This window comes from Calonectris borealis, chromosome 2 (assembly GCF_964195595.1).
Source record: "Calonectris borealis chromosome 2, bCalBor7.hap1.2, whole genome shotgun sequence".
Lineage (NCBI taxonomy): Eukaryota > Metazoa > Chordata > Aves > Procellariiformes > Procellariidae > Calonectris > Calonectris borealis.
Window position 1 is genome coordinate 58,803,576 of NC_134313.1, and position 523,438 is coordinate 59,327,013.

The following is a 523,438-nucleotide window of genomic DNA, read 5'->3' on the forward strand; positions in this document are numbered from 1 at the left end:
TATGCCAGAAGGTCTAGGGAATTAATTCTGCCCCTCTACTCCGCGCTGGTGAGACCCCACCTGGAGTACTGCATCCAGCTCTGGAGTCCTCAGTACAAGAAAGACATGGACCTGTTGGAGCGGGTCCAGAGGAGGGCCACGAAAATGATCAGGGGGGTGGAATCCCTCTTCTATGAAGAAAGGCTGAGAGAGTTGGGGTTGTTCAGCCTGGAGAAGAGAAGGCTCTGGGGAGACCTTATTGCAGCCTATCAGTACTTAAAGGGGGCTTATAAGAAAGATGGGGGCAGACTTTTTAGTAGGGCCTGTTGCAATAGGACAAGGGGGAATGGTTTTAAACTAAAACAGGGTGGATTCAGACTAGATCTAAGGAAGAAAATTTTACAGTGGGGGTGGTGAAACACTGGCACAGGTTGCCCAGAGAAGTGATAAATGCCCCATGCCTGGAAACATTCAAGGTCAGGTTGGACGGGGCTTTGAGCAACCTGATTGAGTTGAAGATGTCCCTGCCCATGGCAGGGGTGTTGGACTAGATGACCTTCAAAGGTCCCTTCCAACCCAAACCATTCAATGATTCCATGATTCCCTGTCTACCTTCGGCAGCCTGAGTTACCTTGTGTGAGCTAGATACTCACTTATAGCTCTATAATGCTACTGAGCAAGGGTCACATTTGCTTCATGTTGTCTATCTCCCACCTCAAAGATACTGTGTATGTATGTGGCATTTTCTTACTGTGTATTACACATGAATTTCTATGAGCTTGTGACAGAGAAAATGAGACTGGAAAAGCTTGCCTGGAATTCAGTTTGGAAGATGATAAAATAAAGGGAAAATCCCCTGTGCTTAAGTACCAAGATTACAGACAATTTTTCCAGCAAAGATATTCTTATTTTGTTTTGTCTCTGGATAGATGATGTTGAAATAACTCAAAACAAAAAAAATTTAAGTCATATCAAGGAACTAAAATGTTTCAGCTTAGGCCAATTCAATTTGAAATGACACTGAAGAGAGGAAATATCCAAAATATCATACAAAACATTTATATCTTGTGAAAACTGCATTTTTCAGTGAAATGTTTGTTGGTCATGTTTTTCATGTGAACATTTCCAGCAAGCCCTATTGCAAATGCATAAGATCTTAGGAGAGTAGGTCTAGAAAAAAATCCGTAAGAAATCATCTTGTCTACTTCTATGTACTGGGAAAGGATCAAGTATTGATATGATCAGAATAAAAATTCTTTGCAATCATAATGAAATAGCCTTTCCATCAACTTGTTCTCTTCAGTTTCTGTGTCATCCACCACTAAGGCATGTTGTAGCTTATGGAACGTGTCTTGCACAATACTGACCTGGTACGCCTGGGATCCCTATAAACTTGCTTTCTTTTTTTCTAGGGGTGGGAAAGGCAATCAGGAGGAAAGAAGGAGGGGAGAGGGATGAGTTCAAGTGCTCCCTGTTTAGAAAGATTTAATGCAATGTTCTTACAGACATTCAGATCGATTAGATATCAAAAATAGATAAGTAAGTCCAAATATCTTCATCCTCCTCTACGTTGTACTGAAGATATTGTCGCAGAAGATATTGTCGCAAAAGGTATAACGAACTCTCCTACTACATCTCTGGACACACAGAAAAAAGGCAGTATACTGTCACAAAGGAGAAGGAGAAATTTATACTTCTTAAAGCTTTTTTCCTCCATATACTACTTTCATATAGTCTTCCCTGGAGACATGTGAATTTTTGTCTGTCAAATAGATTGACTTCACTTTTAATTCTCACTAGTTTTCTGTAATACAGGAAAAGCAAAGAAAACTTGTCCTTATTACAGCATTGTTAGTTTTATCCATCTGGAAAGCATAGATTTTCCTCTGTGGCATCCCAATCACCATAAGAACGGAAACATAGTGGCAGAGTTAGGTAGTTTAGCAAGCTCCTAAACCCACTTTAATTAAGGAAAGCCTACTGAGCTCAGCTTTTAAACATTTGTTAGCACATGAGATAACATACAAAGAAAAGATCCCTGTGTTTGCATCCTGATTCAAGACCTTGAGAACTTGGCACTATGTTCAGCGTACACAGGTTCCAGTGACCAGAGGACAAGCATTCGCTGTCCCTTGTGATATAAAAGAGGCAAGATAGTATCTCAACTTAAACCACTTCTGAATAAGTGAGCTAGCTAAAAGCACTGAGTCCTTTTAGAGTTTGACCATAAAGGAGACTAAAAATCCATACCTTGTTGGGTAAACACAAGTAATCAAAACTATTGGAAAAATTGTTTATAAACAAAATATTTCAAAATAGAGAAGCACTGAGAGTTCATAGAGGGCTGGAGAAATGGACCATAGTAACTACAAAATACGAAAACAAAATTGCCCTCATAAATAAGAACACAAAATGTAATGAGCTGCCCAAGATCCCTTAGCCATTGATTTATATGAGGATTGCTGGGCAGGTGGTGCAGTATAAAATTGATTTCTTAGATTAGCCATCAACGGATACTGCACACTTAGACTAGCTACATATGCAACCTGTAAAATCAATCTGTGTGCACTATAGATATCAAAGATATCAAAGTTGCTCATCTGAAGGGCAAATCTAGAACTAAGTGTACAATATTTTGATGCTCCATTAACTTTGAGGGTACATTATGTTTCTAAAATTAACATCTGCTACTCAGTAATCAATGAAGAGTGTGAAATATATTTCTATGAATCGTCGTCTTATAATAACAGAGACGATGTTGGCCCAAAACTGAAGAAAATGTACTTTGGGAGGAAAAGGGAAGAAAGGATTCTGTTGAAAGACAGGAGAAGTTGGACTTACATTCATCACATGTAGGGAAGCTAATAAAAAAAAATCATCTACCAGTGGCTGTTAGACTAATTGGACATTTGCCTGCTCGGAGTCAAGGCTGGGGATAATGCTCGAGGGATGCAACAGTGTGAACTGCAGCATTCAAACAGCAGATACACAGGGAGCAAAGCAACAAAGCTTGGGCCTGGCACTGCCTGCACACAAATATAGCAGGACAAATGCACCTGTTGCACTGACTTCCAAAAAGCACTTGGTGTACATGGCCATGGACTCTTACGGGAAAGATTTACCTGGTTGCCAGCACTGCCAAAAAAACATTGATCAAGAGGTAAAATCTTCAGCACTGGTGATAGGCAACCTGTGCTACCCAGTTTCAGCAGCACAAATGTCAATCATCTACCTGCCAGCATTCTTCTGTTTTAATGGAGCAGAATAAGCAGATATTATCTCAGTGCCAAAATTTTCAAGACGAAAAGACATCAATCAACAACTTAATGTTTGTTCTCTGGACACAGAGGTGCTGCTCAAAATGTGTATACTCACAGCCCTGCTTTTAAACGGTGATGACACAAACCTGGAAAATGCTGAAATGTGAAGATCTGCATAGGGAGACATTACGAAAATCTGCCTGTGCTCAGCTGACATACTTCTGACCATGTCAGATCAGAAAGAACTGAAAAACATTACTGGTACAAAAACAAGTTGTTGACACAGCCAAGAGGAGGAAGCACAATTTTGACATTTCTCCCGCACAAAGCTTCATCCGGAAGCCTGGCAGCAGCCTGGCAGCAGGCTAGAGGGAAAACTGCACAGGAAGAGGCTGGATAGCACAACAGAATGGCACAGGAGGAGGATGAACAGGACAGTGCTAGAAGGAAAAAGAGCAATGTGGGATTCTTTGATCTTCAGACAAAGTGGTGGAGGCACAGTCTGATACAGAGAAAGGCCTTTTTTATCAGCATGTATAAAAACTAGACTCACACAGCACAACACTACCAAACTCCTTCCTGAATCTGCAGAAGGACAGCCATCCAACTGACATCACGTGGCACCAGTCCCTTAGTCCTGAAATAACTGGTATGGCCAATGGAGGTCTTATCAAAAGATCATAGAAACAAATAGAGGGCTTTCTGTTGCCTCTCCATGTGTCTCGGATCAGGCCCAGCAAGCGCAGTTTATCATATGGGTATACGTACATATGGACTGACGATGTCATACTAATGGGGAGCATTCATACAACTATTTAAAAATAGGCTGAAAAAAACCCACCTAGTTCAAATTTTCCTTGGACCTCGCTTTTCTATAAAATACTTCAGTCCCAATACTTGTGTCAGGGCCTTGCATGCACCAATAGGCCTTAATGGCCCAGACCAGCCTAACCTGGAATCCCTACCCACATACCTGCTGCCTCTTGGTCCAGGAGCCCAATTTCAGCTCAGCCCTGGGCAGCTGGTCCCTGCCTGAACTACACCACAGGAGTGCCGTCCCAAGCCCTGTCTCTAGCTCTGTCTCTTGCTATTATTTACTGCACTCCCTGGATGAACCCCATCCTAGGTTCATCACCTCATCTTGTCTGATGATTGCTGACTGTCCACAGGACATGTCACTGTCACCAACACGGTCTTGCTCCGATGCTGTGGGATTGCACCTTCTCAGTGAGATCCTCTGCATCTGGGTTGCCCTTTGCTCCCAGCTCATCTTCCTTTGTGGAACAGCCTGCCCTTACCACTCTCTGGCAATTGTAATTATGCCAAAAGCACTCTTAAATTAAATATGTCTATGAAGGGTCAAACCCTAGAGAAGAAAAAAAATGCTTGTGTTGCCAATTCAAGAGGAAATGAAGTCGCACATTTAATATGCAGGCGAGAGAACTTCTGTGGCACCTCCAGATACTCCAGACTACGTAAAAAATCAATTCAGACTGAAAGTGGGCAAATTAATACCGTGGAATACAGCAGCTATACTGTATAATCTGTATAAACATTGAATGTCTTTCCCCACCTTTCAGCAAAGATTTAATACAGGAGGCTGTGGTGAGCTGACATAATACTGAGATTTCATTTTATTTGCAAAATACACCACAGATCATTTATTAATACATGAAAGATCATAAATAATTAAAACAGGTCTGTAATTGTCAAAATCAATGCACAAAATCTAGTACCTGATTTTTGTACTTACATTGCGTTTATTCGCTTACTCAGTAATTTGGAAAAGTCTAATTCACAATGGATTGCATCAGCCATGATGTTCTTCCATAAACATATTTTATAAACTAAATTATCTGTTAGTAACATAAATCTAGAGAGCCAGTCATATGCTGACAAATTCTCTCTTGTCTTCAAAGCCAAAACCAAATCTCTCTAGTGTCTAAACCTAGAAGATCTTGGCTCATGGAAAATTTCTCATAAAAGTCAATGGCGACAGCAGATTAAATCCAACAGAAATTTTACACGAATAAGGACTGTGTGAAACTTATAGATGAAATTTTTCTTGTCATCACACAGAGGAAAGGATAAGAAAATTCCTTCCCTCCTTCTTCATGATTCCTTTTTGCAAAGCTGATGCCAGAGCAAGCTATAAACAATAATCATAGAATCATTTAGATTGGAAAAGACCTCTAAGATCATCGAGTCCAACCATTAACCTATCACTGCCAAGTCCACCACTAAACCATGTTCCTAAGCACCACATCTACACATCTTTTAAATACCTCCACAGATGGTGACTCAACCACTTCCCTGGGCAGCCTGTTCCAGGGCTTGACAACCCTTTCAATGAAGAAATTTTTCCTAATATCCAATCTAAACCTCCCTTGGCGCAACTTGAGGCCATTTTCTCTCGTCCTATCGCTTGTTACTTGGGAAAAGAGACCAACACTCACCTCGCTACAACCTCCTTTCAGGTAGTTGTAGAGAGAGATAAGGTCTCCCCTGAGCCTCCTCTTCTCCAGGCTAAACAGTTCCCATTCCCTCAGCCGCTCCTCATAAGATTTGTGCTCCAGGCCCTTCACCAGCTTTGTTGCCCTTCTCTGGACACGCTCCAGCACCTCAATGTCCTTCTTGTAGTGAGGGGCCCAAAACTGAACACAGTATTCGAGGTGCGGCCTCACCAGTGCCGAGTACAGGGGAACAATCACTTCCCTAGTCTTCCTGGCCACACTATTTCTGATACAGGCCAGGATGCCATTGGCCTTCTTGGCCACCTGGGCACACTGCCGGCTCATAGTCAGCTTGCTGTTGACCAATACCCCGAGATCCTTTCCTGCCAGGCAACTTTCCAGCCACTCTTCCCCAAGCCTGTAGCGTTGCCTGGGGTTGTTGTGACCCAAGTGCAGGACCCGGCACTTGGCCTTGTTGAACCTCGTACAGTTGGCCTCAGCCCATCGATCCAGCCTGTCCAGATCCCTCTGCAGAGCCTTCCTACCCTCAAGCAGATCAACACTCCTGCCCAGCTTGGTGTCATTTGCAAACTTTCTGAGGATACACTCAATCCCCTCATCCAGATTATTGATAAAGATATTGAACAGAACTGGTCCCAACACTGAGCCCTGGGGACCACTTTTGACCGGCTGCCAACTGGATTTAACTCCATTCACCACAACTCTTTGGGCCCGGCCATCCAGCCAGTTTTTTATCCAGCAAACAGTACTGGTGTTCACTGTCATCTGGTGCTCACTGTCAGGAGTTACGTTTATTCCGGACTTTCAAGGATTCCCCCAGCACCACTGTCCTGTTACCTTTCAGGTCACCGGGTAAGAAGAAGTAATTTTGCATTGAAGGCACTATCCTGGCACTATCAGGCACAAGAGCTCTGATGTTATGCCTGATATCTGACATTGTCTTGCTGTGTCTCAAAGATTAAATGTTATTTCTGAAGATAATTTAGAGATAGGCAGAATATGTCCTTATATTATAGACCAAAAGAAATAAGTACTTCTCTTGGTAAATTAAATATTTATTCCTGTATACATAGGTGGATATAATTCTGACTTTTTGAGCGTATAGTACAAACAACATGAAAGATAGCCAGATGTGCACCAGTCTTTTTATATTACTGCCAAAGCTGATTAGCCAAAGCTGCTCCAAAGGAGTTAATCCACGAGAATTCAAACACAACAGACAGCAGCTGAGAGCAAGGAGCTAAAATCATTGCATTGCTTCATCCGTTGCTGCACGTGGAAGTGCTCTGCACAGTTCCCGAGTCATAACCTTGAAGAGACGCTGACACATGTTTTGCTGGAGAGGTGTAATACAGCACCACACTCTTAATGTTGGCTTTATTACAGGGCTTTTCTCAGAGCAGGCTTCCAGCTGAAATGCTAGAACGGAGAGGTTGAACTGCTGCAGCAAACCAGACACACAACAGTAAGCAAGCTTAGCACCAACTACTGCTTCTTTCTTTTGCACATGTCTGTATATGCCTAGTGCTCTGTGATCATCCCCTTTTATCCTTTTGCTCATAAATATTTCACTACTTTTTTTTTTTCAACAGAGTAGGGTTTTTTTAAGTTGGACATAGTAGAGAGAGCTGTCTGAGATGAAAAAAGGTAGCCTTTCAGATGATCTCCTTTCTTGCTGTGCAGGGCATTGGGGCAATCCTGATCTGAGTTATGTCAACTGTGGAAGGATGCACACCCTGGCTGAATCCTCCTAGGGAGGCATAAGATGTTTTACTTGACAATTTTCATTTTTGTGAAATTTCACATCAAAACCTGACCATTCAAACTAATGCTCTGTCTGTATCACCTCTTTTTTCCTGAAATATCTTGGAGACAAGCATAAATATGACTTAAAAATATGACAATTATTTCAAATAAACTATAAATACATGAGCTGAAACAACTTTATGAAGGATAAGAGGACAAATTACTAGAAAAGGCATTGTCAGCTAGAACAATAATCAGAAGATCCATTTTCTTTGTTAAGGCGAATCATCATAATGCAAGTCTCTATTTCAGGGTGCTCCTGAGCTCCTTGAGCTCTTCTCAGAAATTCAGATTAAAAGGGGAAATAAAAACCCAAGCTTATCTAGAATCTTAAGAAGGAATCAAGCAGTGATTGTTGTTACAAGGCATAAAATTCAAGTCTTTTCTGGAAAAGAAATCAAACTTTAAAGAAGGTTCTTTATTCTATTTCATACACATTCAACATCAGACAACCCCTGAGGCACCGAAGTTTGCTTTCCTCTTAATGTAGTCACAATCCTTAAGAAATATTCTGCCTGCTCCTAACAGCAAACCCCAGGATGATTGTGACAGTGCAGTAAACTGGGCAAGGTATTATATCAAATCAATCAATTTCAAACAAAATGAGTAAATAAATACTCTGCAGGTGTTTACAGTCTAAGGTTTTAGAATAAATGCTACTTTAGATTTGAATTTAGAGGCCTACAAAAAGTATCCATAATTCAGAAAACTTAAAAATAAATCATTTTAGGGAAGCAACAAAGGGGAAAATCATTACACATTTAAAAAAGAAGAACATGCCTCTGAACATAGAGGTTAAACATGTGGGTTTTCCCTTCTCTCTGTGATTCAGTCAGGCAGTCACACACTGAGCCTTCTTGTATCATAATGCAGCTTCAAGGACACCACAGTGTGTGCAACCGCCCTACAACACCTTTTCTGTTCTAATCCACCTCTTACAAACCATTTCTTACACCTCATGTCTTCAATACCATGTTATTTTATATACAAACAATCATTCATAATATGTAAAAAGCAATCTATGTCATTGCTCCGAAATATTCACACCTTGCCGTGACAATATACAAACAGAGAACTGGGGAGGAAGCTGGTTAAAAAGCAGCACTCATATATGGAGAGGAATATGTCATCAGATGCCATTTTCCAAACACATCTCTACAATTAGGCATTTTTAATTAATTTTATTTTAGTAGGAGTTGGGAGCAGTCTGAGCTCATCTAGAGACAGAGGAGGGCTTGTGCTGCTCTGAGGAGAGCCCATCAAACATGGGAAATGGCAGCACAGCTACAGGAGCACTGCTCTGCCCTCACCCTGTCTCACTACTCCCATTTCCCTCCATCCTGCCTGCCACAAAATCTGGGGCAGTAACAGCTCCAGAAGCCACTGCCAGTGCTGAGCTGTGGTGGGTTCATGCTTTCCTCTTCAGAGGAATGCAGAACAGAATATCTTGCCCTGTCAGCTTCTTGACTCTCTCATTTTCTATACATGGAAAGCAAAACTGCAAGGAAAGGTCCAAACGACAGACATTTCAGGTGCTTACTCCTGAGCATGTTGCTCCTACAGACATTTCATGCCCTCTCCATGTAATGACATGCCTGTGCCAGCAGGGCAGGCTGGCCAACTGTGTCGCAGCAGCTCCGGTATTTAACAATAATCAGCTAATGATTTTTAAAGGGTACCTAGTAGTATACATAACCAGCACTACACAAGCAGCGGTCATTAAGGTCAGTGCAGACCTCTCACAAAAACAACTACATGACAAAATGAATGCGGCCACATCTACATGTGGTTAGTTCCTATGTGATCCCATTTTGCTTTCACCCTATAAATCAATGCACCATATCCGTACGGTAAAGCTTTTCCTTCACTGACTTGTCAGGCAGGACTAGGCCATTAGCCCCATCCTGAACTTCAGATGCTGACCTCACATACTTGATAACGGTTATTGTGACTTCCACCTGTACAACACAGGCAGCAAATTTTAGGAAATATATTAATCTGACCTGCTTTTGGCACATACGAGCCTCACAGCACTTTAGCTCATGAAACTGAGCTAAAAGAGCATAGCAGCAACAACTGAGGCACAGTTTAACTGGAGGAAGGTGTCCTTAATGAATTTAAAACGTATTAACGCAATCTTGTATTATCCTGCCATGCATGTCTACATGAGTATATGTCTAATCACACTTATGGAACGTCTCTTTCCTTTGGAAATGCTTATACATGACATTCTTGATTTTGATCTATGTGCCTCTGTCTTAGACACTAAATAAACAGCAAACAGCAATCGTGACAAGGATACACTGAATATTTTGAACACAGGTTGGAGGTGGCTGGATCTGCATGCAAGCTCCTGCAGGATCTATATTACTCATCTAACAAAGTGTGCACTCATGACATAGCCCCCCACAGAGACTGGTTGAAACATTGGAACTTTAAATTGTGACCATAGACAAACAAAAGAAATCCCAAAGATACTAGCTGGCAGGATTGCACACTAGACATTCATCCTAGGGACCTGAAGGCCATGGGACCCCAAGGGGTGGCAGGGCAAGGCCTGGCGGCTGGGGCCCATCCCACCACCCCAGCCAGGAGCAGGGCACCCAGGAGCACCAGGGCAGCCCCAGCCCCCCAGGCATTGGCACCTCCCTGGGGACAGGCATGGGCCAGAGCTGGGACAGGCCATGGGTCTGCGAGTGGGTCTGGCTCTACAGGGCCAATGGCCGGGCAGGGCAGGGCTGTGGGGCGCTGGAGACTGACCCTGCTGTAGCGTTGCTGGGGCAGGAGCTGGTGGTCCTGGGGAGCTGAAATGGGGTCCTGGGCTGTGGGCAGGGTGGGAAGCCCCAGCGGTCAACCAGTGAGGCCCAATGGCAACGGGTCAGTGCAGTCAAACAGCTGGTGCTGAGGACAAAATTTTCGGGAGTTTTACTGCAGACTAGGTCGACTGCAGTCCTGTGAGCCCTGATGAGCAGGTGGAGCACACAATTTGTGGTCCCAGAGTACATTTGCTGATTTGCTTTCATCTAAATGGAGTCTGGTCCAAGCACTCCAGGACTGTTTTGCAACCTAAGCAGGGAAAGTCACAGAATTTTGCTTCAGAAGCACACACCTGATGCCGACTCAAATACTAACAAAGATGCACCCCGTACTCCCTGCCCAATTTTGTTTTGATTATTTCTAATCTTTGTGCACAGGATGCAAAATGAACAACCTCAGACTTTCCCATTGCCAGCAAAGGTGGCAGTTTGTGATTTAGTATTTTTAAAAATGAACATGTTTCCTCTATCCCTACATACAAAATGGAAAGAAAAAAACTGCACAAAAATATGGAAAGAGCTACTTGTAGGAAATTCTTGAAAGGTACTGAAACCAAGGCACTTTAAAAGCTAGTCTCTATGCAAGTCATACTGAAAGCTAAAACCTGGGACTGGTTAAATCTCTTTAGAATTCAGGCATGAAATGTCTAGTATTACAGTGCTTGCTTCATACAAGTAATGACTGCTTGGAGAGACATTACAATAATTTTGTTTCCTGAAATTTTCCCCAGTCCATTTTTTAAAACATGTTTTAAATAAGTAATACATTGTTTGTAGATGTCTACCTTTGAAATTTAGAAACTGAGGCAAATAAAAGTTAAATAAATTGTTCAGGGTCCCATGGAAATCTGTGGCAGAATTTCATTTTCAGGGGTGAATTATGCTGTGCTCATTAATAATATAAATTGTAGTGGTCCAAGCTGCCATTTAGCTTTTCGCCCTTTATAAAAGCAGGAACTTTTCCTATGTGAGTAGAGGGAACCGTACAAAAATAACTGTATTCTGGAGAAATACTCAAAATAAATCACCTTCCTGCTGAGTCTATGGTGGTTCTATTAAGCCAAATCATGGGGGATGCCACTGAGTAAGAGATCCCACTGACAAAATTTCTAATAGTACAAGCATCCTGACATTAAATCCTCAGTAAAAGACAGAATTCCTCATTAGTGGCATCCTGGAAGAAAAAGTTATCTAGGAGAACCTTAAGTGGAAGAAAACAACCAACCTTATGTTGGGCTCAAGCAGATTTTAAAATATAGGATTACTATTATTTAAGCATGGATAAAGATAGTGCATATTTAACAAGTAGTTGACCAAAACCAGGTGGATGAAAAGTAAAAGTTACAAATAAGTTACAAAAAAGTTACAAATAGTATCTATGTGGAAATTCACGTACTTTGTTAATGCATTTGAAAATACCTGAAGAAATCATTGGTTCTCCCAAGTTCCAGGCCTATATCTTATCTTTCTCTCACCACCATTTATCACAATGGAAGTGATGATGCATAGCCCTCATCAATATTTTTTCTAAAAATATATGGGCTGATTGTGGAAAATACATATTCCTTAGACACAGTTCCTCTTTTGAATAAATATACCCTTTATTTGTTAGAGATATGGAGGCATCCTTTATTCATGTTCAGCTCTGAATAAATTCCCACTTAACATTACGAAAGCTAGCCCTCCCTCTGATTTCAACGAGCTGTGAGGCAGAACACTATGCAGATAAAGTGCTCAGGATGCCCTGAGCAAAGTACAAAGCACAAGATAAAAGTACAATAGAGCTCTGCAGAGACAGCTCTAACTCTAAAACAGACACCTTTAAAATAAAGAAATAAGTTTATTAGGACAAAATGCAAGTTGTTGAGGACAATATAATCATTCTTTGGAAACTTTTACTTTGCAAGATGGGGCAGGTGGGGGCAGATGTTGGGGTTTTTCAGTGGTGGGGTTTTTTTGCAATACGTATCGGGTGAAATTTCTTCATGGATTTGCTCAGTGCAGTGCCACATGCTCTTAGTTTAGACTGATGAGGAAACCACATTGAAAGACAGCAGCAGGGAATAAAATGTCTCCGGCTGCTGTGGCAAGACATGCCTCTGTGCACTGTACTTCACATAATCCTAAAGAATAAAACTTATCTGGCTTCAGAAGAAAAAAAGGGGGATATATGTCCATAATATATTTTTAAAATAAACAAAACCAAAACTAAAAGCTACTAGGCCACTGCCCCTACATGAGACCAGAAGATTAGAACAGAGCCTGCCATCAGGGAGGTATGCAATTACAAGTGACAGAGCCATGAAAGACAGACACAATCCCAAATTCTTTACTGCTTAAAATGAATTTGAAAAGCCCATACTACTGCCTTTGCCTGTGCATCCAAAGATTTTACCAGTGTGGCAGTGTCAAGCACCATGCAAAATCTTTTTTGTCTAACAGAAGTATTTAAAGTTGACCTCAATTAATTCAAAGTGAATTAGACATGAACACCAGAGAGCTGATACATACTTAAAACAGCCACAAAACCACCATAGTTAGAAGAAAAAGAAAAATCAATTAGTGATACAAACCCTCAAGGCTTCAGGGCATCATCAACTATTAGCTAATGAGCTTAGGAAAAAACTTCCCCTACAAGCAAATACTGCAGATATCTGCAGCACTTGAGCTATTGGCAGCAATAGCACACTGGACGCAATGGGCAGCTATTCTGATCCAGGGAGGCAATGCCCCTATTACACCATTACACTGAATTCAAAGGAATTAGTTAGGGTGAGATAGCTTTTGAATTTTTGACATTTCACACAGCAATCAGGTGGAGACTGTATCTCAATGCTGGTTGTGATGGTGTCATGGCTAGGAATTTAAAGCAGGACAGATGGAATTTCCTTCATTTAGGGAACCCCAAAAGCCTGTGAGAAATATTTTACATGCTCAAATGGTTTTTATGAATAGAACAGTGTCATCTAACATGAAATTTTGCTACCTCTGGAGTAGAACTCAGCTAATCTAAATTACTGCATGCTTTCATGTGGGAAGTAAAGAATAAACATATCCTATTAGAACTACAGGGGGAATTTCAGGTAGACAAAATCTAATTACATAAGATGCAATACAGCCAGTGACGCCAAGTAACACGCTTACTCTTGTGAAATATGCCGTAGGATTTTCTCTTAATAGTTAGACCTGCTCTGGACCTTCCTTTTTTATTTCATCTGAAAGATGGAGAATGTGCTTATTTGTGTGAAATCAGTTATAGTGGATATAATGAAAATTTACGCAGGTCTTGTATAACTGGATTTAACAGCTAAAATACGAAGTTTAGGTATGGACAGCATTAGGCCACAAAGGCACCTTTGTACAGTGTCGAAATTTTTTGGCAGAGACTGGAGACAAGTGGCAATAAAAATTAAAGTGTTGAGACTGTCTTTTAAAATACTTCACACACTTCATAAATAAAACTCTGTATTTTTAGAATATTAATAAAACTGTCCTGCTTCTGCCCCTCGGTTTTAAGTATCCATCGTGTCCCTTTAAAGCTGTGACCTTGAAAAGGGGAAGAAGGCAGAAAGCAAAGCCAGTAACAGGGTTCATATCCTGAAGAAACAAAACCAGAAAATGGTGGAAATACCCCCCACCCCAACAGCTGAAAGCCTACCTGTCTAATTTCTAAACAGCACTAATTTATGTGTGTGTGTGTGTGTGTATATAATGCCAACAAAATGACGTTGGAAATTACATATAATTTCTGCATTGCACAAAGGTATATGTGGCTCATTGAACCATGCGCCAAATTCAGTGAATTCCTCATGTGTGATGGCAAGCACTTGGCAACTTAGCACTGTTGATCATTGCAACGGTTAGTAGTGGTGTTCTGCACCAAGAGCTGACATTTCTAGCTCACTGGCTTTTAATTCCTGCCTCATGCCTTTGTGGTAATTCTGCTGTGAAACAACTTCATTAGCCTGCCACTCAAAGGCAGAAAGAAAATCACAGCGTACAATTAGCAAGAGAAGAAACCCAAGAGCAGTGGGCACGGGTGCACCCACCTCTTTTATAGGCAGCTCTTTGGCTTATTGATTACGGCTTACTGAGAGCAGAAGCAAAGGAGATCATTTGCAGGAGTATTTATACCCCACACACTAGCATCATGAAAATAGTGAGAAAAATAAATCAGATCAGCAATAGTAATTTCTTTTTTTTTTTTCCTCCAGTTTCTAGGATCTTGCTAATACATGGAGCAGTGCAAAGTCATGCCCCAGACATCTCACGTTACATCTACATATGGTTCGCTCATCACCCCTCTTTGTCTGTTCAGGTTCCAAAACAAACAAAATCCTCTACCATTTGTTCATGAAAGAAAATTTGTTCCATGTTATATGGTGAAGAGATTCCAACCAGGGTGATTCCTGGTTATCTCTGCAAAGCTAAAAAAAAAAAAAAAAAAAAAAAGATTTTAATATCCAGCCATGACAAAAAAAAATTCTCTAGTTGTGGGTCTCAGCAATGGAGTTTTGCTGTTGCAAAACCACCTATAGGCACTGGGACATAGTGTGTACCAGGAGTTACGATTTTCTTTGTCAAATCTTGAGCATGACAGCGTATGATGAGTTCTTGGTTTTACTGGTTCCCATTCATACCCCTTCCTCAGCAGATGACACAGACCATGCAAAAGCAGCAGGCAGATATGTCCCCACAGCACATCACACCATCCACCGGCATCCAAATCAGGGATTTGACAGGAGGCTTTAGTCCCTTTAGTCCCACAAAAGTTAAGACACTGGAGGGAGAGGGTACAGCTGAAAGCATTAGTTTGCTGTGGAGTGGGGCTGACAAGGCACCTGGGCTTAGCCAGCTGGTGCTTCACCTGCCCTAATGCTCCAGTAACTGGAGTGAGCTCCCTCAGACCCAAACTGAGTGTATACAGCTTAACAAAGGTCATTTTTTATTTTCCAACTTCCTTTATGTATCAACATGAAATAACCATTTTTGCTCCAGAGTTTTTCTTTCACTCTCTGGACTTTCAGTTATAAACTTTTTTTCTCAGGTACGGACCTTAGAATTTTTAAACAGAAGATGAATCACATATGGCATATGCACAGTCCTGGATTTATAGGCATTTCAGAAGTTCATCTTTGTCAGCTTGGAACTGAGCAGGAACCGTATGCTGAAAGGCTTAACTCTTGTTCTATATTGAGATTATCTCTTTTTTAATTCGATTTGGTAAATACAACACTATCTGGTAACTAACTGTACCAAATAATCTATCTCAGCAAAATAAGCCAGTAAACTGAAACAATGTTATAAAACCAAATACACATTCAAGTATCAAAAACCCCTGTTTTTTGAAATTTAGGAATGTAATATATAAGTATTTTGATATTTTCATCAGCAGACTATCTTCCCACTGTAGCAATCTAACTCACATGTATATTGCCATGATTTAAATTCAGTTAGTAAAAAGAAATTACTTTTTTTGCAAACAAAAGTAATATTTTGGAACACATACTGTTGGGGTAAAAGGCATAGTTAAGGTAATACCTTCGGAGAGCTCTAGGCAAAACCAGAAAACTCAGATTTGGACCACAACACTCCCTGGGTTCAGAGTCGCTCAGAGGCAGATTATTTTTATTCAGGTCTCTCTGGAAATTGTTCCTGTAAGCACAAAATCTACTCTTTGACTAGCTTCTAGCACTTCGAAGTCTGGGCTCGTGCCACAGGATGAAATAGCTATTGAGTGAGAAAGGGAGCAAAAGCTTTCTGAAGCCATCTTGCCAACATGACTCAAAACAACTATGAAGGGACCATCTATAAAGCTTGGAAGTTAGTTTAAGCTCTCTTCACACAGAATTCTTCACCTTTCTGCTAAAACTACCAGAAAACATCAATTAGTGCTTTAGAGCTGCTGGCATATACAAATGGCCTGAAACCACCAATTCACCTACTGAAGGGCAATGATTTTTTCATGTCTTTGCTTACTGTAACAGTAAAGATTTAATACCATGTGATCTATGAATTCTTTATATTTGTCTTGAGTATTAATTGCCATAACAGGAAAATGATTGTACTGGACAGCCAGTGCATGGCTAGACAGTAGAGAAAATATTTCCACAGTGAATAAATGATATACAGGACACGGGTATGCATGAGTTTATTTCAGGTGATCAAGCAATTAGCTGTTGTTTGAATTCCTGAAAGGAAAGTTCAAAGCTGCCATCATCAACAGTGGGGTTTTTTATTTTTCTGCCAAGTAAATAGGTATGTATACAGGAGATTTCCTCTACATTCAGAGCATGAGCAAAGCATTAGCGATGGTAAGGGATCTGGAGCGCAGGTAGTTTTTTCATCAATTCTGCCGGTCAAAGGGAAGGAGTTTGAAAGGGCCAGTCGAATCTGGCAAATCAACAATAGTTACAGGACTGGTGCCACAGCCAGGGGTTTGGCTACTTAGACCATGGGACTCGCTTTGAGAAACCTGGTCTACGAGGGGCCGATGTGGTCCATCTGTCAGAGAAAGGGAAGAGCATCTTCGGGCATAGGCTTGCCAAGCTGGTGAAGTGGGCTTTAAACTAAAGTTATCGGGGAGGGGAACCTCAATCCATCCCACTCCTACCAGTTTGATGCCAGGGCCAGCAATAGATGCCCAGAGTATGGAGAAGGATCACAGGTCAACAGGAGAGCATCTGAAGAGCGGCACAAAGGAACCCCAGCCAGTAAGACAGCTTCATCGGGGGCCCAACTTAAATGCCTCTATGCAAACATGCGTACCATGGGGAATAAACAAGAGGAGTTAGAGACGTGCGCATGCCTGTAGGGCTACGATCTTATTGGCATCATGGAGACACGGTGGGATGGCTCCTATGATTGGAGTGTTGGGATAGAGGGATACAGACTCTTTAGGAAGGACAGGCAGGCGACACAAGGAGGGGGTGTGGCTCTCTATGTCAATGACCAGCTGAAGTGCATGGAGCTCCACCTGGGGATGGATGAGGAGCTGACTGAGAGCTTATGGGTCAGGATTAAAGGGAGGGCAGGGACAGGTGACCTAGCAGACAGGGGGTCTGCTACAGGCCACCTGACCAGGAAGACTGAACGGATGAGGCCCTCTATAGACAGTTAGGAGCAGCCTCACGTTCACAAGCCCTGGTCTTCATGGGGGACTTCAACCACCTTGTTATCTGTTGGAGGGACAACACAGCAGGGCATAAGCAATCCGGGAGGTTCCTGGAATGTGTGGATTATAACTTCCTTCTCCAAGTGACAGAGGAGCCAATGAGGAGAGGTGCTATGCTGGACCTTGTTCTCACCAACAAGGAGGGGCTGGTGAAGAATGTGAAGCTCAAGGGCAGCCTTGGCTGCAGTGACCATGAAATGGTGGAGTTCAAGATCCTTAGGGCACTGAGAAGGGCACACAGCAAGCTCACTACCGTGGACTTCAGGAGAGCCGACTTTGGCCTCTTCAGGGATCTGCTTGGCAGAGTGCCACAGGATAAAGCCCTGGAAGGAAGAGGGGCCCAAGAAAGCTGATTAATATTCAAGGATCACCTCCTCCAAGCTCAGAAGCAATGCATCCCAACAAAGAGGAAGTCAGGCAAAAATGCCAGGAGGCCTGCATGGATGAACAAGGAGCTCCTGGACACACTCAAACACAAAAAGGAAGCCTATAGAGGGTGCATGCAAGAACAGGTAGCCAGGGAGGAATACAGAGAAATTGTCTGAGAGGCCAGGGATCAGGTTAGGAAAGCTAAAGCCCTGATAGAATTAAATCTGGCCAGGGACATCAAGGGCAACAAGAAAAGCTTCTATAGGTACGTCAGGGATAAAAGGAAGACTAGAGGAAATGTGGGCCCTCTCTGGAATCAAACAGGAGACCTGGTTACCTGAGATATGGAGAAGGCGGAGATACCCAATGACTTTTTTGCCTCAGTCTTCACCGGCAAGTGCCTGAGCCTTACTGCTCAAGCCACAGAAGGCAAAGGCAGGGACTGGAGAATGAAGAGCTGCCCACTGTAGGAGAAGATCAGGTTCGAGACCATCTAAGGAACCTGAAGGTGCACAAGTCCATGGGACCCAATGAGATCCATCTGTGGGTCCTGAGGGAACTGGCGGATGAAGTTGCTAAGCCACTATCCATCATATTTGAGAAGTCGTGGCAGTCCGGTGAAGTTCCTGCTGACTGGAAAAGGGGAAACATAACCCCCATTTTCAAAAAGGGAAAAAAGGAAGACCCAGGGAACTACAGGCCAGTCAGTCTCACCTCTGTGTCTGGGAAGATCATGGAACAGATCCTCCTGGAAGCTATGCTAAGGCACATGGAGGACAGGGAGGTGATTCGAGACAGCCAGCATGGCTTCACCAAGGGCAAGTCCTGCCTGACCAACCTAGTGGCCTTCTATGATGGAGTGACTACGTCAGTGGACATGGGAAGAGCTACAGATGTTGTCTATCTGGACCTCTGTAAGGCCTTTGAAACGGTCCCCCACAACATCCTTCTCTCTAAATTGGAGAGATATGGATTTGATGGGTGGACTGTCTGGTGGATGAGGAATTGGTTGGATGGTTGCATCCAGAGGGTAGTGGTCAATGGCTCAATGTCCAGATGGAGATCAGTGACACGTGGTGTCCCTCGGAGGTCCGTATTGGGACCAGTACTGTTTAATATCTTCATCAATGACATATACAGTGGGATCGAGAGTACCCTCAGCAAGTTTGCAGATAACACCAAGTTGAGTGGTGCGATCGAGTCGTCCCTCACCTGAGGGACGGGATGCCATCCAGAGGGATCTGGACAAGCTTGAGAAGTGGGCCCATGTGAACCTCATGAGGTTCAACAAGGTCAAGTGCAAGGTCCTGCACCTAGGTCGGGGCAACCCCAGGTATCAATACAGGCTGGGGATGAAGGGAGTGAGAGCAGCCCTGCCGAGAAGGACTTGGGGGTACTGGTGGATGAAAAGCTGGACATGAGCCAGCAATGTGCACTCGCAGCCCCGAAGGCCAACTGTATCCTGGGTTGCATCAAAAGAAGCGTGGCCAGCAGGTCGAGGGAGGTGATTCTGCCCCTCTACTTGGGTCTTGTGAGACCCCACCTGGAGTCCTGCGTCCAGCTCTGGAGTCCTCAGCGCAGGAAAGACATGGACCTGTTGGAGCGGGTCCAGAGGAGGGCCATGAAAATGATCAGGGGGATGGAATGCCTCTCCTATGAGGAAAGGCTGAGAGAGTTGGGGTTATTCAGCCTGGAGAAGAGAAGGCTCTGGGGAGACCTTATTGCAGCCTTTCAGTACTTAAAGGGGGCTTATAAGAAAGATGGGGACAAACATTTTAGCAGGGCCTGTTGCAACAGGACAAGGGGGAATGGTTTTAAACTAAAAGAGGGTACATTTAGACTAGATCTAAGGAAGACATTTTTACAATGAGGGTGGTGAAACACTGGCACAGGTTGCCCAAAGAGGTGGTAGATGCCCCATGCCTGGAAACATTCAAGGTCAGGTTGGACGGGGCTCTGAGCAACCTGATCTAGTTGAAGATGTCCCTGCCCATGGCAGGGGGGTTGGACCAGATGACCTTTAAAGGTCCCTTCCAACCCAAACTATTCTATGATTCTATGATTCTATGATCTGATAAATGAAACAAAAAACCACACTTTAGCGAAAATGAGGTTGCGTTAGCTGTCAGGTATCATTTAAACAAATCAGATAACAAAAGAAAAGAAAAGCAGTAGAGAAAGGGGGAAAACAAACTGTGTATGTGATTCTGTTTAAGGATTTGCCAAATAGACCTTAACTACGTCTTAAACACATACATGACAGAAAAAGGAGAAAAAATCCATTTCATGAGCCATACTCTGTTTTGTATATTTCTTTAAATCATGCGTTTATCAAATCTTTTGTTTTTGTGCTTATCTACAGAATTTAAGGCTACTGCCCATACATATTTTAAAAATCTTTTGCTTGATCAAGAAATAGGCATTTCACAATCCCACAGCATGAAATCTGGAATTTTGTCCACATTTTCTCTATGTCTTTTGTCAGCTTCTCATCTTTTGCATGGTTGGCAATTTTCAGCATTAAAATGTGGGTAAATTATTACTTTTGCAAGAAATATTAGCAAGTTATTACAGTCAGTTAAAAAGAAAGAATAAATATGGAAATAGGAATATTAGTAATGCTGTCCTCCCACAGACCCTGAACGTAAGAAGTATTCAGATTTACAGAAAAAATCCAAAGCATTCCAGACACCATATGTGAATCCAACCACTATTGCTCCTAAATTCAAGAAGTTTTGAGGAAGGTATTAGTCTTAGTAGATGTTATGCTCCATCATTCTAAAAAATTTCTAATGCTATTCAAAGACCAAGTTGACAAAAATATTAAAATTCTTTATAAAGGGGTATCTATATTCTGAATCTCTAGATATGTATCTTTAATAATAAAAAAGGCATTTTTTATTTGTTGTCTAGAATAGCACCATAATTTTTTTAGAGTTAGGGATTTTTTAGAGTTTTAGAGTGCCAGAGCAATGTGAGGGAATGAAAAAGCAAATAAACTTGGAAATAACATCCTCAGGGTTTTTAGGTAATTTAAAATCATGTGGTGATGCTGGGTTTGGTCTTATTCCTGCTGTTTCTTCCCTATAAACCATGACTTTCTCAAATATTATTTACTTTTGAAACTTCTGTCTCAAAGTCATCAAGAACTGCATTATCAACTAAGCTGAACCAGTGCTACCAAAATCGCTGCCCTCTGTACTTTTGACAGTAAAAACTTCAGGTGACAGAAATTCAGTGTAGTATGCAATCTGCTAAAATTTCTTATTTACCAAATTGTTAAAAAAAGACAATCACCAAATTATATCTGCCCTTTAATATTATTTCACTTTTGAAAGTTTTTGATTTAAGCAAGGAGACAAATCTTTTAGCAACAATAATAAATGTTGATTTTCTAGAAAAATAATAAAAACAAACACTCTAATTGTGTTTCCCTTTATTAAAGGGTATGAGAAGCATAGGAGAAAAACAGTACCTGTGTGAACTCACTAGATTATTGCTAAAGCTTTTTCAGAGATTCAATTGATAAAGTGGGTCTTTGGCCAGCCAATCAGAATGAATAACAGCATGGTTAAAATGAGAAAATTGTGCAGAGGCCAAAGTGGTGGTAAATGGAAGCTTCACTTAGCTCTACATAGATTATATTGTAGTAGACAAAGGAAATAAAGCTGATGGTATGCATTTGTATCTGGTAGTGATAGCTTTATAATTCAATATGTGCAACCACTGAAGAGGAACAAAAGCATGCCAGTCTTAGTAATAGGTATGGAAGTTATAACTAAAGAAATAATGTAGAAAGCAATAACATCAATCTAAGGTAGCTTATCAGATCACGGTAAAGTAAAGGTTGTTAGGAAAAAGAGACAGCTATTGAGCTCTGAAAAGACAAGGATTTGGGGAGAGCAGTTGTGAATTTCAGTGCATGAAATGATGGTTATGGCCTCTTCATGAAACAGAAACTAGTTTGTTAATCAATGGATTAGGAATCAGAAGAGCTGAACACTCTTCCCACCTTAATCAAAAGAAGCTGGGCAAGTCATGTGAATATCAGATATCCACTTTGTCACTAACATGGGATAATTATTTCCAGTCCCACTGCTAAACTGCTGAGTGTAGAGCATAGAGAGGAGGTGGACAACCAGAGGAAAAAAGAAAAAGAGCAAAACACAGGTGAAGGGAAGTAAGGTTTGAAGCAACTGTGAAAAGTCCTGAACCCTGCTGCTCTAATTCTTTGAGCAGCACTTTGCTGAGTCCTGACAGCCCCCATAGAAGACATGGAAACCAGAAACCTGAACTCATCTCTGGCCTATTTCTGTTCTGGCCATAATCAGGGGAATTCTGCATAAAATCCATCCCCACACATGACCTCAATCACAGTCAGTTCTTGGTGAGCCGGCCACACACCATCAAACCTAGTGAGCAGCAGAATCCAAATTTTGTAACATAGTCTCCCTCCTTTTTTCTCAGTTTCTGTGGCCAGAACAAGTCTTCTCAAAGGAGAAGTCTGAGGGGACACTACGAGCCAAGACTATTTCTGCATCTATTTTATAAGTAACATAAAATTATTTATATGCCAAAATCAGAGGTTTGTCCAAACTGATGTAAAGCACCTTAGTGCTAGCTACATTAAAGTTGTATCTAAAAGGCTTGGAAGGCTTGGAGCTACCAAGAAATGTGTCTTACATGCTCTTTTATAATGGCCAGTGAATCCATAGGAACATGAGGGAAGCTGAAGTATTATAGCTTGTGTCCTGAGAGAATGAACAAGGGCAATGTACCATGAAAAGCGTGGTTAATAAAAACACTTTTTGGGTCAAAACTGACCTCTTTCGAAGAATATATAAACATACTAAGTTGTAACTGTTATTTAAATAGGGACATCCATGTCATTTGTGGAGAACAAAACACCAATAGGCTCTGTGAAGTTTCAGCCCATTAAACACAGGAGGCTTTATATTATAATATAAATATTTTAGAACAATTAATTGTTGGTATCCTATTGTGCTGAGAAAGTATGTTCTTAACTCTGACACCAAGCCCAGTCACAGTGAGAAAACATTTAAAATACAGAGTTTTTACAATGTAATTGAAACAAAAAGAATGGCAAGAACATCATAAACAACGTGAGGAGAGTGAATAGGGGTTGATCATTTTGCACAAGACAAGAACTGAGGAATATTCAGTGAAATCACTGGGTGCCAGATTTTAAGCAAATGGAAGGAAGTATTTCACAAGATAATGTATAATTATGCTGTGGAATCCATTGCCACAGGACACTGTAAATACCGAACTATAAATACATGGCAGATAGGTCTATCAGGGGCTATTAACACACTAGATGCAACCTCCAGTTCAGGAAGTCCCTAAACTTCTGACAGCCAGAAGCTGGGAGGGTATACCAGGGGAAGGGTCATTTTATTCATAGAATCATAGAATCATAGAATCATTAAGGTTGGAAAAGACCTCTAAGATCATCAAGTCCAACCGTCAACCCAACACCACCATACCCACTACACCATGTCCCTAAGCGCCACATCTACACGTCTTTTAAATACTTCCAGGGATGGTGACTCAACCACTTCCCTGGGCAGCCTGTTCCAAGGCCTGACCACTCTTTCAGTAAAGAAATTTCTCCTAATGTCCAGTCTAAACCTCCCTTGGCGCAACTTGAGGCCATTTCCTCTTGTCCTATCGCTTGTTACTTGGGAGAAGAGACCAACACCCACCTCGCTACAACCTCCCTACAGGTAGTTGTAGAGCGCGATGAGGTCTCCCCTCAGCCTCCTCTTCTCCAGACTAAACAACCCCAGTTCCCTCAGCCGCTCCTCATAAGGCTTGTGCTCCAGGCCCTTCACCAGCTTCGTTACCCTTCTCTGGACACGCTCCAACACCTCAATGTCCTTCTTGTAGTGAGGGGCCCAAAACTGAACACCGTATTTGAGGTGCGGCCTCACCAGTGCCGAGTACAGGGGCACGATCACTTCCTTACTCCTGCTGGCCACACTATTTCTGATACAGGCCAGGATGCCTTGTTGTGCTTTAAACATTCATCTAGTGGCCCTTCTCAGAGGCAGGACACTGGGCTAGAAGAGCTGTAGGTCTGCCTAGATATGGCAGGCCTTATGTTCTCTTGATGCAAAAACACATATCAAAAGGCAGCCTGGCTGATCTCACATCAATGAAAAAATAAATAGTGAGGAGCTTGGTTCAATGGCCTGGAATGCATCATTCAGAAAAAGAAAAGTGTGTAAGGACAGAACTATAAATGCAAGTATATACACAGGCTACTCAGTCATTTAAAGTCATGGCAGGTTAAAGTGAAGGAGAAGTTCATCGTACCAGTAACTCAGAGAAACCCATTTAAGTTAATGGAATAAGCTGCTAGTGGAAGTCTTGCAGAAGCACCCAGTTAAAATCAATCCAAGTGAAAGGTGGAAGTGTTTTTGGGAAGTAGGATATCAAATAATATACTGGATGACTACACAGTTTTTGGATTGAGATCAGGAGATAAGATTGATTAATGTTTTTTATCATAAGCATATACCACGGAAAAACATCAGGTCAAGTCAGTACATAGCCCTTAAACATTCTTAATCATGAAAGAATTTTGAATTTTGTAGTGTTTAAAATTCACACATTCAAGAGATATTCCTTCAAGCATGTCCAATGTCTAGCACCACTTTTATTACCATATGTTTTCTGTATAGTAGTGCAGTGCTCTACACAAGTACGTCTTCATATGATATAATACATCACCTTTAATGTATTAATAATGCTCGTTTACAACTAAGCTAACAGCAATAGCACTGTGTTCATTGTTGTTCAAATCATGGGCAGCTCAAGTGTTTTAAGGAGGCTGAGTAACAGCCCTTTGTGGAAGCCCCCTCAAATATCATCTGTTTTAATATGTTAAAACAGAAATAGGTCTAAATAGAGAAAAGTTATTATCTGTGTACATGTAGAATAAGGGGAAGTGAACTAGGTGACCATTACCTTCCTGCCACCAATGGAGGCTGTTTCCTGGGCAGTGCTCAATTCCTAATTGACTACATGTAACTAAGTTTTGTATGGGACAATTGTCTCCATAACAGGAGCTATTTGACAGTTAAATTCTGCCTCTGAGCTGTTTTGCAGGATGGCCTCACAAATGAAATGATTGCACTGCACAAATATCATCTGAAGCATCATTGGCGAATTTATTAATAGACAAATAGTGACAGGAAGAGTAAGTGTCTGTACCCAGGCAGGGAATCCATTTTAGATGCAGAATCATAATGTAGCACTACAAATGCTCAAAAACCCTCCACCTACCTGGGGCAGATGGTATATCTCATTTTTTGGTAGTTCTGGCTACAGTCAGGCACTTGGATATGAATAAAAGGCAGAGATGACACTGGCTTAGTTTGTAGGAACTGGCTTAGCTTGTAAGAACTAAGAGCCAAGAGCCACAATACTATTTACAATTGTACAGCTTATGGGATGAAAGATTAATATCTACAAAAACAGTAGAATTAACTTTCATATCCACCAAATGTGCTGTATTTTCAGGAAGGGAATGAAAAGAAATGTATTTGTCCTTTTTGAAAGCTGAGATTTCAACTCATCATTTTCAAAATTTGCAGGTTTCTAACTTACAGAAATCTCTCACTCATGGGATTGGTGAGCCCTGTAGTGCAGTTATACTGGAGCAGCATTACTCAGAGTGGAAAAATGAAAGTGTAACACTAAATTCACTTAAAAAGTGAATGTGGAACTTTGTTATCAGAGTTCTCTTGAGATTTTTACAAAAGAAGGTTTGTTTGATAGGAAGAAGTCTTTTAGATGACTGGGAAACATGCAATGCTTTCAATAACTTTCAGGACTCTATCCTAAACAGTTTCAAAAGCCAGGACTTCAGCAGACAATCTAACATTAGTGACTAGCAATTAGTTCAGTGCCTCTGTGCTGGGTAGACATACTTCTTTTGTATTTTATATTTTTGATCATACTGACGGACTATGTTTCCAAGTAAGTGCAAGTCCAGTCCTTCAGCAGACACGCTGACTGCCATTCCAGTTTCAGAACAGGGACTTCTAATACAAATAGTTCACGGTTTCCAAGGAAGCTTACTGCTTATGCTCCAAATATCTGGGAAGTATGGAGTTGCAAAACTATGCTAGAAAAAATTAATTTCACCCCAAACACTTATATAACTCAGTCTCAGACTTCACTAGCGATAGCTTAAATAAATGTCAGAGCAAAATACCGATCCCAGTCTCTAGACAAAACGCAAACCACAGCCAAAGGGCTAGATCTCTGCTAGAAACAGCAATATTTGAAAAGAATGGTCTCACAAAAACTTAATTAATCTTCATTCTAATCTGGTTTTCTTGCAATTGTTCTTCTTGTGCCTCTTCTTTGACTGCCTTCCAATTTTTATGCCTCCTATGCTGTCTTTTGCTCCTCCACTCATTCTCAAGTGATTTTCACTATCCTCTTATAACCCCAGCACACACTTTCTATTTATTTCCACATCATTACAAATTCTTTTTTGCATCCACCCTCTAAAAGACCTACCTTTGTAAGGACAGTTCTACTTTGAAACTAGAGTGGGGAGGAAGTCAGAGAGATTCTGCCTTTTCTCTCTGTTTTTGCCTTCTTATCTGCTCTTTTCTTCTTGTTGCTGTTTTGTTACTACTTATAAATAGGCACACAAATATATACATAGAGAAAATATATACATAGAGAAAATTCAGAAAGTGAGGTTTTGTAAATTTACAAAGAACCTGATTCTTGGTTTACAACTCCTTTGTACTGGGGCCTGCAGCCTAAGAATGATTTAATGAAAACTAACTGCCTATAACTACCAATTTCTACATCAACATCAGCTCCAGCAGCAGAGTGATTTGTGTTTAATAAAAAAGTCTTAGATCCAACTTGGCAAAGTTAATTATGTGTGCATTCATGATGATGTTAATGGTGAGAAAGCTGTACACTTAACAGACAAGTGTAATGATACTGTGAATTAACACGGGAGCAAATATTGCTCCCTGTAAAGTCCAAAAAATATTTGTTTCCCACATTTACTCCCCCTGTTGTAACTTAATGTAAAGGACTGTTTTTAAAAATAGTGACTGTAACTGGGTGTGGATGTCATATCAAATTAGGTTTCCAGTTCAGTTCTAGTATCATTAAAATTTCTAAGCTGATTACATGAGAATATGTCTTTCTGTGTACCAGGTCCAAGAAGCAAGATTCTTACAGACTTTGCTTCAATTTGAACTACAAATATGCAGCAAACCACATAGCAAAAAGGTAAAATAAGAAATTCAATGTGCTTTGCAATTCCATGTTCTTTGCACAGATTTGTTTGCTTAGAAAGCATCAGGGATTATTTTTCAGTTTGTTAGTACATCTAAGTCCCATCTTCCTAGACCTGCAGAAACCAAATTATGTGCCAAGACCAGAGTTAGTTCAAGAAACTCATCTTTTAATTTCAGTTAAATTTTAGTTTCAGATGTTGCACTGCTTGTGAAGCTTTGCCTGGGGTATGGGGAAATGTTGGAAAGCTACCAGTCGAGTCACTGCTGATTTCTAATGCCAGTTCTCATATCCAATACTCCCACAATTTGCTTTCTCTGCTTAATAAGAGTCTTACCTCATTGGACTCTGCTGAGTGGACTGAAATGTTAGAAATTTGTATCTGTTCATGTTACAGATCTCCCATCCTCCTGCCTGGATTCATTGTCAATAATTGGTTCCTGTGTTTCTCTAATGTAAGCATTTCAGTTTCGACTTTCCAAGCACCTTCCAGCAAGTTTTTAGGTACTGTACAACAAGGGTTGCCTGAGACTCTTTTTATTTTGCTTTTTATAAAATGAGAAGATGTTTTGCAGAGTTGGCTCCGTTCCAGTTACACTTCTGTTGAAATGGTTTCACAGGCACAGGAACTCTTTCCTCAGCAGCAGTCCCAGCCCCACAGCAGAGCAGCTGGCAACGCACGTACTCAAATGCTGATCGCTGACATGCAAGCCTAGTTTGCTCCGGTTTGAGTGTGGATATCATCAGTGGTCTCCCACCCCCCTGACAAATACAGCAGCCAGAATTCAGTGCCTTCCCCTTTAGGTGCCCTTTGGACCTTTTTTGGTTTTTATATATATTTAGTTATTAATTTGGAGCGGGTAGAGGCAGCAAGGGAGAGTAAACGAATTTTATGGCCCACAGTCAGAGCACTCAACTGGGACGTGGGAGACCAGTGTTCAAGCTGTATGGATTAAAGTGGCTTTTCCCACAGTGCGGATGGAAGAGCTCAGTGTCTGTGCCAATAACTATAACATACTTTCTAATTTATTTTGTAATGTCAAGAGTATATGATGCATGTTATTTTTTCTTTTGCCAGTTTGGCTGGTAATTTCTTTTTCTTTTAGTTTATGGGTTTCAAAGGCAATTTTTTGCTTTTCATTTTAAAGTGTTGCCCATGCCTGAGTTGACATCAGACAACTTTGGACGGGCTACAGATGTTTAGAGATGCCAGCCGATCCACCTACTAAGCAATGTCTGAGCAATACCCAACCTTTTGCCAGGCCTTGTTGTTATGCCACTGTGACTGCCATTGGCTCTACTTAAGACAGATGGGGCGGGGGGTTAACATTGCACATTTGATCTACATTTTAAACTAAATTAAAAGTCTTAGCTTATCCATGAATTTAAAGCACAATGAAGAGTGGGTACACTGAGAAACTCTTCAACATCAAAGTGTCATGTAATTCCTGACCATTTATTATTATTCTTTTAAACCTACCACTTTGCAGTGTTTACTTATGAGAAACTATTTGCTTTGGTAGCTTCACTGTCATCTAACAAAAAATGGCTTTACATTGCTGCCAACTTTTCTCTCCATTACTTCTCCAGACATGTTCTCCCTTATCCATGAGTACCATAAGGTTTTCTCCTCCACCTCTGCTGCTCCCTCCTCTTTGCCCAGAAAATGGTCTTCATGTTTCTGTTCAGAGGGCTTTCACACAGCAGTTAGAGCTCACGGGAAGAAGATTCACAGAAAACTATTTCCCAGTGAGATTCTTTTATAAAGAAACGCAGCATGCGCTGCTCTTGTTTAGCACCTTTCACACAGTGTGCTCTGAACTACGTTTTAAGAGGAGCTGTATTGTATGAATTGCTGCATTTTTACACCAGAAGTGCCAGCAGAGCGGGCTGGGACTAGAATCTAGTGCAGGATGATTAGATTCTAGCAATTAGTCATGGGACAAATTTTAGCAATTCATCAAACAGCCCTAGGCAGTCCCAGATGTTGGGTTTTCTCTCAAACAAATAACAAATCCTCAGTCCTCTTTAAATCAGTGAACAGATGGGTAATCACCTGACTGCAACCAAAGGTGAGCCTATCTCTATGTGCCATCAAATTCAGATTAATTTACTTTTTACCCACTCTTACTATATCTTATATGGCATGTAGATTCATAAAGAAGTTAGTAGCACAATCTTGTGAAATTTCTTGGGCATGTAGTTAACTGAAAGGAGCTGCTCCCATCAGAAGCGAATGGATATTTTTAGTTTTTCTCAGGTCACATCATGCTTTTCTTTGAGAAACATAGGAACTGCCATGCTGAATTAGTCTAATGGCCCATGGAGTGGAGCACCCCCTTTAGTAGGATGCGTTTCTGTGTCAGAAACTTCAGAGAACAGTGCAATAGTAAAGAAATGTGGAATAACATGCTATCAGGGAGGTTTCTCCCACCCAGCAACTAAATTAGCAGCTGATTTATGTTATATGAGAGCTGGTATCTGTTTCCTATGTGTTTAAATGAAACAGTGGTCATCACTGATCAGTTGGAACATTTGTTCTAAGCTCCTAGCTTTGGCAAGAAACCTTTAGATGCTGCAGACACACTGCCCAAATCCACCCTAAGTTCTAGGCTTTGCTCTCCAAAGTATTTCACAGAACATTTTCTAGAATATAGCTTCCGCTACAAACCCAGCTCTACTTAACTATGGCCTTGTAACATCATAAAATCCAAACAAAGCAAATGAGATTTGAAGCCTCTGAACTGAAATGACTTATTGCCAGCTATATAGCAAACATTCAGAGAATACAGAACAACTCCAGATTTTGGCTATCTTTAAGGAACATTGGAATATCTTCTGTTCATGTACGTGACTTCATTGTAAGTCACACAATAGTCATCTTTTTTTTTTTTTTTAATCCCAGCTCCTTCAGTAATAGTTATGTGGGCACATCAATCTTTATCTATTTATTTTCTTAAGAAGACTCTAGCATGCAGGTCTACAGAGAAAGGCTTATAAGTGTGTACCATAAGGGCTCAATCTATAAGAAAATTTCTTAACAAAATGAAAGTGAAATATTTCTTAAAATCTCATTAATTTACACAGCCTTCAACATGGTTTTGTGTATTAGATGAGGTAAGGGTAAAATTGTGTTTTTCTGGCATGTTTTTTAACTACAGCTACAGTTTCTAAATGTTTGGATTGGTATTACTTGTAGATGATAGTATTTTTCACCCTAGGAAGAATTACTTTCATTGCATCATTTACCTTCTTGGCCTAAGTGTATAAAAATACAAAAACATGTCTTATCTTTTAGCTCTTAGAAATGTATAAACACCAAGATAGTTACACCAGTTCTCATCCCTGACTGAAGGAAACTTCTTGCTCTGTACACCCTAAAGAAAATGATTTACCTATTTACTTTATCATTCATTGTTTTTTATATTTGTCTTGTCTGTCATACCATGTTGCCCACTTCCTTTTCCAATTACACTGTTCTAATCTCTTGTGATATTTAAATAAGGAAAACATTCCATCCTTCTAATCTATGAATATATGCTACTAAAAGAAATTTCACTTTTCCCTGTTATATGAAAGGAACATATTGTACCAATTAAAGAGCTTTCTATGAAAAAATCTAATTATAAAAACACAAGGCCTGATTCAAAGCCTATTTTAGTCCATGGAAAGACTTCTGTTGACTTCTTTGGGCTCAAGTCCATATTCAGCAATGGTTAAATTGAATAAGAAAAGAGCTTATTTCCAGTTAACAAACAATTCATGGGCATGATGAATGCAAAAATATATTTACATTATTTCTACATATTCCATTAAAGCATACAAATTGACTGCTTCTGGAAATACGGTACTGTACCAGAGCAAAAAGTTCATATCAGAATTCATATATTCCTTCTACGTGGAACTCTTTTAATGTATCTGTCCTATATATCTGTACAGCAGTATGGATTTTTACAGAAAACCTGTGGAATGAGGAAAGTATTTTCTACTGCGAACATCACATGATGGAGATGTGAAACCTGCTTTCTGAAACGTGAGTATTCTTTAAATTAACTACTTTAAAATTCCTCATTCAATGACTTTCTATGTCCAGATTTCTACAGTAGTTCCCAGTCGAATAACCATAGGCTATTCTTTGTTATTAGGGGGCATTTTTACAGCCGTGAAAACCTGTATCTATCAAAAGGCCTGAACACAGAAATTAGAGTAGACTTTTTCCCCCACTTTCTGCCCTAACAGCAGGACAGCGGAAGCAGTGGGATTTGCTCCTTTTTTGCATTGCCTGTTTTCTGAAAGATGCAGTGAGGAAGCCATTAGTAAGCGGAGCTGGCAAAGGAAGGACTTACTTTCGTCAGTAATACAGACTACACCTAGATCCAGCCTCTGTGCCTGAGACAGCTTGCTGTGCAAAACAAAAGTCCCTGTGTGTAAATTCCCCCTTCACACACTTTCTTTCTCCACTGTGTGAATTCAACCTGGCTGGGAAACTGCCAGAGCTACCAGCTGAGTAACTCAATAGAGGAGAGTTTGCTTTGAGGCAAGGAACAGGGTCTGTGGCTCTAGCCTATCATCTTAGCTGTAGGAGCTGGAAATAAACCACAAATACTGCTGAGCTTACGCTGTTTTCTCCCTCAGTAGAAAGAATTGTATTTGCAGAATTTTGCCATTGACATGAATGGGATGAGAACGACATTTCCAACCTTTTTTTAATAGAGAAAAGCAGTTGAGTAATCACCACAGCAACTAAAGATTGTTGAGATGAAGCCAGCTATGAAACACGCATGTATATTTTGAATGCCAGCCAGCCCAATTTTTAAGGAACTTTCATAACCCACACAGCCTATGGATAAAACAGTGATTTTGCTTTCGGTATGTGTCCTGAATGCAAGCAGAGCATATGCTATTTCAAAGTGGAGATGAGCTTCAAAGAGACAACTGGATCTAAATTTCTGCTAAATCCAGTGTAATTTCAGAGAGAAACTTTGCATCTTGGGCTCATTCTTTCTTAACACACATATTAATGTTTATTTACCAATCCGTACATTTAACACACTGGCTAAAACTGTCTTTCCGCAACTTTAGTTAAGGAAAGCTATGCAAGTGTTTTTTGAACATTGTTAACTTCCTATTCACGTCAAAGCTCGATCTCCAGAAAGCAAAATCCTTTCTAAAGACATCATAGCACATTGTCAGCAGCAAAATATTATCAAGCTGAATGGTTTATATTATGAATTGTGCATCCAGAACTCTTTGTGAAGTAAGTATGAGTGACAAAAAACAAATTTCCTATGCAAATATTGAAAACTCATGCTAGGCACTAGCATAACAGGTGTGACTGAAGTTTCTGGAATTTACGTCCATGTCCATAATAATATAAATATCGTGAACCTTGATTACATGTGTGCATGAAATTCACTGTAAGTCATTAAACTACCCATTAAAAAAAAAAGGAAAGCCAGCAAAGTCAAAATATAATAGAAATAATCACTAAATATGTAATATCTGGGGATATTTTTCAGTATTCAAACAATTCAGAACAGTTCTATTGACTGATTCTACAGGATTAGGGAAGTGATCATCCCCCTGTACTCGGCACTGATGAGGCCGCACCTCGAATACTGTGTTCAGTTTTGGGCCCCTCACTACAAGAAGGACATGGAGGTGCTGGAGCGTGTCCAGAGGAGGGCAACGAAGCTGGTGAAGGGCCTGGAGCACAAGTCTTACGAGGAGCAGCTGAGGGAATTGGGGTTGTTTAGTTTGGAGAAAAGGAGGCTGAGGGGAGACTTTATCACTCTCTACAACTACCTGAAAGGAGGTTGTAGCCAAGTGGGTGTCGGTCTCTTCTCCCAAGTAACAAGCGATAGGACAAGAGGAAACGGCCTCAAGTTGCACCAGGGGAGGTTTAGATTGGATATTAGGAAAAATTTCTTCACTGAAAGGGTTGTTGAGCACTGGAACAGGCTGCCCAGGGAAGTGGTGGAGTCACCGTCTGTGGAGGTATTTAAAAGATGTGTAGATGTGGCGCTTAGGGACATGGTTTAGTGGTGGACTTGGCAGTGCTAGGTTAAAGGTTGGACTCGATGATCTTAAAGGTCTTTTCCAACCTAAATGATTCTGTGATTCTATGATTTATTGATACATGGAAAACTAGTTCGTCTATCACGTAGCTTTCCTGTATCTTTTATTTTCAGGACCCCCCCTAACAACTTCAGCTTTCCTCATTCAGAAGAAAAACTATGCTAAAGCAGAAAAGATATTCTAGATAGATACAATAACTCCCTCTCAGGGTTCCAAGGCAAGAACCAAACACAATTCAGAGTCTTCTCTGCTTTTCCATGCTTTTCTGTTGTATCAGAAACTAATCATCCTGATATACTCCTGTACAATCAAACCAAGCATTCAGCTTGATGAAAGTAACAGAAGTCTTTAAAAGTATGTACAGTTGAAAAAAAAAAAAGTTTTTAAAAAAAAAAGGTAAAAAAAAAGAAGAAAGATTTCCTGGATGTGGTCAGGAAGAAGTGTATAGAAATAGTGTAAACAAAAGACAGTGGACTAAAGATACTACTGGTCTGATACAATATGACAATATAATGTTCCACTAAAACTATATGCTGTGAATCAAAATTGAAAACAGAAGTTTAATTTACATAACCCTTTCTTCTTCAATCTGAAAAAGTCTGGAGATGTTAAGTCCTACATCCATGTCATCCATGGAGATGACATTCCCTGCTTGCAAAAGATAAAAGAAAATAACATGAACAAACGTATACATATAGTGAGGAGCACTGTGAATATCATTATCTCATACAGAAATTCATAAGGTGTTTGCTTTCTCTTTTAATCCAGGATTCAATTATAACACATTCCCAAATTCAGTGTTCTTTTCAAGCCTTTAGACATGAAAAGTTTTTCTGATTCTTCTTTCTTAAACACAAGTCAGCATTTTAGTCCTCATTTTTCTGTGGCTTGCTTTTTATGAGTTTAACATTTCAGTCCTCCTCATTGTTGTGGCATAAATATTGTATTATACTGTAAAACAATGAACAGTAGTAATTCATGCACAGCTGCATCATTAAACAAACACAATTTCTGTATGTTATGGATTGCTCAAAGAAGCCCAAAACTTCTGAGTTACAAAAATCCACTGTATCTAAGCAATTTAAGAATTGACTATTTAGGTGTATCTTTTAAAAGAATGTGAGAACATATTAATGTGATAGAAAAATTTGCCTGCTAGAAAAGACCCATTTACAGCAATGGAGATAAACAGATTAATTGGCTATAGCTGTTACTAAAAGCCAGTCAACAGAAGATCAGATCTCTCAAAAATGGAAGGAGGAAAATGGATTGTAAGCAATCAGTGTTAAATTAATCTGTTAGTCTGTAATGACTGACAGATATGTCTAGCCTAAATGTCCTTGGTTAAAAATTCAAGATGAGTTTTTCTTAATCTATGTGCAGCAGACAGGAAAATCTGTTCATTCCTTTCCTTTCTGTTGCTATCTATTAATGGGTGACTGGCTCAAATGCCTGAAGAAAACTTCAAAAAAGTCAGATGGAGTATTTCTATTGATTTTTCCAGACTTCAGATCAAAACTTCAGTAGGCAGAGAGACTGAACTCTTCTATCACTTTTGCCATTCCCTCAAATATATCTAATCTTTGCTAAAAATCCACATTACTTCTGTAGGATTCAACTAAATAACCTTGAAATGCATCACATTCATTTGTTGCTGACAGATATTTTAAAGAAGAAAAGATGAAGATCAAGTCAAAAGCTGGCATACAGTCAGAGCACATCAAACAGAAAAAAAACACTGGAAACACTGAACTACAAGCTGAGATGCAGGAGTGAAACTGGGCTATGTTGTACACTAACTAGTTCACTATAAGAACAGAGGCAGTCAGAAAATGGGAGTGATAAATATTCAGTACTGGATGAAAGTAATGCCTTCCAATCTTAAGAAACATCTACTTTGTAGCACAAACAGATAATCTGATTCAAACACATTTTAACTGGCCACTGAATTTATCTCTAAAATGTGTACTGTTTATTTCTTCTCTTTTAAAACTGGTCTTAATGCCTATTCTCTTTATGACATTGTATACATTTTCTTTAATGACTCTCTGTCTCTCCATTCCTTATTTGAACTAAGACATGGACTTAAGCTTTAGATCTTCTAGAGCATCTTCTCTAGGTGTCCTAGAGAAGCCAGCCACTAGGAAAATGCATTCTACTTGAGACTTGAAGATCCTCGTGGACATCTAACAAGCCTAAGTGCCATCGTTTTCAAAAGGTAGAGGAAGCCAATAACTAAGGGCAACCCTTACAAAAAGAAACCCAGCTGCCATGTGCATGCATGAATACTGTATTATGTGTGTGCCTCTCATTTTGCATGGATAAAATATTATTCTTGACCTTGACTCCACGTAGTGTGCTGGAGGTTGAACCAGTCGTGTGTGTGTGTGTGTGACCCACCATTGTGCTGTGGAAACAGAGTGGGAGGGGAAGAAGCTAATACAAGTATCCTCTCTGATTTTCCTTTATGTCCCATCTCTGAGGAGTTGCTGTCTGAATTGCTTGGACCTGGAGACGTTCCAGAGCAATTAGTGCATCCCCTGAGACATGACTGCAGATTTTGCTGAGCTTTGTTATCTCTTTTTATTCTTTTCTGTTAAATGGGAAAAAAGGCTTAGGGCTATATCACATGCTCACATCCTTTTTAAGCAGACAAAAACCCATGGATCTCCCTGTGCCACTTGCCAATGTAGCTAACCCTTTCTCTTCTTCAGTTCTTCAGTTTTTAAGATGTTTTGAAAGTCTGTATGAAAATAACTTAACAGTCAAGTTCAGCACTATTAAACAATGGAAAGCTCATTTTTACCTGACTTTCTTTTTACTGACCTTTGTATTTGATTCAAACACTGTGATGGGATCAATAAAACATAGACCAGAATCTGTATATCAAGTGTATCCAAGAGTCATGTGCTAGCTGAGAAGTACATTCAAACAGCAGTTCATTCAAATTATTTGCTATTATTTCCTATTTGACAATATGTGTGTAAGGCTTCTCAAATACAACCAAAACCAGGCAATGTCAAATCTAGAAACCTTTAGTCTGAAGAGATTGAAAACCAGGGAAGTTCTAGCTACAGCAGAAGAAACTTGAAATGTTAGCAGTATTAAAGGTCAATTCCTCTCCTTACGTTTTAAAAGATGGCTCTTTAAATGTTGATGAAACTCCAAGTTTATGGAGTTACTGGCTGTCTACAAAGGCTTCTTTACATCGTCAATATGATTTGATATACCTACCAAAGCTTTTTAAAGGCCTAGAAGGGAGCTATGCAAAAAACCGAGCTCTCCAGATACTAAACTCCTAACACTGCACTTTTCCAAGTATTGGCACACTGTTTATGACAGACTTCTATAAACCCCTTATTCTGTCTGATTCAGCAAAATAAACTGGCTTGCTGCAGAAGGGGAGAAGCTGGTAAGTGGACAAGAGTACCGAGGTGGGAGTACAGTGTCTATGTGCATTCTTTGCAATTCTGCTAAGAAAAATGCATTATAACTAGCTGAACCTGTGAAACAAGCTTTAAATAAAATAGTCATCTGTGTCAGAACTTAACTAAATAGCATTTGTAACAGAAGTGTAACATTGCTATAGCTACTGCTTGTTTTTCTTTCTATGCTTCAGTCTAAATTTTTAGCTATGCGATGCTCTTCTGAATCATGTATTAGCTGAGTGTCTGTACTGAGGGAAAGATGACACTTTCCAAATCATCTCCATATATTGCAGCAAGTTCTTGGTGATGCTGTAACTTAAAATTCTGGTAGCACTTAATAATCCCAAGCTTGTAAAGTCTGATGATGCAAGACAGCCTGGTTGTAAGTCATACAATTAATCTGCCTGTATTACACATAATATCTTATACAATATACGATATACAATTACAATATAATAACTACAAAAACATTTGCAAATAATAATAAAAAGCAGGAAAGACAGCTGTGGATTCACTGCAAATCAAAGTATTTTGCAGTCTCAAATTTTGCTAAAAAAACAATAATGTGATTTTTTACTGTCTTTGGTCACATAAAAAATCAAACATGGGTTTTGCAAAAAAGTTCAAGACTAACACTTAATAATCAAACAATTTAACATTCAAAACAAGTATCCTTGTAAGATTTCTGAAGAAGTTCAATACAAAGAACCTTGGTAAACACATACAGAACTATTCCTTTGGCTCCCACTTGCAATATTTTCAAAAAATTAAAAAGAACATAGAAGAATTCATATTCTCTCTGCCATGGCACTGAGGCACTAACAGCCCTGTCTGCCTCTGCCCAACCCCTGGGGCTCCCCGCACCCTGCCTATGGCCCAGGACCCCATTTCAGCCGTCCCAGGACCATCAGCCCCTGCCCCAGCGACTCCACAGCAGGGCCGGTCTCCAGCTCCAGCCCTGCCCTGCTCTGCCCAGCCATGGGCTCTGCCGAGCCAGATAGATACACCAGAGGGTCCACATCCCAGCCCAGCCTCGGCCTTACCCTGTCCCCAGGGAGGTGCTTGATGCCTGCGGCTGGGGCTGTCTTAGTGCCCCCAGCTGCCCTGCTTCTGGCTGGGGCAGTGGGATGGGCCCTGGCTGCCAGGTTCTGCCCTGCCACCCCAGGGGAGCCCCTGTCGCTCCCAGTCCCCAGGGAGATCCTGGCCCATGTGGTGCCTGGACATTCTCCTCATTTGGAAAAAATACATGTAAATATTTACTTTTTATCAGCTTTAATTTTTGCTTTATGTTATATTTTGTCTATGAGATTTTAAGTTAAATAGTAAAAAATATGTAAAATACATACATGCGCAGTGTACAGGCACTGGTCTTAGCATCAGTGGACATCTTCAGTGTGGGAACTTTTTGCAGCAACGGAAAAATTGCACTTTGAGTGTTAGAGTGTCCCATCTGCTCCAGCATTATGACACACTGAAAGTGATTTTATATTGACAATACTGAAGGACAGTGGAACTCTAAGAAATTATCTCAGGGCCTTAGCACAAGGACATCCGTTTTGTGTCTTGACACCCCTCCCTTGTCTGATCACCTGTGCTAAGTTTTACCTCACTTACCCAAAAATGATATGTAAGCAGGTGCCTACAGCAGAAATCCTTGTAACAGCAAGATAAAAAATATGATGTGCTTAAAAAAGAGCAGTGTATTCCTTTGGTGAGATGCAGAATTAAATACTACGATACCAGTGCCAACTTGCCCCACTGTGGGGCATTCATGCTGTGGCCATGACATGTTATAAATCACACCTTTTGTATTGCAACAGGTCCAGGCATACTGCAACCTACTCCTCTGAATACAGCCAATCATAATGAATGGCATGCTCGGGAAACACATACTATAAACATAAAAATGCCACACCTGGGAGATGGGAAGACCTTTACCATTGAAACCTAAAGGGTTGCCTACTCCTTCCCAGATGTTGCATGTCTGCTTTCATTTCCTGCTTTTATTGCCTTAACGTAAATTGTGCTTTGCTTTCCAGTAAAGAGTGATTTTCTCGGTAGTGGACAGATATTGCTGTAGTTTTATATCCAGAAAGCCAAGTTCTTCATCCTCTTTGGCTGCAGATCTCTCCTTACAGGGGAGGATGAAGCACAGTCTTGGAGCCCAAGAACAGTCCTGCTATTTTGGTACCATTTACAGTCTTGCTGTTTCTCTCATTTGCCTTCTTTTCTTACGTATTGCTTTATACTACCCCGTGAAACCATTAAAAAAGAAATTATCCCTCGATACACAACATCTAAGCCTCTGAATGCAAATGTCTGCATAGTAAGTAGAAACAATGACTTGATTAATGTCTGAGGGCATGTTTGCTGTGATTTTGTTTTGTCTTGTTTTATTATATTTTATTTTATTTTTATAAACAGATGAGCCATGGACAAGTCAGTTTCCATAAAAATATATTATCATCTCACGTCACTGTATCTGCTGTCAGGGGGAAGATAAAAAGATGCAGAATGGAGTCATGCTTGGAAGTACATCATCTCAGTCCTCAAAAACCCAAATGCTGGTACCTGAACAATCCTTAATCTCTGCCAGAGTCTCCTGGTTCACCTTGTATCACAGACAGCAATCAAACTTCCCCCTTACTTGATCTGTTAAATGCCTTCCTGTTCTTGGGACATACCATGCAGAGTGGATTCTAGCAGCCAGCTAAAGTTGATCCTGGGATCATCATGAAGCAGGAGACACAGGAAAGTCAGTCAGTCACAAACTTCCTTCTGTCGTAGAATCATAGAATCATTGAATGGTTTGGTCTGGAAGGGACCTTTAAAGGTCATCTAGTCCAACCCCCCCTGCAATAAGCAGGGACATCTTCAACTAGATCAGGTTGCTCAAAGCCCCGTCCAACCTGACCTTGAATGTTTCCAGGCGTGGGGCATCTACCACCTCTTTGGGCAACCTGTGCCAGTGTTTCACCATCCTCATTGTAAAATTTTCTTCCTTAGATCTAGTCTGAATCTACCCTCTTTTAGTTTAAAACCATTCCCCCTTGTCCTATTGCAACAGGCCCTACTAAAAAGTCTGTCCCCATCTTTCTTATAAGCCCCCTTTAAGTACTGAAAGGCTGCAGTAAGGTGTCCCCAGAGCCTTCTCTTCTCCAGGCTGAACAACCCCAACTCTCTCAGCCTTTCTTCATAGGAGAGGCATTCCACCCCCCTGATCATTTCTGTGGCCCTCCTCTGGACCCGCTCCAACAGGTCCATGTCTTTCTTGTGCTGAGGACTCCAAAGCTGGATGCAGTACTTCAGATGGGGTCTCACAAGACCCAAGTAGAGGGGCAGAATCACCTCTCTTGACCTGCTGGCCATGCTTCCTTTGATGCAGCCCAGGATACAATTGGCTCATATTCAGCTTTAAACTAGGTTCGAAGGGGGAAGGGGATAAAACCAGGCTCACTAGAGAAGAGCCTAGGGACGGCACGCCAATGTCGGGGGAGAGATCGGCAACCCAGCTTAAGTGCATCTATACCAATGCACGCAGCATGGGCGGCAAACAGGAGGAGCTGGAAGCCGTTGTGCAGCTGGGTAGCTATGACATGGAACCATGGTGGGATGAGTCTCACAACTGGAGTGCTGCAATGGATGGCTATAAGCTCTTCAGAAGGGACAGGCGAGGAAGGAGAGGCGGTGGGGTAGCCCTGTATGTTAGGGAGTGCTTCGACTGTCTAGAGCTCAATGGTAGTGATGACGAGGTCGAGTGCTTGTGGGTAAGGATGAGGGGGAAGGCCAACAAGGCAGATATCCTGCTGGGAGTCTGTTATAGACCACCTAGCCAGGATGAGGAGGCAGAAGAAATATTCTACAAGAGGCTAGCAGAAGTCTCACAGTCGCTAGCCCTTGTTCTCGTGGGGGACTTCAACTTTCTGGACGTCTGCTGGAAATACCACACGGCAGAGAGGAAACCGTCGAGGAGGTTCCTGGAGTGTGTGGAAGATAACTTCCTGACGCAGCTGGTAAGTGAGCCCACTAGGGGAGGTGACTCGCTTGACCTGCTGTTCACAAACAGAGAAGGACTGGTGGGAGATGTGGTGGTCGGAGGCCAGCTTGGGCTTAGCGACCATGAAATGGTAGAATTCTTGATACTTAGTGAAGTAAAGAGGGGGGCCAGCAAAACCGCTACCATGGACTTCCGGAGGGCGGACTTTGGCCTGCTCAGGACACTGATCGAGAGGGTCCCTTGGGAGACAGTCCTGAAGGGCAAAGGGGTCCAGGAAGGCTGGACGTTCTTCAAGAAGGAAGTCTTAAAGGCACAGGAGCGGGCTGTCCCCATGTGCCACAAGAAGAACGGGTGGGGAAGGCGACCGGCCTGGCTGAATGGAGAGCTCTGGCTGGGACTCAGGAAAAAAAGGAGAGTTTATCACTTGTGGAAGAAGGGGCAGGCAACTCAAGAAGAGTACAGGGATCTCGTTAGGTCGTGCAGAGAGGAAATTAGAAAGGTAAAAGCCCGGCTAGAACTCAACCTGGCCACTGTCATGAGAGACAAGTCTTGTCTCTCATGTCTGTCATTGGAGCACAAGTCTTATGAGGAGCGGCTGAGGGAACTGGGGTTGTTTAGTCTGGAGAAGAGGAGGCTGAGGGGAGACCTCATCGCGCTCTACAACTACCTGAAAGGAGGTTGTAGCGAGGTGGGTGTTGGTCTCTTCTGCCAAGTAACTAGCAGTAGGACGAGAGGAAATGGCCTCAAGTTGCGCCAAGGGAGGTTTAGATTGAACATTAGGAAAAATTTCTTTACTGAAAGAGTGGTCAGGCCTTGGAACAGGCTGCCCAGGGAAGTGGTGGAGTCACCATCCCTGGAGGTATTTAAAAGACGTGTAGATGAGGCCCTTAGGGACATGGTGTAGTGGGCATGGTGGTGTTGGGTTGACGGTTGGACACGATGATCTTAGAGGTCTTTTCCAACCTGTATGATTCTATGATTCTATGATTCTATGATTCTAAGACAACAAAAAATGCTTTTACAAGTATATTAAAGACAAAAGGAGAGCCAAGGAGAATCTCCATCCTCTATTGGATGCGGGGGGGAACGTTGCCACCAAGGATGAGGATGAGGCTGAGGTACTCAACGCCTTCTTTGCCTCAGTCTTTAGTAGTCAGAGCAGTTATCCTCAGGGTACTCAGCCCCCTGAGCTGGAAGACAAGGACGACGAGCAGGATAAACCCCCCATAATCCAAGAGGAAGCAGTTAATGACTTCTACGCCACCTGGATGTTCACAAGTCTATGGGGCCGGATGGGATCCACCCGAGGGTACTGAGGGAGCTGGCAGAGGAGCTTGCCGAGCCACTCTCCATCATTTACCAGCAGTCCTGGTTAACTGGGGAGGTCCCAGATGACTGGAGGCTCGCCAATGTGACACCGATCTATAAGAAGGGCCGGAAGGAGGATCCGGGGAACTACAGGCCGGTCAGCCTGACCTTGGTGCCGGGGAAGATCATGGAGCGGTTCGTTTTGAGGGTGCTCACGAGCCATGTCCGGGACAACCAGGGGATCAGGCCCAGCCAGCACAGGTTCATGGAAGGCAGGTCCTGCTTGACCAACCTGATCTCCTTCTATGACCAGGTGACCCGCCTAGTGGATGAGGGAAAGGCTGTGGACGTGGTCTACTTGGACTTCAGTAAAGGCTTTGACACTGTCTCCCACAGCATTCTCCTAGAGAAGCTGGCAGCTCACGGCCTAGACAGGTGCACTCTTCGCTGGGTAAAAAACTGGCTGGACGGCCGGGCCCAGACAGTTGTGGTCAATGGAGTTAAATCCAGTTGGCGGCCGGTCACGAGCGGTGTTCCCCAGGGCTCAGTACTGGGGCCGATCCTATTCAATATCTTTATCAATGATCTGGACAACGGGATCGAGTGCTCCCTCAGTAAGTTTGCAGACGACACCAAGCTGGGTGGGAGTGTTGATCTGCTGGAGGGTAGGAAGGCTCTGCAGAGGGACCTGGACAGGCTGGATCGATGGGCTGAGGCCAACTGTATGAGGTTCAACAAGGCCAAGTGCCGGGTCCTGCACTTGGGTCACAACAACCCCAGGCAACGCTACAGGCTTGGGGAAGAGTGGCTGGAAAGCTGCCCGGAGGAAAAGGACCTGGGGGTGCTGGTTGACAGCCGGCTGAACATGAGCTGGCAGTGTGCCCAGGTGGCCAAGAAGGCCAATGGCATCCTGGCCTGTATCAGAAATGTTGTGGCCAGCAGGAGCAGGGAGATGATCGTGCCCCTGTACTCGGCACTAGTGAGGCCGCACCTCGAATACTGTGTTCAGTTTTGGGCCCCTCACTACAAGAAGGACATGGAGGTGTTGGAGCGTGTCCAGAGGAGGGCAACGAAGCTGGTGAAGGGCCTGGAGCACAAGTCTTATGAGGAGCGGCTGAGGGAACTGGGGTTGTTTAGTCTGGAGAAGAGGAGGCTGAGGGGAGACCTCATCGCGCTCTACAACTACCTGAAAGGAGGTCGTAGCGAGGTGGGTGTTGGTCTCTTCTGCCAAGTAACTAGCGATAGGACGAGAGGAAATGGCCTCAAGTTGCGCCAAGGGAGGTTTAGACTGGACATTAGGAGAAATTTCTTTACTGAAAGAGTGGTCAGGCCTTGGAACAGGCTGCCCAGGGAAGTGGTGGAGTCACCATCCCTGGAAGTATTTAAAAGACGTGTAGATGAGGCCCTTAGGGACATGGTGTAGTGGGCATGGTGTGTTGGGTTGATGGTTGGACACGATGATCTTAGAGGTCTTTTCCAACCGTAATGATTCTATGATTCTATGATTCTATGACAGCATATTCAACAAACTCAGACCTAGAAATAATGCAAAATTCTTTCCAAAAGGAGTAAATGCTGGACCATTGTGTGCTGATACACAAAAGTTCTCAGAGCACGTTTGGCCCAGATATGACACAAGCAGTGGATTGGATAACAGTCAGATCCTACCTTAATTTGTTGCTGTCAGTATTTTATAAACCTTCTATTATTTGGAGGAAGAGAAGAGGTTTCCAGGAGTACCAAAGAGGAAAGATTATCCATATTATTTATGACATTTAGGTTCCTACACCCATTGAGATGTAAAACAATTCCACCTTTGGGTAAAAGGTTATTTATAAGGGTGATATGTTTAAACATACCAATTTTTGAAGGTGTTCAGATGAAGATTTACTGTTGCTTACTTGATGATGTGAATAATTCATTCTTTTCAAGACAGGCATATACTCATTTCAGAGAGGAAATGCCTCCAAAACCACATTTATTGACTTGGGGACTAGCATTCACCAAGCAACATCAGATATGTAACTCACAGTAGGGAATAAGAGGCGCTTTAAGGAATGTGCTGAAATGAAAAAAAAAAAAAAAGTTTTGCCCTTTACTGGTCACAACAAACCAAATCTTGTTTCTGCAACAATAAAAAACCTATTTCACATTCATTAGTGCCAAAACTCAAAAAGACATTCTGGCTGCAGGAGTGAGCAAAATGATGTACCAAGAACAACTGGAAATAAACAACTTGCATCCTGCCCTACTCAGTGACTGCAGCTCTCCTGCACAGGGGCTGGTTAAGAGCCTCAGCAGTGTACCCTGCCCTTGGAGAAATGTAGCCAACTGCTTTGGGGACACAGCCAGATCCACATAACTGCTTGTAGTATTTGGCTGCAAGCTCTAAAGGGTTGCACAATGCTCCATTCTTAATTTTGCAAGTGGAGCACTATGCAGCCCTCTTTTGCATCACTCCCTGAGGCACTCGCCTGTGACTGCTCATGCTAGTTAGACGTGACTATAGCTGCTGTAAGGTATTCTTTCTACCAGCTTTTAGAAAAAATCTTCAGACTTTGCTGTAGAATGGGTTAATCTCTGATTTGTAGTGAAAATGAAATTAAAAGAAAGATTTGTGGACTAAATGAAATGAAGCAAGGAATTGTGGGGTACCCGTGACAGATGATGGCAGACTGCAGACTCATGTTTCACTGAAGTCAAAGGATCCAGAAAATACATTCCTTAAGAAAAGAAAGAAACTACCCTCTGATGTAAAAGGCACTGCATCGGCAATAATAAGCGCATTAGATTCACTTTCATATTATAAGGGTTGAGATAACATGTTAGACATCAGGGATCTATTTTCCACTGTGTCAGAGTCCTGTTCACTCTGCAGAGCTGTGACTAGCACCTGGTGCACATTCAGATGCAGCAACAAGGACACCAAAGAACTTCTGACTTTTTTTCAGTGCCACCTTTTGCCATCCAGAATGTAGAGAATTCTCTAACACAGTATTTAGATTAAAACTGGATGCAGATGTTTATTTTCTTACATTTTGGAGAAGATAGGGAAGGCAGGAAATTCTCAGATGTAAATCTCCAACTGGTGCCCTCAGCCTCATTTTCATATCTTCTCTCTTTTCTCTTCCCAAACACATAAAATAATTGGAAACGCACCCATCAGCAACAAGTTCATGGCAAGCTACAAAAACAGTATACTTCTCTAAAGCAAAGCAATTTTTCAGCTCACAAATTCAGTTACCATTCTCCAGTGAAACAGCCAGAAGGATCAGCAATGCCAATAAATTGTAACAGACATGCCATAAAAATCCTTTATCCATCTAACAGCCAATACACTGCACATATTAAAAGTAGGTGATTTTATCAGTGCTAAATCCAAGCATCAGAATACAAACTTAATATTAGCTATAACAAATGAAGGTATTTTTGTGGAGGCAGTCAGGATGTCACAATGACTATACAGTAACTACTGAAGAGTAGTCAGCTAAAGAGTAATATTTTTCAGTCACACACTAAGAAACAGAACTTATAGACTTTGTACCTGTAGCATAACTGAAACTCAGGAGAGAAGTGGAGAAACTCTAGTCCTGTAAACTTTTAATCATTAGAATAGTGCCGTAAGCTTTTATGGCAATAGTCATACAAGTAATATTACAGCTTATTAATATTTGCAAGGTAAAAATTAAAAATTTGCAAGGTAAAGATTAAAAGCACTTCTGCTCTGGCAGCAGTTAACTAGTATGAAATGGGATGACTGTATGAAGTCAACCAGAAACAAGTATTTGTACACAATACTTAAGAATCTTGATACTTAAGAATAACAAAACCAAGTACCTTGACTGGCAGGGCTGAAGATAGGCCCTCCCCAGACACGTGAACACAAAGCAAAAGTACTCCTTTTAGTCAGGATTAGAAGAGCATTGAAAAAAATTACATCTTTTTTAAAAGGACGTAAAGTATTTTTGATGTTATGGAAATCTAGAGCATTTATTAATGAACAGTAATAATTCATACACTCACTTGCTTCAATCCAAACCACCTATCTTCACTTGCTGGCCATTTCTTTTGAGCAAAAAAATCCATCTATCTCTAAGAATACATCTTCAGTCATGTTTACACCTTCACTCCCACTATATTTTTATTAGCCATTTTTATTTCAGTATCTCTGTGAACAAACCAAGAACAGAGACTCACTGTGGTGCATACTGCACAGACATAGGCCAACATAAAGTACTGCCCTGATGAGCTTCTATACAAAATAAGAAATTAACCATGTATGTCAACAGTACAAATGCCCTTATGCACCGATGTAGAGACAGTCATAAGAAGAGGGACATATTTTGCAAAGCAATCAGGAGGGAACATGCCAAGTTAATATCTCAGAACATATGTGAGCTGATGTAGTTTCAAAATAGCTGTAATATTTTCCATTGTATTTGTCAAAAAATGTTCTTATGTATTCAAGCCCTATGTACCTAGGGCTTGAATAAAAATAAGTGGATCAGCTTTCACACACTGCCAGATAACTTCAAGGTCAGCTCAGCTCTTACCCTAAAAGCAGCAAAGGCTGTTCCAATATCAATAATATTTTCCTGGTTTAATGATCATTATATTTGCTCATACATGCTTTGATTTTACCTTTCATGAATCTGGTACAATAAGCTCTACATTTATAAAAAAATGAAGAGCCGAGGGAAAAGGTTATTTCCTTTGGCTCAGGCCTCACTCTTGCTGGGCTGGGTAGAACTATTCTTGACCCAGTTTTATAGGTTTCACAGTTGGCTGACCCATTCATTGTCAACTGATACGGATGTTAGCTCAAAATTGTCCTAGCAACCAAGAAAGCACACAAAGATCTGAAGGAACTCCAGCATTTAAACATTTAATTTGAGATCTCTCATTCAGTGCGAGTTAGGCAAGTGCAGCTGAGAACATTAGCTAGCATGGAGTAGGTAACAAGCTGCTTTGTAAAAAGGCCACTAGCTCAGCTGGCTAAAGCAGGGTTCACAGCATGCTGTAAGATGACTGCCTAATAATAAATAGTTTAAAGAGCATGTGTCCAATCCAGAAATCGTGTATTGTCTCCTCAAAACTGAAGGAAACAGAATGGATGGGACTATCTGGAAGTGCGCGCACATGGACACAAGGCTCCTCTCCTTCCAGCAAAAAATGACAGGTTTTGTGCAGATTCAGAAAGGTTGACAGTGCCCAAGAACAGCCATGGCAACCCTGATACCTTCCGAGAATCCAGTTTCAATGTGCTGTTAATTACTTGTCCTTCCGCTTCTTGTGTTTTAACTTTAAGTAACAAGAGGAGCCAATGATGTCACACTTTGTAAAGTGCATCAAGTTCAGGTTCAAGGGGAAGCACTGCTGTAAATCATTTCAGCTTTAAAAGGAAGCACGTAGTAATGTGGTAAGTAAAGTTCACCAGTACAGTATAATCTCCACTCCCACCCCCTGAAATGGCTTGTTAGTTTTAACCTGAAAACCAGGGTAACAGTAAGAAAATGGAAACTTCAACTTATTTAAATATGTTTGTCAAGTAGAAAAATGCTCAGAAAAAGAGATTTAAAGAATAATAGCTTGCACTGGGAAAACGGTATTTACTTTATTACTGTGTCAACAGTTTATAGGTGTTACTCTTGTAATTCTTGTAACCAGCTTCTTAATCATATTGTACTACCTGAGCTGCTTTTATTAGTCAGCTTTTATTCATTCTTTAATTGATTAAATGTCTGTCTTTGTCCTTTTTCCTGTTTTACATGTTCTGGAATATCATCTTGCTCTTCCATCAAAGCTGTTTAGGTAGGAGCAAAGAGGTCAATTTGCAGTTTGTCTATTTTTCAGCAATTCCCTTGGCATCAACGGACAAATTACAGTTTTCCCATAACTAAGGTATGTGTGACACTATATACAGATTGGTAGTTTTATAGATTTGGAGGAAAGCTCACATGTAAAAATCCTCATAAAATGGACCTTTACTGAAAAGTTGTATTTACCTTTACCAAGGTATTCCTGCTATTCCCTATATTTAGAATGAGAAATTCCAAACCTGCCATAGGAAGTTTAATTACAACAGGTCCTAAAGAGTCACACTTTAAATGGCATTCACAGTGCTCACTGTTTCTTTTTGCAAAGTCTCTTAGCGGACTCTATACGACCAGCCAATTTCTTTATTATTTGTCTTACAAGATTGCCCACCGGTGTCAGACACCAGTCAATGTGCTACCATGTCATATGTTGCTCCAACACAGAGCAAACAGATGGTTCCTATCCCCACTTTTACTATGGAATGAGAATAATACAGATTAGTATGACAAGCAGTGTCTGATGTATACAGTTCATCTGTCCACTGATACCAATGAGATTATGAATTTAAATCCATAACAAGAAAATTCTGCTTTCATATAGAGCTTCTAAGTCAACATTTGCCATGAAACCAACAGTTTTCAGTAAACAGTTTTCATTTTGTGACTGATAAATTGGATCCATTCAGTCCACATCCGTTGAGGCAAATGCTCTGAAAAGGATATCATTTTTTACCTGAGGGGATCATTTGTTTATTGGCAATGGTATGCTTGGCTAGTACACAATATATGAAAATAAATATTGTCCTTATATTAAGAAGACTGGAATCAAAACAGACAAGTCTAGAAAGATGGTATCAATTGGGAAGTCCAGAGATTATTTGTTTAAATTGTTCCATTCTTGCAGAAATTGAAGTTACATTTCATCATGGATGATGGATACTACACTGTAACAGATGATACAATTTTAGCTGAATGTACTATAAACTCTGAATGTGGTAGAGAATCATTTTATTCCCTAACTTGAAATCCCATTCGACACTATTTAAACTATATTTAAATTTAGATAGTTTTCTAGATTATAAACTTTGCATAGTGCACTTTAAGATTAATCACACTCCAGTACTCCAAACAATTGTTTAAGTGGACACCTACTTTTTAAGTCCCTGCATGGTGACATTTTTTAAAGCATGCATTCTGCCATCCTATATTCCTAGTATGTCTGCTTTTAATAAGGACCTTAGAAGACATATAAAATCAATGTTTAAATAATATTTTTCTCAAATAAAGTTGGGTTTTGTTAGATTTCCTCTGGCACTACAGACAGCTGTCTCAGACTTTTCACAATTCTGGAGCAAGAGATTTTTCTTAAGTATTAAAGAGTTCAAGAGGGAATTGACATTTACTATGGAACATTTTAAAATGAGCATTCATAAAACAACATTAAAGAAAGAAAAATGGGAAAAATCTATATGCTTTAATGTCTTTAACATTCACCATAGTTTGTCATCAACTGACTACTCCTCCTCCTAACTGATGAACATTATTTATTATGTTCTATTTCAAAATAGAATTAGAAGACATTGACCCGAGCTAAGATTACAAATATTGCAATAATCTTTTAGTTAAAACTTTTGAAATCTCATCTCAGGATACAAACACAACTCCTGATATAAATAAAGGAGTAAATCCTATCTAAAATGCCACAATTCTTAGTTTTGCAGACTTGTCTTGAGGTGTCATCTGAGAAGCAGACATTTGGTTTCTGTGGCCAAGTCCAGGTCTTAAATTTCCTTCAGCAAATACAAAAGAACTACATGTCAAAGACTGCAGCAAGGTAGGATGAGTTCAGAACCAAGTACAGAAGATGAGCAGTGTATATGTAGGGGGTATTAATTTTTCCCTTTATCTCAGCACATCCAAATGGAGTCCTGTGCGGCCCACAACTATTATAGTAGCACACACCCTTCTTAAGAAGGAACACAGTCCTTATTTTAACATAACAGTATCAGTGAAAAAGTATTTTTCTGCCCTGTTAGTACTTAGCAGTTACTCAACCTGTGACCTTGGGCAGAACACTCCTTACGAAACTGTAAGCTGTTTCAGGACCTACATAGCGCAATCTGTAATCAGTGCAGGCGACCAGCCTCATACAGTGTCAAATAGACCAATTCTTGGTCTGTATCTTGCACCAGCAAATGAAAAGTAAACTATTAGGGATAGATGATTTGCAAAGATATGCATCTTTTCAGAACAAAAAGAAGGTAAAAGTGTGACTATGAAACAATTCACCTTTGTTTAATGTTCTCTTCCCTTCCTCATACTTTCAACCATTTTGGGGGAAAATAAGAACTCCGATATTCCTTTTTCTAGGATAACAGATTTTGGTACTTTTGCTATAGAGCCATTTCAAATTGTAAGTTCTATTAAATTGATCTGTGCATGTTCTGCATTTGTGCTATTCCTCACATTCTGCTGCTCTTTCAGATTTGAGTATCAGCAGCATTCAGGTCTGTATGCATTCTTCTCCTAAGTGTATAAGATTTCCATAGAACAAGTAGAAAAAAGACCACAAATAGTTAATGTGAATATGCCTCCACTGGCATGAGTCTTACGGTAATTTTCTGCGCAAGATGTTTCTCCCGTTTTGAAAAGCGCCTGTTTTAGGGAGAGATCATGTTCTATTGTCAGAAATAAATTCTTTTGGGTTTCCACTCCTGCTGAAAATAATAGATAGAGAAGAAATTGCAAGAGTAGGTGTGAACTGTGACATTAGTGAATAGCCAGAAGTACCCCAGTAACAAACAATGCAGGACCAATTAGGCCTCTGATGTCAATGGTAATATTATCTCATGCTGAATGCGGTTAGAGGGACAGCTTGGAATCAGAGTCAGCAAATTCTTAGTGTCTCATTGTGAGATTTAGAAGTAACACAATTTTTTAGAACAATTTTCATCCGAGTATTCAATAATTCCTAATTAAAAACAACTGCAGTTCATCCAGGTTTTGGAGGAAAAGTGCATGTGGGTTGCCAAACACATATAAGTACACAAGTTTGAAGAAACTTAAAGCTTGGCAATAACCACATCAAACAACAAAATTAGGACTAGCACAAAAAGAGGAGAGAATTATAGGAGTGCCCCAGCCTTTCTCTTTACCAGCCAAACAGCACCAGCACCACCACAGCTTACAGGTCAGACAGGAATAGATTTATGTTAGAGTTATGAGGGAAAACTATGGTATTGTTTCTTTAATTCTTATGGATATAGCAGGCTGCTGGATTTTGGATTTCTTTGTTTACTTTTCTCTAAAGCAACAGCTGACTCATGGATCTCCCACTGGCCTCCACGGAATACATTTTCTTTATCTACCTGGCCTTTTGGCCTCTGTTTTATCTATTAGACTTTCAGTAACAGCATTCTAAGATGTTCATGTATTTGTCCCTCTTTGATGACACAGGGACCAGATGGCATAACAGTGAAAGAACAAAATTACACTCATGATACAAGTTTAAGGCAGTCATATTTCCAAAATTCAGCACTGTTCAAAAATTACTAGAAAATGGCTACTCTCTTGTGCTTTTAGATGTGCTTTTAAAACACAGCTAGTGTATTATATTGAAAAAGCGTATTCTGTCATCTTCAGCTGTAGAAATTTTTATGCAGAAGTCACAGACTAAGATAGAAGCAAATATGGTAGAGGCTGTTTATCAAGCTATATAAGATGCATCAATCACTGTTTCATCAACGATAGTTAAAAGCATTAAATTCTGTAGCTTGTAGATATTTTGTTAAATAAAAATTTCTCTTTATATCAACAGTCTGGACTTCTCCTATTACCACATATTTTTAAGACCCTTGCTTATTGTGTGTACTCCACATGACATTCAGCTTGAAAAAGGGATGTAGCAGAAGAGTAGGAAATGCTGAAAATACCACAGAGATTTTATGTGATATTACTTAGCAAATGCATTTTTTTTTTAAAATAGCTTAAAAAAACCTGTTCAGAAGTATGTAAAAATGGAATTTCAGTTGGAATGGCCATGGGAAAGTGAACTGGCGTGATAAAATAAGGGTTTTACTAGAAATGCTCAGATTTTAGACTGCTAGTTATGTTCCAATTTCTTCCATCAGTAACAGCATTAAAATCATAGTACACAAAATAAAGGGTCAATGAGAAATAAAAACTGATTTTCCATCTTCCACAGAATTCATTTTCAAGTAAAGGATTTGAAGAAAAAATAAAAGTAATCTAATCCAGTTAAAGAATAAGGTTTTAATTAGGCAAATGGCATTACTTACTTTATTTTTTTTAAATTATATCCCTCTGTTCCATAATAAGAGTTCAGAGGAGGTTATGCTTTTCCATTACTAAACTCATAGACTCATGCAAGGAATATTTTTCCCCAGTAAGTGACAAGTATTTTCAGTCTCCAAAGATGCTGCAAGGATTCTATGAAGTTCTGAGGCTTTCACTAATAATTTATTTCCTTGTGGATCAAAAAAACCAATCATATTACTATGGAAATCCAGAATCTTGTAATTAAAATCTTTGCCCTTTCATGCCTACAGGAAGGCACTTTATATAATATTTTGGACTGAAGTATAGGAATTTTTGTTAGTTGTAGCTAATCTGGGCTTTAAGAATCACAAGAACTGTTGCTCTATTGCTAGCATTTCCAAGCTGAATAATACATTAAAGTTTTTTGCTTAAAGTAAGCTTTACATGTGAAAGATTAAATTGTCATCTATCTAAATTCCCATGTATATCAGTAAAACACGGATATAATAATATTGTACAAACTATGGACTTAACTTTAATCTCCTTAATATCCAAGAAATAAGGACAAATAATTAATACGCATGATCTTAGTTATGAAAGTCATGAACCATAAAATTTGGTTGCTCATGGTAAGGAAAAAAGACACAGTTCATGAATAGTGGACAGAGAGAAAAATTTCAGACAAGATATGTATGAGTGGAAAAGTGTTCAATTACTTATTTCTTCAATACATTATTAGCCTACATAACAAACAAACCTTACTAGGTAGATGACAGTAAGTTACATATTAGATGCTTATGCATACTCACACAACCCCTCATTATCTTCTCATCATGAATATATCCATGTCTTGTAACAAGTCAGTTGTATAACTGGCTTCATATCAGCATTAGCATTCTGATATTACAAACACAAATATATTTTTATTGATGTAAATGCATGAGTTTCCCAACAATTTATGCCTCTATTATTGCACTTTCGATAACTGATTTTTTATAATACTCTGTACTAATACAGTATATATCTCAGTAAAACTTATTGCTTTCCAGAATATAGTCACCTGCTCAGACACATTTGTCGGGGTCTGGAGACAATACTACAAGCAACTTCCCCTGTTAGAACTGATTCTGTTTGCTTTGGAGTTCTTCTTTTGCTCTTATTTCCTCTGGATCTTCTTTGAATGACTTTCATTCAGGATTTCCATCTCTTCAGGGATCAGATTAGCACTCTGACTGCATCCAAGAGAGTGGGTGTTGGTGTACCATTCCCCCATATGATTCTGCTGGCAATGAGGAATTTGGAGTGCTGCACCAGGGACTCTGTCTGTATTAAGTAATTACTGATAACACTATAGATAGAACACATTAGTGATTGTATTGTTGCAGGTGAGATATTCAGATCATCAAGAAAAAGTTACCAGTACTCCATTAGCTAGCATAGTATTTCTTGTTATGGTCATAAGCTCCTGCTGTGTGACTCAGAGATGTTGGCCACCCTTGGTGTTGGCAGGTGTGACTCCAACACTTCCTTCTCCTTATAGAGGGGCTTCCTCTTGCCTTCAGCTTGAAGTGCCCGAGCTTATTGTCTCTAGAGCTACTCATAGTTGCAGCTGGTTTTCCCCATTAAGAACAGGCATCAGCCTGTCCCTTACCAAACTAAATCCCACTCTTAACCCTAAAACAGAAGAGTATGAGATATAGAACGAAACCTGGGGTAAGCCATATGGTTTCAGGAGACAACAAATGAAAGCAAGAGGGAGATATGAGAGTCAGAGGGTCACGAACTGAAAAATAGGGAACTGGAGGGGGACAGAGGGCAGCTGCTTAGTACCTGCTGCCAAGTATGGTACCACGTTGTACAGCAAGCCAATGCATAGAAACAGCACTAGGCATGGGTAGCCACCAAACAGCCGAGAAAGACAGTGACTGGAAGCAGGTTGCTGCTGCTGTCCCCATTAGAACAACTCATTTGGCTTGCAGGATGCTTCTGGGAATAAGCTGAATAAACAGGTTTAATGGGCCGCATGTGGCACATTAGCCACAATTTGAATCCTTATGACACAAAGCATTTCCTCCCACATATATTAGCCCACCGGAAAAAGCACCAAGAAGAACGTACACTATAAAAATTAAAGGTGAGACCAAACATTAAACATATATTATTAATTTCTATGGATTAAAGTATTCATTAGAAAAAGTAAGTGATTTTTTCAAGGAGAAAGGACAGTTGTTATACTTCTCTAGAATTAAGTTCCTGATTAAAGGTCAAGAACATAACATAACTTGCAGCTGGTTTGATCAACACTTCTTTTCTCATAGGCATAAAAATTCTGGATCCTCCCAACACCAGTGCATGTGACTGTCAATAACAGACAAGTTAGGAACAGGCCAGTCAATGTCAGATTTTTTTCACATTCAATTATTGGTGCATTTTAATGTTTGAGATGCAAGAACCATATCTAAATAAGCCATAAACTGATTCCTCAACAACAAAAAAACAAGCAGATATCTGAAGTCCAAAAATCAACTCCTATTCCTGCTTTGAGCCAATGGGAAAATTCCCATCAGTTTAAAGGGGAGAAGATTTCCCACAGCATTCTCCTAGAGAAGCTGGAGGCCCACAGCTTAGACAGGTACACTCATCGCTAGGTAAAAAACTGGCTGGATGTCCGAGCCCAGACAGTTGTGGTGAACGGAGTTAAATCCAGTTGGCGGCCAGTCACGAGCGGTGTTCCCCAGGGCTCAGTACTGGGGCCGGTCCTGTTCAATATCTTTATCAATGATCTGGACAATGGGATCGAGTGCTCCCTCAGTCAGTTTGCAGACAACACCAAGCTGGGCGGGAGTGTTGATCTGCTGGAGGGTAGGAAGGCTCTGCAGAGGGACCTGGACAGGCTGGATCGATGGGCTGAGGTCAACTGTATGAGGTTCAACAAGGCCAAGTGCCGGGTCCTGCACTTGGGTCACAACAACCCCAGGCAACGCTACAGGCTTGGGGAAGAGTGGCTGGAAAGCTGCCCGGAGGAAAAGGACCTGGGGGTGCTGGTTGACAGCCGGCTGAACATGAGCCGGCAGTGTGCTCAGGTGGCCAAGGCGGCCAACGGCATCCTGGCCTGTATCAGAAATAATATGGCCAGCAGGAGCAGGGAGATGATCGTGCCCCTGTACTTGGCACTGGTGAGGCCGCACCTCAAATACTGTGTTCAGTTTTGGGCCCCTCACTACAAGAAAGACATGGAGGTGTTGGAGCGTGTCCAGAGAAGGGCAACAAAGCTGGTGAAGGGCCTGGAGTACAAGTCTTATGAGGAGCGGCTGAGGGAACTGGGGTTGTTTAGCCTGGAGAAGAGGAGGCTGAGGGGAGACCTCATCGCGCTCTACAACTACCTGAAAGGAGGTTGTAGCGAGGTTGGTGTTGGTCTCTTCTGCCAAGTAACTAGCGATAGGACGAGAGGAAATGGCCTCAAGTTGCGCCAAGGGAGGTTTAGATTGGACATTAGGAGAAATTTCTTTACTGAAAGAGTGGTCAGGCCTTGGAACAGGCTGCCCAGGGAAGTGGTGGAGTCACCATCCCTGGAAGTATTTAAAAGACGTGTAGATGAGGCCCAGGGACATGGTGTAGTGGGCATGGTGTGTTGGGTTGACCGTTGGACTCGATGATCTTAGAGGTCTTTTCCAACCTTAATGATTCTATGATTCTATGATTTCAGCCATTGGGCAAAAAAACATTCATTTAAAAATCCTTGGTTCCTGTGGTTGCACATGACAATTTTAATTGCAGAACTATTTCAGGTAAACATAACTAAGTCAGTCTTCTGTTACATGCTTTCTAGCTAAGAACTCTTTATGTTTTTACAGTGATTAAAATTCTTGTGGCTCAGAGTAGTTGATATCACACATCTAAACTCTTTCACCTTATTTTCCTAATTTCCTCATTCAGATTTTCATTTTTTCACTAGCTGGCTTAAAGTTTCATTTTATTGGAGCACATACTTCTGTGAATATTTAACACAAAACACATGTTCACTTTTTAGGCCCCTGAGAACTCTGAAATCAACCAGGAATTTTAGCTGCAGTCCATTCACTTCACTATGAAGTCTTCATGTCAAAGGATTCATATCAAAATGAAAGATTTTTATGAATGGATATTTTCCTCAACCTATGGTGTTAGGACAACTTATATTGTGACATCTCACACCCCAGCACAGTTTTTGTTTTCCCTTTCATATACTCAGTATGTAAATTGCCTAGAAATTCACACATCGACAGGCCTGACATCAGAAACTGAAAGAATTTCTTGAATCTCTTTCACAATTGGTTAATGGAACAACACAAAACCCATGTTATTCTCTTGAACTGAAATACCACAGTTATTCCCAGCTGTACAAGAGAAAATGCCATTTGAAAAAATAAATCATCAGAACTTTTACAGGAATAAATTTTCAGTGATTTCAGGAACACTTGGTCCATATAAATGTCTTAGAAGTAAATGCTTTCAAAGGCACTGTTCAAGCAGTAGGCAAAAGGGTTTCCATTTATAAAATGGTTCCTATTTATGGGAAGGAAGGGAGTGCCCACTCCGGCTAACACGCCAGGGGCTGTCGTTATGCTGCCATTAAAACTTACTCTCAACTCATATACAGACCCATTTCAGTTTAAATGAAAAGGGAATAAGTCATAAAAAAATAAAGAACATGTAAAAGGATGAGACATTTTGCAAAACAGTTAATTGCACTAGCTTTTGAAATCACAAACAATAGGGCTGTTTAACAGAAGCAAAACTCCCAGCTATAGTGACTATAGCTGAGGCAATTTATGAATTAGTCAAACGTATCTTTTTGCTACCCAAGAAGTCTTTTTTTTTTTAATTTAAAAAAAGCACATTGCTGAGAGGATCATGGGAAATCTCACTCATCCATCCACTTTCTAAGCTGAATAGAAAAACCACCAGCAGACATAAAATGTTACATAAAGTTTTAAAAAATTCTTCCAGCATGTTTTTGGCAAGTTTTTAGGCTTTGTCTAGCAAGTTCTTGCATCTAGAATTCCTTCTGTAGTTAATGGGAACCAAGGACTTCCAGGAGTGAGCACAGGTGTATTTGGCAATGGTATTTCCTGCTTCTACAAGAGGAAACCCATCTTCTGAGCAGCAAGCATAAACTGATTAAAGAAAGCTATATGGCAATGCCAGAGGCAGTAATGATTGATAGCTAGGTACTCCTCCAACTATATAACCCCTGTAAAAGGTAATATTAAGGAGGGGTTAGCAATATATGTCATAGCTTTTTCAAACATCATGTGACATATCAGTGAACAATTATTTTTCCATCTAGCTCTGCTTCTAGGTTGCTACAGCATCCACTTTTCAAAGCTTCCAGTTTCTTTCGCTCACCTAATTCCCCTTCTTTATGTGACTTTATTAGAACTGTAGCTTCTCCCTGAAAAATTTCAACACTTTTGGTGCTTTTACAGAGCACGTTGGAAAGGATGGAGCAATTACAACAAACTAAAATTTACTGAACACAGTTCTTAAGAAGCAACTTTTGCAAGAACATTTTAAACCTTTCCTGATATCTGAACAGCACTCAGTATCATCTTTGGAAAGAGTATAATGTACCTTCAGAATTTTCCTTGGCAAATTAGGAACTGAGTTCCAATCAGAGATTTTGGTACTTACAAAAGTAAGTACCTTGAATGAATCAATCTGAATAAATAGATAAATAAAGAGAATCCTTATTTAATGCTTTTTTTATTCAGAGGAAAGATAGTCAGTTGAAGCAGCAACAACTACAAGAGCGCTCTTCAACAAGTTAAACATCAGTTTCAGGTCTTGCAGTGAAATAGGAAAAAAAAGGTCACTGACATTTGTTGGCACAATAAAGGTAAAAACCAACTGTACCAATAGGCTTGAAATACCCTTCCTTACACAGAAGCTAAATTCAGATCTGCTTTAAGCAGTAGTAAATCCATTAACTGTAACAGTATATTCAATTAAAGTTGCATTCGTCGTAGATCTGAGTGAAGCATTATAAGCCCACATTAACAGCAGAAAGATTGCTTATTCCAACTCTACAGTATGACAGGGACAAGTGCAAGAAGATAACCTCAGCCTCTGCAAAAGGGAACTTTGTTGACTGCTAAAAGCTGAAGTCAGAGCCAAATTATAAACCAATTTGATTTATGCATGTCAATGCAAGATGAATGCCATTCATTGGCACAAAGGTCTGCTTTGAAGTATAAGAAAGCCCCTTCTCTTTTCCAGGAAATGTGTAATTTTAAGATCACATGACAGAAACTGGGAGCACTCGTAACAAAATAGTCAACCAACCAGAACATGATGCATGATGCAGTCGGGAGCTAGGTCCCCAACACAATGAAGTACATCATTTTCCTGGCCCACACTGTACAGATTCCAACTCTGCAATGGGAACAATAGTGAGTTTTAGGCCTACATTACTTCTATGATACATGATCAAGTCAGAAAGTTCATGATTTTGAACCAGATTGTAGCCTCCTGCAGCATTCCAGTGTAGAAAGTTGCTATCCCCCCAGGCTCTACAGACATTGAGCAACCACTTCAGTACAGGAGTCTTCTGGGTTATGAGTTTATCTTCAGCCATTTTTGACATAGAAGTTACCTTCACAGATAATTTTTTCATTATAAGATCGAAAAGCTGCTTTTACAGGACATATCACTAATCTGTTTTTAGGAATGTTCTTTGGGCAAATGTTCTCCTTAATTATACTGACACAACCATATCAACTTTAGCAAAGTTGATATAACTTTAGCACAAATATAAACAAGAGCAAAAGTTGGACACACGATTTCAAATCAACAGCTAGCTGGTCCTAGATGAAAGGCTCTGGATAGACTTTAATGAACTTAGTTTCCTTGCTAATTCATTGAAATATTGAGAACTAAAACAAACACAATCTCTGGAAAATATATCAAAGAGGTATTCAACAAACATAATTATATGAGAGAGTCAAATAACATAAGTTCGTAAAAGTCTATCCAGAGGCAAAAAATAAAGAAACAATTGATGAGACTAAATCAAACAAATGGACTGATTCCATCTTAGAAAACATAAAACCACCATTGAAAGCTAGAAACTAACACTTCAAAGCCACTAATAATCCATGGCATGTAATGTAAATCACAGAAGAGAATATTTTCGAACCCCAGTTTTAAAAAGTTAATTATGCATATTCATACAGGATAAAAATATGCTATTAAGAACCACTGCCTCATTCAGGAAGCAGAACAAGAGATTCTAATTGCTGTATAAAGAAGCTGACTGGGAAGTGAAGAAACATTTCTTTGGTTTGATTAAAATATTCAGTCCTGCTTTTTATGTCCATGATTCTAGGTTTTCATATTTTGCTTTTAATAATATTTATCCCTTCTGAAAGCTCCTTGCCTACAAGAAAGCTTCTTCTATTTAGCTGCATTGGCTTTTATGGTCATTCATTTCTGTAGACTTGACCAGAATAAATTTCAACTTCAGCCTCACAGTCTCCTAAATATTTGCTCACTTGGAGTGGGTTTCCTAGGGGCTCTGTACAACTGAAAAGCAAAATACAGATTCACTCTACACCCTTGCACAAAAATCAAGCTCTGAAAGGGGAGAGGGTGTCTGCATAGCTTCCTATAGGATTTAACATTGTCAAATAGGTCACATCTAATGATATTCTAAGCTCCGTTTCTACACTCCATTTTCTTCCCTCACAGGTTCATTCTTCTTTATCATTGTTGTCACTTTCCCAGGCTAACTTCATGAGAAATCCCTAACTATGCAGTCTATTAATAAACCACTTTAGAGAGTCATATATCTTTTCCTTTGGACTCAGAATGGTTAGCTCATCCCATGAATAAACAAACTCACCGATGATAAGGTTTTGGCCTTTTCACAGCTATCAGTTTCCAGATTTGCCCGTACCACCATGGAAGTTTGTAGTATCAGTTGGAAACTTTTTTTTTTTTTTGGAGGGGGATGTTATAAACAAAATGAAAATATAGTACCTGGTAGATGACATCCATCTCTCCTCTACTAAAATCAGATGTGTCAAAACCAGATTTGAATGTTTTGAATCCAAGATTTTAAAATTATTCACCTAAAGAGTTCTCTGAATAGAGAACATTTTAATAAGCTTTTAAAACTGGGGGAGTTTCGAAGAACTGGAAGGAAGCTGGAGTGTTTTAAAAGGATAATTCAGATATAATTCAAGTAACAATAACCCTGTAAGCAAGGCACTGATTATGGACAAAAGCAGCAAAAATGGCTGATATGAAACTCAATAGTGAACCACAAAAGACTAATCTAATTAAAAGGTATTAATTTATGTAAAGCAAATCTTGACAAACTAAACTGACATAATTTTGAGATGAAATTGCAAGTTCAGGTGATGAAGGTAATACCGTTGGACCTGCTGTCCTGAGAACTGTGGATGGGAGTTACCAAGCAGATGTGATTCAAATGGAACCTACCACTTTCAGTCCCCTAATATGTGTCACCACTCCTAGTAACACACTATAAGCTTTGTCTGAGTTTGCAAGGCCTCTGGACTGAGGCTCTTCAGGCTTGTGCTGTCTGAAATTTTCTTGGCCTACCTGTTGCTTTGTTTTACTTGGTTTAGCTGAGACAGCCATTTCCCTAATCGAGGTTTATCTGATTAATTAGTTTTACTTCTGTTTAACTTTGTGTAGTACGACCACAGTTTTATATAGATAGCAGTAGCAAATAGTTATTCCATGTAGCATGAAATATTTTATGACTAAATCAAAGATGTAGTGTAAAGAAATACAGGTCTGGTACAATAACAGAGGCCTTGAGAAGGGGAGACAAGAGTGCAATGCAGAGGAGTACAGGCAAGATGAGAGATGGGGCACAGGCTTGACATTGGAGACCCCATGGCTGTAAACCACTGACTAATAATCAGTTAAAAAAATGCATACCTGGAACTGGATAAAATTGGTTTTACAGGTAACAAAGAGAACAAAGAAATAATATCTAACATGTAAAGGGCACCATATATCATAAATTCAGGTGTAACATGAAGCTGCAGACCAATGAAGAAAGAGAAAGTTGTGAATGCATTTTATCAAACACATAAAAATGATCCCAATACATCACACAGCGGGAAAGAAGAAACCACCAACATGAAGATCACATTCCTTCTGACAAAGGACTTCAGATGCTGACAAGTGTCTGTAACACTCCCTCAATGACACCACCAGAGTGAAACTGTTGACTTTAGGAGCTAGAGGAGCAGTGGAAGGGTGAACATGAGACTGGGAAAAGGGATAGAAACCAAGAAGCGTGTGTATACCAATTTTAACTGCATTATTATTCCTTCTTTTCCTGTAATAATTAGATCTGCACTCATAATGATTTGACTCTTAAGATATACTAACAATAAATTCTTGGCTTTACTAATGTACAAGATGTGCTTCCCCTTTGCCCATAAACAAGATTTTGAGCATAACAAACTGAAAGATATGAAATTGTTGCAGATAAAATTTTCAAATTATACAAAATCTGGGGAAACAGCAGGTAGAGAACCTACTAGGTCATCAACACGGGCTATGCTGGCAAATAATGGCATAAAAACACCCAGTTGGTATCCATCCATACTTCCAGAATTATGTTAGCAAGTTGAAGAACCACTACAATAGCTATAGACTGAGAGAGTTCATAACAGTTGAAACTAAGACTTCTAGATAGTCTTCTAATACAGCCAGAATCTACTGATAGCATTGCCGAGAATTTACATAATTTTTTTTTCCCTTTTGCATCTTCTATGAAAATAATGTTTTCAGGCTTCCCTAGGGAGTACTCACAAGCACAGAAAGAAGAAAGTAAAATGTTAACTAGCTCTAGTGGTTTAGGGCCATATTCAACAGGATATGTAAATACCTGCATGTTGAATCTTGTTGAACCAGAACTCTCCAAAACTTTAAAATAAAAAGTTCCATGTTAAAACATTGATATAGAAGAGGTGATCTATTGGTGTGTAGTTTGCTATTTCCAACAGTACGTGTAATCATAGAAATACAGAATTATTCAGGCTGGAAGGGACTTCTGGAGGTCGTCTGGTCCACTTCCACTCAAAACAGAGCCAATTTCAGAATTGGATCCACCTTTGAAGATATGTCAGGTTGCTCAGGCCCTTGTCCAGTTGAATTTTTAATATCTCGAAGGATGGAGATTTCACGGCCTCTCCAGACAGCCTTTTCCAGTGGTTGACTACCCTCACAGTGAAAAAGTTCTTTCCTAACATCTCATACAAATTTCCCGAGTTGCAACTTTTATCTGTTGCCCCTTGTCCTATCACTGTGCACCTACTAGAAGCATGAAGCTCCATTTTCTCTGTAGCCACTAAATTGATGTTGAAGAGAGTAGTAAGATCCTCCCTCAGTCTTTTCCGCACTAAAAAACCCCATTCTCTGCACCTCTCCTTATATGTAATGTGCTCCAGCCCTTAATTGCCTGAGCTTGCTGAGCTTGCTCCACTGTCTAGTTCTGAATTTATAATTAATTATCTAGCTAGTTCTCAGTGTATAATAAACTGCCCAAAGGCATGGATTTGTCAAATATCATATCTCCTAGATACAGTGGAATAAATATGTAATGACTTAGCAAATTTATCCACCAGTCAAGACACTGCATATAAGGCTGGGGCTTTGTGAACTTATCACAGAAAATTTCCCCCCTGTAAAACACCTTCCAGTGTAGCACAAAGAATCTGAAGGATAGGAAGAGACATTTTTAAAAAGCAGTGGGATGCAGATACGAGTGGAAAATGGACAAAGATTTAAGGATGCCAGTAATGGCGTTTTACTGTAGTATGAGCCAAAACTAAAGAGCGGAATTCAGTGATCAGAGAGAAATTGAATTGGAGTATTCATCTTCCAAATCTGAAAGAATCTGTAGAGACAATGATAAATTCCCAAAGAATGCTCAAGGGCATTGAAGAAACATATTTATTAGATCATTGGGTGCTTGTATTCTTAAAAGGAAGAAGATTTATCCAGGAAATCTTCTGCCATTTGAAGACTGGGTATATTCAGTTTACAGTTCAGCTTTTCAGAGAAGTTGAAAAGGTCCCTAAAAGGTGGGAGCTGATGAAAGAAGAGGGGCTGAGGAAAGTGGCCCTGTCTCAGGAAGCAGATAAATGCTGGGAACAGCACCCACAGCAACACAGAGAGGAAGCTTTGCCACATACAATGTTGGGACTCCACCAGAATCCAGACAAGTCCTGAAAACATGGCAGCTTGAAGAGATCAGGAAGGAAGCTTTGATTAGAGTTGCAGAGCACTCTGTTTCCCTTCACCTTATACTGGTCTAGCAGTGACCTTGAAAAATGACACAAGGCATTATTCTGATCTCTTTCCTAGTGTCATCCTCTTCCTCCCTACCTGGAAAAATCAAACCCATGGGATTATGGATTAGCAGATGAAGGAAGAGAGAGGGCATTCTGACCAGTTTTTATCTGAACACAGCAACAGTCGAAATAGAGTGTGAGAGGTATACCATGTCATGTTCTTAGTCAGTAGTGCTTATTCTGCCAAGGAGGACAAAGTAGGGCTAGGAAATCAAATGGAAATAGATGTGTCACTACAGCAAGTGCTCTCCTTCTTGCCTGACAGGGAGGAATGCTTCCCACCGCACTCTCTGTCTGTGCACTGGATGTGTCCCCTACAGGCACAGCTACTACTGTATTCACTTTACAGCTAATATTGGCTCTTAATAATCTATCAGAAAACAAGAAAGTACTCTCTGTCTCAGGATCTCTGCTATGCTTTCAAAGATTCTTCTTGTTTTACCGTACCAAGTTTTACCTTAAATTCCCGATTCAGCCTCACTTAAAAAATACTAATATAGGAGTTGAAACACTAGGGAGAAGGTGGGAAAAAAAAGTCCGAGGGAGAACAGGAAGGCTTTTGGGTGGTAACCTGCATTTAGTTTGGCTCACATTGCTTGTGAACCCACACCCTCACTCTTACTAATCATTTTTCTTTCCCAGAAGAAGGAGTTCTTTATTTTACTGTATACTGTGACAAGAAGTTTCAGTGACTTTTTAACCCCTACTGTATAAGCAGATCTGTTTGACAGTAACACATAAACCAAAATGTTTTCTAGGCATAGCAGCAAACTACTGTGCAAAAATCCCCTTCAAATCCTCATTTCATAAGTTACATTTGGTTCCGTAGTATTAGTCGTGGTATCAAATATTTCATGAAAAGTATTTGGTTATCAAGAAAAAATAATTTCTATCTATTAATGCTTCAGCAAGCAATTTTCCGGACTAAGCAACACAAAACAACATCAGAGAAAGAATCTGTTTTCCCTCTTTTGAAATATAGTTTACCAAATGTGTTAGAAATAGGTATCAAAGTAAATAATGCTGCTTGTCTGCAGAAACAGGCAACCACACTGTATAATCCCATTCAGAATTATCAAACTATAATCTGAAAACAAGATAATGCAAAAGAAAACCCTGGCAAATATAACTGGTTGTATAGGAAGGCTGTTTCAGAACCTCAGTGCTTCTGTGGCTAGAAGCCCTTTCCAAATTTCTTGCATTCTTTTGTTCATGACCAGTCCAGACATTTTTCTTGTGCTAAATTATTCTCCAGGTTAAAGAGTTGAAACAACATATCTTTATTTACTTTCAAAGTAGCTTGCTGGCCTCCCTAGCTATAAAGGGACATGCAAGGGACAGATCCAGAACTTCATTTGAAATTAAGGCAACTGCCTCTTCTCTGTTACCACAACAAGAAAAATAGCACACCAGTCCTCCCAGATCTACCTGAACTCTCCTCTGCAGGAGAAAAGCAGAATAAGAGTAAGCAAATAATAAATTTTCTCATTAGCAAAAACCACCAGTGCTTTCACTCCAGAAAGATAGAACAAAAGTCTAATTCTACATCTACACAAGATTAATTTGAACAAAAAACAGGTTTCTAAGATGACTGATTTGGAAACCATGAAGTTTGGGGTCTTGTTTGTGGGCTCAAGTTCAGAGTTTTTGACCAACCTCCAAAAAAACAGCTCATCACCATTGTTTTAATAGACATTACTCTCAAAAACAACATGTCTGGAAGAACAATAACATTTCTAGGAACAATTTTATAAAATTTTCAGATTAGGTTAAAGACAGCATTTTAGGGAGACAGGAAGAAAAAAGCCTTCAAAAACTGCGGAAAAAAAGAAGTAGGTCAAAAATATTCATTTTTTCAATTGCACAGGCTTAGTTTATGGGACACTGATGGATCATCAGAGCATAAATAAAATAATGCTGATATTTTCAAGGCTAAACTCAGTGCTTGGGGAATATAACTGCCTCCAGGATTTTTTTCCTTTTTTAATTCTCAGTTCAGTCTTGATTTCTTCCAAGGCAGTGAAGTTCCATGACTTTCAGTGGGGTTAGATGCTCTCAGTTCAACTTTGAATCTGTCATCTACGGTATGAAAGATTCCTCCTTATTTTTATCATCCTAGTTGGAATGAAAGAAGCATTTTCAGCTATCTTATCAGCTAGCATTGCAAGATTCTGTTCTCACTCCCATCTTAGGATGTATTATTAATGATGGAAGAGCACAGCAGGCAACAGAATTTTACACAATTGATCGTGCTCAGTACCATGCCAAGATGTTATTAATGTAGCTTTTTGTGAAAACAAAAACAGATTTAAAATACAACCTGTATCTCACAGGGCCATGGTTTAATATTTCAGGATGGGAATGTCTGTTATGGACATTTTGATTCAGAACAAAAAAGCAAGATGGCTCTAGGTCAGCATTGCCTATGTCTGTGTCTCTACACCCTTCTTTACCTCCCCAAATCACTGAGTGTTGTCAGTACATCCTTGGTGCTTTTTTCCCCCAACCTAAAATTCTGCAGGAAACTTGGAAACAGAATCACTTGGGTTTGTTGTGAAGTTCAATAAGAACTTCCCATATCACAGTCCCTCAAAAATAGTTATTGAATCAGAATAGGAACAGAATCTAATTTGATTCCCATTCAAGACTTGGTTTAACTGCTAATTGTTGTCAAAAAAAAACAATAACAAACTTCATTGTTTTAGCTGATTTTCATTATCAGAGTTAGTTTGCTTGCTGTTCACATCACTGTTGAGACATAAAAATTAGCAGCAAGAGAATAAGAAGAAAGGAGTTGATCCACCCAGCCTACAAAGCTAGTGCTCCCTCGTTGAGACTGTAGATACCAGGCTACTGAGTTCTCAGCAAGCAAAGGTGTTCTGAAGAGAATCTGGTATTTCAGCTGGGGGTAAGCTTTTGCAAAGTATCAGTTTGTGTCTAACAGCAAAATGCTTGCAAAATGCCCGGCACTGGAGCTGTGGCTTCCCTAAAGGAATTTTCTCTCAGCAGTTTCCTGAAAGCCAGAGAAAGATGAACTTCATTTCCACCAGTGAACTGTAACGGGAGAGCTCTGATGATACATTACGCGTAAGAAATGAGTCATGCTGCGGTTTTCTGCTTCAGTTTATTGAGCGCAGAGTTGCTTGGTCTTTTTCTCCAGCTATGACCCTTCTCCTGCTCAGAAGCCCTTGAAGATAGCTCTTTCCTTTCCCAGTCTCCATAGTTACAGGCAGGATCAAGGATACAAGTTTGTTAGGCAGGCTCCTCTCTCGGCTCAGAGGCAAAAACCTACACCTACATCTTGTAAAATCATGGTGGCCAACAACAGCCTGAAATGCAGACAAGAGCAACACAACTACATAGCTAGCTTACAACTGCACCAGTGTTTTAAATTTATGTACTTGGTTTGTTTTGTTTTTTTTTTTTAAATCTAGAAGTATCCCTAAGCATCTCATATTATTAAGGACCTTTACTGTAAATTCCAAATAGTTTTACAGACTCTCTCGCCCATGTCAAACTCCTCAGGAAACAGCAGCATGATGACTGTGAACAAACTAAGAGCTGCCTGCTGATCAAACTTGACAGGGCAAGAAGTTCAGGGTACTTTAGATGTAACATACTAGTTGAAGGCAAATATTTGCAGTGCCTGATAATTCTTATATCTAATAAGATAATGCATTCTCATATATACATCTTCATTATGGGAAGTTAATGGCTTATAATCATGGTCAAAATATTTTCTTAATAGCTTAAATATCAGCTAGGTATGGGAAACGAAAGCAAACCATGAAGTGGAAGTGCCTAAAAAGCAAGTCAAAAATCATTGCTTCTAAACAATGTAAACAGGATACTAGCAAGAAGAAAAAAGTGCAGATGGTCCTTTTAGACCCCATGATGTGTGCAACAGATTGCCAATGGTACAAAACCACGGATCTCCTTGGAAGCCAGTCAGGCTACTCCAGTTTACATTTAACTGAGATCTGGTCCTTGAAATCAAGAATGTTCTTGGCCACAATAGCAAAAGGCTGAAGTGTCACATTTTGACTAAACTTTATCATTTTTCTGTGCGCATACACATGCAAATACCCACTGTCAACCTGCAGATTACCTACAGTAACTGTGAATTTTTCAGATAAATTACTAAAAATGTCATTCTTCTGACCAAATCTTCTCTCACATCTCCCTTATTGATTTCTTTGTCCTCATACAATCTTTACATATTTTTTCTCATTTTCTGACATTTTAAAAAGACCTTCCATAAACTTTCTTTTAAGCTTCTTTCAGAATAATTCAGATTTCTCTTGGAGCAGCAGTGGCCGGAAATGGCTTCTTCTTAGTATTTGTGTAGTTATCTCTTCTCCAGTGACAAGCTTATCTTCAAGCTGTTTTACATTTCTGGAAAGCTCCTCAAAACATGTTCTCCATGAAAGGGAGTTGCATTTTGGCAACTCTTATGCTGTTTTCTTTTTGTTTGAGGTACAGCATATTCATCTGAAGTGCATTCTTGTCATCACAAGTATTATTGTGGTGCCATGGAGTAGGCATTCTGAATGCTTCTGCAATGCACCTGCTGGTCCCAGACTTAGCTCTTTTAAAGCCAAATCCTTTATGTCTACAGCAGGGAGGCCGAGCGTGCAAGCGCTGCTCTGCAGATATGTGCAAGCATTTATCCACCATTACATGTGGGACTCAGATTCAGCAGATCTTGTGGTGGTCTCTTAGCTTTCATTCCTTGGATTTCCTAAAAATAAGGGTATAAATTACAACCAATAGGATGATGGTTATTGCTTGAAAAAAAGCTACTGAAAGGAAGCAAACACTTACTTCATATATGTTGGGAAATATTTGAAGAGGACATTCACTGATGGGAATAGTTAATTTTTCTGGGGTCTTTGTAGCCTGGTTTCTAAGTGCAATCTTAAGGTGAAGGGCAATCTTAAGTGGTGCTGAAAGCACTGCAGTAAGAGATAAAGTATATGATGCATTAGAGTCTAATGGCACCCAGTGCATGATGCAGTCTTCAGATAGGAGCAGCTTTTAAGGCTAGATCAACCCTGGATAACACATGGATAAATACCTTTTCTGACAGTGGTGCATCAATGCAGACCCCGGTCTTCCCTCCTGCCTCCCTAACACTGAAAAGGCACATTTTAAATCCCCAAACCATATCCCCGGTGCTGGTAAGTGACTGTCCCTGGCCTTAGTCATTCAAATACAAATGGAAATCCTTGAAACACTTTCTCCAGTCATTGGTAATCTAAACATAATTCAAACTATTAATCTAAAAGTCTTTTATGCACCCTCTAAATTACAGCTGGATTCTTATTTTAGCTTGAATAGTCATTATTGTTTTAATTTTTTGTTGTGTGTTAAGTTTTAACACAGCTTGTCATGTCTCCCATGAAGTTCTGAGAAAAATACTAAGGTGAGCAAGTTACAAAACAGTGTTTCTTTGAAATAGCTTGCAGGGCAGGAGTTCAATTCTACTTCAATAACCATTTTGCTGGACATGTGTTACTATAATTTGCAAGGAGACGAGGAAAACAAAACCGTATCAGCTTTTTCTGCTGTAACTCCTGCTGTGATTCCACTGCTCTTTTCAGTAGTATAGGGATTAAGTCTGTGCCTATTGCAATGTTCCTAAGACATCCTCTGGTTATGCCTGCATACAAACTGTTAACCAAGGATCTTTACAAGTAGATTAGCACAGTCTGGCAGAGTGCTTCCAAAGGCATTATTTTCCTGGGTTGTTTCTGCACTTGTCTGTAGATGTCTGGACTCACAGCCAGAATTATTTGTTTCAATACTCCTTAAGATTACTTCCCAGGCAATTACTTCATCTGCAAAAGATTGTATCTCCTGCTTAGATGTGGGAGCCTGCAGAAAGCTCTCAGTATTCACATGGTATTTTCTCCTACACATGCATTATAAAATGGGTGAGTTCCAGAGAGCGCTAAAATCATAGCTGGTTTCTAATCCACTGAGCAAAGTGGGTAAACTGCAGCAAACTTTCAGTTCCTTCAAACCCTGCTCAGAAACTTTCTAAGAATAGTATGACCAAACATGCACACCTAATGTCAATGGCTGGGTGTGGACATGTTCCTCCCCACTTTACTTACACACACGGTACAGCACAGGCATAGCTCTGCCTCATGTCACACGGGCAGGGTTTCTGTGCAGGGCTGCAAGTTCCCACCTGAATCTCACACTCAGCAGAGCAATTTGAGAGAACCTGCAGTGGTGTGCTGGCAACAAGCTCCAGCCCTGCACCAGGCCGGCAAGTCCACATTTCCAAGCCTTGTTAGCCCCCCTTATCATCACTGTACAAGGGCTAAAATTCAGATAATAGTTCTTGCTACTTGTGCCTTACAAACATACCCAGACAATTACTGCAATCAGGGACAAGGACAAAGAAAACGCTGGACAAGTTTTAAAATTATGCCTATGTCAAAATGCTAATATATTACCAAGTCTCTCATGCCCTGTAAGGAATAACTTAACATTCTTATTTCATGTCTGAATGGTATAAAAATCAATGAAGCTTATACTAGGGACAGAAGTGAAACATCTTTTTTAAATGAAGTGAGATGATTGGTTTTATCTTCCTGAAGTTTCATTAAACTAACAAGGGTAAGCTGCCAGTTTTCTGAAACAAGCAGTGGACAATTTTCTTCGCCACTGTTGCTTTCTTATCTGTAGAATGTAAACTCCTAATACTAAAAAACTGACCTGGAAATTTAAAATTAATGGAGTCTCACCAAATACTTTTATATGCCCTGCTTTGCATCTGTGTCTGACAAAGAACAGTTAGAATAACCTTTCCCTGAAGTTTATTGATTCTAGACTCAGGAAGTATAAAGATGCAAAAACTAAAGACAGAACTTAGCAAACTATTTTTGAATCTCAAGAGATTTACATTCATTATTAATTCTAATTTTGAGTTGAAGTTGAACATAGTTCTATTTTATCCAGTTTACTAATCACATCTGAAACAGTCAAAGTCTGGTTATTAAAAATAGCCCTCTAAAATTTTGTAGAAATTATTTTGGTAAATACTGTTGTAACTGAACTGCAAAATTTCTCTACTTTAAGAATCATACACACATCTTTCCTTGGGCAATGGACAATCTGCCACCTCCTTCCAATATCTAAGATTCTACCATAAGATACAGAAGAAAAGTATTATAAAATGGAGAAAGCATGACCAACGGTTAGAAGTACGTAAGAAATTCTTTCTTTCTAAAATAACTGCCACACCACAAGCAGCAGTATCTGTAGGACACAAAATGGATACAAAATAATATTGACAAAGAGAAGTATTCAATCATTGCGTAAGTTTGAAACACTATGAGATGCCAGTGAAAATATGTGAAACTATTACTGAATACAATGCACCAATGCCATCTGCTAGATGTCAATGAAACCATCAGAAAAAGAAAGCTAATACTTTTGAGTCCTCATTTGCCAGTTATCTCAAAGCAAATAAGCCTACCACTCTCTTCCACAGAGCACTGAAACAGGTACACATAAATGGAGTCCTCTCTGGAGCACCGAATTGCAATTTCCACCCAAACAGCACAGGACTGACAGGTGCTATCAGACTTCTGGCCAGCTCTATGGCTCTCTTCTTTCAAACATCACTAGGTCTGAGAAGACACAGCGAGAGCTTGTTTTATAGACTGTATTTCTCTGTGCTCTACCATGTCAATAGCTTCTGGTTATCCACCAGAACAAACCACAGGGATGGTCTTTCCAAAAGTGCTATCAGCCAATTGTACTCTTCCTCTTCAGAGAATTACTGGCATAAATATGACCATGTCAGAGAGACAGAAATGAGAATATGAAGATATGTAAAAATAATCTTTGTATTGCTTGCAATGATCTTTAGTAATCACTTACAGATTGAGTGTGTTTTTGTATACTGGGTGTTCAGGATATGCCTAAGACAATTGCTTTAGGAATGTCTGGCCCAAATAGACATGATTATATACTTCTGTAGTTTTCTGCAAATGAATAAATCATTACAAGAATCATGTGTGCGCATTTGAGAAATAATGTACAAAATAAAAGTTAACATGGGAAGAAACAAATGTTAAAAGCTGTAAACAAATTGTTCGTGGAATGGATTAAAAAGATTATTTTAAGTTAATAACTTTTTCCAACAAATTTTATATAGCACTTTAGAGAACTGGCAAATTTAATGTGCTGGATTTCAGCTTTAGAATATTTTCTGCTTTTTGAAAAGAAATCATGTTTCATTAAGGGATGGCATGAGATAGACTGCGATGGGTTGGGATGGGAAGGGATGGTGTAAAAAAAGAAGCACTGGCTGTAAAATAATGTTGCATTTTTCAGTAAATAGATCACAAGCATAAAAAAACTTTACAAATTAAATATAGATGTGAAATAGTTGCTTTGACATGAAACAGTTATCTATGCATCTTTAAAAGGAAAGATGTACTCTAAAAAGACAGTGAAAATGTTTGTGTTGGTATTCAAGATAAAAATCTGTGCTTAACAATTTATATTTCTGAATTCAGCATCTGAAGAACATAAATCATAGAGAAGCAAAGAATTTACAAAAAGGAGAAAGAGTTCTTCCATGGTGATTCAGTTATTTTTTTTCTCACACTTTGTACTGTTGGGACTCAAACAAACAGTAAAACTTATTGGTTTAACTTCATCATTTCAGTTAAATTCTTATTCCCTGTCATCTCTATTGTGGATTCTACAGAGAGGATAAAATACAGAGTTCATTTATAATTAAACTTGATTCTATCTCAGCAGCAAGACAGAGCATGATAGAAGGCAGACAATGTACGTGGTAAGTAATTTTAATCAGGATAGTTGGGAAAAAAATAAAATCACTGAATCTTAATTTTCTCATATCCTATCTAGAGAGTGAAGCAGATTATAGACTTTTAAATTAAATTTGTTAGGTGGAATCTATGTTACAATTAGTTAAGATTCTAGGTAGTAACTACAGGAAAACATGTAATTTTAAAATTGGCTTTACACTTTAAGTGAGTTTTGCAACCAAGTTAGAGAATGAAAATGAGGAAAAAATCCTTCTTTAATTATAGATTTTTTCTGTTACTATATGCATGGATTTAGCATATTTAACATCACCTCTGTTGTCTTCTTTACGGCATTCTTTCATTTCTACTCTTTCTTTGTCATAATACATAGTATTTTGACAAAGCATAAACTCAAATAAAGTTCCTTGCTTGCATGATGACTGTATGACATAGAATCATAGAATCATTAAGGTTGGAAAAGACCTCTCAGATCATCGTGTCCAACCGTCAACCCAACACACCATGCCCACTACACCACGTCCCTAAGGGCCTCATCTACACGTCTTAAATACTTCCAGCATTTACTGGCTATTTAGGTGAAGAAATGGCTGTAAGATGAGCCTGGACACTACAGGAACTTCAGATACAGGTAATACACCTAAAAATCATTACAAATTTATTTACCCATTCTGGAAAAAGACTTTTTTTTCTCATCTGAGAAATAGCTCAGAAGACATTCTTGCAAGAAAGTTAGTCCAGACAAAATGCCATTATGTCTATTACCCTTAAACTAATACACAGAACTCCTGCTAGCTCATGTTTGCTTTTACTTAAGAAAGATGGTTACTACAGTAGCAGTCAGACAGCAAACATGTTGTTTGTGAGACTTTTGCTGAACTGTGGACTTGCTTTCATACTTCAGAAAATCTAAAAAGATAAAGAGAGAGACACTGTGCTGGGTCCTTCCAAATCGTCTCACTTCGGAGAGAACTTGCTTCCTGTAGGAGCCTCTTCCAGCTGTTTGCATTGTGGAGGATATGCCTTGAAAAGGAAATACACCACTCCTGCCAACCTCAAACATGGAAAAAATCTTGAGGAAGCTTCCAAAAATTAGTGAGTAGCACCACAAAAAACAATGAATTTATAAAAAGATTGAATTTAAAATTCATTCTTATTTAGCTCTGAGTATCTCCTGCACATTTGTAGTCTCATTTGTTCATGCTTTCCCTCCCTAACCTGGGGTTTAGAAATTCTCAATAAATCAAGGCCAAAATTCTTGTGCAATCATATGACTACAATTGTTGGGACAGAGTAAGGAAAACAGCAGCACGCCTTGTAATAAGATCAGAAAAGCTGACAGACCTGATACAGCCACTATTTCCACTATATTTTCTACTCAAATGTCCACAGAGCTGGCAATGATACAGAATAAACCCACTGCCCATTGCCTGTCCTCCTGAACAACTTAGATCTCTACCCTCACCACTGATTCCAGACGGAGGTTGCCGCAGCAAGCAACTTCCCAGCACTTTTGAAATTCAGTTCAATTGCCTCAAGTTTTCAAAATCTTGTCTCCAGGTTCAGTGAATGACAAATAGTGCAGTCTGCCACAGCCATTAAGTCTCTATTCACTCCTTTCAATGCTTTAAGAAATTATAATATTTGTTAGCAGCCTTACTTATACAAGTGAACAGAAATTATGCAGAATGAATTCAAAAAGCACAGAAAACCTAAGACTCCAGACACATTTTTATGGCGGATTTAAAAGCAGTCAGAGGAAGCTGACATCTGATTCCTGCTTAGCCATCTATAAGTTAATGAAAGTAACAAAACCAAAAACCAAACACACACAAATGCATACACACACACAAACGTGAACTCTGAGATGACTCATCCATTGGTGACACTTCAGCTCCCTGCATTTATTCCCCTTTCATCCTTCCCACAGCCCTTCCAGAATCAAATATTTAACTGGAAAAGGGCTAAAGGGGGATCCAGGGCGCTGGCAGGTGCTGCAATGTTTTTACTCTAGTTTATAGATGTACTTGCACAGATGCTGATCTTTACTAATGAAAGCTGCCACCACAATCGCATAGAAAATTTTGAAACAAGACCAGAAAAACCACAGAGATTCAAACCGAAAACATAGGGTCACCATTTCTTTTAAAACCCTAAGGAACTGGAAGGCTAAGAGTCCTGATTTGTAACTATATGCTCTGAGGGTATGGTGAGTGTTTTGTACAGTGAAGACCAAGTATGACCACAGAAAAAGGCATCCACTTTTTACAGCAGAATGTCCAAAAACTTCACAGGGTAGGGAGATACTCTTATGGGCAATACCTGGCATGAAGGTGCACATGCAGAAGCTGTGTTCCGTCAACTAGTGCAGATGTGCAGCCAGTCATCTCCCCACCTTCTCCACTCTCTTAGCTGCATGAAAAAGAAATGCACATTTCCCTGACTTTGAAAGATACTGAAATTAAATAAGTTACCAAAGTTAAATAAGTAATTCCCAAGTGAAATGAATAAAGTAATACTGCAAGTGAAAAGAAGTCTCATTTTCTGGTTGTCTCCAGTAGAATAAGTCACACAGGGACAGTATGACCTGTTTTTCTATTCTTTTTTGATAATTTACTTTTAACTGAAGGGTCAGTTTGAAAGAGAGAGCAGAAAAAAAGTCCACATAGCTACCAAGAGTCAGCAATTCACAGCTGTTTAAAGCAGTGTAATAATACCATGGGACAGGGCAGGTTTGAAATCATTAAGAAGACCAAATCTTGAGAGGGGAAATTGTAGCAAGGTTGCATTATTTATAGAGTTAAACTATTTACTGGACTGAATCCAAAGTAGTCGTTATAAGCAGTGAAACTTTCCTTGCTATGAACAAGCCATTCTGTTCTGTCTCATATCAATATTACAACAGCTGGTTTTAGTAAAACTTTTGGTAATGAGTTTTGGACCTATGTAATTCTGCTTCTGATCAACTTTAGAATTTTATCATTACAACCCTTTTTGAAAGAAATTTACAAATGCACACATACAAAAAATTCCCTCAGCTATAATTACAGCCATTTCAAAGGAAAGAAAGAATTCGAAGCTTGATCTGAAAACTGTCTGCTTTGCGTTTCCGTGTCTCTTATCAGCGTGCTTTATAGCTTGAAAATGCTCCTGAAAACCTCTCTAAAAATTTCATTTCCTGACTTGATGGCCAGTCCTGTAAAAATGATGTAACATGTAGATGCACATCAAAATCTTATAGATCATCCTGTGGGAGCATGACCTTACCAATTATTCCCGCAAAGATTCTCCTTTTCAATAATCCATGAAGAAATCTGCAAATGCACCGAGAGATTTAGAAAAGAGTGCTGTAACATTTCATTTAGGTTGGATAAAATAATTAGCTGGAGACAATGTCATTATGCACTGCACCAGAGCCTTCAGAGTACAACACAGAAAAAGTAGTAGTTGGGAAGGCATGGGAAGAAAGAAGGGGTGGAGAATTACAGCAAAGTAGCAAAATACAGGATTTTTTGCTTGAGTTCTCATTGAATGTCTTTTGTCTGTAAGAGGAAATGCAATATTCTTGCTCATGTTTTTTTCTTTCTTTCTGTGAATGCATTAAGACATAAAATGAGGATTGAGGGGGGTGAAGGTGCAATATTTAGTTTCATCAATGCTGAAAAATAGGATACTCTGATGCAGAAACGGGAATGGGAAACTCATCTAAACAGGCTTACAAAGCAAAAAAAAGGGCAGATATTATTATAGCCTATTATATTATATCACATTAGTAAGCAGCATTCAGAATAGGTTCAGGCCCTGACGAACATCTATTCGACCTTCCCCAAACCTTGTGGAGGTCTCACACCATGTCTGCAAGGAAAATTTTACAGATCCCCAACAGGATCCTTCAGAAATCAGAGGGGAGATTTCCCGGTAGGAAGCACCAAGCTGTAACCATGCTACCATGCTAATGATGCTACAGCTGGCCACAGCACACATTATTTCCTCTGAAGAAGGAGAGTTCTAAGAAATCATTACCCTATGAAGGACTGATTTCCCAGTCACACAATGCACAATGGAAAGGAAATGGAAGAAAAGGGTTTCATGATTTGATATTAACTAAACTGCAGTAGGGGGGTTTGAATTTTATGAATGAAAGCAAAGGGACCATTCCCATTCAGCACCAACATGCCAGTCCTCTTCTTTAAGAGGAGTTCTGAAAATACAGCAACTCACTCCATACAAATTAATAAGTAACTGGGAAAGATGACAAATCAAGCACCTATTGAGCTGCAGACATCTCAAAAGCCAGAACACTGGAAGTTGTCTTCTTGTCAATGTGTATATGTTTATGATTTTGAACATGATATATTTGCTATGTATATAGGTCAGCAAAGAAAAGAATAAGTGTCATTATCAAATGTCCAGTCCACTTGATAACTCATTTTCCTTAAAAGAAACCTGATGGATTAGATCAGCTATGAATTAAAATGACAGATTTACAAGTGCTCTGAACCTTGCAGCAGCAAGAATATTGCCCACACATGGCATATCAACAGATAAGAACTTTGATTATGGGATGTCTGAATGGAGAGGAAACAAAACACATTCTTCTGAGTTGCTATTCTCTATTCTTGATGTCGAAAGGTGTTTTGAGGAAAAATAATAATCTAATGGCATTTTTCTACAGAAAATCAGTTTTTGAGCAAGCCCTTTAAATAAATGCTTCCTAAGGACCAGTCACACATACAAAGGAAAATTGAGTGGCCTTTATCTCAGGTGACTATTCCCCTCCACTGGATATAATTAATATGACTCAATAATCATCAAGGGAGCACAAATGAGAGACAAGTGAGAAGCTTACCAAGTGGACTTCTTCAGAGCATGGTACTGATTGCTGTCAGTTTAAGTAGCTTTCTGCGTAGCACCACAAATTAGTCTTTTCTCAGACAGATCCTTGAGGGTTGCTTTTCACAGAGAGAGGGAAGGAAAGGAAGAAAGTGATAGCCCTGAGCAAATTATTTGGATTTGAATCACTTGCCAGTTCAGATTCATCTACTAGAAATATTTTCTGAGTGTTATTTATTTTTCAGCAGAAATGGGACACCATAGAATAACTTTTCTTAATGTTTGACATATACAAGTGTAATGTTCAGTCCATATCAGGAAATGTCTTGTTCATATAACACATATTTCCCAGAAGGCATTATAAAAAGCTTTTCTAGCATAATTAGCATAATTGAATAAAAAGAATAAGGATCTGGTTTCACATACATAGTCTTCTGGTTAAAAGCGGAAGCTGGAATATGTTTTTCGGAGAGCATGGAATTATTTCCCAAGGAGGATACTCCACAGCAGAAAGTACCAGAAAAACCACATGAAGAAAACCCACACTGGGAAACTCAAGTGTTTTCAGATTAATGTATCAGTTCTTTCATGTACTTTTTACTTAACTGGGGTGACTACTAAAATTCTTTTTAATCACTGTTCAGGTGAGATAATTACTGGAAAACACACTCAACCTAAAACAACCTAACTACTGTTACTGCAAAGAGACCAAATATAAGACTGAGGAAAATGGAACATATCTGTTTCTGCTGGACTGTTATATTTTAATCTTTCTTGGTTTATTTACTTGAAACCAAATCTGAATCACAACGTAATTCTCTATGTAAAAAACTTCTCATCTGTACTTCAAGGGCACAGGCACAGCTGCCTCAAAAGGTCAGCCACCTCTATCAGCATGCTGTGCGAAATGCCAGCTGAACCCTGGGCTTTGGGATGCATTGATTCACCAGAAGTCATCGTATTGGAGGTTAGATATCATCACAGGGCAGGATCAAGAAAATTGGAGCTACCATTGGCTGTTACGCATGCCAAAAGTAAACAACTCACAACAGCGCAAGAAGAAAAAGGTTATAAAATAAAAACACCCCACGTAAGCAAAACTGTTTGAAGTTGATTCCTGGCATGAAAAACAGTATCCTCAGAAGGTATAATGCCTTTCCAGACATCTGTGATGAGGTTACAAGTCAGTCAGAGCAGGGAGGTAGGTTTGCGTTGATCTTCTCTCTCAGTGACTTCCCCAAAGAAAACTAATAGACTTTTAAATGTAAAAAGCAACTAAAGAATTGGGGAGGAAAAGTGGGACACATGGACGACAACACCAAAACCCAAGGAGTATTGAAACACAACTTTTCCACTGCCATTGTATCTTTTTAGTCCTATTTTAACTCCCAGGCTTAGAATCAGTGATTATCCTAGTTGCAGCAACCTCCACTTAGTTTCCTTTTATCACCAAGAAATTTTATGACCTCCAGGATGTGGCTGTCTACTCCCTGCTCCTCTCAGGAGTCCTCTCTGGGCTTCTCTGCCTGATACCGCTGTTGAGGAGTCTTGAGAATTTTCTCTTCCCTGAAAAAACAATTCTTCCCCCCCTCCATCTGATCCATTTTGTTTAAAAGGAATACAATAGGATTGTCAATGAGATTGAAAAATCCAATACTGTTCACCAACAGCTTCAGTGTTTCCTCTCTTGGTGTATGGACCAAGCTTTGCAACACTTCTTCCAGGGCCAAATCCTCTGCTTCTGTGTTACAAAGCATGGAGAACAAGAAGAGAGCAAGATTTGCCGGGTCACAACTCTGCTGCCACATCTGCTCTGACTGCAGAGGCATGGTTTGCAAACATGGTCTGCCCAGACCAGAAGCCAGAAGGACAACTATACCAAGTTCTGTGTGCAGTTTATGTGGTTTAAGATACCTTTTCAACAGTTATAGCACTGGCTATATTTTGGCTCCATTGTGCTTTCCAGGAACTGCTGCTACATATGTGCAGGATTGCATTAAACTTCAAGCTTGGGGTTTTAATTTCTCCATGTTCCTTTTTTTTACACAAACGTTTAGAAGTTAATGAATTAATTTGCAATTAACTTTGACCAAAGTCCTCAATGGTTATTTAGGTGTTGAAATATCTCAGTAATGAAAGCAAAGCAAAAGGTAACCTAGCTCTGTTAAGAATCTTACTTTTAAGCACACCTTTCTCTACTACAGCTATGTCCACATATGTCTGACTGTGTTTTGGCATAAGCTAATCTCCATGTTCCCACATAGCTCAGTGCTCTTTTAGAACAGCTGCATGGCATTTGGGGGGAAAAATTGCATGATGCAAGTATTCCAGTGAACAGTATGCACTCTGTAATTATTTTGCAGTCCACTGTACAATGTCTAATTGGATTCTAGGACTTAAAAAGGGATAAAGGAAACAATTCTCTCACTTAAATCTTCCAGTATCTCATAAATCATCTGCTTCAACAACGCAGTCCAGGTTTTAGATAGCAGTAAAGCAACATGTGGAAGATGCTCTTAGATGTTATAATCTTGTCATTCATTACCATCAGCAGTTTTATAGATCTTAGGAGCCATGAGTCCATCTGACTGCAGATGAGTCCAACTCATGTGAGATAGCAGAGGAAGGTAAGACCAACCAGATTCCACATAACTTTTTTTCAGAGCAGCATTGTTCAGTGGAACACCACATCTGGTTTCAGCTTGGACACAATAGTAATGCAGACCTAGCATGAGCTGCAGGGGAATGGTGTGATGACAAAGTCATTTTTCTAGAAACCAGTGCAAACTCACTCTGAGAAACAGAAGCTGAAGACAAACATCAACAGTTTCCTTAGCAGGGTGAAGAAAGTGGTCATTACAATTTGGAAGGTCACTATCACAGCCTCCACTAATTGACAGCTAGCCAGTTTAGTGTGCTAGAATAAGCTTCAAGTTATTCTCCTGGAGGCAGGCAACACTTAGTGATACTAAGCTGTATCAGAAGTGCTATTCAGACTGTCCACTTCAGGTATACAGTAAAGGAGTTCAGAATTGCTTCTTTGTCAGAGACTTAACCTCTCTCCATGAACTGAGTACAAGGAACTCAGTCTCTGAACTTTGATCATCTGAATTACATTTAAACAAAATACCTGATGTATCTAGCACCTAATCTTTCTCTTGCACCAAGTCACAAATCCTACATGATGTTTCTGGTTGTTTTAAGGCCCATTTGAGAGCTGTGGAAAGTTCCTGAATAGTATAATGCATAAAGCATATAAAGCATAATGAATAGTTCCTGAATAGTAAGTGTAATGAATAATGAGAGGACTGCTTGATAGCAATGGAAGAGCATTTTGCTCCCACATTCCACAGTGTTCAGTAAGGATGATGGAGGTACTTTTGTTACTCCAAGAGGCTTAGCATACTCTACGTTTTCCTAGATGACAGATAAGAAAGAGAAGTTTATCCAAAACCTAACTAAACTAGCTGAAAATTGACCTGTGGGTTCAAAGGGGAACGTAGGAGTCCTGCTAGAAAAAGCCAGTATCTGCTTCTTGAAGCATAGGTTCCACTTTGCACAAACTCTTTATGAGCAAGTGAAAAAGCTTCTCCAACAACTAGGAAAGAAAGAAACTTTATAGACATACCAGTCACATTAAAATGATGCATCTAAAAATCTGCCAAACTGATGAGAAGGTGTTCTCACACCTTAAATGCTGGCTGTAAGAAGACAGAAAGTATTCTGTGAAGAAGGAAATTAACTGTATTTGTGTAAATATTTATTGGTCATTGCTGGTTTGGGCTGTATGTGTGGATGAGCTGAACCTCAGATTCAACACTACAGGGCGGACTTAACACACATGAAACTGACGAAGTCCAACAAGCTGAGTACACATATGTACCTAGTACATGACAGTGACATACCGTCACTGTGTTCACAAACAATGCATTGAGAAAGCCTTAGGAGACTCTTCCTGTTCCAGAGAAGGCATTTTACAACATCATCAGCTAACTATCTGGGAGAGGGAAAAAAAGGACAGCTGGCATTATATCTGTGAAGAACACAGAAATAGTGTCTCAAGGTTCACAAGCAGAGTTGCTGCATTCCATGTCAGTTCAAATTACCATCCCTAAATGTGAATACTCTCCTGAAAGCTCTCTGCCTTTTCCAGGAGCCCTTCTTCTGCTTTCTGAGCACACTGACAAAACACTCTGATGCTAAAATGTTCTAAATCTCTAATGCTAAATGCTCTAATGCTAAAATGCTCTAAAAGTTTTTCTTTTGCTTAATTACAAAATTAAGCTGCCACCCGGAGCTGATAAATTAAAGAGAGAACAAGTTTAATGTCATAAGACGTTATTTCGCCTTTTCCGCTTTCCCCCACTCTTTATCAGGAGAAATCTGAGATGTTGTGAAGCATCATGAAAATCCAGGAACAGTCCCCTCGTCATAGAAGAGTCCATTGTTAAAGGATGTACCTGGTGTAAAAGATACCACCCTGGGCCACTCTGCTCTGGGTACAAGGCAAGTGCTCTGGACTGTTCTCTATTTCAGGATAAGGGAACATCTCTCAGCATTCTTTTAATTTAAGAAATCACAATTCTTCCAATGGAACAAAGTTTCCAAATATATAAAAATCAGCTGTTTTGCTGTTACACCAGCATACCCAAGGGTCATGATGCTTGGAGTACTTAGACAGTAAGAACTATCATGTAGCTGTTAATCAGAAGAAACAGCTATGCCATAAGTTGCTTTACCCTTACTCTGTCTGACCAAACCCAATAGGAAATTGAGAATAGCAGGCAAAAAGGGAAGCAGACAAGAGGTAGTGGACATCTTGCCTTATCTTTTTTTCACAAGACTCTTGTTTAGTAAACAAAATTGGTGATTATTATTACCTTTCAAAATGTAGAGAGTTTTATTCACAGTCTCAAGGTGAACTGCCAAAATTAAGCATACAGTATAACTCAGAGCTCAAAACACTATCAAACTGTGTACCAAAATACTTTTCCTCCCTTGCTTTCTTGTCTGTTGCAAAAGCAATCAAGCAACAATGCCATTCATTGCATTTAATACTGATGGTTACCTCCATCTTGGGGTAAGCAGCCAGCCAAACAGAAAAAATTAAGCCTTCCACCAAGACGAGGAATGAGCAGCGTACTTGGTCAGCTACACAGCTGATTTTCTAGTTTTAATAAGCAAACATTAAGCATCTGGCTTTGGTAAGAAACTATGCTCATAAAGAGGCATATAGACCAATATAGACCAACACACCAGAAATAGAAGTGTTTGGCCATCCTTTGGAACTAGTTTATTAAATGCACCTACTGGATTTTATTGCAGTTTCTCTTATATCTTCCAGCAGGACTGCTCCACAGCAGTCTCTACCTGGATTTCTAGAACCTAGAAAACACGGGTTTCTCCTTCAAGATGTAATGTGCCAGATAAGAGTCTGATGTCTCGTAGATCTGTGCCTTCTCAGAAGGTGGGAACTGGCAGAGGAAGGCAAGTTAATTGGATTCAAGGTCCTGCCCCCATCAGTGCAAAACTCTGTGACAGAACTAGGTGGCAACATGTCTTGCAGAGTTACAGTCACCTTCTCCCAGCACATACAGTAGGAGCACTACTTGTAGTTGCCCAGCTATAACTTGACTGAAGAGCTTCAGTTTTGCTCTAACTCACATTATGCTACCATTTGCTATGATAGTTGTTCATAGGTCTTGACTGCTGTGCAGGAAGGATTGCCTTCCCACAGGGCAAAAAAATCCAAGACATGCCATATGACTAGACTCACAAACAGCACTGAATGAAGCTAATAATAGCATGTGGTACAAAGAGAGATACAAAATGGTTTATGAATAATTGAGAGCTTTTGAATAAGTATACAGGCAAGGTGATCCTAGGATAGTAGGTGCATAAAGAAGATTGGCAGCTTGATACAAATGAGGAGCTGTGCTGTGTGGAGTGGCAGGGAGAATGTCAAAAGCTCTTTAGTCCAGTGAGCTGCAGAATTTTGTGTACCCACAGGAATATCATTCTAAAAGCTTGTTCTGGAATACTTTCAAGTAAAACAAGACCTAGGAACTGGTTATCATTTCTGTAGTAAGAAAGATCAGGATTTTGAGTTAATATGGGAAAAAAATATGACAAGAAACTAAGAGATTGCTGTGACTAATCAGAGAAAGTACATAACATATATGGTCTACATAAAATACATGAAAAAGCATAGCACCTTAGTAAGGAACGATTCTTGCAAGTTAGTCACTTAATTTAGCGCCTAAATGATAAGCATATTTAAAATACTTCCCATGACTCATTCTCAAAGTGTATTCCAAAGTTTCCAGGCATTTTAGAAACCTCATTCAGAAGTTTAGACATTAAGTAGCAAAATGTGGAAGTTTCCAGAGCTCCAGAGCCTAAAGTATCAGTTTTTTCCTTAACAAATGAAAATATCTTGCAGGAATGGCCTCCGAGGTAAGCAAAGTGATGATACTTTGTCTTTTTAGTCAAGTTTTGAGTTTCAAGTTTGAATGAAGTCCAGCAGTTTATTATTCTTATTATTTTTATCGTTGTTGACTTTTTAAAAAAATTAATAGAATGGTAAAGACATGGTCAACTTTAAAGTAGTTTCCTTCCAAATCAAGATAATCCTAACACTTGAGAGGAAAAAGTCTGTGCATAGGATACCGAAGACACTAGAAAAAGCAAGTCTGAACGTGTTCCAAGAAATCATTTGGCTTCAATACACAGAAACACCAGCACCAGGGTTTAGGGATAAAGGGATAGATCTCTCTACTATAAAGGTAATTCCTTTTTATTTCTAGAAAAAAAGTCTTACAAAACCAGGAAAAGTAGTTTTCCTTTGAATCTTCCAACATGGATATAGAAAATCAGAGCAGATGAACTTCTATCATCAAATACTTCTCAGAGAAAGCATTTGGACTACTATCAAGTTCTTACCTAGACCACAGTAGCAGGACAGAAAATGTATGTGTCTGTCTTAAAGATTTTCTTTGCTTAAAAGGATTTTTATTAGTTATCATAAGGAATAAGTGCTAGCTCTCATTTCCTGAGGAAAAGTATGCCCTTTGTCCCATGTGGGCAGAGACTAACAGCTGCAATCTACCTATTCATTTCTACAAGTGACATCATTCTAAAAGGGTCGGTTCTCCCAATGCAGAAAGCCACAAGTGACTGATAGTTTGGGGCAATAGTCTACTTATATCATAGCCAGATACACCTCTGATCAAAGCTTTATTTTATATGAAAAAGAAAATAAAGGATTCTGAAAATGAGTAATTTTCCCTCTAATTTCATTGTGTACGCATTGGCATTTTTAAAGTTTCTTTGCTGTGGTTTCATGATTACTATCTGCCTGCATCATCGTCTTGTATTTACTACTAAGTGAAAACAGTTTACTTCATAAACCACAAAAACCCCTCAATATCCCTTTCAGTGTAGCATTAATAATGTAATCTGATGCCCTGAGCATTATCCTAGATAGTTTATCAACAACACATTAACCACGTAGTCTCAGTACTTTCTGCACAGTGATGCTATCTTATATACCATCAGTTCCTTTCTGTATCACATCTATTTTGACTGAGAAAGAGAAGCACCACCATCTTGTCACTAACTGGTGGTCATTAACTGTGGTCTCATCTTGGAGACACGTGGATATGATTTTTGAGACATCATATTCAGATCTTCCCACACAGCATCTGAAAATGCAATTTTGTACACAGGTAAGACTGTAATTCTTCAGTAGACTCACATTTGGAGTTCTTACTGCAACATCTTTTTTTCTGACCTTGCAAAATCCATTGTTCACAGAATCACAGAATGGTTTTGGTTGGAAGGGACCTCTGGAGGTTGCCTTGTCCACCCCCTCCTGCTCAAGCAGGGCCAATTGCCTCACTTGTATTCATCAAGAAGTATATGAATAACAAACAAGAAAACCCCACCCATTATCACAGAATCATAGAATCATAGAATCATTAAGGTTGGAAAAGACCTCTAAGATCATCGAGTCCAACCGTCAACCCAACACACCATGCCCACTACACCATGTCCCTAAGGGCCTCATCTACACGTCTTTTAAATACTTCCAGGGATGGTGACTTCACCACTTCCCTGGGCAGCCTGTTCCAAGGCCTGACCACTCTTTCAGTAAAGAAATTTCTCCTAATGTTCAGTCTAAGCCTCCCTTGGCACAACTTGAGGCCATTTCCTCTCGTCCTATCACTAGTTACTTGGGAGAAGAGACCAACACCCACCTCGCTACAACCTCCTTTCAGATAGTTGTAGAGCACGATGAGGTCTCCCCTCAGCCTCCTCTTCTCCAGACTAAACAACCCCAGTTCTCTCAGCTGCTCCTCATAAGACTTGTGCTCCAGGCCCTTCACCAGCTTCGTTGCCCTTCTCTGGACACGCTCCAGCACCTCAATGTCCTTCTTGTAGTGAGGCGCCCAAAAAACAACAACTCACCAGTTTTTGAACCAGTCTGACAAAGAAGGGAGATAGGCAGCTGGCAACACACATTCTGGCTTTCCTCACTGCATGCTACCAGGGGCAGTTTGTTGTCTCCCTACCTACCATACTCCATCCTAAATCAACAAACCTCCAACTGCCTAGACCATGACTCCATCCTTCATATTCATTTTACTCAAACAGGTCCTTATGTTTTCTTTCAGCTTGCTCCTCATAGTTTTCATCATTAGTAATGTTGTTACTTTACTGTTATCCTCAAATTCATCCATATCATTCTTCTTTGCTGTAGCAAGCACAGAAGATTTGGCAAAAACAGATCATCCAGACTATAGATTTGGCTTAAACTTCAGATTTGTATACCCCACGGTTCATCACTTTGTTTCAGCAGTTCATGTGTTGAACGTACCTTACTTAGAATCATAGAATCATAGAATAGTTTGGGTTGGAAGGGACCTTTAAAGGTCATCTAGTCCAACACCCCTGCCATGGGCAGGGACATCTTCAACTAGATCAGGTTGCTCAGAGCCCCATTCAACCTGACCTTGAATGTTTCCAGGGATGGGGCATCTACCACCTCTCTGGGCAACCTGTGACAGTGTTTCACCACCCTCATTGTAAAAAATTTCTTCTTTCTATCTAGTCTAAATCTACCCTCTTTTAGTTTAAAACCATCCCCCCTTGTTCTGTCGCAACAGGCCCTGCTAAAAAAGTTTGTCCCCATCTTTTTCATAAGCCCCCTTTAAGTACTGAAAGGCTGCAATAAGGTCTCCCTGGAGCCTTCTCTTCTCCAGACTGAACAACCCCAACTCTCTCAGTCTTTCTTCACAGGAGAGACATTCCATCCCCTTGATCATTTTCGTTGCCCTCCTCTGGGAGGGTCCACTTGCACATGAGATCTCAGGAGGAAGTTTATTTCATTTGATTATAAGCTGACCGTTAGCAGAGCTTGGCCAGCCTGACCACTAGGCACGCAACTTGTGTTTGATAGAAATGTTTGTGAATATTTGCTTATGTTCAAAGGTGATTCAAACACTTGAAACTACAGCTCCTTTAAAATAGATATTAGAGCATGTTCAAAGCCTAATAACTAAAAGTCTGTGCATAAGAGAAATCTCACCTACCGTAGTTTAGAGTTTTCACATTATCAATCATTTTTAAGATATTCATATCACTGTTTGGACTCAGAAAATAATTTGATGAATTTTCTGAAGAGCCTCATGCTGGATGATACCAGAAGTTCTAATAAAACCTCCAGATAAATACCCACAACAGGAAACTAATATATAATTGTTCTTCTTAAAAAGCTAAAAAATAAGACCAGAACAAAAGAATTTGGTTTTCTGGAGCTCACTTTGACATCCAAAAAAATGAGCAGTCCAAATGACGTTGTCTAGTGGTTAGAAAATTCCAGAAGTCTTTCTTCTTTCTGGACACCCTGACAGTCAATAAATAACATAAACCTACTGCAGCTTCTCCCTCAGTAGGAACATTAATAGAATCTGTGCTGTGCATCTCGATATCCACCTTTAGTGAAATTTGTAAAAATGTAACTAATTTGAAACTCTTAAATCTCCATCAGATTTGTTTGGAACTGATCTGGAGAGGGTTTGGTGGTAGAGAAGGACAGCAGGTAGAAGGATTCTTTTTTTAGCTTGGTTGTTTACAGAAATCCAAATTAAAAAAAAAAAAATCCAAAAAATAACTCTAAGGGATATGAGAAAACTGAAATTAACAAAAGTTATGCAAATATTGTTTATGTTCAATCCAAGACACAGAAGTACACCTCATAGCTGTCCTTCATACAAAATGATGTGTAAAAAAATGTATTTTGGCCAAAGTAAGTGGAAAGTGAGCAGCATGTTCAGATTTTAATGGTAGTTGAGAGACAGAGAAGTAATTTTGCAAAACACAGACATCTAAAGCATAGGGTCTGAGGTTGGAAGACTTTATTGCTGTTGAGGTTTACTTTAAATGTTGTGACATCCAACATAGATATGTCTTCCAAAGAGACTGGGCACCTGACAACAGGTGTACTGCGTACAGCTTGTTTCTGAGGACTACAAAGCTGTCTTGGTTTCGGCTGGGATAGAGTTAATTTTTTTCCTAGCAGTTGGTATAGTGCTGTGTTTTGGATTTAGAATGAGAATAATGTTGATAACACACTGATGTTTTAGTTGTTGCTACGTAATGCTTACACTAAGTCAAGGACTTTCAGCTTCTCATACTGCCCTGCCAGCGAGGAGGCTGGAGGTGCACAAGAAGCTGGGAGGGGACACAACCAGGACAGCTGACCGAAACTGGCCAAAGGGATATTCCATACCATATGACATCATGCTGAACAAAAAACTGAGGGGAGTTGGCTGGGGCAGGGTGCGGCTCCTGCTCAGGAACTGGCTGGGCATTGGTCAGCAGGTGATGAGCAATTACATTGTTCATCACTTGCTTTGTATATTTTTTTATCATTATTATTATGTTCCCTTCCTTTTCTGTCTTATTAAATTGTCTTTATCTCAACTCAAGGGTTTTACCTTTTTTCTGATTCTCTCCCTCATTCCACTGTGGGGAAGTAAGGGAACAGCTGTGTGGTGTTTAGCTGCCTGCCAGGTTAAACCACAACAAAAGCAAAACCTCAAGATCCTGAAAAATTACAGCTGTCCAACTAAGAACAAGATTACTAAAGAATAATCAGAAAACAGAGCTATTACCCTGTCTAATCTACCTGCAACTGCTTTTAAAACCATCCAAAATTCAATGTCTGCTGCAGCTTTAGAATCATAAAGTTCAATTCACCTTATCAACACAGTGATATGCTTCTGGCTCCCAGATTTTCTCCCTATAGAAAGCTGAATTACTATTGCTTATTTAATCTACCACACAGAGGACATATACATCACTGTAACACTTTCTCATTGGTCAACTAGGCCAATATCTCCTTCTGAAATTGTTGCACCATATGTGAGAGTAGAATTAAAAGACTGAAATACCTAAGTAATTTTCTACCTGGCTCCTTCTGTCTACTGCTGATTATGCAGTCAAACAACCAATTTAAGTTTGTAGAAATTATATTTAACTTTTTAGTCAATCCCTTTTCCATAGGGATCAAAGGTGCCCATTCATGCAGTTAATCATGATACCTCCTACAGCATGGACAGAACTTATGAAAAAATGCTGGTTTATGATCTTTAATGCAAAAGAGGGGGAGGGTTATTGTCCATTTCTATTGCTTTTATTACCTCACGATTAACATTGGTGATGCTCTTAATATAGATATTAATTTCTTCTCAAGCCTTAAGCACTTTGATTAAATTTTATTAAGTTTCATCAGTGATTTCAATCAGTTCTGACTGAAGTAAAACTACTATTCTGATGCAGTATCAAACTCTATACTACTATATAAATATGCATGTATACCAAATATATGCATTGTGTATAAATCCTCAGAGATTTTTTTAATTAAATTCTGCTCTTTCAGAAACAACTTGTGTCCTGGTTTCGGCTGGGATAGAGTTAAATTTCTTTCTAGTGCTGTGTTTTGAATTCAATATGAGAAGAATGTTGATAACACAGGTTAAACCACGACAACTTGTATCCCTGCTCACATCAACCAGTCATGTAACCTAGTCCTAGAGAAATAAAATGCAACATGTCGTATGAATTTCTTCATGTTTTTTATATAAATACAAGTTAATCTTCAAAAGGGATAATATTGTAGACACTATTAAGGAAGAAAAAGACCAATTTTGTCTTTCTAGAAAACAATCTCCTTTTCTGCTGCTTGATACTTAGACACTAGCTATTTGCTTCACCTTTTAAACTGACCCTTCTGAAGGACTTGCAAGATACTTCCTAGTGAATAAAGCACCACTAGGTCAAGTCCACAGCTTAGGAGACACAATAAAGTTTAAACAAAAAGCTGCTGAAAGACCACTAATTTTAAATATTTCAGCTTGCTATCAAAGCAGAGATCTTCAGGCCTAGTTTAAAGGCATGTTCATCATAAACAATGTTATCTGAAGTTGTAGATGTTTAACACTCCCAAAAACAATTTATAAGTTTGTATTTAAGTATAATAGGCTTAAAAGCTTATATGAGAACTAAAAATAGAACCCTTGTGCATTCTTTTTCAATTATTTAACTGCCCAGGCAGGGGGAGGCAGGGTTGTTAAGGGAAAATAACAGTCACTTAAAGTTAGAAACATAATGTTTTGTTGAGGCTGGGCAGCAATTGAATTTCTTAAATAGATTCCCATGATACAGTCTTGTTGAAAGAACCAGGTATCAGAAATACCACAGATATCACGGATGGGTACATGAATTTTTATTTATCCACAAAAAGATCACAGCTGCTGAGCATTAATACCACAGATGGGTATTTTCATGACATCACTTTTCTCACAAAGAAGGGTCAAGATGTTCAGTGTTTATGTAACTGCACAGAAAGAAACAGATGATTGGTTTTGCATGTTGCCAGAGAATCAAAAACATCTACAGTGAATAGTTATAATCACATAAATAGCTGTCCCCTATATCATGTTCTTATTTGTATAATGCCATTAAAGACAATACTGATCAGCACCAGCAAGAATCTGGTCTTAGAGGTAGAATCAAACTCCACCACTTCACGTTTTAATACAAGTGAATAACATATCTTGAAAACTGCATACAAAAGCTGTGTCTCTTTAAAATCTATGTGATTATGTTTGAAATGGCTGACTTAAGTTCAAGGCAAACAGGCAGATAAACAACACATAACCAGAGCAGCTAGATTCATTTTTATACTTCCCCCCTTATCAAGGCCGTTCTCGATTATCTTCAAAAGGTCATGGCAACTGGGGGAGGTGCCTGAGGACTGGCAGAAAGCAACCATCACTGCTATCTTCAAGAAAGGCAAGCAGCAGGATGTGAGGAGCTATGGGCTGGCCAGCCTCACCTCAGTGCCCAGAAAGGTGATGGAACAAGTAATCCTGGAAACAATTTCAAGATATGCTAAAGACAAGAAGGCAATTGAGACTAGTCAGTATGGATTTATGAAAGGTAAATCATGCTTGAGCAAACTGATAATCTTCTACAATGTGATGAGTAGTTTCGTGGATGGGGGAGAGCAGTGGACGTTTCTTACCTTGACTTTAGAAAGGTTTTTAACACTGTCTCCCATAACATCTTCACAGACAAACTGATAAAATACAGACTAGCTAAATGGACAGTGACATGGGCTGAAAACTGGCTGAACTGCCAGACTTACAGGGTTGTGGTTGGCAACATGAAGTCCAGCAGGAGGCCAGTCACAAGCGGTGCACCCCAGGGATCAGTACTGGGGCCAGTACTGTTTAACCCCTTCATTAATGTCTTAGACAATGGGACAGAGTGCATCCTCAGCAAATTTGCAGATGATACAAAACTGATACGCTAGAAGGTTGTGCTGCCATTCAGAGGTCCTTGACAGGCTTGACAAATAGGCCAATAGGAATCTCATGAAGTTCAACAAAGGAAAGTACAAAGTCCTGCACCTTTGAAGATATAACACCATGCACCAGTAAAGCTGAGGGCTGACTGGCTGGAGACCAGCTTTGCAGAAAAGGACTTATGAGTCCTGGTGGCCAACAAGCCTGCAAAGTACCCTGTTGCAGCAAAGAAGCCCAATGGCATCCTGGGCTGCAGTAGGAAAAGCACTGCCAGAAGGTTGAGGGAGGTGATCCTTCCCCTCTACTCAGCCCTTGGTGAAACCGCATCTGGAGTGCTGGGTCCAGTTCTGGGCTCCCCAGTACAAGAGAGAGATGGGCATACTGGAGTCAGTCCACCAAAGGGTCATGAAGATGGTTAAGGGACTTGGAGGATCCGACATACAAGGAGCAACCTGAGACTGCTTAGCCTGGAAAGCAGAAGGCTCAGGGGGGATCTTATCAAAGTGTATAAATACCTGATAGGAAACAGTAAAGAAGACAGAGCTAGACTCTTCTCTGAGGGGCCCAGTAATAGGACAAGAGGCAATGGGCACAAGTGGAAATCCAGGAAATTACACTTAAACATAACAGAACCTTTTATACTGCAAGGGTGGTTGATGACTGGAATGGATTACTTAGAGAGGTTGTGGAGTCTCCATCCTTGGACATAATCAAAACCCAACTGGAGAAGGCCCTGAGCAACCTACTCTAATTGGAGCTGGGGTGTTGGACTAGATCAATTTCTTCCATCCCCAATAATTCTTCTTTATAAGGACGAAGTTGGAAGAAAATGAGTACTTTATTATCTCTAGGTACAGGTACTTACTGTTTCTGGTCATAGTAGAGAAGCACTAAAATTGTGTGCGTATCTGTCAACTCTGCAACCTTTATGTATCTTACATGGTAAGGTCTGCTTTGGACATTTCTTTAGTAACAGAGAGCTGCACAGATCATTACTTGGCTCAGAAAGCTAAACTCATGAGTAGAAAATAGAACAACTCACAGAAAACGAAAAATATGAAGACCAATGACAAAATTTCTCTCCCAAATAGCATCAATGCATGGCCATGGCTCCCACACAGCTCAGATAAAAGGTCTGAGTGGAAAGATGTCTCTAAATTTTATCAGAAAGGATAAGCCTCAACTAGAACACCTGATCCCTACAAACAAGGATCTAACTGTGCCCCTTTTTCTGGAAAACAATCTATTCCAGGTCTGCAAAGGCACAAAAGCGAAGCTCTGGAGTAGTGCTTCATATCCTGAGGGTGTCTCTAACCATTTTATTCTTCTTCACATAGCAGCTGCTTTCCAGAAACCATTAAGACCTCATATGTCATTTCGCCTTCTCTCCAATACATACCACTCAAAGGAAACAAATTCCTCATTATTTCTCTCCCAACATTAGAGAAGCATGGAACAAAAATAAAATAGATTCCCACTACCCGTGTTCAGTGGCAGTCTAGCTGTTTCCTTCATGAACTTCTCCATACCCCATCTGTGGCAGGGGACAGAAAGGTTCCAGCCCCCCTCTTCAGAAGTCATGGCATAATGTAAAACAAATGGAATTAAATAAAAAGACAAAACAACCTTCACCCTCAATATTATTTGTGGCTGCTTCTGGTACCATTCATTGACTGCAGCCAAATGAGTTCACCATGCATCATGTTATGCAGCCGCTTGAATCTAAGGAAAAGAATTTACTGCCAGGACAGTTTCTCTGAAAGTCTCTGACACTTTTCTCAACTCCAGTCATCACAGCCTGGATCTATTAACTAGCAAAAGAGTCTTTAAAACTGAGCTCTTCTCCTGGTGTTTAAGAAGGGGGAGGCTGTGTAGGATAAGAACAATAGGACTCTCATTTATTAATTAAACTCAGTGGATGCTCCTCATTAGAAGATGTGTGGGCAGTGGTTTTTTCCGTATTTAAAATGTTATTAGAGGGAATCCAATAAGTGTTTTATTGTTGTTAAGTGCAATCAGAGAAATTGTTTTCTACCAATTAAATGCTGCTAAATAGTTAAAAGCAGTGCAGCTATAATGCTTTGCAGCTGGTAGATATCTCCTCAAAAACTTTACAGTAGATGTGTCTTCCTGACTGCACACATACAAAACAGTGGAAATTTGAGGAAAACACCTTAAAAACCAGAATGGTATATGTTATTCGTTATCAAGATAATACTAACGAGGCAAGAATACTTGCTGTTTATGTAGTGGAAAACAGGATAAATGGCCATTACCTTGCATCTTTCTCCTGCATCTCCCCTTTCACACTTAGGCTGAACTGCTGCATGATAGCTTGCATATAGCCCGTGAAAGCGCCACTGAGGTCTTCTGTGCCGATACACAAATGCATGAGAACTCTGTAATGCAAGAACATCTTTGTTCAACATAATTTTAAAACGGAAGGCTGAAATACAAGACTATACAATTTTGTTCATGAGACAAGTGGTGATAATTTATTATAGATTATCACCACTTGGCTCATGAACAAAATCGAGGACAGCTGGGACTACGTAACCTTCTCCCATGCGTCACTTCTCACACTTAGCCTTGTGCAGCTCTACAGCTTTGGGAACAGCTGGGAAAATACCCACTGAGGGCTACTGCACAGGTACAGCATACTGCCTTTTCCTGTGTTTCCTGTGTGTCGTGGTGCTGGGCTTTGTGTAGCACAAGAGGGAAATGAGTCTCAGTAATATTTTATCATGGGTTATAAACCCCTGGTGTGAATGGATCCCACTATTCCCAGGGCAAGGGCTGCTCCTGGTTAGAAGGACCTTAACTGCAGACGTGACCACTTAGGATGACAAAGCTAGAGTATCACCACATTTGCTATAAAAAGGAAAGGTTATAACTTCGAAGTACACAGCAGAGGGAAGAGATAGAAAGAGATCTTCTTAAAGTAACAAATAGCTAGGTAAATATTTGTGATGGGTTGTACGTGCTGTAGTGAAACCAGCACATTTAAGGCACCTCCATTCCTAATTAAGCATCGGTGTACTGATACAGACATTTTAGAAAGAACTCAACTTGGAGTTGAGTCTTGTTGCTGTCTTAAGGCCCACAGAAAGCCTTTAAGACAGACAGCAGTCAGAGCATAAACAGGATGTGGACTTTGCTCTTGACACATCCCCATCCCATTCCACCAGCAGAACATCTGTGAGGCATTTCAGGCATCAATGTTACATTGTTCTACACCTACAATGAGAGGTGAGGGAAACAAGAGAATAGACTCCCAGTTTCAATTCTGCCTTTTTTCCCTTTCCAAAATCCCTTTTGTTTTATTACCCCTGTATGCTTTGGCTGGCAACCCCAAGGCACATTTGTTTCCCACTAATACTTGTGATTTTTTTTTCTCTGTATTTCCCTCACAGTTTGGTGTGGTTTCTTGCATAAGCATGGCATTCCAAGCACTGATTTATATTTAACACTCCTCTCATTTCATTGTTTGTATGTCAAGTCTAACAATGCAAAACCACATTAAACACAGACATATTTGCTATTTAAAGGCATTTTCAGGCAAGATTCACAAGATGGAGTCATATGACTGTCTCCTCAATGATATAAGAATGTGTAACCCTTGCCAGGCAGAGTGATACTTTGATAGTCCTCAAGTTATCTGAGTTGATGAAAATAAGTGATCTCACCTTACCTAAAATGCTCTCAGATCCCCTTTTCTCCATCTACAAATAAAGTGGGGCCCTTTCTGCCACCCTGTGCTTTCATGAACTAAACTTCGTTGTCTTGAAATGAGCAGTCTTAAAGATTACTCTCAGCTGATATAACCTCATGTTTCATATTCACCTACAAGTAAAGTTACTCCTCCATGGTTACCCTTCCAGGTACACAGTGAGAACTCCCAGTTTGACCCATATTTCTCCTTGCAAACAAGTTAAGTGGTAACCATTTGGCAGAAGTGCCTCCATCAGAACTGAGGCACAGGGCAGCAGGAGAGACAGATACATCTGAGATGTCTGTGCACTACATCTCAAGCCGTTACACACTCTTGGCAGGTACAGGCAATATTAGACTCCCAGTGTGACAAGTCTGTTGCCATGATGTTCCAAGGAATTTATTTGGCCATGATTTTCTTGGTCTGTTGAGAAAAGTCTTGGTTCCTTGAAATATGGAGCAAGACATTGAAACAAAGCTTCCCCTGCAGTGGTTTTCTACAGAAATTTTAAGACTGCGATAAAGGTAAGAAACTGCTCAGAGTCTCCTGAAGCACCAGGAAAGCAAATACAGGGAAAACCAAAAGGGGAGCAACAGAGACAAATCCCCCTGCACAGTTATCAGAAGACAGAAGTATGGGATACTCAGAAATTGTGGAGATTACATTGGAGCCCAGAGACAGAAAAGTCAGCTGAGGGTCTAGGCCTGTGAAACCCTGGGCATCAGTGCTCTTACCTGCCAGTTTCAGCACACAAGCTGGCACTGATAATTTACTGATGTGGGAGCTGTCACAGAGAAGCGATGTGCTCAGTATTGAGCAACTGAGCAACCAAAAAGCAGAATTCATGATGCAACATCTCTTTCTCTGATTCTTATTCTAGGTCTTTGTATTGATCCTGACTGAAAAACTGTTGCACGTTTGGGAGTTAGCAATCCACAGAACAGTTAATCTGAGTGGGTATAGGACCGTGCTGTGCTGTACGTACAGCGTGGCTGTCAGGCCTGTGCTGTGCTGCACAAATTCCTTGGCTGCAGGATAACTCACCCAGCTAATTGTAACAGAGGAGCCTGCAGGTAGCTCCCACTCGATACCAGCAATTACATTACCTGTGTGGCCTTGCCTTATCTGAAAGCGCAGCAGGAAGTTCTCATGATAACATCCGTTAGGAATAGAGTTGTTTCCTTGTAAGGAAATTACATATTTGCTCGAAGGACCAAAAGGGAGAGGTTCTCTCCACAGGCAGGGTTGGATCTGCTCTGTGCAGTGCACCAGAGGAAAATCCATCTGGGCTCGTCTGATGCTGCACAAACGCGGAGTGCCCAATATCTGAAGGGATGTAAGATTTACTTGCTATCTATATTCATTTTCTTATTCTGTCTCATTGAAGTAGTTATTAAGACATTAGTTGTTGGGCCTTTCTTATTGAGATCCAGAAAGAAACCTGTGCTGTCTCTCTCCTCTCTCTCTCACCTCACCCCCCCTAACCTTCCCAACCCCATGCAGAACAGACTTGGAGGCCTTTAGGCCCAACAAACAGGTGAATACTGGAACTTCCAGCTACAAAGGAGTGATATTCACTACCCTAAATACCTTTTCAGAAATGGAATATGCTCCTTAATCCCCTGTTTGCCATTCCCACAAGATCTCCATGCCAGTTCCTGGGTTTTGACACACAGCTAAGACTGGAAAAAACCTGGAGCCAGAATAGAGCACAAATGCATGGGGTTAGATGAGAACCAATGTGAACGCAGCACCAGGGACAACAGGAAAGTGGGCCATCAGTAGAAGAGAGTTGGGTGCATACCCATCAAGAAAAGGTTGTGTCACTTGAAGAGGAAAATCTTTTGGGAAGTGAGAAAGGTATTACAGTAGAAACAGTGCTAATTATGCTGCAGTATTGAAGAATTCCTATCACTACGCAGAACTTCCTTTCTGGACAGATTTAGTTTTCAGGAGCACAAAGAATGAACGCATGCCATAAAGTCAATCAATACAGTTTAAGAATTTAAGAATCTGACTGAACTCCCTAATGTATGTCAAGCTCTGTTCATAATGTTATTGAGCCCCTGTGTATTTTTAGTTGGGCTTCATTTGAACAGTGGTACTAGAAAGATCAGTGTTTTAAGTACAATGGATTATGTTATGAAGTTAGGAATAATACAAAAACTACATTACAATAAGTTGCTCATTCTGAGTAGAACTATAGAACCGCTAAACTGGATCAGATCAATAGCCTGCTCCAGTACTGCCCTTCAGCTATGACCAGTACTAGACATTTGAGAGGAAGAAGTAATAAACTCCACAGGACACAATATTGGAAGACCATCCCCAAAAAAAAGTTTCTTCCTAGCTCTATACCATTATTTACAGCCTGGCTTATACTCTTAGCCAGTACTATTTTTATATATACCATTAGCCTACAGTGGCTGGAGACGCAACACAAAGCACATTGGTAACCATTGCCTCAGTGGTACAGTTCCTTGGGTTAAGAGCAGGACAACAGAGGGTTGACATCAACGAGTGCTGCTGTCAGCTTCAGCCTAGCTCTTCTGCAAGCCAGCGCCCTGAGCACAACTCACTTAGCACTTCCCATTTTACAACAAGAATTGTTCATCAGAGGCCAAACCACACAGTCTAAAACACTACCATGCTAAGCATTGTTTCTCAGTGTGACATCTGAACCTCTCTTCCAAGATATTTCTTTTTTCAGTGTCCCATGACCAAGGATTTCTCCGCAGGAGCCTTCTCCATGCAGTCAGAAAAATATGAAAATTTAACTTGAACTTTTTGTGGACATGACTTTCTTCTTTCGTATTTCTGTTTTATTTCTTGTAACAGAGTAAAAAGAAGACCTGGCTTTAATCCTATTAGACCTCCCTTGCTGACCTACACATGCTTTTTCTAGTCACACTTCTAGCTCAGGTGATCTCTTCCAGCAGGTGTTAAATTAGTTGCCTTCCTCCAAATACAAATATGTTGGCTAACTGAGTTCACCAGCTGTCACTAATCATTCCTTTTCTGGGGTGGATTCGCAGATTTCTGTTAAGCAGTTGCTCTCAACACAATTTTGTAACAGCATTAGCCAATGTATAATAGCTACCAGTTTCCAGTTATATGCACAAAATGTCTGTATATTGCAAATGTTAATAAGTGGAACAGGTTCAGTAGGATAGAAAAAGGGAAAGGAAATGGGATAGAATATGGCTGATTTTTTTCTTTCATAATTTTAAACAGAGGCATAGCCAAGGCAGAGTAATTATTGTCTGTTTATCTCACAATCCCTGCTACAAAAATGTGTGCATTGATAAAATATCATTTATTCTAAACCTATTCAGAATCACACCACACTATGAACAATTAAGATTTGGATAAAACGTGATCCAAATGGCCTACATTCAAAATACCAAATAGAACAGGAATAACATTGCAAAAGCAAAATGACTCCATCGTATGAACACAACCATTTACATATTTTCAAGTGAAAGATCATAGAATCATAGAATCATTAAGGTTGGAAAAGACCTCTGAGATCATCGAGTCCAACCGTCAACCCAACACCACCATGCCCACTACACCATGTCCCTAAGGGCCTCATCTACACGTCTTTTAAATACTTCCAGGGATGGTGACTCCACCACTTCCCTGGGAAGCCTGTTCCAAGGCCTGACCACTCTTTCCGTAAAGAAATTTCTCCTAATGTCCAGTCTAAACCTCCCTTGGCACAACTTGAGGCCATTTCCTCTCGTCCTATCGCTTGTTACTTGGGAGAAGAGACCAACACCCACCTCACTACAACCTCCTTTCAGGTAGTTGTAGAGCATGATGAGGTCTCCCCTCAGCCTCCTCTTCTCCAGGCTAAACAACCCCAGTTCCCTCAGCCACTCCTCATAAGACTCGTGCTCCAGACCCTGCACCAGCTTCGTTGCCCTCCTCTGGACACGCTCCAGCACCTCCATGTCCTTCTTGTAGTGAGGGGCCCGAAACTGACCACAGTATTCGAGGTGCGGCCTCACCAGTGCCGAGTACAGGGGCACGATCACCTCCCTACTCCTGCTGGCCACACTATTTCTGATACAGGCCAGGATGCCGTTGGCCGCCTTGGCCACCTGGGCACACTGCCGGCTCATGTTCAGCTGTACTGTGACTGGAGTAAGGACAGTATTCAGACTGGAAAGCAATATAACTGTATTCTGTTTCTAGATCTGTTGCTGATTTCTAGCATGTCTTTGGGTATTTTAAAGAACAGAGCTTTTTAACTGAAATAACAATCCCTGTCCTCCTTCTTCCTACCCTGCCTCCCACTTATCTGGAGCTATGTTCATGCTTGGAGCACTCTGAATCTTCCACTGCCTGGCAGCCCTAAAATTCAAGAGATCTGAAAAACTGATTTTCATTTTAATGCAAAAGTAAGAATCAGAATTACACCTCATTTCCTTAATCAGATTTAAAACAACTGTCAAGCTTTTCACTTTCAAAAAGCCATGACATGCCGTTATGTGCCCAATAGGGCAGAATGAACAGTGAGAATAATAAGTTTTGATAAGCTGTGTTGCAAGGAGAAATGTATACTGCAAACACAGTCTTAAGAAATAGTCTTTAAAAACAGTCTTCAGGTATTAAAATACTTTCAAGCTCTGGAGCTGTAAAGCTATATGAAGCTCTGCTGTAATGCACACTGTCCAGTCTTATTTTCTTTGTATAAAAACACAGGGAAAGCTCCTTTATTAATACAGTCTTCCTGCAGCCAGCCCCTGTGAATGACCTTTACTCTCCACCTGCTGGAAAGAGGACAGAAAGGACACTCACAACCTAGAATACCTTTTATCAATAGGTAAATTTCTGTATCTACAGACACTTCACTGCCACTGCCATCAGCTTCCCTTCAGCTCTGTATGCAGTACAGTTTTGAGTCCCATAGGCAATTCTTGCATCTTTAGCTCAGATATATGTTCACTGGTTTATGTCAGACTATCAAGGTGACAGTGAAAGTTCCCTCTCCCATTTCACATACCCTGTAAATAAACACATATACACAACATTAACCATGAGGTAAAGTAACTTTCCATGCCTAACACACTCATGGTTGAGTCTGTTAAGCTCTTCTCCTGTTCGCCTCTTCTCCTATTCTCATAACTCAAGTTCATCAGAGACTTCCAGTCATGTTAATTTCAGACACTTAAAAAGCCATGAACAACACTGTGGTAAGAAGCTCATTTGTCTTCCTCTGAGACAGTCACACAAGAAAATCAGCCAGGTTTTGAGGCAAAACAATAGCATATTTTGGATAAAAGAGGCCATACTGTTCCATCTTTTGGTAAAGGATTTGTATATTATTTATTAATGATAAAGTGCTAGCTATTTTTAGAAAACACAGCTTGTTGATAAAAGAAGTCTTTTGTATCCGCCTATGGTATGAATTTAAAATTATACTTTGAGAGAATCAAGTTTGTGATATTATTGGTATTCAAACAACGAAGTTTGAAGTATTTTTCTATAGGACTTTTAGACAATTGTTATATATTCTAAAATTTTCAACACTCAGATCAGAATATCTGCTTTCCTAGTGCATGCATAGATAAAAAATACACTTGTTTCTATTGCTTCAGATTAAGAAAATAGTTTATAGGAACAATGCAAAGCAAATGAGAACTTTTTTTCAAAACTCCCATTTTCTGTGTGCATCTAAGAAATGCATTTGAGGAATATTGCTTATTCTCTAATAAAAATTACTTTTAGTATTAAAAAAGAAAAAGAATGAAAAAATTTAGCATAGAGTAACTAAGTAGTTTGTTTAAATAAAAGCTAGATTATAAAGGCCTAACTAACCAGGAGAGTAACCATTTGCAACCTCTGCATTCTCTTCAAAGTTGCAGTGCTTTGTATGACAGCTATACTTGAATACCTGTGGCTCTTGCTGTTTCAAACAACTGTTAACACAAAAATGCAATTACCAGGTCAGTTTAATCATTAAAAAAAAATCTACTCTAACAAATTATGTTTTTCATTACAAGCAAAAAATCAAGGTATTTTACAAATCAAAACACTGTAAACTTCAGCTAATTCATCAAAGAAAATCCTATTATTTGTCCTGTTTTCAATATAAGTTCAGAAGCCAAATTCAAATTTTTAAATTCCTATTTTTAAGACTTCTAGAGAGCATGTTATCATTAAATATTGTGGAGAACTAAGCAGCTCAGACTACTCAGACTGCATGACGACCAGCTATTCACTGTTTATATGCAAAGGGCATTGTCTTAACAGTCATAAATAGCTTCCCACCCAAAAAACACCTGCCAAAACAAATACAAAAATTCAACAGGTGATTTTTTCAATATCTTTTGTCTTTCATCATGTTTTATTATTAAATGTGAAGTATCATCAAGTGCCAGAGCTAGCTTTATGATACGTGATAATCTTGTATTAAGCTAATTCTGGAATCTAGGAAATAACATATTAGAGATACATTGGTGGATAGTGCTACCTACAGACAAAAAAGTTGAAATTTATTAGCACACCATCTAGTTTATTACAAAAAGAGGACCTAGTTAAAATGGTTTAATGGCTTTCAGGAACTCTAAAATCTGTGGTGTTCATTTGCCATATAATGTTTTTAGATCTAAATTGCATGCAGCACATAAGAAGCAGCATAGAGTTATACCATTGCAAAAGGAGCTTGGTGGGAGGTTGTACACACTTGTGTCAAGCTGTCTGATGGACTGGGATGCTTTCCACCATCCCCTGAGAAGTTGCTAAGTGCTTGCTTCCATACACCTAGCCAACCTATACAGCCTTCCTCCAGTGCCAATGCATTTTGCACCCCTGGGGACTCACAGCATTATACATTTCTCTCTTTGCTCAGGTGGAGACACTGAAAAAGCACAGGAAAAAGAGTGGTTAGACCTTTCAACCTTTCCAGCATGCACAAGAACCGAGTATGTAAGACCTACTCTTGCTCTTACTGAGCACCGTAAAGGAGAATAGCAACTCAACAATTATACTACATTTTTCTGTCCGTCATGCTGAAACTCATTTTCTCTATCACCTTGAGGATCAGGGATTGACAAACACACACAGGTTTTGTGTGTCCTGCAAATTCAAACTAGAAAGGATACACGATGTCTTCATTCGGAGTGGCTTTACAACTAGCATTGCTCGCACTCAAAAAGTTGCGGTCAATAGTTCGATGTCCGGGTGGAGATCAGTGATGAGTGGTGTCTTTCAGGGGTCCATATTGGGACCGGTATTATTTAACTTCATTGTCAGGAACATGGACAGTGGGATTGAGTGCACCTTCAGCAAGTTTGCAGAAGACGCCAAGCTGAGTGGTGCGGTTGATACTCTAGAGGGAAGGGACGCCATCCAGAGGGACCTTGACAGGCTTGAAGAGTGGGCCTATGGGAACCTCATGAAGTTCAACAAGGCCAAGTGCACCTGGGTTGGGGCAATCCCAAACATGGATACAGTCTGGGGGATGAGTGGATTGAGAGCAGCCCTGTGGAGAAGGACTTGGGGGTATCAGTGGTTGAAAAACTGAATATGAGCCAGCAATGTGCGCTCGCAGCCTAGAAAGCCAATCACATCCTGGGCTGCATCAAAAGAAGTGTGGCCAGCAGGTCAAGAGAGGTGATTCTGCCCCTCTACTTGGGTCTTGTGAGACCCCACCTGGAGTACTGTGTTCAGCTCTGGGGCCTCCAGTGTAAGAAAGACTTGGACCTGTTGGAGCGGGTCCAGAGGAGGGCCACAAAAATGATCAGGGGGCTGGAGCACCTCCCCTATGAGGACAGGCTGAGAGAGTTGCGGTTGTTTAGCCTGGAGAAGAGAAGGCTCCAGGGAGACCTTATAGCAGCCTATCAGTACTTAAAGGGGGCCTACAGGAAAGATGGGGAGGGATTCTTTATCAAGGAGTGTAGTGATAGGGTGAGGGGTAACAGTTTAAACTGAAAGAGGATAGATTTATATTAGATGTTAGGAAGAAATTCTTTACTGTGAGGGTGATGAGACACTGGCACAGGTTGCCCAGAGATGCCCCCTCCCTGGAAGTGTTCAAGGCCAGGTTGGATGGGGCTTTTAGCAACCTGATCTAGTGGAAGGTATCCCCTGCCCATGGCAAGGGGGTTGGAAACTAGATGATCTTTAAGGTCCCTTCCAACCCAAACCATTCTATGATCCTATGATAGCATAGGAGCTGACAAGACTGACCTTTCTGCAACATTTCCTATATTTCCAGCTGAGAAACCTGCCCTAATGCCTCCAAGAAGATTATTTTTTTCCTGAGCATCACACAATGGGCCAGATATTCAGGAATGAAAATGTATATGTCACTGATTTAAATCAGCCATAGATCTTGCCCACTAAGCATGAAAAAAGCTGTGGCAAATCTGTTCTTTCCCAGACTGTGGGCCACAGAAGAACATAACCAAAGAAGCAAAAAATATATTCTCTGTAAAGCCAGGAAATGCCAATTGCTAATGGGAAGAAGAGAGACTATTTGTTCATTCTGGTGCATGTATGAGGCAAAATGCTGCTCTGAACCCAAGTATTTTGGCTCAGTTACCATCATTTATAACTAGAACATAAATGTGACCAGTACAAAGATAGTTAACAGATTTCTTTCTTGCTATTGAAACCACTAGACTACATTTTGAGTATACAGCTGAAATTAACAGAAATAGGGCAGAATAAAGTAACCTGAGGTGGCAGATTTTCTGCCAATTACCTGTTTGCCAGAACTTCCTGAGGTAGCAAGCCTAAGAGACCCAAAAAAGCAAACTTTGTTTCTAAATCAACGTATACAGAACAATTTGTACTGCTATAGGTATCCCTGATGGGGAAAGAGGAAAACAAGTTTTTAAAAAAAAATTGTGCTCTAATAATTAATTCCAGACCTAGTCAACAATGGTTTCTAGAGATTTTAATATAATCATATTTTCACTTGGTTTATATTAGACATTCTGCTCAAAATCTATTCTTAGACATCCTCAAATACCATGATAATATGGCATCATAAGTACAGGAAAAATAGATTGGCAAATGTGATTTTAATTACTGAGTAGCTTCAGAACTCCACTAGCACAGACTATTGCTCACAGGCAGCAGAACAACACTTGAGGGACTTCTCAAGAAAGTCTCAAACTCAGCATGACAGCATTGAGTAAATGAATATTAGAAAGGCCTTTTACATTTTTGCTACAGTCGTTTATAAGCTGGTCTGTAAGAGTCTGGTGAGCCTAAAAAACTAGGAATCATCATCTCAGCAGCTTGCAAACTATTTCTCTAAAAGGGAAGTCTGAGAAGCTAAGGTGCTTTGCTCTGACAAGTCTTATTCCAGTCACACAAAGAAGTTTGGACCAGAAAAAAATGAGGCTGGGTAAGTCACAGACACTCCCTAACGGATGGAGGAATTTCCTTCTCTATGGACTGTGGAATACCAGTTTAGTCATCCAGTAATTGCAATAAATATGGATTTGGAACATCTGACTTTTTTTTTTTTTCTTCAATTAGTCATGATCCACTAAACACGTAGCTCACTGGTTCTGTATGCTCTGCTGCAGAATCTCCTCCCTATTAACTCAGACCTAATGGCACATAAGGCACCTGAACGCTTCCAATAAGTCCCAGAGAGCTAATACTAACTTTATAGGAGGACAGCCTGTCCAAGAGAAAACATTATGTATTTTAAAGCCAAAAACTCCACCTTACTTCTTTCTGTGAATGGACTCTCTTCTAACTTCAGAAGTTTCAGTTCTTTGGAGCATTTTATCTCCCCTCCTTTTTCTGTCACACAGATGTACACATATGTCCCATTTCTTTTAATGTGGGAAAGGAACAGCTCCTGAGCAAAAGAGTCAAGCTACCAAGCTCATATACATATTTTTAAATAAAATTAATGCAAACTTGATACCAAAATATTTTTCTGCCAGTTCTTTCCCTTCCCTCAGATTAAACAGGCTATCTCTGAGCAAACCACTTATGTCACTACCTAGAAACATCAGTTCTGGGCTGGAGGTTTTCCAGCAGCTCAGTTATAAATAAATTCTGAATCCTTATACCGAAATTTATGGTTATGTGTCCACTGTGGACTACAGTTACTGTAACTGTATTACTTGGACCTTTCATTCACTAGGCTTAGAAGAGTACCCCTGCTAGTGTGGGCAGCATCCTGCATTTCTATTTTCCCATAACATTTTCTCCAGAGCAGCCTTAAGATGGATTCCTTCTGCTAACATCACATCTACATCTGTAATTTTCTAGTGAAGCTGAAATCATGTGAACGTGTGCAAGAATTAGGTGCTCTTCAGGTTATTGTCTGACCTTGATATCTGACTGACTCATCTCAAAGACAGCGAGTCAGTCTAGGCATGGCTAGGCTTCACCACTTCATAACTACAATAAATGTGTGCATCAGTAGTAGCTGTATCCTCTGACTATCTGGGCCTGTGAGAGCTGAACGTGTGCAGACTTGCATAAAGTGGCAGTGCTAACAAGCCTCCTGGATCTGCAATGCAGTGTGTGAAGCTGCTTTGGATGGGCGATACTAAAGGCAACTGGCATGCCTTTTGGGGAGCCTTTTGGGCAGTCTGAAGCAAGAGTAACTTAAAAATGATGCGTGGAATAGCAGAGTCTCTGAGAAAGGTAACTCTCCTCTCTTTCAGGAGAAAGGTTTGCTCTAGCGTAGCAGAGGCTGTGGAGCAATATCTTAAAGGCTGCCTGGGAACAAGTGAAATAAGAGAAGGCTGGCACATACCATGTGCTTTCCCAATGTTGTGAGAAAACAGCACCAGCGGAGTGGAAAGCTGGGAAACATTGCTGGGTTGTCTCAGAAAGATCAGTTATTTTCTGCAGGTCTGCCTGGGCACAGACAGGCTTTTTTCGGTCACCTTCCTGCATATGGGCTGTTACATTGTAGATGAATTGTCCAAGAAAGGAAAGGAAGCGGTCTTGGGAAAAAAGTATACTTCTGTTATATCCACTACACAAGACAGTGACACTGTTCTAACACACGCGTGTCTGTTTTCAGGCAGGACACAGCACTGGGTTTTTTATAGGAAGTGTTAATCTATTTAAAGGACAATGTTGATTTATTCGTGTTTCACTGTGGATCCACAGCCACATTTATGAAATGTCGTGATTCAGGCTGTTTGTCTCCTAGAAAATCAATGTGTAGATTGGGTTCTCTGGTGTCTTTGCTTTGCATTCCCTCTTCATGTGCTTTATTAAATGAAATGTTTTTGAAGAGTTTTAACAAGAACCACTTCTTCTTGTTAAGTAGTTCTTGACAGAACTACTGTCACCAGCTACGTCCTCTGCAGTGACAGCAGACCCACATCTGCACTCTGTCCCTGTGGGGATACTTCCCTTGTCTCCATGTTTCTGTCTGGGAGGAAAGAGGGGCACTCGTCCTTTGCCTTCCTGACTGACTTCAGAACAAAGAGTTCTGAGCTGGAGGAAGTGCAGATAAAACTCATTCACAGCATCTAGTACTCACTCCTAATGAGAACTAATCCCACCACTGCACTGTTCTTTCAAAGTAACAGTAAACAGATAAATGTTTATACTTGGAAATACAGTTGTAAGATGAGTAAGGAGGGCACAGAAGCAGTTGTAATATCTGCAACTCAGTTCTAATCATGTAAGATTAAAATTCATATCACAGTGAATTGAAAACATTTTGTTTATTTGAATTTAGGTCCCAAGTTGATCCTCCCCATTGCAATATTTTCCCTCACATACACAGTAGTGGCTAAACCTATGAATAAGTCTCTGGGATCTTATAAAGACACTGCTATTCACTGTGGCCTGGAACAATTGTTTGGAGACGTATATAGCTAAATTGCCTGGATTTTGATTGTTTAAAATCTGAATCTGAAATCAGAGGACAAATTTTGAAGTAATTCTCATGCCATTAAAAAAAAAAGACAGAAAAAGAGAAAGTTCATGACAGTGATACACAGCCAACTAAAATTTTGTACTCTAGTGTATTTGAGTATGCAATACAAGATTTATTCTCCTGTGTATATAAATCTGTTTCACACATTCAAATAAATGCAGCTGTGTTTATTCCAGAGAGTAGAGTTCCAGATGTATACATGCAGAACTTCAGATATATATATATGAGCACCTTATTACATTACAATTTTCCATTACATTTTCATAACACTTAGAATTTTATGCCACAGAGCCCTCTGGAATATGCCCCAGTACATTCAGCACTCGCCCAAACAATACAATCTGAAATCCTAAGGGCCACCCAAGTTTGAACTGCTGTGATACCACCTCCACGTTTTGCCTGGAATGAGAGGAGGCTTTCAAACTGTAAGAATTTAAGCTACAGGTTCAGCATTTGAATAATACCATTCTTTCAGCAGTATGATATAACTGTGAAGTTTTAGACCTTGCAATAACTTCAAACTATACTAAAAAATAGCAACTCCAGAAGAAATTCATATTTTTGCGAACAGGCAATGTCTGCTTGCAGGCATAATAATGAAGGTATGCCAAAAAACCTGCCAGTGATACATACAGAAAGGCATTGGACTGAAAATTTCTGCTGATTTTTAAACAAAAAAAAATAATTTCTTCTGTAAGTCCAACCACAGTAGGATAGATTTCACAGCCCCCTAGCATTAAGTAGCAGCTCTCATTAATAAAAATGCGAAAGACATTAAAAGCATAAAGCAATAAACTTGAAAACATAAACCACACCATTCACTTCATAGCGTGCTTTTCAGACACCATTAGCATTACTGTACTCTTTGAGACGTGGGCTATAGCATTAATAGCCACAATACCAACTGCAAATACAAAACTGCTTAATAAAACTGTAAAAAAAAAATGCTATTTTCTATAAAGTACAGACAAGAACCCTACACAATTTAGATTACAGTTCTAGAGATTATTTCACATATTTATTTGTGCAGATTATTTTCCCAATATGAAACATGTAAATAGTGTCATGGAGCACACCCTGAAAATCAAAGGCAAAAAAGGAGTGTAAAATAGACAGAATACAGGGAAGATTTCCTGCCATTGTGCAAAATAGCTTATTTGTATCAGGTAAAGTTTATTTTCTACTGAACAGTACAGAACTGCAGCAGAAAAAAATCAGTGGAAATAATGTTACCAAAGACAAAAATTTAAGATCCATTTAGACATTTGATTTTTTAGACCATCACCTTATTGTGAAGATGTCAAGCAACTAGAAAGATAGTAGAGATGTTTACTTTTCTGAAACGATTGGTGAAACCTTTATGCAAATCACACTGACACCCTGTAAATAACTATTTTTCCAAGAATAAAAATATATGTTCTTTTCACAATTCTTTTCTGATTCAGCTCATAATTTAGAAAGCCTGTTCTCTGTAAAGGATCACATCCTGTATTGTAGTTGATTTTTAAACTACATCAATTTGTCAAGTCAAAAGACACTTATCTTTATTGACAAATAAGTCAGAGATAAGTTGGAAATCTTTAAAACATCGTTGTTAACCGACCTGATCACAAAAAGAAGGATTTTACTTTCTATAAAGTGTCTCCATAATATTTTAACACTTTCATCATGCAGGCAATCTAGAAGAACAGTATCAAGAACCTTCCACAACATTTCACTTCTGGCCTGAGAACTTCTATATAAGGAATGTACACAAAGGGTACTTTTCAGGAGGTTACTGGCACCTGAAAGTGGCCCCTGAGGTACAGATGTAGCGTTGCTACCATGAGAGCTTATAGTTAACAGCTTAAAAATGAGGTGTGGAGGGAGAGAGTCCAGCATTGAACCTTTTCCGGTGCATACACTGAGGCACTGTACTGCATATGTATCCAGCAGAACCCTCATTCAGCTTGTAAAGTCTGATCCCATACCAGGCATACTTCATGGAAACAGTTTAAAAATAAGTTTTCCCAGTGAATCGCAGGTGGGACTACCCTACAAAATCTTTTTTGGCTTGGGGCACAAACCTGCTGAAATATTTCACCCAAAAGAACGATAAAAGATGTATTGCTTGAAACTTTGGTCATAGTCTGGCTGGTGTCTAGGCAGAGCCTGATAACTCTTACGTTTTATGAAGGAATCTGCCTCACTGTGTGTGTTTACATTGCATATGTGATGACCAGCTGACACAACCATTTTCTATTCTAGGTGGTCTCACAAGTTCAAGTATTTTTTCATCCAGAGACAGACTGAAGGGAATCCACTGTATACGTTGAGTTGTAATGTGATTTGCAAGTACCTAATAAATGAAAATACCTTATGTTTGTTGCAACTGAAACTTTAGATCCTTAATTAGCAGATGACTGGACTGCTGACAGAGTTCAAAGAGCCAGTGATAATGAAGTTAGGAATAAGCAACCTGCACACTGTAGTAGAGTCACTAGAGGAAAGTGAGAGGGAGTTTGGCAATTAGATTGCTTTAGAAAGCACTACAACGCAATGGAAGCAAACAAAAAGATTACTGGTAGGTCAGCAATGAGGGTATTTGAAATAGAATAGATTTAAACCCATTTAAGCCCATTTCTCCCACACATAGACTCAAAAAAATGCTGACATTGTATTTACCCTGGCAGGACTGTTATGTCTCCAATGAAGGTATACTCAAACTGTGATTTAGCATTTCTACAAAATGAATAATTCCTGCTCAAACCAGGAATTCTGTTAGTTAAACATCCTCTATACTAGCACACAGAATAAGACAAGGGAATTAGCAAGTGTGATAAATAACCAAAATACTTTTCCTAATGGCCATCTGGGACACGACACAATATTAGATTTTGATCCAAAGTCCAGGGTCTTTGTTGCCTGCGTGGAAGGAAAATGGCAGCATTATTCCCTGCACATAAGTTAATCCTTCAGGAAAAAGTAAAATAAAATAATGACATGTCCTACAGGAAATATAAAGACTAAACGTAAAGTACATTGGTGTCAGGTGCTACACTACAACTTACAATGTAATGGCACAGAGTGCTACCGTCTCTGGATTTCTCCTATAATCCATTGGCAAAGAGAAGCTCTTCCAAAGGCTGACTTAAAGCATCCAGATTGGGCTTCTCCTCTTAACCAACCTCTGGAGGTGACTCTACAGTGGTGAGAATAGGAAACTCATGTGAACTTTCTCTGCTTCCTATTTATAAACAGCATTTCCTATTCCCTCTTGAACCTAGATTTTGACCTGACCAGTACTCACTGGCTGCTTCACGAATTGTCTAATCTGTGCCCCAAAATCCATACTGAGTACATTTTAATGACCTATTCTGAAAGAATTGAAAATTATCATTTTCATGAGTACGACAATGAATGTTAATACTCCAACAATTACAAAGAAAGTTTACTGCTTGCCATCCATACTGTCCCCTTCCTTTGAACTCAGTCGGCCATCTATGCGCAAAGCAATTAGTAGAAGCACAGAAGCCAGATAACATAGAATCATAGAATCATAGAATCATACAGGTTGGAAAAGACCTCTAAGATCATTGTGTCCAACCGTCAACCCAACACCACCATGCCCACTACACCATGTCCCTTAGGGCCTCATCTACACGTCTTTTAAATACCTCCAGGGATGGTGACTCCACCACTTCCCTGGGAAGCCTGTTCCAAGGCCTGACCACTCTTTCAGTAAAGAAATTTCTCCTAATGTCCAGCCTAAGCCTCCCTTGGCGCAACTTGAGGCCATTTCCTCTTGTCCTATCGCTAGTTACTTGGCAGAAGAGACCAACACCCACCTCACTACAACCTCCTTTCAGGTAGTTGTAGAGCACGATGAGGTCTCCCCTCAGCCTCCTCTTCTCCAAGCTAAACAACCCCAGTTCCCTCAGCCACTCCTCATAAGACTCGTGCTCCAGACCCTGCACCAGCTTCGTTGCCCTCCTCTGGACACGCTCCAGCACCTCCATGTCCTTCTTGTAGTGAGGGGCCCAAAACTGAACACGGTATTTGAGGTGCGGCCTCACCAGTGCTGAGTACAGGGGCACGATCACCTCCCTACTCCTGCTGGCCACACTATTCCTAATACAGGCCAGGATGCCGTTGGCCTTCTTGGCCACCTGGGCACACTGCCGGCTCATGTTCAGCCGGCTGTCAATCAGCACCCCCAGGTCCTTTCCCTCCGGGCAGCTTTCCAGCCACTCTTCCCCAAGCCTGTAGCATTGCCTGGGGTTGTTGTGGCCAAAGTGCAGGACCCGGCACTTGGCCTTGTTGAACCTCATACAACTGGCCTTGGCCCATCGATCCAGCCTGTCCAGGTCCCTCTGCAGAGCCTTCCTACCCTCGAGCAGATCACACTCCCACCCAACTTGGTGTCGTCTGCAAACTTACTGAGGGAGCACTCGATCCCCTCGTCCAGATCATTGATAAAGAACATCTATGACTTTGTAATGGTGTGCTAACTCTTTAAGTATTTTTACATAACTAGCATATCCACAGTGTCCTGCCTAGTGCCTGCAATGTCTGTTTAAGTGTAGGCAAAACTACAACGCTAGCAAAAAATGCAAATTCAGACACAAAATATCCATGTCACTTAACTCGGCAGATCTTGTGCTTTCCCATTTAGGGGAGCATTTCTTCTCTTGAACCATCACATAGTTAGTCTCCACTAAAATATATGAAAAGCTACAAGACTTCCAAAAATAAAAATGTATTCAGAAATAGGTACATAAAACCAGTGTGGATATATTCTCTAAAAGATAAATAAACCAGCATTTGCTCTATGTTATTAAATAATTCCCTGTTGCTCAGCAAAAGAGGAGGTTATGCTTTGCAATAAGGATGCATCAATATACCACACCAGGACTACACGTACTGTATGCATACAGTAGACTGTGCTGCTGCCATTAACTATGTATTCCTTATCACAGGACCACAGAATGGTTGAGGTTGGACGGGACCTCTGGAGATCATCCTGTCCAACGCCCCTGCTCAAGCAGGGGCACCCACAGCTGGTGGCCCAAGGCCATGTCCAGAGGCCTTTTGAATATCTCCAGGGATGGAGACTCCACAACCTCCCTGGGCAATCTGTGCCAGTGTTCGGTCACCCTCACAGTAAAGAAGTGTTTCCTGATGTTCAGAGGGAACCTCTTGTGTTTCAGTGTGTGCCCATTGCCTCTGGTCCTGTCAAATGAATGCTTTGCTCTGCTATGAATGCTTTGGTTTTATTGCCAAAATTTAGCACTCATTATATCTTCTATTTAATTTGTATGACAAAAATAGATATTCTAATATACTCGTTTGTACCATAAATCTTGGCAGCATCATCAGACTGTTATCATCGCACGGAGCAAATTATCACTTTACCATATGACATCTAAAATTCAGTTAAGTTCATCATCAAGGTTTTGTTTGGTCTACAAGCCTGTACAACCGTACATCACAATAGCGTTTAATTACTATTAATTAATGAATTGTACTTTTAAGGAAAATATCTTTAGTCAAACAGTTAGCAAGATCATGCCTCCTTCTCTAATTTTAAAGCAAAACGTTTTATAAGCTCATACTATTTTATGTCTTCTTCCACATAAACTTGCATACAAATTGGTATTTGCTGTGAATTAGGTAATGCAGTAGGCCCTTGTGTTTATTTTTCTTTGTCGTTTTGAGCAAACCTCTATAGCATTTATGGCAGGCAGCACTTTTAAGTCAACTTTTCATTTGAAGTACAAGTTGGCTGGCATCCAGGCTGCAGACTACCATGAAAAAGGCAAAGCAAAAAAAAATACAACCAGGAAAGGCAAAGTCAAAGGGTTCTAATCTCTTCTAGCTGAACAGATCCACTCCCATTAATCTCTGCAGGCACTTGGTGCCAACAGGACCACAGTGAAGGGAGACAGTGTCCCCAAAATTAGATGGGGGGCTGCATGCCGTCTGAGAAGGGAGGAGCCAGGGTGCGCAAGTGCCCTGGCACTGGAGTGCTGAGACAAACACTGCTGGTTTGCCAAGTGCTAAGTTTTTCCAGTTGCTAAACTGATTTAAACAAGTTTGTTTTGTGTTAATGCTTATTCACGATGCTACATAAGGGGAACTTGGACTTTTATAATGTCATGCTTGGCTAGAGGCATCTTCTCATAGCCTGATTGCCATTAACCCCAGCATTTCGACAGCACTTTCAGTCATGCAATCCCCATTACAATTAATGGCAGATGGGCTAAGTCCCATACAAATGTGAGGAAAAAGAGAGGAAGACATACCTCTGTTTAAATGTTCAAGAACATGTACCTCAAGGAAGGGTGGGAGTAGAAGGAAAAATAGCTTAGTGCTATGAAAACATAAAAAATGAAGACCTGGTGGTGAACAGTGAGGACAACTACATCATGAACTGTGCACAGTGATTTTGATGGGTGCAAGAGGTAAGGGTACAAAAAGAAAGAAGAAAATAGTGAAGATACATCCCTTTTCATGACTTGTTTAAGAAAAGAAGCAATGCAATACCAAGGAATCAGAGTAGTGCAATTATTAAGCAGACACAAAGGAACAATGAGAAGGTATGATTAAAAAGAAAAGTGTGGTTGAATGTGGATGAATTAATTGGAGAGTCAGTCTCCTCCCTTTTGATGAGAAAAGCAGGTTAGATAAAACTCCAGCAAATGTACTGTAGGAGGGTTATGAGCTGACAGAAGAATTGAAATGAAAATGTTGACAATGTTCCCAGTAAATTAGCGTAATGATTAATTGGAAACTGCATTCTTGAAAGTCTTACTTAAAAATACTCGAAATTAAAGAAACTTAAAGGTCTCAGGACTGAGTATCTTTATACACTGTGAGTACAATCATATAGGAAGATGGGGGCTCACTACATATACAGAGTCATCAAAACAACTAATGTGTTATCTATTTAGCTAATGAAAGAGAACAGTTAAGGGAACTTAAAAGTCCAAGCTTAAACTTTCAGTATTCTTATAATTTCTTAAATTGTTTTCTTACTCTTGACATTTCCCAAAACTTGGATAATGAAAACGCTCCCTTTAGTATGCACTCGGGTTTACTTTCTGGTTGTCCATGCTGCCTGGCAGAGCTCTCAGCACTGCCATGTTTACTTAGCAAAACTCTTTTTATTGGAATTCTTATATCAAGGAATGTAAATATTTCTGTCAGTCTTATAATTTTATCATAGGGGGTTTTGTTGGATTTTGTGGGTTTTTTTAAAAACAAAGTCTAAATTGAAACCTAATGTGGAATCAACAAAAATCTTTCAAATCTGTCTCTATCTATGTGAAATGTGCAGATGCACAAAATCAGTTTTTTTAAATCAGATTCCTTGTTCATTTTACGTTACAGTGCAATAAAGATAAAATATGGATAACTGAAAAACTTCTAAATTACACATTGGCATTGGAAAATAACATAATGAAAGCACTCACAAAAGTGAAAGGAAGGTAAAACACACATACATTGAAATGGCTAGTACTACAAACTGAATGTTAAAGACAACAATATCGAAATAAAGCAGTAACACTGACACATATTTTGACCCAAATATACAGGACTACAGCTTGCAATATCTTAAATAAAAAAGAGATGAAGTTTAAAGCATAAAAAGATTTTGCAGGGTTTTGAAGGGGTCCTTATTTTGGTTTTTTTTTTGTGGAGTGAATTCTACTGACAGTATTTAAGAAAGAAAATATCATCTATAAATGAATACTGGAATATAAAGAACAGGAACCCATCATTCCAAAGCAGTCTTGGGATATATTTCAATATCCCATTTTGGGATATCCCTTACTATTTGGTAACAAGAAAAGTTGTATATTGACCTGTTTTTTGAACAAGAAGTCAGAGGGTGGGGCATTTTGGAAATGAAGAGTTACAGTTTCCAGCAAGATGTGTTTTTCAAAATTCTCTGTTATCAATTATAAAGAATTCATTTACGCCGGGGCAATCAGGTAAAAGTCTCCTCCATTTTTATCAAAATTAAGAGAAAACACTGGGAAAGTTGTAAAGAAAATTAACAGCTTTTTTTTAAAAAAAAAATCTATCATCCACCACCTTCCCTGTGGCATATAAACCCCTAATACATAGACATCCTGCCTTGATTAATGATATATTCACTATGGGAACGCATTATTAAACATTGGCTGCACACCACTGCCTGAGAGAGATCTCTTAACCCTTATTAACAATGCGAAGTATGTTAGAAGTTATAATATGGTGAATCTTTTTATTTCAGTAACAGCATACCCTTTTCTGGAAAAACATGTCAGGAAATAAGCAAGAAATTTATAATCCTCATACAATTTTACCCAGGGGCAGAAAAATTAAAATATCAGCCTTTAGAATCAGTAAAGGTTAGAAATGTTATTAAAAGGGCAGTGGCCTGAAATGGCTCCATACTACATGTTTCTCAGGTAAATAGCAAAGAAAACATTTGTAGGTCTGATGACAGAGATGTGCAAAACACCTGTCCTGGGTCTTGCAGGGATGGAGTTAGTTTTCTTCATAGTAGCTAATATGGTGCTGTGTTTGGGATTTGCGATCAAAACAGTGTTGATAACACACCAGTGTTTTGGCTATTTCTGAACCATGTCAAGGCCTTCTCTGTTTCTTACACTGCCCTGCCAGCAAGTAGGCTGGGGTTGCCCAAGAAGCTGGGAGAGGACACAGCTGGGACAGCTGGCCCCAACTGATGACATCATGCTCAGCAATAAAATGGAGAGGAGTGGGATTTAGGTAGGTAGCCATCTTTTGTCCGGGAACTGGCTGGGCAAGAGTCTATGTGTGGGAGTTGGTGAGCGATTGCTTTTGTATCACTTGTTTTGTTTTCTTTCTCTCTTCTTCCACTTCTCCTTTACTTATTAAACAATTTTTATCCCAACTGATGTGTTTTCTTGCTTTTACTCTGCCTTTCGTCTTCCCTCAACCCTCTGTGGGGCGGAGGGGAAATGAGCGAGTGGCTGTGTGGTGCTTAGCTGCCTACCGGGATTAACCCACAACAATGGTATAGTTTTGTAATGGAGAAGAGTCTTTTTAAAAAGTCATTTTGTAATGTGGGTCAGTCTGGTTTGCTGCCAGGGTGATTTTACATTTAAAAGACTTTATACCAAAAAGTGCCCATGTGCTATGTCTCAGATGACAAGACCTGGCTGACTGCCCATTCACATCTGTTCCCAATATGCACCCCTGGAAAGTAATGAAAATCCTATAACCACAGCCTCAATATTTTTTTTTTCACAGCAAACAACAAGCTTTTTCATGAACTGAGCAATGATCAGTTTAGATCAAACGTGAGGCCTGTAGAATGGCAACAAGGGTAACAATTGACAGATGACCTCATATAAGGATTTGTAAACTTCAGTACAGTAGGCGGAGGCAGAGGGAACAGATAAAAGGAAAAGAAAACATAAACAAGTATTAAGACAGTTTGCATTTTGGCTTTCACTGCCAGTTGGATATTTAGTTTCAGAGGAGCTAGAAAGCATAAACAGAAATGTCCAGACATAATGAGTTCTTAGTCATGAAAGAAGATTCAGGAAAAAAAGTAGAAGGTAATCATAACCATCCCCATCTCTAGGATGCCAGACTTTCTTGTGAGGACAGGGTAAAAAAACAAGGATGGAATTTGGACCCAAGTTAGACCTGTTCAGAATTATTTTTTTTCTACACGCTGGGTATCTACATCTTCCATTTATGTTCTTTCCAAAAGGACTGACTTTTGCAAGTGATGAGTACTTCCAGCTTCAATTTAAATCTGTTACTTATTCATGCATTTAGATGCTTAATTTTAGACATGTGGTTAGAAAATATTAGCCTTGGACCATATGATAAATAGCATCAGGATTTCTCAGTTCTGCTTTGTATATTCAAAGGAAATACCAGAATGCTTTTCAGTTTTTAAGCCTCTGACTTTTAAAAAGCACTCTTTTCTGCCCTGAGGTATACTGAAGACAAGGGTGCTTGTCTGCAGTGCATTCCTCATCTTCTCCCTTTTTCCTCTCCCATTCATCACTCCATGTGGAGACACACTCTGCTCCCAGCTCGTACCCTGTTCTCTGGAGAACTGAGGTGTGATCATTGATGATCCTGCATTGCTATAGGGCAGCAATAACTACGGGTATTTTAATTACAGAACTGAGGACCACCACAAACCTTTCATCCACATACAAGGTATGCTTTTTATAAACATGTGCCTTCTCTAGCAAAACAATACATACATTTTAGAACAAATAAAAGAGAAGTTGTAACAAAACAAACAAGCCTAGAGACAAGAATGAGAGAAATAACTACCACAAGTGACAAGTGTGAGTCATGTCTCTTAAGTGCTGTGGGAACTTCTCCAGCTCTTAGTTAATGAGGGTGGTATAAGATCCTACAGTTTCTCACCCTCATCTCTGTTAGGAAACTGGAGCTGTTGCTCTGAGATGTGGATGTTACAAGAGTTACCCAGACCTTTTGTTATACCCAACCTAGTTGATTAACAGCGATATCACACACAAAATTGGGCATGCAAAGACGCATAGCTTTATCAGAAGATCTAGAGACTTTTTACTGAGAAACACCCCCAAAACTTTCTCAGTCCTGAAGACAACAGCAAAGGAATTCATTGGGTTTAAGATCAGATCTGTCCTTAAGCAAGATTTCAGTGGGAGAACCTTTTACTAGCACAGTGGGAAATTATGTCTATTAAAAAAAAAGAAAAAAAATAGAAAAAGAAAAGCAGCAACAAAGCACTACCTGATGTCCCGAGAGCACCACAGTTCACCACTTGTTCTTTACAATCATACAAAATTTTCTTGAGCAGTTGATGTTCTCCATATTTCCATGTAAGTATGTATACAGAGATAGAGATACAAATATATAGATGACTTGTGATAAAGTACTCAGTTATGAATAGTGTTTATTCTAACTTACTTTTTCTAAATCCAGGATTAAGCAAGGTACTTCAGTGTTGTTCTGCTTTTTAACCTATAAAATAAACTACTCTTCTGAGAATGTTCTTTGTTCCAATGCTAATTTATGCATTTATTTTATCAGAAATTATTGGACAACCGTCTCTAATTAATCTTGGTTTGTTCCATCTGTGGTCCCACTCCCCAAAACAGCTAAGAAAATGCTTGTATTTTCATGTGTCTTTAATAAAAAGTGATTCATTTTGAAGAATGAGATATACTTGTCTTGGTACATCAAGTGTTTGCTTCTGACATAGACATATTTGCATTCTGAGTGATAACTTTCATTCTCTCTAGTTTTCAACTCTGGATTTTTCTATAATAATCACATCTATAAATATCACACCTATTACTTTAAAGTACACATTTTGCTATTTGAGATTTCAGGAATATTTTCTAAATAAAGCCCCATCTCTAAGTCCCAACAGTTGTACACTGTAGAAAAACCAGGCAGAGCCATAAAACAAGGTGTGCATTGTGGATTGTACTGATGCATTACCTATGACCATGGCTCATATGGCTGCTAGGTTAACAGGTCACTGGCATGGAGCCACCAACTTTCAGAGAACAGCCTCTCTCATGGTATTTTATATTTCCCCTTCTGGATTTGTCCCAACAGGGAAGTGCTGGAGCATATGAAAACTGGGAGTGGAGCTGGGAAGCTAAGCAAATGATTTCAAACCTCAAATGTTTAGGTTAGATGCTTATGTGGTCTTAACCAGCTCACCAATCCCTAAATATTACAGCATCAGGAATGATGATTTAAAATTGCAGGAATGATACAACAGTGCCAGCCACTGTTGAGTGCATTCCACATTTCTTGCAATTGCTTCTGTACCAATGAGCACACTATGTGAATTTTTTGGGCATAGTTATAGTAATAACATTTTGCCTTTTCCTAGTTCTTTTTAAGCTTATCGTTGTAGACTACCTGGACACGCTGTCCATTTGCTGTCCTTGTTCTTGAGCTGCTGAAGGAACAAGCTAAATAGGATGTGCTAAATAGTCAGATACCAATGCTGGCAAAAAAAACCCAACCCTATATTCTAGCAGAGAACTATGGCACTATCCCATGTACCAGTATGGTTCAGGTCTCACTCCAGACAAAAGTAATCTAATGCAAGATCCTGGTTTTGGATGTATAAGATCCACCAGTATGAAAAGACAGTATTCATTCCTGTATGGGAAGGGGAAATCTTGCAGTTTTTTAAAGGGCCTTTATCATTGTAAAGCATATTTACTGTAGAGCTTTTACTGCTAAAACTACGTACTTTAGTTTCGCGGGTTTTTTAATCATGATGCTGAACAAAACAGCACCAAAAAAACAAGGGTCTGTTAGCTCAAATGGAGCAAACTTATTTTTTCTTTCTCATTGAAGCTGGCAAGACTGTTGGTTCATTAATATCAGTGGCACCCAACTGTCACCCCTGTCAGAGTGAACCTACTGCCAGAGAGACCACAAAAGATCACTAGGGTTAGTCCTTCCCACCTGCTCAGGTTGTCAGGACAGCTCAGCAACACCATTTTTCTGTCATATTACTTACAGGTCACAGTGATGGCATCTTCGTTTATCAGTTTATTGTCTTTTTTGCATTGGACACAGGTGTTGGCAGCGAGGGGCTGCAGGGGCAGCCTCTGTGAGGAGAGGCAGGGGCTGCTCTGTGCCGGTTCCAGCTGGATCCAACTGGCTCCAGCTGGTTCCAACGGACCCACTGCAGGACACAACTGAGCCCCTCAGCCAAGATGGTGGCCTCTGGAAAACATCTTTAAAGAAAGGGCAAAACACTGCCTAGGAGCGATGAATAAGGTGAAAAAGTGAGAGAAAAGAGCCCTGCAGACACCAAGGGCAGAGGAGGAGGAGGAGGAGGGGGAGGAGGTGCTCCCAGGGCCCGAGCAGAAACTCCCCTACAGCTGGGGAGGGACAGTCAGAGCTCACCCCCTCATTTACTGCTCTCTCCCTACAGTTCTTTGAAATGGTTAGTGGATATTTTACACACCATATCTTATACGTGCACATCTAATTGGGCAATTAGAAAATAAGCAAGCAGGAAAAGAGCTGAAAAAGCCTTGAGTGTTAGCTGTGGATGAAAGCTCTGGGCTAGGGAGAGTGACCCCGTGGAAGGACACCAGCTGCAGAGCGCAGCTACATGGCTGCCACTGCCAGTGTGCCTGCACGGCCCAGCCGTACGTCCTGGGGCCCAAAAGGGTTTAAAAATATAATTCCTTTCATTGTATTTTAGCATGGACATTTTAAACTGCATTAAGAGGCACATACAAATATGTTGAACCATTACGCTATCAGACTTTCGATTTGCCGGGCCACTGAGGAGAAACCTGAAAGCATTCAATAATGTCTCAATATTTAAGTGCATAACGGTAACGCAGAAGAAACAAATGTTTGTTTTATCAATACAATATAAAGTGTGACCATGAATCGTGCAAATCAAATCATAAATCACAAAGCTCAAGCTAGTCTCAATAGCCCAGCAACACGCTATGTAAGATTCATTAATGTATTTGGTCTAAACTCTGCTACACTCCAAAAATAACGTAAAATCCTTCACTGTTCAATGTTGAAAAATCTGAAATGGGGAGGGATAACAAAGTATTTTTCACAGCAAGACTGCCAAATGCTACAGAAATTAACATCCTGCACAAGCCTGCAGCTGCCTGGGGGGCTGTAACTCAGCATGCAATTTGGAGATGGGGTTTAAGCTTGTTTTAACTTCTTTAGTCTCAGCAGCTTGAACTCTTACTACTCATATTAGTTATTTTACAGTTAGGCCTGTAGGGTAAGTTTGGAAGACAATGATTTTAGAAAAGATAACTCTGAAGAAACATTTGAATGAAGTTAGAAGAAAATGCCGCAACTATGAATAATGAACACACACTACATTACAAGCTTTCAGCCTAGGGGCATGTATCGTTTAATTTTTTAGCCAACATTGGGAAAAACAGAAAAATAGACTGTATTCAGTTAAGACTTTCTGTCAGAGGCAATGACAGATGTCAAATAAATGCTTAGTGGGAATGAGACTGACATCCACCAAAGGCACACATGGCTCCCATACAGTTGAAGGGCCACTTACTTGTAAACATTTAATAGTTTTAAAAAATCCTCCTCCTACAAACCACTCTGTTTCCATTAAAATTAAAGAACACTTTAGCCAGACAGTCTCTCACAGCACTGCAGTTACTCCTAGAAGTTAAAGGACAGCTCCTGAAAGTTAAACGACAACAGTCATTGGTATAAAGGAGGTGTAAAGGTAAATGATGGGCGAAGGACTTTTGTCTCTTGATTCTTCATGCACTTAAAAGTGCAAATTTGCTGGAGCGGCTTTGTTTACAAGCGTAGATTGAATGCAGCAACTATTTAGCCAAGAAAATTGGGGTGATGATGTATTTGCAGAAAGATTTAAATGCTTCCAAGTCCTTTTTTGAAACCTTTTTTTTAAACTATTATATTTCTACTGTTCACTCTAGGAACTGCCAGAAGTTCTTTTGTACATATTCAGCATTCCCAAGCAAAATTTTCATGTCAGGTGAAATCTTAAAAATGAAGAAAATATTTTTTTAATTATTTATTTTCCTCAAGAAGATCTGAAATAAAGTCTTATTCAGATATCCAAACAGAAAGCATTAACAAAAATTAATTTCACCTTGTAATGAAAAATTTTCTCCCCCAGAATAAGCTCATTATCTATCTATACAGTGGTAGACACAAGGCTTAAGAACTGCGAGATGGGTAATTAATGGGGACTGGGGAGGAACAAAGATCTCTAACCTGCCAGCCACAGTGTAAAAGTGTTGTGGTTTCAAGACAACAGTCTTGATACAGTCTATGGGTGATTTGACTTCATGGAAGTTGTTGAGAGTATAGGAATATGAATGCTAGATTGCAGAATTTAGACCTCAGTAAATAATAACAAAAACCTTCAGATATTTATCACAGCTATTTGATCTGCGAACCACACAATCCTGCTGTTACTTCCTATTAATTTTATACTCTGCTTTTTGAACACTACTTCTTGAGCCCTCACCACAAAAATTAATGATACTAGAAATTTCTATGTCAGTAGGAGTTCAAGTATCTTGGAAAGGAAACATATAGACAGGATAATTAGCTATGAAAATATACTTTAAATATTATGTCTCTACAGTAACCCTTATGACTCCAAATAATCCAATAATCTCTTCTCTATTTATTTTAATGGAATTTGTTGTGCCTTCCATAATCAGGAGTGAGTAAACATGGTCCGTTGCTCCTGCATTGTTTATTCTGCATTAAATATCTTATTCATGCAGCATGTCTTCTCTGAAAGGGTACCCTGCTGTACAGCATTAACTTTCTCACTGTAGAAAATTAGCTGCCTCTAGAATGGAAAATATTTTGTGTTGTGTTTCCTTGAGCACATATAAAATTTCTTAATTCCTGTTTATACACACATTTTCTGCCTAAAATACATACAGGTGAAACTCAGGGACTGGTGAGGAAAGAGATGGTAATTCTTCCCAACTCTGATTCTAAAAAAAGATTTTGCTTACAGCAAATATCTATAATGCAACCATCCACTTTTATGTGTGTCATTTGATCCAACAGGAAATAATGTGTGAGTATACAAAACAGAACTGTATATCAGCAATACTACATAGTTTTTAGATGGCAACCAAGAATAATGCCTACACATCCTGTGCAGGTAATAAGGGAGCTCAGTTAATCCCAGCTGAAATTGTAGAAGAAACAACCATTATCATTATCAATGCTAGCAGGTTTTAAGGAAATTTTTAAATAGATGAGATTTGGTCTTATTCCAAAACCAAAAAGGCTTTAAAAGCTGGAAACAAAGGACTTTAACAAAGGTTACATAAAACTATTTGCATATGTACATCACTAAATTTTCCCAGCGCAGGAATAAGCATAATCTTTTTGGTCCTGCTGAAATACCAGTCCATCACTGGAGAAACTAGGAACACAAAGAGCTGAGAAGAAATAGGAGATATACTTTGAAAAAATTTCCCATGTACTAAGAGGAGAATATTAACCACTGAATATTTTATTAACAAACAAAACCCTTCAAACTGTCCTAACACTTTAATGTGGATGTTGATGTATCTTCGCTATAGGGATTATACTCATTTTAGTGTTTCATGTAAAACAGTGTTTTAGGACAGAATCCTTGTGTATCTGAAGTATCCATTTCTAAGGCTAAAATGTATTCGTGATGGATGTTATCTTTCTCTTAGGAAACAATGGGATGAAGGAGATGATGGTAGATATAACTGTGTTTCAGAGAGATGGTTCCTACATAAAGCAGAAGTGTGAGCAGTGGAATAGAGTTAATTCTCTATGTCTTTAAAAGCTTGGCTAAGAAAAACCAAAAAAACTTCACAGATGCCTGACTATGCCTCTGCTAAACCACAAGAACTTGCCAGTAGAAAGTATACGCCTGAGAAAAAAACATTTAAAGCTTTATGGAAGGTAAGCTACTGTGAGAGTTTCACAATTCTTTTGGGACTCCACTTTGAAAACAAAACTCATAATGTCAATACTGAAAAGCCCTATTGCTTTTAAAACTTATTTGAAAACACTACAAGTGAAAGAGCTCTTTGTTTTGTTTTCATATGTAACAGTGGGATTTTTCAAGTATCTGTTTATGACTTTTACAGTCAACACTGTCTGAACATGGCTGAAAACAGAAGTAAACACAAAGTAATCAATGCACAATATTCTTTGCTTTATTCCCTTCTTTTATTTCTACCTTTCTATCTCTTTGGGAAAACTGGTCATATTTCATATTCTAGAGGATAAGATAAATAGTGATTTGTCCTATATAGAAAGCTAAGCATCCTCTGAGAATACAATTTCTTCCTATCTAGCCCAGCAACATTTTCATGCTTTCATATCATTAAAAAATCTATTGGCAATTTCTGATTTAATACTAGAAAAGCACAAGCCACTTTAGAACATACAAAGTGAATTATTACAGCCAAGTTCTCTTACCATGGCCATATTCTCAGTCACTAGTGTTACATGAGAGTTATAACAAGCTGCAATCTTACTAGACATAGGATATTCTATTTCAGAGATCATGTCTACTGCAGTCTTCTGGAAGTAAAGCTTACCCTTGTTACCGCATGATTAACTAAAGTAAAAAAAAACCACCAGAAAACAGAATTAAGTTTTTGAATAGTACTTTGCAATTAGCATTTTGTGATGTTTGTGTGTCAGACTACAGAATTTAAACATAACTTTTAACATAACCCTGTTTGGTATGAAATGCTGTAGGTGTTCTTTCCCACTTAATTTATGCAAGCAAAGCTCCATACCCTGAGTCTGTCTAGCTGGACATCACAATGGAGAATTTTCATCTCACAGTTTCAATTCCATCCCATATAGAGATTTTTACTTCAGGCTGCCATTTTTCCACAATCCCAGTAGCCACCAAGTATTTCTCTGAACCTGTTAAAATATGGAAGAGGGAGATCCACAACTACAAGAGGTGTCTGCACCCTCACACAAAGGAAAATGATGGGTGTGCTGTGAGAAGATTTTGATATAGTGATGATTTATCTTCCATAAGACTTTGTTTCCCTTTAGAAGATGAAGGATAAAATCCCCCTGCTTGCAGATGCTCATCTTTTGTGACATTTATTTAACAGAACATACAGTTTGCCTTCCCAGCAGCAGGACAGGCACTCCTTTTTCTGAAAACTTCTGCCAAAGGCTTAACGTATGTTGAGTGTTGCCAGCTCTTGAGATCTCTTCTGGAATGTGATCCAACTTTGGTTAGAGCTGTAGCCTGCTTTGCAACAGCCTCTTACAAAATCCATCCCCCCAACTACCTGTCATGCTCACTTACATCTGAGATAGATAGACCAAAATCTTCCGGGGCTACCGGAAGAAGTCATCAATGCTCCCCCACCTTCACATCTGAGCATCCCTACACTTCTTCAGTAATGAGGCACAGAAAGACACGAGCAGTTATGGGCAGCTTCTCTCCCTCCTTCACCTCTCTTTTTCTTTTAGGAATTAGATAGGTCTTGAGTTATTCCTTTCACTTCCAGACTGCCTCCAAAACAGGAGCTTCTGAACAGGTTTATCCCAGCCTAGAATAAGAGGCAGGATCCCACAGGGCTTCATTCCTCTAAAGCCTTGTAAAGCATATTCCAAAAATACAAGAAATTGGGCTGAGGTGTGGTCTGAGAGCTCACCTAACAGGTCAGCTGAGAGCTCACCTAACAGGTCAGGGCTGAGAGCTCACCTAACAGGTCAATCTTCCCTGGAAGATTGACAGGGAAAATGTAAATTTAGGAGAACTACATTTATCGAGGCAACTAGGAGACGATTCTAACGCACATGTAAGGCACAGTTTGCCTTACAGAGACATAAAAAAAGGACAGAAACAATGAGGAGGAGGACATTCACTGTAAGACTCCATCTTGTTATGCTCTAATGTATGTTCTTGGTTTTATCAGCCGAGAATGTGCTCCCCCCTTGGAGAACTGAGTTCCTTCCAGCAGTCACCAATGCCCTGCAAGGTATCTGAGGCTGACAGAGGACTCATCCTGGAAAATGAGGCTTTTCATTTTCAGGATGTCAGAATAAATACAGCAACCCCAGTAGGCAATCCCAGAAGTAAAATACAGCTCTGTGCTCAGACACAAAATGTTTGAGAGACAGAAGTCACAGAAAAGACAACAGAGTACTTTCTTTTAAAAAGTTTGGGCCAACCTTAGAGATTCTAGGATCCGATTTATGGTTTTGAGCCTTCAGATTGCTGAAGCATACACTGTTGAGTGAATCATCGTTGTACTATTCACTGCACGTCGAGGGAAGCTGTTGCATAAATGCTTGCAAAACTCATTCTAGAGGACAACTGAAGTCCCAAAACATCTGTTGTGGGAAGCAGATACACAACCATAAAATGTTCCAAAAAAGCTATGAGGGAAGTGTAGAGTTAGAACTCTGCAAATATATATGGCTCTAAATATATTAAATATTTTCAACTAAATAAGTATCTTTTACTTTAAGATTTTTTTCTTTAAGGATTTTTTCTTTTAAAAAGTTCTTAGTTCTAGAGACTAAAAAAAATTCATTTTCTTCATAGGAGTATTTAACTTAATATGAAAATGTGAGACTTGACAAACACAATGATCAATTTGGAATCCTATTAGTAAATATCTTGCTTATTTGCAACATACCTTGTTAATACCAAGGGACTAAGTGGGACTTAATAGGTGTTAAAAACAGGTGTGAAAAATAAAATTAAGTTACCAAATAAACATTGAGAGAGGCCTTAAACATTAAATACAGGAAGTATTGGTTTTGTTTCTGCGTCTCATTTGAGAGGGAAGGAGTTGTTTTTATTCTATTCTCAATCTCCACAGACTTTTCTTTTGACACAGTGTCCTGCTACACCAGGGTAGGTACTCCAGTAAGGGTGCTAAGCTGTCTGTTCGAAACTGCTTTACACTCCACCTTGCCCTTTTCCTGTCACTTTTCTGTTGGTTACACAGAATCTTCCTACAGAAACAGCTTATGGTGTTTTCTTGCTTTTGTTTTACACAAAGACAATCTGCAGTTTCTTTTGGATTGTTGAAGGGAGGCAAGCTAGCATACATACCAGTGTCAGCCCTGAAATAGTCTGAATGCAAATTTAAAAATGCCAATCTGACAAGAGGCACGATAGCACTTTATGATTTCTCTGGTGGCAAAACTAGCTCAAGATCTATGCAGTTTGCTGCACTTCCAGCTGTCTGCACAGTAGACTTTAACCAGATCAATGAGTCCAGTAAAAAGCAAGACTAGGAAAAGTCTAAACCTGCGTAGTTTAAAATACGTGAAGCATTCAGAAAAAAAACTTGGATGCAAAGTGAGGACCTCAGCTTGAAAAGTTCTTAACGCATTATATAATGATCTCTAGTCCTCAAATTCATTGATTAGTCAAGGACAATATGTCAGATATGTCAGATATGTCATTTCATAAAAGAAATTCAGGCAGACAGCAGAGAAAACAGAAACTTATTAAAGCGATATACACAGAAAGAAATAGTACAAGATAGACAAGGCCATCTGACAAACAAATAAACAAGATAAACAAATAAACAATATTTTACATTATTTGAATGTAAGTTACACTAATAGAAACAGAAAAGGTAGCTGTTTAATATAAGTACAGGGGAAATTGATAGAAAAAGCAAATCTGCTAGTGGAGAGGTAGAAGATGAGTGAAACAACATAGCCAGGGGCTCTACATCTGAGAGCTTCACAATAAATTAACTAAATTTATCTTCATGACACCTTTATAAAGTAACATTCTCATTTCACAGATGAATGACAAAATTACAGAGGAAACACTTGCCTCAGCCAACTACCAAACTTGTATTTCACAGTCCTTCCAAGCTAAATCAGAAACACATTTTCAGTGCGTTTCAAAAAGTAAATAATAAGAAAGGGGGGGGAAAGGAGGAAAGAGATAGAATACAGAGAGTTACTGACCAGTGATTTTCACTGACCTTCTATTATATTTCAAACTTAACTCACTGACATTTTGAATAGTAGCTACAATATCCTTATCTATTCTAAAGAGGAGTTTTAGTGCATATCTATAGTAAGTATCTAGAAGTAGTCCCTTTCATTGAGAAAGCAGTCTATGCAGATTGATTCATTTGTGTTAAAGTCAGACCTAACTTCTCTCTGTTCTCTTCACAACGACTCCAAAACCCACAAAAGGACTTGTATAATAGACCAGTTTCATAACAGCTCCTTTAAACTTTTGAGCAGTAGGAGTATGTCTGTTTGAGCAAGCAGTGCAGCGTAACAGAAGCAGATCTATAAGGTGAAATACTGGTGCTGAGTACCCAACATCTACTCTCTACATATTTCAGGGATTTTATATCAGATTAGCTCTAAACAACTAAACAATTATTAATAGCTGGTACACATTATATTCACTCCGGAAACATACCTTCTAATTTAGCTTCATTCAAAAGCAATCCAGCTGGTTGCTTTGAGATCACTCCACAGTGCAAACTATAACATCGTAAAAGGGCCAGTCTTGCTGTTTGCCTCAAAAGCACGCTTATGCTACAAAAGCCCTAATGTAGACCACCTTTCTCTCTCACAAATTCCTCACCGTGTCATACAGAAAACCTTGAGTTCCTGATCTTCTTGTACAATTTAATGACTGGCTGAACAACACAAACATCCAGCTGAGAGCTGGGAACTTGGGAGTTCTGATCTCTGAGGTATCATTGATCCTCACCGTCCATGGGACAGATTCAGATCAAGAGGACATGTTTACATGATTATGCAGATCGGCTTGAATACACCATCAGACTTGGGCTTGCTCGGCATGCAAATTATTCCTTAGGGAAAGAAGAGACTTGCCTACAAGAGAGAAAAAAAAACTTGCTTGCCTGGAATCAGGATGCTGCGGGAACAAAAAAAACTGATCTCAGAACAGACACCTCTGTGGTCTTCCTCAGCTATGAAACATGTTCAGTCTATTCCAACCACAGCCACAAATCATTATTATCTTGGTCGAGGGGCTGCTGCAAAGACTGCTTTGGTCCACAGTTTGAAGGTAAAATTGGCTAAATATTCATTAAAGCTTCCAGGAATGCAGTGAGTTACCTTAGCAATTTCCTTCTCACTGGGATGCAGACAACATCCCATGCAATGCCTCTGAGGAGAAATCACAGCTGTCATATCAAAGTTAACATCTTAGACTATTAAATCTCTAATTTGGTTTATTATTTTAAAGACTTACCTTCTAGTCATTTAGACGGGCCTTGCAGAGCACTGGGAGCCATTCCAAATTAGAAATGAAATTAGAATCTAAGTCTGTAAGAGAAATCTCAGTGCATTTCCTGATCAGCAGACACACTCTGTTCCAGTTCTGCTCCCATAGTCCAAAAGATCCAGGAAGGGAAAGGATCTGAATATACTCTGTGATACTTACTGTATCTCTGTATTCCAAAAACGGCTGACTTCCAATAAGTTGTAGATTCAACAATAAATGCTCTTGACCAAAAATAGTTCGGTGTTCAATTACCAAGTGCGTTTTCCTATATTGAGGATTCAGTTTTGCTGAATGTCCTGAACAAGAAGATGAATAGAAAAGTGACACAGTTTCCTGGTGATTGATACAAACTTATTCAGGATAGTCAAAAACTGATGGCAAGGAGTTGCAGAAGCTCTCATTGTACTGAGTGGCTGGGAGATAAAAAGGCAGGTGGAATTCAGGGTTGATAAGTGTGAAGTATTGCACATGAGAAAAGTATTTCTAAATAGATAAAGATGATAGGTTCTAAATTAGTACTATGACTCAGGAATAGAAATTTTGGAGTAAACTGAAAACTGCATCTCCCTGCTCAGCAGTGGTCAAGAACATTTAAGAAACTATTAGAAAAGGAAACAGAAAACCTCTTTATGTCACTAAGAAAACAAGTGTACCCGCCTCTTGAATACCAGTCACAATTACTCTAAGGAAGCACGTAATGGATAGCAGAAATAGAGAGAAAGTTTGGTGAAGAACGATGTGAATAGGACAGTTTTCATACAAAATGAGATGAGGAGTCTTCAGCTTTGAAAAAAGATGACTAAGAATTACATGAAATATTTCTGTAAAATTTCTGCTGTCCCAGAAAATGGTTCCAGCCCCTGATAGGTGGACAATGTTGACTCCTTAAAATTCTTCAAAGCTCGTTAAGCATGACTGGATAGCATGATTATGAAGCACAATTATTACAGGAAAACCATTTCACTAAACTGAGATCAAGGGATGTTCCAACATACTATGAGCTGATATAAAATAGGACAGGGTGAACAGACTTGCAAGTTCTTCTTGCCAGTGCATATTAACACAAGCATATAAACTCTCTCAGTCAGATAAAGAGGTCCTTCCAAACTCTGTTTCCCATAACTCAGTTGTCTTGATTGGCATCTCCTGTTATACCATCAGCTTCACAGAGAGCTAGTTTTTCGTTCTAACACCCACCATTGTCCTTATCATTGCCAAATTCTTGAAATTCTACCTGTTGGGGTTCCATATTTGGTGTATATTTCATACATGCAGACATTCACTATCATTATCTTCACATATTACTTGCACTATTTAGACTATCCTGACCTTTATTTCTTCCTAACAAAGAATATTTATATTTAAGTTTTCAAACTATTCAGAATGCAGAAACAGGCCTCTGTCACAAGGTACACAGTCACAGGCACAAGAGGGAACTGGATGTTACTGAATGTTATCAGAGTAACGCATCTTGTTTCTGAGGCTCTACATGAGCCAATTTCAGTCATGCTGCTGAAAGGACTGGGGCAACACGTTGAGCAACTGAGCTTTTCCCACAGACAGCAGCCATTTCAGAGGCAGACCTCATGAAGACTATGTTAATAAAATACTACTTTTTATTTTGTGTTAAATTGAAGAACATTAAATTTGAAGACCAAAAGCATAAGCTTCAGAGTTTATGGTGGAACATGAACTAGTTGGAATAGTTTTTAGCCAAGCACTAACTGACCATTCCCAGATATCATGCAGAAGAAGGGAAAGCATGTCGCTGTCTGGTAACCTTCAGATGTAAATGGAAAAGAAAATCTCACTGAATAACATTCAAAAGGATAAGATTTTTTTCAGGACAGGATTGACATTTTGACATGGAAAGTGTACAAAGAGAAAGCACTACAGTGAAAGTTTGTTTCTAGCCTGTTGCATCAGGGAGCGTTAGATGCATTGATCATGGCTAGTCATGACAGCTCCTCTGGGAGGAGCAGAGTGTGATAGGAGGAGGCATAGCTGCACCTCAGCCACTTGTTTCTCACAGAGGAGGAGGTTCTGTCAGTCAGCATGTAGCTTTCTATCCAAAATCACACTGAAAAGTGGAAAATTAGAATTGGAAACTCAAATCCAAGTTCACTTCTGGTTTTGAGGTTGTAATTGTCTTACTGCTACATACCGTATCAAGGGGTGAATTAAGAACTCAGACATCCTGGACACTCTGCTGGCATGCTGAATTATATTTGCACTTTGCAAATATGAAATAGTATTTATGTTCCCAGAATGCCTCAAACATTGGACAACAAATCATTACTTTGTTTGTTATTATCATGTTTGTTTTTCCTTCCATACAAATTCCATTCATTCAGTTCCATACCCAAGCAATTATTTTCAAGGATTATATTTTTAATGCCAGAAACAAGGCTGTCACACTGGAAAACTCTTGTATTGATAAAATAATCTACAAAAAGCTTGTGACTAGAACTGAGTTAACAGATAAAGGATAAGTACTCTGATGACATGCATGGAGCAGAATGTAAGTTAACGTGCTTTCCAGAATTGGGACCTGGTGACAAAAGGCAATTTAAATAAGGTTTTTGTTTGATTTTCTGATTTTAAGATATAGCGAAAGTATTAAAGCTCAGCATGGCTGGGTCAAAATGTGGTAGTGAAAAGGTTATTAGAAAACTTATTATTTCTAGTATTCACAGGACATTGTAATTTAAACATAAAAAACTTTGGTGCTTGTGTGTTTTTTTTTTACGAGCCAGATTATTACATATGGAACATGCAGGCACCATGTAATATTTCTGTTTCTTTATAACATATAAACTGTTTGATGGCTTTTTCCATAAAAGTAGTTCACTTTTTTAATGACTCTGTTAAAAATATTTTTTTTGAAAAAACAGTGGTGTAATGAGGATTGCCTGTACAGTTTGCAAAAGAACAGAATCAGAAGCCCCAGGTTCAGTGGTCCAAAAAATGACAGAACTGTGATTCAACGTGATGTTAAAGTCATAAAGAAATCAAATCTAATGCTGAGAATTTAACCATAAAATATTAACAAATTCAGGGTTAAAGTTGTCATGACAGGTCTAGTAATTTCTCATTAAAAAAAAAAATTCATTTAATTGGCTTTAGTTTGAAAGTAAACCAGCAGAAAAGAATCTTAACAGGTTGCATATGATTTTTATAATAATTCATATAACATTGCCTTCCCTGGTTTATTTGAGATAGGCTTTTCATACAGTTAATTGTCTTAGGCAAATGGACAAGCTGAATAATGCACTGAGTGTATGTGAAGCAAGTGCAGGGCTGGGCACGGCCTATATCTTGAAGTATGCTGACATTTTACGTGTGGCAAAACAAAGCACTGTGCTGCACCCACTTCTGGCCTGTGGGAAAGTGAGACCATTAAAAACACACGACGGACATGCAGTAATCCACCCTGGGAATCTGTGCTGACATTCCAGTTACAAAGATGGCTCCAGAGCCCGTGTAAATGGAATGTGTCTTGAATACAGTTGGACAAGTTTAAATTTGCAAGTGAGAGCTAGCAAGGCAGTAGGGAAACTATCTATTAAAACTCGTTTCTGAAAGGAAGACGTACAGCCTACCCATACCTGGAAGGTCTTATTCAATTCAGTAACTCACAGTTCAGGACATATGATGCTCCTGACAAATTTCATCTTTTGCATGAAGATAAAAATGCTACAAGGGGTAGTGTCGTCTCCTGGAAGGCTCCTTTTTGCACTTAGGACATTTAAGATCATAGAGGTAGCACAGCTGCTTTTAGGCAATAGTTCAGTCACCCAGCAGGCCAGAGGAGAGAACAGGAACAGCAAAACCAAGGAAACTCATGGGATGAGATAAGGACAGTTTAATAAGTGAAGGAAAGAGAAAGGGAAAAAAAATTATGCAAAGGCAATCACTTACCACCTCCTACAAGCAGACCAATGCTCAGCCAGTCTCAAAGCAATGGCCACCTCCCCTGAAGCCTCCTCCCCTGAGTTTTTACTGCTGAGCATGATGTTAAATGGCATGGAATAGCCCTTCGGTCAGTTTGAGTCAGTTGTCCCAGCTGTGTCCCCTCCCAACTTCTCCCTAGAGGAGCAGAGTGGGAAAAAGAGAAAGCCCTGATACTGCATAATGCTCAGCGATAGCCAAAACACTGGTGTGTTATCAACACTGTTTTGGTCACAAATCCAAAACACAGCACCATATGTGCTGCTATGAAGAAAATGATCTCCACCCCAGTCAGACCCAGAACAAGTACCTTTCTAGTTATTAACCTTACCCACTTCAGGAAATCCATTCTCTTCTACCTGAGAAAGTTAACTATTGCTTTTATAGGTCAGTGCCTTGGACCCACATTTCTTGCCAAGAGCACTGAGGTATATCACAAATGTGGACACTTCAGGTTTTGATACTGATGAGAGCACTTGCTCTCCACATTTTTTCTGGCAAGTTTAAAGTAGAAATGTTTTTATTTTTATTATAAGAAAGTGATGAATGTTTTCAAGTGCTTTGTTTCAAAGCATACTTACAGGTATAATGGGAAAATCACTAATATCTCATTCTTCACTTGTCCTGACCCTTTCCCCCAGTGGGCATAATGGGTTTTCAAAATGAAGATCTGATTAGATCATTACAAGATCAGAATATATTAAAGCTGTGCCAGCCACATGCTATTGAAAGTTACTATTGCTCCTTCACAGCAGTGATTTATAAGCCAGCATTTCTGGGAAAAGTTCTCTGTGAATATCACTGAAATGCTTGCTGGAAAATTCCTGGTTTGTTGCTGTTTTCTTAATTTGGATTGACTGTCTCCCTTTGTGTTCATACACAACTTGTATAATCCCATATTTAAATAGCACGAGAGCAACCGCATCACAGCTCAGACGTTCCAATAAAGTTACCACACTTTTTTGCAACGTGAATAGTGTAATATTTCATACAGCTCATCTAAAAAGGGTATTGCTCAGGAATACCTATTACTTTCGAAGTTCACAGTCTATCTGTCTGCAGCTTACCTTGCAATGATAAGGTGAGCCCTTGGTTCTGATGCAGGGAGGTATGTTCAATAATAATACTGCTGTCCTGGAGGTGATTTTAAGCAGATCATACTTTGGTAGCCACTTACAGGTAAACTGTCAGTCTTAAAGTCTTACAGAGAGTTCTGACTGTAAGCATCTATAATCAATACAGCTTCCCTTTACTAAAACCCCAGAAGGGGGCCAAGTCTATCTGGCAGGTAAAGGTTACTGCTCTAGTCAAATTTTCTTCCTTGCTCCCAAAGACGCAAAGTCAGTTTACATTTAGTCCACTGAGCCATTCTATAAAATCCAGGCCAAGAGATCATAATGGTGAAGGAGAAGATAGGTTTCCCCTGCAATGAATTGCGTCGTCTTACAAAATGTCCTTCATTTTATGACCAGCTTTCCCTCACTCCTGTCTCTATTTTTTTCTTCTATTCTGTATATGATTCTGCATATCTCTTATCAGCATCTAACTTTAGTTGTAGGATAGCTACCTCATCTTCAAATAAATGAGAGGGAGTGCTAAGCAGGTTAGAAAACGTGAAAGAATGATAATAATATGGAGATAATTTTGTCATGTAAGGTGTGAATTTAGAGTTGCACTGTCAACACTGTAAAAGTTAATGCTTTTATATAATGAATTATGCTTGATTATACAGACAAGTATGATCCAAAACATTTGAAAACAAGTAACTTGTATACAGTGGAAACAGAGTGAACAAGACTATTTAGTAAACCTGAATAATAACACACCCACCCCCACAAAAAGTAGAGTTGATCTTTTTACTTCCCAATAACACATTGTGAATGAATATGAAAGTTGCTAGAATGTAACTTCAGAAACATCAAGGATTGGATAAAAAAAAAAATATACCCCTAAGTCTAACAACATAAGCCAAATTTTAATTTTCTAATGGAACTTCAGTGATCAGATGTGTAATTTAAGCAAGATTAACAATCTGTTTCATATAGAAACCATTAAGGTCCTGATCTTGCAAGGATTTACATCCACACATTCAAGTAGAGATTTAACTGTACGTGACTCCCAGACCCCTTCTTCAGCTCCGTCTTTCCTGACCAAATGAAAAACCTCATGTGATGGCTATTCAGGCAACAGTTGCAATGATCACTTCCTTAGCTTTAACTATTTCAGCTCTCCCTTTGCTTCTCTCCACTGACACACTCCTTTTCTGCTGCTTCGGTTGTCAGTGATTTCACCCTCGGTAGATTTACAGCCTGTTCTTTTTTCATCACTGATTCAATACCAAAAGTAGATACCTGTCCATGGAGCTGATTTTCAGAGCTTTCACCTTCATGTCAGGGGAACACCCTATAAACATTCACTAATTGTCTTTCAGGTCTCTCCCTAAAGATGTTCCTTGGAAAAGCTGTCTCTCCCCACAACGCTGTCAAAACTTTGTAAAGGGGCAGACAACATGTCTGTTGCTATCACTGCTGTTGGGAGTGATCAGTAGTATCTCATGGCTGGCTTATTGTGTGCTCCTCTTTCACCTTTCCATTTCTCTAAATGTCAGGTGACTCTTATCTTAGTCTAAGCTCGTAAATGTTTCAGGCCAGGCTTCTATTTTTGTTCTATATTGCACAGTACATACATGAAGAACAGCTTCCTGCCGTATATGTGGCCTGGCCTCCTGGATTCACTGATAGTGTGAATAAGCCTAAGCTTGTCCTGTATATTCTGAAGGTCTAGCAAACTTGTGTGCTGATTTCCTTGTGTAACAAGGGTAGAAGGCACATGGGGTTTTTGAGTGACAGATTAAATCAGCGCCAAAGGGGAGAAAGCTGGGAACGGAGCTGACAGAAGAGCATGGACTTATGTTCCTTCTTGACAGAAGAGCATGGACTTATGTTCCTTCTTGAAGAAATGGGTGTCAAGTGAGAAATGACGGGATGCAGGGGGTACTTGATACTTCTAGATTTCTCCCAGAAGATGCCAAAACAAGAGGTGAGAAACAAGTTCCTGGGAAACAAAGAGACAGATCCAAAGGGTGATATGCGCTGGCAGAATATGAGAATATGCAAAAAAAATTAGTCCTTTAAAAATATCCAGCAGTGTTTTTGTCATTCAGAAATGAAGATCGTCGTCTGCCTGGGAGAACATTGGTTAAGTTATTACCTGAAAAGAAACTGAGTCTAAATATCTGTAGAGCAACAGCTGATAACCCAATTTATCTACAATCATAGGCCCATGAGCCTGACATTCTATATGGTCAAACAGCTCATACTTCAATAGGGTGCCTGATACTTGTCCTAGCTTGAGGAAACATATTACATGAATTTCCCTTGCTCAGGACTACGCTACACTACCATTCAGCTTCGTGGGATGATTACACCAAAACTAGATACACTGCCTGCAACTGTCTTGTAACCAATGCCCTGCTAAACTGCAGCCAACTCAGCACAGAACCTTCTTCTGTGTTACACTTCTTTGGAGTGTAAAGAAACTTGTAGGAAGTTAATCACATGCCTTAGTGCTTATGTATCCTTGAAAGTTATTGGCATTCAAAGAAAGGCTTGAGACTAAAGTACGTTTATTCCGGTCAATGTTGTCAAGTCCTAAAAAGCTACAGGCTCAAAAATTTAGTCTATAGCACACGGAATAGGAGGAACAGAAAATAGGAAAGAAGACCTATGCTGTCCTTGCCTATAAAACGGTCTCAGCTTTTTGCATATGTGGACATAACAATCAGTGTTCAAGTCACAGCATTTAAACAAGGTACAAGATATGCATCCAGTGGACAACAAAAACACCTAAAATGTTTTCCATTTCAGAGCAAACCAATGATGCTTTATTTTTGCTGCGTTACTGCAAATGCGAGAGAAAAATATTTCTTGTAAGTTCAAGAAAACTGCCCGAGTAAGGGCTATTCCTTTTGTAATGTGAATCACATGTAGGATAACCAGCTATTCGTATAGTGCCTATGACAGAAACCACCTTCTGGAGAAAAGTGTGCCCTTTTAAAGTTTACTGGCATTAGAAGGTTTGCTTTGTGTGTTGCATTGTTTTTTCTCTTGGTTTTGTTTTTTTAAAAACTTCTGGTAATTGCTGTAAAAGAACAAAGCTCTTTGTTTAAGGGTAGCTCAGGGAGATCATAATTGCTATAAGGTACAAGACTGTTTCCAAGTATTTCTGAATTGCTTCTCTTCTGCATTAAATATTTAATGTCTAACGTTTGGCGAAACTGTAGAAATTCCCTCTGGAATATGGGTGATGACTTCAGGAAGAGAATGAAGACCTGTCAATTCAATTCTCAATATGACTCTCTTTAGAAAACCACAGCTACTAAAGAGTGAGGTTTTTTAAAGAAAAATAATAATAATTCCAGGAGTACATGAACATCTCCTCAGTGAAAAATATCAAGCAATTAATTCCGTGCCTTTGAATATTATATATTTACAGACCGTGAATCTAAAAAAGTGATAATCATGCTTTCCTCCATAAAGATCTTTTTTTTTTTTTAAAGGATTGTTGTTAATGTAACCTGGTTGGTCATATCTTCCCCTCCCCCTCCTGCACCCAGTTCCTTCTGGATTTTATCAGACAGACTTCTTACTCTTATCTCCAGCTAGAGCCAAGAGTGACGTTATCTGGTGGTATCCGGCAGCAAGGCTGTAACCCAACAGCCCAGGAGGGAAGTGTGTCAAGGCTACTATTGACTAGTAAAATCTTGCTGCATCAGCTAAATAGCACCTGCCGCTTGCTCAAATATTCTCCCTCCAGATGTCCTGTTTTCACCTAAGAGATCAGTGTGTCCCAGGAGAGCTGACTACTACTTTTTCATTGTATTAAAACCTGACAGCACACTGAGAATAAACCATTTCAAAGCCTAATGAAAACAAGCATGTGCTTCCTCCTAGCCAACGATACATGCTGATGTGGATGCAGCCGATCACAGAACATGTGCTAAACATTACAAAAGCTGCCCATTTTGAAACTCTGAAAATTGCTACTGTTTGTCAGGCTATTTTGGCTTCTGCCATGACGTAGGGACACCATTGTGCTACTCATCCATGATCGCTAACTTATCTTCACTAGACAGCTAAATACACTAGGGACTGATGACAGCATTCAAAGAGCTATCACACCACCTTATTGCAACTGCTCAGAAAAGCCTCAGATGGGGCATATAACCCAGCATATTGAACTGACTTCTAAAAGGCTAGGAGAGAAAGAGATTAAAAGGAAAGTCAGTGGAAGAAGAACAGAGCTTATGCCAGTTAGAACTGTATTAAAATTCCCATATTTAATAGTAATAATAATTCAGATATGTTGCGTGTTACCTGGTTTTAAAGTTAAATTCATTTATAATGACATACATATTACTATTTATAGCATTAAGTATATATAAAGAAATAGACAGGAAGTTTAGTACTGCTATTTTAGTGTTACTCAAAAACATTTAACTATTAAATATCTTGCCTTTTTGTGATCATTGTTGTGTGTCCTCTAATAGCTTATTAATATAGCCTTCATATTTAGTTTTACAGTGTCCCTTTTCCACATCACTTTTCCTAATACAGCAGCTGCTCACAATAAAGAAGGTTGATTGGTTGATGTATGAAGGTTCAGTTGTTACTGAACTAGCTAAAAGGTAGTTTTCCACCTTTCTCCTCCCTCCCCCTTCTTTTGCATATTCAATCCAGGTTACCCAAGAGCAAGCTACACATTCGATGTGCTATTAAGAAAAATGACCGCAAGTGAAGATTAGCACACTCTGGAAATGCATTGTTTACTTCAGGGGAGCGAGGTTCTCCCTAGAGAACCCATGCTCTGGGGCTGTCCCCAGACCCCAGGCTTGCATGGGCTCAATGCAATCCAAGAAAAGAGTAAGCTGGGGATCCTAATTTAGAACCCAAGTTCAGTTCTCAAACTGAATTCTGGGGATCCAGTAAATTTTAGTCTTTCTGAAATTTGATTTCCTCACACTGAAGCATGCCACGTGCAACTGCCAAGCCACAGGCTAGACCCAAAACAAATATTTTTAAAATGGTGAATGAAATAAGTAGCTTCTAAATTTAGATTTAAAAGTCCCCAATGTTGGCACATTCCTTACTTCTACTGGCAATGAATTTTAAAAGCAAGTGACTGTTCCATAATCTAAGTAACAGTTAATAGTCCAGTGTCTACTGATCCCTAAGAGATACGCATGCAGCTGTGGGTATATGCACACATGAAAGAAAAAAATAAAAGGATGAGGAACAAACCAATGAGTCTTCTGTATTTGCTGAGATGATCTATTGACGTGTGACCAAACTCTTGGGAGCTGCATAAGTAGTCAAATATTATCATGATTTTGGAATCAATTTCACACAGTCAGGAGCAGGATTTGGGGTAGGTTAGTGTTTAGCAACACATTAAAGGAACCCCTCTGACATCCAGAGTGAGCTGACACACTTGCGTCTAACACGCTTCCTTAACACTTGGTTTCAATAGCAGCTAAGGGTCCTAAATGTTTCTGAGAACAAAGTATCTCAGATAGGTCACCCAAAAATTGTGTCACATGAAACTATTGAACACTTCTGGAAACTTGGCCTGGCTGCTGGAAACTGGCGTTCTTAATAGTATGCAAGCTAAAATAAATACTGAGAAACTAAAATGTAAAATTATTATAAAACAAGCCCACCTAAAACTTCAAGCACAAAGTAAAAACATCTTTAAACAACCTAATTAAAATATAGTAAAAACTATTTTTAAATAAAACCTTAAAATCAGAAGACTGAGCCTGCAACAGAGAGAAAGTAGAAGCCAAACCACAATCTTGCTAGAAGACACCCTAGTATGTAATGCCACACACTTTTTCCATCCTTGAACATAAGAAATTTGGACTGCACTTCTCCATTTTTGGTACCTAGGTATTGAACATGATTGTTTTACCACATTGCTTAAGCTCTGTGCCAACAAGCCACATAGCATGAGACTGGTTGAATGAAATTCAAAACAATTAGGTACAAAGCATATTGCATATGACACAAATGTCATGTTAACTTCTTAAAGAAAAAAATAATCTGCTTTATTTACATATGCCTTTCATTAGCAGCCAAGGAACTAACTCTGGAAGCTAAACCTGATTTCTTTATGTAGTGTTATCACCTACATAAAGGTTTTCCAGCAGGAACGGAACAATAGATTCCCTTTTGATCTGACACATTATAGAACTAGATCTACATAAATCATTTTTTTGTCTAATCTTGAATGGTGGAGCATTTAGTTATGCCTTTATAATCACAACACCAAGAGTGCTACAAATCAGGATTACACATCTGCCTGATCCAAATCTTATCCAGACAGGAGCCTAAGGGAGGTAAAGAAGTCTTTGTTTCTAATAAAATAATAGAACCTGTTACTGACAAAAAGATGTGTAATAACTTTGAAGTTCCTCTTGGCATTTTTTTTTAAATATGAACAGAGATGATCACTGTTAGCACATAGGACATTACTGGAAAGCAAATCCTTTTTTGTCCAATTTAGTCCAATTTACAAAGTTTTTTAACTGTGAACTGAAACTATTAATAAACTTATCCTTCCTGCTCTTTAGACTTCTACCACAACTGCTTTTTGGATTATTCATTACTTCCTTTTATTAGAGACCTGCCAAATCTGCTATATTGTCCACCTGGAAAAATGTCCACTGTTCACAGCCACTGAAGAAGTAGTCAGATATTAATCTTAATTATTTGCATTGCAGCCATCCAAACTGTTTCCACTCTCATGAAAGTTTTAGAACAATGTATTATTTTTAACAATTTCTTTTAAAACACTTTCTTATGAAACTGATTTCTCAAACTTGAAGGTTTTGTCTCATTTGTACAAATGACTTATTTTCAAATCTCATTTTGCATAAAAACTTGTGGTTCCAAAACTGTTTGGTGTCTCAGAACACAGAATTCCTTTTAGGGGAATCAGAGATACTTTTCCTATGTAAGCATTGTTTTTAGTTAGATACTGCTGGGTAGGTAGTGGCACAAGTAAAACAAAATACACAAGAAAAATCAAGCAAAAATGAGCAATGATCCTTCACAGCATTAAAAATGAATCAAAAATATAAGTAAGTAGCATGCGCAGAAAAGACAGGTCAAATTATTTTCAGTTTGGGTTCCCAATATTCATATGCAGACATCTAAAGTAGTCTAATATAATCTATAAGTAGGTCCTGCATTTATCTACACAAAGTGTCAAAAGGAAGTGAAGACAAAAGAAGAAAACCTGAGCATCCCTACCGAAAATTAGATAAGCTTTGGGAAAATACGTTTAGTAGTATTGTCTTCCTTGTCTACACTGATCTTTTTCAGACTCCTAACCAAATGAATGTTCAGGGTAAAGCTGATGGCATAGACAGGATGAGATAGAACCAACCTCTTAGGATTCCCACTTTCATAGCAGCAAAGACACATCCTCAGGGTTTATTAAAACAAAAGGAGAAAATGTACAGTACGTATAATGCTTTGAACAGTACTATGCACATACTACCACCATTGTGATTTCTCTTGTATGGACTTAACGTTCAGTCCCAGACCATAGTTAATAGCAACTAGCAAAATGAAGTTTATATGCAGCAATGCTTTACTGAGGGGTTAGAGCATTACAGAGCGGAATCTGTGAGAAACAACACACAAGCAGATGTACCATCATGCTATACCGTACACAGTCCGAAATGACTAGCTGGCAGGTCAAAATAGTCCTTGAAGAGTCAGGGTCCTTGGGGTGGGCAGGCAGACTGAAGGAGACCCAGGGCCCTAGAAGCAGGCAAAGAGAGTAGGCAGCCCACCCCAAGCAGCTCTAGACAGTCTAAGCAGACTCATTTCCCTCACCTCCCACCCACATTTGATGTCTTGTCCCTTCATAGGATGTTTGAGCTTCTAGGCACTTCCATCCCCTCATCTATGTGCTGCCTGATGCTTAAGGGTGTTGCTTTCCCAGGCTGCATTGGGTGCCTTACCCTATTGCTCAGCTATGTTTTCTTGCTTCACTGCTGCTTCTTTTCTTTGTTATCCCTAAAGCAGTTTCTCCTGGCTCTTAAAGATACTCTTCAGTGTCCAGTACTTGACTACCAGTGAGTTGCTTATCCTCTTGAGACCTGTTTCCAACCTCAGCTCATATTTTCAAGACCTTTCCTATTATCCCACATTTAAACACCACATCATAATGAGAGACGCTTAGTATCAAGCTCCAGCTCACAGAGCAAGTCCATATAAGAAGTTGATAACGAATGCAATAGGCCAGGATGGGGGCTTTGCACAATTGGTATTAAGCTTGTAGTCTGTTACTAGCAGCAGCACTACTGGTTTTACTGGACAACTGGGCAACACGTGTAGTCTCCTGAAACCCATCTCAGTGTTACTCATAAGCTTTTCAGTTTTAGTTCAGGGTTCATGTTTGAACTGTACTATGCTTTCCTTACTGGCAGTTTAGGGCTGGAGAAAATGCTTCTAGCCTCTCAGCATCCTAGGAGATGCTTCATTTCTTTGTGGGCTTTTATATGGCGAAACTTCTGAAAACTTAGCTAATCTTTCCAATTCCACGCGATAAAGCATTATACCCATTTCCATCTCACTGTTGCTACTTGAAAGCTTCCACAGTACTCAACATTTTGGCCTTATAGCCTTTGAATTAATGCTGAGAACAGCCTCCTGGTGCCTGAACCGCAGGCTGAGTGGTTCCCAGGAACCCCACCAGTATGTTGCTGTTGCCCCAATTCTGCCTTCCTTCCCATTGTTGCCCATCCTCTATGTGTCTTAGAAGAGTTTTCATTGCTCTGATAAGTCTCGGTTGCTTTTTTGGAAAAAGCCAGGATCCATAAAATTGAATACAAACTTCGGAATTAAAGGAAAGCTTTTTTGCTCACCACATACATAGATTTTTTTATTTCAAAGCAGCGAAGGAGAATCTTGTAATTCATTATAATTCACAAGCTTTAAGAAAACTTTAATTATGGAAGTGTTAATTTCAGGATGAGGAAGGACCTGCCCTGGGAGACAAAAGTCTGGTTACTTCCTTCTACTCCAGCAAGAGGGATGGGAAAGTTCACAAAAGATCCATCCATGACAGCACTAGCTATATCGTGAGTTTTTCCTCAGAAGTTTGAGTGTATTCTTGCAACTAAATCACAATACAGCAACTCCAATACATAAACATTAAGCAGAAATTTCACAACTCAATATAAATGTCCATGTTGAAATTCATTTGTATGGGAGATTTCTCCCACTCAGGATCTGATTCATATATCATAGACCATTACATAAAACGGTATATAATAGTTCAAGCCTATGGGAAATGGTCTCTACGTACTGTCATAGAAAGCAAATAGTTTGCTTTGAGTTCCAGGGTGAATATGTGGGGTGGGGGAGGAGGTATTAGATTATTGCTGGAATCATTTCTAGGTCATAGTGAAATAAAATGAGCTTCAGTAGCAGCCAACAACAGTAACCAGGAATCTACAGTAAGCTGTATGTGGATTTGCTTATATTTTGACATTTATCCAAAATATAGAAATTCTCCCTGCCAGATTCTCAAGCCTGGGCCAATAATCCCTTATACACTCACAAGAAAAACAAAAGCTTCTGCCTATGTGTAGCCAAAAGACTGTGGCACTTTGCAGCATCAGATGAGGCTTCTTGATGGCAGCACCAGGATACTTCAGCCTGACAAGGTCATCTTCAAATTCTCTCACCTGTAGAAGGGAATCAAGGGAGACTTTCAACAACTGTTTTGAAAATTGATTATTAAATATTTTTCCAGATGGAAAGCTAGACAGAGACGGGAAAGCAATAAGAGATCAAGCCACTTTTATGTCTATGTTGCATTACTATCAAAGGTTTGAACTAAGGAGCAGAGATTGATTTCTGCCTCTGAGAGGATAAGATATAGAAGAACATGGATATTGTTGTTTTACATTTATATCCATTACTTTTAAACAGTTTAAACAAACTTCTAAACACAAACTAAATTGCTGGGACTGGGAATTAGAAGCTATTCACCAAATTGTTATTAAAAAAACACACAGTATATTCCCATTACCGCCATCGCCCCCCAAAATGGCATCAAAGAGCAAGAAATAATCACAGTACAATATCAGTTCTTAGAACAAATGGATCATAAATGAAAAATTTTAGTTTGTGCCCTACTCCAGATAAAAATGTCATCCATATAGTCTGAACAAAAGTACTTCATAGTTTGGGAGAGAAGAGGTGGAGCTTAGTATGTTGCTGATGCTGAGGTGTTACAGAGGACAGCATATTGACAGCAGCTAACTGACTGAAGAAAACAACGTTAAAGCCAGTTTGATTTCACCCTCCCTCCACAAGCATGTTTGCACAAGTCAAATATATGTTGATAGGACCAGAACTTTCACCTGCATCATCCCGTCACCAGTGGCTACCAATTCATTACTGACTTACATCACAATTTGCAAAGCATCCCAGTCCAGACAACATAGTCAAGAAAAGAAAAAAGAAAAGAAAAAAAAAAAAGCAGCAGCAGTGTATTTCACCACAGAATATCATACAAATACAACCATTGGTGGTGTTACCATGAGAGCTGAGGAAAAAGAAGTTCTGACACATCACATATGGTCCTGGGTCCTCTATCCACACCTAGGGAGAAGATTTTGAAGCTCCTATTTGGACTGTCCTAATTCTAGTTAGTGAAAATGAGGCAAGTGTTGCAGCAGTTTGGGATACCTCTTTCCTTGCATGAGCACACTGTAGAGCATTTTCTTTTCCATAACACCACTTTGACTTCTTTCAATCTCTGTGTTTCACAAACATGTCCCCTAAGGGCCCATGAAAAAGTTCAAAGCGGGTCACAGACTGCTGTGGGGTGAGAACAGACCGTATCAATTGTCTGCAATAGGGAAACTGAGTTGCTACCAGCAATTAAAGGAGGCTAATAGTTCTTTGGCTGATGTAAACACTTGTAGCCAGTAATTACAGCTATTGCATATTCCCAAGACCTGAAGAAATTGAACTGTTGCCATTTTGTCTGAGAAGTGGTAACTGACAGCTTAATTGACTTTTTTAGATGGAGAATGGGAATTCAAGCTGCATGCTAACAGTAAAGTTACTAATTGTAAATCAACATTTTTTTTAATTGCAGAGAAATTTTAAAAAAGAAACATATGCAGTGTGGATTTAAGTCCAGGGGTCTCATACTCAAGAGACCGGCAGCAAGACTCAAGGAAAATAACTTATTTTCAAACATTTGAGAGAGACTGCTCTGCCATATAAACTACCACTCAAAAAAAGGAGAATGATCAGGGCAGGGAATAAGTGAGTGAAGGATGAAAATTTTAGAAAATATCAAGTAGATTTAGGTGAGATACATCAAAGGAATGGAGGAAGAAGGAAAAAATTATTACCTTTCATTTCTATTTCCTTCCCTCCTCAATTCTCTTTGCTAGCTATGCCTAAATATTTGTGAATGTATCTAAAAATCCAACAAAGAAATACCAAGTAATTATTTTGCCCTTCCCCATTACCTGGGCAATTCAGTAATTCTTCCCTATGCAAACCCTTGTCAGTCCAGCTTCACAAGCAGCTTTCCTCTGTGTGGCATGGTTCCTCTCATGGCACTCTTGTGCCATGAGTTTCAGCTTATTCCTCACTTTCTCTGCTCCTTGTTTCTTTGCTGTTGTTGGCTGAGCTGATGGGATGAAAGGAGGCATTAGCAGAGTAGCATGCGGATGCTGGGGACAGAGAGCTCTGGGGGTTTCTTGAATCCCCACGAAGAAGATACAGTAAGCTGAAAAAATAGGTGAAGAAGGTTGAGATCTTCAAGCCCTTTAAGAGCTCTGCTCTGTTTTGTGCAGAAGCAACAACATGTCAACACTCCACAAAGGGGATGCAGCAAGGAAACAGCTAAAGAGAACCTGACTGTGGAACCAAGGAAGGTGGGAGGCATTCATTGTTCCTACCTTCTACTCTCCAAACAGGCCCATCTACATGTTTCCGTCCACAAAAGCCCAAAAGCTTTCCTTTGGATAGCCAGCCACACTCCCACAGGCAGGAACACTCAGTGCTGAGAAGGTGAAGGAAACAAGAAGTATAAGAGCAAACAGGGTTTTGAATTGCCATTCACAGAATAGGACATACCTATCTTTATCTCTCACCTGTTCTTGTGTTCATGCAGGATTTGTCCTTGGACTTCCTCTAACCCATTCATTCTGTATAAACAGAAAATTAGAGTGGGAGTTGATCGTCACCTGCCTTGATCATAGAATCACAGAATGGTTTGGGTTAAAGATCATCTAGTCCAACCCCCCCTGCCATGGGCAGGGACATCTTCCATTAGATCAGGTTGCTCAAAGGCCCGTCCAACCTGACTTTGAACACTTCCAGGTATGGGGCATCCACAACTTCTCTGGGCAACCTTCCTTCCTTATGTCCAATCTAAATCTACCCTCTTTCAGTTTAAAATCATTGCCCCTTGTCCTGTCACTACAGGCTCTGGTAAAGAGTCTGTCTTTCTTATAAGCCCCCTCTATATACTGAAATGCTGCAATTAGGTGTCCATGGAGCCTTCTCTTCTCCAGGCTGAACAACCCCAACTCTTTCAGCCTTTCTTCATAGCAGAGGTGTTCGAGCCTTCTGACCGTTTCTGTGGCCCTCCTCTGGACCTTCTCTAACAGGTCCATGTCTTTCTAATGCTGGGGGCCCCAGAGCTGAATACAGTACACCAGGTGGGGGGTCTCACAAGACCCAAGTACAGGGGCAGAATCATCTCCCTCGACCTGCTGGCCACACTTCTTTTGATGCAGCCCAGGATGAGATTGGCTTTCTGGGCTGTGAGTGCATGTTGTCAGCTCATGTCCAGGTTCTCATCCACCAGTACCCCCAAGTCCTTCTCCACAAGGCTGCTCTCAGTCCACTCATCCCCCCGCCTGTACTGATATTGGGGATAGCCCCAACCCAGGTGCAGGACCTTGCACTTGGTCTTGTTGAACTTCATGATGTTCGCACGGGCCCACCTCTCTAGCCTGTCCAGGTCCCTCTGGATGGCGTCCCTTCCCTCAAGCGAATCAACTGCACTGCTCACTTTGGTGTCATCTGCAAACTTGCTGAGGGTGCACTCAATCCCACTGTCTATGTCATTAATGAAGATATTAAATTGTATTGATCCCTGTAACAATGAAGGGAGGAAGGGGTCTTGCTTAAAGGGAAAAGTCTCCAGCTCCTTCAGGACAATAAAATATGAAATTCTAATGAACATGTCCCTTCTGTGACAAGCCTTTTCCTGCCAAAGCCCAGGGACCCTGCAGCAGGATATTAAAGAACAGAAAATTCCACTTCAGGTGACCCCCAGAGGTTTTTTCAATAATACGTATAACATCTAATAAAACTAACAAGAAAAGATGCACTATATTAATTCCCACTTCAGTGAACGTATTTTTTTCTTTCCTATTCCTACCTACAAAAGCCATGTAATAGGGAATTTCTTGAAATAGTAGATCAGGTTTGTCAGACAGCACAGCACTAATACAGCTGCAATATTAGCCATGGAGCTATTTTTAGTACACAATTTCCTTCACTTTAGCTTTGAATATCATGCATGTAAAATCTAAAAATCATGTTCTGCTGACTGTGCCCTTGGAACAGCTAAGCTCATTTTGAGAGTCTTACATCTTGCCCAAAGTCCCCTGGTTTCATAGGAGCTGTACTAACTAATGCTGTTAATCACTATGAAGCCTTGAGTTCAGGTACTATTAGGCATCTGATGAAGCTGGAAGTTGAGAACGACATATGCAAATGTAAACTCCATCAGTTAAGTTGTACAACAGGAACATAAAAGATAGATAAAAATGTGTTAAAGAGATGTAGCTGGGTATTTTCCAATTCTTTAACACACAATATACAGTCAAGGTAGAAGTAGTGGTTCTGACATCCTGAAAAGTTACTAAATTGCATGCTGTCTACTCTAGGAAGAAACCTGATGTTCAGTCATGATCTAACCAGAGGTCTTTGACTACCATGGGAAGTTTTCTTAGCCTAAGAAATATACTTAGTTGGGAATACACAGCATATGCAAAGACTCACTGCTGCCTTCCATATATCGTGCAGAAGTCAGCAACCATCCTGGGAATGGAGGAAATCCCACAAGATAAAAGCATAATCAGAAAAGTACTTTGATATTAACAGCTAATTAAGAAGCAAATTATTAGTGGATATGTGGGATTGGTAACCATCCTTATGTTTTAACCTTTCCTTCCTCTGCTACATTTGAAGTTTACTATGCAAACTCTTTCCTGGTTTGTTTTGATAGCAATAAAGTGCCTTCTAAAATGCGAGATCATCAATAGACCATTATTTCCATACCTCTAATGATAAGACTATGTGAGCTAAAAATGCCAACACGATCTAATCAGGGTATGCAATATAATAGATCAGAAACGGTGATAACAGTAACAAAATACTGAACATATTTCCCATCTTATTGAACACTGTAATGATAGCTCCATCTTGCTCAGCATTATTAAAGATCAAGTGCTCTGATCTACTCCATTCTGTTGTAGCAAGAAGGGAATATGGCTGGTGAGCAGAGTGACTTTCAGGACAAGTTATTTATCATCACTAGCATTTATGTTCATTTAAACAAATTTTGGCACGATGAGTCTTCGTTCCTTAATGGCAGCTCTGCCTAATGGAATCACTGAGACAGTAAGTTTTATGGCTTCAAAATTAGACCATGTAATTCTGGGACTGGTATTGGAATGTGCATTATTTCTTAGGTAATCTGATAATATACATAAAAAAACCAGGAGAAAATTAAAAAGGTTAAAAATATAGGATGACAGGAAGTCCAAACTTAACTCTTGTACAAGAAACTGCAACTCACAGTGACTTTAGCAATGCAATACTCGGAACAACTGCTGCAAAACAAGTTTCATGTAGTACCTGAAATCTGGGAGTCCGAAAATTGATTAAATATCAGTTGAAAGTTTCTTGCCACCAACAAAGAGTAACCTCACACAATGATGTTTAGATTTTCCTTTGAATGTTTATGAAGTTCCAGTGTGAGGACAGAACATTATCTGCAGCGCTTTTGTGAACAATGGTTGAAGAGGGACCTGATGCAAGAAACACAGTGGAGGCCCCTACCCAGACAATCATCAATATGTTCATCAGGTAGTCTCCTCAGCCCTGACAGGCCCTTCATGAGGCTGTATCACCCAAGCACTCAATGGCTGATGAAGCTTTTGTATTCCATATATTCAAACCATATACTTGTTTCTGATATATTGTACTACCATTTTTGAGTAATCAGTCTGAATTTCATGGCATGAAAGCCGATGACAGTCACTAGAAAATGGTGGTGTTCCTTGCAAAACTATGCAAGATTGTTAAAATATCTACATTAAAATTGTTTGCAAATGGATGTTTTGTTGCTGAAGCCTTTTCCTTTGTACGTACAGAAGAATAAAAAATTTAGAAACACTCTTTCCTCTTCATTTCTAATATCAGTGTCTATTTTTTCCCATTACTGTTACACTTGTTCTTCCTTTCCTTCTCCCAACTTCAATTCCTGGCAACGGAATGAAAATAAGTCTTGCTATGTAAAGGACTGTGAAGAAGTTCTGACCTATCCATTTCCCACTCCAGTTGTGATGCCACCCTGTAGCCTCTTGAATTTGCAGAGGATTTGGCAGAATTAGAAACTACCATTAAAATCGCAAATTAGACCTGACAGATAGCTGTGTTGTCCTATGGCAGCACAGGCTCTCCTACCTATCTCTCCTATGAAATTTCAGTTTTCACCCATTCAGCTCTTTCTGCAGGTGAGAATTTAGTGACAATGGGTCAGATTTCTAAATGCATCTAGGCACCTAAAAACTGCCTAAGCAGGATAGTACCAGGACCCATTGGAACGAAGCAGCTGAGCTGGAGCCTAGTTATGTATCAAAACCTGAATATCCCCCAATTCTGTTCCAAATGCCTGTGACATCTTTTAGGGACATTTTAAAATGTTTTTTCACAGTCTATCCCTTGAAGAACATTGTACCACTTCTAAATGCTAGTGGCTGGGTAGCCAGTACCTACCAGCTGAAATGTGTCACCCACTGAAATACTCTGGTTCAAACCAGTTAGTTTTTGTTCCATTTAGTATCATTACACAGAAAAGATCATTACCACTCCTTCTCAAGTCCTTCTCTCTAATGCTTGTTAGCCTACCTGGTAGAATATTAAAGGCTCTGTATTCTTACAAGTAACATGTGAGATATCTCGTTAGTTGGCATCAGAAAATCCTACATGAGTGAGAAGTCAGCAGAAAAACAAAAAGAATAAATGTGTATAGAAACCAAGAACCAAGACAATGCAAAGAGTGAAATACAGCTAAGGCTACTGCTGCAGCTAGAACTCTCTAGATAAGTACCGGAGAAATGCAAAATGTTCCAAAACCAATCATCTTGATTTATTTACAGAGCAAGCAGAGCTCCTCTGGACAAAGCAATGAACAAAAGCGGGGCTTTTTAATATTGCACTACCATATTTGTTTACTAATGTACTGCTAAGTGAAAAAGAAAAGCCGATTACATTAATGTGCCAAAAAGTATCAGGAATATTGCACAGTTAGAAAGAGTGAAACTTCTGAGCCATCTCAAATTTATATGAGCATCCAGCAAGGCGATACTTTTGAGATGATTGTAACGAATCTGAGACTGCTGAGTGTGACATGCAGTTTTGGAGGAACTATAGAATCTGTCATTCAAGACAAGATTGTAATGGAGATCAGAAAACCCTTGCTGAAGAAATAACTTCTTAAAAAGATGATAATTCACACTGAAGAAACATGACTAAAACTTGCCCGACTTTAGAACATAACTAGATCAGTCTGAAGCATTTTGAGGCAAAATAAAATAATTTCTTATGCACCTAGGAAAAAAAAGCACAGATGGTCAGCAAAATGCAGGAGCAGATAAAACTGAAAGCTCTATAGAGTATTCTGTAAACAAAACCTAGGACGAATCAGCAGTGGAGGATTTTACACTCATGAAAGTATAAGCAATGTCCTGACGTGGGACACAGCTATTATACTCTAACAGTGCAAAATCTTTCTGCAAAAACCTGCAGAAAAGAACAGGTTGTACTTAAAAGGGGGGGGAAAAGATATGCATTCTATACAATGAAAATTACTACACAGCACTTTGCACAGAGATGATCAAACACTAAGAAGATGTTATTATTCACAGGCACTACACAGTGACACCTACATCCAGTGACTGGAATATTAGCTTGAACAAAAATAACCCAGAAGTCGGTCACTTATGTATGATCTATGTGACGCTTGAAGATACAATGCCAAGTTTGAAGAACTATCTAATTGAACATAGCCAGGTAAAACTCAAAGCATATAGCGAAGAAATTGTTCCTCCTCACAAGATGCATGTAAAGAAAAAATCCCCCAAAATATAAGGTATGTAGTTGTTTCACAAAATATCTTTTCTGCTGCTGAAAATGTCAGACATTCAGTGTAAGATTAATCTGCTTAAAAGTAGGCATCTCAAAAGACAGGTACTCTAGACATACTGTCTTGTCTTAAAGTAGATATTTTAAATGGTTACCTGAATTAAGACAGTTTCTTCCATTTCATCTTGGAAATCTAGAGGACAGTCTCAGAGCTAGACATGTAGAGTATAATGTTAGCAGAACTGAATCCCACCTTAAATGTCACTGAGTGTATTTTGTAGAAGGACAGAAACCCACACAGATAGAACAAAGATCAGAGCAAGATATTGTACACATAAATATACTGAAAGAAACAGAAAATGCCAAACAGAAGAATTCATACTGTAATCTATCTATGTCAGATCTTTGGTCCACGCTTTGGCAGAAGTTCCATGTCTATATGCTGCCAAAACTAGAAACAGGTTCTGTATTATTATTCTCACTAATTAGCAACAGAATTATCAGAGAATACAGTTGCTGAATATGCAACCTTAGGTTGGTGCTAAGCTGTTGAATGGACAGTTAAACAGCTAAGAAATCAAGATCTTCATTTGTCACTGCATGATTTTTTCTGAAATGTTTAGTGTGAGTCTTAGAATGAGACTATCTGATTATATGGTCACTAGTGATAAAAACAGAAGTATCAAAAATTTTCCAAAAATCCCTTTTTATAAGAAATGATCAAACAAAACATGCATTGTAAGAAAAAATCACTTGAGCTAAAGTTTTTGCATATAAGCTACATCTATATCATTGCAGATTCGCCCCAAAAAGTGATCATTTCTTATGAAGTTGTTCCTTGCTCCTTAAATTAAAGAAAAGCAGTTTAGTACACAGAGTGGGAGGCACAACAACCTCTCCCACAGAAGAATAAAAAAGACACCTATCTTTTTTCTTTGCCTAAAACATTAAGAAACAAGCAGGGCACAGATGAATCAGTGGATTAGACAGCAGGAGAGAAAAGACCAAGGAGAACAGTGTAGAGGGTAAACCCTGAAAGAATTTTGAGATACAAGTGATAAAGGAGACTGACTGAGAAATATTGCAGTATTGCACTCTTCAAAAAGAAAACGTAAAGCAATAGCAATTTGCCTATTGAAAGTGGATATCTTAGACCTGCTGAACACAAGCTCAGGCTAGCACATGCATTTAAATATAGAGGCCTCTCCCCTCTTGTAGAAGCTCTTTTCTCTGATGCTTGCTCAGTATGTTAATGTAATAAAGGTCTGTAATAGCTCTAAGCTCAGATCTAGATTTTTCATTAGTCACTACCTGAGAACACTCTGTTTATAGCAGAGGCTCAGGCAAAAAATAAGCATCTCTCATCTCATTGTCTTTTGAACCCCCTTTAATAGCAGAACACTTCAATCAACAATTTTTCAACCTGCAACACCTTTCAAAACTCTCCAAGAATTACATACATTTTTATAAAAAGCAAATTGAACAGGTTTGCAGCAGATTCTGTTTTATGCTCCCAGGGAAGACAGTAGCTAGGGACGAAGGGTAGTAACAAGCTAAAATGTTCCCTCCTCCTAAGGCCCCTAAGTTAAAACAGCTTCCTGCATCTCCCCATACGCTGTAAATTGGCCCAGACTGATAGTATGCCCAGGTTAACGTAAAGCTTAAGATCTGCCTAGGGCTGCAATACCACAAATGAGTAAGAGTGCTGCACAGTTCCATAGCCAAGTCCTGAAGGGACAAAACTGTGACCATAACTGAGATGACAAGGGCCTTACAAGTCTATTAGATATGTCTAGGGTAGGACTGAGAGCCCTACTTTAGTCATGCTGATCTCAGACTGACAGCCAAACTACCAATGGAAATGGTGGAGAAATACATTAAGATTGATGATGACGAGGCTTCAGCACAGAGGTATACTCAAAGGTTTTCCACAAAGAGAGGGTAGTAGAATTTGTGATTGCAGATGGCACTAGATTTTGTGTCGGGAAGAGAACTAAGGACGGAACTTTGCATCATCCCCTGCAAAGCAGATGATGGGGATCCACAAAAACATTTTGTTCACACATATGTTAGTACAAAATTGGAGACTGTTTCTCCTCTACTTGTTTTCATTTATCTTTGATTCATATCTTGCAATAGCAATTTTCTGTTCAGCAAGCGGACGCTTTTCTGAGACATGCTGCTTTCTGACCTCACTCTGTGTGTACTCTGTTTCCTTCCTCTTCATCTGCCTAAATTTACTCACTGAGAACAAAGACATCATTGTACTAGACTAGTGGTCCATCTGTTCTAGAAAGTTGTTCCCAGTTGTAGTTAGCGCCAGATGTTTCCTAAGGAAGCATCCTCATGGTCAAAATACTGAATATCCTCAGTGAATGTTCAAATGTACTAAATGCAGAGAATACCACCAAGTATGTATAATGTAGGTCTTTTTTGCATGCTTTGTTACTATCCTTCCTTAAAGGCAGGACAATAGTACTTCACAGTGAATTGTACCACAATCTCTCATACCATACTGTTAAAATTTTGAAAGATTTCAGAAAATGGTGTTTTATTTCACTGCTCACAAAAAAACTTTAGTATTTCTTGCTGCGTAAAGCACTGTAGTGATTTGTCTAATGCCGAGAACCTACAACAAATTGATGAGTGCTCTAAGTTCTTATAAGCCTCAATGGAGGCTGGAGTCTTCTGAGAATAATCCCTAAATTAACAATCCTGAAGCTTTTCAGAACCCAAATTCTTTGCCTTGCTCCTGTGAAACTGCCACTGCTTTCACCAACAGTTTTGTCGTAACTAGACAGAGAAGAATTTAACTTTACTGGATCTTGCTGTTTCATTGTGCAAAATTACATAAAATGGGGGTTGTCATCTATAGCCATTTCCATACAGATGAGACTGCAGTGTAAAGATTTTAGAAGGTTTTTTACATAGGAAATCAGAAAGTAAAACTTTTTCATGGTGCATTTCTTCATTTTCTATTTCCTTGTTTCTGAATTCTATTTCCACTTGTTTAATCAGCCTGTTTCTGCCTTTTGAGACTCCCAAAAGCTTATTCCCTCAATCATAACACATATATGAACTGTCTCCTGAGCCGTATCTCTGTGCCAAATAGCTGTTGAGGAGCTAGTATAAAGTCCTTATTTTATTCAAAGCAGGTTTTAAATTTTAGCAAATGTTCTGAATTACATGGAAAATGTCTCTGAGTTTATTTCCTTTTCCAAATTAATCATTTTTTGTATAAAATATTTTCACTTTTCAGAGAAATTACAAAGATAGTAAATGAAGTCCAAAGAAGCAGAGATAGAGCACATGTTAATTTCAAAACAGGAGACAGGTCTTTCTTAATAATTTTATCAAGCTGTCATTTCAGAGTGGCCACCTCTGAGAAGCTGTCAACTTCACTGATATGAATGAAGTTGGAATAAGGGAAGATTGCCAAACACTGGCTGCTCCAAAGGAGCATAAGTAACTGCAGCCACCACCAGCTCAAGGGGCAGTGGAGTGAGCTCCTAGAAGTACTCTGGGCATGCCCCAGTGCTTTTCAAAACTCTGGGGCCCTGTAGAAAATTGTAATACTGTTGAATATGTTGGTGGTATACTGACTATAAAATTTTGTCTTGTACAAGCAACCGAAGTATGGGCCACTTCAAGTGGTTTTAACTATTCTGTATGTATAAGATTTATTTCTACTTTGAATTAGTCTACTTCCATCTTCCAGCTGTTGGATCTTGTTGCAGTTTGGCCTGCTAGACTGCAGAGACCATTGTTAAATTTCTATTCCCCATATACTTTCCAAAATCTTTCCTTTCTCTCTGTCCTATTTAAATTTTTTTTCTTTCAGTGAGAAAGAACAGCTTGATAGGCAGACTCATCTTAAATCTGCTATTATAAAGCATGCTTTCCAATTCTTTAATAATTCTTATGGTTTTCCTTAGTTACCAATGGCCTTCTTTGAATGTGGATATCAAAACCAGAGATAGAATGCCAGTTATGCTAAGGTAAAAGCCAAATGTAAGACAAAAAGTTTCCCAATTGCTACTTATTCACCTGCCTATGCTTCTAAAGATTACATTAATCCTTTCTCCACTGCAGTGCTCCAGGAGCTGATTACTCACCACAAGCCCCATTTTTCGGTCCCACTCTTACCACCGCTTCCATCTTTCTTCCATTTCTGTCTGTACATAAGCCAGAAATCCCTGTTTCTAGATGTCTGACTTCTCTAAATTCAGTGATCCAAATCACTTGGATCACTTTCTCTTCCACTCTCAGCCTTTGTTATTTTTTTCAAGTTTATCAGTAAGAAATCATATGCCTGGTTGCCGGAGTATTTTCTCCCGGTATACAAATCCCCATCAGGACAAGGATGTCACAGAATTAAAAATAATCCACCAGGATTCCTGGTTTGTGAAACAGGAATGTGTCAACTCATGTGCATTTTGAAGCATTAACAGAAAAGTAACTGATTTATGAACATATTTATGATAGATCTTTCTTTTCACAAAGTGACCGCTGCTTTTAAGTTTCCACTGTTTCAACAGCTTTAAAAAAGCACTATTGGAAATTGATGCTATAAGTGATAGGGGTGGAGAGTGGTAGAGCACTACAAAAATAAGGCAGTAGCATTGAGTCACCTGAAGGAAGGAAGCAAAAAAGCTGGAAAATGTTAAAAAGAAGAACAGAAGCATATCTTAAAACAATTGGAGAAATTATGCCAAAGTAACAGACAAGCTGAGTTACAAGGAGGAAGAGCATGTTACAAGGAGGAAGAACATGTGTTAGGAAGTTACATTCTCAGATAAACAGAAATGAAGGATATAACCACACAGGTGCACGAAGTTACCACATTTCTACAGACGTTAAAAAACCTACATATAGATGAGCATTTTGGTGCTAGTGTACACATATAACCAGTACACACAAAAGGACTGAATATTCATCCAACTACATGTTACATGTCTATGCACAGGTTTGCTATGTGTCTGCATAGGTGCTTAACTTTTCCAAATGCAGCCTAAAATAGCCTTATTCTTCTGTCAATAGTGTAATGACAAGATGAAGCAGTAAAATACATGCATGTTCAATACTTTTGTGTACATATACACAGCCACACACTCATCCAAGCCTATATGAGAGGTCTGACTGACTTCAACTAAGTAAAACCTCTGTGGTGAATATAATTATTTCTTTAGAGAATTCTGAACAAGCAGTCATCATGTCATATAACTTTTTTGTCTTTTAATGGGCAGTAAAATTATGCCATATACCTAAAACATGTTTGGAAAAGGAACTGTATCATCATTGTCTTTATTTCCACAAGTAAGATGGTGCATTTTTTGTGGTTATGCATGTAGTTTTAGTCCCCACTTCTTCAACCAGTAAATATTTTCCAGATGTCTAATATTATGAGTAATTTAATGGAAAGCATATCGTGAGGTCTGCATTTGTCAATGTGGAGAATCTCATCACTTTGCAAGCCCTGAGGGTATTCTAGAGTGTCACAAAGGGTCTATTAATAAAATAAAGTCTCAATCAAAGTAATCCAAGCAAAGTATCATACCAAAAATTAACAGATAGTGCTGGTAGATATGCACTAAAAGCGATATAAATGCAAAGTTTGGGACAAAAGATGCCTGAAGTTTTTAAAACTATTTTTACAGTTATTTACAAAACTTCCGAATTCTGAAAAACTGATTACTCATCCATTTACACACAGACCTTGGCTTTAGGTAACATTGTGTTTTGTGGAATTTTCTTATCCAAAAAAAAAGAAAATTGATAATATGACATTCATGTGAAAATGCTCATAGAACGTATGTAACAGCATTATGACGATCAGGATGGAATTTTGCCACAATATAGTGGTAATGTTTTTATTTTTGTGGCTAGTCAAGTGACCATGACCAAGTCTTTAAAGATTCAGTATTTGTTTAATGTAGAAACTTCAACACTGAAATAAACTGTTCAGTTTGTTCAAAAGGAAATACTACCAATTTCTGAATCTGCATTATACAGTTTCTTCATTTTTCTGACTTTTCCTTGCAGCAACGAGGAAAATCCTTCCTTCCGTGTATTTACTGAGCAAACTAAGCAACAGGATTTCTCATTAGATAAAATCTCAGCTGCAGGTAGAACAGCTGTAGCCATCTTCAGACACTTCCCAAAGCTCTAGAAATTATTAACTTCTCTGTTTTCTTAAGAAATGTTTTAATCACTCCATTGTAACTAAAATCAGAGCACTTATATAGTTGGTTTTCCCCTGGATTAAAATTTGTCCCTCCCAAGCATGCCACATTAAGTCCTTGCACTTACTATGGGTTTTAGATTCACAGACTAACCATATTTCATCAGAGCTACATTTCCTACTTACTGATTTATCAGTACTTCAGAGGACTTTTGTATCTATTTTGGTTTTATTCTTCACTCGCCATCATATTTTATGAGCTATGCTTCAAATGCAATTCGTATAGAAAATAATTTATATAATCAGATTCCAATACTGGATTACTAAATTCCAGAAACTTTTACAAAAAATTGTCCTGGGGTATTTAAGAATGAATGGAAAGAGAAAAACCCTTTCCACGGACCAGATATGAAGCAACTTCTCTGTGAAATCTGTATAAATGTGTAAATAAATATGATGTATTAAAGCTGGGAAGGAATATTGGCTCTGCTTTTGGGAAGAAGAGGGTTTGATAATGTGGCATGCGAGAGACATTGCCTAGCTTAGATATTGTTCCCTAGTTCATGGTTTATCCCTGCCTATCCCTGAAGTTAATTTGAGACTTCCAGCTTGATTTACTCCTGGCTTTATCAACCCTAGAGCCAGCAGGAACAAACTTTGAAATTTACCTCATAAAAAAATTAGAACTGAAAGGTGACATGAGAAAGCAAAGTGCTTATAGAGTAGAAAAACTATCCATTAAAAAAAAAAAAAAAAACCACCACAAAACCAAAAAAACCCAAGAACTTAAATAAGAGGAGTGTAGGAAATGTATTTCTGTGTTAGTTTCCTGTAACATCAGAAAAGCAGATCTGAATTACCACTGTGTGGCATGTACTGCAGTAGCCCCTAAAGCTGGCTGCCCTGAAGAGCAAGCAGCTGAAGAAAAGCACACAGAATGTTTAAATAATGCCTCTCAGCTGGGATGCCACTTCTAACTACTGCTGTGAAACAATCAAGAAACTGAGAAACAACTGAGGAACAACTGAGATACTGTTTAACTCTTGATTAGGAAATATGTTTCCCATCAGAGTGTTACCTTTGGCTGTTTGGCCCTCGGATAGCTCTCCTTTTCTACTGCAGGTCGAAATTTACTTCCTAGACAAGTTTACACCCCCGCTAGGTACTTCCTCCGGTAGAGAAAGTCCTAGAAAGGGATTTAGTTCAAGCCATTTTTCCTATTCCCAGGGACTCGCTAAGCTTCAGGGGTTTTCCCACTCCCTCCTTATAATGGGCTGGGTTACAAAACCCGGAAATAGACCTTCTCCCTTGAGGACCCATTCACCCATGCAGGAACAGCCCGCGGCTGGTGCTGGCAAACCTCGCCTGATCAACAACGGGGGAACGGAACAAGCTGAGGCTTTGACCCTCTAATCTGATTCATTTCCGTGGACCTCAGTCGCTCTGCTCTCATCGATATTACAGAAAAGTCTTTCTCTGCTAATGCCATTCACAAAAACAAATGCTCCTCGCGGTGGGGTGGCCACGCAGGGCACTCGCACCCTCTTGTGGTGCTCAGCAGGCGGCCGGTCCCCGGGCCAGCGATCGCGCTCCCCCAGGCATCCGCTCCCCCAGGCAGCACCCTGCCCAGCTCCTCAGCTGGACAGATGTTGGGAGCCCAGCCCAGCTGGCGGGGGTCTGGGAAAAGCGATGAAGGTGTCTGTTGATGAGCTCAAGCAACTTTGAAATAGCTACTGGTTAGGTCTGCTAAGAGACAAGGTGTTTCCATAAAATGATGGAGACACATCTTTTTGAAAGAATTAATCTTACCCGATAATCTTTCTCACTCCCTAATGTTTTAGAGTGAAAAATCCATTTTCATAATCATAAACAACATTTCAGTGAAAAGCTCAACCGTTATTAAATAGATTTATCTGATCCTCATCTGTATCTAGCTGTCACACCGTGACTGGCTAGACAGACAAACAAATTTTAAGGAAATGGGTCAATAAATTAAATTTAATATATGCCTTTCTAATACATCTCCATTTAAAACTACTTTTATTTAAAGTGTGCTTTTATTTTAAAGTCAAAAGGAAACAAAATATCGAACGTCCAATGTGGAAATAATAACATCTGGTTTCAAAGATATGGAAAAAGATTATCTCAATAACAGTTTCTAACATTGCTATTTGTGTTTTAATAAATAATAATTTTTAAAAAATATTTCCATTAATCTATTTTACCGTAAGGATTTTATGTTAATTTCATTACTTCCAGTTAACTTGGTATACTCTTAGCCATTTCAATTCATAGATAAAATGCAAATTAATGAGAAGCTAAGTGGTACAATTATGTTGTATCAGGTAGGGTTTATGTTTTATCAGCTAGGGTAGTTTTAATCATTCAGTTGCCACAACTAGAGGTTCAACTTTAACAAAAATGCCACAGAGAAGGTAGAAGAAAGCCACAGGGATAATGTCCCAGGAAATTCTCCCTACTCCAAGTGAAACATTTCTGTTATGAATCATCATCTATAGTAGTAAGGCCTATATAAAGAGATGCCCTCAAGAATTTCCTGTACAATTTCTGGGACAAATCTTAAGCCAGCTGGGAAAAAAAAAAAATCAGTGGGGTAAAAAGCACCCGCTTCATCTTTTTGTTTAACAGAAACATCTGAGTCCTGCTTGGGGTATTAGTGCATTGCTGTAACCCAGAGACAAATTCAGTAGAAGTAGAGTCTTTCTGTAAATGGCAGCTCACATAGATTGCCAATCACTTTTAATTGTATTCATGAGTAAATATTTACATCCAAGTACATCCCAAGTATAGCACCATAAAAATTACTGTGTATGATTCAGAAGTAGCTTTCTTTTAAAATAAAAGATTTAGAAGTAAAGCTCAATTGTTTTTATATATACCCATTGCTATATATTTACATATATACACACACCCATATACATATATATAGTGCATTTATATGTAAATAGAATGTAGTTTTGGAAATTTGAAGCAAAAGGAAAACAGAAAACGGAAAAAAGAGCAAAAATGTTCTGGGCCTACAAATTTAAATCTTTTCATTAAAGTTGTGTGAATAACTGATTTATTCAGTTGGATGGTGTCCTGGTTTCGGCTGGGATAGGGTTAAATTTCCTCCTAGTGCTGTGTTTTGGATTTAGTATGAGGAGAATGTTGATAACACACTGATGTTTTCAGTTGTTGCTAAGTGCCCTCCTAGTCCAAGGACAGCTCCCGTGCCTACTGACTGAGCTAGGTACACAAGATGGGAGGGAACATAGCCAGGACAGCCAGCCCAGCTGGCCAATAGGGTATTCCATACCATGTGACGTCATGCTCAGTATATGAAGGGTAGGCGTGATCCAGGAAGTACCGATCGCTACTTGGTTATTGGTCAGCGCGGGTGGTGAGCAATTGCATTGTGCATCACTCATTTTGTATATTTTATCATTATCATTATTACTTTCCCTTTTTCTGTTCTATTAAACTGTCTTTATCTCAACCCACGAGTTTTTCTCACTCTTACCCTTCCGATTCTCTCCCCGTCCCGCTGGGGGTGGGGGGAGTGAGTGAGCGGCTGCGTGGTATTTGGCTGCCTGCCAGGTTAAACCACGACAGTCCTTTTTGGCACCCAACATGGGGCTCGACCAAATACCGACCCAGCCGAAACCAGGACAGATGGAGAAACTGAAAGGTCACTTCAGATTAACCTCAAAGTTTAGTGAAATGAAGACTCTTGTCTTCCAAGACTTGTTCCCATTTGGGGGGAAGAAATTAGGATTTCTTTCCTCAGTTTACCTGCATTTGGGGTTAGAGAAAAGCTTGTTTGAATTTAATTTCAAAGTTCATCGTCCCAAAGAGAAGACAAAACCCCAAAAGCCAGTCAGAGAGCAATGCCATCTCACAGTTTTGGCTGGTAGGTTGCCTCCCACAGCCCATTCTTCTTGCTTAACATAGAGCAGCTCTTGAGTTGCACTAAATCCTTGGCAATTCACCTGCCATCTATTCCCCGGATCAGATTAGTCTCTTCTCCTTAGGTTTGTACTGTGGGATCACTTCAGACAGAGAATCACAGAGTTCCCCCAACACATAAATAAGATTTCCAGTGTAGGGCATTCTCTGGTCAACAAACACAAGAATAAGAACGTATTTTGGTTAATGCTTTCACTGCAGAATGCACATTGATTCACACTCAGTGTGATCTTTTGTTACAATAACTGTATGCAGGTAAGAGTTCAGTATTTTTATCAGCTGAAAAGTATTTCTATTTATTTTGACTGGTTATATTACTAGTTGAACATTTCATGTGTACCTACCCAAAGAGCCACAACCTTTCACATGTGACTATCATACCCCAAACTGATTTCTACATTCTCTGCAAGAGAACAACATCTAGAAGTATTTAATGTAAACGTTCAGAATTGATTGCATTTTGTGCTATGACAGTGAAAGGCTCTCCACTAACATGAGGCTGTTGTCCTCTGATGGTCACAGACTGGAAAGAGCTAAGAGGGTGGCAGCAGAATGGTCTTTTCTGTCCCCTTAATTCACCTCAACCTGGTCTTAGGGAACAAGATGTTGCTATTAAGGTAGACAGTTGCACTGGTGGACACGTCACCATGGACTTTCCTGCAGGGCCACAGAGCCAGTTTTAAGCACACAATTTCTAGGCAAACCTTCATAAAGTGGCTGGTTCCACCAGAAGACTTGAAAAATGATGTCAAGGTCATTACATGTCCTTATATTTCCTTTATTGTGAACAGGTGCCTCTTTCAGCTTGCCTTTGATGCAGAAGAGTCAGAAAAAGGGTTGGTTTTTTGCAATATATTGCATTAGCACCCGTCTTGCCAACAAGATGTCAATAGTCTAGAGACTGCTACTGAACCAATAGAGTTATAAAGAGGTATTACTAATGCACCTTTCTCTGTGGCATCAAAGCATTTGTCTTTATGATCTAAATCATTTAAATTGTTACAGCCGAATCAGAATATCTACTATACTGTAAAATAGAAGAGTATTAATCTTTTGGGAAATTCTGTTTTCCACTACTCCAAATCCAGGAACCTGTTGTGTTTTTCAAAGTTCTGTAGACAATTCAGGCTTTGTATTTTTACTTTCTATTCTACTTAGCAGCATTTCCAAGTTCAATGTGAAAAAAAAACGTTTATTCAATATTTGAATATTTTAATAAATAATAACCATCTCTACTGCTGTTTGAAAAAATATTTCTTAGTCCCAGTTTTCAAAAGTAAAGGAAATCAGACACAGACACCTGGTTAAAAATTTTCTCTATGTAAATTTGTAATAATTTAAAAATCAAAAACAGCCACTATATTTAAAAAATATTGAAAAGGATAACCACTCAATTGTATTATGCCAGTAGGCAAACCTGCCAATATCCAAATTTTAATTTTTTGCAGTTAAGAATGCAAATATTTTTTAAGTCTCCATCCATAGTCACCTGTGTTTTCTAGTGGTGTGTTTTTATGATCTTTGCACACTATCATTAATAAATGAAAATAAGCGATAGATGTCGAAAGCAGATAATAATGATTGCTTCCTTTTAAAATGTAGACATTTGAGAGGTACTTGGTCATAGCTGATATCAAACCACATCAAGCAGAACAGACTCAGGGAACACATCTCTGTAACACTGAAAATTAGTCTCAACTTTTGTCACAGCTATGGAGGTCAGCAATTTCCAAATTTCAGAGGGCAGGGGAACTACGCTAAAGCTCGTAATTTCTAGCACATCTTTGCTGTAGCCACACTTAACTGACCATCTTGTTAACTGTGCTTTTCAATGTGATTCTCTGGGTCATAAAACTGTCCAAAAGCACTATCAAGGCAAATGAAGCATCCTCATATGCCCTGTAGTTCCAGCGCGTGCCTGTTTCCTCTGTGACCTCCCGACTCTTAGTTTGAGAACATCCCAAGACCTGCAGCACTGGCCATTGTACGAAGCTGGACTGCCTGTGAGAGTTCACATGGATAAGGGCTATAGAGTAGGGCTGAGACTATCAAAGCCAAGGACTTCTCGTTCTCCTGAAGCACTCGGGAAATACAAACAGCAGAGGCAAAACATCTGCAGTCAGAAACAAGAGTCCCGTTAAATGGGACTTGCATTTCACAGTGGCTGCTGCAAGAGACGGTCGTTCTAAATAGATGTTTGGCCTCAGTTTGGTCTTGAACACAGAGAAATTAAATCCATCGCAAGGACAGAAGAAACGGTTCAACTTGGACAAGAGCATCAGTAAGATGGTAATGCGCCTACCTGCTGCTAGAATGAGGTTATGAATATTTAAGTGATAATACAGAATGTCAAAGGTAGTAGAAGACAGAAGGAAAGTTTTCAGATATCTATGCTATTTAATATGCAGTGCAGGAAATTGCAGCTCTTTTAATCTTTTTATGGAGATGTAACATTTCTGCAGCTCTCATTTTGTTTATTTTTCCGAATAAGACCATTTTTCTGTAGTTTTGAGTAAGTAGGAGCCTTACAATAAAGCGTAATGCTGGGTCCGCAGTTTCTTGGCTCTATCAAAGTAAATGATCAGTGACAACAAGGCATGGTGGGGAAAGAAGTTTTCAAAAGAAGACAAACCCTTGGATCATGTTACAAGCCCGTCCTGGAGCACACAAAATGCTTTTAGGCTAAAACTAAGCAGGAAGACGTGTTCAGGAACACAGAAAACGCACTCCTGCTGCTGAGTGAAGGGCAGGCCGCAGGACATAGCCTTATTTTAGCTAAGCTGTATCTTTTCCATGCTTTCTTTGTTGCCACGGACCCACTCGTCAGCTCTGAGCCAGAGGGTCAGCTGCATCACTAGAGACTTTTTCTGACCCTCAGCATTATCTTTCCTAAGCAGGGCTCATCTCTGAGCTCAGAGACCTTCTACCTGTTTCAAAGCCCTTTGTACCTGGATATCTGAACACGTTCCTGACCAATTTTGGTTACAATGCACTAGGGCTTTGGCTTTTGATTATTGATGGGTGAGCAACAACCACCAAGAACAAATACTCAGGGACACACAATGTTTACTGAAGTAATTCAGGCGTCTTCCACATGCGTTCAGAGTTCAGAGGGTTGTTAGTAGTTGCAGCAAGACTGGAAATAAGAGGGTGGCCCTGAGAAAGGCAAAGTTTGGATGTAGTTTCTCAGTAAGCCACGTGATGGGTTTATTTAGCCATTTGCAGACAAAGTAGGTTGTCGTGTTCTTACCCCATTGAAATACAATCATTATTGTGAGTTTAAATAATGTAATGGCTTATTTGGACATAGAAGCATATGAAGTATAAAGTTGCTATTCTTGAAATTGCACTTTACCCTCCCATCTCAGACCTGTATATGGAACAGTAGTGCTCTGTTTCTAAGTTGGCTTCAAATCACTAGTGTGTTTCTCATTTATAAAATACTTTTACAGCCTAATTGGGAGCAGTTTAATTCTCAGATTCTCAACTCCTTACTACACCAGTTAAGAGTCCAATTGACTGTAACGATTCAGAAGGAGGCTCTTTTGGAGCCTTTTCAATATGTCATGTAAATTGGTGTTCAGGGACTTTAAAAAAGATGATTTATATTATATTTAACTAGAATATTATTCACATGATAACAGTCCCATGCATATTATGACACAATGGATTGTAGCTGCTTAGAAGCAGCAGTCAGTTTATGGCCTCAAGACCAGTGAACTCTTTATCCCGAAGAATGGTCCATAGCCTAGTGCATAATCCCAGTATCATATAATCAGAAGAACTTAGAGATCTGAGATACTCATTACATGTTCAGTCATCTGATTTTGTCCCCTATGCATTTATTTATCAGTGTTCATGAGTGTCCCACCTAATCTTGTTATAATTATTATATCATACATATTCATCATTTCCCTTTAAAGACTGGGCAAACTAACTGACTTCTATACAGGACATGTTTTCAGGGGTCCATTCTAAAACCCCCCTGTTAAAGCCAGGCAGTCCGTTTTTCCATTAGTTCTAAATAAAAATAGTAAAAAAATTGTGGAGCTTTTCCTATAAATGTAATTGCTACACATTTTTCAGCTGAGGCTCTTCAGTAAGATAGCATGAGTTATAACTGGAAGAAAATTAGAAAAGTTGTTTTTTTTAAAAAAAAACCTATTTCTAAAACAATTCCTTCATTACTCCCTGCACTTCGGCACTTGGATGATTCTTACGAAGATGTGCTACAGATGGAAGAATCTTTGCCACATGGGTGAACTCTCCACTAGGGAGAGGCAGAACTTGTTCTGCAGAAATAAGCCTTTATCTTGAAGGACTGTTAGTACAGAAACAAAAATGGTGCCATAGAGTTCGGGCATTTGAACTGAATAAATCAAGACACTGAGAGGGACCAGTGGCAAGATTCACTGGGGTTCTGCTGCTCCAGGGTGGCAGGACTGGACTTTTCCCACCATTATTAATCAACTGGAAGATTGCAGTGAAAAAACACCTTAATCTCTCACTGTTTGATTCTCCACATCCACCATCTGTGTTGCCTAATTAGATTTTTAATTCTGTGGAGCTGGGAGTGTTAATATGCATTCATGGCTCCAGATCTTTACAGAGGCTTCCAGTATAAACTATAAGGCAAATCATAAATAATAAAATCAGAACATTTTGCTAGGAAATGGTCTTGGCATTGCTAGCCTTATAAATAAAAGCATTCTTTATTTAACACACCAAAAATGTATGTCTGGAGTACCTGTCAGAAATACAAAGGAGATCTTACATATTTTCTGTTGTGAGAATTTCAACCCATTCCTCCTCCCCCACATGTTGGTAGCAAGTCAATCACCTACTAACTTCTCTGAGAGCAGATCTAGGTCCTGAATTTCTTTTATAGACAAAATGCTAAGATCACAACATGCTGCATATGATCATTATAGTCACATAAGGAATCCCTAGTTTCCAAGGAGGAAGGAATTGCCTGGCAGAATTTTCATATCATTTATGATGGCTATTTTCTTGTATCAGCTTTAAAAAAAAAGATAGTTTTAAAAAATAGCTGAAATGCAAAGAAACATAACTTTGTAATCCTTAGTCATAGTTCATAGTCATATGCTTGCAAACATATAAATAAGCATATAAATAAGCTTAGATTTCCTTTCTGTTTCAGCTGCAGGTAAAGTATGTTTACATGCTCTGAGACACTCAGTGTGCAGTCATTTTCTACAGAAAACAAGGATGTGAAAGCGCAGGGATATACAGAAGCCAAGGAACTTTATGAACCGTTCTGTGCCAGACTTTCTAGCCTGGCAGGTTCCCTTTATGGCAGGTCAATGACACAGCGACACCTAAAACACCTGATGCATTCTTGGAAAATTTTGTTCCTGTAGTACTTTCTGATTCTTCTGTCCTCCACCCCACAATAAGAAAGGAAGAGTCGAAGAGGTGATGTGACATCCGCTTTGCATTTAGTGTAAGGGCTCTAGGAGACACAGCATCTGTGCAGCAAGAACAGTCATTCTGGTCGTTGTATGGTAGTAGTTGTAGTTCTTAGCATTGTAGTCTCTTTCAATAGAATTGTAGCCAGTCAGTCAAGAGACACGTGAGGCTCTGAGACAATGTCCCTGATAACCACGTACTGCACCCCAGCACCCTTCAGTTCAATGCAGTCACACCCAAAGATGAGATCTACATACTTGTGTGGGTTGCATTACATTAGACATGCAGCAGCTGTGTTTATTTGCTCTTCTTACAGAAGGCACCACGCTAAACTTACTGCTACATGTTACATTAAAGACTAGAATCAGAAGGTTAATGCAAAGCACACCCTGATCTCCTCCTACTCCAGCAGGTGCAGTTGGTGGATCATGCAATAGATATGCAGATTGATGCCATAACAAACTGGTGAGTTGTACCAAAGAAGCATAATCTGATTTCTGTAAGCAAAGCACTTTCAGAAAGCCCAAAGAGGCTACCGTGCACAGCAAAGAAAACATTTGAGAACTAAAGAAACATTGTTTAATCCATTCTTTCAGAATAGACAGCCTTGAAATGCAAGTAGCTTATTTTACAACAGATAGGGCAGAATTCAGTGTATAGGTAGGTAAGATGCTAAAACTAACCTCCTACTTCATGAAAGGTAGTTTTTTCTCACAAGTTTGTGACTACCTTCTTATGGACAATTACCTTAAAGTGTATTGTATCGATCTGCAAGATGCTTTGCAAATGTCAATATATACCTAGTCTTGCTGCCTACAGCACATGAGGAAGTAAAATGAAAATGAGTCTGGGCTTAATGACATGCAACCATCTTGGATGAATAATGTATATATGGTCAATCCCCAATACTCAGGAGACCATCAGCCTAACTTTAATGTTTGAGATAAGCAACTATATGTTTTAGATTTATCACTTGAGTCCTAATGCACTTGCCAAAGGACATTAATATTTAAATATCTGAAAATATACTATCAGCAGAAAAATAGGCAGATTTACAGTTAGGGAGGTTCTCCTTGGTTAGCCTTAACACATACATGGTATTCTGGAGAGTTTAGTCTTTTCACCTGATTCCATGGTATGGAAGATATTTAACTTCCTATCTTTAGCCAAGAAATATATGCTGAAGCCAGTTGTTAGGTAGCTGTGGTACAATCAAGGGTGCTCTATAATCTCCCCGCTGGTCTGGTATATGTATGTAAGAATTGTCTTAGAAAAGACATGAACATGACTTCTTTTGAAGTCATGAGACCTCAAAACACAGAAAAAGGGAATAATCCAAATCAAGCAATAACTAGATGAGAAGCTGTTATAAAACATCTGTTATCAAATAAGCAATTATTTTTATTATTCTTCTTGAATCATCCTGGAAACAGTTAAAAACATAACATAGCTCCTACAGATTGGAATTGTCTCAATGTTTGTCTTTATTTGCTGACAAGTTAATGTGGTACTAGCTGATATATTTGGAAAGTGAATTCCCATGTTATTGCTAGAACAGGTACAGGATGAGCAACACTGCAGTATTTGTCTCCAGGTTGCCTGGCAGGCATTGATTCAGCTTTGTTTAGGAGACACTGCCACCGTTGGTGAAAATGTTCAAAGTGCAAACCTATTTCACATTTGGCCATACGTTAAGATTCTTGGTAGAGACATTGGTTTCTTCAGCTCCATTCCTCTCCAAAGACAGTAGAGAGATTGTTTTCACATTTATAATACAAGTGCAAATAGCTATGAGGTATTTCTTTGGATTTGAACTGCATGGTAGAATAATGTGCTCCACTATGCCATAAAGTACAAAAAGATCTTTTTTATTTTGGTTTCCCAATGTGTTGAGTATAGTTAATAAATAATATACTTTCTATAGTTAATAAATAATATACTTTCTGATACCTGACTGTTCTGTTCATTAGAAGCTTAATGTAAAGAAATACTGAGCAAGAACAATTTTGATCATCTTTGGCTCCTGGCTCTAACAAATCAAGGTCTCAGAAAGTTTATAGATTAATTCTTTTCTCATGAGCTCAGTAAAAAAATAAGTTTAACACTAAAAGATGGCAAACTCACTTGCCCCACAGTTTTCCCAAAGGTGCTCTGAAAGGACCCACGAGAAACAAACCTCACAACAGATGTTGTTGTTTAATCACAGCAAGGAGAGCATGACTCCAGGCTAATCCCCCTTGAAATTTCTCAGAGATGGTTAAGGTGCATGTTTATCTAAATAACATCTGTGAAACCATAAAGTAGTAAAATTACTATCCAAATGATATTAAAAATATATATACATAATATATATGAATAGTATATAGTTTTATGGAGCACAGCCTGTTTTTTTCAGTCTCCTTTGTCCAGAAGAGGAAGATTGAAGTCATCCTTCAGCATTCTTCCCAAAGCACTGAACCAGACCTGTAGCATAGAATTGAAGTATTTTATTGCTCCATGGACATGAGTAGGCTATTATTGCATAGAAATTGGTCCGTTATGGCATTTGCATCCAATTAGAAATCATTTGTGAATGATAGTTTACAAGAGAAAATTAAACTCCCTGTTTGAAGAAGCCCCATCAGTGATTGCTGCTGCCTTAGATGCAGGTTCTACAGAAGAGTAAGCACAGGCCCAGGAAGATGATCAGTCTTCATACATAAAAATGTCATCTAATTTATATTTTAAAGCCTTGAATTTGTGTTCATCATTTAGAGGAAAAAAAGAAAAATAATATTATTGTTCACATAGTTATGTATTTTATATCAAATTACAGGAAAACTTAATCCTAACTGAAAAAAGCTACCAGAAAATCTCTGATTTGATCTCTCTCTCCATGAGAGATCTTAGTTATGGAAGAGAAGGTCATCTATTTAAGAATAAAAACATTTTCACTGCTTTAAAAGATTTTATTCATATCCTGTGATTAAACTTTTAAGTTTATTTTTTTATTTCATTTTAGCATTCTACTCTGTTTTGGTTTGTATTGTGCCTTTGAACAAGGTATACAAATATAGGCAAAACATTAGCAACTGTTTTTCGTGCTTCACACAGAACATCTGATAAAAGCCTTTAGTCACAGCTTGTTAAACTACTAAATGACTAATAAGGGATAAGCTGCACACACACGTGACGAAATCCATTTAGTCAAAAGAGGAAAAAAGAGCAAATCATTATGTCAAAGAGGAAAGATACTTCAGCTTGCATGAGACAAGGATTTTTTTCACAAGGAAAAAATGTAAGATACTTGGTTTACGTTTTAGAAAGAGTTCAATTTATGCAAAATAATGCAAAGATATTGTCTATTAATTAGGCTATATATTACAACGCAATGATGTTAGGAAGTTAGCATTCACTAAGATTTTAGGACATTCACCAAGTCATAAGTGATCTCTGTCACTTACCTTTTCAAGGGAAAATCTTTCATTTTATACCCCATAATTTATTCTCAAGCCATCCTTTTCAAAATTATCTACTTTATAACGTCTCTGAATCAGTTTTCTAAGATTTATCAAGAACATCTTCACTACTGAGCATTTCCTAAGAACTTTTATGCTACAAATTACTAAAATGGCTGAAGCCTCCTTCAAGATGTTGATATACTGAAGTGCAGGGCTATATAAAATTATTCCATAATAATTTTGCACTGTAAGAGTATTTAAAGCAATCTAAAATTTATTGGGGGAACTGCTTATCCATAAACGTTTAACTTACACCACATCTTCTGGGAAGAGATTAATATCCACAGCAAGGAAGATGAGGCAATAATTTATTTTATAGCCATTCAAGTTTAAAGACTTTTAAAGATGCATTCTGAGACCAACAGATTTAGTTATAGGAAAGAGGAATGTCTGGAGTCATCTGGAAGCAAATTTTTGATGGAACTACAGAGGTATTTTATAAAATAAACTGAATAAAGAACAACTGAAAATCTGTATAAAATATTGTTCTACAAAAGCATAAAAACATCCAGATAGTAATAAAATTTAAGAATCATAGAAAATTGAGCTTAAAAGGGAACATGAGAGGTTATCCAGTGAGTTCATAGAATCAGAGTCACAGAATGGTTTGGGTTGGAAGGGACCTTAAAGATCATCTAGTTCCAACCCCTAACCACTTCTAAACAACCTCAACTCTCTCAGCCTTTCTCACAGCAGAGGTGTTCCACCCCTCTGACCATTTCTGTGGCCCTCCTTTGGAACCACTCTAACAGGTCCATGTCTTTCTTACGCTGGAGGCCCCAGAGCTGAACACAGTACTCCAGGTGGGGTCTCACAAGACCCAAGCAGAGGGGCAGAATCACCTCCCTCGACCTGCTGGCCACACTTCTTTTGATGCAGCCCAGGATGTGATTGGCTTTCTAGGCTGCGAGCGCACATTGCTGGCTCATATTCAGTTTTTCAACCACTGATACTCCCAAGTCCTTCTCCACAGGGCTGCTCTCAATCCACTCATCCCCCAGACTGTATCCATGTTTGGGATTGCCCCAACCCAGGTGCAGGACCTTGCACTCGGCCTTGTTGAACTTCATGAGGTTCCCATAGGCCCACTCCTCAAGCCTGTCAAGGTCCCTCTGGATGGCGTCCCTTCCCTCTAGAGTATCAACCGCACCACTCAGCTTGGCATCATCTGCAAACTTGCTGAAGGTGCACTCAATCCCACTGTCCATGTCCCTGACAATGAAGTTAAATAATACTGGTCCCAGTATGGACCCCTGAAAGACACCACTCATCACTGATCTCCCCTCGGACATCGAGCTATTGACCGCAACTCTTTGAATGCAACCTTCTAGTCAATTCCTTATCCACTGAGTGGTGCACCCATCAAGTCCATGTCTCCTCATTTTAGAGATAAGGATGTTGTGTGGGACAGTATCAAATGCTTTGCAGAAGTCCAGGTAGACGACATCAGTCACTCTCCCCTTATCCAGTTGCTCTGCCAAAGATAAGATCATGCAGCCACTGCAATCTATTCCCACACCCAACTGTCCATAAAATTTTTTTCCGTGAGTTTAATTTAAACTCCCCTTGAAGCAGTCTAAAGCCATTATTTGTTGTCCACCCAGATACAAATAACAATATCTTTCTTTCCACTTTACAGATGATTTTTATGAGACATTTATCGCATCTTGTCTTGGTCTTTTCTAAACTGTACAAACCCAGAGCCTTTAAACTTTCCTCTGAGATTTAAGATTGTTTCAAGACTGTTGATCTTTCCTGTTGGTTTTCTCTTTCCAGCAAGGTAATACCTATTCTGAAGAGCAGTAACCAAAACTGGATTTGCCCTAGGGTTGGATTTGCCACCACAGAGCAGAAAGATTATTTCATATATTTATTATACAAGGCTTCTGTTTCTGTTACGATTTTGCTGTGTTCAAAACAGTATGGTATTGCTGACTCTGATTCAGAGAATAAGCCACTGAAACTTTCAGATCCTTTACTGAAAAAGGATCCTTAAACAGTCTCTTTTCATCATGAATGGAAGATTCATATTTAGTTGATGATGCATTTATAGTAGCAAGACAACCTATCAACATTGGATTAATGAAAACTGAGATCATCTCATATTGTAATCCTCTTGGATTAAGTGATGGAAAGAAAAATGTGTGCATTTCTCTGAACACTTGTGCATCTCTAGCACTTTTGGATCCCTTGTGCTCTCAATATTTAGCTCAATCTGTCCATGTTATTTCTAATGGCATTCACCTTTCTCAAAGCAGGAAGAAGGTCTTTGCTCACGAGCTAGTGGGGCTCATTCATGGACAGCGGGAGGGAGATAATATCAGGCTTGCCCGTGACAAGCCGTGGGATGACACACCAAGGTTAGAGGGACGGGTTGCTAGCGAGGGCCCTCAGCCTGTGGCTCCGAGACGTGTTGGAGCACAGTTGAAGTCTTACAAAGATGAGCCAGGGGCTCCTGAGGTAATAGGAGCCAACAGGGAAACACCAGTGAAATACCTCAAAGGAATTAAGGGGTGTTCCTCTAAGAAGATGACACGGCCGACAGCCCAGCTGAAGTGCCTCTACACCAATGCACGCAGCATGGGCAATAAACAGGAGGAGTTGGAAGCCGCCGTGCTGCTAGACCTAGTTGCCATTACTGAAACTTGGTGGGACGAATCCCATGACTGGAGTGCGGCTCTCGATGGCTACAGGCTGTTCAGAAGGGACAGGCAAGGAAGGAGGGGCGGAGGCGTTGCCCTCTACATCAAGAAATGGATAGAGTGTGAAGAGCTGTCTCTGAAGAATAGCCACGAGCAGGTTGAAAGCTTATGGGTAAGAATTGGAGACCGAGGCAACAAAGGGAACCTTGAGGTTGGTGTCTACTACAGGCCGCCCGATCAAGGAGAGCCTATTGACAAAGCCTTCTTACACCAGCTACAGGAGGCATCGTGCTCACAGGCTCTCATCCCACTGGGGGACTTCAAGCACCCCGACATCTGCTGGAAAAGTAGTACAGCGAGCTGTAGGCAATCCAGGAGACTCCTGGAATGCATTGAGGATAACTTCTTAAGGCAGGTAATAGACAGCCCTACCAGAGGGGATGTGATACTGGACCTCTTGGTCACCAGTGCAAGGGAGCTAATTGGTGACATCAAGATTGGAGGCAGCCTGGGCTGCAGTGATCATGCACTGGTGGAGTTCGCAGTCCTGAGGGGTATGGGTCAGGTGACGAGTAAAGTCAGGACCCTGAATTTTAAGAAAGCAAACTTCCAGCTCTTCAAGGAGTTAGTCAATAGGACCCCCCGGGAGGCTGCCCTCAGGGACAAGGGAGGAGAACAGAGCTGGCAGGGTCTTCAAGGACGCTTTCCATAGAGCGCAAGAGCTCTCGATCCCCAGGTGCAAGAAATCAGGAAAGGAAGGCAAGAGACCAGCATGGCTGAGTCGAGACCTGCTGGTCAAACTAAAGGGCAAGAAGGAGATGCACAGGCAGTGGAAGCAGGGACAGGTACCTTGGGAAGAGTATAGGGATGCTCCCCAGTTGTGTAGGGATGGGGTCAGGAAGGCCAAGGCGTGGATGGAGCTGAACTTGGCAAGGGATGCAAAGAATAATAAGAAGGGCTTCTACAGGAATGTCAGCCAGAAAAGGAAGGTCAAAGAAAGCGTACTCCACCTGGTGAACATGACTGGCAAACTGGTAACAATGGACGAGGAGAAGGCTGAGGTACTCAACAACTTTTTTGCCTCAGTCTTCGCTGGCAGCCTCTCTTCCCACACCTCTTGAGTGGATGGACCGCAAGTCGGGGACTGGAGGAGCAAAGTCCCTCCCACTGTAAGAGAAGATCAGATTCATGACCACGTGAGGAACCTGAACATACATAAGTCTACAGGACCTGACAAGATGCATCCCAGAGTCCTGAGGGAATTGGCTAATGTAGTTGCCAAGCCACTCTTCGTGATATTTTACTTCATGTAGATCTCACTAGCCCGAGAGATAATAACTTTCTTCACTGTTCAGCCTGGAAGAGGGAGGAAAGGGAATTAGGTTTATTGATGACTAAAGAAATAATCTTTAAAGAAAGCTAACTTTTCACTCTTACTGTTATTTTTAGACTTACGAGGACAAAAACCACTCTTTTCACACAGTCCAGATCTCAATACTATAGTTAAACAAGGATAGTTATACAGGCAAGGAACTTTTAAATAAATTAGCTATGTTCCTAACTTGTGAAGTCTCCTGGGTGTTCTTTTTCAAGTCTCAGGAACATAATGGATGTGTTAATGATGCTTTCATATAGCTTGGCTGTACTTCCCTTTATTAAAGTTATATTATCCAATTGAGGCTCAGTTCACTCTAAATCCCAAACCCAAAGCTCTACAATCAGTTAAAAAATGTATTCAGAATGAATGGGATCCAAATTACGTAGTTTCTCAAAGCCAATATGCATGTAAAATGAACCCTCTCATCACTGCAGGGATAAGTCAAACTTAAAATGACATTATAAAGAAAATGCATTTTTGCTCTATGTGGATCAACTATTTTGTGAAAAATTCCCTCTCTTCTAAAGAGGGAACAAAAATTGCTGGTTTTGTGCAAAACATGAGTCATTTCATCTAGGATAGTACAAGATGGGGCCAATGAGGAAAAGACTGTATGAACCTTCAAGCCCAGTACAGCACCATTTAAGTAGTTCTCAACTCACAAAAAAGCAAACTGCAAAGGAAGGACCTGAAATGAGACACAATAACTTGAGGACTTAATCCTGTTCAAATCAATGGAAAAACTCCTTAAATTTCCTTTTTTATTTCTTACTAGAAGTTGTTTGTGCTACTTATGTCTTATGAAACCCTCCTTTGTGTTTACATTGGCCAGTAACCAGGCTTTCATTTTGGTGATCCTCCGATTGGAGACTCTGTTCCTGTTTGAGATTCAGATTATCTCCACCTCATTTTAAACAGAACCAGAGGTCTTTCTGTCTTCTTGTGTGTGTTTTAAGTAGTTACCATTGACTTACAGTTAGAACTTTCTGGTCTTTGTTTCCTTAAAGTGCATAAGAGTTGTGGAGTCTATATAAATTTTGCAGGGTGGGAGTAGAACAAGCAAAGAAAAATTTTAACATGGAAACAAGTATATGTATATATGTATATAACATTTTCAGGGAAAAATAATCTTACCTGAAGCAAAGGTATTCAATGAAAGGAAGAAAATTAAAAACATCTACAAAACAATTCTAGAGGAGTCAACAAATTAGTAAATTAGACACAAATTTGTAATGAAATAAGGTAACAGAAAATCAGTTCAGCCTGCTCTGTATAGAGCCTTCTTGTGATATACGCATTTACTCTTTGTCCCTCTCTCTCGCTCTCTCTCTGACTCTGGTAAATAATTTTCAGATTTAAATGGCTTTTAACCAGAAAAACACCAGAAAATTGGGCAGAATTAGAGGAATTTTGAAAAGGTGATGGAAGGATAGAGTTGTTTAACATATGAAAACAAAATCAAGTAGAAAAATTCATGTAGTATGACTAAAAAAGAACAAGGAAAAGAAAAAAGATGGAATTAGGTTATCTAAGTGTAAATTACTAAGATGTGAAAGAATAATGACTGCTTTCAAGGAGAATCATTTATTCTGTGAGGTATAAGTAAGAATAATTAGAAATCAGGATCGAGAAAAACTGGGGGCAATGCTCTTGACAAGAAGCTGTCCAAAGGTGTGAAACAGCCTCCCAAAGGCAACACTGGCATCCTATCCCCTGAACTTCTAAATTTGTCCTGGACAAAGCAATTGAAATGAAGAGAACAACCTTGCAGTATCAAGGAAACAGTAACTACTGAGGAGACAGTTGAGACATCAACTTCTTACCCTATTTCAGTAGTCTCAGCGTAGAAAGACTGTCTGCAGGCTAGGAAAAGCATATCCAGGGTAGCAGAAGAAGGCGCACATGGAAGAGAAGAGCTTCAGGATGTAGATCTAACACCTTCCCTGCCTGATGCTCTAGGACTGCAAGACCGAAGAACCCGTTACTAGACGAAGGACTGTGGATAGACTATCCCTTCTGTTCTGGGCCGTGCACATTGTTCTCATTGGTCTAGACAGAAATTTAAATTAGTATGAAACATCTTTTTCAGTAAGATTTGGAAAACACTGTGCTAAGTGTATCAGTGGTTAAGCTGTACCCTGCAGCTAACACTTTCAGCAGCATAACATCATTTCTTTAACTTATTGTTTAATTAGACTGAAAAAAAAAGGGTTCTATATTTGTATTTTTAGCAGGTACATGCTTATTGGAAGTTTTAAATTAAGCCCTTATGGCTATGGCCAATGGGCTTTTAAATAACTTCCAATGCTAGCTTGAAGCCAAGGGTCCTTCCTAAAAAGTACATATATTATTTTTGAAATCACTAATAGTGAACTGACTATTCAAATAACAATCTAATACTCAGTATGAAATAATAGCAGCGAACAGTGTTAGCTAAAATTTATCACAGCAGCTCAGCAAGGCTCCGATGTTAACTACAGAACAAGTCAGTATACGATCAATTACATCCTGACTGTAAGTCAAGTTACAGTGAACTTGTTTTTACATTAGTTTTCATGGTTTGTGCCCTCCATTCAAAAGAAAAATACAGAGTGATCAGATCATAGGTGATACAGTACTCCAGAGCAGAATGAATAAGTTACGGCACTACAAGCAAATTTCGTCTAAATTACATAAAGTATCAAAATTGTTTAGGTAGAGCTACTTCATTCATCTGTTTGTATCTCCATATGCTCACAAGTTAATGGAGGAGTTATATGCACCATATCCTTTGGTTTAGTGTATCTTCCAAATAGCTTTAATTGTGAGGGTGCCAGTCCTTGAAAGCAATTTGAAAATTTATTCCATTCCAATCTACTTTATTCCATTGTATTTTAAGTACATATGTGATTTTCATGAATGGTCTTATTGCGTGGGTTAAGTTAATCAAAACTACCACATTAATGATTAGGTCAAGATTATTACTGGCAGGTTTTTTTGTCTTTTTCTAATTGGTTTTAACTGATGAATGACAAGTCTACTCAAATAGCTTTTATATTTTATTGCTATGATTTTTATCCAACCCTGCTGTCTTTCCAAGTGTCATTGACTATTAACAATGGTCTCTACACAGAAACCTGTAAAGGGCAGCTAGTGACTCACTTTAAAATATTTTCTTTTCCTGTACCAAGAAGAGATGTAATCATCCAAATAATTGTATTTATATTGCCTCTAAATCTGCTATTTATGAAATAATTTTATGCTAAGGGACTTTCATTGGGATTTCATCCATTTTAAAAGAGGCAAAAGCTGAATTAATTCATAGATCTGGCTTTAGTTCAGTAGTAAAAGAAGCCAAAAGAGTCCAGTTACAGAGTACTCATCCAGCTCATTGGAGAAAGTGACTGAAGGCGGAAAGAAAAAAGTCTAGCTCTTTCCGACATTTGATGCAATTTAATTTTTGAGAATTGGAAGCAAAAGCTAGGCTGCAGTGATACATATTTTTATACTGTATAAATATAATTGTTCTGCAGTAAAATTCTGTGGAGAATAATTTGGCTTGTTCGTAAATATGACACCATGTTGTAAAGCTGCATTTAACAGTCTCACACCACTTTACACTACACCAGGTGCTTTCATAGATAGTAAAAAGGACATTTTTACATATTAGATAATGGCACAGCCTCCAAGATGGATGAACAATAGCTTTAACTAGATAGTAAATCCAAACAATCATACCTGTTTTTTAAAAAAAAATCCCTCCATACATTCATGGTATGAACCTGTCTCAGATTTCTGACAAATAATTGAAAGAAATTGGAATACAAACACACTAACAAAAGAGTTTCATTTCATACAAATGGTTTCTTTAAGGAGCTGATTCATTGAGCCTGTACAACAGGCAGCTTCACAAGTAATCTTTTGCTTCTCTCCCTTAATTTTCCATTTTTGTGGGTTAGTAATCTTATGATAATGCTACAAGCTATCATCCTCCTAAGAACCACGAAGGTCTCAAGAAGGAATTAAAATATTCAAGCAAATGTACTGCCTCTACCGAGAAAAAAAGGAAAGATGGTATCATTTCAACTGCAGGCCTGCTAGTGGGACATAATATGTATGCAGAAGAGAAATGCAATAAAAATATGGAAAAAAGGAAAACAGGGTGAACTATAACTGCAAAAGTAGTGTGATAACTGTACTTGATAAGGCAGAGAAAATTTGGTTCTACATGGACAGTTAACAAACAATAGAAAAGGTAAGAGTTAATAGCACTTGAGATGCATTTGAAACTAATTAAAGGGAAAAGAGTAATGAACTGTGCTGAAAGCAAGAACTATTAAAATGGGAGGACAATACAAATGGTCTTCTTGGGCTGGCTATTTCATATTTGCAGTAATCATTCTGATCCACAAATATAAAATAGCTAGTTAAATTCACTCATAAGAAAGTTAAGGTTCAGTGCAAACATAGGACAGGACTGCAAAATGAGAGAAAAATACAGGTTTGCGAAATTAAGTTATCGAAACCCAACAAAATTTAATAAACAACCACCACCATTTGTGTTATGAAGTAAGATCTCATCGCCTGGAAAAAACATAGTAAAGGAAGATTCACTGGATCCACTCAGTATCCAACCTCAGGATAGCTGTTTGAATACAGAAAGGCTCGTTAGGGAAATTAGGGATTGCAGTACACCAGAAAACAACTACAAAAAGAGTCTAGTTCATTTAGTCCAGAAAAATGAAGGCTGACAGTAAACTCAAAAAAACAAAGGTAGTGGGAAGGATGTTAAATACAAGAGGAGAGAAGGTATTATGATAAAGAACAATTTTGTCCAAGAGAAAGTGGATAATAAACAATCCATGAAAATATTTAAAATAAAGAGTAGTAGGTTCTTTTCATCAAAATAATTACTTTTTTAGAAATCTTCTGGAGGAGAAATGAGGAAAAACAGAAGACAAATTCTGTTATGGTCACCACCAAACTTATGTCTAAATTATAGCTTTTCAGTCCCTGCCTTGATAGCGCTTACATGTTTACTAGGAAAGGTCAGTGTTAGCGTATTAATTCCTATAATCCTATTGCAATTCCTAGAATGAGATTTCATCGCACCTCACTTTAAACCTCTGTAGTATAAACATTTCCTTCTCAGCTAGTCGTCTAGTTTCATCATCAATGAAAAGAAATAAGATATTCTAGAACAACATTTATCTGGTCAGCTTGAGTGTTTGTGTAAGAGGATTAAAACTATTATTCCTTTCTCTTGTCCGCAAAGAGTCCAGGGAAGTAGATCAGATGTTGTCTAGAGCATAGAAATGTATGTTTGATACATAGCCGGCATTGCAAGGATCTAAGGACTGAAATGGGAGGATTTTCTGCCTGTCTGTCTTCCTGTCTTTCTGTCTGTCTCACCATTCTCAGGACTCTACACCAAAATTCAGGAAAGCTAAATAAAGACAAAAGTACTTCCTTATACGGAGTCTGTTTCCCTCTTTATCAGTGTATCTGCTTTTACGGCTGGAAAAGAGCACATATTATTCTCATTTTACCCATCAAGATAATATTGAACTTGGAAGTACATTGTGCCACTTCTATGTCGGGGTGTAAGAGAGAGCTGTGAACAAGTGACTGAAGGCTGGTTTCCACAAATCTCACAAATTGGTTTTTCTTGCTGCATTTCCAGACATGCTGTCTTTGTCACAAGAGCTAGGACTTTATCATGACTTTTATAGCAAACTTCATCACTAACTTTAAGGAAGCTTGAAACCAAACCTTTCCGAACCAGAAACTGCTCAACTGAGCAGAATTTAACAGAATTCAGGACAAACATGGCATAATATGTTCAACATCCAAGGCACTGTTGGGAAGTGGCACTTGTTCACTACTTAAGTGAGAAAAATATTATTTTAAATGTAGACAGTCTCTTTAGCTTGATAGTTATTATTTCTTGGGACAGTTCTAGGGGATAGAATCCCCATATGGAAAATTCATTTGACCCTAAAGATTTTCCTAGGAAATGTGATCTCCCAAGTGTATGTGTGAAGATTCCAAAAGCACATTTGCAAATGTTAGCCTAAAAAGTCAAAGTAAAAGAAATTAAAGCAATGTGGTTAAAACTTCCTCTTCAACTGGTTTGAGACAACCTCAGTAGTCTGCAAAAGATTCCATGGGCAATGTTAAAGCAATCAGGGTTAAAGCAAACCCAGAAACTATTTAGTTTGACAATATTTCCTAACCAACTTAATGGTCTAGTGGATATTGGCTTTTGACATGCAGGCAGAGCACTCGCGTTTGCTGAGCCAGTTTGTCATCCTCCTATATCGTGCTGGCGAATTTCAGTTGGCACTGCACGCTTCAGCACGGCCAAGTCCCACTTCTCTGGTGGCAGCAATGGATTTAAAGATAATGAGCTCAAAAAGGCTGGAAAGAAGACCAGTGACCATGATGCATTTGAATCTATTTCAACATAGTGCTACAAAACACTGTCCCACTGGGTATAGAGAGAGGAGAAGAAATGCTCACACAACAGAGCTGCATTGAGTTATGTATTAAGCGTGCATAACGCACGTGCGTGCTCCAAGAATCCAGCTAAATCAATTTGCTAAAATAAAGGGTTACCATGCTTCCTCAGGAACAACTTGGCATTATTTTAGGGCACATACGTGCTTTTTGGGGACATAACTATCTTTCGTTGCATCTTTGTGCTACACTAGAGAGCCTTGATCTGGTCAATGACCCTTGGTACAACTGCAATATAAATGCCAAATAAATCATCACAATCTGTACATTTTACATGTGACATATCAGTTAGTGGCAAAGAAAGAGGGAGTCAAGTTCAAAATCTGCCTGTGGGACACCTTTTTGAGTCTCTGCATAAAAGACTGTCAGCATGCAGATTCACACATGCCTTGGTAGAAAACACAGGGCTTCCTTTGGTACTTTTCAAATTGTGAGTTAATTCAAAGCTTATTTCAAGACAGCTGCAGCTGAGGAAGGAAGTGCAGAAACAGATAAAGAGTGCTGGTGGAGGAAATACATCCTAAAATGGAATTTGAAGGAAAGGACCTTCTTCCTTCTCTCAGCTACTGGGGAAGGAGCTTTGTTTAGAACTAAGTCCTTGCAAACTGTGATGGCTTTGCAGAGATTCGGAGCTCCCAAAAAGGCAAGCAAGAGGTACAAATCCATCAGAGAAAAAATAATCTTCTGCATATCCTCTCCTCCTGTTTCATACTACAATTTTCAAGGTTATTTTACATCCTCATTAATGCATACACATGCATGAATGCAATGTTTCAACCATTTGCTAAGTAGACTTGTGTTCTACACCTATGACAGTTATAGCAGTGCTCCTTCCAAAAGCGCAACACGTGACGTGACAAGGAAATTCATGTTTTTTCTTTTCTTATTCCAAAACAAATAACTAGGGTGGATTTCTTTTAATCAGTGTATGATATCTTAGGTTTTGCTGAATGCAAAATATTTTGAACATGAAACAGAAAGTACTAAGAGATCCATGATGATTCTCAGTGTAGTCTCTGCAGGGGATTTTCTTGGATTATTTTCTTGGATGGAACCTCATAAATTTTATCTAGGAGGTTCTTAATGTTTTCTGCATTTGTCAAGGACTTCCTTACATGTCATAGCCTAATCGGATCAGTAGGTAAGTCCAGTAACTCCTACCTGTTACCGTACATTCTGGCATGCCTGGTGTTATATTGCATAGACTCCGTAAATGCAATTTGTTGAGGAAACCTCAGAGTTACAACATAACTGCACACGACGCACTCTCTCGGAAGCACTAGACTTACTGTACTCGCGCCGCCTGAGCATGAACACTAAGTCTAACACATCGCTGGAGCATCAGATTTACTACACATCTGCAGGCCACCTGTGCTGTGCATGTACAATGAGCTAAAAAGAAATAATACAGAGCTTATTTCTTAGCCCTTTAAGCCATCGTTGTGATACTGTTGCCCACAAAATCTTGTTTGGCAAAAGTTGTTTTCAACAGGCTGGGAAACGGGGGGAAGCTTTGGGTGATAGTACATGTTCTCCTGAGTATAGCATAATGTATTGACAGAGGGCAAAAAAGAGATAAGGACTCATTAATGTTCCTCAAATGGAGGGCCTTTGTTTTTCACAAAAACTCATAATCTCAGAGTGTGTTACACAGGTGAAGTTACAGAGTGAGAAAAATATAAGGCTTACAAGATTTTGAAGACAAGTTCATAAGCATAGGATACCTACGCTTAGGAATTAAGTTGCAAACAGCAGTTACATCCCTAGCACCTATCCAGTTTCAAATAAGAGCAGAGGTGCCAGGTGCTACCCATCCTGTCCGGTGTGACTCCTGCCCGCAGCTCACGGGGACCGGCATGCACCAGGCTGCTGCTCAGAGATTGCAGTGAGGAGACGGGCTTCAAAGACTAGCCCATCCTCCTCCCTTCATCAGGGAGGACTGCTGCTTCCAAAAATTGGGGCTGCTGTGGTCCAAAGCATGCCTTGGCTAACCCAATTGTAAACCCAATACACACTCACTCACCTAAATATGCCATCTCAGATACTCGCTAATGTACTATCCTCTCTATTATAGCACCTATCAACTCTATCCCTATTTCTTTTTGCTGCAGCATGACAGCTACTAGGAGTTACACAACTAGTTTTATGCAGTAGTGACTGGGGAGACTGAACTGACCATCAACTGAAGCCTCAAATCAGCTGCCATTTGTACACTGGCACATAATAAAGGAATAGTCCTTGACAGGTAGGCATAGCAGACCTGAATATCAATTTGAAATCTTCCTGCTGAAGGGAATTCCTTTATTTAAATATGCAATTAATGGCCTAAATTTAGAAAATATTTTTATTACTGTCCCATGTTTCTGAAAAATCATGCCAATTATTTAGACTTCACAGTTAAACTCATTTCTTAAAATTCTTCTTAATTTTATACCTTTCTTCTTTTTGTTCTTTGTTAGGCACTAAGGGCATGATGCAATTTAGTCCCATGCATGTTTTAAGCAACAATAATACTTTTTTTAAAAGTAAAATTTCAGCTTTACTATTTTACTAATTACTTTCAGTTGAGGAAGCCAACCCTTTTAGAAGAGCGCACGTACATAATGCCAAAACGTAGTTCAGGAGTTCATTAGCAGATATGCACAGGTGTAGACCATACAATGGCTAAAATTACATTTTTAAAGGGCAACATAATGTGATTTTTTATTAGACTTTCTGAGGCTCACCCAGCTTCTAAAAGTTCAAGTTTAAGGGACTGAGGAAGTGGTCTAGTCATATTTTTGGGAAGATTACAAAAACAACTGTGACTAAATTCCCAGAAGCTGTAACATGTAAAAAGCTAGACTAGACAATGCCTTCTGAGCTGGCTGTAACAGTTTATTTATTTGAAAGTCAAACCACCACTGCATCAACAAGCAAATGCTGTACATTTTTCAGTGTTTAAAAGAATGACAAGGGAAATAGAAAACAGGATTAAATGCATTACTTCCCAAGAGACTTCTATGATGCAGTGAGAAAAATCTTCAAAGCGTGGGCAAAAATCCTAGTTCTTGTGAAAGCTGCGTTATAACTTCCCAGTCTACATCTATACTGTACTTGCTCTGGTAGCTGCCAGGAGGGACCTAAAAAGCAGCATTCCCAAAACCCTGCTCCCAAGTTCTTAAGCCAGCCTGGTTCAATCTGCTCGCAGGGTGTCTATTTGCCCTTCCTGAAGACAACGCTATGGTCCTTCAAGAAACGGTGCTGGATCGCTTGTCTACCTGACGTCAGTCTTCTAGCGCTGTCAGACACCAGCACAAAGCCATGCAAGAAAACAGCTCACCAGGCATGGAAAGCCAGAGCCCCTCCAGACTGCAAGTAATCTAGCCTGAGCGAAGCGCAGATGTGCTGGAGGCTTTTCCCCTAAGTGAATTAGCCTGCTTGCTAAGAGATACCCCAACAGATAAGCAGTACAGGTAGTCTGCAGATTAGTTTTTTTATAAGCCTTGTCCTCAGCTTTAAATAAACTATCAAAAAACATTGCAGACTTAACCATACTCTATTACACACATCTTTTTTAAATGTTATCTCCATGCAAAGAACATGTGGACACAATTTACAAATTGTTTTAGAACTAGAAAACCCTGAGAGGCTTATGGTGTAGGTGGTATTTTGTTTCCAGAAATTACTATAACTTATTTCAGGCGTATCCTGAGACATAATAGCGGTCATGTTAAAGTAAAATTGGTTTAGCTGCAAGAGACAAAGACGTATTTTTTGTATGAAAAGTGCAAGGTATCTTGACAATGCTGTTGAAAATAATAAAAAGAGGTCGAGTCCTGAAGCCTCTGCTCAAGCAAAATTTCCACTGGATTCCCTTATGTGTTGCAGTACAGTAATTTTGTAATATAAATATTCACTTGTTCTCAGTTTTCTTGAACATTATATATTTGAATGCATTTTTAATGTTGATTGCATTTTCTAGTTTTGATTTTGACCAATTTCATATTGCCCATAAACTATAATTCAGGAATTTCTGATATGACATATTTAAAGAGCATAAGGAAAACTAGAATTAAACACAATTTCATCAAAAGCATTTTAATAACGGTATAAAAGAGAGCTGAGACTGGTCATTTACCCATCACTGAAATGTGAATCGAACTGAGCTAGAACAGATTTTTTACAATCATTTTTTACAAGGCTGTTTTAGAAACCACAATTTAACAAAACAAAACAGAAAAATATTTTCCAATTCGAACTACCTGGAACGTGTTCCGCAGAAGGCAGAGCATAATTATTCAAATACGTATTTGGCCAGTTTACAGAGTTAACACTCAGTACCATGAAAAGAGCCACGGAATTGTTCATCAGAAGTTGTGAGACCTTGGTTTTAATACATCTCCCGACACACAGCACCTCCCACAGCAGCATGCTGCTCACTGCAGAGCTGTGGCGGGCTCAAAGGGAAGAGAGCCGCCCGCCGCATGAATCACCCTCCCAGCAGTTCCAAAGAACTGAGGTGGCAGCCCTTTCTTCAAGGGAAAGGAGCAGGCAGCAACCTCGAGGACTGAGAAAAAAAGGAGTTTATAGTTTTTTAGGGAAGAGGACCACCATGCCTCATGGTGATTTGTCTTCACCTTGGTATATTCTGTGTCCTTTTTATAGTAATATCATAAAACAGAAGCTTCAAAACATATCAAGCTGATGTTCAGGTTTTCTGCTCGCAGTAAACGACAAAAATCACAGATGGTTCATTCCCCGTCCTCATAATATTATACCACATGAGGATCTCAACAGGATACCACATTGAGAGAACATCCAGATCCCACTGTCAACATTGCAGCTTAACAATAAAAAAATCAATCAAATAAGCTGAGTTTTCCATTTCCCGTGATTCCGCTTATTCCTTTCTTTTATCTCGCTTCCCTACCAGCCCTTCCTAACGCTGACCCCGCTGCACCCCCTCTTCCTGGGCTTCCTTTCCTCCGCAGGTGAAGCGGCAACCTCCTTCACCCTCTCTACACACCACTGGGGGTTTCTTTCGGAATTAGTTCCCTTTGGATTCCTCACACTCATGCACTGTCTTACTGAATTTTTGTACCATCTCCTCTACCAAGAGAATCGTTTCCTAGCAGCTTTTAGGTTGGACTACTGCCAAGAGCTAGAGGAAGGCACGACTACTTCTCCCTCCTCTTCCTTTTCTTTGCTCTGTGTGAGTCACTGGCACAGAGCAGGCAGCTGTAAAACTGGCTAAGCGACTATCAAGGTTTTCAAATCATTTAATAAATAAGACTTATTCAATCAATGAAACTTTAAGAAAAACAAAGAATTTTATTTTAAAACAGTATTGAATGTTCCCAATGATAGAACTATGACTATCCATCTCTCTCTGTTTTCAGAAAGCATAAATGAATATGTCAAATTAATCTAGAAATTAAATAATTGAATAAATCTTTTTCACTACATGTGGAGGATATCATACTTTTATTGCAGAAAATAATTCCATTAACTGCTCATCTACGGTAGTAATTATTTTCACAGCAGTGATTTTTTTAGACATTATTCAGAATATTGTCAGACTAAAAATTCTGATAGCTGAAGTACAAGAGTATACTTCCATTTTTAAAATCATAATTACATCATAAAACTTATTTCTACTCACTGATCAAGCTTTGTTTTAATGATGTGCACCTCTTCAGCATAGTATCCTTAGTTTAATACATATTAAGTAATAAGAAAAGGGAAAAATATTTTGTCTATTAATCTCAGTAGGTTTTGGCTAGCCCTGCCTCTTTTTTGTAATTTTTGTAGTGCAAAACAAGTATAACAAACACTATTTTTTTCTCTGCTATTTAGTTTTATTATTTATTTTTTATTTACATTTTTTTTTATTTTTGTTTTTACATTTTTATTTTCTAAGCTATTTCCTATCAGCTTGGTACCATTATGTTGATTTTAAGTCCATCCAAATCATGGAAACAACATGTTTCTTGAGAACTGGCATGGCAGTTTTTGAATATAGTCAAACATAAGGGGTTTATGTTAAATGGTTGGTATGAGTTGGTCCAAATGTCTGCTATACATGCATAACAGTGTGGGAAAAAGGAAAAAATGAACATATGTTTTTTTGTTTCTTAGCAGGAACACTAGCAATGCGGGGAGGAAAGGTTTATATCGCATTGAATCCTGGACTGAAATGGAAACTATAAATTATAATGCATAAAAAGTGTGATCCAATAGCTGCTATAAAGCTCAAAAATCTCTTCCTAGACCACTTCATATTTCTAATACAATTGTGAAGTTTATAAAAGCTATGACATTTGTCTAGAAAATAAGAACTTTCCGGGGGTTGGAATCAGGATCAAAAATTCATTATGTATCATCTGATATAGTCTCAAAACTTTAGTTAGGTAAATTGAATAAAAGTCACCCCCCCTGTGAAGAAGCTCTATGAAACAGCAAATCTTTGCTCTCTATGAATTCAGTGTTGCTTCTAGCATTAGGTATGTCATTTGTCATTTAGTTAGACTGACAGGCAGGAGAAAAATTCTCTTTCTAAGGCCAACATTGCCCCCTTCTGCTATTAAGGGGACAAGACATGTAACTTTCCAATTCAGAAGTTTCTGGGGGTTTTGGCTTACCAACACGGCAAGGTGAACAACCACCTTTTTACCTTACTGTGTTGCCTGACAAATACTTGGAGTAGTTATTTTTTAGTACTTGTTTCCCATTATTTGAATTTCCCACTCAGAAGTTTTAAAACAGAAGTTCCTTCTCATAAATATTTATTCCCTTTCCAGATCGAAGATATTCTCTGTTTTCACAGACCAATTGCACAGAAAATGGTTTCTCTCCCTACATTTTTCTATATATCTCTAAAGTCCTATGTAAAAATATTGAAGAAACAACAACGGGAATCCACGAAGGTGTTATTTGAACGTGAAAAGAAAAATACTCGTGAAGCTTTTTGAGATTTCATGGTAGTGACAGAAAGGGCTGGCTATTTTGGAAGTAATATGTTAATATTGGATAATGATAGCTAAAGCTATGCTACCATTTACATGAGAAATCTTGATTTCTTGCCTCTCTTGGTATACCACATTAAAAAAATCGCGCTGGGCTCAAAGTCCCCAATATCAAGCGTCATTCCACAAAAAAATTGTCTATAAATATTTTTAAATAATAAAAAAAAGATGTTGTTGGAGTCTGAATAATAATAATAATAATAATAATAATAATAATAATAATAATAATAATAATAATAGTAGCAGCTATTAAATGTCAGTCTTCCCGATCACTTTTTTTTCACTTTTTTCCTATAGATGCCAGAAAACCTGTCCGCAAACTTGCTAAGAAAGGGACCCTATCCCTTTTAACAATGGGAATAAAGAAGAAAAAAACTAAGGTTCCCCTAGATTAACTAGACTGCTGAGGCAAGTTACAAGAGAGAAAATTCAATGAACCAAAGAAAGTCATTGGCTTTCTTCTAAGAAGAAGTTGATGTAGTCATCAACTGAATGTTGATGGGTTATTTTTGATAAAACTTGATCACCCTACTTGTGTGGACTTTAATTCAGCTAGCAACAGTAAGTTTCTCCAGTTCTGATCTCAATTGTTTTAAACCTTTTAAACCTTGCCAATAATTTCAGTTGGTGTAGTTACTGATATAATTTCATCCCTGTAAGTAGGAAAACTAGGATCAAAATGTTTTGCACCTGGAGTATCAGCCCAAACCCAGATACAGCATTAGATACCATTTTATATTCATAATACATGGAAGAAATCTTAATGTTTATAGCACCTCTAAAAACTGGGGCATTCCCATATGCATTCAAAATAGAATGTAAAGTTGACTTGTCATCACTTTCATAATTAAAAAATGTAGTAACTCACCTATAGAGTCCAATAGCAAATATTTTTCCTAAATCCACAAAGGGAAAGGGTTGAATGTGCTTTTACTGCGAAAGTACTGATATCTTCTTCCCTTTTCCTTCTTTATATTTGGGCACCCTCAAAGACATGCAACGTTCAGAGCATATTAATATTGACAATTTGGATGGATAAAGTTGATACAGCAAATAAGTACATGATGACTTTTATTTGGGAGTATGGCTTATTACTCTTGTCTGAGTGATACATCTAAATACATCTAAATAATTACTTCTCCCCACTTGTTCTTTAATAAGAACAGCTCCCAGTCCACTCCTCCAATATTCCTCCTGCTTAGTTTCCCACTCTTTTGCTGCTTCCATCCTCCAACACGTTGTTGAAGTCTCTAAAGGCAGATGGTGGAACTGGAAGTCACAGATTACTTTTAAATCACATGGGCATTACCAAGAAACTCTCACAGCCTTGAAATTAGTGTATGATGACAGAAGACTGTCATCATGAAACTGATGTTGGATTTAAGTAAGCTTGAAATGAAACTCAAACTAAACTGGCTAATCCATAACCAAAAAAATCAGCTAACCACCTAATTTTAAATGGGGATTCTAAATTTCGCACGTATATCTAGTAGATTCTGTAGTCAGCCAGGCTGAACATTTCTTTGCTGGGTCTCACTCACATAGCTTGCTTCAGCATAATTGCTATTTTTTAACACACCGTACCAGAGAGTGACAGAACAGCAATATGCTGAAGATGAACAAACACTACCTGCATGCAGCGTAGAGCACTGAATTAACAAAGCACAGGTTTTGTAAGCTCTATTCTTAGACATTGGCGTAGTCAGAGTATCAGTTACGTTACTTGTAAATAACCATATTGCTGAAGCTACAAAGCACCAAGTAAAACACATCATTTTAAAACAGAAACAGATCAAAATGCTGCGCATGATATAATCTATGAGGTGTAAAAAAGAAATGCCATGTGACAAATGGAAATTGATTCTTTCAGTCAAGAAGCAACTGGGGCAATGACGTGCACGCTTAACCATGTTCTTTCATTAGAGTAACAGAGTGATTATTAAGATAAGATGCTATGATATGGCATGTTACGATAAAATCCCTAGGTGCACCATATAACCTGAAGAGCTGAGGTGGACAGACTTGCACCAGTAAGTTGACAATTCAAAATAGATGAGATAATCAACGCTGGAAGGAAGCTAGGATAGAGAAATGTCCTGAACAGTACTGCATCACCTGTACGACTGCTGGAGCAGAATACAGAGCCCAGGCCTCACAGCCAGCCATTTGGGGTGTCCAAACAGCACCTCCCGAAACAATTTTTTTCTCTTTGACAAAAAACACCCATTCTGGGTGGGATAGGGAGAGGAGGGAACAAGACTAAAACAAGCCCCAGCAGAATTTCAGCAGCTCTTTTCCGTGTAGGATCACGTCCCCCACTTTGGAGCCCTGCTGCTGCTTCAGGAAGACTGCAGGGTGCCTGCCGCTGAGACAGGCAAAGTGCCAAAGCGTAACAGGGAGTCATTTTTTTTAATTTCCTCTCTAAAATAAAAATAGACGCTTTTTCTGGTACCAGCTTTCAGCAACCCGTCAGCATGTACAAGGTTTGAAAACCTGCAACTATGCCACTCTGCTCCCTTTTGCAGTGTATGTTAGTGTGCCTTAACCTTGCATATCTGTTTGAGTCTGAGGAAATAAAATCCTGGATTAATGGTTGTTTCTTGCACACCGTAACAACAAGAAGAAATAAAATCCATCAAGCTGGATAAAATATTTGATTTTTTATAATATATAAACTGGTATTATTTCAGTTAATAAATATTAATATATTAAGTGTCAGTACTACAGAAAGCTAGAATTAATAATTATATTGCATCATATTATATATATTATAATGTATAATGATATGATTAATAAGTTTAATGGAATCAATATTAATATTACTTCTTTATTAAGTAATTAATGTAATAGGGTTTTTACATTTTAAGTTTTTTTAAGTTACATATTTCAAAACTGTTTATTCTTTAATGTCATTGTAAATGTTATGGTACTCTATCCTGACAATGTCTAAATAGCGGAGCTAAGTTTGCTGCATACCACAAAAAAGGCAAAAGAGAGCACTATTCATCTTTTCATTTTGCTATGCGCTAAACATATGATAGGAATAATTGAGAATTGGGCCCAAAATCTTCATAGTGTCCATAGATGCCATACACAGACATTTTTACCACAAACGTGCTGTATACAAAATGACATTTGTTCTTAATAGGTTTTCCACTGTTAGTTGAACTTGTCCCCAGATGCCTTGCATAAATTGCAAGCTATACTTATTTTCCCTGTAGCTGATCAAAGACAGCCCAGAGAACATAGAGCATGTTTCCTGTGTCTTATTCGAGTACAGGAATGGCCAAAACCAATCCTGTTGTGTTACAGCTCCACTCCAAAGAAGTTGTTTCTAATCTCTCCAGCAATTGTTGGCACCCCGGGGGCTGTTGCTTGTGACCTGGTACACTCACACTCGTGGCACGGCTGCACAATGAACATCCAGAGAAAAGATTCGGTCCTCAGCAGTGATCAGAGGCCAAGAAGCCACCTCACTGACACAGAACAGGGAGATGATACATGTTATAGCTCCCTGTGGCAGCCTTGTCTCCCACAACAAAAAAACTTAGCTGCAAGGAGAACAGAAGAAGAAACTCTCTTATGTCCTCTACCTTGGCAGCTGTTAATAGTGGAGTTTCATTTATCAGAGGCTCCATCCACGCAAATTACATATTGCGTCTAAGGAGATATGGATGATGGGGGTTTTCTAACAAGGTTCTCTCACCTCTCACAAGCTTTCTCTGTACTTGGTGTGTTTAGGTCTGCTCCCCATTCTGCTGTTTACCCAAGGTTCCCCCAGAAGTATCGTCCAGTGTTCCTTTATGTCACCAATGGCAACTGATCCACATGGCTTAAGCAGAGACATCCCTTTCCTCGTGGAAGCCGTTGAATACAAAGTAAATGGTGCAGTTCACAAAGGTTTACAAAAAGAGAGCTTGACAGAAATGACCAGTCACAATTGCACATCCACCTATCGTCGTCAGCTTTCTCTTTTCCTGCAAATTCAGCTAATACTGGCTGGTTCTGCCTGGCTGTGGACCGTGCTTCTCATGCACCTTCAACATCATTAGCTAGCCTTCATGAAAGGAAATCCAGCATCAAATGCCCCTTCTTTATTTTATGGTCCAGACCAACCCTTCATCCGTTATTGAGGTTCAGCTCCCTCCTTATTGCTACATTTAACCCATCCCATCAATTCAGCTCCTACTCTGGTGATGCTAAAGTTCACTTGGCCATGTTTAAGAGTGAGACTTGCCAAATGGACAGTTAATAATTATTTCCATACAAATCATTAAGTTCTCAAGTGGCATGGGGTCTTTAGTCACGAGCTTGAGAAACATTCATGCTTTGTTGTGAAGCTCCTTCATAGACTATTTGTTGCATTTCATATAAACATGCATGAAAGGATACAGTATGACAATGCTACTTTACACAGACATATATATAGGATTAACATATATTGAACTTCTGACAATAAACAGTCAGCACTTCAGAACAACAGTGGATTCTGGATGAACTGACCTCTTCCCTCTTATTTTAGGGATATTGTGATAGATCCAAAGAAACCCTAACCCTTTACTTACACCACAATGGTGTCTCAGAAACATCCTCTGCAGAATTTCTCCTTATCACAAGAGTTAGCTTGTAAATGTGCTTGTCAAGAAGTAGTGCTGAGAAATCAAGCAACCCACTAATTTATCTAAATAGACTAAATTGTAACTAGCACAATTAAAAAGTGCAATTGGCATTATATTAATACGGCATTCATGTGCATATTTCTGGAAAAGGCTGCATATTTATGTTGTGCAGCACGCTACATAAGATATGTGATCAAAATGAAAGAAAGGTGTGAACATGAAGGGACATTCTGTAGATGTTTTTGAAAATATCTCACAGATGGCACTTTCACTCTGTAATGTAAATTTTTATGCATCAAAAGAAATAAGAGAGAAAGGCAAGGATAGCATGGTAGTTTTAAAGAAAAGCGATTCATTGCCTCAGACAGAGGATAATCTCCAACTAAGAATAAGGTCTGTTTAGGGATTTCAACTAGGAATATAGCACGCTCCTAAAGAAATTACTTTCCTTGCCATTCACAGCTTGCACTGGCTGGCATTGCACTGGACTTAGTCACCACCCCACTATAGAAAAATGCACATGTATAATCCTATCTCCTTCATTATACAAAGGCTTTTCTCTAAGTTGGTATTATTTAGTAGAAGAAACCACTACTAACAGCATAGCAAGTGGTTACTGCCAGTTAAGATGATGCAATTTTAGAGATTTTTTTTTTTCTCCCCAAAATCACACATGAAACAGTGTGATGGAAGATTCTGGCTTTGTCAATCAGGATTCAAATTACACCCAACGAGCTTTACAATAGCCCAGTACAAAGGGCTTAAAAAAACCATTATTTTTGGAAGTGCTGATTTTGAGCTCTCTCCGAATTCTCACTATGGAAACATATCCAACATATGTGTGATAGCATTGCAAGTTTACAGTGAGTAATGTAACTTTAGTCTTGAGACCTACATGGCCAACGCTAGTTTTATGGTTTTCAAAGCCTTCACATCTGTTCCAGCCTCCCAAAACACTGTACCCACACAACCTTCCAGGATGCTTTTGCTTTCCATATACTATTCTCTTTCCTTTTCCTTTGGCCCTGTGTTTTGTAGTAGTCATTTGGAGCTGAAGACTATCAGAGTCTCCTCCTTCACTCAGTATCCAAAATCCAGTTGAGCAGCACTTTTTGACAATTAGCTTCTCTCTACTGATAAATTGCATATATCTCAGCTTCTTCAAAAGTAGAGTTCTTCGCAGAACAAAGTAAAGGGATAATTCAACGGAGCCTGGAGGAACTACATATGGATAAGAAGTTGAAAAAGAGTAGGCCTGTCTTTCATAAAAGAGCAGGAAAAAGCAGAGTTTTCCCATGCTCTCTTACAGATCTCGAACCTCTTCTCTCTTATAGAAATAGTATCAGCTGCTCTCTTCCCACAAGCATCACCAGACTCCCAAAATGATGGGGAAAGAAGGCAAAAGAGCTCTGGCTGCTTCCTCTGGAGGCTATGGCCAGCTGTTTTTCCCAGAAGGCAGAAGAGCTAGTGAATTAGAGCACTTTTCCCACATCAGCACTCCTAAAACTCTTGACACCTGTAGTTTCCCGTTCCAAAAGAAACCGACATAATTTCAATCAAAATTGTTGACTACAGGGATCACCAAGCGCACAATGTCTCCAGCTACAAAAAGAAGTCTGTCACAAATTTGAGACCCCGTTCTGGGATCTCCTCTGGCCCCTGCATGGTGGCACTACAGGCACTATGAATAGTTACAAACTCGTTTGAACTTCAGATCTCACCGTCATGCCCAAGCATAGCCATGAGGAAATGTCGAATAAGCCTGGCCAAAGCATGCTATCTATTCAAGCAGTTTGGCAGCCTCATAAAGAGTTCCTAGAGGTAGCAGTGGTAGAAAAGCCCTAGGACCCACCTCTGCCTACAGAATCCAGGCAGCACATGGTGGATGCTTTGCTCCCTAATTGTGTTTTTAACAGCCTGATTTTACCTTGCTACCACTCTTCCTAAAGAAAAAAAATTAAGATAGTAGTTATCAAAACTTTGGTTTTTCAACCAATATTAATTAATAATAAAGAAAATAAATAAGTCATAAGACAGAAGGAATACATTCCACTTGAATGCGATATATGCAATTCCTTCACTAACATCACAGGAAGTTATTAAGCATTATCGGGGGAAACTCATCGTAGCCTAATGAACATCCCAGAGTTTCTAGCACCTCTATTTTTTTTCTTTTTTTTCCTTTCTGGCTATAGTGTTCACAATTAAAAATGTCTACGACACCTTCCAATGTTGGCTTTGCCACTCACCACTATTAAAGAAAAGGCCTGTGATAGCATACTACAGCTGTGAGAGCCACAATGCAACAAATAAAACGGTGACTGCTGCCCATACAAGGCAAGTACCATGCTTTTCACCCACCTTTTCCTCTCTGTGCACCCTGCTTTCAGGGTCTTGCTAGCCTGATGCGTAATCTAGGACAAGAGAACAGCGCTGAAACCTCGGCACTCTACATTAAGAACCAAAACATGTCCATTTAAGAGAAGGACTGAATTCTACATTTGCATTTCAATAATATTAAAGACTTCATTAAGGCCATTTAGGCATGAATAAAGGTATAATTTGTAGCAATGTACTACTGTAAGACCCAACCTAACTAATGCTCAATTAAATCTGTCTCAAGTTGGACCTGAAGTTGCCAATAACAGCCACTGGAGGGAAACTAATATACAGAAAGCAGAAGTCCATTGCTGTACAGTCAGGAAGCTCTGTTTATCATTGCACAGCTTTTTAATATACCTTAAGTAAAATCAGATAGAAATTAGTGACACTGTCAATTAAAGCAGAGTGAAACTGAGGTATAAAAGCCATCTTTAAGGGTAGAAATATGTATGGTTTTTTAATTACATATTGATCATATTTATTATCCGTTGGGATTTAAATGCTCCTCTGAAGCAGCTTATGTGTAATTGGGTTTTTAGTCATTTTCCTTCTCTTTTCTAAATATAAGTCCCTTTGTATATTCTTAAGAATAATGTTCTGTGCATATTTTCACATCTTCACAATGTCTCAGCTACTAGCACATAAAAAATACATATTATCTAATAGCTACATAAGTTTGTGTTAATGAACTTTAGCCATAAGCAGGCATCTATTCAAGAGAAACTGTGGTATTCAGGGACTCTACAGCACTTTTGTCTTGCAGAAGTATTTAATAATAAGCATGAAGATTTAAAAAAAACCTTTAATAAAAAACTACCAAACCTTTCCAGATCTCCATCATATCACCTAGGTAGAACCTTTTTAAAGTAAGAACTTGAAAGACTAAAGGCTTCGTTCTAGCTTGCTGTAAAGCATCTACTAACAAATGTCATTTACAGGATTTCATTTGTGGGAGTTCTGTAAGGCTGAAAACTTCTCCCTCATGAAAAATTGTAGAAATCTAATGCTAATGGCATCTGAAACTAAGCAATGCAGGGGAATGTATGTTGTCCTGAGGAACAACCAGGCATGCGCAGAGGATTAATAAGACAATATGACTACTTATAGCCTATTTTTAGTAGTACTTTGACTTTAAACATATTTGTATTCTTGAAAGCCGCCTGGTATTTCTATTCAAAGAAACAAATGAAGGCTGAAAAGGAGTGAAAAGCAGATGAGGAAAGCAGATGATCCTCTCTGTTTACATTCTGTGAAGAGAGGAAAGCTTGTATCGGTCTAGATTTTGGGTTTGGCATAAAGCTGCTTGAAAGGGACAGCCCCTCCCTAGCAATGAGAAATGCAGAAGAGGCCATGCTTCTTGAGGTATTCAAACTTCTCTGCTGGGCCAATACTGAGAAGTGTGGGAAGACTGCTGAGAATTCAGGTTCCTAATTTATTTCCTCGATAATGAATCAAGAAATGAAAAAGAGTAAGACAAGGGAAAAAAGGAATGGGAAAGCTTCTTCCATGTTAATGCACAGGCCAATTAAATTAAATTAGTACTGGGAATCTAGAAAACACAGGACTAAGAAATTATTATAACAGTTATAAAAATTGCTCTGGGGTTTCCACCGTGGAGTGGATTTCTCAGTAAAAAGAAATAATAATTAATTTTGCTAGCCATAAAAATCCATGAACATTTATCTCATCTTCTGTTAAAACTACTTCTATATTTTTAGCCTAAGACAAACATAATTTCAACATATTTTTATAAATGCTGCTCTTCATTTAATATTCCTTCCTGCTCTTTCTCCTTGATTTCTACAATAAGCATTGATTAATTATTTCCTATTTTCATTGGTTTCCCTAGTGTAAGCTATTCCAGTCCTGTTAAGTGGCTAGTCTTGGAAGGAACTGTCAATCCTGATTTAGTCTAACTTAATTTTTGGATTGAATATTCTGATTTTAACAATTCTGTCAGTTTTCAATGAAAAAAATGCATCACAGAAAAGAATTATTTTATGAACCAAATTTTATTATCTATTCCTGCTTATATTGTTGTCCCCTCTTTTTCTTAGCCTCCAAAATGCATATTTGAACTATGATACCCAGAGTTATCTTCCAAACAAGACTTTTCTATGATTCTATTATTCAATATATTGTTTAGGTTGATTCTCAGTTGAAAGGGAAACACTAATTTGTTTAGTACTAAAATGAAAGTTAAGTTTGTATGATGATCTCCATTTATGCATCAACTCATCTCTGTTTTCTGTTCTCTTGCTTTACTTTAGTTTTTGCATTACAGCACTAATCTTCTAAAAGAAAAGATTTTTTTCCAATTATTCAGAAGGTTCCAGAAGTCCCTACAGCTAGCTGAGTCGTCTTTTACAGCTCTGCTGGCTGTTCACATCAAGAGCAGAGAGTCCCCAAAACAAACAGCTTAGTCTGGAGAAGTTGTTTGTGTGAAGTTGAAGACTGCATCATGATGAATATTTATGTGGGAATGAATTGAGGTTGCACAGATAAAGCATGCTCCCCTGACTTAAAAGAAATGTGGTACGTGATAGATACATACATTATTCACAGGCAAAACAGGATCAGAATCTTTTAATAGAAGTGTTCCTGAAGCCACATCCTTTCCCTCCGCCTGGATCAGGTTTGTAACAAGTAGGACCATTCCTCGTCGTAGAAGAAAGCTGTGATGGCTTTCTGCTCTGTGTTTCAGATTGTGCAAGTTACAGTTTTTTAAGTGTTACAATTTGATCAGATTCGATCAGATTTTCTCTGAGCAAATACCATATTCATAACACAATATTACAAACCCCTGATTCAAACATGGCTCAACAGAGTTTTAAAAGAAATCTTTACACAGGTATTTAAAGGAGATCACTGGGAGCCTCGTAAGTTTATTATTCAAATTCCTTTAGAGGTAGCAACAAACTAAAGGCTACAAAGAAATCAACATTTATGCCTCTGACAATAGCGCATTATGTTATCTGATAATACTGCTAAGCATACAAAAACTCCAATTTGCTTTGCTTTGCTTCTACCCTTCCCTGTTCTATAGAGTACCACAGAAAATTACCTCATCCCACAATTTGCATTTTAAATCTCTTTCTAACTGTTTTCTTACTCCATTTGCTCAGAACCTAGTTTTCAAGCAAGTTGACCTACTTTATCTTATTTTGGTACTGGCAGTAAATTCCCTTAAGCTTGTCTACTCCGACATTGCTTAAAATGTCTTCTATATACTGGTAATCACTTCTCTTAAAGCAAAAAAGATCTATCACGACTGATGCAAGAATGATAAACTATTAGTCCTTCTGAAAGTCAACAAGATGTTTTTACATAGCAACAGTATGTTTCTCATTAAACTTTTTGAGAAAATGGCTGAGGTATTTTGGAAGTTAAAACAAACAAAAACATTCAGGTCGAAACAGACTTCAGCAGGTGAAATTTAGCTCAAATCCCATTTTGTAAAATTTTAAGCAAAGAAAAATAGAGTCTAATAATGGGACATACAAGGCAACTTTAATACAAGTGGCACTAATGGCCCCACTTTTAATGAACCTAAATCCTTTATTCTTTTATCATCGGTAACAAACTAAAATCCTGCTTTAAGAGCCGCTAAATTGTTTACAGTATTTACATGAAAGAGGCTCTCCAAAAAGAAGTGGTAAATTGTTATCATGCTCATATATGACCAAGCACAAAAAAATACCATGGTGATGAGTGAGAAATGATTTGATAAAATTAGATTTGGATAACTGTTGCTCTACAACTATTGCATTTGTAGCTGAATTCCCACTATAAGCCTTGTTTTGGTCCCACTTTAAGAATCTTCAAGCAACCAGTAGAAGTGGCATATAAAATTTGTGGTGAAGGTTGGAGTTGTTCTGTGAAAACAGAGGCATTATATTTATTGTGTCTCTGTGTGTTATAGAAACTAGAAGGGCTCACCGCAGTCCAAAATAATTTGCCTATCTATTTTTTATTTACTGATCTATCAGTGAAACAAAATAGAAGCTTTAAAGAATGAGCTTAAAAAAATTTATGGGATTCATGTAGCTGAGATTTCCACAGGTCTAGCAAGCACTAGGTGTCTGCATCAATTTAGCAGTTAAAATTGGCTCCCCAAATTACTAGTATTTAAAATACTAATATCAAGGTAAATTGTGAAGCTAATTTTTCCTCATGGAGATCATAGCTCTGGAGATGATGTTGGGAAGGAGAAACTATAGGATGGAGAAGTTATAAATCCTGGGATGTCCTGTAAAGAGCTTGGAGAGGAAAGGCAGACAGTGCATTCACACACAATACAAAAATTACCATATTCATACCTTTGCATAGCTTTTCAGGTCACAAGGAAGGAAACTTCACTGCAGGTTTATGGTATCTCTCAAAGGGAAGACCAAGGGAAAAGATACCATTTTCTTCTGGTCTTCTGTCTTTGGACTTCCTGAGATTTGCAGGAGGTCAGGAGACTCATCTAATCTCTGTACATTTCACACAGAGATTTGTTGGTGTAGCTATGCTTACTGGTAGGCTTTCTATCAGCAACATAGATTCCAGCCTTTAGGGAGCAAAGCGCATATCAAAGAACAGTATTTTCCTTTTCCCATATACCAGCAATGACACAGTAGGGCAGTACAGGCACACTATGCATACAGTTTAGTGCTTATTATAAACTTTAAGAACCTAAATAATAGTATTCATTCCACAAGAAGCAAATAGGTTTTTGACAAGTACCTATCAAAGAAGATAAGAGATGTTCATCATCTGATGGAAGTTGGGTACATCCTAGACCCTTTACCCACGAGGAAAATTAACCTCAACAGGAGTTTTGCAAATATCTAGTGTTTGTCACAGCACATATTTCTCTGAATATTTTCTTTTTTTGTGCTTCTACCATGTAGCTTTCCTCTTTAATAAACCTAAAAACCTTGCAACGTGTTTCACTAATCATCACTGAGGTCCTGAAAAATCTTGAAGAAAAAATATCAAAATAATTTAGAAATAATATCTCAGTGCAGGCTCTGAATTTATAGTTTCTGCATTCATAGCACTATTCTTACCATGATATAGAAAAACAAAATGGCAAAACCATAGTCAGAATATGGATAAACTCATTCACTGATACAGGGACTAATCAGAGCAACAAGAAGACAACGAACAAATGTCCAGCCCCAGGAAAGCTTCTCCTTGTCTTTAAGATTCTTGCCTTAAACTTCTTACAGATTCATTTAACTGGGGTCTCTTTAATTCCCACACAACTACATTTTCAAGGCAACTGCAGTTACTCTGTTTGTTTGAGATTGATCACAAATACTCATCTCTTGGTTAAAACTTGGAACACACTATAAATCTCAAAAAGCCAAATAGTATAGGAAATTATTGTTAAATCAAAATTATTATAAAAGCAGAAAAAAGAATACAAGTTATTTTGAGTGTCCAGGAAATGCATAAATTTTACTCCTTTTAAGAAACGGTAAAGATGCTTCTTCACAGGAATAGTATTTATAGATTTACCTACTAGAATTGTATTACTCCTTGAAGTCAGTAGAGCCATCTTGTGGACATACCTAGCTGCTGCATATGACTGGAAACCACCTCTAATTTCTTATTTCTTAGGTGGAACTATACATTGAAAGCAAGAAACAAAACAGTTTAAAGTGTTTTACTTCAATTTCAGATCTAACTACATATATATACATATAAATAAATTAACTGTTCCCACAATTCAAAAAAGATGCGGACAGACTGGAGAGGGTCTAAAGGAGGGCCACGAAGACCATCAAAGGGCTGCAGAACCGGCCCCATGAGGAGATGGAAGGAGTTAGGTCTCTTCTCCCTGGAGAAAGCTCAGGGGGGACCTTCTCTTCTGCATGGAGAAGAAAAGGCTCAAGAGGGACCTCATCACAGTATTCCTGTACTTAAAGGGCAGCTACAAAGAGGATGGAGGAGAGCCACAAGGAGCCACATGGAGAAGACAAGGGGCCACGAGTGCAAGTTGCACCAGGAGAGGTTTAATCTCAATATAAGAAAGTCATTTTTTACAGTGAGAGAAATCATTCACTAGAACAACCTCCCCAGGGACATGGTAAAGTCCCCATCGCTAGAGGTTTTCAAGATGCGACTGGACAAGGTGCTAGATAATCTCATCGAGGCTACCTTTCCCATGAAAGGTTGGACCAGATGATCTTTCAAGGGATCCTTTCGGGGTCCCTTCCCCATAGAACAGTCCTGGGCTGTTCTATGATTCTGTGATTCTAATTTCAGTTAACATAATGAGAATCATAGGTAATTAGTACTACTGAAAAACTAAGCCAGTCATTAAGCTCTGATTTGGATGACTAACCTTAGAAAATGTTGAACATTATTCCATGAAAGATTCTCCAAAGAGTATTCGCATCAGAAAACTGCATCATACTGACTTTCTCACTTTAAATTCTTGAAAATCCCAGCCCACAGTAATCCGGAAGTAGTGATGGTCGCTATTCTTCTGAGGAAAGAAAGAAGACAGGCTGCTTATTGTTCTTTATTACAAGTGAGAATACTTCTCCCTCAAGACCCAATTTGCTCTTGTAGGTCACTGAAGGATCTTTCAGTGGACCAAATATACTTCATTTGACACTTTATAAGGTGGAGTATCTATATCAGTGTTGGCTGAGTGGCCTGTTTTTCAAGGATGCTACCTATCCATAGTTGTTATTACATTGGCTGCTATTTCAAAATTATTTATAAAGCATGTCATTTTACAGTGCATATTCTGCCAGGTCTCCTCTGTAACCCCGAATATATCGCTCACCTCCCCTGTTACTCACTGAGCATACACTGTACATGCCCAGGAGTGCTTTATTAGGAGAAATTTTACCTAATCTGAACTAATTTGGCCAGATCATGGCATTTCTTTTACTATTTGGAAAGCAGCTCATGATTCTGCAAATGCTGTTGTATGCAGCAAGCTCTAAGAATCACCTTCACAAAACTAAGTATGCGCATTGACATTTGGGCCCCAAATACTAACTCCCTAACTTTCACCATTACTTTGGTATTTTTTTCATGTTTTTATTGTATTGTTGGATGAGTAGCAAATTCTCCTATGTGATCCAATTACACTGAAAAGTGTACAGCCACTAATCCCAGGATCCCAGCTATTCAGTCCAGATTGAACATTTAGATTCTACTTATCCAAATTCCTGCTCTGTTTTCAGCTGAAAGCTGTAATCTTTTACTCACAACCTAAGAGATGGTATATCCTTACGGTCCATAAAAACTTTCAGTCAAGACAGAGCAGCGCTGCAATAGTGGTGAAACATCCTCTGCTGTGATGCAACCGCTTATATGTTTTGCAAGAAGACTGCAACCAGGACACTAGATAATCATGTATTAAAACATACAATAGAAGCAACAGCTATTGGATGCTTTTCTCGGAGCTAAGGCATCTGTCCAAATAGTTGGTAAGCATTTTGAAGGGTATAAGAGAACAACATCTACAGTGTGCTGGATCCTGCTAATATTTTCACTGGCAAAATTTCCTTTGTGTGGTGCAATCACAGACAGTTGATGCTTTCAGTTAAAAGGCATCTATTTATTTTATGCTAATGTCGGGTGTTGGATTTTTTTTTTCCAGTGAATGTTAACACACAACTCACTGCTTGGTAAATACATATTTTAGAGGATGTTCGCTAAATCGTTTTACATGAATAGATCGGTCACAAAAACAATTGTTTCCCATATCCAGGAACTAAAAACGGTGGCCAATTTGCTCTAATTCGTTCATCGTAAAGAAGTATAGGGATTGTACCTCCCTCCATTTCTTCATACAGTAGTATATAAATAGCAGCATCTATTAATATAATATCGGTCACTGGAAACAATTAGGAGACAAAACCAATGACCTAATACAACAGGGTCATAACAGAATCCAAAGAGACACTGCATGAATAAAGAGGTTCATGAACACGGTCGATGTTACTGAAGTAAGAGGTATTCATCAATCACAATAGTGAACATACGACCTTTGTTTTAAGAGTTAGAGACACCCCGTTTCATCCAGTAGCCACATGCCTCCGAAAAAAGACTTACAATTTTATGAGATATTATAGTAGAAAAACTGCTGCGATTATGAAGAACGTGGACATGGACGAAGCAAAAGGCGAGCCCGTTTGAGACGCATTCGGAGTAACCTGAATTTCTCCAGGACTTCTCCTGAGGAGGGCTGCCACTGCCTTTGAACTGGCTGACTTCAAGCACCAGCCTTCCCTCCAGGGCCCACAGCAGCACGCCGCTGGAGTACTACTATTGCCAACACTGACTGAGAGAACCAGCAAACCCCCACATCGCCTATTATTTTCTCCTACCGTCGCACCCAAAGCCTTCCTCCCACAGCACCGTTAGTCAGCCTGGGGGCGGCAAGACGCGTGTGTCTACAGGGGCTGAAAGCCGTGCTGTGGCTGTGAGGATGGCAGGCTGGTGGAGGCCGCCTCGGCTTCTCCCCGGGCCGCTGGCACCCCGAAGGGTCCCTCTCTGTGAGAGGCCTCGGCTTCTCCCCGAGGCTGTCCGTCAGGGGCTTAGGCCTCAGGAGGCGGCCATCGCCGTGCCCCCGGGTGGGGGGGGTGCAGCTCCCGGGGCTCACAGGCGGCCCTTCCAGGAGGGAGGAAACAAGGAGGGCGGGTGGTGCAGGCAGCGAGGGGACGAGGGGCTCCCAGCCTGTGCGCGGAGCGCTCCGCGCATAGGCTGCGATCCCCTCGCCCCCTCGTCGCGGGGAGGCGGCCATCGGGCGGGGTGGTGTGAGGGGACGGCGGAGCCGTTTGAGGCGGGGGGGAGGGGGGAGGTGGGCTGCGAACGTGTGTGCGCCTGTGTGGCGGCGCGCCCCCGCCCTTCCCCCGCCGGCGCCCGGCGCTGCGCGGTGGGCTGGCGCTGGGGTATTTACGGTAAGGTGGACCCGGCGGTGGCAGCTCGGTGTCAGGTGATCGGCGCTGAGGAGCCGTTGCCGCCGCCCGGGGAGGAAAATGCAAGATGGCCCAGCGGGGCCGTGAGGGGCTCCGCGGCGCCCCCTCCCCGCCCGCCGCCGCCTCCCCGCCGCGTAGGGCCGGCGGGAAGCGCTGAGGCCAACCCCGCCGCGCCAGAGCCCGTCCCCGGCGGGGGCACCGAGCCATGGGGCTCTGCTACAGCCTGCGCCCGCGGCTCTTCGGCGACGCCGGCGGCGGCTCCATCTCCAGCGCCGGCGCCGCCTCGGAGCCCGAAGCGCCGGCGGAGCCTCACGCCGCCCCGCAGCCGCAGCCCCTCGGCGCCCCGCTCCGGCCCGGCGGTAAGCCCGGCGGGGAGGCGGACGGGCCGCCGCTGCTGCTGCAGAACGGCGGCGGTAACGGGGCGGCCCCTGAGCGGCCGCCGCTGCCCAAGGCCGGCGGCCCCGGCGGCGGAGGGAAGGCGGCGCGGCAGCAGGCGCTGCACCAGCCGCCGGCGCTGCAGAGACCCTGGGAGAAGCTGCGCCTGGAGGAGCGGGAGGCGGAGAAGGAGGCGAGGAAAGTCAGCAAGAGCATCGACCGGGCGCTCAAGGAGCAGAAGCGGGAGTACAAGCAGACGCACCGCCTGCTGCTGCTGGGTACGTGTGTGTGTGTGATGGATCTCTGTGTGTGCGTGTGCGGGGCGTGTGCCGGGGCGGGCAGGTGCCCCGCGGGGCTCCCCGGCAGCGCCCCCTCCCCGGCTTCCCCCGTTTCCCTTGGGCGCCCTCCATCCTTCCTTTGTCTCCCCGCCGGCCCCCCCCGGCCCTGCCCTCCCGCCCCCCGGCCGACTCCGTCCCCGGGCTCTCCTCCAGACAGGTTTACACCTTCTTTTCCCTTCCTCCTCCCCCTCTTCTCTCCTCCCCCCTTCTGGCCCTGGCAGTGGTTTTGCAATGGAGAATACGATCGGCGCTTGTCCTGCGAGGGCGAGCGGCTCCACCCAGGCCGCCGGGTGGGAGCGATGCGGATGGGGGAGCAGCGGGGTCTTCCGGGGGAGAGGAGCCCTGCCCCAGGCGGGGGGCTGCCCCCATCGCCCTGCGGGGGCTGCCTCGGCGAGAAGTTGTCTTAGAACCCGAGCAACTCGGAAACAGTAAAAAAAACCACAGCAGAAAGGAGGAAAAATGGCTATGCGTAAGATGTGTACAGCCTGTGGATGATCCTCCTCTGCCGTGTGTAACCAGGGATGGTTTAATGAGGAGCGGTAGTATGGGCTTGTGGCTCCTAAATGAGGGGAGTGCTGATGAGCAATAGGCTCCTTATTTAAAGAAGCAGTGAGCGGTGTAAGGGGAAAGAAGCGGGTGTAGGTATGTATATTCCTCACAGACGTCGCCTCTACTACAAGATGTGTTCCTCAGCTGTTAGCTCTCAAATTTTTTAGGGATGACTTGTCAGCTTTTGTCCCCTCTTCTCTGAGGTGCTACGTGCGGTCTGCTATTGCCACTGCTCTTTCTAAGCATTAGTTAATAGCCCTCTCCAGAGGATTTGTACCAGCTGATACATTTACAGTATGAAAACCACAGGGGTATCTAATACAAGCATCTCATTTCCTGCAGGAAACAGAACAGTCATTCTGCAGGGCTTTTTTTTTTTTTTTTTTTACAGTCTGAGCAGAGGGCTTATTTGGCCTCTTAGCTGTGGTCATAAATCTCTGTTTTCTGTTACTGTGGAAATACTGATTTGCTTTTGCATTAGCTTGCTTTGCGTGTTTTCGTAAAGTGGCGTGCTATGGAGTTTTGGTGGTTATCTACGTGCATTCCAGATTTTGGGTAGTCTTACGTGTTTCTTTATAAAGCTGTGTTTCCATGTTATTGGATTCTTTCATTCCTGTTGGTGGGTGAGGGGAGGAGAAAATAGGACATACAGCAGTAACAAAAGGTATAAGCAATGTTTGCCGGAACTGTAGTGCTCCAATTCTAAAAAACAAATCATGGACTTTATTATTTCCCATTAAATACCAGCCTGTGGGATACCAGTAAAAGGAAAGAGCAAGAAGATGTAATCCTGCTCCATGGAATTAATAATATTCTTTGCGAAATGTTTCTTCTGGTACTTCAACTGTTATGGTATTTAACTCTAAAATTTAAAATGTCCCATTAAAAAGTGTATTTTCAAAAGGTTTTTCTTCCTGTAGCCTCTAAAAGTGTGTTGTGACCAGTATGGCTACAAGAAGGCAAAGATACTGGTTTGTGGCCTTCCTCTAGAGAGCAATGCAATTGTTTGAACAAAAGGATCCTATCAAATAGATACTGCGTGTAGTCTATAACATGGGTGGTTGTCATAGTAAACCAGAGCGGTAAACACCTGTTCAGAAACAATGCAATTTGAAAAATAAACCATCTCCGACCCTTGGCACCCTGAAAGAAACTCAACACTCCTAAGACTCTCTGTGTTGAATTTTGTATTAAATCTGTGTCATAATCAGAAAATACTCTCTTGATCTCTGTATCGCAGGGAGGAAATGCTGGATTATTGTTTCAGCCCTGGCAGATCAGGGCCTGACATAAATGTTTGGTTTGGATGTAGGGAGAGCTGCAGGTGCTTTGTGTTGCTGTTTGCAAAGAAGTGGAAATGCTGCTCTAGATAAGAGGAAAATATTTAGAATGGGGAAGGGTTTATTTGTCAGAGAAGGAGTAAAGCAAAATTGCATTGCACAAGGTAATCGTTTTCAGTCTTGCACAGAGGGAGAAGACTTAGGATGTATACAAAGGTCTTTTAGAATAAAGAATATTATCAGCTTGACATTTTATAGCATTTCTGGTGGTAAATAACTTGATCCCTGTCCCTAAGGTCTTCATGGCAGAATGAACCTAAAAAGCGTACCTTTGCTAGAGAGAGGAGGAATATTTTTCTAGATCAACATGGAGGAAATGCATAGCAGAGGGGAAATGGTGAATGCAGTGACAGCAGAGCACCGTCACAGAATAAACAAAGTTGAGCAACAGCGTTGGTGTGGGCTTTGTTTGTTTCTTTTTTTTAAATACAAGTTTGTAAATAATAGCTTCATTTTGGTTTGTCCTTGTAGGTCTTGTACATGAACTCGGGCAAGTTTAGAGGATATTATCAAAATTTTAGAGGAAAATGCAGTGTATATTTTAAGGAGCTACTACTAGATATCAAAAAAGGTATGCAAATAAATGCACTAGTATAAGACGACTAGTAATCTCTAGAGTCTCTCAGTAAGTAGTATATTAGAAAAGAAGCTTCTATAAATGTTTCAAAACTACCTTTCCCTAAAAGCTCACTAATTCTCCTTTTATTACGTCAAATGAAAACAATCAGCTTTGTGATGAGCTGTGCATATAAGTTACCAAAATATTATGAAGTCTCAAAGGCTTTTTTTAGTGTATGTTGGTGAATAGCTCTCTAAGAACATGTTCTTGCCTGTCACAGCTTCCCCACAACTCATGTCTCGTGCTGCACATGATGTTTTGATGCTCCCCTCTAACCTACATTCAGAAACACTTAGTGCGTTTTGTCATAACCGCACACCCTCCTTTTCACAATTATTGGTTAAGTCCTCGAGATCAGCTCTCTGTGTGTGCCTCCCACAAAAATAAGTGTATCTGTATCAGGTGGCTGTAACTGTGATGCCGGGGCTTTACTGGTGCACTGGAATAATAGCAAACACCCAAAGTCTGGGGTGGTTTGTTTGTTTTTCTTCTTCTGCAAGAAGATGAACCCACATAAAATGGAAACTTGCTTTCCACTGCAATTGGCTGTTTCTTGTTTAATGTCCGCTTTAAAAAGAGGAGAAGGGGCTGGAAACCTTGAATTGATTATTGTGCACTGTATTATCTGCGTTTTGTTTTTTTATTTCCTTTTATGAGTGAAAATGTTAATCTGTGCAGAATTCTTAGGATGCTTTTGCTTTTTTTAAGCTTACATATTTATTGCACAGATTTACACGGCTTGGTCAGAGTCTTGTAGCTTTGGTTTCTGTCTTGTTTTCAGTTTGGTCTTTTTTTCCAGGGAACTGCAAACACTCTCTTCTACAAGACTGTGTTAGCTGCTGATTTCCTATAAACTGTACAAACATTACAAATCACTTTATAGAAGCAATTTAAATTCTCATTTCTAGTCTCGTATTTTAAACTATTTGGGGAGTTAGTGGGGTGAAGGGGGATTGGCTTTAAACAAAGTGCTAACTGTTGTGGTATAATTAAGGCTCATGTAATGTTGAAGTAAGTGATAGATAGAAATAATTTTTTTTCCTAGACAGCTGTTGTCTTCTAGTCTCCTCTGGCTCCTGTTTTTTCCGTTTCCCCTGACTCCTGGTTGCTGTCCTAAATTTGGATGACTTTCTCAAGCAGAACTCATTCTTTTGCACTTCCCTGCTAAACTGAAACTGAAAGTGCTGGGAGTAAAAGCTTTTCTGTTCAACAGAAACTGAAAGTAATGATAGAGGGATTGAGGGAGGGAAAATGGAGATAGTAATTTTCTTCATTTAAAAGGTACTGTAGCTGCTTAGATGATATGTAAGTATTGACTTGATAGTGAAATTTAGACATGTTTGATGATGTTTACGTACAAAAGTGTATAAAACATAGCTCCCCTGAGTTCATGGAAATCAAACACAAAGGTGCCTTGTCAAGCTTGGGGAGTTCCTAAGCAGTAGAACCCTGAAAGCTCAGAGGTGTACAACAAAAGTAATGCTTTATTATGGTGTTGTTTTTTTAACTACACACATATTGACTGTTGTCAGAATTAAACTGTGTTGCAAAAAGGATTTCTGCTGTGACTGGCTTTTAGACTAAAATTGCAGTCTGTTGTTTATGTATGCAGCATCAGCAAAGCCTTAAGTGTATCATCCCCAAACCAATTTTAAGTATTAAAATTAAACTTAATAAATCTTATTTAAAAAAAAACTTTAATTTTAACTTTTATATAGTGCCAACTCGTACTTATTGATAAATACCTGAATTCAGTTTAGCTTGATGTGCTACTTGCCCTGTGCCTACATAAAGCTGTGTGCTTGGGGTGTTACCACCAGAGATGATGCCCTCCCTGGTCCGTAACTGAGCTGGGCACCACCGCTTGTGTTCCAGGGTGTTGCACCCTCTTGTTGCATCCTGCATATGCCTGTCTTGTCTTTACAAAAAAACTTGTTGGTTTGTGCTGATAGATTTAGGATCCCTACAGCCAGGTGGTTCTAGCATGTAGATAATGGACATATAATTGGTAGGAACAGATATTTTCAGGACTTTGAAATAATTGGCTGCAAATACTGACCAGTGTAATAAAGTAAATGGGCTATATAATCCCTAATGCATTACATCATTCGTGTGTCTTTCCAAACACTTTTCTGCTTTTGTTGTAACTTATGGCATCATATGAAGTAGTGTATGCACTCCTTGCAGATGAGGAATCCAGTAGGCAGAAGTTGTCAGGACGTGTTGGAATTAGTTCTTAACTTTGGGCGTTTTTTTAAGTGATCCCTGATTTACAACACTTAGCTTTTCTTTATTCTGTAGATTACCAACTAATTGCATTTAGCCTGTGTTTAGCTGTTTTAACTGATTTTTGTTCTTTGATTAATTTTGCTTATTTTTTAATCACTTAATATTTAAGAAGAAAAATACACTTTTTTGTTCTATGAAGTGTAGCAGTGCTGGGAGGCTCTAACTGCTGTGCAAGGATGGGTTCTGCAGCTGTTACTTAGGCAATATGAACTTTCAGGTATTAAGTAAGTTTTGTGTGTGTGTATTCTGCAAATGCTTATTGTAACATAGTGTCTTAATTAAGCAAGCTATGCTAATATCTTCTTTGTCATTTAAGTTCCCATTACTATTGTAACGTCTAACTGCAGAAATTTTAGAGAGTACAACTTCTGTATTTGCACATTTGTTTTCCCTTTCCCCATGCCTTTTTTTCCTCCCAGTTTAGAAGTAGTACAGTTTGAAACTTTGTTCTCATGTTCATCCCTTTCCACTGCCCAACCCCACACCCTGTATTTCTTACCTTGCCAGCCCTTTGGTGTTCCTTAACTGAATTTTATGATATTTTTTTCAGACTCCAAGATAACTGTATAAATAATTGTTATATCGTGGGATTTTTTTTTTCTTTTCATTTTAGCATCTTTGACACAGTGAAACTATACAAATCTGGGGATATATTTACTGGGGTTTTTTTCCTAGAGTATTGGCTTCCTTCAGCTTACTTTTCAAGTCAGGTACCATTTGAGCTTAGAAAGTTGAAATAATTTTTTAAAAATTCTTTCTTCTTTTCTTTTTAATCCAACAGCCTGGCTGAGCTGTGGGGGAAACCTGGCCCTCCCTCTGCTTATCAAGTTTAACTTATTTGATAGCCTGTTCTAGAAACATCTTGCTTTCACTGAATGATGTGGAAAAGGTTCTTTTCCACAGATTTCTGAATAATAATAGAGAAACAAAATGGTGCAAGTCACTTACCCTCCGGTAGAAGGAATGGAAACTTCTGAGTTACCATTTGCATTGGGTAAGTCTTGACGATACCTTTTGGTGTTTTCTTAAATTCTATGTGGTTTGGATCTTTTGTAATGTCCAGTGAGAGGCTTGTCTTAGAGTAGATGCTTGATGGTTGAACAGATCAGTAAAACGAAGCACAGCGCGGTTGTTATTCAGCTGTTGACTAGTGCCATCGTCCAAAAGAAATCTAAAGCTGTCTTCCACTGAAGATGCAGATGTATCCAGAAGATACTTTTTCAGATAGAGATACAAGATATTAAGTGCCTCTAACACGTACCAGCCTTTGCAAAGACAAACTTCTTTTTTTATGTTCTTATACAAACTATAAACCTAAGATGCAGAAGAACATAATAACTTGTATAAAGGACATATACAGAAATAACTAATTCATAATCTGCAAAGGTATGGTTAAAGAGTTTGTTGTTTGTGTTTTTTTAATTAAAAAAAAAGTCTTTTTTCCTTTCTAAGTGGCAAGATGCTGTGGAAGGTATTTATGTCTTGTAATGTGTCTGTTTTCCCCCAATCATTTAATCACCTAATATTAAAAAATGAACAAAGAAAAAAGTCCTTGATGTGTATGAGATAAGCACAGCTGAAGCAGAAGAACTTAAGAACCTTGTAGTATAGTACAAGTATACTACTGTTATGTGTGATGGTGTGCAACCTAGTCATGTATAAACAAGCAGGAAAACTGCATTAAGGATCAGTTATAACTTAAGATGACTTTCAGATTGTTTTATTCATTGGGTCTACTGACTTCTGAGCTTGTGAGTGTTTTGCTTTTATCCCTTGAAAATATTTCAGTGAAGGAAAACAGTTGGGAACTACAGGACAATAATTCTGGTTCAGATTGAATAGTTGATCTTCCTTTGATTTAACATTTTGAACGAAAAACAGAAATATCAAATTCTTTAGAGTATTTTCTCACTCTTTTCGGGGGGAGGAGCACAAAACCTAACTGACCAACAAACCACCCTTCCTTCATGTAAATTTTGATGGCTTTGGTTTGTTTAACAGAACTGAACTTCAAGTTCATATTAATCTGGATTGCCCCTATAGATTAAATAGCACTGGGAGGAGAACACGAGCTTTTGGTGCTTGGAGAAAGACTGGATAACAAACTGCATTTAAATAACTGCCATGCATCTTTCCTCTTAGTAAATACATTTTTCTTCTTACTTATAAGAACATTTTGAACAGCCTTACACTTTCTGTGATTCTTCAATGCTTAAAAGCATTTGATTTCTCTTAATGGAAGACTGATACAGAAGTAGTAGAGTTGCGCTTGATTTAGTGCTTCCTGATGTCTTGCTTTCAGATCAGGCACCGTAGCAGTCCCTCTGATACTTCCATGTGTTTCCAGGTGCACCCAGCGTGTATGAGGCCATTGTTCCAAATTCCGTTGCTGCTCCCTCAGGTTCTCTTGTACTACTCAGTGTGCCATCTGGATTCATGAGCTTGTTTGTTCAATAGTGCCTTTCCAACTTGATTATTATTGAAACAGTACATTTGGTGTGTTGTTTTTTGTGTATGGTTTTTTTTTAATGGAGAAACTACAGTAATATTTAAGGAGGAAACATTCATTCCTAGGGCCTTCTACCTCTTAACTCTATATATAGAGGTGAGGATGTTGACTCAGCAGAGAGGGGAAAAAAAAGAACAAAAATGTCTACAGTGGTGTCTGGCTTGCGATATGCAGAACTCTTCTGTCAGTGGATTCTGGCTCCATTCTGTATGTCAGCTATGTCTTTGAACTACCAGAGGTGGAAGGAAAACTGTTTCATGGAAAAGCTGAAACGGAGAGAATAGTTTCTTGATACTTGAAGTTGCTCATAATTTAATGTAGAAAGGATCACCTGAAGAGTAATCCACTCCAAAGACCATTTGGCAACAGTTATAAAGGATTCACAGATATGTGGTCTATCTGCCAGAGACTGAACAATACTTTCCAATCTGTCAGGAAAAGTTAAAGCAACGCAGTAGAAGGTCAAACAGCCTTACAGATGACTGTGTTACAGAAGGGATTGGGGGATGGGCAGGCATGAGACGGGACTGTCTTTCATGCTGCTTCATGCTATGCCCAGTACCATTGCTAGTGGTCCTGGTCCAGGAGTTTCAGGAAAAGGAAATAGGGATTCTGATGCTCAGAATGAGAATGAGCAGATGTTTCGCACTTGGTCTGCCTTCCTATACAATGCTTAAGAACAGGGACATGTCAATACCTGATTCTGGTCTTGGGGGAAACCATTCACCTTAATACCAGTTTCTCCGGTTTTTTGTGCATTGCTTGTGTGAGCAATAGCACAGCCTGCTGAGGTTCTCCAGCACCTGGTGTTGTAGCACATGTAGGTTGGGTGCAGGGCAAAACAAATATATAATCTTGTCAAGCCTAAACAGTGTAATGTAAGTACATCATACTATGTTGACTGCCACTGAAATGTAACCTTTTCTTAATGACAATATTTCTCTAAGATAAAGATGGCTGAAAGAGTATGGGAGCAAAAGTTTTCTTCTTCTGTTTTTTTTTTTGTTGTTGGGTGTTTTTTTTTCCTGCTCTCCTTTGACTGCCTATTTAAAGTGAATCCAAAGCCTCCCTGTAATACCCTACTTTGTTTCGTTACAGGTCAAATAAGCTTATTTAGAAGTAAGAATTTCTGCTGTTGTGTTTTTTTTTTTTCCCCCTTGTATTCTGTATCCTGATACCCCTAATAAAAAAGTAATTAGAATCTAGCTTGAATTGACTGTTTACATGATGTGCAAAGAAATGCTGAATTAATCTCTCTTAATCCTATGTCAGAAAAATCAATTTGAAGATACTACTGAGTACAAAATAAATAAATATTCAGCATCTTTTGAATCCAGTGCTTTATCTCCTAACTCAGTTGTCTCTAAAGTTAGACTGATAAAGATTTTACTGTTGGTAGCTGCTTCATCAGCATGAGGTAAACAACCAGACAACGAAGCAGACTTAAGGAATTTATGAATAAGTAGACCAAAGTCCAGAAGTGACCAGTAAGATTTTTGCATTCGACTACCTATGTAACCAAGAAATCATTTTGCTTCCCAGTAGTCTCTGAGCTCTAAATTAATAAGTTGCTTGAATTTTAACAAGAATATTAGTAAGGTAATCTTCATATAAAGTGTTCAAGCAGTGGTATTGTTTGGGACCATATTTCAGTTCTGAATAAGGCATACACTCTGTCCCACCCACCAACTTCAGCTTCTACTTGGTTGGAATTCATAATACACTTGTTTTCTCCAGCTTGTTTGTAGCTGTAACTTGCATAGTTATTCCATTCCTTGCAAGAAAACAGGCTGGAAAATACTCCCTAAAAGCTAACTGTGCTTTTCACCTATTGCTCTTGTGTGCACTGTTTTCTCAACATGTCGGAAGTGGGCAATGCCCACTTCTAATGGTGTTTTTGTTTGTATTTATTTTCTGGAGGAAGCATTGTTCCTGGTTTTTGACTTGTTCATCATACAATACAGAATTACTGTATATCCAAGTCTTTCTGAAACTGGCCTATAAAAATCTTTGTACTCTACTTTTGCTGCTTTTAGATATATGACCTTGCAGTGGCTCATTGAAGAGTATTACTTGACTGTACCATGCGTATTAGAGAGTTGCTGTTCTCCAACATTATTGCTTGTCCACACTTCAGTCTTTTGATAAGCTAGCATTATTCACAGTGGTATCTTTAATCAGTGACTAAAAGCTTACTGATCCTGTAAGGACCTTACTAGCAATACTGCAACTAGTTGATGATTGACGGTTAATTCTTGAAATCCATCTATTAGCTGATTCCTGATTCACTTAAAATGTGTTGTATTGATTATTTGCAGAATAACATCAGGCATACATGTGCTGCTTATTTATAATATCAAATGTCTTATGTTGACATAAGCCTTTAACTTAATCAACTGTGCTTGTTATCAATATCCCTCAAATATTTATTTTCAATTAAGCAAATAACTTACTACTGATTCATTGACCTTAGGTGGTAGAAACCAGTCCTGTGCTTGATGGAACGTGGTTTTTCTCAATCTGTGTAATCTAAATAGCGGGATCTCATACCTGGAAAAACTTTCTTTTCTGAGGCCGTGAGGTTATTTCGTTGAGTAACAGAAAGTGTGATTGATGTTCTTTATGCTGTTATCTGTGGTGATTTGCAGGATATGGTGGGATCCTTCCTGTAAGGAATTCTCCTGTAAATATTAAGAAAAGAACTGTAAGAAAAGCTCACCTTGTAAAGAAAGAGGGCAAAAATCTCTGTTTAAGGAATTACTTGTGTTGACACACACAGCATTATTTGCTGTTACTGTTTTAAGGTAAAGAATATATCCTGACATTTCTGTGTAAATGTTTTCATTAAACAATGAGGCTGGTTATCCATGACTTGGTCTAGCATGTCTAGAAGAGCATGGCACTATTATGATTTCTAGCAAAACAAAATAATTATTAACTTGAGGAGATATTTTGGAAACAGCAGTGTTTTGCTTGGTCCATTCCATCTCTAGAGTATAGTCTGTTTTTAGAGTGGTTCAAACTGTCCACTTCCCTCTCCTTTTCTTAAAAAAGAGACAAGCTTCTTATTTAAATTGATACTTTCAACAAGCTGAAAATGCTTTGTCAAGATGAAATATTAAGCCAATTGAATGTTTACTGCAACTACAGACCAGAGCAGGAGAAAGGAGGGGGGAAGAAAAAAAAAATCTCATGATATTGGTTTTTTGTTTCCTTTTATTTGTTAACGGCTGTGGTCCGAAAGTGTCTTCTGTGCTATGTTAGATCTTGCAGGCAGTTGCTTGGACCTTTTATGAACGCTGTCTTTCAAATCAGCTGACTCCTGTTACTTTTTGCCTTCTTTGTTTATGGCTGGGAAATTACTGATCATTCAGGTTTTGAAATCATCTTTACCATAAAAGAGTCCAACTCAAAATGTAAAGCTCTTAAATCCAAGTACTTAGTAAATTAATTTAGTAAGTTTTATTTTAGGTCAGCTTTTTGGTGGCTTTCTTTTTTTGGTAGCAGTTAGGAAAGGTAATATCTGTTACAAAAACTGCTTATTGTCAGAATTGTTTTATATGTTACATGTTGGAAATCAACTTTTATTCTAGCTCTTTACTAACATAAAGGTAGAGCTCTTACTGTCATAATCCTCTCCTTTATTAATAGTTATTTGAGTGAGGAATTAAGTCTCTATGAACACATTGGGGTATTCTTGCTCTTTAACTCATCCTAAATGCACGCTAACGATTATCTCAATTTATAAAATACTTGATTGAGTCAGTCATCCTGTCATCATAGACAGTCTTTTTTCTTCTCAGGTGTATACATTTTTTCACAGCACCATATGGCTTGAAAAGCTTTCTTGACCCCCATCCATGGCTGACAATGTATTTAATGTTTCAAAGGATAGCCATTCCTCTGTGGGTGTTCTGATAAATGCTCTAGCTGGAGACAGGTATTCTAGCATTTTCATTAACTCTCCTCACAGGGAGCCTTCCTGTAGAGGAAACGTGCATTTTCTTTAAAAAGAACTTCCAAAATAGATTGTGAGCGTAACTGTGGAGGAGGAAAAATAAGTATAGGAGCAATTGTGTTACTGATTCTGCTGTAGTATGTAAAGATGTGAAGTAGCACGTCAGTGTAATGTGCAAGTATGTAAAACGCATGCTTACATTGAAAGCATAGTAAGTCTTGCTGTGGCTGCAAGAATCCCAGATGTGAACTTAACTCTGCAGTGTAATCAGTCTGGAATTTACTGCTCGAGTTGGAAGAGGGAGCTGAGACCCAGAGGCATGGCAGAATATTATTTTCATGAATGTCATCTTTGAATGTCTCATTTTTCAGCTTGAATATGGTACATGTCATCAGAAGTGCTTCAAAAGTACTGAGCGGTTTTGTCTTCCACCAACTTCGACTGGAGTCAAATGGTCAGCATTGAGGAAGACTTACACACAGAAGTGTGTGTTGTGCTGCATACTCTGAATATATAAATTCCTTCAAGAAGAATATTCTTTATTTTTGTTTTAGTGTTATTTTTGTCACTTTGTACCTGGTTCAGTTATTGGGTATGTATTTAAATGATAGTGATAATTCATTTGTTTAAAATACGATTTTTTTTTTTTTTTAAAGGGAGCTTTTATTCTGAGACTTAAAACTGAAAATGCAATTTCTTTCATGGAGCCCATGAAATGCAGTATGCAACCCCTGACTCAACAGCAGGATGCTGAAAAAATTAACGCAGAGTTCGGAACAGCAGACTTCTTAAAATATTGACAGAAACACTTATTTGCTTGGGTCTTTTAATTTTCCCTTCTGATCATAAATGTCCATTGGTATTCATCATGGAAAACTTCAGGCTGAGAGGTTAAAACCTAATCAAATCAGCTGAATGGTGTCATAGAATGAAAATCATTAGGAAGGCTCAACTACAACAATCAGTAGGGTTTGATTCTGACTGTAGTTAAACTGTCAAATATACGTAAAAAGGTTAGGCGTTTCCAGCATGAAGGGTATCTGTTCAAACCCTTGGTATATATGCTTTTATATCAACATGCGTTACGTTGTCTTTGATTCCATGACTGACTGTGCTTCCTTTCTACATTCCTTATAGGTCCATACAGTATAATAATAACAACTGAATAAGACATGTTGATTGCATGTCATCTTCATTTTTTTAATGTGGAATAACTTGCATTGTATACAGAAGTCTTCAGTGTCTCATGTGGATTTTTCTAAGGAGCGAACCATAGATATGTTTCCTGTTGTACAGATGGAAAATCTAGGTAGAAGTGGAACACGAGCAAACGTACCCACCATCTAAATTTTAATTACTAGCCTGTAGTAGCCTGGTCTACTTCTAAAATTGTTTTAGAGAGCTGGTACAAAAAGCTACTACCTTTGGTGTCCAAATTACTATGTTAATGTTTACTAGAATTTCTGAAAACTGCTTCTCAAGTTAAATACGCTTTAGAGTGGGAAACTTAACGATAATGCTGCAGCTGTACACAGAACTCCTTTGATGGCCATGCATTCAGGATGTGAAAACTCAGCGGGGAAGAAACTGAACCTTCTGGTACCATTTTTATGTCCCAATGCCAGCTTAATAATCTGGGCCTCTCAGATGCTGGTCAGACAAGTTCCCTGTCATGACAGCATGAGAAAGTCTTCAAATCTTAAAAGTATACTGTTCCTGGCTTTCCTGTCTGTGATATTCTATTTCTAATCCAGTGAAGAATGATGACTTGTAGCAACTGTTGATATCCTTTCGCCTCACTTCAGATAAGCATGAGATGCAATGTAGCGGAGGGTGTCTTGGCAGCAGCATGCCTTGTTGGGAAAACCGCCCCATGTTGTAAAGGTTATCAGACTGCATTGCTACTGCAGATTTTGATAACTGAAAAGTCTCCATCTGACCAGCTTTGGGAGCAAGAGGATAAGCAAAGAATAATGGGAGTCTCCTACTGTACCAAGCAAAGGTGTCTGAGCCTGGACAGACGGACAGTTGTATTCCTGTGAGGAAGAGCTTTGTCCCTGCCCCTTGCTGCTAATGCATGACAGGAGGGCCTGGAAAAAAATGAAGAAACAGCTTGTTCTTGCAGTCAGTAACCTGATTTACCCCAAGCTGACTAGTAGTTAATGAATTGGATGTTACCAGGCTTTTCTTGGATGGTCAAGCTCCTTCATAATACTGCTTTGGTTTACCATCTCTGGTGATAAAACTGTTTATGCAGTGGTACAATTTTTAGTATAGAGCTTCTGTATAATTATTAGGTCTGCCATTTTTCCTTAGAAAATGTGCATGACTATAAAAATTACACTTCACAAATCTTTCTGTGAGCTGTATAAGTTATTGAACATGTCATCAGTGGGCTTGATAACAATGGAGATTGGAAATCCTGTATTCCTGAATTGCAACAAACTGGGATCCAAATCCCATTCAAAATGCAATGCAATTTTATCTTATTATTTTAGATTCCACATCTATTCTGTTGCTCAGGGCTTGTCTTCTATCTGTGGTACTATGCCTGAATTAATAAATGCTGTGGGATTTTATCTAAGCTGAGGTCAGTCTTGGATAAACCATGTCAGTAATTCAGAAATGACTGAGTTGCAGAGCTGGTGTCTGACTATTGTAACTTCTGGGTGCTGCCAGTTGCTCTAAAAGGCCAGAGGAATTACGAAGAAAGTTCAATGACTTGTCCACAGATATGGAATAAATTTAAGCAGAATTTGAATGATTATCTGAGCAGATGTGTAGTTAAAAGAAGCTGTGACTTGACTGCAACTAGAGTAGAAGACCTGCATCAGTATAGCTAAGGTGCCAAATTACTTCTGTGGTAGCACTGAAAGCTTTATCCTGTGTCCCCAGTTACCTGCTAGTTCAGGTGTAAATAACAGTGCCACTGGATATGAAGGCACTTGTGTGTGACTTGCTATGCAATCAAATGTGCAGTGAAGCAAACCTCTTTGTGGCAAAGGAAGGCTACGGTTCCTCTTCCTTAAAGAAAACTGTAACAGCCTGTTTGCTGTGCCAAGCATCTTTCTTTACACCAGTTTCAACAAGTTTCACCAGTTTACAGGTACCACTGCTGTTTGCTGCATCACCTTGATTAGTTCTTTACTCACCACTTGCTTTACACTGAATGAAGCAGGATTCTGTAGCTAAGCTGCCATGGCTTGTCCCACAGCATAATTAAAACTGTTCAGCTATCTTTGCAATTTTGTGAATTGGAAGTAAACTTGAAAAGTTTAACTTTTGTGTTAATTGTATTTTAAAGGCAGCTTGGGTTTATATATATTTTCTTTTAATTATTATTTTTATTTTTTTTAACACAGGGAGGGCATGGTGGTTAATTTGAAGATCAGCTTATGAAAGATCATCCTCTGGTGAAACTTCTGTACAAGGCAGACACTGTTCTGGCATTTTCATAATGATAACCATTCTTTTTAGTTTCTGGTGAAGTAAATTCTCAGCTTCCTGATGGTTCCTTAATAAAGAGTTGCAACCTTCATGTGGCTTAGTGGATATCCTTTATCAGTTTCCACATCTTGCCTATGAATGAGAATATCCCAAAGTCAGCTTTTGTTTCTGGTTGTTTATTTTTCAGGCCCATGTATTTTCAGTCACCTTCTGCTTGATGTAAGTTAAAACTCTTCTGCAAGACATTCTCCCCACTAATGCTAAGGAGTAGTTCCTTTTGGGAAGGCCAAGTGGTCTCAAAGAGCACTTTGATGGAGTGAGATGCACTGAATTGGCACTCTTGCATCACACCATGTTTCAGTAGATGCAACAGATAGGACATTGTAGTTTTCCATCAGAAAAGGTGGATGCAATATTGATAGATCCAGAGATGTGAAGGCATAATCTAGGACCTTACATTTGATGGTCTCTTACTGTGCAATCCTCACACATTGATTGTTAACTCCTTTAAATGTTTCTTGAGCAATTCTGTGATGTTGTACGAGGAAGATTGCTCTCTTGCATCAAGAACTCAAGTTACAGATAAACTTGTTGCCACCAAAACAGTAATTGTGAATAGTCTCAGTGGAGATGTATTCTACAGCTACAGGTTGTATTCAGGCTTTGTAGTTCGCCAGTGCTAACTGGTCAACAGTAGACATGGAAACAGCAGCTATGAAGATATTTGTCAAAGTTTATTACAGCTTGTGACTTATTTTTCTTCTGTTTCTCACCCCGCTTTCCTCCAGCTTGCACCATGTTTGGGATGAAATGCATACTTCTCTGTTGATTGTGAAATTATATTAGATGCTTGGGTAGTAGATAACAGCCATGCAATTCAATTATTTCCTTCCTGTCTCACAGTTTCCCAACTTGTCCATTTTTTACCAACCCCTCTTACAGAGAATCTACTCTAGTTAAAGATAGATATTAAAGTCATTGAGAGCTTTAAAACCAGTTCATGTGCCCTTCGCATTTTCTACAACTGCTGTTCCTGAAGCCATATGGGAAGGAAGGAAGATTGGTGACTGTCCTTGACTTGGTAAATTCTTTCTTCCTTCTAGTAGAAATGGTTCAAATTCAAATGGTGATAGTATCCAAAGTTATTCAGGTCTATAACTGCCTTACCCTATTTTTTGTAAAGCAGGAAGTCTGACCAACTTTGTCGTCTTAGACAAGATCAGTGTTAATTCAAGGTGCATCTGATTCCTCTTTCACGAGCTGTTCACTTTTATTCCTTGACCCTTCCTCTAAGTTCCAGGTTGCTGTATGCATCAGACATATAGGTAAGACCACCTCTGCTTATCTAGAAAATTAGTTGATCAAGGGAACAGACCCTTCTGCTGGATAGAACCTGAACTTCCCTTCTGATATCTTGATCTGAACCTTATACCATCACGAGCTATGGGATTCACTGAAGGAATTACCCATTCTTTAGAGATGGAGAGATTCCCATCTGTTTAAACTTTATTTTGCAATAAATCTCTTGGCCAAGATGTAGTAGATGTGATGCTAGAATCACATCTATCCTTTTCAAGGCACATGACTTCGTATTCATGATGCTCTGTGCCTGTCATTGCCCTGGCAGAAAAGGAGGAAGGACAGAAGTTAGGTGGTTTGTGATGTGACTGGTATGTGCATTCAGTGGATTTTCTCCCTGTAATTGTTCATCAAGCTATGAAACAATCCTGTTAGTGTTCAACGGGTACACCCTCTTCTGGGTGTGGAGCTCACCTAAGCAATTTTGTTATGCACGGGTTATAATTTTGGGAAGAACTGGAGCTTCACACCATGAGCTTCCTTAGCCATTCAAAGGTCACACAAAACATTGCGACCTGATATAGGAGATCTGTACCTCAAAGTGATGATGGACATCTCAACTATGATGTGTTATAGCCACAAGAGAGCAGGCACAAACGCAAGTGTCCTTTGCCAGGAAGTGATTATCCTTTGTAATCGGTTTCCAGACAACTCAGCAGTTTGTTCTGCTCCAGGCTCTTGAATCTTTAGTGGAAGAACTGAGCAGAGCTTTGTGTTTTAGCTTCTGATGGGCTGATCTTCTGAGTTAAATACCTTTTAAGAAGCAGTAGAATTGTTTATTTTACAATTATTTCCCCTGTCCAACTTCTTACCATCCCTGAAATCTCTTACCACTTGCAATTAGAAAGAGCAACTAATTAGCAGAAAGTCAAGTTACTTTGTATATATAGATCAACTGGACATCTTTAGCCTCTAAACCTTCCTCTGTTCACCTTCCCCTCTACTTGTGATCTCTCTTAGTCATTGTTTCTCCCTCTCTGCACATTTGTGTTGCATTGTTACTGGATTTACTCTTCTTCATATACCCATGTGCTGAGTTTGAGGAAGGCTCAAATACAAGTGTTCCCATAGGATCCTGCTCTTTGTTTTTGAGCAATATGATGTGTACATTTACAGTACTGGTGTGCATATTAACTGCAGACATTAGTCATTTGAAACTCATTAGTAATGAGTAAATAATAAACTCACAGGTCTTCAGTGAGATGGGGATGTTCCTAACTTCATATCTCCCAAAAGAGATTTCTTTAAACCCGATTTTTAGCTTGTATTTTGAGACAGAACTAACTCAAACTAAACAAGTGATGTCAAGTTTTAAAAGAAGAAGTAAAACTGAGTGTCTTCCATTTTCTGATGCAGAAAGGATAGCATATTATACCTGATACTTGGATTAGGAAGGTTCAAATATAAATATTTAAGAGGATGTGATGTTACCTTAAAGATGTTTGGAGGGGAGTGATCTGCCTTGGGATTTTTATGACTGAATTAATATTGTCATTGCAAGTTTTTGGCTTCTTATCCTTGACTTCCACAGTTTTGTGTATATCAACTTACCAACACTATGAATAATGTTCTTATGCCGACTTAGTCGTCTTTAAGGATGCTTTCCATAGAGTGCAAGAGCTCTTGATCCCCAGGTGTAAGAAATCAGGAAAGGAAGGGAAGAGACCGGCATGGCTGAGTCGAGACCTGCTGATCAAACTAAAGGACAAGAAGGAAATGCACAGGCAGTGGAAGCAAGGACAGGTACCTTGGGAAGAGTATAGGGATGCTCCCCAGTTGTGTAGGGATGGGGTCAGGAAGGCCAAGGCGCAGCTGGAGCTGAACTTGGCAAGGGATGCAAAGAATAATAAGAAGGGCTTCTACAGGAATGTCAGCCAGAAAAGGAAGGTCAAAGAAAGCGTACTCCACCTGGTGAACATGACTGGCAAACTGGTAACAACGGACAAGGAGAAGGCTGAGGTACTCAACAACTTTTTTGCCTCAGTCTTCGCTGGCAGCCTCTCTTCCCATAGCTCTTGAGTGGATGGACCGCAAGCAGGGACTGGGGGAGCAAAGTCCCTCCCACTGTAAGAGAAGATCAGATTCATGACCACATGAGGAACCTGAACATACATAAGTCTACGGGATCTGACAAGATGCATCCCAGAGTCCTGAGGGAATTGGCTAATGTAGTTGCCAAGCCAGTCTCCATGATATTTGAAAAGTCATGGCAGTCAGGTGAAGTCCCTGGTGACTGGAAAAAGGGAAACATTGCACCTATTTTTAAAAAGAGTAGAAAGGAGGACCCTGGGAACTACTGACCTGTCAACCTTACCTGTGTGCCTGGGAAGATGTGTGCTTCCTCCTAGAAGCTATGCTAAGGCACATGAAGGACAGGGAGGTGATTTGAGACAGCCAGCATGCTTTTACCAAGGGCAAGTCTTGCCTGACCAATCTAGTGGTCTTCTATGAAGGAGTAACTACATCAGAGGACAAGAGAAGAGCTACAGATATTATCTATCTGGACTTCTGTAATGCCTTTGACACGATCCCCTACAACATCCTCCTCTCTAAACTGGAGAGATATGGATTTGATGGGTGGACTGTCTGGTGGATGAGGAATTGGTTGGATGGTCGCATCCGGAGAGTAGTAGTCAATGGCTCAATGTCCAGATGGAGACCGGTGACAAGTGGTGTCCCTCAGGGGTCCGTATTGGGACCGGTACTGTTTAATATCTTCATCAATGACATAAACAGTGGGATCGAGTGCACCTACAGCAAGTTTGCAGATGACACCAAGCTGAGTGGTGCGGTTGACACGCCTGAGGGACCTGGACAAGCTTGAGAAGTGGGCCCATGTGAACTTCATGAAGTTCAACAAGACCAAGTGCAAGGTCCTGCACCTGGGTTGGGGCAACCCCCAGTATCAATACAGGCTGGGGATGAAGGGATTGAGAGCAGCGCTGTGGAGAAGGACTTGGGGGTACTGGTGAATGAAAAGCTGCGCATGAGCCAGCAATGTGCACTCGCAGCCTCGAAGGCCAACCGTATCCTAGGTTGCATCAAAAGAAGCGTGGCCAGCAGGTTGAGGAGGTGATTCTCCCCCTCTACTCTGCTCTGGTGAGACCCCACCTGGAGTACTGCGTCCAGCTCTGGAATCCTCAGCACAGGAAAGACATGGACCTGTTGGAGCAGGTCCAGAGGAGGGCCACAAAAATGATCAGGGGGTGGAACGCCTTTCTCTCCTATGAAGAAAGGCTGAGAGAGTTGGGGTTGTTCAGCCTGGAGAAGAGAAGGCTCTGGGGAGACCTTATTGCAGCCTATCAGTACTTAAAGGGGGCTTATAAGGAAGATGGGGACAGACTTTTTAGCAGGGCCTGTAGCAATAGGACAAGGGGTAGTGGTTTTAAACTAAAAGAGGGTAGATTCAGACTAGATATAAGGAAGAAATTTTTTACAATGAGGATGGTGAAACACTAGCACAGGTTGCCCAGAGAGGTGGTAGATGCCCCATCCCTGGAAACATTCAAGGTCAGGTTGGACGGGGCTCTGAGCAACCTGATCTAGTTGAAGATGTCCCTGCTTATTGCAGGGGGGGTTGGACTAGATGACCTTTAAAGGTCCCTTCCAACCCAAACTATTCTATGATTCTACCAAAAACTGTTTAAGCTTATTCTTCTCTAGGGTAGGAAAGATTATAGCTGAATAATTCAAGGGAAGTGTGTCCATCCTGTAAGTCCATAAAATTACCAGTGCATTGTTCTTCTGATTCAAAAAAGTAAAACATGATTGTCCTGTTATATTTTGAGAAAACTGACTAATTGAGACTTTTTTTGTGTTTGTAAATTTGTAAATAAATTTATCAAAACAGCAAATATGGCATTTTAATGGTATGGTGTTAATGAAGTGGTGCTACTGGACCCAAAATTTGCATGGTTGTGTGACTTACGTGGACCACTAAGATGATTAGAAGGGGGCCTTCTGTTTCCATAAAACTTGGACGCATAAATAGTAAATATGGCAGGAGGTGTGAGACCTGTGTAGGATCTCAGCTGTGGACTCTTGCTTGGGACATTTTAGCTGGTTTGGAGACTTTTCCTGCTTGATTTGTCACTGACTTCTCCCTACTTTCATACTTTCAAGGCTTTCAGAGGGGACTAGGAGCCATAGTCTCAAATGCAGTAACAAACCCAGAAATGGGACTGACCAGAGAAAGGTTTGCAATTGAATGTTATTCATCAGCATGGGTTCTTCTTGATGAATTCATATATTCATTGCATTATATCTTTAATCCTCATGGTGGCAGCAAATACGAAGAGAAAAGAAGCTAATCTAGTGCAGACAACCTGTATTTTAATTACAGTTAAAAAGAACATGCTTATATTTATATTTTTAGCTTTTGTTTCCAGTGGGGCAGCTCAAAACCAGAAAGTCAGCTTGAGCTGCAAAACATCCACTTCTGAGACTTCGGTTCAGTTTGTATGAACTGCTGAGAGCCAGTTAGTTGGGAAAAAGATTTCCTCTTCTCCTCCCCCCGCCCCCCACCAGCAGGTAGAGGTGGCATTAGTGAAGATCCTCAACTGTTGAGAAAACTTACATGGCAGGGTTAGAGTTTCAGTTGTCCAAAAACTATTTCAGCTGTGGATTTGTGGATTTTTTTTTTGTTAACCACAGCACAGGTACCAGGACTCTGTTGTTCTAGGCACAGTACTACCATAGTCTTTTCTAGGCACAGCACTACCACTGTCTTTCCTAAAGACAACAGCTTGCATACAAAGTCAGGGTCTGTCTGATGGATGCCAGCTGGAAGCAGAGAGATGGTATCAGCCTGCATGATCAATAGTGGCATAACTGTTGTCAAGTTTATAGTGTCAGGCCTGGAATCCAGTGAAACCTGTCAATGCAAGGCTGAGAAAGAACTATCGAATGTTAGTAATACGGTACTGATAACCCAATAACTTAAAAGAGAAATCACTAACACATTTTAAAGTTGGCCGCAGATTTAATACTGTGCTAATTAAAGAAGGGAGATAGAACTACGTTTAAGTGTCTGAAACAGCCTTTTCTGAAGTAGCGTCACTTGGCTTGATCGTAGGCAGTCAAATTTCTTACCTTAGTCGTGTTTGTTCATACATGAATTAACAGTTATTTCGGGGTAATAGTGTTCACTACCCTGGGGTTCACTTCATGTCGTCTCCCTGACCTCAGAATCACACATCAGTTTCTTGTAACCTTTTTCCCCTGCCCAAAGTTGTCAGTTGTTTGTGTCTGTCTTCTGTGTTTCATTGGCATGCTGTGAAGATCTCATCATGTATCAAACTATTAAAACTTAAGCCAATACCGTTGAAGTTCGTAAAATACCAAGAAGGAGGAAATAGGAAAGCAAACAGGAGTTCATATGAAAAACAGGTATGCACAGTTGTAGCAGGACTGCTTCTGGTATCTGAGCTTAATCTGTTTAAAACTAGTTCAGGTGTCGCTCTTTCAGGTAGCGATGAAAATACAGTCTGTCTCTGCACTGTATTCCAGTTAGAAGACTCAAGATGTGGAAAATGAGTAAGAGATATTTATATGAGGCTATTTCCTGTATCTCAGAAGTAGGCTAAAAGGCCAATTTAATGGCTCTACCTTCCCGAGCTGCTTAAGATAAAATGCATTAAAAAGGTAATAATTTAAGGGATAAACCATTGTGCTTGTAGACATCTGCTCATTTGCCTTTGAGGCTTTATTTTAGTTGTTTGAAGTCTTTTTCAAATAAATTTGAGAGCTCAAGATAGAAGACTCTGCAGGACTAGTTATAGGACCAAGATAAACTGTTACTGTATGAGAATCAAGAGGAGGTTTTTTCACTTCTCATTTTGTAAAGACCATTAAAATACGACTAGGAAAAAGAACTATATGTTGTCCATATTCATATTGGTCTTAGAAGGGACATGCATAAAGCCCAACTCAACTAAAACAAGGAACGTTCTTTCTAATAATATGAGAGAACCTGTGTCTGAGCTCAGGCTGATGCATCCTAAAGAGGACAGACTGATGTGTGCAGCTTTTCATTGCAGTCATGCAAGTTTAAGATCTAAACCAGAAATTCTCCAGAAAATCACAGTGCTAGATCTTAAAACTACAATGTTATTCAACAATTGGCAGATCTCCTTCCCTTTTTCATAATACTTACTTTGCCTTCTTGCCACCAAGGAGATTTTGAAGCTCGTTAAGCCTTGTTTTATGTTGTTAAATGTGGTAGATTTATGAACTTCTATTCCCGAAATCACTACTTGTATTGTAAGTGTTAATGATGGGATTGCCCTTTCATGTAAATACAAATATAGTACAGTCTACTGACCTTCACTGCTGAAAAAGCACCATTTGATGCGGTGTGGTTATGGAACAGAGTACAAATAAAGTCCTCTTTCCTTCGTTGTGACTGAGATGGTTATTCTTTTTCTTTGTTCATCCTGTTAATTACACAGTGTAAAGCAAGCTTGTGGGAAGAGAATGTACATTAGACCAATCAGTATAGTTGGAAATGGGCAAACTGTTGTGTACATAAGGTTTTGTGTGTTTTATGCTCAGAGCATCGCTTTCATTCTACAATCCAATATATTGCAAAAGCTGAGCCACCTTTTAAGGAATGCAAGAGCACGGCTGGTTTTTTCTGCATAATCAGGAAAGGGGAAATTGTTTGATTATTTGGGAATTTTTTTTTCCTTTATGTATGTTGTTTGTTTTGTTGACAGAAAAGGTAGGGTTTTCCTACCTGCAGGGCCACCTAAATTTGCATTCAAGAACAGGTCTGGTAATAGAAGATGCCCTGTGCAAGGATTGTCTGACATGCAGTGTCCTAGACTGAAAATTCAGAGGGAAAATGGACAAGATGTATGAATTCAGAAGTTGGTTCTTGAATGTTGGGAAAATTTACTTCTCCGGGAAGCACCTTGATACATACACTGTAATGTGTTATTTCTTGTAAAGAAGTAGTTATTGCTTTATAGTTGGGGAGGGAGGGGATGTATATTTGTGAGTATTGTGGATTCATTAAAACTAGGCCAGCACCCTACGCGTTATCAAATAGTGGGGGTTTTAATGCATGGGTGGTGTTGCATGCAAAATTGAAAGGCGCAGAAAATAAGATGTAATTGCAGTCATGTATAAGTACTTGTGTCTATGTAGTCTTTGGAAACTGTATGTTTTCTGCAGAGAATTGATGGTCAATAGCACTTTAGTCTTTTATATGAAATTACATGCTTCTGTTGACTAGCTTACATCAAAATGTGACTTGATTGCCCTTCGATACTTTTCTTTTTAAGGCTGTGCAACATACGTAACCACTAGGTTGTTGGATGACACTGATTCACAGTATGGGTAACACAGATCATATAAGACATGATTCCCAAGTTCAGTAGGTGTATACTACACAAAGAGTAATTGCTGAAGAAACAGGCTGGTTGCTTCATCTGTTACATATTTTGCATTTAAAACTTTGTGGTTTTCGAACCACAATGTTTCAGTGGTATTGGCAGCATTCAAAGACTAATATTGCTTATGGGTGGAGTCAAAAAGATTTCTGTACAAGATGTTTGCAACTCAGACTGGCAAGATTTACTTTCCAGACTTAGCAGGCAAATCTGTATTAATTGGTGTATGATATTATGTCTTCCATCACTTACACAAAATATGTTACCAAAGAGTTAAAGGCAAATCCAGTGATTCCCCACTTTGTTACTATATAATAAAGCGAATATGGACACTTTACTTTATGGAGTCTAGCTGTGTCCAAAAATAAGTATTTGATCCTGTTATCCTTTCCTATACCGTGTTGCATTGGGAGGGAATCTGTTGAACTTCCTTCTGCTGTTCAGCTATTGAGAGTTTTGTGGAATAAAGATCAAAACTACGTCCTCAGGCAGTGTGTCCTTCACTAAGTAGAAAATGCTTATCTATAGCCATTTGACAGCATTTATAGTCTACCTAAAGATTTGTTTGTATCACTTAGGCTATTCCTTTGGAGAAAATGAGTTTATAAGTAAGTAAAACAAAGGCTTTGGGTCTGTTTTGAAATCTTCTTATAAACACACAGTCTTTTGTGTCTTTAAGATTCTTTGAAGCATAAGTCAGGACCTTAGTGCAAGAAACGAAAATATTTTTATTAGCTGGGAGTGGTTTTGCTTCAGAATTGGAGTCTTTTTTTGTCAATGATACTGATAAATTCTGTCTGTATATGCATGAAAGATGTATATGTGTAAGCGTATTGGATATAGTAAATGAATTTCTGCTTAAAAATGTAACCAAATCCTTAAAAGGCCATCTATCTGCATCATTTTTAAAGGACAAAAAAATACAGAGTAATATTAAGAAATCTGTTTTAGGTTATCTGTGTCACAGTCACTGAGCTCATGTCCTTTCCCCTTCCTTTTTGTTAATCATTCCCTCATGAGCTCCAGTCATCCATTTGGTTCCAGGAGGGATTGGTCATTTCTCCCTGAGTTTAAATGCTGGATATATAAACTGTGATTCTTTTAACGTGTCTGTTTTGCATCCAGATTTTTGAGACTTTGTTCCTTATAGAAGAAAGGGGATTACTAACCCCTGACTAGAGTCTTTCTAAGACACAGCATTGTCTGTTCAAAGGAAAAAAAATCTTGGAGAATGTCTTTTTAAAACCGTGAGCATACCTTCCAAGTCTGCTTGTCTCTTTTCTGGATTGGAGAGGTCACAACAGCTTCCCTTCACAGCCCTCTTCTGCCATGTCAATCTGTTGAGGTTTTTTTTACAATCAACACCCATCACCCTATTTTCTTTTTTATTTTATTTTGGTTTTCTTCAACTTGAGCTTCTCAACTCCAGTCCGTGCTTTCTTTTTTTTTTTCCAGAACAGTGCCTTTCCCAAATCCATGTTGCGCTTTGCTGGAGGCAGAGCAGGGGTTTATTGAACTCTGCGCCTTCCTTGGCACTCCTTCACCTGTGTCTGGACATTTGTATTTAGTAAGCAATTTTGGTGGTCTCGTGAACAGACTACAGCGTTAGGATGTGAACAGACTACAGGATGATTTCAGTAATCCATCTAAATTTACAGAAGCTTTACCTTTTAGGGGATTATATGCACTGTTCCTAAAAATGTTTTGGTGTTTTTCAGTTATGACAGTACTACAGCAGTCAGTCTGGTTGTATTTCTCATTAATGTTGAGTCATATATTTTAATAATAGCTGTTTGTTTAGCATTTCCTAGGATTTTGCACTTTCTAAAGAAAGCATGAGGTAGGTGAATTAATTTTTAATTTGATTATGTGGCTATAAACCTCAGATAAATTTGTTCGATAAACTGTACGTGTTACAAGAGTGCTGTATTTTTATTATGTAATCATGAAGTTGCTATTAGTGCTTGTTATAAAAAGGTATTTTTAAAGAATTGGTGTCTAGAATGTATGTTCAAATAAATACATGAAAAGCAGTGGAGGTGGGGTTTGGCAAAATGTGAAACTCGATGAAGAAGTGGTACATTTTCATTTTTCTAGGTAAATTTTTTCACAAAATGCCTCCCTTTTTTTCTTTTTTTTGACACCTCCACTCTCTTCCCCTCTCCCCAATATTATAACACATGCATTTCAACTTTTTTTGGATCCTTATAATTTGTGAACGCTTGCACAATTCACACTTCCCACACTTGTCAATCTTCAGTAAAAACGCCTTCATAAGGTAGATATTATACAATTTAAAACATAAAATCTCCTTTACAATTATTTGTTATAGCTGTCTTCAGCTTCATCGGGGTAGCAGCGGTGAAATATTTCCCACTTGCTGATTTCTCGTTGTGGGGCTGTAGCAGTAACAAAATGCCTAAGACCAGATTTAGCATGGATGGCTGGGACTGGGGGAGGTGAGGAAGAAGAAGGTGTCCAAGGAGCACCTGGGGTTGTAGGAGATAGCTGTGTTTCTTCGGGTGGTTGATTGGGTGGTTCTTTTTTTGGTCCTGAAGGACTCAGCGTTCACAGTAAACGAAGTGATGGTAGAGGAGACAGTGAACTGAGAGCAATATAGGTAATATTAAAACCAGGAAAAGCATCTTGCCTTTTTCCCAAGGTTTTGCTAAGTATGTGCTTTGTTCCTATTTCTTTGCATAATAAGAAGGAGGTGAACCATATCCGGAAAAGTCTCTTCTGCCTAAAAATGGTTTTTTAAAAATTCTTGTTGGCAACCCCTTCACTGTAGTTGATAGAAAACATCTTCACTGGTGGTGTTGGTAAAGTGAGCTCTCTTTCTGCTATAGCCTGGGCCTTTTCTTGTGCTCGCTAGAAATGTGACACTCATTCTAATGACGTGACTTAAGTGAACTAATCTCTTTAATCAACTAGTCAGATGAAATCCTGCCTACTTAGGACCTTTGGGAGAATAGTATGTGCTGCAGCCTATTTGTGAACATGCAAAAAGATGTGCTTTATAATGCTTTTCTTCATTAAAATCCATGCCAGTGAACACAGATGGTGTTACCCAACTTCTTCCTCCTGTCATACGCAGCTGAGCAGGGTGTGTTTTTAGTAACAGGGGTAGCGTAACCAGCACTGTGGGAATTCAGACTGTGGATCAGTTTCCCTTCCAGACTTAATGACAGTTAAACGCACTTTCCTGAAATCTTAGCGGTGTCTTATCACAGCTGCAGGGTGTTGTCGGGGTTTTTTTTTGTACACCCCCTTCTTTTAAATATACTCCCATACCATCTTACCTCCCTTTCTCCACTAATACAGCCCACCTCAGGAATATTAAAAGGGATTTCCAGAACCAGGTTTCATTTGTATCTCTAGGATCTTCTGGCATTCACTGCTGCGAATGAACTGGCGTGATGAATCTTAGTGAGCTTAAAGGCAGTCTTGCAGCTGAAGGAGAAGTAGGTCTATTTAAGAATAACTTAAATATTGCAAGAAGGCCCTGAAATAATTTTCTTTTCTGGAGCACCCAGCACCAGTGATGCAAAACTGAAGGCTTAAGGATTGCAACAGCCTTGGCGGGAATAGTATGTATGCGTAGGTATTAAGAGGATTTATAAAAGGTCATGGGAGACCTGAGGCAGCCCATCAAACTGCAGTGAATGAGGACTGCTGAGAAACCCCCCATGAAACTAGTGCCTTAGATGGCTTTCTTAACTGCTTTCCTTCTACCCCAAGTTTCCTGAGAGAGTTCAAGATGGGCTGTTGGCAGCAAAGTTATTCCCATGCTTTGGTAATTAATAACTCTTGACTGTATGTAAGTGCCTGGGGGAGGGGAAAAAAAAAAACAAAAATAAAAAATAATTAAAACAAAACAAAAAAGCCAGCAGAAGTCATCTGTATCAGGATTTCATAAATGTGTTTTTGAGGCACCTCACGGTCAGGAGGGCTGCACATCGAAACTGCCTCTAGGAAAGGCACTGGCTGGAGATGGTCTGTTGCCTGTGCTAAGCCATGTACCAGCTAGAAAACGAGCTTCCATTGGCGCTACGCAACATATACCATGCTTTGGGAATACTGGTCTGTAATTAAGCTTTAATGTTTTACTGAAACACAGACTTTCTGGACACTCGAGAATATTTCAGTTCTGCCACAAATTAGTATTGTAACTTTTAATGAATGGCTGTGTATTTGCAGAATATGTGAAATTGGGGTGGTATCTTTCCATGAATTACATGAGAAAGATATTATTGGCACTGTTACTGAATTCAAGTTTTGAAAATAAGTCTAGGAGCCATGTCCAGTTAGCAGCGTGGTGGTAAATTTTCTCTTTATGAGGGACACTATCTTTTACCATATTTTGAAAAAGTAGCTGAAAATCTCTCATGGAAATAGAATGAAAATTAATATTACAAAAGCAAAGCAGGGGTTTGTGTTTTGGGGAAATATCGTGTGTTTGCAGGGCCCTGTGTAAATACGTAATATATCAAGTGCTATATTTTTGTCAGTTTTTAAATGTATGGTATTGGTCGTGGCTAGTATGCCTTTTCAATAGGAAAGAAAATTATCTTTGGTATACATTTCTACTGTGACAGGTCCATCTTCTTAGTCTTACAGTGTCACTTAAAGAAATAATAGTTTATCTAAAGAATGAATGATTTCAAACTTTATGGTAATGTTTTGCAAGGGAGAAATTGCCAGTAGTCCTCCAAGTTAATAGCTGGGGTTAATGTGTATTTTTTAATGAGACAGATTTATTTTCATCAGAGCCAAAGTTCTTTCTTGCTTAGACTGTGAATTCCATAAGGGAATAGTAAGGAGTTAAGAAGGAAACATGATGAAATGTTGGTCTTTGCATCCAAAAGAGGATTTAAGTCATGAACTCCTGAACTTGTGATCCTCAATTACTTATCCTGGATGCGGGAAATCTGTTCTACTTTAATGTTTTTATTAATGTGACTTGGAATGAACTCAAGCATTCTTTTCTCTTAAAACGTGTTTAAAGAAAATAACTCCAGATTAAAAAATAGTAGATCTTTTAATTTTTAATCCACTTTTTTTTTTACGTAGTCAGTTTCTAACAAAAAAGTTCTTAGAGCGGATTGGTTGTTGTTTTACAGGGTGGGCTGAACCTTGACAGCAGCACGGTGAGAGCTGATGGCCAAGTATATTAGAATGTTACCTAATAAATAATATATTTAAGCCACCTGTTTTATCTTGCTTCTCCTTGGAGCACCTTGAAGGCTCGGTGCAAGGGTTAGCCAGTGGTTGCATTGACCCATCTTCTGCAGTTATAGCAAACCATTCAAACACACCACCAATTTTTAACAGTTTTCCTATAAAAAGTAGGTTTTTCCTTTATTTTATTTCTAACGTATCTTCTCTTTTACCAAAAAACATGGAAAAATCATGCTCGTGTTATGTTCCTAGATGTCTTTCTGCTAACCATTTTTGGACACCTGGGCTGTTTTCATATACTGTGCCATGTTTGCCTTTATTGTTTGAAACACAGTTTCAAATTTCTGTGGAGAGGTGAAGTGTAGGAGAAGCAGGACAGATATGTTCATGCAGCTGCAAATTAGTCCCTACTTTAGAGAACTCGTTTTTAGGTCTTAGGGTTCAGTGCTTCTTTAATAAAATGTGAACTCACATGAGGATGGAAGAAGGCAAATGGAAATGAGTGTTACAGCAATATACTTTAGTACCATTGAAAGTTAACTCCTGACCCAGCAATGCACCCATTTTTAAAATCTTGTTTTTCAAATGATAAATCAAGCTGTTGTAAAAGCCAGATATATTTTTGGTGTGCCGTAGCTCAAGGTCTGCTTTAAGTTAAGGTTACTTAACTTGTCATTCTGAATGCTTGTGTAATGTTTCATTCACGAAGCATCACATGAGCTTGCTTTACAGAGCTCTGGAAATCTCTGTAGGAAAATAAGTGAAGGGAGAAGGAGAAATAAAATGTGACCAATTGGTAGTCCCACATTATCCATTAGGTTGCAGTTAGGGTTTGCAAGGCAGACTACTGGATTTATTCTCAGGTTTTTGTGTCTAGGATATCAAAGAACTCTTGGGTTTGGATTCTTTGTTTCATAATATTAATGCAGTAGATTTGCATGTATTTTAGCAAATATCACTGGTCTAAAAGCTATTTTTGTCAAATGTTGGAAATTGTTTTAACAATTCCCAAAGATTGCTTTAGAAGAAGTTTGTATAGGCTGTCATAACTCACATGTCAGTTAACAACTTAACATCCTTGAAGTCTTTCTTTAATAATTTTTGCATGAAGAACTTCACTTTCATGAAGAGAAATAAGTAAAATTGTTCTCATCTGAAAAGTCAAATGAACATAAGCATGAGAAACACCTCCCTGAGAGGCAGCACGTCTCTACCAGAAGAATGCTGCTGTGAATACTCAGAACAGCGATAAGCTCTTCCTAACTAATTTTCATGTTCGTAAATTGAAGTTAATGACGCTTCCTCACTTTTTCTAAAGCAGAAGCGAAGTGTTAGGTCATTCATAACTGTTAATGTGAGCACAGAACCAGTGCTCACTTAAAATACGTAAAAACTGTTCTTTATGTTTTCCTGGTTGATCTCTGTAAGGGCATCTGTTTATTTATTGGGTTAACCAGCCTGTGGCCTGCAGGCCTGCTGGTGAATCCACTCTTGGCTGCCCTTTGAATAGGAAGCTCATTACAAGCTCTCTAAATCACTCTGATTCTGGCAGTTTGTTCCTCAGGCATCATATTTTGAGGGGGATCATTGGCATGAGCCAGGGCTGACTTAGGACGAGCTCTTCTCTGACTTTACACACCACTGTTTGCACAGATTTTACAGATGAAAGGTGATGAACAGATGCAGTAATCCTAGTTACACGGTGAGGAAAGGTGTTACATGACTTTTCTGGCTGGAAGGCTGGGATACCATGCTACAAACCATTTAAGCAGGGCTTTGAAGGCTGAATTGTATAGTCTGAAGCTTCTTACAGCACTCACCACCACCATGTGTATGTGGATTTCACAAGTGTCGATAAACTGATGTGCCTAACACCTAATTGAGATGAGATTTTAGTAGCATAGGCATCTGGAAACTGAGTCTTACAGCCTTTAAAAAAAAAATCTATTCTCTAATTATCAACTGTTTGTTGTTTATCTGGGGTTTGGTGGGTTTTTTTTTTTGAGGGGGGGTGGGGAGGGCATGTATTTATCTAGTTTAGGGCACCTAAGACTTGTTTCCGTGCTTTCTGGTAAGTGCTTTGAATTTTATATTACGCTTTATGTATTGAACATATGATACCAGTATATTAATGGTGTGGGTGCCAACTCCAGCATCTGGAAAACAAAAAAAAAACACCAGTGAGATGATTGCTTGATTTAAACTACTTGCTTAAATTCACAGTGAAGTTCTGTGAAATTAGAAGAGAGAATTTATTTTATGTTCTGTTTTGTTTTTAAGAAATGTTCAATTGCTTTAACGATTTTTGCAGTTCATGAACTCATTCACTACGGCTTTGCAAGAGAGGAGTCAAGAGTCCTAGAAACAAGTATCCCTTACAGTATAACACTTGTTCGTTCCCAGAGGAAGCCAGTTTTGTGCTTGGCATGAGGAAGGAATCCTGCTGGGAAAAACAGTGCGTTGTCATTTAATTGGAGGTTGCATCATGAAACGGATTCATGAGGGATGATGGTATGGAGGGAATTAAAGTCACACAGGTATCCTTAGTTTAGAAGATTGCTTAGCTTCTGCATCTTACTAGTTCTTGTGTGTAGCTTGCTGGATGTTTTCTTGTTGATGGTGTTCCTATGTTTGTTTTTAAAATAAGCTTATGAGACATGCTAGCTTATCTTACATCAGCTTGACATGAGCCATCAGAAAGGTTCTGGATCTACTGTGCATCCTGTGCACACTTGAACATCTAAATTGATGTTAGAGGTGGCATGTTATCCTTCCTGTAGATCAGCACTTGGGGGTGCAGAGAAGATACTTTGCATTAGCTGTAGAGGAGTGCCAAGTCGCAGCAATCTGGGCATCCGCTAAGGTAGATGGCAGTGAGCATAGGCACATCCACATGATTCCTCCATTGTCACATCTTCTTCGGCTCCTTTCCCAGTTTAACCATGTTTCAGTCTTATTTCTGTCTCATCCTGAGCTCAGGCACAGTCATGTCAGTGTGACCGAAATGCATTCTGTTTCCACTCCTCTGGCCTCCTCCACATTACAGTATTTAGGGATGCCACAAATTAATCCATCCTCACAGGACCTCTCTCAGACGATGTTCAATGCTTATCAAGATGTTCCTCAGTCTCAGGTCCATAGTTTGTCAGATTCATTTCTGCTCACTTTTTTCTTAGCCTCAGTCTCCTTCCAGAACTTGTTTGTCTTTTTCTGTGACCCAGTTCTGAGGTGGCAGACATCACACCTAGCCAGTCTGTCCTTCGCAGTTACCCATTCTAGTTTCCTTCTACCCTCTTCCACTAGTCTGAAATCCCAGTAACTTCTCTTTTAACAGACTCTGCTCCTCTTCTGCATTTTGACAGTGCCACTTCTAGCTCCTCAATGCTTGATCCTTGCACAGGAGACACTGGGAGCACATCTCCATTCTAGATTTTCATGGTCCCAAACCAAGGGCAACTGCAGTTTTGGGAATAAAGAATTTCTGAAGCATTGCAGGATTGAAGCATTCCAGCTAGGGAGAACAAACATGTACCAAGCAGATACAACATTAGTCTTCTCCTTGACTCCACTTTAAAAAGAAAAGGCTTGGAAAATTGACTAATTTTGGCAGATTTTCACCTGGGTAGCAGATGGGTCCCATTATCTTAAAGTTTGCATTGCCCTGCAGACTTCCAAATCTTGACTCAAAAGCGTGTGGATGCTCAGACTTGGTTATGTGGTGTTTGTGGGCTTTTTGTTTGTTATTAAGAAGATGTCATCAGAATATATTAAACCAGGCAAAATAATCTTTTCCTCTTTGTTCATAGAAGTGACCTGCTTTGGCTAAATTTTCCAAAAAGTTCAGTCTGACATGACTCCCAGTACAGAAAATTTCTGCACAGCAGCTAACATTTAGCAAAGTCACAAGCAGTTGAAAGCAGGGTCTTGTAATGGAAGTTTGTCAGACAGTCTTATTAATAGGCAAGTTTGGAAGCACTGCTGCTGGTCCATCTAGAGACCTTTTTTCTTTGAGGTGCCCAGATGTTTTCTTTTCTGCCCCAAAGGCTGGATTTTACTGTGAACCAATATGATTCCGGAGAACAAAGAATCTCTGCTGACGAAGCAGACTTTCTTCTGTATAAGAAACTGTCACAATACAGCTACTGCACCTTTGACTCTACATGTGAAACTAATGTCTATCTATCCCTCAGAATTCAAGGCTGCAAATAAATTAATCCAAGTTTGCACTATTAACAAGTTGAAAAAAAGGAGTTTGAATTTACTATAGAGTCAGTGTCAATTAATGCACAGGTATAGAAGGCTGCAGCGTAAGTAAGGAATATCCCCTCTCTCCTCTGGAGTGCACACTGCCATCTTACTGTTGACTGTAAAAGGAAGAGTCTTGTGGAAATGTTGCCAGCCACTTTCTTGTTGTGGAAGTCTTCAGTTTTGTAAACATACACTTCCTCCTATGAACTAACATTTTTGTAGTCAATTAAAAGATAATTATTTAAACCACTGTTTACTATCATCTTTGATTTTGGGCAAGGATACTTCTTCTTTAGTTTATCACGCTGATATACCTTGTATTTAAGAGTCATGAGATGTACATAGTGTTAACTTACTTGTTTATTTTTAATGACAGCACAAGTACAATTGTTTAAGTTTTTTAATCATACACAAACACGAGTGGAACAATAAGTACCTTTCTATAAAACTTAGGTAGCTAGTCATTGATGACAGTCACTGAATTACACAGTTATGTTGCTTATGCAGCAATATGGGATGTTTAATGCATTTGTCCTTTTTTTTTTTAAAAAAAAAAAAAAGCCTCAGCATTGGTAAGGTTTTGTTGATAGACTAAGGACTGTAAAAAGTTTAGGAATTGCTTTTAAATGTCTATTATTAGACAGCCCACTGAAATTTTCGAATTGTTTTTTGTAGTTTGGTGATGGATGTGTTTCATGCAGTACTGTTAGGAAGTCTGGATTAAAAACAAGAGGCTGTATTTGGGTTGAGATGTCACCTGTAATTTCTCAGTGATGCTCACAGCCTGCATATCCTCCTTAGTCTAGGGATCGCAGTCTGAGCTGTTTTAAGCCAGGAAAGTCAATGGATAACCAAGTACATAACTTCCTGTCTGCAGGGAAATTTGGTCTTGGAAAATTTCAGGTGTTTGTCATTATTTAAAATAATCATCATAATAATAAACTTGAACCTCAACTTACATCTGTCAAAGCAAAAGAAAGATCAGGTTTGTTGTTGGAGCAATGCAGGTTAGGCTTATGATGATGGGCTCTCTTGATTAACTGTTGAAAAGTTCAATTTTGTTGACATATTCCATATACTATTATGAAATTCAGAGTATGTTATGCAAAGACATTTGATTTGCCATGGTTGGACTTGGGTAAAATAAGGTGTACCTGAAAATGATAAAAACACGGGGTTAGAGAAGACCTTTCAGATAGATGTTTCCCTGAAAAAGAGGTATATTTAAGCTCTACCTGACAGACATGTATCCAACTTGTTCTTGAAAATTCTCCAGTGTTAAAGATTTTAAAGTGATCTCCTGAATTAACCTGTTGCAGTGCTTATTTGATTCTTGTAATTAAGCCTTTTCCCAGTATCAAGCTGAACTCTTTCTTGCTACAAATTAAGCTGAGTATTTCCTGTTCTCTCTGACTGAGCTGATTAGTATCTTCTTTGCAATAGTCTCCTGCATCCTAAAAAGTATTTCATATTTCTTTCAGGTTAATCTCTTCTCTGTTAAACACAATTCTTTCAGTCTTTCTTCACAGGTAAGGATTTTTATACATGCTATAGTTTTTGGACACTGTACTCCAGTATTGATTGGAGAAAATCCCATCAGTTCTTCTTGGTAATTCATGTAAAGTATATTAAAGGAATCTGGCCTCTACCTAATATTGAATTTTCTCCTTTCTGTTGAAAATCTATATTCAACAATCAGGATTAAAACATTGTAGTAACAGGTGGGGTAGTGACCAATGAATAACACAACCACTTCAGTATTACCTAGATCATCTAAATGCTATGTACACTGTGGTTTGACCTCTTGACATTGTGGGTCTTAATTTTTGACTTACATGTTAGAGAAATTGTAAGCGAGCTGGTCACAAGTAAATGCAGGATAGAAACTGAAAGCTGCTTATCCACCTGAACAGTGTTGATCGGAATGGCCTTCTAGTTTGCAGTGAGCTTGAATTACTTTACAATATCAAGCTTGCACAAAACACTTTGTGATGGATTAGGAAATTTCTAGGGGGGGGGGGGGAAGCGTATCTGTAATATGGATCTTTATCTGTGTTGACATATCCAATGAGTTTTAAAAGGCAGCAAGACTGTTCATTTGTTTACTTTATGTTCTTTATATTTATCTGATACTAATTCAGTCTCGGTATTCCTGATTGTGGAGGGTATCATGGGGAACTTCTCTTTCCTTTTTTTAATTACACTTAGTGCGTAACTGGAGTTCAGGCATGTAATTTTGTCTTTTAAGGAAGTGTTCATGATTATTTAGTTATTTGGCAGAAGATTTGGTTAGGGACAAATGTCTAATATGCTGCTGTTTGGTTTATTACCATACTCTAGGTACCCAGCAGTGTGTGCTGCTTGCAAGTTCACTAACACGTTTCCTGCCATTGCAGGAACCTCAGCCACTAGCGATGCCCTTGACCTTGCTGTTCTTCCTGGAACAATTTAGAGTTATGACTTTTGCTCTTTTCTGACATGTTCACAGAGATCAGCATGTCATGTTTATGGCCTGTGGAGCAGAGCAAGCACTACTAGCGTATTCTGGACTCTACTGAACTAGTTGCCTATTGAATGATTGTCTGTGATTGCATGAGCTGGTAGCTTTGTTCGTGTCTTGCAGTCCTCTGCTCCTTGAGATAGCACCAGATTCTGTTTTCCATATTGAATTGTCCCTGCAGGTGGTTTTATCTGGATTTTTGTTTTCTTTTGGGGCTGTGCCTTTTTTTTTTCCTAGGAGGCACTTCTTTCTTCACCTACTATGTGTCCATGTCTTGAAAATTTACTTATTCAGAACATTTTTGGTATACCACTGGTTCATGCCAGCGCAAAGGGGAAAAAAAAAAAAAAAAGCCCCTCACCTAATAAGAATCCGAAACTTTCAATGGTGTTTTGATGTTCTAACTGAAATGGAAATAGTCCACAACATTCAAGCACAAGCAAGATGTAAGTTGTCTTGTTTAACTGAGCAGTGACTTCCTTTATGGATGGACTTGTTTCACAAAACAAGACTCAGGAGCCTATCCATAGCTGCTGCTTGAAACTTCTTAGGAACTCAGAATTGTTCCCTTCTTCATATTCCCTGAAAACCTTTTTCTCTCCAACTGGTGATGCAGAGCACTGAAGTGTCATTCAGAGTCCGCCTTAGATACCAACTTAGACCATAAAAACGTAGTATGGTCCTTCTATGGTAGGGCCAGATCTTGAGATTCTGAGTATCAGAAATGGTCAGGTATATGTGTTGTAGCTTTAGGCATTTTATGCAGAAGACTATGCATACTTTCTTCTGAGCTTTTGCCTTCAGCCATGTATTAATACACTTTATTTACATAGCACACTTTTACAAAGCACGTATTCTAAATTACTATGGAAGGTCTACTGAATTTCCAAAAAAAAAAAGTCATTAAACCTGTAGGTCCACATATATGTAGTGCTCTAATCTTACACACTGTGAAACAATAAATGGGTGTTCTTACTGCAAATGGATTAGTGCTGACCTTGCATAATACTAATACATTGCCCAGAAGTATAACCTTATTTAAATGTTTGTGTTTTTTCTCTTTCCTGCAATGTTACCCACTTTCAAAATGAATACTGATTCTAAGTTAAAAAAATAACATTAGTATTTGGATTCCTGAATGTAATATGAACTGTACTTTCTAGTAAGATTTAATATATGAATTTATACAAGATACTGTAGCACTCCAGTTTTAGACTGAAATCAATTAAAAAGTAAAGTCAAATCCAGAATAGGTTGTTCTTAGATACACCTTTGAAATTTATTTCAGTTCAGACTCTGTTTACAGTGTTAATATCTATCTTGAAGGGGCTAGCAGACTTTGAAAGACTTCTGTCCTTGCTTGTGGTAATTCGTTTGGAAGATCACGTGGCTTTAGAAGATTTTTTTGTTTTGTTTTCTTTTAATTTGGGGAAAAACACTAAACATGGTTTTGTGTATTTTTAAAAAAACCCTATAATTATGTCACAAATACCACAATGAGGAAATATTGAGTATGTATAGTAAGTTTTTAATGTATTCAGCATATGGTAAAAAGAGAGCCTGAAAAGATTTATACAAGGACATACTAAATTAGTACAGAAACATGCTAAACTCCTTAAAATGGGTAAGACTAAAAGTCCTTTCTAGTTATTTTTCCAAACCACAATGAATAACTTGGTGAAAAATATATTTTGCTTGAACCAAACTCTGAAGTGAAATAAGTATGTCAGAACTCTAGAGAATGAATTCCTCGGCAAGCCTAGCAAGTAACTTATCTGTTCTTACAATCCTTTAAAATTAAAATCCATAGAGTTAAAGAAATCAGAAGTATCAAGGCATGTATGGCAAAATATGCAACTATAATGTTTGGATTATTAGAAAACAGCTGTTTGTCTGCTTTTCTGTCCAAAAAAGTTACTTTTCAAGTGAACAAAATTATTCTAAGAGGGAATTAAAATTGGGAATCAGTTTTAAGTATTTCAGAGTTTTCATTTTTAAATATAGGATTATCACAATACCAAATATTTAAAATCTAAGAAATTACTAATCAAAACTAGGAATTAAAAAATCAAACTATGTTAGAGTAAGAAATCTTAGTTCTAGTTCCTAAGATACTTTGCATTTGTGAGGTTAAATGAGCTTAAACTCTTTTAAAATGCATTATTAAGACGCAGGGCAGTCTCCATAACTATTTTGCTACAGCATCGCAATCTAACAGACTTGAGGAGTTCTTTTAGTATCCAAAACAGACTTAATCTTCAAAATGTACTCATGTCAAATTGTGCAGGTATTTGATATTAAAAAAATGATAGTAAACTGTCTAGAAAAGGAAGAACGTGAATATTAAATACAGTGAAATTTCTACTGAAGACCACCTGTGGCAGATGGTTGAACCAGTACTTCAGCAAGACAAGAAAAAGAAATTAGTAAAACATTGCATAGATGTCCATCTCAGGAAAAACTACTGTAAATGTATTAAATTAACAGAACTAGTTTTACATAATTAGTGATAAAATAATAAATTAAAAGTATTCACAATGCCCGATTTTAGGCTCTTTAAATATGATATAACTATCTCCACCATAAAACAAGAGCTTCTAGGAGGCAACTGAAGTAGATGCCTCAAAGCAGTAAATGTTTCAGCCATATAAGTTTAATTTTCCCTTGTCCCTCTTTCCCCCTCTGCATTGCCCCAGGAGAAACTTCACTCTTTTCTTGCCTAGAGAAGGAACACGGGGAGAATCCCCACATACACTGGGTGCCAGAACAGTCCTGCCAACTGGTGTGAAGTTAGGACCTTTCCTCGGCCAAACTTTGTATATAATTTAATTTCCTGTTACTGTAATCAGTAGATGTGTGGTCATTTTTCTTATAGTGTGTTCCCTAACCTGTTTTAAGCAGTGCACTGTCTGTGTTACGACCTAAGCAAAATCACCCTCAATACTGTTGGCTCCAAAAGTAAAATGCTCTTAAAGAAATTCTCCTCTCAGTAATGCCCTTGCATGAAACATTTTGATGTTGGATTTTTTTCTCCTCATCTGTGTTTTCCCATCGAAGATCTTTTGAACAGGTGGCTTCAGTTTTATGAAATGTGTGGCAATACCTTCCATTAAATTCCGTGAACTAATAGTTTTGTGTTTATATTTTGTAAAGTGCTTACTGTGCTACTTTTACCTATATGAGGCATCATGTTTCCTTTTCCAAGGAAGTTTTGCTTGGATCTGGGGCTTAAACTATCCGAGATGATTTTTTGCATTACTATCCTTGGCATGCACATTTTTTTTCTTGGTTTCACTTGGTGTATCTTTATAAATCTGTTATTTGTGTTAGTGCCTAGAAGTTTCAAATAAATATTGGAACTGGGTTGTAACTTGCATTATAGGAGTGTCCATAACAAAAAACTGATGGCTGTACCTGGTTTTATAGTGCATCTCAAAGAAAGACGAAACCATATCATGAAGCATGTGGCTGCTGTAGTAGAATCCTTTAAATGTTTCCCCCCTTCCCGTTTTTGTGTGGTGGTTTTTTTTTTTTTTGGCATGTGGTGGGAGAGGTTTATTCGTTTTAGGAGGAGGGTTGAATTCTGTATGTGCTGGCCCGCAAAAAAGCAGTGTTAGAATTTTAAGTTTAAACTGTACCTTTATGTTTTCTAAACTTACTTTATTAAAAACGTTTTGGTATAGTATGGAGTGGATTTGCATCTCTTCCTTAGAGGTTTACTAAATATGGCTTACAGTAACGCACTTTATGTAACTCTTCTCTAAAATAAAAATGATGTTTATGAACTAGAGAAGTATCCCATCTTCAAACATGCTGTAACTTCATCAAATAGCTGAGAACAGATATTGGCAGCTGCTGATCCTCTGAGGGGATCTAAATCACTTCAGGGGTAATGTGAAGCCCTGTTCGCTGTAGCAGACATTTCATCTGTCCTCTGCATGTGTTCTGGTGCTGGATGGTCAGGCAGCAATTGCTTTCTCTGCGATTGAAGGCTTTACTGTGTAATTATGTTAACATGCCTGGTATTGTCGTCTTTCTCTAACTCTTCCCCATGTAGAAATTACGCCTTTGGGCTAAAGGATGGATGAGGAATTTCCAGACCGAATTTGCTTAGCTGCTGCTGTCAGCAGCAACAGCTATGCATTCGTGCCTGGCTTTGACAACGTTTTCAGGCATAAGGCAGGCTCTAACTTTCCCTTAAGGATTTCCAAACTTTTGGAAGCTTGTTCAAGCTATTGTACAGTACCTCTAATCAGGCTGCCATAAACTGAAAAATCCCAGACATTTCTGTGCATGGGTGTAAATCAGCTGTGCAGTACAGCTGCAGTAAGACCAGCATTTATTTCTGTCCAGGAAATCCCAGACAAAGATGGTAGCCCAGTGTACTCATGTAGACTCCATCTTTCAAAGTCAAAACCGATCCTCCTCAGGATCCCATTCATCTCCCTGATCCAGGGTGCCCATTTCAGCATCCATGCTTTCCTGCCTCTGACTTCTCCAAATTTGAACCGCAGCCTGTGCTCAGTCGCACATGCTGATCTAATCTTGTGCTCTCTCTCTTCCAACTGCGGGTCCTGCTCTTTCCGAAGCAGAACACAATCCTGCATTCCTCTTTCCCTTTCCCGCTCCCATCTAATGCACACCTGCCCAGCACACGCCCGCTCGGCTCGCCTTCTGCGCTGCTCCTACCTACCGATGTGCAAACAGGGCCCCCAGCACAATTCCTGCACTCACCTGCGGCGCAGCCCTGTGCCCTATAGCACTTGACGCAACCCCATGCCCTATAGCACTGCCTATATCCCATGGCGGCTACCTCCTGCCTGCCGAGTCAGAAATGCGGGTCCCAGGCGGGTGGTTCAGCCTGGCCAGGTGGCTGCGGGCGCCCGCGGACGTGGGGCAGCTTCTCAGAGCAGGAAATTTTGGTTGGCCAAATAACGATCCTTGTCTCTCTGCTCCTGTAAAAGGCCAAGCCCGGGAGGCGTCGCACCGGCTCAGCGCCCATCCTGCTGACACGGGACGGGTAGTGCAGCGCAGGGCACCTCCAAAGAGGCCTCTCGGGCACCGGGTTGATGGGAACTTAAAATCACATTGTGGTAGCTTTGAGTATTTTGTCACTAGATGGAAAAGGACTACATTAAGCTAACGTTATTTCACCTGCTAAATTGTTTAAATTGTGGAGAACTGTGTTTATTTCTCTTTTTCTTTGCAGAAAGTGGGGAAAGAACAGTGCATTTGCTTTATGCGCTACATTACCTTTTTTTTATTCTTGTGGTATTTATTTGCCTGTCTTTTACAACAAACGTTTGGCAAACATGTATCGCAAGACATCACTGTGTCGCCTTGTCTTGCTCACCATGTAGTTCAGCATGAAGTGATCCCTGTACCTTCAAGGAAACTGACTTTTTAAAAAACAACATTGAAAATTGACATTTGAAATATACCATGAAAGCCAGGTGCCAGATGTTTACCTGGAATGAGATTAATTTTGGTGAGTGAGGGAACCCTCAGCAGGTTGGTTGGTTGAGGCCTGTGTTCGGAGATTGCCTCATCTACTCTTAACTGTTACAAGAAGCAAACTTTCTTTCTTCATCTTTAAAGAAAGCCAAAAGAGCTTTAAAGAGAACTTCAAAGAGCTCTCAAATGCTTTCTGGCAATAGGATAAAATTAAATTAAGCAAGTAGTAGAATAATATTTTTACATGGTAAAATTGTTTTTGGTGCGTTCTGCAGTCTGCCACTTTCTCTGAGGAGTGGTGAGTAGTATTTTTTGCCTTTCCTTCCACCACTGCCCGATATTTTCTTTCCCCATTCCCCAAATAACATTCATGCCTCTTTAAATTTTCCGATCTATTATCTTCAAATGAAGAGAAGACAGTGAATTAATTTTCTGAAGATAATCTTAGGATGGAGAAACACACCTTGATTGAAATCTTTTGAAAAATACTCTGTCCTCAGAGTGAAAAATCCATGAGAAAAATGTTGTATGAAAGCTGTAATATCAGAGACATTTTTAATATCATTTTTTAAATGAGAGATGTATTTTTCACTAAAGAAAATTATTCTCAAAAGTGTTCTAAAGCTCCAAGGGCCTCAGATCAAGTATTCGCTCATTCAAGTCTGAAAACAGCCCTAAAATAGAGTTCAAACTCCATATTTAAATTTAAAAATGCTAAATTTGGTAACTTCTTTTTATAGAAGATACGAACCTCCATGCTACCTACAGCTTAAGTTAAACCTTGCCCTTCTTATTGTAGTGAGAGCTGCCCTTACCTAACCGTGGTCTAACCATGGTAATATATTAAGCCAAATCTAAAAATATTGAAAAGAGAAGGTAGTTTGGCATGCCTTATGCTTTTTGTGGCTTGTTATATTTATTAACTATATATATAGTTTCTAAATTAGTAGAAAAATGTGGAAAGCAAAGCTTAAGCAGACCTAAATTCCTTGGAGATGGGATTCCAAGGAGAAAAAGATACTCTTCAGATCTCTGTCCATAAAAATAAATAGTCATTAAACATGCAGCAGTGAGACTTAGTTTACCCATACATCTACTCTCTCGAGTTCGTGAGATTCTTTGAGCCTGGATTTTCCATGTTGGCACATAAGCTAGCAAAGCTGATGTTCTTGTATATTTAGGCTTGGTTTCTCCTTGCCTGGGAAGTGAAGGAGTTATTATTAGCTATTACTACAAAAATGAAATGTGATTTCAGGCTATATCAAATGTATGACTGTCTTCCTGCTGCATTGCATAAGGGACCGAAACATAGGCAGGACTCAGAACCTGCTACTGTGGAGGTTGCCAGATGTTTGTCGTTTGCCAAATTTTAAACAATTACAAAATTTCTACCATATCTTAAGAGCACAGCTTCCTTCCCTGCCCCTTCAGCCAGCTTTCCCTCCCTCCCTCCTCCCCTTCCCTTGGCTTTGCTTGTAGCTGTGCATGCTCGCTGTTCCTGCACATCAGGCACCAGTTTCTGCTGACCACGTACATTTATTTATGTTAAGGCATTTTGCAATATTAGGTCTACAAATGGAAGCCAGTGAAGGGTGTTTTTCTTAAAGAACTTAACTAAAGCTTTTGAGTGAGAGGGAGAAATAATTTGGGCCTTGAATATGAGTGAAATCGATGTGTAACAAACAATTTAATACAAAGTTCATAGTCAACTCTTGGTAATGAGTTGACATACAACATTTTAAATCCTGGTGATTTAGGTGTTCTTAGGAGACGTGAGTCAAGTTAGCTGTGCTTTTTTCAGAAATTTGTAAAACAATTTCAGATCACTGTAGTTCTGGTGATAACGCAAAAGAAGTAGAAATCAAAAGAAATAAGTCACACTGCATGTAAGGTACATAACCAACGACTTGAGGTTTTATATGCATTTAAATTTTTTCATGATTGAAGAATGAAATGTTTTAGGGTTTAATTAGAGCTAATATCCAGGGAAGAGGTTTCTAGTATGTAGTGTTACAGAGCCAGGAGGTGGTTGTATAGTACAAGAATTAATGACTGCTGATTTTGTTAGCAAATTTCCAATATTTTAGTAATAGACTGAATGTTTAGATGCTATTTCTAAATTCAAAAACAACCAAACAGGTATTCAACCAGCCTCTTTTCATCTAAGCATCACTGTTTCTCAAATCAACATCCATCAAATGGCAAACTTACAATGGGATCTAGAGATGAGGATAGACTCCAGTTCTCCAAACCAATGTTCAAATATTTGAAATATCCACAATCCATTTGCTCATATTATTTGACCAGGAACTTGCTTTGTAGCCTCTTCCTTGCTGCTGTCCTTGTATTATATGGATACACTTCCACACAACTTCTGTGAAGATGAAGCAGGACTCGGAGAAAAGAGTCTTTAACTTTGCCCTGAATCGTGCTGAAAGCCGCTGGCTTGCTCACTGAAAGGATTTAGATGACCTACGGAAAAGTTGATACACCAGTCTTCAATTACAGTCTTAGATCTTCCTGTCTACACAAAGGACCAAAATAAGATTGTTCTGGCATCTTTTTTGTTTTTATAATCCCTATTTGTCACTGCTTTGTTTAGCAGAGTCCGTAGTTATTATTTGAGTATAGTTCTTGTAATTTAGTAATCATCTTATGATGACCAAAGACTGTTTTGTCTTGGGACAAAAAATGAAACATTTCCTGAGAAAAATGGAAAAGTATGTGCAAATTGCAAGTTACTGTACTATATCAAACTTTCTAGGTGCGCAGTTGTTTATCAGTTATACTGTTCTGGTTTTGTCACCCATGAATTGCAGGGATTTTCAGAAACTTAGCTTTTGTTGAAGACCTGAAAGCATCTTGTGGGAAGTATTGGTGGCTCATTCCACTTTGTACTGGCTGGTTTAGACTATTTTCTTCCTATTCTAGCACCTTTGACTGTCAAATAGATTGGATTATTTCAGTACGTTGCCCTCCCATTGCCATGCAGTTGATCTTGTACCTCAAGAACATCAGTGTATTCACTGAGAGCAGTGCTTCCTTAGGCAGAGAAACTCTAAAAATAAACAAACAAACAAAAAGAAAAACTATTTTCGGTTTTCCTCTCAAATGTTGACTTTTGGCAGTTATGAAACAAAAGCAGAAAACCAGAACAGGTAAAGGCAAGGTGTTTTGGGATCTTAAATAGGTATATTTTTCTGAAGCTATATTAAAATGCTGTACTAATTACACACATTATTTGGGTTTTTTATGAGTGTTTATATGTTTTTCCTTTCTCTTGGAAGCTAACCGAAGACCTTGAGGTTTTAAGGATTTATATAAAAGTCGTTTGCAATTCATTTTTAATTATTAATTAAGTTCGCTAGAGTAACTATTTTTTAAAAAATTAAAATGTATACCTTATTAAAATAACCTGCTGTGATCACTTGAGCAAACATTCAAAGAAATGTTAGAATGAATAAATTAGTAAGTATTATTCTACTTGGAGGGTTTTTCACACTTCTAGTGTTGTGAAAAACAGTAGTAAGCGTGCAATTCCTTAGTGACTACCTAAACAATACCTTTTTTTGTATTGCTTTTAATGTAAATTTTTGATTCTTTTAACATTCGTAATGCACATTTGGAGCCTTGCCACTGCAGATTCAGACTTTTGTGTTAGATCCCTTCACTTTTTAAGTGAGTCTACGCTAGCCACAGCACAGATGCCCACGGGACTCGGTTTTAGCTCATAGACCACTGAGTTATTTGGTGATTGTGGCTTTAGAAGTGCAGTGCTACGTGTATATGGCAGAGTACCAATAGCTATGCACAGATGAGAATTTCTTAATTTAACAGTTCCTCTAATTTTGGTGTATATAAAGGTTAAAATAACATGCACGTTAGGATTATTATTAATCCAGAGACTGTAAACGTGGTCTCTTAGTAACCTGCCAGTAGTAGGGAAGAAGCTCAGAGTAGAGCCACTTCAAAAATACGCTGGTTGCCTGAGTTGAACTCCTGTTGACATTTAAATAGGGTGTCATGTTCCACAACAGATGAGAAACAATGCTTGGCAAGAAGATCATTTCAAGAAGTGTACAGGAAAATGGGTCTACTTTCTCTTTTCCCAGTGGTGGAAGAGCTATTTTGGTGCTGGAAACTGTTCCTGTGTGAAGCGTATGGGAAAGAAATAACAAAAGTACGTTGAACCTGGAGAAGGGAAAAAAATGATTTCACAGCGGGTAGCGCAGAACAACGTTATGACCATACTTTTACCTGGGGAAATTAGAACCTGACTGTATGGCAAGAAGCAGCTTTGGAGAAGACTAGTAGCTAATATCTTTAAAAGACTGGACTTTAGGAATTAACTCACTTGGAGGAAGTAGGAACATTAAAAGTACTAGCTGGACTAACTGTTGCTTCTGCAGAAGTGCTGGTGGTATTCCACAGTCGAGTCATTGGCAATAGTAGAAATAGCAGGGGTTAATCGTTAACTGGTTTGCCATTTGCCTGATTTTAGCACGCTGCTGCCAGAGCAGAGAAGTATATTATGAATAATATAACAAAGCAAATATTTGTGTTATCTTTACTGCTAGCCCAGCTATATATATAGCTATTCTATTACCTGCATGTGGGACACAACACTTTAAAACTATATAATTAGCCTATCACTTTAAGTAATAGCTTGAGATGCATGCTGCGCCTTTACTTAGATTACCTTAGATACTCAGTTGAGAGACTGATAATTTAAAACTTAATTTTCAAAACATACTATTTTCTCCTTGTTTTCTAAATAGATGAGTAGTAAGAGTAAAATCTTGGGCACGTTGTGGTCAGTAGAAGCTTTTCTTTGGCTTGAGGTATACATCATATTTATCTAAGCATAAGATAAATCTAAGCAAGCTAAGGCAAAGATTGACTGCAGAGTCTATTTTCTAATTTTTCTTGACAGGAATACTTACTCTCCTTGCTCTTCCAAACTCTTTCTGCGACGTAAAAGAGCAGGATCATTAGAGTCAGAAAAAGCTTCCTGAAAGTGAGAGATAAGAGTAAGAATTCAGTCTTCAATGATTTAAAAATTTTTTTCACTGGTAAAATGTATCATGTAGTAGCTCATTCCTTTATGTTTTAAATGTATACAACTTCATGTCAAGGAGGGCAGGAAACTAACATTCAGAGAGTTAGTCCGTACCGTGGTAGGGCATCTGTTGTAACAACAACAGTGTGTGCTGGGTAAGGTCAATTTTTTTGAGGAGTCCGTTTGAACTTGTCACGGAAATAGGAGTATTTTAGCTGCCTAAATTCTGCTTAATAATCACACTGGGCTATTTTTAACAAGATTTAATAAACCGTGCCAGGAGCAGGTAAAGGAGAAATTGGTGGGGCATCCAAGAGCAGGGCTGTAGGTAAGGCTGTGCATGCACTCTCAAAATTGCCAGGTTGTGAGAACATGCCTTGTAGTTGACCTGTGGTAAGAGGGACCTTTTTCATACTGACACTTCTAAAGCTGCCTGATTTGAGGTTATTTCCACTATCAATAAGTTTTTTTTTTTATACAACTCTAGCTTTGGGCCACATTTTCTGCACATCCTCTATACTTATTGAGTGTTACTTAGTGTTGACAAGCATATTGATTTAATTTTCAATTCTTATACTTAATTTTCTTAAGCAGTTTCTCCTGCTTAAGAAAAACTCCTTTTGAAAATGTATTTTTTGTATTTTCTCAGCCCTGAATAAGGGGTAATGTTAGGATAAAAAGGGGGAGATTATGCAAAACAAGTTCAGCAACTTGAAATCGCTGTGTTGTGAGGGTTTGCTTGGTTTGTTTTGAAAGCCAGTCCAATCAAATTAAAAGCAGACAAAACTAAATTTGGTTCAAAGTTGGCTCACCTCAAATTTCAGCAAGAGCTGTGAAAGCCAAGTTTAAATTGGGACAGGAAGGGAGGGAATGTGGTCAATAGCCTTAAAGTTGAGCATTTTAAATAGGAAATGTGTTTATGCCTCCAATAGCACTTGCTGTACTGATTTGTTTAGAAAAGCTAAAACAATTCAGAACAGTGGAGTTGCTTGAGGCTTTTCTGGCTTGGATTGAGCTAAACTTTGTCAGAAATTTAAGCTCATCTCCAAGCTTTGATTCATCCAGTTAAGTGGTGTAAGTGATTCTGATCTTTACTTAAAGCACCATCTTGCCATTACTGTCTTCACATTTTCCTTGTTTTCCAATATTGAGCAAAGCATTAATATTTCCTAGTCTTAAGAATATATTGTATAACTTATTCCATATGCTTTTCTAAGAGACGTTTGGATTTTATCATAAATATTAAAATACTGTTTCAAGGCAAAATTATTGAGTATACTATGGGATCACAAAAAGTAAGAGTCATGAGAGGGTTTTTGGAGGGAAATATATTGATATTGCTCACTGCTGAAACGTGGCAGGGTTAGTTTGGCTTATTTTTGATAGGAGAAATAGAAGAGTAAGTGCTTACTCAGAGAGATTAAAACTAGGGAGAATATAATTGCTGGATGAAGATTTTTGTCTGGGATGAACACCATCTCCCTCCCAAAATCTGCATGGAATTTTCTATAGGCAGAGTCTTTGCATTATTTATTATATTTCTTTTCACTCTTTAGCTTAACCTGCTTCTCCTTCCCTCATTCTTATTTCTCTTCTCCCTCCTCCCGGCCCCCTCCAAAATGCCAAGGTTTTGAACAGGGCGGTTCTCACAGTAGTCTGCTGAAGCATTGAATCGCTAGTGACTTAAAGCATCATCTTTGCTGATTCAGTAATGCTCCTAGCTGGATAGTTCAATGATTTATGTAATATATTGTATTTATATATGTACAATTTATATAATTTGTGCAATACATTGTATTTATGTAATGCATGCAAATAGTAGGGACAGGAATTCTATTCAAATTACTCATTAGAAATTCAGAGGCTGCTGATGTGGAAGAAAATAACCACATCCTTTTTTCAAATAGCAAAACTCTAAATCTGTGACAAACAAATTTGGCAGAAAGAATACATGCATATGCAATTGGAATTGATACGGTCCTTAATTTAGTTCATACCAAGCTGTCATTCATACATTTACTATATGTGATGCTCGCAATCCAAACTGTGGGACCTTACTAAGATCTAAAATCAGATCTTGCATCTTTGGGGTCAGTTTGCAAATTACTGGTTAGAATGTTTTAGATACCTTTAACGTAATTGTAGACAAATCTCAAAACTCAGCACCTCTTTCAAATCTGGCAGCTGTAATGAGATGTGCTACATGTTAGGAGGCATAGCCCAGAATTTGTAGTCCAGATGTGGCGCATTCAGGGGATTTGTGATGATAGCTCATGGTCTTCCAGAGTAGTGAGTTTTATAAAATTCAGTGACAAACACGTGAGGCACATACACATGCCATCTTTGCTCTGTCCCTAATAAGTGCTAGCAGCAGTCCGGACATCTTTGTGGGAATACTGCAGTCGCCCTCCAGCTCTACTGAATGGTGCGGGGAACAACTGGAATACGTTGGCAGAGCTGGAATTGTAATGTGATGCAGAAGATCATGCATATGTTATGAAAAAGATGTGATTTCATAAATCTCTGTCAGCAGTGAAGGGGAGGTGATCGTGGTTTGTAGGCTTAATGAGACGTTAGTGAAAAGTGTATTGTTACTGGCATAAGAGTGAAGAAACTGTGAAATGTGGCAGGTATTTCATTCTACAGGGAAGAACACAGTACATACTTGACAGCATTTAGATTTGTAGTCCCTGAGTACCAGGACTGTAGCGCCAGGATTTTCTTTAGGTTTGCCCTAAACTCACGTTGGTCAGAGAAGAGGTTAAAACTACATAAAGGGTCAAGGCTAAAGAATAGCCAAATCTCTTATACTCCCTCTCCCCACCAGAGCCATAAGCCCTGCTCCCTTTCCTGGTTTTACCAGTAACGAAGAGTGTGACACTCACATTTGGGGAGCAGGGAGATGGTCTTAAAGAAACTTAAAGGAAAGAGTTACTCCAGTCCTGCATTCAAGGGAAGGGAATGTGGAGCTGATGAGAATTCCTCCCACTAATTTCCCTCTTCTGTCAAATACCTGTATTATTTTCTTTGTCATCTGGATTCTCTGCATCTGGATCAGGATCTTTTCTCTTCTCCTTTCATCCCCTCAGCTGTGCTAAATTTTACTGCTGCTGAGCATCGCCCTTTTATTCTCATCATCTTTCACTATAGCTTCAATCCCCTTTTCTTATTAGCTCTTCTCTTCATTCTTTAATTTTCTCAGCCCTGCAAGCATGTGTTCCTGTATGCAGTTTGTTTTCTTTTCAAAAGTAGTTTGATTCTTCAGAATTTTGTTATACTCTACTAACATGTCTTCAAAATAAAAAGTCTACAAATACCAATTGTATCACTTTTCTTACTGCTTTTCAAATTTCTGCCAGTCATTTTATGCAAACAGATACTGATAGAGCACAGTTCAAATTCAGCGCTTAGCCTGTCTCTTCCATCCGCTCTGCTCAAGCAAAAATTGATAAGCTGGAAATCCATTTGGATGTATAGTTTTTGCAGGTGCACGGTCTCGTGAGTATAAAGCTTGTGCTTGGGGTAACATCTGGGCTCTAAGTCTTGTTTTCTTTTAGTTTTTTGACTGTACAGTGAGTGCCATGCTCTAAATACGGGGGAAAGCGTTGAGACAGAGAACATTTTCACAGTCTGAGCCGTGGTTTGATCTGTAACCTTCATCCTGCAGGAAAAGAATAGCAACATTTAAAAGAGTTAAATTTGGGAGAGGAAAGAAGAAGTTAGCTGTATCTCAGAATTATATATGCATTTAATTACAGAAGCTCAAGTTAGGAACATTAATGCTGCCAGATTCCTCTCCCTCCCCCCACCCTGGTCCCCAGTGAATGTGCCAAACTTTGGGGCAATCCAAAAAAGCCCATCTATTTTGTTTTGTTTTCTGAGGTATCAGGAAAGTACCCTTTTACATAGAAGGGAGTTACCTGCTTACATGTAACAGTAGAAATTTGACTTTGTAGAGATACTGAGGAGACGGGGGGTTGGCAGCTGTTAAGTGTGTAAAGACATTCTTAGTTCTAAGCTAGGACAATCTCTGAAGTTTCTCTTTGTGTAATAGAGTTAGTGATGATTTTGTTCTTTCTGGTCAAGCAATCCACCTAAAAAACTTACAGTTCATTAAAAGCTGTCATAAACACAGACCGACCCCAGAATGGCTTGCTTGCGTGAGCTAGTCTGCTCCTCTGGAAGAGGTAAGCACTCATCGTTGCAGCACGGTTTCTGCAAAGGGAAATAGTGTCTCACTCATCTTCTAGAATTCTTTGAATGTGTTTGGAGGGTAGTGGAGCAAAGATAATCAGCAGGCAATTTCTTCTCATTTAAAAGGCCTTTTGCAAGTTTTATCGGGGGGGGGGGTGGGTCAACTAAGGAACTGAAACAGTTACGGGGAGAATGGAAGAGTATTCTCATGATATTAACGTTTTGTCTGTTTCTCTGTTTTAACAATGGATTTACAGGGAAGTTTTATGTCTCTGTATATCTGTCAGTAGGCAAAGGAGATATTTTGGCTACTCAAATCAAGAAAAGGCTGAGGAATTTGGAAAGGGACCAAGCTAGGGGAATGAGCTGGAAGATTTCTGCATTTATGTCATCAGAGAGCCTATAATTTTGGCACAGTTACAGAAAACAGGGATTTCTTTTTTGCTTTTGAGACATGTAATGGTATACTTGCTTTTTTTTTTTTTAAAGTACCGAATTATTTTTTTTAATTTCCAAAAGCAGTTCAAATACCTGTAATCACATTTTAAGCTCTCCTCACAAGAACCCCATTTGTTTTTTACAGTTGTTCCTATGTTTGCTTTGGGCAGATCTCAGACTTGTTTGTCTATGCTGATTTTCATTTGAACAATTTTAACTTTGATATGTATGGCAATTAGCATTTCAGCTACTCTCTCACAATAGTCTTCACACTTCTGCTTCTCCCTTTTCAGCATCTCACTTGTTGTACTTCTTCCCTGATTAATGCAGTTCTGAGGTCTGGTCAGATGTGTATTCCTTCAGTCTCTGTTCCCCTTGATGTGTTGCATAAACCTCCCTCCATCTCACTATTATCTCTGTTATTTACCTGTCTTATAGAATCATAAAATCATAGAATCATAGAATCATTAAGGTTGGAAAAGACCTCTAAGATCATCGAGTCCAACCATCAACCCAACACCACCATGCCTAATAACCATGTCCCTAAGTGCCTCATCTACCCGTCTTTTAAATACTTCCAGGGATGGTGACTCAACCACTTCCCTGGGCAGCCTGTTCCAAGGCCTGACCACTCTTTCAGTAAAGAAATTTCTCCTAATGTCCAGTCTAAACCTTCCCTGGCAGAACTTGAGGCCATTTCCTCTCATCCTACCAAAGCTTTTTTGGAATTGAAATTTTGCTTAAAATACTTAAATTAAAATTGTTTTATTAACAGTTGCCTTCATATCTGTGTTCTTGAGTAATATGCAAGCTAGAGCTGAAACAAGAATCAGTAAATACATTAGAGATGCCCCTTAAAATGTCAGTAATTTAAAATTCAATACGTACGTATCCATAGGTTTAGAGAGAAAATTTGGAGCCTTTCTTTGATGTCAGTACTAGAGATTCTAGAGATGGTATTTGTAGAGACTGTTTTAGGAGAGGAGATCAAAGGAATGTTGAAATTAAATATTAATATTAATGAAATCAGGAGGTATCTAGAAAAAATTCTACCTGGTTGTCAGGTATACTTCAGAGATTAAGAAAAAATCTGGTTGCTGATGAATGATTTCATTTTTAAAAAATTATGAAAGCTTGATTGATTGTGATGTTGGTTGTCTCCTAATTTACCTTTCCTCTTTTCTAATTCAGATCTTACTGAGAATTGCATAATTTACTAAGTACTGCAAATATAGATTCAAACTAAATTTGTAGGTGGGCTAGTTGCATGTTAAAAAGAGAGAGAAAAGAGAGATGCTCTTCATATCTGTGTGTTCATGAGTCCACGCTTATGTTAACTTGTCTTCCTCAGGTCTGCATGAGCTTCTTCATATGCTGCCTTAAGTCAGCTCTGCCCCATCAGTTCTTTCCCCTTCTGAAATCTCATGCGTTTTAATGCCCTGTTGTTTGGGAGGAAGTCACCCAGAGCAGTGGATCCCAACCCGTTTTGTAGCTGAACATTGCTTGAGAAAATTACCATGTTTGTTCACTTGGAGCATTTGAGCTTTTTTAATCACAGAAGAACTACTTTGCAGAATGAAAGAGGAGTTTACTCAATTCAAAACAAATAAATGAACCATATTTATCTCCTTAAAGTGAAGTCTGTACCTACCTCTCATCCCCCCATTTGCAAAATCACTGACATCATTGGAGACTCGGGTGATACTGGAGATAAAGGATGAACTCTAAGATGTGCAGCATGTTGGTAGGAACATTTTGATGACAGATACACGGGGCAAGAAATGGATCTGTGAGAGGTGGATGGGTTGATGCGGGGGTCGGAGGACTTCTGTGGAAAGCAGAAGAAACTGGAAATGGAGAAACAGCAGCAGGGAGGTGATGGGAAGTACCCCCCTGAGGATATACGTATGTATGTGACTGCAGTGGTGACTCAGTGAGGCTAACGGGGACACTTACCAGTTCTGTTGTGCTATAATGAATGTACAGTTAGGTAGTGAACTACTGTTTTCCACAAGTTCAAACATACTGAGATTCAATGGGTGAAGTCTGTATTCATAGAAGTCATTGTCTTAAGGTTAAATAACTCAGCTTATTCACACCAGAACTTCAGCTACCATCACTCTTTTATCTAGATGACTATACTAAACTGGGGCTAACTAAATGTTCAGCATTAAGTGCTGCAAAGTCTTGCAATTTCTGAAGTAGACTGTTGACTTCTTCCTCACAGTGTGAACTCCTGCCTGCACCATGAAGGCCTGCTTGGTTGAAAATAGTTTGAATGTATAAATACAGCTCCAAGAATGATCAGTTGCAATCCTCACACTGTACAGTGTTGCATTCTTCAACTTCATAGCACCTTGCACTAAAACTTGTGGCTAAATCCCCAAAACTAATTGATTGTTTATTATTTTTCCCTTTCATTTGGGCAGAGAGCTTAGGGAGCAACTGTTGTGGAAACCAGTCTTTTTTTGCATTTGAGAACCCACAATGGGCAGCACTAATTGCTTATTGGTACCTTAAAGCAATGATTTGCTGCTCTCCAGTTCTTTGCATGGTATTTAGCTTTACTATTATAACTGAAGAAGTTGCTTTTAAACAGGGGGAAGTTAAACAAGAAAACAAAAACGCTGCATGCAACTTGAGATCCCATTTTTTTTTCATGATCTACAGCTTGAAGCCCCTTTTGTGTGTTCTGCAGAAACACAGTCTGTGAATGGTGATGCCCATCTTCCAGCTGGAGCAGGCCGCATGTCCTCAAGTGCCTGTGGAAGTGTCTCGTGCATTATAATCCCTTCCCGTCAAAAGACCAGGCACGTGTCTTCTGTGGTCAAAATGCAGACTCCTGCATCTCATGCTGGATATGCTTTTAGTCCTGTGAAGGAAACATATGCAACAGCTTGCTGTCCTGTAACCGAAGCGTGCCAGACATGTGGCAGGGGAACATCTGGTTTTGGACCCGTAATGCATGTGGCAGTGGAGGCGCCGTGGAGGAAGAAGGGAGAGGGCTGCACGGAGGGGGTGACTCGAGCAGGTCCTCCCTGGTCCACTCCTTGCTCCCACATAGGGGAAGGGAGGGTAAAGGAGACCTTTCTGATGCCTTGATGTCTTGAACCTGGCTTTTAGAGGAGACTCTCCTTTGCTGTGCTTTGCCTATGATTCAGCAACCATACTTGTATTAACGAGCATGGCTTCACAGAAGCCTGTATTTTTAAGACCGCTTTAGAGGTGCCTGCTGTTATCCTAGTCTGAAGGCCCCTGTTAATTTTTATCAGAAGTAGTGCTTTGAAAGATTGATACATTCTGTTTTACAGACCTGTAGCATAATTGTTGATGCCATTTTGTCAGTAGCTTACTGTGCACTTATTTGGGGGGGTTTGTCATCTTCTTGCTGCTGTTCTGGGGCTTGAAACGGTAAAGAATGACACAGCTAGTGATCTGCAATAAAATTCAGGTCTGTCTTTCCTTCTTTAGAGAAATGAATTACAAATGTCCTTGTTGCCAAGCACTTGATAACTATATAAGTGGGAGAACCTCTCAGTGATATACCTTAATAGCAGAATTAATGATGTTTGAACTTAAGTCTGTTTGTTGAGACTTCATTAGCTTTTCAGCTGAGAAAGCAAGTGGGGGAAAATGCGCACCTAACACAGGAGTTGTGCACTGGGGCACACCAGTAGACAAGCAGCCAGCTAAGTCCCCCGTAGCACTTTTTTCTCACTATTGAACTGCTATTCTTTCTTTCATGAGTTAACATATATCGGGGGTTCCTTTCACCTTTTAGTTTATGTCTGGGCTGGATATCTTTGTTGTTTTGAAGTCTACATGTGTGTGTTTATATGCCCGAAAAGTGTTTGTGTGTGTGTGTATATATGTGCACTGTTTTTTTTCAGGTTTCTGTAATGTGTTGTCATGATTGAAGATCAAACACATGAGCTATTTTTACACAGCGATGGATCCTTAGACAATCCTGTTTAGGGTTTGTTTTTGTTTTGGTTTTGATTTCAAACGGTCTTCTTCCTAAACACTGAAATGTGACTGACTTGGAAGCGTGCTAACCATTTCACTCTGTTGATGAAGGGTAGCCCCTATATTAAACTTCTTAATCTCCTGTAACAAACTTTTTTGGTTTTTTAGGACAAGATGATCTTCTTATAATCGTAAGGGTGGAATCCAGGACTGTGTATTACAGTACTGGATTTTATTTGCAGAAGAGCCCCCTTTTAATGAGAGTAAATTCCTAGTGCTAAGAGCCAAAAATCATGTTTTACTGTTTATTTTTTACTATTTGGCATGTCCTCAGACAATTTGTTTGTTATGCTGGATCATCACGGGGTCTGTTAGATCATCTAATTGAAAAAAAGGGAGTTTGTTGTCCTGGAACAACTCCAGAAGTTGTTTGTTCCACAGCCAAGTCCCTCCTATGCTCTAACTCTGAGGTCATCTCCATAAGTCACGTTTATTATGTTTAATTTATTTCCCTGTTACACAGTTGGAATCTAAAAATATTTAATTAAATATATGGCATAAAGTGTATTTTAAAGGTAACAATGTAAATATATCTCTAAGGTTAGTCACCTGGCCTTCAGCCTTAGGCTGAAGGTTACTCATTCTGTACTCCAACAGAAATGCACTGATTATTATTGCTTATGATAATTACATCTACTTCTAAGATATAGATAAGGTACTGAACAATAGGGAAAGTTTTTTAAATGGATATGTATTTCTGTTTGTGAACGTAAAAATAACCAGCATGCTTTGCTTTTCATGTTTTCACATCTGATTTTTCAGGAACAGTAATTGTTGAGGAGATATCTGACAACATGCTCTGTCTAATAACATCAGGCTTGCACGGTATACTTTTGTTTCGGTTCAGAATGTCCCAAGTTCTTTCCACAGCAGCTTTAATCAAGTTTTTCTTGAAAAGTATATTTGGGGGTAGGGTGTGTCTGTTTTTCTTTTACTCAAGATCATTCAAAACCTAATCTTGCCTCTTAAAAGGTGCACTGAGAAATTGAGTTGCTCTTTAGGATTTTATATACTGATCTATGAACATAATTTTTTCAGGAAACAGAAGTCTTGCTTACTGCCTCTTTTGACTGAGAGATTTTTATGCCCCATAAATCGGGAAGGAGAGTTTCAAAAGGGCTAGTTCCTATCTTTAGGTAATTACATATTCAGTGCAGTCTTCTGAAACATGTATCATCTGTGTCAAAAAGGAAACCAGACTGCTGCTGACAGCTCTTAACACATGAGCATGAAAACTGGGAGGGAGGGGGTTTAAAAGTTTATATTGTTCTTTTTTATGATGGTTATGAGTTCTCATACAACTCTGTGATATCATCTATATGATTTTCTGCAAAACTGATGCTGCTGGCATTGATCGTCGCAGTGGATGGCAAGTATTGAAGATTCCTCAAGTAAGAAAATAAAAATGTGGAAGAAAAAGCAAAGATCTTTCAAAAAAAAAGAGATAAATTTATCAAAGAAGTAGTCTATAAGTATTAGAGAATGTAATCTTTCATAAAATGATAGGTTAGTCCTGACAATTAGACTTGGAAAGCAAGTAAAGGAGATCAGGGTGCAGAAAGAAAAGGGAAGCGGTATTGCTTAATGCGCTTACTTCCTATTCTAAAGATAGCTATCTAAATAAAAATATCAGTGGTATTACGGAGTAATTGTAGACCAGGATGTATTCAGTTTGCTCCAGCTGCTTGACCTTGCCTAGCTGTTGACTGAAATGAAACAAGCCATGTTGTGATCAGCACTTTCTCTGGGCTGCTGTGGAAAGTTACACGAATCCCCATCGCTGCTTCTATAGGTTTTGTGGGCTGTTGTACTGAACCCTGTTTGCTGCAGGTTTTTCAAGCTCAAAGCAAAACTGTGATGTGTGCCCAGTTCTGCCCTGTCTCTCGGAACATGTCGATGCTCACACTGGAGTAATTCGTATTTGGGCCATCTGGCCTGTCAGGAGCCGATGATCAAAACTGGAGTGCAACTGCTGTTCCAGCAAGCAGCCCAGTGAGGAACAGCTTCTCCGTGCAGGTCATCTAATGACGGGGCTGTCATTTTACAGCATAACCAGTCTTGCTAAACTTATCCTGACTTAGAGTAGCTTGAATCTAGGTTTCTGGCATTTTTATGTAGAAAACACAGATCCTTCTCTTTGTGCCACCCTCTTTCCCCCAAAAAGGGAATATTGAAGAGTGAGGTCCATCTTGCATACTGAAACTGCATGACAAAACCTGTGGTAATTGCAGGTGGATTCCAATAATTCGAACTTATTAACAGCTTCTGTGAACTTAACATCTTAATTTCATGTTTGATAGTGTTTCCTTGCGTGTTATCATAGGTCTGAGTACTCTTTAAAGGTGTACCTGTCTTCTTGCTTGCAGGATTTTTGAGGACGTCTATGTCTGCTCTGTAAGTGGGTCAGCATGCAGACAACTTTTTTAATACAACAAGTTATGGAAGTTGGGATCAACAGTGAAGAAGACCTCAAAAAGTAGCTGGGAAAATAAAAGTAACAAAAATGCAAAACAAAATGGGGGTAGAGCTGCATAATGGTAGCTTGGCTCTTGGCATAAGAAAATGTATTTGGTCATGGAGAAAGCAAAATACACATGCCCAGAAACTGAAAGTGGAAAGTATGTCATGCACAGTCAGTTAAGAAACCTGTGCTGGAAAAAGAAATTATTGTATTAAGTGATTATTCACAGATAATTAAAATTTTGTTTCCATCAAGACAAATGTGAATTTATGTGGAAGTCGTACAGGAGAGAAACATGTAGGTCAAGTCTCTGGCTTGAGTTGGTGCCAGAGATCAGAAGAGACATTGTGGACTATGAACGAATTGACAAACATTGCCAGTGGAGCATCCAAAACAATTGTGCGGTTCCACAGGATTCTCGTACACATAAAAAATTTGACTTCCCTGGTAGTGGGTCACTGTGAAAACTGAAGGCCTTGTGGTGTTTGTCAATACATTTTGTTGATCGATTTTAGCATATGACTTCTGGATTTCAAACACAGTGCCACCTATAAGAAGTTGCTCAAAAGTGACTAGAATTTGGGTTTTCATTCTTACAAAGTTCTGTGAAACTCTTGAATATATTTTTAGAAAGAATACTGCAAAAAGCTTTTTCTGAAAATGCCCTGCTGTAGATGTGAAGTACCCACAGGCATATGAATGTCCCATCAATTGACTGCTGTTTCCTGATTTGTTCCGAGCAACTAAGTACTATATTTTTAATGGCCCCATCCTTATTTTAAAGTGAAACCTGACTGAAAATACTCAGCAGTTACTGAGTACATACAATGATCATCTACAAATATTTTAATTGTTTATTTTCCAGCATTTCAGATACTCAGCTGAGTGCCTTTCAGGTACTTTGATAATGTCCGTTGTAACTTAATTTCAGCACTCTACAATGATCTTTTTAAAGTTTCAAGCTGATGTTTATCTAAAATTGTTTAGCTTGGTCATATGCGTTATCTTGTTCACTTTATAGAAATATGTACAGATTTTCAATATCCTCTGTCTTGCATTTTGATGAAAGATTCAATCATTTAGAGAAAAAATGTCTTAACTATGAATAAGCAAACTTTATAGGCCTTGGATCCTACGGCTAGTGGTACATTCATCAGACTTCACAAAAACTCAACAAGTGAAGGTAAATACTCTGTCAGCATTAGAGTGGTGGTGAGTCTGTGATAAAGTTGATGGATCGGTTATCACTCTTGCTTTAAAGGAAGTCTCTTGAACATTGCTAAGCTCCCCGAAGAGATGGTAACCAGTAGCAGGCTGCTGCCGTCATCAAAACACTTTTTTGATCTACAGCGCATCCCTGAGTTGCCCTCCTAAAAAGCAGTGCTGCCACTTTGGGCTGGATGAATTGTCCTGCTGCACCACCAGTGCCAAGGGCAGTAACAACAGGGTTAATCTACAAGTTTTCCTTCCAGGTCAGTCCAAAGAACTGTGTTCAGTTTAGCTTTCTAATGAAGTGACTTTTAAAGGCTCAGTTTTCATCTGATCTTTTAATTTCTTAATTTAAAACACACAAGGTAATTATTTCTGAACTTGCGTACAATGTGTGCCATCAATGCGGTGGAGAAACATCCACTCAGATGAGATAGGCGCACAGACAAAGGAAAGGTTTATTATTGGGGGGGGGGGGGTTTGGGAGAGAGGAGAGGTGAAGGGTTGGACGGAAAGAAAGAATAATCCTAAAAAGAAACAGAGCTGTAAGAGGTAAATTCATACCAAAAGATGGAAAATTCTTGTGTGTATGTGTGTTGTCAGTAACAAACCAACAACATACCTGTTACCTTAGATTTTTTCTTACGTGATTCTACATGGAGAAGGGGGAAGTTGTTATATGCTGCTTGCTTTTCATTTTTATTTTAAGGGAAATTCAGGCTTACCTGAGTGTGTTGATAGGTAAATGCTAATTTTCATATGTATTAGCATCAGTACGGCATTTTATTCAAATTGTACGAACTTGTAGTTGTGGTGGAATCTGGGAGGGAAGAATTATGTCAGACTCTAAAAGGTCAAGATGCCAGCTTTTGAAAAAAATAATGTATTGTCATGATCCCTGTAGTGAAGAGATACAGGGTAGTTACGGTTTAAGCATTTGTCTTCCAGTAGCTCCCTACACCTTTGTGAAGCATCAGTGAAGCTGGGGTTGTTTCATGAGATTTGGGGATGCGAGTTGCTTGCTCATGTGGAATTTCTCATTGCCTGAGGTCATTGGATGGCCTATTGACCAAGTTGAACAGCACCGTATTTGAAAGAACTGTTCCTTTTTAAGTGAAGAAAGCATTAGAATGTATTAACATTAACTTATTTTCTTATGAAAAAAGTGGATTCATTAATACCATTAAAAATGATTGATCATGAGCAGAGGTGCTAAACTGCGTGCAAAAGCTCTTCTGTCAGTGAAACTTGCTGGTCACCAGCTCTGTGCCTTTACTTTCCAAGTTATTAGCACATCACTGAGAATACACTAATTTTGGCTTGCTGCCGTGCAATGCAGTTGCTCAGCTGTATTTCCTGCTAGTAACCTTTATTTCCATTTCACAGTGATTTCTGATCACTGATTATTAGATCTCTAGATAAACTCATCTTGAATCCATTTATAGTCTATGAAGAGAAATAGGCATTTCAAGGGAGAAATTTATTAGATAATAATATAATAATTTTTGCAATTCTTGGGTTTTAAGCATCTGCATTACAATGAGATACATTGCACCCACGTTTGATTTATTATATTAGCTTGACATCTGGTAAGAAGCTCGGGTGTAGAAGTCAGCATTTAGCCAGATGAATTGCATTATAAGATTCGGTCCTTTTCACTGCAGTTGGTTAAAATTGTTATTGATGATAGAGTTTTGCATACTGCGTACGGTTTTAACCCTTAGTGGACATAATATCGTGTCTGTACTATGCACAATTATAGCAGATTTTCTGTGTGGCCCATATCAGAGGTTTCTCTTCTTATCATTGATATTAACCCCGAAAGTGTTCAAGTGAGCAAATTCCAAGCATAAATGTAATATTAAATCTGCTGTCAGGGTTTTCATGTGCCAAATGAAAACTAAAATTAAATTAAAAACCCCACCATAGTACACATTTGGAATAGAGCAAGCTGTAAAAAAATGTACATTATTTTGGTATTATATATAGATAATATAGCATGGATTTGCTTAGCTTGTAAGCAATCCAAATAATTCCAGAGTATTGGTCAGTGTAAAGAATAACTTTTTAAATTGTCATCATGATTTTGGTAACAATTAGAACAGTCATCTTCTAAGATTGTTCTAAATCTTACACCAATTCTAAGATTTAGTTCTTAATATCTGATAGTATAAATCAAAACCCAAAAAATAAAGTTCCTTACTTAGTAGATATGTAAGTATCTGTATTTTTGTCTGTCAATATTTTGATTTTTTGAAGTGCAACCTATCCAAAAAAGGCACAGAAAAGAAGGGTTACTATCCATTCAAGAAATTCATGGCAACATGCTTAACATCTAATTCCAACATTATGTAATGTAAGCTGTATACTAACACTAATTCAGATTTCCATAGGCAATTGAAATTACTAAGAGTCCACAGGAAGGGAAACACAGAATTTGGCACTATTGGAAGTATTTTGCCACAGCATCAGTTTTTTTTTTTTAATCTTTGGCTGTGTGCTCTGTACGGTTTACAGAAGACAGCCATCAGCTCATGCTATAAATCACATAAAATTTTAGAGACAACATATGGAAAGTAACCAAGTTAAACTTGAAAATTTAGGCACTTGACTGAGTGACGTCTTCTTCTCCTGTCTACTTACCTTCTTGCAGGGCATACAGAGAAATAATCTGGCCGTTGAGAGGGCTGTAAATAACAGCGAAGGTAACTGGGGCTGGGGAAGCAGTATGGTAAAGGCATGAAGGGAGCCTGAGGAGATTCACAGATTAGCGGGGAGGCTATTGTTTGCTGACACAATAGAAGGAACAGGCTCCAAAAGGTGTGTGGATGCCTGCCATCTTCTGCCTCCTTTCCCTCCGTCGGACGGCACTTCCACAGGAGAAACAGCAGCTCGCCATGATGAGGTGGAAGCGCGAGGAAAGGGACCTCTTCATCCCTGGGTCCCCTCTCTCCCCTCGGGCAGTTGTGTTGCTCTGAGCTGGACCAATCCTTGGTATTGCTGTTGTTTTCTGCAGTCGTGCTCTTTCAGAGCCAGGCTCTTCTGGCAGCTCGAAACTCTGATTTTTTCCCGTCTCATTTACACGTGGCTCATTGCATCTCAAGACAGAGTTATTAAATTAGCTGAAACAGTTGGGATTTTATTAAATACTTTTCTCTAGTCAAGGGAACACTCTCTTGTACTTCTCTGGAAAGCAACGGTGTGCCTTTGATTTCTGCCAGGCAAAACCAGTGGCCCTGACCCGTTGTTCTGGATGAAACATTGCCTCCAACGGCCCTTGCAGTGTGCTTGTTGTGGCAGAAAGCTGCAGCCCTTATGGCCCAGGATGACAAGGCAAGCCACAGCGTGCTACGTGCTCCGCCTGGTCATTACCGGCAACCACAAGGATCCCTGGTCTGATCAGTCGCGCTCCTCCTAGTCTCCTTCTCTGACACCAGCTGTCCTTTCTTACCATCTTCATCACTCTTCTCTGTACCTCTGCCAGCTTGTGATCATTTCACTTGAATGGAGGTGACCAATGTTGATCATGTTTTCCATGAATTCCTATGAGTATAATGTTAATACCTGTCTCTCTATGAGGAATACCTTATTTGATATGTATTGGGCCTCCACTGGGGGTGGGTGTTTTCCTTTTGTTTTGCTTTGTTTTGTTTTCATGGTGTGCCACTCTGACAGCTCATGGTAATTCTGAGGTGAAATATCTCCAGAAATTAACCTTTCAAAGGAGGACTCTATGATGATATACGCATGCAGAGGAACTGCATTGGAGATGCACAAGCAACTCAAATTTGGGCATTTGCTATCTTTTTCATCATTTGCTTTTGCAGCCTTGATAAAATTATTTTAAAATGAATGACATAGAGTAAACTTCTGTCATGTATTATGTAATTCTTGAATCTTTCTGAAGGTACAGCTGTCCATTCCCGAACACACTATAAATTGTTGTGTGGACCACAAGCATTTGAATGGTACAGAGGAGTTTTAACCTAGCTTAATATAAGTCATTTACATGTTCAGACAGAGCATCCTTGTGTGTATTCTTCCAAGCTGTCGTCTTTGCATAGAGTGTTATGCTGGTTTGTATTTCTGGTAGAAGTTTTCCAGGGCTAACCTATTAATAGCTGGTTTTCCCTACATGAGCAGGCATCCTAAGCTGTCTAAAGGTTAAGAACAGATTTGTCAGTGAAAATTTATAGTGGTTATTTTTGTTTAAATCAAGTGTTCTCAATTAGTAAAAGAACTATGTAAAAGAATACAATAGTCATAATGTATCTAATGATCCTTTAGTGGCAGATTATGATCATATCTTTATTCATGGTGGTAATTGTGGTGACAGCGTTGCTGACAGGTTAAGCCATTTCTTACGACAATAGCTTTTGTGCTGTTGCATCAGGATCAGAAATGCAGTTCCTGAAGATTTGCATATTATGAAGAATAGGCTGCAAAGACATGGAAGCACAATTTTGTCATTGTGTTTAGTGATGTGGGTGGCAGATTGCTATAGCTGATTCTGAGCAGGAAGAGCTTGCATATGGGTAGGTTTAAAGGCCTTTAAATGTTTTAGGATTGGTAGGCAAATTTATTGGCTAGGTGAGTGGTGGTGTTACATGCTCCAAGCAGCTGTAAGCTTTTTAAAACCCTCTCAATGTTTTAAAATGTATAGTGCAGTGTCTGAAGTGCTGTATTAGCTAAGATTGCTGGACTAGACTACTAGACTACTTTTGCATTTGTACTATTGCTAACCTCAGACACTGCTGTGATAGTTCTGCATAGCATTGCACTACATCTTTTGGACATTAGCTAAGATTTAAAATTTCAAAGAGGTTGCAAGGCACTAAGCTAGAATGATTCTCCTAAACAAAAAAAAAAAACATCTGTACCTGTAATTATGCAGATTGGTATGGAAACATGACACCATTGTTGATCTAGCTGAAACTTTAAAACCAGAGAAAATGTTGCCATATTTTAAGAAGTTTTCTCACATTATACATTTTTATTTTAAAAACAAACTACTTCTTTCCCAAAGTATGTGAGAAAATACAGATTCCTCAGTAACTTATTTATTATTTTTTAAGTGACTTTTTCTAAAATGTCTGCAAGCTTTCTGGACTTTTCAACCTTTCCCCCTTCTCCGTCATGCACACACCAATGTTTTTATCACCTTTCATCCCAAGTTAAATGATCCTGTGAGATTTCATCCATACTCTTGATCCTTAGGATAAATTAAACAAATATTTGCTCCAAAGAATCTAACCCATGGTACACAAACGGCCCAGTGCATGCTGGAAAAAAACTTTTGCTTTAGAGTAAAAATAGGATCAGTAAAATCATACGGGTTTGAATTTCATGAACTCATTCTATAAAGGTTCCATCAGAATACCATTGTAATTTTGAGACTAGCTGGGAATAGAATGAATTAATAAGAAAATAGAAGAAAAAGTAGACTTATTTCCCAGGAAATGGTCACACTATGATTACAGTTGTTTTTCCCCTCTCCCACATAGGTATGTAGATGGAATAGTCATCTATATAAGTGATCTATCTGCTTAGTCTTCATATCTACTATTTTATCTGTCCAGAGAAATAAATAAATTAATGTCCTAAAAGCACAGAAGTTTAATTGCAACATAAACCCGGTCTTGGAAAGGAACATTTGGGTCAACAAGTCATGTCTCTTCAATTACGAGCAAACATGATAGCTATTTAATCCAAAAGATCATCTGCTTTGCGCACATATACCACAAAAATACCTATAGGAAACTTAAGATCTATACCACAAAAGGCCAAGCTGAATGTGGCTTAACAAGTATTTGTTACAAGCAGATGTATAGGTTAAGAAAAGATAGATGGATGAGGAGAAAAACACTGTGTGGTTGGTTATTCAGTAAGTTTTGATGTTTTATCTGGATTTGCTAGTCCAGACTCATGCAGTCAAGCAAAAGTTGTATTTCTGCAATAAATATTATTGATATAAATCAGGGTGTGAGAGTGTGTGAGGCTACACACATCTTGGAAACATTATTTCCTGAAGCCAATTTTTACTGATCACTCTGGTGTGTAATAACATATTGGGATCCTTAAACAGGATTAGGAAATGGACTTACTTGCTATGAACTTACCAGTGCTTTTGGGAATCGGAATTGCATTAATATGCACTCACTAACTGCAGTTACAGAATTCCTTGATTCATGTTAAGGTAGTTGTATGCAAGGATCATGTTTATTTGTAAAAATTTTCTGTTGAGGGACACCATTGACCATTACTACAGGCACTCGGAAGAATCAAAGCATAATTTTGAGTTTTCATGCCAATAACTTAACGTTGTAAAGACTTCTTTTTTTTGAAAATCAGCCATTTGCTGGGATAGCTAAAAGTTAATTTGTCAAGCAGTGGAGTTAAAAAACAGTGAAAAAACTAAAGTGTATCTCTACGTTTGTATCAAGAGAGAGGGGTGATACAAGCACGAGGAAATCACGGATCAGATGTGTTTGTGGTGAATGTGGAGACAATCTAGCTCAGCAGAATGTTGTCTAATGAACAGGGGTGGAGGCAGGCATGCTGTCACTGCGAGTGTTTTGCTGAGGTGGGTGCCTTGGAGTTAAAGGTAAGGCTAAGGCACATCTCACATATGTTTGGTGTCTCACAAGACTTTTTTCCCCAGTTTTTCATTCCTGTCCAAATAGTGAGATTGTGATAGTCGACCTGAGCATTTACTATTAAATGCAAAATTCTGTATGACATACCATATCCTTTATAAACTGAAGATAAATTATTTGGCTTCGCTGTTACAGCTGCGCAAGATGTCGGTCAGCATGTTGCAGAGAATCCAGGACATGTCTCCTGTATAGATTTTTTTCCCCTATTTTTTAAAGTAGCAACTCCAGCTATAATTCTAGCTGACTTCCTTATTTATTGATGAATTCACTTCTAAATTAGGGTGATATTAGCATGTTTTGCCTGGCTTTATTTAAATCTATTTAATCTTGAGGGCTCTCCTAAACAACTGATTAGAACTAATTTTCCGTTGCCTTAAAATGTGAACGTATTACTTTGTTTATTCAGTTTGGGCAGGTGGGGTGTCCTTGGAATGCCCACTCAAGTGAAACTCCCCATAAATTGGTATACTGTGATAAAAGTGTCTCCTGTTTTGCTAACAATGTGGCATATCCCATAACAGAGGCTCACAAATTCATCAAATGAGACTTTGTCCTTTTGCTTATTGCAAAAGCATCTGTGTCACTTAGATTAACAGTGTTATTTGATTGTAATATGTAAGAATATTTAAACCACACGAGGTTACTTAGTCTTTTACACATTGCTAGGCCCTTGCTGGATTTATGCTAGTTTCAGTCAGGAATTCTGCCTCTGGTACTGGCAGATGGACGTGTGTGCGGTGCTGCCACGCAAGTCTCCCTTCATAGAAAGGGATTTCTAGTCTGAAAAAACAAGTAATAAACACATGAATTATCTTACCAATAAGGATCTAAATGGAAACCCTGAGCTGATGGGGAGGGCCAGAGGAGAAATTCCTCTTTCCCTCTGCTTTCTTATGGGACACGGATGAGGAATAACTAGCTTGGATAAGGAATAACTAGCTTGAATGAAAGAGGATTGTCCTCTTTCTTTAACACGATCATACTGCAAATCTGCTTTTCACCTGATGCTCTTCCATGCAGGCTTCCCAGGAGCATCTGGCTCCTTCTTGGAGCTAATCCTCCCCTTCGCAAATGCTTTCTCAGGGCAAAAAGCTATAGTCCTCATTTCTGTCGGCTGCTGCCTGCAGTTTTTCTCTGGAAAACCTTTCTCTTCAGACCCTATTACCTTTATTCCATAGTCTCCCACCACATTACTTCACCTGCTTTCTCCCTTTCACTGTTTGCCTGTGCTTCACAGAGAATGGGGGGTTGTGGTTTGTGGGCCAGGGCCAGGTGAGGGGTAAGTTGCTTTGTCAGGTAAGTTACGTGGTGACAACTGCCAAATAAAGGAGTATGGCATGGGAATGGGGACAGCAAACTGGGTCAGGGAGCCGTGCCCCTCAGCATTGCCTGACCCTCTCCTGCATCAGTGAGTTTGTCCTTAATGCACAGATGTGAGGTTGGTTCCGGCTCAGGTCCACAGTCACCGTGGAAAAGCATACCTCACCTTCTCTGGCATCTCTCCCATCCCGCTTCTTAAAACCAAAGAGCTCCTCTTGAAATTCTTTTAATGACTTTTTTGAGGTCACGGGTTTAAACACAAAAGGATAAAGGTTAGATTTTTTAGCATGACGTTCACTTCTCTGCAAAGCATGTACTGTGTATTTTCTAGATTCTTAGTATTTTTAATACAGTCAGAGTTGTAATTTTTTTGGTTCCTGGTTCATGTATCTTATAAAAATCCAAATGTAGCATTCCAGGGAGTGTGTACTTTTGTGTTAATATTTGACATCTGCAGGGAGACAAACTTACCAAGAATGTATTACCAAAGAGAAAGAATTATTTTTCTGGAATACCTATGCAAATACCAATTCATTTTTCTCTTTTCAGACCATGGTTTGACGATGAGGTGGAGTAAAAAACACAGGTACTAGTGAGTTGCATATCCTGATGTGCAGCAGCGGGCTATATGAAAAAGAGAGATCAGTGAGGAGAAGCAGCTCAGGTCACCACGGTGTTACCCACCTAGTGCAGTGCCCATACTTGAGGACGGTGACAGCAGGGAGTTCAGAGACCTCTGTGAAAGCTGAGGCAGGAAGAATCTCTTTTCCAGTTGCTTAGCTCCCCGCTAAGCTTTTGTTTACATCTGTCTTTCCATTTGCTCTTTTTTTGAGAAACAGAACCAAAGCCACAGTAGAGGCTGTGTAAAGGGAAGATAGTTTGCAAAGGGGCTGCAGGGTTTCTGTAGAGAAACTTTCTCCACCTCTACCTAAGTTTGCAAGAAAAAGCTCTGCATCAATCCTGCTCTGGATTAGAGGGGCAAGAAATAACCAGGTCTCTTGAGCTGCATCTGTAGGAGCTTGCCATTAATTCTCACTGGGTTTTTGTCTCTCTTTAGTCCAAACAGAATGGGCAGGAGAAACGAGACTGTGACTTTGTGGCAGGAGTGGCCACCCAATATGGCTGTTTCCCTGAACTTAGCTTCAGCTGGGCTGTCAATTCTCTTCCATTCAAGAATGCAAACGTGGCCTCACACAAGCGACTTGGGCTCCCCAGCGTTCAGCCTGAGGCTCACAAACAATGCAACGTGAGGTGGGAACTCGCAAAGGAAAGCATGAAATAAAGGTGTCTCCAGTTTCCCTCCAGGAGGGCTTATGCTGTATCGCCTGGTTTCACAATGGGCCAACACCAAGTTTGAGCACGAAGCAGAAGATGAATCTTATTTTTGCACACACATACCCACTCAGTGTGTATATTTATATATGTGTGCATATATAAATATATTGTATGTATACATATGTTGCCTGATACGATGGGGCAGAAGCAATGTGAAATACCTCCTTGAGGAGGATGCCATGTTGGTTGCCTGGGAAGAGCAGGAAGAATCTCCTTTCCCTTGCCCAGGATTTTGTTTTTATTCACATGTATGATTTGTACTAGAAGCTGGTTTGGTAAAGCAGCATTGCTGAAACCTTTTATAGAGGCAGGTATTTGGCTTACGCTCTCAGTTTGGGTTTATCCATGTGCAGAAGAGACATATATTCATGTGATAGCTGTGATTTCTCTCTGGAAAAAGAAAGAATTGCTGTGTCCAAAGGGGGTGAAAGCTTCTGTCATGTTTATTATTGCTTCTAGGATTTTGTAGTTTCGAATGTGTCAGGATAAGTGGTGTATTTGGGAAAAGCAAAGGGAGGATTGGGAATATAATTACAGCCGAAAGTTCTTTCTGGGCACAGGTTGCTTGCGCGTGTCATTCTTGAACTGTGTGATCTTTTCTCAGGAGGAAGAGACCCAAAAGGGTCATGGGGTTTTTCGAGGGGGAGAGAGGAAATGAGAAACACTTTCCCTCTTTTGGAGAAAGGTAAAAGCAGGATATACCAGGATCCTGTCAAATCCTATTTATTGGCACTGAGCCTTTTCAAAGCTGGGAACAAATCTGCACCAAAAATCCCAATGTTAGTACACGCAGGAAGAAAACTGCTGAGGAGAGGAGGGGAAGAAACAAGTTAGATGTAGCTCCTAGGACCGACTGACACTAGCCAGATTTGGGACCTAGGTCCCAAACTGAGGTATTTACATAGGAAATAAATATGGCTACGCACATCTTGTGCATCATAAATTATGGCTTCTGACACTGAAGAACTATGAAAATCCGGACCTGGTTAGTGATTTCTAGCCAAGCCTGTTCAGTTTTGAGCCCTCATAGGGCTGCGGCAGAGAGCAAATGTGGCTGCTCTTCGCGAAAGACGTACATTGTGTGCCCCGTGCCTGACAGCCTCCAAAAACAGCAATCAGCCTGAATTGTGCTTCCAAACCTACCTGTATCTGAGGAGGTTTTTGCCCCATCAGACAGGAAAATGTCAATAGGAAAAAAGTGGTCTGTCCTATAAAATGCAGTTCAGTAATACTTAAAAATGCGTATTTCAGCCTGGCAGATCCTGACAATTTTTATCCTGCCCGCCCCGCTTAGGTACAGAGGGAGATAAAATAGCTTCCAGAGTCTAGATCAAACAGTACTATAAAAACATGTATATGGCACTTGAACACAGTAGTGTCTCCTGAAAACTCCATGTACCCAACCACAGGTGGAGCAGTACCTGTTTCTCTTCTGGATCCTGCGCTTTTCACCTTCCTATGGTGTGCGCTCAAAGTAGACAGTTCCAGTTCCTCTTCCTCCACCCAGCACTTCCTGCCTGAGTGACAGAGCAATTGAAAAAAACTAAATCTTTGTTTGTAAAATCTAGTTTCTAGTTGCCACATGCATGTCAAGACTTTTTAGATAAAAATGATATTTTGTTTGATTGAAGTTGATGGCAATCTCTCTTTGATTTTAGTCAGGACCAGAATTTCACAAACATATGTAGCTATCAAAATACTAATTTTTCACTAATCCATCTTTGAAAGTCTGGGGGAATAATAATATTTGGAGGTAAAGGCTGAAAATATTTTGGGACTTCAGAAGCGTCGGTCCATCCCTCTTTTAGTGCTTTGGTGCCTCAGTGAATCGGGGATCACGTTTGAGTAGTGCGGGTGGTTTCTACGCAGTGGAAGTTTAGGAAGAGCCAGGTGCTGTACTGCTGCTTTTCCGCTGAGATGCCAGTTTGCAAGGCGAGAGATCTGAAGCAAGAAGGAATACCTATAATGTTGTCTAACTTGTTATTTCATTTCAGGACCTAAAATGGAGGTAAAGGAAGGAACAAACATACGGTTTCTTGTCGAGGTTTGTTGTGGTGGTATTAGCGTGTATGTTCGGATTAAACATTATTGTGAGCTATTGCGACAGCTTCATTTTCTCGCTCAGCCGATATAGTTTGGAATATTCAAAGGGAAAAATGGCCTATGTGCTGCTGTGACAACTCGCGGAGAGGGACACTTTGTTTACCAGTAAGTCAACGCATGGTGTTTGTGCATATGTGTGCATTTTATATAGGCGTGCATATGTGTGCCCATCTGATTGTGGGCAGCGTGCCCTCTCGGCAGACTGCGGCTGCTTTCCCGCCCCGGTGGCACTGGCACGCTCCCGGCTCCTCTCCCCGAGGTCAGTCAGGATGGCAGCCATCACCTGTGGCAGCCTGGGCTTTCAGACCCGGGAGTGCCAAACCTTGCTCTGGTGGCAGCCAGGCTCTTCCAGCTCCGCCGAGGAATGCGGGGAAAGATGGGGAAAACCCCCCTCGATCCCAGGGTGCCGCAATCCCCTTCCCCCGCCGCGAGGCCGCAGGCGGGGGGCCGGGGCGGGCTCTCCCGGGGCCGGGGGGCGGCTGGGCCCGGAGGCCGCGGGTCCCGCGGAGGCGATGCCAGATCCAGGTTTTCGCGGCAGCAGCGCGGCCGGGGCGCGAGGGCCGAGGCTGCCGTGCGCGGCGGCGCTGGGGCGCGGTGCGGGGCGGCGGGGGCGGCCGGGGGCGGCCCGGGCCGGGGGGGCGGCGGCGGCGGGAGGCGCGGGCCCCGCGGAGGCGCCTGGCCGCGGCCCCGCAGGATCCAGGTAGATCGGTCCGGCTTTTACCTTTCTCCTTCGGCTTCCCTGCGCGTAGGGCTGGTAGCTGGGCTGTTTCCTGGTCTCGCAGAGAGAGGCAGTGCTGAGTTAGGAAGACAAAAATAGACCTTTACAGAGAAATATAGGGATTGTGCGCGCGGTGGGGAGGGAGAGAGGAGAGCGGCACCCGGCTGGTTTCCAGGAGGAGCCCTTTTCTCCCTCTCGTTGCATGTTAGGCATTTTTGCACAGATTTCTCCCCCCCACCCCCTCCCTGCCGGGGCACGGTTACCTCTGCCGCCTGCTCTCCGCATCTCTTCTGGGGAGCAAACCAGCCAACTCCGCTGCGATCAGAAAGCGGCTAGAGACCATTTTCTGTGAGCAAGCCGGGGGGGGAAGAAGAGAAGAGAAGCCGTCGCAGGGGACACACGGATATAAAGACTTGTCTTCTGCCTTCCCCCCACCCCCCTTCCCCCTTGTAAATACTAAATCTGTAAAGGCAACGATTTGACATCCATCCTAAGCAGCGGCTATGGGGTGTTTGGGCAACAGCAAAACGGAGGATCAGCGTATCGATGAGAAAGCGCAGCGAGAAGCCAACAAAAAAATAGAGAAGCAGTTGCAGAAAGAGAGGCTGGCTTATAAAGCGACACACCGCTTGCTCCTGCTGGGTAAGGGGGAAGGGGGCAGAGGTGGGGGACGGGGAGAGGAGGGCAAGGAGGGGGCATCTGCCCCAGCCCGCCTGGGCGGCAGGGCGCAGCCGAGAGGGGAGATGATGTGTGCGCCTTTAGGTATGAAAAATGTAGGCTGTGGTATTGAGCAGTATGCGAGACATCCACAGATTGAGCTCAGTGCCTGAGCCACATGGATGCATACATGCAGAAATGCTGCCGGAGGTGGGAGATGCTGTCGTGTCCAAAAAAAACCACCCCAAACCCCCAGCCTGAACCGTGTATCACAATGTTCTCCCTTTCCTTCTTTCTCTTTTAGGGGCTGGTGAGTCAGGAAAAAGCACTATTGTGAAACAAATGCGAATCCTACATGTCAATGGATTTAATTCAGAGTAAGAATTATTGACACTTTGTGACTTATTATTTGTTAAATGTTGGAAACATATTAACACACAGTAGGCTAGGAAATTTCACCTCTCATCCCCTGTGTTTTGGTGGTTTGACATTGCGTTTTGGGGGAGGGAGGGGAGGAAGGGGAGCGAGAATAAGGAAATTACTGCTATTGTATATTTGCATTTTCTCCTTCTGGCCCCTTTACTGTATTTTACACTGTTGCTACTGCAGCGCTTGACAGGCCCCTGTGTAGCAACAACATGGCGACTACTTTTCACATAGAAGCAAATAACTAAATATTGCATCTGTCTATAATATAAAAATACATGTCAAGTCATATTTAAGATGACAGTGGCTGCTGTTTTTCCGGTATTGGGGTTAGTGTAAAACTGAAACTAATTTTGCACGTTTGTTAGAAATCATTCTGTTTTCTGAGGCTACATCATTTTCTCTCGAAGAACTCTTTGCCAGAAATTATTATTAATCCATAGCATTAATTTTAGAAATCTGTTGGCCTTCAACTACGTGTTGTTAATTTAGAGCATGTTTACAGCATGCTGTAGAAATGAAGGAATGACTTCCAGTTCCATCAGGGGAAGCTTTGCAGATGTGGCTATGATTGCCTGATTTAAAAAAAATATCAGGGATGAATGTGCATTGCTCTTCATACTATGCGAGAAAAGGGGTAAGGGGACAAATATATTTGTCTTGCTGTTCTTTTCCATTAGTATGTTATAATGATTGAAGAGCAGATAAACAAGCGATCAGTGAAAAAAAAAATAAATGCAACTGACTGAAGTGCTTTGGAAGAAAAATCAAAGCGTTAATATTTTCTGTTTTAATGCAGAGAAAAGAAACAGAAAATACTGGATATTCGGAAAAATGTTAAAGATGCGATTGTGGTAAGAACACACTTTATACTGTTCTTAAATGCTTGGGTGTACTGGAAATGATAAGGATTGTGCTCTCCAAGATTGTGCTGAGAGAAATCCCATTTTGCTGATCAGATTGGATTATCTTCTATTGATCCTGTATCCTAGATTTATCCAGATTAATGTGTTTGTTTCTTTGTTTTATCCTATTCTAGACTATAGTTTCAGCTATGAGCACTTTAATACCCCCAGTTCCATTGGCCAACCCAGAAAACCAATTTCGAATGGACTACATCAAGAGTATAGCTCCTCTTTCTGACTTTGACTATACACAGGTAAGAATAGAAACCACTGATTTATTCTGCTTCAAGGGGGAACGCGTTGCTTCACTTTGATTTACTGGAATGTTGTTCGTTTTTTTACTTTTTGGAAGATGGTCATGGGAAGAGCTTATGCCAGCATTACCACTGGGTTAAGTTTCTTACAAGACTGGGGTGGTTGCACCTGTTTTAGTGGTGCAAGGTTTTGTTGTTACTGATTTATTTGCTGCTCTTTGTAAATGCTGTTTCTGCATTTAGTTCTTCTCTTCAGAATTTCTGATATAATTATACATATTGACACTTCAAATAAGACTTTGTTGAAAGCTGGTTTCCTACGTGGCATTAGATGCATGATCTTAGTCTGAGGAGTTACATCTGTCTACAGAAAAGGATATAAAAGGAAATAAAAGGATAGCGTGGCCCCAGTGGTGTTTTCCATACTTACTGCGCTTCAGAGTGGAAACTCGCGTAAACGGTGGTCAAGTAAGGTGGTTTGCTTTTATTGTATTTATCGTAGTTGGCATGAGCGGTGGTTTACTTGTATGTTAATGTTGCCATCTTTTGATATGGAATCATTAGAAAATTAAGGATTTCTGTGCAGAGGCTACTCTTTTGTAGACAAATGAGACATACCTTTTGGATTAACTTGCTTAGGCATCTTATGTTTGATTACTTTTATCTTTTTATGTTATTATTTATAGGAACATGCATAGAATGTTTTATATTTTATGCACGACATGAAAGCAAGTGCATAGACATTCTGAATATTATGAGGAATTTTATTTTTGCAGTAGCACAATTTTTAATGTGCCTTAAAATGATATTGAGAGCAATTTGTTACGGATACAGTAAGGACTAAAAAAATCTTCATTCATCGGCTAAATGATTGCAAGTTGCTCATGCTATCAATATTACCAAAGAAGCCATTTACAATAGAGTGTCTTTAGGTTATTACAGCTTCAGGGTGGAAGGGGGAGAAGGGGAAGAGTCGTTTCTTTATTATATGACTCATGTTCTCTGGTGTGTGGTTTTGCCTCTGGTAAACCTACCACTTTCAAGGTTCAAGATAAAGAAAAAATATCAGACATCTTGTTCAGTTAGAATTTAACACAGAATGCAGATGTTAAGAAAACGACTGCAAGGTACACCCACATATTGCATAATTGCTCAATTGGTAGATGTAAGTTAGTGAAAATGAGAAACTCCTTTTAGAAATGGAATGTGAGTTTGACATGAAATATTTGTCTTACGCAGGTATTACAGTTCTGAAGCATTTGTTGCTCATTTTGTCTTTCTTTTTTTTTGCTTGAATTTTGACTTTTATTTGTTTGGGTAAAATAAACGGTGGCAAATATCCTTTGCAATTCTCTATAGTACAGCTGTTTTTCTGAGTTTCTGGGCTAAAAGAAAACTGAAGTTTACTTTTCACAGGGCTAGATATATTTATTTAATTTTTATTTATTGTTTACAAAATTTCTCCTTTTTCACAGCAGCTGACTGTATCTGGTCAAATTTGACTCACTGATATTTTATAGAGGGGAAAAACTTACTCTTCTAGGAGGGGAAAAAGAATAGGGCCTAGTGGACTGTGAAACAAGTAATAATTCATTTGAAATCTTGATTCAAAGTTCATTTTGGTTTAAAATAAAAATTTTTTTTTTTAATTAAGTAGGATTTCTGCTAATACCATCACATTATTTGAAATAGTGTCAAATAGTCCTAATTTAAAAAAATAAGTTGTTACAAGCTTAAAAAAAGAAGAAAAATCTAGTGCTGGTTTAGAAGTAAATACATTTTATGTGTCACTTTCACCTATTCCCTCCTGTTTTCTTCTCTGCTCAATTCATAGGTTTAATATTTGTAAAATGTATCATCTGGCTAGACACTTTTTTTTTCTCCCTTCTCATTTTTGTTGGTTTAGTATGTTGTTTCTCTCCAGGATGATGTATGAGCAAGAGGGATTGAAAAAAAAATTGTGCTATTGTGCTTCAGGGCTTGATTCTACTCCAGTTTAAGTCAATTATAACTTAAAGTAAAATTACGTTTCTAGCTGAAATAACTTTTGACCCATTTAATATTTTTGGATAAGGACAAATATAAAAATAAATACACGGATAATAATCAGTCACACATCCTTTACTAAGCATTACTGATTCCCTAATTAATAGCTGATGTATGGAATAAAGCCTTCTGAGCCAGAGAAACCAATACAGTATTTAGTAGTAGATGGTTCTATCATCTGTACTTAAAAACAGTTTGTAAAGGAAAAAATGCTGACTTAGGCAATGCTTAGGTGTTGCCTCTGGGGTAAATTTTGGCACATTCTAAAACGTGACAAATGTTACCCTTCTTTCCTTGAATGAGGGAAGAGGCAATTTTAGGGTTTTTTACAATATGAATGGTAATGAGCTGTTAAAGACATAGCCCTTAGTGTTGCAATATGAATTACAGATGTGTTATTTTTTGGATGACGGTAACCGTGTAATCTTTGTTGTAAAAATTGATGTATTTTAGTTGAAGATGCATTTCAAATACATTGGATGCAAAATGTCAGAAAATGACTGCACTGTGTCATGAGTCTTTAAAGAGAGATCCCTGATGAAATGCAAAAACTTCACTGATGGCACAATATGACCAACATTCGTGAGGCACTAATTTAAATATATTTCTGACATATTGGATGTACTTGGATATGCATTCTTAAATTGCATAAAAATTAACTAATATGCATTTAGTTGTGAACATTGTCCTTTAAAATAAGTGGATTTGAAAATAGTGATTTCCTATGGGTGAAATCGTACTCTTAACTGCAATTTATGACTGAAGTTCCAAGAATTTATGACTGAAGTTCCAAGAACTTCAGTAAGGATGGGATTCACATTTATACTCAGATATGTATTGGGGGTTTTTGTTTGGTTGGTTTTTTTAATTATATACTCCTCCACAAAACGTAAGCAGAATGTCTTAGTTAGTAGTGATACAAATTTTAAAACAAATGGTTTTCTCTTTACAGCATTTTAGCATTCTCTTAAGAATCTGTGGAGTGCCCCCCCCAATAGTTTTACTTACTTGTAAAAAATCACTCTTTAATTTGGTTTAGTTTGCTATCTTGATGATTTATCTAGTTGATATAAAACAAAATCAAAGGTTTCTTGATTTCTTTTGTAATTTTTATATTGCCTTTCATTACTTTTATTAAAAAAATGTACAATTTTTGCAAAGAACTTCCTGGGTGACTGATGCGGTCTAATTCTGCAAAAACTCTAGCCTTAAATCTTATGATTTACAAAGTTAATAAATGTGAATAAGGCAAGTGTCCACTGTAGTTTCTTCCTTGAAGTCGTGAAAGGAATCAAGATAAGTTTTCATCTGATGACTAGTTTAGGTGTTACCTTAGCTCCATATTCCAGGGTGGAATTAGCAGAAGGGCTTTAAAACTGAAATGGAAGCACGCACACTATATCAGAAAAGATTTTTTATTATTTTTGGCAAAGTGTTGATTGATATTTGCTAAAGTTAACAGGAATTGACCTGCGCCATTTTTAATCCTTTATTGATGGGGATTTATTTTGTCCTTTGTGAATCACAGTGAACATATTAAGGGCATATTATGCTGGTAGCTGTGGAAAAACGTGGTGTATTATGTAAGCGTGTGTTTACTCAAGTTCAGTTGTCTTTATTAAAGTATTTGAATTTTGTGGGCACTACAAAGCTGCTTTACCCTTTGTCTTCCCCAAAAATGTAGTCAAATTAAGTTGCTTTTCATAATATATGTCTTGGATCAAGCTCATCTGATCAGTTATGTGTAGGTATATAGCAGGTAGTCAATTAGCTACCTCCTATATAGTCAAGTGTTTGGCTATACAAACCAGTTACCAGTGAATGTGAATCATTTGCTTAATAAAGAACATGTAAACACTTGACCCAGGTTTTGAGGAGCGGGGAGAGTTTTCAAAAGATTCATTTTCCTTTGCTTAGAATGTTTTAGAGGGGCAAAGTATTTTGTTGAACCTTCATAGAACAGTGAATTGTGCAAATGGTAGTCCCTTGTGCTGATTTTAGAATGTGAGTTTTAAAAATAATTTTTAAAGCTGTTTTATCAATCAGGCAAGCTCTTTAATTTAGCTCTTAAAAGTGAAATGTTAATGTGGGCATTGACAGGGAAAGTGCTTTAGATTAATCTGGTCTGTGGTTTGCTCTGCATTTTCAGATTTTGCAGTTTGAGTTCAATTTAATGACTTTAATTTTCCTCCACATTTTCTTCTTAAAAATCAGGACTTTGTATCCATAATGTAAAGACACAAGAAAGAAAGAAAAATATTTTTGGTCAGAATTTGAAGTAACGTAGACTTTTGTTAGGCATTTCAAATTTTTATTAGGCCTGGTATTCAAATTCGAACTCGTGTTGATGCCTGGTGATGGCTGGTTTTCACAGTGTGTATCTCAATGTTTGAAGCAACTGGAAATCGTGCTCAAGTGAGGGGTGTTGCTGGGCTGTAGAAAATCCTTATCCAAAATACGTACTTAAATAAAAGATTAAAACCATGATAAATATGGTTCATACATGGTTAAACTTGCTTGGATTGTGCAGTTAATGCTGTGACTTCAGTATCCTATTTGACCACAACATGTTTAAGTTTCCCTGTAATATGTATTTGATGTAGCCCAAAGGAGTTACAAAATAGCATCATCTTACATTTTTCGATTTTTCAGGTAACTTGCAGTATTTCCATGTTTCTCAGGAGTGTGAAAATATACTATGTTTCACATGAAAATATCATAAAAGAAAAGAGAGAATGTGGTGGATATTGCTACTTCAGTGGCCTCACTTGATTTTTCTTTCTATCTAGATTTTTACTTTAGGCTTTGTTTACCATTTTGGGTAGAATGAACAGCCACAAGCTTTTATAATTACCTGTGATCGTGATATTTAACATTACTACAGTGTCAAGTCAAAATTAACTTTTACGAATCAATTAGACTTTTAAAAATTAAGTCATTTGCCTTTTTTGTGGTCTAAGAAGCACACTGGTAGTTCTTCATTTGTTCTTATTTCACAAGTGCAGAAAGGATCTGGAAGGCCAGATAATGATTAAATTGTATAGGTCCAACAACATTATTACTACCCTGAATTAATAACATTTGAAAAACTAATGAAGAAGGCTGTCGGAGAAGGATAGCTGAAAACGCTGCGAATGCTAATGTAGTTGTTGGCAACTCTTTAGTCTTCACACAAAGGTTAAATTTGTCAAGAGGAATGGTATTGAAAAGTAGTGGATATTGGGGAGAAGTAGCAATTAGGTAACAGATGAAATTTCTTTGTTGAGATAGCACTTGTTTTTATGCTGTACACTAACTACTGATTAACAGCAGATACTGAAGTTGAGCTCTTTTCATGTTAAAAGCAGATTCTGCTGATGCCCGGTGATACCTTTCCTTCTGTCTGAAATACCTGTTTGCATACAGATGTAGCATAAGCGTCTCTGGTTTTCATTAAATAGGCAAGCCGAGTCCCTAATGTTCTGATTAGTCAATGTTAAAGTACAAAATTATAAACATTTCGTACGTGAGATCAAGAATATACTTCAATGTTACGTGTTATTTTGTTCTTATTCCCTGTAAGCATTAAGTTTGCTGTTGATGGATCAGTCAGTCCAGTAGTACCTTCAGAAATAATCAGTCGTTATGTTAACTGTGTAGTTTCAAAAAAATAAAACCAGAACTGGGATCGTACTACAAACAAGTATAGGGCAATTTTGGTGAAGAAAAGAAAGAAAGAAAAACCAAACCAACAAACCCAAAAACCCCCAAACTTCTCAAATTGATAATATATACTGGAACTGCAAATGTATAAAATTCTACCATGATTTTCTTTAATTCCTTTATTTTAATTCTTTAATAAGTACCCTGATTTTACTGAAAACACAACTGGGTCTTAAAATCGAAGTGGTTTGTGTAAAGTACAGCTCTTCTGTGAGGCTAAGGATTTCTTATTCAAATACATGATCTGTGTTTGGGGTGTGCTTGCTTTAGGGTGAAGGAATTCCTTATGTTCAAGCATAAAAATAAAGTAAGGTTTTTGCTTTAGTAAAACACTACTCCGTTTAATAAAAGTATAACAACCTATTTCTTCCTCCCCTTGTTCCAAACTCACTGAACTACAACCGTTAACAGTTCATAGCAATGATAAGTAAATAATTAAATTTGTGTCCCAGGAAAGGAGCTCGGGGATCTACTTAGGCCCCCAACAATTAACAGTAGAAATACTGAGATCAGGAGCCATAGGAAGTCCCGTGCATAATCACAAATGATCCACAGTTAACAAATATAAGGTGAAGTCAGAAAAAAATGAAGAGAAACAGGTATTAAATTCTGTGTTTGTTTCTAGGTCTTCCATCTCAATATTTTTAAGAACAGATTCAACTTCAAAATATACAGAAAAAGCTCACCTTTCCCACATGTATTTGCCTCTTTTAGAATATAGTTTGCATAGCTTACAATGTAAAGTAATGAATTTCAGTCTGAAGAGACAATTAGAGAAAGTCTTATGAACAATGCTGCTTATGAATCAAGTGCAGTGTTACGTTCAATATTACATCATCATAGTAACACCAAATTAAATGTTTGCTATCTCATATTGTGAATCTGATTTCCCAGATAGTGGGGTGGTATTCACACTTTATCCAGCCTGCCTTATTTATTATCATCACAAAACACAGAGACTTCCACTGTGAAACTGGAAAGATATTATCATTTATTGTTACTGCTAGCTAAAACGTAAATTACTTCCACAGTCTCCGAAATTGTTGACATTTACTGATATTACTTCAAGTTTTGTACCTATGAATAAAAAATAATTGGAGGTTTTTTGAAAGTCAAGCCAGCATCCAGTCAAATACTGTAAATTAATAATAATAAATGTCACATTCTGTCTTTTTTTGTTACAATTATAGCTGAAAACTTCATATATTTCTATTGCACTTTACAAGGATAAAAATATTTTTACATCTAAATTTGGATATTTGATTTGATGGCAACGGGAAGACTAATAACTTGAATTACCATTTTAAGTGGGAGTGACTGATTTTCCTCACGGAACCAAGAATGTATTACAGCATCATTTATGAGCTTTAGAATATTTTTGTTCACTGGGTATTTTTCAGTGTATACCCTAATTTTAAATTAAAGAAAGGCGGAAGCGATAGGCCTGTATTATCATTATCTTTGTACTGGCCACAGGTCGGTGAAGCACACTGATTTATTTTAAACTGTGGTTGCGTTGGGGGGCTGCTGTTTTGTGTTCCTTCGCAAACACATGGCTGCTGCAAAGGTATCTTCCAAAAGCGATTCTGTGATGTGCAGGTGGCAGCAGTCCTTCTCCATCCCTGGCGGTAAGATTCGGAAAAACAGCTGAAGAAATAGTGTTGGTCACTAGGTTGGTGACTGACGGAGGTGTAGTAGCCTGGCCAGAATAACAAACTGATCCTGAACCCCAGTCTTCCTTCAAGGAAGAAAAAGGAAAGAAATTCTTGCAATTTTTAGCACTTAGGTTGAGTTACATTGAAATCTCTAGAAGATTTAATTACAAATTAGTATGCAGTTTATTAAGACTTAACATGCACTTAAAAATGTTTGCAAGAACTTCGCTTGTTTGTTCCCTCATGTGTAAATCAAACTGAATTATAATGAAAGTAAATGTAAATACATGCAAAGGGTAACCACACTCTTAATGAAGACACACTGTCCAATTAGTCCAAGGATGATGACATTTCAGACTTATAGAAGTGGGAGTTTTCAGAGGAAGGGTAGTAAAATATTTAATGAATTGTCATTATTTATAAACTACATTAAAACAGATTTTCCATCACAGCCAGAGAAAAGGTAAACATAGCAGAGGGTGTTTCACAATTGTCCTCATTGTCAATTAATTATTTTAATCTCTTAAGCCAAAGATAGCAGGTTGATGTACTGCTTTTGCCATTTTTTGAGTGCTCTGTAAAAGTAATGTGTTTACTAGTCAGGGAGAATCTTTTTTTGACCTCAGTGGCCATGATAAAAATGTACAGATCAGGGATAAATCATCATATGCATGCATATTGTCACTGAAGCCAGTGGAGACCTATGGAACAGAGGATAATCACCTCCTCAAATAATAATAGTGTCATTATGTAGAGTGTCAAATAAATGAGTGTTCATCTGCACAACAGCCAAGAGCTGTGTCCCCTTTCTTCAGCACGTGATGAGATTTTAACTTCAGTTTCTGAAACAGTTGAGCGTTGCCAGCTTAGACCTTTGCTTTATTTTTTTTCATCACCTCCATAGCTTCATCTGTTGCTTGTACTTATTGTCAACAGTGGATTATCTTTTTTAGTGTCAATATAGTCTGCATCAACAGACAGGATATTTTGTTTGCAGAAGGTAGCAACCTGAGCTGAGGAATAGAGAACAAGCTAAACTGTGTGAACAGAAGACTGTATATATACCTTGCATACAATGAAGTAAATAAGTTGAAAACCAAGAAGTATTATCAACAATTTTTTTCCCCTGAGTATCTAAGAAGCTCTTTACAATAAATGTAAATAGGACTCTAAAGCAGATGAAAGGCAAGAACAATGTACATTTGCAGTTAACTGCTAAAAGTTTCCGTAAAATGTTTATGGTTTTGTTCTGCCACCTATTTAATTTAATTTGTTTTTCTTAGTTAAAGAGATTCAATTCAAGTGTTGTAGTCAAGTTCTAGGACCTTCTCTTTAAAAGGAGGCAGGAGGAGAACGTAATTTGTACAACATGATTTTAAGTTTATATTGTCTTTTACTTTGGAAACTCTTGCAATAATTTCTTGGAACAGAGCTACCTCTGGTTGTAAGCATGCCAGCTATCACTTGAAGCATGCAGATTATGGTTTCTTGCTTTAAATCAGTAGATTAATTTTGGTTGGTTTAAAGTGCACTCTTGTAATTAATCTACTAGTATTTGTTTTAAAAACCTATGCTGGATGTTTTGAAAGGATATTTATCCTTAGGCAAAAGAATATTGGAATTTTTGTCTGTTACGTCGACGTTAGAGGTGAACTTTGCCTTTTAAATCTTTTAAAAGTAAACGTTTTCTGACAGTTCTGCCAATTCATTCCATTTGCGTTTTCTTATTGCTGTCAGTAGGGCTTAAACATATTTTAATGCAAATAATTATCCCACTGTTTTGAACTGCAAAATTGTTTAGCAAGATAAAATAGGCTAAAGATATGCAAGCCCTCTTATCTCTGTTAATTTGGTGAACGCTTTTTGATCACGTCCACCCTCACTTCCATAGGATGTTAAGTGACAGAGCTGTGCAGATCATTCTTTTCTTAACATACACCCACATACTTTCTTTCAGAAGAGCTAAATAATATCAAATTTAAGAACTGTCAGGTAGGAAAACAAGAAAAGGCAGAGAATGATTAAGTAAAATAGGGGAAAGTGTATCCTCACTTCCTTCTGTACGGACAACTGACTACCCCTTGCCTGCAGACCTGCAGCTGACCACGAATAGCAGCAGGACGTGGTTGTCAGTCAGCTCCAGAGTGCCTTTGGTGCCGGTTGTGTGCCTCGAAGGGTTCCTAACCCCAGGCAAAAAGATAAGGCGGAGGAGAAATGTAAATGAAAAAAACTATGCAACAAATACACAGTCACTTCTATTTTGTTGTTGGATAGTGGAAGAGGTCAGGTATCTCCACTTGCTGCTGAAACCATGTCATTAATTATCATATTCCCAGCAGGTATTGCAGAAGAGTGAGGCTTCATGACAGATCTGTAGCCTTAAAAGTTTGAGTAAGAATATTCTTTCTGGCAGGCAGGTGTCCTTTAACTTGAACTTTAGCTTCTCCTTCCTTCTCAGGATGTCAGTGTTGCCTGTTCCTTTTGGGAAGAGCAGACTTGCATATTTAGGATAATGTACTTTTAATTGAACACTAGAGCTTTTATTTTTCCAACCCTAGAATTATCATTTCTAATCGTTGTTGTTACCGCTGGATTTCTCTCTAGATTTTAACAGCAGCAAACTAAACGTGCTAGCTAACTAACAACAGTGTGGGCATATTATGGACCAAAAGAGTAATTAGTCAGGGAATACATAAGTCAGAAATTGTAATTAAAAAGGAAGTCTACAGATCAAAAATCACGTCAGTAGAGGAAGATGGCCCTTGATGTTTCTGAAAGCCAGTCATTCGAACCTCAGAGATTTTTCACTGTATTTTGAAGAAATAAGGGATTAGATTTAGCCCTTGGCCCTCAGTTCTACAGGGCAAGTTTTGATTCTTCTCACCAATGAATGAAAGCCTGTCAAGAAGTATAATGTTCCATAAATACAGAAGTCATCCTAAAGACCTATATCCCCTGGGGTCTAATCTTGAAAATGCTTAAACGTATGCATATATGTGGACCTAAATGCATTCTTAATGTACTGCTAGCACAGCATTCATGCAGCTGAGCTTCCGGTTATGCAGTGATATTAATATCAAAATCACAAATACTTTCAATGGAAAAACAAAACAAGCGAATCATTTCTCCCTGTTAAATTTATATTTGGGAGGTCGGTGAGCACTTTGATGGATTTTCTTGGGGGTGGGAAAAGTTGTGTAGGTTAGAGATTGGCACAAAACTTGAAATAAGCAAAATCTTTTTCAGATAAGTGACAGTTCTCTGGATGCTATTAAGCTGTGAACAGTAGGTCTTTTCAATAATCACTGTGATTCATTTTCATATTGTGATTTTCTTTAATAATAATATCTTTAAAAGGCTTACTGAACAGTAGGCTGCACTAGCATAGCTTTCTGCGCAGAAGGAAAGGTTTCACGGACAGAATCTTAGATAATTTACCTTAAATTGATTTGCACAGCTCAGTAAAACCATAGGAAAACTGTACCAGCTCATATCATGGGTTCATTTAGCAGGGAATCTCATCTCTGACTAGGGCCAATAATGAAACTGCAAAAAGAGTTTAAGAATGGGGCAAGCGTATAGTAATATTGCCCACATTTTTTCTGCTAGTCACCATAGATTTATGGCTGAAGTGTTTTTTGACTGGGAGTGATATTTCTGTATATAATACCTTTGGTGGACTTTTCTTCCCCAACCTGTGTGAACTTTCAGTTATGGCAGTGAGTTCTGCAGTTTAAGTATGTGTTGTATGAGGAAGTACCACTTGATTGTTTTTTCTTTCTTCCCTCCTTCCCCCCCTCCCCAAGCCTGCTACCCCCCGGTCTTCCCTGGTTCGTCTGTTAGAAATATTTCATCTTTTCCACATTGCCCTTCTCATTGCATATCATATCTCTCCAAATATTTATCTTTCTGCTTAAAGAGTCTATTTAACTGGTTCTCTCACAGGGCTTGTTCCACATCTTTGCTCATTCTTAGTGCCCTTCCATATATCTTCTAGTTGCACTAGTTTACCTGTTTGCAATGAGAGGCCAGAACTGCACACAGTATTCAAGGTGTAGGTACATTGTGGATTTATACACTAGCGTTATGTTTTCTTTTTCATTCTCTAGTCCTTTTCCAATAATTCCTAACACTGTTTGCTTTTTTTTGGACACTGAGTTGATACGTTTATAGAATTAAAGTAGATTATTTTATAAGTCCAAGAGAACTTTAACACAGTTGCAGGTAAGCGGAATATGCGTGAAGGTATCCGTACCAACATTAGGAGAGCCAAAAGAGTACTATTAATGACAGTGATCCTTATTCTTCTCTGGTATTTTCAGATCTGTCATACATTTTGACTAGTTCAAAAAATCCATTGCATTCAATTTTTTATTCTTTCATGTGTAATGACAAGTCTTCTCATTTGCTACACTGCCATGTAACCCTTACGAAAAAGCATTTTTCAAATTATCCACCATGACTAATATTTTCTTCTGTGCAGAAGGAGAACACACTTTATTTTTGTTCTTAAAATGGAAAAGAAATTGGTCTTCAGCCTGATTTTGGAGAAGCAATGTTTACTGTACCACGAAGGACATTTGTGCTTTCAAATCTGCTCATCATTCCTTAATCATTTGTTACGATTTGCCTGATTTAGCAGAAAAGACGACTATTGTTTGGAACCCTTCTCATTAGAGAAATAAAATGTTTAAAAATACCAAAACGCCACTTTTTTTTTCGCCTCACAGTTCCTAATGCTGTGTGTCACTGAGAGAAAATGTTTTGAACTTTTTGATCTCCCTTGGGGAAATGCTGCAAGTAGCAGAATTTTGTTATTTTTATGTCAATTTAGGTCTTCCATGATTCAGCACTTGTGGTTTGTGGGAAAAAGAGTTGTAGATTATGATTAAAGGAGCAGAAATAGTAAGGAGTGGCTACAAGAGAAGGCATCTTGTTACTTTTAAAATACTTTTTTGATTGGCTTTTCTTCATTTTTAAACTTTTATCTCTGTTCTTCATATTTTCTCTATCAATTGTGACTGGTACACTTGAAAGAGAGTAGCTCCATTCTGTTTCACTTCTCAGCTTTTTTAACAGTTCAGAGAATTAAGGACAAGTTGCTAAAGGATCTTGATAATACTAAATCTGTACATTTAAGTCTGTCAGACATGGTTGTCTCCAACAGGCCAACCAGTCATCCCCTTCTGGCAGCCTCTCAGGAATAAACAGAAAGTCTCTAGGAAAGGGGATGGAAGAGGATACAGGATGCAAAAAACCCTGCTTGTAGTGCAGGAAAAATTATTTGTTGTAGTAATGGACCACAAACAATGAGTTAACTCATTCTGGGATGCATTAACAAGGCTGTTGTACAAAAAGACATGAAGTAATTATGCCATTCTGTTTGGCACGGGTGAGTCCTCAGCTGGGCTATTGTGTCTGGTTTTGGGAACTGAACTTAAAAAAAATACACAAATGGAGGAGAGCATCAAGAGTAAGAGGAGACGAAAAAAACTGGGTATGTTTACTCTTGAAAAGAGAACACTCCAAACTGAAGGGGAAAGGGAGCTGAATGCAATTTTTTGGTATTTAAAAAGCTGTAATTACAGAATTTAATTCTTGTGCCGGTCTTTTCAGAGGGAGGAAATGAACTTGAGAGGAGAAAATGCCTCTCTCTTTGTTGTATGGTAGTCTACATGTTTGGGATATTCTACAACAGTGAGCTTAAGGATCACCATCTCGCAAATACACTGAGATACGACTGCCCAGTTTCATGCTTTTAAGGCTGTATTTTCAGTGACAGGAATCGCCTCATGCTCAAGTTAAAAACTTCTGAAAACCTGGAAGACTTTGGAAGATACGAGCTCCTGTCGTCACATTTGCCGCTCTTCTATCTGTTCACAAAGGTCCTACGGGCATGTTGGTTGAAAGCCCCTGGGACTTCTTTTCCAAAACTAAAGCTTCTATAATCATGATTGAATTAGTCTAGAGACTTCATTAGTTATCTGCCTGACTTGTCATGGCCTTGTTGTGTAAACGGACGTGATAATTTCTCTTAAGTAGTGCATGTTCGTCCAGGGTGCTATTCGGACAATGTAGCAGACTATAATACTGAGTATGCAAAACTATCTTGTGCTTCCACGTATTGACTGTTTTAAATCTAAATCCTGGCAAGATGCAGATAGTTCTGTTCTTCTGGTGGAGAATTATCCACATCTCCTAATCAGACAGGGCCCAACATTTTCTTTCCTAAAAGCAGAAAAAAATGGCTGGGGGAAGTAATGCTGTGTTATCTGTAAAGGCTCGAAGGAGCAAAGAGCATGCCTTCAGATACTTTAAATTAAAAGCAGCAAGCGGGAGTTTTTGTTTTCATACATGTGTACACTGATGTACATATATGCATTTAAGTATAAGACTCTTCCTATTTCTGTACAAGGTTCTAATCTATTCAAGAACTAGGACATCTGGTGGCTAACAGTGGGGTGGAAAATCCAGTTCGTAGACCCTCAAGCACGTGGAAATCAAAAGAGGACTTGGAGAATAAAACAAGTTTATCTCAAGTTTGTGGCATTAGAGGGAAAGTTCTCCAGGTGAAGGGTGGCAGGTGAGTAACCTTGAAGTGTTGGTGACAGCTCCCAGCTATGGCAGCAAGGAGGTTCATGTGTGAGTCCTGTGGCAAGTGCCATCACTTGGCAGTCCGCAGGCTTTCTGGAGATGTGTTGCGCATTTGTCTTCATAAGAGGGGCTTGAGAGGAGCTGGTGATTTTGCTAGTGAGAGGTTTAAAGAACTATGGACACAGATCATAGGAAATCAGGTTTCATTAGTTCTCTTGCTCATATAGCAAATTCTGTAGAAAGGAGAAGCAACTCCCATTTCGTTTTCCCGTTACGGGTAGTCCCTACTTTCCTGATGGAGTGGATTTAAGGGTAAATAATGCTGAAATGCATCTTGCAATATTGTTGACTTAAAGGGTGATCACATTGAAAGGCATATCTTTCTTTTTTTTGTTCTGTACTCATTAGGAATGATGCACTTATTATATTACAAGCACAGCCAAATGTCATGCTAATATCATTCCTGCTCCATGCCTACGTGATAGATGTTAACGTACCTAAATTTTAGGGTTTTGAATCCTGGGGGAAATATAGAGATAAAAAGTATGCAGTAAATCAAAGTTTTCTTTTCATTTCCTTTTCCCCTTTCCAAAATACAAACAACAAAAAAAAAAAATCCTTGCAAATAGTATCATTAGGTGGTTATTTTTTTGTAAGAACGTACTGCTTTGCTTCCAGACACCAAGAGGGAAATTTAAAATGAAATGTTTGTTAGTCAGTTTATGAAGGGCTGCTCTGTGGAATTTGAGAATGTAATCAGGAGAAAATCCTGACTCTGACAGTCAGCTTGACTGCTGGGGGAATTCCATGCATTTGCTTCTAGTAAGAGAGCAACTTTGCTCTGAGCACTCTTTCTTTGCTGCACTTATGGACTGGCTGAGTTGGGTCAGTGCATACTATTTCTGGACAGGTTTTTCCAGTGTTGTTAAGGGTGGGTTCTTGTTGGGACCTGATGAGTGGATTTCAAAACTGGAGGGCAGTTGACTGACATTCTAATTAATTTACTTTTTTGAGATGCTTATGTGCATATGATACCATTTTCTTTTCCCTACATCAAATATTTTTCTCCCCAGGTTTTATATTTTACATTTTAAGTCATCAGTCTTTGAATCACATTGCTGCTCTGAGAATGCATGCTAAGGAGTGCTTATTATGTAGTTTAATGCTCATTTGTGGTGCTGCCAGGCTAAGCCATCGTCCTCCTCTTCCTCCAACCCTCCCCCGTCACTATCCACTCTGCTTTCCCATTTTTATGCCTACACTGTGCCTTCAGCTGTGCCCTGGTAAAGCCGTTTGTTTGGCCTGACCAAATGAGGTACAGGGAGAGGTTATTCTTAGTGCAGATCATTTCTGTGGTTTTAACTGAGGGCGGGTGACACAAAATGGGGAAGAAGAAACCGGAGATGGGAACAAGTGGTGGACGTAATGGGAAGGTGATGGCTATCTAAACAAGCAGGTTTACTTCCTCCACCTCTGTATCTATGGTCACAGATTATGGTCAGACCAAAGCCACTGGAAATCTGTGTGTTAGAAGAAACCCAGTGCAGTGTGTTGGTTTTGCTTTTTCTGATGTGAAGTCTGACGTTTCTTGCAGAGGTTTGGTGCTATAAGAACAGGTCTGTCTTGCTCACCCTTGCCCTTTTGGATAAGTAAACACAGCTACGTTCACTGCAGTTATTTCTAAACTTAACTTTGTAGACTGGAGCTTTAAGGCTTAGCTTGATAATGTTTCAAAAGCAATCGACTCACATGAACTCCAGTATACAAAAGACTTCATAGCTGTTTGAGTCTCATGTAACAAGAACGCTTCTCTCTTGGCTTTGTTGCAAAACTGCAAGCCACTTCCACTCTATTGCTATATTGTCTTTACTGAAAACATGATAGATAGGTATGCAAAAATGCCATGAGTGGTCATTTGACCACACAAGACATGGCAGGGGAGGGTACCTATAGGTATATATGTTTAAATTCTGTTTACAAGTTCCTGTGGTATTGGATGAGCCAGCGTAATAGTGTTCCTGTGGATGTAAAGTAAGAATGTAGCATTGTTCCAGTGGATGCCATGTCAGTGACAGCATGTAGAATTGAAGCTATTTTATAAAGTTTGCATGGCCCTTGGGGGAAATGGGATGAGTTCACAAAACAGAAGTCAACTGTGGACTCCTGAGTATGCAGAAAACCTGTTTGGCTCAAGTTCTTGAGAAGAAGTCTTGGAAGACTGTTTGGGGAGAAGTGTTGTTACATTCCTGTCCTTGCCCATGTCTTGTTGGGCATCCACTGTTGGAAAAAGGATAGTGGGCTAGAAAGACCTCTGGTGTAACCCTGCAGAAGCCTTCTTAAGTTAAGGTTTAAGAAGTCATTTCCAGAAGGGATTACTTTCCAACATATGCCAATCAGCACTATGCTGGTTCGTTTATAAATAGATTAACTAAAAAGAAAAAATTAATCATAGTTGTTGTTCAGGTGAAAGTTTTGCCTTATGTGCCAGTAAGATTCCCCTATTAGCCATTATTTATTTTTTTCTAGTTGCACCATAACAAGTGTGAGAGAGCACATTGCCTTTCTTGCCAGAATGCGTGATGGTTTTCTTTCTGTAAGCTAGGAGAGGCTTCTACAAAAAGAGAATCATCAACCCATTTCTATCAGCCTGTCCGTGTATAAGCTGTTATCTGATAACAAGAGAGAGCCTATGGCTGGCTACAGGGGAAATTGCTCTCAATAGGAGTTTCAAAAAGAATAAGGCCATTTTGCTCATACTCAGCAGTGAAACTCCTGAAGTTTCACAAGCTACGAGGTGCTATCGGAGAAGCACAATTCTGTCTAATGTATACATTTAAAAAGCCTGAGGGTCAATTCAGAATTTAGCTAAGCTAAATTGTGTTGTTTAGGAGGTGAATCACGAGCAAATATGATATGCTCTAATGTTTTGTCTTCATAAAGTCCAGTGAAGCTTTTCAGTTGAACTTTTCAACTCCTGCTAAAATACAACCTCCAGTATCTGCACCTGTATTAGCTCAAGCATTAAATGATTTCATATCTTTTCTTATGGAGGAAAAAAGGAAAGGAAGAAATAAAACCTCCTGCTTGCGTTTCAACCTGGATTTATGTAACTTGAAAAAATGGAAAGAGAATATATCCATCTTTACAAAAATACAGACACCATCTTAGCTGAATGCTTGAATAACGAGTATTGTGTGGAGGCACGCTGAATGCTCCTCTGCTTCTAGCAGTATTCGTAATTTGTTTTTAATTCTGTTACTGCCATTCTTTACCTTAGTTTCCATGTTCAATCCGAATGCTCTGTTATCACAAGGAAAATGTCCCAGTGATGTTTCCTGAGCATGTAGAGAGACACGGGGAAAGGAAGTTCACTTTTTTTTTAATTATGTGAAGTAAATATTGGCATGAGCATGTTTGTCACCAGGTTTATTAAAAAAATTCAAGCATATTTAAACTAGAATAAAATTACCCTCCATCTGTGTCTAAACACAAATTATCTAAAATATAAATATACAAAAATGTGTTCGAAATTGGTACAACAATGTATCGATAGGAGCCAATATTGTTACTTTATTCTTCAAAATAAGTACCCAAAAAAGAAGATTTCATATTTAACTCAAAATTAAAGGTGTGATTTAAGCAGGTTTTTTTTATGATTTTTGATTTTTAAGATCAGAATAAGTTTCCAAGAAGGTTTGGAAAGTGGTGGATAGAAAAGGTAATTTAAAGCTAGCCAACTTAGAATTAACTTCTGCAACCAGCTAGAACTGAAAATTAACAATAGGTAAGAGAGGAAGAGAAATAACCAGCTTGTTTTCCCATTTACATGAATGGATGTCAAAAATATGTCAAGAACAAACAGAGTAAACTTAGAACTGAATTATTAGGAACAATTTTAAATATTTTTAAAATGTAGACATTTTTAAAGATATAGCTTTGGTGCATTGGAGAGCTTATCTACCTTAAACTTGTGGCTCTTCACTTTACAAGCAGAGAATGTTCAAGGGATGTAACACAACTGTTTTCCATCAGTTGCAAAAAAATGAAGTATTTGTTTGGGGTTCAATAGATTTATTCTGATTTACCAAGACCTTTATACCTTGTGTGCATGTGTAAAGTGTTGACTATAAAAATAGTATTTGACCAGTACAGCAAAAGTATAGTAACACCTAAGTATTGAACTAGTTTTCGAGATGTTGTTTATTGTAGTGCTTATTATATTTATAAGGTCATTTATTGTCTGGAAGAAGTGGCAGAAATTCCGTATCGATACTTGTTTAATCACAGGAATTACGTAGGATTTTTTTTTCATGGATACACGTAATCAGCACTGTATACTTGAGTAATTCATCAGAATATTTCCTTCTTTATTAGTGCTTTTCACAGAGTCAGCAAGACTTTCCTTCTCTACTTTCCCAACTTTCCATGGGCGTGCTAGATCCTCTCTTCTCCTGTCTAGGGACATCTGCTGTGGGATGGTCGAGGCGAAGGAAAGGGGATGCTGAAGAAGGCACCCCAATATCTCCCTTGGTTTCCTCTTCTTTCCTCCCTGTCCTTGACTTGTCCTTTCATTCCCTGGTGGGAGCTGGGCAGGAGACTCTCCCAAAGGTATCTTCTCAGCAGAAGGCCTCTCAGGTATGGCTTGGCTGTTTCTGCTTCATGCCACCTGGGGGGACATCACAAGAGGCCGAGTTACATTTTTACCTGATACGAGCTCTCTGACGCGAAAAATGAACTTTTGCCCTGCATGTATGTGTTGCTGTCCTGTTGAATTGTTTTCTGTCTAAAGTACATATTTCTCAGTGTGGAACATTTTTAGCTAATCAAAAAACACTGAATAAATACGCTTGGATAAAAGGAAGCATGTTGATAATACAAACTATATGTCAGGTGGTATGCTTAACATCTCTATTTTAAAGCTGACTGTACAAAGTAAGAACAAATAACTACTGATGCTTACGAAAACCCTTTTATACAGATTACGTGAAAGCAAGTATCTTACAGAACACATTCACTAAAAAACAGGAGATTTTGATTAATTCTTTAGACCATTTAAATGTAGCTTTAAACTCATATGTGCAGTCTGGAGTGCTAAGCTTTTACTGTCTTCCTTTAAGGTTGAGAATTAATTAAAGGTCAGTGTCACACACATTTCCACAACACATAGTAAAACTCTGGAATGAAATGAGCCTCACTTGAACATTTGATTAGACAAGATAATGTATTTCCCCCTGGAGTAGTTTGTTATTCAAAACAAGCTCTTTAGGGAAGGAAGTTCACATCAGTTGGTAACTGTTCCTGTGGATACCGAAGAACTTTGTACAGTACACACTACAATAAATTGCACTGCAGGTCATTTAGGAGCTGGAAGCACAACCTGTGTCTATGTAAAAGTATCAAAATGTAGGGAAAAAAAAAAGCGCTTAATAGCAGACAAACAGCAGGCAGTGATACTAGAAAAAAAAAATAACACCCAAATTTACAGTCAGTCATGCTTTTAGTTAGTCTAGAGATTACACTTTTCTAGTAGATGAATTTTAGAAATGCTGTTTTACACCTTGTGTGTCAAAAAGAAAACACTAAAAAAAGTTTGCTATGAACTGATGCACTTAAATGTAATATGGAACTGAATAACTTCTGTCTTTAACTTGACTGTAAACGCAGTTGTAGACGTCAAAATTATTAGCTATTCTGTTCTGTAGATTAGATGGCGCTTTTTTCTATCATTGCCCTGTTTTGACCCTTGTGGTCTTCACTTGCCATGTATCTTGAAAATTTTAGTGACTGATAGCAAGTGGTGGTAGCAAGCCATGTTCATTAGGACTCAACTAAATTTTAACTTCTGACTATTTCTGATTATCTGTATGAATTGACTTTTGCGGGTAAGCTGGAAAAGAATGTTGTGTTCTGGACTTTTGAAACGAACACCCTCTAAAACAAAGACTTGTTTTCATGGGATGGGAACATTTCCTCAAGTTAACAAATGTTTGCTGCCATGGAAGCAGTTTTAAAACATTTTACAGTATAGCAGTAAGTCTAGTATATCTCTGGTGGGTACTTTGGTTTAGAAATCCAATTTAAATCTAATTTTGACTTTATCTTGGACTGCCATGTTTTTTATGTCTTTGATTACAGAGGTCTCTGTTAAATAGCCAGCCCAAAGAGTTACTGTGTTCTGAGTTTGCTGAAGCTGCTAATAAAGCTGTGGTTTGTATCTTCAATTTATTATATGGAATTATTATGATCATCATTATTATGGTCATCATAAAAGTTTCTTACATTTGGGGGAAGGGTTTTGCAAGTTTTATATAGTATATATTATATAATATCATTATAGTACATAATATTAAAGACACTCAATATAGCTGTATATGAATATTATACAAATGAGGTCACATAATTTTATATTGCCACCCTTGGTACATAGCACTAGCATTTGAGCTATAGTTTGAGGCAGTAGATAATCCCCAGTTGGAAAAGGAGGCATATTTTGGCAGTCAGCACTGATCTCTTGTGCAATTCCAGCAAGTAACTTAATCTTGTTTCCTCCATTCCTTCTCCTACCTTTCTTCTTAGCTTAAGCAGAATCAGGTATGTGACTCGCATAATGTGCTTTTGGATCTTCACCAGGAGCTCTAAATGTTGTTCTCAGTCCTGTAAATTGTAATTTGTTCCATAAGTAATGGAGTTGATAAATTCTGGTTGCCTGTGGGTGTATTGTAGATGCCCAGCCTACTCCTCTAGTGACCGTAAATAGCCCATTTCTTCTTCAGCTCTCCTATCGCTTGATTTTCCGCAGAGTAGTCCCAGTCCCCTTCCAGCTGGGCAAGAGGCATGTCAGGGTGCCTTTTGGTGAGTAAGTGCTGACTGGCTGGTCAGACCATGCGTGTCAGTCAGCAGACAGACAACTTGTTGAGATCACGGTAAAACTTCCCTTCAGTAAGGAGGTGTTGAACCAACTGCTTCCTCCAGCCAACAATGTTCTTGTTAGACTTTGAGTCCTCCTTTGAGTCTTCTGCCTTTTTGTGGCATTGGGTTCAAACTGGCCAATATGTTGCATAATTAGGTAGAAGGCATGGTTGATTGTCAGATAGGTGAAATGACAGCATAAGTCTCCTTTCCGTAGGAAACCAAACTAAGGAGACAGCATACGTTGCAGTTTAATACGTTAGACTACAACTGAAATTTAAATGTAACATTTACATTTTATGCTTATGGTCACATTTTATGCTTATGGCTGCAGATAACCTTTCTCCTTGGATACAGTATATGTTTTAAGAACAGTGGAGTGCTGCATAATATTTTTCCTTCTAAAGGAGAATGGAAGATCTACTGCTCATAAAAAGTTTTAAGTAAGGAATTCTTGCAAACCAGTTGGTGTGATGGTGAACCCAGGTGCAGGTCGTTGCATGCAATGTTGCCCCAATGTGTTGCTACTTGAGCCTGTCTGGGCTAGGTGTACAGTGTCTTCTGAACAGTGTTTTGTATAGAAGTGGATCTTGTGTCATCTTTGCTAATGTATCTCTTTGCTCTTTTCATCTACTTGTAATATGTTTGTATCGACTAGTTATGCTTTCATTTTAGTCCTTTCATTTTTTTGTATGGGCTTTTCTGCCAGCCTGCTTCAGTCAAGCATAACATACCTTGATTTCTGTCCTTCTAATTGTGCACAGTATGCAATACTGATTTTCAGAAGTATATGCAAATTCAAATTTTACATGGCTAATTCGAGGGGGAATAGTTTATAACTATAAAAATAGTTTATAACTATTTTTTAGCCCAGGGAGATAATTTCCCAGAGCATACTGTGGAAGAAGATATTTTATATACTCTACCTTATCCAAAGAGCCTGTCTTAAAACTGCAGTATCTTCAACATAAAGAGTATGATTTGCTGGAGAACAGCGTATGGTTTGGGGCTGGTGTGTAGCATCACCAGTGCCAGTGAGATTTAGAGTGACTGCCTCTATTCTAAGGTCTCATCAATAGTAAACCACCTTTAGAATACAGTCACTAAAGAAAAGAATAACTTTTAAAATAGAAAAATTACAGCATTCTTAGCTAGTTTTACAGATTTATGAATTACTGCGTTTTAATTGGGTATCCCTTTTAAATATGTATTAAAAACTGAAAGGATGTAGAACATGTAACAACTTACATTACATTTCCAGGTTTATGATTTTAACTACGTAGCATTAAGTCCACAATAAGATAGTTCTTGACATGTACATCCACATAAAATGTTCAGTTGAAGAGTGTGCTGCTAGTTACAATTGTTCGGTGTCCCTTTTTCTTGTGATTCATAAAATGAATGTAACACGGAAAGAGGATAGCTGTTGTGGAAAGTTGTTACTACAAAATATGGAAAACATGAGATCTGACGGTATGTTAAAACAAAAATAACCTTCAATAGCTGTTCTAAATTAGGCAGAGCTTAACAGCTAAACAGACATGCTTCACGTTATTATTTGAAAAATTACTCAGCTGAGGTGCAGTTCATCCATTCACATCTTCTAGTTGGAAGGCTGGCGCTTCTGAAGCCAGTGACAAAACTGCCAGCGACTTTAGTGGCATCAAGAGCCAATCAATGTACTCCGACATACCCGAGCTCCACTTCCAGCCAAGAAAAGATACACTGTTGTAGGTCTGTTTCATATAGTATGAATTCATCGTTGTCCTGGGCTGGCCAAAATGATTGTTGGGTGGTCTGGAATACAGGGTTGCATAGCCATCATTTTCACGCTATGCTATTAGAAGTAAGGGAAGATTGTTGTTGCTGGAGGGGAATTTACAGAAAGAAATGCTTTAAAACTTCTGTCCTGCATGGAACTGACGGTTTAATATTTTTAGTATATTCTAAGCAGTCTTTAAAAACTTCTTTTGATATCTGAATAACTACATTAGTAACTTTTTTTTCATTTTGTAGTATTAGATTGCACTTTTGTATGTGAAAGTAAATAGCCGTTTCACAAATATAAGTGTAATGTGATATCGCTGAGGTTCAGTGAATTACAACAGAGCTCTGCTTTTCCCTGTTGCAGATAAGACACGAGCAGTCTAGATTCAGATTACTGAACACTTAATGAATTTCAAGATGAGATTATTCAGTTCATAGCTAGATAGTTTGAAGGTATGCTTTCTTCAAACATGACAGCTCTTCATTAAAAGCTGCATGTATAATTTCAATTTTCATAGCATAGTCTTAAGTTTCTTATGGGCAAAAGCAAAACCTTATTCTAAAAATGTTCAGTTTAGCTACAAAAGTTAAAAGATTGATTAAAAACATGAGGAAATCTGAAGATAACAGCTAAAATTCTTTGTTTATTCAGTATTGTTACTAACTTAACCAAAATTCCATGAATATTTGGAGCGTGTTTGTTTTGTTTTACGTTTAGTTTTTCAAGGCGGTCACTGAAATTTCAACTGAACTAAGAGATGGGAAAAGGAAAAGTACGCTTTTTATATGTTTTTATACTGTATCAACAGTAAGTGATAATGATTGGTAGCATTATTTTTTTGTGGTACAGAATTATTTCACAAAACGTGGAAATGGATTTACGCATTCATCCAGTCAACAAAAATCCATTGTACTAGTCTTAGTTTAGCAGAGTTGAAAATAGATAGGTTGAAAGACTCTCATCTTCCTTTGATAGGTTCTTATTATAATGTATACAAAATACATCAGGATAAACAGACTTTAAAATGTGAATTTTAAAAGTCCTTCGGAAAAAGGATATAAGCAAGCAGGTGGCTTAAAAAAATTCTACCTGTCTCTACTAACCTCTTAATGATGTTCCTTCTAGCTCAGACAGACTTCTTTTCAGCCCACTGAGTGAATAATAAAGGACTTTCCCCCTTCCTGTTCCCCTGTCAGCAGGGTTGGTTGAACTGTAAAGCTTGAAAAACATTGTAAAATAGACAGCATCTTGCAGTACAAGAAAATAGATTCCATTTTATAAATTTGTATAATGCTCCCATTGAAATGCTTTCCAAACAGTATTCCTTATTTTTATTTTGGAAGTCTAATGCTGACTTTCCGGGACTCAGTTTAGTTGCTACGGCCTCTGACTATTTTTATTCCACTTCCTAAGAAACATGGATGTCGACAGAAGCCTTTTTCCAATCCACACATTGTCTGGAAAATCTTACATACTACATAAAAGTTAATCTACTTACCTGAAGACCCAACTTCTTCCTGAAGTATCTTGGATCTCTTCCAGCATCAGCAAAGAAAGGTCATGGTTTGGAACTATCATATACAGAAGCATTGTAGAAAAAATAACTCGGTGTTTAAATTTAAACTTCATTGTTACGTGTTTAGTTATTGCCCCATGTATCTGTGAAGAGAAGTGCATTTCTTCCTTCCTCTCTCTCTTCCTCTCCCTCCCCACCAAGGGAGGTCTGGTCCTCCTGCTACTTTTCTTCCTCTTTCCTGCTCCCCCATTAAAAATAGAGCTCCTCCACATTATCATTTTCCTGAGCAGCCCAGCCCCGGTGCGCTCGGTCACAAGATTCACTTTCCTCTCTTGCCAGCATCCCTACAGATTTCTTTGTCCTAGATAGCACTTCCCCAGTGAGACACCAGATGACTTAAGGAGATTAGACAAGGGTGACCAGTTCTGTGAGAAGAAAGTGGGACGTGTCTGGGCTCTCTTTGCGTGGGAATCCTCCTGGTAGGCAGAAACTCTCTCCTTCCACTATGTTATCACCTGTGGGAGAATCCAGCAAAACTCTTTAAATAGGGATAGCAGGCTTTTGCTTGCAGCAGAAGTTTTCTTTTGGACTTGAATTAGGATCCAGATTAGTTTTTAGTCATCTGGAGATTTTCTCAACATTATCTCCATAGTAAATCGTCAATGGAGTTTGGAGAAAAGAAAGCGAATATAGCAATATTTCTGAGAAAGCCCACCTACAAGGACTGCTATCTGTCAGAAACAGAAAGTCTGTGGCCTTCTGAACAGAGTAGATTGGTGGTGAAGGGAATCAACATGTCTTGTGGGTATTGATCCGGTTACTCCATTGCCCCTATCCCCTACAGATGATTAGTTTAAAGGTCCAGCAAGATGGTAACAAGTTCAGAACTTGGGAATATTTTACATTATCCTTTTGTCAGCTCAGTTACGGTAGTGAGCATTAGGCTGGGTGTGTGGAAGGTCCTATAAGATGTATAGATCTTCCCTTCTTCTGATTGATGTGCATTTTTTTCTAAAGAAAAAAAAAAAGACCTCTGTTTTAGAAATGTGACAGAAAAACTGTCCAGCTTGTTTTGAAATTCTTTGGAAAACTTTTGACTTAACCCCAAATTATGTACTACCATTGTTGAGATTGGTATAATCTTTTTGTTAATACAGATGGAAAACTCAGATTCAAAATAATATTCCAAAAATTAACTCTGAAGTGATTACTGATATCCTAAAATAGTAATAAATGATGATTCTTATTGAAGTGTCTCAAAATTTCCTAGAGACGACAGTAGGGTTTTTTCCTAAATTGTATATGGGGAAACTGAGCCACCAGAGGTCACAGAGAATAGTTGGCAGAGCCAGAAATAGAGCTCAGGCTTTTCCACTTTCAGCTCAGTGTTCTTGTCACTGGATACCACCAGATGGTCTCCAGATTATTCAGTAAATAAGCCTCTGCATCCTCCATAAATACTCCGCCAAAGCCAACTGGCTGCGTCTCACGCTTGCTAGTTCCCAGTCTGTGAGAGTGGCTGACTTGGCAGGTAATGCTGTTAGCTGGCCCCATTGAGCAATCCTCTATTCTGCAGGTTCACGAGTTTTACCAGGCAGAACAATCTCTTCTCTACCACTGTTTTTAGCAATTCTTCTCTGCATCATAGGGAACTTTTTTTTTTACTGTAAAACTCTTGTGTGTATGCTTAAGGCAAACAATCTGATTTAAAGGAAAAAAAACCCTCTTCTGATAACTGCCTGCAGATGTCTGAAAAGTGTCTAAAGAAATATTTTATCTGCTTTTAAAATCTGGATGACTTGTTACTGTCTGTGTGCCTTGAAATTCAGAGGGTAGAAATATATATATACATGCACGTGTGTCTATGTGTGTGTGTGAGTAGCATAAATACCAGATGGGAGAGGAGGTTCGTGACTACAAAACAAACTGTGTTCTAGTCTCTCTTAATTCACTTCTTCACTTCCTAGTTCATAGGCCTTTTGCTTCTATTTATTCTGTGAGGGTTTTCATGGCTCTTCAGTTCTTCAGGATTTTGCCTATACTGTGATATCTGCCTTACATAGATGTGTCTGAACTAACCCTTATGTGTCCGGTATTCTTCTGTTGGGGAGTTTAGTAGCATAAATCTAAATGCTGGCCAACAGCAGCTTTCCTCAGTTCACAGTGCACAGCACATAGTTGTGCTGCCAGCATTTTTCAAAAACTCGGCTTCTTCCAAACTAGATGGTTAGCTACAGGAGCCGAATTCACTGCAGGAGCTGCAGGGTGGATGAACCAGCTGACTGGAATGGACGTTTGACTGGTATTCTCCAAAACTGGGGGAAGCAGTTGCTCAGCTGGAGGCAGGACTGCCATTCACAAGGACCTTGGCACGATCTGCAGTGCTGGGCTGCCAGAAACCTCAAAGAGTTCAACAAAGAGAAGTGCTGTGTCCAGCACCTGGGACAAAACAACCTTGAGCATCAGTACGGACAGGGGACCAGCTGGCCAAGTAGCAGCTCCACCGAAAATGATCTTGGAGGTCTGGTGGAGACGTTAAACATGAGTCAACAGTGTCTTGTGCATACTGGGTTGCATTAGGAAGAGCATCAGCTGGTCAGGAGGATTATTCCCCTCTACACAGCACTCATGAGGCCGCGTCTAGGGTGTATGTCCAATTCTGCACCCATCCAAAAACGTCAGAAAACTGCAACGAGTCCAGTGGAGGAACCACTAACAAGGTTAGGGGGGTGAAGCACATGGCACGTGAGGAGAGGCTGAGGGAAATGATCTTCTTTAGCCTGAAAAAGAGAAGGCTAAGGCAGGATTTAATAACAGTAAGCTCCCACCTAAAAGAGGAGGGGAGTTACAGAAACAGAGCCAGACCCCTCTCAGAGGTCCACAGTGATGAGATAAGAGATAACAGACACAACCTGCAACAAGGGAAGGTTGTATTAGAGATTAAGAAAAAAAAAATCACAGTGGCCAGACACGAGCAGGTTGCCCGGAAAGGCTATGGCATCCCCTGCCTTGGAGACTTTCAAAACTCAGCTGGACAAGGCCCTGAGCATCCGGCTGTAAGTGCGACGTGGGCTCTGCTTTGAGCAGGAGGTTGGACTGGATGATCCATGCCTGTACCTTTGCATGCCAGAGACTTGTTTCCTTGCAGGGTGACAGGCTGTGGTGCACCTGTAAGCAGTGAGATTGATCAACATCTTTCTTGCAAAGAAAATACAGCCATGTATAATGCATATAACAGAACCAAGAATTCTAAAGCAATAAGCAGCCTGCATATATTTTTTGTTCTCACCTAAACTTAGAGTTTTCTACAACTTGAACAACTTGTAGATGGAGTTTGTACTCTTGGTTTATAAATTTTCTTGAACTGGGCAACAGAGAAAGAGCGCCTTGTGAAACAACATTCGTGCTATAGAGGTTGAATCATCAACAAAAAGCATATAGTCTAGCAGCTGAAGAACTTTTGTAACTCAGCTGTGTGGATCCCAGTTGTCCGAGAGCCAAATAAACCTGTGAAGAAGTGGCCAGGGTGGTGATAGTGTAAGATGATACAACAAAGCCAAGGTTTTAATTGGTGTCAGAGTTGCTCCTCTGTTTCAGGTAGACTAGTTGAAACTATTTTCCATTGCAAGCACGTTTCCTCTATCCTCCCCACCATTGTTTAGTTGTTGGCCACCATCCTTCACAACTTGAGGACGACTCACCAAGAAGTAAGATGCAGTGTCTTACAGGGCCAGAACAATAGAGAAATTACATGCCACAGAAATTAGAGGTCCCTCTTCAAGGGACAGTGCATTTAAAGAGGTAGCATGTAGAGGTAAGAGTCAGAATTGGGCAATATGACATTAAACTGTCTGCTTGGACAGTTTCCTCGTTGGCAGGGTCTTTCCTGTGACCTCTCACTTCTGCTGCAGCTTTTCTGGGAATTCTCAGTGTTCTCTGTGGGTCAGTGTTGTCCACGGCTGCTGTATTTGTCTGTCTACAGTAGATGAAAGGAGCTGAGCAACTCTGCTGTGAGTTTTCCCATCTCCACAGGCTTTAATTGAAAATTAGAAGATAGGGCGATTTATCTGCCTTTGTCAGCTTCAGAGTTCTTTGGTTTAAAAGTAAGTCATGAGATGAAGGTCAGCTGCCTTTTCATGCAAATCAATGTCATGGTTTCAACTTAATAATTTTAGTACTGTGGAAATTGTTGCTCATTTGTTGCAGTAGGTTCTCAAGTTTCTCTGCCTGACCTCTAGATGCCCCAAAAAGTATATGAAAACTGAAGGGTAGAGGAGAACGGAGAGAGATGTTTATTGTAAACTCTACTAGGATTTTCAGATTTTACCAGTGTTGGTTATGCAGTTCTAAAGTTTCACTTTTAAAAATCCTCAGTAATTGAGTCCACTTAAAATGTGAGGACAGCAAGGAATTTTATGAAACCAAATCAATTGCTTCATGCAGTATAATATTTCTTTGTAAGTGCAGATACGTATCACCGTGCTTTATGATTATTTTATGTACTAAACCCGTAGGAACCAGAAGGAGGGATTTCCTATCACTGCTATCAAAACTGACTTTGGAATCTGCCAAGCGTGTTGACATTGGAAAATGTAGACTCACAAAAACAGGGATAATATGTTTGTGGAATGCTGTCAAGGTTGCTAGCCTTAAAAGTAGACATTTTGATGCATGATACGCACACCCACCTGACAAACCATATTGTCCTCTTGCTCTTTCAGTTGCTTTCTAGTGGCAGAATTGAAGTGTGATTAAAGAGTTATTCTGAACTTTTGGAGAAGAGGATTATCCTACATGAGGGGAGGAAAATACAACCCTCATCCACTTAGAAGAATGTGGCAGAGCAAAGTGTTTACACAGGCTTATGTCACACTCAGCTGTACACTAAAACAGCTGCTTGCTCTAATTTAAGACTAAGAACATTGACAGTGTCCACTGAAAACACTGGACCTATTGTGTTAGCAGTGCAGATAACCAATAGTTGGCATCTAAACTAGTGCTTTCTTTTCTTTCTTTTTTCTTTTCCTTTTTTTCCTTTTTTTTTATTTTATTGTAGGGCCTCTCCATTATCCTAGTTGCAGAGCCTTGAGCAGTTCCCATTTTCATGCTTTTACACACATATGCACATGCATGCCCTATTTGCCTTACTTTTCACTGTTCCCAAACATTTTGAACCTGAGGCCATAAAAGAAGATGAGACCCTAACCTCATTGGTTTCTTCCTGCAACGTCTAATGGATTAAAAGAATTTAAGGATTCTAAATTGTAACCTTCAGCTTCAATTATCCTTTGCTTTAAGCACAGATTTTTTGTTTTAGTGATTCACCAGTTAAAGTTAGTGTGAGGTTTTATTTCTAGAGGAAAGTTAGGAGCGTAGTTAGGAGGTATTTTCTTCAGCTACTGAAATCCTATGCCTGATTTTAAGGGGTCAAGAGCTATGCCCCTTTTTGTGCCTTGTTCTGTTTGGCAGCTGAGGCCTCTGCAAAATACACAGGCTGACTTGAAGGGAAACCCTTCTTTGAAAATGCTGGGTTTGCAGAACTTTTGAGCAGAGGGCAAGAAGCTCAAAGTGTTGTTTATGAGAGAGGTTTTGTCAGCAAGATCTCCTGAATCTGCTTCTTCACATAGATCTGTCACATTCATAAAACGGCATTTGCTTCTTTTCCCTGAAGGTAAAAGAGGTAATATGAAGTTCTGCACATAGTGTCTTCTTTATTATTGATCTCCAAAAGCCTATTTATCTGAAAGGATCCTTGCACACTGCCTGTGAAAACAAAAAACTGAGGGATTCCACTGACCAGACTTCAATGAACAAGGACACCCCATCCAAAACTATTAACTCATAATGAGAAACTGGATTCTCATCAGACTGAAAACCAAACTAATTTCCACATCTTTCTATCTCATTTAAAAAAAAAAAAAAAATTTAAAAAACCCTCTTAGAAGTACTTTCCTTTCTCTGTGGGAAGGCAGCGGTGGCATGCTACTAAAAGTCATACAAACTTAAAGGACCAGACAGCCTAAAAAAGAAGTCCCGCTTCCCTCATCCCTTTGAAGGACTTCCCCTGCTTTATGGATTAGTGGAAAGAAAGTCAGCTGGAGTCAGGGTACGTCTCCAGGGTTCACCAGCCAGGGCGATCCCGGGTTCTCACTGCAACACCAAAATCACGTTTTTATTTCTGGAGAAGCTCAAGCAACAAGGGAAACCAATCTTTTTCGCTCCTGCACATGGAGAAAAAGTAATAAGGAAAACAGATAAATGACACCAAATACACCAGTATACTAGTTTTCAGTTCTCTCAAACTATGCAGCTCTAGTTGATATGCATGACTGTTCCAAGATAGAGGTGAACAACTGTAATTTAAACCCTTAGGTAGAGAAGTCTATGGACAGGACATGGACAGGAAGATGTTTTTATTAGCAGTATTGGTCATAAGCATATAAAATTTTTAAGCCATTGTAACGTATTATATGTTATCTTTAAGAAAAAAAAAGAAAAAAAAAAAAAGAGGTACAAAATCTCTCTAGATGTTGTGGTTTAACCTCAGCTGGCAACTAAGCACCACATAGCCGCCCCCCCGGTGGGATGGGGGAGAGAATCGGAAGGGTAAAAGTGAGAAGACTCGTGGGTTGAGATAAAGACAGTTTAATAGGGAAAGCAAAAGCCGCGCACACAAGCAAAGCAAAACTAGGAATTCATTCACCACTTCCCATCGGCAGGCAGGTGTTCAGCCATCTCCAGGAAAGCAGGGCTCCATCACACGTAACGGTGACTTAGGAAGACAAACACCATCGCTCCAAAAGTCCCCCTTCCTTCTTCTTCCCCCACCTTTATATACTGAGCATGGTGTCATACGGTATGGAATACCCCGTTGGCCAGTTGGGGCAGCTGTCCTGGCTATGCTCCCTCCCAGCTTCTTGTGCACTTGGCAGAGCATGGGAAGCTGAAAAGTCCTTGACTAGCAGGGTACTTAGAAACAACTAAAAACATCAGTGTGTTATCAACATTATTCTCATACTAAATCCAAAACACAGCACTAGGAAGGAATTTAACTCTGTCCCAGCTGGAACCAGGACAGTATCCACCCCTTATTCTATACCATCTACGTCATGCCTAAGTCTCACATTTTCCAATACATTCCAATTAATCATCGCCACTTTTCTTGTCTTTAGATATATATACACAGATACCATTCCTTTAGTCTGTGGGCCATCCCTCTAAAATGTCCATTGAGTTCATTTAGTCCTATGACTTTGGGCTCCATCTGTTACAGTGGTCACTCAGGTCAGGAGAGGTGATGTGTTGAGTGGAGTTATTGGGCACCAAAGCCAGCTCAGGTCAGGTCACTGCTGCACTTGCACTGCTTCTTGTAAGGCTTGTCCTCCATTGGTTCAGGTGGTTCCTGCTATAGTAATTCCTATAACATGCAACTTAAATCATTACAACAATTTAAAGGTGTATCCATTACAATCTCCACCCCTGCTCCCTTTTGGCCTGGTTATAGGGCTTAACATTGCAATGAACTCCTCCCCTTACCCCTGCTCCGGCTTGGACTTATCCACAGACTGCAGTCCCTTAGGGGTGTACCTGCTCCAAGTGGAGCCTCATCTATGAGCCACAGTCTCTCCAGGGGTATACCTGCTGCGGCATAGACTTATCCACAGCCACAGTCACTTTGAGGTGCGCTGGCTCCAGCATGGCCTTACCCACAGCCACAGTCCCTTCAAAGTAAACCTGCTCCAACATGACCTTACCCATGGCTGCAATCCCTCCAGGGGTGTACTTCCCCTGCCATGGGCTTATCCGTGGCCACACGCCTTAAGGTGCTCCAGCATGACCTCATGCACAGCCACTGATGCTTCAAGGTGAACCTGCTGCAGCATGGACTTATCCACAGCCACAGATGCTTCGAGCTGTACCTTCTCCAGCGTGGACAGAGCAAAAGAAACTTACCTGGTGCTCTCATTTTTGCGTAGTAGGCTTGTTGCACAAGATGCCCTCAAAGTGTTTTGGGGTTTTTTGATTCCTGTAAGGTTTTTGTAGTATGAGTGGTGTTTTGGGTTTTTTTTTCTATTGGGCATCACTTTTTGCCTAAGTTATTTTACTTTCCAGAAGCTAAGGTAGGTGGAAGAAGTTCCAGTTGATGGAGATGATTTGTACAGCCAATGCAAACAAAATCTTTAGAAAAAATGAAGACCATAAGGTTAATAGATACTTAAAAATTTATTATAGAATCATAGAATCATACAGGTTGGAAAAGACCTCCAAGATCATCGTGTCCAACCGTCAACCCAACACCACCATGCCCACTACACCATGTCCCTAAGGGCCTCATCTACACGTCTTTTAAATACTTCCAGGGATGGTGACTCCACCACTTCCCTGGGCAGCCTGTTCCAAGGCCTGACCACTCTTTCAGTAAAGAAATTTCTCCTAATGTTCAATCTAAACCTCCCTTGGCGCAACTTGAGGCCATTTCCTCTTGTCCTATCGCTAGTTACTTGGCAGAAGAGACCAACACCCACCTCGCTACAACCTCCTTTCAGGTAGTTGTAGAGCACGATGAGGTCTCCCCTCAGCCTCCTCTTCTCCAGACTAAACAACCCCAGTTCCCTCAGCCGCTCCTCATAAGACTTGTGCTCCAGGCCCTTCACCAGCTTCGTTGCCCTCCTCTGGACACGCTCCAGCACCTCCATGTCCTTCTTGTAGTGAGGGGCCCAAAACTGAACACAGTATTCGAGGTGCGGCCTCACCAGTGCCGAGTACAGGGGCACGATCACCTCCTTACTCCTGCTGGCCACACTATTTCTAATACAGGCCAGGATGCCGTTGGCCTTCTTGGCCACCTGAGCACACTGCCGGCTCATGATCAGCCGGCTGTCAATCAGCACCCCCAGGTCCTTTTCCTCTGGGCAGCTTTCCAGCCACTCTTCCCCAAGCCTGTAGCGTTGCATGGGGTTGTTGTGACCCAAGTGCAGGACCCGGCACTTGGCCTTGTTGAACCTCATACAGTTGGCCTCGGCCCATCGATCCAGCCTGTCCAGGTCCCTCTGCAGAGCCTTCCTACCCTCCAGCAGACCAACACTCCTGCCCAACTTGGTGTCGTCTGCAAACTTACTGAGGGAGCACTCGATCCCCTCGTCCAGATCATTGATAAAGATATTGAACAGGACCGGCCCCGGTACTGAGCCCTGGGGAACACCGCTCGTGACCGGCCACCAACTGGATTTAACTCCGTTCACCACAACTCTCTGGGCTCGGCCGCCCAGCCAGTTTTTTACCCAGCGAAGAGTGCACCTGTCTAGGCCGCGAGCCGCCAGCTTCTCTAGGAGAATGCCGTGGGAGACAGTGTCAAAGGCCTTACTGAAGTCCAAGTAGACCACATCCACAGCCTTTCCCTCATCCACTAGGCGGGTCACCTGGTCATAGAAGGAGATCAGGTTGGTCAAGCAGGACCTGCCTTCCATGAACCCGTGCTGGCTGGGCCTGATCCCCTGGTTGTCCCGGACATGGCTCGTGAGCACCCTCAAAACCAACCGCTCCATGATCTTCCCCGGCACCGAGGTCAGGCTGACCGGTCTGTAGTTCCCCGGATCCTCCCTCCGGCCCTTCTTGTAGATGGGAGTCACATTGGCGAGCCTCCAGTCGTCCGGGACCTCCCCAGTTAACCAGGACTGCTGGTAAATGATGGAGAGCGGCTCGGCAAGCTGCTCTGCCAGCTCCCTCAGTACCCTCGGGTGGATCCCATCCAGCCCCATAGACTTGTGAACGTCCATGTGGCATAGCAGGTCATGAACTTCATCCTCTTGAATTATGGGGGGTTTATCCTGCTCATCGTCCCTATTAAATGTTCAGAAGAATGCCTAAAGTGATCTATATTTCTACATCTTGTTCTCAAAGGTATTTGAAATAACAAAAGCAGTTACACTAAAAAGTCTTTTCTAGTGTCACTCAAAGAGGCAGCCTTCAGTTCGATACATAACTGTGAACAGTCTAATAACTACAAACTGTCCCATTTGGAAGCCCCTGAATCATTTCTCAGAGAGAAGGAAAACTCGGAGGTTATATGGAGTGGTTACTATTGTCCCATTTAAATTCTCTCTTTCTCCCAATCTTACCTCCTCCAGCCCTGTCATACATAGCCTATTAAAATCAAATGTTCATTTTCTTATGGAAACATTTTCTCCTAGAGACATAAAAGAAGAGTTCAGGGAATTTGAGGGAAGGTGTGGGTTTTTTTTCTTTTCCAAGGTTTTTTATCTCAGAAAAGAAAACAGAAACAAAGGAATTAGAAATAGAATAGAAATAAAGGAACTCTCGCCTGGAAGGACACACTTTTCTCCTGGGTTGACATGCAAAAAATGTTTTTCAGAGGCAATTTATTTCTAATTCAAGATCTGTGTAACAGTTTATTTAAAGAGATGAAAATGGGCATCAAAGAACCCAAACTGAGAAAAAGATGATTAAGAGCATCGTGATTTAGATTTAAAGAAATACTTTTTTTAAATTGTCAAGTTGTTGAACAGAATCAAACAAGGCTGTACGATTTAGAGGGAGGACAAAACAACCTAAGTAGTACTTAGTCTAGCTGCTACTGGTTTTGGAAGAAATTAAGCTATTTGCAAAAACCTATAAGAAATTACCAAAAGTAAAGACAAACAATCATACATAAGGAAGAGTAGTTCAGCAATACTTCGCCAGACAGGGCTGCAGCAGCCTTCAGGAGGGTCTCTCTGCAGAACTGCTCCAGTCAGAGTGAACGCTGGTGCACACGTTAAATGTGGTATCTGTCTGAAGTTAAATGGTTGGAAAGCAAACTCTGTGAGTTTATCTGAATGTGTTCAGGATGCTCCCTAGTACAGGAAGTAATCTGAACTGGATGAAGAGGGACTACAATAACTTTTTTATTGCACTGCGAGAGGAATTTCCTCTTCTAAAACCAAAAGTGTTGGACAGTGGGACCATCTAGAGAGTCTATCCAGTGGAAAGACAGGTGCCCATGAAGGCAGAAAATCAATTCGCAGATGCTTTTTGAAAGCATAGGAAGACTGACAGCAGAATCTAAAATAAAGTCCTTAAAAAAATTTCGCATTGCTGTTAGGTCATATGTGCACCTCATGAGACTCTGTTGCTTAGATAAAACTTAAAAGAACTAGTGATTGCCTACAACTGAACACAATGGAGAAAATTTTAAAAATCTAAGACCATTATTACTTTAGCAATTGTGAAAAAGAAAAGGGATTTTTTGCCTGTGCCCAGATCGTAAGGAAATATATACAAATCAGAGACAACAGTTACAGAAAACTTAGAATGTTTCTGTTTGTTTACTTTTGCATGGTTGTATTTCATTTTATGTTTACAGGACCTTAGTGTTTAAAGTCCAGAAACAGTAATCAGACTATCAGTATGAACTGTTGGGAAAAGAAACTCCACCTCTAATATATGCATTTTTAAAAACATCATATCTCTCTATATACGAAGTAAGGGCAAGTTAAAATGTGTTGATGATCATTTAAAGAAAAGTATTGACTGTAGTAGTTTATTATCTTTATCCTTATGATAAACTTCCATTTATTATGAGGGATAAACATAGATGTATTTTTTAACTCTTACAGACACTATGAAAAATGAAGATGTATAAAGATGTAAAGATGCATGAAGTAAAAAAATTTGCAGCTACGTGGCAGTACATTTGTACATAATAGCACAACAAAAACAGGATTATCCTGTGAAGTTTCCACTTACTTCTGTGAGATGATTACTAAGTATAAAAAAACCAGGAGACATTTCCAGCTTTAAATCTCAAAGCTCCAGAAGGGAGCAGGTCAGGCAGGAGCCAGTGGATCAGAGTGGATCAGACGGCGTCCATAGAAAGTGCAGAGCAGATTTCTTGCAGAGACCAAAACCTGCAAAATGCTCAGGGATCCTCCAAACAAAGGAGACCAACTGGTTCTTTAAGGGAAATGCCCTTCCAGTTTGAACCATTTGCTGTTATTCGCTGGTGCTGGCATCCGGATAGAGTATCCCTCCCTCATACATTCCTTTCTCACTACATATATAATTATTCCTTTACATGTTGTCATAGTTTTAAGCTCCTGACTCAGATTTCTTAAATACCATCTGAGACAACTATGTATTCCTTTCTCAGAAATGAGGGTCAAGGATAGCCTGGAAGGAGACACAGTTGCTCTCCACTCTAACCTCTTTTTCCCCATGGCTTGCTGCTCTGTGCTCAAGCAGACAGAGATTCTCTTCAAGAGGAGGTTTTCTAAAGATCTCTTAAGATACAAATTTCTGTTAATAAAAAGTTACTTCTTTTGGACTTCAGTGGCTCTTTGCATCTGTCCCACTACGGATGTGGAGTCAGATGGTCACTTCCTTTGATCCAGAATGACACAGTTGGTCCCCAGCTGCATCGGTAAGAGTCGCTTCATTCATGCCTACTGCCACAGCACTTTCAGGCTTTGTGAGACTTGAGAGCAAGCTGTTACCAAGTCAGATCTTTTTACCTCATCTCTCCATTGCATAATCCAGACCGTTGTGGGCAATCCCAATATAGCGATATGAGATGGAAGTGGTTAAGGAGGAGTGTCCCCCATTCAGCTGTGCAAAAGCAGATGGTGCTGTGGTGGAAGCGGTGCACTCAGCAAGAGATCTAATCAATAACCTACATCTTGCGCACCAGCCACGCAGGGATGCAACAGTATCCTCATAGGTAGTCATAAGATAAGCATATCAATAATAGGCACAATATTCATGTCGCTGTGTTGTCTGATACAGACCTCTCTGCAGACACAGAAGGTGCAAGTTTTATCAGTTTTTACTCGGGCTGGAGAGACAGTTGATCTGGTTCTTATGAATTCCTGACAGAATAGGGGCAAAGTCTTTTATATGCCTTTTATTGCCTTTCTTTTTATTTATCAGAGAGCAAGGAAGAGAAAATAGTTCAAAGAAATAGTAATTGTACAAACATAACCAAAACAAAAATTTCCTGACATACTTCAGTTATCCTAAGGAATTAACCAAATTTAATTGCTGGACAATCTGATTTTTTTTTAAATTGTCCTATGCCAGCCCCCTTTTCTTTCCTGATTTTTATGGCAGATATATTTGTATTTTGGGCTCAAGCTTGAACTGTAGAGTTTGAAATTGTGCACCTACGGCATGTCACAGACTCACAGAGTGGTTGAGGTTGGAAGGCACCTCTGGAAGACTTCTGGTCTAGCCGCCCTGCTCAAGCAGGGCCACCCAAGGGCCAGTTTCCCAGCACCATATCCAGGCAGCTTCTAAATATCTCCGAGGATGGAGACTCCACAGCCTCCCTGGGCAACCTGTGCCAGTGCTTGGTCACCCTCCTAGGAAAAAAGTGTTTCCTGATGTTCAGAGGGAACCCCCTGTGTTTCAAGTTGTACCCGTTGCCTCTGGCCCTGTCACTGGACACCACTGAAAAGAGCCTGGCTCTGTCCTCTTTGGACCCTCACTTCAGGTATTTATGTGTACTGATGAGATCCCCCCGAGCCTTCTCTTCTCCAGGCTGAACAGCCCCAGCTCTGTCAGCCTCTCCTCATAGGAGAGATACTCCAGTCCCTTCATCATCTTTGTGGCCTTTTGTTGGAGTCTCTCCGGTATGTCCATCTCTCTCTTGTACTAGGGAGCCCAGAAATGGACCCAGCACTCCAGCTGTGGCCTCACCAGTGCTGAGCAGAGGGGAAGGACCACCTCCCTCAACCTGCTGGCAACGCTCCTCCTATTGCAGCCCAGGATACCATTGGCTTTCTTTGCAGCAAGGGCGCATCGCTGCCTTGTGTCATTGCTGGTATTCATTTAGAAACCTGTTGCTTTTTTCTCTAAGCTTGCTTCAGAGTAAAATAATCTCTTAAGTTGTTCTTTTGACTATTGGGAGATGAAGTTTTGCGTGCTTTTCAAGATTATTAGTCTGTCTTTGAGGCACTGTTTCAAATTTATTCGCAATTTATGTATGTATAGTTCTTTTGGTCACTAAAATGGAATGTGAAGTCCTTTTCAAGATCTGAAACTTAACATTACATACCATTGCTTAAAAACCAGTTAGTATCTGTTCCCTACGTAGAAAAAGGAACTATTTACTTCCCTCTTTCAAGTGATATTTTCTATACTTACAGTCTGTTCCTGTACAGGAAAGAGAAGCGGGCTTGCTGGGTTTTCTTACAAAGGTTTTCTTGAATTAGTGTATTTTAATTAGGAATTCATTAGAAGTCTGTAAGAAGAGTTTTGATGATTTTGAAAGACCATTTCTAATTGTTCTGTATTAATGCTAACATTTTGAAAATGGGCATCTGCTTCCTTATGGTTATTTTTTATTTTCATTGATGTATGCCCTTTTTTTTGAGCTAGGATTATGAATGAGGGGGAACAAATAGTATCTAAATAGATTAATTATGACAGAAGCTGTTACATTAGAAATTGTACTTTTATTTTGAAAGGCAAATGCTGTTACTTTAGAAATTGTACGTCTATTTTGAAAGGCACAATCACATGGAAAAACACAGCAAGTATAAAACTGCATCAGTTTTTTGATTTTATATTCTTTTCCGCTATCTTCTATAGGTCTTTGTTACTAAAAATTCACTGACTGTGGGCCCATATGTCTGTGACACGTACATGATAAAGGGGCTACCGTTGTGGCAAAAGGTATTCTAGTCAAGTCTTCAAACAGGAATTAGGCAAGACTGAGTTGGAGTCATGACTACTAGGAGTGTGCAATCACCTCACTGTGTTGAGCAGAGGTTTTGGTAGCATTTCTCATTAGGAGGTCTGTGATCGTTTGCTGGAGCCCATCTCATGGGCATGGGTCTGATTTTGTGCCTTCCAGCTTCCAGATTGAAGAGTTCACCACTGGCATTTGTAGCGTGAGGCAAATGGTGTCTCTGTACTCACAATTTGTCTAGAAGTTGGCTAGCCAGTTTTGTCAGCTGTAACTTCAAAAGCATGACATTGTGCTTGATTTGGGAAGGTTGCTTCGTTGATTTTTCCTTCAAGTAAAGGTAGACTTCTTTAGAAATTGTTACAAATTAAGTTTCAAGAGTGTTACACAGTTTTTCATTTTGGTTTCCGTTTCTCCTGGACAGAACCATTTATGTTAGGCTTTGAAAACGAACAGCTGAGAATTTCAGTTGTTTGTGTACACCTGAAATAGATTATTTCAGTTGTTTTATGGTGTCAAATAAGAGTAAATCTCCAACATTCATTTTGATTGTGGAAAAGTTTGCTTTGGTGGTTTGCATGGGCAGAGTTTTTACTGATTTTACAATTTTTACTGATCATTTAATGTTTCAGCAACAATTTAAATCTTGCATTTTTTTCCTTTTTTGTTTTTAAATGCTGTTTCAATTTCAATTTAATTAAGTAGTGGAAACCTTTGTATTCTTTTTCATTAAAATGGAAACTCTTTTCATTCTCTTTGTTTTCATTCTCTTTGTTGCAATGTTAACGGCAGATCCTAAGGACAGGTACGGTGTAATCAACTATGAAGCTATTTCAGAAACTAAACCTCAGGAGAATTATGCTGTGACAGTTTGCAAAAGAAAATATTAAGATTTGAGCATAAACTTTTGCAAGTTTAACTTCCCTGGGAGGTAGAAAACTTAAGAAAATCATGTTGCTTGTTTAGAATATCCCTTCTTCCCAGAAATCCATGGTGTACGGTGGCTGAAGTGTTGTGTAAGATTATTTGAAAATTAGGTGATATATTCATGTTGATCAAGGGAATCTGTGTTAAGGATCTGAAGAAAACATTGTAGGATTAGCAATTCCAATAATTATTGTCGTCAGTCTGTTGGCTGCAGTTAGATCAGTGGGAGCAATACCATACATGTACTTTTTTTTGTACTGCATCTATCAGAACAGATGACGAATTGGATGGGAAACAGTTTTTAGAAATACCCTTGAGTCTTTCTGAAATAAATCAAGTCTTTATTTGTGTGTGTGTGTGTGTGTAAAACTACTGGGCTTTTCCATGGTACTTGTCTAAATGACTTTTCAGTGTTTTCTTAATACAACATGTAAGTTGGTATCTTCTGTGTGGGCAGTGAGCGTTTATTTTAGACTTAGATGTCACTTAGACTTAGGTGTCACACTTGTGCTTTGCAGACAATGCATGCTCCAAGAATACTTCATAAAAAGCAGTATGTAACGCTGCAGTTGAAGAAGGACACTTGAAACCTGAACATGATTTTACTGCAGTAGGCTATTTTACTAGTAAGGAAACCTTTGTAAGAAAATGTGGCTCTGTGTACCTACGTTTGCTTTCAAAAATTTGACCATTGAAGAAACATGGTACTGTCTTGAGACACAGTCATGTGGGACAGTGCAAGACAATGTTTTTCATCTGCCACTATACAGTATTAGAATTCTTTTCTTTTCTATTAAATGAACTATAAGAAGAAATATTTGTATTTAGAGGGTTTTTTCCATAGAAGTGTGGTGGACAGACTTTATTTTTGTAATAGTGTATTCCATGTTTCTGAATAGTCTGATTTAATATATAAGTAAAAAATAATTTTAAAAAGCTATGTAATGACAAAGATTTTGGAGATACAAGCTACACTTAACTACTATAACCTGATTTAACTTAGTTAAAAAGGTTTGCTGCTGAAGGAATCAGTTTCCTATGGTAACATCAGAATGCATGTATAATATTCAATCATGAGTTTATCAGGGATTGTGCTTATCCATGTCCATCTTAGCAATAGCATACTAATAAAAAGGTAATACAGTAGTGACTTGCTGTGTTGTTCACTTAAAGCACCAACCAAGTTTCAGGTAATTGCTATGTATTCAGTGTAGATGGGACTGTAGTGTAATGTTTTATCTGTGTGCCAGTCATCACTAACTTTGAAGTGGTGTTTTGAAATGACCACATTTTTTTCTGCTTGAATTAGTCCTGCCATATAAGTGGTAGGTTTCATGAGCAGCAAGTGTAGAGAGGCGTTTTTTTTCATGTTTGGAGGTGTCCATTCTTGCCTGTCAGCTACAGTGGCAGTGCGTTGCCCCTCTTGCCTAGGCAAATGGGAGCTTTCACCTGGATCTTCAAAGCAGCAGAAGGATGAATGCCTTAATATAGTCTCAAAGGGTCTTCTGCCAGGTTACGAATGGCATTCCAAAGTCCACAAAAATTTACAGTTATGTTTTAATCTCAAATATTTACACAGGCCTTTGAGAATGATCAGAAAATACTGCTGACCGTATCCAGAATAAGTGTTTTATACTGTAAAGTGAGAAAACTGTGAGTAAGTGGTTCTTTTGTGGATCTTGCTTTACAACAAGAAGTATATATATTTTAATGAAACATTCTAATAATTTAAGCTCCTTACAGTTTATCCTTATTTAAATGTTACAGCATGAAAGCGAACAGCTTGGTCATTCTAAATATATCTTGATTGTTTACTGCAGTGGGGTATCTTCTTCTGTGAGGTTATATTTTGCAGCCATTTCCATAAGAGGAAATTACTGATTTCATATTTAAGTTGTAATACTCCCCATTTCTATAATGGCACAAACACATCAACATCATAAGGATACGCATTCTTGAAATGACAGTTTATTTGAATCAATAGAATGTCAAAGTTCTTAATAACTTACTGATTTAAATCCTAAATGCATTTGGAGAGGAGAAGGGCATGTTCTAAGCAGTCAAGAAATACACAGCTAACTGTTCAGTCAGAACTACAAAATTGATAAATACAATCTCAGCGGTTATTACAAATACAGCTGCTCATTAATTTTTCAGTGCAGCAGCCTTTCATCTGGAAATGCTGACTCATTGAAACCAAAAGCTTTTAAGAATCCAAGAAAACTTGGAAAAGTGTTTCCTAACAAAACTGGCTAAATGCGCAGCCAGGGAGAGCTTCCAAGGCAGACAGTCAGAGCACTCATCTGGGAAATTCGGATTTCTGCTCTGCCTGGTTCTCAGTCAGAGGGCAAAGCGAGATCTCTTTTTTCCCAGAGGACCGGCAGGACCACCAACTTGCTGGATTTGCAGGAATTCTCTTTCTCTGTTTTGGGTAGTAAGTGTAGGCTTAACTCTGATGTATGTTGAGATAAAACATACATACTGGGTTTTTAAGCACATGTATCTTAAAAAAACTTCCCTGCTGGAAAAGTGAACAAACACAGCAGGAGTTTATGGTGTTGTGTCATTTTACTGTCCAAACAGAAAATGGAGGTCGCTCTATAAGGAAAAATCATCCAAGTCCATTAAAAACAGACAATCTCAGCTCACTTGAGCTGATGTTGCTAAAATGCCTATCCCCTCAGCACAAAGAGCAATAACCAGGAAATAACAAGGTCAAATACTATGCTCTTCATCCCTCTCACTTGCTAGAAAACACTTTCACCCTCAGCTCGTTTCCTCCCATAATCACAGGCTACACGCCAGGGCCTTCGGTTTGGAAAGGGTGGGGTCTTGGCTCCCGTGCTGCATGGCTGCATTTTGATGTGTTGTGCTGATTTGTAATCATTTACGTGCTGCATACTTCCATACGTGATTCCATAGTCACAAGTATTACTGTATTAAGTATCGTAACAACTTGTAAAGGGCAGGGAAGGAAAGAACTGTCCTGGACTTGGTTCTTACAGAGAAGTTAGAGAATTAAAATAGAAAAAGAGCATCTATGCAGTGATGTAGAATAATTATGATATATTTCTCAGGATGAGGATATGAGTGTTGGATCTAGGCGATGCTAAGAGAGGATAATACAAAAAAATATAAGAGCATTCCTGGTTCTGAATCTTAAGAAAAACATAGCCCTGAGTAAAACTACTACATAAATAAGGTCTCAAGTAAGTCTCGTATGAGAAACTGAATAAAAATAAAGTTATGTTCCATACAAAGAATAGTTTCAAAATTCCTTGACCGTAGAAAATATTAATTCTTATAAACGGAGTATCTCTTAGGAATTTTGTTGAAATAAATAGATTCCTAAAATGGGGATTCATGTCTTTATTTGACATTCATCCCAACTCCTCATCAGTCTTTTTGGGCAAAACCAGAGTCAAGTTATAAAAATCAACCTTCTATTTATCTCTGCAGTTTAATCGTTTGCAAATTATCATTCTTAGTGATAGCGTTCATAATAATCTACTTATGTAAGCATGTGTATATTCCACTGAATGCATTTTTCCAGTTATGTGTGTGGTTCATTTAGGTTGATTAGGAATTGCAGAAATAATTTCTGGGTTGAGTATTCTGTGAAAGGTTTACAAGATTTTTGCCTTGTCTTTATGCAAGCATATATATAGAAATCAAGATATTGCTTACATTCTTCTCATGTAGTGGTGTTGCTAAATTGAGAAAAATGTGGTTTTTAACTGCTGCTGAATTTTGATTTATTTTGTATTACACAGTGCTAACTTTTGAAGTGGTAGGTCAAAAGGGGAAAAATAATTTGATGGTAAATAATTACGGAAAATTTTTTAATTAGTATTTTAAATGTGAAATTAAATTTGGCAGTAGGAACAAAACATAATAGATACGTTTTGGTTTTTAGGATTAGCAATACAGATTATTGTGTAAAGTCATTCTCTGTTATTTCTAGTGTTAGACAATCAAGGATCATTTTTTAATTTGACTAATGATGAGACAAATTGGAAAGCCAATACAAGACTATTCCAGAACCAGTGAAGGAAAACTTCAAGCGACTCTCACCAAAAGTTACATATTGCTTATCAGCTAGGTTTTTTTTCTTTTGCAATGCATTCTTATCTTCCCTTATTTTTGAAGACATACGTCATGCATTGGTTAAGAAGAGAAATGTTAATCTTTAGCTGAAAAAATGCCTGAATCCTGATAATAGCCATTCAAGTGTATTGCTAGACTTTAATAAGAAATCTCTGCAACAGGTTGTCAATAGATTTTTATTTGTTTTCTTGCTTTATTGATTAATTGGAAATAAGGAAAGAAGGATTACCCTAAATTGTTTCAGTGAAATTGGAAATTACAGTAGGGAGTGTCCATTTAGTCAAAGTCTAAACATACCTTAAAGCCCAATCGATAAAATGGAGATACATTATAATATGCGAGCTAAGGTGAAGTAAAGCTTACTCTAGAAACCCATAGCATAGGGAGAGCAGAACACTACAGGTACCAAATGTTTAGGTTTGTTGGTTTTTTAACAGAGCGCGCTGATAAGAGTCAGAAATGGCAGAAATGCCATGTAGACCTTTCAGTCCCTCTCAACCGGAGTGCTTTCATGAACAGCACTTTTTTCTGCCCCTTGCCCAAAGAAGAATGACAGAGAGAGGTAATTCTCGTGCTAAATCTCTAAGATTCAATGCCCTTTTTCATGTTATCAGCCATACTAATTCCGTAGGACCAATGGCACCTATGAGCTCTTTTCCCTTAGTTACTATAAGGGTGATGCTTAGGGTAGGTGCTGAGGCTGATGCACAGAGCAAAGATTCAGTTCCATGATTAATGTTAGAAATCATGGAATGCTTAATTTTTTTCATTTTATTCTCTCTACTTCAGCTATTGCAAATTTGCTCCTTTCATTATCAGCAGGAAAACAGAGTTGTGATATACTCTACCAGGTTAATTGGATGTTCATAAAATTGCAAAGGAAGAAGAAAACAAGTTTTCACTGATTGCATTCGCTCCAGGATATTCTGAGAAGTTTTCACTTGTTTCTTGCTGTTCTTTTGTTTTCTTCTTGACACTTTGCAGTGTTAAAATCTGAAATAAACCATCATAACCAAACTTGCACATTTGTTCCCCTCCATTTAAATATGTAATCAGAGTATGTTCCTTAAATTATTTATTCTCTATCCCTTACATTGTGAAATGTACATCAAAATGCATTGCCTTGGGCTTTGATATTGGGCTCTCATTGTCTTGGCTTAATAGCCATTTCAACCTGTTTATAAGCCTACTGTTTTACCAGGTTTTGTTATTTGATTATTTGTCACAGTGCTCTTTAAAGTATCTGCTGTAGATTTTAAGTGAGTTGCACACACAGATATGGCTCAAGTGAAATACTTTTCACATTAAAGCTCTTTGTTGATTGAGAAGTCTTTAGGATTTCAGAAATTGAATGAAGAAAGGAAAGATTTTTGAATGCCAGAAAAAAAAATTTAAAATTACTCTTTTGTGTAATACTTTGTTGCAAAATACTGTAGAAGTCACAAGACAGCATCAGTCAGGGCATTTTTATAATTGCTAGAGGGTCGGCTGTGATGGTTGTAAATTCTTATCAAGTGAATAAATTAGTTATTAAAGCTAAACTTTTTTCCTTCAAGTTTCAAAAGTTCCTCTTAAGAATGCTTAATTTCCTGTTAGGAATATTTATTTTATTTTTTTCTCCTATTCAGATTATTTGGAATGCTTTATTTCTCTCTGAACTCTCTCTCCCTTCTCCCTCTCCTCCCAGCTGTATAGTGGAACAGATAACCAACTTAAAAAAAAAAACAAACAACTCCTAACTATTCCTCATGTTAGAGGAAGTTGCTTTTTATTAGTACATCAAGTAAAATCACGTTGAAAACTATGTCTTGCTTGAGAGCTAGCATGTTAAGGAGAAGGAGTTCCCCACCTGAGAGAAGACCTCCAGTGATTTTCTGCAGCTTGACTGGAAGGTCAGAGTCTTTTGTTCAGGCATATACCTACATCTGCACCTGGATCCTCACGATCATTGTGTAACGCAGCCTTCCCATGCAGAACTCTAGGAATTCTTGCCCTGAACTATGGCACTGTGGCAGAGCCCACCTGGTTCTTCACACCCTATGGTAGTACCATTGATTAGTCCATTTTGGATTTACTTGTGCTCTCTGCGTGGAGAGCACATTGGTCCACTCCTTGTCTCTCCCTGGTCTTTGGGCATCAGATGGATTGTATCGACATCCCTAGTCCTGAGATGACCCTGTGGAGCTACAGCAGTTAATACTAGTTAATAGTATGAACCTGCTTGCTGACTGGTACAAAAGATCTGTTAAATAACTACTAGTAGGCTAGATCTCATCCATATCATAGGAGCTTTAGCAATATGAGAGAAATGAAATGTTCTGTAGGTTGAAATATGCCACTCATTTAAACTTCAGTGGTGCTTAATGGTGGAACCTAAACCTAAAAAACCTAAACGCATTCCTGAGGAGCATTTCAAAAATTTCTCCTTCTCTAAAGGGGGGGAATGTTGCATCTGATAGAAATTGGAGAACAGTCATGTTCTTCAGGCAGTTTCTCAAAGAGGACACATATGTAGATCTAAGAATATTTTTTCCCAAAACCTGTACTTTAGCTTAACAAAAAAACAGACCTGAATAAAACTAGTCATTGTAGTGAGCATGTTCCCATCTTAGGTTCTTCTCTCTTCTGGAGGATTTGCTGAGCCGAAGTCAGATGCTTGTAAGGTGCTTGCTGCTTCTTCTGCTCTCCTTGTTGGTGGCTTCTCCTCCAGAAAGAAAGGAATCTTTCCCCCTCAGTGCCTGCCTTATGTGCTGTTTCTCTTTTTTCTTTGTCACGCATGCTACCCTTTTCCTTAAGTAGCCAGGAAGAAGCTTCTCTTTACAGCTTCTACCCCTTTTGTCAGGCAAAATCCCCAGTTAAGCAATCTTCCACTCCCTGGGATGTTTCAGTCAGAAAAACTGATTTGTCCTTGGCAGTAGCTATTTATTTTTGTCCTAGTACTCCGCAGCTGAAGTGTTATGATTGTCTTTCATTAGCCTGTTGCCCATAGTTTCAGTGGTTTTGGGAATCTGGCTCAAATATATAAAGTTTAATATAAAAAATACTTCATAAGCAGAACTTGTTTTCCCAAATCATCTCCAAAACCCATTATTGCTACATTTGAAACTTGCTTAGGTAGTTTGTTACGGTTATTGCGTGGAAATTTGAAGGCAAACTCACATTCACTGTGTATTTTATATTTTTTCATAATTTATATGGCTATAACTGCTTTTTAAAATTTGTATGTTAGTCATCTTGGGATACATTCAAATGTTGAGGCCTAGTAATCCAATTTAATGAAGTAACTATGGCTTGGTGACATTCGAAGGATATTTTTAGTAATTTTTATTTAGAATTAACTTTTCTTATTTCTTTTGGCCTCTCAAATATGATGCTAATTTTTCTATTCCTTGACATATATCTCTGTCTTCCAAATACTCTTGCATCTGCTTGAGGATCCTCTTGTACTCATCTGGAAAGACAGTGTGGCTGTGGTGGGACACCTTGTCAGTGTGAAAGTCTCTCCATATTGAAAAGCCAAAGCTTTTGTGTTTTGGTTGGTTGTGGGTTGTGAGGTGGGAGTTGTATTGGGTTTAGTTGGTTGGTTGGTTTTAGAAACATACGCATTTTGCAAGCAGGATTCAGGGGTTAGTTTGTTCGTGACAAGGGACGTGGCAGAAATATTCTCAGTTCATATTTGTACTGTTCCTGAGCTGCAAAAAATAACATAAAATCCAGCAGTATACTTAACCTACTCATCTTGAGTACGCTAACAGGGACTTGTAATTTCTGTCCAAAGAGTCATCCAGTTGTTCAATCCAAATCACCTCCAGCATTTCCAGTAGTGTGCTGTACTTTTGGCAACATAATTTGCTTATTACAGTCTGTTATTTATGTTAAATACTGAAATAGATGTGGTGTTACAAAAAAACATTTTTTAAAAAATCCTAACAATGATATGGCAAATTCACAGAGTGCATAGTCCAAACTGTTCAGAAAATGAAAAAGTAAGATGGTGCACTGGAATTGATTGCCTTGATAGAATAGTTTTCAGCTAACTGATAGAATACTTAATAAAATGGATAGGAATACACTGGTTTTTCATCTTTTTATCATTTCTGCAGTGATCCAGATAACACTAAGACTGCTTGTTTTTTAAAATAATTTATAAACAAAAGCCTCAAAGACAGAGAAAATAAAACTCTGGAAGGAAAGGCAAAAGCATGCTATATCTCTTTCAGCAAATAATTAAGTTATATGCTGGCAAAGATGCATTGGGACTCCGTTTTATTCTTGCCCTGGGTCTCTGAATGATTTAAGCAAGATAAATAATCCCAGATAAATTTAACCATCCGAAAAGTCAGTGTAATGATTTAATACAGAGCTATGACATGCTTCAGTTGCAACGGAAGTACTTTGTGACCTGTGCCTAAGAGTCATTTTGGAAGTGCACAGGAGTTTTTCTTACTCTTTATACTTAGTAAAAGCTATGGAAAACAGTTGTTTTCCATGGGATATCAGTGTAGAACTTACTACTTAAATAGCTTACAAAAAATAGATTTTTTTTGTTCATACATCCTAAGAAGTCCAGGTTGTTTTGTAAAGTCAAAGAGAATGGGATCATTTGTCCCATTATTTAGTGCTGGATTTATCTCTGTTAAAGGTTTTGAGTCTAAATCAAGTATAGTCTGTTCATATGCATCAAGCTGTGATTTCCTTGGGCACTGTCAGTGCCCAGACCAAGCCTGGGCACACCATCCCTGTGGTGTCCCCATCTCTCTCCTACTTCTCACACTGGTCCCAGCTGGGCTCCCACCCCGAGACTGAGGAGGGGGTGAGGGTGTCTGCAGGTTGCTGCCTCTCCTGGGGCAGTGGCCCTTGGAAAGGGGGGCGAGCATTTTCAGGGAGCTGCTGCTCCATATGGGCACTCACCCTGTGAGGGGGGCAGGTGCCTCTGGGGAAAGCCAGGAGTGGCCTCTCTGTCATTCTCTGTCTTGGGCATCCCACTATTTGGCATGAATATTTTGGCATTCTCACTGTCTCCCACAGCATTCTCCTAGAGAAGCTGGCGGCTCACGGCCTAGACAGGTGCACTCTTCGCTGGGTAAAAAACTGGCTGGGCGGCCGAGCCCAGAGAGTTGTGGTGAATGGAGTTAAATCCAGTTAGCAGCCGGTCACGAGCGGTGTTCCCCAGGGCTCAGCACTGGGGCCGGTCCTGTTCAATATCTTTATCAATGATCTGGACGAGGGGATCGAGTGCTCCCTCAGTAAGTTTGCAGACGACACCAAGTTGGGCAGGAGTGTTGATCTGCTGGAGGGTAGGAAGGCTCTGCAGAGGGACCTGGACAGGCTGGATCGATGGGCCGAGGCCAACTGTATGAGGTTCAACAAGGCCAAGTGCCGGGTCCTGCACTTCGGCCACAACAACCCCAGGCAACGCTACAGGCTTGGGGAAGAGTGGCTGGAAAGCTGCCCGGAGGAAAAGGACCTGGGGGTGCTGGTTGACAGCCGGCTGAATATGAGCCAGCAGTGTGCTCAGGTGGTCAAGAAGGCCAACAGCATCCTGGCCTGTATCAGAAATAGTGTGGCCAGCAGGAGCAGGGAGGTGATCGTGCCCCTGTACTCGGCACTGGTGAGGCCGCACCTCGAATACTGTGTTCAGTTTTGGGCCCCTCACTACAAGAAGGACATGGAGGTGCTGGAGCGTGTCCAGAGAAGGGCAACGAAGCTGGTGAAGGGCCTGGAGCACAAGTCTTATGAGGAGCGGCTGAGGGAACTGGGGTTGTTTAGTCTGGAGAAGAGGAGGCTGAGGGGAGACCTCATCGCGCTCTACAACTACCTGAAAGGAGGTTGTAGCGAGGTGGGTGTTGGTCTCTTCTCCCAAGTAACTAGCGATAGGACAAGAGGAAATGGCCTCAAGTTGCACCAAGGGAGGTTTAGATTGGACATTAGGAAAAATTTCTTTACTGAAAGAGTGGTCAGGCCTTGGAACAGGCTGCCCAGGGAAGTGGCGGAGTCACCATCCCTGGAAGTATTTAAAAGACGTGTAGATGAGGCGCTTAGGGACATGGTGTAGTGGGCATGGTGTGTTGGGTTGACGGTTGGACACGATGATCTTAGAGGTCTTTTCCAACCTTAATGATTCTATGATTCTATGATTCTATGACAGCGTGAGAGCCCCAGGTTAGACAAGAGGTGCCCAGTTTCTTTTACAAGCCATTAGGGAAAAGACAGTGCATCCACAAATAAAGTGCATACTTTTCTTCTAAGACTTTTAGGATGTTAGCGCTGACACTAAATACGCTGGCTGTGGAAGAGCAGATTGGATGTTGATATGCAAATAGGTGTGTTAATCATATGTGTGCTAATTTTAAAAATATGTTTGTTTTATTTCTGTTAGATTTTTATTAAGGTCTGATGAGTAGCAGAATAAGAAAGTCGAGGGAAGCATTTTCAGATTGCAACGCTTTGTTTTTTCTGTTTACTTAGTGTTTTAACAAAAGGCCTGGAAGATGAATGTGAATACTTCTATGTTTTATGACATGTAATCTAATGATGTGGTCATACAGCAGCTGTTTTCTGTGAGGTATGTTAGATAATCTGTAGATTTTCTAACTTAGTTCCTGGAAATTTTATCTTCCATTTTGCTAAGAACATTATGAGCAGATATCGTTGCAGTTGCTACATGGGAATACAGTGTGATATAGCAGTAAATTACATTCGGGAGTTGTTAATGCGGCTATAAATCTGCAAACAGAAAATTTCCAAGCCAAAGGTTTGACTCTGCATTTTAGAATGTACCAGATTTATACTGCACTAAAGGAGAGTAATTTTATATATAGAAAAGGGTGTTTTAAATGTTCTTAAAGTTGCCATTGGAATTTCTTGATTTACATTAGTGATCAAATACATAAAGTTCAATAATATTTAAAAATTGGTAACTGTGGATTATGTTTGCAAAGAGATATATTTTGAGGACTAAAATTTAACAAGGATCAATTGCATATATAAAAACAATATATAAATATAAAGTAAAAAATGCAAGATGTAGATGTCATGATTGCATGATAGATGTCACCATTTCAGCGAGAAGTTTAATAACCATTTTGTTGTAGTCACAGGGAGCATGACATATAAAAATGTGATACCAATCGAATTTCTTCAGGGCTTGTCTCCACTTCTGTCTCTTAAGTTAAATTCATATATACTTGCCAGTGTATCTGTGTTGATAGATCAAGGTAGCATAGCTATATATTCTGATGAAAGGAGTTTTTCCACCAACATAATCATGCTTTCTTTTTGCATGATGCAATTAAGCTATCAGAAGCTCGCTCCTATCAAATATTTGCCTTCACACTTGGTTTTTGCTTTTACACTGCTGCTATTTCACAGGTATGAATTTCTCACACACCGATCAGGTGTAATTATCCTAGCAAGACTTTGTGATATACAACTCATCTCTGGCTCCAAGCAAAAAAAACAGTTTACAGCTTTGCTATAAAAATTCTTGGTTTTTTAAATACATAAAAACTCTATTCTTGTGGCTGTTACCTGACAAAGATATCTCTTTTATTTCAAAGATTGCATTTATTTAACGATATTCCATCATACCTTTGTAGTCCTTTTTCTCTGTAAAAAGGGTGAAATTTTTCTGTGGCAATTCTGTTGTCTACAGTCTGTTTTTAGGAACTTAATGCAATTTTGGAAATTTTTAGTTCATTCAACTTACCTGAAACTAGTTGACAGGAGCCACTTAACATTTTTGGTGAACTATATTAAGTCGGTTCAGTTAGTTGTCTAATCTTTGGCATCTATTTTAGAAAGAGCCTTTATAATTTATATAATTGAAACGTGGCAAATACAAAAATATATATTCTGGCTGCCTGTTGCTTTACCAAAAAACTGAGGTGTCTCTTGAATCCTGCTAGCCAGTTTACTTCAGGAGAAGCCGGTATGTTTATCTTGTTTATCTTGTCTCTTGCATCTCAAGGGAAAACCACTTTTCAGTATTCTCTTGATAATACGTATCTTTTAGTTTACCAGCTCATACCATTAGAAGTATATCTAATAATGAACCAGACAGTAATTGCGCGTTAAGGGACTATCAGCGTTGACTTGTAATTTACAATTGTATAATAAACAGATATGATCATAGATCAATTATTGACAATAGACAACTATGTTTATTTATGCTATTTTAAGGTTTCCTTGCACACCCACATTTTATCTTTATGTGTGCTGGATTCTGTAGCTATTGTTGATCAACTTGGGCAGTATAATTGCTCTCTTGTTTCTACTAGAAATGTAGAAATATGGTACGGGTAGATGTCCATGGCAGTCCGTCAACAGAAGTTAAAGACTGCTGTTGTATTAAAATGCTGTTTTAAGAAGCCAGCATTTTCGCTAAGTTTGTAATTGTTCAGGGGAGACCAGCAGTCTGCTCAGGCTGTGTTGAGGGGAGAGTTCTGCCAACCCGCTCACCAAGAGTGAACAATGGTACTTGACCAGTGCCTGTTTTCACGATGTTGGTCTGCAAGGCTCAACAGAGTGCAAAACTGTCCTGAAAGTAAGTGACAGTAACTGTCTTTCCTTGAGAAGAAATTGAGAAGGAATCGGGCAGTTCCCCCAGCTTCCTACTGGTAGCTGTATTAGCCTTGACACAGCACTAGCATTTAGGCTCCAGCCTATCCCAAAACAAAGTCAGTGCTTGAAAAGCCTTGCCTTATCTGTGGTGTCTGAAGTTGTTGATGGCTATTGGAGCCTTGCATAACAGTTATAGTTTATGTACTTAAATAATAAAAGCGTCATGTAGTGGGTTGACCCTGGCTGGACGCCAGGTGCCCACCAAAGCCACTCTACCACTCCCCTCCTCAACTGGACAGGGGAGAGAAAATACAATAAAAAGCTTGTAGGTCGAGATAAGGACAGGGAGAGATCCCTCACCAATTACCATCACAGCCAAAACAGACTTGACTTGGGGAAATCAGTTTAATTTATTACCAATCAAATCAGAGTAGGATAATGAGAAATAAAACCAAATCTTAAAAAACACCTTCCCCCCAGCCCTCCCTTCTTCCCAGGCTCAACTTCACTCCCAATTTCTCTACCTCCTCCCCCCACAGTGGCACAGGGGGACGGGGAATGGGGGCTGTGGTCAGTTCATCACACGTTGTCTCTGCCGTTCCTTCCTCCTCACGGGGAGGACTCCTCACACTCTTCCCCTGCTCCAGCGTGGGGTCCCTCCCACAGGAGACAGTCCTCCACGAAGTTCTCCAACATGAGTCCTTCCCACGGGCTGCAGTTCTTCACGGACTGCTCCAGCGTGGGTCCCTTCCATGGGGTGCAGTCCTTCAGGAACAGACTGTTCCAGCATGGGTCCCCCACAGGGTCACAAGTCCTGCCAGCAAACCTGCTCCAGCGTGGGCTCCTCTCTCCATGGATCCACAGGTCCTGCCAGGGGCCCGCTCCAGCATGGGCTTCCCATGGGGTCACAGCCTCTTTTGGGCATCCGCCTGCCCCCGCATGGGGTCCTCCACAGGCTGAGGTGGATATCTGCTCCACCGTTAACCTCCATGGACTGCAGGGGGACAGCCTGCCTCACCACAGTCTTCACCACAGGGGAATCTGTGCTCCGGCGCCTGGAGCACCTCCTCCCCCTCCTTCTTCACTGACCTTGATGTCTGCAGAGCTGTTTCTCTCACATACTCTCACTCCTCTCTTCTCCGGCTGCAATTACGCAGGGACGGGGGTTCCCCTTCTTCAATACGTTATCGCAGAGGTGCTACCGCCGTCGCTGATGGGCTCGGCCTTGGCCAGTGGCGGATCCGCCTTGGAGCCGGCTGGCATTGGCTCTGTCGGATGTGGGGGAAGCTTCTAGCAGCTTCTCACAGAAGGCACCCCTGTAGCCCCCCCCGCTACCAAAACCTTGCCGTGCAAACCCAATACACATCAGAAGGTTCAAGTTAACGTCAGGGTCCCATTGCACCGGGTGCAAAAGCAAAGTATCCTCTAACCTTGCTGAGATTTGCTGCCGATCTGCGGCCTACGTGTGCTGAGTGCAGAGCCATTTTGTGTGGGAGACCGTCCACCTCTGAAGGACAGAGCTAAATACTAGGCTGTGTGGGTAAACATTAAGAAACTAGAAATTGTACAAACACGGTGCATTGAGGATTCGGTTAATTAAAATACTTGCCTATTCTCTTTCAGATTTCACGACAGTTTCTTAAAAGTCAATGAATGTGTTAGAGAATTAACTTATATTTTTGTAATGATTTCTGAGTGGCAAAAATCATAGTTTATATAGGGGATGTGGGTGTCCTTTAGTTTCGGATAGAAAAGTCAAAGATCCGTTGTGTGGATCATTATTCTCATATGAAGATCACTCTGCTCTTTATCCACATTTTATTATAGTTTCTTGTAAAGAAACCTGTGTGAAAAATGCACACTCTAACAAAAGGGTAATAGGCAAAAGGCTTTATTATTTAGTTCCCATTTTAAGTGCAGCATAAAGTGTTTCAAAGTGTGATCCTGTAGAAAGCAAATCCTGAAAGCAAAGTTTTTAAGTGAATTTCTTCATTTTACAAACCGAATCTGTCATGAGGTTATCTGTATAAATAGCTTAAAAATGTATATCAAATGTTTGTGTAATTAAATTATATTGCATTAAAAATAAAATTTGATCTCTTAAAGCTAGATAAGAAAGCCACAACTTGAAAACAGAAACAACTGTATATGAGGAAAGCATTTATGTTTAACCAAATGTGTCACGCACCCAGTGTGACTGATCAAAGAACTGGTTGCAGTCTCGAGTTCTCCAAGTCAATACCTTTCTTTTTTCCCCCTGGAAATAAAACAGCTTTTGCTTTTTATATTTAAAAATTTATTGTTTGCTTTAAATGTAGATATTCTCCAGATATATTGAACTATTTCACAGTGTTAAGGTTGGGGCTTGCTACATCTGATGAAGAATTTAACTTCTGGTATTTACATACATTTTCTGGTTTAACTGCAGAAAAAGTCTTTGACGGAAATAATGAAGAAGGCTCTTTCCCTTACTAGTGAAATGCATTTCAACTTGGAAAATGAAAAAAGCTATGGATCAATAAACAATGGATCAGTGGGCACGTAGAGAGGAAGATAAGGTTGGGGTGTATATGTTTGTTTGTTTGTTTAATTAAAAGTAACTACTGGTGATTTTACTATCTTTAGTTCTCAAAAGTTTATGGTTGCTTAAAGGCTATACTCTACAATGCACCTCCTCCTAGTATCCTTCAAGGAGATATTCAAGGAATTGGGAATAGCCTGTATGCATTCGTAGCCCAGCCATATCTTTTTCAGTCATTCACAAGAAGCAAGAGATCTGAAAAGACTGTTTGTGGAGTGAAGTTTCCCTAGAAATTTAGAGTGAATGCTGCTGGAAGAAGTTATTTCTCTGTTTCATTTTAGAGCTGGTTGGTTGGTTTGTGTAACAGAAGGCAACAAAAGTCCTTGTCTGAATTGTCTTCACATTGTTTCAAGGCCTTGCTCGCTATTTGCACGTATCTATCTGAGATTTTCTCTCCAGACCCAGTTAAGTTAGTTCACATTTTTCTCCTGCCAGGTATAACGTCCAGTAGCCCATTTTTGTTCATGTGCAACCAGCTGTCTTGCGTGGAGGTAGTTGGTGGCCCTGTGGTGGCCCTGACGGGCTCTATGGCACGAGTAGTATCTGAAGGAAGCTGGGGAGGGAGGTGCAGGGAGGCCTCTTGGGGCCTTGCATGGTGGTCTCGTCTCAGTTGCTGCAGGTTGGGGGTGGTCCAATATCAATGACTTCAAACTCAGGAGTCCTGTGTTTTACTTCAGTAGTCAATACTTCAGTTGGTGGCAGTTTGATTTTAATTAATCTGAAGAAATGTATTTCTTACCATTTCTGAGACGAGCGTGAATCATTTCTCTCTGTTTAAGGAGCTCTGGCAATATTTGCCTTTTAAACTGAGGGAATTACCTGGTTTTATCATTTCACACAATTCAATTATTTTATCTCATGTCCATGTTTCAACATCATGTATTGAGATTCATTAACAGTTCTTTGGCAGTCACAAGACACTAATCATCTGTTTACAATATTGATCAGCAGCTTTCATGTTATATTACATTTGAAGTGAGAAATAATCCTGCAGCGAATAGTGAATAAAAGGCTGGGAAGAAAGGGAAGAAGCTAGCTTAGGCTATATAAAGTAGTTTTTTCAAGTACATTGGAAACGTCTGCATCCCAATAACTGGACCCCCTTAACAACTTCTAGCTCTGAAATTCCAACAGAATTTCCCATCTACAAGTTGTTCATTGTCTCTGGTCATCTATATTCATAAAGATAGAGATTTCTATTCCTACAGATACAGATTTCTGTTGACTTCTAGGCAGCTTCCGAGTTGCAAGAATATTTATGGGCTAATAAAAAATACTTAGGTTCTGATGCCTCAGCAATTTCATTTGTTACTGTATATACATTCTTCCTATATTATACATAATAGGTTGTTATTATCTCAGCTCTTCTAAATGACATACTTTGCAGAATGGAAATTAAGAACTAAACACTAGGAATTAAAATTTTACTTTTCTGAAGTCACTAGCTGAATTGCTTCTGAATTAGTCTGAAAAGATTGATTTCTGGGGCTTTTCAGCACTAGATTCATGGGGGCTGGCACTAGGAGAATGTTGAAAATTATATAAAATGTGGCCAAGATTTACTTAAGAATCTGTATAACTTTTCAGAGCTTTGAGACACCTTAGTGTTACTGAATAATAAGATACAGTAGTTCTGCATCTATAAAAGTTGTGAGCACATGCGTTCAAACAATGGGGTTCCTTTAAAGTATATTACTTTCAGATAGTCAAATTACTAGTTACAAAGTTCCTGCAGTTGTATCCACAGTCTTTTCCCAGAATAGCTCTTAAAGGCAACAGCCATCAGATGGAAAAGACAAAAAGTTTTTCCTTTGGAATCCTTAGTCATATTCTTATATCTACATTTACGGTTGTTAATTTACAAAACTTTGTTGAAACTCAGTGTAGTCACAGAGATATAATAAAGACTTGTATTTCCTTCTCCCGCTATTATAAATATTTCGGAATGAATAAGTTACTGTCTTGAAGCTAGTCTGTCTTTTGCACATGGATGAGGACAGGAAGAAGTGTCAAAGAAGAGAGATAAAGTTGAAGAATTTAGATAAAACTTGTGCAGAGGAGTAGGAGGCTAAATAGATCTGGCAGCAGCAGGCTGACTTTTCCATTACTTTTCGATTTAATTATGAGAGTTGCTTAAGTTGTGGATGCTGCCTGTTAGTCACATGGTGTTGCCAGCATTTATTTCCGAATCAAATCTATAAAAGGAAATGAGAGTTCTCGGTCCTTGCAAACCACTTGTCTGATAGGAAATCACTTACAAATAATAAAGTGCATACTAGAGTATGAAATAATTCCTTGATGTGTGACCTTCAAAACTGTTTTAAGGAAAACTGTTGAAGCTATGAGTAGTAGAAACTTTTCATACTGTAAGAATTATAAGCTGCAGGCTTGTGTTTTTTCAGCTAGCTCGATGGTTGTCTTCACTATGAAACTGTATTTACAGAAGCAGCAGGGGTTCCCTGTGGGCCGGGGTAGGAGAGCTGCCTGGGGATGGCGGAGAGCCGCGTCCCTCAGCTTTGTACTCCACAGGGCTGACTTCGTTGGGGGTATCCCCACCATCTGAGTAATAAACGCAGGCAGACTTGTAAGAAGGGCTGAGAGCACTGCAGGAGTAACTTACATAGGGGGTCAAGTTCTCATCGTCAAAAGGAAGTGACAAAGTGCACATTTAGCCTTATATCTTAAAAGCAGCAGGCAAGAATTAACTGCATAATTTTCGCTGGTCAGTGAAATAATAATCGACCAGAGGATCTCAATTTTTTTGTACTGATTCAGGCCAAAGTGCATTGTGGCATGGAAAAGATGACTGCCTTACTATATATACTATACAGCTAATAAAAAATGTGAACTGATACAATACTACTTGAGAATTAAAACTGTAGGGGATTCAGATCCAACTCTGCCATGTTACAGCATGTAAGTTATTATTATTGACTTGCGGTTTGAAAAAAAAAACCTTGATAATATTTCCTGCCGTGAAATGCCTGAAGTTTACCAATTTATAATACATGTCTTATAGCAGTACTTCTGACTTCCGTAACAGTCCCTTCGTCAGGGATTGCAGAGTGGTTTGTACATATTCACTGACTGGACGTTATATTGACTTAGAAGAAATGAAGTATGATGTTCATTGCAGTTTGTTACACAGAGACCCCGGAGTTAAATGATTGCAGAACCAGAAGCAGTAACAAAACTGCTGTGGGTTGATTTGCCATCCTCTACTCTGAACAGACTCCGCTTTGTCTAGTCTTGCCTAATTAGGTAAAGATTCAAATTTTGACATACAGAATCTGTACACTTTTGCAGTGCCATTATTGCTTTTAATAAACAAACAAACAGCAAGCAAACATCTCCCAGTACAGGTGACACCCAGATTATGTGTTTTCCAGTAATTTGTCCAGTTTGAAAGCTCAGTGCTCTACAAAGACAACTGTGTAGTCAGCGTCTTGATCACAGGAATAAACCATCTGCTACCAAATTTTCTAAAGTCATGACATATTTCTGATTCTTCTATTTGGTCAGTACCATGAACTTTCGTATGTTGTTCAGCACTTCCAGATTTATCTCATGCTTTGTGATCTTCTGTTGTCTACAAAAAATTCTCCTTGAGGGAATTACAACAATACTTACCTTTTTGTTTTCACAAGTGCTGCAGAAATGCAAAGGGCATCAATGTTGCAGGATTGTGTAACACACCTGTGATTACTTTAGCAAATAATTTGAGAGGGTTTTTTTTAAATGAAGAGCTTTATGTACATTCAGGGAGAGGTCCTAACATAGACAAATCCAAAATGCCTTTAAGGAAAAGAATGTGCGTGAGCTTTGCATTGGCGGCACAACATGTTTTTTAGGCACTACGTACACCAAGTAATTTGCTTAAATTATTTCTCCTACTTTTCTTAGTAGAGAGCTTGATGGCCCCCTCAAAATAGCAGGTAGGCAGCAGAATTCAGGATTTGTGATGGCAGACTGAAAGTTGAAATACACTATTAAAATGGAAACTAGAAGATTGAATCAGAGGTGTTTGTTTTAAGTATTATAAAAGCTTCATTGTCTAGCTCAGGAAAAAAAGCCACTATTTAATAAGTAGTGAAGAAAAAACTTGGACCTGCTCTTTGACTTATAGTGGATTTTTATCTTCAAAGCCTATCTTGTCCACAGTGCTGGCCCCAAAATGCTGCGAAAGAACAAAATCATGTTTTTATTTTTGTTTTTGCTAGTATGATCTAAAGAACTTTCAGACCTTTTTTTAGTGTTTGACACATTTGAGTTTGAAAAATGTATTAATATATTTCTCAGACTCTGTAGATGACTTCTGTGGTCTACGAAAGTGAACTTGTTGATTTCTATAAAATGAGATGGCAGATGGAACACGTTTCTAGCAGGCAGAAATAGAACTGCTAAGGCAATCAGGCTGATACCTTAACTGTACACACTTCTTGGAAATGTAGTGTAGAGTAAGAGCTTAAAAGTCAAGTCACAAAAATAGTTCAAGAAAGGGATGTAGAATGTACTGTGCTGGTTGCACTCCTGGTTTTTGAACGTTGTCAACGATCTCCACAGTTCATATGTTTTGTCTAGATGCGGTGGCATGTTGTAGCTATGTGAAAATGGTGCTTTTGTACCTTTATAAATGCTGTTTATTTCCCTGGCTTCTTTCCTTACACTTCCAAGTTGGATAAGATTCTCCTAGGAGTTAACAAACTAATTTTGTTTTCTTGGAACGTAAGATGCCCCAACACGAGTGTGTTCTGTGAAGGTGGTATTTACCATCCTTCCATGTTTGGTTCTAATGAACTGAGGTTATGCTTAGTGCAGACTGATCGTGCTTTAAGGCTGTTGCCTCCAGCCTAAAAAAGGCAAAACAAGTCCAATGAACAGGGAGAGAAGGTAGATCTGGATGTATTATTCTGTAACTCTCTTTGATAGATCCAAAGTTAGGGTTCGGAGGAGGGCTAGAGGCCAAACTGCTGCTTTGCCTATCAGAATGAGTCACTAGCAAAGTAATTGCATTGATCATTGCACACCCACAAATTACAACAGAAAATACCTTGCAGGGGGCGGAGGTTGTACTTTTCCTAAAGGTTTCTCTATAATTAATCTACCATAAGTGCTGGTGCTTTAGAAACATCTGAACCCTACTGTTAAGCATGGTCCTTGCGTGCCAGTTGACCACTCCTACACGGTTTCGGTGTTTCTCGTGCTATTGCTTGGGTGCTAATGAAGGTTTTGACACCAATGCTGTTGGAAAAATTCAAGCCATGTATTCTGCTTTTGTTTTTAAATTGTAACTCTGTTTGCCTGTCTTTGTTGCAGGCATTAGGAGTTTGAGCAGCTGCATTTTGTATACCTACAGCAAAACAGCTCCCTTGTTAGGCAGAACATTTCATAAAGAAGTGGAGCTTGCTGAGCCATAGGGAACACTTTTGTCTCATAAACAAGAGGCTGATTATCAAGAGACTGTACTTGTTTGTGGAAGAGGTAACTGAGCAGGCTTCCTTCTCTCTTGGGTGTCTTACCTGGTACTTTACCCCATAATTTCTGCATTAAGTCCATTTAAAAATTTTTGTTCCTACAGCTTACAGTTGCACTTGGTAGATGTTTGGGGGTGAAGAGTATTTTTAATAGAAAATGAGTTGCTACTCTTGGCACAAGCAAACCAGTAATAATTGGAGGCACTGGGACAAATTGTCTCTCACTGTCTGCTCTGGGTTTCTTTTAACATCAGTTTACAACCACCTCAGTTGATCACTGGGTTAAGATTCAAGTTTAAAGTCAGGCTCTCAAAATTAAGGTTGCCTATGCAACACCTCCATATACAGATATATATATATATGCACATAGCTTTTTAGATTTTTTTTTTCTTCCTGTAAGGCCGACTCTTGCATTATAGAGAAAAGCCCGGGCAATGGAAAATAAATACTATACAAAAAATTGCAGTAAAAGGTTGTTTGTCTTAAATTCACCTCCCTATTGCCTACCTGATTTGTTGCATAGCATAGACGTACCTTTTTTTTATTCTCGTCATTCACCCTGAAGCCCCAGGTATTATTCCCTCAAATCTATTCACTCAGCAAGTTTGCATTATCACTTTTATTATACGTTATTTATAATATTACTATACATTTTTAAAACAAAAAGCAGATGATTTATTCTTCGCTACATACTAAAAAATCTTAGCTGTTGGATTATATTATGTTGAGCTGCCATGTATATCTTATAGAGAGATAGCAATATGTTATTTAAAGGCTTCAAGAGATTAAGAAACTACTAGGTATAACAGTACCATCCTATTTGGAGATTCAAAGATGCTTATATAGGGTAAGCATGATGGTAGACTTTAGAAATACCCAATGTACTGGGTTGTGTCAGTAGCCTCCACAGGAAAAGTGGTTTTCTTCCTTTGACCAGATTTGTAGCTGTCTAATTATTATATTGGTCATTATGTTTAGAAACACACAGATTTTTCTCTTTTGTTTTTTCTTCCCTTCATTCTTAGCAGTTATGTTGTAGAGAAAGTTAAATTTAAAGCAGTTACAACAGCAATGTTGGGAAAGTTTGTCTCTGATTCGAAATGCACAAGTCTTGAATAAATGAGAAAATGGAACAAGAAACAAACAGAACCTAATGGATACAGGAGTGGAACTCTTAAATTTAAATTGCCCTAATCTTAGTCTAAGTGTCCAAGAACTATTTGCAGCGAGTAGAGACTGCAGAGGCTTGCAAGAGAGTTCTGGAGCCGCAAAAGTAGCTTTTGCTTTATCTTGTTAAATTCCAGGTTTTACTTGGCTGAAATACAAACTTTTTAAAATTGCCATTCTTCTGTTACTTTACATGGCTTATGCTACAAAACCCAACGGAATACCAATACGCTAATCTGATTTGTGGCATCTGTTGCAGCCAGCGCGGCAGCAGACCCCTGTGACACCCCCAGCAGCCGCAAAGCTTTCTGGAGCATGAGGGGGGAGCTCAGCTGAGCTTCACTTTGCCCGGCATGCTGTCCCTCTGGTCATCCCCTGGGCCCCACGTGGAAAAGGGCTTCCTCACAGCTCTCGGGGAAGTGGAGAAAGTGTTAGGTTGTAGTCCCTCCTCCTAGTCATCTCTCCCAGATGTTGCTGCCCATCCTCCCCCGTAACAGCACAGCATCCTGGTGCTTGCTGTTGCTGCCACGCTCAGCGGCTTGGGCTGCAGGCTGGTGCATCCCGTTCAGTTTTGACCTCAGATGTGGTACACAGAAAAGGATGCTTAAAAGGGTATTGTTTGGATTGCGGAGTCAAACATACCACATTTAGAAAATCCTGAAAGTAGTTTGCCTATGCAACCTTAACTTGACTCCACTGGCTGTCATCCTTATGGTATTACAGTGTTACCCGTCAGTTGTCGCTCTTTTATGCCACAAAACTTTTCCATAGTTGAGTGGATGGGAGACTAGGACTGCCTATATACCCCCTGCCCTGTGCTTTGGGAAGTACAAGGGGGGTACACCCCGCTCGGTAGGGAGGCACATACCTCCCTTCCCGTATGAATTCTGTGGATCATCTTGTGCTGCTGTCATTGTTGGGAGTTTGGGAGGTATTAGGGTGGGAATTTTTAATGCATTGCGTGATTTACTTTTTGTTTGGTTAAGTACGTGAGAGAAGTAGTAACTGGAATTCAGAATAGAAGTGACGACTTCATTTCATACCCACAATGGCAGAACTATGAATATGTGTAACATTTGCCGCTTCTTTAAATGGTTGTCAGGTTAATCAGACAGGTTTAATCTGTGTTTTAGATGTCTTACAGTCCTGAAGCTTAGGAGAATAAGAGCATGAATTTTGGCTTTAGGGTGATCGATCTTATTTCACATTGATCTAAGCAGCTGTTTCCAGGTTTACAATATATTAACAGAAGAAATATGCGCAATAGAAAATACAGTGGAGTCTTCCACATCCCAGTTTCTGGGAGACTGAAAGGTGACATCAGGCTAGCTATTAAATGTATGCTCCATCTGGAAGGAAGACAGAAAGGAATCTTAATAGAATAAAAATTGTGTTCCTGACCTAACACGAACTTTTGTGGTTTGTAAATCAATTAGATGAAAAGTTGGTTTCCAAAATGCATAAAGATTTGTTCATGAAGATATGTCATTGTTTAATCATCACTAATATTTATTCCCAATTTTGGCAGCTGAAAAGTGAAACAAGTCCATTTTTTAGCTACTTGAAAATTTTTTGTAGGAGTTATAAGGGGGAGGAGGTTTCTAAGGTAACCTACCAATAAATAAGTTTATTTCCAAAATAAGGAAAATTAAATTTCAAGAACATGCTGTAACTTCTACTAGGAGAAAGTTGAAAAACAGTGCTTTGAGACTTAGCTGTAGTGCATCTGTGTTTGTTATCTGTATTCGTTTCTTGGAATATTTTGTATAGGAATATATTCCCTCCTTTTTTTTCAACCTAAAAATGTTACCTTGTAATAGGTGAGTAAAAATATTTCTATAAGACCTTTTTAAAATGTAGTAAAAATACAATACTGTTTACATCAGTGATATCAGCTCAGGGTGTTTCTACATTTATGCACATCTTAACTTATTTTGTTCTGAAAGAAAAAGGAATCATAACCTGCCTATGTCACTTCCTGATTTTTAAATGATGCGTGAATATTTATGTGTAGCAAAAATTATCTACTAGTGAAAAGGAAGCTCGGGAATGTGGGGCTGAGTTTTTTGGACTGCCTCAGGAAGAGTGGAAAATTTCCAGGTAATTTTATATTAGTAACTATTTGAGATGTTGTGTGTCACATCTTCATTTTGATCATATCAAAATTTTGTATTGTATTGTATGGCCTAATGATGGCTATAAATTCTTAGGTAACTGGTGTAAATTAATGTGTGTAAAGTAAAAAGTACCTGTAATTCATGAGACCTGTAGCTCGTGAGACCTGAGGCATCATCATTTACTTCTCTAATGCTCTAATTAAAATACTACATCAAAAAATACATTAATGGTTTTATTTTATATGTATATTAATAGGTGCAAATATTTGTATGCCTTTGTCCCTCGGGAAGAGTTTGGATGAAACAGCCCAGTTTTGTTTGGTTCATAGACATGTCGTGATGTGTTTTTCTGCTTTCAGGCATAGTACATTGTTCCTGGTTCTCTTCAGTATACTAAATATTTTTAGTAGATTCCAGTGACTTCGATCCGATAGAGGTCAGCTGCATGTGCTTGCAAACCAAGTGCATCAGATGCCCCTAGACACTTTCCATGGCCCTGTTTTCTCCTGTTCCAGTTGAGGTTTCTTAAAGGACCTGGCTCATGACTTTTAAGAACTTCTGAATAGCCACTTTCCAGAAGTCAGACCCTTAAGAAAATCTTAGTTTGGCCATCTCAGAATGTAAGCTGCTAAGGTCAAAACTTACTCTTAAAACCTTATTTGTGTTGTACTGACCTAAGGTAATGTTTTGTATGTAGTTCCTCGCCTCCCAGAAACATTAACTGAAAAGTTTTTGCCCATCTTCCTTTATCAGCTGGAGCAAATCTGAATTCTCTGTCCTTTGAATGACCCTGTCTCTTCCCCGCGACTGGCGTTGCTAAATGTGGCTGCCACCCTGAGCATACCGCAGTCCCAAGAGCAGGTGCTGCAGGGCGGGCTTAGCCCAAAGCCCGCACCTTTGTTAGCTCACCAGTGCCTGCTTGCCAACGAGGTGGCCATGACGTGGCCATGGCGGGAGGAAGAGGTGACAAGCATTGGGGTCTACAGGAATGAGTCATGGGGATTGGGGACCGGGGAGCAGTTGCTGGAAGGCCGGTCAGGCAAAGGGGGCTTGGTTGCAGAGGTTGAAGCTAACGTGGTGACTGCTGTCTGGATGTTGGCCCGCGATGGAGAGTAGGTTGGGATCCAGATATGTTTGGCATGTGTGAGCAGGATCCTCCTGTGTGCTTGGTTGTGTGCAATGGGAGCCTTCAGCAGTTGAGGAGAAAAAATACCAAAGAACTTAGAGCAGATGAGAAAGGGGTTAAAAACAAGTGTGAAAAGTTGGATCATGGTACTTGGTGTCTTGAAATGAAGCAGGATTTTTCTGGAAGGCTTTAGTCACCTGGGAAAGAAGGATCGGGTAGCTGTGTGGGAGGCAATTTGCAGGCAAGTGTACTCCTCTGCAGTAGATCGGTACATTTTAATGAGGTGAGTATATTTGCTCCGTTTTATAGGATTTGCTTTGGACTAGAAGTCTGGAAGTTGTTTTAAATAGACTGCTTTGAGATATAATGGTCAGGTGGAAATATTTGAAGTATATAATATGGAAACCCTGTATTTACAACATACTTGTAGGGTCTCAGAAGCTGAGCTGAAAAGATTGCCTCTTTTTCAGAAGGGATTTTTAAGAGTAAACAAAGCTCATACAGAGGATGTAAAAACAGAAGTGAAGTTAGAAACTGCTGTAGCTATGCAATTTCATTTATTTTTTCATTTACTGCAGCCATCTCTCAATCCATCCCACCCCACAGGAAAGGAAGCTTTCATGGCGGCATCGTTATCCTCGTCCCATGCCCTTCCCGTAGGCTGCGTGGGGCTGAATGGGGCCATTTTTTAGATGTAGGTTCCCCTCAGAGATGGCTTTCCGGACGGCTGGGAATTCCCACCCGCCGATGGCCATGCTTGGCCCCCACACCTGCAGCATCGAGCACCTGCGAGAGGGAGGGCTGAGGTGGTGCACTGCTGTACCCGCACCCATCGAAGGGGGTGGGAGAGCTGGGTCCTTTTGCCTCGGGACCCTGATGCTTATCCAGAGCTCGCTCTTTCCATTGAGAAGGCGATGCCTTGCTTTGGACAAAGATGCCAGCAAATCAGATGCATTCAGCTGATGCCCTAAATATCAATCAAGCATAAGCTTCAAATTTGAGGAATGTTCCATGTTTTCTGGTATTTATCATTTTAACTTTTTCCAGTTCTTTCTTTTTCTTGTAGTCATGCTCTCTGTTACGTGTGTCCGCTTTCTCCTTCTACTTATTTAGTTTGATATCTTGTCCTTTCTTGAGCTTGTTTTTGCTTTCCTTCTGCTGTAGGAACACAAAGTTTATAATAGCTGTAGCATAACTTCAAAAGGTGGATCTGCAGTGTTTTAAACAATCATTACATAAGTCGTTAAAATAACAAAGACAAAATAAACATGTCTTCACTACGGTGAAGAAATAAATTCCAAGGGCAGGATAAGCATCTGCCAATCTCTAGTGTTGCTTCCTCTCTTCTTCCAAGACCTTCTGCAAAGGTTTTTCACACCTGCTTTAACATCTCCTTTTCTCTAAAGTTTTGAAAACTTCTTAAAGAATGGATTTTTTTCTCTATCTTGTGCACAATAAAGTTGAAAGAAAAAAACATTTCTGGGGTTATTCATGTTCAAAGCTTAACTAAATAATTTTCAGTACTAGTTTGTTCTGAAAATCTTGTCTTGTGTTTTGCCTCTCCCTGAAAACGTCACCAGCAGGTCACAGGCAGTTGCTGAGGAGCGGAGTGTCACCTTTTGGGGCACCTCACAGGGGTGGTGTGCAAGATTGGGAAACCCATACAGAGTAAAAGTGAACTCACTGTGCTGCCAAGATCTTTCACTACAAACTTTGTCTTTTGAGAGAAGTTTTTAATCCTGAAAAGGTGTGGGGAGGGACTGGCAAACAATTTTAGAAAGTTTCAGAATTCAGATATTTACACAACATTTCGACAGGATTATGAAGTGAATAGTGGTATTACAGCCAATTTACACAGAGCCAAATTGAACTGTGGAAAAGCAATTTGTTAGGTTTCACAAATTTATGACTGACCAAAGGACTCTGATGATTTAGTAGCCATGTTGAGGTGTTAAGAGATTACAAACAACTTCAGTGTTTAAGTTGATGTACTAGTTTAACAACATTTTAGAAAGCTTTAGCTGGAAAAGCTCAGTTACGGTTTGACTTAACAGTAATGATACAACATAAAATGGACTCACAGCTTTAAAACAAGCTGGAGTATGTGATGCTCTATGGCAAGGGCTGGAGGAGCAGAGGAGCCGGCAGGCAGGGTCGGACCTACTGCTCTGTGTGTTTGCATTTTATACCGTCACCAAGAACAGCTTTGATTCCTCTTTCAAGTAATTCTGAAATAAGCTTGCCAGCAGATAGTTCTGGATTGGGATGCTTGGGATAGCAGCTAGGAAAAGCACGTTGTGCCAGGCGGCTGCTTGGAGGAAGTGGTGTTGAGCAAAGACTCTGAAAGTCTTGCAATCAAATTTTTCTATTGCATGAGAAAAAACCGAGCAGCGGAAAGTTGTGTTTTTCAGGAAAAATTACACAATCTTTTTAAATTTACAGACTGGTTCTTTCTCTGGGAAGCTAATGTTTACAAGCTGAGCAGCTTTTTGCATCACTTTTATGCCTGTTCCATGACAGAAGCTTGAATTCAGTTAAAAATTATGTTTGCATGCCTCTAGGTAACATTTGTACTTACAGTAAATTTTATCTATGGACTGGTATGAATTTTGGAAACAGTCTTCATTACATATCATGTACTGGAAACTGTCAGAAGCCATAAGTTCAGTCTATTTTACTGCAATTTTGCTAATAAATGTTTTTTGCTTTTCTTCTTTAAAGATGTAATCTATCATTCTGCAAAAGTATAAATCATGAAGGTTGGTGGGAAGGAACAACACATATTGATTGGGTATTGAAAAGATTGAGAAATGTTCTCTTATTTGATGCATTTCCAATTTTCAGGAATTCTTTGAACACGCAAAAAAGCTCTGGGATGATGAAGGTGTAAAGGCATGCTTCGAGAGGTCGAACGAATATCAACTGATTGACTGTGCACAGTAGTAAGTATTTCTTTTTATGGAATTAACAGCCAAGAATGTAATCATTTATAACAAGTTAGAAAATATATTTATATTGGTAAGATCTAGGAGTTTTGCAATGCAGCGATTAACGTTTTAATTCTCTGTATAGGCTGAGCATGTATAGCAAAAGTAATTGATGGTTATCATAGTTTGCCATTATTATACAACTAAATATTCTGCCTCAAATATTTAACACTAATAAAGATGAGTATAAAAAAAATCAAATTAAATAATTTTAAGTATCTTTATTCCATTTGAAATAGATTTACATAAAATCATTTCATTTCAGTTGAAACTATTAAGTTTAAAAAATGTAGAACCAATCGAAGAAAATTGCTTTGTTTTAAATTCTGAGACCCAGACAGCACTGAAATTGTTCTGTGTTTTCACATTCCATTAAAGCTTCTGAGATTTTTACCTAACTGGATGCATACCTGCATTACTAATATATTTTTTGGGGGAAAAAATGATAAGCAGTATTTCATTAAAGATAGTACATTTGGTATTCTGTCCTTCATATACCTCAAGTGAAGTGATACGTGTGTGCGTAACACAGTCATAATCCTTAAGCAGGTTCATCTGATTGGAAATGTTCTGAAAAAAGATGCGTAGTAGATTCTGAAGGTGCAAATCATAAATACATGGTACATTGATGAAAACAGATTAATCAGGAAATAGTACATTAACATGCCAGGGCTATAAAACTCAGCTGTACTCGGGGATAACCCAGCTCTGAATTAGACTTTGACCAAAAATATACATTTCATGTGAACTGCTATTGCGAAAATGTATACTCTTACAGTTGCTGTGTGATTTAGGGTTTTCAGAGAACACATTCTAGTGTATTATGATTTGTCTAATTGGCAGTATGGTCAGTAGCAATGCCACAAGTCTGTTGTAGCACTCAGCATTTGTTTTTCTGTCCTCTCTGCTCTTGGTGCAGAGACTGGAGCAGAGGAAACGGGCCGTGTTGCTAAAGGGCTTGTCGCGCTTCTGCCACAACGGGGAATTTCGGTGCTGCAGGTCATAGTTTTCTTTTCCCTCTTTCCAGACTATTTTTGGGAAAGAGAAGGATCCAGTAATGATTCATCAGCACATGGAAGTGAGGGAAAATTACATATGTGTAGGAGGGAACTCATTTGACCTCAGTGGACTGAATTTACCAAAACTTGGACATCTGTTCACAATCCAGAGTGGCGAGAAATGAAAGCAATGGTTGTACACAAAAAAAACTAGAAAATTGTCCTAAACTGTGATCAGTGGGTTTCCCCTCTGCACTCACCCACCACCACCGCCATGCTACAGATCTGAGCTATGCTTGCTGAAGAGTCCAGACTGACTGTTTATGATATCTATTAATACACTCAAATAAGACATCAGACCAAGAAAATAGAATAATGACATGTATATAAAATAAATGAATGTAAAACTTACTTTACTGATCAGTAGAGGTCAATGCGTCTCCCAGTCCTGCTTTGGAAAACGGCACTGAAAGGACCAGGCGAAAAAGGAAGACGCTGAATTATAGTATTAATGGTATTGTGCTTTCCCTTAAAAAAATGATGCCTATCTAAAGGCTTTGACAAGGAGAAGAATATTAAGTCTCGTGTTATGTCCAAAACCAAAACACAAATGGGGAAAAAAATGGATCTCGAATGAAGTCCACTGTCCTGAAACATAAAACTAAATCCTACTACCTTTTTTCCTAAAAGCTTAAAGGAAGATTATTGGTTTTTTTTCCATGTCTCTTTCCTCCATATCCTCTAACTGGCTTGCTTTTTCTTTATTCTGAGATTATTTATTATAGTAGTAAATATAACGCTTGCATAATGCTTCACCTTCAAGACACTTTATGAAATAGTATTTGATACTTCAATATCCCTTGAGTGCATCTGTGCTTTCCATTTCATGATGTAACAGCTAAGTGACTTACCCACGTTTACAAGCCTTCAGTCTTAGAGATGAGACTTGAAACTGGGGAATAGCCGTGTCATTGATCTGATCAAACAGCCTTTTTCTCACAGGTATTGATGATTTAAAATGGTGAAGTGTATTCTTAACAGAAAGAAGATACTAAAAATACACCCAACTTTTATCTGCCCCTCCATCGTTCCTTGAAAACTAAAATGGTACCAATATAGTCAATGAAAAGGAGATTTAAAAGTTGCTGTGTCTTTGCTGCATGCGTGTATTTATATATTGCACAACAGTAGTTGCTTTACCCAGAAGAACATTTCTATGCTAGCATTGGATGGACCTTATTCAGAGTGGTGGGGTCATGTCCGCCTTGTAACTGAGAGCGTGTGAGACTAGGTTAGAAATACAATTCTGATATGCACATGTGTTTTCTTATGTGCACTTAGAAAATACTAATTGTAAGGGTGGTGTCTTTCTGGCTTGGCAGGAGCAGATGGCATTTTGCTCAGGACCTGTCCATGGTCATCTTTAATTGGTAAAGCAAAAAAGGGAAGGAGCGTAATGCTAATACACATGCTTAGCTGTGGGATTTTGAAAAATCTGCAGTGTTTTCATTACACTGGCTTTGGGAGAAAGCATCCCACGCCATCAGCTAAATCCTAATCTTTTACTTGATACTGAGGGAAGAACATTATCAGTAGGTCACCACTAATTTCTCTGCTTAAAAAAAAAAACAAAGCAAACCCAAAAAAATCCCAACATGTGTTAAAAATATCATTGGATTACAAGTAGGGTGGCTGACTTAAAATACTGAAAAGCATTATTAGCAAATTATAAAGTCAGCAGCCCAACTTGCTGACTGTCAAGTGAGTTACAAATACAGTGTATTTTGGAATAGTTTAATTTGGCTACAGTACAGAGCTTCTGTATTTTTAAAGCTTAACCTAATTTTCTTTATTACTGTGGGAGAAATATTTTTCTGGAAACAGAGGTAGTAGAAAGACACAAAGACAAATATTTTATTTACGTTAGGCCTGAAAGTTGCTTTTCCTTGATCTTTAATGCCCTTTTAAATTACCAGGGTACTGCTCCTTCATGGAAATGAGCATGAGGGCCTGCTTGTCAGATCTTTTTAATATTCTTACATGACTCTTCATGTATCTGCACTTCTTCTAAGTGTCATGTTGGTACATTATGTGATATTTGTAACAAATACAAATCTGTGACCAAGCCGGAGGTCAAACCTTGTGGTCTGACAGTGGTAAATGTATCAAAAGCAAAGATCTGAATTGTTCTTTATCACTAACTACAAAGATATTAAGTAAGTCTTGGAGGGGGAAGTATTGCATGGCCATCAACCATATTTTTTCCTTAACGACCTTCATATATTTCTTCAAGATTAATATCATAAAACTGGCAGGTTATTGTTTTCCGTCTTCTGATTTAATATTTCTTTCAAGTTAAATTTCAAGTTTAATTTCAAAAAAAAGTTATTTAATTTGAAAAATTGATTTGATTTAGTTGTGTCCCTATTTGACTTATCTAGATTTCAGCAGGTTGGTTTTGTTTATGATGGTAAATCTTACACCTTACTTTGGTTAACTTTTAACTTATTTTGAACTACTGTGATTATGTCCATATACACATACTTTATACTCAGCAAATTCTAGGTCTATAAGGGACTTTCAGATTGTGAATTAGTGCTGTCTTGGCATTGAACTGTCTCGTATATAAACAATAGACCAAAATACGTTCAATAAAAAATTTCTTGTAATTCTGGGACAGTTTTCTAAAAGCTAAATAGTTTCCTATAAGATGAATGCAACTCCATTTTTTACTATTTCAGTTTCTTCATACTAGTTATCAAATGCCCAAATTTCGTTGTATCCATGGAAGGGAACTGCAAAGCAAACTTCTATGAATGTAGAATGGATCAAAACAAATACAGGTCCAGGTATGATGGCCTTCATTTAAAAAAAGACCCAGAAAAAGAGTTGATGAGTTGTTATTTGTCTTTATAAACTTCATAAATTTACTTAAATTAATTTCTTTGGCAATGAAGAGGTATAAAATTTCCTTTTAACTAATCGCATACCGCAGGTAGAGTTATAGGTTGTAACTGCCTGTTTAGTGTTATATATGTAGGTGAATTGACTTCACCCTAATGCTGGTGAAATGGTTTCTGTATTATAAGCCCCCGTTCTTCACTGCAAACCATACCATACCATGTGCTAATTGGTGGCTGCTCTAGCAATCCTAGAAAAGCCACTGAAGTTACTTTTTGCTTGGAGATCTAACACGTGTGCCTATGGACAGCAGTGAAGTTGAAGACCCTTGCAGAACATCAGTCATCATTGGGGGATATCAGGCACCCCCAGTCTGATGACGTCCGTCTCATGTTTTGATAAAGTAAGATTGAGTTGTCTTAGTTTTGCTTAGTCGCATGTCGATTATTCAGTTGACTAGATAAAATTAGTTGATAGGGGATACTTACAGTGCTTAGACACTGTCAGGGAAAAGGTTGCAGTTTTAGAGCAGAATAGTAGACAAGCAGAACTAGGCACTTTTGAAAGGGGAGAAAAAAGACAAATCCAGAACATCCAATTGTCTTTTTAGGTCACACACAGCTTGCTCAAGGCATTGTTGTTAGGAAAAAAGTAACTACTTTCAGGTTCATTGGAAGGTTTCAGAGTTGAATTTTGTCCCATTGCAGTCACACGAAATAACAGCATGTGAGTGCATGGGTGGCCCTAGCTGGAAGGGTTGTACTTTGGCTCACTGAGTTCCTCGCTGTAGGAAGTAAACAAAGGGTTTAAGGGAACCCTCCCCTCAGCCAATACTTTATCCCCGTTTGTCTATCAATCTTCTTTCCCTGATAAAATGCGCCACTTCTGATATACTTAAGTATGAAGGCCTAAATTGGTCTCTATGCAAACATTTGGGCTAATAAAACTTGATTATGCAAGTTCTCAGGAAAGCAAACACAAGGGATGTGAGCTTGGCCAAAGAAAATTGATTTTATATTTGAGCTAATATACATGGAAAAGACACACCTCGAGTTCTTTTTCTTTGCAGTTATTCTGTCTTGGAGAAGGGTTTCAGCCAACTTCTGAGGCATCTATCCTGCTATTAGGTGGAGTAATTAAAAAAAAAAGTTCTTTGTGTTGTTGTCCACAGATTCAACTCCTGATGTGAGAAAAGATAGGGTTTTTTCTCAAGAAAAGCACTTCTTGAAACCAAGCATATTTCTGACTTTCCTTGTGCTGTCCTAGAGATAAGGTTTAATTACTAGCATGGACATAGTCATCCCTAAATTCACTCTTACAGTATGAGGTCAGAAAACCTACCTTGGCATTATCTGCTTCTTTTGACTAGTGTGGCACTTCAGTCCGGTGTGTTCGTATGTACACAGGCTACGCTCATGACTGTAAATAAATATGAGCATTAGTGCAATTCGTATATTTTCACTTAGTGTGGCTTCATGATTTGTTACTTAATACTGCTGCTTCTAGGGATTTTCCTAGAAGATTGGCTGTATCATACTCCAAACTGGATTCTGCTAAAGCTGTCACAGAGACAGGTCACACACTGGCTGCATCGAGGCAGTGGCAGCTAAGTCCTTCCTGCAGTGCCCTCCCAACACCAGTTGTCAGTGAACCCAAGCCACTTGCAGCAGTGCCAGTTGTTCTCAATATTAACCTTTTCAATGCCAAGGTCTTATTCATTCCTAAGCCTGTCTCCTTTGAAAGTGCCGTATACGGTAATAACTCCTGGTGTCTCAATGGTATTTTTTTTATTTTGACAATGTATGAGGCTTCAGCTTTCCCAGCTTTCGTAGCAGAATAGCAGAATTGCTTTTTTTTCCCCTCCTTATCATTAGAGAGTAGGAAGGAAGTGCTTTCTATCATCTCAGCATTTTTGTGTGTTTTATAATTTCTACCATATATAGGATTAAATCTAGAGATTATGCCCTGCTTTGTGTACTTGTTCATGGGCTCTCCATCAACATACACTGTTCAGCTCTGTCTAATTTAAGAATGCTGGAACATGAAGAAAAATAATCTCTTGGGCACCCTTGAGATCTCAGTTGAAATTTTGCTGAAAAATTCGACAAACCACTTAATAGAAACTGTCACTGATAATTGGCTGTATCAATTAGTGACTGACTGTTGCAGCCCATCAAACATTTTTGATATATCCCATATCATACGTCTTTGTCAAGGGAGATGCATGGAACTGGTGCCTTCAGTTGGATTTGTATGCTTTCAGCCCTGTCCCAGATTTCTTCATAGTAACTGCTGTGTAGGAGTAATTCAGGTAGTAAAGGTCACCCAAAAAATAGATACCTTCCAAAGTTTGATGGGAGGAGCCCCATAGCACCCCCGTTCTCTATCGCTAAAGGAGCCAAGAACAGTTTCTTCATCATTTATGTTCTCCAGGAAGATGACCAACAAGAGGCCAAAAGAATCTGACCTGGTGTGCTTGCATATAGCATGACAGAACTGCAACAGAGAATATAAACACAGTTATTGTTGAATAAGAGACTGTTTTCTACTTTATGCAGACGTATTTTCTGTGAAATCATTAATCCAGCAATCTATATTTAAACTGACAAGTAACAAAGATCAATAATCAGACTATCTGCACCACTTAGGGGAAAAATGATAAGGAATTTTAAGTCTTTCATTTTGTCCCTGGGGGATTAGTGTGGTACCTGTGTGTTCTGACATGATTTGAGACAAAACCCAAAATTACTTCCTCTAAATCTGCCGGCTTTTCCAAACCGCCTGGGAGCACTACAGTATATGACATGCCGCCATCTCTGCGTTTGGAAAGATTTTGATGTCCTTTTGCTCCGAAACACGCCACCTGCGTGCTAACAATCCCTGTGCCATACTTGGTTCTTGTTAGGACCATTATGCCCACGTAGAGAAAACAGAAACAGAGAGGGAAGACAATCAAGTGTGGAGAGGAAAGACAATCAAGTGGCTTTGTGCAGACGTCCATCCCAGAGCATGACATGTCCAGCCTCGGGTTTGCCAAGTCCTGTTTGTGCCTTCTCTGTTCGCTACGTACTTTGAAGACATCTTGGTATTTCTTTGTGCATGCCTGAGAAAGTAAGGGGGCTCATTGAAAGGGAAGCAGGCCCATGAAATACAGCTGCTGAAATTATGGTTTTGTTGTGGAAAGGAAGGGAGCAGAGGGAGAGTGGGAAGGAGTAGCTCAAGGAGTGGGGAGGAGGAGAGAAGTTGTCTTGCATACTGATCAAAGAATCGTGGTCTAAGCGTTTTTGAACGCTGCCTTTACACATGGCAGTAACATTTATTTTCAAATGTAACATAGTGTGACTGTGGCTTCGGATTCATATTTGAAACATGCTTTTTATTGGCAGATTAGAGCCAGAAGGTGTGAAACAACTCAGAACCCCCTTTTGTCTCCACTTTCTGTCTTCAGTAAAATTTCTTTCAACATAATGGATAGTGAAGTAAATGTGGATGTATGTATGATAAATTAAGGTAAACATACTGATTATAAGCTAGACAATATTATTTTTAAAAGCAGTGATTCTTTTTAAACTTGGTAACTGCTTATTAAATATGGGACAAATACTTTTTACTTAGAAAAATGAGAAAAAGTATTAATTATAAATGTTTCAGTCCTCATGTAACTAGATTTTTGATGGTGATATGAGAAAACTATAATAATATGATTTTCTTCCATCTAAAATTCTGTTCTGCTTCATATATAAGCAACTCACTGTGATGATGAAGTTTCTTCATTTTTCTTTTTAAGATCTCTCATGCAGTATCACTTTCAAACCTTAAAATTTCATTACATAAGCTAGAAGCAAATTTTGTTTGGTTAATTCATGAACAGGTTTTCTCCACTTAGCTGATTTAAACTATAAACCTTAACCAACCAGTAAATTGTTATTTAATGATAGAAAAAAAGAGAGGTGTTCTAATTATAGAGTAATTACTTCAGCCTTACTGATGAATCTTCTAAACAGAGGTGGTTGCCAGATAGGACAAAAATCATTCTACAGTGTGTAATGCATACATTTTTCACTGTTTACTAACTAGTAGACCACACTCTTGAGAGGCAGAATTGTGGTTTCTTAAAATATGCACTGGGAATTCTCTGAAATAACCTTTTCATCTGTTGCTGTGATTTGTTGTTGTTCCCCTTTTTGCCCTCATTTATAAAAAAGATGATTAGACTTAAGGAATTCTATCTTAATTTTGGTAATCAATATGTGACCATGATGTTATAGTACTAGTAGTTAGAAGTACAAAAATATGGAAGAAACCCCCAAAATGCCTTTGTATTTTCAGTTTGGAGGAAGTGGCGGTATGAAAATACCGTTTGCAAATAGCCAGTATGGCATATGGGCATATACCCACCTATTTTAGCCACTTCGGTTCACAAATGCTTTCCATACCTAGAGAAGACAATAATATTTCTCAATTAAAGAATAAGAGAGAAAATAGTTTATAAACACAGCACCCTCTCTGTCTTTTAAAAATTAATATGACAAGTATTTTTTCCTATTAACTAGCTACCATTGGAAAAGCCTTTAAACAGCCCTAGATGGGCTGCTCAAACATAAAATTAAACCATACATTTTCCCACACACGTCTGTGCGCATGACTGTCTGTTTTCTGCAGTTTTAGGACAAGCAAAAAGGTTGAAAACGTAAGGCAGAAAAACATCAAATATTCCTTAACCTCAGCTTGCAGTAGTAATAAAGTCTAAAGACCAAGCAAAGTTATGACAAATGCAAAAAGACTTTGACTCTCTTAAAATGTTTTATTAAACATTTCTAGTTTCCTTTGAAAAATATAGCAAAGCTGACTTTATTCTATTGAGGAAGGAGTTCTTTCCTCCCTAGTCAACAATATTTTTCAGTTTTTCCTGAACACCTGATGAATGGTTTTCTTAATTTTTTTCCTGACTGTTTGCACACACAGTGTAATAGTAGGTGCAGGACATGTTAGTGTAACACAGCAACTCAGCGCCATTTGGAAATACGATCCATTAAGCGAATTAGAGGATTGCAAATAGGTCCATCAGCTGAGCTTGTCTGCATTTAGTTTTCTGTGTTAGTATCCTATATGTAATTTGGAGATATGTTTTCCATATCCCCTCTGCAGAGGTAAACTGCAGACTTTCAGAGGCTTTTGCAGTTGTATTTGCAATACACACTTCAAGCACTTTTAGAGCCTGAGCAAAAGCCTGCTAAAGAATCAAGCGCTGTCACCCTCAGTATATACGCTATTAAAGCATTAATATCCTTTAGAACAAAGAAAGAGCATTCTGTTGCGTTTATTATTAAAGAGGAAAGGCTGTGTTTATTTTATATCACAGCAGTGAGGACAGAAGTGAATAAGTACTGGTACAGGGCTGAGTCAGTGAACTGGCACAGTGGGCCAGTGTGACTGGTGAAAATGGCCAGAATATGGGATATTGAGCAGAGGCAAGAGAAGGCTTCTCTGTAGGACTGGACTTCATTGAGGGACATTTTGTTTGAATTTTGTGTATTATAAATTAATGACGTCTTTTTAAAATACATGAATGGAAAATAACGATGTTAATAAGCAGACTTTGAAAGCTGCTTTGAAAGTTGTTGTCTAGCTAGAGTACAGATAACTGCCAATAAAGAGAACCTTAAAACCTGTGTGTTCCTTACTATCAAGTCAAAGAAAGAGTAAAACTGAGCATCACTTACAGTAATCGTGCTAATACAGCTTAACTCCAGAAGTCCTGGTTGTGAATTATTGCTCAGCGTCAGCATCTCAAAACATCTTCAAATGAAATAAAACTGCAGATGTTGGTTATCTAGAATCTGCATGCAGGATTTATGAGTAGGTTTCGGAGGGAAGTTGTAAGTCATTCTGTCAGTTCTGGTGTTATTTATATGCTGTTCTTGGTTTAGGACTCTTCCAGTGTATATGTGGGAGAAAGAGTAAACTATGACCAAAGCCAGCTTCATTATATTGCAGGGAAGGTTAAGAATCACTTATATTTACTCCACTTTTCCAGCTTATGTCACTGGATACAGTATTTAATTCAGTCTGTTCATTTACAATTCATTGTCGAGTGTGTGCATGTTCTCGGTGGAAGAGATTAGTTGGTTAAAGAATAAGTTAGCCTATTAATAAGCGTATCATTATGTAACAGAAATGTATTTTAAATATTTTCTGTGGGATTTTTTTTTTTTACTATGCTCTAGAGAAAAGTGTTTTCAATATTCTGTTGCCTTAAACCCAGCCTACTGTGAAACACTTGTTTACATAATAATTTTCATACAATACAACTGTATAATAACTATAATAACTGTAAGTTGGATGCTTAAGGAAGAAATAAGAGCACTGGAAATTTAATGGCAGGTTATATGGGATACTGTCAAGTTATTTACACTTGGGGTTCAGCTTTCCTTAAATGCCACATGCATTTTTTCACTTAGAGATGGTCAGCTTTTCTTTTTTCAAGTAGACACTTTCACACCACAGGATAATGAAAGGCAAAGAGTCATATTTCTTCCTTAAAGAACTACTCACTGGCCAGACTCTGCATACATGGGCTCCTCTGTGCTAATATATGTACACAGCCTTGTTTATGTTAGGATCTACAAGAAGCCAGGGTTTGGGTGCCGGTGTTTTTCTAAATTAATGCGCACCAACAGGTTTGACAAAAGAAAGATGGTGGAATGTAGAAGTTAAGAAATAAGAAAATAAAATATGGTTTATACTGTGTTAGAAAAATGTAAAGGCTAAGCCTCTATGCTTGAAAGAGAAATTTTACACCTCAGACTAAACCAAAATAGAGTCGTGGTATTTGTCAGTTTGGTTGTAATCCCAATTTTAAGGTAAGTCAGACTGGGAGACTAAGCAGCTTAAGGGTGTCTCTTTACTTCTCGTAATTAAGTTAAAGCTAATTTTGTTCATTTTAATACAAGACAACAAGGATGCTGCCAGAATTTTTAAAAAGTTTATTTGACTTTAGAGAAACTGTTTCAGTTGTGTCTATGGTAAAAGTATTCTTTCTGATTTAATTAGAGATGTTTGTTATAATGGCGGGTTTTTACACAAAGTTTAATTTGAGCCTAAATTAAGCAGTGGAAAAGAAAATATGTATAAAATGTATCAGTAGTCGTCCTGTTTAATGGACACACCAAATAATTGTCTTTCAGAATAAAATTTGTGAAAGTTCATTTGTTGTAGAATTGGTTCAAAAATTAGTTTTTTCCTCATTTTATACTACTCCCCTGACAATTCCTCTATTTGTAATCAAAAAGGAGAGATGATCTTAAGCAGTTATACTTAAGGGCTAATGCAGGAAAAGGTGGATTTGAAATCAGTCATATGGGTTTTATGAGAATAGTTTTCATCTTTCGTTTCCTTTCATGAACATTGTGGGGGAGGTTGGGGGTGTATTTTTGTTTTTCAGATATTTTATCACAGCAAAGGAATTGGGCTGAATATCCCAATAACATTTAAGTACATTTTTCTGACCAAAGCCTGCTGATGCATTTCTTGACTCCCTGACTTTGCCTTCTTGCCGTTTTTTGTCTCTGTAAAAGAAGGCTTCCATACCTTTCTTCTGGTTTAGAAGAATGAGTTTGGTGTTGGGAAGATCTGCATGCTGGACGTTAGCATTCTGAAAGTCCAGTGGTACAGATTTTGGATAATTATTGTTTATTACTTTTCTTTCCAACTACATTGTGAAGAAATTTAATGATCAGCATGGGTGTAATTTCTTGGCCTCCACTTACTTACTGGCACAACTATGTCAGACCTGTAGTTGCCAACACTACTATAGCAATTATTAAAAAACAGTTTGTTAAAGAGCAATAGAGTGTTAAAGACCACTATTGCCACTAGGGTTTATTCTATTTAGGGTATGTAGAACTAAGCTCTGCTGGGAAAGGAGCTTCTTTATCCAGAACAACTTTTATCTTCATTGAGTTTGTTGGCCTATCACCTTACATTGTCAGGGTCTTAGAAACTTTTTTTTCAGCAAGTTTGCCATATACTAGATTTTCTCCATGAACATACTGGAGTCTGCTTTGAAAAGCCTTTCTCTAAAGAGACAGATGCCAGTGAACACATATTTTGCTACATTTTATAGAACTGGCAAGCCCTGGTATGAAGTAATCACAGTAAACTATAGTTCATTACATCAGCATTGTTTAAAAAAAAGAAAGAGGTCAAATGTAGTCACTAGTTTTCCCCCAGTTTCATTTTCTATTAAGAACCACATGGAAGTCTTTCTGGTCTGGGTTTCTTTTGCTTTAACTTGTGTTATGCACTGGTTACTCGCCTCTTTCCTCAGTAGTTCGTAGGCAGCTGATGTTTGTAGGGTCTCACGTCAAGGCGAGAGGTTCTTCAGAGGAGGTTGTGGTGCAGAGGGAGTGCAGCGTGCACATCACTTCCCATCAGTACCAACCAACATAGGCAAAAGTTTAGGTTTTTGACCTCATAGTACTTCAAAAGTAATAACCAACAAATTACATTACATAAAACTGGCAAAGGTGAGACCTCTATTAAAGCTTATTGATAGAAATTGGTTAATTTGTTTATAAATACAGGATTCTGTACCTCTGGCAGGGAGCTCATCATATATACAATACATTGACAGAATGATTATATGATGATTAAAGCTGGTTTTAGGAATGCTTTTACATAAGTGGTAAACAAATTATACCTATTTAGAGGATGAAAAGAAGAAAGAGAAGATTGTAGGTGGTGAAGATAATAAATAAACGGTTTACAAATAAGGCAAAAATAATAAAGCAGTAAGTATTTTTAGGCAGGAATGCAGAATCTTAAGGCACTGGACCATCACATAACCTTGCTAGTAGTCTCTTATGTCTGTTTAATGAGAGCATAATACTAAACGTATGAGATTGCACAATGTCGGGGGAGTTAACCTATGTCCTGATGGAAATGTGCAGAATGGATTGGGGGTGGGGGGAACATCACCACATAAGATTCTGAAAACAACCAAAGAGAAACTTCACTAGGGAAATCTTCTATTTCCACACCATATGAAGAGCACAGTGCAGGTGAATGTTCAGAAATGTGAATAAATACACAGCTACATTCCGAGCAGTTAGGAAGCCTGGCTAAAAGGCAGTTACAGTAAGCTAGATTAGTATCATTATTGTGACATTATCGTGACTCTAAAGGAGAAGACCACAAAAACCGAAATACAGAAAGAAATGCCTTTAACAACAAAGAAAAAAATTTCAGAAAAAAATAATCTTCTATAGACATTCTGTGAATTTCTTTAGGAAGGAAGTAATTGAAGGACAGTTCCAAAATATTTAATCTTCTGAACCCTTCAGCCTGTGTGGTGAGCTTAAAACAAGTGTCTTTCTCCAAAAGCAAGACTGGTTTCTTCATCTCGTCTAGCATTGTTGTTCGAGAAGATGAGTATCTTCTACGCAAGTAGGCTAGGAGCACAATACACTTTTTCTGAAGGAAAAACAGAAAAGGCTTTTTAAGTGAAAAGTCCCAATTTCATTCTGCCCCTAATAAGATTGATTGTAGTTGTCGTCTTCTGTGGATCTCAGAGCACTGGCTAGGGTTTCTCTTTTAACAGGCATGTTACTGTCCTCTTTGCCTGAAAACAGTGGATATGCCCACTGCAAAAAAGATGGGCAAGAACAGTGCTCTGTAGGCTCAACACTCAGTATTTCCCTGTACCTAGATAGAAGTCCCTGAAAACTTGTGAAAGAGGTCGTGACTTCTTCAGAGGACTCACTCACTTTCTCCAACTCTTGGCAAGTTACAAATTGCTGATCTTTTATCAGTTTTATCTCTTAAAATGGAGACAGAGGCATATCTGGTTATCACACTGTTTTGGAGAGATTTCAACATACAAGCTGCTTATTTTCTGGAGCTTTTTCACCTTGCACATGTGCAACAGTTGTTGCAACACTGGCTGGAAGTCTTCTGAGCAGAATCCAGCATGTTTGGATTTTATTTGCATTGTCCTTTTTCCTCTGTTTCAGTGCACAGACCTATGACTGACTTGTGGTCTTGATCTGAATTACAACTTTATCTCTTTTTGTTGGCTGACATGTTTTCCTTTGTTCTCTCCACTTACTAATAGTATCTGCAGATCCGTTTCTTTGCTTTACCCTGTTTTGTTTGTTCATTGTTTTATTCTTGACAGATGGACCATTTGCTATGATACGGGCCTCTGGGCTCTTGAGATAGACAGGTAATGTGTCAGCTTGGTCAGTCACAGTGAGGTTCACCTATCTACTTGGATATGTAAAGTTGGCTTATTCTATCTCCTATTCCAAGCCTACCTTGAGCTTTTTTTCATAATTTCATACTTTTCCATTTTATGTAATCTGCATAGGCAGAATGCAGGGCTGTTCATTCAGAAATTATCATGTCTTTGTAAAGACTGTAGCATTTTTCAATGAACTAAAGGCTTTGCATTTATACATTGATGAAGTTCTTATATGTGCATTTTGTTACTGCATCCTATTAGGGAACAGACCATTATCAGACCCGTCTGACCCAACTTTGAAATTACCTTAATATTTGTATTGCATAATGCAATTATATTATTCTATTGCTCATAATACCGTTGGGGGCTCTTTTCATTTGTCTGTAAAACATATCTTGATAGGAGTCTGCTTTCTGCATAATTCTTATTGTGGCAATTCCATTCTATCTGGGCATGTGGCTCCTTCTTCATACCTTGTGATGAAGGAAGAGAACATCATATGTAGCAATTTGCTTGATAAGTGCTAGATCTAGGCATGCATGACAGAGGGGACACTTTCCAGAGTTTAGGGAAAGAAAAGCGGAGGAAAGAAGGGAGACGACTTCTTTTCATTTTAGACCAACTTCAGCAGTACAATCAGTACTCCATGCATTTTGAAATGGTTCTACTTTCTGCTAGGAGTCAGCCATAAATCCGATAGGGAACTAATGGCAGATGGAAAATCTTGTGAGTGTTGTGGGCATTTCCAAATCCTTACCATATCCCTGCAAGGATTCAGTACAGTGCATTTGGCACTCTCAACCTACACTGCAAATTGTTTCCACAAGACAGTTCATAACATAGTGGCAGAGAACACCCCAAGGTCTTTACATACAGTGCCACCTCACTTATAAAGGTATGCAGTCATTTGATGTAATCAGACAGAGAATACCAACAGGAGAAAAAGGGAGAAATGGACATTTCTTTCAGAACAGATGTTTTCATTTTCTACTAAATCCATTCTTGCTTCATGATTCTCAAGTGAAAAGAATCCATCAGAAACTCCCACTAAAGTATGTGGGAAATTCCCAAATGTTGCACAGTGTGCATAAATATTCAAACTATTGACAAATCAAATATTAAGTTTTATATGTGTTTGTGCTTTTACGTAGTTTAAAACTAGGTAGGTAACATATCTCCTTCTCAGATGATGACAACCTTGCCAAAATAAAGTAACAAGTAGAACCTGGTTTCAGGAAACAAGCTTCCTAGAACCATAATAATTTTGAATATTTATTTAAGTGTGAAATACTCTTTGTCTGTAAGAAACTACCTTTTCAATTGAAAGGAGCATTTCTTCTCCAATTATATGGCCTCAGCTGAAGTTCTGAAATCCTAAAGTGCCCAGCTGGATGAAGCACTTGAGCTCATTTCTGAGGAATGTGAGGACTCCTTTTTTATTTCTCTCTTGCGAAGAGGTGAAATAATCAAATCCTAATTGTTTCTTAGAGTGAAAGTAGAAGAGGGCATTGAAATTAATCTTCTGTTTGTTATGCGCTGGAGGCCAATAAGGAGTGTGAAGGAAAGAAAATATACGGAATTGCATTAACCTTCAACACACTTAATAACAGTAACAGCAACAAAAATGCTTTCCATCAACAGTGGAAGATTTTGAGTGACAGGGAATGTGACAGCAGACTGTGTGCAGCAGGACAGGGGCGACTGGCTGTGCAGAAGAGGTGCTTCCCGTCATTCGTGGCTGTTTCATTGTCTTTTTTGTTTCATGATGGGGCCCCGGTTGGGTTTTGCATGCCTTCCCTGGAGCTGCTCACATGTTTAAACTCAAGACCTTTCTCAAAGCATCTCTCCTCTGAGTTAAATGTGGTACAGTTGCAAGTATCCATTCAGATCTGTGACTCACTCATCTGCATACCTCGTCTGGTGCTCTGAGCTAGAAGTGACTTACCAGTTGCAATTTTCTGCATTGAAAATTCAGTATTTTTCCATATATACAGTTGTGTCAGCAACAGTGCGTGTGTTACACATGTGCAGGTAATACAGAATATTTCTCCCCAGAGTCATGACTTCCAGATCTGCTACCAACTTGAGAAGGTAAGGGGACTCTGAAAATAAGCTGCTTTCCTTCCTCCCCCCTGCCTAGCTGCTGCACTAAATGGGGCTCTGCCTCTTAGTCCCGCATCTTGTCTTCCAGTCCCCTATGTCACTTCCCCTCTACCATTCCCTCCCCGAGGCACTGTTTAGTCTCCAGCTCATAAATATTTCACGGATTATTTGGGGGTGATGGCTTTCAGAGAAGTATGCTGAGATGTGGTATAGAGCCAAATCTGCAGCTTCATGCTGTAGTCAGATAATGCGGGAGACATTCTGCAGACTTTGAAACAAAGTGCGATGGTCCTGTATTGTGCCTATTCCTAGACTATCGCAAGCAGCAGTGTTTCTCCATTTTAAAAACAAAAATCCTTCCAGGTCACTGCATGACTCTGTTCTTGTGCAAGATTGAATTAGACTAAATTGGCTTTGGTTTCTTAGAATGACTGTGCTCATGTTGCATTGTATTCACAAAGCTCAAGGCTGATTTTTGCTCTGGTGGTGTAAGTTGTCTGATTACGGTAAGATAAAACAGTATGGAAGCTGTTTTTTCACTAATCTTATTTGATTGTCGGTTTTGCAGCAGGCTTGTTGGTAAGCCCATTTAGTGAAATTACAGAGGTTTAGGAATCTTTTGGCTATTCTATTTGTAATATTCTGTTCTATTTGAAGAATGGGACTAAATAGAAAGCATTCCTCCTCTGTTCCCCCCCCCACCCCCCACACACACCCTCCATTCTGTCTCTTTCGGAAGTCATGGCATGTTGCTTTGTATTTTCCTTGTCGGTAGTTTGAGATACAGTTAGATGCCTTTCTAAGGATCAGTCTGAAACTGCGATACAATGCACAGTGATGTGAATGGCCTGTTGTCAGCACTGGTTAAAGAAGCTGTGACAAATCGGCAGTGGAGATGGAGGGGGGGAATCGGTTTACAGCTAGGAAAACTACAATGGCAGTTGTATTGGGAAATCAATGTTCTCTTGGTGTGTTTTTTTATTGCCCAAATGTCAGTGTTTCTCAATAGCTTGCTCATATGAATAGGAGTCAAGGGAATTCTTAATGTCCAAATCACAGAACATGTGCTATTGTTTGAATTCTCCTCAATTTGTGAGCTGCTCGCAGCAGGCTGTAATCATGTATCATGCTGATTTTTGGTATCTGTTATGCATTATTTCAGTTTCTTATGACTTTTGTCTTCCTTATTTACACAAGGGAAGCGAAAGGGCAAACTGGATCAGGAAAAAGAGCTTCAAAATGTAGCTTTACTCAAGAATGCATTATCTCATTTGGCCTTGGGGTACTTTATCCATGTCTTTCAGTTTACCTATCTGTGAAACAAAAAGGGTAATGCCTTCCTTAAGACCTAGTAAAAGTTGTTACTGTGTTTGATATTAAAGGTTATTGTGGAGGAGTCACAGGCTTTTTCAGTACAATGCAGTCATAGGTATTGGTTTGTCTTTCTGATTGCTGTGAAATAATTGTTAGTGCCACTCTTTGCCAAAGACATCATTATTCTGTCTAGAAAGTATTAGTACAGCTTCATTACTTCCTGGAAAGTGTTTGGTGCAGTACAGATACAGGTCTGGTCCTTCTCAATTCTCTTTGTACAGCACATCAAATGAACTCTGGTCCGTTGTACTACAGCTTTAGATGAGATCAAATTATAAGTTTGTAAGAACTGGACACGAATCCTAATAATCAGATTTAGTGAAAGTAAAATGAATGCAGCCAAAATCTTTTAGTTCCACTTTATAATTTATTTTTTTTATTATTTTGTTTAATATTGCAGATGTTTTCAAGTTTTTAGAAAAATATTTGCATTAGAATGAAGGACACAAGTTAAGCAGCGTAACTAGCATACCTAATCTGTGATGCACAGGTTGTTGCAAGATCCCTTAAGCAGGAGGGGAAAAATTAGAAAATGATTGAGGAACATTTTTCCCTAACCAGCTCAACTCTTTGTCCACACTGGGAAAATACAACACGTTGGAAAACGGTTAGCCAACAGTTTTGTCTTTAATGTGCGTAAGGACCACTGTGTAAACTGTGACCAATTCAAACGTCATTAAGTACCATTTTCCCTATCTATACTAACAGTAAAACTGTGTTCAGTAGTCAATGTGTTTTTACTGTGTGCCAAGTGTAGACAAAATCGGAGTTGTTCATTGTGAAATACGTACACCAAAGAGCTTTTAAATGTGGTAAGTCTATGACTAATGTTAATGCTTATAGGACTGTCGGGGACAATGTAGATATTTATGTGATATTTTCCAGTAATGACTTTGAGGGTTGTTTGCTTTAGACTATGTAAAACAAACATAATACAGCCAGCCAAGTTAGGAGTCTTTGCTCCTCTTAATAGAAAGAGCGTCTTCTGTGAAAAATGCTTGAGAGGAGGCAAGCTAGATGCTAAGGAAGCACCCAGGTGTGTTTAATTCGCCAAAGAATATTGTCTTCTAAAGGTTACCCAGTAGCTAGTTCAGGCTGCATTTCCGAAGCATCAGTGAAGGCAGCAGACCAGTATAACCACCATATCTCTTAGAAGAGTTCGTGCAGGGGCTGTTTGCCGTGAATTTCCAGTGATCCAGCAGCCTAGAGAGAAAGTGACCATTCAGGGCCCTGAACTGTTAGATGCAATAATCTGTCCCTAAAATGGATAACACTATAAAATCCGTGGTTATTGCATTTAGAATAGATACAGGAAGGCATCTCTTCTTTTAATAAATACTGTGCAGGTAGGCAGTGTTTGAATGGAGTGTCCTTCTGTAGGACTGACTGCTAAGATTATACATGCTATTTGGTTTCCTGCTGATTAAATTACATTACAATTTCATCTGCCATCTGTCCATTTTAGGCATGCTAAGCAATAGACCTGGATGGACTGTGCCTTACAGAAAGGCTTGGCTTTTTCTCTAAGGTTTTATTGGAAGAGGAGCGTAAGAAGAGTCACACCCTTAATCAATATGGCTGCATTGATACACAGGCTTTTCCTAAGAGGGTTTTCCAGAAAGGCTTATTCTAGTGCAGACAAGGTGTTGGAGAAACATATTCAGTAATCTCCCCCACCCACAAGCTGTGGTGGGGACGACTTCTTGTATTCTTAGCAGTGGAGCAGCCCCCTTGCAATCTCTCTTCATGCAGCCAGCGCAGCCACTCTCTCTGCATCTGGCTATTTGCCCCATCTACTGCAGGTGGTGCAGCAAAATCTCCTTGCAGTTAGAGGAGAAGAGAGGACTTTCAGAAAGAAAAGGGATTTTTCATAAGAATTGAAAAGTCTATCGTTAAAGCACAAATTATTTTCTTTGTTTTGTAGTTCAGAAATATCCTTTCTTTAAGCTGGCTTAGTATCTTTACTTTTTTTTTTTTATTAGGTCCATTGCTTGAGCTGACCTTTTAAAAATCTCTTTTGAGTGGCTTTGATTTTTATAGGGGAATCCATTATGGTGTAAGAACACAAACAGCGTAGGGTTTCACTGCCGTATAATATTTCATCGTCTTAAAATAAGTATTTTCTTCCAGTTAGTTTGGTTGGTAGTTGAAAACTGCTAGAAAAAGATCTACATATTTTATTTGTGATGTCATAAAACTGGGAAGGAAAGCAATAAATAACGATGACAACTCTTAACGTAAACTTGTTTTCCACTGGTGAGGCTTATACTGTTTTCTTTGTCACGCAGTGAGTAGTCCCAGCGTAAATCATGTCTGTATTTAAAGTTCGTGTTTGAGCAGTTCCCAGAGTTGTCACCAGATTTTCAACCGTCCTTGCTATTTTTACTGTGGATTTTCCAGCTGATATTAGGAGGCACTGCCCATGTACTGGCTGATCTGTGCATGTGTGGCAGCTAGTCCTCCTAAACGGACATATTTCTGGAAATTCAAAGGTAACTCTACTAGAATAAATTCTGAGGGCCAAAAGGTATAGCACAAATGGTAATATATTTGAATTACACAGTAGTTCTTTACGGGGAGTACTGATTGCACGTTGCACGGAGTTGCACCAGCCAATATCAGTGTAATTCACAAGTATGCCATGTCTTCTTTTTAATCTTACAGCATGGTACACTACACCGTGCATGCTGCATTGAGTTGCTTTTATTTTACTTGGGAGGAGACTTCAGATGTCCGTGTACCTCGTGCAGAAGTGGAAGTCCTCAGGCCTGCCTGACATATCTGCTGTTGCAGCCAGTCTCTTGACCACATTTCGAGGTGATAGTCATAGCTACTGCCAGACCTTTTGGTTCTGAGGAGGGGTCCCTGCTCCACTGGCAGAACTGGACCCCGCCACTCAATCTCAAAGTTACAGTAAAAAATAACATTCTCTTGGTTGAGGAAATTTCAAGTAATTTTAAAAACTCCGTGTCGTGCTTTAATCCAGCAGGCAGCCAAACACCACACAGCCGCTCACTCACTCCCCCCGCAGTGGGACGGGGAGAGAATCAGAAGGGTAAGAGTGAGAAAAACCCATGGGTTGAGATAAAGACAGTTTAAAGACAGTTTAATGGAACAGAAAAGGAAGGGAAAATAATAATAATAATAATAATTAATTACAATAATAATAATAATGATGATGATGATGATGATAGAATATACAAAATGAGTGATGCACAATGCAATTGCTCACCACCCGCACTGACCGATAACCAAGTAGTGATTGCTACTTCCTGGAACACGCCTACCATTCATATACTGAGCATGACGTCACATGGTATGGAATACCCTGTTGGCCAGCTGGGCCAGCTGTCCCGGCTATGCTCCCTCCTAGCCTCTTGCGCACTTGGTAGAGCATGGAAGCTGAATGTCCTTGACTAGCAGGGTACTTAGCACCAACGGGAAACATCAGCGTGTTATGAACATTCTTCTCATACTAAATCCAAAACACAGCACTAGGGAGAAATTTAACTCTATCCCAGCTGAAACCAGGACACTCCTTCCTCACCCATTCTAGGACAGGTGATTAGATGACCCCTGGCAAGCCCTTAAAATTGCATGCATAGATAGATTTGGTCTCTGTTTCTCCCCATACTTGAGCCTGAGATAAACGGAGGCGTAGAATTGCGGTTGATAAAGCCTTTCTCTGGCCCCAAAGGAGGGAGGTGGTTGAATATGTCTCTGTATCCCTTTGCTTTGTCAACCCAAACTCTGCAGCAGATGACCAGATGGCCAGAGGGCGTGTTTTGTAGCTACAAGATAAATCCCATGGCAAGCATTTTCCTTCCATCAGTTAGGGACACATGCATAAAAATTTAGAAATTTTTTTTCCTAAAAAAAAGAAAAAAATCCCTGAAAACTTGTCTTCATGAGAAACACTGCTTCATGTGGCAGCTGGGAGAATGTGCTTCCCTTTTTTAGTGTAGGGCAGCCAAAAATTGTTTGTGGTTCTAAAAAAGTTGTAATATTTGAGAAAGTACAAATCCAATCATATTGAATATAAAAGATCAGGATTGTCTTTTTCTTCTGGACTTTGCAAGGAATGTGTAACTTTTGGACGGTGCCTCCTATCTGACCTGAGATGGTGATGGGTGAGAAGTAATGGCTGCGCCTCTAAGGAGTTATGAAAAATACTGGCATGTGCTGTTAAACCACTTAGAAATATAATAAGGCGAGACAATGAATAGGATTAGAGAAATATGGAAGTTTGTAGAACTGGTGGCAGTGGTTGACCGCTTACATCCACCAGCGGATCTTGTTCACAGGGGAAGTTGGAGGAAAGCTAGCTATTGCTATGACTTTGTTTGCTCTAAAGGAAGAGGGCCCAGCAGAAGGGAGCTTCAGATAGCAGTAGTGGGCATTTTGATGTATATTTTTAGTACAGTTAAGATAACGTTTCTAGAAGTGTAGCCTATGTTTAAACTCTCATTTGGGGTTCTTGGTTTGTTTCATTTTGTTTGGGGTTTTTTTATCAGCACTTCCCATGCATTCTTTCTTTTCTTTCCCCGGCTTTTCTAGCTGCTGTTTTGGAGCAGTATGCTTTTGTTTTAAGGTATTTGTAAACTTTTCTAAAAGCAGGTTTTTAATTGACTAGAAACATACTGTGTTCAATAATTGCTTATCAGTGTGAAGCTGGGTCAGTTTGCTTACATGCTTTTATTTTCACGGCCTCACGCTTTTATTTTCATTCAGCAATAAGACAACAGATGCAATTAACATTGTTTTAAATGTTTCTCACCTGGCCAGGAAAGGTATACATTAGAGGTATACATTGTGTCTGAGGGTTTTTTGGGGGATCTTTCATGACATTGTACATGTATTTTGTGCAGTGGGACATCTGGATAATGCGTCTGGCAACTTTCATCCTAATTATTGTCTGGAATTAACTTTGCAAAGCTGAGAAGTGTCATTTAGTTAGTAGTACATTTTTAAAAGTGCACGTGACCTATCCTGTGTAGCTATGGGTAGGTAGGAAAATGCTTCCTGCATTGCCAACCATTTTACACTGCCGAAGCAGGGGAGGAAAGAGGAAACAAAAAATGTAATCTGGCCATATTTAAAATGTTGACATGTTTATCTTGCACATGGTGTTAAAAACTGAGGTGTCCTAAAAGAACCAAGAATGCCTTTGGAGGCTGGTATTCACGGCCATTTTCTTTCCCTTTATCACAGTCACAGCATCCTAGCTGGGAATCTAAATAAGTAGTCAGCTGAATATACACATGGCTAGATTATCTTATTTCTAGCTGCCTGCTTTGTTTATCAAGCACTTATGTAACGTTCTGAATTATATTAAGGCAGGGCCGAGCTTTGTATTCACATGCTGTTATCCTAGCACAGATAGGGAGAGATGAACAGAGCAGGGTGTGAGATGTTTAAAGGGGTGGCTGCCTCTGCTCTCTCTCCTCTCCTAAGCTTAAGACCTTAGATCTGCACCCCATCTCTCTTTTGCTTTCTAGTAATTATAGTGCAAGGCTGCAGGACTTTACGCTTCACTCGTGTATCAGCAGCATGGAGGCGCAGAGCTAAGGCTGCGAAGGCAACAAGTGCCAGACTGTAAACATTGATTTGAATGCTATCAAACTGATTTGGGGTTGGAGATAGACCAGGGATTTTCAATACATGTTTATAATTAAGAATGTAAACAGAATTTCATGTTTATATGCGCCAGATACAAAAAGAGGCTTTTAAAGCTCTGGTTTGAACCCCTTGAAAATAAAAGAATTGAACAGTTAGGGTAGAAAGGAAAATGACCCTCCTGTGAGCATTAAATCATACCGTTTCCTCGCTCCCTTCCTCTCCCTCTCCATCACACACAGTTGCATACAAAAACTCTGCTGCAGAGCTGCTATTTTTCATTCTTCTCATAGACTATACCTTTTTTCTAAACGCGTATGCATGCGACAGGGTTTTGTTTGTCCTTTTTTTCCCTCCATGGCGGGATGTAAAAAAAGGGCTTGCCTAAAAGACGTATTGAAGTTAATCATTGTCTGTTCAATTAAGGACTTTTTAACGGTAACACAACACAGTATTTTTTGCGTAAATAGGTTGATATAGACTCCCTGTGACCATTACTTAGTCACGTAACTCATAAGCAGCTAACTGTAGCCAGCCTAAACTGGTTTGGGGATTTTGTTGGAGTTTTTTGGTCAATAAATCATAACTTCTCTTGAGACTTATGAAAATTCCTTTTTAGCCGTGGTAGTTGCTAAGTAATGTCCCTACTTGGATAACAGTTTAGATACCGATCCTTAAATTGATAGCTTGCAAACAGACTGCTAAATTTATGCAGGGAGCCTTTCTGGACAAAGCCAGCCAGTTTATTTGCTGTTTTTTACAAGATTAAAGCCTTGAAATCTCTCTCTGCTTAAGCTGCTGATTGCCATCTGAAGTTTCCTTAACTTAGAAGTTTGTATCTGAACTAAAATCTGAATCCCAATTTCCTTATCGTCTTCATTACTCGCCCTAAAAACTTTTAAAGAAAAACAGGCCTTCGTTTTCAGTTTTGGAAATCTTATTCATTACTTCAGTGCTCCTGTCTTTGCAGATTTAAGCCATTACAAAAATAGTGCGTTAATACAGATAGTAGACTTATGCCATACCTGTTTCTGATTCAGTTTTCACTTTAAACTAGCTCCAGTGCAGCCTGTGACACTCCTAGATGTGGTGCTACGAATGAATATCTGAAAAATTCGACTTTAGAAAATTAAAACCCCTTCTTTTGTAGAAAGAAAAATAACCACTTACTTGAACTTACTTTGGCATTTGCATTTTAACATAAACTTTGATTTTTTCAGAGAAAGATATACGTCGGATTTGTATTGAGGTATGCATGCAAAATACTGTTTCACATAGAGACATGTTCTGCGACAAAGTTTGTAAAATCAGCATTTCTTGAAGGACGTACTTATATGATGACTTTCATGGCACAATGAAGTTTATATAGAACATCTGAAAGCTGTTACAGCAAACAGGAGGTTTGTAATCTTACTGTAATTTGTAAAATAATTAAGAAAATCCTTACAGCACTTTCCCTAAACAAGTGTGGGCACTAGTAGCCCTTTATAAATTCCTATTCTAAATTCTAGGCGGTTTTACATAGCGTAGTCTGACTGTTCTACATTTTCAGTTAAGTTATTATTAAACCACCTTAAAAATAATTGAAAGCTATTAAGCGTTATCTTCTTTCCCCCTAACCTCCATTAACTGCAGGCTTAAATTTTAAATTTTCAGTGATGTATTTCAGGAGGCCAAGTGAGATTAACAGCACAAGCTGCAAAATCGTACGTCGCTCACCCACTAACAGGGGCCTTCTTTTCTGTGAGTTTCCATAAATTAGATGTGGAGCCAAAGCAAGCGGAAGCTATTTTTAGTGCAGCAGCAGCAGCACCAGCAGCAGCAGCAGCAGCACCAGCAGCAGCAGCACTGCAGAACAGAAGCTGGCAGAGTGTCACGTGTGTCAGGCTGAATCAAAGGGAGTATCCCAGCAATGTGCTGTAAACAAAACAAGGGCGCTGTCAAAAAACAAGCTTCAGGTACCTAAAAAACCCGAATCAAAGCCTCACACGAGAAGCAAATGCACCGACTTACCAACTGTGTTTCTTAGGAGATTTTCCTATTTTGCAAACATGGAAGCATAATAAGAATTCCGCATTTCCTGGTGGCCCATTGTCTTGCTTGGTGCAGTCCTTACTGTTAGGCATTTTATTTAGAAATCTTTATTTTTTTGTCTACATCTCTTATCAAGTGTAATTGTTGTCTCAAGACACATACGCATAGGAAAAGCAAATGCAGCTGTCTGCAGAGCTGCTGCATAGGGGATGTCCTTGCTGTGAAAGCCTGTGAGGTGTTGCTTTTCAGCAAGGAGAAGAGCAATATGAGCTAATACTTTATTCTTACACGTGAATTGGATTGACATGTTCAACTCCGAGATTTTCCATTCGTAATTAGTATTTTTATTATTTTGTGGATTTTTTGCATGAAATGTGTCTGTCCTCAGAAATTATACATTAACCTGAGTAAATACTCACTGAACCTTTCAAAGATTAACTTTTATTTATGTTTGCTTTGGTTTCCGTGTGTCCATGTGCTTTTGAAGGCACAAATATATTTTAACTCAGTAATTTCAAGATTGTTTATTACTTAAAATCACTTGCCAAGTCCATGGCATGAAAGCTTATAGTCAGTCAATAGCATCAGTTTATTGTTACTCAAGCAGTTGAGACGCAACCTTTATGAAGGTTAAAAAAGGTGTCGAAAATTTTCATTTCATTTAATAGTTAAAAAAAAATTTTAAAAGCTGCTTTTCTTCTTCCTGAAAACTATCTGTTCAGGTGATGCATCCTCTGTCAGTCCTGCAGGTGCATGTATTTTAATGAACTTTGAATTTGTTGGAGTTTCTCTTTCAGGAGCCTGGGGAATGGGAGAGTGTTTGCTGCTCTTACAGTAAATGCAAATAGCTGTGAAAAAGTGACTTGGGGAAAAAGCATGTCAGCCTGAGAAAGGTGAATAATATGATTTCCCTACAATTGCAGCCTATGCAAAAAAGGGTTAGATGAGATTAATACACAACAGGCACATAAAGACAAATGCAAACATCAGTGCCAGTTGTGTCAGCACTGGCACAAAGGGACTTGAGTGCAGTAGACCCTCCTGTTACCTCCCCACCGCTCCTGACTGGGTTTTTCCCCTGGGCTGGGGGAAAAGTTGCTCAAGCCAGCACCTATTCTTTGGAAAGAACAACAATATGGATGAGCTCTTAGGCATGGCACAAGTCCTGTATAGGTGTGGAGAAGAACTCTGTGAATCTTCCTGAAATTGTAGGTTTAATAGACTTCAATGTCAAAGAGGAGCTGTTAACCTGGTCTGACCCACTGTCTATACGTTTTTGTTCAGCCAATATATTTTAGGCAAGTTGCAGACAGGGGTAAAAAACATAGAATATAATGTTGGGAGTAGGAAAAGCTAAGAAAAAAGAGTAGGAGCAGTAAATTGTTAAAGATTGTTACATGCACATCTGAACTCATTCAATAATGCTAAAGACGTAGACTCTGAGCCGAGTGCTTGTAAACTATTCATTCAGTAGCCTTTCTTTTTTTTAAAGAAAGTATTTTGATTTTTTCTGCCAGAATCTCTTTCTAACTGTGTTTAACATTCTCTTACAAAAAGATAGCAAAAATATTTTATATGATTTATAGAAATTATCACTTTAGATGGAAAGAAAAAAACAACAGCTCTTCTGTTGGTAATAAATAAATGTTTTCAAATGCCTCCCTCAAGGGAGTGTCCAGCTGAACTCAGAATCTGCCGTCACTGCTTGAATTGAGAATCCGAGAGTCCTGTACTGCCTTACCGTGAGATATGACAAGAAGATACGGCCATGAATATCTCTGCATAAACACCTGAATGTCAGCTACTTGCTCCTTGTCACACCATTCTCTTGGACAGATACATCGCCTCCTTATTCCAATACCCATCATCTTTCCCATCTCAAATACCCTGGGGAAAAAAATGCCTTTAAAATGCAAACTGCAACACGTTCTCATGTGTGGTTTTGCTACAATGGCTCCTACCAGCATCTACTGTAACTTCAGAAAACAAATAAGCTGAAAACATTTTGATTTGAAGTAACTACAAATCACAGGAAAGGAGTTTGTCTTCAGCTAGAAATTTTATGGTGTTTTAAGACCTCAAAAAAACAGAATTTGGAGAGCAAGAGCGAATTGTGATTTCGCCGATGGTAGCAAACAATGATCTGTTTTCTGTAACAAATAACGTGCTGTTTATTCTCGGCAAATCTGCCGCACTTAAACACAAGTTAGTAATCGCCTACGTGTTTGTGGCCAAACTAAGTGGCCTTTGCAGTGCCGACGCTGCTTACGAAGAGCTGGGGAGTTGCGTGTTACAGCCACCGCGTTTCCTGTCCCAGCCCTGGGAGGAAACCAAAGCAGGCAGCAAGGGTGGGGAATCTCCTGCTCGCTGGATGCCGTGTCGGCCTTTCAAACACACACCTCAGTGTTATCAGTAATATGCAAAATAAATAAAACGGTGTGCCTGCGAGGCATCGTGAAGCCAAGCTGTACGTCACATCCAGCTCACAAATTATAGCTTCTACAGCTCAGCTCACCACTAAGGCATCTATAAAACAGTTTTTACTGAATGAAGCATAGACCAGAGGTGGCACACTTAGGAAATAATTGCATTGAGCTCTTAGTGATGAAAAAAAATCACAAGTTAAAAAGAATAATAGTTGCTGTGAACCTGCTGTCTACAGGGAAACTTGGAACAGATGCTTCTTTACTGGGATATTATGAAATCTAATCTTTCAGCAGGTCAGTTATGACATGTATGTAAATAAAAAAATCTATAAAAAGCTATCGTATTAACATATGGCAATGTAATTGAAAAGGAAAAAGATTTCTTGAAAATTATGCTGGGTTAACATATGACTGCTTAAATTAACTTTGGCTTATAGGACTGTTTTAATTATGTAGTAAATTAAATACAAGTAAATCAAAGCTTGCGTTATTATATATAGTTGCAAAACCTTTTCAAGGATGTAATATTTGTAATCAGCTCATAATAGCTGTAATTTTCTTGTTCCACAATCTCTTGTAAAGAAGCTGCTACACATGAGTCTTAACTTTTCTCTGATGTATGTATTTCAGAAGTTTTTTTCTGGATTTCTTCTTTTTGCCAGCTCCTTTTCAGGCTCTTTGAATCTTTTGACACCGACCACACGTGCGATTGCAGCCCGTCTGGACACACCCAGCCTGCCATTAATCTAACCAGTCTGGGCGCCTGTGCAGAAAGGAAAAGCTTAAATTCAGCCAGGTTTCTGAAATACTGGGCTCAGGCACTGAAGCCTTGACATAGCAGATATACTATCCATAACTGAGCTGGCTAATTTAAATTTCAGTAGATGTCTGCAGTAATTCTCTGTATGCCTGTGGACCACCATGAAGATAATGTGTCAGTTATAATTTTCTCTTATCCATAGTTATGTACCTATCCCGTGGGTGTCTTTTTTTTTCTGTAATGTGAGTTTCGTAAGTTCTAGTTCAGCATTTCCTCTTCCTTATCCAAACCATCCTTTCTTTGATGTTTATCTCTTTCTTCATTTCTACCTGCCTGATACATCTTGTAGCATTATTCTCAACTCTTATAATTTGAAATAATGATACTGGATTTTAACAGTATCTTCTGTTTCTTAGCGCATTGGGAAAGCCCCTCTTATTTATTCTGCAAATGTGATGTATTTAGAAACTTCCACACACCTTGCTGAACTTCAAAGGTAAATTGCAAAGCATGCTTGATTTCATTCTGGGGAAGAAATTGAGGCTGCTGCATTCATTTCACTGGGAGTAGAATCAGCTCGTACCTGCCTATTTACTTAATTCCTCTGGCATCTGAAACATGGGTAGACACCTGTTCCAGAAGCTAGATGAAGAGCAAAAAGAAGTCTTCCCCTATGGGATTAGATATCGAATTAACTTTGTCGCAAATACCCAACAGGAAGCAGAAAGATGCTTATTTTGTGTACTATATATCAAGTAAAGCGTACAGATGTTTTTCTGCTAGTATGGATTGTCTTTTGTTTGTTTGTTTCTCCTTTGCATTTTCTCGGAAATGTGTAGTCTGTTATTTCAGTAGCTTTAAGTAATATCAGCTGGTTTACTTTTAATAGATACTGTTAAGTTCATTGTTATATACCACGTATTGGAAGAATTGCATACTGTGCGTACAATGTCATAACCAACATGCAGAAGTGGAGCCAAGGAGGTGATATTATCTGGATTGTCATCAGCATCAGTACAGACTAGCTCATCTGTACCCTCAATCTCTAAGCAAAGCCTTTGCTGTCAGCAAATTGTCATGCAAAGGGTCCCCTCCCACAGCATTGTCATGCTTGTGTTCATACAGTAAAACTGCTCTTGCTGACACAAGGGCTTCCTCCTTGGGGTTAGGTCTGCCTCCTGGTTTTAACCCTTCAATGACAGAATAATTAGAATTTGTGTCAGGCAGCTACATATCTCTGATGGATATAACAACTTAATGAAAAAAAAATATATATATAGTGGTATCTACAGTGGTGTTTAGATTGTCTGAGTGGCGCCTTGGCACTGATAAGCAGCGCTGTATGTTAATGCTTGGCATTGCCAATTCATCTCCTTCCTCCCAGAAGTGCTTTTTATGCTCACTTTCTACTTGTTGATAAAATGAAATTCAGCCCTTTTTGCACAAATTCAGTTAATGGGATTTTATGTCAAAAAGCAAGACAGGAGGGAGGGAAAAACCAGCATTTTGCTTCAGTGTGCATCTTGCAGGTAGCACTGCCCTTAGCTATTACTGGGCAGGAGGGTTTTCTGGATGTTTGAATCCAACTCAATATCCTGCTCAGCAGTCTCAGCTTAAGGTTTCTGAAGAGAATCTTGCTCCAGCATTTCTAATAAATTGCATCCTGAAATACACGCCTCTCTCAGTCGGGTTGAGAAAAAGTTGTTGAAGTACAAAACTAAAACTATAAGCAAGCAGAGGAATCCTGACAATTAATAGAGAAATAGCAGAAGTGGTTAAAAAAGTGCTAGTATATCATTGTAATCTAGAGAGAATGATACGGTTAAGCAACTTTCTTAACTGCTGGAATAGTCTTCTATTTTGATAATTAATGTGGGTTACAAGGGGTAAATAATGTATTTGGTTCTGAGAAGTTATATAGCAACGTCAGGAGAATAGTACTTGGGCTAGCGGTGAGGGCTGGGGGCCTTTTTTGAGGGGATTGTGAGAGAAGGCATGAACTTAGAACAATAGCATTTTAGAATAAGGCTGTGTAATGTAACTTTGAACTATTTATAACATGCAGAGAGAGAGTGCAGGTACTTGTGTTTAGTGTAATTATGCTTATGCAATCAGCTTTTTTAGGAAGATATCCATTTGACTAGTTTATTTTTGGAAATGTACTCCAGGGTGCTAAAATGTGTATCTATATATCTGTCTTTATATAATTTTCAGCTTTGGTTCTAAATCTGGTTTTTGTATCTGTCAGGAGATATCCTTCTACCTATAAACGCTATGAGGCTGATTAACGACTGATGGCAGACAAATCTACAAATATCAAGCTTTTGGCATCATAAATGAAAATGCCTTGCTTTGTAAGCAGGGGGAGGGGGAGAGATTAATTTCCTGTTTAATTTCTACAAGAAAAAACCCACAGCCTAACCAGATGGAATTTCTTTGTACTATAAATAAGCAAACCTTTCCTTCTTTCATGGCTTCAATTTTGATACATTTCTATCTAAATTGCTTCTTCCACAGTTTTCCTCATACTGGTGGGGGAAAGTTACAACAAAATACATCTTGCCATCTTAAAAATGGTTTGGTGCTAATCTAGGTAAATGGTTTTATTGACAATTATAGAGAAAGAGTAGAGTAATTAATTTATGCACTGCCTAAAAATGGATGGTTGTGGGTTTATGTGAAATGCATTTTGTTTCCTTCAAAGTGTTCCATATTTCATGTCATGTCATAATTCATTTTCTCAGTTGGGTGTAATTTTACAAAATTATTTTTATTTATTAATATTAATCCATTGGTTTCTCATTATATCTTGCATTCCATTCCTTACCTTAACAATTGTAGGTCATGTTTTATTTTATAACATTGGTCATTTTAGTAGAAACTATGACACCATGATGCACCGGCTCCTTTGTAAAACTTCCAATCCTTCATCATATTGAATTGTATTTTCAGTGTTATGCATGGGCATGTCCTTGACATTCGGTGTCGATATGGTATCTATACTAAATTTTAATTGTAGCCAGCTTATTACCAGACTTCTGGTGATAATCAGTATAGTTGTGTTTGAAGCAGTAAATACAGAAAAGTCTGGTTTGGTCACCGATGCTGTTCTCCTGTGTTCTACTTCCAAGCACCTCTCTCTTCTGCCATGTTTAAAGATAAAGACCATAGTCATTCAAATTCTCAATACAAACAAATTTTATCTTAAAAACACTTTTTAAAAGTATACAAGTCGGGTAGGGGTGTAAAGGAGGGAGCTCCTGTAGCTTAATTCACTTTTCTCGTCCTTTTTTTATTCTCCTGCTGTAATTAAGCGGGACATGGGTGCTGCATGATGTTGCATTCCTTGCCAGAACGGAAAACATTTTGAGGGGAACTGCTGAAGAAAATCAATTACATTGGAAAACAAATTCTGCATGTGTAATTGAAGATACCTTGTAGCACTCGTATGATCATTCTTCTCAGAGGATAAGTTAGCATTAATGACAGCAAATTATGACCTGGGCATAGTATTAGTTTTCCCAGTTGTTTGAACAAATCGATGTGCAGGTCTTGCTTTATAAAGCAGTGTGTGGCCTGGGGCCCCCTCAGCTTACAGACCAGCCTCTGGGTTGGTGTGGCAGGTGGTATTACCCATGGCAGTTACCGGACAGGTAGAAGGCACTTTCTAGAAAGTGAACTAGGTTGTGGCTTTGTTCCATTGTCCTCATGGGATTATTTAAATTCATCCACGTTGTACTGAGAAGTATTTAAAACGTAATGTGCCACGCTAGGAGGTAAAGCTTGTTCCTGGTGGCTTGATGGAGGTTGCAGAGGAGCCTGTCAGTGCTGGTGTCTCACTGTACGCTGACGGTTCCCGTAGGTCAGGTGCTGGCAAAACCGCTATTAAGTAAAGTGTTATTTATTACATTTATTATATCCGCTGTTAAGCATGCTACTTGGAAGATACGAGAGAGGGCTAGCCATCTGTATCTAAAGCTGTTGGATTTTAGAAAAATCTCTTTACAGGCTACTCTTAATAGCAATATAATTATACTTGTGGACAATGACACAGGGGTGATCATTCCACAGAATAAAAAGCCACCTATGTACCTGCAACATGCCATGCAATGTCATGTGTTGTCAGACCGTAGTTCTGACTACCGTGTTTGGAGCTGGGGTGCAATGAGCAAAGAGGAGGGTCTCCATTTGCTTTAAAGGAAAGACCTTCATTCAGGCTCCAGACATCCAAAATTTTGCACACATTACTGATCTTTTAAGCATATGAGCAGTCCCATTGAATCCCGAAGTCTTGTTGCACTCAATAGGATTACTTATATCCTTAAAACTATGCTTGTGGGTGAGTCTCAGTAGAATCAAAGCTTTTCTTGCACTGAATTTCTTAGTCCCTCTGTATATCTGAAACATTTAATCATTCTGACAAAAGAAAAAAATAGTGCGGGAAAGTACAAAGCTGCCCCATAGTTGAAATGTCTTGCTGTTTGTTTGTGTTTATCTACATTTGTCTGCAGTTATTAAAATTCCCTCTTACCTGTAGCTTCTATGAGAAAATGACTCACCTTGAAAATGGTGTCAGTTTTGAAGAATAGGTCAGCAATTTTTCAATGCACTTTTAGTATGCTTCAGATTAATTCTGGTCATCATTTCTGCACCTCGAATACTGTGTTCAGTTTTGGGCCCCTCACTACAAGAAGGACATTGAGGTGCTGGAGCGTGTCCAGAGGAGGGCAATGAAGCTGGTGAAGGGCCTGGAGCACAAGCCTTATGAGGAGCGGCTGAGGGAACTGGGGTTGTTTAGCCTGGAGAAGAGGAGGCTGAGGGGACACCTCATCGCGCTCTACAACTACCTGAAAGGAGGTTGTAGCGAGGTGGGTGTTGGTCTCTTCTGCCAAGTAACTAGCGATAGGACAAGAGGAAATGGCCTCAAGTTGCACCAAGGGAGGTTTAGATTGAACATTAGGAGAAATTTCTTTACTGAAAGAGTGGTCAGGCCTTGGAACAGGCTGCCCAGGGAAGTGGTGGAGTCACCATCCCTGGAGGTATTTAAAAGACGTGTAGATGAGGCCCTTAGGGACATGGTGTAGTGGGCATGGTGGTGTTGGGTTGACGGTTGGACACGATGATCTTGGAGGTCTTTTCCAACCTGTATGATTCTATGATTCTATGATTCTATTCTTTCCTCCTGGCGTGGGCTGTCAGTCTGCGTAACATCCTCGTCTTGTCTGGATGGACAGAGGTGGCCCAGGACACCCACAAAGTGTCATGGTGGAGCCCGTCATACGGTTTCTCAGTGCTGAGATGGGAACAAACACAAGCAAAAGGCATAAAAACTAGTTGGAAATGTCCCCGTTTCCTCACTTCTGTGATTTGGCTTTTATCCACCTAGTGTTTTGACACCGAATCTGCTCAGAAGTGCGTTGCAGTGCTTGAGCTGAATTTAGGTCAGAGCAGCCCCAGATCTGACACTTAACCAGTAAATTAAGATGTATGTCTTAAAGATGTGCGGTTGTCTATTACTAACGCTTCTTGATTTGTTTTCCATTTTTTGTCAGATTTTCAAGGGTTTGTGCAGAAATACATAATAAAATACTGAAATTCAAAAACCACAGTCAGAAACAGTTCCTTTAAGCGTGAGTATGACTTTGTGCTTTTTGAATATGGGTAGCACTGAGATCTTCTCAAAAGAGCATCTAGTAAAATGGGAAAAGTGTCAGCACCTGCTGAATTAAGGAATGGCTTTTGCTTTCAAAATATGATCACAGTTATGTTGTAAAGGTGTACTTTTGGGATTTACTTAAAATTTTTGTCAACGCACCGCTCCACAAAGCAAAGTAATTGTTTCTCTGAAGGAAGTGTGAACTTTGGGTGCTTTGAAGTCTAATGCATGATACCCTGTTGCAAGACAGACATTTGTTGAGGGCAAGAGATCAGTATTTACAGTGCTGGTGTTAAGACTGGATTATTTGTAATCTAATTAAGAAGGTTACTAACAATTTGAAGGAATTATAAGATTAACAATTATCTGTGTGTTTATTTGATTAAAATAAATGCCCACAGATTTGGCTGCCATACCTGCACTCTGGTATTTGGGATCAGAAATACCATTCAATTGGAAGTAGAAAACTAAATAACAAAACTTTGTGGTTTGATTCTGTTTCTGTGATGACTTTAATTAAATGTCTACTCCCTAATTAATCTTCGCTGTATTTGCACTGAACTACAATGCACCTTATTATTGAAAACCATTTCAGAAAAGATTTTTTAGGTTTTTTGTAGGGGAGGGAAGAGTGTATTTTAAAATAGTATACCATTAATTTAAAAATTCATTTTTGAGGTACTGGGCAGAGACAATAATTCTATAGGATACTCTTTTGCACAAGGCTGGGGTTTTGTCTGTAACTTTGCAGTTTAGGTCTGGTATCGCTTAATGAAGCTTCCCAGATTTATTGTTTGAAAAATGTCTAACGCTGTGTGACTGAGAGTTTCACCTCATTGCGGAGCCAAGTTCCTAGAGGCTAAAGATCCTCATTCTTCTTCACACCCTACTTTAGATCCTCCTGGCACTACCGCCTGAGGGCACTCACTCTCCTAAGCAACGGTATGAAGAACTTTTATATTAGAATTTGGTTTAATATGGACTTTCCTCAGAAAAAAGGTCAGATCCTTAGAGACCATCACAAAAGTGATTCTTGCCCTCAGGACAGGTGTCGGGCACACTCCTTCTCAGAGCATTTCCCAGCATCTGAGCCGCAATGTCACACATGCACACAGGTTGATGTGAAAAAATAATCTGGTAAGGAATTTGTTGTTGTAGGCGCCCTCAGGTTTGAAGTGGGAAAGAAAAAGCAAAAGGATAAAAATGCATGTATTTTTCTCCCTGAAGATACAAAACTTGTACTGCACTCACAGCCCAACTGCAGGATGACCTGCCAATATATCGCCGGCTATATGTCATGGCGTAAACACGTGACTGATGGTTCCATATTTAGAGAACAAATGATTCCTGGGTTTCATTTCCACAGGTTACATGCAAGTTGGGAATGGTATTTTTAATCTTCTCTTTAAAAGAAAAAAAAAGAGAGAAAAGACAACATTTTGAGATCTGAACTGACAAGTGGCTTTGGGTTTCTGACATTTATGCCTTATTTGTGTATTCCTTTGAGCCTTCTCCAGCTGCTATTGCATAAACCTTCCACATTTTTTCCACTAATTGTATGGATGGAGAAGACAGATTGGGAAGTTCAACTTCCTTCTCGGTGCCTGTTTTTAGGAGCTTTAGAAGTTGTCCAGGATTTAAAATTGGCCTCAGTGAATTTTTTTGATAAAGTAAGCTTTTATCAAGCTTCTGCCCTTCCTTGCAGATGTGTACGTGGTACAAAGCAACAGCTCCTGCGAAGTGGCAGGGTGACTTTCAGTAAAGGCCAAAGTTGTTCTCACAATAGCACCATGATACCTTAAGGGGTGGCGATGTTGGCCACAATCCCGCAAGGAGCTGCAACTGCCAGGCTTCCAGGTGGCTCCATGCAGGTCCTCAGGCTGGCTCGGGCGCTGCTGCTGTATTGCAGCACCAGCGCAGCATGCCAGGTGCTGCTCAGCCCTCTCCTTCCCTAACTCTCCTGCCTCGGGCCGTAGACGGTACTGGCAGCGAGCATCTCAGCACGGAGCCCACGCAGGGAGGATTGCCTGCGGTGCCAAATTCTCTGTTATCCGCAAAGCAAGACCCTTTTGCTCCAGCTTTTTGTAAACCAGACCCCCGAAATGACAACTGCCTGTTGGGTACAGGGTAGAGAGATTAAAAACAGAAGCATAATGTAATCTTTAAAGTACCTTGAAGCAGGACATAATCAGGTTGTTGCATAATTATTTTCCTCATTCCTTAAACCCAACTCATTGTATTGTTCTTTTAATAGTACAAATGCACTGTACACTGAAAAAAATCAGGAAAGTTGATGGGAAAGGAAAGAAAGGTACAGAGAGTGCAGAGTTAGGAATGCTTTTCACAAAATGCCGTATTAAACGTTAGTGTTAACGTGACTTACTGTCAAATGTACAGGTAGCAGGGTTGTAGGGCTAGTTTTGAACACTAAGTTTTATAACCCTTGTTTTGTTTAAATAGTTTGTAATTGTTAAATGGAATCAGGCCAATTATTAGTAAGTTGGACATGGTCACTGCTTCCTTCTTCCTTCCATTTTTGTAGTAACAATTCATCTCCTCGCTTCAGCTCCATGCCTTCTTCCAGCTACCCGAGGTAATCACTCAGCCGAGCCAGAGGTGTTATGACCAATTGCTTGAATACATTCAGTGGTTAAACATATCCTGTTCTAAAGTAGGCAGGATAATGGTGATTTAATGAAAACATTTCAGCAGCATCAATTGTAAAGATACAGGAATTTTCTTACGAGTCTAATGGTTACATCTAGCGTTTGTATCCGCACTGCTAGACCTCTGCTTGATGCTGTTCTTATTTTCACCTGGTAATTTCGAAGGCAGCTGATCATATACGGATATTTATCCGATACTGGTTTTCATGTACAGTTCCAAAGTGTGTTGTGCATGGCAATAAGAACGATAACCCATCTGCTCTCAATTACAAGTAGGGAAGCCTTAATAAATTCTGGTGCGTGGCATAAACAAGTTTGAGAAGAGCAGGCTTTGTGTCCATCCCATCAAAGGTGGAAGGTTAACATGTCTCTTCACTCTGCTAAAGTGAAGGCAACAGGTCCACCTCTGAACGATGGTTGAAGTGGTTCTGTTGGATGTTTTGGGGTAAAATGCTCTGGAACTGCTGGAAGGATGTCGGTCTTCATCATCCTTCTGTCTTTTAACTCCTGAGCCATTAATTTTAAGGATTAAGGAGTGCAGAAGAGAAATGATCTGCCACCACACTTCATAAACTGCAATAAGGAAAAAGAAATTTTACCGGGTGCTCTGCAAGGTCTGCATTAACACTGTCTCTGTTCCCACTGTGTAGGAAGCTGGTCATCTTCCTGACTTTTCCATAGAGCAAATTTTTCAGTTTTCTTAGTTTGCACTGATGACGTACTTCACGTCTTACATGCAACCCTAGAAAGCTTCTTTTCTGGTAGGACATGCGTTAGGAGCCCTTATATTCCTCAAATGGTAGATATCTATAGCAACTCCAGATCCTATTTATATCTTGGAGCCTCTAAGACATCCTCATGAGAGCCGGTCCTGGTCCTATAATCCAAACATTAAGCCTTGGAACTAGTGCCAGTCCTCCTGTTTAACCCCAGCACTCACCAGGACTCCAGCCATGTCAATTCTCTGGGTCATGTCAACACCTGACAAACACGTGGTAGGTGAAAGCAAACAGATATGCTCTCGTTTTGCTCAGGATTTTAACACACTGTTCCTTTCATTTACACGTCACAAAAAATGCATTGATCTGAAAACAGTAATAAACATGCATGTGTGCTTTTCCTGGCCAGGAGCATTCACCACCCTGAAGAGTTCACTTTTCTTCATCTGGGTTTTCTGGGGGCTACTAGCATCCTCTTTTTTGAATCATCTGGTTTGACTTTTAGACGTGAAATCTCTTGGCAGCAAGTTCTCTTGTACTGAGCTTGGACTGGTGCCACAGGTAAACACGAACTTCTCGTGACTTCCTTTTAAGTCTGTGTTTTGTTACCTTTGCTTCTCCTGTTTGGGGATTTTCTGCTTTCTGTTTTATCAATTTCCTATAGAAAACTCCAGTCAAACTGGTTTTTCCTTTCTGGCAATCACTGTAGCAAACTTATTACTCCAAACCACTTCCACTGGAGTAAGTGATCTTTAATTTCCAACAACCAGTGCTGTTTCTAACCTGGATGTGCAGGGCTTACAGCCCTTGGTGGATTTTGTGAACACTGAGAGGATATCTACAGTGCAACAATTTTTGAAAACAAAACCATCAACCAGAATGTGTAAGTTGCACTGAAGTAATTTTTCCGTATCACAGCAAGATATATTTGCAAGTAACAGGGAAAGCTGTATTTGTAACATCCAGTGAAAATACATTTTGTTAACTTCTGACATCCCCTGGCAACCTTGTGGTGCTTGTAAACCTGATGCATTTGACAGCTCCAAATATTATCAAGGCTTTTGCCCATAGTTTGGCTTTCCTGAACATAGAAGTCCAAGTTCTTTTTGAAGAATTCACCTGAAGAGGTGGAGGTGAGATCGTCTATGCACTTTAGTTAGCGGGACATAAAATCACGGTTTTGATCTATCATTTGGTCTAAAGGCATGTTCTTCAGGTTCTGACGGGTCGGTTGCATTCTGCCCATGTAACTCATCTGATGTTTCAGGTATTCTGTGCTTCCCTTCCAGTGCCGGTCTGTGTAGTTGCAGGAAGATGTTGAACAGTTTTTTCATTCAGACAGTGGATGAAGAGATCCTAGTCTGTCATAAATCAGCTCACAAAGCAGTCAGGATCCAGATCTCTCCGGGTAATGCAATATGAGCTTTCTGTTTTCAGGTTATTATCTTTTGGTCCTCTGTTCAAAATTGCACTTGTAATTGCAGAATGTGCTCTGTGTAGCCTTTACGTTGCAGAACTCAAATCTGTGTCTATATACACGCTCCACGGGTGTATCAATAATTGGGTGTGTTGACAATATCAGTTATTATCGGCCTAGGACTGTCCTCTCATGAGGAAGAAGAAAGTTCACTGAAGTCAGTGGATTCAAGCTGGTGCGAATGTGGTCAGAAGGAGGGTCTGCATGTGCTGGTCTAAGCCTCAGATTTTATCAGTGCTTCATTCTTTAGTCCGTGTTTTGCAGCAGCTCGGCCGCTTGCACCCCTGGGAATAAAACGTCTGATCACACGAAATAGGAAAATATTGTCCCTTTTTAAATAAATAAATAAATAACCTTTCCTCTTCTTTCTCTGTTTGCCTGTCTTCTTCCCTCTTCTCTGAGATCCCACGTATTAGAAGTTGCACATGATGAGTCTCGTTTCTGCTGGAGCCTGTTAACCTTTCTGTGTGAATGACAGTTTTCCAGATTTAAGTCTTAGTCAGTGTTTATGTTAAGAAGAGGGTTAATGATGATCCCCATAGGCCTCTCGCTTGGAAAGCAAAAACATCTGCTAAGCCAAAAAGTGGTTAGTTTGCTAAATTTAGAAGGAAGAAATGCATTTCCCAAAATTCACACTGCTTCTTAACAAATTTAAGGAACCAGTGGGGGCAAGCAGTTATGGAAGTTACACTGTTTATTCATTTTTTAGTTTAGTTCCTGTATTTTCAATTTAAAAAATAAAATGAGATTGCTGTTATTAAGCAGAAGAGGGGTACTACTCATATATCTGAAACGTTTAATGCAGTTGAACTTTTTGTGCATTTGTTTAGGTTAATAGCTGGACACATGCCAAAGACTATGAATCTTAGAGATGTTCTGCAGTACATACTGAGAAAAGACAACTTAGCGGTGGAGAAAGGTTAAAATGGAAGTCTGCTAGGAAACACTCTTAACCAAGCCTATAGAATAGGAAAACTTTTCTATGGATTTTAGCCATCTTTCTTTATCCTTGCCAAACACGGTCCTGATTGCTGCCAGCTGTCTGGCTCATTACGGGAAAGGGTAACCTCGTGAATGGTGACGAGCCCTTGGTTGTGACCATCGTCATCCATCTTTGCTTTTAATGTCTCGGCCAAAGTCGTCATCTGTAAATGGGGTTTAAACTAGAGTTTTCCTGCTTCATAGGATAACCGGGGAGCATGGTTTGCTGGTACCAATAAAGCATCTCGTGATGGCTTTGCTCTTGATGACTTCATGGTGGCTGGGGCCACAGCTGGCAGCAGCCATGGCCAGGGCAACAAAACAAGATGGGTTACACGCTTCCCTGTCGAGCTGCTCGTGCCACCGGCAGGCGGTACGGACACTGGGACAACAAAGTGCCATCGCTTGCGTGTCTAGGAGAGATCGCCATCGGTGGCCCGAGACCCTTCCCAGTCTTGTTGCCCCTCTCCCTCTAAAGCAAACTCAAAGCGGCCGGTGCTGCTATGGGGAAACACACGGCTTCGCCAAAAGTTCTACAGCCCGGGATGCCACGTCCTGGCTGCCTATCGGTCGTCCCTGGTCCCCAGCGGGCTCCCGGCCGCAGCCCCCCTCGCCCCGAGCGGAGGGCTGGCCAAATGCTTTAAACCACAAATCCTCAAACGTAACTGGCCTGTTAACAAGCCAGCGGGTTTCAGGCATGACTGTACTTTGCTCTCCCTCTTAGCCTCCCGTTTAACCTTTTCATCTCCTGACGCAACAGTTTCCTTGCTGGCAAGCCGTGAGTTGCGGATGGGTGAAGGTGCGCTTCCCCCTGTTTTTTGGTAATCTCCAAGCAGCCCTTTGCCAACCCCGGGCGAGACGGTGTGAGGTCTGCCGGAAGGTTGGCAGGCCCTGGGAAAATACGGTTTTGACAACGGAAAAAAGGATAAGCAAGGTAAATTCGGGAGATCTTTATTAAATTCAGGTTTCACCTGCATTTTAGCAAAATCTCACTGGGAGATCTCACTGTAGACACTGGAGCGTCAGTTTCCGAACAGGTTCCAGCAGAGGTGCGGGGAAGGGAAAGGGTGGGCGCAGGGCGAGGAGCGGGGGCCCGGGTGGGCCGCGCCCGCCCCCTGCAGGCCCCGGGCCGCGCCCGCCCCCTGCAGGCCCCGCGGCCGCCCCTGCAGGCCCCGGGCCGCCGCCGCCCCCTGCAGGCCCCGCGGCCGCCCCGCCAGCCTGCCCGCGCCGCGCAGGGAGAGCGGCAGCTCCCCCGCCCTGCTGCCATCGCCCCTCTTCCGTCTCTGTCACACCCACGCGAGCGGCTGAAGAGACGGTTATAGCGGGTTCACGCTGGTATTGAAATAGGTGGTTTTTAATCGCCGGGAGCAACGGGGAAGCCCTGGGGAACTTGGCAGATGCCAACAACGTGTGACAAGCAGTATCAATACGTAGATTTCTAAGCCTTTTGAAAGAAATACTCTATTTCAGTAGCATCTTCCGTGTTTGCACTGGGTATTTTCTTCCGTAACAGCTTATGCAGCAATTGGTCGTTCAAAACTGGAGAACGGCGTGGGAGAGCCAGAGCAGGTCCAGAACAGCTCTCGGTCCCTCTCCTTCCTCTGCCTCCTCGTGCCTTCGCTGCTGTGCTTGCTCCTCGTGGGAAGCGACTGCAGAGCGGTATGGAGGGAGAGAAGGGAAAAATTCCACCACCACATGGAAGCTGTATGTAAAATATAGTGACTATTTAAATCTTATGGGAAAATCCTTAGCCGTTGTTTTACCAACATCTTCTGAGGGATTTCTACTGATATTTTCAGCAAATGGCTTGGAAAAATTAATCCTTTAGGGGTTAGAATATTGCTGGGGGCTGTTTTCATTACGTCTTTCTCAGTTACCAACAAATATATCAGAATAATGTGAAGTTGCTTGAAGACCAACCATGGAGCCTAAGGTGTTCTCGAAACCAGAAAGCCATAGTTTCCTCTTTCAAATATTGCAGGAAGAATTAACAGGATTATAATCCCTTAGCTGATTTTTAAAAAAAAGATATTTTATGGAAAGAAAGAAGGAAAAAAAAGGTTAAATCTTAATGTTGTCCCTGGTAACTGCAACAGAAAAAAAAAAAAAGGTTTTTTTTCCATTTTAGCTCCCTGGAGACCTGGGGTAGGTGTTCTCATTGTGAAATGTCTGCCTCACTTGTGACTGACTGCAGTCCAAAGAAGGGGGAATTCAAAGTCCTGGTCCTGGATGGTTTCATATAGTAGATTATGGTGCTTCTGCTGGTTTTTGAGCCTGGCTGAGGAGTTTGCAAAGCTCTTAATGGTCCTTCAGACCATGCTGACCCCGACAACTTACTTGAGGATAAATTTGAGATTCTTCATTCTGAGAACTTAAAGCTACAGCCTCAAAGATTTGCCACGTTACCTTTTTCTTTTAAAGAGACAAGCGTTTTGGTATGGGTTTGATTTCTTGTTTTCCACAGAAAATTTTTGATACAAGGCCTTGGAAGTGTTGGGGTGAGAGCATAAAAAATGGTTGAAGTAGACGAAGATTTATTAAAATGTGTAGTTCGTTGTATTGATCTGCGGTTTAGCACTTCAGCTTTCCAATTCTTTGCATGTCAAAATACACTTATAAATATAGCATGGGTTTTGTGTCTATCATATTATTCTCAAGACATGATTTTTCTTTCAATTGTGATTTTGTTTGTGGGGTCAGAATATCTATACAGAGCCACGTAGTGATTTACCCAGTGAGAAAAGGATTTTCATGTACGATTACCTCCTCTTTATTTGTGCATTTATGAATCCTTTTTTCAGAAATTCTTATATAGCTGCGACTGCTGCTCAAATTGCCGTGGTTTTTAAAGAGAATAATGCTTATTGATAGTTCCCACATGCACTGGCAGGCACATCTAAAACCTGTACTTTTGTGTTCACAGCTTGCATAATGTAAAATTTAGAGATTGCTTGTCAAACTAAGTGTCAGCTGAGTTTCCTAGGAAACTCACTGAAGATATTTATAGAACTACAGATCAGCTTAATAATAGATATAATAATGTCAGTAGCTCGTGATTGTTTTTTTTTAACTTTATCAGTCCATTTTTCTTTACTTTAATTCGTTTGCAAACCAAACCACTGCATTTCCAAACAGAGCAGTGAATACCTTCCTTCCAATATCTTGCCTCATTTATTTAAAAAAAAAAAGTAGTTTGTGCTGTTCCATGTAAGGAAATGTAAAACACCCTACAGCGAAATTAAGAAGAACCTAAATGTCATACTAATTATCAGACTGAATCCTTTATAAATAAAACCACAATTGTGAAGTAGAAATATAAATATTATATAATATGTTATAGTTTTATTCACAGTTGAGTTGACTGCATGAGTTTAAAGTTCATTGCACATGCATGCAAACCAGTCACTGCAGAATTAACATAAATCTTGAGTATGGGTTTCTACAGAAGGTGCATAAATAGAAGACCTGTCAGTATTGTAAAAAGGCATAATTCTGTGAAAATAATTTTATCCCTGAGCTGAAAAAAACAGGATCTAAAAAGAGAGAATAAGAGATACTGATGTCCGTTTTTATTCATTTTTCTGCTATTGTGTTTTCCTCACACTGATTCTTTGAGTGGAGACATGAGCGTTGACACGGTTGGGAGGTATCATCATACTTTAAGCACTTTAAATTGAAATTTTAGTCATGTAAATTTAAAATTTGCTGGTGTGTGTATATATATGTATATGTATAAAAGAACGAATGTTATGCCAGAACATAATTATTAGAGGCATTTAGGATTAGTAGAAATTCACGTTCTTTAGAAAGCAATTTAGAAAAGTGATTCCAGCTTTCCCATTTTAATACAGTAATGAGAATGAAGTTAGCATATGTAGTAATGAGGCAGTACTGACTCCTTATCTGGAATCCATTACTTGTACCTACTATGTACATTTGCCTGTCAGAGCTATTTTTTGATACTGTGCTAATTAGCCAAGTAAAGACCTTATATGAAGGATATTCAAGAACTGATTTTCTTTCGAAAAAGTAAGAATATAGCTTTTTGTGTTTCAGTGTCTAGAAATCTCAGTGCATGTTTAATGCAATTGCAAAAGAAATCTTAGGAAGTCTGTCCATCACACACTGGAAAGGTTAATTTTCTGTAAAGCTATGAAATTTAGCCAAATCCTAATAGTAGTTGCATGTTGGATGCTAGCGATATCATTGCAGCTTGATACAGCAGGGTGGCAGGTAAAACCTTGCAAATCATGGCATTTATTTTGATATAGATCGCATGCGGCCAGCAACCTTACAAGCGTAAAACGTTATGGCTGCTATGTCAAGCGATATTTTTTAAGCGCATGATATTTGTCAGAGCTCGCTCTCTCCTAGCTGCGGTGTTGCAGTTTAGGGTATTTGAAACGGATCCTTTTACCGGGAGGAGGCTGACGATTTCTAAATGGAAGACGACTTGGGCTGATATGTAGGACATTTAATTAGGAGACTTGTCTCATTCGCAACGCTGCCATGGATTATTTGTAGTGTAACTCTGCATTACTCACTCCTCTGTTCCTTACCATAATTTGCCTGTTTGGAAAATGCAAATGCTAACAACCAATAACCTTCCTGAAGTGCTTGTTGTGTAGGTGAGAGAGATGTGAATTGGTACTGAATACCATGTTTGATCATTTCGGATAAATTCTGCCAACATGACCTTGGTATTGGGGAGACAAGATGTATCGTCTCTTGATTTATACATCAACTCCAGAAGGAGTGCTTCTGCAAGAAAAACACCGATTCACGCTGTCTTGTGAGGTTTGTGATGGAGTCGTACTTGTGCACAAATACTTGCTTCTGTCCACACTCTCAGCCAGAGCCCTTTCTGTGTCAGCCATAGTTGAGGAGCATTTTCTCCCATGACTTCTGTTGCATTTATCGATCCTGAGCTGCGTGAGCAATTGCACTGCCCACAGCAGTTTGTAAGCTCTCCCTCAGGCTCCTGCCCATTTTCTGCAGGCTTGTTTAGCCTGCTGGCGGTGCCACCTTACTGCGCTCAGAGACTGGATTTACCCCTCTGCTAACCTTTTACCCTGATGAAAAGTGGCTGTTCCCGGGCCCGTCAGATCAAACTGTTAAGAAACTGGAAAGAAAACTTCGATACGGGCTTGGAAATACAAGAGTGCTGCCTGAACAGCTGTGTTAAGGAAAATTACTCTGTGTTTAGGAAGATATTCAGCTTGGAGGCATTTTTGGTTTCGGCTTTTTTGCCTTCTTTTTCATCTCGTGTGCTGCAAGTGTGAGATGAGAGTTGTGTTAATAATAGGTGTGCCACTTAAAAATACATCGCTCTGCTCCGGTGTCTGCATTAACTGTGGGGGTAACTGAAGTTAAACTTTGCTTAATCAATATTCTCAAGTTGATGAAAATCATCTGACCAAAAGGTTCAGTCTGAATACAGCTGCTCTCTCATGGTGACTGTAGCTGACTATAAAGATGTACTTTTATACCTTTATATAAGTTTATGGTGGCTTTTGGCAGGGGAGAAGATTTTGTAAAAAGATTATTTTTCTTTAGAGTTTGTTCAGTGTAGTTTTGTTATCAGGCACCCATCGTGTTGCGCTGAACAGTGATTTTTTAAACAATATGCTTAGCTGTCACACCTTGATCATCCAGAAAGAAAAGCAGGGTATTCTAACTGTAGATGCTGCGTTTTGTTTCCCTATTGTAACAATGGAGGTTCAAAAAGAAAAAATAGTATAAGTAAATATATACGCAGCATATTTTCTTTTCTTTTCAGTTTGTATCCATGGGAAAGTGCTGTGAGAATTACAAACAGGCTTTTGGGGGGTATTTTTTCAACTGGTCAGTGTGTGTGACCCCTGTGTTAACAGTGAGTCACATTGTAAGTCAAGAGTTCACTGTTTTTTTGTCTTTCCCACTGCAATTAAGTAGATTGCACATGCACACCCAAGTAAAATTGGGAAAAGCTTGCCAGTTGATAAAGAAATCTTGATAATATTGTAGCAGGATGAGTCAGCTGGTGGGATATTCACTGACAAATACCAAATAACAATGCAGAAATTCAAGAAAGCTTCTAAGTCATACAGGCAGTCTGGGGAAGATGAGCCAGCTGGGCTCACACGAAATCTAAGAAATGGGTGAAAGTCAGAGAACCTGCCTATATTTTAGCTATACATATAAAATCACATTTTTATGTACTTAATACTGCCATTCTAACATGTTCTAGGAAAGAATTAAAGCTTGAAAAGATTTTTTAAATAATTTGAGAATGTGGTTCCCCTTTTTTTTTCCAGTTCCCTTTTCTCTTGCCCTTCCCTGCAGTTGTAAGTTTTTGTTTCAGCTTATGCATCTCACTGAGTTTTGGCGACATAAAGAGACAGACTGGTTAACCTCCACTTCATGTCAGTTTTGCTTTCCGCTTCTTATGCTTTAGTTGCAGTGTTCGAGGGCAGCATGTCAGTCCAAAACTATTTGTATATATTAACAAGCATTTCTGCTAGCGTTACTGAGACCGTAATTAACATAACATTATGCTAGATTAGCATTGTGCTAAATAAAGGCAACCCTTCACCCCATTTTCTTTTTTAAACCCCAAAATCCTTTTTATGTCTAAACAACTATACGTTTATAACGTTATGACACATGGTTAGTCTTAGCATTTTTTAGTGGACCTCACAAAATTATAACGTTTAACTGCATTTGGACAGCTTGTGCGTACTGCATAACAGTAAGTGTAGAAGCACTGTATTGAAACTAAGTCTGGGTAAAAAGTTGTTTGGCTCAGAAAATGCAACCTCAGTCAATGTAAATATATCAACAGGCTCATACCTTTACCATTGGACTTGTGTTTTACTTTGCAGCAGGAGTCTAAACCAGAAAAGGTAGTAAAAAGTGTTATACTAGATTATTTTACATATCTTAGTGCATGTTTATTTTTCTTCTAGCTTTTTAGAAAGAATTGACAGCGTCAGCATGGATGACTACACACCCACAGATCAGGTTAGTATAACTAATGGGGTAGGGTCTGAAGCAAGACACCCATTCGTATGAATTCTTCATGTAATTTATTTTAGTCCCAATAGCAGCTGAAATAGGGCATACCGCATAATATCAAAATACAGTCTAGCAGTTTCAATAATGGATATTAAAAAGGAATAGGCTTTTTGGTTGTGCAAACTTGTCTTTTACTGTTATTATATATAGGTCGGTGATTCCTGCAATACATCTGTTATTTCTTCTTGCTTTCCATTCTGTGTCCCGCAAACAAAGCAAAAGGAACATAAAAGCCTACGGTTTCCCTCACCAGCCTTCGCTACACAGAAGCAGTGTTTTATTTCAATGGTGGAGGTGATGGAAACCCGGAGGGAGGCTTCCCACGTCCATCAGAGAGGTCCTTCAGAGGCAGAAGCCTGCAGTGGGTCTAGTGTCCAAATTCAGGGGAGAGCACCAGCGGCAGCAGCAGACCTCATGGACTTCTCTGCGGGCATGCAGACACTTTCTTTTTCCAGCCTGTGCCCATCTCCTATGGGCAGGATAGTTTCTATTTAAGCCTTATTTGCAGGACAGTACACTTTTTTCCCAGATGTCATGATACATCTTGATAGAGTGCTCTAATGACAAACGCATTCAGGAAGGTTAAGGCTGAATTGGTGCAGCCTTGAAATAAGAAAGGGCTTCACCATGGTGCACGGCTTCGGCTGCCTTCCCAGAGCTCAGGCTGTGTGGTTTCCTTGGGCAGAGTCTCTCTTCGGCAAACTTATTCGGAGGTGGTTATTTCTCAGTGCTGGTATCCCACTGTCATCTAGTAGTCTCAGCCAAGATTGTGGGCCACGTCATAAACTGCAAATACAGGTGGCAGAAGAGAATAATTCAGTCTAACCATGCAAGGTGTATAACGGGTGGATGCCCTTAAAAAAATACAATTGCCAAATCTCGTTGTGCAATCAGGGACTGAAATTCAGAGAAATGAAGTGACTTGCCAGATATCACACAAGGAAGCGTGCGGAGCAGAGCCTGTTCCTTCAGACCTAGTTCAGGCCTATAACCACAACCCTGTCCAATTACTCTGACCGTATCCTGAAATAGAAGGCAGTAAAAAGTAGTATGCTTTGTATTAAAAGGTGAAACTTGTATAGTCGACCCAATATAGGATCAATTATGAAAGCCCTCAAGACACTTTCAGACCAAAGCAGTAGCACTGGGATTTACTCCGTCTAGACCTCATGGTCTGATTTTAGCATTGATACCACTCGGCTGGAGAGAGAAGTCAATGAAGCAAAGCCTCATTTTTGCTTTCATTATTTATGTTAGTGTTGGCCTGTTCGTTCCTGGGAGGCCTTTCTGTACCTGGAGCAGTCATTCATCACCTAGAAATTTTTCCTGATATTTCCTTTGGGAAGAAATGCTGTGTGTCTCCAAAGAGCAGAAGAGGCCTTTGATATTTGGCAGGTGGAAAACTTTTGCTCTAAAGGAGGGATTCTCTTTTGCTTTTGGATTTTCATCCTGTTATGCTGTATCAGTTGTCCTGCTGAATTAACTGGTAAAAATCGCTACTTTCCTTTTTTCCCTTGCTTTCTTTAATTTTTTTTGCACCATCCCAAAATAATGAGTGAGTCCAATAACAAATAAATGTCAGCAAGTGACAGAAAATGACAGTAACATATAAAATAACTAAAAAAATTACATAAGTGGCCTTCAGTTGAGTTCATGCGGCTGTCAAAGCAGCCGACGTTTGCCAGCTACCAGAGTACTTGAAGCAGTAGATGGTAGGGTAGGGGAAAAAGGCAATCAGTGCTTGGAGTCTGCACCACTGACTGCCTCCTTCCCTCCCTGCTTTCGCAGCCGCTGCGTGACAAGGAGAGCTAAGCTAGACCGAGCAGCCCTTCTCTTGCCCCAGGAAGGGAGCGCTCCCCAGGCAGGCAGCCGTGCCGAGAGGTGGCTGCTCAGGGGTGTTCATCCCCATCAGGCAGCCAGCAGCTTTGTCCGACCTCCAGTTTTGTTCTGCACCCACTGCCCAAGCAGCAGTGCTGGATAGTCAAGGTTAAAAATGCTGCTGGTGATGACGATGGCACACGGTGAGCTAGTTGCCTGAGGTATGCATCATAAATTGCTTTTGCCTACTTCCTTTGAGAATCTAGGAAATTATTATTTTTTTAATTATTAAAAGAATGTTATTTAAGTTGTGAAGTACTGCTAGTTTGAAAAATAAGAAAGAAATGCCGGATTTGCATACAACCTAAATTCTGTTCCCCTGTGCTCTGTAATAGAGCTTTAATTACTCAGTCACAAGCTATTATTTCGATAGGATTCCTGTCTCATTCAATACAAAAGAGGGCAGAATTAAGGTTGCCTGGGCAACTGTAAAACTGGAGTTTTCTAACATTTCAATACTTGACTTTACAACATGAATAACATTTTTCTTAGTTTTATGTAACTTCAGAATTCATTATCGACATCACATACAAAATTGTATGACCATCAATAACAGGTTTCAGTGGGCAGTAGGGAGAATGTATGTAGGGTCTCCTCATTTCTGAGTGCGCACAAACCAAATGCGGAGATGACGTTTGTGTATATCCAATGTGTCAGTATGGACAAATGCAGGTTTACCAACAAGTCTGATTGGACTTCAATTAAGTGGAACATTTAAGACTTTTCATGGAAAATAATATTCCATGTTTTTAAAAACAAAATGAGGTTAGGAAAAAAACTTGCTAATCAGCTTCTGTGTTCTCATTTCCAGGACCTGTTAAGATGCAGAGTGTTGACATCAGGGATTTTTGAAACAAGATTTCAAGTAGATAAAGTAAATTTCCAGTAAGTCTATTAGTAATAATTTATTAATATCATACTAATTTTTAACAACTTAGTTGAGATGTCTGTGCTCATGTATGCTTGGTATAGTAGGTTTAGGGTGGGAGTTGGGGTTTTTTTGTTTGGTTGTTTTGGTTTTTTAGTCTCTTTCCATAGGTCCTAGTAAAACTGCCTCGTACTTTGCAAAAAGAGCTGATACTAGTTATGCGTATTAGTGATGCTCTATTGTGGGGTTGTCTGTGGCTGTTTTTACTAACTGGTTCATTGATATAGCACTGTAAACTCATAAAATACTTTTGGGGATAAGATCTTACAGAAGTCAGTGGGAATCCTGCCACAAGTCAGACTTTGTACAACAGGATGAGGAGAGTTAAATGTCTCCCTTCTTCCGGAGGGCTGCAAGCTCTGTGTTTGTCAAAGTTTATGCTATGTCTCTGTAAAACACCCACTATCGGGCTGCTTCTGCTCACCAGTTCTTGCCCAGAAGGGTGGCAGTGCTGACAGGGCAGAGCTGTCCCCATGTCGTCCTCCCTACAGAGACATACTCTCCCCACCACCCTTCACAATATGCCGAAACGCGTCCTTGTTTATAGTACAGTAGGTCCAACCTTACATGCCACGTGCGCTTCTGTGGGCTGGAAGGGCCAACACTTGCCCTGGAAAAGAGTATATTTCTCATTTTATGGGTTCAGTAGCCTTCTCCTGGCAGCGCAGGGCAGGTGGAGCTATGCAGCTCTCTGAATGCAGTGCGGCATCAGCAGAGCTCTTGACATGCAACGTGGCATCAGCAGAGCTCTTGACATGCAGCGTGGCATCAGCAGATCTCTCTCCCCTTCAGGCAGTATTTTGCTGCCGCTGTCCTTGGGGCTGTCAGTTTTTTAAACTGAACCCTTGTGCTGCATGCTTCGTGTGACTTTCCTAGTGCACATAAGTGATATAACATCCTATGGCTTTTTAACAGCATGTTTGATGTAGGTGGCCAGAGAGATGAGAGAAGAAAATGGATCCAATGCTTTAATGGTAAGTAAAAATATTCCACATTTTTATTTTGAACTTATTCTCTGAGATGTGAGCAGCTTAGTATTCATATTCACACTCAGTGTGTCACTGATACAGGAGTCCAGTGTTATGGATATTTTCTTCAGGTATTTTTGGCAGTTTGGGGAGTAACGGCAGTGTTACCTCGAGGAGTATGTGCTGGGATAACGGAGATGTTCTTTTCTCTCTCCTTCCTGTCTTTCTTTTGTGTGCTCTGCCCAGATGTCACAGCTATCATCTTCGTTGTGGCTTGCAGCAGCTACAACATGGTAATAAGGGAAGACAATAACACAAACAGACTACGGGAATCCCTGGACCTTTTCAAAAGTATCTGGAATAATAGGTAAAACACACCTCATTTCCCACCCACCCTCCCCAATTTAGCTGCAGTTCAGCTCCTTACAAAATAGGCCTTCCCTTACTATATGCTCAGATTGCTTATTCAGAAAATGTCCAAGTAGGGCCAGGTCACAGGGTGCCCCCACGGTGTGTACCCCTCCCCGGCGAGGGCCGTGGCACAGGGATGGTGCACACGGCATTTCACCGCTGCTGCCAAAATGATGCAGGGCGTGGGGACAGCTCCCCGTGCCGGCTGCCACGAGGGAAGCAGGGGAGACACTTTCCTGGTGTCACTGCGCTGCTTGGCCGAGACTGAGAGCATCCTCCAAATTACATTTCGTCTCCTCCTCAAATGCAGCAGGAGGAGCAGCTAGCTGTTGGTGTTGCATTTGATTGACCGGCTGGCGCTGCACTCGATACCCGCGTGGGCAGCCGCTCTCGTAAGACTCGTCTCTGGGAGCACACAGTTTCTCTGCCTTGTGGGATGATATTTCAGATCTAATCTAATTGTAGCTGCCACTAAATTGCCATTCTGCCACAGTGCATGTTAATTATAGATATGTAACCAGATAGCAATCTGAATAGGTTCTTGATAGAGAATAAGTAAAAACAATACACAAAATAAGGTACTGAGGTTTTCAGCACATACCTGTGAGGATGCTGTGCACTGAGAAGTGATTGAAGGTAGAGTGAGGAAAAATATTAAGCGCAAGTCCAAAAGGCACATCGTCACAGTGATGGCTAGGTATTAATTGGGGAAGAAAACAGATTATTTTCTTTTGATTCATCAGGTGTCATACAGGCCACCCTAAAAGACAGGATATCTGTGTGGATGAACAATAGTTAAGAGCAATCTGAGGGAAGGCAGCTTTCCAGCCTTTTTCTTTTGCTTCAGCAAAATCAAACAAAGTAGACAGTAATGTCTGGTTTTGGACTTCTGTGCTTTTAGGAAATGTCATAATTTTCCCAACTTGATATCAAAAGGATAATTTAGAAAACAATATTTGAAGACTGCTCTCTTCAGCAATGTCTACTGCAGTTTTTATAAGTATATTTACAGATCCTATAAATATACCCACCAACACAGGTGCAACCCAATCGAAACAATAATTTAGGTCATCTTTTTTTGTTGAAGCATGTTCCACACTACTTCACTCTCTGTCCACGGAGGGAGAGCCAGTAAATTTTCTGTTGAAGTGATATGTTTTCCTTGATTAAGGTGTCAGAGATAACACAAACATTTGGTTTGGTTTTGACAGGTGGTTACGGACCATTTCTATCATTTTGTTCTTGAATAAACAGGACATGCTGGCTGAAAAAGTCTTGGCAGGGAAATCAAAAATCGAAGATTACTTTCCTGAATACGTGCATTATACTGTACCTGAGGATGGTAAGGTTTTTCACCACACAGGGATGGGACCTGCTGGCGTAGCCCAGCCCATAGTTCCTCTCTCTGTCTCTCTCTGTCTCTCACACACACACAAATTCACAAGCGCACACCGTTCCTTAACGCGAACTGTTGGTCAGGAAAGAAGCGTGCCGGCAGCACGTAGCTCGGAGGTGCCCCAGCACAGGCAGGGTCTGAAGAGGCTCTAGCTGCTGGCAGGGGTGTGGGGAGACCACGGGGGGCTGACTCCAGAGTGCCTGCCTTCCCCTGCTTTGGAGCAACCCACAGTCCCAGGAAAGCAAAGCTGCCGAGCATGTCTCTCCCCTGCCAGATGCTGCTGCCTGGGCCTCCTGCAGTACTGAACTTTGTTAGGGATTCGTTAGACTTATTTTGTGGCCATTCTGCATCCTCCAAGACTGTAACTTCAGCCTTTGCCAATACTGACAGGAAGCCCAGCAGATCAGCAAGGGAACTTTAATGGAGGAAAACCACATCGATAAATACAGAGCGAGCTGTGGTGATGGAGCGATTTGCATGGTTTCTTATCATTTCAAGAAGTACAATGATTCCTGCACTGCAGTAACATACTGCATAAGTAAACTCTGGTATTATGCCAGTTTTATACCAGGCAGAAGGCTTCTAAATATCTCAGGTCTGCATCTAGCAAAAGTGGTGAAACTTGCACTTTCTGACCACTAGCCTCTGCCTTACCCAAGTGATGCCCCTGGCATAGTGCTTGCAGCCACCTGTTGGAAAAGGCTTTTGTTGTCCACTAACCATCAACAACAGCCTAGGCTACAGAGGTGAAGATGGTAATAAGCTATTCTCAGCTTTCATTCAGATCTGGAATTTCAGGAGTCTGATGCTGAGTTTCAGGTGGAGAGGATAAACAAACTGCCCTGAAATCTGAGTTAACCTGGCACCGTTAGTTTTATGATGCTGAGGGCTTTCAGAAGAAATCTCCTGTCACCATCACCCAAATTTCCCTCTCCCAAACATACACCACGTATATACAGAGTTTGGGTAAATTTTCAACATTTTTTTATAGTAAACCAGTTGTCAGAATAAAGTAGCTTTTGGTGTTTCTCAGCGGGATTTCACAGCGGATTTCCAGAGTGATCCAGAATATTCACACATGAAGCAGCTCTCTATTTTTAACCTGTAGTTGTTCATTTGTTCTTTAATTTCAGCTGACATTATTTAAGGACAGCAGCACTGAACTCTTAAGATGCTGCCAGTTGTGCTGCTGCTTTATGTTTACACCCAGCGCTATAGATAAGAGGAAAAAATATGTTTCCATATTCTGATAAATTCTGCCCTTTACCATATTGTGTTTACAAGCATCTGGTTTGGTATCTTAGATGAGGAGAAATCACACTGAAGGGAAACGAATAGGTTATCTCTTCACTGTATTGGTTTTTACACTTACAGTAAATATAGTTGTTACATGGCCTAGATAGAGATGACTTTATCTGCCAACAGTTAGTACTGACCAATGAGTCTCCCACTCAACAAGAATTTAATCTAAAGCCCCTTGATGGGCAGTTTATCTAAGTATTCTGCTGACTCTGGGCCTGGAAATAAAATATATATATTAAAAGATCTTTCAATGCTATCGGTTTTTTTCAAGTGTAATCTTGGACTAACCATTTTCAAACCCAAATTCCTGCCTGCAGAAGCTTTATTCAAGAGATGCTGTTCTGCTACAGAAACTGAACAGCTCAGCTGCTCTTTCTAGTCATATTTTCTGATAGAAGTTAAACCCTAACTCCCACTTGTTTTGTATCTATATGAACAAACTTGTGGATGTGAGTAAGCCTCTTTATGATACAACCAGTGACATTGTTGAAACAATTTCAGCAATTTTCAGGTTCCTAAATATGTTAAATGCATAGGCAGGTTTTACAGTACCCTTCCATTTTAGAATTACCTATCAGGAATCTCCTGTGGATGTTTAACATTTTAATTTCTGTATTGAAGGACTACTTCCTCCTTACTAAATCTTTTATTATGAAAAGTAGATGATTGTTTGTTTTTCACGTGTCTGATGTCATTATTTTTAATTGAACAGCAACACCAGATGCAGGAGAAGACCCCAAAGTCACAAGAGCCAAGTTCTTCATCCGGGATGAGTTTTTAGTGAGTAATTTTGATCTTATGTGTGATTCTATCATAGGAAATACTGGCAGATGGCGTAGTTTATTTAGAGAAAACTGATGGGTTTTGCAGAAAGCTAGAAGGAGAGGAGAACGTCTGGCAATTCCCTAATTCTTTTCAGCTGCCCATCTTGCAGAACCTTCCCCAGTGCTTGCACATTTTTACGCCCATTTTATATAAAGTCACCTGGCCTGCAAGGTGTCACACAGCAAGTAAGTGCTAGTGCTGAAAACAGTCGTGTGCCTGCCTGCTTCATTTTGGGTTCGGTGTGGGTGCTGGCAGCCCTCACTCTCTGCGCAGGGGAACAATGCCAAGCACTGTTGCCATTGCCAGGTAGTGAGGTTTTCTGTGGTTGTCTTTACCTGTAAGATGCTACTGGCTGTTGCCTTGAATGTTTATTTTGTGTATCGGTCCAGTCCATGTTTAAGCAAATAGGCTTTTTGGGTTTTTATCCTGCATTCCTCCAAGGGCTTTGGCAGTGGTCAGCTGGCAAGAGGGAATGAACAGAAAAGCAGATTTAATCCTTAAATAAGATTCTGTTGTGCCTGTTAGAAAGTTTGCCTCACCCTAGCACTGGTGTTATGGCCCTACTGAGGAATCATAAGAACGTGTCCTTGTCTGGTCACAGTTGTTCTTGCAATTAAGGTTTCCTCCAAAGCTGGTGCTGAAGAGGTGTTGCCTACATTTCGCAGATACAAGCATTGTCAGGCACACGATCACAGCCCAGCGCTGCTATCAGAAACAGAGGGCTTATTCCAATATCACCTACGGCTTCACCGATACTGAGTCGTTCCCACAGTGCGAAGCAGTAATGGAGACCAGAACCAAAGCTCATCCATCTTGCTGTACTGGTAGAAACTGTATGGGGGTGTTTGAGAGAACAAATTTAATCATTAGAATTAAGAATTTTAAAGTCATTGTGCCTTTACAAGTATTGTTAGGATTTACAGCTGTTGATGCAACAAGAAAGAAAGAAGCAATTAACTGTGTTCACACTTTGGGGATTTCCGTTCACAGCCTTAACCTTCCGGATTCTGAGGAAAAATGTCAGATTGTGCTGTATTGGCAGAAGAGTTACCCAAAGAAAACCACTTCAAGCCAAATGTCTCTTGTGGTAATGCTGAAATGCTGTGAAGCAGGTGACGGTATCCAGTTTGGAAGGAGGGTCCAAGAGAACCAAATTATGGGGAAACTAGAGCGAAACTCCCCACCTTTATCTATTCTCATTATTTTAAAAAAACACGTCAAGGGCGAGGTCCTTACCTGCCGTGACTCACTGGTGTTACAGGAAGAGGCCACCTACGAAGCGGGGAGGGAGGGAATTGCAACCACATAAAAAAACCACCGTGCCTCTGCAGAGGGCCTCTGCAGCTGCGGGTGCTGGGGGCAGGAGAAGGGTTTGGGCTGGGGCCAGCACCGCCAGCTGCCAGGCAGTCTCCGGGGCTCAGGCGCGGGGCCAAAACGGGGCCAAAACAGCTTTCCCCCCTTTCCCCGCCACCACCGCAGTCCTGGCAGAGAGCATCTCCTCCATAAGCAGTGTTCGTGTGTTTCTCTCCTGGGTTTGTGCTTGGTTTCTCAGCGTAAAGAAACATAAGGACGTAGTCATTTGAACAGTTGCTTTAAATTCTTGGGCTGTTTGAAATTAAAGTCTTGCAAGCGAGGGGTTTCTGCTCCCATAAACGGTCTGAACAGCCTGCATGTGCCCCAAGTAATGGAAGCCGTGCACGGGCCCAGCGGGGAGGGTGTGGTGGGCGAAGGCTGAGTAGAAACAGCGAGTTCCAGTTTCATGGGGTCAGGCACAAAAGGCTGAAGTTTCGGAGAGGGAGGGACAAAGGGGACAGGGGAAATAAGCTCAGCGTACAGACTGGGGAAAGGTCTGATGTCCTTAGCCAGGTGCAAGGAAGAAAAGGTGTATATTTTCTACCTATGGCCTTTCTGGCTCTGCTTTATATGTTTCTTTCCAAGTTTCTTTATTTATGACCTTTTCCTTGTCCCACTCTGTAAAATTTTCAGACACGATTCAGAGGAATCTGTTTTTATTCATTTATAAGCTTTATAGCAATTTTTATCGCGGTAGCGGGTCTGCATAAGGCATGGATATGTGTGAAAATCACCACCATGGCGCTGCACCCCTTAAAACTCTACCCAGCTGTAGGCACTCGTACTGGCAAATTTAAAGCATGTAATTTGAAGAATTTTGGAAGGAAGTTAAATATAAACACATTTCCAACAACAATTGCTACACAGTAGTATCTGAGTATTAGTAAGGCAAAATACATCGGCTCCTGGTTTCAGAATTGGTGTGGGGGCCTGTGGCCTCTGGGGGCTCCGGTGGCAGGCCTGGCTGCTCGGCACCGTTGGTTTTTAGTGGGGGGGAGCGGTGGATGAGGGCTGGCAGGACATATCTTGTAGGAAATTCTCCTTCCTTCAGCTCAGGTACGTTCTTTGTCCTCCCAAGCTCTTCACGGAGGCAGTGTGCTCGTGCACTCCTTGTTTAGGCTGTTCCCCAGCCGCATTTTGGTGGTTTGTACACAGGGCTCTCCAGTGCTGATGTTTTGTTTTAATACATCCCCAGTGTCTAGGTAACCCCTGTTAAAGCAGTGGCCCAGGCTCCCTGGTTACTGCTGGTTTTTAAAAATCTGAACCTTGGAGGTGGAGAAGCTGCTGCTCAAACACACGAATAGCGCGTTTGGCTCCTCGCTGAAAACTGTCGTCCTGACCCCCGCAGTATGGGGACGCCAGCATTAAATATTCCCGCGTGTGTTATAGGAAGGTAAATGTACTTTCATTGCTGTCCCAGGGGATTTTTTTTTCCCCTCTGAACCAGTGCTAAGTAACATGCTATATTCAGAATGAGTTTTGAGCAGTTGAGCAGGGGTGAAAATACTGCATTTGGCCTCAAATGAGAGAACTACAGAGCTGTCAGGGGACAAAAAAAATTTAACATTTTGAAAATACATCCTTTGACATACTTTATACGTAACCAGGTATCTCCAGAACATTGTAGGCAGCTTACAACCATAGGCGTCAGTGGAATCAAGCGAACACTTTGTGAAAGAACACTTATTTTACTGAACACAAGAAAAAGATTGAACGTTGGGTTGGTAGGGTGGTGTGCTCTCTACTACCCACGTCTGGGTGGCACTGAAAGCGTTTGTACGTTGTCCCTCATTGACAGCATATAACATTTAGTCCTAGAAAGAGCACGTCAGCGTGGGAGTCTGATCCCCCTCTCACACCCTTGCAGTTGGTAACTGCTGTGTGCAGACCATGCAGAGATGTTAATGCGCTCGTTAACAGCGTACTGAGGCCGTGCTGCTCGAAGGGAGCGCACTGGAAGGGATGAGGGCAAGCGTGGCAGTAGCAGCTGGAGGCTGCACATACAGATGCAGGTCTCGGATCCCTGCAATAGGCCAGGGCCGAACTCCTCTGAGGCTTGCAAGGTTGAAAAAGTGCAGCAGTTGTTGGAAGGCAGGCTGGAGCATCATTTGGAGGACAATTTTTTTTTTCTCCAAGGAAAAAGAAAGTCTGGTCTCTCCTTGCTGCATCTGAGTGGCAGCATTATACCACTCCCATAGAGAACAGTTCTGCAGGAAAAAAAAATGTAAAGCAGCTATTGTATCAAAAATAGAACCTCTATTGCACTTTTTACTGTTTTAAAATTAGTATCATCATGAATGGCCCTGCACACCACTGTCCTTTCAGCCCTTGGGTTCCTAAGGGACTGATTTCCCCCAAACTTTACAAGACAACACTCTCCCCAAATCTTGCTGGGGGATTTGGAGGCCTGTATCCTGGAGGCAGACAAATACAATCTACATTTTAATTGAGCTTCAGCATCTTGCCACCATTGCAGTAATTTGTAAAACTTTTTTTCCTCGTTTCAGTATTGTTCGGTGTACTTCATGCTTTAAGTATGGTCTGAACAACTTACTCATCAATTGACTAGGTTATTATTTCTCATGAGGGAAATCCTTGAACTAGGTATTGAGTGTAGCTTAGCAAGAAGACAATAATTTTTAGTATACATTTGGAAGCCCCCTGTTTAATTAGTGTTGAATATCTAATGTTACCTATGTTATCTGCAATTTCTTGTTGATCTAGTTATGTAAATCAGGGCTTCTAAATGTCTATAGTTTTGCATATCTGTAGCTGTAGGTATCTAAAAGGTCAATTCCACATGTATTAAAAATATATAGTGTAGTCACAGTGTCTTTTCTTGTTTAGCCATTATAATTTGTAATAAAATTCAGAAAAGATTTATAAAAATTATTATCCCAAGAATCAACCTGCTTTCATAACATTCCATATATATTCTTCAAGATAATGATTTAGAATGGGTCCTGTAGTAGTACAGAACAAAATTATGGGTTTTTAAGATTCTGGAGAATTTTAACAAGATAACCACGGATGAAGTGATGGTGGAGCTTAAGTTAGCAATCTAAAAAGTTGTGCAATAGCCTTGCGAAAATGTAATTCTGCGTGGCCTGATGTTTGCTGGATTTGTGCTTGTTTTATCATTCTTGGGAACCTGTCCACTCTAGTGATAATTCCACCATGTTCTGGTCTCAATAATGATACCAAGTCTTCAGCCGGCTTGATAGGTGCGCTAAGTAAAGGTAACTTCAGGGGCCTTCAGCTTCAAGAAGCCGAAGCAGTAGGGTGCTCTTCTCTGCCGCTATTACCTTCACAACTGGGAGTTTTTCAGTTTTGTGTTGCAGATTTAAAACGAGTTCAAAAATTTGCCACATGATGGCACCAAAAAAGAAGAGGAAAAAAAATCCTGGGAGAGGTGTGTGTCAGACTGCAGTGCTGTCAGCAGCGCAGATGAGCTGCAGTGATGTGCAAATGGTAACAGCTTGTGCAAATGATGATAGTGTCAGTGGCTCTTGCAAGGTAGTAATATACTGACCTGTAACACTAGCCATAACTTTTTTTATCTTTGTTTCAAGTTCGTGATGCATGTCGGACTAGACCACAGACCTTCCTTCTTTTTATTTAATTTTTTTTTTAATGATCTATATACGGAATTTCTATATACAGGTTTCTTGGTACTCCCTAAGTCTATAGACCGCTGAGATGTGAAACTTCTCGTGGCACAGCGCCTGACCCTTCTTTTCCTCACTCTTTCCACAGAGGATAAGTACGGCGAGCGGAGACGGCAGGCACTACTGCTACCCACACTTTACGTGTGCAGTGGACACAGAAAATATCCGCAGAGTGTTCAACGACTGTCGAGACATCATTCAAAGGATGCATCTCCGCCAGTACGAACTCTTGTGAGGGGATCACTGTGGAACCTGTGGTTTTAAATTCTTTGCTCCTTACTCTTTCTCTTGATACTACCCCACACAGGGTGGAAGAATATACTATAGAAATGTCAGTCTCTTCACTTTGTTTACTTTAATTATTTAACCTTAAAGCTGATTTGAAGCAAGTTTGGGTTGTTTTTCCTTCATGCTTTTTGGGACTATTTTTGTGCTTTATTTTGACATGCCACTTCTTCGTCATTCCACTAAGCCCTTCGGCTACCTCTGTTCCCTTAGGCTTTGTTTTTTCAACTGAACATGGCCTGCTAAATTTTTTCCAGCAGGTTAACGTCAGTTCAAACTGGTATGTCAGCTGGATGACACTAAAGTCATGCCTATCCCTCTGTGTGGGTTTCCTTTTTAACATGACATTGAAGAGTACTTGATGGGTGAAAAAAAGATTAATGCACTTTGTATCAGGTTATTAAATACTGTTGAGGAAGTAGACACACAATGTAGCAGCACCACAATATTTATTACTCTGTCACAGTTTTTAGCATTTCTGAGTTGCAGGTCAACTGATAAAGTGACCTCCTCTTTTAAGCCGTTACTGGCACAGGAAGTAGAGTAGATAATGAGAGGAATAGTGAAGACAAAGCAATTTTTCTGGGGTTTTGGAGCTAAGTGTCTCTGCACACCTCAGGCATTTGAATTACAGCTACTTTTCAGCCTGTTGCATCTAGGCAGAAAATTTACCACCCTCACTTACGTTATTTGTGCTGTCCACAAATGATCCTTTTAGTTCAGATCATTCTTGGACAACAGTCCTCTCCCTATATATATTTTTTTGTTTTACTGCTGGTTTATTATATTGTACAGACTGTAAAATGTAATATTATTTTGTACAACTTTATTGAAGAAAAATACTTGTAGAAGATCTTTGTGCCTTGATTATGGCTGTACCTGTAAAATGAGCTAAGATGTAAGTATGTTTTTGATTGCGCTGTACAGCTTGATGTCAACCTTACCTGCAGCAGTGACTGGAGGTAAGAACTTTATCTGTAGAGTTTAGGGGTTTTTTTCTGGTTTATATAAAAATGCTCTTTAGTATAAAAATTATAAATTATGCAAATTAACCACTTACCTTTCCAAGTAAGGTATTACAGTCACCGGATGTTGCAGCAAACATGCCTTTCTCTTTTGAAGTCTCAGCTTTAAAACATTGGAATTCATTCAAGTGTCCAAATTGCAACCTGGTGTTGTTCTAATGGGAACCAAGGATTATTTTTTTTTCCTTTATATTTAGAAAATATGTTTGGTAATTCTTTGGTCATTCATAGAACTTCACAATTGCACAGACCGATTGTGAATGTGTAAAGCACCATTATATAGAGCTCTTCAATCTTTGTACCAACAGCGGCTTTCATTGTGCAAGTAAATAGCGAGAAAGAAGAAAAAAAAAAAAAAGGTGTATAAACCCTTGTGTCTGGCCTAAGAGAATTACAAGATGACGTTTTTATTTCTCTTTTAATAAAGAGACACATTAGAAAATTGTTTTATTTTAAATATTGTAGAATCAAAATGTGTGAATATTTCTCAAACTTGAATAATTTATGCAAATGACATTCTCAAAACAAGTTGTGGTACAGTACAATATATAAAAAGCAAGAATTGCTGTAGCAATAAGGCATGTCCTTTTTAGTAACTATAACACTGCTTTATATTTTATACATAGGTGTTTTATGTCTGTGACTATATACTTTTCCTGTGTCCAAGATAACCTGTACAAATGTCTAAAATTACAGTTGCAATAACAGAAACCTAGAGAAGTGTTAGACTACATTACTTTATAGAGTGTTGTATCACACTTTGGACCATTCCCCCCCACTTCATTTTAAATTTAGGGAGAGATAAAGAGCTAACACATTCCCCACCTTGGCATATAAATCAGCAGGTTCGATTAACTTTTTACTATAAGCATCGTTATTAGTCATAAACCCCAATCAGTCATCTTTTTAAATTCAGACTGCAGACAAATTGAGAACTTGTTTCTATTGGATGATAAACAATCCCATTTTAGATACTATAATATGACCATTTCCTCTTCCCAGAAATGTGTGTACTTCGATATCTGTATGTTCAACTTAGTTATCAGATATTTCCCAGAAAGTGAAAGGCTGGGTGGAATAAGCTAGTAATAAACAAAATTCCCAAATGCAAAGATTCTCTCACTTCCCATGCCAAAGAAAGTAACAGAGCGAATAACAAAAGATACAGTCTTTTCTTTAAAAGCAACCCCCTGCCCAGCAGTTCAGGCTAGAGCTCCCAGCCGCTGCAGGAGTGTCAGCAGGGAAACTGGTCCTGGTGTGAAATAGTCCCTCTGGTTTTTCTGGGGCGGGTGGGGAGAAGCAGTAGGTTTGTCGCCTCGTCCCTCGTACACAGCACGCGAAGACGCCGAGCTCAGATTTTACATTCTCCGCGCTGCCCTCCAGGCGGGGGCCTGTGGCCCAGCTCTGCCATGCGTTGCGGCGCGGCTGGTGGCCTCCGCCTCCCCGTGGAAGAGCTAGTGCAGTTCAAAATGTGACTCTACAGTAAGTTAACAGAACTTGGCAGCCCTGCAGGAATCTAAAATAACGCGCATTCCTATCCCTATCTGTCCGTAGACTGAGGGCCAAGGCATAGGATAATGTTACTGCAGCTGTATTTGACCTTCCTTCTTGCAGAAGATCGGCAACTGGAGGGCCCCTCACCACACAGATCTCTGGGATGCAATAGGGCCCTCTTTTTTTAAGCTCATCATAGCACATCTTTTTAAAAATAGCAGCTTAAGGTGTCACCCTAATTTTTTTTTAAGCAGGTTTCAAGTGTGTATCAGCAAACTGGATCCACGAGCTTCTTCCCGTTGTTGTCTGGTAGACGATAACTGCAAATTGTAGTCAGCTAGCAATTTAATGTGTCAGGAACTGGAAGATTTCTTGTCCCAAACCACAGTCCCTTACATATGGCATCCTAAAAAGGTTACGGAAATCCGCATCTCTCAGTGCTGATGTATCTAGCTTCTGCCTGACCCTAACAAACAGAAGTATGACATTAGAAGGGCCATGCAGCAATAAAACAGAGAAACGTTTCCAGTTTGCAGGACTGAGCCTCCACCAGGGTAAGACACTAGTGCAGATAAGTGATGAGGCTATAGGATTTACATAATGTACAGTTACACTTTTAATATACATATTTGATACAAAAATTATAGCAGGAAAAGGACTCATTTGATTGTAGAATACAGTATTTTTGTACAGCATGAAACGTTCATTTCAGTTAATTATTTATCCTGTAGTAGTCATATCGGCTGTATAGGACTTCTATGGTATGTGTAAATGCAACCTGCCTTCAGACTAGCAATCAAATTAGGTCATTTGCTGGCATGAATATAGTCTGATGTTTGACTGTTCTCAGCTTTGGTATTTCAGTGACTGAATGCAGATGTCTGGCTCTTCATACTGCTTTATGCTTACTGATTAAACGCTGAGCAAAATAAAATGGTGGCGTGAGAAGCTGAAAATGAGCTAGTATCAGGACTACAAGCAGAGCACCTGCTGCACAGTATATAGCAAAGACTCTGCTCTCGTACGGAAGGAAGCATTTTTGGAGGGAGAAGTCAGTTGGTGTTATGCTGCCCTGGAAAAGAAATGAAGACTGTCACTTTGCTGTTACAGTGAGCTCTGAATCAGGAGTAACACCACGGCTGTCAGATCTCTGATTTCCAAATTCTGTGTTGGGTGGCAGGGGTTGGGGCCCGTTTCCCAGTACCAGTGCCTTCTCCAGGGGGCTGAAGAGTCCGTACCTTGCGGTGCTGGGCACTAACTGGAATATTCACCAGGCCAACATTAGCCCAGAGGCCAATCTTCCCTATATTCCATCTAGCGTAAATAGAGAGCTGGGCTCCTCATCTGATCTGCCTTCAAGAGAAGCCTAACTTTAGCTGCTGTAAATCCACCTGGAAGGACCCTTCCCGGGCTAAAGTTAGGTTCTGTGAATGTGCCCCTTCCTTCCCCCAGGTCCTCCTCCTACCCAGTACGTGCTGCAAAAAACACGTTGGCTAATCCAATTTACGAACATGAACTTCCACAACAAAGAACTTCATTGGGTTTTGGCTTGACTTTGCAGTTCAAATTAAAGTTTACAACGGACGGAGGCCGAGTTAAAACAGTAGTGAAGATGATGCAACTCTAATTAGCCAACCTCTTGTTTTGCAGTGAAGATGCACTGTCTGGCGTGTGCGGAGAGCATGTGTAGTTTGAAGGCAGCTACTCTCAGGAATACGGAATAAACAGAGCTACTTTCAACAAGAAATATTAACTGTTGCATAAAATGAATTTAAAAGTTTGGGGTTATCTGTGTATTGAGCAGCCTAAACTCAACAGCAGTAAAAATACATGAAAGATTTCCCCCCCAAGTCACAGACTACTCTGTAAACAGACTGTAGGTTTTGCTCCTTACTGCAAGTTTCTAGGAGTTCTGTTTTAATTTTGAACTGGGAAACTATGTGATTTACCTCTAAGGATATACTGAGCACTGGAACTGCCTGCGAGAGCATAACCAACACGCTGTATAAAATGTGAATTGGAAACGAGGCGGCAGACTATTGGCGTGTGACAAACGTTTTCACTGTGTGAAGCGGTTAATGCACAAGTTTGAAAACCATGATCACCATGCAGGAATTTGAGGTGGATACGGTCTTGTTTTCATAGCTGGTAAATCAACCAAGCCAAACTAGTCTTTCTACTGTTCAGTGCACAATACTGATTATTTTTACAAGTCAATAGTTTACAATGCACCCTCTTTATAAGAAAATGTTAGATGCTTGTACCCAGATACTAATTAGATCATTAACAGCACTGCTTTGTACCACACAGAACATGTGGCTCCCACAGATGTACTTTATAAAGTGGATGCAGTGTACTGAGTGGGTTGGGTGGGTAGGCAATTTTTTTTATTTTTCGTTTTTACAGGTAGAATCAGTTTTAAAATATAGCTGACTGCCATGTTGATTTATTTATGAAAGTTATCTGACAAAAATAAAAAAAATTAAAACTTACCATGATGAAACTAGGATTGTTTCTATTCCTCCAACTGAATGACGGGACGCTGATTTCTGGAATTTTCCCAGCGTGCAGCACTTCACAAGCACTATGTGTATGCCCACTGAGAATCAAACGGGGATGAAACCACCATATCAGCTAGAACACAAAATGGTAAAGCACAAAAATTAAGTCATAACTAAAAAGAAATTGAGCTTAAAACTCTTTTTTTTCTTCTAACAATCAAATTATGGCAATTCTAATATTCTTACAAAGTGTTGCGTAAACTTCTGTTTTCCAGTAAGACATGTTGATACTGTAATATTAATCCTACCCATTTGGCCCTCATCCCAAATACTGGACATCTTTTTTTGGCCATACAGATCAGAAAAACAAAGGCAATAGCATGCTGCTGACATCACAAACAGAAAAACCTTGGGTTTAGTAAAGCAGTGCTTCTTTCTTGTCTAAGGGAGAATCTTGCACTGCCAGTCTTGAGTGAAGACATTTATGCAGAAGGAAACAAACGCTGACCGTTAGATTTTTAGGGAATACTTTGACTTCACGTTTTCTTGTAGTTACTAATTCAGCAAAAGCAGTGCTTTCGAAGTGTTGGAAAACAGTGGCTTTCTATGAGGTTTGTCAATAAACTACACAGCACATAAAGTACAAAACGCTGAACCGGAGGTAACAGCACTGCAGCAGACTTGAGAGCGCCAGGACTTACGGCCTGTACCTGGGAAGCCCAGCAGAATCAAGGCCATGATGGCGATGATCCTCAGGGGAGCAGCTCTAACAAGCAACCTCTCAAAGGCCTCATTAAAGCGGGAGCAGCTGTGGTCTGTCTGTCTCAGCTAACATCCTTTCCAAAATTTTTTGATGTATAGATATCTATACTGGTGTGTCCCCGCCTCCCACCCACCGATACTTAAGTTCCTAATATATCGAACCTTTCGTGATGCTTCTTGAGACAGTACATCGTACTTTTCTTTAAATGGGATGTTCTTCTCCTCTGGAGGAGCAGAATCTTCTCCGCTGCATTCAGCATCACTTTTCCGATAGAGGGGGTAATGCTGGGAGACATTCAAAGCAAGGATCAGTTGTTAACGATCCAGCCTTCCTGGAACAGTAATAAATACACTAAAAACATGTCAACACGTCGCCTCACCCCACCTCTAACACACCTGTAAAAGGATGGGTTCTGAAGCTGGAAGCTTTTCCACATCACTACACCTTTTGTCGGAATGATTCGGTTTCTGTGAATAAAATCAATCCATACATATTGTCTTCACCTACGTGTACCATAGGGGTGGGGAAGGGAATTAAACAATAGCTAGGTTTTGAGGGGTTGGGGATTTTTTGTTGTTCTGTTTTTTGCAAAAAGCAGTATCAGCTCAGAGTACGGTGTTTAAATACTGTCCACTGTATAAACTTTTAAGAACCTCTGCTGGGGATGGAAGGGGAAATGCTCTAATTCCCCTTTCTGTGTATGCTGTAAATATGGTTGCACTCTCTCTGAATGCAGAAAGCAACAGCAGACTCTCACCGCACAAACAAGGCAAAAGAGATTTAGGGCAGCCCAACAGAGAGAGCAGTTAGAGTCTAGCAATTTTTCCACTGCGGGCTGGTTTCCTGATTGACTGCCAGCCCAGTCAATCATGCTGCCTACCGTGCGTCCAGTCGGTCTATGAAAAAGGGATGAGGAATGAAATAAAAGAAGCAATAGGATTTGATGAAAAAATACTACAATTAAAACATTACTAGGCTATCAAGACAGGACTCCAGTAGAATCAAAACTAAAAGAACAGGCTAGCTCGAAGGATATAAAACAGAACAATACGCATAAATATAAATGCAGGTATTATTATGTATCTTAAGTCAAAGGGAGGGTTACAGAACTTCTGCCATTCCTTGGAACAGAGGAAATGGCACCCTCTGTTTGTTGGCAGCACTTACAAGGAAGTTAACATCGTTAACACAGAGCAACGCAGTTAATAGTTAAGTAAAAACGATAAGAGGCAAATGAGGAGAAGAAAATTGCTAACAAGTTGCAGTATGAATTGGAAGCAGATTTTTTTCAGGAGAGTCTTAGTTATATCCTGACTATTGCTGCAGTATCAGAATTCCCATTGCAGCAGCAGAGTTGCTGGCTGTAATCAGATCTTTAATAAACTCTTACCTGCTGGGAGCAGTTCAGTTTGTGAGAAAGCGCCACAAGCTTTGCCTCTGAGGGACGGCAGACAGCACAGCCGTCACCCTCCATGGCTACGCTGTTCACTATGACAAAGCTGGAAAACACCAGGGAGCGGGCAAAGAGAAGGGAAGTGGGGAGGACAGGAAGGCGTTTGCTATTCATGCACATGCGTGGATAAACTTTATTTTATAAAATGGAAGTGTTCCAAAGTTGGACACAGGTCAGCAAAACAGCAGAACGTAACAGCTTCCAAAATCATGTGCTATAAATCCTCTTTTGAGTATCTGTACTGTTAGCTGTTTCTCTACCTGGTAGGCTGCTTTATAATCAGTTGTTAATTAGGCTGCACAATATACTGTATGCTATGCTTCATGTTTACACTTCAAGATTTTTTTTATATTACAACAGATACTTACGTGGTATTCTAGTGGAATGTTAGAAGCCCACTAAGCTGAATTCTGAGGGAAAGGAGAACTTGCTGCTCTCCCCACATACATTTTAGACCTCAGAGACATAATTTTAGACATTCTATTTCTTCAGAACAACTGAAAAGCAAAACAGCACTGCATTCAGCTGGCTACCCTGAACAAACTTAAGTTTCGTACTCTGCGGTCTCTCACACAGAAAACAGGCTTTTATTTGTAATAGAAAAAGATCTCCCTGTAGATTTCAAATCAACTTTGAACTTCCGCCACAAGATTCATACCTGTTCAGTCACTTATTCAGGACTCAAGAGATATATTCCCAGTTCAATTCAGTACGTTTTACAGACATAAATTAGCTGAATGCCTCCACTTAAGAGATACTGGTCAAAACCAAAAAAAAACATTAATTCTTTTTTATCAAATTAAGCTGCTTTTATACCATAGATTTGTTACAAAATAGTTTATCCGGGAACATTTCACTAATAATGCAGCTCGTTTCAGTTAATGAATATGATACTAGAAATACAATCTGCGACTGCATGCAAGAATTCTGCTGTGCTGTTTTATCAAAGGGGACACGGAGATATTCCTTAATAACTATTTTTTAAAACAGCTGAAATACATATCTAGAGGACCCCACATCTGCACGATAAACAATAGCATTATACTGAGCATTCATGAAGCTGATAGATCTTCCTAAAAAAGACACACCGTTTCTAGACCTGTTCAGAATATTTTTAATATTTGCTTAATTAAGGGAACCAGTGGAAGCCTGTAGGTTTGGGATTTTACATTTGCATGAGTGATTATAACCTGACGGCATAAGTGCCAAATGCAGGGTGGCAATGGGTCTTCCCTTCATATATCTGAGGTTTAAAGACAAATGCCTTTCCACAAACCCACTCCTGCTTTCCCTCATCAGGTTCCTGCATGCTATCTAAAAGTAACAAAAGGGCACAGGGCAGACAACTGCAGCCACAGACGCACAACGATGAGAACAAGCTCCGTAACAGGGTCTACTCTAAGCCAAAACCAGCTTGTGCATTATTACCCCACCCAGTGGAAAAACTGTGGACAAGCAACTGTTATGTTCCCAAAGTCCTCGAACAAGAGTTAAGTTCTACAGACTAAAGAAGTTATTAAAAGTAATGAAACTCTTAACTTGTAAGCACAGAGGGGGGTTTGTTTGTGTTTCTTTACTGAATCCTATTCTTCTGTTATGTTTACAGCCATGGGTCATTACCAGCGGCAAGGAAGTAAAAAGGCAAACCAGAGAATTTGATTCTGACTCCACAGTACTTTTCCATTTAAAAGGAAATTGTTACAGCTAGGAAATCACCTAGCTCAAAGTCCAGCTTCCACTCCATATCAAACTACAGGTTTGTACAAAGTGTTTGATGTTTAACATATCACAAGCTAGACACAAAGTTTAAAAAAAAAAATAGGCTCAAAGTTAAGCATTCCCATACTATTTCATTAGAACCCGAAGTTCATTAGAACTTCCAGTTCTCGGGTTTCATCACTCGGGTCTGCTAGCTCAGTAATCACTACTCTAAACATTGAAAAAAAAATTAAATATACTCACTTTATTCCTTTTCGAGTTATTAGCTTTCCTGAAGTAAAGTTGAAAACCTTTTCAAATCGCTTTACCTTGTAAGTAGTCATTCTGTGCCACAGAGCAAAAATACAACTGAGGTAAGAAACTGGCATTGTAAATCATCTGACACAGTTACTTTACGGTTTGCAGACCATTCATGCAGCTTGCTGCTCCGTTACCTAGATCACACGTTCACTCAGCAAACTCACGGGGATGCTGACACCCATAGTGTACGCTGTCCCAGTCACACAGCGTAAGCACAGCCATCCTACAGCGGTACAGCAGAGCGAGGGCACTCACGCTCTTCTGTGCCAAGATAAGGGGAAAGGGAATATGCTCAGACAAGAGGCCCAACACAAGGAAAAGCAGCTTCAAGGCTTCTCTGCCAATGCAGAAAGACCAGCTCTGAACAACTTCACGTATGCTCGGAGAAGCACAAAAGTAGCCTGGAAACTGTTCTAAAACATATTCTTAGGCGCACTGTGCACAGGCGGATACCTTGTAAGATCGTGCTCTAAATTACTATCCCTTCTAATTTGGTTATGATCAAAAACTTTCTGTATAAACACACAAGAGGTCACTCAGACACAAAACCAGTTACTGTACGCATGCCGACGTTTCATTCTTGGCACTTGCGTACTCCTTTCACTGACAAGACTTACTCATAGTGAAATCCAATGTCATGGTTCCCAACAATAACCACCAGCTCAGTAGAAACTGGATGCTTAAACATTTTACGAAATCTCCTGACATCATCTGCCCATGCCTGCACGAAAAAACATAAATGGAGAAATGAATGCTGTTCGACAGTATCGAAGGGGACCACTAGTATATAATACAGAATCACACACTCAGTCAGATATTTACATTTTATAAGTTTTATAAGAGGGGGAAAAGTGCCAAGATATTACCAAAATGAAACAGAATCACATTTCAACTCATATCTAAAACACTAGAAATTCTACCAGTAGGACAACTACACTGATACTAAACAAAACCTTGCATACCTAGTCTGCTGTCTTCTGCCATCCATTTCCTTCAAGAAATCCTCATTTTTTGAAATAAGAGAGGTATTGATGTCATACCTGAGGTGAGCTCCATTTTCCTTCGTCAAAGGCATCTCCCAGAATAAAAACAATATCTGGCTGCAGTAACCATAAGGCAGTTTGGAAAGATCTCTCCATTTGCCATTCCCTGAAAGGAAAACACATACCGAGCCATCACTGCCTAACTTCTGGATCCTCAACTCTGAATACACAAACACAGCCTGGCAGGAACGGGAAAATGGCTCCTACACACTGAAAGCGCTAATATGAAATTCAAATTAAATACGTAGAAATCAGGTTTAAGTACAGTAGGCGCATCTTACCTGGCGGGTAATTCCACCACAATACAATCAGGACCAACTCATGCAAGAAGTAATACCAGCTTGTTTATTTTTCATCACAATTCCATTAAGCAGCAATTAATTATTGAACATGTTTTACTACGCTATTGTTTCTGCAAAAGTTTATAATGTTCATATCATGGTAGAATTAGTTCTTTCTTTCAGCATTCTGCTTTTTCTTCTTTTGGACTAACAGAAACATGGGTTTGTAGGCATAAGATTGGATTATCTTTGGCTTTAAATGTGATTTTGCCTCCGATTTTTCTACTACAGAGACAAACTTCTACCAGCTTCCTTATCTCTGCAATTAAAGGAATTAACTATTGGGACATCCAAGTTATCTGGCTCATTTTTAAGGCATTCTATAAAATAGTTACATACTGGAAAAGACTATCTGACCCATCGAAATGCTCAGGCATCTACGCCCACATACTACCTGAACATTCAAGGCTGCACTGCCTCAGTAAGTCCCATTCATTAACCTTTCAACACTGGTTTTATTATCCAGCGCCGATCCAGATAGGCAAGTCAGAGGCAGCATGCATGCCTCTTGTAAGAACAAGTACCACAACATTGGTTTTAAACATCTGTCCCATTAGCTACTATTAAAAACTCTAAAACCAGGATAGAGATTATTAAAAAAAAATTATTACCTTCTTAGCTTATCCAGCCAATGCCCTTTGATTTCACCAAGTAGGTGAGTATCAGCTAAAATTATGGTTTTTAGGACTGAAGTTGAAGTCTCTTTTTTACCCATGTGAGCTCCACCTTTCACTTCTGGCCATCGACATTGAAAAATTACCACATAATAAATTAAAAATTCACAAAATATTAACACTGAGCTGACAAAGCACACAAGTTTCAGCAGGAAACAGAGCCTCTTCTTCAAAGGCAGACTCTTCACAGTGGTCAAGCTAGAACTCAGCATTGCAGTACCAGCATAAGACTCTTTCCCAAGTCTGGCTCAGTTCTCTCTCAGGTGAAAACGGCAGCGGCTAGTCAAAGGATCACGTTGAGCTTCCTATCAGTACAAAATCCCTGGGAAGAAAATACAAAATAAAGTATTCATTAAGCTAGCATTCCCTGTGAAAAGCTACCATGTAAGGCCTACAGTGTTAGCTTCTTGTCACCCTGAAAGATTTGGAAATACGTAATTGACCTAAAAAGCAAAGTTGGTCTTCTGCTTCAGGTACACAGCCGCTGAGCATAGAACTGCACTCTCTCTGACCAGCACCCAGGCAACTAGTTTAAAGCCAGTCAGGATCTTGGTGCATGATGCTTTTTTAAAAACTATTCAGTGAAAACATTGTGAGTAGGGGTCAAAGATAGGTAAAGACAGAGCTTAGCTTCAACAGCAGCAAAAAAAAAAAATGCATTAGGATCCATATCATCCTGGCCACTGCAACGCCACATGCAACCACTTTCTGGCACAAGTCACATAGCATGACTACGCCAAATCAATGCAATTACCACCTTTAATATGGCTCTTGCAATAATCTCCAAGAACCGAAAGCAATTTACTATCCCAGAACAAGTTTACCGGAGCCTTCCAGGAACACGGGCACAAATACATGACTAGTTAACTAATGCTGCTTCATTTCTAACAAGGGGAAAACAAGAAACATCGAAGCCTCAGAAATAGAAACTGCACTACAGCTGAAGAGAAATGTGGGAAAATGAGCGTAAGTTGGTAAGCTTACTGTATTTACTGATTCACTAATCCAAAACAAATGTCTTCACTCTGATAAGTCACAACTGTAACAGGGCTCATTGATTGTTTCACTTGTTTACAGGCATTTAACAGAAACTCATTATTCCTGGTGTAAGGAGGAAATACCCACACATTCACGGTTCTGTTTCTTCTACAGTCCTTGGCAGAAACACTTTTCTAGTGTAAGTGCCCGCAAGAAACAAGTATTTCACCTGAGAGGACAGGGATACTAGCTTATCTTTCAAGTAAAATCACTCAGATTCCATGCGTAACCTCTCAGGGTTTCAGTCTGAAGAGTACTGCATGTCTGAAAGACCCACTTTTTACGGGTAAGCAGTATAGCATGGTCACAGTGAAAGAGACTGCAGGAGAGCTATAAAGATGTTACTTCACATGCTCACGAACAAACTTCTAGAGAAAGCCACAAAGAAAAGTCCTGTCCCTGCCCAAGAATGGGATTGCAATTTTGCTTTCTACAGTAGAAAAATTCTAACATAGGACTAATACCCAGGATGTTAGCAATTACAGAACACAGTACTCAGTTATTAGCAGCCAATGTTCATTTGAATTGACTAAATTTGATTAGAACTGTGAATACTCAGTACCTTTGAATATTTAGACCCTAAATATTAGGAACATTAGGACAAAATTACAGAACCACACAAAATTAGGAGATCTTTTCTAAAATTCTGGTCTCAGTTACATACAGAACACAGAACAAAACTTAAATTGATTTAATGTCCTATGCCCTAGCCCATTTGATTGATGTCTCATGGAAATCGAAAACTGACATGTGATTATCATCTTATTTTTCCAACCAAAACCTCTATTTGATAATAGCCACTTATTTTCAGACACGAGCTTCCCATATCACCACTACAAAGTACTCATTCAAGACAAAGAACCATTAGTCTGCATCATGTAACATTCCTAATATGCGTTATTTAACACTAGCATGACTAATACTTAATTGCATGCAATTCAGTTCTATCTAAACTTAGTTTAGCAGAAGAAAGCCACTGGCCAGATGTCACAATTTCACAATACAGAGGAACTACACACAAAGGCTGATTAACTTGTTTAACATTAATCTCACCTGCACTTTAACTAACAATAAAAATCAAAAAGATCTTGTTTGTACATCTCACAACAAGGCAAGATTAAAGCAGAAATGACTGTTTAACAGACACAGCAACAAGGACAAGAGACAGGTAAATTCTTAACTAAGCACACAAAATCATATGGCCTTATCCTGCACAAACTGCACCTACCCCAGAATTTGGAAGTAGAATCTGGCAGTCCTAGACAGTCTCCTCTTCCAAGAAGAAGAGTACTAATTTGAAGAGAAAATGCCAGTAAGTTGTTTAACTTGCATTAGGCATATCAAAAGAAAAAACAAACCAACATAAAAACCCCCTATGATTCTTCTTATTCACAATCTACACAAAGCTTAAAACAAATACAACCTGTCATTTTGCTATCAATATCTATGCATTCTCTAGAAGCTTTTCATTACATTATTTTTCACACAGCAAATTTCTGCAGAAGCTGTCCAAACAGCTACAGAGCTGCAGCAAAAAGCAGCTTTTTACAGATCGGGGGGGCGGGGGGGGAAAGAGAGAAGGGGGGGAAAAAAAATCAGATCTTCAGAAGTTAAATGATCCCATCAAATGCAAAAAAAACCCCAAACCCTGCAATTAGTAGAAAAGAAAAATATCTTCAAGGCAAAACTGCCATTTTTAAAAGTCACAAGCAGCAACCAACACAATGAAAACCACAGTGCCAGTCACTTCTACACACATTCCCTGTCCCGGCATTTCTGCTGCTAGCTATTACTATTTTGGAAGTTGTGCCACACATTTGGAAGATGCCAGAGGTCTCCCATCTGCACCCTACATTTCCAGCTTTCCCGATAGTGAAAGAAAAAAGAAAAGAGGAAAGAAAAAGGAAAACAAAAATCACAGAAGGTCAGTGATGCAGAATGAGCTGAAGGACAACTCCTACTACCGGCTGGCAGAAATCCCTGCCTACCGCGCTCTGCCACCTGCCAGCCCACGGCTGCTGACATCCCAGCCGAACTGTGTGCTCAGGACCGCGGCTGCACATCTCCGCGCACCAAAGTAAAAGCAGCTTAACCGGCAGCCAGGCACATGCAGTAGTAATCCCAACCTCGCACACGGGTACCCACGGACCGGAGACCCACGTCCTCTCACACGTGATGGCAGGTCAAAAATAATGCTGTCAGACTGCACACACGCTTGCAAGATGGAGGTGTGGTTCAGCACGTCGCTGCACAATACATTGCTACTACTCCCCCTTGCATGGCTGACTATTAAGATTAGACTAGAATCTGGTTTCTTCCTAGAGCTTGAGGATCTCAGTTATGAGAAAAGACTGAAAGATTTCTCACTGTTTCTTGTTCTAAATATATGGGAGTGGCCTGATGCAAAACTGATGATTTTTAAAAGTTTTAAAAGCTCATCATAAAGGTAAGATCAATATTTTCACCATATTATTTCTTTTCAATTGTTTGGACAGAGAATGTACTCTATAATGGAAAACTCTGATCTTCAGTAGCTGGCAAACAGCAAAATTCTGCTAGTCATGACAATTTTGTATTCAGTCACCATATACATTCCTTAGGCAGGGGAGAAATAACCTTGAACTTGTCCTCATCTACATGTTTTAAGAATCATTCTGCATTTAAAAATCACCCTGTGGACGAGGACAATTACTGATTCATTTAATAATGTCACCAAAGTTTAAACATGCTAGAAGTATAACTTTATACCACAAAACTGTGGAAAAAAAAATGCTCAAGTGACTGGCGCTCAAAAAAAAGTTTGATGCTTTCCTTCTCCAGCGTTCATGTTTATTTTGCTTAGTATGTATTAGATACAAAAATATATTAGATACATTTTTGCACTTAAAATACTTCCATTATACATGCTATTCTTCCTATTTTCATCCGTCAAGCTTACTGGGAACACACACTTGCATCACTTCTCTTCTCTTTCCCTTTTCCATCTCTGTTCAGCACGTTACCCGGCTTTCATTTACAAGTGAGCCAAGAACGAAACGAGGGAATCCTGACACAATGGTCTATAGCCAGACCAGGAAGCAAGTAGTTCTGGAGCTTTACCCTCTCTCTTACTTAGTGAATCTGTAACTCTGAACACCTCATATGCTTTGAGGCCCATTTATTTTATTAATTTACAACTACATAAAGCTGTCCTAACAAGCAAAGTGGGATACAAGAGTCCTAATCCTACTCCTAGTCCTGTCCCTAATGAGCATGCAAGTATTTTTATCAAGCTAAAGAAGCTGTATTAGGTTATAAGCAAGCTTAGTATTTCTAACCTCGTGATAAAGTTTTCACTCAATTCTCCCATCACAGATTTACAACTTTCAGACAAATATAGTTCTATAATGTAACTACGTTGAACTTTTGTGAAATGTAGTTACAAACAAGTTCAGGTTCAAATCTCACAAGGTTTCCCTTCTGCAAGGTAGACTTGCAACTGGGAGTTGTCTCTTGTCATTCCAAGCTCCCTCCCTCTGAAGCAACATGACATTTCTACCTTGTGAACTGTGACTCTCTGCACTCCAGTTTCCTTTCAGCACTTCAAATACCAGAGCTCTTCAAATACCTCATTCTTCAATCAAATAAGAGCTTCTGATGAATTCTTGTTTTGATACTGCAAGACAACTCTGACACATCTTTCTGAACACACTCTTTCCAATTCTAAACTCTAAATCCTTCCTTCATCCACAAATTTTAACTTATTATTGTGATTAAAGAAAAAACTCCAAGCCAGGATTTAGCATTTTTCTTTTAAGAAATCCCTTTGTAATAATTTAATGATAGAATTAATTTCTGTCCGCATTGGCACATCCTTAGGGCTGCAATTCATAAAGACTGCCAAATCTACAGATCTACTTTGATTTTATACAGTTTACAGGAAAGGATAAATTGGGAAATTCTTCAAATTAAAATACAAAGATTTTACCGTATTTCCATAAACATCCACAACCACTCCTGCAATGAATGTATTTTACAAGTGTGAAAGAGAGAGATATTGAAACTTAGTTGAAGTTATACAGACCACAGTTTATTTAAAAAACATATAAACAAAAATCAAAGGGGCACAAAATACAAAAACATTTCAGAGCAGCTTGTCATATTGAGATCATATTATTGAATCCATAATATTATCAAAATGTGGTACTACATAAGCCATGGTAGGTATAAAAAAAAATGTGGAAAATCTACTTGCCATTACATTAATCAGTAGTTACAGATGTGCTGTAAAAGGAAGTCCATACATTACACTTATTTGTTTCAAGCACTTTTCATACTGATTATTCAGTTTCACAGATTCCTGTACAGCATGCTTTAGATCTTCTATCTCTTCAAAAAAATCCTAGAGAAAGCCAGAAACATTCACATTGAAGTTTCTTTCAAAGACATTCTCAATAAGAGCTAGTCAGCATTTCAGTTGTTCCCAAGTTCAAAGACACTTCCTATATTTTTATTAATATATAGTCAAGTTATGCAAACATAGCTATGGTGAGATACAGATATCAACTATAACCTTACATAATAATTTAAAACTTTGCCCTGAACACATAATGCAAGCAGAATTCAAGTTATGTTAGAGCCTGAAATACAGGCTAATAATAGGAAAGATGAATTAAGAGAAGGAAAAAATGTTGATTTATCAGAAAGCTACACAATGACAGTCCAAAATGACAAGGGAATAATGTCAACCTCATCTGTGCAAAAATATAGCTATATGTGCTGAAGTCAGCCGGTAGTAGATAACACACCATTAACTTTGAAGATCTGAAAGTTGCAAGATTATAAAAAAGGGACAACAAGCAAGGAGACAGATAAGGAGAGTAACCTAAGGAGGATGATGTTAGCACTTCAACAAGACAATACTAAAGACTTTAAGATGGAAAAAGGGATACCATATTTAGACCCAGAAAGATATAAAATATTTTTAGACCGTAACTGCTTTGTAAATTCCTAGTATGAGTTTAGAACCTTAAGTACAACTACATTTTGTTAATGAATGTCCTATTTCAGAATAGGGTCTATTATTTATGACTACACTATGTTAAAAAGTCTCATTTTCATATTGAAAAGGGTCACTGATAAAAAGCCATAACCTCAGATTTATATATTTCTCTTCTGAAAGATGAAACTTTCAGCCACAAGTTGTCCCTAACTCCCAAACACAAGGATCTAGAACTCATCCTGGCTCAACGTTCTACAAGTTTCACATCTAATGAACTATCACCATGTTTTACTGTTACCCCTGTAATGAAAGCTAGCATAATATTTAGCTTGTGAGAGGGGATTGCAAGATAAGAAAACAGATTCTCAAAAAAAAAAAAATCAACACAAGACTTGAAGAATAAGCAAAAAACAATTTAAACAAGTTTGTTGCTGAAAATAAAATCTTAGGTCAGTACATTAAACCGAGTCCTCTATAGCTAGATAAGATCTCTTCATCTTTTCACATAATTTCAAGAATTACCAAATTTTCACACTTCCTCTTTCTATATCTGTATGGACAATCTATCACGAAACCTCCAAGGCCCTCCCTCTGCCCTCCCCTAAGCTTAAGGTTCTGTCAGAGGCATAACTTTGACATGTTCAAGAGAAAATAGTTTTTCTCTCACTGACATCATGAAGCAATAGAAGTGATCATTCAAAAAAATATTTTTATTATGTCTGCAAATGCCTGTTGGAAGGAATTAAGACTGTTACCAAGAGTTACAATTTTAATGTCATAACAACACCAGACAAATAACCTCTCATGAAGGAAACCAAATTGCCCAAACACCAAAAGAAAAAAATCCACAAGAAAATCCAGCAGTTTAAAACAAAAAAAAACCCAAACAAACAAACAAAATTGCATTATTTCTCTTCCTTAGCCGAGCAGTATTGTAGGACATTAATGTTTCAAGGAGTCATCCATTTCCATTTCTTTCTCAGAATGTTACAAATTGATTTTTTTTATGTATTTTGCTTGATAGCAGCATATGTTCAGCCTAAAGATAAGTTTCAGTTCAGGCAGAAAAGTTAGTTTTTCAAAAATCACCTATTCTTAAACTTGTCCTAAAATAAATTACCTTGTCTAATCCGGCTAATTCATTTTTTAGTGCTCTCCTTTCTGTAGACAACTTTTCATTTTTCTTCTTCAGCTTTTTAATCTCCTTCAACAATAGCTCTATATTCAAATAAAAAATATAGACTTCAACCATTACAGTCAACCTCCCCCTCATATGAATCATATTACAGCTAAAGAGCTGCCTACGTTTTGTGATATTAGAAAATTATGGTTCAGCTTCTTAAAGTACCTTTTTCAGAAAGTGATTTATTCTTAAGAATTGGCCCAGCACACTCCCAGGTACTATGAAAGATAACAGGATCTGTCAATTGGATAATCTAAATCTGCCAGATTCTTAGAATGTGGATTATTTTACTTTAAAATCCACAAAACATACATCATATGCCTTGATTACCTTTTTCTGACTTATGAGAGGGTCACATTAGCCCTTGCTGGCAGCGCATTTCCTGAAAATTATGCCTAGATTGTATGATCTCTTCTCTCTCTTTTTTTATGCTTTGAAGTGGAACAGGATTGCACCTCAACTTGTGGATTTACTTATGTGAGGAAGAACATGTTCAAACCAGTATTGTCTGGGTTTGTCCCACATTTTAAGGCTAAAAACAGGTTCTTTTGTGTATCAGTGTCTGCAAATCAAAGAATGGCGCAGCAAACATTATCTCAAAGAGATCTGCATAGATACAGCTTACTGGAATAAATAATAAATAGAACTAAATACAGCCATGCACTCCCACCCATGATTACACCCACATACGAGTTTCAGAAAAAGAGAAAAGCAGCAAACACTTATTTTTATCGCAAACAAATGCAGGGCTGGATCCATAGATAGGACTTTGATTATGAGATGCCATTTTTACATAACAGGTTTTCAAAAACGAAAAACATTTTAGATACTGCTGGTTGAAGTAGAAGAAATAACCTGGAGTGTGCCCTTGGATCTGAAATGAAATGCATCATCTGTGATGGGCATACTGGAAACAACATGATCAGAATTAACCGTACCATTACCTAAATATTTACTGCAACAGGATTCCTTCTTTTTAGACATGTCCCTGCGAGATGTTACTTCTCCCTCTGGGGTTCGACTTCTTTTTCCAGAAACAGCACTAGTTTTCCAAGAAACCTTTTTACGTTCCAATTGCTCAATTCTTTGCCTCTGCTCTCGAAGATTATGCTCTAGCTCATGAATTTTAATCTGTCAAGAAACTAAAATTTTTTTAAAATGCATAGAACACAGTTCAACTGAATACAACTGGAAACACATCCTGAATGCAAACCTAGAGCTTCCAATTGCTGACTTAAACTACATTCATCCAAAGTGTCTGAAAGGAGAAAAAAATACAGCAAGCAAAGTTCTGCATACATCAAAAGTGTTTTAAAAAAATCTGTTACTGAGCACATGCTCGCAAGACAGTATAAATGTACATGCACAAAGATACTAAACCTTGTCGCACAATAAAGCCTACTTTTATGGCAGCAATTGCCAACTTCTAAGAAAAAGTACTTATAATCCAAATTATAATGAATATTAATTTACAAACAAATGAAGCACATGTTCCAGACTCCTAGGAGGAAATTAATTAGACTGGTCAGCTGTAACACTTGATCAATGCCTGAAGAGGCCATACCTACTCAAAGCTTCTTGAACCACTCCTGGCCACACAAGCCTACCTTTGCTCCAGTTATGATGTGAGTCTCTTTGCACAGCAAGCCAACAGATCTTGCTACCTGACAGAAGACTATTTGCCTTCGTTTGGTTAGCTTACTGCTGGATTTCTGAAATAAATCAGCTCATGACACATACAGAAAAATATCAGGGCTGGTGCAAGAGAGGTCGGAAGATGCATATACAGTTGGAAGGAGGGGTAGGTAGGTGAGTAAAGAAAAAAGCAAGGAAAGGGGAGACAGCTTTCAGTTACAGACATACCAGTGACAGAGTTCACTTTCAAAGGGAACTACGGACTACTTTCCCTAATCTCAATGGCATGGGAAACAAAAATGAGTATAAAAAGAAAAACATGGTCTCATTTTACAAATGTAAGAAATACTTTTCAGTCTTGCTAAAAGCTTATGTTTGGCTATTTGATACCATCTCCTACAAATTCTACTTACAGTGAGATTTTTAATTGCTTCACTTTGCTCCTGGTTTGTTTTGATTTCTTTAACGTAACGTTTCTGTAGATCGTTATACATCTGAAGTAGTCTAAAACAGAAGAAATGCATAAATTGCAATAAAATACGGAAGCCAATAAAATGTGCATCCTTTATGATAAAAGTATTACAGATGCCCCATAGAGATCACTTGGACTATAGCTGTACTGTAGAGACTCGTAAGATGGGTGTGAATGAAGTGTGACCGGCAACACAGGAAGAGAAAGCAGCAGAAAAAACAGCAAAGTGGGAGTTAAAAGAATGGCAAAGATGACAAAGAATCCCTTTCACTCAGCCAGACTGAGGATCTTGCTGTTTATGTCCAGCCCACATGGCCACATTCTGATTAAACCTCAGTACAAACAACTTGTTGATGGAAGACCCATACACTAGCAATAGGAGGGTGGCAACGAGTTTGCAGCATGTCACATATATCATTCCTCTCCCCGTTAGCACAACCGGAATAGCAAAAGCCCACTCCTAAAGGATATAAAAAAGTTTGTCCAGAAACTAGTTTCTTGCCACCAATCAAGAACCCATGATGAGGACTCATGAGGCAGCGTCCCCAGCTCTCCATACTGCACACAAGCAACCCTGGCCAGATCACCTGGACACACACATCTCATTGCTTCTAAGCAATATGAGTGAATGAAATCTATGAGAAAATGAGTATGAGTGGGTAAAATAAAGTAAAATGAACAGATTTGGGATATTATATTTCGCTTTGATATTATCTTGCATCAAGTTCTGCTACACTAATTTCCTACAGTATTTCATAGCATTCAGTCTACATATATTGGGCCCATAATGTAACTGATGAACACGAACAGACATTTTTCCTATTTTATCAGGAATTCGAATAAGAGCCAGCATTCATACCAAGTCATGACTGTGCACCACAAGCAGGATAAGCGATACTAGTAGAGAACAGCTTTGTAAAATAACATACAAATAGATGCTAGGAAAAAAGCTAAGTCAGGTTATCTATGTGCAACCTAATACAAAGCAGGTCCAGCACTAGGTTCAAAGCATAACTCAGACTTCTTCAGCATAAGCATCTAATTAGGTACTCAATTCAAGCCCAGAGCTAGACACCCAGCCTTCCTCTGTAGTTCACAAAGAGAGTCTAGTGGACTGCAAAGGTATTTAAAAAAAAAAAGAAAGAAAAACAAAAAAAACAGGCCTTCTACAGCCACCTAAAGGAAACACTAAAAACAGGGTGCTTGAATAAAGAGCAGTAGGGACTGCCTCTATCTTTGTAAGATCGACAGCCTACAGCCCATTTCTGTAAGTGGACAAAAAGCAGCCTTTGAAAGAATGAAGCAACCTATTTATTTTAAAATTAAGTCATAGACCAACATTTTATGTAGCATGCCTAATTGTTAAAATGTTTCAATATACATTTCAATATACAAAATGTATCTTTTGTATCACAAAAGCAGTTACAAGAGTTTATTCCTAGCATTAACTGGCAAACTACAGTAAGTCGTGGTTCACTTCTAAACTCAATTAGACTGAAAAGTACAATCACTTGTGTGGCCTATTTTGAAAGCAGGACTAGCCTATAAATTTTATATATTTATAAATTTTATATATATATATAAAAATGAGCTATGAAAATGAGCTAAGAAAGCTCCTACAAAATAGAAAATGAAATTACATAATTTAGGTTAAAAATCTACAAAAAAGATCACGTGTGTGCACACGCATCATGGAGCTTCCTTAGCTCATTCAATTTCTCTCAGTGAAAGATTTGAGAAAGAAATCCATTTGTTCTTTGATTAGCGATATTTTCAAGATTAATCTAAGATTTAGTATTTCCTTTTAAAATTTAAATAAAATTATTTTCTATTGTTTTAAAGGCTGAAAGCAGCTTCCATAACAGTAAACAAAAATTCTACTGACTTAACCATGAACAACATATTCTACTCCAGAAAAGAATGTTTAATTCTGTGAAGAACCAATTTCCAAGAACTCACCTGACACTGTCACCCTCTAGATGAAGATCCTTGCTGTATCCACCCTTATGCCATAAATGGGTTTCTGTTTGAACTTGAACACTTAATTGAAACAAACACAACAGCTTAATAAAATTAGATTTCACAATTATAATTGGGTCAAACAAAGCAACTGAAAAAGGCTAAATTACTTTTCAGTTTGATGTGACAATAGAGATTCCCATGCAGGGTCATAAATGCACCAAATTTAAACTTGAAATTTTTTGCAAACAGGTATTTAAATCGTGGCAGGACACTCTTCAAAACATTAGTGCTATAGTTTTTCAGGTCCTAAGGTCCCAGTTTCTGAATCTTTTAAATAGTATTGATGCAATTTAACCACCTTACTACTGTTTGTCAGCAAAATAGTCTAAAACTCTTTGCAGTTAGACAGAGACAGCATGTGGGCTAAGCAGGGGTATTACTTACTGATACTAAAATTGTTTGGTTTACTAAAACAATGAATTTTGTCCAAGTTGCCCCAACCATCCTTTGTTCCTTTACATGCCTCCAGCATTCTCCATCCCCACTATCCTGTTCACAGACAGCCCCTCAAAATATGCAGAACAGATAAGGCCTACTTCATCTGAAGAATAACAAGGTACAAATCCTGAAATATTGCACTTCTTTTGACGCAAAAAGTAATGTGTGACAATTCTTACTCTCTGCTTGTGACATAGTCATGCATTAACTGCTGCAGATGCAGTTTTTCTTGGATCTGACCCAGATTCTTTTCTAGCTCCTTATTTTTTATGTGTAGTTTTTTCAACTTCTTGACTAACTGTTCATTTTCATCACTGAGCTGAAAAGGAAGAGAATTAAAAAAGAAAAATCAAGCAACATTTTCAGATCAAGTATTAATTGAGCTAGTAACATTTCAGATTAAAATTCTCTCCCAAAAGTTTTACTGTATTTACCTTGAACTACATAAATATATAAAGGAAAACAGCAGGAAAAATAATGGGCTTCAAACTTTATGAAGAATTGACTAAAACACAGCTTCTTTAACATATATGTTAACACATCCTAATGCAACTTCATAATTCATTACTAAATGATACGGCAAAATGGTTTTGTATTTTAAAAAAAATGACAAAGGGACAAAACATACAAGTTTTCAGTTATACTTCTAAACACAAAACAAGCTGCAACTAAGCTCGTATGTATTTTTGTCTTAACCTCACCGAAGCTGGAAGACTAAACTACAGCCGCGTTAGCAGAATTTCTTGCACGCACATTTGCTGAACCTCGCCCAGCAGTATATCACGCCTTATCACCCAAAATGCACCAAATGCAACTATCATGCCCTAACCTACAGGGTATTAAGTAAAACTGATGCTGTCGACCGATATTCAGTCAAGAGAAGTAAGATCAGCAACCGCAAGCTGCTGTAAGCGTGACCTCTGCCCCGAAGGTAAAGGTAAACCAGGCCGAGCCGAGAGTCGCCGCGCCCGAGTGTTGCTGGGCGCTCTCTGCAGGCCAGGCCGGTGCGGCGGGGCCTTCCGCCGGGCTCCCGAGAGCCGGGGCGTGCCCCGGACGGACGGGGAGGCTACCCCGCGGGCCGGCACCGCCAAGGGCCCCACTCACTTGGAGGCACTTGTGGACGGAGGGCAGGGCCATGGCGCCGGGAGCCCCCCCTCGGGCAGGCCGCCCCGGGACGGGCCGAGGCCCGCTCGCGCCCTCTTTCAAACGCAACTGCCGCCCCGGGGGGACCGCGCCGTGCAAGGCCCCCGCCTAGCTGCCCCCCTCACTGCCTGCCACCATCGCTCGCCTCACGGCTCTCGGGAGGCGCCTTTACCACCAAAGCCCATCCAGATAGGCTCCGAACAGTAGACGTCATAGGCGAGCGACCGCGTCCCGTCAAGGGCCCTGGCTACCCCCTCCCCCCCGTTGCCAGGGAAACGGCGGCAAGCGGACAGCCGGCCGCTCCAGCCGGCGCCGGGGCCTGCGGGAGCGGGAAGGCGGCGGCGGACCCCGCGCCGCGCAGGTCTCCTTCCCCCGCTCCCTCCCCGCTCGGGAGCGGCACGGCCGCGGTGGGAGCAGCGAGCGCCCCGCGGCGGGCACTGCCGCGGCTGGCAAGGGCTCGCACCGGAGCTCGCCCGACGCGTTTTACCTCCCGTGAGGCTAAGGTCTCCCACCCGGCCTGCACCGGACGGTGACAGCGGGACTCCTGATCCAGCTGTGAATGCTCCGGAATCAGCTTTACTGTGGCTGTGAACCTCACCCTCCAGGGCCAGCATAAAAACACCCAGTCTCAGCTTGTCTCTTTTAAATTGTCGTTAGTTTTATTTGCAATTTTATTTTCTGCGACTAATAGATACTGAGTGCGTGGGATTGAGAACACTGCCAATTACAGATCTGTATGGACACATCTGTACATCAACACACACCAAGTTACGTATCTCTACAAAAGCGTACTCTGCACCTCCCACTCCCATCACAAGAGAAGCCGCGGTACAGGCTGTTCAAGTAATACCCACCGAGGCAAGAGATAACAGCATGCCGGGTAACATTGCTACCCAGTGTGTGGGGGGGTGTATCCTTGGTATTTGTGGTACATGGTATTACTACTATTTGCTGGGGTTTGCCTTTGGTTTTCGTATTTTTGGCAGACCAGGCTGGAGGGCAGACAGGCAGGATGAAAACATTCCACCCTCATGACGGACTGGACCTTACAGATAACATACCAACAGAAGGCACTCACCAGCCACGAGAAGATCACCCATCACAGCAGGGTTGACCCAAAGCAGTGATTATTGCCTGCTGGTCTCAGTAGCCTTTGTTATTGGCAGTTCAAAACCTTTCCTGTTTCTCTCTTATTCTCTAGGTCTCAAATTTAAGCCTTCTTTTGTTCTCTGCATCTCCTGTCTTTGTACAAAATGTTGCCTCTCTTGTTACTTACAGCCCATCACATGTTGCCATCTTTTTTTTTTTTTTGGTGTAAAACGTTGCCAGATGCCACCTGCCCCCTCCATCTTGACTGTGTAGCCCATCTGACTGCAGAGCCTGGCAATTTTTGCGAGGAACCATTAATGCCTGGGAAGAGAGGGGGGAGACAACAGCAGCTCACTTCTGCCTACTGTGGGTCTACAACTTACCTACCACATAGTACAAAACACTCTGGTCACATTTACATCTGTAAATGTAATCAGATTAAGGAGGTGGCATGCGCGTCTAGCTCCAGGGCACAACCCCAGCATCTCTCCTTCTCTGCCATCAACCCAGAGCAGCCCGTCACCCATCTGGCCAACTCCTTGCACTTTGCACAGAGGTCACGGCTCAAGGAAAAAGCCACTGTGCTGAGCTGAATATACACAAGATCCAAGCTGTGAGGCTGTTAACAACCCGAGAGTGCATGGGAGGGAACAACCTGCCCATGCTGTTAACTGCTGCCAGAAGTGCTCTCCGTCTGTGAAGATTTCTGTATTGGTTCCATAATTGCAGAAGCAGCCACCTAACATTGCTAATTCTTGGGGCCTGTGACGAGTCACCTTGTCCCTAAATAGCCTGGCAACAAAATTGCTACTTTAATCAGCAATTAACATTGAATAAATTAGCAACTGACAGTTCATAGTATGAAAACCAGGAAGTCACTTCTTGATAAAAATACAGCTGGATGTAACTAGCTACAGTAGCAGTACAAAAAAAAAAAAAAAGATTGGGACGTGTAATACCAGCCAGCAACGCAGTGGTGCTGCAGAAAAAGGGAGATCCCATTTTCAGATGGAGTAGCAATATCCGGAGAGGTAATTACTCAGTTCTATTCTGTTTTATCCAGCACAAACAAGATCTCAGGTGAGGTCCTGAGGAGTCTAGAAAACAGGAATAAAAATTACATGAGGAAGAAAATACAGCATATCAAGAAGGGTTGAAATAACTGTGTTTGTTTAGTCCAGAAAACAGAGACTGCCAAGAATCATTTTACCTGATTTTGTCTTTATTTTTGGTTATTGTAAAGGACGGTAATAATTGTTTCCCGTGCCCTCTAGAGGAGGATGAGCAGAAATAAAGTTAGTTTCCAGCAGAGATTATTTCAGTTGGATGACAAGGAAAAATTTCTTAGTATCAAAGAAGAAAAATACACATAGTTCTCCCTCACTAGAGGTTTTAACAACAGATCAGAGAATGATCAGGCATGACTTTGGATACAGGTATATATATTATCTGATATGCACAGCATACTGGCATACAGCAAGTAGACAAAAAAATCATTTTAAAGCCCCTTGTAGGCCAACATTTCAATGATTCTATGTTATTAATTTAGAAAAGAACGTGCTCTGATATAATAGTAATTCTGATATTTTGCAAAACTTTGTAAAATGACTACTTCAGAAATAATTTTTCAAGTGATAAAGGAAAGCTGTAGTATAAGACAGTGTGGCGGAGAAAGATCAGCACAGTGGAATCCAGCATACCCTATGTACTCTAGACAGTATGAGTAGGATAACAATTTTTTCCTCAATATTGGGAATGTCAGGAGTAGTCACAATTGCTTAATACCATACAAGGCAAAGCCACTTGAAAACCAAGGAACAGTATTTTATAAAGAATGTGCAAGGCTCACTAGGAGTTACATTCCTATGGTACCCAGGTGTTTGGGTTTGTTTTGGTTTTTTTGTTAAATACTATGGGTGGAGCAGTAAAACAAGAAGAAGAGGAAGCACAGATGGATTCATTCAGGGCTTCTGCAGAAACTAGAGCAGGCATGGAAAGGGCAGCACTGGGCAGCACTCAGAGAAAAACCTAGACAGGTCAGAAGTAGCAGAGAAAACAAGCCCATGATATGTCTTGGGTCATTATCAGATGTGAAATCTGCAGACCCTGTTTCCCTAGCTCTTCTACAAACACAACAACTAGTTCTGGGCACACTGCTGCTCTCCTGCTTACCCAGGAGTTGACAACGATGCAGCAGCTATGCACAGTTTTTAAGACCCAAATATGTTCAGAACTCAAAAATTGTTACCAGTAGAACATCTTCTCTATTCTACAGGCTGGAAAAGGACACACAGAAAAACTGGGAAATGTGCCAACAGAGCTAAAAGGGAAACAAGAATTCCCGATTTCTGACCTAGAAACTGAGCCGCACAGCCTCCCTCTGTCCTGCTTTTCCATGGCTGGCACAGGAATTAGAGATGGAGGAAGTAGACAACAGCCAGGTTTCTCAACTACGCAGCTTAGACCTGCAAGGAGTTTGTGTAAGATTCAGATTTTATCAAACAAGTGTTGATCCAAATGACACCAAAAAACCCTACTTGTATCTTCAAACTCTTGGAAAAAGCTACAGCTGAAGCTCTTGTAGGTTTTATCATGTACATTACAATCACACATTTTCAAAAGCAGTCATTGATTTTGAGTGGCTCCACTTCAAAATGAGCATCCATTCTTCCAAATTAAAGATACTCGATAGATCTGTAAAAATGGCCCAAGGCTGAGAAGCACTGGACATCAGATTTTGAACCATCCAAAAATCAAAAGATAATGTTAGCCTGCATGTATATATAAACCACAGGTTATATAAATGATAAAAGACTTTTGTGTACTTGATTAGAAAACATGTTCATTTTCCAGAGATACTAACAATACATGATTTTTAAAAAACTTCTCTGTGGCAGTAAATGTATGAAATGCCACTAAGATATTTACCTTCCACTATAAACAATTACAGCAGAAACATTTCCGTGCACTGTTACTCAGCTGGTTTATTGAACACATTCCTTTTTCCTTGCGTTTTTGTTTCTAACTTAGGTTGGTATGAGCAGAGACAATTTCATGCTGGCACACACAAATGAAAATGTCATCGATTCCAGCGGTGCTGAGCCTGCTACTTACTGCCAAACAGCAGGAATGTGACCCATAGCACTTTTTTTCAGCTACATATGCACCAAAATAATTGATTTAATTTGTCAGAAAATATATGAGCACAGGATTACTCGATGCAACCTTACAATAAGTCCAAGCATAGCCTTTTTTCCACACAAAGGGCAGTATGTGTCCTTTCAACCCTCAGAGACATACTATGCTCATGAGATTTTTCAGGAATTAAAATTCTCCTGTGAAAATCTACATGCCTTTGTAAAAACACATAAAAATTTCACCTGCCCCAAATTAATCTCTCTTTTATTCCATCCACCAGCTGTGTCAGCAACGACTCCTGAGTCCCTTTCAGGGTGGAAGATGGCAAGACTTATGCAGTCTTTCTGCCCGTTACATTCTGTGGCACAATGAGTGCTGCCAATCTCACAAACAAACGCCAGTTGAAAAATCATGGAACAGTCTCAAACAAAATGGCCAACACGGGAAAAAGGTCCTTTCACCACCTTGTTTTGAGCTTGGGTCAGGAAGTAATAATCCCATTTTTGTTCAGGAGCCTTCCCTGAAACAGGGAGAAGCAGTCTGGCTTTCCTGAGCCTTGGCACAACCACAGAGGACAGCTAAATGCAAAAGTTCAGAATTCAGTTCAAAACATGAACATTTCCTGCATATCAAGATGAAAAGCACCAAGACCTGATTGGATTTAAGATGACTGACTGCAGAATTAGAAACAAGAAATCTTTTCTCATAATATATTAGAGGAAATCAATTTAATCTTAAGAGCTGACAAAGCCAAACAGAGGTAGTATTTATTAAACCAAATTAGGCTACAGGGATCCCTGCTACAGCACACTGACAGAAGTTCTGTATCATCTTCAGTGATAGAAATATCAGATTATAATACTAGTTTGTTTTCGGGGGGGGGCAAATTATTTTTAGTATTTTCAGTGGATAATGTTCAAAAAACAATACTGGCATGAATGTGGCAGAGACAGTCTGCCGCTTCTCCCTTCAAGGCCAGGAAAAAAGACCTTTACTGCATATTATTCTACACCCACAGACTTGGTTACAGCTTGGCACTGTATTACCTTGTCCACAGAACTTCCTCCAGAGAAGAAAAACATCTCGTGGTGGAGAATGAAAGGCACTTGCACCCCAGGAAAGCTCTCGCAGCCATAACTCCTGGAAGGGAAAATTTCCCGGGATGACAGAGCCAGTCTGAAAACTTCAGAAAACACTGAAGGACGCCATTTTACCAGTAGAGTTGTCTGTCAGACCTTGAAGCCAAAAATCTCGATTTCCACATTAACCAACCCCCAGGGTAGATCGGAAGGGAGACTCCTGCACTGCATGTTTGAGACTATCTTTTGGTTAGTTTGTGGCAGGAGGGAAAATGTGGAGGGTGTCCAAGCAGCGATCCCTGGGCCTTCTGGACGTAGAGAAGAAAGGTGGTCAGAATTGGACGCTGCATGACAGAAGGGGAACACAAGAAACATCTAATACACCACTTAGAATGGTGCATTAATCAAGCGTTATGTCATTAATCAGTCATTAGCGAGCATTATGAAACACAGTGCCAGTGTTAGCAATTCCTGTTTATCTCTGATAAAGCAGAAGTGGGATTAGCACAGCTCTTCCAGGGAATCCATCAAGAAGAGGGAGCATCTCGTTATGATTTACCTTCCCTCCTTGTACACCCAAAAGGCAAAACAAAAATCTGGGCCAAATATCCTCTTTTATCAGCTATAAAATCCTCACTGCAACGTGACCATTGCACTAAACTACTACAACATTGTCAGAGTTTGCACAAACAAAAAGCTTGTCATCTGGGTTATTTATTAAAGGCAGACTCAAACTTTATTCTTCATGAGATACTGATAAAAGCTCCAGGGAAAAGGGCTAGAGACAGTAAACAACAATTTTGTATGACTAATCCAATATAATCCTATGCTGTGTAAAAAGACCATCTGCATGGATTCCCACTGAAGTGCTTTAATAACAGCGCAGCAAGCCTCTGGCTGTCATGCTGAGGAAATGCTCTTTCGCACTCAGGCTAATAATTCCAAAAGATTACTTCCTTTTTCTTCCTCCCCCCCGCCCCCCCCCCCCTTTTTATTAAAGCTGTTGGCCACTTGCTCTCCCATTTAATTCCCTATTAAGAGATCATCCATCAAACCCGTGAAGTGACAAGGATCTGCACTGGAAGACATCTGCGGATTCCACGTCAATGGCCGGCTAGCTACAGAGAGGTCACCCTCCCTCTGCAAAAACTACAACCGATTTTATTGCATCACTGCAGCGTGCAATTACTATCGAAGAAGAGAATGGCAAGCTGTCAGCTGAGGCATAATTAAACCAATTCCAGCTGCAGCAGCTTCCCCTCTGAGTGACCCTGCTTTTTGCACTGTGGACCAAGCAGACCGCAACGGGGATCTCCAGGTGGCACGCAGAGCAGCCGTGCCCATGAATGCTGCGCAGCGGTTTAGGACAGGATGTGAAGGAGACTGCCACCTCCAGCTGAGCCACACTTAAGTCAATAAGGTCTTCACACCCTGGGAGAGAAGGAAATCCATGACTATGCTTCATTTTCTGCTCCGAGGTCAGAGGGAACAGGTTTTCCCCTCTGCTGAGCATTCGTTGTCTCAGGGAAGGAAGTCCGACCTCTATACAAATCTGATCGGAGCTAGCTCAAGAGGATTCAGACAGTTGAAGCACCTGAGAAACACTAGTATTTCAGGTTCATCCAGGACGAGCCTATTCCAAGTGGACGAGATTAAACACGTGGGATGTGTGTAGGTTACGAAAGGCATGTGAGAGGAACTGGCTAGCGTTTGGGGTTATGAAAGCTCAGAGGTTATGAAAGACCTTGGCAGTTATGAAAGATGAGCCGAGAGTCTGATCCAGCAAAGCAGAGAGCAGCCTCAACCTGCTCAGAGGTGAACAGACGTTCAAAATCACCCAGCAGCTCACAGGAAGAAGTTCGTGCTGCCTGGCAGGTCTAGGCTAAGGAAGGCTTGAAAAAACTTCAGAACAGTAATAAGAAAACAGTCATCACCAACTAGGAGAATGATGAAGAGAAGTATTTCCATCTGTTTACAGGCCTTACAGGCAACTGTATTTTTTTGCAGAGTATTTGAAGGGTCTTAAAATACTAGCTGCAGCCACTAACTTTCTAAGAAGTAGTCTTTCCTGGGTTTTTAGTTCTGTTTTAAATCTATGTGGCATTAGCCACGTAGCTAGAATGAATCTGTAAAAACCAGGGTTTCATTCAGTTGATATTTTAGCCTCTCAAGTTCAGCCTTTGCTCATCATTTTACTAATATTCTACCACCAGAACAAAGAGAAGGTTGGGGAAATTTTACTGAGCCAGATGGAGTTGCTTATTTTCCAAATGCCACTCAGACATCTCTTAGAAAGAGGAACATAACTCCTGCCTAGAAAAATATTGAGGAGAGCACTTCCCCCCTTTGCAACAGTATTTCTCTGTGATGATGATTTTCTACAATTACCTTCAGTGAGGATATTTCTGCATTCTGCCTACTACACTGTCATTCACACTGCCCTGTTTTTAAAACACGTGTTAAACAGATCTTTCAAATGCCCCTATGGCAGCCTAATCATAACAAATCTCCGGGCATTGCAGCAGACCTGAGAAACAAGGGAGGAAACCATCTGCTCTACATCAAAATAGTATCTAGCCGGTTTCAGCAAAAGGTATAGACTGTTTTACTGTTGGCCAATTCAGTAACTAAAACTTCATCTTTCAAGGGAAAACACAGAAAAAACTTTTATCGTGGTCTGAGATGCCTCCTAGAATGCAAAGCCATGGTTAGCTGTAGATTTTCTTACTTACCAAAGTTAAAGCTGTTTTTACTACATCTCACCGGTGCACACAACTCACCAGTAAATACGTTTACCCACCTGCCCCAGCACAGAAACTCTCTAGGGAAGGTCCTGAAGCCACCTCAAGCTATGCTGAGCACAGCATCAATAAAAAGCACGGATTTCTAAAACCTGGAGGAAACTGAGATTAAGGAAGAATCCAGAGCAATTCTGTTCCATACTATTCCAAATTATATGACATGTTTGTAGGGTTATTGCACTTAATGAAACTAATCTTACGTGAGGACAAAGCAGATACGAGGTCGGAGGAAACGAGTGACTTAGAAGCAGAATAATCAGTCAGAAGAAGGATTGACAAACGTCTGGTGAGGATTTCTACAAGCAAAATTTCATAATTCCATACTTTAAACAAACTTTAAAACTTCGGGTATTAGTTAATTCACCTTCTCAGGGTTTGTTAGTGTTTTTTCGGATTCAAAATGGGGACTAGAAAATGTTTTGCTAAGTAGACCAACAGTCTTGCTGTCTCTGTGGTATCCACTGCCACACTGCAGCTTAGAAATTTAAAGAATGAAGCTGAATTCTTGCGCTACAATCCATGAAGTTTTGTCACTTATCTTAGAAGGAAAAGGTCCAAGCCTCTTATTTTAAAAAGCGTCTATTATTTTTGTGAACTACGTATGGCAGGAGTGTTATGTCCCTCTCATCCCAAAGTCATCTGTGTCCTACAAGATAAACAACTAAATAAAAGGAAATAGATCTAGACTTAGGGTCTGCTAGCTTAGATAGAATACTCAAGTCAATTAAACTTAGCCTAGTCCATAGAAAATTAACAATTCATTTTATATTCACATCAGGGATAGTAAGTGGCAGTGTTATGAAACTTTCTTAATGCAAATATGGTCACCACTAAAGCATCTCTATTCTATCCCTCAAAGGTCACTGAAAATGAAACCTTCAACCACAAAGCAGGTGCTGAAAGACAGTAACAAATTTCATAGACTTGATGTATTTAACACCTTTTCCAAAAAGCTATGCTGACAGACTCAATCCCTGGACTCTCTTTTGTCCAATTCAACGCCAAGTGTGCATCAGAACAAGGCATTTGGAAAAGCCTCACTTTGGCAGATAAAGCGTATGTTTACATCACTCAGTGTTGTAAGTATTACACACTGGCTGCCCTGTTGCATGAGTACGTATTCATCGTAGGCCACCCATTTTCTGCAAGGGGGATCTAGAATCAGAATCGCTCAGCTGTCTGCCACCGGTCCCCTGCTCTGCTGGCTCAAACGCACGGTAAGTTGGCTTATGTGGTTTCTGGAACAGTAGGTTCTTAATTCTCTTCTCCTCATCCTTGACAAATCCAAAATGACACACAAAGGCAAGTGAAAAATCTAAAGGGCAATGGATTTGTTACCATACGCTTTAACTCCCAAGCACTAACAAGCTGCTTAAATTAAAAATCTGTTGAACTGCCGTTCTACTCCCGGGGCCACTTTTCCCACACGTTCCCCCTTCATTCTGGAGATGGTCGATGCTAACCGTCAGCTTTCCCGCCCGCAAAGCCCGCTCACGCTGACGGCCGGCCTCCCGCTCCCCGGCATCGCCCTTCCCCTCGGCCGCAGAGGCAGGCCCCGGGCCTCCCGGCCCCGGCTGCAGGCCGCTCCCGCACGCAGCGCTCGGGAGGCAAGGGCGGCCGCTCGGACCTGAGGGAACGGCCGGTCGTTATCTCGGAGGAAACAACAACGCCCCAGATCCAGGCTGGGGAGCCCGGCCCGGCCCGGCCCGGCCGGCGATAACGGCCGCGGCGCCATGTCAAGCGGGCGCGGCCGGGCCATGGCCGCGGCGATGGCGGCGGCGGCGCGGGGCGGGCTGGGCCGGCGGCCTCCCCGCCACATCCTGCCCTCCGCGGCGCGGCGCGGCCCCCGCGCTCCTCGCCGTGGCACCCCCCGCCTCTCCCGGCCCTTCTCCGCCCCCGGGGCTCACCTAAAGTCAGCGCCCAGCAGCCAGGCGCCGCGCTGCAGCCCGCCTTCCCCATTGATCGCGGCGGCTGCCCGGGCACCTCCCTCCGCCCCGCTCCCCTCGGCGGGGCGGTTCCGGAGCGCGGAGTGACAGCGGCCGCCGCGGCGCAGCGGGCGGGCGGGAGGGCGGCGGTGTGCGCGCTGGACACGCTCCTCCGCGGCCGCTCCTCGGCGGGGAGCCGGGCCCCCCGCGCCCCCCGGCCCTGCCCCGGGCAGCGGAGCCGCCGCCGCCGCTATGAAGCCGTGCGAGGAGGAGGAGGAGGAAGGGGGGGCGGCGGCGGCCGGTGGCGGCGGGGACCCCTGGAAGGAATGCGCGGAGGTGGCGGTGCAGCTGGCGCTCCGCGCCGGGCAGGTGAGAGCCGCGCCGCGGCCAGCCCCGCTCCGCTGCGCTCCGGGACGCTGCCCGGCGGCGGGACGGGGCCGCGGAGGGGCCCGGGGAGCGCGGGTAGGGCTGCCCCGCGGCTGGAGCATCCTTCTCCCGGGCGGTTGTACCGGGTGCGCTTCTAAATTGAAAAAAAAAAAAAAAAAAAAAAAAGGAGCCGGTCGTTCTGAGGAAAGGCCGTGTGGGCACTGGGGTGGTGCGGCAGAGCTGGGGAGGAGGAGGAGGAGGGCGGCAGGGCTCGGCAGCCGCTCGGCCGGGCTGTGCCCCGCTCAGGCGGGCCGCCGCCGGAGCCCGCGGCCGCTTGCCTCGGCAGCGGGAGGGGTGGCGGCAGCGGGGCCGCTTCCCTCGGGGGCCGCTTCCCTCGGCCGCTGCAGTAGCGTCAGGGCCAGGAGGCGCTTCGGGTGAAAGCAGATTTATTTTGTGACTGGGAGTATTTTTATTTAATTTAAAAAAAAAATGAGGTGGAAACATTTGTCAGTGTGAAGGTGCCTTAGTAACTTTTTCAAATATACACCGAGTGTTTATTCTGCTACTGCAATGTTTTGGAGCATGCTGTGATGCTAAGGTTGAATTCAGGTACAGCTGAGGGTTTATGCCTTTGTGCATTTATCCAGAATATTGTGTATTTACCCATTTACCCATTACAATACCAGCATTTGTTTTTTAGCAGCTTGTGCAGAGAAAAATAGTCGTGTCAGGGAGGTTTTGTCTTCTTGTTACACCAGTGTCTTCAGAGTGACTGAAATTCACTTGTTAGAGATAAATCAGCAGTGGCTCTGCGAAGATCTACGGTAGCTTATTTAAGATCTGTGTTTCGACACAGCAGAAGGTTAGTCATCTCAGGAGACATCCTGGCCCCACTGTGTGCAGCAGCAAGACTTCCACCGACTCTAACAGAGCCAATAAGTGGGATCAGCAGATTGTTCTGATGAGAAATTGGGTAAAACACAAACCTCAGCAACATGTATTTCTCTTCTGCTTCCATTCTACTGTATTTTGAAACACATGTTGTACCTGTACACTATGATTTAAGGAACCCCCTTTTCTATCTTGAGTCCAGGACCTGTAACTTTTCCTTAGTATGTGTTATTAAGCGTATTTTCTCCTTAGTAGAAGACAGACAAAGCTGAACAGAATGCCAGAGGAGAGGAGACTTGTTTCAATAATACAAAGAATAAATGGATAATCCAAATCAGGATGACAGGTCATGCTCTCACAGACTCTCCAAACGGCAGTTTCTCCAGCATACTCATTCTGCCAGCCATTTCACAAGAGAGGCTCTCATGACTTGCTCAAGCTTCCACACCTTATTTCTCAAAATATCAATTTGTGAAGACAGCCGTAACCATCTCCAGCCATTTTAATTGTCCAGAAGATCGCAGCTGAGTACCTTTTCCTGGAAGAAGTAAACATTGCAGAAGATTAATCCTTGCATCTTTTTAGTTCGCAGTTTGCCATCGCTGCCTTGCAACTAGCAGGAAATGGCCGATTCCTTGGCAGGCCAAATTTAAACCAGTCAAGGATTTTGTTTAAGTAGGACTTTGAAACTGGTTAGGGTTTCTATTAACTTTGTAATGTTAAGGAATGTTTTTCATTACGAAAACCATCAGAGATCCTTGTGGGAGAAAAGGTGCAGATAGGGCTGTATCTTTTACTTAAATGTCAATCCCCTTCCAGCTATTCCCAAAAGAAGCTAGAGATAAGAACACCAAATGCAGTGCAACATAGGTTTGATGGGACTGGATTTTTGTTGAAAATTGACTGATAAAATTGAGTTTTATTTTGGTCACCAAAAATAGTCAATTCCACTGGTCAAGTTCATCTGTTTCTTCTGCCTTTCTTCCCAGCCCTCAGACCTCTCCACCTTCACCTCCATCTCCAGAAATCTGCTTGCACTCTCTGTTTCTCCGGAAATCCATCCCTGCATGAAATTTTGCCTTTCTTTTAAGGCCCTCCAGCCTTTCTTTTAAGGCCCTCCATTTCCCAGGTCCGTGGCAGGTTAGGAAGGCTTGGAATCATTGGAAAGTGTCTGAAAGAGTCTTGGTGCAGAGGCCAACCCGAAGAAAGGCATGCAAGTCAAGATTTTGGATTTCTAGGAGAAGTTAGCCAGTAATAGTTTCCTGGTCTCCCCTTTTGGCTTACACGACCATTTGGTTTACATTGCATCATGTTTCATGAGTATAAGTAAAATATATCTTCTTTCCAACAGATAGGCATCTATGCTCTGGAATAGTTTCTTCTAAACTTAAAAGGCCGATAAAGAAATGATCGCTTGAATATGTGTCAAAAGTGATGTTGCTGGAGTAACTTCTATTCCCAGGTTAAAATCATTGTCTCTCTTGCCCGTCCTGTTACTTAGTTCCATTACTTTTATGAAATATCACAGGCTCTCATTTAATATATGTTGCTATTTCATAATGAGAATAGCCATGGTTTTGTAATCTCTGTAATTGACCTGCATTAAAATTATGTCTAATTCGCTCTGTAAGACCACATATAACTGCACTTTTTCAAACATCTCTTCAGCTTTTTCTGTGAGTAAACTCTGCTTGCTATGTTCATGAGAGTACGCCTGTTGGCTTAATACGACTTTTTGCTAAAGAAAAGCAGGCACAACTAGTTTCTGCATTTTGATTCTATTGAGAGCACTGAGTAATATTTGCACAGTTCTCTGCAATTACAGTTAGAGAAACTTCACCAAAATGAGTAGACGTGCATCCAGGTGAAAACAAGTCTAAGAAACTGAGACTAGAAGCACTTCAACAAACTACTTCTTTTTTTTCCCCTCTTTTTTTTTGTCAGAAAATTATTTTATGAAGCATAAGAGACCTAGCAGAATCCCACTAAAAAAAGGCAAAATTTCCACTGATATTCTAAAAAGCCAAGATTTTTTCCCCCTGTATTTGCTCCCAGGGGATATTGTTAAGCTATTTTCTGTGGAACATGGACAGATTTCTTAGCAAACCAGATTGGTATTTCCTAAATTATTTGCAGGTAGTTATGCTTTTTATCTAGATGTTTGATTTTACCAGTTAGCAAATATTTCAGGACAGTATTGCAAGCAAGTAAATCCATCTTGGAGCTCCCAGAAGTGTGTGGTGAGTACAAGCAGTATGGTGAGATGAAATATCTAACACAAGCACCTCACTGTAGATGGCTCTCCTGGCACATACTGGGGGAGAAGGCATCTTAGCCCTCTGTCCTCTTCATTCTTCTTTGTATGAGTTAATGTCACAAAGGTGTTAGGAAAGGAAGAGTCCAGGACCATGACTGCACTGAGCCCTTGTGGCTCCATTTCCCCTGCTCCGTGGCAAATGAGTAAGGGAGCTGGGTCTTGCTCTGTGATGTGGTCTTCATGCATGTACTGGTGTAAATGTCCCTCGCTTTGCATAACCCCCAAATGCTCCCAAGCAGGGTATTAGGATAAGATCTAGCCAATTCTTTATTAGAGGGGCAGCATGGGCTAAAAGTGTTAAGTGACTCTGCTCTAAATAACCACACTCCCAAAAATCAGCTGCTTAGAAATTGCTGTAAAATCTCCATAATCTAGGGGCAACCTAGAATACAGTGGTAAAGCCTAGTAAAATACATTTACAGCCAAAATACAGCATCTTGGTTGCTAGTTTCATTGCACAACAGTGATAAGGAGCAATCAGCTGTTTTCATTTCATCAGCCTGTAGTTCCTTTGGTCTTCCACTTACCTGCTGCCTGTTACCTGGAGAGAGACTTTTATGGAACTCCACACCCAGCTGGGAAGACCAGACAATTGCAGTAGGTATCTACAAACCTTATCGTAAGGCTTCCACAAGGAGAGGAGCTGAGTGATGCTCTCGAAGTACTCTGAAGCACCAGGCACTAACACTCTTTGTAGGCAGATGATTTTTAGGGATTATTCACCATAAGTTGAATTTTGGACCGCTCTGAGCTATTTGACAAATTGTGAAGAATAAAAGCTGTTTCATCAATGATGCAGGGAACATGATCTTTGTGTGGGACTCTGGCTTGGACTGCATACCTGTACAAGCTGATGCGAATGCATATGAGTACCTTTTGTCAGACACTCTGTAAGAGGCAGACAATTAGCAGGGACCTGTCCATCCTGCGGCATCGCCTGGTACTGCGGGTGAGCTAATACAGATGGGGTGCCCATTTGTGGCTGGTGACTTCAGCACAGCACCATGACTTCTCTCCTGCTCTCCCCCCAACACACCGGTTGCACAAGAGGTGGGGAGAAGCAGTCCATTGCAGGGCTGAGTAATGTGTGTCACAACCCCTCGGCATGGGCCTGCATGGCTTGAGGAGGAGATGGGCGAGAAGGCTCTCGGCCACCACCTCCTATCAGAGTCACACCCTTGGCTGTTCAAAGTGACTGGAGCCTCAGGTTGGCACATGCAGGTCACCAGAGAAACGAGCAGGGTGGGTTTTGTTTGACGGCGGGCACATCAGCCAGTCTAACCACCTCCTGCTGACAGAGAGCTACGGGGCAATAGGAGAAGTTACAGAAGTGGTGAATTTTAAGAAAAGCTTTTGATAAGAATTTTTCCATGTAATTTCCATGTAAGGGCATTATGAATCTGGTTACCATCAGGCTACTACAGAACCCTCTGGGAAACCAGGGCATTTTTAATGGCTGTCATATTGGTGAAATATACCAAGTAGGATCCTGCAAAACTCCAGTTTTGGACCTGATAAATGTTCAGTATTTTATGAAGGACTTGAATGACAGAGTATATACCAGCCCGCATATAAAACCCACAAAGAGATCAAAGTGAGAGGAATGGTGAGCATTTTGAAGGACAGGAATCAAGTTAAAAATGGTCATGAACAACTGGAAAAAGGATCAGAAATGAAAAATATTAAATTCAGTGATGAGGGGTGCAAAGGATTGTATTCAAAAAGGAGAGATCAAGTGCCAGAGCACATGATGAAAAGCAACCGATTGCAGAGCACGTCCACAGGAGAGAGCTTTCACCTCCGCTCTTTTTGCAGCAAGACGCAGGTGTGATCTCACTCCCCTGCTGAGCGGTGGCACATACTGATTTAGACGGCTGCAAAAATCAATCCACTATGTATTAAAATTGAGTAAGAGTCAAGAACGTGGCACTGCTAAAAAGAAATTCAAATCTTCTCTACTGAAAGGAGCATTTAAGGCAAGAAATGAGAAGTAGTATTCCTCATCTATTTGACTACGTGCAGTTCTGAGCCCAATTCTAAGCATTTACTTATACAAAGGCAATCTAAAAGTAAAGAACAATTTAAATAAAAGGCTTCAGCAGTTTTTTAGAATACACAGCTGAGATGGTTGGAGTGTTTTGGATTTTGCTTTGGACAGAAGAGGAGCCCAAGGGCATTCCTAGAACTGCGCTTTTATGCCTCTATGGTAAAGCTATCAAGAAAACCATGCAGGGCATGGAATAAAAAGATTAAGTGTGGTTAATATTTTGATATACAATAATGAACTTTAGCAACATCTCAAACCAAAAAGTATTAACCTACCCTCACGAGCTCAGTAAATAGGCATAACTAATGTTTTACAGCTCATGAAACAGAAACATTAGTCCAGATACCTTCCGTACTAAGGCAACAGTCAGCAATATCCATTACTTGTCAGAACAATGAGCACACCCTTCAAACGTAGTATTTCATACTACAAAAACCAAGAGGTGAGACTGAAATTTGGGAGTTGCTGGTTCCCTTTCCAATGCATAATACAGCAGAACTGTTTTCTTTGGTCATCAAACACTTCTCTTTAGATGGTTTTAAAATATTTTGATCAATGGAAATTTAGTTAAACAATTGAAATACATAAGTTTTAGAAGGGACTTGGGATATTGGTCTTGTTGGTGCTGGTTTTAGTTAATATAATTCTATACAAATAAATGGTGCGTAATTTTTACTTTGTTTTGGTTGTCCTAATTTCAAATAGTTTATCATTTTCACTGATTAAAAAATAAGTCAGCTCATTCTGCAAATTGAGCATTATCATCCTGCCTCCTTATTTTTCTTGTTAGTGAAGGAGTGGAAAAAAACAGAAAGAAAATGGGAAAATTGGGGAAAAGCTTTTATTAACTGTTTTCCCATATGTGCATTTGCACTTGATGTGGTTTAGTTCTACAGTTTCTAACAGTAAAAGCCTTGAAAAGGAGATAAAGACTTTTCCAGAAGATAATCCAGGGTTAGATCACTGGTTCCATATCTGGGGAAAAGTCTAAATTTTTGTTTTTGTTAAATATATAGCAATTCTTTGCGAACTAGTGGGTGGTCAGCACTTGAAGTTCCAAAAACCCATCTCCACAAGAAAAAATAAACTTTGTGTGACTTTGTTGGGAAAGAAAGAAACCAATGGGGTTTGCCTTATTGCATGCTTTTTGAAGTAAAAGAGCAGTGGGATATTGGCCTTGTAAATTAAAAAAAAAAGAAAAAGGGGTTTCGTGAAAAATCCCTGAGCCTCAAGGCTCCTTCTTAGGTGTATTTTCTGTAATTTCCTAAAATGTGGTGACTACCATCATCCTTCTATTCCATTAGTTGCATCTCATTCACCGATGCATTTCTGAACTGTTGAAAGAGGTTCTTGCGGAGTGATTCAGAATGCCGTGTTCCCAGAGACTACTTATTATCTCAGAAGGATATTTAGTCAGAAGAATTAAAACAGGCTCTGGTAGAGTTGTTTTTCAGGATTAGCTGTAATTTTTCAGTAAATATATTATTTTAGTGTGCACGGGGTGAATGGCCAACAAATCTGATTTGTGAATTTCTGTTTCAGATTATTAGGAAAGCTCTAACAGAGGAAAAACAAGTGTCCACAAAGACATCTGCAGCAGATCTAGTGACAGAAACTGATCATTTTGTGGAAAATTTAATTATTTCTGTTCTGAAAGAGAAGTTTCCCTCCCACAGGTGAGTGCCTATAGAAAGAAACTATCAATGGTCTTTTTTCCTTTAAGAGCTGTATATCTGACTGGCATTTAAAGGTAATTTTAAAAGTCTATATCTCTCTCTTACATATTAACCTATTGCTGTTGGACACTTTCATAGGACTCCTTTTTAAAAAAGTACCACTTCCCTATACTTAGTACCTTATATTTTCTAATAGTTATGTTTCTTAATATATGTATTTAATAGTAATGTTTCCTCTGTAGGGACATTATGTATGAAGGTTTCATATGACTTTCCATGATTTTCAGGATACTGATCTGTTCTCTATTATATAAGAATTATGCTATCTATTAAAATATAGCTGAAAATAATGGTAGCAAAGGTCCCATCCTGCAGACCTTTCCTTCACTTTCTTTTGCCATCACTCATAAGCATTTGCCAGATCAGGACAAGTATCGTATTTAATCACATTTACCTTGTGTTGTGTAGAATCCTAAAATCAGTGACAAGCAGGGTTGTTTATCATCATTTGATGTGCATGCATAAACAGGATATAAATTACTGTATTTAAAAATAGATCAGATTGTTGACTCCCCTTGAATTATTACGGTCAATTTGAAAATAACAACTCCTAGCACATGCACAGATTAGAGAGAGGTTTTGTATTAGTTGGCCGGGTTTGGTTTGATGCAGAGACTCTGCAATTGATTTCCACATTTGACTTCAGTCCATAAGGATAAAATTCATCTTCCTGCAGAGCCAGGGCAGAGCCTGTGTATCCCTTAAATACTGTATGACTTCCTTCTAACTGTGTGCATCTCTAATGGAGATGAGCCTTGCACTCCAGCGCTGCGCAGAAATCAACAAAGATGAAAGTCTGGAGGGCTCAGCTACTAATCTGATTGTTGGTGGTGCTGCTGGGAAAAAAAACGCCGTAAGAAGGAGTAGAAAGAACATTATATACTAAATATGCCTTCCTAAATACATGTTGTATGTGATCACATATTGAAGCAGTACTGTACACATAACATGTGGTTCTTGGCTGCAATTCTCAAGAGAGTGCCAGGCTTTACAAGCCTATTATTTGTGTAATATTCCTTCTACTATTGCTGGCTCTGCTCTTTTCTCATCTCCACTCTTATGTTGTTTTTTTTTTCTTCTTGAACAGTCTGGCAGAGAACATAAAACACACACATTTCACATAAAATGAGAATCATCAGAAGCACTCGAGTTACTCAGAATGGGAACAAAAGTTGTAAGGTCAACAGAGACCTAGGAACTGAAAAATCTCTGACTTTATTAACTCTGTACAGTTAACTTCTGACTTTATAAGCAAATGAAGGAATTGCCATTTTTTCAAGACAATTATTTTTTGCTGATATTGGTTGTTGGTTGTGGTTCAGACAGTGAATGCATTTAGATTAAACAACAGATTAAAACTAGATTTAACTAGACTAGATTAAAACACTTGCAATGAGGAGTCTACAGTAGCAATCAAGGTTTAAATTAATGTGCAGTGAAAACATTAAAAGATCATTTAAATTGTGTTCAGCCTGTCGCCTAATCTGGCTGTTGAAAGCGTCACTGAAGATTTCTGTTATTTCTTTTTCTCTTAAATCATCTTGATTCCTACATTCTCTGAATCAAAAAATGTACCTTAGGAGTTAGAAAAATTAAAAGGGATCTCATTAGAATCTGTGCCATTTGCACTGTGGCAGTGATGAGTCTTGAGATACTGGAAATGTACTCAGAAGTAAAGAGAAATATCAGGAAAACCTGTCAAAAAGGTAATTCTGTCCCATGTTTCTTTCTTCTTCTCTCTGCTTGGCTAAGTGATACGTATCATCCTCATTCGTGCTTCACCCAAGTTTTCATCTTTGCCCACTCTTTGGTACTTTGACATGCTCCAAGCAAGTCTTTTCAAAAGGATTTTTTTTCCGGTAGATCTTTGAGTTGTGGGTAAGCACAGCCAGAATATCAGGGGCTCCTGTGTTACTGTTGCACAAATTGTCATCTTTTGTTTTAATTGTCGCCTTAATCCTGTAGACATTAAAATCAGGACACAGCCATTACGGAGGGTGACATCCAGCTCTAGCTGCCTGGCTTTCTGCCCTCAGGCCCCCAGAAGGAGATAGGTGAGGGATAGCCCCAGTTTGAACCTCCTGCACTTGACTGGGTATCACTCCTGCTGCAGTTTATGCTGTGCTGCAGTTCCCCTGCTGTTCCAGCAATGAATTTCAGAGTGGCACTGCGGTATGAACAGATGTCCACTAAGGCTAGGCTAAAATTACTGGACTCATTTTCAGTGGGAGGAAACTTTAATCCAGATTTGAAGAGAAGTCAACAGAGCTGGCAGGCTGGCATATTAAATTAACTACTGTAATAAGATAGCTACCCTTCCCACTTCTCAAGCTGTTCCTAAAATTTGGTCTCCAGTACTTCAGGCTGAATGTTTTGCTTAGTTTTCATGTTTTCACAGGACAGAGCGCCACGCTCAAATATAGAGCAACACATCTGATGTTACCGGTACCCAGTACTGTATAACAGAAAGGGGCTTATTTTAACTTATTAGCCCAAATTTCATAAAATGTGCACCTGATTTGTCCTACATCCATTTTGGAAGAATTGTTCTTGGACATCAAGACTTTATCAATGGCACTGCTGTGCCCCGGCTTCACCTTAGCATTTCTGTATGTGAGGACTGCAGCGTCGCACCCTGCTGTAAGGAAAAGGCAAGGGAAAGACTTAGGATACTTGAGGGCAAAACACCTTACACAGAAATACTCTTGTCTTTAAAGAGGTTCCCATTTCACCCTTCTTTGACTGGCAAGACAACGGCTACAGTTCAGGCTCTGGCTGGGGGAGCTGGCAGAGGGTTGAAGCAGAGGCATAATTTATGGAGAAGATGGACAGTCTGAGATGGGATGTGAGGGTGCTCCATCTGGAAGAAGATGAGCTTCCTCTGCAGCCAGCAGCACAGCCAAAGCGTATGGTTGGGTTTAGGTGCTAATTACAAGATTTGTAAAAGCAAAAGTCAAATGATACAGCACCAACAGACAAAATAATGGAATATTTAGAGCAAGGAGTCTGCAAAGTGTTATGTTGACTGAGAATTCCAAACACTTGTTCAAGTCTCTCTCATTTCTCAGTTACACACTAACACTTCGTCCTTCAGCTGTTATCTTTAATGGGGATGAAAATAGTAACAAACACTTCCTAATTCCCTCTTCATACCAACTGGGGGCCCATAGTGCCATCAAAATAGTCCCTTTCTACTGAGGAAAAGGCAAAGTAGCATTTGGAAAATTCAAGAAGTCTCCTCCTGTGCTATCTGCAGAACATTTTAAGCTCGTGGTTGCAAGCATTACAAGGTGTCGTGCAGCACATGTTGAGGGCACAAAAGAAAATAGCTGCTACAAAAGACATTTTCTCTTTATTTTATCCATTTTTTTTCTCTTTGTGTCTTCAAGAGAAGCTCTTTCATCTTCAAGCATTTGCAGGAGCTCTGAATACCACTACCAGTTGTTCGAATGTGAAACCAAAAGCAAGATTCAGTACTAGCAGTCTGATTCTGCACCTTCTGTACATACAGGACGTTATTCAAATCTGTGAGAGTAGCACCTGCACAACACGTACAGAAACAGACCCTGAGCAGTTTATGGGAGAGCAGGGATAATTAAGGTCAGCAGGAAATGTGCCAGAACTGGATGTTTCCCAGGGAAAAAGGAGGGGGAAAAAAAAGCATATCTACTAGAAGAAATTGGGACAGAACAACAGAGCAGAAGATGAGCTCGGATTTCAATGTGTGCCTTGTGCATCCAAACAACAAACAAAAAAATTAATTTGTTGATTTTCTCTGGGTCATGGGAAAAAGAAAGTTCAGCTTTGTAAACCTTTTAATTTCCTGAGTCAGACTACTGTAAAAAATTCAAGTAGGAGTGAGATTGTGGATTTTCTAAGAGTGCATTATTTCCTGCTGACTGAATTTGACTGCAAAAAAGAAGCAGCTACAGTTTGCAGTTTATATTACTTATTGCAAGAGACAGGCCTAACCCATAAAATTACATTCTGCATAAAAAAAACTTCTAGAATTCTAGGGATGCCAATTCAGATCCATTTTTGCATTCATTTGCATGACTTTCTTAATGGTATATTGGAAAAGTGAACATAAATGGAGTTCTTTTTACCATCTAAAATAGTATGCTATAAATGTGAGAACTGTCCTTCAAAGTTTCTATGAAAGTTCCCCATTCCCAACTGAAAAAAGCAATATGTGTGTTTATACATACATGTACATTTATACAAAAATTTTATGCATATATAAATGAGCTTGACTTTCCAAGTCACATATCTAAGCCAATTTTCTGGGACATTTGTTTTAATCCACACCAAATGCAGGTTTATTGCAGAAGAATCCACTGCTGCTGGTTCAAAATGTGTCCTCACTGACAGTCCGACCTGGATTATTGACCCTGTTGATGGAACGTGCAACTTTGTGCACAGGTAAGTGGACAGTGAACTGGGAAATACATAAAAAAGCAAAATGTAGCTTCTCACAAATCCTCCCTTCCACTTAAAGGTGTTTTACTCTGGTAGATTTGTTCCTTTGACTCATAAGTAGGAGTCATCCCTTTATCTTTTCGTACCTCACGTAGTGTATCTGAGGGAGTGTGTGTTTGTGCTGGAGAGAGCTCTATACTGTTATCTAAAGGTAAGCTAAAGTTTCTGCTGATTGCTTAATGACCCAAAGCTCTTGACTCACAGCTCGTTTATATATAACCGCACATTAACGTGCAGAGACTTGAGCTGAACTGGAGGAACAAGGCTGCGCTATGATGACACTTGGCCTAACTCCTTATGTGGTTGTTACACATTCCTTTTAGTAGTGGTGTTTTCTCCCTTTCAAATACAAATGCTTCGTTTTTCCTGGGAAGTACAACCATTGCATATATGTAGAGCAGAACTGAAAACTAAGTTGTACATAGATACTGGTTTTAAATTTCTATAATACCTCTCTGCAAAAAGAAATCTAGGGATCGTTACTGCAAAAATGCAAAAGTTTAATTCATCGTTTGAGTGCTAGGAGTTGTAAACTAATGACTATTCATAATACTTCTTACTTAAAACCTTAAATATGTTCTGCCTTATAGTTAGTGACTTAACATAACTGCAGTTATCATTAAAAAAAAAGGCATTTCCTTGACTTTTGGTGGAATTACATAGAATTCAAGGGAGGGGTGTCATGTCCTGGTGTTTCATGCAATTAAGTTAAATTTTCTCTTTCTAGCAATATCTTCTGGACCTTTGCTTACAGCCCTTTTTAAAATGTGTTTTGAAGAAATGAATTTATTTCATTGTTTAAAATGCAATAATTATACTTTAGTCAAAAGGCCCCAATTAAATACATGATCATCACTTTGACAAAACAGAGGGTAGAGGAACTGGTTTCTCCTTGTGTTGATGTCAGCAGCAAGGTATCTCTATGCTACTTAATTGCTGTCTCAGATGCTTGAACTTGAACAAAATGTGCTCTTAAAAGTGATGGCTTGTTGTAACAACATTAATGATTTTATACTGCATAATTCAATTACACTAAAGCAAAAAGATCACTAAAATATACAACACAGTTAGTATAAAAATCCTGATATCTTCATGTGTTTATTTCTTGCCTTCTCCAATATTAAATTACGTTTTTAAAGGAACTGACAAAGTTTAAGAGGCTGACAAAGGAGAAACAGTACAATGTCAAGAGCATTTTGACACAAGTAAAATCACAGAGCTCCATGTGGGGTTTTGTTGCCTAAGGGAGTTGCATAAGGAGTAAGTTGAGAGATTTTTCATCAATAATACTCAATTTCTTATTTTTCACAGATTTCCAACAGTGGCAGTGAGCATTGGATTTGCTGTTAACAAAGAGGTATGAAGTATGTTCTTTAAGATGGGTACCTGAGAGCTGGTTAGAAGCCTCAAAACCATGCGTGAACTTTAAATAAAACAATTTTTTTTAAAAAAATCAGCCACTACTCAGGTTTTTCCACGCTTTTTAAATGCATTTGATCATACTCTACTAGTCTAAAATCATAGTCCTGCAAAACTTACTTACACAAACTGGCTATTACAAGGCAATTCTTCCAAATTATTATAAATATTATAGGATTTATGTGGGGGAAAAAGGGAGTACTGGTGTGAGCAAGGTTTTGTAAGACAAAACCATAATGAGTTAAATATAGTGCTGCCTATTCATAATTTAAACACATCTCCCAGTGTTGTTATTATTATTGCTTCTTTCCTGCTAGCAGTATCTGTGAAAGCTAACTGCTGCTATGAGGCAGTTCAGAACTGAGTTCTATGAAGAGTGCAAAATTATGGGCCTAGTTCATTTAATCTGCCTTTGTGGTTTTCTTAACATAGTAAAATAACTATATTTCCAGCATGAGAGCTTGATTACGGGGTGGTGGGGGGGAAGTACCTAGCCTTCATATGTGCCGTTTTGAGTTTCCTAGCTATACTCATTCATGCCTAGTGCCTTTTCTCCAGCTGTTGCCGGTTTACAATTTGATCTATACAGAAGAAATAGCTATTCAAATTGCCAAGGAATGTGCCTCTTTCAGCCTAATTCCACGATCTTAAATATATGTATAGCTGTAAGTGAAGCCAGCAAGAGTTCTGTGCAATAACAACATAGTTTTCAGATGTGCTAGTGGCTCTTACTGATTTAAACAGAATAATGTTGTGTACTTCTCTAGTTAGACTTTTCAAACATGGAAACTGCAGAGAAACACTTCCATACCTCCATGCCTTTCTGAAGTTTATTCATTCCCAAAGGTCCTTTTGAATACTACATATTATTACCAGACAGCTTTCTCTAATATTTATGTTTTCTAGAACACCATCGTGATTTTGATGCTGCATATTTTGGGTTATGTAAACTAAACAAAGCTGAAACAAAAATAAAGAATGATGTTAAATCTCCCTCAGTAAACAAATGGGAAAAGCAGAAAAAAGTAGTAAGCTGAAAAGGAGCCAAAGTACACACAGGGGAACTGGCCTGAATGTAGGCCTTGAACAGTACTGAAGAAATTCCTGCAGATGTCTTCAGGGAAAGCGTCTATTAATATTGTGTTCCTCAAAAAAAACCTTGGTTTAGATGGGACCTCAGGGTAGGGAGTGAGGACAGCCTATTCTCTTTGAATAGTCTCTGATGAACACCGATGATTATTCACATTGAATGGAGGAGGGCAGCAGGAAAAGATTTGGAGTCTAGAACATCTGAGATGTTTTCTTGACCTTGTTACCAACTTCTTCTGTGACCTTGGGCAAGTCACTTAATTTTTGTGTATCTGTCCACCCTTAAATAAAATATTGCTAATAGTACTTAATCTAGGGGTAATTTTAGGAGCTGATCGTTGAAGTTTGCAAAGTGCTTTAAAATCTTTTGGTGAAAACTATTAAAGTAATGAAAATATTAAATACCTTGGGTTTAAATCAAGGGTCAAATTCTGACCCTCTTCTCATTGGTAAACAGATACTCCCACAAAAATTCCAGTGTTGCTCATTCTCAAGCTTTCATTGAGGGTCACAATATTTGGTATTTCTCTTCAAACTCCTCCTCTTGGAGTCGAGTGACTTCATGAGATTCTCACTTTTATGTGTAAACAAAAGGATTTTGCAGAGAAACGTTTGAACAAGTGACTGGAGTGTACTACGTTGGTTGAAAAGGTGGGCAAATTAGATGCATCATGAAAGGTAAAGTGCATATAAAAACACCCACTGTTAATAAACAGTGTGCCGTGACTTCGGAGTTTGGATGCCTGACTGATCATATCTATGTATTTGGGGCTGCAAGTCTTCAGGGTCCAGCCGAAGTCAGGGGGATTGCTTCTAGGTGTAACTGCTCACCACTGAAAGTAAAGCAAAGAGGACTTGCATACTTTCAATAAAAACATACAATTGAATTTGAAATCAACTTAGCATTTAATCCATTCTAATGTGAACACAAACAAGCTGCAAGTAAGAGTTTAGAAGATCTGCATTGACTTCTCTTTATAAACTGAATTTTATATGACCTATATCTCAATATCACAGTAATAGTAAAATTATTCCAGTTTATTAGCATCAATATAATCTTTGATTACATGTACCAATTAAAATATTGCTGATCTTTCTGCCATTAGTAGATGTTTATATTTATGATGAGTAATTTGAGTTGCATTCATTTCTTTCCTTTTCAAAATCTTAAAGCTTGAATTTGGTGTAATTTACCACTGCACTGAAGAACGATTATACACTGGTAGAAGAGGTCAAGGGGCATTTTGTAATGACAAAAGGCTTCAGGTATCAAAAGAGACAGGTTGGTCTAGATTTTGTTAGAACTCTAAAAGGAATATGTTAATTTTGTTTCAGAGTTGTTGCAAATCGTCATTAGGATAATGAACATCATTATCCTGATGGAAAGTATTTCACCTGCATGATAATTTTGTTGTTATGTGTTTGTTTTTTTCTGAAAAATCACAACTTTCCTCATTTTATTTTTAAAATGTACATCTGAATATGAACTATTTAAATTATTTTGCTTCATAACCATTGTTTAAAATAAGGAAGAATGAGTAGATTCACCAGTTTCATTCACCAGCTGTACACTGGCATAACTTTTTATGAGCAAGATGCAATGGGAATGGTGAATCAAATTCAGAGTACTATGGTGGCCATTATGCACTTATTTTCCAAGAAACTTGTACGTCATAAAGTGTATTATGTCTGTAGGCATACATGCTAACAGTAAAGTAAACTAAAGGATGCATGCTTCACTAGGGGTTCTTTAACAGCTTGCTCTTGTGTGTGAGGTGTGTTTCAACATACAAATAGCTAGCAACACTTAGTCAAACACTTTAATGGAATTCTTTTATTGGTAAACCAAGTCATAGATCTGTCTGTTTACCTAATGCTAATAGATAACAATGATCAGATGTGTGTAGAGAAGTTTTCTTTTAATCAATCAAAATGCAGAGGAGAACATAACACTCAGTTGTAGACAGAAGTAGACATGTGCCAAAAATGTACATCATTGTACACAGGAGATGGTAAAAATTTCACTCCAAAAAGAGATTTAATGAACTTGAAACATAGTAAATTCAATCAATTTAACATACAGATTTGTTGTAGTGCCTCAAGTAGACCCTGCATCAAAACTTCCCTGAAATTTGGGAAGTTTGGCTATTCACCTAAATTAATAGTGAGCTGGGGTCTCCCTATTTGGAGAGATGGAGCAAATTGTAAAGTCAGTGTCCCCTAAGATTTTAATCCTTGATTATACATCACATTTTTATCAGTGCTTGAATATCTCATATTTCACAAAAGCTCACGCTGGCAGAGACTATTAGGAAAAACTAAGGGTGCTCCCAGTTGGACTGGCTGAGCCACTCTTGAAATGGCCTCGCTCGCTTTTGCAGCCAGAGAGTTCTGGTTTCCAGCTGAGCAAGGAACAATTTTGGCACATGCAACTTTTGTCCTCCTTTCTCTGGATATCCAGTCTATGTGGGTGTCTAGAATATAGCAAGGGTAGTGGATTCTGCCCTTCCGAATGCTTTGAAATTTTCCTTTGTTTCGAGAGATATCATTTGGTGGTGGGTAATTTCATCAGTGAAGATGGATCTTTTTTAGTCTCACTTCTATTGATGTTTTAAGGGTATAAAATCACAGTTGCTCTTTTCCTGTAAGGACTGTGGCTTCAGTGAAATAAACCTACCCTGGAACAGAGAGTGTGTTTCCCTGTACCTACCACTGGAGCTCAAGTAGCCTTCACAATGCATGATGTGTTGGAGATCTAGGCTGTCATGTTACTTCATGCCTTTTGTTTTCAGGAAATGTGACTGTTATATAACATCGATCTACACTATACATTCATTGTTCAGATTTAATCATTTGAAATCACAGTCCAGGCAAACACTGTTCTTTGTCAGTGCTAAATTTTGTAGAGGTCTGGTATGGAGTCCAAGCAGTCAGGATACACTTAAATGAAGGATCCTTCTTCCCTTTGATCTTGAGCGATACTTTCTTCTCATGCTTAGATTCAGCTCAGGCCTTACATGTGCTAATACTGTAAGTGTATTTTCTTCTTTTAATCTTCTGTGGTCAACAGAATTGGTCTTTTCCTCATAAATCTATCCATATCACTGTTAAATCTCTTCTGCCAAGCCTCCTTATTTTTCTGGCCTCTATCAGAGTGAGGAGTAGTCAGTAAATTTTCTCTTGTACCTTGAATTCCTGAAACCCCATTGACTCTCGTGATCAGCCAGCTCCTTTTCCTAAGCAGAGGCCTCCCTCTTCCTTGCCTTAGTCTCTTCATCCAATTTCTACCTGTAGCCTTGATGAAAATTTAAGAGATCCATTTATGCGTTAGAAATATATTTAATAACTCAAAAGAACAACTGTCTTAGTCATGACCTAGCTATGACTGGTATGGTGTGAATGCTTGGTGCACTTCAGCAATGAGGCGTGCATTAAATGTTCTGTAATTATAAATTGAGTCTGTTATGCAAAAAGATCTAAGGCTTTCGCCATCCAGAGTTTTCAGTGGTGGCTAAACACCAAATACCCTGCAGCGTGCCTGGATTGGTGTTTCTGTATTTTAATGCAGTAATTTAAAAAGCGGTTGTTAAATCTATGTTTCTACAGTTAAGCTTTGTGATACCCTGTAACTTTTAATCTAATTACATACCTGTTACTCACCAACCATTTACCGCATTGCTTGAATCCATAATGTTCCTCTGCAATACTAAATTCATTGGTAGCCTGTTTAATTAAACGATGTCTCACACCAGCCTAATTTGCTTTTGAAAACCTCCTTGCTACTTCTGCTAAGAATTTTCAACTCACACAATTAGCTGTAACAACCAGGTAGACATTCCCTATCTGAATGAATGCCTAGCCTTTTAACCCAGGGCAGAAGGTGACACCTGACACTTGGGCACAGCCTAGTTAGTAAGTAATCAACCGCTAAACCTTTGAGTTTTGTCATATCTTTAACGCTTCCGAGTTCAGCTGGCACAGCAGAAGCAGGGACACTTGGCATTTGATCAACCGTCTCCACCTACGTTGGCATATGCTTGTTATATACTAGCAATATTCAGATCTCACGTGAGGACTACTTCAACACCTTGCAAGTCACTGTGAGTCTCTCCTTTGACTGTACACAAGGCTGATATCCTCGTCTGCTGTAGGTCAGAATTGCCCTTGCTGAACACAATACAAATGTAACATTCATATATTATTATTAATTAAGATACTGCTTTAGTTTGTGATAAGAAAGGTTTTTTTTCAGTCATAAGGTGTCTTCAGTCTTTGAAATGTCAGAATGAAAGGGAGCTATTACTGGGTGACGGCTGATTTAGGTAGAAACTTTTCTTTCCTCTTACTGTATTCCCAAATGTTTATCATTTGTTAACAAATTACATTAAAGGTCCCTATTCAAGAACCATCCTGTTTTCAAACATGATTAGATTAGCATCATTAATAGTTACTAGGTCACTGGATTATTTGTCGTTGACTGCTAATGTTAGTGAATTTGCCAAAAGCTGACCGGTCAATGAAATGAAACAACGTATGGAAAGAGAAGGAATGTAAGAATGCATTCTTGTTTTTAGTCTTCCTGTTCTTTTGTTAAAAAGTGTGTTTAGATCAGACCATTTGATACGAGGAATCTAGTCTTGCTTGAATTTTTATGCAAAGTTGTCATTTATTTTATGAAAGAGTTTTGGGTAAAAAAAGGGACGTAAAAATTGTTTTTCTGTGAAAAGTCCATTAGTGTTTAATTTAAAAACAAATTTCCAGAATCTACTTGGAAGCTGTTGAATTAATGGAAACAATTACCTACATTGCAGATATCTCGAAGGCCTTAATTTTAACAGAAATTGGTCCAAAACGTGACCCTGCAACTTTGAAATTGTTCCTTGGAAACATTGAGAGATTGCTCAAGGCCCAAGCACACGGGTAAGATATTTTACAATATATGTCTCACATTTGTGTCCAGAAGTCATTAAAAAACCAAACAAACAAAACAAAAAAAACCCCGTACGTTGCACATTTTGCAATCTCGACACACAGGTTGAAATCAAAGGCATTTTCTGCTTTATGTTACTGTGTCCCTTTCTCGCGGGGTTTAGGGTCCGTGTCATTGGGAGCTCGACCCTGGCTCTGTGCCATTTGGCATCCGGCGCTGCAGACGCCTATTACCAGTTTGGGTTACACTGCTGGGACTTGGCAGCGGCAACTGTCATTATTAGAGAGGCAGGTGGTACTGTGATAGACACTTCAGGTGAGTGAAATATCCTTGTTTTCATTGACTTTTTGGGGACTGAGTGGCTATTTTGGGGCAACTTGTGTTAGCTCAGTACAGTCCTCCTCCTGTGGCTCTATCTCATTTCTAGCAGTATTCTGTAGAAACGTCTGTGCTCTCCACTAGACTCTGGCTGGTTATTCGTAACACACTGATGTAATTCCAGCCCGGGGTTTCATCACATCAAAGGTCTTCTGAGTCAAACTGTATTTCCATGACTTTGAGTAATTCCTTTGAAGGATCAGATTTACAGTAAAGAACTAGCCCAGGAGATTGGTAGATACGCTCAGACTCTAAACAGATTCCGGCAGAGACAGCCTCCCGAGAAAGGAGGACTCTCAGGTACATGTCTGAACATATGTGACTCAGAGGGAGTAAAGGACAGCACAGTCTCCAGATTATTATTTTATTCATTTAGATGGTACACATCTCAGGGTAATGGTTTACTGGTGACCAATATGTGGATACTGTGGAAAGATACGGTGGATTAAGAAGAAGGGTATGCTGGTTGAACTAACTTCTGTTCTACCCCTTCCTGTTGCTAAAAGAAGAGAATATTGCATTTGTTGGTGGCTACTGAACAAATCTAGACAGTCGCTGCTTCTGTTGCATAATTTGGCACTGTATGTAGAATTTTCTGAAATCACTTTTTGCCAGAGATTTCCAGATAGGAGTTGCTGAATTAGGTTGTCCTTCCCACCCCAAAAGGAGCTATGTATGGAGTTGTTTCAGTGTTTCTGAACCTATCTGGTTACAGCATGGTTTATATTTAAGAATACATTGCCTTTTTACATCACGTAAGACAGTTCTCATGAATTCTTTTGTCCTCAGGGGGACCTCTGGATCTTATGTCCTGCCGAGTGGTTGCTGCGGGCACCAGAGAGATGGCTATGTTCATAGCTCAGGAAATACAAACTATTCACTACGGACGGGATGATGAAAATTAAATACTTACAATATGGAGTCTGCCCTCCTGAACTATGAAACTTTTGCAAGATGGGTGGCTTAAAGGGTACGTGATTTCAGCAGGATGCTTTCTGTGGAGATTTTCTGTGTCAAATATTTTTTATAAATTTATTACAATGTGGGAAGGCATAGGGAGATTTTTAAACCTCTAAGAATCGTGTTTCCTTTTTAATATGTATCTCTTTCAGCAGTATCTTTTTTATAAGATAGCATATTTTACTTGTAGTAAATTAGTCTCAAAATTAAGTTGTAATTTCATATCTGTGGGGCTCATATTTAGTATTTTGTAACATGCAGCTAAAAATGGAACTTTATTTTTACAGATGCAGATCTCAGGTAAATGAGTTTTAGGACTGTAGTAAGAACGAGTAGTTAAGATGTGTGCCTATAATACCCATGTTCTATGATACTTAAGAATGCAATAAAAATGACATTATTGTTTCCTAACTACATCATAGCTATATATCCGTATATATGTATATGTACATATATGTATGTCTGTGTGTATGTGTGTATACATATACACCTATACATGTATATGCATGTATACACAAACACCCCCCATGTGTGTGTATATATATATGGGTATCCTGGATGTTTACAGCAATTTAGAGAATGCATAGAAGAAAGATAATATTGAAAGTTATTTTCGGGTAAAGAGTATAGGTTACTTACGTGATTTCAGTGGGGCCTATCCAAATGGCAAATAACAGAGCTGATCATGGAAAATGTTTAATGACTTTACAAACTGTCCGGCTAGTTCTTGTTTCCCTTCATCCCTCTGCATGAGGATAAATCATACTGTCCTACAGGTCTCTGTAAGATATTCAAACTGGCAAATACTTAATACCGTAGAGTAATTATAGTTAAAACCAGGAATATTGAACTCCACTGAGTTATTCACAGTATTAACTATGACACACAGTAGGAGACCAGTGGAATAGAGCACAGTGTCAAGGAGCTGCTGATTTTAGAGAAACTTTGAGCAGAACAGCAGGATTTGGCCCCTTACAGGCAAGTTATTAAAAATATGCACATAAGATATGCATACAAAAAGTTGTGAATCACATGCCCTTCTTGCACAAAGTTGTAATCGCACTTTTTGATCAGAGAAACCTGTAAAATCAGTTACATAGATTTCCTAAATACACAGTTGTTCTCTGTCCTTGTATCTAGCATTGGTTTTAATTCCACCAAGGTGATCATTTCTATTTAGATTATTTTTTAAATCATAAGCACACGGAAAATACAAGTGTGTCCACAAAAGTAGTTGAAACTACTATTTTTTCTTTAAAAATTGAATTAAAAGGTATCTCTTTTTTGCAAGAGCGCAAATTAAATAAAGGAATGAGTCAAAAAAGCAAGTTAGTTAAAAATTTTTAACTTTTTTTATACACTGCATGTGTAGACTTTGTAAACGTGTTCAGATATCTGCTTAGAACATACAAACTAAACAATATTTTTTAAAAATAACCTTACATGTGTTTCTTGCAATGAAAAATGTTTTTCACTGAATATAACATTAAATTCTGTGTGATTTCTTGATGCTTTTTTTCACGAGAAATACAAAGTATCGACTGTCTGAAGAATGTCTAAATCCAACTAAGCATTTAAGAACTGATGGTTCTTACCAGAAAACCAACTGTCCGTCACAGTGATCAACGTTTTGTCACGGCTCCCTTTTACCCCCCCCATCTCTTTGTACCCCCCTGTTCGGAAACAGAGATTGTAAGCCCTCTGGGGCAGGGACTATAGTACTTTGGCTCTGGGTTTGCGCAGTGCTAATAGGATGCGATTCTGGTCCACGACTAGGCACTGAGGTGCTATAATAATACAAATAATAAATACTAATAGGCTCACTTGTCTCTTATTCGCCCTCCCCCCGCTTTCTGAGCACGGCGGAGATCCGAGTGACAGATGCGGAGCTCGGTGGCACCGCCCTGATCCCAGGGCGCTTAGCCTCGGCAGCCGTGGGAGCAGCCGGGGCTTTACTTGGGCTTCTGCCGTGGCTGTAAGCCCCGTAAGGAAGCTTATGCTGGCAGGGCATCAAGTGTGGTGGAAGCTCAGCCCCACTTCGTCCGCTCCCCCTCCTCACCCCGTCCCCCCATCGCTCTGGGAGAGGAGCGTGTGCGAGAAGCTGCTGCGTGGCTCCGGCGAGGTTTCCCAGCAGCTCAGCCTGCTCGTACAAAGAAAGTCTCTGACCCAGTTAGGGCTGGTGTGCGCTGGCGTCCCAGAGCTCGGCAGAGCAAGGAAATCTATGCATCGACTTCAATGGCACACACCAGCGATTTGTGAAGCTGGGAGCCATGGGAAGGGAGAGGTGCAGAAACCCATTCACAAGTTCTCATTTGTGCCCGGGACGCAGTTTTGGTTTTTATTTGGGCTGTAGTTCAAGTGTGTTAAACTGGCAGCGTGTGTGTGGAGCAGCAGTTCTCTCTCCCCCACCTCCTCTGCCGCCCGTGTGCCAGTACAAACATTTCTGAACCCTTCCAGTGGACCAGATGAGCGAAGTGATCTGCCTGTAAAGTACCCCAGTAAACAAAAAGGGGATTATTTTACAGACAGATCGTTTTCCCAAGCCAATTCAGCCCCTGGCCACCACGAGCAGCTGACTTCAGGCACCAAAGGGGGTAGCGAGGGGGCAGGCAGGACGGCTCCGTTCACAGATGGTGCCACATTACCGCCAGTTCAAAGTTTTTGTCAAAGCGCAGCCTTAAAACCACTTGACGACGCATATTGACTGAAATAAACTGTATCAGAGTTTGTCCTCCCTTTGTTTTTTCTTCCTAGCCAGATGAAACTTCGCTCAGCATGCGTGTCCGGCAGCTCTCCGTGTGAGCGCGAACATTCATAACGCAGTTAGTGCAGCACATCAGCCAGAAACTTAAATCCCCCAAAATGCTTAAACATGTGGACGCTTTTCCCCACCAGCTGTTGTAAAATGCTGCAAATGTTTTCCACTACATACATTACGGAGTACATAAGTGCATCTGTAATTAGGCATCCAAGACGGATGAAGATTTTCTCCCTGAACACTGGCACAAAGATGCCTGTGCTCTGAAAAGCGAGTGCTTCATCTGTAAGCAATCGGTGCTCAGCTTCCCAGAGCTATCCCGCTTCGTGTCTGCATCCCTCGCCGGCTCACTGGTGGAGAACATTTTATACCTCCAGGCTGGCTGGCCTGGTCTCAAATGGTGCCTTCTGGTAGAATAAAGAAGGGAAATAGCTGTAAACTCCAGGAAAATGGTCAGTGGCTGATTCCTTCGCAGTGTGTCTTGTTGAGCTTGTCGGATTTTATAGAACAGGTATCAGCATGTTTCATACGTGCCGAAGGACTGATATTTTCCCTTTTATTACACTAGCTAATCTCATAGTATTAAAAAATTTGCATGTATTGGAACAAATTTCTCCAATTGGCAGTATTCTCCATATTTCATCTAGAATTTCGTTCCTGTGGGCAATGGTTTCAATTAAAGCAATAAAAACACCACTTACCACCAGCCATTCTGCTATCAGTATTAGAGCTATGCTGTTCCCTCAGCAAGGCTGGATCTCTTCAGCGTATGCTCAGGAGATGTGCAAGGGCATCTTTGAATAACGCATTAAGACTTAAGCCACTATATCAAATTAACACAGACCACACCTTTTCTCCGGGTAGCTTCCTAGAGCTACCAAGACTGCTTAAATTATTTTTTTCCTTTATGCCAGTAGGGAAACTTATACAAAAATGTGCTCCCTTTCAGTATTATATCGCCAAGACTGAAAATGTAGAGAAGCTGGAATTATGGTTCCTATAGCAGTTTCCATTTTAGAGTGTGTTACAGTTAAGTCTTTCATAAAACATCTCCCCAACACTAAGGAATGTGACAAATCATTCACCAACAGCGGAAAGAGGAATTTCCATTTTCTTTGAATCCATGCACCAGACATGACAATAGCACTATAGGATACTGCATTTTATATGCGTGCTGTGTTCAAGTAGCAAAAGAACTACTTTTATTCAAAAGAGGAATAACTGTTGACACTAACTCTGGATTTCCGTGGGTTTTGCTCCTCAAGTTTTAATTTTAAAATGCCTTACAATAGTGGGTTTATACTTCTGTACTTTACAGCCCATTATATTTATGCAGTGAATTTTAGAGTAAAATGGATTGGTGATCAAAGTGTGCCCTTTCTCATCACAGAATGGGAAGGTATGTATTTCACAACACAGAGGATCAGAATTCTGTATCTCGGCATACTAAATGTGACTATTTTAGTTACAAAAAATTGTGTGCTATTTCCCTTGCATACTGCTATGAAATCCGTGCATACAAACAATGTACTGCAATGCAGCCTGGTAACAAGATAGACAGACAGACCCACCTCATACAGATGGTATGAGAATTAATTAATGTTCGGAAGGCTCTTTAATTGCAGTTGCTTTTATACAATTACTGAAATCCATTCAATCACCCTGAATACTTCAATGCATACCCAAATATACAGCATTTATATATTCATTCTCTGCAACCTTTTATGCACACTACCACTGTGTGCTCCGTTAATATCACAGTCTAATACACTATGCTTTCTTCAGTTAGCTACTGACTTTTAGTTTTACTAAAAGCTCTTATTCTTTTAGTGAATACTCAGGATTTTTATAATATAGCCATTAAAACTATTGCTTCCCAATCCACTGAAACAAACGGATTCAAAATTGAGGTCTGAGTCTTCTTGCCAACACTTACTGGGATGAATTGGATAAATCAGTGGAATTGCACCTGTTTGCAGGAGAAAAAAAATAGCCAACCCATGTTTCACAGGCAGAACTTTCTATCTGATCGCAGGGAGGGAAAGCCTCCTCCGGCTCAGCAATGCCCGGTTTGCAGCGTGGGACGTTAATCAGCTCCAAAAGGAGTGTTTTCCTCCTCCTGAGAGGAAACCCTAGCAGTTACAGTCAAAATCACTGCTAATGGATATGTGCCAATACTATTTGAAAAAATTATTATTCATATACTTCCATGCAGTCTTACTTTTCAGTATTAATTGAATGGTGGAACAAAAATATTTTATTTATATATACATATATGTAATAGATGAAAATTGAGACCAGAATAGGTTTTTTTATTTACAGATTACTCATGCAAAGGCTCACAAAAATTATCTTAAAATTTCTGAGCGTTTGTATCTCCAGCCACCTGTCACAATCAAATTCAAAGTATTAATCAGTGGAAAGAAAAACATTTATTCAGACATGTTTGCTAAGGTAAAAAGGCTTGCAGACACATTCTTCGCACAGAAAGATTATGTTAGGTATTAAAGAGGTCAGTAGGGAAGGGATAAACTTTCTCACATTAAGCTGAAAACTTCTTTAAGTGTGAAAGGTCTGTGTCTCTTAACAGTGCTTTTCTTTTAGCCATAAATATGCAATGGTGGTATTTGAATTTAAAGCTATTTGAGAAAGCAGAACTATATATGAAAGTGCACTATTGCTGTATCAGTGACCAGCAGTCCTTCGAAATACTATGACGTTAATGGTCACTTATGAGACTGTGAATTGGATATATTCAGGGTGGAAATACTGGTTTATTCTATTTTGAAATGAATTCAAGCATTATTAGCCAGGCTGTCAGACAACATGGAACTAAAACTGGAATTCATCACTGTTGTTTGTCCATTGCAATAAGCGACACATTGTTCTCCTGAGAAACACAGATATTCCCTCTTGCCAAGCATTGTTTAATGTTGGTCTTGTTGAGCAGTACCACCAGACGATGCCAGTGAGCCCACTTAAGAAAATGGGGGCCAAAGCCTCTACTGGCGCAAGGGCACTGTCATGGTCTAACCCCAGCCAGCAACTCAGCCCCACACAGCTGCTCGCTCGCTCCCCCCTGGTGGGATGGGGGAGAGAATCAGAAGGGTAAAAGTGAGAAGACTCGTGGGTTGAGGTAAAGACAGTTTAATAGGGAAAGCAAAGGCCGCACATGCAAACAAAGCAAAACAAGGAATTCATTCACTGCTTCCCATCGGCAGGCAGGAGTTCAGCCATCTCCAGGAAAGCAGGGCTCCATCACGTGGAACGGTGACTTGGGAAGACAAACGCCATCACTCCGAACGTCCCCCCTTCCTTCTTTTTCCCCCAGCTTTATATGCTGAGCATGACGTCATATGGTATGGAATATCCCTTTGGTCAGTTGGGGTCAGCTGTCCCGGCTGTGTCCCCTCCCAACTTCTTGTGCACCTGCTCGCTGGCAGAGCACGGGAAGCTGAAAAGTCCTTGACTGCTATAAGCACTGCTTAGCAACAACAAACACATCAGTGTGTTATCACATTATTCTCCCGCTAAATCCAAAACACAGCACTATACCAGCTACTAGGAGGAAAATTAATTCTATCCCAGCTGAAATGAGGAGGGGGACACAACTTTGGTGATGTTGTGAAGCTCAGGGCACGGCGTGACTACCACTGTAATTCAGCAAAACTATCAATTGTCTTTGTACTGAAATAACAGCTAACAGTCTTCTGCGATACAAATACTTATATCCATCAGGTGACACATAGTCAGGATTTCTGGAGACATTGGGTGATTCTAAAGTGTTATTTCAGGTGCTCAGCATGCCTCAGGGTCATGCTTAACATTTCAGACAACAAATACTTTAATGATTCTTTTACTGTAGAATATAGTCATTATTATATATACATGTAAAAACTTAGAAATTTAATGCTCGTTCTCTCCTGCCTTGTACCTGGTGTAATCATTTACTATTTGTAAAAGGGATGAGACATGCTACGTTAATAGAATATTAGTATTTTGCATTCACTTTTCAAATGTAGATATAAATATACAATGTACAAGAGCTCAGCAGTTTTTAATACTGCATTTCCAAAGTTTAGGAGAAAATCACTTATATTTTACCAGAGATTTTTTCAGATGCACTGTATCCTTGTGCTATTTCATCTAGACATAAAACAGTGGGAGGAGGAATTAGTCTTACAGATGTAACCTGACTTCAAAAGAGATTAAGGCCAGTTATTTACACCAGTATATTCCCCACTGACTTGGTAGTTTGTAGTAATTCTGAACCTAAGTGTACATCTGGAAACAAACAACAAAACATGAAAGCCATTATAATTCATATAGACCTTCTAATAATTCATATAGACTTTCCTTATCCATAGTTTTGCCTAAGACATCCTTCTTCTGTAATTATTATATTGGAAGCTAAGAATAATTACCTTTAGATGTTTTATAAAGTCAAGGCAAAGATGGATTATATATCTGATAACCTACTCTGGATCAAGAAACCAAAGACCTTACTAATTCCTCATGAAAGCATGTGCAATTTCAATGAATGCTCTCCACCCACTGGTATCAGTTGAATTTAAGCTCATCTTCATCATACAGAGATTTCATCATGAAAACGTATTTTAAAAATGCAGAAATGTCCATGTTGCATTCTTGTGTTTCTCTTTTGCAATGTTATTCTTTGTCCTTTGGAAACTAGCATTGGTTTTGTACTGTACCATATACAAGTGTAGTTTTAAAGAGTTTCTCATTATTTTGTAATGAATGCTAGAAATCAATGATCACAGAAATCAATAGACCAGTGTGCAAATTAGAAAAACTCTCAAGTATGGTGAAGTTGTCATTTCTAGGTACAAATATATATTATAAATTAGATATAAAAATATATATAATTAATATATAATATTAATAAAATAAGAATAAGAATAAGAATAAGAATAAGAATAAGAATAAGAATAGAAGAAAGAAAAAAGAAAGGAAGGAAGGAAGGAAGAAAGAGAGAAAGAAAGAAAAAGAAAGAAAGAAAGAAAGAAAAGAAAGAAAGTAACTCTGTGTTGTTCTACCTGTAAATAACTTTCACATTGTACGCACCTCTCGGTTTAAGCAAGTTCTGTAAGCACGTGAGCTTTAATCAAGCTATTTCTGTTCTCAGCTCTCCAGTTCCTGAAGAAGAGACCGAGAAGTAGTAAAAACTCAGGAGGTAGTATAGTCAAACTTCACACAGGAAAAGGATGCTCAGATGAAGTAAATACAAAGTGACTCATAGTAGCCACAGAAGAGTAGGATTTTCATTAAAACCCGTAAATTCTGTATAGTTCCTTTCTTCTTCTTCCCACTGACAGAACCACAAAGCCCAGATTTTCATCACTGTTATGGTTGCTTTGAGTTCCACTTCCCATTTACTCCTTCTGCAAATCAGACAGTTTATCCTAATATCCAGCCTCACAAATTCACTGTCAGGGCCCTACGTGCACTCACCTGTCCCAGAAGTTTATCTGGCCACGTCCAAGACAAGCTGATAAGGTCTGTTTTGAAGAAAGACCTGGAAAAAGCATCAGCAAGGCTTCTTCCCATGGGACCTGCTTTAAAACTGAAGCTCTCCCTGTTGAACCGGACACATACAAGTCCATGGGACCTGATGGGGTGCACCTACAGGTGCAGTGGGAACTGGCTGATGTTGTTGTGATGCCACTTTTGATTGTCTTTGAAAAGTTGTGGTGATCTGGGGAGGTTCCTGAGCATTGGAAGAAGGCAAATGTCACTCTTATCATCAAGGAGGGCCAGAAGGAGGACCTCAGGAATGACAAGCCAGTCAGCCTCATGTCGATCCCTGGGAAGGTGATTGAGCAAATAATCCTCAAAAACACATTAAGGATAAGGAGGTGACTGGGAATAATGAGCATGGATTTTTGAAAGGGAAATCAAGCTTAACTGACCTGATAGCCTCCTATGGTGTGATGACTGCCTCAGTGGATGAGGGGAGAACAGTTGATGTTTATCTTGACTTCAGTTAGGCTTTCAACACGTTCTCCTTAACATTCTCATAGATGAACTGATAAGGTGCAGGATAGATAAGTGGACAGGTGAGTTGGAAATTGGCTGAACAGCTGGGCCCAGAGGGTTGTGATCAGTGGCACGAAGTCCAGCAGAAAGCAGTCAATAGTGGAGTATCCCAGGGGTTGATACTGGGTCCAATAATGTTTAACTTCTTCATTAATGACCTAGATGATGGGACAGAGTGCACCCTCAGCAAGTTTGCAGATGATACAAAACTGGGAGGAATGGTGGACATGCCAATGGTTGTCCTGCCATTCAGAGGGACCTCAACAGGCTGGAGAAATGGGCAGACTTTATGAAGTTCAGTGAAGAGAAATGTTAAGTCCTACATCTGGGGAGGAATAGCCCCATGCACCAGTACTATACACTCCAGGAGCTGACTGGATGGAAAACAGCTTTGCAAAAAAGACCTGGGGGTCTTGGTGAACAAGTTGACCATGAGCCAGCAATATGCCCTTGTAGCAAAGAAGCCTTACGGTGTCCTGGGCTGCACTGGGAGGAATGTTGCCAGAAGGTTGAAGGAGATGATCCTTCTCCTCTGCTCAGCCCTGGTGAGGCACATCTGGAGTGCTAGGTCCAGTTCTGGGCTTCCCAGTACAAGGGAGAGAGAGAGGCATACTGGAGCAAGTCCGGTAAAGGGCCACTAAGACGATTAAGGGCTTGGAGCATCTAACATAGGAGGAGAGGCTAAGAGAGCTGGGATTGTTTAGTCTTGAGCAGACAAGGCTCAGGAGGATCTTATCAAAGTACGTAAATACCTGGTGGGAGGGAGTACAGAAGATGGAGTCAGACTCTTCTCAGCGGCGTCCAGTGACAGAACAAGAGACAACGGGCACAAACTGAGCACTGGCACAGGTTGCCCTGAGAGGCTATGGAGTCTCCATCCTTGGAGATATTCAAAACCTCACTGGACACAGCCCTGAGCAACCTGCTCTTGTTGATTCTGCTTTGAGCAGGCGAGTTGGACTGTGATCCTTCCTCAGTGGCTGTAACAGGACCCTTTGACAACATCTTTTCCAGGACACAGAGGAAAAAGAAAACAAGCACCATCAGCATACAGATGTTAGCAGTAAATAACTGTATGCCGGGACGCCTGGAGTTCTAAAGTGATCTTCATTGTTTTAAAGCTTAAAAAGAGCAAACTGAACAACATGTGCTAGGTAGCACCAGTCTGTAACCAAAAGACTGGAAAACTCTTCTTTGCAATGCAGTGTGACAGTAACGTGATGAGCAGTAGCTCTCTGCCATTGCAAGGCTGTGTTGAAAAGCAAGGTGCACAGGGAACCTCAGGAATCTGATTTACTTCTTTGCTCCCTTAAAGACTTGCTTTAGGTTTACCTTAGGTAAACTAATACCTTGAGTGAAACAGAATCTAAAAACAAACAAAAATCCCTCCCATCCCCAAATAAACTGAAAATAAAGCTCTAATTACAGAGAAATAATTCACTGCCAAGCAGAATGTCGCAGAACAGGATTGTATGACTAGCAGATATGTCAGAACTGAATTTCAGAAAAGGATGTAATTTCTTCCTGAATCTCATGAAAAAGCTCAAAACATCCTCAGCGTAAGTGCGGTAAGTACATTTAATTCAACCTATATGCTGAACTATGGAAATGGCCGGGAATATTTAGCTATGGCTAACATACTGTTCCTTTTTTGCCCCCTCCTTAAACACTGTACTCTCTCCACAGCCCAGATATCCAGTGTAAGCCAGTTTTCTCTCTCAAAACCTAACTCAAATTCACTATTCTCATATGTTCGTAAAAGCTTTTAAATATACATTTGCACAGGATCCTCTCACCTCCTTACAAAAGACAACTGCTTCCCACCATTAAAATAAGAAGATAACTGAAATACTGGGAAAGCACATTCCTCTCATTTATCCAGTACGTGTTATATTGTTTATCTAATTAAATTGTAATTTCCTTTGGACAAGACATATGTGCAGAGCAGCACGCAGATTTGTTTTCCAACGACAGACTGAAAAATGCCAAACTGAGAAACAACAGTCACTGCACAGCTCAGGGTGCAGGGGATCCCTGAGTCGGCCTTTACCTTCGGTAGCTGCAAAGCTTCCTGGGTTAGATCATGAACATTGTTTTGATAGCTACCCAAACAACTTCAAACAAGGATATATTGTTATATATTCAGGAAGCCGTTGCTGCAGCTGGATTAGCTTCAGACTCCATCCGATCTGCAGCCCTGCCAGAGAGCCACTGCAGCAACCCCCAGCCTGATACTATGAAGCCTGAGGAGCCAATCCTACCCCCATTGAAAGAAATGGAAAAATTCCCATTTACTGCAGTAAAATAGATAAGATCCTAAGTTTCAGTGCTTCCACTAACACTGTTGTCACTCAGTGACATCATACCTCGAAAATGTCCTTTATAAAAGTAGTAGGGATTTTTAAAAGAAAACAAAAAACCAAACCCTCAAACAGAAGGAAAATGCTTGATGCATTACCTGAAAACCTGGCTGCATATCTAGCAGAGCTGACATGGCTACTCTTAAAATGACTAGACGTTTCCTCTAGCAGCGTAATGTCAGCATTGCCACGGTTCCCTTCAAGCAAGAGATTTTCATTTACTTATCTTTCCTCTGACAAATATCTTTCCTAATGACAAATCACAGGCCTTTATTATCTTCCTGTTGGCTTAAAAAATAAAATAGATTGTTTGAAACAGTTCCAGTTCTGTGCGTACATCAAGAACAGAGCTCGCTCTTAACATAGAGCCACCTGCTGACAGCCAAGTATATTCATTTTAAATCCTTAAAATCAGAACTGGGTGGTGTTCGTATCACATGTTGATAATTAAAAAATAATGGTTAGAAAATATGTAAGTCAATTTTAACCAACAGAAACCTTTTACTTCTACCCATGTTGAATTTGGACTGCTGTCTCTGTTTCCTAGAAAACAGCTCTTAGCAATTTTTTTCTGGCTCTTTATCTATATCAAAGGGCTTTGAGGGAGAGAAGTTAAAAAGCAGGTCATTAAAAACAAAGATAACTGTGCAGCAACCCTATTGAATCTTTAAACATTTGTCAATCTGCACAGATACTACCCGTGATATTTGAGAGAGATGCCTTTTGCAGTTACCAACACTTCTGGATTTTAATTTCAGAGGTGGGCAAATTTCCATTCACCCTGATTCTGTTCAGTAGTGAAAGGAGCTGCCAAAGCCAGAGGGCAAACAGCACGGTGTGACAACACAGCATATCTCTGACCAGTGTCCGGATCAAGAATGCCTGATGGAGCAGCTGGCTCTGAAAGACATGGTCAGTCTGAAAGTTTTAAACTGGCTTGTTTTCAGACTGATTATTCAGTCTGCTCTGCCTCATGCACCTGGGGACGTTTCAGATGCCATCACCTGTGCATGCCTGAGAGGCTATGACAAAACACCTGCATTCCAACCCTTTTTAAAGCAAACAGCCAGTGCACGTGCTGGTGTATTAGGTGGCAAGTACATATGACGGCTTAAGGCCATGCAAAAGCAGAATATTTTCTGCAAATCCTGATGACGGTGTTTGTTTATTTACAAATACAACTGCTTAGAGTTGTATGAAGAAATGGGGGGGGGGAGGGGTGCATACACGAGACCCTCAGGTATCTGTTTATTTCCTTCTCAGGGTTGTACAGAAGCAGTCTAACAAAATCTAATGCCGTTATTGATCTAGCAACATTTGATCCCTTTCTGCTCGTGTTGTCCTGAAATGTCTCCGGTGTGAGAGACGGCTGCTGCCTGGGGCTGCACCTGGCTCTCTTGCCATCCTGCACCACCTTGCAGCTCAGGGCTTGTGGAGCTCTAACTTGCCCTAATTTCAGTCCTGCCCATACACAGAAAACCCCTGTCCTAGAGGCTAACTCAGCCGGCCCGGCTTGCCGATAGAGGGCAGTCCTACACTGGGATGGGGTTCTGTGCCCACGCACTCGGATCCACGCGTGCCTGTGCTGCCTGCTGAATGCACACTGGCCATACTGGAGTTCCCCCATCCGTCCCAGTCGTCCGGGCAGGGCACGCAGCAGACTCGCTCTGCACCTCTGGCATTGCCGTTGTGCTGCAATAGAGAAGCACAAGGGCAAAGCCTTAAAACCTCGCTCCTTGAGCTCCATGAGAAGAATTAATTTCTGTGCGTGCATCTCTTTGGTTAATGCTTGCATAGCCTCTGTCAAGCAATATATAGGCACTGCATACTTAATGCTTCTGCACTTTTAAGAGTATGTGTGTTAGGAGGGAAAGACTAAACACATAATCTAAGGTAGAAAGGATTCACTCTAAGGGATCATGGGTCTACATGTACCCACTCTAAGAAGCAAAATGGACATTTGACACTGATAGGGAGGAGCCAGCATCACAGAAAGGAATGTGCTATGCAGAAAAGCCAATTAGATATGGATATAGTAAATATGTGGAAAAAGGGGAAGGTGCTTCAGTTAGATCTGTGGAAATAACGTGAAATACGACCAATCTCTACAAGGTTGTCCCAGGGACAGCAACCAGTTTTAGTCCAAAATGACAGATTGGCCTAATAAAGTGTGTCTCAAAGCCGAAGCAAGTAGGCAGCGTCTGGCAGATCTCAGCAGGATGGCCAAAACCTTCGCAAGACACCTGCAGCCAAGAGCCTTCGAGAATCCACTCTGAGCAGATCCAGGCTACCAGGTCTGCACTCAGCCCAAACACAGCTTGCTCATCGACCTCGTCCAGGGGATGCAGCTCAGAAGGCAGCCAGAGCACACATTTCATCCGGATCCCTCATCCCTGCGCTTTCCCTAAAAATTGAACTTAATTGGCATAAAACCCATAGAGTTAAAACAGGCTGACCTTTTACCTTGGATATGCTTACGGCAGTATATTGTGCATATAAAAGTACAGCTTGTTCTCCCCTCCAGTACTCCCCAAGAGTGACTACATCAGCATTGCTTTTTCCTTCTTTAAAAACAAACAAAAAAACCCAACCCCAAAACATTATAAAATGATGAGTAGGCCAAAGTTTAGCTGAGAAAGTTGTTGAGACAGAGGCCTTGGCTGAGGGCCCATCAAAATCAATAGGAGTCTTTCCATTTACTTAATGGGCTTTGACTGAGCCCTAAGTGAAGGGGGGGGGGGGATCTGTGCTGATTACCCACTAACAAAGAAGTGTTTGAAATAATCTGCTGCCATCTGTCTTTGTTTTGCTAACCCACTCAGCTGGGCCTGAACGGAAAATCCATCAGATGAATAGAGAATTAATTATCGCAAGAACAATCCATTTGCATTTCTCACCTTCTACAAGAACTACCCCCATTGACCGCGGGGGAGATGTCCTTGCATAACTACAACAAACCACGAAGAAATTAAGAGGATGCAGCTGTTACATACATATGTGTATATGTCATGGAAGTTATAAAAATAAGTGGATTTCTTCAGCCTCAAAGAGCTGCTCTAAGATTTCTGTTGTATTCAGAGGGGTCAATAACATTATCTGGGTTTGGGGGTAGAAAGGAGTTTAAGTTTCTTTTAAGAAAAGATTGGTAACATTTCATGTGATTGCTCAACTCTCTCCAACTATATGGACATGGAGCTGATTATAGGAATCTGTGGAGAAGAATTCTGGAATCCGGAGTTTCGGATAGGACTTTGGCAATGCTGCAAAATCATAAACAAAAAAGGGGGAGATGTGGAGAAGAATTAAGAGGTGGCCTAATGAGTACCAGCTGATTCAAGAACAGAAACAGGTGAAGGGAATTGTGAGCCTGTGATCGTTGCCGGAAGGAAGATATAAGAGGGGCAACGGAGAGAGATGCAATGAATGGAGAGAGAGGCGCAATAGAGAGAGAGAGAGAGATGGTAGGGCTGCCCTGTTATGATAAAGCCTGTGCATGTATGCTGCAACAGGAATCTAATGCCATTGCATGCAGTGTTATATGTGTATATGTCTACCTGGGGGAGAAAAAGGAATGACACCATGGGGACGAGAAAAGCTATGGAGGACCAGATTATTGGATCCCTTCTGACAGGAGGACAAATCCTCTTTTTAGAGTCACCACATATAAGCAAGAGTACAGAAGCTTAGCAACAACCTGATAAATCAGTATTCAGTCAGCGTTGCAGAAGGAAGGAGGGGACACAGTTGACTGCTTATTTAGGGGACGTGAAGTCTATTTCTACGGGAAGGAGCAGCACGTGCAACAGAGTCTGTGAGTCCAGTGACTCCGAGCCAGTGGGACACACACCTACCTAAAAGCACTTCAGCCATTTGCACTCACTGCAAATACATAATTGTTTATCAGGCTCTTAACCTAGCGAAATAACTGGAAATAGAACTTCTCTGGCAACTCTTCACCAGGCAATGATACCACACAAAAAAGTTACAGCTCTTCTTTCCGTTTCTTCCAGAGATGGTTACTTCAACCGCGTATTTACATTAATCCCTCTACCAGTCGATCAGGGTTTCTTTCATCAGAGAGCACTACCCTTTGCCTAGGGTGAAATACTCTCCTTCTAAGCGAATGTGTTTTCCTGAGACCATCACAGTTCATGATCAACCTAAGATGATCTGTAATAAATAGGTCTTCAGATTCCAGAGAATTACTTTGGGTTTAGTCACACAAAAAATGGGCACACGTATAATTGAGGCCCACAGAATGTTTTGGGGTACCTTCCCGAAGCATTCAGAAGATTTTACTGACTCTGACTCCAAAGAAATCACTTCCTAATTTCAGATTTGCAAAGACCCAAGCAGTAGTTATAATTTTCAGCCTACTACATTTTACAGACAAAACGAAATTTTGGTAAAACTTTACAGGAGTTCAGTGGCATTTCAGAAGAGATTAATTTGTATGACATGTATGTCCAAAGGTGACAAAAGGATGATAAAGTATTTAACCTTGGTGACTCACAAGGAAGAAGCTTGTGACCTCTGCTGCGTGAATGGAGCTGTAACTGCATTTTTTGAACCTCGTGGAAGCCAGCAGAATGACTGACATCCAGACCCACGCCTACTCTTTGGCTCCAAAGTTACTCTACAGTAACGCGTCACAGGAACAGACTCATTCTCAGTCACTCATCATGGGAACATGGGTCAATATGGCAGTGGATATTCCAGCTCTGGGTGTGTTTAAGAGCTCTCTTCTCAGGTCTGTGGTGGTAGTAACATGCTCCTAGTATCTGTCAGAAAGGGAACGGCTCAAATGTGACCGTGAGATAAGGCTGGCAGCCCCGTATCCTCAACAACATATTCCACTCGCTTCATTTCAGAAACTAAGTAAGGCTGGGCCGGGTGTTACTTGCATGGTAGACCACCAGGAAAACATGCCCAGCTGGAGCAGTGATAAACAGCATGATTTCTCAAGAATCATCCAGACTTCTTATCAATGCCGTAAGTGAAAGGGTATAGTAACTCTGTGCTCTGAAGTGTCGTGACCCACACTAATTGGGTTTGTCACGCATATCACCCAATGGTCGGAGTCAAAACCAGCAAAGCCAAAGCTGACGGGTGGGCAGGCCAGAAGAGAGCTACATGGGCTGGGGCCGGTGGGGGAGGCACAAACAGAAATCTGAGGTCGTGAGGTGGGAGAGGACAAGACTTTGGAGCCGAGGTGACCAGGGGCAGGAAGCTGCAGTTGAGCAGTAGTAGAAAGCGAGGGGTGAATAGTGAGGCTCGGTCGTTCCGATGTGGGAACTATCGACCTTACGGCATAAACCCATTCCCCTCCTTCTGCAGCCTGACCCACCCAAAGGCAGGCGTGAGGGAAACCAGTGGGTATTGGGGTGCACCACAGACCAACCCAATGGCTAACAACTACTCCTCTTCCTAAGGGATTATAAAAGACAGCTACACACATATGAAAATAGTCACAGTGTAAAAAAAGTCCTGTTCAAGTCTGAAGGCTGACTGTGGATATTTTGCAGGAATGGGTACAGAGGCAGGCCAGCTCTGGTCAGAAGGCATTTAGCTCCTAAGTCAGGCTTGGACTCCATACTAGTTCTGACAGTCACTTGACTTTGAGAGCTCCTGGAGCCTACCAAGAGCCTTTTTATCCAGAGAGTGAAAGTACCTGAAGAGAATCTAAAAGCAGTAAGTCATAGCAATATTTTTCTCAGTCTGTTTCAGTCTGTGGTCCCTAAAAATTTCCTAGTGGAGCTGCTGTGGAAATTTCACGTGCACATAGATTACTGTGTAGCATCTATGAATCTAGTTCCTGTTTGTGTATCCCTTAAAAATGACTGACCAAACTCAGAGGTCAACACATCACAGGCTGAAACACATTAATTCAAATGCAGTGGGACCCTCGGGAAGGTCACTCATTAAGCTGTCTGACTATTATTGCCTTAGTCTTTATGTTTTCATAAAGATTTCACAAAATCAAAATACAATAATTGTTATTTTTAATTAAACTTTGAAAGCATGCCATAAAAGACATAAACTAGAGATACTCCTTGTCCAAGAAGATTTTAAAGATCTACTTTTTAAATTAATTAGTGCCGGTACCAAAGAAGCGTGAGCTCGCAGCTCAGTCTGGGGGTCAGTAGTTCTGGAGTGTTGCCTGGAGTCTGAAGTTCTTCAGGATCTGCTATAAAAATCATAACATCGCTGGTGAAAAGCCTCACGAAATAAAATCTAAATGCTTATAAAATAAAAAGTCGTATTTCTTTCTGAATAATATTTTCTTTCCTTCCTGTGGGGAATATCACTAAACAATAATAAATTGTAAAGATGTTAGAAACAAACAAAAAAAATTAACAGTGATATAGTTTTATTTGGAGCTTATACATTTTTGAAGTTGCAACTTTTGAAAGGTAAAATAAAAGATTTCGTATTATCCTTGGCATGATCAGAATAAACAAGCATTAATTTTCCAGTACATTATCTTCAATAATGACTCTCATGGGCAACATTTCTGCTTTTCATTACTGCTGTCACAATGTAGCTCTCAATAAGACAGCTTTCAGCTAAACGCTGCCCACAAATATCTGCAATTTGTTCACACGTATGGTATTGCAAAGGGGGTAAATGAGGGCAAAGCCTGACCTTCCGATTTTAATATCCTATCTAACTATAAAACATCTAAATTTAAATTTGTCTTTGAAGAATTTCACACCGCTGAAATACTTTTGGCAGGGTATATTTTTTCCCATGTATACAGCATGTGCCCATCCATCAACACTGTCTTGATCCTATTGTTAAAATAACTGAAAACCAAAAAGAACAAAATAAACCAAAATACCCACCCATGAAATCTCAAAGAACATTTTTCTGGGCCATATGGTTCACTGCAGTGAAAGGTTAGTCTTTTGTTCAAACAGGGCTTTCAACATCGGAATCTTTGCTGGCCACAAAACCATTTCCAGCCAATTACAGAGGATTTTAATTAGCATCAAAAAATGTTCCCAGCTTCTTCTGCATAGCCCTGCAGAGCAGCGAGATCACCTTTAGGAGGAGCCTCATCCCCTCCTGTACAGCTAATAAAAACACTCGGTGGCTCATGCAAAGCTGTTAGGTATTATAAAATACGGTTTCATTAACAAAGATTCTGAAAAAGACGGAAAAGATAAAAAGCAACCTCATGAGATCTTTTACTCCACAGTCTTATCTCAAAATAATGAGCTGTATCTAAGCCTTCTGTGATGGATGCTTGTCTAATTTGCTCTTAAAAACTTTCAGTGATGGTGCAGTAGTGGGTGACACAAATATTAAGAATGAACAACCAAATCTTTAACATGAACAGCCTGACAGAAATAAAACAGAATCAGAGGCAGTGGAGGTAGAAATCTGCTGAATAGTAAAAGCAGTTTAGAAACAAATACCATTATTTTGAGGACACAGTGAAGAATAGAAACTTGGGTCTCTATGGAAGGGATAAGAAATAATTAAATTTACCTAGGGGCGGTCACAAGAGTTGTTGTAACAGAAATCAGGATCAGACTTAGCCGAAAACAGGAAAGGGCAGAAAGGCTGAACAGAAGGTCAGCTTTTGCAAATCTAAGCCAACCCTTGTAACCTGTTACCTTTGTTGCTAATGCTGCTGTAAGCACATCTCTTCACTTCTTGCACTCCCCTCTTAGGTCAAGGGAGGCAAGGTACAGAAACACTTTATTCTGCATTAATCTCGCTCATGTAATTTGTCAGAGCTTTGAGAAATAGAAGGAATGTCCAAATTGATCCTTGCTGTCCTGATTTGTCCTTTGTGTCATTTGAACACCGGCCCAAGCAGTGTCTGTGTCTAATTGACTTCATACCTTCAGTAGGCACCTTACAGTCACCTTAGAGTTGAAAGGTTTCCTAATGGACAACTTAATTCTCCTTTCCTACAGGTTAAGCCCCTGTAGGCATAAAGAAAATTTTATTCCATTCCTTTTTATGGAGTGCCCTAAAATAATTGAAGCCTGTGATTTACATCTCCACCCAACCTTCCTATTTCCCAAACTACGTAGCCCATACACCATGTTTTCCGGATCTCTGATCATCCCCGCTTTCCTCTGGGTTTGTCAACTTTTTTCTTGAAGGGTGGTAAGGAAAACCTGGCCTGATACTGCACGCTCACCAGTGTGAAGTTGCATGCAAAACTACCTCAGGTGCCTTCTCCTCCCTGTTAAACACACCATGTGCAGACTTCTTTTCATAGCAATACGACCCCTGTGAGGAGTGACTTAAGCAAACTTGTTTAACTTGAACTGCAGCGGAGAGGTAACACGTATGGAGTCAGTCACTGCACCTCAGCAAAAGGACAGTAAGACAGTAATTTAGTAAGAGGGATTAACACAGTTGCTTATTTAACTCCACCTCTAGTGTTCAATATCAGCCACGTACTTTGTCCCCTGCATGATTAATGTGATGACTGAAGCAAAACGTTGCTAAGCATTCTGGCCTCGTCACCTCAACTACGTTTTTTTTTCCCTCCCTGTAAAAGAGTGGGATGATTCTGCCTCTTACAGCTAGTGTCCTTATACTGAACGTTGTCTTGTCACATCCGTTTTTAATGAGATCTCATTTTTTGCCACAGCCTGCCAGATTTGGCTCATGCTACTCTCTTACACTCTTCCTCAGTAGGTTCTGCACACATCTCATCTGTACACTGTCTTGCTGGTGTTCAAAGACATTTCTTTGCACTGAGGTGCCCAGCTCCTAGGTCAGTGATTTTACTCATCTGATGGCTTTACTGCTGCTTGCTCAGAAAAAAGGGAGTATTAGTGCAGCTTGTGAACCTACAGGTAATGCCCTCATCTCCTTACAGATCAGGACAGACTTCAAAAAGACATGTTTTTCCTGTTACTCTTAAGTCAACAGCTGTGTTTATATTAGTTATGACAACTGCCGTGCAAGTTGAAGCACTAATGCCGCTGGAGGAGCGTATCCTTGCAAAACACACCGTCCCTGCCTCAGAGGTGTGGCAGGCCTTGCACTGGGTATGTCTCCTCGGGGGGCTGCTTGGCGGTGGCTGCACTGGTTGGATGTCTCTGCAGAGACCTCTGGGAAGAGGCATGTACCAGAGGAAAGCTAGGCTTCTGTAAGACCAAAATTTCCACCTCCTCCAGACATTTGTGCCCCAGCCTGTTTGGAAAAATCCTTAAAGTTACTGCAATTTCCAGATGGTTTCTAAGGGGCACTCTCCCTTCTCTTCCACAGGCAGAGGTAGGAAGAGACAGACCAGCTGAGAAAACATCTCCTCCTCCTCTCCTATTTCCTCTTGCCACAGCAGGAAAAGCTTCAGTATATAGACGAGTTTTTTGACAGTAGAGAAACACTTGGTAAGAATTCCTTACAAATGCACCACTTTGCATAAATAACTTCAGTTGTGGCCCACAATCAACGATAAGATACAAATCCAGGGGAAAACAGGCTGTTTGGAGTCCAGTGGTCAGAGAATTATTTACTGTTCCCCATTTCCCGCTCTCCATGACATATTGTCACGGAACTGTAACAAAACTAAATGTCATAGAAAACAGGAAAAGATGGGTCCCCACACACACCTGCGAGCCCTAAGTAGCCTGAGGAGGAAGAGATAGAAGCCTGGGCTCAGATTCCCAATGGGAAATTTGTTGGTTTAAGCTTTGCTCTGAGGAAAGGAGCTATTTACTCCACCAGGCTGGGAAGGAGGTGCCATCCAAGAAAACAATTTGCCCTGGACTAAAAGATTGGTTGGTTGTTTTTTAATAGCTGATAAGGGCCCTGAGGACTGAAGACATCTAGCAGGTGCTAGCCTGCTTGTTAGAGAAGCCTGGAGAGTAAAGAAATACTGTGAGCGGCTCTTCGTGCCCTAAACAGGCTGGCACAGGAAAAACAATCCAGGTAACTACCTATCCCAACCCTGGGGGTAACCTGAATGCTGGTGGCAAGGGCCTCCAGAGTCTTCCCCTGATCAGCAGTGGCAGGGTTTCCTTCCTGCACCTCCCTGGTGCAGGTGTGGCCCTAAGTCAGGGCCAGGTTCTGAGGCTCCTGGCTCTGTTTTCCCTGCGCAATGGCGATTGGACAGCTCTGAGAAACAGAACCTGATTTCAGAGCCAAAAAATGCTGTATCTGTGCCCACAGGCATATATAAAAAGGAAAAACTGCCTTTGTACCTGCTCAGTAAACAGAAGCTGCTGCTCCCCTGCCTGTGGGAATAACACTAAATACCTCCACCGAAGCTACTGTATACATTAATCCAAGCTGTAAGCTTATTCACAGGCTCTAAAATCAGAAGCTGAGACACTTAATCTGTTGATTTGCTCTAATGCTGAGAGGCTTCAAATGAGATTGGCTTCCAACTGTTGCTATATTAGCGGTAACTAGCTAATATGTAGTATGTAACTCAGACACACACTAAACAAAATCCTTCTTGCTCCTTTCCCAGGTAAATCATACTGCAAAACGCACCTGAAGAAAGATTCCTTCCCAAGTGCGGCATCTTGCACCTCTTGTTCCATCCCCGCCTCTCTCGCCGTTTGTGCTGCGGACAGGCTTTAAACCTCGCTGAGGCTCAGCGCCGCCGCGACAAGCTGCTCGGGGTGGGGGGGGCTGTGCCGGCAGCTCACTCCCCTCGGCTGCCGGGCCGCCGCGGGGGAAGGGCCGGGCGCGGAGGGGCCGCCCCGCCGCGGGGAGGAGCGCCGCCCGCACCACTTAAGCCCGGCGGCCGGCGCTGCCCTGCGGCCGGGCCGGCCATGGAGGCGGCGCGGGACTGCGTGGGCTCGCTGGTGCGGTGAGTGTGGGGACATCCCCCCCCGCCCCGCCCGGGGCGGCCGCCGCCGCCTCCCTCCCCGCTGATCCCGGCGGCGGATGCGGCTGCCGGGGGATGCTCGGGAAGAGCCGAGTCTCGGTGACTCTATTTGTCGACTCCAGCTCTTCAGGAGCAAAGGTCGCTTTCCGAGCAGGGTGTAAGGGCCAGTCACAGCGGGCGGAGGGGGGATTAAATCTGATGGACGCTCGGTGGGAGAAGCAAGCAGGTATGCTCTCGCAGCCCTTCAAGCCTCAGATGGCGTTCTTCTGAGGGAAGTGCAAGCCGGAGCTTTGCAGTTTTAACTCCTTTCGGAGGTGTAATGGCTGGGGTGCGTTCACCTCTCGGCAGTAGCGAAGCTGCCGTCTTGTGTGCAAAGAGCTTCTGCGTCTGCTGCGGAGCCTCCTCTTGAGTAGTTAGGAGCCACTTGTACTCCGTGACAGCATGACCGTGACTCCTGACCTCTGTTCGCGTTTCAGGTGTGCTAACCACATCCATAAATGTATAGTTGTGTATGCCACTCAAAAATTCATCTAGTTCCAGCTGTGGTTCTGATATCTCTACAGTTCATGTTTCAGCAGGGAAAACAAGTCTGCAATCTGATTGAACCCTAAGTCTCTTGACTAATTTCCGACTTTTTTTTTTTTGTTTCATTTTACTGCCGTTGTCATTTGCATGTGACTTCTAACCTAAAAATCAAACCGTGCCATATTCTGAAGCCACTCACGTTGTGCAATGTTGGTTTTTCTGTGTGAGGCTGAAGACCATTGCACCACATTCTTAGACAAACATAGGAGGCATATTGCAAACAAAGGTAAAGAGTGAAATATGTGTACAGGGCTCAAGGCAGGCTTTTAATCCCCGGGTTTTCCTAAAAAAAAAAAAAAAAAATTTGTCTGTCCCACCAGCCTTGACACTACACTGAATGCTTGGGCCGGTATCTGCGAGTCCCTCTTTAGCAGGTTGTAGTTATACAAAACAAACTGGACAAGATGCTAGAGTTTGAAGATATTTGCTCTTTCAATTACAAATACATTTTTGTGTTTTCCACTGACACGGGATCCCTCTGTCCTTTGGGGAAGAGCTAGGACTTGATTCTTTCAACTTTAAAGAATAATAAAACAATAGTGGAGTTCTCTGTATCTAACATGTCACTCAACTTGCTGGCTGCACCTTAGTATGTTCCTTTCCTCTCTACCGCTTGTTTCCCATCTTAGTTTGATCAGCTTTTAATAGGAAATTATTTTCGGTAACTCCAATCTAGCAGAGGAATTCCCTGCATCAGGAATCAGTTTGTCTGGTTTCTGAAGACAGCTGCAGCAAAAAGGGATCTTCCTAGGAGCCCTGAACGTAGGCTGGCCTGTTTGAGTCTGTGGCCTTTGTGGGGGGCGGAAATCAAAGAAAAAACAAGCTTTCAGCAATAGGCCCAGAAATGGAAGGGTTCACACTCTTTATCTGGCTTTTTTAATCATACTGGCTTTTGTTTCCTAGTACTTCTCATTAACTGAAGCCTCAGCCTGTACTGGAGCCCAGACTCACTGCTTCATAAGCAGACTTAGTTTAAAGGTGGTATTGACTGGTTTTATTGAAATGTAGGTGAAATGGCATCAATGTCAAATAACTCCCTAAGACTTGGACTTCTGTTAAGTGATTGTGTGGTGGAGCTAATGAAAGTCCTAGTTAATTAATCTGTTTGGTTTTTATTTTATCTGACTTTTTACATCTGATAGAACTGGGCAGCAGTGTAAGGTGATTGATCTTGAATCCTGAAGAAACTTCTGCTCAGAGCTGCAAAATATGGCTTGTATAGTTGGCTGTGCTAATGCATGAGGTGAACCCTGTTAGCTCAAGTCCTGCCCATGAGCTGTGCCCCTAACGCTCTTCATTCTGTATCAGGATGTATGTTTTGGCTTTTTTCCTTATGTTTTTCTTTTGTGAATGACAACTTGGCTTAAGTAATGGGAAAGAAAACTGTTCAACAGGACTGATATTTTCGGTCCTCACAAAAAAAAAGTCTTGGCAGCACTGTCATATATACCACTCAAGTAACTATTCTACATGCTAGTTTTCAAATGTGTGAGAGGGAATGGGATGTAACTAGCTCTGAAAGCGTTGTCTCTCGAATCCTGAGTGTTGCGCTTTCTAACATCAGGGTGCCCTGTGAAGTGGAGTCACCAGCCCTGAGGTAGATGAGAAGGCTTCATATCTGAGGAAAAGACCGGAGTGATTCAGAATGGGAGCTGCCCACGGACCAGCGGGGTGATTGGGGGACTATCAGCAACTTAGTCAGCGAAGAGATTAACAAACACGTCCTATTCTAGCACACTTCCCTTCTGTGGAGCTTCAATGCCTTTGTCAGTGCTACTCTGCCACCTTGTCCTCCTCCCTGGTCTTGACCCTTCTCCAGGAGGAAAGTCCTTATTAGCTCTTCAATTTGAAACAGTGCCTGTCTCCTGAAAACCATATTGACTGCTTGTCCTCACCAGCTTTGTTACAGGAAGGAGAGAGATTTCCACCAGCCGTGTGTATATATATGCAAATGGTTGAAAGCCAGGGACCTAGTGTTTAGACAGCACTACCAAAAAGTTATTGGCTTGAGCTAGAATAAAACTGTTGAACATCCCCCTCCTTTGAAAAAATAAAAGCTCCAATAATGCTGAGGAGTTTTCGAGGAAGGTAAACTTTAGTGTAGAGAGGAAAGGCAGTAGCCCAAAGCCCTGTAGAAGAGCGGTTCAGAATGAGAGCAGGAAATAAATTAATTGCTGAAACTCTATCTGGCCAGTCACAAAAATTACTTTCTATGCTTCCCAGAAATATGCTTAAAGGCCGGGTAAGAGGTTTGGAAAAGATAGTTATTCTCCCTGGTCAATGTGGACTTGCACAAAAGGTGTGACTGGGACATTATTAGTTGAATAACTTTATACCACTTCATCATTGTTCTAGGAATTCCTGTATTCACTCTCTGGCTGCAGAAAAAGACTGGCAGTTCACTCCCTCCCCCTCTGTGAAAGTGTCTGAGAATAGATTTTCCTACATAAAGCTGACCTTTTACATCTATGTGGGAGAACAAAAGAGAGATGCAACCCCTTCCCACTCCCGTGCAATTCAGTATTAAGGAGCAAATGGTATACAGGAGGTAAAGTCCAGGAATGTGGGAGACAAAACATTGTCACATTGTCACTTGTTAGAGATCAATCCTTTACAGGTGTCATGCAGAGGGCAATTTTTGGCAAGCTGGCTATTGAATTAACCAATGTAATTTGGCAGCAAAAAGCTGTCACTAGCTGTAGATGGGAGCAGGTCTGTGCCTTGGTGTGGGAGTAGGCAGTTACCAGTGTTATGCACTCGGTTTACCTAAGGGAACCTAAACAGTCACTATTAAAACATGCGATTGCCCAGGAAAATTTAAAACATCTTTCTAAAAGAGTTTGAATTCTTCCAGCCTCTCTGGCAGCCGGCTCCAACACTATGCATTTATGTACTTTGATCTTAATTTTCATTTCATTTGACTTCTTTTGATACATTAGGGCACAAACAAGGCTTATTTTGTGATTTTTCAAAACTAGATTAAGTTTATAGGCTGTAAATATTATTTAGAAGATAAATGCCTTGGCTGTTGGAAGTCAAGCATAACTCTATCGAAAAACTCCACTTGCGTTCTGATGCTAGGTGTTCTGAATATGGATAATATGTTCAGTCTTCCTAAAGCAAACTCATATCTTAAATAATTAGTTGAAAGTAGTCTTGTGTGTTATCTCATTGAGTGTTTATCTTGCAAGTAAAGAGAATGACCTAAGTGGCTGAATGCAGTAAGAGCTGCTGTATTTCTAATTCAGTGTTAAAACCCGTCAGCCTCACTGTAATCGTGACCTTGACATCAGCTGAGCTAGAGGTGGCCCACATCTGCTTGAAGTGTTTTTAATTTTAGAAGTGTTTTCAAATGTCACTGGCAAGAGAAAGTTCATAGACAACATGTCTGTAGGGCTATGCAGTATTTAGTTTTGAAAGCAAGCTCCACGAGTCTAATGTGACCTGTGAATTACTCATATAATGTGCTTGCCTCACTGAACTCAACAGTCCTTCTCACAGTACTTGACATGACTATTTTTATAACTACGCTGAATTTTTATTTGTCTTAGATCTTTGGTATCCATGGGAGCATCTGTGGGAGCAGTAACAAAACAGACCCTGTTCCCTCCTCTCATGCCTGCAGGGCGACCTTTCCGTGTGTCGAATGCCTCCCGAAGCAGCCGGAAAGGAATTGTTGCAAGCAGTCTGCAAGAGCTCATCAGCAAGGTATAGCAAAAATTCCCACTCTGGCTGAAACTTAGTGAAGTACAGTATCCCAGAAAGGCAACCCATAGTCTCTTGTTCTCCTAAAAATCATTACTGGGGAAGTTCAGGAGAATATGTCAGATAAGCAAGTCTTAATATGAAATGATGGGCCCTCTTTTGAATGCTAAAATCTACTGGTTTTTTGCAGACTTTAGATGCCTTCCTTATATCTGCTGGAATAGTTACTCTGGTTTTGGAGGAAGATGGCACGGTTGTGGACACAGAAGAGTTCTTCAAGTCCCTGGATGATAATACACACTTCATGGTTCTAGAAAAAGGACAGAAATGGACACAAGTAAGTGTTGACTGCCTCTCACTTGAATAGAAGTGGATGGCAGAATGTCTGTGGCCGCTAAAATTGTTGGAAAGAGGGGAGAAGAGGAAGAAAACTTCCCCTAAAGAAGGCAAGATATCAACTCCTTGTTGAGCCTTCCTGGATGACAAATCAAGTTTGGGGTTTTTTTGGTGGTGTGGTTTTTTTTTTTGTTTGTGGGTTGTTGGTTTGTTTTTTTTTTTTTGTCCCTTGCTTGGGCATAGGACTGTTGGCAAAGAACTGAAATGAAACATTACAACTGAAAAGAATTATAGGGGAAATCCCCTGCTTTTGGGGAGCCTCAGAAATGACTTTGTTCTTGACCCTTTTTGTAACATAAAGAAAATTAGGACTTTGACTGCATGAAGTTAAAAATACAATGTCTTTAAAGGTTAGCTTTTAGAGGGGAAAAAACACCCAAATTGAGCAATGTAAAACAAGTTTTGCCTTGTGAATGCAGTAATGGTTTAGGGAAGGTTAGAAAAATGCCTGTGTTTATCTTGCACACAGCTAAAAGTTGTCATCAAAACCTAATGTTAGTCTACATGCTTCAAGATATTTTAAGAACTATTAAGATTGGCTAGCTTTAGCCTTCTAATCACACCAACTCTGTGTCCAATTTGTGGTTTTGTAGGGGAATAGTCATCTGTACGTTAATAAGATAGAGTCAAACGCCTAATTGTCTTTCCATGAAATGCTTGTTGCTAGAAAGCTAGCATCAGAATTTCTTCTGTCAGGTGCAGAGCTAGCTGAGGAGCTGTAAGCAGGCCTACCATTTTTCTGTTTGTACATGGGTGGCTCAATCAGGTGGTCCCATTTTCTCAGTCTTCTGTTGCAGTGTGGGCAGTTTGTACGTTTTTCCCCCAGATGCCTCACTAGCTTATCAACCTGCTGCGTCTGGGCCATGAGCTTCAAGAGCAGAACAGAAGTTGCAGCCAGGGTACGACTCCACCTTGCTCCTTTCCCCTCTGCTCTATGTCCTGTCTGGCATGGCAGCACAACACGTTTGAATGCTGCTCCTCTTCAGGATGTGCTGAATGACAGCAGAAGGACTGCTGCAGCTTCACGAATCATCTGGAGTGTAGCACAAGATCTGTCATGCTTTATCCAAATATTCTGGGTGCTAGGGGTGTGTGGTGAGGATACACCACCAAGCATACCAACTACTTGTACGTGTCCAAAACTGTTGTTGACAGGGGGCCCTGTTGCTGGAGCTCAGAGGCTATCGAAGTAAAGCAGGCATAAAATTGCTGGCTAATAATATACTACAGTGTTTGGTCTGACTTGTCACCCCAGCGCTCAGACAGTGCCATGATAAGTACAAAAAGGACCAGTCTTACACAACTTTATTGCTTCATTTAGCATGCAAAAAACAGCTTGGCAGCTGCCAGGTCATTAACCTTGAGCGGAATGTGCTGAGCAGACTCTCCCATGTATCCACTAGATGTCTCTGTAAATATGGGTTTTCTCAACTATTTTCTTTTTTTCCTGAAGCTAAGCCATCCTGAAAGCATCACTGTCAGCCCTGAAGCAGTCAAGGGCTGCTTTCAATAAAGGAGGCTGGATTTTAGGTGGAAGATGACTTTCCATGCTCCTCTTCCTTTGCTTTTCTCTTAAAAGCTCAGTATTAAACCCTAGGCCTAATCATTAGTGGTTCCCTCCCCATGTTACTTTTTTAGTTGGAAGAAAAAGAGAGGTATTATGAGCCAGAATTTGAAATGAGGACCTGGCTTTTCACAGATGTCACCTTTGCAGCTATCTCTAAGAGTGCTCATCAGTATTGTGGTCCTTCCTAAGAAGGACCTAATGTCATCCTGGTAATTTGGTGGCGTGTTTCGGTGTGGACTAACTGTGCTGCCTCAGCTAGCAGCTGGAACATATCAGGATAATTAAACGGCAGGAACACTGTCCAGTGGCATTACCTGTGGCTTCAGTATACCCTGAAGAAGCAGCTGTATTACAGGAAAGAAATATTCAGGAGGTGCTGTGTCACTCTGGAACTTCTGTGTCTGTTTGGAATAGCTTCAGAAGCCTGGTCAGGACTTGAACAAAATTACGTAAGATACAGACTTGCTTTTCTCTGTGCTAATGCTTTTAATTCTAGTTCAGAATTGATCAAGAACTAGCCCAAAGACTGGAATAAGCAAGCTGCTTCTAAAGAGCTGCACTGTTAACGATTGTCTTGCTGTAGTTTCCTGGCTCATGGTACAAACCGTCTCTCTCCCTCTTTTTAAATTAGACAAGAAATGGAGTTGCTGCTGTGAGGCAAAAGAAGAAAATGGGAGTAGCTAATATCACATTTGATCTGTACAAGCTGAACCCTAAGGATTTTATTGGCTGCTTAAACATCAAGGCGACCTTCTATGAGATCTACTCTGTCTCATATGACATCAAATGTATGGGAGCAAAAAGTGTATTGCGGTAAGTATGTTTCTGCTACTGATCAGGCGTATGCATTAATGTAAAATCTGTGTTTGCTTATTGGTTCTGTGGAGCAGGTGTGTTTATAAACTTAGTATTTTTATTAATTCTTACATACTGGCCAATATGCTGACTCATCCTTTGTAAGGTGGATAGCTGACTTATAAAAACTTACTATAGCTTTTTATGGTGGAATTTTAGATTTCCCCCAAGGCAAAATCTTATCTGCTTGTATTTACTGCAAGGGTATAGGTACAGTCTCTTGTTTTCCTGAGAGAATTTCCCCAGATTCCTTTGACTTGTTTGAAGAAGGAGGCTGAGGAAGAAGCATTGGACTCTTTGAAGGGGGGACTTCAGGGGGGATGAAATGGGAGAGGGATTTGAGGTCTAATGGCAGAGGTCTTAAAGCTTGTTCAGACTTTGCAATACCTGGCTGCCACATTCACCACCTGAGCTATATGGAGGCAAAGGAAAATGGAAGAGATATGACAATCTCCACTGTCTTAATGTGAATTTGTCATCTGTAGTAAGAACTGTGTGATGTCATTGTTTTTAAGCCAACTGGTCTCTGAGCAAACTACCAGAGCCTAACAAGGACCACTGTCTCCTGCAGGACCAATCTGTGGTGGGTTGTGAGTTTGGTAGAACTGGCTGTTGGGAAATGCTTTCTTATGCAGGGGCAAAATAATACCTGTCCTGTCCACTGCTTTCAACAATGCGTTGGAAGTCTGTGCCTTGTCAAAACCAGCTGTGTCCTTCCCTGGTTGAAGAAAACAACTTCTGACTTCAGACTCCTTCACAGAGGTGCCATACTTTGACAGCTGTTTAAGCTGCAGCCCTGAATTTCTCTTCCTGACCTTTCAAATTCTGGTTGAGACACAGCAGCATCTGGTCGAGAGGGTCACGCAGTCTGGTCGAGAGGGTCCCTTGGGAGACAGTCCTGAAGGGCAAAGGGGTCCAGGAAGGCTGGACGTTCTTCAAGAAGGAAGTCTTAAAGGCGCAGGAGCGGGCTGTCCCCATGTGCCGCAAGAAGAACGGGCGGGGAAGGCGACCGGCCTGGCTGAACGGGGAGCTCTGGCTGGGACTCAGGGAAAAAAGGAGAGTTTATCACTTGTGGAGGAAGGGTCAGGCAACTCAGGAAGAGTACAGGGATCGCGTTAGGTCGTGCAGAGAGGAAATTAGAAAGGCAAAAGCCCAGCTAGAACTCAACCTGGCCACTGTCGTGAGAGACAACAAAAAATGCTTTTATAAGTATGTTAATGACAAAAGGAGAGCCAAGGAGAATCTCCATCCTCTATTGGATGCGGGGGGGAACGTTGCCACCAAGGACGAGGAAAAGGCTGAGGTACTCAACGCCTACTTTGCCTCAGTCTTTAGTAGTCAGAGTGGTTATCCTCAGGGTACTCAGCCCCCTGAGCTGGAAGACAGGGACGACGAGCAGGATAAACCCCCCATAATTCAAGAGGATGAAGTTCATGACCTGCTATGCCACCTGGACGCTCACAAGTCTATGGGGCCGGATGGGATCCACCCGAGGGTTCTGAGGGAGCTGGCGGAAGAGCTTGCCGAGCCGCTCTCCATCATTTACCAGCAGTCCTGGTTAACTGGGGAGGTCCCGGACGACTGGAGGCTTGCCAATGTGACTCCCATCTACAAGAAGGGCCGGAGGGAGGATCCGGGGAACTACAGACCGGTCAGCCTGACCTCGGTGCCCGGGAAGATCATGGAGCGGTTCATTTTGAGGGCGCTCACGAGCCATGTCCGGGACAACCAGGGGATCAGGCCCAGCCAGCACGGGTTCATGGAAGGCAGGTCCTGCTTGACCAACCTGATCTCCTTCTATGACCAGGTGACCCGCCTAGTGGATGAGGGAAAGGCAGTGGATGTGGTCTACCTGGACTTCAGTAAGGCCTTTGACACTGTCTCCCACAGCATTCTCCTAGAGAAGCTGGCGGCTCACGGCCTAGACAGGTGCACTCTTCGCTGGGTAAAAAACTGGCTGGACGGCCGAGCCCAGAGAGTTGTGGTGAACGGAGTTAAATCCAGTTGGCGGCTGGTCACGAGCGGTGTTCCCCAGGGCTCAGTACTGGGGCCGGTCCTGTTCAATATCTTTATCAACGATCTGGACGAGGGGATCGAGTGCTCCCTCAGTAAGTTTGCAGACGACACCAAGCTGGGTGGGAGTGTTGATCTGCTGGAGGGTAGGAAGGCTCTGCAGAGGGACCTGGACAGGCTGGATCGATGGGCCGAGGCCAACTGTATGAGATTCAACAAGGCCAAGTGCCGGGTCCTGCACTTCAGCCACAACAACCCCAGGCAACGCTACAGGCTTGGGGAAGAGTGGCTGGAAAGCTGCCCAGAGGAAAAGGACCTGGGGGTGCTGGTCGACAGCCGGCTGAACATGAGCCGGCAGTGTGCTCAGGTGGCCAAGAAGGCCAACGGCATCCTGGCCTGTATCAGAAATAGTGTGGCCAGCAGGAGCAGGGAGGTGATCGTGCCCCTGTACTCGGCACTGGTGAGGCCGCACCTCAAATACTATGTTCAGTTTTGGGCCCCTCACTACAAGAAGGACATTGAGGTGCTGGAGCGTGTCCAGAGGAGGGCAACGAAGCTGGTGAAGGGCCTGGAGCACAAGTCTTATGAGGAGCGGCTGAGGGAACTGGGGTTGTTTAGCCTGGAGAAGAGGAGGCTGAGGGGAGACCTCATCGCGCTCTACAACTACCTGTAGGGAGGTTGTAGCGAGGTGGGTGTTGGTCTCTTCTCCCAAGTAACTAGCGATAGGACGAGAGGAAATGGCCTCAAGTTGCGCCAGGGGAGGTTTAGATTGAACATTAGGAAAAATTTCTTTACTGAAAGAGTGGTCAGGCCTTGGAACAGGCTGCCCAGGGAAGTGGTGGAGTCACCATCCCTGGAGGTATTTAAAAGACGTGAAGATGAGGCCCTTAGGGACATGGTGTAGTGGGCATGGTGGTGTTGGGTTGACGGTTGGACACGATGATCTTAGAGGTCTTTTCCAACCTGTATGATTCTATGATTCTATGATTCTATGATTCTTTTTTTATTATTATTACCTGAGGACCAGATCTACTCTGTACAGAGCAGACAGATGTATATGCCTGTGAGGTTTTCACTTCCCCTGAGCATCATGTAGTCTTTAGTTTGAAGTCTTCAAATTGTCCTTCCTCTCATGATGCAGTTATTAAGCATTGTAAAGCTAATCTTGTTCCCTATTTTTCTGTCTGACTGACCTTCCCACTCTACTTAGGTGGTCCCTTGCTTAATCTTTCAGGCTACAGCTGATGTGACTGTAGATGAGACTCATCTCTCTGGTCATGCTGCAGTGATTATCCAGCTATATGCTATGCCCACCTGTAGCACTGGCTTCATTAGGGTTTCTTCAAAGCAAAGGCTTACCCTTGAACAGCTGCACTCCTCCAGTTGCTATGTTTTTCATGTCTCTTGGGCCAGAACAAACTCTGATTTCTGGCTATCTGCTATAGAGGTGAGTATCAGCACTGGAACTTGCACTGTTAAGGAGAATTTGAAGTGACAGTTCTGTCTCCCTGCCAACACAGGGCAGCTGGTGAGAAAGAAATGGTACTGGCAAACAGCTGAAGTAGCTGTGGAGTTCTTCTGGAAGCACTGTTATGTTGCAGAGTTGAGCTGTAAGGGAAATGCCAGTGTTAGGGTGGGAAAATAGTCTGCTAGCAAAGAACAAGGGTGACAGAAGAGAGAACCTTGAGCACAACAGTGAAGATGGCCTGTCTCAACTTGCTATTGAAATTGAAGACAGTTGATGTTAGGTTCTTGGTGTAGTCCCTCTGCTAATGAGTTCCAAATTGCTAACTCTGATGCTCTCTCCCCAAGCCCACCTGTGGAGTATGAAGGGAAAGGACTTTAAAATGCTGCAGTTGTTCATTGGTGGGAGGGGCTCAAAGCCTGCCAGATCTGATTAGTGCATTTCCCCTAACAGTTTCTCCTTGTAGCGTCCAACTGAAGGATCAAATGTCCAGCTCAACAAATAACTTCCTCCATGGCTTAAGTGACAACTGCTCTCGTGTGCAAGTGACACACTGCAGCTGCTCAAAAGCTCGCTACCAGGTGCAGCTTTCCTTATAACTGTAAAGCTCTTTGGTCTGTACTATCTGGTGGAGGGAAAGACATACTGAAATGGCATCTGTGTGGGAAGCATGAATAAAGGTACAGGTTTTTTTTTTAAAGGCTTCCCAGGCTCTAAGTACAGGATATTCTACTCTTTTGAAGCATTGGATTTTGACTGCAAACCGTCTTTCATACAGTGGAAAAAAACTTAATTTGTAGGAGGAAGACTTTGCCTTCTCTGCTAGAGCTCAAAGGAGAAGTGAATAGCAGCAGAGGGTTCACAGTTGCATGTTTTCTCAGGCAGGAATTCAGAAAATCTTCCCTCTTTTTTGCAGAAGAGGAAGGCTGGTCTGGTTTCTGCATCTTCAGAAACTGATCCCTTTCCAGTTCTGGAATGGTTCCAGTTCTTGCTTACCACTTCCCCGATGCCTCAGCTTCATACTTGTGAGGGCCCACTTAACTTAACGGGGATGAGGCTTGAATATAGCTCTCAGCACTGATGTCCCTATTGTTTCTTGGAGAATGGAAGAAAGACGCAGGTATAATTAAGTTGAATAAATGACCACTCAAATATGATAATCTCTATTCTCTTGCGATCCTGTGGTCATCCACAGTCTGTATTGCAGACCTCTGATGTTTGCCTGATCTTAGTTTATGGATCTGTACTGATTCTCACACAGTATTATATATTTGAATGCTGATACTTATTAAAACTTTAAAAAATAGAATAGTTGTGAACTGAGAATTCTTAAGGCTTGCCGCTTGGACAGTATTAATTCGCCTGGCTTCACTTGTTTTGCTGTTGGGCATCCACTGCAATGTGATTGCTCAGCTTCAGATCTAATCAAGTTTGATCTGTGGCTTGGAGATACATGCGGTGTTGTATTAGTGAATGGCCTAAAGGTGAGATGCGAGGTGGATTCATGCTGCAGGAATGCTGCTGGGCCCCCAGGCAAAGTTAAGTCTTCAGTGGTGCTCTGGTAGTTTGAGCGATGGCTTTGCAGAAGGCCTGTAAATGTCTAACAGGATGATAGCCTGCTTTAAATGTGTTTTCTGGTTCTGCCAACATGTCAATAGTTTTCTGTCAATCAATGGCCACAGAAGTATTTGTTCAAAAGAAGGTACAAAAATGACCAGCTTCTCAGAAGTGAGGAGGAATGAGAGAGTTCTTAAATATATCTACCTAACTCATCCTAAAGGTGTTGGGGGGAATGGGGCAATGTCACCCATTTTTTAAACAAATGGCTTTTCTTCTAGGAAGGTGCTTCAGCTAATGTCCCATGCAGCACAAATAACTGGACAGTTTCTTCTCTATACTGGAACGTATATGTTGCAGTTGATGGGTGAATATGATGAAGATGGCACGTGTACGAGATCAAGGCGGGAGTAGTGAACACAGCTGTACTTCTGATATCGGATCCTTTTGCTTAAAGACATTCTCTTGCCCAATTTTGATTGTAATGATGTTATAGTAGGGGGATATCCACTGATGTGAACTAACATTTTTCCCATTTGGGAATGCTTGTAGGCCTTAGTCGTAAAATAAGTGTTTGGTGTTCACAGACTCTTAACGCAGCAAAAGGATGGGTGCCTAATATCTGAGAATTTGGCAAAAGGAGAGAGGGCAGGTTTTTGCCCCAGCAACTCAAAATGAAGAAGTATACTTGGAAACTTGCACACTTTGTAACCAGTGGGGTATTTCTTGCACAAATCAGAACTAGTTTGTTTGGTTTTTTTCATGGCTGTCTACTTGCCTTCTGAACAGACTGGGCTGTAAGGTGGGGATGGGGGAGCTGTGTTTTTTTTAATCCTTAACAGTGCTGGTATTAGTGTCCAACTGGCATTGAGGTACAGAAGGGTGAAGTGTACTTATTTACTTCTGCTACCAATGGAAAAACACAATACATCTGAATCCTGGTTCAGTCACTGACCATTCTCATGAAGTCTAATTGGAGAAAGTATAACTACTAAGTAGAAGCTTAAAATTTAGCCTTACTTCCCTTAAAACAAGTAAAAACATTTTGGTTTAACTCTTTATATTTTTCTTCAAAACTACAGAAAGTTCAGGTTAGTGTAGCTCATATCAGTTGAAGAAACTGATATATTTCTTTAATGGGTCTGATGTCCAGTTCTGCCCGAAGTATTGAATAATTTGCCATCGTTTCATGAATATGGCTTACAAGCAACCTGCTGAAGCTTCCTTTAGGGGTTAAACCATCACTAATGCAGTTTTTACTGTTCAGTTGCAAGATGGCACTACATCCCAAGCTGTACTTGAGGTACATGTAGCATGGATCTGTAAGAGATGCTGGATTTTGATGCCCCTGTGTTCAGGGGAGAGCAGCAGGACACTATCTGGTCTTGTGTAACATACATATGCTCTAAACTGATTATTTGCGGTTTTATAGTCTCCCAAGGCAAGCTGTGTTAAGGGGCAAAGTTTTTAATCCTTAGCTAGAATTGTCCAGAATGTTTTCTACAGTTTAGTGAACTGCTAGTGTGAGCAGCTTTCAGCAAGCTTTTCCTCAACAGTGTAGAAAACTGGAAAACGAGCAGTGTTAGGCATCTTGTGTCAAAATACAAACTCCAACTGCTGAAGGGAAAAAGCCCGACTTTGGTTGTTCATAGGTGTGGCTTTTGAGGTTTTCATTTGCTCGCTTATGAAGAATTTTAGTAAGTTGTTATATTCTTGCTTAAGACTGAAAGCTATTAAGGAGATAGCAGATACAGGTAGTGTGTCTGACCTGACAGCAGTTGCCCTCTCTAGGAAGAGAAGCTCTGGTGACAGGGTGAACAAGTGGGGCAGGGGAAGAAAGCAGTGGACCCCACAGTGCTTGCCATGCCTCTGAGGCAGGAATCCATTAACTATGTGCATCAACTGCACTGATTAGTTGGAGGAAAACCTAATCTAAAAAAGAAGTAGGTGGACTGAAAAGACCAAGCATCATGGTCGGTGGGATCAGTTCTGACCTGTCAGCTGGGTCTGTTCACTTCAAATGTCACTAATATGTGGGAATATTGCTCTCACTTTCATCTGCAAATTTCACCTTCATATGTTTATTTTTTCCTTCCCTTTATGGATGTGACTTAGCCAGCTGGAGCTGCATCTTTCAAATCACTGTTGTGATGAAAAGCAGCCTAATTCTAAGTGTTAAAGGGTCTGATGGACACAAGTTCACTAGGTCTCCGCCTGTCTCTTCAGTAAAGGTATTACAAATAAGTAGACAGCTAAGAAAAACCTTGGTTTTTTTCCTGATTTCTGTTGTTTCCCATCTACTTCTGAGTGTTTGCTGGAGGGGGGTAGGGCACACAGCTCTGGGCAAGGGGAGGACTGGTTCTTTCCTAATTTCTCCCAGGGAAGAATGCCTGTAACTTGCAGCACTGTCAGGTTTCCTTCAGAAGAAAACAATAAACTATTCTGTGAGTAATAAGAAAGAGGTTATATTAAAATGGAAGCTTTATACTTCATCTGTATTGTTTTCACCCCACCCCCGCCCCAAGTGATTGTTGCCATGATAACTGTTGGCCAAAGTCTTGCTACCCCTATCAAGGAATTGCATTTAACTGATGCAGTGCAAGGACTTTGTCATTAATTCTTTCAGCTTTTAAGGACCATTTATTCTATTAAAACAAGCACATCTCTAGAAAGCAAACTCAGTGTAATGCTCCTAAGAATATTTATGTTGATAATGGTGGAAGCACCAACATTTTAAAAAAAAAAAAAAGAAAACCAACACCACACACAAAAAAAAAAAAAACAAACAAAAAACAAACTTGCATAGTTCAATATTGTGTTAATTTGTGTGAAATGCCTCTTCAACATCTGTAATACAAAAGCTTTTGCAAGTCTGAACTGTGCAGATCTCAAATTCCAGCCTTCTATAGCCAGAGGCAATTGTTACAGAAGTAACAGTCCGTAGTTTCCAATGGTACTGTCTTAGAACTTAACGTGGTCTAAAAGGCTAACTCCGTATGAATTTGCAATGTTTTTACGCAGCTGGTTCTTTGGCAGCTTAACACTTAAAACTTGAGCTGCTGAAGGTCATGTGAGCTGCAAAGTCTCCATCTCAGAGCATCTCCCTCCTCTAATTCAAAATGCGAACAGCTGAATAAAGTAACTCAGCTTTGATATTTTCTCAAAATGGGAGAAGTGTCTTGGAATGTTATAGGTGTCTGAAATTTTCGTTGCTTCTGAATCTGGGTTTTGCCACAGGCTTAGTAGTTGGGGAATTATATTTGCTACCGTACCAGCTTCTTTCCAGAGATAAAGTTTGGACTTTGGGTCAAACTGGAGGAGTTTGTAATTCTCTGAGTTGGAACCAGTTTTTGGGGGTTTTTTTGGTGTGTGGTTTTTTTTTTTTTACAGACTGCTTAGGAGGCATTGCTGTGTACCACATACAGCTGAAGTAAAAGCTAAGAACAACTTCAACATTATCTAGCTTTCAGAAAATTATGTACAAGTGGTGGACAGTATCTAGCAAGAGAGAAAAACTAAAAGCACAGGGTCTTAACTGCAGGTATGTAGAGAAGAAGCTAGATTTTCTACTTGACATTTTTAGCTTTAACTTTTCTTTCCATAAGCTCGGTTAATCTGCACTTGTTACTGGTGCAGTCAAGGCTGGTGGCACTGACATGTTGAATGTGTGAAACATGTTTTCTGCCTCCTTGCTTGCATTGGCCCTTTTTGCCTGTTGCTTTGCATCACTTACTAACAATGCACCAAGTCATACTCTCTAGTTACCAAAAAAGGAATTTTCACTGAAGTACTCAATCTTGTTGACTCAGGCACTGTTCATGTTCTGCAGGCAAAACAAAGTTGCTCTCTTCATGACTAGAATGAAGGATCTAGTAGCTTTTTTGTGTGTGTAATTTATCATTACTTCATTTCCTTCCTTTCATAAACCCATGAAGCTGTTGCTTTCTTGCACCTTCCTATTCTTTCAGGAGAAATAGGATTACAAGCTCTTCTGTCCAGGGGGAGAGGAAAAGGCAGGGTTTAAATTCCTTAGACCATTTGGAATATGCTCTAGGAAACATCCTGAATCCTTTCCCTACAGAGAAGGGAAGGGTAAAGAAAGGAAAACAGGACTTTGGGCTGGAAGTTGTTTCAGTACAGTGAGTAAAGAGGTAGGTGTTCACAATTTAGGAAATGTTGGTAACTCTGAATATTAACTGTGAAGTTAACAACATATGATCATTTGTAACTGACTAGAATTATAACTCTAAATCATTTCAGCATGCTTCTTTCTGAGATAGCACTTGAACTAAAGGCACAAGCTTCTTTAATTAAAAACAAAAGAAAGTTTAAAACCAAAGTACATTTTTTTTACTTGATGCCTCAAGTTTTACTGGAGGTATTAATGTGATTAATATACCACTTTAGTTATGTATTAGTAAGTATCCTTGTGGGGTTTAGTGTTTATCACTGCTTTCTCTACCTTACCTTGTCATATATGCAGTTAAGATATTTATAAACATAAGCATTGTTGTTTTGCTAAGGGAAAAGGTAGTATTTTACCACTTCACAACTTTCAAGCTCAGTAGTTTAACTTGCTATAAAAATTGAGATGGGTGAGAATTATGTGTCAGTGATGGCAATATTTTCTGATGGTGGTGCCAATTTTAAGGAACACTGTCCATGAATAAATAAATTCAAATGGTGGCTTTGGATGTCGTCTCTATTAATTTCCAGAATAACTTATTCCTGATATAATCGTGAATGGATCTACGGTCTGCCACAGTTTCCAAATGCTGGACTGGAGCAGCGAAGTAACTGGACACCATTATGTGGCTCTGAACTCTTAACTCCTTACTGCTGACTCACTTTCTGGCCTCAGAGAAACCATGGAAACTGTTTCCTTTCATACAAAAGGGAATGCCTTCCTCCATCTTTTACCAAAGCTGCAAAAGACTACTAACTGCTGAGTACAGGCGACAGAAGGCTTCTATAATCTGGTTTTCACCAAATACTGTAAGGATCAAGAACCTCTTTTTATAATGCCTCATGAAAACTCCCTACAGTCATTTACCTACAGATACAGTAGTACACATTTGATTGCAGGGAAATATGAATTTAGTTTAGTGAAATATTAGATTTATCTAGTTCAGGATTAACTTAGCCTTCAGGAGGCATAGCATGCACTTCTATGTAATAAGTATATCTTGTACTCAGCTTAAGGGACTGTTTTGCAGAGCTTGACTATTGAGCAGCTCCCCTTTTATGGGAGAACCAAGGTCTGATTTCTTGCTGTGGAAAAGCACAAAATAGCCCTGTATTGGGTTTAGTGGCAAGGTGTTGGCAGTGGGGGGCGGAGGGGTGCTGTGGGGGTGGCCTCTGTGAGTAGAGACCAGGGGCTGCCTCTGTGTTGTACAGAGCTGCTTCCAGCTGGCTCCAAAATGAACCCACCATTGCTCAAGGCTGAGCCCTTCAGCCAAGTTGGTGGCACCTCTGTGGAAACATATTTAAGAAAGGGTGAAAAATGCTGTGCAGCAGCTGTGAGAGGACTGAGAAAAATGTGAGAGAAACAGCCCTGCAGACACCAAGGTCAGGAAAGGAGGGGGAGGAAGTGCTCCAGGTGCCAGAGCAGAGATTCCCCTGCAGCCTATGGAGAAAACCATGGTGAAGAAAGTTGTCCCCCTGCAGCCCATAGAGGACCCCACACCTCAGCAGGTAGACATGCCTTGAAGGAAGCTGCAGCCTGTGGAAAGCCCATACAGGAGTAGGCTCCTGGCAAGAGCCACGGCCTGTGGAGGGGAGCCCAAGCATGAGCAGGTTTTCTGGCAGGACCTGTGGACTGTGGGGGACCCACACTGGAGCAGTCTGTTCCTGAAAGACTGCACCCCGTGGAGAGGATGCATGCTTGAGCAGTTCCTGAAGGACTGTATCCTGTGAGAAGGGCCCATGCTGGAGCAGAGGAAAAGTGTGAGAAGGAAGGAGCAGCAGAGAGGAACTGTTGTGGACTGACACGACCCCCATCCCCCTGAACCATTTGGGGCCAGAGAGAGGAGGTAGAAGAGTTGGGAATGAAGGACTGAAGCTGAGCTTGGGAAGAAGCAGGGAAGGGGGGAAGGTGGTTTTAGTTTTTCCTTTGTTTCTTACTGTCCTACTCTATTTTCAATTGACAATAAATTAAATTAATCTTCCCCGAGTCGAGCCTGTTTTGCCTGAGACAGTAACTGGTAAGTGATCTCCCTGTCTTTATCTCAACCCACAAGCTGCTTCATCTTATTTTCTCCCCATGCCCTGTTGAGGAGAGGGAGTGAGAGGCTGCTCAGTGAGCAGCTGGCAGCTAGCCAAGGTTAACCCACCACAAGCACAAAGTACTAAAAGTAAGAATAAGCAAAAAACAAGCTGCCTGTGCTATAGGTGGCCAGTAAAACTGGAAGCAAATATTTTGGAGTGTTTTCTGAATGGCTTTTCACAGCTCTGTGTTTGCAGAGACAAACTGCAGTCATCCACAGGACAGAGTTAATAGTTTCAGTTGTCATGATACAAACTATTCACTGACCTCAGTCTCGAGCGTGGTTTTTCTAAGGTCACCCATCAATCTGAATCATTCATAGCAGGCTCCACTCCTAATGTATTCTTGGTTAGGAGTATTTATTAATAAATATTAATTATCACTTGAAAGAAATCATTGAAATAGTACTGTTAGTTATTTTATAAAAAAGCTAATGAAATGTAACACTAAAAATACAGTATGTCTTAATAGACTCCAGAATGAGGATAATGCATTCTATGCAGTTCCAACATAAAAAGTTGATTGAGCATCAGTTTTCTAAAAAATCTGCTTTAATAATTAGCATACATTATGTATAGATTAGATTTGGGATTTTTTAAAGTAATATAACTATTGTCACTGGTTGGTTGTGAGTCTGCTGTGTGTTAAGAAAAAGAAAAAAGCTTAGATCCTCAGACAACAACCATATTTAAGAAAACAGTAGCTTAATGATGTGGTTAGTCAGTCGATTATAGACCCAGAGAAATCTCAGAGATCTAAGAAGTCCTTTAAAGTCTTAAAGTTAGGTATAATTATTTCTGACACATTTTGTAATTACACTGTGAAGTCCATAATCCTTTATATTAAAAGCATTTCTAATTACAAAGCACCTTCCATTGCATAGGTCTTCGTTTGCTGCTGCTCTTTATTAAGTAGTGTTTTCAAATGCTCTTCCCCCACTTCAAAAGTCAGGAAAGAATAAGCAAGAAAACAATACATAATCTTATTTAAGTATAAGAAGGACTAGTGATTTATTATTGAACTAGACAAACTGAAGTCTATAATGCTCTCTATTTTATGCCTGAAAAGCTAAAGTACAAATGGCATTATTTCAGTGATTCCTGTACCAAATGTGCTTAATTTAGGTGCTCTCCCAGTTGCAGATTTCCTGCCTTTTTGCCCACTTAGGGATGTTGCCTAGAAAAGCTGCCTAGAACAGTTGCAGAATATTGTTCTAATCTGCACTCACCTCTCTGAGTGATCATGCTTTCCAAATAAAAGTCACTAACTTCCAGAATATCTGATGTGTTTTCAGAGACAATTGATTGTTCAACGATAAACCCATTTTATCTGAAATCAGAAATTACTAAATAGTTGCTGCAAATAGCTAGCTGTTCCAGTCTCCCAGAAAAGCTACTTCATTTTTGGATGGGATTATCAAGCTGGTTTTCCTCATCATTATAAGCATTATCTGCAAACTACATTAAGATCAGAATTTCATCTAGATAAGTACAGTCTCTAATAGTTTCACCTCTGTGGTGAATTCAGTAAAGAATTCTCTCAATTTCTCCTACTCTTATCTGGCCCTGACATAGTACTGTGTTTAGTTTTCACAAGAGTTGTGATCAGTGAAAACAAAGCGGGTTTGGTCACTAGCAGCATCAGCAATGACTAAAAGCAGTAGCAATCTAATGGATAAAAGTCACTTTTGTTTCCATGACTTCTACCTCTCCAAAGGGTTGGGGTTTTTTTTTCTGTTTGGTTTTGTTGCTTGTTTGTTTGTTTTTTGGTTTTGTTTCCCCAGAAAATTCCAACTGCTACATTCTGTTTTTCACTTGGAAGCTCTTCACTTGCAAGAGCTTGCACTGCTCTTGTTTTCCTTCATTTAAACCTTTCTCTACATCTGATGACGTTCCTTAGATGTCACCAGCTTCAAGCGCTCAATTCCTTCTGCTATTTTTCTGTGCCTTGCTCTGGTGAGCCCTTTACACATGTGGTCTGTTACGTTGTTCCTCTTGTGGCCTTCCATCAGCTTTTCCAGATTCCCTTTGGCCACATTCAAACTAAAAATACTTAATGACTGAGGAAGTGGTGGGGGCAGGTGTTTAAGCAAATGTAAATTTAAAAAAAAAGGCATTTATATCTGTCTTGCTCTATCTGTAGTTCATATTAAGTCTTTCTATACAGAACTGGTCAGCCTCCTTGTTTATGTAGCATTTTTAGCATAACTGTCTTCCATACTAATCAAGCTGCTGTCCTGAGATAAAAAGCTTTTGACTACTTAGAGCTGCGCCCTATTCCTGACAGATCATACAGGCCACACGTAATATAAAGTCCCTGTTCAGTACTGAGACGGGACATCACAATGAAATTGTTTTACACCACAGAGATGTATCTCTCTGCAAATCTTCTGTGCACAGGCAACAACTGCATCTCCACACTCTTCCTGCAAAGCAATGGCATTCAATTGTGCAGTCAACATATATTGTAACCCCATATCCTCCTGTATTCTGGTACACTGTTTAACAAACGGACCGTGAAACGGATTATTCACTGTGGGCAGGCAGTGGGTTGAGTCCTGGCCACGGGCCAGACTGACCTCTTACATTCTTAGCATTCATAAGCCTTTAAATCATTAATATGGTAATGCTGCTAATTAGGCTGCAGTCCGAGGCAACAGGCGTACACTCTCAGTCTCACTGCTGCAGAGTAGGTTTCTAAAAGAAAAATGATCGGTTCTCTGTGTGTAAACACTGTCTTCCCCTTCTAATTCCTGATCGGTAGCTCTTGGAGAATCCTGCTCAGAGGGGGATGCTTCAGCTGCTTCTGTGCAGTCAGTACCAGACCACATTCCTTCAGTGGCTGTACCCACCCGCCCTTGACTGTGCTGCGGATTGTGCTGTTAAAAATAAGCCAGGCTTTGTCCAGTTGTAGCTTCTGCTGTGCTGTTTGTACTGGGACTGATGGACTTGTGAGGAATGGTGCTCTTCTCCTTGCAAATGTAATCTGAGAGAATCATTTGTCAAGCAGGGTAGAAGCGGTATGCTGGTTTGGTTGGGGCATGTGTGACAAATGAGTAGGATCTATGCTGGTGAGGGAAGGGTGGCAGCCAGGAGCCACTCATCACCTGAGAAGAAGGGTAAGGCAGAAAACTGTGACTCACCTGTGAAACCCAAGACCTGACCAGAGCAATTTGTGATTGATTTTAGCTGCAAAACTGCTCTTATAAAATAAGTGTTTCTCACAGTGAAATGAATCTCTTTTACTGGGAAAGCTACACATTTCATCTCAAATATATCCTTGGCTTAGTAAGTGTTAAATAACTGACAGTCTAGAAGGACTCCAACCCTTTGTCTTAGAGGTCTGTTGCTTTTTCTTTTTTCTCAGAGAATAAAACCATGGCAAATTACTTAATGTGATGCAACCTACACCTACCCTTTCCCCCTTCCCCTCCCACACACTGCAGTACAGATCTCTACTGTCAAGTGTTGCAAGATGTTTTACTCAAGAGTCTTAAGGAGACTGAGCTGGATGGGATAAGATGCAGGTGCTCTTCTGCTTTAGCAATAAAAGACAAGAAACAAAGTCCAGAACTTGGCTGTGCCTGGACCTGATCAGCTTAGATCTAAATGATCTGGGGAAAAAAATAATGAACTTTTGATTGTATAAAAAGCTTTTTGATTGTATAAAAATCTTCAGGGTAGTCAAAACTGCTATCAGTTGGAAAGGGTTTCAGAAGTATTTCATTATATTGATTTGAATAAAACAATACTTGATGAAATTTAATAGCCATAAGTGCATAACACAGGGAAAAACAACTCTGTCTGCAGTGAAGGGATCTAATTTAGCTGTTACCACTGTCAAAAGACATCTTGAAGGTAATGTGGATAGTTCAATGAAAAAAAAAGCTCAGTAGCAGTCAAGAGGGCAAATATGATGTTGAGACTTATTAGAAAATAAAGACCAGAGCACAAAGCATCCTAGACAACTGCATAATCAATGGCCATGATTTGAATAGTCACTCCCGTTTCACAGAGGCTGCAGTAGAGCTAGTAGACATAGAGAAGAGTCATAAGCAAGGAGCATCACAGGAGTGGAATGTCCCCCTCAGTCACAGGGAGATTAATTAGGCTAATACTTTCAGCTCAGAAAATGTTGGACAGACAGGGAAAGAACGAACAAAACACCTTACACACAGCTACAATGGTCATTAGGAACTGTTAGTCACTCTCTCAGAATAGAAGAATTATGGGGCACCAGATTAAGGCATTAGCTTTATAACAGAAAGAAGCACTTCTTCACAGAATGGAATCCAGTTGTGTGTGGTAGGTAATACCATAGGAGACTCTGGAGGCTGAAAGTGAACTGGGTTGAAAAAGCAGTTACATAACTTAATGGATGCTTCAAAAGGACTATTAAATGTGATGATCTGGATCCGGTCTTTTGTTCAACAAATCCTTAATCACTCAATGCGGGGATGTAGAAGGGTATTTGGGGGAGGTGTTATCATACTCCTTCCCTGGCACCCACCACTGGCTACCGTCAGAAATGTAATTCTAGATTAGATGGATCTTCCATCTAAATAAGTCCAGCTGTTGTCAGTGTACTCATCTGGTCAGAACATGCTTTTACTCCTGATAATCTTTAGCATGACTTCTGGTTAAAAGACCATTTTGTCCTCATTCTGATGTCTCCCACACTCAAAACACTAGGACTTTACTGATAAGCTCTGCATTGTATTGGCATCTATTCAGAGCTGACTAAGCTCCAAAAGCAAGTCAGCAATATCTCAGATTCATCGCCCTGTTACAGCTGTACCACTCACTCACTGTGTGATACAGATAATGGAGAGTACGCATTCCAGCTAAAATTTGTTTTCACTCTGTCCTTCAAACAGCTCAGTTCCCCAAAATCTCAGATGTGCAGAGAGGCTGGAGAATTGAATGTAGATAAGTTCCTGACTTAATTTTTTATTCCCATACTCTTGGTAGATGTAAGAAAACACTAATCTGGATATTTTACTGACTTTTTTGAACACACAGTGCAGCCTATTCTCTGGCTCTGTTTGTTTACGTAGCTAAGTGACATATTAAAATGGAAGTAAAAAACATAGCCACACCAAACACACACTCTGCCTGACAAAACAGGCAGGTACATGCCTCCCTCTTCTCCAGCTGCTACAGCTGCTGCATAAAAATCGCTACAACCAACTTTGCAAAAAGTCGTGGATGAGTTGTTGTTAGCATTGAGGCTAAGCACAGGGAGAAACAAAGGGCTGAAAGAAAATACTCATTTCCAAAGGACAGAAAATGTGTTACAAATAAAAAGACAGTAAGTGCTGGAAAGTGCAAAGGCGACTGAACCCAAACTCATTAATATTCAGGGTTGGATTTCTAGTGTTTTTCCATTTATCTTGTCAAACAGTGAGAAAAGCGTGTGAAACTGCAGCTAGAAACTCCTTCAACGAGATGGTGGAGTTCCTCCAGTGTTGCTTCACACTTTCTCAGACATTTCATCCATAAACATATTTACCCCTGACCTGATGTAGTGACCTCTGCTTTAACATTACAAAGTTCAGACCACATCTTGTGGGCTGAGACACAAGCATTACCTTGTGTCTCAAGGTATATTACAGTTACAGAGCAGCCAGGTGAGCAGCATTAAAACAAACCCCTGAGTACTATATTTGAGCATAGGTGGCAATCAGTGACACTACAGCTTCCACAGCAACAAGCTTAATGAGGGGGAACAAAGCAAGAAACTTTTTGAGGACCGTATGAAATATAGTGTCTCTTCTAGGCAAAATGTATCAGCTGCAAAGCACCTGTGATAAATGTGTATGCTGGTGTTAGCCTTATTAGATTGTATGCTTCTGTGTATCTTGCTATCTCCTTTCCCCTTTTAAAAGGTTTGACCATGCTGTTGGGTTCTTGGGCTGTTTCTAGACTCTTCTGCAGTTGCAGTATCTCTGGAACTCATGTGCCTCTCACAGATTTTGTCACAAGAGGTTGACAGATTGAAAAGGTAGTGGTGGAGATACATGCGCACACGCTTGCACAGAGCACGGCTTCCCATACTTTGTTTCCTTAGGAAGCCTGGCAAAAAAACACAAACACAAACCATTTTCAGATTTTTTCCCCCTTTTTTTTAACTTACATTAAAAACTTGCAGACTAAAGAGGAGAGAAAGGAACAACACTCGCGCTGGGACCTTCCTCCTAAAGGTGACCATGGGGTTAGTGGCATTTACTAGCCTGCTACAAGCTGCCAGAGTGAATCCACCATGTGGATTATATTTATTGCTTTGGTAGTTAATGTAAGGGCTATATAACACTGGATAGACCCTTGTTGATATTTTTACGTATCAAAATAACGCAAGTTTATCATTCTGAAAAAGAAAATAGTAATTATCATGTTAACTGTTCTGCTATGACATTAATTTCTCTCTAGTCCTTAAAAACTCCAGTAAATAGAAATAGTCCTAGCAACAACTCTGATATAAACACAAATGTGTTTCCTGAAAAGCAGGAAGCAGCTTAACAATCGTATCATATGACCAGCTAAATAGAGAAGAACTTTGCTGGGGTTTTTCCAGGGCATTAAAGCAAATTTCCATGTGACTTCGTGGGAGATGACTATTCCCTAGGCTGCTATTACTGGAAAATCCTTCTACTCTGTACCATGGGCATCTTACATATTTTGTCCTGCCTTGTGAAATTCATGATCTTGTAGGTATCCATTTCTATTTTAGCCTTTGCAAAAGCAAAGAGTACGTGAGAAAGGCTGAAAACAAGAACACTGGAGGCTCTGTCACCCCACATGGCCCCACCAGTTTGTCTTGACCATGAGTATACACAGCTTTTTCAAGGCAGCTGGATCTCGCACAGGAGCAATATGAGTATTTCATTTGCTGTTACTCTCTGATACTACTGCTAAGACTGACAGCCAAGATCCTTGTCAATGCTGACTAACAGGAATCAAGAACCACATGGGCTCTGCCCATCGCATTGGAGCACCAAAGAGCTCTCCAGTGGAAATGAACTGTTCTAGGCTTTCACCAGCTAGAAATCTCAGACTAATCCAGGCTTGGCCTAACAGTCAGATATTCCTTAATCCACATCCTGTCTATCATAAAGGGTCATGCCACCCCCTAAAATGCAAGCATGGACCTCTTTTACTATTTAATCATTTGCTTCCACACGTGGGAGCAAGAGATACTTTGAGAACGTAAGTCATGTAAACTGGTTGTTCAAGAGGCTCTCTGGAGCACGAATTTCCAAAGTTGGGCTGATAGTTTGTAACTATCATGTCATCTTACTAATTTTTCAGGTTGAATACATTAATTTTTTTTTAACAATAGAAGTGGAGTTAAAATTGTAAAAGGAAGGAAAAAAGGAAAAACAATGAAGGGAGTAAATCTGCAAGTGAAATCTTAAGAAAGATTTCTTCCTATTTTGTGCGTTATGAAAAAGGCATACTCTAAATACTAAATTAGTCTATGAACTGAACTGGAAGAAAAAAAGACTATGAGTCACGAAGGCTGGAATCATAGAATCATAGAATCATAAAATCATTAAGGTTGGAAAAGACCTCCAAGATCATCGTGTCCAACCGTCAACCCAACACACCATGCCCACTACACCATGTCCCTAAGGGCCTCATCTACACGTCTTTTAAATACTTCCAGGGATGGTGACTCCACCACTTCCCTGGGCAGCCTGTTTCAAGGCCTGACCACTCTTTCAGTAAAGAAGTTTCTCCTAATGTCCAATCTAAACCTCCCTTGGCGCAACTTGAGGCCATTTCCTCTCGTCCTATCGCTAGTTACTTAGGAGAAGAGACCAACACCCACCTCGCTACAACCTCCCTACAGGTAGTTGTAGAGCATGATGAGGTCTCCCCTCAGCTTCCTCTTCTCCAGGCTAAACAAACCCAGTTCCCTCAGCCGCTCCTCATAAGACTTGTGCTCCAGGCCCTTCATCAGCTTCGTTGCCCTCCTCTGGACACGCTCCAGCACCTCAATGTCCTCCTTGTAGTGAGGGACCCAGAACTGAACACAGTATTCGAGGTGCGGCCTCACCAGGGCCGAGTACAGGGGCACGATCACCTCCCTAGTCCTGCTGGCCACACTATTTCTGATACAGGCCAGGATGCCGTTGGCCTTCTTGGCCACCTGAGCACACTGCTGGCTCATGTTCAGCTGGCTGTCATTCAGCACCCCCAGGTCCTTTTCCTCCGGGCAGCTTTCCAGCCACTCTTCCCCAAGCCTGTAGCGTTGCATGGGGTTGTTGTGGCCAAAGTGCAGGACCCGGCACTTGGCCTTGTTGAACCTCATGCAGTTGGCCTCGGCCCATCGATCCAGCCTGTCCAGGTCCCTCTGAAGTCAATATATATTATATACAGAAGTCAATATATATTATAGGTATCTGAGAAAGAGACTACACAGCCAAATACAACAAGTGAAAATCCATTGTACAGAATTTACAGTGTGTTCCTATGTTAATCTATTTATAGAATGAATCTCATGGACTCAGTCAGATGCAGCATCTAGAGAGAAATCTTTGAAGACATTTAGATGCCTTAAATTTCCAAGAGGTGTTTAGTAGGGGTTTAAAATACATCCAGAAGTAATCCGTAGCAGTTAAGTACATAGTAGGATTTTGAAACACCTAAGTCCCTCTAAAATCCCGAACCAAACCTGTGAAGACTTAAAGAGAATGTGCAGGCTTCTGTAAGCACAGGTTATAATGGCACCTCCACCTCCTAAGTCAGCTGAACTACTAAGTAAACACAAGCACAGATGAAAAGGATTTGAAGGTACATTTACATTCAATGACCAACAAACGGGTGTTGCTTCTTTCAGATCACTAGTAATAAAACACGCAGCAGCTGCAGGTTGATTCAGGTCTGACTGAATATTAGAACATATTTACATACCTATAAAATGTGTACAAGTGAGATGCAAATTCGTTGGGTAAACTGTTGCTCACCTTCATCAAGCACACAGTTCTACAGTCTTACACGTACTTCAGTGGGTTACTTTGTATGTGTGGGAAACTGGCTGAAGTTTTCGCCTCTAAATGGTGTTTGACCAACTGCTGCTCCCAAACAGTAATCAAACCTTTCAAAGATGACAGATACTGGCAGTGCAAAATATACAGCTTTTCAGGAGGCACATGGACTAAAGGCTCCACTGCAATACACTCTCATTGCTTCTTTTACCCCCTCACTGGCCTACCTGTGTCCATTTTTTCCTTCTTACTTTTATTCTCAAAATATCATTTGATTCAGATGATCAAACGGGTTTGATCTACTGCTGGGTTATGTGATTCAAGGCTTATCTTCATGAACAAAAAGGAGCAAAGATGAACAGTGGCAAGTAGGGGAGCCACAATAACATACCCAGAGAAAAGCAGCCTCTGCCCCGCTCCTCCCAGAGAGGGATCAGCCCGGGGGCTGGGTGTGACACCCATCACCACCAGTCAATGGGAGAGGCTTTGTGGGAGAGGGGTTACTGCCTGCAGGGGTATGGGACTCTTTAGGGGGTGGAGGGGAAGAGTATCTTTGGGATTGTACAAGCCGACTTACGGGATGTTTAGAGGAGGAATCAAAGGTGGGGAAAAGAGGGGGATAAAGGTGGTTTGGTATGGAAAAATAAAAGGATACGGGGCTAAAATGGCCTGGTTGGGTGTAAACAGGTTGCTGGGCACTACATCTGCCTGGCTATGCCTTGCACCTGATCACCTCAGTCTGTCCTGTCTTATTAAACTGTATTTGAATTATTTTCCTGGGTGAGAGGAGGTCTATATTCCATGTGTATGTCTGTGTATGGTGGTCTGAGTGCCAGCAATTAGAGATGGGGGCCATAAGTCACAGGGTCCTGTCTGTCTGTAATGGAGCAACTGGAGAGACCAGAGTGCATGCACATTATGTGGATCTGTATGTCAGTGTGTGGTCACTAGTAAACACCAAGCCAGGCTAGCTGGAGAGTAGGGTAAGAAGCTTGGGAATCAAGTTTTGGAGTAAGTCCAGGTAAGATAATGAAGAGACCAGAGGATCTGTGAGGTGGCTACTGGAGGGACCAGGGTGTCCAAGCCAACTACTGGGGAGACTGTGGTGGGGTCTGGGGGTCAGCTATTGGTAAGGTCACAACCCTGGACCAACTACCAGAGAGACTTGTTTGCGTGTTTGTGTCTCTGTGTGAGGCAACTGGGGATCCAGGGGCCAGATATCGAATAGGCTGAATGTCCTAAGACCAGCTAGTGGAAGAAGGAGTTATAGTTTGGAGGGGAGTGTGTGTCTGTGTGTGTGTCTGTGTAGGTCTGAATACTAGCAACTGGAGTGGATCTGTGGGTCTCTGGGGATAACATTTCCAGGTGCCAGCAACCGGGAATACTTTGGATCCAGGTCAGCTACTGAATAGCTGAATAGGATGGGTGTCTAAGACCAGCTACTGGAGGGATCCATATTGTGTAGATGTATACAAACACGTATTTATTTTCCATTAATGGGCTTCTGTCCTGATCAGCCAGAGAGAGAACAGGATGAGGCTGTTACTGCTGTTTGTGTTTGCATGAGTGCTGTGTTTTCTGCCTGTGTCAATCCATGTGTATGTATATGTGTGTGGGGGCGAGTGTGTGTAAGCGTGTGCATGCATATGTGTGGAGGGGTGGTGTATGTGTGTGCATGTGGGTGTGCCTATTGGGAACACACACTCAGCCTTACCACTAGCTGGACCTGGGAACTAACTGAGTTTTAAAAAGTGACATACCAGCAGAAAGTATAGCAAGTTGTTGGCAAGTATGAGCCACACAGCAGTATATGGAAGGATCTGCAAAGTGTGGGAAAAGCCGGGACTGGAAGGCATATTCAAGGACATATAGATTCAAGCAAAGCCCAAGACGATCTCACTAATCAGGCTACTGAAGAAATTACTTGTTCATGGATCTCTTCCAAAAATGCAGATCACACACAGAAGGACATTTATTTGAGTCCTTCAGCAGAGAAAAAGGCACATAGTATCCAGTCCTGCGCTGGTAGCTGCTTGCAAGGCAAACACACTGATCCTCCAGCTGCTTCACTGATGTCAGAAAGACATTTGACTCAGCCTAGCATGGTGTGTGGGGGCTACTCAGAGGTCATTTGCAAGAAGCTGCTAGCCCTACCGGAAAACATTTATAAAAAGGCAAGGTTGGAGCTCAGAGCACACAGTCTAGCTGATATCGGTCATGTCACAGCAACACAAGGGTGGGCAAGAAGGAGGTGACCTCCCAGCCTAGGTACAGATTTTGGGTTATTTAGGGGTTATTTATTGATTGATGGGGGTTATCTCAACTGTGTTCAAGCTGGAGAGAGCACCCAAGATTCTTCTCCCGGAAAGCCCCATCTGGGTCACCTGTGATCAAGCAGATAATGAGGTTCTGTAACTCTGGCCTTAGGGCTGCTCTTGCACAACAGCAGAGATGTGGTCAGGCAGTACAGATGTGCACAGACAGATGAATGCCTCCCACCAGGGCTATATATCAGAATATGCTACGTAGACAATGGCATCGCATGGAAAAGTCACACTGGCATTAAAACAGGCAGCCAAGCTGGGCAGCTTTTCTTTACGTGGGAAACCATGCAACAGCTATCTAAAGGGATCATAAAGGAGACACAGCAGGTGTGGGAACTTGTTTCCTCTCTAGAGGAGAAAGAAAATCTCCCTTTTCATTAAAAATCAAGCTATCCAAACTCTACATATTCCAGGGCATGCTCCGTGTTGTGGTGACATGAGCTTTTAGGAAAGCTGCTCCAGAGACTGCTTGCCTTCCCAGCTACAATTTTCAGGCAGCAGCTTGTTATCTGCTGGCAAAACCACATCAGAAAAGAGCGATACAAAGAAGATGGCCGTTGGCAAGGCATTGAGAAGGTCCACCCATTTCTTTGGATGCTGCCACTTCAGTGAAGGTTGCAATCTGCCCAGCCGACGGGGCAGCAGGCCAAGGAATAACAGGAGAAGGCGATGATGTCCGCCTGCCCACAGCAAGGGCAGGATTCCTTGGTGGGTGAAGATGACGGTCCCACGTTTGCCAAACACGGTTTGGGTGAGAAGCACAGCGGGGATGAGAGCCACTTCTGGGGCAGGAGAACCCTCCGGGACCCTGGTTGCCGATTAGGAAAACGTGAGAGGTTGATGTTACAAAGCGGGGGGCCTCGCCCCCCCGTGACCCGGCGGCGGGGCCGAGACGCCGACGGAGCGAGGGCGGTCCCCAGAGGGGGCGGCCGTTGGCGGAGCGCGCGCGGGGCGCCGGCCGTTGGGCGAGCCGCAGCAGCGACGGGGGGGGTGGGGGGGTGGGCGCGCGCCGCCTCGGAGCCCATAAAGCGCCGCCCGGTCGGCCGGCACCGCGCATAGCCGGGTTGGGCGGCGGGAGAGGCGAGGCGAGGATCGCCATGAGGGAGATCGTGCACATCCAGGCGGGCCAGTGTGGAAACCAGATCGGGACCAAGGTGAGCCTGAGGGGAGCCGGGGCCGCCGCCGCTGCCTGCCCGCCGCTTGCGGAGCCTCGAAGCGCCTGGGGAACGCGCCCGGCCGCTTTTCCAGGCTGTTTCGTCCGGCGGGGCCGGGTTCTGCCAGCCGCCCCCCACCGCCGTCCCGTGCCCCGAGCGAGCCGCTGTCGAGAGGCGCCGGGCGCGCGCGGGCCGCGGGGCACCGCGCATCTCGCCTCTCCCGCTGACCATAAAAGGCTTTGGGAAGTACCGAAACCAAACAAGACTTTTAAAATTTTTTTTTTTTTTAATTATTTTTGTTTAAACTGGCCAGGCCGCGGCTCAAAAGCGGGCAAGGGCGGCAAGAAGTCCGAGCAGCCCCCTCCAAATACTGAAACGCCGCAGCCCGCCCGGGGGAGCAGTTGGGCGGCCGCCGTTTGTCCGTTGGGTTTAAATCCTGGTGCCTGCCCAGCCCTGCCTGCCGCCCCGTCCCGTCCCGTCCCGGGCAGGGAGGGGCGGCGGGCACGCCAGGAATCCGGCAGCTGCCGCCGGGCCGAGCCGCGCCGCGGGGCCGCCGCCCCCCCGCCCGCGATGGGGCTGGGGTGCTGGGCAGGGCCCCCGGTGCTCCGCAGGGGAGTCCCCAACCCACTTTTCTTTTTCCTCCCTTAGTTTTGGGAAGTGATAAGTGATGAGCATGGCATTGACCCAGCCGGAGGCTATGTCGGTGACTCAGCGCTGCAGCTGGAAAGGATCAATGTCTACTATAATGAATCATCGTGTAAGTGTGGGGCGGGGAGGGGTGCGGGAGAGGGGACTCCGTGGGAAGGCGCACAGAAATCTGGGAGTGAACGGGTTTGTGAAGCTGTATTACACATCTGGTCACGCTCCTCGCGTGCCATCAGCCCCTCAGCAGATCCCAGTTCACCCCATTATATACAGAAAAGATTATCTACTTTCTTATAAACTGGTAACTGGGTGTTACCTCCCCAAGCAGAAAGAAATGGCACAAGGGGCTGTCCTTAGGGTCTGGAGGTGGGAGTTTGTTTATTATTTAACACTATGCTAGGCATTTGGTCTTTTAACGTATGATTATTTCATTAGATGTGTCTTATCAATTGCCCCAAATTAAACTGTTGGTTATATGAGCTTGCATCTGTAGTCTCTGATTTCACAACTGAGAGGGTTGGGCCACAGGTAATGGACAACTCAACGGTGATTGAGAAATAAGATGCCAAAGGCGCCCAAATCCTCTGAGTCAGTCTGGGGTTGAAAGGTGTTGACAGTGTAAAATGGGGATCAGGAGTCCTTTGGTCTATTGACATGAACCTGCAAGTGCAAATGTTTCATCTTTTGTCCAGCTCAGGTTAATTCATATTATTTACCTGAGCTTCCTTGAACAATTTCAACTGGATACGGATTCTTTATTTTGTCCTTTGTGGCAGATGTGCTAACTACTACTGTTTGCCACCTACACCAAGTAGCTCTTTCAGTAGAGGTGAATCCTTCAAGCATAAACACTTGTGAGATGTATTAGGATCATTTGAACATAAATCCTTCCCTCACCCCATTATTCACAGAAAAGATTGTCTACTTTCATGTAAAGAACATGTCAACCATTTTTTTTCTAATCAGAAACTTTCCTCCCTCATATATATTGCTAAAAAAGAGCTTACAAAATGCAATATATCATCTGTAGGACCCAAAAGATGTCAAGTCTGTTTTTCAAGCAGAACTGATTTGTTCCTATGGTGCTGGGTTTTTTCATCACCATGACTTCCTGTATAGGAAATATTTATATATGTACAATCTATATTAGACTAATAATATGAGACATAATGTATTTGTGTATTGAGAGCCATAACTGTGTTAGCTTATTTCAGAACATTAAGGCATGCTTACTTTTTATTGTAGCCCAGAAATTCGTACCAAGAGCAGTCTTAGTGGACTTGGAGCCAGGAACCATGGATAGTGTGCGATCTGGTCCTTTTGGTCAGCTCTTTCGGCCTGATAATTTCATCTTTGGTATGTGGATGTCACTTTTTAAAAAACAAAACTGTCCAACAGGTGTTTGATTACCAAGTGAATGGTCAAAAAGCATTTAAGCTCCCTGTTCCAAAGTGATCATTAATAGTGAGAAATCCTAATAGCTGAACAATACAATTCCAATTATCTGTAAGTCAGCTAAAAAATCCCGTTAACTGAAAAAGTCATTCTTCTGTTAATTATTCCTTCAATTAGCAAACTACTGAAAGTTTCCTATGGTATTCAGATAAAGTACATTTGCTTTCCATGTATATGAACTCCAGAGAAATCCCGAGACCACTTCTTCATGAGAAAATGCATGGAAATTCTGCAGAAAATGGAGGGGCGGGGGAGAACCTCAACCACAAACCAACCAGACTACTCTTCACTTGAATTCACATTAAATGCTTGAGCATTAAATTGTTTATAAGCTGTGTAATTCAACTTTTTCAGCAGATGCTTACAGTGTAGTAAACAGTGGAGAAAGACCAACTGTAATATGGAAAGCATTGTCATATATAGCCAGTTACTGGGTTATTTTCCAACATAATGAGGAACAGTCTGAGAGCATGCGGGAAACTTCTGGTTTTGCAGTGTTCTTGCAGAGGGTTGTTCTAGCCTTTACTGTTTCACTTTGGACTTCTGTAGTACTTTCCATCTAAGCTTAAAAATGCACATTACCAGGATTAAATTTCATAGCATCCTTACAAAGTACAGAAGCATTATTGGTCCCTTTGCACTAAAGGAGAAACAGCGTGTGAAAGATAAGTGATCCACTTGCTGAAACAGGAAGTCTGAATGAAAGCTACAATGAGAACTCTCGTGTCCTTTTGGTTTCCAAGTCTGCAGTAGCCACAAAACACATTTCCTCCTGCCAAGGCAAGCTTAGGTTGCAACTTAATTTGGTATATTGTGTTAACATAGGGAAGGAACAATGCCAGGGACACACAGGGAAAAGATAAACATTGTTTGGGTGGTATAAAACAAACTTAAGCCTGGGTTGTTGCTGTTGAGGTGAGGAGTAAGAAGCCATACAGAGTTACTTCAACCCTTTGACTGACTTAAAACTTTCAATGCTGTCCCTATTGTTCTCCTGTATAGTCCATGGCAGCGATGTTAACGGTCTCTTTCAAAGGAATTTTAAGTTACAACATGTAGAAGTAAGCTTGGGGAGAAAAGCCATAGACATAGGCAGCTTTATGAAGTATGTTTCTATATTTAGGTTTCTCCTTTCACTCCCTCTCTCCTGCATGAACCACACAAGCCCTCTGAAAGTGAATTTACCTGACCTATGGAAATACCTGAACTGGAACTTTACAGTTTGGCATATCACCAGTAAAACCAGAGCAAAATCAATTCAGTGTCTTCAACAATAGTCCAGTTCACTGTACTCCCTTCCTGCCAAACTAACAATGAACCAACAGCATGTGATCAACTCGTATCTGACAGAGGCCTGCCAGCATCAGGCACTGTTCTCCCAACCTGCTGAATAATGCAGAAAGGCTGCCTGAGCGCTGAAGTAATGATCTTCTGTGTCAAAAGCCAACAAAGCATTTTGTTTTCTCTTTTAAAAATCTGGCCTGGGCCCACAAAGGATTTTGTGGCAGAAGCTGGCAGTTCCATACTTGCTGTACCCCAGGCTGTTAGGGCTTATTCTGATGGAGATATTTTCTGCCTCTGCTTGTATATGCCTGCATGTGCCCATGTCTCCATAGCAAGTAACCGTGGACCATCAATCAGGATTTCATTCAAGTATATTGAGTACGTGATCACACACTCCAGATACAGCAATTTTAGCTCAGACCAGCAGGAGATTGAGATGGACACAAAACAGTCCTTGTGCTTTAATGCTTGTGTTGACAAGGTAGTGATCTAAAAGGTGAAGAAGAGCAAGAGGAATTATCTCACTGTACGAGAGCAGCAGGTCTCCTGGCCTTTCAACCGTATATGATTGCCCACCAGGAGCTGCTTTGAACTCCCATGTATCTTCTCTTGTTAACCAGTTTTCATTTGTACATTTTCGCATCTGTCATTCTTTTCTTGTGTACACCTTTGCTAGCTTTGCTGCATGGATACTACCCCAATTTAAGTTGTCTTAACTGGTAGGGGCAACCAGTTAGGGGTTGTTAGCCAGTCAAAGGAGCTGTCCTTCCCCCTCTAAATTATACTATGTGTTCTGCACCAAGGTGGTTCATACTGGGCTTCTAAGCATTAGTGTGCAAGCTACTCATCTCTCTTCCCAGGTTTGCCTTTTATTTCAAGCAATGAAGAGAGGGAAGGAGTGAAAGAAGATTGCAGGAAATAGTTGCCATTTTAGGGATTAAACAATAAATTGACCATTAGACAAATGGCTTCTATGCATGTGCAGCTCAACCTCAGCCACCTACAATGCATTAGAGAAAGAAACAGTGGTAGGAGGATCTGAGGGTACTAAGAATGCAGGGAAGTTGTGGGATTGCTTTGTAGACTTCCTTTAGGTCTTGGCAAATGCACAGTGAGAAAAGGCAGATGCAGGATGCTAGAGATGGGCTGTGTACAATGCAGAGTTTCCAGGATTGGCAAAAGATCTTCCAAGTCCTGATTTTTGTGGTCACAAAAAAGGCTCATTTTCCACCTAGAGATTTATTCCTGGTGAAATTTGATTATTTTATGTGTTTGTCTAGGATTTTCAGAGGTCTGGTAGGCACCTTATAAGTGGAGGGCATCCAGTAGGGTTTCACAGGATCATGATCAAAATTTCCAGGTGTGTGGCAGCCTTGTCAGAGCCATGGCACCTCCAGACTGTGCTGTATTGTCATGGGTAAGAAGTTTGGAGCTTCCAGGGCTATTTGGACATGTTCTGTGTGGTGGTGGTGGTCTTACAGTGCTATAGAGCCAGTGGGCCTGGAAGTATCAGATTACTGGCCATATACGTGTGCGCAGCAGGAAATCTCAAATGAAGATGTCGGAGACCCTCAGCAGGGGGCTGATTAGTGGACGAAGTGCAGTGTTACCACGGGAGCAGCCGATAGTTGTGGGCTGGAGGGAAGCCATTAGTATTGGTGTAGGCAGCGCGGCTACAGTTCCACTCAGCAGTTTAAATACAAAGGTTGTATTAGTGCAACAGAGAGAGGTGGTAGTAGTCATGTGGGCATTCAGGAGTTTGTGTGACTCAGATTAAGGCTGAGGGAGTCTAGTGCACTGGAGGGCTGTGCTAGGCATTTTACCTCCTAACTCAATTTGCAAACTAAGCAAAAGCAAGTAAAATCAGTCTCTACTGATTCGTTTTTTCCCCCGTGAAAATACAATTTCCACATTTGTGAGAGTAATTGCCATTCTCCTCTTACCTTGTTCTTTGTTCCTATTCTCCATTCTCTCCTTATCTCACTGCCCACGGAAGAAGGGCGATCTGATGTTTACAGAAGGGGCAATCTATAAAATAAAGTCCTAAACTCAGAATTTAGCTTTGTTAGGATCCTTCTGCATCTTGGAGTGATGTCTGCTTGTTAGCGTGCGTCCTGATGTGCTGCCCTATCTGTAGTAGGGCATCTGCTCAAGCAGACTGCAGATCGTTACAAACGTATTTAATTCTGGAAGGATATTACTTTGTGCTTTGCCCAGCTGGACAGGAAGTGCTGAGCTCCGTAGGTTCAAAGAGAGAAAAATATAGCAACGTATAGAACAATGCATTAACTAACCAAATACATCATGAGGAAACCAAGCATTTATTCAGTGAAAATAAAGTGCATCATATTTAAACAATATCCCAGCAAGCAGTTTCCCTGATTCATATGTTCGGCACCAACACAGTGTACTGGGAACTGAAACGAGACATGGTAATAGGAAGGAAGGGGAAGGTCTTGGAGAACAACGCAGAAGCTGACAGCCCTATACCTAGTTCTGAAACTATTGCTCTTTCTGAATACCGCTCACAAGAGTACCACTAAGTGAGTTCAGTGGCACAATGTATGTATGTGGTAGTGGCTGTGAGGAACAGGAGTATTAAAAAACTGTTCCCCCATTTAATTGTCCTTGTTATCTAAGTCATAACAAAATAGTGACATAGCAAAGGATCCAGACTGTCCATCTTAATAAACTGAGTGGCACATAAAAGGAAAATGGAAGCTTTGGGGAGAAAATAAGGGGCTCGTGAAATGTCAGTAATCCAATTTTGCAAGTTGCTTTGCAGATCCTGAAGAATAGTGAGTTTATAGGGAAACCAGTAAAAGCTACGTTTTCGAAATAACATTCTTGAAGCTTCTGTCAATCAGTATTTTCATTCAGGCTAGGTTACCATGAATTAAAAAAGCTATACTTCTTGATGTAACAAGTAAAATAGGACTTCTGAAGCCCAGCTTTACCCTTGAATGACAACAATGCCTCTGTGTCTCATGGCAACAGTCCAAGAACCTTTCATTTAGAAATGTATATCTGTGATTTAGCTTTGTATATGTCATGGTCCTTATAAACAGAGAGTATTTAAATATTAAACAGTCATCTTGTGTTTATGCAATAAGTAGGATTGGGAGTGTGAAAGCTTTCAAAACAAGGAGTCAAGGCCATCTTTGCATTTATGGAAGGTTAAATACCAAAAAAAGAAAAAAAACACCCAAAAGCATAAATGAAAACTACCAGGGATTTGAGGCAAAAGGAGACTATATAAAAAGTTTATGTTTATACTTCCAAAGATATTTGTAGGCAAAACTGAAGAACACAGTTACCTCCCTGACAGATTTATAGCAGCTTTTGTTACAGATGTGAATCCATTTAGCATGCAAATACCAAACCTTACCATAATTTTGTATATTTTCTTTCCCTATTTTATGTTATTTTAGGACAAACTGGTGCAGGAAACAACTGGGCTAAAGGACACTATACAGAAGGGGCAGAGTTGGTCGACTCTGTACTTGATGTAGTAAGAAAAGAGTGCGAACACTGCGATTGCTTGCAAGGATTTCAGCTCACTCATTCCCTGGGAGGAGGGACAGGGTCTGGCATGGGAACCCTACTTATCAGCAAGATACGAGAGGAGTATCCGGACAGGATAATGAATACCTTTAGTGTCATGCCCTCTCCAAAGGTTTCTGATACAGTGGTGGAGCCTTATAATGCTACACTCTCGGTCCACCAACTGGTTGAAAATACAGATGAAACCTACTGCATTGACAATGAGGCTTTGTATGACATTTGCTTCCGCACCCTGAAGCTCACCACTCCAACATATGGTGATTTAAACCACTTGGTTTCTGCTACCATGAGTGGGGTAACTACATCCCTGCGTTTTCCAGGCCAACTAAACGCTGACCTCCGGAAGCTGGCAGTAAATATGGTCCCTTTCCCACGCCTTCACTTTTTCATGCCAGGCTTCGCTCCTTTGACAGCCCGAGGCAGCCAACAATACCGAGCACTCACCGTTCCAGAGCTCACCCAGCAGATGTTTGATGCCAAAAATATGATGGCAGCCTGTGACCCAAGACATGGCCGATATTTGACAGTGGCTACCGTCTTCCGCGGTCCCATGTCCATGAAGGAAGTTGATGAGCAGATGTTGGCCATCCAGAACAAGAACAGCAGTTACTTTGTGGAGTGGATCCCAAATAATGTCAAGGTGGCAGTGTGTGACATACCTCCTCGTGGCCTCAAGATGGCTTCCACATTCATTGGCAACAGTACTGCTATTCAAGAACTCTTCAAAAGGATCTCAGAGCAGTTTTCAGCCATGTTCAGGAGAAAGGCCTTCCTCCACTGGTTCACAGGAGAAGGGATGGATGAAATGGAATTTACAGAAGCAGAAAGCAACATGAATGATCTGGTTTCAGAGTATCAGCAATACCAAGAAGCAACAGCAAATGATGGAGAGGAAGCATTTGAAGATGATGAAGAAGAAATCAATGAATGAAGAAATCAATGAATGAAGAAATTAGGTGCGCTATTTTCCAGGCCAAATTCTCAAATCTGGATTTCTAATAATTAGGCTTATAAATCCATATTTAGGCTTAAAAAAAAAAAAAAAAGAAAAAGGAGCATGAGTCTCAGATGTTAGAGGTGCTCTTCAGAGTCCATTGAGTTCACTGAGAACGGAGGACATTCAGCATTTCTGGAAATCAAGCCATTTCTATTCATGAGACAAACATAGGCATTCAGTTAAGACTTTGGGCTAAGAGTCTGAACACAGAGATTACTAGGTTGGGATCTTTTTTTTCCAAACAAAGTTTGTCATCCCTAAAGTTGTACAAGAGAAGAAGTAAAATAGGCCTGAAAATCTACAAAATAGAGCTGCACTATTTTCATCCAATTATGAGTAAGAAAATCTTGTGGGCTTGAAGTATTCATTCTGTACCGAATGTACAATACTGAACTGCCATCAACAAAATTTATTCATAATAAAAAGAAGAAAAAGTTTTTAGCTATTCTGTACAGTAACTGTTAACAGTGATATTTGACTCCAGTCCTCTAAAAACAAAATAAAAAAAGATTAGTATCCTCTCAAGCAAAAGTGTTTTGGGCAGTCAATGCTATATAAATATCCAGTGAGCTGCAGGCCAGAGACTGGATTTATGCTATGTGATTTCATCACTTCCTGCTGAATAACCACAGATTATATATATGAAATCTATCCATTTGTGATGTGTTCTTTAAGGACCTTTGGGGTTTAAAGTGGCAATATCTTGCTGGTCCCGTGTTTTTCTGGCTATCAGCAGTTACTGGTGCTATTCCTATCTCCCTTCCGCCTAGCCCATATAGCTGAAATTCAGATGCTCCACAGAACATGGTGGGAGAGGGGACATGCATAGGCTATGTGTCAATGTATCTCACTACCTTGGTTTGTAAGTTCACCACATCTGTAGATGCTATGGATGTCTTGTTACCAAGGTAGGTTAAAATCACTGGACAGATTAAGGTTAAAGGTACAAATAAAAGTATTTATCCACAATATTCAAAACAGCTGGCAAAATGAAAGGCGAACAACAGTTTATCTGCTTATACTAAAGCTGAAACAGAAAGGTCTCTCTCTTACCCAGCTGACTTGCCGCCTTGAGAAAGTGACTGTTGGGCATTCGCTCTTTGTGCGTGCTTTATGTTTCTGCTTGTATCAATTAAACAGCCCTTCTCCATTAGCGAGCCTCTACCAGAGAACACTCTGTCTACATGGAGTCTCTTATTTAGGTCAGTTTCTAGGCAACAAAACAAGCAAACAAAGGAGAAACTGTCAGGAAATCCAAACTTAAAATGTTTCAGGAACTCTTTGCTCTTTTTCTTCTTGCCTTCAGAAGCACTTTCTAAGCAAATTCTTGCTCAATACTTAAAAAGGCACTTTACAAACACAGTGTAATTTCCAAAGATCCATTGCTCCTAACAAGATGATGTTATGTTTTGTTAGTTTGGGATTCAGGGAATGAGACAGCATTTTATAAAGAATATGAACCAGGCAACTGTTAATCACGTAAGCTGAAGCTGTCCGCCCAATTTTATTCGACACAGAAATGGAACTAAACTAGTGTTGTGGTTTAACCCAGCAGGCAGCCAAACACCGCACAGCCACTTGCTCACCCCCCCTCCCCTGTCCCGCAGTGGGATGGGGAAGAGAATTGAAAAAAAAAAAGTAAAATTTGTGGATTGAGATAAAGACAGTTTAATAGAACAGGAAACAAAGGGAGGAGGACGATGATGATGATGATGATGATAATAATAATAATAATAGAATATACAAAGTGAGTGATGCGCAGTGCAATTGCTCACAACCTGCTGACCGATAACTAAGTAGCAATCGCTCCTTCCTGGACTACGCCTCCTATTTATATACTGAGCATGACGTCATATGGTATGGACTACCTCGTTGGCCAGTTGGATCAGCTGTCCTGGCTATGCTCCCTCCCAGCTTCTTGTGCACCTGGCAGAGCATGGGAAGCTGAAAAGTCCTTGACCAATAGGCTACTTAGCAACAACTAAAAAACATCCGTGTGTTATCAACATTCTTCTCATACTAAATCCAAAACACAGCACTAGGAAGGAATTTAACTCTATCCCAGCCGAAATGAGGACAACTAGTCTTAATCAAGTACAAGTTTTTTATATAAAGTGACTTCGTGGGTTGAGACAGACAGTCGGAACATACTAACTGGCTTTGGCATAGGTGTATTGGCAGAGATTGGGGGCCTGGCTGATTATCTTTTGAAGGGCCATGATGGAATCAGCAAATTCACAGGGCCACGTTCTTTGCAATGGCAAGTGATGCCTAAAAAATTCATATGAATAGCAATAGAGCACTTTGCTATATGAATTGCAATAGAGCAATATGCATTTTGTAAATGTTGCAAAATGTTATGGCTATGTATCATGGCATGAGATTAAGCTAAAACACCATATGCGTTAAAGAGAAATTAGCATTTAGTGCAATACAAAGTAAAATCCATGGGGAATAAAACCATGAAACTGAGAGGTTTAGTTGACACTTTGTAACTGACAGGCTATTAGCTTCAAGAGGGAAGAGAATGTGTTACAAGCACAGAGCCTGCCATCATACAGCTGTGGCACAGACTTTTCAATTAAAGCACTATCATAGCTTCTGAATGAAGTAGAACCAGCCATCTTACATCTTGTAGAACTGAATTTTGTTGTAATACAGAATTTGTAACTAGGTCCCAGCCATAAATTCTGATATTACTGTGAAAAAAAAAAGTTAATACTTTAAAAATGCCAGGAATCTTGGAGTTCTTAAGTACTTGAGTTATTCACTTGGTGAACCAGCCTGTTTATTGCTTTTCATACACTGACTCAAAATCCAGAATATAGACTCTGAGCCTGTGGAATCCAGACCTAAACACCTCCTTTGACTCTTAGCCATTCTTTCACATGTGTTCACTTGCAACTGTTTGATGTGTGTTTCTAGAATGTGTGGAGGGGGGAGGCAAACTAATGCCCTCTTTAGAAAAAAAAGGAGGCAGCTCTTCCATTTGATCTTAGGGGAAGAAAAAACCCAACCCACCGAAATGAACCCAGGAACCTGTAGTAGGAACATCGTCAGAGGACCAGCTTGCACGTAAGCAGTAAGAAAGCCATGGGAAGCACAAATGCTTCCTGTCCCTCTTCAGTCAACCAACTCCAACCATCTTCC

The 523,438-nt window shown here is 40.0% G+C and overlaps 5 protein-coding genes and 1 long non-coding RNA gene across 16 annotated transcripts; 4 read left to right on the top strand and 2 right to left on the bottom strand.

Annotated features, from left to right (window-relative positions):
- The first annotated feature begins 203,553 nt into the window (after positions 1-203,553).
- Positions 203,554-409,640, top strand: GNAL (G protein subunit alpha L). 4 transcript variants are annotated; one of them, XM_075142103.1, is made up of 12 exons: positions 203,554-204,001; positions 275,389-275,461; positions 276,310-276,364; positions 276,550-276,669; positions 344,448-344,545; positions 391,492-391,546; positions 394,290-394,363; positions 395,322-395,380; positions 395,621-395,741; positions 396,997-397,127; positions 399,196-399,263; positions 404,418-409,640. In XM_075142103.1, the coding sequence occupies exons 1-12, from the start codon at positions 203,554-203,556 to the stop codon at positions 404,562-404,564; spliced, it is 1,449 nt and encodes a 482-aa protein (XP_074998204.1). In that variant the 3' UTR covers positions 404,565-409,640. The 4 variants fall into 4 exon arrangements, with proteins under 4 accessions (XP_074998204.1, XP_074998205.1, XP_074998206.1 ...); XM_075142104.1 differs by lacking the exon at positions 203,554-204,001 and adding an exon at positions 274,353-275,069; XM_075142105.1 differs by lacking the exons at positions 203,554-204,001; positions 275,389-275,461; positions 276,310-276,364; positions 276,550-276,669; positions 344,448-344,545 and adding an exon at positions 366,773-366,800.
- MPPE1 (metallophosphoesterase 1) lies at positions 406,998-438,942 on the bottom strand. Of its 6 annotated transcripts, XM_075142109.1 has the most exons (12): positions 434,113-435,104; positions 432,282-432,393; positions 421,200-421,346; positions 415,865-416,249; positions 414,910-415,018; positions 414,487-414,590; positions 413,813-413,893; positions 411,788-411,896; positions 410,793-410,864; positions 410,559-410,681; positions 409,627-409,767; positions 407,933-408,205 (listed from the first exon to the last, which is right to left on the bottom strand). In XM_075142109.1, exons 4-12 carry the CDS (start codon positions 416,137-416,139, stop codon positions 408,023-408,025), a joined length of 1,197 nt encoding a protein of 398 aa, XP_074998210.1. In that variant the 5' UTR covers positions 416,140-416,249; positions 421,200-421,346; positions 432,282-432,393; positions 434,113-435,104; the 3' UTR covers positions 407,933-408,022. The 6 variants fall into 6 exon arrangements, with proteins under 6 accessions (XP_074998214.1, XP_074998210.1, XP_074998211.1 ...); XM_075142110.1 differs by lacking the exons at positions 421,200-421,346; positions 432,282-432,393; positions 434,113-435,104 and adding exons at positions 425,178-425,268; positions 438,854-438,942; XM_075142111.1 differs by lacking the exons at positions 421,200-421,346; positions 432,282-432,393; positions 434,113-435,104 and adding exons at positions 425,178-425,268; positions 426,287-427,185.
- Positions 438,943-438,993: 51 nt separating this feature from the next.
- On the top strand, positions 438,994-462,220 carry IMPA2 (inositol monophosphatase 2). The gene is made up of 8 exons (XM_075142114.1): positions 438,994-439,240; positions 446,035-446,168; positions 450,546-450,650; positions 452,019-452,064; positions 454,389-454,497; positions 458,027-458,135; positions 458,309-458,460; positions 459,313-462,220. The coding sequence occupies exons 1-8, from the start codon at positions 439,124-439,126 to the stop codon at positions 459,426-459,428; spliced, it is 888 nt and encodes a 295-aa protein (XP_074998215.1). The 5' UTR covers positions 438,994-439,123; the 3' UTR covers positions 459,429-462,220.
- Positions 462,221-465,372: 3,152 nt separating this feature from the next.
- LOC142078878 (uncharacterized) lies at positions 465,373-481,287 on the bottom strand. The gene is made up of 3 exons (XR_012672382.1): positions 481,129-481,287; positions 467,327-467,398; positions 465,373-465,695 (listed from the first exon to the last, which is right to left on the bottom strand). It is a non-coding gene; the product is annotated as an uncharacterized LOC142078878 (long non-coding RNA).
- A 59-nt stretch (positions 481,288-481,346) lies between these two features.
- CIDEA (cell death inducing DFFA like effector a) lies at positions 481,347-507,394 on the top strand. 3 transcript variants are annotated; one of them, XM_075142116.1, is made up of 5 exons: positions 481,347-481,450; positions 485,605-485,761; positions 485,949-486,095; positions 488,353-488,534; positions 505,280-507,394. In XM_075142116.1, exons 1-5 carry the CDS (start codon positions 481,413-481,415, stop codon positions 505,293-505,295), a joined length of 540 nt encoding a protein of 179 aa, XP_074998217.1. In that variant the 5' UTR covers positions 481,347-481,412; the 3' UTR covers positions 505,296-507,394. The 3 variants fall into 3 exon arrangements, with proteins under 3 accessions (XP_074998217.1, XP_074998219.1, XP_074998216.1); XM_075142118.1 differs by lacking the exon at positions 505,280-507,394 and adding an exon at positions 493,897-498,303; XM_075142115.1 differs by lacking the exon at positions 505,280-507,394 and adding an exon at positions 493,893-498,303 and having other exon boundaries at positions 481,348-481,450.
- Positions 507,395-512,142: 4,748 nt separating this feature from the next.
- Positions 512,143-520,343, top strand: TUBB6 (tubulin beta 6 class V). The gene is made up of 4 exons (XM_075142124.1): positions 512,143-512,343; positions 512,992-513,100; positions 514,234-514,344; positions 519,159-520,343. Exons 1-4 carry the CDS (start codon positions 512,287-512,289, stop codon positions 520,220-520,222), a joined length of 1,341 nt encoding a protein of 446 aa, XP_074998225.1. The 5' UTR covers positions 512,143-512,286; the 3' UTR covers positions 520,223-520,343.
- Positions 520,344-523,438: the final 3,095 nt, after the last annotated feature.

Excerpts from the sequence above, each read along its gene's own strand:
- MPPE1 (XM_075142110.1), bottom strand. The coding sequence starts at position 416,139 with ATGCTGAGTTCTAGCTTGACCACTGTGAAGAGTCTGCCTTTGAAGAAG. Across the intron at positions 413,894-414,486 it reads GACATTGGATTTCACTATGA|AATGACTACTTACAAGGTAA; the intron begins GTAAGTCTTGTC and ends TCTGTGGCACAG. Across the intron at positions 408,206-409,626 it reads ACAATCCTAGTTTCATCATG|GGCAGCATAACACCAACTGA; the intron begins GTAAGTTTTAAT and ends TTTCTTTTCCAG.
- TUBB6 (XM_075142124.1), top strand. The coding sequence starts at position 512,287 with ATGAGGGAGATCGTGCACATCCAGGCGGGCCAGTGTGGAAACCAGATC. Across the intron at positions 512,344-512,991 it reads GAAACCAGATCGGGACCAAG|TTTTGGGAAGTGATAAGTGA; the intron begins GTGAGCCTGAGG and ends TTCCTCCCTTAG. Across the intron at positions 514,345-519,158 it reads GCCTGATAATTTCATCTTTG|GACAAACTGGTGCAGGAAAC; the intron begins GTATGTGGATGT and ends ATGTTATTTTAG.
- IMPA2 (XM_075142114.1), top strand. The coding sequence starts at position 439,124 with ATGAAGCCGTGCGAGGAGGAGGAGGAGGAAGGGGGGGCGGCGGCGGCC. Across the intron at positions 446,169-450,545 it reads GAGAAGTTTCCCTCCCACAG|GTTTATTGCAGAAGAATCCA; the intron begins GTGAGTGCCTAT and ends CACCAAATGCAG. Across the intron at positions 458,461-459,312 it reads TACTGTGATAGACACTTCAG|GGGGACCTCTGGATCTTATG; the intron begins GTGAGTGAAATA and ends TTTTGTCCTCAG.
- GNAL (XM_075142103.1), top strand. The coding sequence starts at position 203,554 with ATGGGGCTCTGCTACAGCCTGCGCCCGCGGCTCTTCGGCGACGCCGGC. Across the intron at positions 276,670-344,447 it reads CTGACTTTGACTATACACAG|GAATTCTTTGAACACGCAAA; the intron begins GTAAGAATAGAA and ends TCCAATTTTCAG. Across the intron at positions 344,546-391,491 it reads CTGATTGACTGTGCACAGTA|CTTTTTAGAAAGAATTGACA; the intron begins GTAAGTATTTCT and ends TTTTTCTTCTAG.
- CIDEA (XM_075142115.1), top strand. The coding sequence starts at position 481,413 with ATGGAGGCGGCGCGGGACTGCGTGGGCTCGCTGGTGCG. Across the intron at positions 481,451-485,604 it reads TGCGTGGGCTCGCTGGTGCG|ATCTTTGGTATCCATGGGAG; the intron begins GTGAGTGTGGGG and ends TATTTGTCTTAG. Across the intron at positions 488,535-493,892 it reads GGAGCAAAAAGTGTATTGCG|GAAGGTGCTTCAGCTAATGT; the intron begins GTAAGTATGTTT and ends CTTTTCTTCTAG.